The sequence below is a fragment of the Wyeomyia smithii genome, chromosome 3 (assembly GCF_029784165.1).
Source record: "Wyeomyia smithii strain HCP4-BCI-WySm-NY-G18 chromosome 3, ASM2978416v1, whole genome shotgun sequence".
Lineage (NCBI taxonomy): Eukaryota > Metazoa > Arthropoda > Insecta > Diptera > Culicidae > Wyeomyia > Wyeomyia smithii.
The window spans coordinates 185,119,078-185,695,793 of NC_073696.1; the positions used below are offsets into that span (position 1 = coordinate 185,119,078).

Consider the following 576,716-nt stretch of genomic DNA (forward strand, 5'->3'; position numbering starts at 1 on the left):
ATCGCACTGGCTAGTCTGCTACGTGAAAAACTGATTTGACACATTGATACTCATTTGCTGTAGTTTGCTCAAACCCAATTTCAGTATGACCAAAGAAAAAATTCAACCAAATATTCGCTCAGTCGTGAACTTACTAGCAAAGAAAGACATTAGACGAAGCAAACCTTCGCTAATATTTTATTTAGCAAATACAACAGCGAATTATTTTTCGCAAACAACATTTTGATATTACACGGACAAACAAATAATAACTGTCATTTTATGCAAATATTTGCTTCGTGTAATAGCCGCTTAAGTCTCGTGAATTGCAAAATGATTTGATATTTACTACTTGTTCTTGTTCTGCACTTTTATCCGCTTTAAAAAATATCTCCACGACCGTAAAAGTTTAATTACTCCGGCAAAAATGCGTCTTTATAAAATTTGCTGCTTCACCCACTGCAGCTGAAAATGTATTGTTGTTTATAAACATGGCTGACTATGCGTTTTGACATACCGTTACACCATGTATTTAATGATCATGGAGTAAATGAATTTCCTATCATTTTCAGGTATATTTTTACTCTTTTCAGGCCCACTGCTCTGCTTCACTTTGTTACAGTTGTCAAAGTATTGTAAAAATCAGATAAAAAACAGTTTATGAAAACCTGCGAATAAATCAATGTTCAAGTCTTTTGGACACCAACTGCTCTCATTCGATTAAGATTCTAACCTGCGATCAATCGCTTGTTGAAGTGAATTCTGTAACCTTGCGGCTACGAAGCTTTTCTGTCCTTTTTTGTCATATGGTTACAACTTTGCACCAAACAGTCACTGTCGGGCGGCAGATTATTTAACCACCTGAAAGGGTTTCCCTTGGAAAATTGTAAAATCTACCATCAAATATCACGCTAAAAAAAGTTCCACCTTTTCCAATGTTCCACCGGAAAAAATTCAGTTCATTAGCTGAAATTGAATCGGTCGCTTTTTCATTTTATCCTAATTAAAATCATCTTCCGCGCTGCCCGGTTCTGGTGACTCTGGCTCCTGGTTGGGTATTGTTGCGGGTGATAGGATAAGGCAGTTTACTTCTATTTCCTCCGGCGGGGGGAAGCCTGCCACCTTTCCGGTGTGCGCCACCAGTTAATTGTGTTGACTACGACAATGAGGTAAAGAGATTTGGGTTGATGCTTATTCCGCTTCAGTGATGATTCTCGAAAATCCTGGGAAACTTCAAGTTGATTATTTCGCTCCTTTTGGTCGGTTGCCACTGTCTGTTTCTCAGCTAGAGAAAATATTTTTCTGCTGACTTGACTACTTAAGTGGTTGTTGTTGATATTGCAAAGTACGATGCCAGTGGTATTGGCTTTTTTTTTTCAGGGAAAGTACAACAAAGACGATCCTTTTCTGCGTTTGATGGTATTGGCGTTCTAGCCAGCTGCTGAAAGGGGATACACAATACAAATAAGAGAAGGTTTTCTGTTTATTATTTTGAATGTTTACAGAGCGTGACGCGAAAGTTGATATATGAGGGCTTTTCACCGTTATCTCTGCTCTTTCTATGCCTATGGAACTGTTCTGGGTGCAGTGAACCTCGAGTGAACTTGAGGAGTTTTTTTTCACGTAGTAGTAAAGTTTAATGATGCTAATGCTTTTTTGTGAGTTTTACGTTGTACGGTTTTAAATTGGAATGACATGTCGCCGTGTGCCTTTACAGTTTGTGTCGAGCTTCATTAAGGCATAAAGCAAGCCTATCTCACAAGCCTTTTGTACCATGTTAAACTGCTTGAATGCTGCAAAGTCAAAAACCCACAGAAAAAAGTAGTTTATAGAGTATTACCATTTTTAAAAGTATCAATATCATTGATTAATTGAAATATCTGTTGCGTAAAATTCTTCGGAATAATGGATGACCGCTGTTTTCAATGTGGATTTTTTAATTACGCATTTTCTACGGGGTTTCATCACGATGCATGTATCTCCTGCGTGAAAAATGCGGGTGTATTCACAAGCGGGTACTCACATGCTTTTCAAAACATCGCATTGCAACAATCAAATTTGTCTATTTAATAAACTTTTGACATCCTGGTATTTATGCGTACAAAAAACCTAAGGAAATGTTACGGGAACAAACAAAGTTAACAACAGCATTTTAAGTTCAAACTGTTTTTTATGTATTCTTGAATATATTGGCATTAAGGACACATTTGCGAACTCATTTCTCACATAAATGTTAGATAAATTATTGGATAAATTACCAGCATTAAACAAAATCGAAGTAGAATAAATTTAGTGTGCTTTACACATTATGTCATATAAGACAACACAGACAAAGTTTTTGATTTGGTTTCACATACAAAAGAAGGAAGCACTTTTTATTATACACCAGAGTGTGTTGAACAAATTGCAAAGATTTTTCATATGCCGGGATGAAGGACATTCCAGATTAGATAAAGGCTAAAATAATTGAAAAAACTTTTTCTTGTTTTAATCTCTGAATCTTGAAAAGATATTTTGAATTTTAATTAAAGCAGCAACGCTCTCCGGTGGTTCCGCAAAATCCACTGTGTAAAATTTTAGTCGACCGTGAAGAAAACGGAAAATTATGTCGTTGATAATTTGATCATTGAGGAACTATTCGACTGATGAGTTTTCAGCTATGTGTGTACGACGTTGTTTTAAAATAAGTTTTAATTCCACCATCAGCGGCACGAGTAACATTGTTTGTAAGTCAATTAGCGCGCGACAACAACAGCGTAAACGAAGAGGCTATAACACTCTAAGGTAACCGAGTATACGCTCGTTGGAGAGTCGGAGTACGGTGAAGCGATTACTTGTTAACATTTATGAAATATTTATGCAGTGTTTCGCTCAAGTTTTCGCGATTTTCAGCAAAATGTGCAAAAGACGAACCAAGGTTGTGCATCGACTATATATCATCAAACGCTCGGGGCAGTCTTTGTCATCGTTTAGAAAAGGGGAGAGGTGGACTCTGTGGTATCGGAACAGTAATTTATTCAAATTGATGGATCTTTCTTTTAGGGCTTATCGATTTTGATATAATAGGAGAAAATCAATACATTTGACTGATAACGTAAATTATGTAAATACCTGGACCCACAATACCCGTGCAGAAATTGTGAATTCAAGTCACACCAGCTGTCAGCAGCGCAAACCCAGCGAGGCTGGAATGCACCATGCCATCGTCGAGAAACTGAAACATAGTTGATACCAGCCGGTTGTTGGGCCGGCAAATATGTAGTTGCACTGGTAACAACCGACGACGGCAAGGAGACGCCTAGATTTGTATTGGCAAAGAGGCTACAATGGTCTCGTTCGTCCCTCTGGATACTTCTACTCATATGCACGTATGTATGCATTGTCGGCTTGTTGTTCACGACAATGGCGACTATGTTCCATTAAAGCACTATTACATATTTATAAATGAATTTTCGGTGACAACCGGATATTAAAATGTGAAGCTGTTTGTAAATTAAATGCAGGACTGTTGCCGATCGTGCATGTTCACCACATTATGGCTTCCATTATCTCTTCGTGTGCTAATGACTCCTTTCTATCGTCCTGTTCTCTTGTTCCATGCGAAACACTCGATTCGAGTGCATAATTTACGACCATGTAGAGCTGACAATTGCCAGTCCATCATTTGCAGGATACGTGCAAAAGGACTTCCGCCAAGGCACGCATTGCTTTAGATTAGAACACAAAAATCGGAAAATGGAATCAGGCGATTGTTATTGAAAAGGGAGGAAAGCGCAGCAATTCATCCTGTAGAGAACCGTTAGGCGTGATTGTTTTTGAACCTAAAAGTGAAGATGTTACTCAGTCTGTTTTCCGAATTATGCGTTGGGCATATGGAAAGATACAGCGTGAACAAGAGAATGGTTCTACCCAGAAGATGTTAAACATATTTTCCGGCACGTATTTCCGGTTTAATCTGGATTTGAGTTGCTTCTTTGTTCAGCGCGCAACGGCCGAATGGTAAACAAAGAGCTGTCAAAAATTGCCATGGCCAGAATATGTTCACTTTATAGAAAGACTTACATATTTCGGCTATGCCTTAGTTTTGGAGTATACAAACTGTTTCTATGGTATTTTATTGATGTTACTACAACTCTCTTGAGTTTGGGTTGACTTCTCTTGAGTTTGGGTTGACTCAGCCATGACTTTGAATATGTATGAACTAATTCCAAAATAATGATTCAGTTTTCTGCCAAATGATTCTCAGGTGTGTTATTTCAATGATGCATGCAAAGTTTTTTATTATTCATTAAAACTATCTGATAAAATGCGTTTAATGTTCCTGGGTGGGCCAGAATTTTTACTGTGCAATTCACGACATATTCAATAGTTGTTGTTATGCTCCTTTCTGCGGCTGAAAACATGAATTGAAATAAGTTATCACAACAACATTGCAGCCTTCGCAGACGTGTTGCTCCTTTCTACAACTATTCACCGCATAAAGTCATCCAAATAGATCATCCACACGTCAACGCATCTACCACAACCACAAACGTTATTGGCAAAAAGTGAAAAAATCGGAGCACCAAAGCGACGATTTACAGGTAGAGCGAAACAAAGACGACCCTACATGGCTATAGATCATTTTACAACAATAAAATTTTAACAGAATACACAACAGAATACGCAACTCAACATCAACAAATACCGTGTATCCTGCCAGTTCGTAAAATGGTCTATACATGTCTGCCAGTGTATGTACGGGAAATGTCACTTATCTTCATAAGCAAACGCATAAAGACTGTATGATGATAAAAAAAAACAGCAGGAAACCCACTCGATATTTCCCTGCACTCTTTATAGGTAAAAAAGTGAAACTCTGAACTCGCTTAGTAGCTCCATTTTACAAATCCGATAGAGTCAAAGGTCGAAATTTTTCCATACATTCCATTAGCACACTAAGAAGCATATTCATAGACAAAAAGTTAAAGGGATGATTCATACTCTTCTGGGGTTTTAGATAATTATTTTCTCATTTTTATTTCAACTTATTATTTAAAAAAAAAAACATTTTTAGTAGAGTGTATATTTTTTTTCGGTGAGACGAAATTGTTATTTACAACTTTGCCGAGGACGCCATATCGATAAAAAACCGTTTTGGCTCTAAAGATATTTGTAATCATCAATACTTTCCCACTCCTCCTGGGCTTGCAAATTTAAAGTCCCAGAAGGAGTTCCCAGCACTGCCAGGAACATCTAAAACCCCAGTTGTTCCTTTTGCACATCCAGTTGATGAAACAAACTCTGGATTAGTGAAATTTTCTGACATTGTGGACTGTATTTTTGAAAATTTCAATGTACCCGATCCAATTAAAATTTTTCTTACAGCATTCCACCCAACAGTTAGATCATTTTTGAAGCAGTTGACTGCCCAATGGCCCCTCCTTGCAGCGATTGTATCCTTCGATGCCTAATTCAACTGCGTATATGAAGGATTCTATCTCTGTCTTACAGTGGAATTGTAGAAGTATTTTACCAAGTGGACTGGTCTTTGACTGCCTATAGCTTCTTTGTGTTTTGTCAGTGTGTCTTTGAAAGATTACCTGAAAGTTATTTCCCATCAGTCTTTCTCAAGACTACCTACTTTTGAATTTAACATTTGTTTTAACTTTTTTCGTATCACCTGAAATGGCTGGACGGAAAAAGAAACCTCGCATCGCTGCGGGGAGGAAAAGAGAGGCATCTCTTGCTGACACATCGAGTGTCTGTAGTGACAATCCTTTTGATATTTTGCCTGAGCAAGAAGCTGGTGAAATGGAAGTTATTGATAATGAAACTATACAAAATATAAAATCTTTAAAAAAGGAGAAAGTTCCACCTATTGTGGTAACTATTTCTTCTGAATTTAATATATTCAAAAAGGAACTTTCAACGTTTGTTTCTGACGTTAAAGTTACCTATCAAATTGGCCGTAGAGGTGAATGCCGCTTATTAGTCGACTCAGTAAAGGGTCGTGATCGTCTTGTTCAGTATTTAACTGACAAGATGTACAAATTTTTTACATATGACACCAAGAACACCAAGCCGTTCAAGGTTGTCTTGAAAGGTCTCACCAACGATCAAACCGTTGATGAGATCAAACTTACTTTAACAGAATTACTTGGCATAGCCCCTACCCAAGTAATTCTAATGAAACAAAAATCACGAGGCGAAAACAGTCAGAGAACTGGAATTTCCCTTGTTAATTATTTAATTCATTTTAACCGCAATGAGGTTAACAACTTAAAATTTTTTGAAAAAGCACATGCTTTGTATAATGTGCGTGTAAAGTGGGAAATTTATAGGAAGTATGGCGGAGGTGAAAAGCATATCACCCAATGCCGTACTTGCCAACGTTATGGCCATGGTTCCAAATTCTGTAACATGGACCAAAAATGTCTTAATTGTGGAGACTCTTCTCACAAAAAGGACACATGTCCTGTGAAAGAGAGTAAAAATTTTCGCTGTGCGAATTGTAACGGCAACCATATGTCAAATTTTTATCAATGCCCAGTCCGTTTAGCAATTGTTAAGGCAAGGCAAGGTAAACAAAATTCAATTTCTCAATTAAAACCAACTTCAAAACAAAATTCTCCAAGCGTACCAGTGACGCATAGTTTACCTACTCCTTTGCATACCCGTTTAACTTATGCACAGGTTACAGGTAGTTCGAACATTATACCGCCTAGTGTTGGTAGTTCGAAAATGACCGTTAATAAGGGTAAGCAAAACAGGCTAGAAAATAATTGTACACCTATCACTCCAGCTAATATTGCTGCCGAAAATATTTTTTCTAATGTCAACTGCCTGGGGCCTATTACGGCAGGTAAACTTTCTTTTTTGCAACAGGCAATGTTCGATCTTATGAACGCCATGTTGCAGGCAAAATCAATGTTTGAAGCCATTCAAATAGGCACAAATTTTACTATTAAAATTGTTTCTAATTTAAAATTTAGCAATGATTTTAAATAAAACAATTAAAATATTAAATTGGAATGCTCGCTCATTGAAGGCCAATGAGAATGAGCTTTTTAACTTTTTAACAGTAAATAATGTGCATATTGCAATTATTACTGAAACATTTTTGAAACCTAACATAAAATTAAAATATGATCCCAATTACGTGGTTCATAGATATGATAGGATTCAGGGTTCCGGCGGTGGAGTTGCAATTGTTATTCATCGCCGAATCAAACATCGAGCTCTTCCCCATCTTGAGACGAAAGTTATTGAAACTTTGGGAATTGAAGTTCAAACTGAACTTGGGATTTTATTTATTGCCGCAGCATATTTACCATTTCAATGCACACGCGAGCTCAAAAATTATTTTAAAGGTGATTTACAAAAACTCACCAGAAATCGTGCGAAATTTTTCATAATCGGCGATTTTAACGCTAAACATCGTTCATGGAATAATTCTCAAAGTAATTCCAATGGCAAAATTTTATTCAACGATTGTTCTTCAGGATACTATTCTATTTTGTCTCCGAATAGTCCTACATGCTTTTCTTCTGTAAGAAACCCTTCAACAATTGATTTGGTGCTTACAGATCAAAGTCATGTATGTAGTGATTTGATCACACATGCTGACTTTGATTCTGATCATCTTCCAATAACTTTTTCTTTATCACATGAATCAGTTTTAAACCCTATGAGCTCTGTTTTTAATTATAACAAGGCTAATTGGGAAAGATACAAAACTCATATTGAGAGAAATTTCAATAATGAGCTTGATTTGCAAAACGAAGTGAATATTGATTCCGCTTTGCACGCATTAAAATGTGCAATTGTTGATGCCAGGAATTATTCTGTTCCAAAGGCTCAAGTAAAATTTGATTCACCAATAATTGACGAAAATCTTCAACTTCTAATTCGTTTGAAAAATGTCCGCAGACGTCAATATCAACGTTCTCGTGACCCTGTTTTTAAAACTATTTATAAAGATTTACAGAAAGAGATTAAACATAGATTTACTCTTCTGAGAAATCAAAATTTTGAGACTAAAGTTGAAAAATTGAAACCATATTCAAAACCATTTTGGAAGCTGTCGAAGATTCTTAAGAAACCTTCAAAGCCTATTCCAGGTTTAAAAGATGGTGAACGTTTTCTTGTATCCAATGAACAAAAGGCTCAAAGACTTGCTCAGCAGTTTGAGAGTGTTCATAACTCAAATTTGAATTTTGTGAGTCCAATTGAAAATGAAGTCACACGTCAATTTGATTTAATTTCTTCCCAGAATTTTTTACCTGCAGAAATAATTGAAACTAACTTGAATGAGATTAAATCAATTATTAAAAATTTCAAAAATATGAAAGCACCTGGTGACGATGGAATCTTTAATATACTAATCAAACATCTCCCTGAGAGCACAATGGATTTTTTAGTGAAAATTTTCAATTACTGCTTCAAAATTGCATATTTTCCCAAATTATGGAAAAATGCAAAAATTACTTCCATTTTAAAACCGGATAAGAACCCAGCTGAAGTTTCAAGTTATGGACCAATCAGTTTGCTTTCTTCAATAAGTAAACTGTTTGAGAGAGTTATTCTTAACAGAATGATGTCACACATCAACGAAAATTCAATTTTTGCAAATGAACAGTTTGGATTTCGCCATGGGCATTCCACAACTCATCAATTGCTCAGAGTTACTAATATGATACGAGCTAACAAATCTGAAGGTTATTCCACTGGAGCTGCTCTTTTAGACATAGAAAAAGCATTCGACAGTGTTTGGCATAAAGGTTTGATTGCGAAATTGCAAACTTTTAATTTTCCAATTTTCCTAATCAAAATTTTAAAAAATTATCTTACTGATCGAACTCTGCAGGTTGTCTATCAGAATTCAAAATCTGATAGATTTCCTGTCAGAGCAGGTGTACCTCAAGGTTCAGTCTTGGGTCCAGTCCTGTACAACATATTCACTTCAGATCTTCCTGATTTGCCTCCAGGATGCACAAAGCCATTGTTCTGCGATGACACAAGCATTTCCGTAAAAGGAAAAAGTCTTCGTGTCATATGCAGTCGATTGCAGAAAAGTTTAGATATTTTTTCTTCCTACTTGCAAAAGTGGAAAATCTCTCCAAATGCTTCTAAAACTCAAATGATAATTTTTCCGCATAAGCCTAGGGCTTCTTTCCTCAAGCCAAACAATAATCACGTTGTCAAGATGAATGGGGTTAATTTAAGTTGGTCCGACAAGGTTAAGTACTTGGGACTAATTTATGATAAAAAACTTATTTTCAAAGAGCACATTGAGAGTATACAAGCCAAGTGCATCAAATATACGAGATGTTTATATCCTCTCATTAACAGGAATTCTAAACTTTGTTTAAAGAACAAACTTTTGATTTACAAACAAATTTTTAGACCAGCAATGCTTTATGCTGTACCGATCTGGTCAAGTTGCTGTTCAACAAGGAAGAAAACGCTTCAAAGGATTCAGAATAAAATTCTGAAAATGATTTTGAAGCGTCCTCCTTGGTTTGGTACACTCGAATTACATAGACTTACTGGTGTTGAACCATTAGAAGCTATGTCAAATAAAATTATTAACAATTTTCGACAAAAATCGTTGCAATCCTCAATTGCTACGATAAGCTCTCTTTATAGCCAATAAGTTAGCAATTAAGTTAGTTGTAAGTTTACTTCCCCTTTTCTGACAAGTAGGTTTAAATCCCTACGAATGATAAGTCCTAATTGCGAAAACAAACAAATCCTAACAATTAAAATTACAATTTTCTAACAGTGTTGAGAAGTCACCATTTGTGATTGGACACACATACTCATTATTTACTAATATTTATCATAAATACTTAAGCTACTAACAAATCCCCCCTTTAAAAAAAAAAAAAAAGTATTTTACCAAAAATTGATTCGTTTAAAGTTTTGATAAATAAAAACAAATGCGATGCATTTTCCCTTTGTGAAACTTGGCTTACTTCAAATATTGATCTCAACTTCCATGATTTTAATATTATTCGCCTTGATCGAGACACCCCATATGGAGGAGTACTTTTAGGGATTAAAAAGGGCTATTCTTTCTATCGTATTAACCTCCCCTCGATTCCAGGCATCGAAGTTGTCGCATGTCAAATGACAATACAAGGTAAAGAGCTTTGTATTGCCTCAATATATATTCCTCCCAGAGCACAGGTTGGGCAACGGCTGCTCTTTGATTTAATAGAACTTCTTCCCTCGCCACGTTTGATTTTGGGAGACTTCAACTCTCATGGCGTGGCTTGGGGTTCCCCTTACAATGATAACCGCTCCTCTTTAATCTATAACCTTTGCGATGACTTTGACATGACTATTTTAAACAACGGTGAAATGACACGTATCCCGAAACTTCCAGCGCGTCCAAGCGCTTTGGATCTATCCTTATGTTCGACGTCGCTACGGTTGGATTGCTCATGGAAGGTAATCCTCGATCCTCACGGTAGCGACCATTTGCCTATTCTTATTTCAATTAATAACGGGTCAACTCGCATGCGACCAGTTGACATTCCGTATGACCTCACACGGAATGTCGATTGGAAGTTATACGAGGAAATGATTTCAAAAGCGGTCGATTCGATTCAACATCATCCACCACTTGAAGAATACAACCTCTTCGCGGGCTTGATTCTCGACGCCGCGTTGCAAGCCCAAACGAAGAAATATCCCGGCGTAACGATTAAAGAACGGCCTCCCACTCCGTGGTGGGACCAAGAGTGCTCCGATGTCTACACGCAAAGATCCGACGCGTTTTTGGCCTACCAGAAGGGAGGTATACCTGGCGACTATATACGGTATTCGGAGCTTGATACCAAGCTTAAAAGCTTGGCTAAAGCAAAGAAACGCGGATATTGGCGTCGGTTCGTGAACGAGACGTCGAGGGAGACATCGATGAGCACTCTTTGGAACACAGCCCGAAGAATGCGGAATCGCGTAACGGTCAACGAAAGCGAGGAGTCTTCAAGTAGGTGGATATTTGATTTTGCCAGGAAAGTATGTCCGGACTCTGTTCCTGAGCAAAATATTGTTCGCGATGCGTCTCCGGGTCACTACGCGATAGAATCACCTTTTACGATGGCAGAATTTTCAGTTGCCCTCCTGTCCTGTAACAATAACGCGCCTGGGTTAGATAGAATCAAATTCAACTTGTTGAAGAATCTACCCGGCAATGCCAAGAGGTGCTTGTTGAACTTGTTCAATAAGTTCCTGGAGCAAAACATTGTACCGCAGGATTGGAGACAAGTGAAGGTGATCGCCATCCAAAAACCAGGGAAACCAGCTTCTGATCACAACTCTTATAGGCCGATTGCAATGCTATCCTGTATCCGGAAATTGATGGAAAAAATGATACTCCGTCGTTTAGACCATTGGGTCGAATCAAATGGCCTACTATCAGATACTCAATTTGGCTTCCGCCGTGCCAAAGGGACGAATGATTGTCTTGCGCTGCTTTCAACAGATATTCAGCTGGCGTATGCTCGCAAAGAATGGCGTCTGCGTTCTTGGACATTAAGGGGGCTTTTGATTCCGTTTCTATTGACATTCTTTCGGGTAAACTTCACCGACAAGGATTTTCTCCAATTTTAAACAATTTTTTGCACAATTTGTTGTCCGAAAAGCACATGCATTTTACGCACGGCGATTTGGCAACCTTCGCATTAGCTACATGGGTCTTCCCCGGGGCTCATGTTTAAGCCCCCTTCTTTACAACTTTTATGTAAATGACATCGACGAATGTCTGACAAATTCATGCACGATAAGACAACTTGCAGACGACAGTGTAATCTCTGTTACAGGAGCCAAAGCTGCCGATTCGCAAGGACCATTGCAAGATACCTTGGACAATTTGTCTGCTTGGGCTTTACAGCTGGGTATCGAATTCTCTCCGGAGAAGACTGAGATAGTAGTTTTTTCTAGGAAGCATGAACCTGCTCAGCTCCAAACACAATTAATGGGTAAAACGATTTCTCAGGTTTTGGTACACAAATATCTTGGTATCTGGTTCGACTCTAAAGGCACCTGGGGTTTTCACGTGAGGTATCTGATGAAAAAATGTCAACAAAGAGTGAATTTTCTTCGTACAATAACCGGACAATAGTGGGGAGCCCATCCAGGAGACCTTATAAGGCTTTACCAAACAACGATATTGTCTGTTATTGAATACGGGTGTTTCTGCTTCCGCTCCGCAGCAAACACACATCTGATCAAACTGGAGCGAATACAATATCGTTGTTTGCGTATCGCCTTAGGTTGCATGCAGTCTACCCATAAGATGAGTTTGGAGGTCTTAGCTGGAGTACTACCATTGAAAAACCGCTTCTGGAGCCTGTCTTCTCGTATTCTTATCAAATGTGAGGTCTTGAACCGTCCCGTTATTGAAAATTTTGAAAGGTTAATCGAACTTAATTCTCAAACCCGTTTTATGACATTGTATTTCAATCACGTGTCCCAAAATATTAACCCTTCTTCGAATATTCCAAATCGTGTCGACTTATCAAATACTTCTGATTCTACTGTGTTTTTCGATACATCCATGATAGAAGAAACTCGTGGAATCCCGGATCATTTGCGCGTGCAGCAGATCCCCAAAATTTTTTCCAATAAATATCGAAACATCAACTGCGACAATATGTTCTACACTGACGGATCACTTCTTGATGGGTCCACTGGCTTCGGTATTTTCAATAACAATTTAACCGTCTCCCATAAACTCGATAATCCTGCTTCTGTTTACGTCGCAGAATTAGCTGCAATTCAGTACACCCTAGGGATTATCGAAAAAATGCCCAAGGACCATTATTTCATCTTTACGGACAGTCTCAGTTCCATTGAGGCTCTCCGATCGTTGAAAGATGTTAAGCACTCTCCGTATTTCCTGGGGAAAATACGGGAACATCTGAGTGCTTTATCCGAAAAATCGTTTCAAATTACCTTAGCGTGGGTCCCTTCTCACTGCTCGATACCGGGCAATGAGAAAGCGGACTCTTCGGCTAAGGTGGGCGCAACAAACGGTGATATTTATGAAAGACCAATTGCCTTTAATAAATTTTTCGCACTTGTACGTCAGAATACGATCATCAGTTGGCAAAATTCTTGGACCAGAGGGGAACTGGGAAGGTGGTTACATTCCATAATCCCCAAGGTGTCGACGAACCCGTGGTTCTAGGGGTTGGATGTAGGTCGGGATTTCATTTGCGTGATGTCCCGGCTTATGTCCAATCACTATAGATTTGACGCGCATCTCCGTCGTGTTGGGCTCGGGGAAAGTGGTATCTGTGCCTGTGGTGAGGGTTATCACGACATAGAGCATGTGGTTTGGTCATGCCCAGTACACCGTGACGCCAGGTCTAAATTAATAGCTTCCCTGCAGGCCGAAAGTAGGCAGCCGGCTGTTCCTGTTCGTGATGTCTTGGCGAGCCGTGACCTATCCTACATGTCCCTTATATACGTTTTCCTGAAATCCATCCACGTCCCAGTTTAATCCTATTCCCTTCCGCCTACATCCAACCAAACGACAAGAACACGTTAAGACCCCGGATCCCGAAACAGCAACTAGACCCGCACGATACTCTCAGGTCCTGAGGGAGACAACCCGATATGCCAGTCCGTAATATCTTGGCCCAGCAGCGGAACATATTCAATATGCTGCTTACCTATGGCGATGGAAAACCATCAAACAACAAATCAGTGCTTTTAATGCAAAACATTCTAGCTTTAAGTTAGATTTGGTTTCAGCTCGTAGTCGGCAGCGAGGATAAAAAATTTGCTTTTAGTTATTAAGATACTTTAGAAAGTAAGCTACCAGATATAATTGGCGCCGTTAAACATTAAATTGTATTTGTGCCGTGTCAACTGAATTATAGATGAAGAAAAAAAAAATCAATACTTTCCCAAAACAACATTTTTAAATAACTTCCACAAAATGAGTCGTGCTCTAAAAATTTTCAAACAATAGCACCAAATGGCATATTTTGCCCATAGAAACATATACGCAAAGTTTAAACCAAATCATTAATGGTCGATTAAGTTGGTTGCCCGTGTTTTGTGGAATTGCTTTACAAACAAACCTGTATGACGGTGCGTTCCACTTTCCCGTAAATTATCCTCTTGCAAAGTTGATCGGATAGACAGTGAAGACTAAATTTGTGCATTCAATAAAGCCCTAAATTTTTCAATTTTTATAACGAATAGCGTCACAAAATCCCAATTTTTCGAACAGCTAATTTTCCAATCAATTGCTGCAAGGATAAAGGAAGTCTGATGGAAACTGACCAAATTTTAGGCATTGAAAGTGGACAAATTTCGTGAAGCTCTAGATGTTTTTCGATTTTCAGTTTGCACTCGTTTTTTGCCGTAAGATGCGATTCTATGTCAAAAAAATCGAATTCAATCATAATTATCAACATTGAACGTTCCATCCGAAATTAATTCGAGCGTTAGTAAGAAAAATTATTTTCATGTTTTTTTTTCAATGAGGATTCTAAATACAGTTAGTTTTTTTAAAGCGGAGGATATATACCTCGTAAAACAAACCGCGTTAATTCGAATATTCACGTAAAAAACCGCGTTAATTCAAAAAAACTTTTTGAGGTCAATCGTTGGAAACGAATCTTGTGTAATTCGTATGTCTTCGTATTTAGTATATCTATATCAAGTTGACACAGTGTATACTGATTTAAAAGCTGCGTTTGATAGGTTAATCATTCCAATCTCTTGTCCAAATTAGAGAGCTTTGGCTGCACTGTGCGCTTCTGTAACTGGTCGGAATCATATCTTGTGCACAGAGAATTGTAATTCTGCCAAATTTTTGAATTGTTCAGGAGTACCGCAAGGCAGTAATCTTGGGCTGCTGTTATTTGTCATCTTCATAAATGATACGGCACTGCTACTAAATTCCGGAGGAAAAATGTTTTTTTTTTGCTGACGACGCATCAACATTCAAACAAGGCTGCGTAGTTTGTGAGGCAGTTCATTTCTTCGACTAACCCACAGCAGAACGAACGTTGCCGCCAATGCTGCCATAACAGAGCTTCTAAGACTATTTATTCGTGTGCATATATATATTCGACTTGATGGTTCCATGGAGGTTGAGACAACTATTTTTAGTTTTTTTTTAAATGTTTAGTGTTTGAAATCTTGTTTAATTTTAAGTTTTATCATTGGGGCCGTTTGAGACCTGTTGATGAAAAAGGAAATAATAAAACAAACGCGACTTAAAAATAATCTCAGTTGTCAGGTGCCATGAGGACTGCGAGGGGTTGCAAAACTTTTTGAGCTTGTAAAGTGACTGGTGTTCTTGAAACTGCTTGTTATTGAGTATTGAAAAATGCTTTGTTATAAGCTACCATCGTACAAGAAATGCTTTGTCCTACGATTACGTGATGTCTGGTATAAAACTAAAAAGAGTTAAACAAGTTAAAGATCTTGGTGTAATACTACTATCACAGACTAACAGACGTAACACTTCGAACGAATTTTAAATAACATCATCGTCCGGATAATACCAGTACTTTACGTTAGTAAAACGAGCACCCTCCACTGCCGTGTTCGCACTGCGTCTTGTTTTCTGACACCAGCGCTAGCGTACGTGCATGTGTCAATTCGGGAACCACAAAATATGCGAAAATTTAATCGACCATTTTTGATTTGAATGAAACTTTGCACACGTATTTGGCTTAGCAAACTGAGCATTTTTCACAGGTGGAGAGATTTTTTACACCCATGAGTTACATTCTAAAAGGGCGTATACCTTTTGGCATAGGTTTTATTCGAAGCATTGTAGCCCAGAAACCGTTGGTTGTATAGAAAAACTGTCTGAGAATGAGTTGTAGCGAATCGAAAATGCATCATAAAAAAAAATATCCACTGTACAAAAAAATTTTTTTGACCAAAAAAAATATAAATAAACATTAAATTTCAATTTGAATAAAAAAAGAGTGGATTTTTTTTTTAATTTTTTTTAAAAGAAACTTGACGTTAATACGCAACAAATCAGGATGGAGAAATGAAAAATATTTTTCTACGGTAGATTAATTTTTTTATGAAAATTCTAATTCAAACATTTTTCAAAATATTTGAATTCTGATGATTTTAAAAGATGCAGAGAGTCATTTTGAATTAAAAAGCTCTTGGTAGTAAACATTCTAAAGGCATCGGTTTTCGAGTTATTTCTTATTTAAGCTCGAAAAATCATAATTATTTAGGAAAATACAGGTTTTTCCTAATTTGTCCATGGTTCTCCAGCAAAACCATACGTTCATTGGAATGCTTGATCAAAAATATACAATTCATTCTTTGACAATAAAACGATTGGGCGAACGGTTCTCAAGAAAAGTATTAAATGTTCTAAGTGATATAAATATATATAAGAATCAAATATTAGTTTTCGAGTTTTATTATCTTAGGAACATATGTTTTTATGACATAGATACTTTACAGAACTAGTTTCACCTTATATTTTATATACATCATAAGTAAATGATTCGTCATCTTTTGAAAACAGCTTCGTTTGTATCTTATTTTATGAAATCGGAACAAAAGACTAATACTTTTGTGTGGCAGCTATTATTATAGATTTTTTGAAAATATTGCTCCATTCTGTCACTCCTTGTTCATATTCTTCATATGATACCCAACTAAATGACATTTTTGATGAATTTTTATTACTTTTCTGATTAGACCAATCATACAATTCTTTTGCGCTTGTAATGGAATATTCATGTTCTTTAGCTAAACTTGCATTTCCTGCCATTCGTTTTAATATGTCACCAATTGCCAAATAGTAAACAACGAAGGGATGAATGGTGGCTTGACTATCATTCCAATAACTACACGAATCACAAATTGATAAAGACGTATTAAAATGAGCTTGACTGTTCAATATTTTTGATCTTGCAATAACGTTTTCGTTTAATTTGCGTAAGCTTGATGAGCACCGATGATCAGGAAATGGTTTACGGCATCTTCACAAAATGCAAACTGTTACTAACACATCTGGAGTAGTGCAATCGTATTCATATACAGAAACAGATATTATAGGTAACCCAGTAGTTATTGGTTGCGTACTTTACAAAGAGTTATTATTAGTAAACAAGTAGGTAGTGTTGCACGACAAACCTATCTATCTATCTATATATCTTCTTATTTATATAAAAGAGAAGTTTTGTATGTATGTATGTATGTTCCAGCATAACTCTCGAAGGCCTGAACCGATTTCAACCAAACTTGGCATACGTGTTCATTGTACAAAGGAAGTGGTCATAGAAATATTGGATAGGGAGAGGGGTCACCCTTAAAGAAGAAGGAGGTCAAAAGTAATAAATTTTCTTACATAATGGACCCCTTTCATTGAAATTTGATGATTTTCGGGTTCTTGGGCATATTTGGAGGCCGGAAGATGATGTCCAGAGACCGAAACATGATGTTCGATGCCATTTTCAATCCAAGATGGCGACTTCCGGTTTCCTGGAAGTCATTTAGAACTGTGGAAAACGCTCACGAACCCCCCAATGTTGGTATTTTCGGAGCAAAAATGACTCTTAAGAACCGGTTTTCGGTGTTTGACGATACTTTGAAACTTGGGTTGCCGACTTCCGGTTTCTAGAAATCTACGAAAATTAATACACCAAAGTCACTTTTTACGCGGGGGATACGTGCCGCGTGAAAAAAAACGCGTAAATTTCGGAATCCGCGTAAAAAAACGCGTAAATTCCGGAATTCGCGTAAAAATAACCGCGTAAATTCCGGAATCTGCGTAAAAAAAGCCGCGTAAAAGGCGACCTTAGTGTAATTGAATTATATACTTGGCAATATGGGTATTTTCGGAATCGGAATGATGTCGTCATACGAAAATCGATCATATATTTCCAAATATTGGTCTCTTTTGAAACGTAGTGACGTCTGTTTGCAGCCGAAAATCGGCTTTCGTGCATATGTTTCTAGAGAAGTGATTCAAAACATCCAACCAGCTTTGATCCGTTTTTGGAACGAATTCTTGACATATTGCATGCATAATTTGATAACGGGGAGTCCAATCTAGCGTTTTGGATAAAAAATATGTTTGGAAAAGTTGCTGAAGCTCAACTATCACCGAATTAAAATTTGGTTAAGAGCATCGATCAAATAGCTCCTAAAATCCAGCTATTTATTTAAAAAAAAGTTTTGTATGTATGTATGTATGTTCCAGCATAACTCTCGAATGACTGTACCGATTTCAAACAAACTTGGCATACGTGTTCTTTGTACAGAGAAATATTGGGAAGAGGAAGGATCAACCCCCAAAAGAGGAGGGGTCTTAATTGGATAGCTTTTGGGCCTTTGGTCATGTCTGGAAATTGATTTCCAGAGACCGGAACATGATGTCGATAAGAGAAAGGGGCAGCTATCAAAAAGGGAGGGGGTCTTTATTTAGAAGAAAGTCAGGTTTTTTAGTGCCCTACAGGAACTTTTTGAAAAGGTACGATAACTTTCATGCCCTCGGTCGGTCATGGCCAGAAGTTGATGTCTAGGGACCGGAATATGATGTCCGCTGTTTTTCTAAAACAAAGATGGCGACTTTTGGTTTCTGGGAAGCTGTATACAACTGTAGAAAACGTTTACAAACCTAAAAAAATTGGTATTTCCGGAACCAGGATGACCTTTAGAAACAAGAAACAAAAGTCCACCGATATTTTTTAAATTCAATATGGCGACCGGTTTCAGAATTTTGTGAAAAACGAATATATGCTTTGCAATATGTATATTTTCGATATCAAGATGACGTCCAGAATCCAAATATTCATTTACGGTGCAAATTTTTAAATCGTACATGGCGGATTACATTTTCTGGAAAGGTTACTAGAATACAGAAGAAGGCTTGGACGTAATATTGAAACGTTGTTTTGAAATCAATTCCGCGATTTCTGCTTTCTGTCAAATTGTGTAAAACTGTGTAAAATGTTCAACTAATGTCAATATTCCTTGAAAGAGAACAATGTTCAGAAAATGACAACGGGCGTCCAACGCTATTTTCAAATTCAAGAAGAAAAATATTCAAATACTCCCTCATATTAGGTTCATGGGTCAGAGCTGACTTCGAAAAACCGAAAATTGGTGTCCGAACGTTTGGTATGGTGAGGGTTGTTTTTCTGCATTGGAAGTTATTCAGAACTTGAGGAAAACGTGGAGATAGTCCCCGTATCTCCAAATTGTTAATTATTTCGTGAAGACTGATGTTCAACTATAAGAATGATATTAATATTTTTCACACAAAAAAGTAAAACGAGAAGACATAGCAAGCAAAAATTTTAACTATCAGAGGTGAGCTTAGGCTTAGGCTTATGGTTATGTAATTTCAGTCTAATTTGAGTTTATTGTAAGTTAATCGATACCGTCGAATATGCTCTTTTAGAATGTAGCTCATGGGTGTAAAAAATCTCTCCATCTGTAAAAAATGCTCAGTTTGCTAAGCCAAATACGTGTGCAAAGTTTCATTCAAATAAAAAATGGTCGATATTCGACCATACGTCATTTGGCGCGATCTTGCTCAATAGTTTGTTGTGATCATTTTAATGTATTGTTTTGGTTTTGTTTTGCATATATGTTGTATACTAAAAGATTGTGAGGTTTTTGTGCACATTTGAGGAAGGTCCTTTGTTTATTTTTGTTTTTCCTACTATGACGTTTGTTTTTTATTCAATAAGGATGAATACGATAAGAGCATCTATAATGGCTCGCTTCTAAAATAAAAATTCAAATCAAAAAATTACAAGTTTCTTAAGAATGCTGTAACTCAAGTTTTTCTCAGCAACACGATGCAATTGTCGAATTTAAAATCAAAATATACTTATTGGCCGTAAAATTCAATTTGATTTCTCAACTGTAAAAATATCATTTTGGATTTCTTGAATAATTTTCTTCAAATTGCATTATTCAGAATGTTCATATTCATGCCAATTTTGAAGAAATTAGTAGAATATCTATATCTGTAAATAATATCTCCTTGTTCTTGCAACGCCAGTGAGATAAAGAAGGTCTAACATAATACAGTTACGTCGCAAAAATACATCTCAGACTCAAAAACATCTGCATACAAGTTTGCACGGTTATCGGGGAGAAAGATTCTACGGTCATAAACCACCAATTTACCCCCCCTTGTCTACGCTTGTGAGATAGAGCAAAACTACTATTTTAGGGTTACTCTCCGTACTCGAGAACCCCGAACTCGAACAAATTTTCACGACAATCGGTTCAGTAGTTTTTGAGTCTATAGGGAACAGACAGACAGACAGACATTCGCATTTATAGATATAGATATTCTACTAATATCTTTAAAACTGGCATGATTATGAACATTCTGAATAATGCAATTTGAAGAAACTTATTCAAGAAATTAAAAAAAAATCGTCTGGCAGTGTTGCCAGATATGTTATTTTTACAGTTGAGAAATTAAATTGCATTTTTCGGCCAATAAGTAGAAATAGAAATTTCAAATGAATTTATAATAATAACAATTTATGCTCTCAAATAAAAATAAAAACAAGAAAGGATAATTCCAAGGTAAATAAACTTTTGAGTCATCAGTTCAATCTTCGCTACTTTACTAATCGTATTCAGTATCATATGCCGCCTTGGAAATAAAAAGCACAAAAACATTAACAAAACTTTTGCGCTCATTTATAAAACAAGTGAAAACAACCTAGGTATATAATACCTGTTTATGAACGACTTTATGAACATAAAAGCTTGGTGTTTTATTAAATTGATTGCATGAAACATATTCAGTGAGTTTAATATTACTAATTCAAAAACCAAATGTTTCACATTAATCAATGTCATTTAACACGATGCATCCGTGGTAAACAATGCGTCCCCATCAGTTTCATCGGAAAAGGGGACGCAGATTGGTTTGGAAGATGTAAAAAAAAACTTTTGTAGTATTAAACATTACACTTGAAACCTACCACCTATTCTCGCTAGCTGTTCATTTATAATAGAAACGATTGCCATCGTCATGATACATACTGTGATACTATCGCTGATGGAGAAGATCTACCTCTGCGGTACGGTCTTGTTAGATTATAATTTGATTATACGTTTACATGACGCGGTTTAATATGTACGCTAATTTGACACGAGATGGGAAATATCCATCGTCGCAGTGAGCAATATTTAGGCAGAAGTACATATACAGTTGTTTGCCGAACCATAGTTTAAGCGGGAGATATCCTGTTTTATGAGATTTTGATGAAAATTTTGAGCTGGAAATTCATTTGTAAGTACACACAAACATATTCTTTTAATCTTGAAAAAAAAAACTTAATACACTCATATTAGTTAGAATTTCGGAAAAATGGGTAAAGATAAGCATGCATCTCTTTCTCAGGTTCTGGTCGCTGCGGTGGGTCCATATATGAACAAAATGAAAAGTTTGTGAGCTTTTTGAGTTATTACTTATACTATTTAGTAACCTTATTTTATACTATCGCCAAGCACTATAAAAACGACATATTTATTAGGTATTCTCAACATTTCTTTGTCCTAAACGAATACCATTCGACCGTTTAGAGATGCAGTTTTTCAATTGCAATTTGAATGTATAATGTGTATTTCGACCCGCAGAGTTTGCCACCGGCAGAGTTTGCCACCGATTTGCCTAGCTCGAATCGAATCATTAGTTTTGTTTTCGTTACGCCACGTATTTATCAAATGTTGGCTCAAGTGAACAAAATACAACACATTGGCGCCAGCAATTCTGGTTTGAACAGCGATTTAGTGCTTCCCAATAACCACACCATTGGACATTGGGACATTGTTTGCAGCGTTCGGCTACGCTTTTGTGCGAGTTGCGCTTTTGTTCAGTTCGCTGTATCAAAGAAATCCGTTCGATTCAATAAAAGCCTAATCGAACCGCAAGCACAAATATGATTTGACACATTCAAAAAGTTTTGTAACAATATAATTAGTCGGTGGTTGGTGGTCACATATCGTTCGATGGCAAACCGGTGCCAAAAGCAATTTAGTTCAAGTTCTTTTGTAATTGGTACACAGGTCCTGGGTAGCTTCCACATCGTCATCTACGTTCTATTTCATTTGCTAGGTTGTGTTTTTATCACATGAAGCCTGAAAGAGTGTTCTATAATCGTAACGATAATTTTTCTAGAATTGTGTTTCAGCCCAAAGCGTAGCTTGCCCGAATAGCGGAAGGGAACACACATTTCAGCGGAAAGCCGCCATCTGCTGAAGAAGCGAGGAGTGACTGTTCCATACGTACTACTAGTGTTTTTATTGTTCATTTTCTTGCTTCCTTAAATGATGTTTCTGGAACATATCCAAGAAACGCGAGGCCACAAATACATTAGACCACATTTCGGTGTCCGATGTGTACTGTTTTCCAGCTTTCAACTAGAGCGACACAATTCCGGGTTTCGCCTGTTTTGGCAATTGGAAAATTCTGGGCAGCATGTGAAACGCTCCGTTCTGCTTTGTGTTTGCTGTAACAACCCAGCGGTAATATGAAACCTGCCTATGGCTTTTACTGTGTTTGCTGGCCCATTTGTGAGAATTGATTGGGAAACCAGCTGGAAAGTTCAAACATTCGAGCGAATTTTTGCTTTCATTAGGGCGGGTTAGGATGGCTGGTATGCTATTAACAAAATTGAACAAACTTTCAATGTTTGCAGTGGCAACAACAAAACAACAGCGTGTGAAACGCGTATTGCCTGTTCGTATCATAACTTTTCAAGTTCTTTTAATAACTTTTTAGTTTAGAACGTGTCTTTGCAGTAATAGGAAACACACAGAGGCTGTTGATGAGTAATTCGCAGTATCTTTAAACATTTTATAAATGTAAAATGATTTCGCTCGGAAGCGCCTTCTATGTATGTTTTATACTGCTTGTGTTGTTTTTAACAAGAGCATTTTTGCCCGTGTGACTATTTCTCCACCTCAAGTAGACATGTGAAGAGTTGTGCACATAGCCGAAGGAAATTTATGACCCCACTGAGAGAGGGGCATCCGTCAGTGTGTGTAGCGCAAGGGAAGATTCTTCCGTGATGCATGAAAACTTGTAATAAAACGACTAAGCGCCAGCCATCACATATAAAGTATGCTGGTCACACCTTGGCTTTCCAGCACATCAACTGGAGAACTATTACCAGCTGCTCGTAGTCTTTTCGTGGCTCTTCTGAATGGCCGACCGCTTTGGTAATAATGGTGCAAGTGTGGCGATAGCTTGTATCTATACTTCGTGCGATTTCTCGCCACTGCGCGGCAGCTTTATGTTTATTTTATGGTTGAATCTAGCGCAGGTGTAAATCATGTTAAATTTTTATTGTACAGATACAAGCTTTATTTATGAGCTGTTCGGCTCGATGTTTTTATTCGCGAGAAAGTACTTCCAGTACGCAGTTAAGAAGCGAACAGAAAAAGTTACTTTGGGATTGCGCTGGTGTTTATTCATATAATTATGTATATCGGAGGTTAGTATAAAACGAATGTATATAAGTTCGTTTTAGAAAATTGAAAAGAGATTTTTAGGAATACGGATAGGTTTATTTGCAAAATGTTTATTTAGTACATCGCACGAGTCATTAGTAGATATGTTTTTATTGCATGAGTGTTAACATTAACAATCTTTAGTGAACGTTGTTTAATCCCTCTGTTTGGGAAGTTTATCTTAGATTGAGTGGCTAGAAAACCGAATGGCTATTTGCAGTTATAGCACAAATAAAAATTAATAATGAGTGTCAATCTCTGAATTTATTACCCTATCAAATAGTACAAGGTGTGCAGCCATAGGGGTTGTTTTTAATGACGTAACGCTAAGCAATATCTCTATTTGTAAATATGAGAAAGTTACATTCCCGATTTAATCGAAAATATTGGTCGCCCCATAATTTTTGATAACATGAGAATAAGCGCTTCACCATATGTAACAACTTTGTAGAAGAAAGTACTTTTTAGAACATTGATATCAAGCTCTGGATCCAAATTTCCCCCAAAGTTCTGTTTGTGGACTATTGTGCACCTATACGAGGGATTTGGTTCGAGATTTATCGAGAAATTATCGCTATGTTGCTCGGTTCTCGGCTGTGTTTCGCGAGGTTCCTAGGTGTCTCATCACCTGTAATATTTATTAGATCTGGTAGAGCCATGTAGCGTGCACACTTATTTTTGGTGATGGTAGGGTTGTTGAAGAGAAGTGTTTTCACAGTTCTACAGAGACGTTAGTTGAGAGGCTGATGATGTTTACCTAAAAGCCTCTCGCTCGCATGTATTCAGTTTCCGGCGCATTTATTCGCAGTTCGGTTTGTCCGAAGACAGTTTTTAGTTACCGTAAAACGGGGTAACATTGAAATTTTTTTTTCACTTTTTCGCGAGTGTTTATATATTCTACAACTGAAATTACAGGTTTCATATTTTTTAAACCAGTACTGGCATCCTTAGAACTTGAGAAGTTAGTTTTTAAAGTCCTTCGAAAATCTTGAACATTAAAAACATTTTTTTTCGTCTTTGTTTCAATTTTCCTCCTTTCCAATTGGTCCCCGTGGCTCTGTGGTTAGCGATGTCGGTCGGCTAGCTCTCTCACACGGTTATGATATCGGGTTCGGTTCCCGATCGAGTCGAGGATTTTTTCGAGCTGGAAATTTTCTCGACTCAGCACTGGGGCACGGTGTATCGTTGTCAGTGCTGATAAAAGTCATTTTCCCCAGCAAAATTCTTCGAAAATTACAGCCAATCATTTTCAATTTTCACTTCCAATGATCGCAGCACTCTTTCAGATACACTAGATTTTCGTCCTAGCAACGTGCTGTTATACTCAGATGAAATAGATCGCTCATCATTCTGTGCCGAACACGCATCAGCATCGGTTGTGCTTCGAAATCGCTCCGATAAATTTCAATACATGTGTGCAAGTGGTGGCATTTTTTGACCGGTGTCTTTTGTCTAGATTGCTGTATCGCAAGGTCAAGCGCCTTTGTGTTACTGTGTCGCTTTGTAGCTGCCTGCTGTCGAACGATTTGGTGGTGAGTGCAGTGCACTCCAACACGAAGGAAGAAAAGAAAGGAAGGTACGTGCTTCTTGTCTGTCCCATCGGCGCGCTAGGTTTAGCGCGATGGATGTAGACCCCCCACCTCCCGCACCTCCATCTTCGAATCCCCTCGACCCTGTCCCTCCTGCCCCCCCTTCCTAATATTAATTCCTCAGCTCCCCCACATGTCAGATTGTATCCAGATGGATCGACTCTTCCGGTGGCAGTTTACCTCAGGCCTAAAGCGGGGCCGAAATCGAAATCTTTAAACGTTCTACAGATTTCGAAAGACCTGACGTTACACTTTAAAGCTGTGACTGAAATTTTAAAAATCAGGCCGAACAAGCTCCGTGTCGTGGTCAATGACCTTAAAGAGGCCAACGATATAGCTTGCTCCGAGCTTTTTACACGGGAATACCGTGTCTATGTACCCGCTAGAGATGTGGAGATCGACGGTGTCGTGACCGATTCGAGTCTGTCCGTCGAGTGTATATTGAAAAGTGCTAAAGGGTGCTTTAAAAACAACACTTGTCCCGATGTGAAGGTGCTCGACTGCAAGCAATTGCGGTCGGTATCGATCGTCGGTGACAAAAAAGTTTACACTCCGTCAGACTCGTTTCGAGTTACGTTCGCCGGGTCTGCACTACCAAGCCACATCTCGATCCACCGGGTTCGTCTCCCTGTGAGGCTCTACGTTCCCCGCGTCATGAACTGCACTCATTGCAAGCAGTTAGGCCATACAGCCGCCTACTGCTGCAGTAAGGCACGTTGTGGCAAGTGTGGGGAGACTCATGCGGAAGATTCTTGCAGTGTTAACGCTGTAAAGTGTATTCACTGCGGGGAAAATCTGCATGAGCTCTCGACATGTGCGGTGTACATGCAGCGCAGGGATAAAATAAAACGGTCTCTCGAAGAGCGTTCAAAGCGTTCCTACGCTGACATGCTGAAGGAGACCGTTACCACTTCTCCCGTTACTTCGAACCCCTTTGATCTGTTGTCCTCTGATGAAACCGATTCTGACGATTCACCAGCGGGAACATCTTATGCCAATCCTGGGGAGTCTAGAAAGAGGAAAAATATTTCCTCTCCTAAACTTCCCCGAAAAGGTCCTAAGATTTCCCAAAGTGAAATGAATGGTACAAACAAACCTAAAAGTGCAGCGGAAAAACCGAAGCAAACCCCTCCTGGGCTTGCAAATTTAAAGTCCCAGAAGGAGTTCCCAGCACTTCCTGGAACATCTAAAACCCCAGTTGTTCCTTTTGCACATCCAGTTGAAAAATCAAATGCTGGACTGGTGAAATTTTCTGACATTGTGGACTGGATTTTTGAAACTTTCAATGTACCCGATCCAATAAAAGATTTTCTTACAGCATTCCTCCCAACAGTTAGAACATTTTTGAAGCAGTTGACTGCTCAATGGCCCCTCCTTGCAGCGATCGTATCCTTCGATGCCTAATTCATCTGCTTATGTGAAGGATTCTATCTCTGTCTTACTGTGGAATTGTAGAAGTATTTTACCAAAAATTGATTCGTTTAAAGTCTTGATAAATAGAAACAAATGCGATGCATTTTCCCTTTGTGAAACTTGGCTAACTTCGAATACTGATCTGAACTTCCATGATTTTAATATTATTCGCCTTGATCGAGACACCCCATATGGAGGAGTACTTCTAGGGGTTAAGAAGTGCTATTCTTTCTATCGTATTAACCTCCCCTCGATTCCAGGCATCGAAGCTGTCGCATGTCAAATGACAATACAAGGTAAAGAGCTTTGTATTGCCTCAATATATATTCCTCCCAGAGCACAGGTTGGGCAACGGCTGCTCTTGGATTTAATAGAACTTCTTCCCTCGCCACGCTTGATTTTGGGAGACTTTAACTCTCATGGCGTGGCTTGGGGTTCCCCTTCTAATGATAACCGCTCCTCTTTAATTTATAACCTTTGCGATGACTTCGACATGACTATTTTAAACAACGGCGAAATGACACGTATCCCGAAACCTCCAGCGCGCCCAAGCGCTTTGGATCTATCTTTATGTTCGACGTCGCTACGGTTGGATTGCACATGGAAGGTAATCCTCGATCCTCACGGTAGCGACCATTTGCCTATTCTTACTTCAATTACCAACGGGTCAACTCGCATGCGGCCAATTGACATTCCGTATGACCTCACACGGAATGTTGATTGGAAGTTATACGAGGAAATGGTTTCAGAAGCTGTCGAGTCGATTCAACATCATCCACCACTTGAAGAATACAACCTCTTCGCGGGCTTGATTCTCGACGCCGCGTTGCAAGCCCAAACAAAGAAATATCCCGGCGTAACGATCAAAGAACGGCCTCCCACTCCGTGGTAGGACCAAGAGTGCTCCGATGTCTACACGCAAAGATCCGACGCGTTTTTGGCCTATCAGAAGGAAGGTATACCTGGCGACTATTTACGGTATTCGGAGCTCGATACTAAGCTTAAAAGCTTGGCTAAAGCAAAGGAACGCGGATATTGGCGTCGGTTCGTAAACGAGACGTCGAGGGAGACATCGATGAGCACTCTTTGGAACACAGCCCGAAGAATGCGGAATCGCGTAACGGTCAACGAAAGCGAAGAGTCTTCAAGTAGGTGGATTTTTGATTTTGCCAGGAAAGTATGTCCGGACTCTGTTCCTGAGCAAAACATTGTTCGCGATGCGTCTCCGGGCCACGACGCGATAGAATCACCTTTTACGATGGCAGAATTTTCAATTGCCCTCCTGTCCTGTAACAATAACGCGCCTGGGTTAGACAGAATCAAATTCAACTTGTTGAAGAATCTACCCGGCAATGCCAAGAGGTGCTTGTTGAGCTTGTTCAATAAGTTCCTGGAGCAAAATATAGTACCGCAGGATTGGAGGCAAGTGAGGGTGATCGCCATCCAAAAACCGGGAAAACCAGCCTCTGATCACAACTCCTATAGGCCGATTGCAATGCTATCCTGTATCCGGAAATTGATGGAGAAAATGATACTCCGTCGTTTAGACCACTGGGTCGAATCAAATGGTCTACTGTCAGATACTCTATTTGGTTTCCGCCGTGCCAAAGGGACGAAAGATTGTCTTGCGTTGCTTTCAACAGATATCCAGCTGGCGTATGCTCGCAAAGAACAAATGGCGTCTGCGTTCTTGGTTAAGGGGGCTTTTGATTCCGTTTCTATTGACATTCTTTCGGGCAAACTTCACCGACAAGGATTTTCTCCAATTTTGAACAATTTTTTTCACAATTTGTTGTTCGAAAAGCACATGCATTTTACGCATGGCGATTTAGCAACTTTTCGAATTAGCTACATGGGTCTCCCCCAGGGCTCATGTTTAAGCCCCCTTCTTTACAATTTTTATGTAAATGACATCGACGAATGTCTGGCAAATTCATGCACGATAAGACAACTTGCAGACGACAGCGTGGTTTCTGTTACAGGAGCCAAAGCTGCCGATTTGCAAGGACCATTGCAAGATACCTTGGACAATTTGTCTGCTTGGGCTCTACAGCTAGGTATCGAATTCTCTCCGGAGAAGACTGAGATAGTAGTTTTTTCTAGGAAGCATGAACCTGCTCAGCTCCAGCCACAATTAATGGGTAAAACGATTTCTCAGGTTTTGGTACCCAAGTATCTTGGTGTCTGGTTCGACTCTAAAGGCACCTGGGGTTGTCACATTAGGTATCTGATGAAAAAAAGCCAACAAAGAGTGAATTTTCTTCGTACAATAACCGGATCATGGTGGGGAGCACACCCGAGAGACTTTATAAGGCTTTACCAAACAACCATATTGTCGGTAATTGAGTACGGGTGTTTCTGCTTCCGCTCCGCAGCAAACACACAGTTGATCAAACTGGAGCGAATACAATATCGTTGTTTGCGTATCGCCTTAGGTTGCATGCAATCGACCCATACGATGAGTTTGGAGGTCTTAGCTGGAGTTCTACCATTGAAAAACCGCTTCTGGAGCCTGTCTTCTCGTATTCTTATCAAATGAAGGTGAGGTCTTGAACCGTCCTGTGAATGAAAATTTTGAAAGGTTAATCGAACTTAATTCTCAAACCCGTTTTATGACATTGTATTTCAATCACATGTCACAAAATATTAACCCTTCTCCGAATATTCCAAATCGTGTCAACTTATTAAATACTTCTGGTTCTACTGTGTTTTTCGATACATCCATGATAGAAGAAACTCGTGGAATCCCGGATCATTTACGCGTGCAGCAGATCCCCAAAAATTTTTCCAATAAATATCGAAACATCAACTGCGACAATATGTTCTACACTGACGGATCACTTATCGATGGGTCCACTGGCTTCGGTATCTTCAATAACAATTTAACCGTCTCCCATAAGGTCGATAATCCTGCTTCTGTTTACGTCGCAGAATTAGCTGCAATTCAGTACACCCTAGGGATCATCGAAAAAATGCCCACGGACCATTATTTCATCTTTACGGATAGTCTCAGTTCCATTAAGGCTCTCCGATCGTTGAAAGATGTTAAGCACTCTCCGTATTTCCTGGGGAAAATACGGGAACATCTGAGTGCTTTATCCGAAAAATCGTTTCAAATTACCTTAGCGTGGGTCCCTTCTCACTGCTCGATACCGGGCAATGAGAAAGCGGACTCTTCGGCTAAGGTGGGCGCAACAAACGGTGATATTTATGAAAGACCAATTGCCTTTAATAAATTTTTCGCACTTGTACGTCAGAATACGATCATCAGTTGGCAAAATTCTTGGACCAGAGGGGAACTGGGAAGGTGGTTACATTCCATTATACCCAAGGTATCGACGAATCCGTGGTTCAAGGGGTTGGATGTAGGTCGAGATTTCATCTGCGTGATGTCTCGGCTTATGTCCAATCACTATAGATTTGATGCGCATCTCCGTCGTATTGGGCTCGGAGAAAGCGGTATCTGTGCCTGTGGTGAAGGTTATCACGACATAGAGCACGTTGTTTGGTCATGCCCTGTCCACCGGGACGCCAGGTTCAAATTAGTAGCTTCCTTTCAGGCCGGAGGTAGACGGCCAGCTGTTCCTGTTCGTGATGTCTTGGCGAGCCGTGACATACCCTACATGACCCTTATATACATTTTCCTAAAATCCATCCATGCAGAGCCGGATTTAAGGGGGGGCCCAGGGGGCCCGGGCCCCGGGCCCCCACATTTTTGGGGCCCCCACAAAACGAGAAAAAGTTCTTTTCTCTATCAAAAATGAGATTCGAAATGAGAATCAAAAGTTCAATTTACAGTAAGAAAATTTCAACAGACCATTTCAATCTGAAACTTTCCTTCAGTGTTATTTTTTCGCGAGCGCCAATATCACAACCACATCCATAAGATTTCACCTTCGATTCTCTTGGAATGACCCACATTAACACACCATTTGAATCGAACCAGCGCGCATGGGAGATCAAGCAGGAAAGAAGATAATCCACAAGTTTTTTTAATACATTGCTGTTGATTCCGAAAATAAGTTTACCTGTCCGAATCAGGGATACTAGATTTGCATTGCAAAATGCAGATTTTCAGAGTCTGTGTGCAGATTTTATTGACCTGCAGAAGTGTGTAGTTTTTTCCTAGGTTCTGTAGATTATTGCCAGCGTAGCCTTATATTTGCGCAGTCTTTCTCAAATTGTGTGCAAATTTTTGCTTGCGGATCGCATTTTTTTCGAATTGCGGTAGGTTTTTATTTTTCAAATATCAAGAAAAAAATTCCGGATTTCGAGCAGTTGCATACATTTATTAATTTGAGCCTAATGATCTCGAACGCAACTGGAGAAAGGTCTTTATCGAAGATGAAACTGATTGAAAATAGGTTGCGTACGACTTTAAAGAGTGAAAGGCTGTCAAATTTAGCATTGTTAAGTTGAGAGTACAATATTCTGAAGGAGCTGAATGTTGATTATTCAATCAATAAGTTCTCTGCAAAAAAAAAACTCGTAAGTAAAAAATCTAGCAATTTTTTGGTAACTTTTCAATGAGAAATAAGTGTTTTTAACTCGTACGATAAAAAAACGGGTTTGTTTTATTCTGGGGCCCCCACTGTAAACTGGGCCCCGGGCCCCCACAATCGTAAATCCGGCTCTGCATCCATGCCCCAGTCTAGTCCCGTTCCCCTCCGTCTACACCCAACAAAACGACAAGAACACGTTTGAACCTTGAGCAGAGGTTTTGGAATCAACAACTGCACCCCACACGAATTCACCAGGACCTGAGAACCCGAGGCCTTCAGTGATATCTTGGCTGAGCGGCACATACCATAGGCCACTTGAACACCAGCGAACAACAACAACGAACCATCACCAGCAACTAGCCCCCGCACAATACCTTCAGGACCCGAGAATTTCAAGCCCCTCTTCCAGCTCATGACATCGTGGCTCAGCAGAACAAATCCATACATGCTGCATATTCATGGCCATTCGAAGAGCATCAGACGACCATCAAACTACAAAACAGTGATTGAAAAATACATCCTAGTTTTAAGATAGACTTAATTTCAGCTCGTAGTCGGCAGCGAGGATAAAAAATTTGCTTTAGGATTTTAAGTCTTCAGATATAATTGGCGCCGTTAAACATTAAATTGTATTTGTGCCGTGTCAAATAAATGATATGAGAAAAAAAAAAGAAATAGATCGCGCGCATCGTTCACGGTTACGGAATAAAATTTGACGACAAATCCAACCAAATGATCTTCACTTCAAAGCGAAAAAGAAAAACAAACAGACCACTCAACCAAAATGAACCTCACCGAAACATTTTTTCACTGGCACTGACCGATGCCTTGACAATCTTCGTTAACTGATAAACTGATTTTGTTGTCTTGCTTCCATCGCATGAAATATAATGAGGTGTTTTGACAGTTCACTTCCATGCAAAACGCGGGAAGGGAGAACTCTGAAAGGATTGTAAAAAAATAACGTTTATGGATGCTTTTTTTCATTTTCACTCAAGAGTGTCAACAAATATCAACCCTGATCGTTGTACTTACCCTACACATGCAAAATGTGTCAAAAACAATATTCATAACGAACTCTCTCAACTTAATAATCTAGTTCAGTGGTTCTCAACCTGGGGTACGCGTACCCCTGGGGGTACTCGAAAGCCTTCAGGGGGTACGCGAAAAAAAAAGAGTAATGGCGGACAAAGCAATTTTTCTTTATAATACTTCATTTGTTGTTCAAGCTTGCTCTTTTAACATGACTGAAACTATCAAACAAACCATAGTTCAATTTGATACCTGAACTGGACTATCACAACCTGGTCTACCACTACTTTCTCCCACTCTGCGAGAACATTCCAAGCCAGGGAGTGCAATCGATATGAAAAATATCGCCAAGGGGTACGCGAACAAAAAAAGGTTGAGAACCGCTGATCTAGTTGATCGAGACCGCTATTGGCCACCAGGCCAAGCGTGCGATAATGTTTTTCAATTTTCCTTATTTGGAGTAACTTTGATCAGTTTCATTTTCGAATAGTTTGGAAACCTTTTTGAACTAAAAATGTTAGATAATGCATTAATAACATGTTTGTTTGTTTATATGACGACTGAAACGGTTAGTTTGATGGGTTTATCGGCTTAATCAGTCCGTGTATACTAGCAAAAACGATTTGTTTTTTCTAATTCCGAAGTCACCGAAACTGTCGGAATAAGAAAAAACAAATCGTTTTTGCTAGTATACACGGTTTGATAACATGTTTAGAGACGCTTCCCGGATTGACATCACGTTCTCCTTGACTGCTCTTACTGCGGAGGATAGTCCTATCCTTGCACCTAGCCGCGGTATGTGCTGCGAGCCATTTGTATGCCATATGTAGCTTTACCTTTCGATGATGAAAAACATAAACATTGATCGCGGAAGTTGCCAGAAGTATTCTGTAAGTCAGCAATCGTTGTAAAATGTTTGTGTTCAGAAAACGTATGTTGATCATATATGCAAGGCCTTCCCAATAACGGAAGTATAAATGGGCCAATTCTAGCCTCTTACGTTCTATACTTTAGCCAATTGGCCTACGCTAGGATGTTGTCTTGGCAAGAGCATAAAACTGCATAAACTTTCTTAACAAATATAAATTGATTAACTGTAAATGTATATTTGAATAAATTTTTTTTTAGTTGATTGAGAAAATCAAATAACGCATTTGGAAAACATGTCAATGAATACGAAATGTTTAATATTCGATTAGTATACAGTGCTTTTTTGGCACTTACTGAGAGTAAGAAATATAACGGTCAAATTAATTTTCAAATTTGGTCATCAAAACAACAAAAAAATTCAACCAATACAATATTGTTCAGACCTCGAATGGCACAAGATTAATATGTTATACTCAAATTAAGCAAAAGTAATCACGGAGCAGTTTTATTTCAACTATTCATGAGAAGGGTAAAACTGATCAACGTTACCCCGCTGATCAATGATATTCCGTTTTACGGTAGTCATAGATTTTCTTCGCCGTCGCAAAGTTACGTGTAATAATGTCAAAGTCATACGCAAAACCTAGAAGCTGTCTGTCGTCCAGATCACACCCTCAAGAACGATGTTGAACTAAAAAAAGAAATTCCATCACCTTGTCTCGACCCTCTGCTCAAATCAAAGGGACTCCTGAGTTTCCCCAGAACACGCGTGTAGCACATCACTTGCGCCATGGTACCTTGATCAATTGTGTCAGTTTACCCGGTTTATATGTTGTCGTAGGTCGCCGTGAAGTCAATGAAGATATGACGTTTGGGCACGTTCTATTCTCGTTATTTCTGTAAAGATCGGGTCCATGGAGGCGTAGGCTTCCATAAATTCCGTTTGGTACTAGCCCACGATCTGCCTGGTTGAAGGTGATAGACTACGGAGCTTGATCTGAGAGAGCATTTCGGGGGCAGCATCGATAAACGAGATGCCGTGGTAGTTACGGTACTCCAGCTTGTCGCCCTTTTGTAGATGGGGCAGATGAGTCCCTCCATCCACTCGTCTGGTAACTTTCTGCTTCTTCGAAATCTTGGAACTGTCCGAGTGCAGTGCGCTAGCTAGAACCTCTCTACCATACATGAAGAGCTCGTTTGGCAGTTCGTCAATCTCACAACGAACTTTATGAACATTGGAGACTAGTACCCGGTCATCTGCTGCTGGTGCTCCTTAGCCAGTTTCTGTTCCGCTTCTGCTCGCTGTGTCGCTATTAAGGTGTCCATCGAAATACTTTTTCACCTGTCGACCTTGCTGGCATTCGTGAGGCAGTTACCATTTATGGCTTGCGGCATATAGCCTCCGCGAGACTGATTTACCTTCCAATAGAACTTCCGCGTATCACTGAGAAGGGACAACTGCTCGAGCTCCTCAGGTTCACAATCCTTTTGTTAACGCTTCTTTCGTCTGAGAATCGTGATCACGTTGCTTTGTGCTCGTTTGTACTTGGCCTTGTTCTCCCTTGTCGACTTGCCCAGGTATATCGCGCAGGTCCGGTTCTTCGCATTCATCGCTGCTTCGTATTCCCCATCATACTGGTGGGAGCCTCTGCGCCATTGAGGTCTCCCTGATAGCTATACGAATCCTGCACCAACCATCGTCGAGAGGCAGTGGGCTAAGCTCCTTTGTCGGGGGTTTGCGCCTATTCCTCTGTTGGGAGTTCCAGAGCTGCTTGATGTTTTTTTTTCGAAAGATGGCGGGAAAATCTGCTAACAGATACCTGAGAAGAGAGTTCAGGGTGTGGAGATGCATCTAAAAGAATTATGATGGGGAAGTTACTCTTTCCCAGACATCTACTCAGCCTGTTCCGGATCCACTGAAACCCCTCCAGTCTCTTGCCCTAATCTTCCTTAAACGACGGCTTAGTATTACATCGGTGAGTGGATTTTGTGTTTGATGCACCCTCTTTACTCGTTTAACCTCCTAGCCAACTACCTGGAGACTGGCAATTAGTTACAACTGTCGTGTTGGTGTTCGACCAGCCACAAACGATGCAGCTCCAGGACAATCTTAGAGGTGGCTGCACAAACCGCATTTCTGGACTGGGTTGGCCGGATTAGTGCCTGGCCCACTCCCTACCATCATGTCTCTTCTCGCACGTGCAAAAAGTGGGCATACGAAGAAGACGTGCTCAGCAGTCTCTTCCGTATCCACGCACTTGGGACACATGGGGAACCTATGCAAATATTATCTGAAGCATCCATGGCCTGATAGCATCTGTGTCAGTTGGAAGTTCACTTTCGTCATTCCGACCCAACTAGATACCTCCATTAACTCTTCATGTAATCGGACCATTCCCGCTGCCGTTAGGATATCGAGGATGAGCATCGGGTTTTTCCTATGCCCCTTGTATCACGTTGGTCGAGCAATCTCTGTCCTCTGTCCTCCTCAATGACGATGCTGATAGGCATCATGCCGAACAAGACACAGATTTCATCGTATGACACTGTTCGTTACGCACTCGCAGTCCTCAGGCATATGAGCCTGTAGGTACTTTTTAGTTTACCACGGAAACTGTTAGTACCTTAAGCTCTAAGCCACACTGGCCTACCATACCTGAGTATGGACGAAACCACGCTGGCAAGAAGTTTTCGTTTTCTGCCATACACTGCTGCGCTATTAAACACCATACGAGATAGTCCTGCAATAGTCAAGAGGCTCTCCTACAGCCATAGTCGGCGTGGCTCCCAAACGTGAGCTTGTCGTCGACCATAACCCCCAAGAGGTTCAGAGATCGCTTTGAGGTGATGATGGAACTTTGCAGGACCTTTTGGGTCTTTTCTCCACCCCATATGCATCTTTGGAGTGGAAGGGACGGTTACTTTATGATAATTCGTATATAACTGGTCAATTTGGTTGGCTGTACGTTGGTCAGATGATCTACAAGAGGTTTTGTGGATGTCTTTGCGGGAAAAAAGGTACTTCGGACTACCAATTCTCGGGAAACTGCAAAGTTAACGTATCGCTGACCTGGTGCGTAGGCTGTGCAGGCCGATCATCGGTTTATACATTTCTTCTCTTTTGACTTGAGTGTTCATGTCCTCGATGACGATCTTGATGTATCACGCTTCTTGTTCTACGTTGAGTCTTCCTTGAGGGTAATTAACGTTCCTCTATTTCCAACATCTTCAAGTTGATCCAATAAAAACCACCCGAGACGTTCAGCGATGTACAGTTACATGGTCTGAGCTTCTAATTAATAAAAAAAACACTGGTCAACACAGGTGTGGTCCTGAAGCACAAATTAGCAAAAAAATGAAAGATTATAGGTTTGTAGCGATTCCTCTGAATTTTGGTGCCCTCAGCCAGTAACATTTTCTCAGAGACTTAAATAAGTAACCATAACGTTGAAGCGACGAACCCGGGGAGCAATTACAATGTGAACTCTCACGTAAGTTGACGCGTTTTGGTAATGGCTAGGGGCACCAAAATTCACAGGAATTATCAAAAAGCTATAATCTTTCTTGGGCAGCTATTTCCAGCTTTAGGCCAGCACTTTTTTTCGCTTTTGTTGACCAGTGTAATTTACTGCTCGTTTAACGAATAAAAGACATATCTGCAATCATTGATTTTACACGAAGCTCTCTTTACAAAGCTCTATCCCGTATGATGTTTTCTAGAGTGTTGTTTAAATACGCTGGAGTCACATTTTTTCGTTTTCACGTGAATTCAGGAATTTGTGTAGATGTCGGATTTTACGCGACTTTTTTACATAGATTGCGAAATAAACCCGTTTTGTTCTATGCAAATTTTGCAGAGAGGCAGGTTTACAGGGTATAATTTTATTTTTTTTTCAATTTGTTTATTCAGAATCTTTACATATAAAAATAGAGTTCTGTCTGTCTAATCCATATAGACTTGGAAACTACTAAACCGATCAACATGAAAATTTCTATGTAAGGGTTTTTGGCCGAGGAAGGTTCTTATGATAGATTGAGATTCATCCCTCCTCTGGAAGGGATGGTCTCATATAAATGAAACACAAATTTTTGCATAATTCGAGAACTATTCAGGCAAATAAAGCCAAATTTGGCAAGTTGATGTATTAAGAAGCAATAAATATTTCTGTGATAATTTGACATCCCTATCTGCTCTGGAAGGGAGGGCTCCCATACAAACGACACAAATATCTATATAACTCGAGATTTAATCAAGCAAATAAAACCAAATTTGGCGTGTGATGGTTCACAAGAGCAAGAAATATTTATGTGGTAGATTGACATCCCTCTTTTTCCTAGAAAAGGGGGCTCCCATGCAAGTGGAAGGCAAATTTCTACATAACTCATAAATTAATCAAGTAAATGGAATCAAATTTGGCATGTGAAAATTTTTTGAGGAAAAAAATATTTTCATGGTGGTTTGACACCCCTCCCTCTTCTAGAAGGGAGGGGTCCCATATAAATAAACACAAATTTCTGCACAACTCGAGAACTAATCGAACAAATGGAATAATGGTTTGAAACCCCTCCCTAGTTTAGCAGGAGGGGAGGGGCTGAAAAAAAGCCAAAAGTGACCAAATACCACCCAACATGAGTATTTCCGTAATCATGATGATGCATAGAAACCAGAAATCGACCATAGACATAATTTTGAATTCTAAAATGGCGATCCACGGTGTCATGAAAACAGCTAAAAGCGATCAAAACAAGTCAAATATCGACCTCAGCCACCATTTTGAATTTTAATATGACCTTCGGCTTCTGGAAAACAACCCAAAGCAAAGCCTTGGTGCCACATTCCGATTCGAAACTCGACATTCTGTTTCATTTATACACGCAAAAGTTCTAGTGTGCGTAACCAAATCATTGATGATCTTTCTTAGAGTATTTAATGATCTATTTTGGAACCAGTACAACGCATGTGCGTTGGGCATAACGCATTTGATGCTCTAGCGTATTTTGAATGTATTCGACAGCTCCGAACCACTTCGCTTAGAACGATTTCATTGGTGTTGGTATCGTCATAATGATTTGTAGTGGTATTGGTAACGTTTTTTAAGGCCTGCTCTAATTGATGCAGTGTATACAGCATTGCAATGCATTGGTTGCTGATAATTGAGGTAATTTTAAGTTTATTGAAATATCACCTGATCGATTCATTTTTAAGAACCAGATCATTCAAAAACAACATTGAAGCAATAATAACAAGAGAAGATATTGGATATGTTAAATTTTGCATTCATAATGATGTTACTGTTTATTTGTTTGTCGACTGTAACGGTTAATTCTGTAGATTTATCGGCTTACTGTTTATGTTGGTACCGATGCAGATAAACTAAGCAAAAACTTGTATAATCAGTTAATACATTTATTTATCGCTTTAGTTATTGAAAGTTTAAGACCAAAAAAAAAAGATAACACAATGGCAAAAAACATTAACATGTTTACATATATTCTGCAAGTAAGAATTTTTCCATCCATCATTCTTAGTTTACTAGATACAGATTTATCGGCCCGAGATGCAGGGAAACAGATTTTGTCAAAAAAAAAGAAATTCATGCATAAATGTGGCAACCCTGCTTACACCACAGCTGAGCGGGAGAAGAGTGGTGAATCACTCTAGAGAGAATGCATAGCAGAACGCCGCGCGGAGTACACTGCTGAGATCGATTCGATATAATTCGAAGAGCAAACGTGCGTGACGTACGGCTGGATTATTTTTTTTTTCAGTTTCGAGATGCATAGTAAACACCGTTGTCTACTTTCCTACCTGGGAATATGTTTCTCTCACAAAGCACGTTATGCAGTGATCTCTGTTGTGTATGAGCGTATTGTCCTTTCGTGTGAAAAAGATCACACCAGCTTGCTATCTCTCTGGAGAAATATTTCAGCACGATTTGCTGCTCTCTTCGAGCAAGTGCGTCGCTTTGCTCAGTAGTGTGAGGCCTTTGTCATGCTGAATGTCAACGCAAGCGTTCGGGCGTGAAGCTTGCCGTGGGTTAATGAACAGCTCTACTTACGACTGTTTATTAACCTACGGCTGATTTCTCGCCCCATCGCTCGCGTTGGCGTTCAGCATGACAAAGGCCTGAGGCTCTGGTTGTAGTGGACGTGAATAACGGCACAGGACGCAAAATATTGAAAATTATGAAAAGATGACTTTTTCAAGCTACAAAACCACTCTTTTGCAATTTTTTTCAAATCTGTTCGATTCCGAAATTATTCCATATATTTTTTTATTTGTGTGGGGTTGTTTTTGAATATTTTGCATGGTTTGCTTCAGCATCGCATTCAATTATTTGACTCACAGAGCCCACTGAACATCACAAAAAAGTGAATTTTTCTTATAATTTTCAGATAAAACCCTTCAAAACACATATAAAATTTTTTTTGATCAAGAACTGAAATTTTTACTGCAAAGCGGAGTTCAAGACGAAAATTTACATTAAAAAATCCTTGATCCTCGATATCTTATCGGGGGGCTGAAATATCGGCGTTTTTAAATGTGATGGAAAACTATGCATTTTGTCAAAAATGCCACTAAAGCTCAATATCTCCATTGCACTGTGTTTTATTTTGCTGTTTGTGCGAATAATTTCCTAAATAGTGCTTCCAATGTTGATTATAGCCATGAGGTATGTTCGGAGAAGTTTCAAGATATTCAAAAATGCATCTTTTAATGTAGAAAGAAGTGTGATCAACCCACCAATAAGTGAGATAAAAAATTTACTTTTTAATCAGAATGAGATAGACGCAAGGTGTTTTCGACAAAGTTTTAGGTTATCTTAAAACACTTTACCGAAGACATCATGTTTCTATCTCTTATATGTTACGAGCAACATTGAGTTTTTTATTAGAAGGCACGAAAAATCATAATTTTCGTTCTAACTTTTTTCGCAGATTTTTCCAAATTTCGAAACCTTCTACTAAGTTATCAGCCATCCAAAAATGCATTTGTTTTCTGAACATTGTTATTTTTTATCTCCCAAAATAAAACAGTTATTTACCCAAGCAGCAAAATTTGTTTCGATAATGAACTGTGTGCATCACAGCAACAAATTCTTATGCGAAATTAAGTTGCAGTTACATCTCAGTTTCATATACAATGACAAAAAAAGCGCAGGAGGTGGAGCCAATTGCAACATTTTCGTTGTTTCAACACAAGTTTCAAGAATGAAACCGCAATGTGTATGAGCTTATGCATGAAATTTGATAACAACATGGTAAATGCTGCATTGCAAGTTCATGGCTCAGTTTTAAATATTGCTTCCCTTATCATGCCAATGCAATGATCATTACCAGTTTCTAATTTTGCTTCTTCAATTCATCAGTACCTTAGCGTGATAATGAAATTCAAAGTAATTTATCACATTTCGTTTTAGAGACCCACACTTTTTAGACGACTTCTAGTCCAAGTACCTAAAAGTTACAACACAGTAAATAATCTCATGTTACATGGCTTCAGAACATGACAGCAACTTTTAGAAGTTTTTTTTTTTTTTTTTTTTTAAGGGGGGATTTGTTAGTAGCTTAAGTATTTATGATAAATATAAGTAAATAATGAGTATGTGTGTCCACTCACAAATGGTGACTTCTCAACACTGTTAGAAATTTGTAATTTTAATTGTTAGGATTTGTTTGCTTTCGCAATTAGGACTTATCATTCGCAGGGATTTAAACCTACTTGTCAGAAAAGGGGAAGTAAACTTACAACTAACTTAATTGCTAACTTATTGGCTATAAAGAGAGCTTATCGTAGCAATTGAGGATTGCAACGATTTTTGTCGAAAATTGTTAATAATTTTATTTGACATAGCTTCTAATGGTTCAACACTAGTAAGTCTATGTAATTCGAGTGTACCAAACCAAGGAGGACGCTTCAAAATCATTTTCAGAATTTTATTCTGAATCCTTTGGAGCGTTTTCTTCCTTGTTGAACAGCAACTTGACCAGATCGGTACAGCATAAAGCATTGCTGGTCTAAAAACTTGTTTGTAAATCAAAAGTTTGTTCTTTAAACAAAGTTTAGAATTCCTGTTAATGAGAGGATATAAACATCTCGTATATTTGATGCACTTGGCTTGTATACTCTCAATGTGCTCTTTGAAAATAAGTTTTTTATCATAAATTAGTCCCAAGTACTTAACCTTGTCGGACCAACTTAAAATAACCCCATTCATCTTGACAACGTGATTATTTTTTGGCTTGAGGAAAGAAGCCCTAGGCTTATGCGGAAAAATTATCATTTGAGTTTTAGAAGCATTGGGAGAGATTTTCCACTTTTGCAAGTAAGAAGAAAAAATATCTAAACTTTTCTGCAATCGACTGCATATGACACGAAGACTTTTTCCTTTTACGGAAATGCTTGTGTCATCGCAGAACAATGACTTTGTGCATCCTGAGGCAAATCAGGAAGATCTGAAGTGAATATGTTGTACAGGACTGGACCCAAGACTGAACCTTGAGGTACACCTGCTCTGACAGGAAATCTATCAGATTTTGAATTCTGATAGACAACCTGCAGAGTTCGATCAGTAAGATAATTTTTTAAAATTTTGATTAGGAAAATTGGAAAATTAAAAGTTTGCAATTTCGCAATCAAACCTTTATGCCAAACACTGTCGAATGCTTTTTCTATGTCTAAAAGAGCAGCTCCAGTGGAATAACCTTCAGATTTGTTAGCTCGTATCATATTAGTAACTCTGAGCAATTGATGAGTTGTGGAATGCCCATGGCGAAATCCAAACTGTTCATTTGCAAAAATTGAATTTTCGTTGATGTGTGACATCATTCTGTTAAGAATAATTCTCTCAAACAGTTTACTTATTGAAGAAAGCAAACTGATTGGTCGATAACTTGAAACTTCAGCTGGGTTCTTATCCGGTTTTAAAATGGGAGTAATTTTTGCATTTTTCCATAATTTGGGAAAATATGCAATTTTGAAGCAGCAATTGAAAATTTTCACTAAAAATTCCATTGTACTCTCAGGGAGATGTTTGATTAGTATATTAAAGATTCCATCGTCACCAGGTGCTTTCATATTTTTGAAATTTTTAATAATTGATTTAATCTCAATCAAGTTAGTTTCAATTATTTCTGCAGGTAAAAAATTCTGGGAAGAAATTAAATCAAATTGACGTGTGACTTCATTTTCAATTGGACTCACAAAATTCAAATTTGAGTTATGAACACTCTCAAACTGCTGAGCAAGTCTTTGAGCCTTTTGTTCATTGGATACAAGAAAACGTTCACCATCTTTTAAAACTGGAATAGGCTTTGAAGGTTTCTTAAGAATCTTCGACAGCTTCCAAAATGGTTTTGAATATGGTTTCAATTTTTCAACTTTAGTCTCAAAATTTTGATTTCTCAGAAGAGTAAATCTATGTTTAATCTCTTTCTGTAAATCTTTATAAATAGTTTTAAAAACAGGGTCACGAGTACGTTGATATTGACGTCTGCGGACATTTTTCAAACGAATTAGAAGTTGAAGATTTTCGTCAATTATTGGTGAATCAAATTTCACTTGAGCCTTTGGAACAGAATAATTCCTGGCATCAACAATCGCACATTTTATTGCTTCCAAAGCGGAATCAATATTCACTCCGTTTTGCAAATCAAGCTCATTATTGAAATTTCTCTCAATATGAGTTTTGTATCTTTCCCAATTAGCCTTGTTATAATTAAAAACAGAGCTCATAGGGTTTAAAACTGATTCATGTGATAAAGAAAAAGTTATTGGAAGATGGTCAGAATCAAAGTCAGCATGTGTGATCAAATCACTACATACATGACTTTGATCTGTTAGCACCAAATCAATTGTTGAAGGGTTTCTTACAGAAGAAAAGCATGTAGGACTATTCGGAGACAAAATAGAATAGTATCCTGAAGAACAATCATTGAATAAAATTTTGCCATTGAAATTACTTTGAGAATTATTCCATGAACGATGTTTAGCGTTAAAATCGCCGATTATGAAAAATTTCGAACGATTTCTGGTGAGTTTTTGTAAATCACCTTTAAAATAATTTTTGAGCTCGCGTGTGCATTGAAATGGTAAATATGCTGCGGCAATAAATAAAATCCCAAGTTCAGTTTGAACTTCAAAGTTTCTTCCCAAAGTTTCAATAACTTTCGTCTCAAGATGGGGAAGAGCACGATGTTTGATTCGGCGATGAATAACAATTGCAACTCCACCGCCGGAACCCTGAATCCTATCATATCTATGAACCACGTAATTGGGATCATATTTTAATTTTATGTTAGGTTTCAAAAATGTTTCAGTAATAATTGCAATATGCACATTATTTACTGTTAAAAAATTAAAAAGCTCATTCTCATTGGCCTTCAATGAGCGAGCATTCCAATTTAATATTTTAATTGTTTTATTTAAAATCATTGCTAAATTTTAAATTAGAAACAATTTTAATAGTAAAATTTGTGCCTATTTGAATGGCTTCAAACATTGATTTTGCCTGCAACATGGCGTTCATAAGATCGAACATTGCCTGTTGCAAAAAAGAAAGTTTACCTGCCGTAATAGGCCCCAGGCAGTTGACATTAGAAAAAATATTTTCGGCAGCAATATTAGCTGGAGTAATAGGTGTACAATGATTTTCTAGCGTGTTTTGCTTACCCATATTAACGGTCATTTTCGAACTACCAACACTAGGCGGTATAATGTTCGAACTACCTGTAACCTGTGCATAAGTTAAACGGGTATGCAAAGGAGTAGGTAAACTATGCGTCACTGGTACGCTTGGAGAATTTTGTTTTGAAGTTGGTTTTAATTGAGAAATTGAATTTTGTTTACCTTGCCTTGCCTTAACAATTGCTAAACGGACTGGGCATTGATAAAAATTTGACATATGGTTGCCGTTACAATTCGCACAGCGAAAATTTTTACTCTCTTTCACAGGACATGTGTCCTGTTTGTGAGAAGAGTCTCCACAATTAAGACATTTTTGGTCCATGTTACAGAATTTGGAACCATGGCCATAACGTTGGCAAGTACGGCATTGGGTGATATGCTTTTCACCTCCACCATACTTCCTATAAATTTCCCACTTTACACGCACATTATACAAAGCATGTGCTTTTTCAAAAAATTTTAAGTTGTTTACCTCATTGCGGTTAAAATGAATTAAATAATTAACAAGGGAAATTCCAGTTCTCGGACTGTTTTCGCCTCGTGATTTTTGTTTCATTAGAATAACTTGGGTAGGGGCTATGCCAAGTAATTCTGTTAAAGTAAGTTTGATCTCATCAACGGTTTGATCGTTGGTGAGACCTTTCAAGACAACCTTGAACGGCTTAGCGTTCTTGGTGTCATATGTAAAAAATTTGTACATCTTGTCAGTTAAATACTGAACAAGACGATCACGACCCTTTACTGAGTCGGCTAATAAGCGACATTCACCTCTACGGCCAATTTGATAGGTAACTTTAACGTCAGAAACAAACGTTGAAAGTTCCTTTTTGAATATATTAAATTCAGAAGAAATAGTTACCACAATAGGTGGAACTTTCTCCTTTTTAAAGATTTTATATTTTGTATAGTTTCATTATTAATAACTTCCATTTCACCAGCTTCTTGCTCAGGCAAAATATCAAAAGGATTGTCACTACAGACACTCGATGTGTCAGAAAGAGATGCCTCTCTTTTCCTCCCCGCAGCGATGCGAGGTTTCTTTTTCCGTCCAGCCATTTCAGGTGATACGAAAAAAGTTAAAACAAATGTTAAATTCAAAAGTTGGTAGTCTTGAGAAAGACTGATGGGAAATAACTTTCAGGTAGTCTTTAAAAGACACACTGACAAAACACAAACTTTGAAGCTATAGGCAGTCAAAGACCAGTCCACAAGCAACCGAAAAAACGTCTGATCTGTAGGACAGTTCAAGACGCACTGCAACTTTTAGAAGTATTTTTGTGTGTTTGTTTTTTGTATTTCGCAAGCATCACGTTGGCAACCTATATGCTTAGGTTAGGTTTTCAAATGCCGTTTATACGTTTCAACAACAAATCTAACCTCGCGAATTACGTTGTTGGTGTGAAGATTTTTGAAGCAGCGATGCAACTTTAGTTGTTGCATGTTTCTTTACAATTTCATCGTAGTAACAAAAAATGTTTCTTAAAACCTCGGAATTTCATTAGTGCAACAAATGATCACAATTAATTTTTTTATTATGTTTCAATTGTTGCTTGGGTAACATATTTGTTAAGGGGGGGGGGTAGGGTTTTGAAGGCAGAAAAAAACAGGTTTTTACAGATTTTTTTTGGGCGTACGGTGAAAGTAAATTTATTTCTGATTATTGTACATTAAAGAGTAGTAATTGAACTATATTCTGTAAAATATTGGTTGAAAAATATTGAAAATTGACCGAATGGTAGCAATTCTTCGCAGGCGCCTCAGAAAAAATACTTTTTGCGGTGCACGTCATACCTCAGCACTGGATCATCTGAAATGAAATAACCAAAGTTTTTCCTTTAATTTTTATGTCCCTCTAGGTATCTCTGTCGAGTTTTTCCATTTTTTCTTAATTTTTGAACTTATTACAAGACTTGAAAGTGAAAATACCGATTTTTGGCCTAAATTCATGACTATTGTTGTTAATAATAAAAAAAATAAAATCAAAAACGAAAAAATCTCAACAGGGTTACCTCATAAATTATGTAAGGAAATACTGTAAAAAATGTGAGAACGATCGGTTGAATAGATTTTGAGCTACAGAGTGCACCGACTCAAAAAACATCGATTTGAGAAAAACGCGTTTAAAGTTTTTCGTAGCGAAAAGACTCCGATAAAACTTAGTAAGCTATTTATTTTTTATTTTACTCACATAGAATCATCAATGCCGGGACCATAGAGTATAGAACTTTCGTCAAGAATGCAATAAAAAAAACAATTTTTTTGAACCCCTAAAAACCCTACCCCCCCTTAAAATGCATAGTTTTCCATCACATAGAAAAATGCCAATATCTCAGCTCCTCGATAAGATATCAAGTATCTTTTTTCATGAAAATTTTCGTGGTAAATCCCACTTTGCAATGAAAATTTCGGTTCTTGCTCAAAGTTTTTTATTATTTGTGTTTTAAAGGGTTTTATCTAAAAATTATTAGAAAAATTAATTTTTTTGTGATGTTTAATGGGCTCTGGGAGTCAAAAAACTGAATACAATGCTGAACCAAACCAGGAAAAATATTGAAAAACAACCCCACACAAAAAAAAAATGTACGAAAAAATGTAGGAATCGAACAGAATTGAAAAAATTGACTTTTTCAACATCGATTTTTTTTGGGACACCCTAGTAAAAAGCGACTTTAGTGTACATGGTAAAACATGGACTAATTCGGAATTTATCCCCTCTCCTTCTTCCAGTGGCTGACTTCCCATTTTTCGTACGCTTTTGAGTACTTCTAATATGTAAGGAACATGTATGTCAAGTTTGGAGAATATCGGTCAAGGCGTTCCGGAGATAAGGTAGAAGATGTATATACAGTGATTTTAGGACAAATAATCACAAGGGTTGTATGCGAAGCCACGACCGCAAGGTCGAAGTAGAACTACATAAGGTTGTTTGTTGCATTATTTGTATTGAATATGTTTCTTTCAAGAGGGGATTTGTTAGTAGCTTAAGTATTTATGATAAATATTAGTCAATAATACACAGACTTCGCAGCCAACTTTTCAGTGAACAGAACAATTGTGGGGCTAGCGCTACGATCCTACTGACACTAACAGTCTTTCCCGAGGCGAGCCTCGAACCCACGACGACTGGTTTGTTAGGCCAGCGTCGTACCTCGAGACCGTCTGAGAGGAAAACAAGCCAAAAGTACCAATTACCACGCAATACGGATATTTTCGGAACCAGGATGATGTACAGAAGCAAAAATCGACCCCGGACATCATTTTGAAATCTGAGATGGTGACTTCCGCTTTCTAGTAAACAGCCGAAGGTGATCGATTTAAACCCAATAAGCGTATTTTCGTAATCGCGACGACACCACCAAAAATCAACCACATATACCATTTTTAATTCTAAGATCTGTAAAAGAGAAAGAACTGTCTGTAAAATAGCCAAAAATTGCCAAATACCATTCAGAATGGATGTTTCGGTAAACGTGATGATACACATTAGCCAAAAATCGACCTCAGACACCATTTTGAATTCTAAGATGGTGACTTACGGTTTCTAGAAAACAGCCAAATTGCAACCCAAAATGGTTATTTTTGGAACCAGAATGACGTTTAGAGGCCAGCAATGAACTCCACGTGCTTTTTTGAATTGCAAGACTTCCGGTTTCTGGAAAACAGCCAAAAAAAGCCTAATACCACCCAATATGGGTATACCCATAACAGACGGAAACAAAATGACGTCCAGAAGCCAGAAATTAACATCACATGTCATTTTGAAATTTAAAATGACGACTCTCTAGAATTTGACTTCCAGTTTCTGGAAAACAGCCAAAACTCTCTGAATACCATCCAACATGGGTATTTCCGGTATCAAACTCATGGCCAGAGGCCAGAAATTGATTCCACACGCCATTCTGAAATCCAAGTTGACGACTTGCTTCTCTTGAAATCAGCTGAAATTTACCAAATGTGATGTACAAAAGCTAGAAAGTTCTAATTCCGATTATACCAATCATTTCAAACGATTTTTAAATCTTCAGATGTAGGTAGGTGGGATTAATTTAGAGTGTTTGAGATCATTTAAATAACAAAAATAGGCAAAGCAAAGTTTGCCGGGACAGCTTATGATAATTTTCTTCCTGAAAGGTTTTTCTCATAACAAACTAAAAGTTTCTGTTACATTTTCGTTTTGATTTTCTGAACGGGAATATATCGATTTCAATTCTCCTGCTAGTGTCACATGTTATAATTTTATAACGTTGGGTAATAACTCTTTTTTCTTGACATGAGTTTTTTTTCCTAAAATGAGGTTACGGCTTATTACAAAATTCAACTTATAGGAATAACTGTTAAAAACTACTGCAGAATTCAACTTGAAGGGCAGCCTGAAAATAAACACATGCATAAATGACATCGATTGTCTTCTGTCTACTAAGGTTCAAATCCATGACAAGTCGCATATAAGAGTGGTCTTCGTTAATCTCTTGAAACTCATGGAATGTTATTATATTCGATACAATGAATAACGTGGTATGAAAACTTATTGGCAAGGCATGCCATTATCCTTAAGATGGTTCAATGAATACTCACTAAATTAGTCGTCACTATAAATTTGCTGTGCAGTACCTATATGAAATTCATGATTCCGATAAAACAAGAACCATTTTATTTTGAAGGCAAACATTTTTTTTAATCTTTAGTTCAACCGAAATCCACCTTTTTGTAGATTCATAAGCTGAAGATCAACAAAATTGCTTTTTGGGTTATTACCGTTCAGTGGCTTACACTCTTACATTTTACATTACTATCGTTCAGTGGATTAAACTTTTTTTTTTCATTGGTAACGCGTTCGACTTATAAATGCACAAACAATTACACAAGCATCCTGTTCGGGCATGTACACTACGGTCTGGATGGACAGTCCAATTTAATGATAAGGGGGGCTTCCTTCAGCAAATCAACTAACGAAAGGAAGCTGAAATCAATGACGGAAGTCTTCAATCTTTGGAAATCTATTAATCATGTTGCTTTCTACCGACTGTCCACAATCCCACGGCCACATCGGTTCGGCTGCTATGTTCAACCAATGACGAACAGAAAAATATATATATCTACAACTACCGCATTACCCGTGACAAGTGTATAAACGACGAATTGATGTAACTTGCTGATTCACACTTGTTGTAGTTTACTTCGATTTTGGATATCCAATTTTCTTTTCCTCGGCGTTTGTCTGCCTTCCAGGAAACTCTTCGAGTCAGCTTCATTTTTTGATGAAGATGTATGGCTGCCCGAGGAAGGATGTGACACTTATTGGAATCATCATTGTTTGTTCTGCTAAGGGGATGCCACCGCCTTCCTATTCTCTACCCGAGATGGCCCAGCCGAAAGAACTATACCTTCGTATGCCCAGACCTGACTGACTGGACCGGCAATGATGATCATCATTGTCAAGAAAAGAAGATTTATTGAACCAATGTTTGACCAGCCAAGGAAATAGAACTACTGCTCCGGATGTCCATCCATGTTTCTTTACTTTATATTTTTGATTATGAACATGACTCGCAATTATGTTGGACGAATTGTTAGATCATTAGGATCAGTACTACAGCGGAAATGGTATTTTTAAAGAAAGAATACAAGCAAATTGCAGCTAGTTGAATTTTACACTACGTTATGAATTTTCGAAGAGAAATATTAGCTAATAACGCAGGCACCTGCAGAGTGACGCAGTGTGAGTGAATCTGCTTCATAACTTAAGTCAGTTCCCAGCATTAGGAATCAATAAACAAATGTTAAAAATATGTGAGAACTCAAAAAAAAAACGAGCCATGTCATATTGCACAGTGCGGTTACAGTCATGCTTCTATTGTTTGTCATTGAACTCTATTGTTTCCTACACAACCTTCCATTTGATATCAGATTCGCATTCTATTTGCAATCACCAACAAGAGCGAAAATGTACGAAAATTTTACAAGTTTGAGTGCGGCACCGTTTCTGTTTATGCTCATTATAAAAGACTCCAGGGGTCGAATCTCTGAACAAATGAACTTGGTATAGAAAAAAATATTTCAACTTCATGTATACTTCATATATGATTAAATTTGAACGACGAGTAAGCACAAAATTGGTTGTACAGGTTTGCTGAGTGAAAAAAAAAACTACTACAACTACGTTGCTCCCGGCTGTTTATCCTTTTACGATTTTTCCCTCCATTATTACCCTGACGTTGCAATATGTAGTTTGCGAGTGTGTGTATGTGTGAAATAATGCTTCATAATGTTATCATTTTGAGTTTGTTAGTGTTACTTTTCTTTTGCATGGCAAAGCTGTCTGGCATTTTTACCTCTCGTCAAGGCGTTCAGCGTTTTTTTTGTCATTTTACAGTGTGCACTCTTCCCCGTAGATTCCACCCTGAAGCGCTTTTACCCATCGCAGCTTTTCTATACCGCACGCTTTTCATTGCCTTTCCTGATGAAGTGCTTTTATGCTGCCACATTCTTTCATCTTTTCCGATACTTTCTTGCACCTCGAACTTCGCAGTGTAACAGTTTTTCCTCATCACCTCCGGGTCTCGTTTACCGCCCATTTCGACTCAAGTTGGCAAACATCGAAAGACTCCATCGTGACATGGCGAACATGCTGCACTGCTGTGCGGGGGAATGTGCGGAGCGAAACTGGTTTGCCCATAAGCGAACATTCGCTTTTTTGCTGCCACCCAGAAGATCCGGCGTTCGCTGCCTGCTGCATTACACATTTTTGTTAACCTTTTGCCGTTACAGGAAACTGCAGCAACTCGGATTAGATTTTTCGTTCTGTGTTGATCTCGCTCTTCCTGCAGTCGACATATTTTCCGAAGCTTTTTTCCGCTTATATAACGCCCTTTACTGCTACTGTGTAGTCAATTCTTTCTCGTTTTACTCTTTCAGCTAGAAAGTCAATATTTGCTTCTTTTATCCTGCCAAGAACATGAATTATGTATACTGCTAAATTGATTAGAGCAAACGGATTTATCGATTTCTGCTCGAAACAGTCATTTACGCGGTTCTTCTCGGGAATATAGTTTTACTGGTAAAGTTGGATCGAAATTCTGTTTTTGACAAAATTGAAAAAAAAAAAATAAAAAAAATACTCGCAAAGATGAATTTTTTTGTTTTTTTTCATTCTAGTCATTTGTCATTAAAATTTGTTTATTTGTTTATTTGTGAATAAATTCATCTGACACTTAGTCTTAATGAATGTTCAGAAAGAAATGATAATAAATGAATAGTATATGTTTTTCATATGTGATGCATCAACCATTTTCAAGTTTTGTACCTTTGAAAATCCACAGTCGGTCATTTGTGGCTCCTACACAGTTCTACCTTTAAAATCGTCATATAAAAATTTGAACCAAAACAGTGTTTGACCAGCGTACTCCGGCACGTTTTTTCAATATCAAATTTCTTTGATAGTTAAAATCGATCATACGAAGGGCATTAAAACTTTTTTTATATTTTTGTAATGATTTCCTACCAACTTAAACAATAAAATGCATACGATGTTATACGAGGTAGTTTCCTCTATAAATGTGAAATAGTTGTTCCCAAGTTTCTGAACATTTAAGAGAACGTTTTCTTGCTCGTCTTCTAGAAAGCGCTATTTGATTTTATTTACCACACATCACCAGTTATAGCTAGCGAATTTTATATGACATGCTAAATGTTGAAATATTTTCTCATCTACTTCCACAGCTAGTGCACACTGATTGGTCGCCAAGGGATACTCGATGTGGCATGCATGTTCACGGATGCGGATACAGATCTGTTTGATCTTCATTTTAGCACGATGGCACCCGAAACTGGAACATTCTGGTTGCTACGTAATTGCACCGAAAGACAATTATTACATTTAAACATTCTATTATTGCTCGTGCATAAGAAAAGCGGTGAATCCCCCGGGTTCATGCTTTCGAATGGGGCCAGCTGGATTAAATGGAGATTCGCAAATTTGGCAGCCCAAAGCTGCAGATCTATTTTTGTCATGATTTCCCCCGGGGATTCGGATTGCATTTCTGGTACAGCAGTTGCACGAAGTTCTTATACAAGCAGTTTATATGATATTCAACCATAGCGGGAGACAGGAATCAATAATATCAATTGGACATGGTGAAGTTACGGAGGTAATCAAAATTTGGGGGAGTTACTTTTGACTGTAAACTGTATGTCTAAACACGAAGCTATTTCAAGTCCCTTGACGCATTGTATTAGTGTTATTTGTGCTATGTTATAATTGTATGACAAGGTTTAATTAGTTCAAAAGTGTCTGGTATATGGCGAATTGAGTAACTGATTTAATCAAAGAAAATAAGAATTGATATAATGTGTGCTCTGACGTTGCTGTGCAGCAGCTGAAACAAATAGCTGCGAGATTTCCTCTCGTCTAGTTAGTATATGCGAAACTCGAGACTTTGGACTCTATCTGGCAATTCGATTTATCATGGCATATGGCCGGACCTCAGTTGTTACGATTTATTGGCTCTTGTAAGCATGTTAGCTAGCCTTAACATTTGTTTCCAGTTTTTACATCTGCACATTCTAGTCCCAGCTTTGTTCTTCTCTGTTGATTGAGTGAAACAATGGCAAAGCTCAGCTCCCACTGGGGGAAGTTGGGCATCGCTCAAGTAATTTTCCAAGGAACAGAAGTCGGAAACGAACCACAAGGAAATCCCGTCCAGCAGCAGCCGAAAGAAAGTCGTCGCTGGAAACCCCTAATGAACAGAATTTAGTTACAGCTGGGTGAAAACAGAATCTCGAGAAAAGGGCACCGAGAAATAATACCCGAGAAAAGCTGAGATAAAAACAATCCGACAAAAAATAACTTCCCCCTGTTCTTTGGCGATGCTCATCTATAACGAAACTTAAACAATAACTCTTATTCATGTTTTACTTCAGGGAGCAGGCAAAATCAGAAATAAAACTTTTCCCAAAAAAACTTAGGCTTCGAACCACATCAGAGGGTCGAAGACGATGTGTCTATGTTTGTCGACACACCTATTTCAGTTTATTGGTTCAAATTGATGGTGAGAAAATCGAGAGAATATTTCAAGGCTGATGACAGAAATCTTGTAATATGAAATGGAGCGGCGTTTTTCACAGATTCCTTCTTATTAGGTGATTGTGAAAGCTTCAGAATAGTCTTCCTACATGTTCGTTCGTTTTTGATAATGGACAGTGTACATCAAAAAACTTACATTCCTAACAGAGCTCATACTCCGTTAATAATCATAAATAATATCGTTGAGCAATAGAAAAACATTTTTAGAAAAAAAATGTTATTATTCCAATCAAAGTTTATATTAATCAGGTAGTTTTTTGTTTGAAGAATTTGCAAAAAATTAAACTACTAATTAAATAATTTCGAGTACCGACTCCGAAAGCACATTAAGTTTAGCTGTTGAGGAAAATGAAACGCTTGTGGCTTCTCTTAAGATTCTCTTTCACTCTGTTCCATTATTTACAGCGTCACGCCAAAAGTTTTCAACGACTTCTAGCCACAAATTCATAGATTTTAATATTGCCTAGCTTACTATGCAAAGGATGACACCCCGTTAAGCATACAGACGCGAGACATACGGACGCAAGGCATAGTACGCTAGGCATAATGGACGGCAAGCATACGGACACGAGGCATATGGACGCGAGGCCGAATGGACACAAGGCCAAGGGGAAGTGAGCCGGAATACGGTATTATCGTCATCATCACAGCCTTCTTTCAATAACATGTATTTCGCTTCAAAGTGTCATTTGGAAAGCAATACACTCGCGGCCTTCAGCCGACTCGCTGTTCGAGCGAATGCTGTCCTTACTCGCTACCGCTCGTTCGGACTTAACTAAGGGAAGTAAACTCTGTTTGAGTAGACCTAGCAAACCAGTAGATCAGCTGTTTGGGTGCGAGAGGCCACCGCTTCCGACGGCGGGTCGGCGGCCGGCTCGGACTGCGGAAACCATGGCGGCTTAGTGCCGCCTCGTTTCCTTGCCCTCGTTTATGTGTCTTCGCCGCATGATTTCAAGAATAATATTATACCTTAAACTCTTTAGGAATATATTTACACCTGAACTACATAATTGGATCTCATGCGATCGTACATTATCGCATTCGGCCTCGCGTTCATTCGGCCTTGCGTTCATTCGGCCTCGCGTCCATTCGGCCTCGCCTCCATTCGGCCTTGTGTACATTTGGCCTCGCGTCCGTTATGCCTTGTGGAAGTATGCCTCGTATCCATTATGCCTCGCGTCTGTATGCCTAGCATATTATGCCTGACATCCATATGCCTAGCGTCCATATGCCTCGTGTCCCGTTCCCATGCAAAGAGCATCACGAAATATGTAGAAATAACTTATTTATCACTCAAGGAGAAAGAAAGAAAGAAACAAAGAGAGTCTCTTAATGTTACTCAGGACCTTCTGAAAAGTAACTCGAGAGTTGCTCAGTTGTTTAAAAATAAAATGTCGCGAAGTGAATTCTTTAGTGGCTAAATGCATCATTTTAGAGTTTTCAAAATCAAAATGGATTACCCCCTATAAACTGGGAATCTAACTCTTTCATTTGTCCATAAAAATAAAAGAGTCTACATGCAAAAAGTGGATTGAGTAATGTGATGTTTTATTTGGCCGATACACATACCTTTCATCGGTATGGTGTTTCTGAAGAAATAGAATAAAAATGTTGTTCAAACATTCGTTCTTGATTGATAGCAGGGGTTTGGCTTAAACCAAGAAGGAAAAGTATTTTTTGTCCAATATTTTGACCGGTATTCCACTACCTTTCTGGCAGATTATTGTTGAGGTTTGCAGGAAATTATACACAGTTGAAACCGGAAGATTTTCGCCTTTAAAATGGTTTACCGTGAACATTACGCCAAAATTTTGTGTAGTCCAGTTGGAACTGTACAATGCGCTTGCGGAAAGCTTTCTGTTTCGACGCCATTTTATATATTTATTTATTTGTACAATTACATTCATCTGACAAAGATAAGTCTCAATTAATAATAAAAACATTCCAAAATCTTCGATGAGCATTCAGCAGCCGTTGTCGAAACGTATTCATTGATAAGTTGAAGTCAAAAAATCATTAGAACGGTGGCAAATAACACGAATTGGATCATGGCAACCATATAGTCGATTCTGCGGTTCCAAGTATAAGAAACTTCTTTGGCGCAACGGTCCTTCAGGGGTACTTGGGGTAAGCCCGGCCCCCTAAGGAAAATGATTCTTTAGTATGACTTGATGGCAAATATTGTTATATATCTTTCACAGAATCATTGCCCAGACTGTTTTTAACAAGATATGAAGACTGTCAGTACTTTTGAACTGTTATTTTACAAGGAATAGTGAAATTTTGAAACTAAGATAAAAACGACGTTCAGCAACCAGTGCGGGTGAAACCGGCACCCCTTGGGGGTAACCCCGGCACCTAAGTTTGTTCATGAATTTACTCGAATTAAATAAACCAATTTGAATTCGGAAACCGTCAAATGAGAGATCTTAGATTTCTGTACGTTATTGTTGAATTTGGTTGTTGTCGGTTTGCTGGTTCTGGAAGGATTGCCAGAATAAGTTCCGGTGAACATTACAACAATGAAAAAAAAATGATACTCGGCAAACCTGTCATATGGCGCCTTAAATCATATTTATAACTAGTTTCATCGAAGCCAGGATCACATTTACCACATCGGAGCTTATTTCAAAAACCCAACATTTCGACTCTAATAACTTTTGGATTCATTTATAAATCGCAGAAGATCTTGAGTGCATGGTTCTAAGCCGATTTATTGATTTATTTAGCAGCAAGGCATCGGCAATAGATGAAAAATATGTGTCAGTAACATCCAACTATCTCAAACCATGTCGGGCTTACCTTACTCACTGGGTGACGGTTTTACCCCGTCAGCACACATTTTTAAAAAAAGAGCATTTCTGCCAATTTATTGCTTCAATTTACCTCAGATCGAGTTCTTCTGATTGCTAATAATACAGGCAACAAATTGGTGAGTAACGAAAAAATATTTCAGTCTTTTCAGATGAATAAAAGCTTAAGTTTCACTTACAAAAATTACATCCTTTTACGCATCGGCTGCTGTAGCGTGTGTTTTGACTATTATTTTGACGTTTGACGTTTCACGGTGGCTTTGATGTATCTTAAAATGTCTCAAATATTAAATACTAACACTCTACATATTCCGAAACACAGTTTATTAGTGTTTCTAGTAAAACCCTAGGGGTGACGGTCTTACCCTCAGAGCCGGGCTTACCCCCAGTACCCCTTTATATGTTTAGCTGAGCCAACATAGCTGGATGTGGCCAATCAGTAGTTTAGCAGCGAAAACAGCTTGGGCAATTTGACGGCGAACCACATGTGGTTAAATACCAAGAAGTCGACAACGGTCCTCGTAAGATGTCAGGTTCAGTGGATTTTGCCATGGGAGATAACGATTTTTTTTCTGAACCATTTCCATTCTGTAGGACCAGTTTTCATGGTATGGGCTCCATATCACAGAATCAGTTCCGATGATCGATCGCACTAGGGTACAGTAAAGAGCATTAAAACATAACGGGTCACGGAATTCATCGGAAATCTTGAATATGAACCCCAATCGACGGTTTGCTTTGGTGATAATATTACTATATGATAATATTCTATGATAACATTCTATGACTGTTCCGAAAATTATAAATACATCTTCTTTCTTGAATAAAACAAAAAATACAGGATTTTTCGGGTCATTTTATTCTGAAATATAGATAGTAAGTGTTTTCTTTCCAGTATCAATTCAAGTTGGGATTATTTTTCGTAGGATACGCGAGTTCTTTAACTTTTCTATTAACACTACTCATAAGCTTTTGCACCCATTCCGCGTCGAACACTCGACAGAAACGGACGTGCAAAGTGGTCGTTCTATTACAATCCGGTCCGTGTGTACGAATAGCCAAACAAAAGAGTGTATTATTCTTTCGAGTTCAAGGCCATCAGTTGACAGTCGAGTCCGTGTCGTTGTGCTAAGTGATCTCACACCCGGCTCACTGCTGGTGGCTGTATTGGTGCTGCTGTAGTGGTGCTGCTGGCTGTTTTGGGTGCAGCTTCGAACGATCGGACAACCACTGCTGGAAGGAAGAAGTAAAGAGGTACATGTTTTTGTCGGCGCTAGTGCGCTAGTGCGCTACATTTAGCGCGATGGATATAGATCCCTCGCCTCCCGTGCCACCATCCCCGAACCCCCCTGACCCTGACCCTTCTGTTACCCCCTCCCTTGTTCATTCTCCAGTCCCCCCTCGCCCCAGGCTTTACCCGGACGGATCTCAACAGGGCAGCTATACTGTTTATTTTCGTCCAAAGGCAGGAGTGAATTCAAAGCGATTAAACATACTGCAAATTTCTAAAGACCTGACGAAGGGGTACAGGGCCGTGACCGAAATTTCCAAGGTCCGACCTAACAAGCTCCGTGTCGTGGTCAGTGATCTGGCACAGGCCAATGCTATCGCTTGCTCTGAGCTCTACACACGCGAGTATCGCGTTTACATACCCGCACGAGACGTGGAGATCGACGGTGTCATAACCGATTCGAGTCTGTCTGTCGAGTGTATCCTAAAAAGCGCAACCGGTTGCTTCAAAAATACCGAAACACAGGCGAAGATTTTGGATTGCAAGCAATTGCGGTCCATGTCTCTCGTCTGCGGTAAAAAAGTTTACACTCCGTCAGACTCGTTTCGCGTTACGTTTGCCGGATCTGTACTCCCTAGCCACGTCTCGATTGACCGGGTTCGTCTGCCTGTGCGATTGTATGTACCCCGTGTTATGAATTGCACCAATTGCAAGCAGTTAGGCCACACAGCCGCCTACTGCTGCAATAAGGCACGATGTAGCAAGTGTGGGGAGACTCATGCGGAAGATTCTTGCAGTGTTAATGCTGAAAAATGTATTCACTGTGGAGAAAACCAGCATGAGCTCTCCACATGCCCGGTGTACATGCAGCGCAGAGATAAAATCAAGCGGTCACTTAAGGAGCGTTCAAAGCGTTCTTACGCTGAGATGCTGAAGAAGACCGTGACCACTTCTACCATAACATCGAACCCCTATGATCTGTTGCCCTCTGATGAAACCGATTCTGACGATTCATCAGCGGGAACATCTTATGCCAATCCTGGGGAGTCTAGGAAGAGGAAAAATGTTTCTTCTCCTAAACTTCCCCGTAAAGGTCCTAAGATTTCCCAAAGTGTAATGAAAAGTACGAACAAACCAAACAGTGCTGCGGAAAAACCGAAGCAAACTCCTCCTGGGCTTGCAAATTTAAAGTCCCAGAAGGAGTTCCCAGCACTGCCAGGAACATCTAAAACCCCAGTTGTTCCTTTTGCACATCCAGTTGATGAAACAAACTCTGGATTAGTGATATTTTCTGACATTGTGGACTGGATTTTTGAAAATTTCAATGTACCCGATCCAATTAAAATCTTTCTTACAGCATTCCTCCCAACAGTTAGATCATTTTTAAAGCAGTTGACTGCCCAATGGCCCCTCCTTGCAGCGATTGTATCCTTCGATGCTTAATTCAACTGCGTATATGAAGGATTCTATCTCTGTCTTACAGTGGAATTGTAGAAGCATTTTACCAAAATTGATTCGTTTAAAGTTTTGATAAATAAAAACAAATGCGATGCATTTTCCCTTTGTGAAACTTGGCTTACTTCAAATATTGATCTCAACTTCCATGATTTTAATATTATTCGCCTTGATCGAGACACCCCATATGGAGGAGTACTTTTAGGGATTAAAAAGTGCTATTCTTTCTATCGTATTAACCTCCCCTCGATTCCAGGCATCGAAGTTGTCGCATGTCAAATGACAATACAAGGTAAAGAGCTTTGTATTGCATCAATATATATTCCTCCCAGAGCACAGGTTGGGCAACGGCTGCTCTTTGATTTAATAGAACTTCTTCCCTCGCCACGTTTGATTTTGGGAGACTTCAACTCTCATGGTGTGGCTTGGGGCTCCCCTTACAATGATAACCGCTCCTCTTTAATTTATAACCTTTGCGATGACTTCGAAATGACTATTTTAAACAACGGTGAAATGACACGTATCCCGAAACCTCCAGCGCGCCCAAGCGCTTTGGATCTATCCTTATGTTCGACGTCGCTACGGTTGGATTGCACATGGAAGGTAATCCTCGATCCTCACGGTAGCGACCATTTGCCTATTCTTATTTCAATTAATAACGGGTCAACTCGCATGCGACCAATTGACATTCCGTATGACCTCACACGGAATGTCGATTGGAAGTTATACGAGGAAATGATTTCAAAAGCGGTCGAGTCGATTCAACATCATCCACCACTTGAAGAATACAATCTCCTCGCGGGCTTGATTCTCGACGCCGCGTTGCAAGCCCAAACGAAGAAATATCCCGGCGTAACGATCAAAGAACGGCCTCCCACTCCGTGGTGGGACCAAGAGTGCTCCGATGTCTACACGCAAAGATCCAACGCGTTTTTGGCCTAAAGGAAGAAAGGTATACCTGGCGACTATATACGGTATTCGGAGCTTAATACCAAGCTTAAAAGCTTGGCTAAAGCAAAGAAACGCGGATATTGGCGTCGGTTCGTGAACGAGACGTCGAGGGGACATCGATGAGCACTCTTTGGAACACAGCCCGAAGAATGCGGAATCGCGTAACGGTCAACGAAAGCGAGGAGTCTTCAAGTCGGTGGATATTTGATTTTGCCAGGAAAGTATGTCCGGACTCTGTTCCTGAGCAAAACATTGTTCGCGATGCGTCTCCGGGCCATGACGCGATAGAATCACCTTTTACGATGGCAGAATTTTCAGTTGCCCTCCTGTCCTGTAACAATAACGCGCCTGGGTTAGATAGAATCAAATTCAACTTGTTGAAGAATCTACCCGGCAATGCCAAGAGGTGCTTGTTGAACTTGTTCAATAAGTTCCTGGAGCAAAACATTGTACCGCAGGATTGGAGGCAAGTGAAGGTGATCGCCATCCAAAAACCAGGGAAACCAGCTTCTGATCACAATTCTTATAGGCCGATTGCAATGCTATCCTGTATCCGGAAATTGATGGAAAAAATGATACTCCGTCGTTTAGACCATTGGGTCGAATCAAATGGTCTACTATCAGATACTCAATTTGGCTTCCGCCGTGCCAAAGGGACGAATGATTGTCTTGCGTTGCTTTCAACAGATATTCAGCTGGCGTATGCTCGCAAAGAACAAATGGCGTCTGCGTTCTTGGACATTAAGGGGGCTTTTGATTCCGTTTCTATTGACATTCTTTCGGGTAAACTTCACCGACAAGGATTTTCTCCAATTTTGAACAATTTTTTGCACAATTTGTTGTCCGAAAAGCACATGCATTTTACGCACGGCGATTTGGCAACTTTTCGCATTAGCTACATGGGTCTTCCCCAGGGCTCATGTTTATTTTTTTTTTTCTTCACATAACATTTATTTGACACGGCACAAATACAATTTAATGTTTAACGGCGCCAATTATATCTGATGACTTAAAAACTAAAGCAAATTTTTTATCCTCGCTGCCGACTACGAGCTGAAATTAAGTCTAACTTAAAACTAGCATGGGATTTCCAATCAGTGTTTTGTTGTTCAATGGTCGTCTGATAATCGTCGAATGGCATGTATGGATTCGTTCTGCTGAGCCACGATGTCGTGAGTTGGGACAGAGGCTCGTAGTCCTTGGGTCTTGGTTCTGTTGTGCGGGGTCTGGTTGCTGGTTTTGTGCTTAAGGTTCAAACGTGTTCTTGTCGTTTTGTTGGGTGCAGACGGAGGGGAACGGGACTAGACTGGGGCGTGGATGGATTTCAGGAAAACGTATATAAGGGACATGTAGGATAGGTCACGGCTCGCCAAGACATCACGAACAGGAACAGCCGGCTGTCTACCCTCGGCCTGCAGGGAAGCTATTAATTTAGACCTGGCGTCACGGTGTACAGGGCATGACCAAACCACATGCTCTATGTCGTGATAACCTTCACCACAGGCACAGATACCACTTTCCCCGAGCCCAACACGACGGAGATGTGCGTCAAATCTATAGTGATTGGACATAAGCCGGGACATCACGCAAATGAAATCCCGACCTACATCCAACCCCTTGAACCACGGGTTCGTCGATACTTTGGGGATTATGGAATGTAACCACCTTCCCAATTCCCCTCTGGTCCAAGCATTTTGCCAACTGATGATCGTATTCTGACGTACAAGTGCGAAAAATTCATTAAAGGCAATTGGTCTTTCATAAATATCACCGTTTGTTGCGCCCACCTTAGCCAAAGAGTCCGCTTTCTCATTACCCGGTATCGAGCAGTGAGAAGGGACCCACGCTAAGGTAATCTGAGTAGATTTTTCGGATAAAGCACTCAGATGTTCCCGTATTTTCCCCAGGAAATACGGAGAGTGCTTAACATCTTTCATCGATCGGAGAGCCTCAATGGAACTGAGACTGTCCGTAAAGATGAAATAATGGTCCGTGGGCATTTTTTCGATAATCCCTAGGGTGTACTGAATTGCAGCTAATTCTGCGACGTAAACAGAAGCAGGATTATCGAGCTTATGGGAGACGGTTAAATTGTTATTGAAGATACCGAAGCCAGTGGACCCATCAAGAAGTGATCCGTCAGTGTAGTACATATTGTCGCAGTTGATGTTTCGATATTTATTGGAAAAAATTTTAGGGATCTGCTGCACGCGTAAATGATCCGGGATTCCACGAGTTTCTTCTATCATGGATGTATCGAAAAACACAGTAGAATCAGAAGTATTTGATAAGTCGACACGATTTGGAATATTCGAAGAAGGGTTAATATTTTGGGACATGTGATTGAAATACAATGTCATAAAACGGGTTTGAGAATTAAGTTCGATTAACCTTTCAAAATTTTCAATCACGGGACGGTTCAAGACCTCACATTTGATTAGAATACGAGAAGACAGGCTCCAGAAGCGGTTTTTCAATGGTAGTACTCCAGCTAAAACCTCCAAACTCATCGTATGGGTCGACTGCATGCAACCTAAGGCGATACGCAAACAACGATATTGTATTCGCTCCAGTTTGATCAAATGTGTGTTTGCTGCGGAGCGGAAGCAGAAACACCCGTATTCAATAACAGACAATATCGTTGTTTGGTAAAGCCTTATAAGGTCTCCTGGATGGGCTCCCCACCATTGTCCGGTTATTGTACGAAGAAAATTCACTCTTTGTTGACATTTTTTCATCAGATACCTCACGTGACAACCCCAGGTGCCTTTAGAGTCGAACCAGACACCAAGATATTTGTGTACCAAAACCTGAGAAATCGTTTTACCCATTAATTGTGTTTGAAGCTGAGCAGGTTCATGCTTCCTAGAAAAAACTACTATCTCAGTCTTCTCCGGAGAGAATTCGATACCTAGCTGTAAAGCCCAAGCAGACAAATTGTCCAAGGTATCTTGCAATGGTCCTTGCAAATCGGCAGCTTTGGCTCCTGTAACAGAGATTACACTGTCGTCTGCAAGTTGTCTTATCGTGCATGAATTTGCCAGACATTCGTCGATGTCATTTACATAAAAGTTGTAAAGAAGGGGGCTTAAACATGAGCCCCGGGGAAGACCCATGTAGCTAATGCGAAAAGTTGCCAAATCGCCATGCGTAAAATGCATGTGCTTTTCGGACAACAAATTGTGCAAAAAATTGTTCAAAATTGGAGAAAATCCTTGTCGGTGAAGTTTACCCGAAAGAATGTCAATAGAAATGGAATCAAAAGCCCCCTTAATGTCCAAGAACGCAGACGCCATTTGTTCTTTACGAGCATACGCCAGCTGAATATCTGTTGAAAGCAACGCAAGACAATCATTCGTCCCTTTGGCACGGCGGAAGCCAAATTGAGTTTCTGATAGTAGACCATTTGATTCGACCCAGTGGTCTAAACGACGGAGTATCATTTTTTCCATCAATTTCCGGATACAGGATAGCATTGCAATCGGCCTATAAGAGTTGTGATTAGAAGCTGGTTTCCCTGGTTTTTGGATGGCGATCACCTTCACTTGCCTCCAATCCTGCGGTACAATGTTTTGCTCCAGGAACTTATTGAACAAGTTCAACAAGCGCCTCTTGGCATTGCCGGGTAGATTCTTCAACAAGTTGAATTTGATTCTATCTAATCCAGGCGCGTTATTGTTACAGGACAGGAGGGCAACTGAAAGTTCTGCCATCGTAAAAGGTGATTCTATCGCGTCGTGGCCCGGAGACGCATCGCGAACAATATTTTGCTCAGGAACAGAGTCCGGACATACTTTCCTGGCAAAATCAAATATCCACCTACTTGAAGACTCCTCGCTTTCGTTGACCGTTACGCGATTCCGCATTCTTCGGGCTGTGTTCCAAAGAGTGCTCATCGATGTCTCCCTCGACGTCTCGTTCACGAACCGACGCCAATATCCACGTTTCTTTGCTTTAGCCAAGCTTTTAAGCTTGGTATCAAGCTCCGAATACCGTAAATAGTCGCCAGGTATACCTCCCGTCTGGTAGGCCTTAAACGCGTCGGATCTTTGCGTGTAGACATCGGAGCACTCTTGGTCCCACCACGGAGTGGGAGGCCGTTCTTTGATCGTTACGCCGGGATATTTCTTCGTTTGGGCTTGCAACGCGGCGTCGAGAATCAAGCCCGCGAGGAGGTTGTATTCTTCAAGTGGTGAATGATGTTGAATCGACTCGACCGCTTTTGAAATCATTTCCTCGTATAACTTCCAATCGACATTTCGTGTGAGGTCATACGGAATGTCAATTGGTCGCATGCGAGTTGACCCGTTAGTAATTGAAATAAGAATAGGCAGATGGTCGCTACCGTGAGGATCGAGGATTACCTTCCATGTGCAATCCAACCGTAGCGACGTCGAACATAAGGATAGATCCAAAGCGCTTGGGCGCGCTGGAGGTTTCGGGATACGTGTCATTTCACCGTTGTTTAAAATAGTCATGTCGAAGTCATCGCAAAGGTTATAGATTAAAGAGGAGCGGTTATCATTGTATGGGGAACCCCAAGCCACGCCATGAGAGTTGAAGTCTCCCAAAATCAAACGTGGCGAGGGAAGAAGTTCTATTAAATCAAAGAGCAGCCGTTGCCCAACCTGTGCTCTGGGAGGAATATATATTGAGGCAATACAAAGCTCTTTACCTTGTATTGTCATTTGACATGCGACAACTTCGATGCCTGGAATCGAGGGGAGGTTAATACGATAGAAAGAATAGCACTTTTTAATCCCTAAAAGTACTCCTCCATATGGGGTGTCTCGATCAAGGCGAATAATATTAAAATCATGGAAGTTGAGATCAATATTTGAAGTAAGCCAAGTTTCACAAAGGGAAAATGCATCGCATTTGTTTTTATTTATCAAAACTTTAAACGAATCAATTTTTGGTAAAATACTTCTACAATTCCACTGTAAGACAGAGATAGAATCCTTCATATACGCAGTTGAATTAGGCATCGAAGGATACAATCGCTGCAAGGAGAGGCCATTGGGCAGTCAACTGCTTCAAGAATGATCTTACTGTTGGGAGGAATGCTGTAAGAAAAATTTTAATTGGATCGGGTACATTGAAAGTTTCAAAAATCCAGTCCACAATGTCAGAAAATTTCACTAATCCAGAGTTTGTTTCATCAACTGGGAGTGTAAAAGGAGCAACTGGGGTTTTAGATGTTCCTGGCAGTGCTGGGAACTCCTTCTGGGACTTTAAAGGAGTTTGCTTCGGTTTTTCCGCAGCACTGTTTGGTTTGTTTGTAACTTTCATTTCACTTTGAGAAATCTTAGGACCTTTTCTGGGAAGTTTAGGAGAGGAAATATTTTTCCTCTTTCTAGACTCCCCAGGATTGGCGTAAGATGCTCCCGCTGGTGAATCGTCAGAATCGGTTTCCTCAGAGGGCAACAGATCGAAGGGGTTCGAAGTAACGGGAGAAGTGGTAACGGTCTTCTTCAGCATGTCAGCGTAGGAACGCTTTGAACGCTCTTTGAGAGACCGTTTTATTTTATCCCTGCGCTGCATGTACACCGCACATGTCGAGAGCTCATGCAGATTTTCTCCGCAGTGAATACACTTTTCAGCGTTAACACTGCAAGAATCTTCCGCATGAGACTCCCCACACTTGCCACAACGTGCCTTATTGCAGCAGTAGGCGGCTGTATGGCCTAACTGCTTGCAATTCAGGCAGTTCATGACGCGGGGCACGTAGAGCCTCACAGGGAGACGAACCCGGTGGATCGAGACGTGGCTTGGTAGTGCAGACCCGGCGAACGTAACTCGAAACGAGTCTGACGGAGTGTATACTGTTTTGCCACCGATGATCGATGCTGACCGCAATTGCTTGCAGTCGAGCACCTTTACTTCGGGACACGTTTTGTTCTTAAAGCACCCTTTGGCACTTTGCAGTATACACTCGACGGACAGACTCGAATCGGTTATGACACCGTCGATCTCCACGTCTCGTGCGGGTATGTAAACGCGATACTCGCGTGTGAAGAGCTCAGAGCAAGCTATATCGTTGGCCTCTTTCAGGTTACCGACCACGACACGGAGCTTGTTAGGCCGGACCTTGGAAATTTCGGTCACGCCCTTGTACTCCTTCGTCAGGTCTTTAGAAATCTGCAAGAGGTTCAACTGTTTCGATATCGGTCCCGCCTTTGGCCGAAAATAGACAGTATAGCTGCCCTGGGCTCCGTCTGGGTAAAGCCTGGGGCGAGGGGGGACTGAAGAATGAACAGGGGAGGGGGTAACAGAAGGGTCAGGGTCAGAGGGGTTCGGGGATGGTGGCGCGGGAGGCGAGGGATCTACATCCATCGCGCTATGTTTAGCGCACTAGCGCTGACAAGAACACGTACCTTTTTATTTCTCCCTTCCAGTAAGGTTGGTTGTCCGATCGTTCGAAGTAGCAGCCGTTACAGCCAGCAGCACCAAACAGCCACCAGCAGCGAGCCAGGTGTGAGATCACTCCACACAGCGATACGACTCGCTGACACTGATGGCTTCTTCTTTTTCCTCGTTTGTGTCTCGTCCACTGCTGTAGCACAATCCAGCCAGCAGCCAAATCGGCTTACGCACCAGCTGGCAGTCACGATGCGAAACAGTTGCACAAAGGAACGACCTTGAACCCGGATTTATTTCACTCGACCAGGCAAACAATGCCAACACTTGTTCACACGTCTTTTGTTTTATACTCTATCGGACCGATCACCAAACACGTCCAGTACTGATGCGTGTTCGGCACAGAATGAGGGCTCATGTTTAAGCCCCCTTCTTTACAACTTTTATGTAAATGACATCGACGAATGTCTGGCAAATTCATGCACGATAAGACAACTTGCAGACGACAGTGTAATCTCTGTTACAGGAGCCAAAGCTGCCGATTTGCAAGGACCATTGCAAGATACCTTGGACAATTTGTCTGCTTGGGCTTTACAGCTAGGTATCGAACTCTCTCCGGAGAAGACTGAGATGGTAGTTTTTTCTAGGAAGCATGAACCTGCTCAGCCTCAAACACAATTAATGGGTAAAACGATTTCTCAGGTTTTGGTACACAAATATCTTGGTGTCTGGTTCGACTCTAAAGGCACCTGGGGTTGTCACGCTTCCGCTCCGCAGCAAACACACATATGATCAAACTGGAGCGAATACAATATCGTTGTTTGCGTATCGCCTTGGGTTGCATGCAATCGACCCATACGATGAGTTTGGAGATCTTAGCTGGAGTACTACCATTGAAAAACCGCTTCTGGAGCCTGTCTTCTCGTATTCTAATCAAATGTGAGGTCTTGAACCGTCCCGTGATTGAAAATTTTGAAAGGTTAATCGAACTTAATTCTCAAACCCGTTTTATGACATTGTATTTCCATCACATGTCCCAAAATATTAACCCTTCTTCGAATATTCCAAATCGTGTCGACTTATCAAATACTTCTGATTCTACTGTGTTTTTCGATACATCCATGATAGAAGAAACTCGTGGAATCCCGGATCATTTACGCGTGCAGCAGATCCCTAAATTTTTTTCCAATAAATATCGAAACATCAACTGCGACAATATGTACTACACTGACGGATCACTTCTTGATGGGTCCACTGGCTTCAATAACAATTTAAACGTCTCCCATAAGCTCGTTAATCCTGCTTCTGTTTACGTCGCAGAATTAGCTGCAATTCAGTACACCCTAGGGATTATCAAAAAAATGCCCACGGACCATTATTTCATCTTTACGGACAGTCTCAGTTCCATTGAGGCTCTCCGATCGATGAAAGATGTTAAGCACTCTCCGTATTTCCTGGGGAAAATACGGGAACATCTGAGTGCTTTATCCGAAAAATCTACTCAGATTACCTTAGCGTGGGTCCCTTCTCACTGCTCGATACCGGGCAATGAGAAAGCGGACTCTTTGGCTAAGGTGGGCGCAACAAACGGTGATATTTATGAAAGACCAATTGCCTTTAATGAATTTTTCGCATTTGTACGCCAGAATACGATCATCAGTTGGCAAAATTCTTGGACCAAGGGGGAACTGGGAAGGTGGTTACATTCCATAATCCCCAAGGTATCGACGAACCCGTGGTTCAAGGGGTTGGATGTAGGTCGGGATTTCATTTGCGTGATGTCCCGGCTTATGTCCAATCACTATAGATTTGACGCGCATCTCCGTCGTGTTGGGCTCGGGGAGAGTGCTATCTGTGCCTGTGGTGAAGGTTATCACGACATAGAGCACGTTGTTTGGTCATGCCCTGTACACCGTGACCCCAGGTCTAGATTAATAGCTTCCCTGCAGGCCGAAGGTAGGCAGCCGGCTGTTCCTGTCCGTGATGTCTTGGCGAGCCGTGACCTATCCTACATGTCCCTTATATACGTTTTCCTGAAATCCATCCACGCCCCAGTTTAGTCCTATCCCCTTCCGCCTACATCCAACCAAACGACAAGAACACGTTAAGACCCCGGATCCGGAAACAGCAATCAGACCCGCACGATACTCTCAAGGTCCGATGGAAACAACCCAATATGCCAGTCCGTAATATCTTGGCCCAACAGCGGAACAAATTTAATATGCTGCTTACCCATGGCAATGAAAACCATCAAACAGCAAACCTGTGCTTTTAATGCAAAATATTCTAGCTTTAAGTTAGATTTAGTTTCAGCTCGTAGTCGGCAGCGAGGATAAAAAATTTGCTTTTAGTTATTAAGATACTTTAGAAAGTAAGCTACCAGATATAATTGGCGCCGTTAAACATTGAATTGTATTTGTGCCGTGTCAAATAAACTATAGACGAAGAAAAAAAAAAAGCTTTTGCACAGTGTGTTCTCCGACCATTTTTACCACTTTAAGCCAATCTTTTTTAAATTTTTCAACATTGTCCGCTGGTTTGACATAATTCCTCAGCTTTGCCTTGGTCAAAGCCCAAAAAGTTTCAATAGGGCGAATTTCAGGGCAGTTTGGAGGATTCATCTCCTTTGGGACACATGTGACATTATTTGTTTTATACCACCCTAGTGCATCCTTAGAGTAATGGCAGGAAGCACGATCGGGCCAAAAGATTGGAGGATTGTTATGCTGCTTAACCATGGGTAACAACCTTTTCTGCAAACACTCTTTCACGTAAATTTTACCATTCATTGTGTCATTCGTAATGAATGGACGAGATATTTTCCCACATTCACAAATGGCCTGCCAAACCATTACCTTCTTGCCGAATTTTTCGGTGTAAATGGCTTTCACTGGTCCAGGGACATCCTTTCCTTTCGGTGATGTATAAAATTGCGGTCCTGGCAGAGTCTTATAGTCCAGTTTTATGTAGGTTTCGTCATCCATGATAACACACCCCATTTTTTGGTCAGAAGTTTGTCATAAAGCTTCCGAACTCTCGGTTTCACAGATTCTGCTTGTTTTGGATTTCGTTTTGGCTGCTTCTGATTCCGACGGGTCTGCAGACTCATTCTTCCCTTGGCACGCCTAACGTTACTCGCCGAGGTTCCAAGCTTTCTCGGCACATCTCGTACTGATACTGTAGGATGCCGCTTGTAGTATTCCTTAACCTTTTTGTCCCTTGTGGGATCAACAGGCCCGGGTTTTCTACCACGTCTTGGGGCATCAGTAAATGTGCACTCCTCACAATACTTCCGCAATGCGGTTTGAACTGCTCCGACACTTATACCTTCTTCTCTGACTAATTTTCTTATAGAAAGACCACTCACGGTGCCCCATTTTTGCACAATTCGTTTTCTTTGCTCGGGAGAAAGGCCACGCATTTTCAAAATTTCGCACTAAATGTTAGAAAAAATGACAGCATCTGTTTCTTTTGGATGTAAACAACAGGACGCAGCCAACGTTTGGTTGAATACTGCACGTTATTTGAAATGACGGTTGATCGTAAGTGTATTTATAATTGTCGGAACGGTCTATAGATGGTACTGTATCAAATCCATCAAATTTCGAACACTTAAGCTATGATGTAACTTCTAGCACTAAAAAATCAACGAAAAATGAACTTTCTCATCGATCTTTCAAGTTTAGCACGTTGGTTATTTTATTGTTTTTGCAATTATGTGCTATTCATATAGATTTAAACACGTTTTGTACATGAAAACAAGGAGAATTTCAAAATTAACTTTACTTCAAACTCCGAACAATTCAACGTAATCGCTAAGAGAAAGATTAGCAAACCATCTGAACTGTTATTTTTTCAACGTCTGCTGATTCCCCGGAAGTGGTCCTACAGTAAAGAGCTGTACATCACTGGGTGAAGGAAATTCCAAGGAACGAAATGATATATAATACTCATATTTTTTATTACACCAGCTATAATAATTCGATTTTTATTGTAAAGTGTTCGAAGTTTGAGACTATTAGAAGTTTGAATATTTTTGTATCATCCGCATAAAATAGTCGACATCCAGGTGGCAACAAAGAAGAAGCGTCGTTTATGAAGATAGCGAAGAGTAGTGGGCCCAAATTGCTACCTTGAGGAACTCCTGACGCGCCTTAATACAGCTGAACCTATTTTCACGCAAACACTGCGGTTAGTCCAGTAAATTTAAACCAGCGTACGGATTCTGATTGAACACCGAGTCGTTCCAGTTTACTAAGGAAGCATGCATAAATGACGTAGGTTTTTTACTCCCCTTTCCCTCCTCCATCGTAGCAATTATCTCAAAGTCAGACCCCCCTATAGAAAATAACGTAGCTTCATAATTACCCCCCCCCCCTTCATATGCTCATATGACAACTTTTTTGCAAATTTTATTATCAAAAACATGAAAATTTACAAGAAAAGGCATAAAAATTACCCTAAACAGACAAAGCAGTGATAAAAAAGAACAACTACGACAAACTTTTTTATTTCAGTTAGTTAGTTCCATGTTTGCAACATAGCTTGGCTTGACCCCCTACCCTCCAACTCGCCACATTTCGTCACAAAACTGCTAACCCCCACCTCCCCCCTCGAATGCTACGTCATTTATTAATGTTCCCTAAGTAGTATTTCGTGGTCTATCCGATCAAACGCTGCTTTCAGATCCAAGTAAATTGCTTCGGTTTGTAAGCTAAGCAGCGAGGAGCAAACTGCATGAGATTAGTGGCTACAGGTTGTTGAGGGAAACACAGAACAGAGCTGTGCATGCAAAGACAATAATTGGCATAAAAATGAGAAAGAGGAAGCTTACATATTCATACTCTCATTCATTTCTCTCTAAGCGTGTTTGTTGTGGAGTAAGAGAGCGTAAAAGAATCCAAAATTTTAGAGCCTGATCCATTATTGTGGACATAATCGAAGATTGAGCGGCTCTGAACCACTACACTTAATAAAGTATCAACTGGTGTTGCTATCGTCATGATGATTTGTATTGGTATTGGTAATGTTTTTCAGAAGGCTGCTGTGGTTGAAGCAGTGCAACCAGTAATCCCTACTGATAATTTGGCTACTGACTAGATTAATGAAAATATCAACAGATCGTTTCACTTTCATAAACACATTTGTTTAATTAACAATTAAAAAGAACATGGCAGCTGTACATCAAGTACCAGTTGGCATGAAAAAACCCATTGTGGTCAGAGCATTATTACCTCCAAGTGGTACCGATTGGAATACGAAAAACCAAGGTAAGATCGGTGAACTGTAGGAAACTTGGTCGTATGCTGACAGGGAAAGGGGGGCTGTTCTACTTGAAGGGCAGCTTATCTGAGCATCTGTTCCCCATGGTGGCTTAAACAGCGACTGATCCGCAGCGGGCGTCACAACTATGAAATGCGGTGTCTCACCAGCTACTTCCAAGACGGCAGCCCCGCTGTGAGACTAGGCATCTATAATTCGGTAAGGTAGCGAAAAATTGAACACTACGAACGTTCAAGAAGTACTTACGAACCGGAACAAACGCCAACGACTTAGACGACAAAATAAGAGTGACAATTGGAAGCTTGGTACATGGAACTGTAGTACGGTAAACGCTCCGGGTAGTGATTAAATCCTGCTAGATCAGCTAGAACCCCGCCATTTTGAAACCGTTGCGCTCCAGAAGCTTTGCCAGAGAGGAGATGAGGTACGGAGGATTTGTTGCCACAGTGCACAGTACTACCAGAGCGGTGGCACCAACAACGAGGCTTTTTAATGCTGGGCAGCATGCAAGGTCGTGTAATCAAGCGGCAGGCGATTAGCGATAGGTTGTGAATTTTGAGAACAAAAGGCCGCTCCTACAATTACACCATCTTGAACGAACATTGCCCTCATGAAGGAAGATCCAATGTAGAGGAAGAAATATTTCATGCGCGGCTGGTGAAACTCGAGACGTCAAGATCGTCATCGAGGACATAAACTCTCAGATCGGAAGGCAAGAAATGTACAAACCCGTGATCGGCCCGCACAGTCTGCACATGGAGACGAACGACATCGGTCAGCGATGCGTTAACTTTGCAGCTTCCCGAAGTACAGTAGTCTGTGACACCTTATCTCTCCCGCAGACATCCAAAAAATCACTTGAAGGTCATTTGACCAACGTACAGAAAATTAAATTGACCATGTTTTCATCGAACGACGGCTCTTAGACGTTACATACGTACGCCGCAATCGCGGTGCGGATATTCACTCGGACTTTCGCTCAAAGCTCTGTCGATCGTGTATCACTCACGATATAGCCAAATACAGGTGGTCGACAGGCGAAAGGAGTACTTCTTTGGACACCTAAATGGTGATATTACTGTATCGAAGCGAAACAGGAACTGACCTAGGAGCACCAGCAGCAGATGACCGAGTACCAGCCCCAAAGTTCAGGAAGTTCGTTGTGACAGCATGAAGCTGAATAAACACGAAGCCGCCAACAAAGACGGATGCCGAGTGAACTCTTTAAGCATAGTAGAGGGACACTGACGAGCGCACTGCAGTGGGTATTTCTAGAACTTGGGAGTAGGAAAAACTGTCAGACGAGTGGATGGTTGGAGTTGTCTACAAAAACGGCGACAAACTGAAGTCGCAACTACCGCGGCATCTCACTTATAAATGCCTGAGGGCGCGCTTCGACACGAGAGGCCCAATTTTTACAAGGTCGGTTTAGGTTCTGGACTTTGCGAATGATTTTGGCATCATTGCGCATAGCTTTGCGACGGCGAAGGAGACCTACGCCCGACTGAAAGACGAAACCAGACGAGTAGAACCTGCGGATAAGTGCGTCGAAAATGAAATACATGCGAGCGAGAGGCTCTAATGAAAACAACAATCGCCTTTATACTCAGGTTTCTGCAGACGGCGATGGGCTTGAGGTGGTCGACGAGTTCGTGTATGACTGGTGAGAGCAAAGAGATCCAGAGATGCAACCAGGCTGGAAATTGAGCCTAGATTACACTACGGAAAACGGAATCGGATGCGATGACGCACAAAGTTGACGCGGTTGACTGCGGACTATCTACGGTGGAGTGATCGGCCGGTGATCGGCGAAGCCGCATGAACCATGAGCTGTACGCTCTGCTTGGAGAAATGCATACCTCGATGCATACCTCCTAAAACTCAACAGGCTGCGGTTGGCTGGTAACGTCTTGGGGAGGTTTGTTGACAACCCTGTGAAATCGCTTTTTTCAGCAACCCTACCGGCATCAGAAATAAAGGGGCGCAGCGTACACGATGGCTCGATCAGATTGAAGGAGACTTGCACATGATAAGACAGAAAATAGTCGTTTGTTTTCCACCTCTCTTCTTCATTAGAGCGAAAACGCTTTTTAGAGAGCATTATTTTCAACCGGGGAAACTTCTCATTCGGCTTTGCTGAGCGTGGTGCATTGGTTGAAATGAGGCCATATGAATAAAGGAGTTTACTCTTCTTCTCACATAAGATTCGCACGGGATGAGTAAAGCAAACGCTTTTATTCATACGGCTTATGGTTACGACCAAACTGAGACCAAACTAATGCTTAAGAACATGTTTTATAATAATTTTCATGCCATTTTTTAGCTTGAACAGTATTTTTCCCATCAGAAGGCAATGATGAATGAAATTCACTTTTTTTTTCATGGTAACCAAAATAACAGAGAAATATCTTGAGAACGACTTAATAGCAATGTCATTTAGACAGCATTTTAGCTAAGGTTGGTACAATTGGGCAACCTTAAAGATTTTTAATTTGCAACGCCATCTTTATGTCAGACCAAAGACTTTTAAGCCCATTTGTAGAAGCCATAGTAAAAGCGCACTACCATATTGTTATCCTGTTTCGTTGAAGAGAGCATCGATGGAAATTAAACGAACATAGTTCAATCGTCGTTTTATCTTGAACTGTACAACTCACGATCTGAAAAGTTACGACTAAACTTTAGTTCTCTCAATTCTTAATGAAATATGCATGGTTTCTTGGTGAAAACATATATATAATTAAACCACACCCGCTCTGAGAAGCATGAGAAACAAGCGACCCATGTTGCGTTTTTCTCTCATAACGGCGCCTCGCAGAAAGAGAAATGATAGCAACAGAAGAATAGTTGAGAGCGCCGTAAGCGAAAGTGATTTTTTTCATGTCTGAAAGAGAGTGAGGCCACTGCCATACTAATGGCTTTTGAACCATTGTGCCTTGCTTGAAACTTCCTGTGTAAAAAAGTATCGGTTCCATTGAATTTTTTCATTAGAACGACTCAATTGTGACGTCTAATAAATTTCAGAATTATTATCGCTCCTTTCATTTGTCCATATGTATTACAAAATTTATCAAGTGTGATATTAAGTATAAAAATACGCAGAACAGCCAAGGAATGAGTTAATTCACAACGTTGCTCATTCATCTGACCAAGCTATAGCAAAGAGTAATCGAAAACTATCACTTTGAAGTGTTTCAAATTATTTTGGTTACACTTGTTTGTAAACTGGATTAAGTTTTCACTTTTTCTGTTTTTGATCTCACTTACATCACTGCTTCCGATGAGTGACGACTTCAATCCTAATTGTGAGAGCTCTGTTGGTTTGGAGAAACGAATAAGTCGAGTCCGACAGACAAAATGATGAAGCAATTGAGCTAGACCTTAACGAGCAGTGAGTTATGATATATCTCGTTGTGGATCGTTTGGCTTACTTAGTAACATCTGACAAATTTGTTCCTTTTTCGCTATCCACTTCCAATCATTTCTTTTCAGTACCTACCGGTTAGTTTGTAATCAAAGAAAGAAGCAACTTAGTTTAGTTCATGATTGCTGCAGATGTCCGGTTCCCGAGGAGGTGGCAAGATTCTCAATTAAGTTGTAACCACCTGTCGGACCGATAGTGAAAGTCAAATCGAACAGTTGGTCAAAATTTCGAACGCATATGCTGTCGAGTTAATCACCTAACCCTCTCTGCGAATGTCACCTTGTGATAACTTCAAATAGATAACTTTCAAAAACTTTGGCCTCGAATGTGGACTTTGTGGGGCTTCGAAGCGTATGCGAACCCTCGTTATTTCTAAACCGAACGAAAAGCACTGTTGAATAATAAATTACATAGCCCCTCACAATACATCCAATCAAGAAAACGCTAGGGTGGAGAAAGGCGTTACTGTGGAATATCTATTTCATGAGACATTGCGTACATAATTCATTCGATTAAAATTGACTGCTGTTGGCTTTAAATTTCCATTCCCCATTTTACGTTTTATATTTTTCCCGGCTCACTATGAAGTGCGGCAGAAGTGGAATGTTTCTCGAAATGAGGAGTTTGCCGGGGCTTAGAACAAATTTATTATATCTGACTGATGATGTATCCCCAGTCGATATCCGCAGACAATATCTGAGGGGCTATATATTAGCTTATTATTACGTTGTCCTATTTACATTCTCAACTTTCAAGGGATATCTGGAGGATTGGTTTACATCTCTGTTTTGATATTAATTACTCGTGCGTCTCGATTGTTTTCCTAGTAGGGCAAATTATTGCTGTTTGGTTTAGTTCTATCGTATTGGTATCTATTTATGTTTCCATTGAGGGTTTGAGTTTTATAACAACAAGATAATTAATCAATAAAAAGTTCCAATTGGAATTCACTGTTTTGCTTAAATCGTGCCGGAGATGCCGCCTGTAAATGTTTGTCACCATTTTAGCAATGGGCATCACGAGATTTTTCGCTCAATCACTAATTCACTAATTCACGACGCTTAGTTCCAATTAGTGATTTTGCCAATATTAAAATTGGTCGGCGAATGTTTTTGCGTTGCTAGGACAATAACGTTCGAAACGCTAATCGCCAAATTTGCAGTGGGATGTATAGAAAAATATTCACAACAATGTTGTACACCAATGTAGACAAGTTTTTTGGCTCTCAAGATGTTTTGCTCGGTCACTGTTGAATTTATTTGGCATTGTCTGTTGTTGCTTTCTTCGCTAGACGACGATATGCCGCATTCTATACCAAAAAATGTTATTCAATAATATTTTTCGCGTAGTTTTTTGTAGTTGTGTTCTTCTCAAAGTATGAGAAAACGCTGAGTTAAGGTGATACTGTTTAAGAACAAATAGTTGAATTTGAATTTTCGAAGGTACAAAACTCGAAAACAGTTAATGCGTCATTGTTCAAAACTCTACCTTATGTTGCATTGCCACAGAAAAAAAAATGAAGTAATGTTTTGACAGGTAACGCATTAACTATTTCTTCTGTATCTTTGAAAATGTGAATTTGGCGATTGGTGGCTCCTACACGGTACCATCTTAAAGTGCACTGGGAAGAGAGTAACATTTGATAGCCGAAAAGGTTTGTACGCTGTAAAAATCTTAACTAGCTCAATCATGTATCTCCGTGCAAAATAGATGTATGCCCTACAATTACAATACTGAAAATATTTTGTTTTTCAATAATGTAAAATGACAAAGCATGAGGGTCATTCCATTTCAAGTGTGCAAACAAGGAACATATGTGTCAATCACCTTCTCATAATTGGCTCAAAGTTTGGGGAATTTTTCATAAATTTCGCTATAAAAAAATCCCAGCTGTGGTACCGTTTCGACTGTCTCTCGCTCTTCGGGATCCTCTCCGTTTTTTTTCTTTTGCAATTTTTCGTCAAAACTCCTTATTTTTTTTAATTATGGCTATAATTGAAATAAACAGATACAATATTTTTGGAGGAAATTAGTCAAATAGTCCATAAAACTATCAATGCTGAGCGGCAGTGTAGCCAAATATGTTTTTAGTATTTGAAAATTAAATTGCCCTTATGAAATTTAGATACTTTGCACAAACAACACTTGTCATCTAGAAACGTTTTATACATTTTCAGTAGGGAATACTACAGTTTAACGTAGATATAAAAAATAGAAACGACGTTTAAGAATGCGCGTCGGAGAAACTATTAATGAGCTGAAATAGCCCGTCCGCGAGTGCAGTAGATTTTAAACAGCAAGTCGGGAAATAATAAAAATAATAATACGAAAAAAAAAAACACTTACTCAGTAGTGTTAGCCCATAAAAAATGGTGTGCTCCAGCTCTACGACAGAACGAAAATGATGAGACGATTATAATGGAACCTACAAGAAGGACGATGAGATACAACCACAGTGTATCACAAAGAAGGAGTAGTCATTTGTGGAGAGTTGGAAAGTCTGGTGTCGATGGTCAAAAGAGGTTGGGTGCAGTACTTAAGAGAGGTATGGTTAGGCCCAAACGAAAATTTTAACGACAGCTAGAACGATAACAAAACAGCGAATCGAGGCAGTTCAAGGTTGGGCCAGACACACGTAACTATAAGGAAAAAACCATTCCACCATAACTTTAACACGAGGGTGAATGCCACGAAGCAACAAACAATACGGCGGAAATAGCAGGTGAAACGAATTGTGCCGGAAGTAACGTTTGCATTTAAAAAGATGGACTTTGTTAGGTAATTCTATTATCTCACTTGTAAAAAGATTCTACGCCCTTGCGAGCGACCTTCCGGCAGTTAACCGGACAATCGCCATGGCGGTCGAAAACATGCGTGTGGGCGTATTTTTGAGTTCTTTCTTTGTTTTATTCATTAATTCCCCTTCAGTTTTCGTGAAAAAATGTTGAAGTTGGTCTTACGCTTCAGGTTTGCCCAAAAATTCTCATTAGAACGCAGCCAACAAACGTTGGGCGGGACTACGACTTGGGTACCACATCGATATTTAGCCGCTCCATCTCCTACAACGATCGCTTCGAGTAGTGTTTCGACGTCAGATCCCGCTAGAACACCGCGTCTTCGCCCTTATGGTATTACCTGATTAACGACGGTACTTCCGGCAGTCATTTCATACTATAAATTTCTCCGTTAATGACCAGACCGGAGTCAAAAAAACGACTTTGACATCCCCTTGTCGCTGATTGTCAGCTACAGTAGCATCTTCTTGAGCAACTTAGTGTGTGAAATGAACTTCACCTCGGAGCTGATTTCCTTCGTGGAGAAAGTAAAACACGAAGTGGCCTGCCAGTTGTTGCCATTATCTAGGGTGAGATAGGTCTCATCACCCCCACCACGTCACGATTTGCAGGGAAAATCGACTTGACCAGCTTATTCAGCCGCTGCTGCTGCGTCATTGCCTGTAGATCTGGGACCAGTGGACGGGACTGCCGCTTCCTGACATGTATGTCTACCACCATGTTCACCAGGTACTTTTCCACTATTTGACTGGTGGCACCGACCTCCCGGTCAAGCGCACACAGCGCTGTAGCCACTCTTCCTTCGGTCTTCCTCTTCAGCATCCTTTGGAGCTTCTTGTCGCTCAGAGTCATCGGCTATCAGGAACCGGGCTTTCTTTCGATGCTCGGATTGTTGTCCAATAGTGCCAAAATGTAGAAAAAGTAGGAACGGGCGTATACGGCGTCCACAAAGTGCCACACTATGTCCGTTTTTGTCGCGTAAAAATCGGTAATTTTCGTCCAATTTTTTTAATGCAAACGTTATACTAGGATGCTAAGAAGGAACAATTCCCGATATTAAATAAAGAAGAAAAGGAGAGTTTCAATACTAGATAGAACCTTGAAAAAACAAGTAAAATGAATAAAAGGTGTGCATAAACGCTGATATTGGAAACCCTGTATAGTAGGCCAAGACCATTGACTCGATTATGTAACGGAACTTCTGTCGCTCACAAATCTAATTGCCCAAAAGGCCTATAAGGACGGAAAGTAATTGACCAGGAGAGCAGCAGTATATGCACCAGGAACGAACATTACACTGCTTCTTAATCAGCTGACGAGAACCTCCTTACGGTCCGACAGGCCCCACGCGTTTTATTTTTCCCCGTCAGTCGACTCACAACGTTCATAGCATGGAAGTCCACTGATGACGGATGAAGACCAACCAGGAGCGGCAATTAAACGAACTTAGATTGACATACTCGAAAACAAAAGTCGTTAAATTAATCTAGAGTTATGAGAATATGATTTCCACCTAAGGGCCAGTTTGATAGGAAATCTATCTCTTCAAAAAGTCAGAGAAAAGTGGGGGCGAATGCAACGGTATCCCCGTTTATCCGATTATCCCATAGGGTACCCTTACTTGTCTGAAGTATTCAGAATCCGGAAAAACACCGGTCTTGTATTGGATGAAGAAATGCAAAAGATAGGCTTTTTGACTAAGTTAAACCGACACTCGAAAATAACACACTTTTGCGCAATGTTATTCTGAATTTGTTTTCATTTTTAGTTTAATAACACAGAGGCCATTTCTAACTCCAAAACGGTGTCTTCCGGTTTCTGAATTAGAGGTAAAATCTGCCGAACACCGTCGATTGTGAGTATTTCCGGAATCGGAATGACGCACATAGACCTAAACGTAACTGCAGACACTTTTTTGAAATTCAAGATGGTGACTTCCGTTTTCCGGAAAACAGCCAAAATTGACCAAATGCCATCTCATATCGCTATGATATTCAGAGAACTAAAAACGACCAAAGAAGCCATTTTTAATTCAGAAATGGCGATATCCGGTTTCTGGAAGAGAACCAAACATGACCGAATACCATCGAATATGGGTATTTCCGGATTCGGGATGATGCCCAGAGAACGGAAATCAATTGCCATTTTGGAATTTAAGGTGAGATTTTTGGACAATTCTGGCTGTTTTCCGGAAATCGGAGGTCACCGTCCAATATTTTAAAAGGGCGTCTGAAGTTGATTTCTGGTCTCTGGGTACCAAGTTGATTCTGGAAATACCCATATTCGATGGTATTCGGTCAATTTTGGTTGTTTTCCAGAAACCGGAAAAAAGAGAGAGATGTCACAGGTACCCCGTCGAGCACATAACGGTTAACTTGATCTATAAGTCTTTTTCATATAAGTTTTTTCCAAAAACATTGAACAAAATAGATAGAAGAAAAATACCGCCTTATCATATGTTACAACTTTGTAGAAGAAAGTTTTTCTCTAGAATGTTACTATCGAGCTGCAGATCCAAATTTCCCCTTAAGCTCGTTCCCTATAACGATGTACTTGGCGTCTCCATCGATTCAACAGTAAAAGGAGGCGCACCATTAATGTTCGCATTGGAGTGGGTGGGAGCTTCGGTCGCGTAACTGAAATGGCTAGGGACACCTACATCCACAGGAATTTTTTGCGCTCAGTGTGTTAATTTTGCGTCAAGGCACAATGAGAACGGTACACATTTTGACAACCAACAGGCACATATAGAAAAAGCGAAAACGGAATGACTATGAAAGAAGTGAGAAATATTTCAGAAATAGAGAACGTAAACAACACTTTGTGCTGCTTTTTGTGACACATTGTGTGAGAACAAAGAGCTTCAGTTTAAGCAGTTTGCATTAGGATGCGGGTGAAAAAAAAAACAGAGAAAAGGATCTAAGAAAGGTTTGTCAAATTTTATCAGCTGAAAGAAATTAATTTCGGAAAATAGAAGAAGAGAAGTAGACTAATGTACAAGGGCCATGTACATTTTTAAAAATTCATTCAAACATGACGTGGCGTGGACGTGTTTTTTAGGACATATTACGCACGTCCAGACATGTTTCTGTCCCGGTATTTATATACAAGCGTTACATGCATTCACTACTGATACTGTTCATTAGGGTGGTAATGACTTGTATGGAAAAAATTGTTCTTCGTCGCATTTGGAAGTTTGCTCTTCTAGGAGTCCGATTGAAAACATTTTTTGAGTAGACGAAACTTTCGAGCTTTATTGTTAAACGAAACTCGAAAGTTTAATTTTCCCATACGTTCCACTGGCCGCAGCTCAAGAATTTTCAATTCCAAGAAAGTCGATTGTTTTGAATTTTTGTTTTTGGATAACACCAGCCTCGGCGTTTCATGCTCTTCAAGACGTTTGGCATCAAACATTTTTTTTTATATTGACAATTTTATGAACTTCCTGTGCATTATTTTCATCGGCCAAAAAAATAATGCTTACGTGTTCCTGAAGTCCGATTAAGCTGAAGTTTAGTATGGGGACTTTCCTTCGAAGACGACTTATAACAAAATTCGCCCTACTTATAACAAAATTCAAAAAGTCGATTTCTATTGCCACCCTACTGTTTATGTACGAGATATATTGCTGCTATCTCCGAGAAGAAACCATTTTTTGAGTTGAAATAAAACCCATTGAGCGGCACTAAAAATTAGTTCCAAGATTATTTCAGTAGGAGTCAAAGAAGTGCTAAAACCAAAAATAAATTTAATACAATAATTGTTATAACAAATTGAACATACTGCGTAGAAAATGGAACAATTACACCGCATCAATACATCTAACATTAAGAGAGCCGCGTGAATGAATTACAAAAAAAAACAACATAAACCAACATTAGCATACATATGCACGCGTTTGGCAAATCCAATAATCATTGCCCCAAGCAACACACGAAAAAAGGCACAATGTGCGGTGTCGCACATTTTGGCAAATGGATAAAGTGTACTCAGTCGTATATTACTTGGTGCGAATTTATTATTTTTGGCTCGAAGGAAATGCAAAAGATATCGGAAGTGGCACACGAGGTTTGATGGTAAATGTGTTGTGTACAAATTTGTGTGGCTCTGTCTGCACTGAGGTGAATTGCAGTCCTGCATGTGGCTTTTGATAACGAATTTCTTTACTTTTCTCATATAAACCCAGCTTTCCTACAGTTTTATCAAAGTATGACATAATGATTAGAATACTTAAAAAACTGTACAATCAGCTGTGGTTCTGTCCAACATGTAATTATTCATGAATTTTTTATAAGCATTTATGATTATGCTTTCGTTAAGTTTATGGTGAACTGCGCTTCGATTTTCTCAATCTAATTTACATTTCGTAAAGTGACAAAGCTATTCTTTTGTGATTTTTACCTGCGTATAGTAAAGTGTACCTGTTAAATTACCCGAACGTTGTGAAATATCGTTGAATCACTAGTTTGCTGCCGCCAACGAGCAATTTAATTGTGTGGATTCTCCAGCCAAGTTGTACAGGCTACCTTGTTTTGTTTTGATAGTAAAACACATCTTTCGTCGAATTTTGCCGCTCTTTGCGCCACGAAGTGAATCAAAACAGAATGGAAAAGAAACTGTGTGGAGAATGTAAACAAGCTGTTAATGATATCGAACCAATCCGATGTGGCTTCTGTGAAAACTGTTACCACATAAACCAACAATGCTGTGGTTTTAACAGTAGAGTGTGCAAGGATCTTTTCGCACTTGGCAAAATTATGTTCATTTGCCCGGAATGCAGAGAATTGCCGAACGGTCGTTCTATTAGCTCATATATAGCAGATATGCAACTACCACAGTTAGAGCAACCCGCACAAACTACGCATCTCAATGAACTGCCGGCTCAGGTTCAAAAACTCTTCGAGGTTGTTGACGGTTTAAGCAAAAAAATCGACAATTTCTCTCAAATATCGATGAATGGGAATTCTGCTCTCGGCACCCCATCTACCTCGTTTGCCACTCCTGTATGGCCCAACAAAAACATAAAGCGTCGCCGTTATCCGCATTTTCAACCGATCATTTGAGCAAGGAAAATTCCCGCAGATTTGGAAGCAGTCGCACATGTTTCCTGTGTTTATTTTTATTTATCGGGGCATTACCAGTCTTTCTGCCTCGTCTAAATTGTTTGAAATTGTGGTTAGCTCGAGAATCTTATCTTGTACGAAAAACTACATTTCTAGCGACCAACACGGGTTCATGCCGGGACGTTCTGTTACCACAAATCTTTTGGACTTCACTACGACTTGCATATCGCACATGGAGCAAAAGGCCCAGATTGACGTCATATACACTGATTTAAAGGCAGCTTTTGACCGAATCGATCACCGCATACTTTTACGAAAGCTTTTGAGACTTGGTGCGTCGCAACAATTTGTTGGTTGGCTAAGATCCTACTTATGTGGTCGGACACTACGCGTGATGTTGAGCTCCTGTTCATCCTCCACGTTCTCCAATACATCTGGAATACCACAAGGTAGTAATATGGGGTCGCTCCTTTTCTTACTTTATTTTAACGATGTGACATTGCTATTAAGTGCTGGATGTAAGCTGGTGTATGCTGATGATCTGAAGCTGTATTTGGCTGTGCGGACCATTGATGATTGTCGTGAGTTACAAAGACTGTTGGATATTTTTATTGTTAGTTGGTGCCGCAGAAACTGGCTCATAGTTAGTATTGCGAAATGTCAGATCATGACATTCCATCGTATTGCGAATCCTGTCCTGTTCGACTATAAGATTGATGGTCATGTGATCGAAAGAGTGGATCGAGTAAACGACCTTGGTGTTTTGCTCGATGCCAAGCTCAACTTTAATCTGAACTGCTCATTTATCATTTCTAAGGCAACTCGACAACTCGGCTTCATTGGTAAAATAGGACGTGATTTTTATGATCCATACTGTTCGAAGGCGTTATACTGTTCACTCGTGAGACTAATATTAGAAAATGCGTGTTTGATTTGGTCTCCTTATCAGCTTAGTTGGACTCTGAGGATTGAACGAGTACAAAAAAGATTTATTCGCTTAGCATTGAGAAATCTTCCCTGGCGTGATCCCGCTAACCTACCACCGTATTCCGAGCGGTGTCGCCTTATTGGCCTTGACACGCTTGAACGACGCAGGAGAATCCAGCAAGCCGGATTTGTGGCCAAGTTATTGAATGGCGAAATTGACTCACCGAGAACCCTATCTTTGCTGAATTTTCGCGCTCCGCAACGCTCACTAAGGTCCGCTGGATTGCTACAACCCAGAGTGCATCGCACAATGTTCGGTTACAATGAACCTGTCACTGCATGTGTTCGAGCATTCACTTCAGTTGAAGAGATCTTTGAATTCGGTGAACCGTCGAACAAATTCCTACGAAAAGTGACTATGTCTAATATTTTTTAACTGACCATATAGAATAATATTAGGACCAATGTTTTATATGCTGACTCGAGGCAACCCAATGTATTTTGTTGAATTCAATGTTAGTTCGAAATGTTTGTAGTTTTATTATTGACAAATTGTAAATGCGTAATATTGCAAATGTTTAAAATTGTAAATGTATTCTTAACAAAAGATGATGGGGTTTTTATGCCTCCATGAGGATGGCCTCAAAAGGCTTTTTCCCCATCCACTAACTTTCATGGAGACCAATATGGTCAGATGAAAATAGATAATAAATAATAAATAATAATAATAAATGATTAATTGACTTGCAAATAATACAACAAAAATGTGGTTACTCTAACTTTCACACTTTTCGAAATTTATAATATTTCGAATATTTCAATTTATTTCACTAACTTTTGACAACACTATGAAGAGCTTGCAGGAGAATGCTTGACAACTTGGGGCATGTTCCATTGCTTTTGGTTTTACTTCTGAGACTTCAAGCGCTTTTCTCTTTGACATATTAGCCTTCTGCTTTGGAGCATATTGAACTTCGTTGTTGTGCGTCATGGTCACGGGTTTGTTTGGTGGCAATGATAATTTTACCAGAAATAACATTAAAATCGAGTATCTTAGAATTGACTTCGTCATTAACATGCTCCCCTAGAGGAACTGTTCCATTATTCATCTCAGCCCATATATTCATCTTATACAACATAAAAACATAATTGAAAGAAGGAAAAACGCATATTTTTCAACTAAACCAATCTACTTATCCATGGAATAGATTCTTCTTAGTTCGCTTTAGATTTCTCATAAAGTAGAATCCTCAAAAACTCACTTAAAAGCTCCAAATGTGATATTATAGTCGGGCATCTGCACTCGAAAACTCATTTTTTTCAATCACCTACCTCAGAAAATAAAATCCGCCCATTGTTCTATACGGCTACAACGGGACTCGTTCAGCAGCCAACCAAGGTTTTTTCATCACTAGCGAACCTCTTTTTATTTCATTCACTAAACAAAATCACTCACTACACTAAGAATACTTCAATCTTCGAAATGTTCACCTCACATTTCCTAAGAGATGAATTTTTACAAATCCTAAATTTCAGCTGTATGTATTTTCATCTGTTTTCACTGCTTTGAAGAAAATCAAAAGTTGCCAAATCAGTTGCTGTTAACACGAAAAATCATACTGAAAATGTTGAATTATTCCGACATAATTGACATAAATCGACAGCACTGCAGTGGTTACCTAGGTTACCAATTTTGCACGGAAATAACTACAGCGGATAACTAGATAACCTACAACGACGGTCTGGTCTGATCAATATGGGGGCGTCGTGAGATGAATAATTGAGCAGTGATCCAAGTTTTGAGATGGATATGGGAGTGTTGTGAAAAATGGTTTGTTTTACAAAATTCAGAATAAATCTAGCTAAGTTTACTTAATATACAATGCTGGGCGATTCCGCACCTAAGCATATTTTGTTTATTTGTTCAATGGTTTCGTGAAAATTTGGTGTTTAATCCGTGCATTATTCGTGAATATCGGATTAATGAGATGAATAATGGAACAAATACCCTACAATCATCTCACACGTTCAATGTCGCTTAAAAATGATCAGAAGTGTTGTAAATTGCGTAAATGCTGAACTGGTGCGTCCATATGTAACAACTTTGTAGAAGAAAGTTTTTCTTTAGAATATTATTATCGAGCTCTTGATCCAAATTTCCCCCTAAGCTCGTTTCCTAGAATGATGTACTTGGCGTCTCCATCGATTCAACAGTGAAAGGAGGCGCACGGCTAACGTTCGCGTTGGGGTGCGTGAAAGCTTTTGTCGCGTAAACGAAACGGCTAGGGACACCAAAATTCACAGTAATGGTTAAATAGCTATAATCTTTCAGTTTTTTCCAGCTTGAGCTTTAGAGCCGCACCTTGATGTGATTTAGTAAAATAGCTCAATATCGGTTATATTGAATGATAAAAAAGACTTTCTTCTACAAAGTTACGCAAAATTGACGGAGCTACAACATTGTAGAACATCGTTTAACTCTATCTGCAAATATAAGAAAGTTAGATGCTTGATTACATCGAAAATTTGGGTCACCCTAATTCGTGATTATAGAAAAATGTGCGCTTTATGTGACAACTTTTTAGAAGTAAATTTTTTTCAAGAATATTACTATCCAGCTTTAGATCTAAATTTTCCCCTGAGGTCGTTTCCTATAAGGCTTTCGAACAATTAACTAAGCGTCTCCACCGATTCAACAGTGAAAGGATGAGCACGATTAACGTTAACAGGTTTGCGATGAAAATGCATTTTTTAAGGAAAGAATTCCACGGAGTAACTTGGCATATATTCGTTTTCTTTTAATTAATCCAAAATTCAAGTAGGTATCTCGAATCTATCTTGTAATGAAACGATTTCGATCATGTTAAGCAATCAAATATCAATTTATTGGAATACATGCTTCCCATACTAGATAAACATTTCAAAAGGTCCTATCTGCTTTCCGGAGCATCTTTTCATTTTGGTAATGGTTCAGCTCTAGTAACTCTCCCATGCGTGGTTTTCGCTCAAAAGTCTAGAGTGATCCCTTCGCTAGCAACTTGTTCAAATAACGTGTCATAAAAGGTGTTCAATAAATTGTGGTGATTGAAGAAAAGTGATCTATCAAAAAATCGACCAAAGTAGATTGGACCTTTTGAAATGTTTCTCTAGCATATAGTTTTGCAGATGTATAGCATGCATGCTAAAAATATGCTTTGATAGGTTATATGTTTCTGATAAAAAATCACCAAATGATTATCAAGCTCAAAAATCATTAGAGCAGTAATGAAAAAATAATCTCAAAAATTACAGTGGCAAAACCCCCATAGAATATTTTGAAGCAACGCGCTAAAACGCTGAAATTGCGAATTGTTGAAAGTGTTTGGATAAATTAATTTCAATTCGCTTCTGTAATACTGTGGCATCAAATTGCTACTACCGTTTCATTTTGAACATAGAACACATTTTTCATTAAAAACATATTTTTTTAATTTTTGGGTTGTAATTTTCTACAGTAAAACTTTGGTGATACTAACTTTACGTATTTCAACTAGGAAGGGCGTCGTGTGTTTGATGCAACCTTTTTTCACTACCCTTTTCCCGAATAAAAAAAAAGCCCAAGGTTTGCCTGAATGTTAATAATGAGTTTAAACTGGGATTTATTTAAATAATGTTCGGTATAAAATATTCCATTACAACTCAGCTTATAATCTATGGTGATAGGTACCTATATGTTTTTTCAGTATACATTCTAGCGAAATCAATGTAAACAACGTTTCCGATATCGAAGGTTTTTAATTAGCCCTAAGTACATCATCGAGGCTCATCTTCCGGGCTACAGCGAGACGTCCATCAGCAGGCAACGAACTGAATCTGACACACGTGAAGAAACAAGTACATCATCACCGACGGTCATTGCTGAGCCACCAAAGGACGCACAATGGCATCAGCAATGATACCGAGAGAGTTCCTAAGATGGGAAGGATATTGCCTTCCGAGTATTCGCTTCCGGTTACATAAAGCCGCTCGAGAAGGTCGATGTTGGCAAACGATGGCACTTTCTCGAGTATGTGATGGCAGCGCCAACAATCCATCGTACTGGGCCATCTGACACTTGGCACGGTTTTGTCGTGTGTATGTAGATGTGCTCCCGTGGATCGCCGTGCAGCAGGTTCGCATCTTTCATTGCTCTCGAGCCGAACAGCCAAGTGCCGGAGAAACATTCTAACTGAAAGAGGAAAGTCAGCGAGCAAACGTGATGATTTATTACTTCAGTCGTCAGTTTGAATAGCGGGAGCAGCATTTGGAACACCCTGCTCCGTGATTCCGCTGGGCAGCGGAAGGGCTAATGAGAGCAGTAGTGGCAGTAGTGCTTTGCCGCGGGAAGCGGAGTGTTAGCCGTAGGAAGGAACAACGAAATCTGATACTGGATGAAGAGGATGAAAAATATCCCAGGGAGATGATAAAATGTCGCTCAACAGTCTTTCGGAGTATTTGTTTATAAATCCGCTTTCTCGGTCAGTTGAGCCATGATCAATTTAAATTTTTTCTTGCGTATTCCGGAAAGTTTATCGGTCTGAGCGATGGCTTTTGATCATTAATTTAAATTGGCTGTTGTTGGTAACGAACGTCGTATTTACTTCAGATGCATTTTTTCCTGTTTTGAAATTTATAATTAGTTTATGCTTGCCTAAAATGACTACTGTTATCATACAACATCGAAAATGTTTAGAAATGTTTCAAAATGAGCAAGTGAGTGCAGGCTTTAGCTGGGATTTTACCTAAACCAATTTTTGATTATCATAAGTCGCTTTGAACAAAATTTCAGTTCGTATGCCCGAGAAACAATCTCACAGCTGTTTTAATCATATTGAAAGTGTTTCAAAACGCTATTTTGTATACGTATATCATTATCAATAAATCGGTTCTGGGTTAGACAAAAAAGCATCTTTTGAGAAGTTGAGGTTTAAAGTGAACGGTTTAGTTCTTTTCGTTCAATAGGTAACAAGATAGATTTGCAAAAAAGTTGAAATACTACAAGGTATACTGCTCTAGGGTTGTATGAAATGGTGACGTGGGACTAAACAATGTAATTACTGTAATTACAGACACAATAAATTCGTTTGTTCAGTGATTAACGTATTTCAATTCTCAGCTACCCCTTCATTTTTTCCGATATATATTTAATTGCACTCGAAAGAACTTCATTTACCCTTGGTGATGTTGTAGTGTTTCTTTTCGTGCAAGCAACATTCAACAATTACAACGAAGTTAAAGTTTAAAATATTTTGCTTCACAAGTTTGTTTCATGTGCCAACAATCCACTGTATTACGAAAACAGCTAAAATAAGTATAATTTTTTATTTGTAAATGTAAAATAAAAGAATATCTAACAATGTTGAGTATAAAAAAGGATCCTGAATAGATCTTAGTGAATGGACAAAAAATTCATAAGTATTCGCCAGCTCTTACTCTTCTATAAATTAGTATTTTTAGGAACTTACTCGTTCGATATTATGTCGGTCACGATTATTTAGTGAATATCGAAGATAAAAAATAAATAAAAATAACCGTTGCAAAAATGTTCAATTCTTGTTGAGAAACTTATGGTTTTCATGGTAATCATATTCATGGGATAAACTTCCAATCACCATCAGTAGCAGCATTGCAATTTGAATTGCACGCGAATAGAAGTCGTGCACGCTGCCATGATAGACGACGAGAAACTAACGGCGCTCTGCTCCACATATACTCTACGGTACTGTTGCTTTTATCAGCGTGTTTTTATTCAAGACATCAGTTTCTATTACGCTCTTACTGCAGGTTTAGAAATTGTTCAAGTAAAGTGATTGTTCCAAACTTTTCGAAAACCTTTACCTTCGAGACATCAAATTAGTCTAGGTTCATGAGGGTAAACATAAACTGACCTATTGGGACGGGGAGACTGTCAGTTTTTTTCGGATATTGATACAGAGAATATCACAGGGAATAGAGGTGTCTATTCATGTCGTCTGTGCTAGGAATGCTCGCATTGTCCTTGACACTTCTTATCGATTTTTACCGCTTTGTAATGAAAAAATTATAATAACTAGCGTATTACAAAAATGTTCTACATTCTATCTATCAACCAACATATTGGTCATTGTTATCTATCATGTGATTATGCTGTTATTATCGTTTGAAATCTGACGCAACATTTGCCAGTTTTATTTCCAATTTTACAGAATGCATACCAGTATAGAAAACAAAGACTTAGTCCCACGTCAAAAAATTGAGACGAGTGGCACATTTAAGTGACAAATTAAACATTTACTATTTCTTACTATCCTGGCGAACAAGTTCTTTCTCTGCTTCCCAACATAACCCGGTTATTGTGCGAAGAAAACTTACTCCTTGTAGGCATTTTTTTTCATCAGAAACCTAATGTGACATCCCCAGGCGCCCATGGAGTTGAACCAAACACCTAGATCCTCGTGTACCAATATTTTGCGCAGGGACAGAGTCCGGACATACTTTCTTGGCAAAATCAAACATCTACCGACTTGAAAACTCTTCGCTTTCGTTGGCCATTATACGATTTCGCATTGTTCTGGCTGTGTTCCGAGAAGAGCTTATCGATGTCTCCCTCGACGTTCTGTATACGAATCGACAGCAATATTCGCTTTTCTTTGCTTTAGCCAAGCTTTTAAACTTGGTATCAAGCTCCGAATACCGCCTATAAATAGTCGCTGGTCTTGTCAGTATAGGCAGTTCATTGATCGTCGCGCAAGAATAGTTTTTCGTTCGGGCTTGCAACGAGGCTTCGAGAATCAAATCCGCGGTGAGGTTGTACTCTTCAAGTGGTGAAAGACGTGCAATTAGCTCAACAGCTTCTGAAACCATTTCCTCGTATAACTTCCAATCGATATTCCCTGTAATCCATAAATGTATTCCTCAATAAGGGGTAAGTTGAGATTGACATTTAAAGTGAGCCAAGTTTCACAGACGGTAAATGCATCGCGATTCTTCATATTCAGTAACTTTGAATGAAATATTTTTCTGTAAAAGAAAAATTTTATAACTCTACTGTACTGCTTGTTATCGCATAATTGTAACATTCGATATTTTATGGATTTCGTGCTTTTTATTGAGAAATGCTTAGAATAGTATGTACTTTTTACATCTAAAAAAATATGCTTATGTTTGTGTGAAAAAAGTCGTAAAAAATACCAAGTTGTTTTGTCACATAGCGTGAATAACCGCATAATTGTCACACTACATAGCTTTTTCAACTTTTTTGTCGAAAAAGCTTCCATCCAAATCCACATCTGCATCGTTTGGAACTCGGAAGTTTTTCTGGTCCGGTAACCAACCACCGGTGATCCGTTTCTGATGTTCAGCTCATGCTTGTTGAATACATGAAAAACTTCATTTCCCCTGTGATATATTCCCAAAGTAGCTTGAAAGTGACGGCATAAATGTATCATTGCAAAAATGTCAACCAATTTGACTTCAAAAGTTATATTTAATGTATACATAGCGTAAAGTAGTGCTTTCTTTATGATACAAAGTTTAGTTAAAGTATCTTTTTGCAAGAATATATTGGGAACTAAGCATTTAAGGTCAAAATATAAAAGTGCGATTTGCTCGAACAACCAATTTTGCAAATGTTACAAATATGCGATTATGGGCAGTGTACGACAGAGATAGATCTCCCAGATGGTCTCGAGGTACGATGATGGCCTACGTGCCAGTCGTCGTAGGTTCGTGTCTCAACTCGGGGGAAACTGTTAGTGTCAGTTGGGTCGTAGCGCTAGCCCCGCAATTGTTCTGTACAGTAAAGTTCTTTTTTACACGATTCTACGTACCGTGCAAAAAAAAATCGTGTTAAAAAAACCGCGTTATTTGGAAAAACGTCGTAAAAAATCTTGTAAAACAAAAACCGTGTAAAAATGAAACTATGTAAAAAACAGACTATTATAGTTTGTTACCGTTACTGCTACTTACTGTAACAATTTTACGCGAAGACGAAAAATCGTGCAAAAAAAAACCGTGTAAAAAAATCGCGTTATTTGGAAAAACGTTGTAAAAAAAATCGTGTTATTTGAAAAATCGTCGTAAGAAAGAATCGTGTAAAAAAAAACCGTGTAAAAAAAAACTTTACTGTACACTAAACAGTTGGCTGCGAAGTCTGTGTATAAATAAACAGAAGGTCGAGTTCCGAATCGGAATGTAGCACCAAGGCTTCGCTTTGCTTACGACAGAGATAGAATCCTTTACCTCAGCAGATGAATCAGCCATCGACACGATCGCTGCAAGGAGGGGACATTGGGCAGTCAACTGCTTTGAAAATGATCTAGCTATTGGGGGAAAATCGTAAGAAATTTATTTATTGGATTGAGTACATTACACGTTTCAAATAATCAAGTCCATAATGTCTGAAAGTTTCACCAACCCAGTATTTGTTTCATTAACTAAATGTGCAAAGGAACAACTGTCGTTTTAGATGCTCCTGGAAGCGCGGAAAACTTCTTTGGGACTATTAATTTCTAAGCCCAGGAGGAGCTTGCTTCGGTGTGTCCACAAAATTTTTTGGTTTATTTGTACCATTCATTTCACTCTGGGAGAGGAAATATTTTTACTTTTTCCAGACTTTAGGATTGACGTAAGATGTTCCAACCGTCATCAGAGTCGGTTTCATCAGAGGATGGCAGATCAAAGGGGTTTGATATTATGGTAGAAGTGGATACGGTCTTTTAAAGCATGTTAGCGTAAGAACGCTTCGAACGTTCATGTCGAGAGCTGATGCTCATTATCCCCACAGTGAGTACATATTTCAGCACTGTCACTGCAGGAAACTTCAGCATGATTCTCCCCAAAGTTGTCTTATTGCAGTAACATGCAATTGCTTGCAGTCCAGTATCTTAACATTGGAAGAAGCAGTATTTTTGGAGTAGCCGATACCACTTTTCGAAATATGCACGACAGAGGGCTCGAATCAGTTAAAATCAACGCCTCGATCTCCGAATCTCGTGTGTAAAAAGCTCGGAGCAAGTTACACTAAGGTCTTTTTTACGCGGGGGATGCGCTCAAAATTTGTGGGCCTGCGTAAAAAGACTTTTTTGAGTTGCAAAAATAACGAAGAAAACCGTCATGAAATATTTGAACTTTGTATGAATAGGATAGTGGTCAATCCAGAGACCAAAATGCAATATTTTAAATTTTGAGTATTTACACCAAAAATTGTGAATTTTTTTGAAAACTGATATTTTATCACTTGTGGCCTAAAACGAAAAACGTGATTGAAATGAGGTTGATATCTTGAACCGTTTTTGAGTAATGGAGGAAAGCAACCCGCGTAAAAAAGACCTTACTAAATTTCGTTTAACAGTTTCAGATCATTAACCACAACACGGAGCATGTTCAGTGTGACTTCTGAAAGTTCTGTCACGGTCTTGTAACGTAATGTCAAGTCTTTCGAGATTAGTAAAATATCTAGCGGTCTTGCTTTGAGCTGAAAGTAGACAAGAAGATGCCTTTAGTCCGTTTAGCAAAAGCCAGGGACGAATATTCACTAAAACCGGCACAGAAAGGGAGTGAGCAGGAGGGACAAGGTCGGATTGGTTTGAGGACGAAGGATCGGGGGATGAGAGAATTACATCCAGTGCGCTTAAGCTTGCGCACTAGTACGGTGGACAAGAAACACGCACCTCTTCTTTAATTTGTTGGTTCCTGAAGTGCCCCAAAAGAACGGGTTTCTGAACTCCTGCAAAAATGTGCCAATTAAAAATGGGCCGATTTTGATTTGCATGATGTTATGATGAAAACAATTAGATCAAAAATGCCTTGAACAGAGGTTTATTGATATGGTTTCAGTGCCGATAGTGATAAAGTTAAAAACTTTACCAGGGTGTGTTAAAAAAAGAACCTTATCCTTGCTAAAAATATCTAGAAAGTATGAGGATTCGTTTTTAAAAATCATCAAGTCTTTGCCAGGCAGAATTTTCTAAAGTTTATTAGGATTTTTGTTGAGTTAAAAACAAACATGAGGGCCTAACAAACGGAAGCTTCAAGAATCCACAAAAAACTAATATATTATTTTTTGACATGCTTCGACAATGAAACAGTGAGAAAAACACACAATCAAAACCAAATAACGATTAACCATTTATTTCTATTGAAGAGTAGTATCGTATATCAATGATCGGATGGCATCAGGAAGCAGGTTTTCGTTGTCCGTTTTTTTAAATGTCCTTCGAACTGTATCTTAGCTGGTCTCGAGGTTCGATGCTGCCTTAACAAGCCAGTCGATGCATGTTCGAATCCCGCAAAGAGAGACTGTTGGTATCAATAGGATCGTAGCGCTAGCCCCGCAATTGTCCTGCCTACGAATAGTTGATTATAAAGTCCGTGTTCAATAAACAAAAAGGTCAAGTTTCGATAGCAAAATGTTAGTATCTGAGCCTTGCTTGATGTATGTAACATTAAGAGACTAATAGCAACAAAAACCATCCATGCGCGTAGTAGATCCCCAAAATATTTACAAGTTAATATAATAACATCAGCTTTGCCAACATATTCTGCTCTGACAAATTTTTCTTTACGTACATCAAAAACAAAACTCCCTAGCATAAGCAACGTGCCGCCCGAGTCGCAGCTCTGATGCCCTCTCCGATCATCCGGTTCGTAAATGTTATTTTTCTTTCCTCCGCAAACATCCATCTCAGTGTCAGGCGAAAGGATGAACAGACGACAGCATAGAAGAGATCAGCCACTTTGTCTGACATCCATAGGAATGAAGCATAAAACGATTTTTCGCCACAGTGAAGCGAAATCATTTTTAATAGTTTTCATTTCCTGCTGGGTTCACTAAAGGTAGATAGACGCTTTCCACGTCAGAATCTGTTTGTTTCGTGCTAAGCAATTGAACTGTCCCACAGGATGACTATAGTGTTATTTGTTGCAATGGCGGACAAAATTTGTGTGTTGTGGTAGGTTGGGCATTAAATTTATGAAGTTTTTTTATCGTTAAAACGTATGTTACAAATCTTGTAAACTGGTCAATGCAGAATCACGGATGATACCTTTTTGCTTCTGATATTCCAATTTCTGTCATCCCACTACAATGTCAGTTGACGTTTTCCTTGATGTGTAAAAGGCATGATCTAACGTGAGGATGCTTCTCGTAGCAGCAAGTGGTATGGTGGTAAAATTCGCTTTATTCAGATTGTCCCATTCGCTTGCCGCGATGCAACGGCTACAGTTTGGTGCCAACCTCCCACCAGGCAGGACAGGGATGTTTATGATGACAGAGGGATAGGTTGGGAAATCGGCAGTAGTGTAGGCATGCGGTTCATACGAAAAAGTGCCTGCAAGAATCCGAGAACCACCCGGTGAGAGTCATTTTCCTTCGGTTGAGACTCTCTGGGAATCTTTTTTTTTGACAATTCGTTGCTCAGTGCCTGCACCGTAGTGTAAGGATTTTAGGAGAGTCTCACGCCCTATGTATTTATGTATGGATACAGTCGACGCTTTTACCGTTCAGTCGGTTACGTTGGTGATGACGATAAAATCATAGATAAGAGATGTTTTCTCGTGCTCTGCTGGTACAACACAATCACGCGGTTCGCAAAAGCTAAATCGTCGCCTAGTAAGTGAAATCGTGTAAGGTATACTTGAGAGAAACGTAACAGCGAGAGTAAACATGTAAAACATTTCTCTCCTCTGGTGTTCGCCACTGTAGCACAGATGGTTGAAGAGCGAGAGGTTTTTCGTCGTGTATACATGTTTTCTCTTTTGCCATTCTCTGGAGATGCTGAAGATTAACTGCCGTTTGGGAGGCTGGTGTTCAAATGTACGTCAGTTAATGTTGTACGCGTATGCTACCCTCAATTTCCAGTTTTTTTTTCTCACACTGGATAAATCTAAATAGGGTTTTGGGAAAAATGCTAATGATGCCACGTTTGATCTGATATCACCCATAAATATACTTGGCTCGTGTCAGCATTCGCTACGAGTACAGTATATTAATGAAATGGCATCTGCGTGTAATCAATTGTTGTAAATTTACGCTCTTCTCGTTTAATTTTTTTGTGGCGCGTATCGTTTATTTCTCGTCTGAAAAGTAAATTTACATTCGACTTTTAATTGGAATTTACTTTATATATTCTTTGTTTCCAGTATCTCTCTTTTCGATCCCTCGAAGTTTACTTCAATATTAGAGCAATTTTATTTTGATTTTACGTTCCAGTTAAATATCAAGTTAAATTGTGAATTGAGTTCAAAATCTAAAAAAATAATATTGATAAACAGCTTCGCTTGAGTCACATAATCTTGTGATAATCATATCCTAGAATTTCCACTGACACAGCATAACAAGTTAGTTGGAGTTAAAGTTAAACATCATAAGTTAAACTTTATTGAACCTAATAATTTTGGGTGATTGATTGAAAGTAAATGAAATTAGGTTATGAATGTATGGATTGGGTAAAAGCCTTGTAATTTTTTTCTATTTTTTCTGTGGGTTCTGAGTTGCCCAGTATGTTTTGACAAACTTGCTTTAATCCTAAGATGTGTTCTTCATGGACACGTTAATATCCTAGAATTTCCAGAATCAACTTTGGGTAGTTGAAGACATGTGGTTTCGGTATGCCCTGTACGCAATCCGGAGAGTATTTGTTGGTCCCATTGACTGTAGCAAACATACCACTGGATGCTAGTTTTTTATATCTGGTTTAAATCTGGAGCTCTATAATACCCTTGTCGACTTTCCTCCTAACGAAAATAGGTCCCTCTTATAGTAAAACTGGTCTGAGTAACGTATTATAGTTCTCTTCAGGGAATTGTAATAATGGCGCGATCTTGGCTGGAGGAATGAGATTTCGATAAGACTCCATTCTATTGACAAAATATAAGTTATACTTATAATAAAACTGACCAGAGGTAAAGCATTTAGAGTCTCTTCAGGGAATTGTGATTATGACGAGATGTTGGTAGGAGGAATGAGGTTTCGATAAGACTCATTCCTCTTGACAAAATAAGTCCTTTTCATAATAATCCTTATTATAATCCTTATAATAGAACTGACTAGAGGAATATTAATCCTCTCAAGGGAATTGTAATTGGTGATATTGACGAGGGGAACGCAGTTTCGATAAGACTCCTTCCTCTTGACATAATAAGTCCGTCTTAGAATAAATCTGGCCAAGGAGGACCGTTAGGTGAGGCCTCTCTCCGGGGAATTGTAATTTGGTGATATTGGTAGGATTGAAAGAGGCTAGAGCAGTAAGCTTGAAACCGAAGGATAAAACCTCACACCCAAGCACGGATATTAATGAAAAGTATATCATTTGCAATAATACTGCCAATAATTTGACGTGCGGAGTACGGAAAATACCTGGGCAGTATCACAATAGATCACATGTCTAACTGTATTTTTAGTATGTCTAATATATTTTTAGTACTTTTAGAATGTTTCTTGTAAAATAATTTGTATATTTTATAATACTTACTGTTACTTACAGCTTCTTCTGCCATGGACAGCCGTTCTCCAGTCTCCTCGTACACCAGCAGATAGTGTACACCAGCAGATAGTCTTCCACCGCGCACATCCACCGTGTGCGAGGCCTACCACGGAGTCAACGGCTTCTTCGTGATTTTCTACTAAAGATAGTTTCCGGGGCTTTCTCCTCAGGCATTTTGGCTACATGTCCAACCCACTGCCCCGCTGTATTTCCCTTACTATATCAGCATGTTTGTATACCTGGTAAAAAAGCAATGCCTTGGTGCTACATTCCGTATCGGAATTCGACCTTCCGTTTTACTATACACAGACTTCGCAGCCGACTGTTGAGTGTACAGGACAATTGCGAGGCTAGCGCTACGATCCTACTGACACTAACAGTTTCTCCCGAGCCGGGACTCGAACATACGTCGACTGGCTTTTTAGGCAAGCATCGTACTTCGAGACCAGCTGATAGATGTATATCTGGTACAACTCGTGATTCATGCGTCTGCGCCACACTCCATCTTCCAATCTACTGCCAAGTATCGATCGCAGAACTTTACGCTCAAAAACTCCGGGCACTCGTCGATCAGCTATTTTGAGCGTCCATGCTTCATGTCTGTAAAGGGCCACCCCAGGAGAATCAGCGTCCTATACAGCGTTAGTTTTGTGCGAGTTTGCAAACTACGCGACCCTAGCTGGTTACGTAGTCCGTAGGAGGCCCTTTTTGCAGCTGCAATGGAACTCATCGTTTCACTTCACGGCTCATATCGTTGTCACATGTCACAAGCGTACTAAGATAAACGAATTCATCAACCACTTCAAATCTATCTCCACCTCAGCACCAACACCACGGGAACTCCCACGCTCCCTACCAGCTGCCCTGTACTTTGATTTGGTAGAGAATGATAAGTCCCAATCTCGCAGCTTCCCTCTTGGCACGAAGGCCTCCTCCAAGGGTCTATGGTCAATACCAAAGATATCAATGTCGTCCACGAAACCAAAGAGCATGTGATATTTCGTGATAGTTGTACCGGTTCTTTGCACGTTTGCTCCTCGTACTGCATCTTTTAGAGCTAAGTTAAACAGTAAGTTAGAGAGCGCACCCCTTTGCTTCAGTCCATCTAATATTACGAATGCGGCTGATGTCTCGCCAGCTATCCGCATGCATGATTTCGATCCCTCCAGCGTCATGCGAATCAGCCTAATTAGTTTTGTCGGTAAATCGTGTTCCAGCATTATCTGCCACAGCTCGTTTCTTTTGATTGCATTGTTTGTCGCCTAAAAATCTACAAACTGATGGTGGGTCTGCAAGTTGTACTACCGGATCTTATCAAGGATCTGTCGCAGAGTGGAAATTTGATCCGTCGTGGAACGCCCCTGTCGAAAACCAGCCAGGTATTCGTCAACAAAGGATTCCGTTAATGGTCTCAATCTGAAGAACAGCATACGGGAGAGCTCTGTATATGCGGAGTTAAGCAACGTAATGCCTCGATAGTTACTAAAATCCAATCGGTGGGCCTTCTTGTAGATTAGGCATATAAGGGTTTCCAACCAGTCGCTCGGCATTTGTTCATCCGCCCAGATCTAAAGTATGGTCTGATGAATCGCATAGTACAGCCGTTCGCTTCCCGTTTTTAAAAAATCGGCCGGGATACCATCCTTCCAGCGGCCTTGCCGTATTTCAGCTCCCTAATCGTCTCTTTGACCTCCTTTTGTGTTCCTGCTCTGCTCATCCAGCTCCTCACCGTTCAATGGCGCCTGAAAGTGCTCCTTCCACCTGGCTGCAACCGTCGGCTTATCAGTAAGCTGCGCGCATCGTTCCTAGAAAAATTGTCATGTGCGCTGGCGAGCACCTGCTCCACGTGCTCGCGCTTTTTCTGACGGTGGACTCTATTATCTGCAACCCTTCCTCCCTGTATATCTCTCTCTCTTCTGACGCGTAGCCGCAGTGATCCAGGTTCTTCTCGTCCGTTGCTCTCTGGAACTCGGCTTCAAACCAGCCGTTAGGCTGTCTTCCACGCGTCGTGCATACCATCTCTCTCGCCATCGTTTCGATGGCACCATGGATACTACTCCACAGCCCATTTATGTCTTCTACTCGTTCCTCTTGTTGTTCTGCGATCCGTTGATCTATCTCTCTGGCGAATGTTGAAACGCGTCGTCCTCTCTGTGTGAGATCTCAGCATGTTCGACAACCGTGCGCGGATCTTTCAAACGACGAGATAAAGGTCAGAGTCAATGTTTGCTCCCCGAAAAGACATAACATCAGTATCATCCGAAAAGTGCCGTTAGTCAGTACGTGATTGATCTGGGAGCAGGCTTCTCCATCTGGATGCTTTTAGGTGTGTTTCCGAATATTTAAACGTGAAAAAAAGGAGTTGATTGCACTGTAGTTGAAGGATTTGTCCTTAATCCTTAGCATACATATACGGTCATCTGGGGACCTTCACCGGATGACTCTTGTTTTCCGAATTCTCAGCACTATAAAACCGACGTCCTGTTCCGCCATCGTACTAGATGTGGTACTCGAAAGAAGTGCGAGCAATAGGGTCTACTGCACGGAATTCCCTTTCTCTGGAATTTGGCCACTGAACCTCCTGAATCGCTGCGATTTTGACTCCCTGCCGCTGTAGTTCTCGAGCAAGACAGCCAGCTCGCGCCGGATTATTAAGAGATTGAACGTTCAAAGTACCCCATTCCCAATCGTTTACCTTAGTCTTTTTCCGTGCTCGTAGCCTAGGTCTTTGCCGATTGATCCGTTCCGTGTTTCGCTCCGGGTCAGACGCTGTTGTACGCCGCCCCAAATATGGGGACACAGCCTCGTACGATTCCCTTCCCTGTCAGCATACGAGCAAAGTTTTCACCGGGGATCGGTTACCCAGATAACCAGAAATCATATAAAAATGGCGATACAAATCGTATAAACAGCCAGTTATTATTGAAATTGTATAAAGTTCATGTTATGGGTCGTACAGTCCGTGATATGACTGTATATTGTTCTTCGTATAAATGCACAAAATAATCAGGTTTAATCGCAGTAGAGTTGTCTACAGTGCTAAGTTTTTTTTTTTATCTGTATGCCTGAAGGGCACTGGGTACTGAAATGTCACTGCGACATTCTTGCTGATTGTCTTTTGTGGCGGGCCCCGATTGCTGTGCACAAGTTACGGATTGCTCGTACTCTTGATGGAGTTCAACTGTTTTCTTGTAAACCTGTACCCCAATTAGGTACAACATAGTTGATAAAACTAATGACCTGCTTGGGATTAGAGCTCCATACTTAGTATGGAGTTAAAAGGAAACTTCCTAAGAAGTTGTTCCTAGAGGAAGCAAGAGCTCCGCAAGAGCAAAGCAAATGCTCTGAACTCTCTGGTTCAGATTTGCAGAATCGGCAGGTGTCGTTCAACACTACACCGATTTGCTTTAAATGATAAAAAGCGAGACAGTGTCCGCTAAGGAGTCCCGTGATTATCCGTAGGTCACTACAATTTAGACTAAGTAGCTTTCTGGCGGTTCCAGGGTTCGGATAGATAAACTGTTTAGCTTGTCTACAACCCTGTGCCTGTTACCATTGGGATACTATTTCTAGCCTTTCCCAAGTTAGTAGTTCGCTTTTGATAGCGGAAATGGACGTATCCAGAAACGGCTCGGGGCCAATAAGCCGCTGAGCTGATCCCTGTCTTGCTAGGTAGTCAGCGTGTTCATTACCCTCGACTCCGCAATGTGCGGGCACCCAAAACAGAAAAACTGAATTCTGTCGGGAAAGTTCCCGTAGAGCATTCCCAAACAAGTTTGGGAGCGCATTTGACGGACTGAAGTGCTAGTAGTGTTGCTTGACTCTCCGAGAATATACCGATTTTCGCATGTCTGTAGTTGCGTTGCAGACATATGTTTGCGCAGATATATATGGCATATACCTCTGCTTGAAAAACGGGGGGCCATTTTCCCAGGGAAAACATTTCCCACATACCTGGTCCGTATATACCAGATCCCGTTAGGGATCCCATTTTCGAGCCATCCGTATAAAAACTGACGATGCCAGGTGGAAGATTAGGCCCTCCATTGTTCCACATAGTGCGGTTTGTTTTAATCACTCTATATGGAATATCCATGTTGGTCCTAACGTCCATCCAGTCGGAGACTGTGCTTAATAGCGGAGTTAGTTTGAACTCCTTAAGTATACGAAGGTGGCCGATTTGGTCCCCTTCAAGTATAGTTTTCCACCTTCGCAACCTTAGAGCACCAAGTTCTGCTTCCTTTTTCACATGAAAATGTAGAGGTAGTAGGCAAAGCATAGCTTCCATGGCTGCAGTTGGAGTTGTTCGCATAGCGCTGGTAACCGAAAGACATGCAAGTCTTTGAACTTTTTTGAGTTTGGCTTGCGCAGTCACTTCGTTCACCTTAGGCCACCACACTAGGGCAGCATAGGTGATTCTTGGTCGGGCAATGGTCTTGTAAGACCAGAGTGCCAAGTCTGGTTTCAGTCCCCAGATCTTACCGAACAGAGTTCTGCAGGCCCAGATCGCTGAGATCGCTTTCTTAGCGGCACGATCCAGTTGTGCAAACCAGTTCAGTTTCTTGTCCAGAATAATTCCGAGGTATTTGACTACATTGCTGAAGCCCAGTCTAACTCCATTCAGTATTGGAGGAGTGATGGAGATCTTCCTTCGTCTGCCGAATGGAATTAGGACTGTTTTTAAGGGATTTATGTTTAGACTCTCCTGTAAACACCATGACATGGTGGTATTCAGAGCCGTTTGCATTCGGCTCGACAGAGTTGCGTCATCTTTACCTCTGACGATGAGGACGATGTCATCGGCGTATCCAATGACCTCGTAACCAAACTGTGAAAGCTTGTTGAGAAGTGCGTCGACAACTAGTCACCATAACAAGGGCGAGAGAACTCCTCCTTGCGGGCATCCCTTGATAACTGACATTGTTACAGACGAATCTCCCAAGGTTGCTGTGATCACTCTGCTAGAGAGCATTGCGTGCATCCAGTTCCTTGAAGTGTGGTCGATTCCCTTATGAGAGAGAGCCGTATCAATTGATGCAAAGGACGTGTTATCGAAGGCCCCTTCAATATCAAGAAAGGCACATAGCGCCGTCCCCTGATAACTTATGGACTTTTCAATCAACGTCACTAAGCTGTGAAGAGCAGTTTCTGTTGACTTGCCGCTTTGATAGGCATGTTGGTTCCTATTCAGCGGGGAGTTCTTAAGAAACTCATCACGGATATATTTATCCATTATTTTCTCCATCAACTTGAGAAGTCAGACTTATGGGTCTGAAAGTTTTAGGTAGGGTTTTGTCCTTTCTTCCATCTTTGGGGATAAACATTACGTTCACCTTCAGCCAGTTATCTGGAATATGGTCCAGGTTAAAGCTGGCTCTGAAGAGGTTGATGAGTTCGGACATGATAACTGCGACCGATTTTTGTAGAAAGACGGGTAGTATGCCGTCTGGACCTGGAGACTTCATAGGGTCGAATGAGCTTAGAGCCCAACCTATTGAAGCTTCCGTGAACAGTCGACGGGCCAGCAGGATGGACTCCCGAGACGCCATATGTCTCGAATTGTCCTGCCGTGACCCATCACTATTCAGTTCTTCGGTCTCTGTCGATCCAGGAAAGTGGGTGTTCATAAGAACCTCCAGCGTTTCCTTGGTAGTGACAGTGAGGCATCCATCTTCTTTCCTCACTTTTCCTAAGCCGTTAGTATGGTCTTTGGACATCGCCTTTTGGAGCCGCGTAGCTTCCGGCAGAGTTTGGATTCTTTCACAGAAACTAACTCTGCATTTACGTTTAGCCTTGCGTAGCTCGGCGTTGTACTTAGTGAGGGACGCCCTGTAGACGTCCCAGTTAGACGTGACTTTTGCCCTGATTAACAACCGCCTAGTTTCCCAACAAAGGTCACAAAGTTGATCATTCCACCAGGGTACGTCACGGCATACTGACCGCTGTGTTAGTGGACAGTTTGCGTCGAAAGCATCCATGATTCTGTTTTGTAGATCATTTGCTGCCGAATTCAGGTCAACTGAATTTCGAATGTTGCTGTAACTGAAAGTTCGTGAATCGATCAGGTGTTCCTTGAAGGATTCCCAATCTGTGTTCTTAGGATTTCTGAACAGCTCTCTTTTCAGAGGGTTAGCCTCTATATTAAAAACAATGTGTCTGTGGTCCGACAAACTAGGTTCATCGGAGACATGCCAATTTTTAATCCTTTCAAAAATAGAGGCGCTACACTGAGTGAGATCAAGGACCTCCTGTCTGATAGCGCTGATAAACGTGGGGTTATTCCCTACATTACATACATTGACATCGTTAGAAGTAAGGTATTCAAGTAGGTACTCACCCCTAGTGTTGGTGTCCGAGCTGCCTTAGCTTAATTGCAGTGCATAATTGTAGAATTTCTTATTTGTGTGATCCACGTTGACATTGATAATCTTTGGAAACTCCTATAATAATGGTAAGAGGATTGCATAATGAATTTTATACAATTTACTTTCTCGTGACAGTACAATAATAGACGATTTTACTATTACGAAACATAAAATCGTTGAGTAGTAAAGAATGATACCATTTCTATGTCAAATTTAATCCGAAATAATTTTTCCTTTTCAGCAACTCTGGTATTTAAAATCTAGTTCCTAAAAGATTTAAAGAATTGAGTATCAAACATGAACGTAGTTTTGACTAAAAGAAAAATCATCAAAAGAAAAAAAAATAGCACATACAGTTGGGTTTTACAAAAACATGGGTAACGCCTTGAAAGATTTTCTTATGTTTGTTGATTGCAGTTGGTCGGTGTCGGTGTTAAGTCAGACAGGACACGGTGACATTTTGGTTATTTCGAGAAAAACGAGTTTGAAATTTACTATTCTGTGAATTTTGAAGATTTCCATTCCATGACTAGGTAAAGTTGGTCCACTCTGACTGAACAAAAGAATGATATGTAATAAGTTGGTTCATTGTGACTGATCAATTGAAAAAATATTCATAGCCAATCAATCGAACAGTTAAAAAGTTTAAAAATTTTATTTTTTGCTTATTCAGCACCAAAAATAATACAAGTTATATAAAATGTAATTGAACAAACTCAATGAATGTTTTCGCAACCATCCTCTCTCACTATATTGAATGTCTGAATACTATAAAGTGTTATATATAGTCAGCGTAGCGATAGCAAAATTCGTCAAAAAATACATTCAAGTACATTACTGGGTGTAAAACATACATGATTCCGATGAATGATGAAAAAAAGTATCCTCTAATAAAGAGAAATCCAAAATTCGCTTGAATATTTGTCTATTTGCTGCTTTTTGCCAACATGTGACTGGGTTTTAGTTGCCAATAACCTAACACTTGGTTCGTTCGGACTGCACACTGTGATTGCTTTTCTTTGATCATTCAGAAAAAAAAGCCATAAGTTTTGTTATTTGAGAGGAGAATCAACTCTGGTTGTTGTGTGATGTAGCCTAAGTAAATCTTGATTCAATGCTATCATTAACTCGTTTTTTCCAATTTTGCGACTTGGTTCAGTCTGACTTAACACCGACCAATCGCTCGAACCGTGTATGAGGCAATATTGAGTTACATATTGACATCAGAGTCTAGATAGATTAGGGTTTGAAGACAATAAGTGACATTATACAGTGACATGCGTTCGTTTAGACGCACCATGTTTTACATAGGTTTTTCTTTTCAAAACTAATTGAATTTTGAATGTCATCACTGATTTTTATTCGTTATCATAAACTAAAACAAAAAGCATCATTTCTTAAAAAAAAAAGTGCACTTGATAGAATGAAAAATGCGAAAAATTGAAAACAAGCTGATGCATTCGTTCAGACGCACCTCAAGTCAACGTAGTAAAAGCTCAAATTTTCTGAGTCAATCAGTTGGCTAATACTTTGTAGCTCCTCCCTTATTCTTATTCAAATACTCTTTTGGACATTGAATTGACAAAGTTATGGAGAGTATTTACAGAGATTTGTTGCCAGCATGAACGTATGCATGATTTAAGGTCATTTACTGTGTTGAACTGGTGCCCATTGGCGTAAACTCTTGCAGCCAATATACCTCAGAAATTCTCGATCGGGTTGCAATGTGGACTACATGCTGGCCAATCAAGTGCGTTGATGTCTTTTTCAGAAAATCAGGTCTTGATTTGTTGAAAAACATGAATAGAAGCGTCGTCTTGCTGGTATACAACAGGTTCATCCAAACCAAAACGTCTTCCAGAAGCTCACAGTAGTAGCTGGAATTCATTTTTGGTGGTGATCCAGTAGACAGGAAGCTTTTCGCCATAAGAAAAACCCCCCTATACCATAACCGTTCATCCTCCAAAATTAAATTTACCGGTTTCTACGGTTAAGGGCGTTCAACAATACTAGATAAAATTCGTTGACACGCAGCATCGTAAAATGACTCTGAGGATAGAGAATAGGAGCAGTGATCGGAACATTGGGGGTTTGAGGCTGAACACAGGCCTAGTAAAATATAATAAAGAAAAATGCCGCATTCAACCCCAATCTATTAAATAAAAATCAGTTGGCGTTTCACTTGAAATAGAATCAACGGATTTGAATGATTCCTTCTGTGTTTGTTTTGTTCTGAACTTCGACGAGTTAATAAGTCATGAAAATAACAATTATCAACTGATAAAGTTAAAAAAAAATAAAATCTTTTTTCGCCTTTTCCCGCCATTTACTCCAAGAACAACGTCATTAGATTTAGGAGTAATTTCGGATACTTTTACACATTTATCAATTTTATATTATTATGGCCAAAACTGGTGCTATGGCCAAAGCCGGTTCTTCTACCCTACTTTGCTAGTTTAAGATTTTGCACATTTGATAGTAAGTTAGTCGCATATGCAATAATTACAGCCTAAAGCTTTACCAGTATTCATCATAGAAATACTGAGTAGCCAAACCGTATTAATTTGGAGTCCTCTCTGCACTGATTAAGAGAATCTCGCAAACAATTGTTTTGAGGCATAGATTTTGTTTAATGCAACGTAACTAAGGATAATGATGCTTCAAATGGTTTCATGTGACTCATAAGTTTGCGAAGTTTAAACTTACAATTGTGTTGACCAAAAATAGGGTGATTGCACGTAGCGTGAAATGTAAATAATTTATCGAACATTGTTGTGCGGTACGCACATTATTCCGAGATTACAATACATTCGCTCCCACTGTGCCTGCTGATGTTTCAACGGGTAAAATGTCATTCCAGCGAATCGGCAGCAAAACGTAGAAGCATCGAATTTTACCACGAGACCAGATAAAAATTGATCGCACTTGAGCGTCTGGTACGCTCCGCGGTTGGTTTTTTGTTTGTCGGGGCAAGTAATAGCGGGACTGTGGTGTACAATCGCCTTCTTGTGCGTTATAGTGCCTGGGTTGGCTGTGTTGCGCCAGACGTTTGTCGCTGGCCTAGCCCCAGCTCATTCTCAAAACGAAAGGACCTCGCCAAAGCACGCACACAGTCCATTTTTCCCTGCTGCCGCTGCTAGTGATTTCTTATCGGTGAGAGCGTGAGGGCTCTGCTGACACGAACGGGGTGAACTTTTATACGGGAGAGTACTTTCACGAATTCTAGAGAGCACTCGATAGGGAGTGTGCATTTTTTTCCCTCGGAAGCTGTGAACGCTACGGGCTAGTACTATGAATCATGAAATGTTGACTCGAAAGGGATGATTTTTGTTTCGGAAGTTTGCTATCGTCAGAATGTTTGATGAAACTTGATAAATTGTACTCGATCGTTGGTCTAGTATAGTTTTGTTATGTTCCATTATTTGCGTTTTTCGGAAAATATTACAATTTTCTCAGACACACCTGTACAGCAGTCCACAAGGGGACACTCCCTTTACTGTGTCTGCAAGGAAAAAGAGCGTGAGAGCGGCGGTCTGCATCCAACATTTTGCAAGTCCATGGGTGCGCGTGAATGTACTGCAGACCTGCGCAGTTGCGCGGCTACTGATCTTTTCTCAGCCATCTCCAGTTGCCTTTGAGCCCGCGGATTGATGAAATCGCTCGACTGTTTGTTACGATTGCGATTTGTTGTCATATTAGATAATTTTTGTTAAAATTATTATAATTAACCTAGCTCAATAAGGTAATTGATTCGGTATCGGAAAGCAGTGATCGGCATGCCGAAAGCTGAGCGGATGCAGCCCGAAGAAACCTCCCTTGCCGAACGTGGTTTGTGAAGACCAAAGTGAAGAAGGAAAAAAACGGAACCTGTACGTGTGTCTCTGCGGTGTGAGCCCCGTGCTCTGAAGTGTATGGCAATGTTTAGGCAGTGCTGCTGACGAATACTGTTTCATCTAACCCGAAAAACTCGAGCCACACCGCAACCGATGGCAAATTTCAGCAAAATTCGTCCCAGAAGCTAGAGGCGCGTGATTGTTGGTTTTGTTTGATAAACGTGCAGAAATTGGGGGTAGCCAGTGAGTAGCGAAGATAACGAAAAATTGGGGCGATCCCCTCGAGTCACAAAAGAATAGTTTGCGAAATGCACGATTGCAATTGGAAAACGAGCTCGAAATGATGTGGTCAAAAAGAAAGTTTACGGAAACCTAGCATTACATGGATTACAAAACAGTGCTTGATGCGGTGAAAGGAATGCCTCCAATTCATCAAGTACAAAAGGCAGAGTCAATATAGTGCTGGAGGCGAAAGTGTTCGAAGAAAAAAGTAAAGAAGTGCTGGAAGAAGCCGTTAGGAAGCTGTTGGTCGCTGTCCGAAATCAGAGAAAAACAAAAAAATAGAAACATACTAATGCGGTTTGGATATAAAAAGGTGAATCTCACAACTGTGGGTCATATCAACATATGGATTGTTGAGCAGGATAAATGCTTAGAGAAGAAGATGTAGTAGTAGCAACTAGCAGATAGCAACTCCCAAATATTGCTACCGTACATTATTCATTCGTTCATTACCTGTAGCATCCTGGGTGACTGACGCAGTCCTGACTTTCTACGTGATCCCTAGCACAACGTTCACCAGTCGGAAATCATTCAGCATTCTAACCATGTAGCACTAGAACACCCAGAGGCAGGTAGAAGAAAAACATTTCTGTGCAAGTTCTTTTTCGGTCGGCAGCAGATTAAGGCGTGCTTCAATACGTTGCTAGGGCAGAAGGAAAGGTTCCGAAATAACAACAGGAAAAGCGAACCGAATTATTGTCTGCTTTCCAATCTGTCGATGGGTGGTTGTGCGGGTGGGGTGAAAATGATTTGTTCTTCTATGGCCAGCGGAGGTTTGATTCGTCACTCACCGTCTTCTCGATGCGAGTTTGCTTGTATTGTTGCCGTTCAAAGTTTTAAATTTTATTATTGCAGTTGGGATTTTTTTTTGCAATTTTCGAAGTTTTCAATTCCTCGTACTGTTTGAGAGAAAACACGAGGGAATAAAATCAAAATAGTATTGTACGATGAATACAAACTAAATTATTCTGGTTCAATTGGCAAGAATCTGTTGAGATAACGTTTAGTCAGCAGCACTGTTGATGACGTTAGCAATGCTGCAAAATTCTTCCGTCGTGGGGGTGCTAACGATGTTTGTTCGCTTTAAAATTCCTTCGTGATACAAACAGTGAATGTTGTTCTATTGGTGAAGAATGACTTTAGCAGCGATGTAAAACAGTGCATTGAGACATCGCCTGCAGAAACGACAAAGATAGGAGGAAATTATTTTCATAGCGTAGAAAGGGCGTGATTAGCCAGGAAGACACGAGAGCAGGTTATGTGCAATGGCAGTAATTTGATGTACAATTAAAATGTGGCTGGAAAGTTACCGTGTTGAGCAGCTTTTTTACTGCTAAACGATAAGAAGTATCTGGTTTCATTTCTGCTTATATACATTTCTTTTAGTATTTAAACCTATTCCTTGCTAGTGATGATGTGTGAACTGAATTTGATCTTTTTATACAAACAGTAAAAATTGAACCATTTATTTATTAACCCTCTAGCTCCAATAAATACTAAAAGAGTGTTTATAATGATTCATGGTGGTTTTACTGAAACCCGTCTAGAAATTAACTTGTGCACTAGAGGGTTAAGAACAATTTGAGAAAAAATTGATCTTCCGTTTGAAATACAGTTGGTATTAACATCAAGAATCATGAAAATCGTGGATGTGTGAATGAATTGAAAAAAAAAAAATCTTTCTATAACATTAGAGACAGAATTCTATTCCAATCTAAAGTTTTATAAAAAACAGTCGCAATAAAAGCGTGTGCAAATAATGAAATTTTGAAAACTGTCGCAGATGGTATTAAAAAAATTGTTGTTGGCAATTTAACACCGCTGCTGAAGTTTCGTTCTTACCTATATCATGATAATAAATCTATTCTAATTGAAAATTATTTTGGAACTATAAAATACGCTTTTCAAATGTGATAAAGTGTATTGAAGTTAAGTTTTTCATAGCTTTCATAAATCCAGGCAATAAAGTGAATATATTTTTTATAAAGTAGTGTATTAAATTATGAAAAACTCAGGAGCAACCAAATTTTTTCAATGCAATGTTGTTAAAATCCGACGTTGTATATATGTTGTGTTCTACGGGCATGTAGGTCAGGAACTGAACATAGCCAAACAGTGAGAAGAATGCTCTAATATCGAATACCACAGAGTTCTATAATTTGAAATAACCAATTCAAAATAAATTTCTTAAATCATATGGGAACACTAAAATGTTATGATAATTCCCGCGGATGCAGGCGGACTCGATTATCCGGGGGCACGATTATTCGGAGGCTCGATTATTCAGGGTTCTATTATCCGGAGTAATCTCTTTTCTTCAATTTCGAATTTTGTACATATTTGTGACATTTGCTTTTTTGTCTATTGTATCCAAAAAAGTCAAATTTTATGGAGTACGCATATTTAACGAGTACAATATTCTTTTTATCGATAAGCTGGCTGTTCTCGATGAGAAAAAATAATCATTTGTCTTTTCATATTTGGATTTATCTTTTAACTGATTACATTTTTGCTTATACCTATGTTTACTTAACTACTTACTTTCATTTATTTATTTATTCATTCGTTTTAATCTGTTATAAACATGTGTACATTAGGTTATAACTCTTCAAAATATTACCGAAAGACTTCTAGTTGGTTATTACACCTCCATCTATGAACTTTTTAACTCAACTCCAAATGCCGAAATTGGTTATATCAAAATTTTTAATTGTTCGATGCCGACAACACGATTATTTTAACCTACTTACAACAACTATGAACATGGCTAGTTGGCTCAGCTTTATTGCAGATGCGCTCCTTCATAGTATTAAATGTTTTTATTTTAATTTAATTTAATTTTATTTGTCGTTATAAATATATAAGCAGATTATTTATAAGCAGACCATATTGTTTGCAATTCGTTCTTAACCCTCTAGTGCAGCGGTTCTCAACCTGGGGTACGCGAAAATAAAACCAGTAATGGCGAACAAAGCAATTTTCCTTTATTATATTTCATTCGTTTTACAATATTGCTCTTAAAACAGGACTGTAGCAATTAAACAAACCATAGTTTAATTTGAAACTTGAACTAGACCCTTACAACATAATCTACCATTACTACAATATCGCCAAGGGGTACGCGGACAAAAAAAGTTTAAGAAACGCTGCTGTAGTGCCCAAATTAGTTTTTAGACGGACTTCGAAAAAATCACTATGAAGCTTTATAAACATTCTTTGAGTTCTTATTGAAGCTTTTTAAAGGTTCAACTGATGACCGTCTAAAGGCGGCACTGGGCACTAGAGGGTTAACTGGCTAATCTTGAAAAAAAAAAATTCGTAAGTCTAGTTTTATTCATTGTTACATCGATTAATCCACCATATTTGTTATAACATAACATCATTCTATTGAGAAGTTCATTTTTGCCATATTTTGTTCTTTGATTACTGATATAAAACAAATTCCTATTTCTTAGAGAACGAGGGGGAGGAAGTTCAAATTCGTTAGAATTTCTGGGCGATTTTTTTTAAGTCCATCTAGATTTATTAACATGCAACGTGCCTCATAGGAAGGTGAAGGTAGAATGGTCCAACCTAGCTTTCGTAAAGCATACAATAAAAATTGCTTGAAAATTATCAATTTTACGTTGAAATAGCTCAAGGTCTTTACATATTTCAAGAAACATTCTCATGTCGTCTGCGTATATCAAAACATTCAATTTGCTTAATTCTCTAGTGCCCAAATTTTTGATTTTGATGAAAAAACTTTAAAACGCTCATTTTATGGTCAGATTCATGAAAAAAAAAAATCAATTCAAATAGTTCATAAATAATGTGGGTATTTGTGGAAATTTGAAACCCGCCAAATGACGGGGTTGGGCAGGTAAGCGAAATGAAGAATTGCGAAATAAATTTTTTTTATAGACTTTTGTTTTCTTAGGCAAAATGTTCTTTGTGAAACTATAACTTACAAAAAGTTACATGAGATATTTTTGGTGTTGCTGAGCATCTTGTACCTTTGTTAATGTAGATCTCTTGAATATTTTTTTATATTAACTTGTTGATTGCGAACTTCTTTTGCAGTTTTGTGACGAAATGTGACAAGGGGAAGGATGGGCTTGACCAGGCTACGTAGCAAATATGAAACTAAGAAAAATAAATTGGATTTCTTTTAATTGTTCTTTTTTATTATTGTTCCGTCTGTTTAGGATAATTTTTATTACTATTTATTACTTACTTCATTACTTTCTTGTCTTTTCTTGTTTATTTATGATACAAGGTATGTTTTTGATAATGAAATTTGCAAAAGAAATGGTCAGGGGGGAGGGGGATGGGAGTTATAAAGCTACGTAATTATCTAGAGGGGGGTTCTGACTTTGTGACGAAATGCTACGAGGGGGAGGGGGAGGGTCATTGACGGATTTCGTTATTCGGTAAATATTTATTAGTTTTTTTAACTTCTACAATAAATTAACTTTTATACCAAAAACTGCAATGTTCCATCTACAAACTAATAATTTTTTTTGTTTGTTTCTACCAATAAATGAAAGAATACCAGTGGCTTCAATTTAACCGTCGTATGACGGGCTTGGGAACTAGAGGGTTGCAAAGTTGCATATTCAATTTTAAGGTGCTTTTTCGCCGCGTGCCGATAGCTCGCTCCATAAGTACAATTTTGAGAAACAATGTATGACAAACTTGTAGTCCCTAAGTAGTACTAGTTTTTCGAATAGTGCAATGCTGTAACTCTTATACCTGAAGTGTGAGAGCCCATATTCAGTGCAATATTCAGCCAATTTTTATATTCACCGCGAATATTGGCTGAATATCCCACTGAGTATTGACTCTCACACTTTAGGCGTAAGAGTTAGAGCACTGCTTTCTTCGACAAACTTGTAGCATTACTCATGGACTGCAAGTTTGTCGTACATCATATTTCAAAACTGTACATGTGGAACGAGTTATCGGCACGGGGCCAATTGAATGGAATTGACACCCCAAAATTGAATATGCAACCTTGGAGGGTTGAAATATGTTCTACATCGTTTACAAATAAGATAAATAGCAGTGGACCTAGATGAGAACCTTGTGGCACACCGGATGTTACGTTTTCTACTGATGATAAGCTACTTTTATTATTATTATTTTATTATTATTTTGTGTGATCTATAAGTCAGGTTTGAATGAATCCATTTCAAAGACCTCGCCATGTCACTATTCAAAGTAAGTGATATGAATATCAAAATTCGTGCTTGTGCCCTTCCATTTTACGCCTACTATTCCGAGCCTCGCTGTCTCCGGCTAGTATTATCGCCAATTACAATTCCCTGGAGGGGTTTCAATTGAATGACCATCTGATCAGTTTTATTGTGACTCTCTCAAATCCCTCTTAATTTTGACAAGAGGTATTAGTCGAGTTTTGTAGAATTCTCTGTAAAGGATGGGTTAATGGGGAGACTGAGAATAAACCCATGCTTAAAAGTCCGTTGACATCGCACGGCCCTGATTCTACTAAAATTCGAACCCGCTTGTCAATGCGGACTCTGTAACTTTGCGAAGCTCCCCAGTTGTGCTTGTTACTTAGAAACCGATTTGAGAAGTAGTCGTGGTAACTAGGGTTTGCAATAATCCCGGGAATCGATTTCCCGGGAAACGGGAATGAAAAATCGTATTTCCCGGGAATTCCCGGGAACCGAGAACGGACAAATATTTTAGCAAAATGAGATTTTAAATGAAGTTCATCAGTAAAAGGTAACAAAAAATTAAAAAAAATCTCATTCTCAATTCGCATGAAAAACAAAAAAACAAATGAAATACAAAACATATTCAAGTTAACATCAAAAATTCGTGATCGATTTTTGTAGCATATATTTGCAGAAGAGGTGAATTAAGGATTTTCATGTCGTCAAACAATCGGTTCAGAACCGCTGACAGTTTCCCGTTATGCTCAAAAATGTTATTTCCTTCTGTAAAACTTTGCTCAAGTCAGCTGAATCACCGCTTATGTTCGATTTCTAGAATTAAAAACCTGAGTTAATCCACCTAGTGGTGCAGAAACCTTTGTTATATTAACTATTACTTTATACATATTGGGCCTCGTAAAAAAAAAAACCGCGTATAAAAAAACCGCGTAAAAAACCTGACTGTACCAACGTAAGCCCAATTTCAATAGTGAATGAAATGAATTTAAAAGATAGTTTTCAGAACGTTAACCAAAGACGATAATTGAATTAAAGCTTGACGTGGTTTTCGCAAATAATATGAATGTTATCACTGGAGTACATGAGTCTTATTTTTTGGATCACAAACCAATTTTTAAATGCTGGCTAGAGATAATTAATTTTTTTTGAGATAATCGAACGTGGGGAAACAGTAATAGATGCTGACTTCACACTAGAACAGCAAGCATGTATGTTAATTTAATGCGGTTCTACTTATTCGCTTTATTTTCAGAAATCGCAGGACCTGGATTTATGAATCAGCATCAAGTTTTTTTTACGAATTGAAGCAAGCTTCTACAAACCTGCTCTCGAAATATAGTTCAGAATTATACAGGAAAAAAATATAGCTATTGATGAACGGGTGGCACTGACACATTCGTACGTAAATAGGTCTATACATCTTTGGTAAAGCTTTTCAAAATATCCGCATCGCTAATTGTTTTACATTTGCACACTGTGGGATCAGATTTTACTACAATGCTTGGCTCCCGAAAGCTGTAAATGTTTCTTACTCTTCGCAAATCTAGGTTCAACGTACAGTTTAGTATATATTTTATAAGAAGTGAGGACGGAAGCTTCAGAAGCGAGAAAAGGGGCTTAGTAAGCATTGCAGTTTCTTCTGAAATCTGGTTCAAATTTTCAAGAAAAAGCTGAAGGGTAGTTTATTTACACCAGTTAAGACGAACTACGAAGAGTGAAAAGATTATGAAAAGTTGTCGATGATTGTTGATTTCCTTTGAGAAATAAATAGCGATACGAAAAGAGAGGGATAGAAAAGAAGAAAGAGCAGTGAGAGAGTAAAATTATCCAGAAAGTAAAATATCCCATGTCTAAAATATACTTTGGTCAAAACTCTACAGTTCAAGCAACCAATAAAAGATCGCATTCAGTATGATTTTCAAAGAGCTCTGGGGCTTTCATTTGAGCATGCGAACATCAAAATCGGGATAAGCGTTCTGTAAAAAGAGTGTTTTTTATTATTTTTATTTTTTGGGTCGATTTTAATATACTACACAAATAAATAACATATTTACATATACATACGTACAGGCACACATACACAAACATACATAAATTGTTCAATTCGTCGATCTGAGTGAATTGGTATACGACACATGGCTCTCCGTGTCATTAATTTGGCCTTAAAAGTTAAATGTCTCATATAAAAAATACTCTTTGATCAATATTTTAAAATCTAAGCCACTAATCAAAAATCCACTCGGTAGCATTCTGGGGGAGCACAGTAGCTTCCGTTTGCGTATAAGCTCATTCAAATCGGATATTGCGTTCTGTAAGAAAGGTGCATTAGTATTTAGCGGCACATACATACAGACAACACTACAGTAGATATTTACTGTTTACTTGAGCGGTAGCAAACCTATTCGCTATTTCTTTTCTCATTTAAATATATTTGCTATGTCATTGTGATTTTTTCAAATAAACTGCGTCTATAATCTAGTTTAGATTGGCAGAACAACATTTCAAACCCTTTTGGAGTTTATATCATTATTGATTAGAACGTGAGATTCCGAGGAAGAATTTTAGTTACCTAATTAACTACATTATTTCGTTATTTCGCCGTTCGGTGGTTTTCTGTGACCGAGACAATCCGGAAGAAAACGATGGAATACTAAATAATCACTTCAATACGACTTAAAATAAGTCAATCTTAGTGTATTTGAATGCTTACTAATTAACATGCAAAGATGATTTTTACGTTGTAATACTATACTGACGTATTTAATTTTATTGCAATATTGCATAAGAAACTAAAGTCAATCTTACAAAATTTTTCGCGGAACTTGGGAATCCATCAAAATCGATATTTCTGTTCCCGGATCCGGGAATCCCAGGAAAAGCTATTTCCCGGGAAATCGTTCCCGGGATTGCAAACCCTAGTGGTAACCCGTCTGGTCCCTCACCTTTCGATACATCCAACCCATTCAAGGAAGCCAAAACTTCGTGAAAGGTTGCATCATCGACTGTGACATCTCTCAAAGGTTCAGGAAGATATGCTTGCTATAGAATGGTCTTGAAATTTTAACTGAAATACATTTTCCAAATTAACCAAATCCATTAAATGAATATTTACAGGGTGTCACAGCGAAAGGGATACATTTTATTCATGCCATAAAAATAAAACAAATAAATATTTCTTCTCTGGTTCTTTTTTCTTCATCATGGAATATTAGTAAAATTACAGTTGAATCAGTTCAAATCAAATCTTTCGCCTTTGGGTTTAATTACAGCCCGCAAACGATTCTCAAAATTATAACAAACACGTCTTCGATTGGCATTTCACCCCAGATTTTTACCAAACGGTTCTTAAAAATGTCCAAAGTCATGTGTTTTATTTCGCCCAGATTTTCAAGCATGTACTCCCAAATGCTGAAGTCCAATAGATACAATCGGTTGAACTATTAACATGTGTCGCAATCAAAACGAACACAGCAGATTAACAGAGTAGGACTACCGATGCGAAAAGAGGCACTCAACCGATTTTTTTTATGCCAAATGTCATAGTAATGCTTGAAACATCGAGCCAGATGTGTTTCTACAAAAAAATGTCTGCTGAAAAATTGGATTCTCTGGGAAAAATTTGAACTTCGAATTTCGTTTAGCTTCGAAACAAACTTCTCCCCTCCTATAATTCTTTGAATTATAAAACTTAATATCACGATAGACTATTTTGAATCAATATGTTTATTTTCTTAATTGGCTCCGTAAAACATTAATTTGTATTGCTGCCGTTTCAAATAAATGTGTGAAAAAAATATGTTTATTTCAACAACTTTTATCTAGCACCTATGAAATAATTCTCTGAAAATAATATGGTAACCCTGAAAAGATTCAAAATGGCATCTGGGGTCAGTTCCTGTGCATTATACCGAGTAAGGAAATGCTTATTAGGGTGGGACAAAAAATAAAGTCAGTAGTAGTGTTGCTGGAAAAATTCAATAGTGAGCCGTTCGTCAGACATGAGTTTCAAGAAATATGGGGTGAATAACTTTTTCTACAAGCATCGTAGCGCTTTACGGTCTTTAAAAGAGTTTTTTCCAGGGAAATTTCCTACAAATATCATGTATCTATATATTTTTAGGAGCCAACTGGACATCTCTAGAGAATAAGTTTTGAAAAAGTGGATTTTCCCATATAAAATCGTATAGAAACTTTAAAAAACGGGCGCAAAAATATAGTTCTACTGATCGATCTGAAAAGTTACACGGTTGTTATAGGACCCATAAGGAACACGAAGAGTGCTTGGGAGCGGAAAAATATCACCATCGCTTTTTTCCCATATTTGGATGGTATTTTAAAATGTTTTTCAGAAACTTGAAGTTGTCATCATATGGAGTTAATTTCTGGCCTCTAAAAATCATTCTAGTTCCTGAAATACCCATATTGGGTGGATTTCGGCCATTTTGGTCTGTTTTCCAGAAACCGGAGTTCGCTATCTTACAATTCAAAATAATTTCCGGGGTCGATTTATGGCTTCTGAGGCAGTCTTCATTTTTTTTGAGGCAGTCAGGTCATTTTCAATTGTTCGTTGAAAAATTTGGTTGAATTTTTGTGTTACATTCGTGTGGGACCTCCGCTCCTTCCAGAGCAGGAAGGGGTGTCATAATAGAAACATTTCCCGTACTCTAAAATCCTCACATTACAAATTTGTTTCCATTTGACTGATGGTGGCCTATGTAGGAATTTGTGTTTCATTTGTATGGAAGCCTCCCTTTCTGAAAACGGAGGGGTATCAAACCACCATATTTCTTGAAACTCATGTCAAAATCCATTTGCTTGATTAGTTCTCGAGGTATGCAGAAACATTTGTTTCATTTGTATGGGACCTCTTTCTTCCAGAGGAGAGTGGGGTTCCTTACTCGGCATCAGAAACCATTATATACGAATTTTACCATCCACACTGTTTCCAAAGCTGCAAAAACGTGATCGAAATTGTTTTGACCCATAAAACTTGATTTTAGAGCCATAGTGCCTTCAGCAATGTTGATCCATTCCATAGAAATTGTAATTTTGTGATTAATCCTCTAAACAGTGAGAAGTGAATATATATTACTTTTTCCATTTTTGCATATTGCAATTCACTTTGTTCTGCAAAGTTATAGCACATTTTATAAGAAACAACTTTGTCAAAGACACCATACTCCTATCTCCCTATTTAAATAAACTTTTGTGGAGTTTTCTACAGATTGCCACTAAAAATCATTTTTTCAATATAATTTTTAGTAGTATTTTTTACAATTTCTCAATGTACATTGTAGATGTTGTTCGCAATATCGAAACAAACAATTTTATCAAAGAAAGTTTATTTTTATCTTTCATATTTCTTAGGTTATTGACGATTTTTATTAATACAATGTATTAATTTACTAACAGATATTTTCAAAATCTGCAAATAGCTGCAGACTTAACCATTTCTATATTGAAGTATAAGTAAAATATCTTTTAATCCCGATTTGGCATTTGTTTTTCACTGTCTCCTATATATATATCTGTAAGTAAATTTATACATTATTTTAATAAGAATCTTCCCTAACTAAATAAATATGAGAGATAAAAATAAACTTTCTTCAGGAAACTCGTGTGTTTTATTATAGTGCACTGCATTGTGAAACATTGAAAAATCATAATTAAAAATTATGTTGAAAAATGATTTTAAGGGGGCTTAAGGAGACTCCACAATATTTCATTTAAATTTACAGCTAGAAGTATGGTGTCTTTAACAAAGTTGTTTCTTAAAAAAAGTGCTATAACTTTGCCAAAGTGAATTTTTATATGCGGATATGAGGAATATAAAATTCGTTTCTCACTTTTAGGTAGATTAATCACAAAGCACTAACTTTCATTAAATGAAGAATAATTAACAAAACAACTTTGCTGAAGACATTATGGCTCCAACATCATTTTTTTTTTGAGTGAAAAGTAACAAGTGTGAATTAGGCATCATTTGAGCAGAAATCGCCAATAATCAGAGAAATATGTGGGATGAAAATAAACTTTCTTCTAAGAAATTGTTCGTTTCGTTATAGCAAACAATATTGTAGAACATTGAAAAAGTGTAGAACGTCACTATAAAAAGTTAAATTGAAAACAATTGATTTATAGGGGTGATCTCCACAAAAGTTTATTTAAATTGGTAGATAAAAGTATGATATCTTCAACAAAGTTGTTTCTTATAAAATGTGCTATAACTTTGCCGAATAAAGTGGATTTTTACATTACAAATTGAGGAAAGTAAAATTCGTTTCTCACTGTTGAGTGGATAATGACAAAAGTACAACTTCTATAATAAGGAGAATAATTATTGGAACAACTTGGATCTAAAATCAATTGTTTTTGGGTCGAAATAATTTCGATCACGTTTTTGCAGCTTTGGAAATAGTGTACGCCGGTCCTCTGATCCGTTCTCGACTTGAATCATGATTTGCGGACTCCATCTTGTTTTTATCAAATAGACAATTTTTCGTTTTTTTAAATAGTACAAAGAGTTGTGTTTTCGCGGACATGATTTTGATTCCCCGTGATTGTGATTCCGTGTTTTTGAGCAAGTTCGCAACCACCGATTTTAAATTTGACTTGGAAAGTAGAGGAAAATTGTTCAAAATACAACTTTTTCAAAAACAGTTTGATCTCTAGGTGTCCGAGGGGTTCTTCAATATGAGCTAACCAAAGTGGTTTTCGAACCACCAGAAAATATTGTTTTTGCTTTTCAAAACCTTTACATGCCAAATTTGGTTCCGTTCACTTGATTAGTTCTTGAGTCGTACAGAAATATGTGTTTCATTTGAATGGGAGCCCTCTCTTTCAGAAGAGGAAGGGGAGTTGAACCACCATGAACATTTTTCTTGCTTCCAAAAATGTTAACATGCCGAATTTGGTAGTATTTTCCTGATCGGTTCTCGAGTAGTGTGAAATTTGTGTTTCATTTGTATGGGAGGCTTACTTACAGAAGAGGAAGGGTGTCGAACCGAAATATTGTTGGTCTTTAAAAGCTTTTACATGCCAAATTCAGTTCCATTTACTTGATTACTTCTTGAGATCTGAAGAAATTTGTGTTTCATTTTTATGGCAGCTCTCTCTTCCAGAAGAGGGTGGGGTGTCGAACCACTTTGGACATATTTGTTACCCCTAAAAACATTCGCATGCCAAATTTGGTTCTATTTGCTTCATTGGTTTTCAAACTTGTATGGGATCCCTCTCTTCCAGGAGAGGGAGGGGTATTTAACTACCTTTGAAATATTTTTTGCCTTCAAAAACCTTTACATGCCAGATGTGGTTTCATTTACTTGATTAGTTCTCGAGATGTACGGAAATTTGTGTTTTATTTGTATTCCAGAATAGGTAGGGGTCTCGAACTATCTTAGTAACCTTTTCCGACCTCTAAAACCCCTATATACAAAATTTCACGCTGATCGGTGCGGTAGTTTTCGAGCCTATATGAATCAGACAGACAGACGAGTCGGCAGGATTGCATTTTTATATGTTTGGAGAAAAAAAAGGAACGCAGTTGATCTTATCGTTTGTGAGGTGTATTTGACTGTAAAATGGCCCAATAACACTCATCTTGTGTTTACGGAGCTGGTATAGTTTCTAGAGGACGGAGGGTTGATGCCCCAGATACCATTTTAAATTCTTAGAGGGCGAATGTAGGTTTCTGGAAATCAATCTTTGAAGTCTTGTATATGAAAAAATGTGTTATTTTTCTTCTTATTCATATTAAAATATATTTTCAAAATTTTTGTTTTGCTCGTAGAATGTTTCTCATAATTTGTTTTGTCGATATGTTGTTTTGAAAAACCAGAAATAAATATCGTATATGAGTTTCGAAAATTTACTTTCTAAATATTATAACAATTTTGTCAAACTGAAGTTTTTTTTATTTTAATTAGAGACGTTCTAACTACTGGGTACTTCAACTTCGAATTGGTGACTGAAAAAAAATTAAGTTTTGTTCAGTTTTTAGCAAAATTTTAAGCTGTATTTTACTACAAAAAAAAACCTAGGAATGTTTCTAACAAATTTTGAAGTATAATCTCCAACCATTTTCAAGTTATGTTCATGTAACTGGAAATAAAAAATGCTGTTCAATATCATACAATACCGTTTTTTCCTGTTCATCATCTTCCGTCTCTTAATGAGAGGTCAGTTTAAGGATAGACCATATTCCGTCAAAATGGAGGATAGTAAAAATCTGCATTATAATCAAAACTGGGAAGCGTGGGACACGTCCTAAAAGAACGATGGAAAAAGTGTTAAATGATTTATTCCTTCCATGTGATTGCAAACCAAATCTCTTCCCAAGTTTCAATTTGCCTATCAATCTGGAAAATTCACTGTTATAGCACTTTTCACGCTGGCTATGAGAATTGAAAAAGTCACTTTCAGTTAAAAAAAATTGCTTTGTACTCTTTCTTGGATATGGACGATACTTTTGATAATGTGTCCTATTCTTCAATGACGAAAAAGGATTTCACACGAGTATTGTTGACTGGAAAGCATGCTTGGAAAAAAGATTCTATTACGGTTAGGACAACGAAAGGATGTCCGCAAGGAGGTGTTCTTTTGCCACTTATGTGGTATGTGGTGGTGGACGATCGTTTCAAAAGCTAAGAAGCAAAAGGTTTCGAGGTTGTAGTTAGGCTTTGCGGATGCCATAGTTATCTTGGTAAGAGGAAAGTTTGACAACATTGTTTCGGTAAGAATGCAAAAGGTTTCAAAGTATTTTCAGTCCTGGTGTATAGAACGAAACTAGATAAAATCTAACGACTTGCGTGCAATACTATAACGGGAGCAATGCGTAACTCAACACCTTAAATCTAAAGCTATCCTTCATCTGCTGCCGAGGCGGAGAGGAGTGCTCTTAGGCTCAAAAAAACGAAAACTGCCTTGTCAGGTGATCTGGAAGGACACTTGAGTATTTTGAACTTCTTTTGCAGAGGGCCTAGATAGTGTGTCCGGATAACTATGACATTCCCTAGAAGGTATACGAAATGTTGCTTACAGACTGGGAAGCCAGGCTTACTGATATTTGTCTCGGCTGAACTATATTTTTCACACATCGCTCTCTAAGCACAGATGATATTTCAATCCCTAGACAAAAAAAATGTTAATAGTTCGCAGAACTATGATACTGGTTTTGAAGCTACACCCGGTTGTCATTTTGAAGTAGAATACTTCTCTCAGGAAGTTCGGCTACATAGGGATGTGAAATGAAAATCTAAAACCGAAAAAAGTGAAAAATATGTCCAATTTCAAATGCTAATAAATCGGTTAGTATTCGATGGATTTCCTTCGTTCTTGCAGCAATAGATTGGAAAATCTTCTAAGATTCCTCCCAAAATAAGATAATTGTAATTTTATTATTCACACTATTGTACTACTGAAAATAGTCAAGCCTTGTCAAAACGAAAAATTCGACCTCTGATTGGTCGTTATATGCTTGCTTCCCAAGCACGGTCGACAGCATCATATACCTTGCAATTGAAAACAAGCTATTTGGCTTATATAAGAGCCTGTTTCAGCCGGAGCCGCTCATAATAGTTCTAGACAGCGAAAACAGCAGTCGTCCTTCCATAACAGCAGCACTAGCCCTGTGATTGGTCACCACGTCTCAGGAGCAGCGCGGTTTTTCTCAGTGTGTGTCGCCAGACAGCCATTATTCCCCTGTGTTGGGATAGCATGAAGATTGCCATCAGGAAATCCAATTTCGGAAATTAAAATGCCTTTTACAAGGCAAATAAACAAGTCATTTAAAGTTAATAATTTTTGTCAACGCAAGCAAGCATTCTGTGTTGCATCCTAGCAATTTAAATTTGTCGCACCCGTCTAATTTACTGAATGTGAAATAGCTTCCACAGTGCATGTTGTCCGTGTATCTTAATTCCCCCAATGTAAGGGCAGCTCAAAGGTTGTATTTAGCAACCGATTTTGAACCCTAACATGCTTTTTTCAAGGCAAATAAAATAATAATTGAAGGTTAATAATGTTCTGGCATCAACACAAGCAGACATTCTGTGCGGGATGCCAACCCCCCACTGTAGGGGCAGCGCAAAGGCTGCGATCATTATAACCGACATTGAATAATGAACTGCCCTGTTAGTACGCATTCACAAAAGCAGTTAGTTCGACTATGCAGAGCTAATATGAAGTCGATTCAATCAATCAGCATAAACAGAATTTCGTCGTCTCCCAGCTGCCAAGTTGCAACATGATGCAACACGCAACAGCGAGCAAACGAAAGCGCTTGATGTTACAAACCGCAATAAGATACGGGTTAGAACCGTTGCATGTGTGAGAGCACCATCGGTGTTTATTCGCTGGATACACTATCTACTGTCTACTGAACGCAATAATCTGTTTACATGCGACACGGGGACGGGAACATTTTCTTCAACCAAGCTGCACAACACGACACAAAACATGTTATTTTGTTGCTTCAATGAGAGTGCTATCGGTCCGGCTCGACAGAATGTTCACAAGAAATCATTTTTGTGCATCAGTGCTACGAAACTGAGGAAAAACTTTAGAAACTGAAAAAAGAGGTGGAGCTTATCAAATGATCGCTCTGAATCAGAATGAAGTCACACATATTTTTCAAGTTATGTCATTCCACCACGTACGAAAAATAATTCATTCCTATTTTCATCCCTATATAAGAGCCTGTTTTAGTCGAAGCCGCTCATAATAGTTCTGAACAGCGACGACAGCAGTCCTCCCTTAGCAGCAGCGGGAGCAAGCAGTGGGTACCATCGGTGGCGGATAGCGGCCACAACTGTGGCATGGCTGCGGATAAGCGTAGCAGTTTCAGCGGATCTTTACCATCGATAGCAGCAGGGCCAGCAGATGCAGGTATAGCGGTTACCAATGGCGGCCACAACTGTGGCAGGGCTACGGATAGCGTTACAGTTGCTCAGCAGTTGGGCCAGTGTATAGCGGCCACAACTGCGGCATGGCTATGCATAGCGTAGCTGTTGCAGCGGGTATATCAGCATCGATAGTAGCAGGGTCAACTGATGCAACGACACTCCCTTCACTAAAATGCTGTTTCAGTGTGGTAGCGGGAAGCATCAGCAGCAGGCTTGCATGAATACATCAGCCAGCAACTTTCTCTGAGGCCTCTGCCATAGTAGACGCGAAAAGCGGCGCGAACCGATTCGCTCGGCCGCAGGTTGATGTGCAGCTCTACTGATGGCTGTACATTAACCTACAGCCGAGCGAATCGGTTCGCGTCGCTTTTCGCGTCTATTATGGCAGAGGCCTAATGGGAAAGTTGTATCATTTCGTTCATAAGAATATTATTGTCGGTAATATTACAGAGATGCGATTGCGTAAATCCGATTTTGGGTTGAACAATTGTTTTTTTGAGAACAAATAAAACACTTATTTGAAGAGTTAATAGCTTTTGGTACCAATAGCAGTATAGGGACAGCCTCAGCGGTAGATGCAGATGCAGCCGGTACTTCCCTGAGGCCGATGTAAAGGTTAATGGGAGCAGCACGGCGAAACAGTTCGGGTTATGCTTAGACGCGCGTCATTTTTCGTTGTTGATATTCCCCACATGAAACGACGGGCTTTCGTATAATAGCGGTGGTATTAGCGGTAGATGCATTTGCCAACACTTCCTCCAGTAAAGCCGTGTCTAGTTTTCAATGTGGAAACACCTTTCTCATTGTGTTGACCGTGCGCCTTAGTCCTCACTATCAAGGTCACACAGAGATGTAAGATAAACACTACATCCTATGATAAATTGAACAATTGTCCTTATAAGGACAACAAATGAATTAAAGAAGATTTAATTTTGAATTAGAATACTTCTCTCAGGAAGTTCGGCTACATAGGGATGTGAAATGAAAATCTAAAAGTGAGAAAAATTTCAAATGCTAATAAATCGGTTAGTTTTCGATGGATTTCCTTCGTTTTTGCAGCAATCGATTAGAAAATCTCCTAAGATTCCTACCAAATGCATGAAATTGCAATTTTATCATTCGAACTATTGTACTATTGAAAACTCTTAAGCCTTGTCAAAACACAAAATTCGACCTCTGATTGGTCGTTATACCGCGCTTTCCCAAGCACGGTCGGCAGAGTTATGGTCCTAGTAAATTGGGAATGCATCATTTGGCCTATATAAGAGCTTCATCAGATAATAAACAAACATTTAATCCGATATTAAATTGAACAAATGAAATTTAATGAACACAAATGATTATTTTAAGAGTTATTATTTTCTCGTTTTGCGCTATAATCCAAAGTTAATTATCTTCATCTACATGCATACTCTGACTACTATTACGTGTTTGCGTCGCTTAGTTTTTGGCTACGGTCATGCAGAACGCAAATAACGGCGCGATGCGATTCGGCAAGACGAAATCTGTTGAAATGTATAGCTCTATTTCGCCTTAAAAAGAGCTGTACATTTCACCACGGTAAGGCGAATCGCATCGCGCCGGCATTCGCGTTCTGCATAACCGTAGCCTTTGTTCCGTTCCCGTTTAATGATGTCGTATTAAATGTGCATATTACAATTCGGCAGCACTTCAACTTCTCATTTGCACAAAATTTAAAAATATTCAATGAACTTCATTCAAAATATCAGACAAAAAGAAATTACAATACTGCCAATGAACGGTCAACGTTTATTTACTAGAAAAAATGACTGACACGCAAGCAGCCGGTTATCTTTCTTGTAAAAGTATTCTACTTCAACCTTGCGGTCGTGGCTTTGCATACAACCTTCTTGTGATTTTTTTTCGTATGAAATTTGACAGCCATTTATGTTTTCTTATTGGTGTTTTGAAATTACACTTAACAAAATTTGCGTGTTGCACAGTAACAATAGTTCTGGCGTAGCTTGAAAAGCAAAAATGAGTAAATACAGTGAAAAAGAGGACTTCGGGTGTAGCCATAACACAAAAATGAATTCCACTTAAGTTATTTTCAATTACACTCTATCCGTCAATTTCTATACGGTTAACGTTTCCACTGTCAAGCAAACATTTTAATTTTACATACATCGAATTATCGCTTAACTTATATAATTGACGTGCTTTATATTGGACATATCTCTTCAACTTTGTAACCTTTCTCGTCGTATGAAAGTATTAAAAACGGATCATTTCTGTAACTGGCTTGCGATAAATTCTCTTAAGAAAACTGTGATAGGATGATATGAACAAGTATTCTTACGAACAAGTGGGAAAATTCTCATCAGCCATTTCTTCAGACACGTTTTTCTAATCCCGCTGAACAGGGACTCCTCGGGAACAAGAAAGGAAATCAGAAAAAGTACTTACTGTGTGAGTGGAAAAGACAATCCAAACCGTTTTTATGCGCTTTGCTTGTTGGCCTTTCTGGTCGAAGTGCAAACGGTTCCCAGACTATTGTCGCTTCCTTCATATCGATTTTTCACTGTCTTTCGAAGCTTGACCAAACAGCGTCCTTTTCGAGTGGCGATGGTTAAGCCAGTGCATGTTGACGACGGCATCCTAAGCGGAAACGAAAGAACGCAAGGGGTAACAAAAAGTAATGATTATTTTAGAGTTCATGATACTCTACCGCTAATATTTGCTCATTCGCTGACAGTTTTGTGCCAAAAATTTAGAGTTAGCTGGGTTAGGGAACTGTGGATAAATGAATCTAACTAACCAACAACGAATGTGTCCTTTTTCTTCTAAGCTGTAATGCACTGGTATCGGTATTTGAATAATTGCTTCGATGAATCATCCAGAAGGTATCTCGAATGTTTATTTCTAATAAATATGCTATATTTCAAACTTTGAATATTTTATATAATTGTTTGTAGCATTATAATCAAAGATTACACAGATCAAGTTTAAAAAATTCAAAACATTGCTTTGGCATTTGACAATTATTTATTAAGTCATTGATATTTGAGAAAATTTTATTATCGTATTAGTGGAGTGGATTTGATAATAAATAATGAAAGAAGGTATAGGTACTGAATCATAAAACTATTCATGTTGTCCCCAACATGTCCTTAAATATCCAGCTACTAACATATCTGAACATACATGTGTTTTATAGTAGCGTTAACGAAAAGGGATATCCCGCAAAGCGATGCGACTGCAGTCAGCTTTGCTAATCTAAAATTCATGATTCCCGCACGTACGTATTATTGAATTGATGTACGACGGTGGACACTCTGTAGTCGGCGAAAATTTTCGTCAATTTTCGAACCCCCACGCGCTGCCTGCAGTCAGACATCGATCTGTCAGGTGATTGAATTTCCGCTCGAAAACATCGTAACCACGCCACTCCACCGACAGCCGGAAATGGTGTAATTTGATGGAACATTCAATCGAACTGCGGAATCGGGCGGGAAATATCCACCATGGGCGACTTTGAGTGTACAGTTCAAAATTCAATATGCTGCTTGGAATGTGAAACGAAGGGAAAGCTATTTGCACTTATTATAATTTTCCTTCAATAAAAGTTCAGTGTCGCTGAAGTCATGGAATTTACCTTTCAACCTTGTCGTAGTTGCATTGAATTGATATTTCCACTCACACCTCATGAAACAATTCTCAGATATTTCGCAGTTCAATGTAATGATGTAGATTAGAACAATAAATTTTATGGCTAGGTAGTATTGGGACCAAAAGCAAAATTATGCTATTCTTCCACAGGCCTGAAACCGTGTTGAGTCAAGTTATACTTACTATGAGAGTTTGAATTGGAATGAAAGTCACGCCTCAACTCAGCTGTTATTACATTCCGCAGGGGACTTGAATCTGTATGGATTTATTCCAATTTTGAGCTGAATTAGAATATGCTTTTTAATACCCAAACAGCTCGAATCATTCTGAAAAAACGAGACGAACGAATTACTATGAGAGTAATTATAAAAAATTTATACCACATGGGCATGGCCTGAACCGAATAGCTTTTGTTCGAAAAATAAAAAAAAAAAATGGATTCTTTATACTTTTTTTTATCAGAGGACAGTCTTTTCAGAATACCTTATACAAATAACTGTATTAACTCGTAGATAACACTGGTAACACGGGTGCACTCCAAAAGCGCAACTGGAAAAAATGAAAGATTATAGTTATTCAACTATTCCTGTGAATTTTGGTGTTCCTAGCCACTAACTTTTTTTCAGAAACTTAAATGAGTTTTCTCGTCAACATAACGTTGAAGCGACAAACCCGGCGAGCAATTACTATGCGATCTCTCACGTAAATTGACATGTTTTGGTAATGGTAAAGGGCACCAAGAATCATAGGAATGGTTGAATAGCTATCTAATCATTCTTTTTTCCGGATTGAGCTTTTTGAATGCATTTTTTTTCAATTTGTCGACCAGTTTTTTTTTTTTTTTAGCTTAAGTATTTATGATAAATATTAGTGTGTCCAATCACAAATGGTGACTTCTCAACACTGTTAGAAATTTGTAATTTTAATTGTTAGGATTTGTTTACTTTCGCAATTAGGACTTATCATTCATAGGGATTTAAACCTACTTGTCAGAAAAGGGGAAGTAAACTTACAACTAACTTAATTGCTAACTTATTGGCTATAAAGAGAGCTTATCGTAGCAATTGAGGATTGCAACGATTTTTGTCGAAAATTGTTAATAATTTTATTTGACATAGCTTCTAATGGTTCAACACCAGTAAGTCTATGTAATTCGAGTGTACCAAACCAAGGAGGACGCTTCAAAATCATTTTCAGAATTTTATTCTGAATCCTTTGGAGCGTTTTCTTCCTTGTAGAACAGCAGCTTGACCAGATCGGTACAACATAAAGCATTGCTGGTCTGAAAATTTGTTTGTAAATCAAAAGTTTGTTCTTTAAACAAAGTTTAGAATTCCTGTTAATGAGAGGATATAAACATCTCGTATATTTGATGCACTTGGCTTGTATACTCTCATTGTGCTCTTTGAAAATAAGTTTTTTATCATAATTAGTCCTAAGTACTTAACCTTGTCGGACCAACATAAAATAATCCCATTCATCTTGACAACGTGATTATTTTTTGGCTTGAGGAAAGAAGCCCTAGGCTTATGCGGAAAAATTATCAATTGAGTTTTAGAAGCATTGGGAGAGATTTTCCACTTTTGCAAGTAGGAAGAAAAAAATCTAAACTTTTCTGTAATCGACTGCATATGACACGAAGACTTTTTCCTTTTACGGAAATGCTTGTGTCATCGCAGAACAATGACTTTGTGCATCCTGGAGGCAAATCAGGAAGATCTGAAGTGAATATATTGTACAGGACTGGACCCAAGACTGAACCTTGAGGCAAACCTGCTCTGACAGGAAATCTATCAGATTTTGAAATTCTGATAGACAACCTGCAGAGTTCGATCAATAAGATAATTTTTTAAAATTTTGATTAGGAAAATTGGAAAATTAAAAGTTTGCAATTTCGCAATCAAACCTTTATGCCAAACACTGTCGAATGCTTTTTCTATGTCTAAAAGAGCAGCTCCAGTGGAATAACCTTCAGATTTGTTAGCTCGTATCATATTAGTAACACTGAGCAATTGATGAGTAGTGAAATGCCCATGGCGAAATCCAAACTGTTCATCTGCAAAAATTGGATTTTCGTTAATGTGTGACATCATTCTGTTTAAAAATAATTCTCTCAAACAGTTTACTTATTGAAGAAAGCAAACTGATTGGTCGATAACTTGAAACTTCAGCTGGGTTCTTATCCGGTTTTAAAATTGGAGTAATTTTTGCATTTTTCCATAATTTGGGAAAATATGCAATTTTAAGGCAGCAATTGAAGATTTTCACTAAAAATTCCATTGTGCTCTCAGGGAGATGTTTGATTAGTATTTTAAAGATTCCATCGTCACCAGGTGCTTTCATATTTTTGAAATTTTTAATAATTGATTTAATCTCATTCAAGTTAGTTTCAATTATTTCTGCAGGTAAAAAATTCTGGGAAGAAATTAAATCAAATTGACGTGTGACTTCATTTTCAATAGGACTCACAAAACTCAAATTTGAGTTATGAACACTCTCAAACTGCCGAGCAAGTCTTTGAGCCTTTTGTTCATTGGATACAAGAAAACGTTCACCATCTTTTAAAACTGGAATAGGCTTTGAAGGTTTCTTAAGAATCTTCGACAGCCTCCAAAAAGGTTTTGAATATGGTTTCAATTTTTCAACTTTAGTCTCAAAATTTTGATTTCTCAGAAGAGTAAATCTATGTTTAATCTCTTTCTGTAAATCTTTATAAATAGTTTTAAAAACAGGGTCACGAGAACGTTGATATTGACGTCTGCGGACATTTTTCAAACGAATTAGAAGTTGAAGATTTTCGTCAATTATTGGTGAATCAAATTTCACTTGAGCCTTTGGAACAGAATAATTCCTGGCGTCAACAATTGCACATTTTAATGCTTCCAAAGCGGAATCAATATTCACTTCGTTTTGCAAATCAAGCTCATTATTGAAATTTCTCTCAATATGAGTTTTGTATCTTTCTCAATTAGCCTTGTTAAAATTAAAAACAGAGCTCATAGGGTTCAAAACTGATTCATGTGATAAAGAAAAAGTTATTGGAAGATGGTCAGAATCAAAGTCAGCATGTGTGATCAAATCACTACATACATGACTTTGATCTGTTAGCACCAAATCAATTGTTGAAGGGTTTCTTACAGAAGAAAAGCATGTAGGACTATTCGGAGACAAAATAGAATAGTATCCTGAAGAACAATCATTGAATAAAATTTTGCCATTGGAATTACTTTGAGAATTATTCCATGAATGATGTTTAGCGTTAAAATCGCCGATTATAAAAAATTTCGAACGATTTCTGGTGAGTTTTTGTAAATCACCTTTAAAATAATTTTTGTGCTCGCGTGTGCTTTGAAATGGTAAATATGCTGCGGCAATAAATAAAATCCCAAGTTCAGTTTGAACTTCAATTCCCAAAGTTTCAATAACTTTCGTCTCAAGATGGGGAAGAGCACGATGTTTGATTTGGCGATGAATAACAATTGCAACTCCACCGCCGGAACCCTGAATCCTATCATATCTATGAACCACGTAATTGGGATCATATTTTAATTTTATGTTAGGTTTCAAAAATGTTTCAGTAATAATTGCAATATGCACATTATTTACTGATAAAAAATTAAAAAGCTCATTCTCATTGGCCTTCAATGAGCGAGCATTCCAATTTAATATTTTAATTGTTTTATTTGAATCATTGCTAAATTTTAAATTAGAAACAATTTTAATAGTAAAATTTGTGCCTATTTGAATGGCTTCAAACATTGATTTTGCCTGCAACATGGCGTTCATAAGATCGAACATTGCCTGTTGCAAAAAAGAAAGTTTACCTGCCGTAATAGGCCCCAGGCAGTTGACATTAGAAAAAATATTTTCGGCAGCAATATTAGCTGGAGTAATAGGTGTACAATTATTTTCTAGCGTGTTTTGCTTACCCATATTAACGGTCATAAGTTAAACGAGTATGCAAAGGAGTAGGTAAACTATGCGTCACTGGTACGCTTGGAGAATTTTGTTTTGAATTTTGTTTACCTTGCCTTACCTTAACAATTGCTAAACGGGATGGGCATTGATAAAAATTCGACATATGGCTGCCGTTACAATTCGCACAGCGAAAATTTTTACTCTCTTTCACAGGACATGTGTCCTTTTTGTGAGAAGAGTCTCCACAAATGAGGCATTTTTGGTCCATGTTACAAAACTTTGAACCATGGCCATAACGTTGGCAAACACGGCGTTGGGTGATATGCTTTTCACCACCGCCAAACTTTCGATATAATTCCCATTTTACACGCACTTTATATAAAGCATGTGCTTTTTCAAAAAATTTTAAGTTATTAACCTCACTGCGGTTAAAATGAATTAAATAATTTACAAGGGAAATTCCAGTTCGCTGACTGTTTTCGCCTCGTGATTTTTGTTTCATCAGAATTACTAGGGTAGGGGCTATACCAAGTAATTCTCTCAAAGTAATTTTGATCTCATCAACGGTTTGATCGTTGGGTAGACCTTTCAATACGACCTTGAACGGCGCTCTTCGTATCATATGTAAAAAATTTATACATCTTTTCAGTTAAATACTGAACAAGATGATTCCAATCTTTCAATGTTTGGGCCAGTAAACGGCATTCGCCTCTTCGGCCAAATTGATAAGTAACTTTGACGTCGGAGAGAAACGTAGAAAGTTCTCTTTTAAATATATTAAATTCAGAAGCAATAGTTACCACAATAGGTGGAACTTTCTCCTTTTTTAGAGATATTAATTTGTCGACCAGTGTAATTATCATAACGCCCATGTAACGGCACATACACAAACAAACACTAAATTGCCCAAAAACTCAAAAAAGTCACACGTTTCATGATTCTGCGTTAGTTTTAGGTATTACTGCTAATTTTATTTAAGAATTTGCTCTAAAAATCGTGAAAAATGAACGTCTGATTCACATTTTTTTTTTGCATAACTTCTGAACAATATATCTAATTGCAATAAATTTCAGGATGTCCTACATAATTGTTCGTCATTTCCAACTATTTATATCTACAGTCTGCAAAGAGTTTTCAAGAAAATTTAATTTTATTATTTGTAAACTCAACCCGTCTCTGTAAAAATGGAGAAAACTGGTGATTATCGAGTTCACACATGCTACCGACAATGATGGACTAGCACTAGACTAAGAGAAAACAAGCAAACGCATCAAAATGTAAGTGGGTCTGGATCTGACTTTTGTGGTATGAATGTGACTTTGACTTGCCTAACATGAGCCAGAAGGAAGGTTATATAAGCATGATATCTCGAAACTTCACATACCATGCACCTCCATTGAACGAATTTTTTCGCACAAAAATGTCAGAACTGTATTGTTGGTAAAACCTCGAGCTATATAAGTGGTTTTTACATTTGCTGTACGTCATTTGAAGTAATTATAGCTAATAAATTGTGAAGGCGAAATGGCTGTTACGATCGAAATATCTGCTAAAATTAAACCCAAAAATCAACCTATTTACTGGAAGCATCACAGTGCATCGTTCCATAGACAAAAATCAAAAAAGTGAATTTCTCATTGAACAAATTCCATATGTTGATATGTGTTATACATATTTAAGACATATCGTAATGACATTATCAACCTCGTAAGCTCACCTATACGGTTATGAAACGCATTTACTGTTATGAAACGCATTTACATATACCCGATCAAACGATTATGACAAACGGGTAACACAAATATATCTGAACTTGATAGAAATGCCAAAGCCCGTAATATTTTTGATATGCCAGAATGATAAAAAGTATAGAATTAAATCAAAATCTGTTATCATACACTTGAATGTTCAAAAGTGTGTTTTCAAAGCACATTTATAAAAAAAAAATGTTATTCAATTAACAAAATATAATCTATTACAAAAGTTCACATCAATGGACAAAGTAATTCTAATTCTCTAACAAAAAAAAAAAGAAATAAATAAGTTAAGAATAAATAAGTATATAAATAAGTTCATTATTTTAATAAAAATCTCTAATAACTAAATAAACTTGAGGGATAAAAATAAACTTTCTTCGGTGAACATGTGTGTTTTATTATAGTAAATAACATTGTAGAATATTGAAAAATTTTAGAAAATCACTATATTATTTTTAGAACAACTTTGCTGAAGACGTTACGGCTCTAAAATCAATGTTTTTAGGACAAAATAATTTCGATCACGTTTTTACAGCTTTGGAAACAGTGTGCGTCGCCTAGAAATAATTCAAACATGCTTCACAAGCCTTTAATCTTGAAATGGATAATATTCTTCGAAAATGATCATTTTATGTTTCTATATAAAAAAGTGGCGTTTGAGACACTTTTTCGATTAGTTATTTCATATACGTCGTTTATGCAAATAGTAGCTCACATCAGTACTAAACATTTGTAGTGTTACACAAATTGAAAAAATGGCCTGAATGGCTGTTTTGATTTTTGTCCCGCATTCCCACACGTTGAACGCGCTGTGCGCCGCTTTGCTGGCCAGTTAACGAACAAGAAATTCAATTCGATGGTGTGCGTTTTTGTAAGCGACCAATATTTGCCACTACCCGCATTCTGCTGCTTCAGAAAGAACCGCCCGCTTTGCCCTCCGAATAATGGATGGGTGAATTGAAACAACGAGCAAAGTACCAGTTTATATGTAGGGGAAAGTAGGTAAAGACGGACACTGCGGGTAAGATGGACACTTTCAATATTTCACAAACTAGAATGTATTATGATAGTTGAGTGATGCGAATACCTTTTTTATAGTGTGTTAATGCTTTTGAGTTGCATTATCGGTTTTCAGTAAGCAAACTGTCAAATTTGTAAGTAAAACAAAGAATACTTTCGTGAACGCGCAATTCGATGTAATTTTTATTCCATGGAAATTAGTGAAAAACTCGTGAAACTTACGTGTTTTCATTTGTTCACAATAGTAAAGTGTTTAATTAGTCTTTCCTCGGTTTTCTAGTGAAAATCCAGCAGATTTTCGATGTTTCGATGAAGAGCTACGATCGTTTAAAATATTTACAACCAGGTCGGGCAAGACGGACACACTAAGGTAGGGAAAGATGGACACTAGGGTGGGACAAAATATAAGTACTAGCTCCAATGCACTTTTCGTGTTCCTTATGGGTCCTGTAACAACTGTGTAACTTTTCAGATCGATCGGTGGAACCCCTGATTTGCGCCCGATTTTTAAAGTTTCCATACGATTTTATATGGGAAAATCCACTTTTTCAAAACTTATCCTCTAGAAATTTCCCGTTGGCTCCTAAAAATATACCAATACATGATATTTGTAGGAAATTTGGGAATAATTCTTCTGAAGACTGTAAGGCGCTACAAAATTTGTAGAAAAAGTTTTTCACCTTAAACTGATCGAATGTCTGACGAACGGCTCAACATTGAATTTTTCCAGCAACACTGCTGCAGCATGCTGCTGTTGCAAACTCAACAACGTGATGAGAAACAGTTTCGCGTAGAATTAAGCTTGAAAGCGTGATTTTTCGCTCATAGTATCTTCGGAGAAAATGCTTAGAATATCAATCCCTATATTTTGATAGTATTCGTTGTGTGATTTATACCCCTAAAAGTGAGAAATCAGCTTTCTAAACACCCCTACGTAGTGAAAAACATTTTCGTGTGGGATTAAGCTTGAAGGTATGATATTTTGCTCACGTTATCTTCATTATCGGAGAGCTTGCTTAAAATATTAATTATAAAGTTTTAATGTAGATTGATTACTCCCCCTGAAAGAGGGAAGTAAACTTTCTAAACACCCACCTCGTGTGACAACTTGGGTTCTGGTGCCAATTCAATAGATCATACCCTGGTGTCTTTCAGAAAGGAGTTTGGTAGATACATAGCTACAATTTGCGCAGATACATGGCCAGCAGGTCACTACGAACCAATGAGGTATACACAGGTGAGGAAGAAGAAGACATTCGTCTGTTCTAGTAGCGAAAAAAGGTAAACAGAAGCAAAAAAAAACTTAAGAAGGCAAAACAACTTGAGAATGCTAAAGTCTTAGTAAAGGCTGATAACATTCAGAAAAACTCTACACTTTCTAACTTTGTAACGAAGGCAACGAAACGATTTTTCGAAATCATGAAAATCTCAACGGACTTTTTTAAAGAAAAACCTGAAAAATGGCAATCAAATAAACAATATCTGGAAGCACAAGAACGCGTGAAGGCAATTGCAGTAGTGAATGATTTTGCAGAAAGGGCCGTGAAGCTTGTCAGCGACTACAACAACAAAATAACAAAAGACCCCGATCAACAGAATTATTTGCTACAAGTTGTCGAATCCCACAGACAACAAAAGCCTCTGAAATATTGAAAGGTGATAACCTTTTTTTGTTGAATTTTTGTATATGTTTTAATCAATATAAATTGCAATAATTATCAGTAATAAAAATTAAGTTGTAGCCAAAGCTGTTTCCATTTTCGGGGAGCTAAAGAAAAACTTTGAAAACCTACCCTTTTCCAGTTGTTTCGGATCTTTCAGCGGCCCACCTTGGTGCCCGCTCAACCAACATCCCGCCCAAAGATCAATACTCTCTTTTTCTCTTTTTCAATAGACTTCATTTACCGTGGTTCGTAGTGACCTGCTAGCCATGTATCTGCACAAATTGTAGCTATGTATCTACCAAACTCTTTTCTGAAAGACACCACAGTCACACGACGTGGGTGTTTAGAAAGTTTACTTCCCTCTTTTAGGGGGAGTAATCAATCTACATCAAAACTTAATAATTAATATTTTAAGCAAGCTCTCCAATAATGAAGATAACGTGAGCAAAACATCATACCTTCAAGCTTAATTCCACACGAAAATGTTTTTCACTACGTAGGGGTGTTTAGAAAGCTGATTTCTCACTTTTAGGGGTATGAATCACACAACGAATACTATTAAAATATAGGGATTGATATTCTAAGCATTTTCTCCGAAGATACTATGAGCGAAAAATCACGCTTTCAAGCTTAATTCTACGCGAAACTGTTTCTCATCACGTTGTTGAGTTTGCAACAGCAGCATGCTGCAGCAGTGTTGCTGGAAAAATTCAATGTTGAGCCGTTCGTCAGACATTCGATCAGTTTAAGGTGAAAAACTTTTTCTACAAATTTTGTAGCGCCTTACAGTCTTCAGAAGAATTATTCCCAGGAAAATTTCCTACAAATATCATGTATTGGTATATTTTTAGGAGCCAACTGGAAATTTCTAGAGGATAAGTTTTGAAAAAGTGGATTTTCTCATATAAAATCGTATGGAAACTTTAAAAATCGGGCGCAAATCAGGGGTTCCACCGATCGATCTGAAAAGTTACACAGTTGTTACAGGACCCATAAGGAACACGAAAAGTGCATTGGAGCGAAAAAATTACACCAGCGCTTTTTTCCCATACAACTGTGTCCCAGTCTAATGGACACACGGATTTTTCAAGAATTTTCACATGTAGCATCTGTTGTGTACTACAGATATTCACAAAGTACACCCGCGAGAGAAACCAGCAGATATTAATCACTTAGCAGTTAGAACAGGCCATATAGGCGGAGAATTTTCGCCTTCATCGAAACCCATCCTCTTAAACTGTTCACGTGATGTATAGATGCACTCTAATAACGTAGAGTAATGTATGGCCATCACTTAACACATAACTTAAAAGAATACTGAACGTACTACATCTTTTTTGTGAGTGTCCACCTTCACCTTCGTAGTGTCCATCTTACCCACCCCAAGTGTCCGTCTTTCCCAACCATGTCAAAAAACAGCAATTTGTAGCCTTATTTTTGAAGACCCAAAACACATAAAACTTGGAGGAAGTTCACTAATACCAAAAATGATTATGAAAACAAATGACCTTAAGTTTCAATTTGTATGACTACTGCGATCTAAATAGCAATACCTAAGTAATTATTTAGATTAAACCTTAGGGTGTCCGTCCTTGCCTACTTTCCCCTATGTATTTTTTGAAACAACGCTTGTAATCGTTTCATCCACTTTTTTGATATCTGCTTTAGGAAAATGCGCCAATCGTGGTGATAGTTATCATTTTGCAAAATTCTTGTATTTTTTGGCTATCCAACAAAATATGAATTATTGAATTCGGTACAGTTCTGTGTACTCGGTACTCTCCCAGCTGGTCTCGAGGTACGATGCTGGCCTAACAAGCCAGTCGTCGTAGGTTCGAGTCTTGGCTCGGGAGAGACTGTTAGTGTCAGTAGGATCGTAGCGCTAGCCCCGCAATTGTCCTGTACACTTAACAGTTGGATGCGAAGTCTGTGTATAATTAACAGAAGGTCGAGTTCCGATACGGAATGGAGCACCAAGGCTTTGCTGTTTTTGCTTACAGTTGTGTGACAGCTATTCGCATTTGAAATCTTTCATCCCGCCAATCCAAAACGTTTCATGCTCATTTTTGTTTTCACAAAATGTACCCTAGTACAGTGAAGAAAGACGTAGTCCCACGTCAAAAAGCATTCACGGAACACATTTTCGACGCTAGCGATATTTGATTATCATTTTCTCTAAAAATATACAATTGTTCATCTTCAAATAATCCCAGTTTCGTCGCACTAGTGGTATCAAATAACCCATGCGCTTTGAACTCGTACGACTAATGAGAGCTGCGGGATAAATATTAGAATGAAATTTAGCTACAAACAAACGTATGGTTATCTTAAACACATCATACTGATGGTGTTTTCGTTTCCAGAACAAAAGGGAACTTTTTTGTTGTTGAAAAATGTTTCATGACTGGTGAAGCCATGGTTTGAATTGCAAAAACTACTCACTTATCAAACAGTCCCAAGCCGTGGCCTTTGCTATACATAAGAATTATCTTCATTCCACTCGGTCCACGGCTGTAGGGTGTAGCGCCAGCTTTGCAGTCTGCGTAGGGTTCGTATGTCGTTTTCCCTGACCGATCCACCTCGTCCGGTGTGCACCTCTTCGTCTCGTTCCTGACAGATTGATTTAAAGAATCATCTCTACTGGGCTATCGTCCGATATCCTTACCAATCTTAGCGGTGTGCAGCTCCTGCAGTTCGTGGTTTATTCGCCTTCTCCACGTTCCGTTCTTCATCTGCAGTCCACCAAATATGGTACGCAACACCTTCCGCTCGAAGATCGCAAGGGCGCGTTGGTCTTCCACAAGCATAGTCCATGTTTCATGGCTGTAGAGGACTCCCGGTTTGATCAGTGTAGCAAATTCTACTCGATTGGAGCGTCCTTCGGAGACCAAATTATGCGCGATTTCTACCATAATGCGCCGATGAATTTCTCTGCTGGTATCGCTGTTGGCAGTTACTACCGTTTCACTCGTTAATCCGCGCTCTTCTAGTCCCACCTTACAGGGCAATATTAAACAGTAGGCACGAGAGACCATAATCTTGCCTTAAACCTTTTCGAGTTTCGAAAGAGTTCGAAACCCAAGTAACAAAATTGGTTTTATCAAAGTTTTATAGCGCTATTTCGGCTGTATTAAGCGCTATAAAACTTCGATAAAACCAACATTGTTACTAGGGAAGTGCTTTCGATACTCGAACTGCATACATCACTCGATCCATCGTCTCTTTGAACAACCGCGTTAGTTTGTCTGGAAATTCATGCATAATTTGCCATAGCTGGTTTCGATCGATTGTGTCATTAGTCGATTTGCAATTGATGAATAGATCGGACTCGTTGTGTTCGCGGCATTTTTGCATAACCAGCCAAACCGCGAATATTTGATCCGTGGTGGTGCGGGCACCCATGAATCCCGTCTGATAGTGCCCCACGAATTACTTCGCAAATGGTGATAGTCGACGGCAGAGTACTCTCCGTACCTTGTAGGCGGCGTTTAGCAATTGCAGCACTCCAGCTTGTCTCCTTTTTATAGATGGGACACAAAATACTTTCCATCTACTCCTTCGGTACTCGGTTTTTCCTCCCAAGTCTTGACAATTACCGTGGAATGGGGCGAAATTGATCAGTGGGGTGAAATTGATCACCTGAAAACTGGTGATGAAAAATACTAATCAAAAGATATTGCTCTTACAACACTAGGCAATATTAACGTGTCCTTAAACGCAACTTTTGCATGATTCACATACCTGTCAGAGTTAACCCTTGCAAGCCCAGTGCAATTTTTTATATTTTCGAAAAATTCTTCTAACTCAGTCCACCCAGTGCACGGTTCTAACCAGTGTTTCTCCACCGTATTTCAACAGCTCGCTGGAAAGCTGGTCAACTCCAGCAGCTTTATTGTGTTTCAGCCGGCTAATCTCCTCCTCCACCTCAAGATGATCGGAGGCTGGAATCCTGTTGTCTTCTGCTCATGCAGCAAGATCAATTTCCGTACCGTCCTCGCGTTCTACTGGATCGCCGTTCATCGAGATGCTGCTTCTACCTCACACTCATCAGTAAGGTGGTTGCTGTCCAAGCTCCTGTACATTTCGCATTACGGCACTTAGTCTTTGCGGGAGTAGTTCAGCCTCTCGTAGAACTTCAGAGTGTCGTTAGCTTGGTACAGTTCTCCCATGGTTATTTGCTATTTTTATTCTTCCACACTAAAAAATCACTATGTGAATATATGGAACAGATATATTTTCGTTTAAGAAGTAAATGTAGTAATGAAGATAGAAAATAAAATTAACTGAAAATATTATTGTAGAAACTACGAAAAATATAGTTCAGCAGGTGGGACTCGAACCCACAACTTCCAATAGATGTGTTTTCGTTACACCACCGCAGAACGTTAAAGACGTAGTTCTAGAATCAAGTTTTGTATCGCTTATACAATTCTCGCACTTCGTACATTACTCAGTAGAGACTATTATTTATAGCTGGCTATTGTTTCTACACCCTTAGTCGTAGTTGGAATGACTAGTTAAATTCGCGCGATATTTGGGGAATATTGAGGGTAAGCGTTTCTATGTAAATTTCAACGACTATAACAGTATGAAGTTGAGCGTTTTTATATGACAGAATCACTTTCTCGTGCTTCTACTCGTACTGTAGCCGTGCTCGGCTCAATTGCGCTAATAAAAACCACCACTGATCCCGTAAGGATGGGGCCGGCGCCGTTATGGATCTATACAAAGCGGAAGTTCCTGAATTTTTTTGAATTGAAGATGGTAAATTAATCCTAAGCTACCATGTACGTGGTTCTCTATGTTCGTTTCAACCGACGACTGAGAAGCATGACCGGGCAGTTCCATGACTTTCTTTTCTTTGAGTTACTGTGATGAATCCATTTTTCACCATCCGTCATGATGCGATGGAGAAAACCCTTCCCTTTTGACCACTGGAGCAGTTGTTCCCATACGAAAAATTGGAGCTCAACGTCCCTTCGCTTTGAATCATAAGGAACCCATGATTCTTGTTTATTTTTTTATCATTCCCAGAGCATTCAACCGCTTAGAAAAGGCTTGACGGGTAACTCGTAATACGGGTACTCTTAAGCAGAGCCTGACAAAGTCATTTTCAATTGACAATTATCAGGTTATAGTGACGCCTTGACCCGTCGCTTTGAATTGAAAAGCTATAATTTTCGACCACTTCGTGAGTCACATAAAACTCAGTCGAAAGCAATTCAATTGAAAGCGAAGATTATCACCATCACACTCACATGATGATTCTCAATTGAAAATGACAATGAGCGCTGACGGAGACTATTTTACGCATAAATAGAAAAGAGGGAGGAAGTATTGATTGGAACTTGCGTGATGTATTTATTGGATGCCATTGCCGTTCTAACTACAGCTTGCGGTATTAGAAAACTATCATCGAACGACGCGATGCAGTGCTAATTCCAATTGAGACGCTGAAGGAAAGTTAAGAGTCTCTCTCTCCATCACTGTCTCCGTCAATTGAGATAGTCATCAGTTTCATTTGAAATGATCCGATGAACAACAGACGGGAAAGAGAGAAAGAAGTTATTCGATGACTTTAGCCGAAACGAATCGAATGAAAGTGAAACTGTTCGAATCGAAATGACAGCGCGAGATATTCAGTTTCATTGTTTTGTTTCGAAAATGTAGAGACCTGCTCGTAAGTCCTGTATTTGGCATGGATCCAGCGACCGCGAAGGGGTTTGGATTTCCTTTACGTGGACAGTCGTTGACATCGAAATTACTATCTTTAACCGTTGTATGCTCGACACAAAAACACCCTTACATACCTGACGGGGTACCTGGGTACCCATGAGTTGAATTTCTTGTAACTTTGACAATTTTCATCCGATTTCAGTCCGGTTTTCCGGAGATATATTCTTACACCTCATATGAGTACCTTTGGGATCTAAATGAAGTCCAGAGACCTGAAAACGACCCTCTGGCTATTTTGAATATTCCGAAACTACTCATATGAGGTTATTTTTTGTTGGCTTTAGTTGTTTTCCGGAAATCGGAAGTCCTCATCTTAAATTTCAAAATAGCTCCAAACGAGTTGAATTCCGGTCTCTAGGCATCACCTCGATTATGCAAATACCCATATTCGATGGTATTCAACCAATTTTGGTTCTCACCAACATACCGGAAGTCGTCATTTTGGAATCCAAAATGACGTCGAGGGTCTGTTTTTGGCCTTCAGATGTCATCCCGGTTCCGAATATATCAATATTGGATGGTGTGTGACGTTGTATTATTTAATTATTTTAGCATAGTTACGAAAAACCATGGTGGAATCTGTTCCAACCATTTTGGGGGCATATGTCTATAACACCCAAAACCATAAAAATGCATGTGAAAACAGATGAACTTTGAACCAATAATAGTGAAATTCTGTTGAAATGTTCATGAGATTCCTCCATTTCGGGACATATCTAGTCTAGTCTAGTCTAGTTTACATTAACACAGCCAGTACTTGAAAGGATCCTGGAAAATGATATCACCATTTAAAAAAAAATGATTTCCATATATTTTTCTTGTCAACGATCACATGGAACGAAATCACCATTCAGGATTCCGTTCTTGTCGACGTTCGGCCTTGCGGGACCAAACTGCCACTGAAATCGAAAACAAAAATATTTTGACCTTAAACGCCCGCCGCGACAGCGATGAAATGATGGTGGCCATTCTTTTTAATTTCTAAATTTTTCACTGATGTCACTGTCAATTTTTCCGTTGCGGATTTTGTTCCAAAACAACCCTACTTCGTTCTAGAAAAACTACCAAACACTAGTGGAGCTCTGATGCTGCCACGAACGTCTGTTTCTACTATTCCGCTGAAGGTTTGAAGGACATTATGCCGAATCGATCTGGGATAGCATTTTTTCTATTCTTGAATCACTTTAATGACAACACCTCAAGCACGTAACAATAAAACACTATTGCACTACTGATATTTTAGAAAATGTACCACAATGAATATAATTTTCGAGTTTTTCTAGTGAAATTAAAACCACGTCAAAAATTTATGCCTATTCGCGCTCTACAGATTCCTCCATTTCGACACATATCCCCAAAAACCGGATCTCCGGCAATGAGGAAATTCTTCCAGAGTACCGTCGACACTGATTCCAGAGTAGAGAAGTTACTGAATCTAATGCTAAAACTATCGAAATTGGATGAAAATTGTCAAAGTTTCAAAAAAAATGTCGATTTTTGGGTACCCGGGTACCCCTTTTGGCATGCAAGGGGCAGAAGAATTCATGTCCCAGCAGTTGTTACTATATAAAAACTCATGTTTTCAAAAGTTGCCATTTAATATGCTTTAAGATGTCACTGATTTTTATCACTATTGATGCAGTGAAGTTGAAATTTCGTCTTCTAAAACCTAGAAAGGTACCCGGGTACCCTGTCAAGCACATAACGGTTAATGCAACGGAACCAATCACGGCACGTTGGTTCACTTAGACCAGCGATTTCGTATACTTTTCTTAGCCGTAATGTACCTACTCGGCAATTTCAACACATAAACACTCGGCAGGGTACCCACCGAAATGAAATGCTTCTTACTTCTTCAATTCTTGGCCGATTTTCGATCTAGACCCGTAAAAAAATTAAAAAATTTGAATTCATAAAATCACTCCAGGAGTAGATTTTTATACATCTTGAGTCCATCTGCTGAGTTGTCCTTGAAAAGGCCACTCTGGAGCATGTTCCCGTGGGTCCCTCTATTTCCACAAGCATGTTTTATAAAACCCTCAGCAATGTGTATATCAACATTCATGGATCCACTTTAGAAATTAATTTACGTCCAATTCGAGTCCAACTGGTGAGTTGTTCTCGAAATGGTCTTTAATTCCAGTAAACTTGCTGATAACTGTTGATTCGTGAACAAAGGATTAACAGGTAAACCATCGCATTTTATTGTTATGTTCATTTGTGTTCGAAATGGCGTCGAAACAAGAAGCTTCGTGCAAGCGCATTGTACAGTGCTAACTGAATTGCACAAACTTTAGGAAAAAGTTGAGCACCAAAACGAATGTTTGAAGAACATTTTGATTCCATTTCTTCACAACTCGCCACCTCGACGTTTATCCTTAAACGTATTTTGGATTTTTTTTCTAGAAATGAGAATTACGCATGTTGTGTGCGGTGATTCCGGAAATCACCTGTATCATTGAGCATACAAGATTAATATTTCTCAACATAAATAGAACGAAGTAGACAGAAATAGGCCAAAATAACATCGCCAAATAAATGACAGTGTGCATCTCTTGTGTTGTTTGTCACATAATATCAAAAAATTGGTTGCAGTGACGAAAATACCCAAGACGGAAAAAAAACCTATTTGATGCGCGAGTGGCGATTGACCATCCTGTCCTTTGTGTGAGAGGCGACGGTTGTTTTACATTTACGAGCGAAAGCCTACTGTGAAGCACGCTAAGGAAGCGAAATCAAATGAAAATGCTGACCGTTTACGAGCTGCTGCCAACAGTTGATTGGCACAATCGAGAGAAGCATTCGAAAAGTCGACGTGAAGGTCGTACAACACTTTTGCTTCGGCATCATGTGAAAGTTTCTTCGGAAAACCGGTGACGAACTCTCCTTAAATGTTCTTTAATGTTTTTTTCGTTGGTATTGAATGTATCTTCATAAGAAATAAATCGGTTTTTCTTTAAGTACATCTATCTTTTTTTTGATAGCGAAACAATTCAACATTTTTGTTGTCACCGGTTATAGATTGATGTGCCCAAAGTAGCTCCCTGAAACGTTGTCACTCTTCAATTTTCGTCTAAAAACCATAAAAGTTATTTTTAAATTTTATACAAACTGTGGTTTTTCTTTTCAATGTTTATGTGATTGAAAAGTATTACGATTGAGTATAACATCGTCTATGACATACAGTGTTGGACAAAAGTTAAGCAACTAGTTTGAGATATGCAAACCAGTCTCAAAAAATATAGATTTAAGTAACACTCATTGCTTCTGGGTTTGGAGAATGAAAAGTTTGTTTTATTTACATCATTTCAGAGAGGTTTTAGTTATTTATTTTGAATAATATTAGCTAAGTACAGAAAAAGTTGAAATACGATGATTTTTGAAGCGACAAAAGTTAAGCAACTCAAAGATATCAAATAATTATAGCTGATTTTCCTAATATTTTGTTGCGTATCCTTTATCCTTCAGTACAGCTGGGCATCGTCGAGGCATAGACTCAATCAATTTGTCGATTGTTTCCTTCGGAATTTCGCTCCAAGTCTTAGAGAGTGCGTGGTACAATTCTGTTATGTTTCGGTATGAAACTCCCGTTCTAACACGACGGTTTACAATTTCCCACAAATTTTCAATTGGGTTTAGATCAGACGAGCTCGATGGCCACGGTAACACTTCGATTTTACGTTCTTGGAACCATTTTTTCACAATTTTACATGTATGCTTCGGATCATTATCCTGTTGGAACCTCCAAATCAGCAGCATTTCGTCTTCAGCGTGGGGTAGCATTACAGTTTCCACGATGTCTCTATACATTACGCCATTCATTATCCCGTCAATGCGATGCAGGGGCCCCAAACCATCAAGCTTCCTCCACCATGCTTAACGGTCTTCCTATAATACCGAGGATTCAGTCTGTTACCAAGCGGTCGTCTAACTCGCCTCATACCATCAGAATCAAACAGATTGAATTTGGACTCATCGCTGAACAATACTGTATCCCATTTGGAAGCAGTCCAGTTAAAATACATTTCAGCAAATAGAATCCTTGCCTTTCTTGCCTACAACTGAATAAGCCAGCTTCTCGCAATCGTCGGTTCGTGAGCTTATATCCAAGCCTTAATTGTTCCTTATTTCTGATCCTGATGCTAAACAGTCGTTTTCAGAGCAATGTTTAATGACGCGGTCCATCTGTGGAGTAGTTTTCCTCGGGCGACCTGGACGGGCAGCCGTTTCAACCGTTTCTCTTTCCTTATATCGCTTCAGCATGCGGGATACCACTGACTTGTGAATACCAAATAGTTCACTTACTTCTTTTTGGGTACGTCCTTGTTGGATTAATTCAACTATTCTTCGTTTCATATCGTTACTGTATACATTACGCGACATTTCTATTAATCACCTTGCTCAATGCTTTAACAAACAATAAAAACACCTGTATCCAACAATATTTGATCAAAAATTTAAGTTCGAAAGTTAAAAAATATAAAATAGCAATAATTGTCCACGTGATAACCTTTATCGACCATAGATGAATAAAAAAAAATCTGTATCGACCACTTTGTTTACCAAATTTGCCAGTTGCTTAATTTATGTCGCAGAAGCTTAAGCACTTATTTACATTTTTGAGCAGTGTTGCCAACAAACTTTTCACAACGTGATTCTACAACATGGTGTGTGATTGCTTGTTGTTATAGCTATCATATGAATAGAATAAATACTTGCAAAAGTGATTATACTTCAAGCAATAATAGAAGTTATCTGTTGTACCGCCTGGTTGCTTAACTTATGTCCGACACTGTAAGTTGGTTCGGATGTATTTTTTAAATTCATGTTTTTTCAACATCAACTGTACCAATGAGTATGAGCATACATAAACAAACGAGATTTAATTTATTTTGGTAACGTGCCACTGCTTATAAGCGACAAATTTATTAGGTGATCCTACAACTTAGTGAAATCACAATCTGCAGCATTGTGTTCCGCAGGGCCATGCACATGCATCGACTTTTTCTCCAAAAGGGGCGTGAGCTAACATTTTTGCAAGACGAGAAAAAAGTTTCCGCAGAAGAGCAAAACTTTTACATTTCCAATTCAGAAAATTCTTTCTCTTTTTGCAGGTTGCTGACGGTTGTGATGGGCGAAACAAGCACATAAATTCTACCTAGATATCGCTGCCAGCTCGGAATACAAAGCAAGCTGCCACCGGAAACGCATCAACCGGAACAAACAAGTGTCGAGTAGAAGGCAGAGGAGTATAATTGCATTTGATGAGTTTTAATGAATTCGAACGAAGCGAGTGGTTGAGTTGCAAGCGAAGTCGACACGATTAGACCGACAGGAGCACACCTACTGTCACGGACAACGGACAAGGAGTAAAAGCATTTAAATTTCTTCGGATAGGAAAAGTTTTTGTTCTCTTGCACAACAGATTTCTATGTCCGTCTCTGCGTTGCAAACAGATGAGAAAAGAAGAATAATTGTCCCGGAGGGGTTGGTGAGAATAATTTAGCGCCCCTGTTTAGGAGTGAAAGTCCTTTGCCAAAGTAGAACCAAGATAAGAAGAAAGGGAAAACATAATTACATGGGAACATTAAGTGAAATAAACTGCATTTGTGCGTTAAATTGCGCCCAGGAATTAAGTTCAGTGTTCGGTAGATTGAAATTTAATGGAAACTAAGCCGATATTTGCTGCGGGAAGTGCCACCCAGCCGCTACCGAAAGCGTATGAGCAAACTAAATAGTTTTGACCCTTTGGCCTTTCATACCATCTGTAAATTTGTCCTGCATCCTATTTCTATTCGATAATACTAGTAAATAGTCATAATATTAATACAAATAATAATAATAATAATAGCACCGTAACGCGTCTGCAACTCGATTCGCAGATTTTTAGCGTGTTAGTGTAGTTAAAGAATCTGGTCTAATTCATATAAATGGCTTTGCATCTCGACGTATAACATGTGTGTTGATAAGGTAGTGCATAGTAAGTATAAGCCTCACTCAATCACAGTGCACTCGTAAAATACTGAGGGAAATTATTAGTGCTGCTGCTTTCGCGGTGAATATCCTAACGGAAGTGATACGGACCTAGCGTGGGCTCAAGCTACGACAAACTCGGTGAACCAAACCGGTGCGACCGTTGTCAGTACAACATCAATTGTTAGGAGGATTTTAACTACGGTGCCAAATATAGGTGCCAAAGGTGCCGCCTTCTTACAGGAGGGGGCTCCGCAGAGGCGCTAGGCTGCCAGCTGCAGGCGATGCACCGATTTGCAGATCGACCGTAAGTACCTATATTTTGTGGCGTAACAGAATAAGAGATGACTGTTTACAACGCATTCATTTCTATTTTAAAAAGATTTGAAGAAATTTATGACAGTCATTTAGCTTTTTTTAAGTACCTGCTATAAATATTATCTCTTTTTTTTGCACTTTTGCTGACATAAGAAGCATAACTTTTTTTCAATTTCAAGTGTATTATTTTTAAGAGATTTAAAAAAAAACTAAAAAAAGTTCAATAAAAAATCCAATAAATTATTCAAATAATAGGTATTTGCTAAGATTTATTTGCTTTCGAAATAAGGTTTTATAGTTCGCTCGGATTCAAACTTATTTGTCGAGGAAACGGAATTAATCTTACAACTAACATAGTTACTGACTTATTGATAATAATGCTTAGTTGAGGATTGCATCTTCGTTGAAAATTGAAAATAGTTTCATTTGAAACAACTTTTAATGTTTCGACATCAGTAGGTCTATGCCTAAAATCTAAAAAATTGTTTGTAAATTAAAAGATTATTCTTTAAACAATGTTTAGAATTTCCATTATTCATTGGATATAAACAAAACATTATTTTAGTGCACTTTACTAGTTGTGATATTGATACATTATTTTCTACAGTTGGGAGGCACAGCAACGCTGACCTGAACCCAAACAAAAAAAGCGCAACTAAATTACACATGACAGATTTTTGATCATCATGTCGATTATGTGCGCACACGTGCTTAATGCACCTACTACCGCCATCGGTCTGGCCTCCTCATAGACGTTGCAAAAGTTGCAGAAGCACACACGACAGACTAATTGCATCATTTTCAATCTCTAAGCGCATCCTTAATCACAGCCATTCGTAGGTGATGTCTTCAATACATTTCTATGTGAAGAATGCCGTTCAGTGTGACTGTGACATATACTCTTTCCCATTCATTGCAACAGTGAAAGACAGAATTATGTGTTTCTGAAAAATTATGTAAAAATTATGCCCCACACCAAAACCTACCTACTAAACGGTGAATGTTTCTCTTGTATGTTTCAATATTTCGGAGTAATTTGATTGAAACATTCTAATACATTTCCCTTATCAAACACACACACACATTTGTCAGATTTTTTTCCTGTGTCCCTTGTGGTGCACTGGAAAAACCAAATCAACAATGTCTTAAATTTGCCGTGACGGAATGCTATTTTCCTTCAGGGCACTTCAGGGCGCCTCAGAGAGCTGAGCTGAGCCGCTTTGTGTTGCCGTCTAGCACTCGTACATAATGGTGGCTTTCGAGAACAGTTCGGTGCTACCCGTGATGAAGGAGGTGAAGAAAAGATTAATGTGTGCTGCAATAAATTCCCAGTGAATAATTATCTGCAGCGAGCTGTGTAGTTCTCGGTTCGGTTAATTAAATATGTTAAGTATAAAGGGTAATTGTGAATGCGATTCATTGATCCTAGGTGGAACTGCGGCAGCTGTACATTTCCGTAGCGGTATTTATTCGGTTTATGATCGGAGTGAGTAGTATTAGATGCACCATTTGGAATGGAAAGTTAGCTCTTGAGGGTAAGTGTTATTGGCAAGAGGCTTGAGAGCATTAAATTTGTATTGATTATAATTGAATTTAATTCATCAATGGATCAATGAAGGCTTGTTTTATGGAACACCATAAAGTTTCCAGGTGCTCTGAAAATTATAGTAATTTTGGTTGATTAAACCGTGATATATTTTAATTTTAAAAAACAACGATAAATGCTAGACTAAACCTTCTCCTTAATACGCAATTTTTAGTGCTTGCAACAGTTTATGGCCACTTATATCAGTAAAAATAATCGTTATTTTTGGAAGAAAATACTAGAAAAATAGTTCCCATTTTACATGTATTTTATTTTTTCAGCGAATTTTTTTTTTAGCGAAATTGAATGTTTGGGGATTGAAATAAAATTTGACTTCAATTTTATTTATAGAGTGACTGCGGCTCGGTCAGACCTCGGGATTTCGGAGAGAAGCGTGTCTTTCTGGTGTTTTTTTTTCACAACATTTATTTGACACGGCTCTATACAAATAAATGTTTAAAGGCGCCAATTAAATCTAGTATCCCAATTTTTAATGTATCCTAAAAACTGTTGTGTTGATCGAGACTTTGCAAAGTTTGGAAAAATTTTGAAGGAATACGTGCTGGATATTGGAGATTTTTTCAGTGATAATTTTTTTTTTATTCTCGCTTATTTCCCGTCGGTCTAGTTCCGCCACTGTTGCCACTTTTGCAGGCTGCTTAGTCTGCAAAGAATTCCTTCCACTTGGTCCATCTACCGTACACATTGTGCGTTACTACACCGCGTTCTGTTAAGTCGCTATCCAGAACCATTTTGACTGGACGTTCGTCCGACATCCCTACGACAAGCCCAGCCCACCGATTGTAACCATGAGGTAGGTTCCCCCAGCATCTGATGTAATTCGTGGTTCATTTTTCATCCCCATGTCCCATTTTTCATCTGAACCGCACTGTAGATCGTGCGCAGTACCTTCCGTTTGAGAACTACAAGGGAACGCTGGTCCTCAACAAACAACGTCCATGTTTCTTGGCCATTCCTATCTAATAAGTGTTTTATAGATGGTCAACTTTGTGGAGCGGCGAGTTTTGTTCGATCGAAGCGTTATCCGTATTCCAAAGTAAGCGTGATTTCCGGCCATAATGCCCCTTTTAATCTCTCTAATAGTGTTGTCGGCAGTCACTAGTGAGCCCAAATATATAAACTCTCCCACCACCTCGATTTCGTCACCGTCCAAAGGCGTGCTGGCGCCTGCAGAACGATCACCAGTGATACTGGAGTGTATTATTGGGGATTCTTCCCACGCCACGAGCCCAGTCCTTGGCCTCCGACAGTCGAGTCTCACGCCCGTCGTTCCAGTCTCTCAGACACAGATCAGGGATGATCGGCCAACCTGCCGAACATCCAATCCGTGAGCGACAACAGCCATGTCGAGGTCGAGAGAGAGGTAAGGGTTACGAATGAGGAACTCATCGTGATCACTAACTCCCTAAAGGTGAGCAAGACACCGAGACCTGATGGAATCTCTAACCTGGCTATCAGGCTCGCGATAAAAACGGCCCCCGGGCTGTTCAGGACAGTCATGCAGAGGTGCCTGGATGACTGCCCCTTCCCGGAGATTGGTCTTACTGCCGAAGGCTTAGGAACCGCCAGGGAACACATCGGTATACAGGTCTGCGGGCAAGATGCTTGAGAGGATTATCCTCAACAGACTGGTGAGGTACACGGAGAGCAGGTTCACGCTGGACGCTATCCTACCCGTCACCAAGACGGGGAAGGTAGCACTCCAGTGCAAGAGAAAAGGCATACGCTATTGCGCAGTCGTCACGCTCGACGTGAAGAATGTGTTCAATAGCACCAGTTGGGACTCCATAGCGTTTGGACTCAGGAGCATCCATGAACCGGTGTCGCTGTAATAACTTCCAGAATCGAGTACTTGTTTATAACACGGATGAACGTCAGAAGTGCGTCCTAATTACCGCAGAAGATCCGCAAGGTTCTATCCTGCCACGGATGTTGTGAAATATCGTGTGTCACGGGGTGTTGAAACTTAAGTTCCCTGTAGGAGTTGTGATCGTCGGCTTTGCAGACGACATAACGCTAGAGGCCTACGGCGAGTCGATCGAGGACGTCGAGTTGACGGCCGCGCACTGTATACGCAAGGTCGAAGACTGGATGCACTCCAGGAAACTGGAGTTAGCGCACCATAAGATGGAGGTCACGGTTGTGAATAATCGCAAATCAGAGCAACAGGCGGAGTCGGAGACTGCACTATTACCTGAAAGCGATCATCGAAGCTCTTGGGTGTTATTGTTGGCGAGTAGCTCACATTTAGGAATCACATCGACTATGCTTGCAAGAGGGCTTCAACATCTATTGCTGCATCATCTCGAATGATGTTGAATAGCTCAGCGGTGAATGGCAGCAAACGTAACCTTCTTGTCAGCGTGGTTTCCTCCATACTTAGGTATAGGGTTCCAGTGTGGTTCAAAGCGCTAGATACAGTTTTCGTGGTAAACTGGAAAGTACCTACAGGCTCATGTGCCTGAGGGTTGCGAGTGCGTTTCGTACAGTGTCATACGATGCAATCTGCGTCTTGTCCGGCATGATGCCTACCAGCATAGCCATCAGGGAGGACAGAATGCTTCGACCAACGTTACACAAGTAGCATACGGGGTACAAGAAGATCATTCTTGATGATCATATGGCAGCAGGAATGGCCCAATTCCGCGAAGGGTACATAGACGCAACGACTTATTCCGGTGGTATGTGGATGGGTTGGGTGGCGTCACGGAGAAGTCAACTTCCACCTGACACTGATCCTGTCAGGTCATGGCTGCTTCAGGCAGTATCTACACAGGTTGTGGGGGGGGGGCATGTGGAATCTCACATATACCTAGAGTGCGTGGATGCGGAAAAGGCCGCTGAGCATGTCTTAACAAAAGCCGCTCTCTGAAGCGATAACTAGCGGTCGTCCCGGGGAGTATTAAGGACTGGAGATTGGAGGGTTTTTAGTGGGTCAAACTCCACACTACCTGAGGTTGGTCTCTCAGGTGTTTGGCAGCTAATTTTCTCTCAACCTGAAATAAAAAAAAACACATCACACAATCCACCGTCGCTCTGACCAATCGCGTAATTTTGTCCGGGAACCCGTGTTCGTGCATAATTTGTCATAGCTGGCCTCGTTTAACTGTGTCATACGCTACTTCAAAGTCAATGGATAAGTGGTGACCCCTGGTCCGGTAATGTTTCATCCTCCAAAATCCTGACAATCACCCTGTGCAGCGCTCTAGCCATCACCGTGTTTTAGAAGCTGGGATAGGAAATATCGCTCAAAATCGCTATCGAAAATTATCGATAGTTTCGGGCTTTTATCGATAACTATCGATAATTATTGATAGCTGGAAAGTTAAAAAAAGGTGTAGAAAAACAAAAAAAAAGTTGCTTCCGTCGCTGACAAAAAAAAATTTACGTGCATTTGCCAGTTTTGAAAAAAATATTTAAAAGCTTATTTGCACACACCGTCATACACTTGCTCCAGCTGCGCGTAGATCGCTTCTTTCTCGTCGAGTCTCACCTCGTGTGAGCAATGCACGTTAATGTTGCTGTAGTTGAAGAAACGGCCTCCAAATTTTAGTTTAAAATCCTAGCATCAATCGGGTACCATCAGATCATGCTTTGGCGCATCTTACCCAGTATTACAAAACCGGAACCCAGCTCGTTGGTAGTACCACAACTCTGGTAAAAGGTAACCGTCTGATTCCCGCTGTTTTCACACCTTTGTCCTGTCCAGCGAAGTTCCTACAGTGCTACGACTTCGAACCTGCGTGGACTTAAGTCGTCGTAGAAGATCCTACCGCAGCCCGGGAAGCATTACGACTTACAGTTCCATGTTCCGAGTTTCCAATTCAGTCCGTTTTCGTCGCCATGGTCGTTGTAAATTGTGCCGGGTTATTTGTTCACTTTGATCATTCGTAACTTTTTATTTTAATGAGGCGGCTTGTTGGGCCTTTCTCAACCCCCTGTTTCGCCGGTGGACCATCGAGTCAGCTCTGTTTAGGGTTTCACGCTGACACCAGGATGTTGATCACCCGCTCCTAACATCTGACGCTGTTTTGAGATGCACCATCTTGGTGGACAGACGCTTGGATTGACAAAGCTTTTCCTTTACTGCCGAAAAATGGTTTACGTGTCAATGATCTCGTAAAGTATTGTTTATGGAATACTTAAGGTATGGGTTGAAAAGGAGGACAGGCTGGGGGAGGTTCCTGTCACATAAAAAATATACTAAAATATCATCGTGGTTGTCGGGTATCATATTTTAGAATATTGATATCTAGATGAACATTTCAAAAAGTCCTATCTGCTTTCATCGTTTTCCGGAGGGTCTTTTCATTTTGGTAATGGTTCAGCTCTAGTGACTCTCCCAAGCGTAGTTTTCGTTCAGAAGGCAAGAGTGATCCCTCCGCTATAAATTTGTATAATATCGCGTCATAAAAGGTGTTTAATGAGTTGTGGTGATTGAATGAAAGTGATTGATAAAAAATCGATCAAAGCAGATAGGACCTTTTGAAATGTTTCTCTAGATATATTATAGGAGCCGAGTTTTCAAGTGCACAAGATTAGGAAATGATTGATTTATCGCTAGCGAAAATATTCTTCTGTACTTGCTGTGCTGCCAAAGTAATTTGCAATTTAAAAAAGGTTAAGCGATAGTGACGCTGTTAACCTGCGCTTTCAATTTAAAAGTATTTGTCTCAGTTTCGAGCACTTTAAAAGTCACATGTAAATTACTCGGACGCTCTTACATTCATCTTGATAATTTGAAAATGATCAAAAGATTTTTAATTTAAGCAAAGGTTAAAAGCGTCACTGTCGCCTCACGATTTTTAATTCAAAATGCCTTTGAGCCCTGAAGGAGATAGAGGCATCCATACATTACGTTATGCACTCAGAATTTAGGTAAACAATACTTGACGACATATAACGTAGGAAGGAAAGGAAATTTGAAATTATATAACGTCACAGGTGAAATGTTCATAAACAAAAAAAGCAGAGAGCAGACGTTTACCCTTCCACTCTATACGAAATAAAACGTGATTGATTCCAATTTCACATTAACCGATAAGTATCATCAAACAACGTGATGCGGTACTTAATTCAAATAACACGTTGAAGGAAAGAAAAAAGTCACATGTTGCGTCAGTCATCAGTTCCATTGGAAATGAACCAATTAACTCAATGACAGAAGCCGTAATAAATGAAATGAAAACACAACTGTTCGAATCGAAATGACTGCGCGCAATGTTCAGTCTCAAGTGATGCATGTACAGTTCTATTCACTCAGAGCCGGATTTACGATCGTGAGGGCCCGAGGCCCAGTTTACAGTTGGGGCCCCAAAATATAACAAAACCGTTTTTTCATCGTACACGCAAAATTTGAAGTCTTGTAAAATCATTGCGTCTTCCCGATTCGCACAAATGTTGCACAGAAATCGCACAATAAAAGTGTAAAACGCATAACGCAACAGTTGTACTGCGAATACATTGACATAGAATGAAATCAGAATATGTATCATATACCGACACTTTATTTCTCACGTCGAGTGTATTAGTGACTGCTACTCATGGAGCAGTGCAAGCAGCAAACAACAACTTTTGAACTCACTAGATTTAAATAGCTATAATACTCGATCGATTTATCTCGATGAATTTGGTCATTAAAAAACGAAACAAAATCTGTTCACAACATTTTGTAATCAACGCTAGCTTCACCGCAAAACTAGCAAAACCCTCCATTCCACAAAGCCACAAAAGCGTTGCTGATTTTTTATGGCAACGCTTGTAAATTGTGAATAATTATTATTTGTCATTCTGTGCACGCGCTTTTTTCTCAAGCGACGAGAGAAATTTCCCTCTCGCTCGTAGAATTTCCATGTATGTGCGACAAGACTAGACACGGCACATACAATTTGCAGGTTGCTCTTTCGCTTCACTTTTGGTTCGGATTGCGACGCGCAAGGCGATATCTCGTTGCTTCACGCAATGATCGAGACACCTGTGCTATACATAGTTGAAGGGTTTTTGATAGCAGTTAGTGCGCTTCCAGGTCAAAACGAGGTGAGCTGGTAGAGTAAAGAAATTTGCTATATGTCTGGTCCTCAAGCAGAAAGGAAGAGAATGGTTTTGCTTCTTGCTCGCTTGGAATGCTGCTTGATACCAGTTGAAACTGTTTAGGTGTAGTAGTTTGGAGCTGCCAAATACATTGCAGAAACGCTAGAGCATTAATTGCGTTAGGGGCCATCCACATACCACGTGGACAGCTTGGGGGGGGGGGGGGGGGTTGGCTAATGTACACGGTCCATACAATTTTTTTAGAATTTATATGGACAGTTGTCCACGGAGGGGGAGGGGGGGAGTATCAAAATCGTTAAAAATCTGTCCACGTGGTATGTGGATGGCCCCTTTTGCCCAACACGCGATCATTGTAATGGTTCCGAATTACATCAACAATTGCGCTGAAAACGCACAATTTTGTACTGGTTTCGCACCATCCAACTTTTGCGTGTTCGAGTTAAAAAAACATTCTATGTTATTGAAAAGTTACCAAAAATTTGTTAGAGTTTTTTTTTCAGAGAACTTATCAATTAAATAACCAACATTCAAATCCGTCAGAATATTGTACTCTCAACTTAACAATGCTAAGTTTCACAGCCTTTCATTCTTTATAGTCGTACGCAACCTATTTTCAATCATTTTCATCTTCATCTTCGAAAAAGACCTTCCTCCAGTTACGTTCGAGATCATCATACCTTGTTCAGACTAAGCCGCATATCACCTGATATCGCCAGATGATATCGGATATCACCTCGGGTGTTCACTCTACAGTCAGATGATATGGTTTGACATTTACTTTGATAATTGAAAAGAGAAGAAAACAAAAACAGACCAAGGCAAAAACAATACAAGAGCAATGTAATTAGGATAGAGATTTCAGCTAGTTGGCTCGCACCAACGCGAACTCTCATATGCAATTGTCAAAATGTGCGGGATGACAAGAGTTTGCATGCAACGCGAATTTCGAAATTTGTAGGGTTGCGTCAAATGTCTTTTGGCCGTGTTGCCAACTGCTGCAAATCTGGTTTTTATTGGTTTTCGACTATGATATCCGCGATACCATGTAGCCGAGGTGATATCCAATGACAGCTCGATAGTATGGGATATCAGGTGATATGGATATGACATGGTAATATGGCCTCGACAGCACGAATCGCCTGATATCAGGTAATATGCAGTGTAGTGTGAACGGGGTATTATGCTCAAATAAATCCTCATATTATAAAATTTTTGCCAGGCACTAACGAGTTTTTGATTTTTTTCTCCATGTAATCTTCACTTTTGAACTCCACTTTGATATGCACGCGGAGTTTTGTGGCGATCGCACATTTTGAACAAATGTAATAATTAATTCGGTGCTTGCTTACTGTTTCCTGCCAGGTCTGACTGTCGAAATCCGAAATTTCATTCTTGATATCTAAAAAACCTACCGCAATTTCAAAAAATTACGATGCACAGGCAAAAATTTGCACACAATTTGAGAAAGACTGCGCAAATATAAGGCGACCCTTGCAATAATCAACAGAAACTAGGAAAAAACTACACACATCTGCACTGCCGCGCATAGCATGTCAGTCCCACCTGCATTTTCAGCAAGCCGAGAAAAACGCGTTTTTATATGATTTAATAACATTGCTTCTTACGAGATGGGACAATATGTTTGGATGTTTTCCAGCAGTTTTTCAGAACAAAGTTGTTGAGCTCACCCATTGTTACGAAACTATGCATTGTTAGCTACCATTTACGCGTATTAACTCAATTTTATTGAGAATGCAAATGGTACTGACTTGCTATGTGCGGCAGTGCAGGTCAATAAAATCTGCAACGCACATCGGGTATCCCTGATTCGGACAAGTAAGCTTATTTTTATTTGGAGTCAACAGCAATGCATTGAAAAAACTTGTGGATTATTTTCTTTCTCTGCTTTACCTCCCATGCGCGCTGGTTGGATTCAAATGGTGTGTTAATGTGTGTCATTCCAAGAGAATCGAAGATGAATTCTTATGGATGTAGTTGTGATATTGGCGTTCGCGAAAAAATAACACTGAAGGAAAGTTTCAGATTGGAATGGTCTGTTAAAATTTTCTTGCTGTAAATTGAACTTCTGATTGAATTTAATTTTGATAGCAAAAAGAATTTTTTTGTTTTGTGGGGGTCCGGGGACCGCCCCCCCTTCAATCCGGCCCTGTAATTTACTACAGTCTTTTCACTTGAAAATTCAAAGTTGGCCATATGTAGCCCCTACGATATATGTATAACTTTTGAGCAGAGAATTTGATAAACAAATGAGTGTTTTGAAAAGTTTTAATTAAAGAATTGTAAAATAAAACTAAAAACGTTTAAGTCGTCTAAGATGAGAGTGATTGTAGTTATTCCACTATTGCCGTACGACCATTTTGTTGATTCTATTGTAAACAGAACCATTCATGGAGCCGTGATAATAACACACCAACAGGTAATATTGGGTAGGTAATGACTGGTCGCACGCATGCAGTAGAATATTAAGATAAACTATATTTTCCAAAAAGAGGGCTTTAGATTAAAGTCATGCCATACTCTGTAGCATCATAAAACATATATGAGTAAGTTCCAGCTTTAGGTAGAATAGCGTTTATCATGCAGCATTTATATTTTAGCTTGCTAATACGAGGAATCTATGTGAGGAAACTTTAGTTTTCCGTCAGATCGGGGAGTTTTCTATCGTTTTTCAAACCAGGCAATATCGTTTTAGACAAATAAACTCATCGAAAACTATCTCGCTGCAGGAGATAAATGATTACAGCGTAGGTGCACGTGCAACAGACGTGTGTAGTCCAAACCCACCGTGTTCACCATTCCGGTAGGGCATGCCGAACTTTGGATAAGCTCGTTTCACCTTTGCGAAAGAAAAAATGAGGTTGCCATCTGAAAGTTGGAAACCATTAATCAACCCATTCGATGCAAGTGATTCCGACCAAGGAGCAGCGGGCTGAACTCTGCCGGTTGTAAGTTTTTTTTTGCCGACTCTCTCTTTCTCGTCCTATTCGACGCGGGTTAGTTGATGAGGGTAACATAATAAATGATTGTTATCACAAAATAATGAACGTTTGCGAGGAAAAACTTTAGCTACATCCCATCCATCGGTGAGATTATTTGCAAATTTTCGTGTCAACGGCAGCTTTCCGTTCGACTTACTTTTTCACTGTTGTGATATTATAACACCGGATGCCGCTGTGATACAGGAAACTTTTTCTCGCACAAATAGGTTAATAGTGGTGGCTAAATAGTGCGACGAGGAAGTCAATTTCCTCGTATATCTGAAATCAGCTCCCGTGAAAATCGAATTTCATATGTAGCCTCTTCTACCGATATCTTTAGTTTGAAAACGTAAAAATTAAAATATTGATCATAAATCTCTGAACTAATTCGTTCCTTACACAAAAACTACAATGAATTAAATATACTCTTCATATTTTAGACTTCAACATGTCAAACAAACTCAATTCATTATACCTGTCATTATACTAGAAGAGCTTAAGTGAATTTTGTGAAAATTGTAACGCTTTCGGATTATTTCTTCGAGCAGGGACCTACTTCCAACTATCACTCACGTTCGAAGCCAGTCGGGCGAGCAGGGACGGAACCAGCGATGAAGTGATGCGCTAAAAACCCTCAAATGATCCTCATTAATCTTCAATCTTGCCTTGAAACAAGTAAAGCTGTAAATTATACATGTGTGGCGCGCTATTAATTACATGACAATAGAAATCTGCGTCGGGAAATCTACAGTCTTTGAATGATTAATCTCACCCTTCAATCTGCCAGATTTCTCTCTTCCCATGGTGCTTTAAGCGTAGAAGCATAATGCTCCGTTCCGTTTGTCAGGAACGGCAACCGCCGTGCTGCCGGATACGAGCGTACGGTTCCGCTTTCCAAAGCTGCTAGCACGCATTTTTATAGGATATTCCTATAGAAAGGGGATCTGTTATCTACGGGGCGGCGTGATAAGAGCGCCGATTCTGTTGGGATCTCCGTATATCTACTTACTTAGGCGTAATGTCTGCTGCCATTGCGACGGTCGGCGATGAAGTTGTGCTGAGCTGAAGCCTTAACAACACATCACAGTGGCAGTGGTGGCCTTTCACAGCAGTCGGCATCCGAAGGGAGCATTCTCTTCAATTTTCCGCACGCCCTGAAGTGAATGCCGTCATTAGGGAATGTTTTGGGAACGTTTCAAAGCCAGCCAGCCAGTGAACGCATGCGTATTGCGAGGGTAAACATGTATCCACCCTGAGCAAAGCGATGCAAAGCTTTCCGTTTTCCCGAGACATGTACATTAGAATGGTTTCGCTTCGCAGCATGCCCGAAGGCGCTACTGTTTAAAGTCTGCGGCTTGTTAGGCACGGTTCGTTCAGAGCAGTGTGAATAATTTGATTTGGCATAAAATAACCAACCGGGTCTGGATGATGCGAAGCATCGGCGCTTACGGAAGCGTTGGAAAGGGTTTAAAAAACTTTTGTGAAACACTATCATCAGCTCTAATGAACTCCGTTCGAACGGTCTGCAAAACAAAAACTAATTTCATCTATCTGATCTCTGATCTAAGATACTGTATAAGTTATGTACATTTGATGCTTCCTGAATATCGTGCCCTAAAAAAAACTGAGCAAACAGCTACAATCTTTTTCACTCTCATTGAGAAGCATTGCAAGGTGAGCATACACTCAAACAGAAAATAACGGCTTAGTCAGATTGGGTCAAATGGTATTTAGTGCTTATAATTTCATATGCGTGGTAAAAACAAGAATATCTTTCGAATAACACGATAAGACCCCATAGCAAAATATGTTATTGAAGAGTTATGATTTTGCTATACTCTCCTGGCCAGGTAGCCGAACACTGTTTTGAAAGGTTGGAGCCTTGTTTCATCAATATACTGTTTGTTTATACTTAATTTATGTCCTATTATCATAAAATGAGATTTTTTATATTATATAATGTTAAATTAATCAAAACCCATTTCACATGAATTAGATATTACACGAAAAAAGTTGGATGGTGCGAATCCAGTACAAAATTGTGCGTTTTCAGCACAATTGTTGATGTAGTTTGGAACCAGTAAAATGATTGCGTGTTGGGCATAACGCAAATCATGCTCTAGCGTTTTTCCGTTTTGTATTTGGCAGCTCCAAACTACTACCCTTAAAAAGTTTCCACTGGTGTTAGTATCGTCATGTTGATTTGTACTGGTATTGATGTTTTTCAACTGGTTGCTCTCGTCGAAACAGTGCAACTAGCAATCAATACTGATAATTTGGGTACTGACTAGATTAATGAAAATATTAACTGATCGGCAGTGCTGATAAAAGTCATTTTCCCCAGCAAAATCCTTCGAAAATTACAACCAATCATTTTCAATTTTCACTCTCAATGATCGCAGCATTCTTTCAGATACACTAAATTTTCGTCCTAGTAACGTGCTGTTATACTCAGATGAAATAGATCGCGCGCATCGTTCACGGTTACGGAATCAAATTTGACGACAAATCCAACCAAATGATCTTCACTTCAAAGCGAAAAAGAAAAACAAACAGTCCACTCAACCAAAATGAATCTCACCGAAACACTTTTTCACTAGCACTGACCGATGCCTTGACAATCTTCGTTAACTGATAAACTGATTTTGTTGTCTTGCTTCCATCGCATGAAATATAATGAGGTGTTTTGACAGTTCACTTCCATGCAAAAAGCGGGAAGGGAGAACGCTGAAAGGATTGTAAAAAAATAACGTTTATGGATGCTTTTTTTCACTTTCACTCAAGAGTGTCAACAAATATCAACCCTGCTGATCGGTTCACTTTCATGAACCAGCGTCTGGCACCAGCGTCGCTCAGTAATGTAGGGGTGTGGGTTGTTTTGGCTGCAGAGTATTATTAGGGATGAGCAAGTCGTTCATATGAACCGGCGCACGAAAATAAAGCACGATTTTTCGAACGCCCCAAAATGATCGTTCGCCCGAAACTGAAATTTACCAGAACATCACGATACTCGTGTATATGATATACATTCTCTTTGCTTGTTTTTTTTTTTATTCTCGCTTATTTTCCGTCGGTCTAGTTCCGCCATTGTTGGTTGTGCCAATCACCGACGCCCGGGGAGGCGACTCCACCCAGGGCCCTAACTTACGACCCGTTTTTTACCGGACCGGCGCCAACGGCTTTACTTCCTCATGCGATGGAAGGCGTGATCCTAGAGATTTTTCGCCCCAGAAAATCTTCCGGTGTCGGCTAGGATTGAATCTAGACCAGTTGGGTTGGTTGTGAGTGGATCACGCCACCCCACAACTATCGACACCTATGTCGGCGTTGGGATTCAAACCCAGGCGTCGAGCGTGGTTGGCAGAGACGTTACCAACCACGTTAGGCCCCCGCCCTATGATATATATTCTGATTTTTATCTAAGTCAATGTATTCACAGTACAACTGTTGCGTTATGCATTTCACACATTTATTGTGCGATTGTAGTGCGAAATTCGTGCGAATCGGTAAAACACATTGATTGTACAAGACTTGAACTTAAAGCGTACTAACAGTTATCGTGGTAAACTGGAAAGTACCTACGGGCTCATGTGCCTGAGGGTTACGAGTGTGCTTCGCACAGTGTCATACGACACAAACTGCGTCCTGTCCGGCATGGTGTCTATCAGCATAGCCATTCGAGAGGACGTTGAATGCTTCGACCAACGTGACACAAAGGGTATACGAGGTACCAGAAGATTATTATCGATGATCAGATGGCAGCAGGAATGGTCCACGAAGGGTAGATGGACGCACCGACTTATTCCGGTGGTATCCAGATGGGTCGGGATGCGCCATAGAGAAGTCAATTTCCACCTGACACAGATCCTGTCAGGTCATGGTTGCTTCAGGCAGTACCTACACAGGTTCGGGCATGCGGGGTCCCCCATGTGCCCCGAGTGCGTGGGTGCGTGGATGCGGAAGAGACTGCTGAGCTCGTCTTTATCGTATGTCCTCATTTTTCGCGTGCGCGGAGCGACATGATGGTAGTGAGCGGGCCAGACACAACTCCGGACAATCTAGTTCAGAGGATGTGTGAAGACTCGAACATCTGAAAGGCGGTTTGTGCAGCCGCCTCTCGAATAGTCCAAGAGTTACAAAGCAGGCGACAGGTTGACCACCGATACGCCAGTGTTAGCTAAGTACCAGTCTCCAGGTAAGTTAGCTTATTACAAAGAGACTTCATTGAGCCAGGAGGTTGCACAAAGCATAAATGCCGCTTCCCGAAGCAATACTTAGCGCTCGTACCGGAGAGTTTTATGGGCTGGAGACTGGAGAGTTTTAGTGGGTCAAAGCCCACACTACTTGAGGTTGGTCTCTCAGGATTTTGGCAGCAAATTTTCCCTCTACCTAAAATAATAAAAAAAAACTTGAACTTTTGCGTGTACAACTTTCTTTCGATACTGGTCTCGCTGTAGTGTAGCGCCAGCGCGTGGTTCATTCTTCGTCTTCATACACCATCTTCACATACTCCACTGAAAATAATTCCAAGCACACGTTGTTCGAAAACGGCCAGTTGCTGCGAGTCTTCCGCGAGTATTTTCCATGTTTCGAGCCCGTCGAGGACTGCCAGTCTTAGAAGCGTTTTGTATATGGTGCACTTGAGGCGAGGTTTACCAAACATCAAGGTTTTGTAAAGTCCGTAAAGGTCACAACTTTCAACTACACTATATCCATGGGCGCAACTACGGGGGGGCTACCCAAGTAACACACAAAACATGTTAGAAAATAAGTAACAACGAAAAGAGTCATTTAAGTGTACTGCCGGTACCCGGATAACTGTCCCATAATGAAAAACAACATGTTGAGAAAATGGCGATTTTATATTATCCGTTAATTTTCGGATTTCTAGCAATTACATCCAGAACCAATGACTATAAAAGTTTCATGGCACCACAAGTTTATCGTTGAGAACAAAAAACCATGGATGGAATTGGTTTTACGTTATGCAACTTGAAAAAAAGACAAAATGGGACAAAATATGCGGGTACATTTCAAAAATACTCGCATATTTTGTCCCATCACATATAAATTCAACCAGCAACCGGCAGTATCATTGGCAACGTAGATTGTACTACAGAAAAACATCACTAGTCTAGTTGATTAAATGACATACTTCTATATGCCTGAAATAATCCGATATACACTAATCTGGAGCAAAATCATATGTTTGCAGTTTGCACCACCATGCAGTGAGACTGTAATGCGGGTACTTTCAATATGGGACAAAAACAACTTGGTATTTTTTCCATGTTTTTCCATACAAAAGTATCAATTTTAATTTTTTTCCAGAAAATATGATAACAATAAGGTCGATTCCCGATGATAACTCAAAAGTGACCAAAATCAGTATGGGACAGTTATGCGGGTACCGGCAGTGTACTACAAGCGCAATTGAAAACATGTGTTATTATATTGTGTTTGAAGTTTTTTTTCATCAGTAATACAACCGCATTTCGAAAACAAGCTCGTTTTTTCTGGTTTTGGAGATGTTTCTAATAACATGAGTTCAAGAATGACAATCACTATCACTTGGTCTTTTCGTAAGACATTACACCATCTAATAACAACATTACGTACCTGTAAAATGCTTTTCCTTAGTACAATAGTCGTAGCATTCAACACCCAACTTAAAATTACTTGATCAAATTAATATTTAAATTATATGAACGATTTCTATATATATTCGAAGCCGGTCATAACGCGCCATCAAATGATAAACAAAACGCTTGCAGTGTAACCAATATCACTTCAGTTTTTTGTTATTGTATATCTAACAACGTTTTCTAGTTTTGTTAGATTTTATATCCAGATAACGTTGAAACTATGCGAAAACAATTTCAATATTCACGCTAAGGAAACAACTCTTTTTGAAAGGTTGAATATTATTTTTTGTCATCATTTTATAATTAATTAAAACTGCCACTGATAAAAGCAATTGTCGATCTAGTTGCACTGCGCAGACACAACACATTTGCGCATGCGCTGGTTAACAGTTGTCATAGCAACAGATTTGCGCATTGCCGTAATAGTACTCGAGATGTATTTTGCCACTTAATTATATCAAGTTGGCTTGCTTTCATGTAGGTATCGGTACTTGTTCTACTAGCCTTCATGTTTTGCGCTTTTCTGGTGATATTGATGTCATGAAATAGGTAACGTCAACTTTTCTATACCAACGTGTGTTACTTGGGTAGGGGGGGGGGGCAGTCTAATATATGCTACATGCTTTTCCCCGATTCCCGGCGCATTTTAGCATCGGAAGGCAATGTATCAATTTGTCCAAAAGTAATTGTTTAGGTTTCAGCCGTTCCAACAATTTTTACATTTCCACCGGTGAATCTATCATCACGGACGGTGTAAGCCAGATCCGCACTGGTAGCAAGGCTACCGCATGAGGTAGAAGCACGAGGGAGAAGCACGAGGGAGACACGAGGCAACACGGGGCAGATGCACCAGCTGAAGAATGCGCTCCTTCGGTCGAGCAGGTCAAAGCACCGGCGAGAACGTTTTTTTGACTGGGGCCGGCGGTGGCTTGTTGGATGAAGCGAGTCAACCAATGACTGAGCGCTCTACTTACGACGATATTCATTCACAGATCAATTGTCAAAAAGAAATTAAAAAACTCAAAGACCTACTATCCATTGTTGATCGCAAGAGGTTGAAAATACTAATAAATTTAAAGTAATTTACAAGAGAATACATTATCGTTTTTGTCAGTCAATTTTAAAAGATTCCGTAATCTATGGCAATATCTGAGAGACACATGTTGTTTCTGATATTATCATAGTACAAACATATAATGCTTTCCATACGATTTACGATTCATATTTCAAACAAAATGCATACATGTTCCTGCGTACACAGGTTGTTGTGACGTCACGATCTCAGCACGCGAAGAATGTTGCTATCTAACACTTGCAACCACGCTCATCTGTCGCTCCTTCGTATATACCTTATTGATGTCATCACCCATTGGCTGAGAACTAGTACTGCACCCAGGATCGATTCTCAAACCTAGCTCTCTTACTTACCTTACCAATAAGATGAGAGCTGTAGTGGCTTGTGCTGTATCAAGGAGTTGTTGCCATGCTGCTCGGTCGAGCCATCGTGCACGCTGCGCTCCTCTAGTCTTGAACAGGCTAGCTGAAGAGAAGTGATTTCACAGGATCATCGTCCAGCATCCTTACGACTTTCGCCAGGTGTGCAATGGGGTTCTCTCCAAGAGCGCGTGCAGGTCATGGTCATGAACTGCCATTTCCGTTGTCCGTCTGTACTCCACAATAGATAGTTCGCAGCACCCTTTCGTTCGAAAACTCCAAGAGCGTTGAGGCTCTCCGCCAGAAGCGTCGATGTATCGAATCCGTAGAGGACTACCGGTCGTATCAGACTCGATCGAAGTGGTCATGCCAATATCTCCACCACAATTGGTGCGTTCGTTTGTATGTCTGAGAAAAACGGACCGTCGATGAGAACATGGTCAATTTGGTTTGTGGTACGTTAGTAAGGTGATCTCTAGGTGGTTTCGTGAATGTCTTTTTGGAGAAAACCAGTTCTTCAGACTGCTAGTCTGCGGGAAGCTTCTAGGTCGACCCATCCCCGGCCGTTGTCGTTCGTCACGGTGTACAGGCTGTGCGGGCTGATCACCGGCTTACATGTGTCTTCTCTATCGATCTGAGCGTTCATGTCCCCAATGACGATCTTGATGTCTCTACGCGAGCAGCTATCGTAGAGTTTCCCCAGCTGTGCGTAGAACGTTTCATTCTCTATATCGGGATGTCCTTCGTGAGGGCAGTAGACATTGAGGATGGTGTAATTGTAGAACCGGCCTTCTATTCTCAACTAACACAACCTGTCGCTGAACGCCTGCCACTTAATCGCACGACTCTGCATCCTGCCCAGCACTATAAAACCGGTACCCAGCTCATTGGTTGTGCCGCCGCTCTGGTAAAACTGTACCCTGCGGCCACTAATTCGCCGTACCTTCTCTCCTTTCCGGTAAAGCTCTAGCTGATCCAGCAGAATCCGGTCGGCACCCAGGGCGTTAAGCGATCTACTGTTACATGTAGCGAGCTTCTAATCGTCGTCCTTATCTCGTCGCTAGATCATTGCCGATAATTCCGGTTCGTTTTCAATTCTTGATTGTTCGTAGTATGTTTATTTCAGCATGCTGCTTTACTAGGGCTTGCCTAGTCTCGCGACGGTGTCCGTCTTGGATGTAGCGGCGAGACACCGCATTTCATAGGTCAACCGTCCACTTTGGATCAGTCGTTGTTGGAGCCGCCCCTATCCTGGGAAACAGACGCTCAGACAAGCTGCTCTCCAAGGAGAACAACTACCGCCTTTTGTCAGCATACGGCTAAGTTCCTACCAGTTCCCCAATCTTCCCTTGGTTGCTCGTATTCCAGTCGGTCCCACGTGGAGTTGGGGATTTGGCATTATGCCTTGGACCACACTGGGATCTATTTTATGCCAACTAGTACGGGTGTACTGCTGGTACGCACTGCCCAGCCGTTTACTAAACCTATTTCTCCTCAATATCGAATCAGTGTTGCTGAAAGAGGTTGGCGTTGACGTTGTGGTCAAGATATTCAATACATCTTCGGAGATTTATTCCCGATGAAAGTGATTTTTTCTACTGTTACGACATTATTTTATGCGTTTTTAAATAGGTGCATTGTAACTCTTTTTTCTCTTTTTTTTAATGAAATGTATGAAAACTAAACTTTAAATCGCTGTAGCATCGGGCTATTCATCATTTTTTGTATGTTATGTGTGGTGGATCTGTTAAGAACGGTTTTTATCGTGCTTGTGGACAAAAGTGGTAATGGCTGTTTCTAAAAGCGATGGTCACTTGCTGTAGAAAAACTGCATTCGTTTTTGAAAATGCATTACTCTTTATACAAAATATTAGAATATTTTAAGAAAGACGGTGACAGTTAAACTTCATGGCAGCATTTCGAACTTAGCACAGAGTTTGCACTCTTGCTATCTGCTTCCATCAAAAACGAAAGGAATTTTATTGTGTTCCTTCCAAGTTGCTACAAGATACAACGTGTTGTTTTGTTGCGTGGATTAGAGCTCCGAAAAAATCTAAGCCACTTATAAGATGATTGCTAAATAAATATCGCGAAGCAAGATGATATTATGGTTGAAATCCCTCTAAAAGGTGTCCCACATCAAATTACATCACGGAAAAAATTATTATTATAAAATTATTATTATATTCGGACAATAAACTATAACCCATTAGTAAGCTCCTCGGGATGCTTCTGTAGTGCCATATAGGTCTTAGTTCTGATGCGGGGACAGGCGGGGTGTTGGTTTTTATGCACTTGGCTTTTTACCACTCTAGGACATAATTTGAATAGTGGCACGAAATTAAAACCAACCAGAAGATCGAAGGGCTCTCGTGATGGTTCAACAGAAGAAGCAGACGCTTTTGTAGACACTCCTTGAAGTACATCTCCCCGTTTACAGTTCCGGGAGTCACGTACGGTGCAGTCCGTTTGCCACATGAGCAGATCGCTTGCCAAATTTTGTATTTCTTGATAATTTTTGAGAGTTTCTGCATCCTTACTCTTTCCGGAACACCAATCTTGTGTAGTGAAGAACAGTAGCCTCGGAAACTGCCGCAAGTCCGCCTTGACGCATGTCTCATTATCCACGATGGGACAATGAGGCTTCGTCAGCATCCGGCTGTACAGTTCCGGGCCCGTAAAGTTAGTACCAACAGAATTCTGTAGTCTCCCAATCGCACAGCTGGAAAATGCAACACGAAACGGCATCTTCTGCTATCCACTTCCATCCGACACGAGAAGAATTTGATTGTTTTTTTTTTCAAGCTCCAACACGATACAACGTGTTGATTTGTTGTGTGCCAGAGAGCTACATCGGTCTAGTTCCAACACGTTTACCAACACGAAATGATATTCATTTCTCGTACATTCGTACTACACTTGAAAATGATATATATTAGAAAAAAGGTGGAACCACTTGGAACATAGTTTTAAAATAAATATCGCGAACAGAAAGCGAGCTTTCAATTGCTTAACCGCTGCTTTACCAATTGACTTTTAGTTAATTTCTTCACTTGATTGCAATTGAAAAGATTATTATACTGAAAGTTTGGGGAAACTTGCCTATCGATAAGGACATAAATGTTTGATCACGTTTTCGACTATAAACGTGACCACATAATAGGTTGAATGCTGTAAAACTAAACAGAACGTATTCGATTTTCAACTCAACATTTCAATAATTTATTATTGAAAAAAAGATATGCCAATTATTTTATACCTAGTTTATGGCAACCTTCACCTTCCGATCAAGACATTGGCGTTTTAAATACGCTCAGTGGTCGTAAGACGCCCATGTAACAATGTCTATGCTTCAAAACCGTAAACATATTTTAAGACAGTTTTGTTAGACTTGTACCGAAGTTTATAAGTTTTTACATAGCAACATTTTTAATCAAAAACAGGACACCTTGGAAGGTTTTCAGATGCCCCTAAGATTCATGATTTTCTGTAATGCGTTATTCACTGTTTATAAATAGGGATAAAACTGCACGACCAAAACGTATACTCATATGCATACTTGGTTTGAAAATATAGGTTTAAGACCCTCTTGTAGCGTGGAACCGTGTAGCTGTTATATAATTATTCATAGTTTAATTGTAACCACTTAGATTTACCCTACTTAAAAGTAGATTTAAGAACACAGCCATTACGGCATTGTCGCGAATATAAAAATACTTTAATGTTACTTAGGACAGTATCAATTCGAAGAATTATTGTTACACAAAACCCTATTCCCCACCCCCACACTATACCCTATAGGTGGTATTCTACCACCCTATTAAAGTTAGACGAAGTCCTACGTCAAAAAGAAATAAATAAGTAGAAGAATGCTTTCGTTGAAGATATTGGAAACGACTGCCCTCAGCGATGTGTTCATTAAGAACATTTCTGGTTTGGAGTTAAAGTAATCAACATGAAAAAGTGTAATTTAAGAATGTGGCCAAACTCTTCCATTTTAAAAAAATTGAAAATAATTTTCGCTCAATATAAACAAAAAAATTGTTTTTTGCTTCCTTTGTTTATATTTGTCAAGTCGAGAAAACAATTTTTCACAACCCGTTTATAGAAAACACCTGAGTGCAGATTTAGGTTTTTGATAAACAATTTTTCAAAGATTGCTCCTACTTAAATATCTAAGCCGTTTCAACAGATGAAGTCAGATGAGATATATGTGAATTTTCAGACAGCCGTTTTTCAGTTGACTCCGTTTAGATTGGTTTTCTGCTTTTAATTACTTTTAAATGTAGTTGCAGATAATTGTATAACTATAGATATCTAATCATTATTAATGTTTCTTATAGATACAAAGATGGTTATTATCTATAGAATTGGCAATTAATGTAGAAAATTTTACAACATTGTATGTTTTTTATTCGTTTTAAATAATAAGGGTCTGACTATTTCTATTTTTTGTTTTTTGCCTTTCTCCTAGAAAGGTATAGCAATCACTTGCAAAACCGAAAGTATAAAAGTGCTCCAAAGGGCCGAATGGCATATATCACTCGACTCAGCTCGACGAGCTGAGCATTTTCTGTATGTGTGTGTGTGTATGTGTGTGTGTGTGTGTGTGTGTGTGTGTGTGTGTGTGTGTGTGTGTGTGTGTGTGTGTGTGTGTGTGTGTGCAGATTTTTATTCTCACTCACTTTTCTCAGAGATAGCTGGACCGATTTTCATGAAATTAATTGCAAATGAAAGGTCTTGTTGCCCCATAAGACCCTATTGAATTTCATTGTAATCGGATTTTTAGTTTAGAGGTTATGTTTAAAAATGTGAAAATCATGAAATATCAATATCTCAGAAACTACACAACCGATTTGAACAAAATTGGTCTCAAAAGAACGGGAACTTAGAAAACCCTTAAGTTTTGAAATTCATAAAAATTGAACTTGTGGTTCAAAAGTAATGAAAAGAAACGTGTTCTGAAGACTGTTGAATCTCGCTCATGTTTCTCAGAGATGGCTGTACCGATTTTCATAAAATCAGTGTCAAATGGAAGGTCTAATTGCCCCATAAGACCCTATTGATTTGTTTTGCAGTCGGACTATTACTTTGCCTGTTATGTTTAAAAATGTGAAATCCAGCTATGCAAAGGAACATATTCCGAAGACTACTTGGACTCACTCACTTTTCTCAGAGATGGCCGACCCGATTTCCACAAAATTAGTGTCAAATGAATATTGGTCTAGCTGCCTCAGAAGACCCTATTGAATTATACTGTAATCGAACTGTAACTTCGTTTGTAATGTGCCGACTTGTGAAAATCACGAAACTTCATTATCTCAGAAACTACACTACCGATTTGATTAATATTATCAGATGAGCGCTAGTTAAGGGTTAAATGATAATTTATGATTGAACACGTGGTTTCAAAGTTTGGCTGCCCTACACGTTCCCATTTCATTTGATTATAATCGAACTTAAGCAACCGTTATGTATTAAATTGTTAATAAAACAACGAAAGTCTATTATCTCAAAGATTACATGACTTATTTGAACATAACTAGTGTCATACGAACGAGTCATCTCTCAAACTGACAAATAACAAAATTCATAAAAATTTGATATGTGGCTCAAAAGTTATGGAAAGAAGAGAAATTCAAAGACTATTTAAAACTATACCTGCTTTGATCGATATATGTGGCCTCAACATAATTTAAATGTGGTGTCGTACTATTTGAACGTTCCAAGTTCATTGATTCCTTGCGGTTTGTTTGAAGTCTGCAAATGAACGACGAATCGGCCATAGGATATGATCAAAGTCAAATAACAAATCGTTTGAAATGATTGGTTTTATCGAAATGACAACATCCTCGTCTTTTGGCTTCTGTACATCGCCTTAATTCTGAATATATTCATGTTGGGTGGTATTCTGTCATTATCAGCAGACTTTCTGAAATCAATCTGACACCGGAAATACCCATATTGGGAGGTATTTTTGGTTGTTTTCCAGAAACTAAAAGTGGTCGTCTTCAAATTCAAAATAGTGTCCAGGGTCAATGTTTGGTTTCTATGCATCATCACGTTTACGGAAATATCCATATTGAGTATTATTCGGTCATTTCCGACTGTTGCCTATAAGTTGCCATTTAGCAATTCAAAATGGTGCCTGAGGTCAATTGTTAGCTCCTTGCATCATTCTGGTTTAAAGAGATACTCATATTGGATAGTATTTGTTTATTTTAGGCTGTTTTTCACAAACCGGTAGTCGCCATCTTGGATTTCAAAATGATATTTAGGATACTGGTTAAAGAAAAACTCATATTGGGTGATATTTGGTCACTTTGGACTGTTTTTCAGAAACCGAAAGTCGTCATTTTGGACTTTAAAATTGCCTGTGAAATCAATTTCTGTCATCTGGGCGTAATTCTGGTTCCGAAAACATTCTAATTGAATGGTTATTGGTCATTTCCGGCTGTTTGCCAGACACCGGAAGTCACCATCTTAAAATTCAAGATTGTGTCTGTGATCAATGTTTAGCTTCTGTGCATCTTTCTGGTTCCAGAAATACTAATATTTAATGGGAATCGTCCATTCCAGGCTGTTTTCCAGAAACCAGAAGTTGCTATCTTACAATTCAAAATGTTGTCAGAAGTCGATTTGTGGCTCCAGTGCATCATTACCCATATTGGGTGATATTTGGTCATTTGCCGCTGTTTTTCCGACACTGGAAGTCGCCATTTTAGATTTCATAATGGCATTTGGACAATTTCTGGATTTTGAACGGCATACTGGTTAAAGAAAAACTCATATTGAGTGGTATTTGGTCGTTTTCTGCTGTTTTCAGAAACCGGAAGTCGCCATCTTAGAATTTAAAATGCTATCTGTGGTCGATTTTAGCTCCTGTGTATTATTCTTGATCCGGATATTATTATATTGGGCGGAAATCGGCCATTTTCGGCTGTTTTCCAGAAACCGGAAGTTGCCATCTTACAATTAAAAATGTTGTCTGAGGTCGATTATGGAACATATTTGTTACCACTAAAAACATTCACATGCTAAATTTGGTTTCATTTAGTTGATTAGTTCGCGAGATGTGCAAAAATTTGTGGAGAAACATGTACTTCCAGAAGAGGGAGGGGCGTCAAACCATCATGGATATATTTGTTACCTCTAAAAACATTCACATACCAAATTTGGTTGTATTTTCTTTATTGGTTCTTGAGCTGTGCGAAATTTGTGTTTCATTTTCATGGGATCCCTCTCTTATAGAAGAGGGAATCGGGTTTCAAACCATATTTGCTACCACTAAAAACATTTACCTGCCAAATTTTGTTCCATTTGGTTGATGATTTCTCGAGATGTGCACAAATTTGTGTTTCATCAAACTGTTATGGACATATTAGTTACCCCTTAAAACATCCACATGCCAAATTCGGTTTCATTTGCTTGGTTTGTTCTTGAGTTGTGCAGAAATTTATGTTTCATTTGTATGGGACCCCTTCCTTCCAGAAGAGGGAGGGGTCTCAAACTATCATAGGAACCTTTTTCGGCACCAAAAACCCCTACATACAAATTTTCACGTCGAGCGGTTCGGTAGTTTTCGGGCCTATATGGATCAGACAGACAGACAGACTTGACTGCATTTTTATATGTATAGATTACAACATCAATATTTTAGAACCTGAAGAGTGAATATACATTTATTGAATTGAAGCGTTCATGTAAATCTATTTTGACAAATAAAAAATTGAATGAGAAAGGCTGGGTCTGACCGCTAGGTGGATTAATTTAGGTTTTATTTTTTATTTTTTGGATAGGGATTTCCAATAAGAAAGACAATGCCGTGGAATATGTTTGAAATCGGTCCATGTGTAAAAATAAGTTGCAACATAACAAAGCAAAGCTTTGGTTCTACATTCCGATTCGGAACTTGACCTTCTGTTTATTATACACAGACTTCGCAGCCAACTGTCAAGTGCACAAGACAATTGCGGGGCTAGCGCTACGATCCTATTGACCCTAACAGTCTCTCCCGAGCCGAAACTCGAACAACTGGCTTGTTAGGCCAGCATCGTACCTCGAGACCAGCTGGGAGGTTAACATAACATGATAACAATTTTTCACAAGCTTGTATAACCTTGAAAATAATTTGCACAAAGAAAAAAAAAATTCGCATGCGCTCCCCGTCATTGTTCCGCGATTCTGTTTATCCTGAAGATCGCTTACGTCCCAGCGATTGTTTTGAACACAGTCGGGGGCTGTTTGCTTTTCCATTGTCTGAAGCTCCAATTCTTGAAAATGAATTGACTCAGTCGGAGTCCACGGATTATAATTCAGCTAAACAAATTGTCTTTTCTTCCGAACAAGAGTAACTAATCCTAAGACTTCGCCTTTGTGCTGTCTTCTGCCTTATCCATCTTATTATCCGCCCACTAGTTCAGCGCTAAATGTCATCTTAAATACGGCATTGAAATGCGGACCCAAAACGCTACATGATGGCAAACGAAGGATGAAAATTTTCCATCGGACCCGAGTATCATCGCGAGCGATTGAAAGCCGTGGTGGCTAGGTATAATGAGGGTGAACAATGTGTACACATTTCATTAATTCGGCACAGCATTTGGTTTCCATTTGAAATTTAACTACCAGCGTGCATCCCAGCACCAACCACCAGAGTAGAAGTGAAAACTGGAGTACTATTCAGGCTCGCACGGACGAATCATAATTGGAATAATTTATTTACATTAATATAATAAAATACAATAAATTTTCGTGAAATGACGTTTTCCCTTTTTATATCTGACCGCCCGTTTTTCGGATCCCATTTGCAGTACCATTTCCCCCGGGCCTATTTCCGGCCGGCGCAGTATCTTCTCTGTCGTGTCGTGTACAGCTTGTTGTCCGGGTCCGCGTGCAACCGTCGGAAACCGAAAAAGTCCGCATTAGGTGAGGCACGATCCGCCGCTCTCGACATCAATGACATTCCAGCATCGCACAGCGGAGTCGTCCGGTCGTGAAGGTCTTTTTTTATATTCTTTCTAGAAATATTTGGCGGTCTTCGTCTTCACTTTTCAATGCTTTTCACCGCACAAAGGCTAATTTCATTGGACACGATGGTGGTTTGCATTTCCATGAATAATGTTTCCCATCATTTTGGCGTTGCGTTCGTATTATTCCAGCCGACGTGAGAGACGACGAACTTTTGTGTAGCGTGATTCTTTTCTTTGTCAGAGTATGCTTTTGTCGGAGTGAACTTATTGAAAACGGCAATGTAATATTTTGCTCGGACTACCGATTTTGTTATTTTTTGCTCGTTGAATTCGGATAAATTATTTGGTTGGAAAGATAAAATGTAAACCTCTGCTCCCCTGGAAGGCTTAGTAATTTATTGTTTGATCATCACTGCAACATCGGAATTCATTGAATGTTTTTATTTATTTCTGCGACCGTTCGCGCACTATCAAAACAGAAAAACGTGCAAAATGTTATGTAATTATACTGTAATAGACACGTTAAAAAATTTTTCAATTCTTATATAATTTGGTAGTAAAACTACGGTGGGCGGTCTTACCCCGCTGGGCGGTCTTACCCCGCATGAAAAAGATCTGCACATTTTCAATGAATTTTAAAAATTAAAAAAAAAATGTGGAAAATAAACAAAAATATTTCAGTTCTTATTTTTTAAATGCGGGTATTGAATAGAAGAACCTCTTAACGAAGAAAAAATGAAATTGCAGCCGCAACTTTTTTCTCTATAAACAGAATTGCTTGAGGGGGCGGTCTTACCCCGCTTACCCCTACATATATTTGCCGTTATACCTGTTCAATTTACATACCATACACGTATACGTTGAGCCGCTAAGCTCGCGTTCAAAGCTAGAAACAAACGGGCTGGCCAATGCCGACAAAACGGGTGCCTTCAAGCGTTTCATATGGTCATATGACAGTGCGGATATGTCTGGAAAGCCGGTGGATATTGTTTGATATATTGTTCCTATTTATTTCAATTTTCACTAAGCGAAATGAACAACTGCAGTGAAAATTAGCATAATTCTAACAAAGCACACGCAAACATCTAGGCTTTGCGAGCCGGACGGTGGCCGAGTGTGAACAATCTTGTCAGTGACTTTCGAAATGGTCCCTAGCCGTTGCGCTTGTTATTGCAAACTTTAGCTTATTATTTATTTTTACTCCTTCACGCTAGAAAATTGCTCGAGTGCGCGAAGTAGAAGCACATCGATGCGAGATTTGTCAGGTGTGAATAGCAGACACTTTGATTTACTCTATTTTGTTTTCTTTGTGGAAAAAGATCCCTTCTCAGTCTTATTTTGGCGAATGAATGACGAAAAATATGCTATTTCAGACTATACAATGGATCGCTGCATTAAATGTCTGTCTATCTGTGGTAATGGATTATTGTGATTATAACGGGAAGAAATATGCTGCAATGGTATCGTCAGGTTTCGGGAAAACAGCCAAATATGGTAAAATATCATTCAATGTGACTATTTGAGATATCGGGGTATCCAGAGGGCGGAAATCGATTCCCAACGAAATTTTTAATTCAAGATGGTGATTTCCGGTTTTTGGAAACAACCAAAAATTGCCAGATACCATTTAATATGGGCACTTTCAAAACAATAATAACGCCGACAGAAACCCCTGGAAACCTGGACGTCATTTAGATATCCAAGATATCGACTTCCTGTTACTAAATTGCAGCCATTACGGCCAAATAGCATCCCGTGTGGGTATTTTTGGAATTGTATATTTTCAGAAGCTGGAAATCGATGTCAACGCGATTTTGAACTTTATATGGCAACTTTCGGTTTCTGAAATACAATCTAAAATGGTCAAACCCTACCGAATATTGTTAGTTCCGCAACCAAGATAGTGCTCAGAGGCCAGAACACAGTTCTAGATGCTTTTTGCAATCCAAGATGGCGGCTTAAGATCGAATATCGGTATTACCGCCCTTTGTGTTCTAAAAAAATTGATGTTGTATTCCAGGGAGTTTCCTGAAATAAAACAAATAAATATTTCGCGCAGTCATTTTGATTCGAACAGTTTCATTTCCATTTGATTCCTTCCGCTACTGTCATCGAATCACGATGAAAATTTTCGCTGTCAAACAGATTTGATTACGGGGTTATTTCCCGTCTGGTGTTCATCGCGTCATTTCAAATAAAACTTATGACTGTTCCATTCGACGGAGATATGCCCCCTGTATCCGTCAGCCCTTATTGTCATTTTCAATTAGGAATCGTCACGTGAGAGTGACGCCAAATATCTTAAAATAACAATATAGTTCACTCTTGAACTTCCCATATATTTCCGTGAAAACAGACAGGGAGCACCCCCTCTTGTGGTGAAAAAGGTAACTAAACTTATTGCACAGTGGTACAGTAAGGCAATTTAGGCGGATATGAGCTTTTCGTTGCGATTTTGGTTTGCGATTTAAAGCCATAGTTTTTGTAAAAAGTTGTTTCTTATACATAGTCCTCTATTTATGTGCAAATGAAAATTACGGTGGTCCTAAAATCAACGAAATAAAAACAAACTAACTTGTTTTTATTTGCATAAATAATTGTAAACATTCTTCGGCAAACTTGTAGATCAACTAATTCTAAGTAACTTTGTAAAAAACTTTTTTGTAGACATTAAATTTGGTTTCCAAAAACAGTCTTTTCGCTCTATTTTTTCAATTCAATTTAAAAACAAAGTTTTCTTCGGTAACTTTATTCAAATATATGCCAATTTTGACGAAAAAACATTGTCGATATATTGTACAGATGAAGAGTTTTCACTATTTCTATTTTAAAAACAGGCCCTTTTAAAATATTGATGTCTCCGTTTAGGGCAAACATAAATAATATTTCTTGGTATCATTTGAAAGAACAAATATTGTATAAATATTGTAAAAAAATACCGAAAGTTGCTTAAAATTAGTTGATCTACAACTGTGCCTACGAATGTATACATTTATTTCTGCGAATAAAAAAGTTAATTTTTTTATTTAGTCGATTTCAGGACCACCCTAATTTTCATTTGCACATAAAAAATAGACTAAATATAAGAAACGAGTTCTTAGAAAAAAATTTCACTCTAAAACCACAAAATCGCATCGAAAAACTCATGTCCGCCTACATTGCCTTACTGTACCACTGTGCATTGTTGTTGAATTTCTGTGAGCGTGTGACATTCTCACACATGAAACTGAATTTACTTCATTTTAGATTTAGTTGACTCAATTTCATACTTTCACAGAAAAAAAATATGTTGTAGATTTCGTGCGTATATTGTTTGTATGTAAAACTAACGCCATTCCGAGAGTTAAATATTGATAATATAATAGATGTAGCTTATCGAGGCACGAAGAAGAAATATTCAAATAATCAGGCCACGACGTGTAAATGGTAAACTAATCCCAAGTTGCTATAGATGTGGTTCCCAGGCCACGAAGTGTACAATTGAATGAATGTTTCAATTACCTCGTGGAAAAGATAAAAGGAAAAACCGCACAATGGTTGTCAATAGTCGTATATGGTTGTTGTGCAATTTTTAGCTTAGATAACAGTTAAATGTTCTATCAATTTAACAATTTAAGTATGGATTCATATAATGTTGTAATTGGTTTAAAAGCTTTATTATATTATATATAAAAGATATTCAACAAAACAAACATAATTAGTGATAACAACTGTTATGCAAAAACTATTATTTTTTTTTTAGTTTTCTTCGTTTTGAAGGTTTTTTTTTGTTTTTTTTATCCCTCCAAATTTTTTACTCTCGAGTTCTAATCTTCGTATTCATCACTTTCAGCTCTGCTTAAACCAGCATATTTATGTATTTACTAGCTGACCCGGCAAACTTCGTCCCGCCTATTTTTGTGTTTAATTTAATAATTTTCAACATTCCAAATTCATTGATTTCTTGCGATTTGTTTATATCGTTTGAAATTATTGGTTGTATCGGAATGACAACATCCTCGACTTTTGCCTTTAGTACATCACCTCTATTCCGAAAACACTCATATTGGGTGGTATTCAGTTATTTTCGTTGTTTTCCAGAAACTGAAAGTGGTCATCTTCGAATTCAAGATGGTGTCCAGGGTCAATGCTTGGCTTCTATACATTATTTCGATTACGGAAGTATTCATATGCAGTAGTATTCGGCTGTTTCCCAGAAGTTGTCATCTAACAATTCAAAATGGTGTCTGAGGTCAATTTTTTAGCTCCATGCATCATTCTGGTTAAAGAAACTCTCATATTGGGTGGTATTTGGTCCCTTTAGGCTATTTTCCAGAAACCGGAAGTCACCACCCTGGATTTTAAAATGGCATTTGGAGACAATTTCTGGCCCCTGAGCGTCATCCTGGTTTAAGAAACACCAATAATAGGTGTTATTTAGTCATTTTCGGCTGTTCTACAGAAACCGGAAGTCACCATCTTAGAATTCAAAATGGTGTCTGTGGTCGATTCTAGCTCCTATGTATTATTCTGGTATCGAAGCATCTCATATTGGATGGAAATCGGCCGATTGAAGAAATACCCATATTGGGTGGTATTTGGTCATTTTCGTCAGATTCCCATTCACCGGAAGTCGTCATTTTACAATTCATAATGTTGTCGATTTGTAGCTTCAGTGCATCATAACTATCCCGGAAATACCCATAATGAGTGTTATTTGGTCTTTTGCCACTGTTTTTTAGGAACCGGAAGTCGCCATATTGGATTTCAAAACGGCATTTGGAGACAATTTCTGGCCTCTGAGCATCATTCTGGTTAAAGAAACACCCATATTTGGTTGTTTTTGGGTCATTTTTGGCAGTTTTCCAGTCACCAAAAGTCGCCATTTTACAGCTCAAAATGTCTGAGGTCGATTTGTGGTTTCAGTCCATCATCACGATTTCGGAAATACCCATATTGGCTGTTTCTCAGAAACCGGAAGTCGCCATCTTGCATTTCAAAATGGTATTCAGAGATAATTTCTGGCCTCTGAGCGTCATTCTAGTTAAAGAAACATCCATATTAGGTGGTATTTGGTCATTTTCGCCAGTTTTCCAGTCACCGGAAGTCGCCATTTTACAACTCAAAATATTGTCGGAGGTCGACAGACGTACAAACCGTGGAACACCACCCATGGATTGCCTCATACATAGGCGAACTTTATTGTTATAAAATATTCGGCCGAATCCATTTCACAATAATATGTGCATTTTTTTCAGTATACCCATTAGGGTAATATTATTGTCAAAAGTTACTCTTTTCGCATGTCGTGTAGAACAAAATCAGTAGTGGCGCACCTAGCGGTCGAAAAGGTGACTAACGCTTCTGTCATTTTCAATTTGTCCTCATTTTCACGTAAGTGAACTATATTGGTATTTAAGATATTTGGTGACGCTGTTAATTTCCACTTTAAATTGAAAATCATTTTCTTCCTTTGCTAGCCCTACATCTGTCAAAATCAAAGCATGAGGGATCGAGCAGTTTTCATTTGATTTAAAAAGTGCACGAAAACGAACTAATGTTTTTAAATAAGGTAAAAGTGGGTATGTGGGTATGAGTGTAAATAAGGGTAAAAGTGTCACTATAACCTGATAATTGTCAATTGAAAATGACTTTGTTTGTCTGCTTGCCTCCATACCGGAGTCATTTTCTATTCGGCAAACTTCGCCACAACATAATATTAAAATCCTATAAATTCTGTAATTATTTTCAGACTTTCAATTCATTTAATTCATCTATATAAATTAAGCTGACTGGAATTTAATAATCTTTTTATGTTTTATTAATTGAAAAAAGGAGCAAAGAAAGCTATGAATAAATATTTAAATGAATAAATATTTTATTAAATTAATAAATAATATATTATAATACATTAACCTTGCAAATGCAACACTAAAAGAATTACACTGAAAATTATAATATTAAAATTATACTAAATTATATGTTTTGATATTCAGTGTGCAATATAACATTGAGAAAAATCCGATATTTATTTCCATTGCGTTTGCACCTTTCACAGTGGAAACAGCAGCACTTTTTGCCCACACATTCATGCGTACAAGCTTTTATGCAAGTCATCATGAACCTTCATTTTACCATGGTCTTCTACTTGTTATTTCCAATGTATGAAGTAGAATTTTGGAAGTGTTACTTGTTAACATCACTTTTCAACTGTCTCCTGCTTGTACACTGTACTATGCTTAGCAGCAGCAGTTCAATGCTCACTTTCACTATCACATGTGATTGAAATTTGTTAAAAAATAATTAAAAAACAGTTATTTACTTAAAAATGATCTTCACTACTTTTTGCAACAAAAGCGTTGAAAAATAGTGAAGAAACATATTTCCAATAACAATGATAGAATAGCTGACTGATGAAGAAACATTCTTAGAGCTAAATTTGAGGATAAGATGCGAAGTGTGACGTAGTATTTGTCAAGTGAGTTGTGATTTGAAGTTTTCGGTCTTGAGCAACGCCCGGAACGTTCTCATAATTTCAACCCTTATTCATATCTTGGGCATTGAGGATTCTCGGATCTTTAGGTTTGTTTTTATAATCTCGGTTATAGTTCTATATGGTTTTGTGTTCAACGATGCAAACATAATTATCCTGTAAATCATATCTCGGTGCAAACATATTATGTAAATCATATCTCTAATGTATTTTCTGAAAATAGTAAAATTGATTGACTTATATACTGCCGGTACCCGCATAACTGTCCCATACTGATTTTGGTCACTTTTGAGTTATCATCGGGAATCGACTTAACTGTTATCATATTTTCTGGAAAAAATTAAAATTGATACTTTTGTATGGAAAAACATGGAAAAAATACCAAGCTGTTTTTGTCCCATATTGAAAGTACCCGCATTACAGTCTCACTGCATGGTGGTGCAAACTGCAAACATATAATTTTGCTCCAGATTAGTGTATATCGGATTATTTTAGGCATATAGAAGTATGTCATTTAATCAACTAGACTAGTGATGTTTTTCTGTAGTACAATCTACGTTGCCAATGATACTGCCGGTTGCTGGTTGAATTTATATGTGATGGGACAAAATATGCGAGTACTTTCGCAATGTACCCGCATATTTTGTCCCATTTTGTCTTTTTTTTCAAGTTATATAACGTAAAACCAGTTCCATCCATGGTTTTTTGTTCTCAACGATAAACTTGTGCTGCAATGAAACCGTTATGGTCGCTGGTTCTGGATGTAATTGCTGGAAATTCGAAAATTCACGGATAATATTAAATCGCCGTTTTCTCAACATGTTGTTTTTCATTATGGGACAGTTATCCGGGTACCTGCAGTATAAGAGTTATACAAAAAATGTCTAAATAAGCCAACTCCGTCGATGAATTCCAGTTTTCTGACGACCGATGATGGCAACAAGCCGCGAATAATAACTTATTCTACACACAAAGCCTTGCTAACCTGTTGGGTTCGTTGAGTGATGTTGTTTCATTTGATACGCACCATGTTTCCGTAATTAATCATCCATAAAATATCTCGTGCTCAGTTGTTTTCTTGTTTCTGTACAATGTTTTGACACCCTATCTTTAAGAGTTTTTTTCCATTTTGCGCCCAATCGACTCGCATAAAAGTTTTTGATGGACATCTTGAAAGAGGTACCATGGAATAAGATAAGGTTAATAACTTTTTACATTGTTTTGGATATAAGTTTGGATTGATTGTGCCAATTATGTTTAAAAAGAATACTATTACGTGTCCAAGAAACCCCAATGGCTATGAGTGAAACTTCTAACGTTTACTTTGATAAATAAATCCGAGGATTGCTTCCGAATTGTCCTTTAAATAAATCAGGGTGAAGTCACTCATGAAATTCATGCATTGTGTAGGAAATGCGCTATTATTCGATGTGCATAGCAAATGATCATTTTTGCATTAAACTATTCCGTAATGTTCGCAAGGAATTTACTAATTTTACTCCCATTTGAACATTGATTGAAATATTTCGTAGTTCACCTGTGTTTTCGACTCGTGACGGAAACCTACAAATATTATAACTTAGTCCATGCATTTTTGTATAATATATAATGTTTCGTTGAGCTTGTCAAACATAAATATTTGAGTTAGAATGTTTTATTAGCATATTTGTGTACGCCAAGTTATGAGATATGATTCTTCGTACAATTCTAGCTTGAAAGTTTCTTGTTACATACTGCTGAATATTTTAAGCAGATGAGAAAATCCTTCGAGACCAAAGTTGTTTTCAATTTAATTTAGAATGACAACCATTTCTACCGCAAAAACTTCTCACGTTAAGAAGTTTCATTAGATTGAACTCTCCTGCTAATTGCAAAATGTTAGAAAAGTTTTCCGTAGCGTTGCCACTCTGCGGTATCCTGATTAATTTTCAAAGCATCGATTTTTATCGACTGTGTTTGTTCTCTAGGCTAAGAGCACAATTTTAACGAAACAAGAAAACTGTTTAACATTCTTAACCGATCTAAAGGTGAGGCTGCAAGCTACGGGACAGACACGACTGCTTTATGCGGTTCTTGATTGGGTTTAATTTCATTAGGATTGCTACAGTTTTTGCTCAAAAAGATCAAGTTCACACGGTACAATAGATAGTAATATTAAATTTTAGGTATTTTTCGAAGCAATACGATTCCTTGTGGTTTCGTCAGTTATCAAATCCGTTTGAAACGTAATTGCAACAGAATTAACTCCACTTATCCAGTATCACTGCATTGAAAAGCAGATGTGGCGCTTTTTAAAGCCAATTCAAACGCCTCAAGAGGACTCCAGCTGCATTCAGTCTATTTATAGATTTTTCTTGGTAATCCTGCAAATTAATAAATGCGTTGTACAGTGTTTGATGTGAGCCTCAAGGTATTCCTGATCTAGCCTGTGAGGACGAAAGAAGAAACCAAGAATGGAAATTATTTCATTGCTTGAAGGCTCTTTTCCTTACACCGACAGGCATACGACGTATACCAGCAGGACAGTTGATGTCACACTCTGTCGCACTGAAATGCGTAGTACCTACATCCCTATAAAGAATGTATTATCCTTCAGGCTAAACACTTGTTTCATTTGGTGAAGAAATGAAAGCGTGTAGCAACGAGGCGACTCGGATGAGATGATATTCGTGTGCTGTCAAACGGACAAACTTGACACCAACAAGATACTTCATTATATTTTCTCAATGTTGAAACGTTAAGTTGACACAAACAATACTTTGTATACATTGTTTCTAATGAAAACATGAAATGAACGAACTGTACTGTTTTGAATCCAGATAAAACTTAACTTACATGTTGATTTGTTGGTTAGTTTTTCAATAATACTGATTTTTGCCTTAACAGTGATAAATTGTCAATTTTTTGTGGATAAACAGTTATTGAAAAATTGCAAATCCAATTAACAGTGAATGTTGTATCGGTTGACTTTGTAGCATAATATAAAGATACTTGTTTATCAATGCAATTTGAGAAAAAAGCATACTTTAGTGATGATTAGATTGTTTTCAAAATATTGCCTTTTTATCAAATGAAACTACCAAAAAAAAAAAAAATAATAATCGACAAAAAAAATCAACCATAATTTTCTTGGCAAACCTTTCAGGTAAGCCCCAATCTTTAATATTGGTATAACTATTGTTTCGGATAGCCTCACATGCTTTTCGCGATATTTTTTTGTCAGGGGAATAGTTAGAATTACGTTGTTCGACATATGCTGAGCATACCATGAAACCGGGATTTCAACCCTCAGCCCTTTCTTGTGTTGTTCACATGATTCACGAACTTTTTAACGATTCACCATAACATTAGTTCTCCATTTGATTGAGATCAGAAGACTGGGTCACTGTATAACATTAATTTTGTTATCTCCGAACCACTTCTCAACTAATCGGACAGTCATTATCTTGCGAGCACCGTTATTCCAATGAAATTTTGATATATAATAGTGTTGATATGTCACCATTTGTGGCAGAACACACAATATTAATTCTGAATAGATATTAGTACATAAATAAATCATTACAAACATTCCCCCCTATTAAAAAAAAATCAATGAAATTTTGCATATCGCATGTAGAAGCATTGCAGTTCCCGGGACTTCCACTGTCGACTTTATCCAGAGTGTCGATCGTACCAGAAGAAACATCCCTAGGCCATGATGTTGTTTGCTTTATGTTTGAATGTTTTATTGTGTTCTGTGTACATTGGTACGAGAGTTCAAAATCGTGAATATGTACATACTCTATAAATGCTGGTTTCATTGACATACTATCTCCAGAAGATTTTTGGTATAGAAAAAACCTCAAATAAAGACAACAAGCTTTAGTTTGTATTTCCGCCGCTAGTGTCGTTGCAAAATCTAACCTTTCAGTCTTTTAAGAAATGAAGTTGATAATATTGTCGACTTTGCTGGAGACTTTTCTTCTCTAACTGCTCTTGTTTTAGAGTTACATCTTTCGTATCAGATTAGTACTTAACATTAGGTTTTTTTTGAATATCTAAAAAACTGTAGTATTTGAAGGCAACAACGTTCAACATATAATTGCACATCAAATACTACAAGGTATACAGCCTTAGGGTTGTATGAAATGGTGACGTGGGATTAAATACTGTAATTACTGTAATAACAGACACAATACCTTCGTTCGTTCAGTGATTTACGTATTTTAATTACCCTCCCTTCATTTTTTTCAGAAATATATTTAATTTCACTCGAAAGAACTTCATTTACACTTGGTGATGTTGTGCCTGTAGTGTTTTATTTGTGCAAATAACATTTAACAATTACAACGAAGTTAAAATTCATTTTTTTATTTCACAAGTTTGTTACATTTGCCAACAATACAGTATTTTTAGAAACTTACTCTTTCGATATTATGTCGGTCACGATAATTTGGTGAATATCAAAGATAAAAAAATAAATAAAAATAACTAAAACGAGACATCAAATTAGTCTAGGTTCATGGAAGCAAATGTAAATTGATCTATTGGGACGTGGAAACTCTGTTAATTCTTTTTTGGTTATTTTTTTTTAATATCACAGGGAATGGTTGGTGTCTATTCATATCGTCTGTGCTAGGAATGCTCGCATGTGATTGGTTCATTGTTCGCGTAAATTTGTCCTTGACACTTTTCACCGATTTTTGCTGGTTTGCAATGAAAAAATAATGATAACTTGCGTATTGCAAAATTGTTCAATATTTTATCCATCCACTAACATAATGGTTATTGTTATCCATCATGTGGTTGTGCTGTTTTTATCGTTTGAAATCTGACGCAACATTTGCCAGTTTCATTTCCAATTTTACAGAATGCATACCAGTATAGAAAACAAAGACGTAGTCCTACGTTAAAAGGCACACAACTTTATAAAAGACACAGACAACAAATATAATTTTTTGTACATCCTTAGATCATATTTAAGCAAATATTAACAGAAAAAACCTGCATAGAGTTATTTACTAACACAATCACTCTACGAAATTTATTTCCTTCCAGTATCTTCATAGTCTTATAAGCAATTCAAAAAGACTTATTTTATTTATTTTTTTGTCAATCTGTGTAGAAGCTGTCTTTTTTGTGTCTTCTACAAAGTTGTGTATTTGGACGACATACAAACATAAACATCACCGATCCACAGTATTTGTTGCCTTTTGAATACTACAGTTTTTTTTTAAATATTGAAAAAAAACCTTTTTTTAGAGACTAGTCTAATATAAAATGTCATATCTCCAAAACAAGATGAGTTGGAAAAAATTTGTCTGCGACAAAGTTTTTAGTGCAGTCATACCTCGATATAAGGCAACCTCGATATAACGTAACTTTTACCTCGATATAACGTAACTTTGGAAATGTATTAAAATTGAAAATAAATGATACAGCAACTGTTTTCGGGGTATAAATTGCTTCAAAAATGTGTTTGTAGTAAGTTTTAAAATTAATGAAACTAATGCGAAAATTGTCCTGAATGGGCATAAAAAAGGTTTAAAAATACTAATAGGTGATGGAAAATAGGTTTTCACGCATCCTTCAGTAACAATTCACAGTCTTGCCATCAATTAGAAAAACAATTTTTTCTGCTTGTTGGAATTTTCTCTAAATGGGCATAGAAAAGGTTAAAAAATACTGACAGGTGATGGGAAATAGGTTTTCGCGCACCTTTGAGTAATCGTCATCAGTCTTGCATCAATTAAAAAATTTTTTTTTTGCTTGTTGAAAATTTTTCTAAATGGGCATAAGAATGGTTTAAAATTTCTGATAGGTGATTGGAAATAGGTTTCCACGCATCTTTGAGTAACCTGTGTATCAATTGAAAACAATTTTTTTTTTGCTTCTGAAAATATTTCTAAATGGGCATAAGAAAGGTTTAAAAATACTGATAGGTGCTGGAAAATCTCTCATCATCTCTCAAGAGATTCCATTGAAGAGAAAACGACGCCACGCTAACACTAAACATCCAGTCTGGTTTAACAAACAAATAAAAAATTTAAAAAACCGCAAACAAAAAGCCCACAAAATTTTCAAAAAACACAATAGCAGTGAAAATCTAGCAATTTACTTGGAAATATGTGATCAACTGAACTTTGCAATCAGTGATGCATTTGAAGAATTCAATGCAAAAACTGAACTGGAAATTAAGTCTTGTCCAAAGAACTTCTTCAATTACGTCAAAACAAAACTAAAATCAGACAAATTTCCATCAATAATGCAACTCGATGAACATGTTGGTGATAACTCGGAGAAAAATTGCAATCTCTTTGCAAAATTTTTCCAGGAAATCTATACCACATTTTCCGAAGAAAATCGCGACCGCGATTATTTTGCATTTTATCCAGAATATCCAAGAAACGTTGGTGTCAACCAACTTCAGGTACAGGATGTTTTGCAGGGTCTGAGTAATTTAGACCCTTACAAAGGACCTGGACCTGACGGAATACCTTCAGCACTCATGAAAAATCTTTCGAAAGAACTTACATCTCCTTTGTTCTGGCTGTTCAATATGTCGTTGGAAACTGGAGTCTCCCCGAATATATGGAAAAGCTCATTTTTAGTGCCTATTTTCAAATCTGGGCGTAAATCTGACATACGTGATTATCGTGGAATCGCTATTATCTCTTGCATTCCTAAACTCTTTTAAGCAATTGTCAATGAAAAGATATTTGCTCTAGTCAAAAATCGAATAACTGACAAACAACACGGCTTCTTCAAAGGCCGCTCTACATCCACAAATTTACTTGAATTCGTAGATTACTCATTGAATGCAATGAATAATGGGAACCATGTTGAAGCTCTCTATAGAGACTTTAGCAAAGCATTTGATCGTATTGACATACCGATGCTACTTTTTAAACTGCAAAAAATTGGAATTCAGTCTGGTCTCCTGAAGTGGCTTGAATCATATTTAACAAACAGGCAACAAATAATAAAATTTAATGGAAAAAAGTCAAATCCAATTCAAGTTACTTCAGGTGTTCCCAAATGCTCCCACTTAGGACCACTTCTTTTTATATTGTACGTAAACGACATTTCCTTCATCCTCAAAAATATTAAAGTTCTAATATATGCCGACGACATGAAGCTGTTTTTGGAAATAAAAAATCAAGAAGACATCAATGTATTTCAGAATGAAATCCACACATTTTACATCTGGTGTAAGAAAAGCCTACTTGAAGTAAGCGTAAAAAATGCAATGTAACATCCTTTAGCAGAAAAGTAACAACGCCCAAAATTGTAATTGCATTAGGGGATCATAATGTGAAGAAATGTGATAAAGATAGGTATTTAGGAATAATCTTCGATTTTAAACTGAATTTCATCGACCAGTATAAAACTATCATACACAAGGCAAACAACATGTTAGGGTTTATCAAACGCTTCTGCTACAATTTTCAAGATCCGTACACTATCAAAACTTTGTATATTGCCTATGTGAGGTCAATACTGGAATACTGTAGCATTGTGTGGTCTCCTCGTCCTGGCGTACATGAAGAAAGAATAGAATTAGTACAGAAGCAATTTCTACTATATGCTCTTCGTAAGCTAGGTTGGACCGCACATCGTCTTCCCAAATATTTATTTATTTGTTCTTCGTCTTCGAAAATTTCGTACAGACTGTTACTTAAACTAGATGCCTAATTCTATTGACAAAAACATCTCTACTAATACAATAGTCGAAGAGATCGTAAACAGCATTAAAAGCACGGATGCATGCACTAAATGGATTATTGAATCCATAGTTTGTCCTGTTAGCTGGGAGCCAGAGCGCATCATGGTATCGAAGAGTACGAGATGGGACGTGTATGTTAATGCTTTGGAGTAACACTGGACAATCCATACGGCTGGTGAGAATGTCAAAAACGAACGTTCGCTGTAGCTTAAGACGCCTGTCGGAGCGCGAATCGTATAAAATGATTCTGTATTCGTTCTAACGTCAGACCATGCGAAACATGATACGGTGTCCAGATCGGAGCTGCATACTCTAAAATACTACGCACCAACGAGCATACAGTGATTTGAGAGCATTAACATCTGTGATGAATGCAGCGTGGCGACGGATAAACCCCAGTACGGTGAACGCTTTGACAGCACTTGACGCAACATGCTCAACGAATCTCAGCTTGCTGTCCAATATAACACCTAAGTCCCGAATAGAATCTACCCGATCAAGGATCACCGATCTTATAATTAAATTCCACGGCAGTTTGGCGACGTGTGAAGGAGATTATTTTGCATTTCTTTATGTTGACGTCCATCCCATTTTCCTCACACCACGACATGAGTTTGTCGATGTCAAACTGCAGGGCTGCACAATCCAGAACGGATGAAATTACTCGGAAGATTTTAAGGTCGTCTGCGAAAAATAGCTTTCCTGAAGACAAACGGTAAACGAGGTCGTTTATGTACAGGATAAAGATGAGAGGTCCGAGGATGCTCCCTTGGGGTACACCAGACGTGACACCGAATGTTACAGAGACCTCATGGTCTACTTGGACAAAAGCTTTTCTTCCAGTAAGGTACGATCTCAGCCATTCAACTATCCAGCATGGGAAGCCCATGTGTAACAGTTTATCGATTATTAGTGTGTGTGGAACCACATCGAAGGCCTTCGAAAAATATACATAAATAGAATCTACTTGGCGACGGGATTCCACAGCAGGGAACAGTGTGTTGGTATATTCCATCAGACTGGTCGTAGTTGAGCGACGCGCTACAAAACCATGCTGAAACTCGCTGATTATCGGCTTAGCGGCGTTGTTCAGTAAACGGTGAATGATTGTTTCAAAGACTTTGCCCAGACAGCAAAGTAACGATATTCCACGATAGCTTTCAACTAGATTTATGCTACCTGATTTGTGGACTGGAATCATCTTGGCAGTTTTCCACATTGACGGGAACGTACGCTCAGCGAAGGAGCGATTAAAAATTATCGTTAACGGTATTACTAGTCCGGCTGCACAAATCTTTATTATGTGTGGCGTCAATCCATAAACACCAGGACCTTTTGATGGATCGAGGTTATTCAGTACTTCGAAAACGTCTCTGTCAGAAAAGCGGAATTCAGGAAGATGCACCTCGTGTGTTGGTGTACGCCGAAAAGTTTCCGGATTGAAGCGGGAGAGATGGTTCAAAAAACGCTTCTGAAAAAGCCGGCAAATAGGTTAGCAGCTTCCTTAGCTGTGCTTGCATGACATCCGTTCAACTCTATGTTCGATGCAATGCGTTTCGATGATTTCTGGGTCCTAATAAAAGCCCAAAATGATGACGGGTTCAGCTTCTGATCTGATTGCAGTCTATTCACGTACGCTGAATAGGTCGTCGCCAAGAGACTGGAATATTCGAATTCGTATGTCGAAGCAATTGGCAGTTTTCTTCAGACCTGGTCCTGAAGAATCGGTTACGGGCTTTACGGAGCTTGTTGCGCAGGCAACGTAGCCCAGGTGTCCACCAAGGTTTGCGTGCAAAAGTGGATGTACCGTTTTTGCGACACGGAACGAGTCTTACGAATATACCATAAAACGTATCATAAAAAACAGACACACTTTCATCCACAGAGGTACAGATCAGTCGTTGTGCCCAGTTTATTGCTAAAATTTCATTGTTCAACAAGTTAGTGTCACATCTCTTGAAGTCGAATTCCATGGTATTCACTGAAGCGTTGTTGAGAGCCGGTCCGGTGAATTGCGTGTCAAGCTTTAAAATAAAAGGCATGTGATGCTCGTCTAGTTTTAGGAGTGGAGTTGGCGCGCTTAAATGTTCCACGTCTCCCGTAGTCTTCCGTCATATGAAGCAAGCGGCATGTTGATTGACATTCAAACATTAAAAGAACGGCGAGAGTACGCAATGGTTTCATTTGTAAACGATATAGTTTCTCAGAACGTTGACTCAGCAGTACTACTTTCTAAATTGAACTTTTATGCACCCATTCGACAACTTCGACACCGTAGTTTATTTGCCTTTAACCATCATCGTACGGAATATGCAAAAATGGACCTATAAATAGTATGATGAATTCTTATAATCAACACTGCGAAGCCATTGAATTTACGATGTCCCGGTATAAACTGAAACAGTATTTCAAGTCCTTGAGGACTCAAATTTAATTTGTTTTATGTTCGTGTATAGTTTAGAAATTAATGTAACCAGTCTACATATATGATTGACGAAATAAATAAAAAAATGAGTTTTAGCGCAACCATTAACATTCTTGCATAAATTTAAAAATTTTTTTTTTGCTTCGATGTAACGTAACTCGATATAACGTAACGAAAATAAAAATAAAGTTGCCTTATATCGAGGTATGACTGTAACAATATTATCTAAAACTTTCTTGAAAACATTATTTCTCTAGATTGCAAGACTGAAAAGTTAGATTTTGCATTGCCACCAGTGGCGAAGTTTTCAACTAAAACTTGTTGTTATTCTTTGAGGCTTTGAGTATGTCAATGAAACCAGTATTTATATACTAAACGAAGAAAAACATGGTTTTGAGCTCATCTTTAGCAATAACTCGGTCTGTGTAAAAGCTATCTTGCTTGTGTTTTCCCCAAGGTCGTGTGTTTCAATATTATTCCAAGATATACTAAACACTAAATATAAGATTCCAAGATCTAGTCTTTAGCAGAGTTTTTTGTGACAACATAATATACATCATTGTCGAGGACACCATTTCCCTAAAGCGTAAGGCTGGAAAGTTAGATTTTGCAACATCATTAGCGGTGGAGATCCGAACCAAAACTTATTGTCATTCTTTGAGACAATTTGTATGCTGAATATATGTTGGAGATAGTTGCAATGTTTGGCAAGAAAGATATCCTTTCCACTGCAGTCTCGGTGATACAGAGACAAACACAGTCTGAAGAAGATCGCCTCCGTTGATTCTATAATAGCGCGTATACCTTTCAAAATTCGCGCCTGCCTGAAGTTTATCTGCTTTCTCGAGGGTACTCAGGAATAGTAATAGAGAAATATTTAAACACATTTTTTTTGCATTTCCGCGCACCGCTCCTTTAAGCTTGCGAGGTCTAACAAGAAAAATACTCACCGTTCGTATTCGTAATGAATTAGGTTCGCGCGTAACACTGTCCGGTCCGGCTCGGTCTCTTATCACGGTGACACAGCCCTTCCTTTCCGTTGCAGTCGTGGAGATGCAGAGGTAAACTTGGTTTCCGACAACAACGACTGTTACACCGCCTACCTTACAACATCCCTTCTTACCCTAACGATCGTAAGGACGTGCCCGGCGCCGTTTACAATCCATATATAGCGGTAGCTACTGAATTCTTGTACACTGAAGTTGGTGAAGTAATCCAAAGTAGTAGCAATATACGTGGTTCCTAGTGTAGCTTCTCCAGCTCAGATTGATCACGGAGAAGCAACTACGAAGTGTGCGGTCTTCAAGCTCAAACTCAAGTTAAAATATCTTTTGAAGATAGTACTCAATGAAACCAGTATTTAAAGAATAAACGAAAAAAGTTCACGATTTCGAGCTCTCGTACCACAGTGCTGTGGTTTTGAAGCAAGGTCAATAAGACGGCGCACCCAGAGTTTTACATTGGATCAAATTAAATTAAATTTTTTTTTCATCAGCCCATAGCCATTTCTCATAATTTTCGGGTCAATTTCAATCTAGGGTAACCGCTCCTATATTCATCTCAGTACCTATATTCATCTCATCACGCCTCTTTGATCAATTAATCGTAAAACTTTACCATATTTTCAACGTAAAACTTCCAGCCACTTGAGAAAATCGAGAAGCGAATAGATTCACTTTCAAAAATTTGTAGAAATTTGACGGTAAATTGTACAAATGAGAGAAATAAGATGAATATAGGTGCACCAAGCTGTTGAGATGAATAATGGAGCGATTACCCTATATGTTCTTCAGCGAATTGCAGTCGGGCTTGTAGATGCTGCCATGTTGACTTAGGAACTTTTCTTGGACTCCCAGCGGCAAGTTGCTTATCAGCAAACCGCCTTTTAATTGTTCTAGAACTCACGGGTAAGCTTTTCCATGTTGCTGTAAATAGTATTGATGATGTTGCCTCAAGGTAAAACTCCGTGCTCGAGTTTTGGCCGAATTTTACAAGGTTATTTTCTCGAAAATTATTAAAATTACGTGTGCTAAACTTTGATCGATTGTTTGCACCACGCTCAAAATCGTCAAGTGAAAAGTGTATGGGAAAAAACCACCGTCCAGTTTCACCTTGAATGGTCGAAATGATTGTTTTCGGTGGCTCGAAAGTGTGTGTGACAGTTTGTCATAATAGTGCGCGTGCTCGCTACTAGGTGCCATTCCATTTGCATATATTAAGTTGAAATGTGAAATAGTTAGTTTGTGAAATATAAATGAGCACTTTCTCAGTCAACGACTGACGAACTACCGAATCATTACTTAGCATAGCATAGGAATTCTATTTTTAGTAGCTTAAGCGGTCTTCTGTGTTTTAAAACAAAATATTCAAAATGTAGAAGCCAAATACAAACATGAGTATAAAAATTTGATCACCATCTTATTCTCCATCAGCACTCGTTTTCAGATTGAAAACTAATTTTGTAAACTTTAACAATAACTTATTGAAGTTCCCAATCGAGAGATACTATTTTAATCACCCCGAAACTATTTTAATCAGTTTGCATCTCTTTTGCAAATCCAAATGGCGCCCGAACGGCTAAAATTTTGATTGATTTTATTTGATAGGTATTTATTCATAGATTTCATTGTGTGGAACGGTATTTTATACATGCGTAACATAGCTAGATAATCAGATTTTTCGTTCCTGTCTTCAAAATTCTCGATTTTGATAAAAATTCAGGAGTTTGAAAACTGTTTTCTTCGACTGCTTAAAATAGACGCCACAGTATAAGCCGTTCCTCACCCTAGATATGCATATTGTTTTCCAGTAATGAAAATATTGATTCTGGACTCGATGGAAATGTTTTTTACTGCAGAGCATTTTAAAAATTATTGTCCCAATTTCAAATTATTTTTTTAATTGTCATTTTTGGTTTGGCTGTATATATAATTTTTTTTCTTTTCGAAAACAAAAACTTTCAAAAATAAAAATTATGTATTCTAAAAAAATATTTTAATGATAGCTAAAAAATGCAAGTTGAACAAAAACAACGATGCCTGTATTATTATGTAGAAATGAGAAACAAAAAAGTTAAACTTAAAAAAAGAAAAAATTATAACCCCAGAATGGTTTGTTTGATTGGTATGATATCTCTTTCAGAAAAAAAATCATTAGATATAAAAAAAAACATTTCAAGATAAAAACCACAAAAATATTGTTGTTAGAACTGAATTTTTTGAATTTTTTTTCTGCGAAAACTAGACAATGTTAGGTAAACATTGATAGTTAACTTAACATGGATAATTTTTTTACTTGCTCAGCAATAATGAAAGCTAAAGTTTGAAAATGAAAACCATATGGCTCGCTATTCATCCAACCTCACCCTGCTCCGTGGGCTTTCCCTCACTTTTCGCACATCCTCCTGTTCTTTTATTAATGACCACATGGTTGAAATAGTTCATTGTTAAAATTATCATTCGAATATAATAGTGTATGTTGCTATTCTCTCTGTGTGCGTGATTGGGTTGAAACGCAGCTGCTGTTGTCACGCAACATGAATTTTCTTCAATGTCGTCGTTTATAATGTAAGTTTATGGTAAACATTTAACCTTGAAATCTATGATTTTCAATACAGCGCATCTGGAAATATTCGTTAATTGGATCGCAAAAACCGAATCCAAAATTTGGCAATATGCACGTTGAGAAGTAGAAACAATTTACCAATTTGGAAAACTATTCCATGAGATTAAGTTAAAGCTTGCCGGGTGCCTTCTGTCGAACTGGCCCAGCTAATGCGAAAGTTATCGGTTCGGATGCTTGAAATTGGACCATTAACTTGCTAATTAAGGTTATTATGGTGAACACATTACGCCGGCCCGGCATGGATTAAACATGATAAGGATCGATACTCGTAAGCAGTCCGCTAGAATTGTAAGCACAAAAAGCCCACACGAATCAGTGCATGCCAGCCTAGGATTAAACGATTCAGATTTGATTACCATCCACTTACGATAACGATCTTGATTGTGCTATATACATACGTATATATCCGTTTGCTCAGCTTTCCAACCGAGCGGCACAGGCAGTGGCCATTTCAGTCACAAAGTTCGCTACCGCCCGGCATTTATCAATTTTTCCTCCTTTTCTGCCCCCTAACTGGCGTACAATTTCTTCATTACATTTATATCCGCTTTCGGTCGAAAAAACCGACGCACGGTTAAGATTATGTAATTCAATAAAACAATTAATTTCCTCTAGGCGATAACGAAAACATTGTGTCGAACACGCAAGACCACATTTTCATCGAAAAGCTGCTCTCCGGCGGAAAAAGGGTCGCTAGATGGATTGTCGTTAGCCGAACCCTTAACCGATAGAGTACAGTTTGATCGGATAAGCTCTACCACCCGCGGTGTCTACGCAACTTTCGATTGTGGGGCTGCTTCCGCTATGAAGAACCCCAGCGGAAAAGCGAAACAAATAAAAATCAAACTGCATTAAGTATCTCAACTTGTAAACAAAGTGTTTTTACAAGACAGATTATTATTGTTATTGCTCGTCTGATATTTTCGATGTGTTTTAGTTCGGCACGCTTTTTCCCGCGCAAATCATACCAAAGTTTCCATCAGCGTTGGTGTCTATCGCGATGTCAGAGATGAAATGTTTATTAGCTCTGTTCCTGACGGTCGTGGAGTGAGAACGATGTCTAGCGGGCAGGACCGTAATTTTGCCACTGCGAGGATATTAATGGATTGATGGAAGGGTCGACCGTATAAATTGCCCGATCCAGCCAACCCACTGAACCTGCGTCAAATTATGCTGGAAGCTTTTCATTGTAGAGATGAAATCCATGAAGTGTATAATTACACCTAATTGCCCAAAATACAGTGCACGTAATACTCGTTAGTGTTGTGCCGAGGTAATATGGCTGCATTTTAAATGACATTAAGTCAATAATGGTGGCTTTGGTGCGCCGGATAGCCGTTCTGCAGAGAACACTGGCGGTGGAGTTACCGCCACATTGATCATATTTAGTGATGTCGCTTGAACTCGATGTTTCATTCCCTCAGTCCGACGTCCTGTTGGGTTTTATTTACAATTGCAAATTGGCCATTTGGCAGTACACGAAGAATGTAATAACTTTACAAGAATTATTTCACTTGACTCAGTTTACGAGCAATCTACGAGAAGTGGTGTAGTTGGCTCTTCCGTTGTTTCAATTTTATATTTCTGCACTTGTAACAATCCTAGGGTAGTTGTTAATGTCTTCCTGAAATACTTTGGCTGTCTGGTTTCGGCTTTCAGCTACTAATTATCTACTAATTTTGCGTAAGAAAATCTTGGTTCACCATCTGCTAATTTATGTTTTTCCCACTGCATATTATTTGCATATTTCATTAGGAACAAAAATTGTGTTTGAGCATGTTGACATTAGTTATGTGGATCGATAGCTAATCACATGATAATGGGTCCAAAAGCTAAATTTTGGCATACCAGTGTACTTTGGTTATGATAGCTCAAACAAGTCATAGAGGGAATTATTTTTGAGTTTACGAACGGGGGTTCGTAAAAATTTGTTTGCACCCGGGCAGTACCAATGGTTGTCACTAATTTCGCTACTTTTTGCCCTGACCCAAAGATGGTGTTGCAAATTGAAAATTCAGAATTATTCAATATGTTGTTAACTGTTTTATTTTGGTTACCTAGGGAAAAGGTGAATCTCGTGTTTTGATTACGCATTGCATCCTGATGGGAAAAAATGTGTCCAATCAAAACAATGGCTTAATAAGTGTTACAGAACATCTGCGCCAGCTAATTCAATCGTGAATTATTGGTTTGTTTAATTTCATCGTGGCCATAACTCTATAACCGATGCACGACGAGCAGAAAGCAAATTAAGGCAGTCAAACTGGAAAATATCCCAAAAACGGGAGACCGTGTCACTGAGCCACTTAAATTGCAAAGTGTAATTGAGCGAGCTAGGTTAGACCATAGGCATCTCAGAGGAATGCGTTGGTCATATCTTTCATAAATGTTTACACATGAAAAAGAAGCCGTGCTTGTGATTGGTACCGCGTTGCTTAACAATTGACTAAAAGGACCAATGTGTCAACCTTTCGGCGTAGAACCTGCTATTGAAGGCGCGGAATAGGAAGGTAATTTTTTCGGCAATTCGCTGGGTAAAATATGGATCCATCACAACTTTCCTGGTGGTGTGGTTTCTGCTTGGTAAGAGTCGTCAGACACACTCACAAACGCATTAATCAACCAATAACCAGTTGGTCAGTATACTTTAAGATTTACAAAATTTGCTTCTTCACCAATGCTCTCGCAGATTTTGCTCCCGATACGACCGATTAGTTGAAGTGATTAGCTTCCTGTTTCTTTGGTTGAAAATGTGGTTCTGTGGTAAGCGAGAATATCGTAAAATCAAATGTCTAGTATCGGTCAAAATCGTTGAAAATCTGTCCACGTGGAATGTAGATGGCCCCTTAGAGCATGGGTTCCCCAAACGTAGTGCTCCGGGAGACTGTTGCAAGTGCTCCACGATGTTAGGACGATAAAAAACTTACTTTTAACTACACTTTTTTGACAACATATCGTTAACGACCCTCTGCCTAATACAGAATACGTACCTACATCGTCCCATATAGGGTTAGTCTTCCTCAATCACTCCTAACACCCGCCGATCGAGTGTCCTCATCCGTAATTTACATCGAGCTCTGTGCTGAATATTGTCTTCGCTGGTCGCTCCTTTGACATTCGTGTCACGTGGCCAGCCCACTGTAGCCTGCCGTATTTTAGCAGTTTGATGATATCCGCATGGTGGTATGATTGGTATATCTTGTGGTTCATGCGCCTGTGTCGCAGTCCAACCGTAAGATTTCCGCCAAGTTTTGAACACAGGATCCTACACTCGAAGGCACCAAGTGCTTGGCGGTCGGCCTCCTTCATCAACCAGCACTCAAGGCCGTACAGTACTATCAGAAAAATCAGCATCCTGTGCGCATTCGTGCATCCTAATCGTAAAAGGTCTTGTTTGTGGTTGCTTACCACCTCTTCACATTGCGACTCATCATCATCATCATCATCACAATCTCATCACCCATCTAACACAATCCTAGTACCAAGACTCAACGAATTTCCACGCTCACTAACAGTAGTGCGGAGCCTACCCGTGTAGACTCCGCCAGGACCTGTGATAAATCGAAATAAAACATCAGAGTCCTGTACGCATGGTCATTCGACCATGCGGAACGCTTGATGAAACAATATTAAATGTATTAAAATAATTCAACTCAATTCTACTCTATCAAAAGAATCGGAGAGAAACAATTCTCTTGTCCAATTCTTCGTCCTGTAGTTGTCAATCCTAACACTTTTAATTGCTTAGCTATTTACTTGTATTTTTTCTGTCTCAATTTACTCGCGGACACACACTCGTTATTTACTCAATACGTTCGGTATTCATCATTATTATTATTATTTAAGGTTATTCGCCATGTGGCCGTCATCGTTTCGTTCTCAGCGGAAACGGAGCGTCGAGTTTCTATAGAGAAATAATAAAGTATCGTTCTCATGAAATAAGTAGAATTGCTAAGTGCATTGAAAAATGCAATAATCATACACGCGTGGCTATTATTTCAGAATCTGTCTGTGAGAACGGAATGTCGCGATTTATTCCTAATTCGAGGAAAATGCACGGACAAGAAGGTTCCTGTCCATGAGAATGTAATGCAAGGGTTTATGAGAATCAAAAGTGTTTCCTAATTTCTTGGAAGGCCTGTTCAGTAGAGTTGATATTGGGCATTCCGTCATAACGACATGGCCTGATTCACAAGGTTTCTTCAATTCTCTTGGTTATTGACTACCTCTCTCAAAACCCTAGGACACCGTGTACTCCCTGTCAGATCTCGCTTCACTTGGTCTACCCATCTTGCCCGCTGCACCACTGGTTGTGTTCTTCCTACCGGATCTTAGGCAAATACCATTTTTGCAGGGTAATTGACTGGTATTTTTGCAACATGTCGTGACCAGCGCATCCGTCCAGCTTTAGCCAATTTCTGAATACTGGGCTCATCCTCCGCCTTTATATTCCGTTCGTTTGCACGCCGTCAAAAATCATCCTTAGTACCCGTCGCTCGAAAACTCCGAGCCCTCGCAGGTCCTCCTCGAGCATTGTCCAGGATTAATGCCCGTAAAGAACAACTGGTCTTATAAGCGTTTTGTACAGGTTACACTTCGTGCAAGGGCTTAGTCTGTTAAACCACAATTGCTTGTGGAGCTTGTGGAGATTTGGTCCGTCGTAGACCGTCCTTCCACGAAGCTGGCCTGATGACTTCCAACAAATCTGTTGGCTAGCGTTGAGAGTCGGCGGAAAATGATTTGAAAAAGCACTTTGCAGGCGGCACTCAGGACGGTGGTCGCACGATAGTTCCCACAGTCCAATTCGTCGCCTTTCTTATAGATAAGGCAGATAACCCTATCATTCCACTTCTCCGGTAGCTGTTTTGTATCCTAAATTCTTACAATCAGGCGGTTCAAATAGCTGGCTAGCTCTTCCGAGTCCAGTTTCTAAGCTCCATTCCGAGATTATCCTTCCCAGCCGATCTATTGTTTTTCGGTTGCTTGATGGCATTTCTAACTTCGTTGGGGCTGGCATGCTGGACGGGATCGCTTTTCCACCGCCATGGACCCCAGCCTAGGCCGAACACCTGAAGTGTTCGTCGAAGTGTTGCCTCTACCTTTCAATCACCTCACGATCGTCCGTCAGAATTCTACCATCTTTATCTCGGGACATTGCGCCTCGCTACACAAAGCCTCTGCGGGATGCGTTGAGTTTCTTGTGGAGCTTTCGCATTTCCTTAGAATGATGCAGCTGTTTTAGCTCTACATATGCCTCCTCCTCCAGACGGCGCTTTTTTCCACTAGATATTTGGGTTCGCCGCATCTTCTTCTGTCGGTATCCGCGCAGCGTTATTATCATCCATTAATCTTCTAGACTCGTTTCGCTGGGCTCGTCCCACACGTTCGATGACGTCTTCCGCTATGCTGTTAATGGCTGTTTTGATGGTGTTCCAACAGTCCTCGAGAGGAGCTTCCTTTAGCTCTTCCGGTAGCGCAGCTTTGAGCGAATATGAGTAGTTGAGTCGCGCGAGATCTAACCGAGGCTGTTGTTATCAACGGAGAGTTTCGGGCGTATCTTAACCATCACCAGGTAGTGCTCGAGTCGGCCTTAGCGCTCCTATAGGATTTGACGTCGATGATGTCTGAGAAGTGCCGAACATCCATCATAACATGGTCGGTCTGCGTTTGTGCCTGATTTAGTGACCTCCAGGTGTACTTGTGTAGGAGGTTGTGCTGGAAGCAGGTACTACGCACGGCCATGTTCTTGGAGGCGGCAAAGTCGATTAGTCTTTGGCTCATTTCGTTGGTCAGCTGGTGCGCGGTGAACCTTCCAATCACCAGTTTGTATTACTCCTCCTAGCCGACCTGAGCGCTCAAATCCTCGATGATGATCTTGATATCATGTTTTGGGTGGTGGTCGTACTCACGCTCCAACTGCGCGTAGGTTCTCAATTTGCACATTCAAGGGCTGATTGGCCACCACCCAATAACCCGTTTTAGCATCTTGTCCTTACTTACTTTTACTTTTGAGGCGACAGACCGATTATCGATCCAGTGCCGAATCCAGAATACGTCGCATCTTGTCCATCATTGTCAAAGCTGTCCCTAGCTCATGTGTGTTGCCGCAGCTCAAGTAGATGGCTTCACTATCCCGGAACGTACGTACCGTTGAGCTCTTCCAGTACACCTCGTGCAGTGCTACGACTTTGAACCTGTGGGATTTCAATACTTCGGAGAGTACTCGAGTGCTCCTCTGGAAATTCAGGAATCTGCAATTTCACGTCCCGATTTTCTTATCGTTAGTCCGTTTTCGTCGCGAAGGTCTGTGCCGAATGTTCCACTTTGAATTTCTTTGTTCCTTGTTTATTGTTTGTGAGTTTTTTACGGTGGAGGGTTGTAAGGCCTGCACACCATTCTCTGTCTCCCCGGAGGCCATCGTGTACATCGTGTTTAGAATCCCACGTTGGTACGAGGATGGTAATCGGCCGCCTTTGACCTGGAGTACAGACGCCGTTTTTAACCGCTCTTAATATTGTCCTCCATATCGCTCGGAAACTCAAAAGAGCTCTTATTCACTGTCAGCATACGTCCAAGTTCTCATCGGTGTTGGTTTCCTGATCTTCCCTTGGTTGCTCGTATCCCAGTTGGAGGTCGGGATAGGAGTGGCTGGATAAGAGGCTAAGGACCACGTGTGGGGTCTATTTTATTCCTGTAGGTGCACTTGGCACCGATGGTATTATATATATTATATAGCCGTTTACCAGCCGTTTATGAAACCAATTCTATTTCATACCGACGATATCATCCACAAAGCCAAGGAGCATATGGCACTTCTAGATAACGGTACCGCTTCTTTGCAGGTCAGCTCTCCGTTATGCACCCTCCAAGGTAATGTAAAACAATAGGTTCGTGAGCCCGTCACCTTGCTTCAGACCGTCCTACATCACGAACGGGTCCAAAATTTCGCATTCTATGCAGACGCATAATGAAAAACCGTCAAAAGTCAAAAGGTGCCACGGATTAGCTTAACCAGTTTTATTGGGAAACCGTATTTAAGCATAATGGGCCATTACTTGTTGCGTTTAACTGAATCGTATACCACCTTGAAGTATTTAAACAGATGATGGGTCTGCAAGTTCACTTCTCTGAACTTGTCAAAGATTTCACGCAAGGTGAACATTTGATCTGTTGTTGACCGCCCTTCCCAGAAACCGCACAGGTACTCGCCAAAACAGACTTCCTGCAATGGCCTCAGGTTGTGAAACAAGATGCGGGGGAGAAACTTGTAAGCGGAATTGAGGAGTGTTCTGCCTCGATAATTACTGCAATCGAGTGGGTGGCCCTTTATATAGACTGGATTAATGAGTCCGTCCAACAAGTCCGCTGGTAGTTTCTCTTCGGCCTAAACATTTGTGATGAGCCGATGGATTGTACGCAACAGCTGTGTAATTCTGACTTTGAAAATTTGGGAAGCCATCCTCTCCAACTGTTTTGTGGTTTTTTACCTCTTTAGAAGTCTTCTGACCTCGAGCAAGTTTTTAGCATCCACAGCTTGTTCGTCCATCTCTGTTTCTCTCTTGTTTCTGTGTGTTCTCTTCGGTATTCAAGAACACTCCAAAATGTTTTTTTCAACGCATGGCCATAGGTCTCATCAGTTATTAGGTTCCTTTTCACGTCGATGCACATAAAAGTGATAGGCACAGTCCGGTTGTTAATTTCGTTCACCACTTCATGTAAACTTCTCGTGTCGTGCCTGAAGAAGCGAACCTCAGCCTTCGCAAGATATCGTTTGCAGTGCTCGTGTTTCTTGCGTGGATGGAGTTTCTTACCGGCAGCTCTAGTCTCTCGATGTCGATGTCGATCAGATTGAAGGTGATGAAACCGAGGTGGTCAAATGATTCTTATACCTGAGCTCACTTGCAACCACCGATAACGATATCAGCAGAAAAATCCATCGACGTATTGTAACAGAAAATTACTTGACTTTGAAGGATGTTCTGATAGAGCAGAATTTGCTGTCGCTCAAAGTTGACCTACTGCTTATGCCAATAGTCATCTTCGTTCACAAGATCTGGACTATGATGGGAAGGGCCTACGTTCCTTTGTGGATTTCTAACGAAAGGTGTTGCGTAACATTTTCGGTGGAACTTGGAGTTTTAGGAGTCCACACCGCTAAAACTGGTAGATTTCGGTGAGCTGATTATGTCATCAGGATGTCGGTCGGCAAGCCGGTAAAGATGGCTCTTGAAACCAATACGTCATGGACCAGATGGTTGAGTGCGCGCTGAGAAAGGTGAAATTAATAGCACTTAAGAATGCAAGTCTTATTGTTTGTATACATTTTATCTTCGCTTTATCTAATCTTCATTTTTGAAACAATTTGCACCATGCTGCGTCTAGCCTCATTGAACAGACAGCGATCATTGTTTTTTAATCAGTTCAATTGATCTAGGACATATCCTAGCCGACGTCAGAAAATTTTTTGGCAAAAAATCTATAAGATGATGGCTTCCATCGTAATAGACAGTAAAGTAGGTGGTACCATTCCTTTATTGAAGTAGCATATCTTATACAATGGCACGAAAGATCGAACTTTTTGTTACTTGAGAGCGCATAAAGTGTGTATACGAGTAAGAATCATGGGCAAATGCTTTTACTACAATTGAACAAACAAAATAAATGGCAACACATCCACTTTTGGGAAATTAATTTGAAAACAGCGTACGATTCAGTTGAGCGAAAATATTTTTGATCATATTAAAGCTAATACTATCCTCCCCACTTTTATTGTTTCCCCATCTTGAACCAGGATAGCGGGTGAGATATATGAAGTTAGAAAGCTCAAGCTCTCATATTTACTCTACTGTGTTTCTATATGACAAGTAAGAGCGCGTAGGTGTAGTACTAGTATGAGGGAGTCACACATTGGAACATCAATGTAATTTTTGCTCGTTGTTTCAGTGGATAACTAATTCATAAATTAAGAATAAACTTTCATTTAATATTCAGCTATGGCCTTGTTAACGAACAGTTAAAAGTTTTCGTTTATTTTTCCATATGGCGTGGACAATATAATTTTTTAAGGTTTATTTCCTTGCGTCGCCAAAACATTTTCACACCATACCATTGAGCACAGCGTTTGCTGGTTTGGAAATTCTGCGACCCAAACGGGCACCGTAACGTCAATCCTAATTACGTTAGATAGAAATTTACAATCGACACTCGTCTGTGTGTTTAGGCAACGAGTCCCGGGCTCCGCGTCCTGCGCTGAAAATTGCGACTCTAACAAGGCAGTTAGCAGCGAACCAGGACAAGCGTGCTCCGGGACTGGTAAAGCGCCCCAACGACGACACCGGGTGAGTGCCGGTTAACTGTACCTCATTTGCATGTGGAATTGCTGATATGGCAAATACGGTGGTCTAAAGTTCGGTTCTAACACGACCGACTGTTTGAAAAGTTTCCCACGCTCTAGGAGGAAGCCACAATGTGTGTTTGTGCCTTCATGTACAGAGATTAAACCAATTTTGGTGTGTTATGTGCAGCATGTGCTCGACAGTACAGAGATGAAATGCTGTTTTCTGATGACCTGCGTTCGAGCTTTGATCAAGTGAGATTATCTGCTTCGAGAAGATTACCGGTTCGAACAGGTACACGAACTCACGAACATTTCTTGTCGATGTCATTTTGTGGCCGTCGTAATGATTCTGTTTTTTTTTTTTCGATTGAACTGGATTGTTATTCTTTAGGTAGTTAAAAAAATTCTTTTTATATTCTTTATATAATAATTATAAATACTGGCATAACCTATCAATTGTGTTTTTCTTTTTTTTAGGTAAGTTACACATCCACTTATTCAACTGTTGAACATCATGGTATATGAACTTTGTCATCCTTGAACTGGTAGGTGGAAATTGCCTTTGTAGGAACTTTTTGCAGCATTTTCGCATAATTATTATCTAGGCACATAGGCGTTGCCAGTTGATGATAAAAATATATTGTACAATACAGTGAAGGATGGTGAGTAAACATTACACAAAAGAAGGCGCAAGATTTATTGGAATCGGTCAACGCCGTTCTCTGCGTGGCTTGACAATGTACATGTGCTATTCCATATTCCGGGTAAACATACACCGGATTCAAAAGACTAAAACTAAGCGAAATCGTGAGTAACGGAAGAAGCAAATGTGTGTCTGTGTATATGTGTTTTCCTTAAAAAAAAAACAAAAACAAACATGACTTCCGAGACACTGTCGATCAGAGGAGAAAAAAGTACGATACACACAAAGGAAAACGGAAACGGCTGTAGGGTGTTTGGAAAAATATGACAAAAATAATTTTCACCCTTGTTTTTTTACTCTCTTTCTCTGTGTGGTCGTGAAAATGGGAAGCTAACTGCTGATTTTCGTTGCGTGTATCCGCTATCATATGCCCTGCTGTGTCCCGTTCCACGTCCCAGCATTCTTCACCTCTCCACAGTGAGTGAGGAAGTAGTTTGGATAAGTTTGGCTTTTGGTCTCTGATTTATGCCTGGCACATGAGATTTGTTAGCCAAGCGTCACTGGAATTTTGGCACATTTTTTCAGCTGTCGTTATGCCGAACTCTGTTGTAGTTGCTAATGCAAGCTGGGAGCAGTGTTCGCTCCAATCGAACTTTTACGATGGGCACAAAGAAAAGCTGTCATAAACGGATTGTGAGATTTATTATTGTTTTGCTTTTGACGTTGGACTAACGTCTATATCGAAGTTAGGCACCTGAATTTGAAAATCTAGTAATTCAACCGGGGAAAACCAGGGAAAAGTGGTCAGGTTTTGAGCGCTTATACATCAGTCATTTCTTTTCAGAATTTCGAGGTTTTGGCATCAACCGATCAGAAATTCTTTTACGGTTGAATTTATGTAACAAAAATAACCTATTTCTCGAGATACACTATTGAAAAATTGATAAATCACATCGATTGTCTAAATCATACCGAGCAACCAATCACCACCTCTCTTCACAAGCACAGTCGACACTAACGGATACAACCGATCTGACTTTGTAAACAGTCTCACAGCTTTCAACCAATAACGAGCTCGCTTTCGGTAGCTGCAACAGGTGTTTCAACACCGTTTTAAAATGTTTCTTTTATCATTACCACTGAACAGATTCTAAACACCAATGGCTTGATTGATAGGGGAAATATTGCGCAAGATTGTCATATAATAATTTAAATATGTTTTCGATACTAAACTAGTTAAAAGTTGTGTTAAAAGTCGTGCACATTCAACCAATCACAAGCTCGCTTCTTGTTTGCTCGCGGATGGATTTTTGCTTTGGGCTATATAATAGCCTGTGTCGTCTCATAGCAGTCATCAGTTAACATGTGAAAGGCCACCAGGCCGGTCTTGTATAATCAGCAGCGGTGGCTGATTCCAGCGGCCAAACTGAGCTGCAGCAGAACCAGAGCGGTGGTATCAGGCAGCAGCGGCGGAGGTAGTGGGAAGCTGCATTTCTTCATTCAGTTCGGTGCTCCTTCGATCTGAGTTGGACCCCACCAGCGGTAATCCAATTCAGATATCGTTGGGTGAAAACGTTGGGTGTGTGTGCAGTGTGCACATATAGCGTATGTGCATCTGTATTGCTATGACATTTGCGATGATAGGGATGGCGCTGTTGCGTGTGTATGGCTAGCTATAGCGTGTGTAAGACACTAGCATGTGTAGCATATTATGGCTATTGCGTGTATATCTTCAGCGTGTGTACGGATAGTTATAGCTTGTGTGTGGATAGCTGCTGCGTGTGTAATGATTAGTTATAGCGTATGTATGGATAGTAATAGCACATGGTTGGATAGCTTATGCGTGTGTATAGATAGTTGTATCGGATGTATGGAAAGGAATAGCGTGTGTATGGATAGCTATAGCTACAGCGTGTGTATGAATAGTTTTAACGCGTGTTTAGATAGTTATAGCATGTGTGTGAATAACTATAGCGGGTGTTTATCGAAGATTATTATTGTCATTGAAAATATTAAAACGTCTTAACGAACACAGTTGTGAATTTGATTTTACAGCAGCGATTTTAACTTCTTCAGCCAGTCTTTATTCATCGAGGAAAAATTACTACCTATGAATGATCAACACTTATTTACTAGAAATTTGATTTAGATCAAAACGGGTTCTTTTGAGTATCATAAGTTATTGGTAAAAAGAGTTGCAAGTTTTCTCAATGAGCATTCATTAAATTTTCGTTTTTGTTTCTCGGTGCGCGGTTTTGGTTTTGTTTCTCGCACACAGAGAAAGAAACAAACTTGTCGCTATCGTGAAAAATAACAAAACAATTAGAAATGCTCTAAATAACAACTGAAGAAGTTAATATATTTTCCTGTCACTCGCCCAAACCTTGATAACAACTACCGAAAAACGTGTGATTGAGCTCTTGCTATATTGAGTTATTGAACCAAACGTTTTTTTTTTTCAAATACATGAAGTTATATGCTGGGCTGGAACTAACCTAGCATGAGTTTTATCGATTAAATGTCAAACAATTTTCAAATTTAAAATTTTCGGTTGAATCGTTCTGGGCTCCAATTTCAGATAGTTTCGTAAAGTTTGCTTTTTGCTTAGATAGGAAAATTTTACCAATTCGCTCAATTAAATGATTGTCTTGATAGTGCAGCAAACAAAGGGTTGATTCGAATATGTATGAAATGACAGCGATTAAATAGAAGATATCCATTCTTTTAGTATATATTATTATTTATAACGTTTTAACGTCTCAGCATCCAGAAATGCACTGTTAGATAAAATTGCAGCAAATACTAGAGTTGCAATTCTCTCTATTATTTGTTTTAATGGAATATAAGAATACCGTAGTCCAACGTCATGCGGTCGTGTCTTGAATACCACCCTCCTACTTTTTTTTTTATCATATATGTCAATGTTAGCACCTAGTGTAAGCAACGGTGGTTCTTATTTCTTTTCTTGTACGGGGCATTAGGCGGATTATATTGTTCGAAGCTTCAATATATTTTTTGTGTGTGTTCTGCATCGGTTTTGATATTCGTGACATTGACGTGGTTTTTGTTGTTCCATTTAATTGATATAACATAAGAGAGAAATAAATCTTCTTTAGTTCAGTATATTTTGCTTGCTCACTATTAAAGAAAACCTTTTCCTTAGCTTTTCATCAAGCAGATTTTACTGTATCAAATATATATTTTGGGAGAAAAAACAAGCGGAGCGAAATTTTCCATTGACATTAGACGGAAAAAGCTTATACAGTTTAAGTGTTCTCAAATTGAATCTAAACTGGTGCGAACATGAATGCTAAAAATAATCTCGAAACTACACGAAACCTAAAAATAAATAAATATGCATCCCCAGAGTCGATGGTGGCATCGAAATTCTAAACAACTATGTAAATATGTACCTTTTCAACACTGTCGAAAGAGACACTGTGTCTCAGATGTTACAACTTACTACACCAAAGTAGCACATTGCGGTGCTTTCATGTTAATGCAAACCGAACCAAAAATCAATACCTCCCGGGTTTAATTAGCAAACGGTACTTTGCGAATTCTTACTTTTGACACTGTATGCAATGACTAGAAATTAATGAATAAAATCTGAATATAGGAACAGACCGAACAGAAACACTTTACAATAGTTTCACCGTTCAAAATTTCAAGTATTGTTGTTAAATTGTAATCAATTACGCACTCTGAGCATTCAAAAGCTTATGTTTCAACCTATTTTTCAAAACTTGCGTAAGCCATGAATAAAATCGTACATATTTTCGGACTGAAATTTGTGCGTATTATGAAACTAAAATTATACTCGCAGACCCGGCAAACTCACGTTCTTTTTTTATGTAAATAATTTTTCACATTCACGATTCTAAATATTTCTTATTATTTTTCAAATGTTTGTGGCTTTTCGCGTATTATTAAAGTAGCAAGCCACATATACCTAATTGATGATGAGAAAAGTCATTGCAGATGCATGTCGAATCGGACATTGAAAACGTTCAAACTCAAAAAGCCTATTATTTTAAACAGTTTGTGTTCTCGGAATGAATGAAATTTGACTTCAAGTAACGTCGCTTGAATTGTATTGGTTTTGATGTTTTACGACCAATTTTGTTCGATTATATAAGAGCATTAGCATGGTGCTAGCATTTCCAACTTTTAGCCGTTACTCATGCGATAGCAGATCTCTGGAGAACTTCTTTTTGATTATTAATACAATCTACTGATTTATTCATATAATCTACTGATTTCTAGGAATTTCATTCCGAATAATAAAACTCATATCGTCCTTGTTTCTCGCCACCACGATCAAACGTACACATGATTCACATGATTGTGGACGATATTTGGAAACACATATGAATAAGTCCGTTTTTCGTCGTCATTACACAGCAAATTTTTTATGAGAACGAAATCAATCTGTTCAAAACCTCAACTGGGTCTTTTCCATTGTAACTCGCTAACAATTGTTTCGAGAAAATCTTGCAGTGAAATGCTGGAACTGACACGTCAAAGAGATAATTTTCCCTTCATACTGCCGTGAGATGACAAAGTGACGTAAGTGCCACTTTCTCGAATTTGAGTTTTCCATGCCAATTTGTTCATCATTCGAAGACCTATCTTTTGGTACCTTCCTTTTCGTTGTTACTTATTCATACGTTGTATAGAATCAAAAAAACAAAGTGACGTTGGCATACATTTCCATACAAAAGTGACGAAGAATTCTTTCGTTTCTAGGCCGTACTGAAAAACTGATCACTTGGATCTACGTCACAATGTCATCTCACGGCAGCATACCTTTGATCTTCAAAAGTTTCTTTTTCAGTATTAGGGTTCTGTAAAAAAAAAAATTCGGGGTGACAATGGCATGTGAAAAATTTGATCTTCGAATTTCGTTTAGTAGTAGGACACAAAGGTTTAATCTTCTCGCAAAAGTTGCCTTGCGAAATTGCAGCTCAATCGGATTTCGTGATGTGAAGCCCCAAAGCGGCGAATATAGTTCATGAAATTACCGAAACAAAATTCATTTTTGAAGCCAAATGCATAAAAATTTTAAAACAATTGCTGTCTTCATTTATTTTTTTAATTCAACCTTCTGGGAGAGTCTTCTAGCTCGAAAACTTAGTGACTCTCCGAGAGTCGAGTTTAAACAAGAATTAGGGACAGCCAGATCTCGACGATTCATGTATTTCTAAGATATTCGGCAGAGAGCTTCGTAGCCGCAAGGTTACAGAGTCCGCTTTGATAAGCGAGTGGTCGTGGGTTCGAATCTCAGTAGAATCAGGCCATTTGGTTGTCGAAGGACTTTAACATGGGTTCATTCTCAGGCTCTCTACTACATGCCCTTCCTTCAAGCTGAATTCTATAGTATTCTTGCTGACTTTCATGCTAACAAAAAAGTCCCTCTTATAATAAAAGTGTTCTGAGTAACGTATAATAGTTCTCTTCAGAGAATTGTAATTATGACGCGGTCTTGGCTGGAGGAACGAGGTTTCAATACGACTCCTTCCTCTTGGCAAAAATATAAGTCCTATTTATAATAAACCTGACCAGAGGTGAAGGTGAGTGCCTCTCCAGGGAATTGTGATTGTGACGCGGTGTTGGTAGGAGAAACTAGGTTCGATAAGACTCCTTCCTCTTGACAAAATAAGGCCTTCTTATAATAAAACTGATTTCAGAAATATTTACCCTCTACAGGGAATTGCAATTGGCGATATTGGCACGAGGAACGAGGTTTCGATAAGACTCCTTCCTCTCGACATAATAAGTCCCTCTCAGAATAAACCTGGCCAGAGAGGAACGTTAGGTGTAGCCTTGGTTCAGGGAATTGTAATTCGGCGATATTGGTAGGATAGAAAAGAGGCTCGGTATAGTAGAGCAGTAAGCTTGAAATGAAAGGGTAAACTCTCACACACAAGCATGGATATAAATAAAAAAAAGCGTATCATTCACTTCAATAGTGATACTGCCAATAATATGAAGTGCGGAGTACAGAAAACACCTGGGCAATATCACAATACATCGAAAGGTCTCTGGTCGCAGTGATGAGTCCACACAGAAAAAAAAAAAGATATTCGGCATCAAACAAAATTTTTCGAATATTTCATTATTTTTATTTCTATCGTTAAAAAAAGTGAAACTTTGAACGTTCTGAGGCACGATTTCCGGAGACCGATTGCAAAGACTAAGTTAACCTTCAAGAACTTGGCAGCGATTTGTTATATATAAGTCCTCGTACGTGTGGAGAAAATAATGGGCACCTGGAATCAAGTTTATTGTTAGATTACCAAAATCCCTGAGAGAAACATTTCTCCTTCTAAGTTTTTCATTCTGTTTTTCTCTAGCTTTTTACTTCATGGCTTTGTTCATGTTATTTGTAGTAACCAAGAAAGGAAAATTTTGCAGCTGATCTTTTTTTTTGTTGCCTACTTATTTCTCTCCCTTGAGTCCGTCGTAGTTTTTTCCACGGGAAACAAGGTGTCCAGTATCAGCACTATGTTCCGGCGAAGGAATATCAGAATATATATATATATATATATATATATATATATATATATATATATATATATATATATATATATATATATATATATATATATATATATATATATATATATATATATATATATATATATATATATATATATATATATATATATATATATATAGTTATACAAATGAAGGTTACATCGAACGTCTGTCTATCTGTGGGAATGAAATTTGGTGACTATTTCTCATCTGGGAAAGAGAATGATGCATGGTTGTGTTGTAGTCTTGAGTGGGAACTTTTTTTCGGAAAGACGAAATTTTAACGCTTAACGAATTACGAATACGGCCCATTACTGTTTACGTCTTACGATTAACAACGATTTGAATGTTTTTTTTTTCAATTGACTTTTATTGAACTACGCAACGGTATGTTTAAACAGCTCGTGCGTTGCACGGTGAGCGGTATCGCTGATGATAGTAGGAAGACACACTGGACCAGTCTGTGTTGGACTCATTATTGTTTCCGTCTTGCTTCACTGTTTATCGCTGCGACAGAGGCATTTCCAACAGTGATAAAAAATCTGGAGGAGGTGTTCTAGTTGCTGTCCACAATCGTTTCGTAAGCACCGAACATGCAAAAGCGGAAAAGAACGAAGTGATTTACGTGAAATTATAAAAAACGGTCAATGGAGCACTGTATCTGTGCTGTGCACTGTATCTGTGTGGTTATATTCCACCTACCTCTAGTATTGACCGCTACCGGTCGTTTGGTCTATTTATTGACTCTATTGTCGAGTGCGCTGGCGTTGGTAACGAAATAGTTGTTGTTGGCGATATGAACCTACCGAATTTGAAATGGAATCAGTCTTACTGTGATTCGAATAACCATTTTTACTTACCCGATCAAGTCAGCTCACAGCGCGAAATAGTCATTGTTGATGGTTTTCTATCGGCTGGCCTAATGCAAATTGGCAATCTTCCTAACAATAACAACTGCTTCCTTGACCTGATATTCACTACCGATACTGACATTTGTCAACTATCATTAACGGATCCATTGATAAGGAACGAAACTCACCATAATGCGATGTTATTAACAGTCAGCGTAAGTAAAACGGACGAATGCGAATCGGGGGTGTTCAAAAAGCATTTGAACTTACAAGCAATGGATATCGATAGGGTGCGGAATGAATTTGCGAACGTTATATGGGACGATATTTTCTTTAACTTTTTAAAATCATTAGACGTTTTGAATGTTGATTGGTACGAGGTGGCCATCGAACATGCAACTGATTATAACTCATTGCTGTTTTATTTCACTGTTTTTGATACATTTTCTCGTCACGCTCCAATGGTGACAAAACAACGAAGATTATCGCATAAATATCCTGAATGGTTCACGCCTGCGATTGTTAACCTAATGAAAGAGAAAAGAAGTGCTTTGAAACGAATGCGTCGCGCTGCGTCTCATGAAAATGTATCAAACTACAAAGAAGTACTGCGTACGTTTAAAGCGGTCCACAAGGAAGCGTATCAGGTCTATATATCCGATATTCAAAACAGCTTGAAAAGTAGGTAACCCAAAATCGTTCTGGACATTTATAAAAGGCAGGCGACAGAATGTTGGTGTCCCGGAAATCGTGAAATACAATGGTGTCGCTTCTACTGATGATCAATCATCGTCGGATCTTTTTGCGACGTACTTTAAAAGCGTGTTTACTGAGAATACCGACGGAAGTACCAATGTTTAATGATGGAGTAACATATCAGCTGTCGCACAATAGCGTGGAGAGTAGTATTCGAGAACTAGACACGAGAAAGTCCACTGGCCCAGATCAATTATCGAACCAACTTTTAAAACAGTTTCAGCAGGAATTTGTAAGACCTCTTACATGGCTATTTAACTCCTCGCTTGCTTCCGGTCATTTTCCGTCAATTTGGAAAATATCGCAAATTACGCCGGTGCATAAAAAAGGTTCACGCTATACAATGCAATACAATCACCTGTCCCGAAGCTTTTCGAATCACTAGTGTATAAAAAGCTTTATGAAACAATCGCTAATCAGATTTCTCCAGTGCAGCATGGATTTCTGGAAAACAAATCCATTGTTACAAAACCTTTGTGAGTTTACCGCTTTAGTTATGGACTACATCTGCAAAGGGTTTCAAGTTGAGCCTTCGACGCTGTTAGCATTGATAGTATATTAAGGGCAGTATCAGATGCAGGGATTCGTGGCTCGCTCTTTAATTGGCTCAAGAGTGCAGTTTGTGAAGATCCGGAGAAGTAAATCGAATTCATTTATTGTCCACTTAAGAGTACCACAAGGCAGTCATCTAGGCCCATTGCTGTTTGTGCTTTTGATGAATAAACTACCTGATGTGATCTGCCATGCAATCGTTTTGATTTACGCAGATGATGTGAAAATGTTTCTACCTATTCAACATAATGACGACTGCCAAAGATTGCAGAGTGATTAAGAAATTTTCGGGAGATTCTGTGACAGTTGTGGACTACATGTGAACGCAAACAAATGCTCAGTACTGACATTTACTAGGAGAGCTCACCCCGTATTGTACAATTATGCCTATTCAGGTAATGTTGTACCACGTGCTGAATATGTTCGCGATTTAGGCGTAACCTTCGACTGTACACTGTCTTTCACGAACACATTGAAAATGTTATCGTGGATAGCTTGAAACTTTTTTCTCTCGTCAGAAGGTATAGCCGAGACCTAGATGATCCTCACGCAATTCTAGCAATCTACAAAGGACTTGTTAGAAGCAAACTCGATTTCGCAAGTGTCGTTTGGCGGCCTTACTACGTAACTCACATTGAGCGAATCGGAGCAGTCCAGAAAAAATTCGTTAAGTTTGGTCTTAGGAATCTCGGGTGGAATGGAGAATAACTACCTCCTTATCAGGACTTATGCTCTCTGGTGAACCTTGACACGATAAACTCACGACACATGATAAACGACATCGTCTTTTTTACGAACATTTTATCCGGATGCACTGACAGCCAATTTCTTGCTGAAAGATTAATTTTTAACAACAGTCAAGTCACGCTTCAACAACGTAGAACGTTTGACCCTCCTTTCCGATCCAGGAATTATTCGCAGAACGAGCCAACTACTCGGTTTATGAATACCTTCAACTCTCTGCAGCAGATCATCAGTACTCATTGACATGAGTACATCAGTGTTAAAACATAAGCTTAGTTTATACTTTAAAGGACAACTATACACTAAAGTCGAGCGGGGGCCTAGTGTGGTTGGTAACGTCTCCGCCAACCACGCTCGACGCCTGGGTTCGAATCCCACCGCCGACATAGGTGTCGATGGTTGTGAGGTGGCGTGATCCACTCACAACCAACCCAACTGGTCTAGATTCAATCCTAGCCGACACCGGGAGATTTTCTGAGGCGAAAAATCTCTGGGATCACGCCTTCCATCGCATGAGGAAGTAAAGCCGTTGGCGCCGGTCCGTTAATAAACGGGTCGTGAGTTAGGGTCCTGGGTGTGGAGTAGCCTCCCTGGGCGTCGGTGATTGGCCACGAGAATAAAAAAAAATATACACTAAAGTCGCCTTTTACGCGGGGATACATGCCGCGTAAAAAAAACCGCGCAAATTCCGGAATCCGCGTAAAAAAACAGGTAAATTCCGGAATCCGCGTAAAAAAACCGCGTAAATTCCGGAATCTGCGTAAAAAAAACCACGTAAATTCCAGAATCCGCGTAAAAAAGCCGCGTAAATTCTGGAATCCGCGTAAATTCCGGAATCCGCGTAAAAAACCAGCGTTAATTCTGCATTCCGAGTGAAGGAAAACCGATATCCGCACAAAAAAAATACCGCGTAAATTCTGAAATCCGCGTAAAAAAACTGCGTAAATTCCGGAATCCGCGTAAAAAAAACCGCGTAAAAAGCGACCTTAGTGTATTAGTGTTTTTTTCTCATTGTTTGAAAAGTATTTTACCAACCTTATATTTATATTTTTGTATGTAACTAACCTGTATAAGTACAATGTAAAACTTATTATTAGAATGGGTAACGGGCTTTCAGCCTATATTCAAATTCAAATTCAAATTCAAATACAAATACAAATACAATTGTTGCGTTTTTCTCTCCTATGACGCCACTATACCCGTGTTGTGAGTGAGTGAAGTGAGCGCACCAAACCACAGTTCTTCTAATCCCGTTTTGCTACATGATAGGCATTAATTTGGGTTACTCTCTGATATAAATTTCGAAAACATTGGTGAGGGCGGCTGGTTGATAGCGTCTCTCATCAATATTTTGAAAGTTATTATATTTTATCATCCCCTCTTAAATCCCCCCAAGCGGAAAGCTTGGCTACAGCATTGCGAAAAAAATAGACGGAATGGCTGGTCTGTTTTTGCACAGTGGCATAGCCAAGCTTTCAAGTGTGCAAAAATAGTACAAACTTGTTAGCAACTTTCCCAGATTTGATTCAAAGCTTGGGAAAATGGTCCCCTTTTGATAAAAGTGCCATTTCTAGTCGAAAACCCTTATTTTCATTTAATTATGGCTACGAATACATAATATTTTGAAGTAAACTGAAACAATATTCTGAATACATTAATACAAGAAATCAAAAATATATTAATTTTGAGCGGCAGTGTTGCTAGATATGTTATTTTTGCGTCTGGAAAATAGAATCGCGTTTTTCGGCAAACGAGTATATTTTGATTTGAAATTTGATAATCTTATCGAGTTACTGAGAAAATTTTATACGAAAAACACTTATCATCCTAAGGTTTTATGAGCAAATCTCGAATTAAAACATTTTTGAGCATTTCTCGCTACTAGGTGCACAAGGTCTTTCGAAGGTGAAAAGTAAATGCAAATAGTTGTTCGAAATAGAGACAAATTGATAATGCCATTTTTGTTCAATCGATTTTGTTGACCCCTTGGACACCAAGGGATGAAATAGTTTTTAGAAAAGTTGAAATTTTAGCAATTATATTATATCTCTGAAATTCTGATTGTGCTGGCATTGATTATTTTGAAACTTCGTTCGTAAAAGTGGTTCAATTGGTAGGTTAACAGTGATGCTCACCTAATTTTTCACCTGCATCTTATAGCATTTTTGCTCAGCTTTCCAATGCTTGTTTCAGATTGAAAATCGGTAGTTGCCAACAGGGTCAAAATCGCATTTTTCTGATATAATGTAAGATGGCGGCCAAATCCAAGATGGCGGCTAAAATTCTGATTACTAAATATGAAAGCGCAATCAATCTTCTTCACAGAAAAGTGCTACTTGTAGTAGGTCCCATCACGAATTTTAGATACATAGCTGTTATAGAATATTAGGTATTGCTAAAATTAAACATTTTTAACCCTTGGTGACCAGAGGATAAATAAAATTCGATCAAACAAAAATGGCATTATCAACGTTTCTCTATTTCTAACATCTATGTGCATTTACATCAAATTCGAAAAACCTTTTGCATGTAGTGGCCTAGTTTCAGCGAGAATCGCTAGACAATAAATGAAGGCAAATTGTGCCTGGTTCAGGGGCTTCCTTTTTAAGTTTTTTGAAGAAATTTATTCAACGCTTCGTCGCTTGTAAAAGTTTTTGTTAGAAACACTTTTTTCTAGTGCGCTTATTGCGTTTGTTCAGGACAATTTCAGGAAAAAACATTGGCTACTAAAAAAAACTTATTTGTAAGCAATTAGATAACTGATTCTTAACACCACTGTTTGCTTTTGGAAAAAAATGTCAGTGTAGGATCTCAAAATTTAATTATCAATTTTTTTCTAATGAAATAATCAACGACTTCCGAAAAAACCATTGACATTTTTTGTGTAACTCTTGTCATTACCATACTTTCAGGAGGACACAACAAGTTACTTTTAGAGAAACTGATTTTTCCACTTTGTTTTGTTTAGAAAAATTTTGGGTAACTAAATCGTCTATCTTGAAAACTTTAATTGAAAAATATCTATGATGACCGATTTTTTTAAATCTGATAAGTCGATTCGTTTTCAACCGCTTTCTTTCATTCTTGCAGCAAATTGGTGTTTGATTATACGAACTATTATACTATTGAAAATTGTCAAGCCTTGTTGAAAATTACGTATCTGATTAGTCGCTTGCTGGCTTTCCCTCAAAAGGTCGACAGAACAGTGCACCTAGTTTCCCGGGAATGTACTTTTTAGGCTGTAAACAGCCTGTTTCTGGTTAAACTAATTAGCTATATTTTTTTTGGTACATGGTGGGACGGACGGCCGGTCCTATATTAGCAGAAGCGTAGCGGGTTGTGGCAGTAGCAGCAGTGGGATGTGCCAGTATCAGCTGGCATTTCGAATTTGTTTTCGGCTTAAACACATTACTTGTCGGTTGGTCAGATATCACACTTACAATCATTACGTGCGAGAGGAAAACAATTGTTTTCTCCCTCTGCTTAAGAGGAAGAAGTTGTCATAAGCTTCTCGGTTACAAGTTGATCAAATAACAAAACATGTAGGTTCACATTGAAGCCGCATTAATAATATTACCTATAGGAAAATCCAGAACTCTCCATGGGTGCGTATTCTGTAGAATGTTCGATTTCACACTGTTTTGTCGCACCCCAGAGTGATTAGAACAGTAACGCAATTCTCAGATTTTCACTGAGCAGTTCATTCCACTTATCTTGCGTATGCGGATGAGCTATTCACAAAAGTTTCGCAGAGCTTATTGTCTGTCGAATTAAGAGTGTTTATTCTTTAGAAAAGTTATTACTCTGCGCTCTCAATGGCAGATGGTATGCCGCACATTGAATGTCAACTAACAGTTGTTAAGAGGGGAGAAAATTGTTTTCTCTTTAAGACCAATATGAGCAAAACGAAGTCTGCTAACAGCTCGTTTGCACAAAAATTCGAATACATGGCATCACTACAAGTTTATTTTTCTAATGTTCATTCGTGGCTATTATCATTTATGCTTAGCTGGCAACATTCAATACAGCAGTTGAAAAATCTTTACTATCATCATGGATGTAGCTCAGATAGTAGATCGCTCGCGTAGCATGCGAAAAGTACGGGGATTGATACCATCGCGACCATCGCGGGATATTGCATAGTTGAAAAAGATGGATAGATATGGAATGTTTCGTACTCTAGCACGGCACAAAACGTATAAATTGTCTCTTACTCCAAGTAGTGCAGTATTCTTTTGAAGTGTTGTATTTTTCTCATACAGTAGACTTCCAGTGTTTTTTAAAAGAAGAATTTGTTCATTTGAGCAAGCAATGACTTTACAGTTCATTGATGAACCTTGTTTATAATAGTTAAACTGTTAATACACGCAAAAGTTAAATTGTGCGTAACCAGATCATTTATGAGCGAAATTAGCGCATTTACTGATTAAAATTGGAACCAGTACAACGCATGTGCGTTGGGCATACACATTTGATGCTCTAGCGTATTTTGAATGTATTGCGCAGCTCCAAACCACTACACTTAGGGGAGAACCGTACAAGACGCGCCAGTTGGGTAAGATGGCCCATGTTATTAATTCCCCAAAATACTTACACATGTGGCTTTTTATGACGAAATTCATCGCTTTTCTCATAAAAACTCAGCTTCTGCACAGTTCTCATATAAAAAATTGTGCCATAATGACTAAAATACTCAAAAAACTGTGTAATTGACTGTGGCTCTGTCCAACATGTAATTATTCATGAATTTTATTTAAGCTGTTATGATTAACTGACTTGTAAATAATGCGAAAAACTATGGTTCTCCTAACCCTTACACTTTTGGAATTTATAATACTATGAGTATTTCAATTTCTTTCACTTACTTTCGTCAACTTTAACTTAAAAACAATCAAAATTGAATTGGGGCAGAATGCACTATGAAGAGCTTGCAGGAGATTGCTTGACAACTTAGAGCATGTTCCATTATTTTTGATTTTACTTTCGAGACTTCAAGCGCTTCTCACTTCGCATGCTGATTTCTGCTAGTGGCATATTAGCCTACTGCTTTGGAGCATACTGACCTTTGTTGTGGTGCGTTTTGGTCACGGGCTTGTTTGGCGGCAATGGTAATTTTTATCAAAAAAGACATTGAAATCTAGCATTTTTCAATAAACTTTGTCATAAACAAACAATAAATAGACCCTACAATCATCCTACACGTTCAATGTCGCTTTGAAATGATTTTTATCGCTGTAAATCGCGCAAATGCTTAACTGGTGCGTTTTGTACAATCCTCCCCTATAAAGCATCAGCCGATGTTCAGAAGGTTGGCATCGTTAAAACAGTGCAACCAGCAATCAATACTGATAAGTTGGGTACTGACTCCATTGATGAAATTATTGCCTGATCGATTCACTTTCATGAATCAGGTCATTTGAAAACATCATTCAATCATTACCAATAAACAAAAACTTGAGATTAGTCCAAAACATTTTGCATTTAATTATGACTGGTTTCATTCACATGCATTCGGTTCTGCGTTACTGGCACCAGCGTTAATAACTTCCGCGGCAACAAGGCTCGCCATTGGCTGTTTCGGTTGCTGACGATTTTTAGGGATGCACGAGTCGTTGATACGCACCGGCTCGCGAAAGTAAAGAACGGTTTTTTGGGCGCCTCGAAACTGATCGTTCGCCTGAAGCCGAAGTTTACCGAGACATTACGATTTTTGTGTATATGATACATATTCTGATTTTGATCTCTTTCAATGTATTCCTTGTACAACTTTTGCGTTATGCGTATCACGCATTGGTTGTGCGAAGTCAGAGCAAATTCTGTGCGAATTGAAAGGACACATTGTATGATTGAAGCTTGAACTTTTGCGTGTAGTGTGCGTAGCTCTACGTCAGTTATGCGGTGTGTCTTAGGTACAACATCCTACTTTTTTCAGTGGTAAGATATCAAATTCATTTTTCTCAATATTTTCAAAATGAAAGTTCCGACAACTCCCTAGAAAATATCCCTTCACAACTTTTCTCTATCTCTTGTCATTCAGATAAATCGATTCATGGAAATAACTTCAGCAAAAGAATATGCAAAGTTGCTTAGGGTAGTGAAGTCTGCACACTAAGTTTCGTTAAATTCTGAAATGAAGTTGGCGTGAAATCCTCCTAAAATATTATTGTTTTTTTTTGTACAACTAAATGTTTCTTAACTTCATTGCTATGAGTAAAACCTGTGCCGAACTTGTGTGCAATATTTCATTTAAAGCAAAAATGGTCGATATTCGACGACAGATCATTTGGAACGGAAACACTCTGAAGTCAAATTCACTTGGAATTTTTGCATTGTGATCTTATATGAACAATTTCCTGAAGTTTGAGCCAATTTTGAGAAGGTTGTATATATGAGGTGTGCACTTTTGAGATAGAATGACCCGTATGTAAAAATATTAACATCGGTGTTTTGTGGATGGCGTGGATGCTGATGTCTTCGAAATGACGAGTCACTTGAGGTCACCTTGTTCTAGATAAACATTGTTTTTATTTTTTTTTATTTTTTTGTAAGTTATTTCCGATTGTGACTGTGTTTGAATTTATTGTTTAAAAAAGTTTGTTTTCGGACCCTGACAATTACTGTTGAAGAATGTACCCGGTTTGGAGGTGCAATGATTAATACAAAGAATGTAAGTTCTCCATTAACGCATTAACGCACGGAATACATTAATTTTAATCAATTTTAATTGTATCTTTTGTACTGTGTATCTACCGTTCTTGATTATTTTCTAAGACATGTTAAAATATTAATGATATATAACCAATAAGCAGCGAATATACATATCATTGTTTAATGCTACCTCGGAAAAATTAATCACGTTGTACAATTCCTTGGTAGCAGTCTCAACAAGCCGATCGGCCGTTCCAAGCGATAACTTCTGCACACAGTAACCACGATTATAATCAGAAAACATCAATCACTCACGGTAAATTGAATTTCACGGCGGGATATAAATGAGAATCGCTTCCATTTTACCCGGTGGCAGGCCAAACGACATTCACTTAACGCATAACTTAGCCTTTCGGGTTGGCTTTTGTTTCAATAATACATCATCTCCGTTTTTTTTTGCATGCGCACTGTTTAAAACTGTCTCGCAAAATGGTCCCCCGTAGGCTTAGAGTTCCAAAAGCACGAGTAAAAGGCGCCCTTCTGTTTTGACGACCTCGTTAAAAAATTGTGGAAGTGGGTATTATCTACGGACAATTCATATAGATCGGGTGCCCGAAATGGGAAGCGTTGTGTTAAAAGACGTTAACGAGGGAATGACAAATTGTCCTTCAGATATGCCCCCTCTACCGGGGAAGTGTGCGGGAGAAGAGGAGAGAAAAATGATTTCTTTACCAACATGACACCGTGATGCAAACGGGACAACCTGCAAACTAAAGACAACGGAACTGCTCACCCCTAAACTGACGGAATTACATCACGGACGATAAATATACTGGTGCGCCCGCGACCGGAATTGATGTAAATTTTGTGGAAAGTCTCATTATTCTAGCTTTTCTTTTGCCATGTAGCTGACTGAAGTGCTTTTGGGTTCCTTGATATCTCTACAGCTCAGTTGGTGAGCTTGTTTACGTTGATTTGTTCAAGCTGAATGAAGACATTTCCACGGTAGAAATATGTCGGGTTAGGAATATATTATGGATTCGATTACGACGCAGCTAAAATTTTATCAATTTTTCATAAATTTTTGGGTGTTGTACAACATGCTTGTTTAAACTTGAGTATAGTTAACCGAAACGCTTTTTCTCGTTTTATCTGTTTTACTTGGTAATCAAAAACGACGCATGGTTTATTCATTTCAGCGGGAGCCGCAACTGTTGATGAACCGTTGGGTTTTACTACCAAATTATGAAAAAAATTCAGAGCTGAGATGAATCTTTATCGCTAAAGATGTTGCTTGAACTTGAGTTGCGTTTGTTCCTTAGTAGCTTGTGATTGAATTTGTCCTACATTCCAAGTTGGCATGGAAATACAAAAAATGTGTAAAGCAACGATTGCGCAGAGCGTCTCAGACTTTTTAAGGTTTTTTCAGCACGTTCGCGAGACCAAACTTGTCTATATGTCTGTGGTTCATAACCAGTATGGAAACACCTTTTTTTCTACGAGCTTATTTATGGAATTTTCATACGTTTTGCTAGCAAAGATGTAACCCTTTTTCAGCTAATGTTGCTCATTTCCGTGCTTCGGAGAAGACAATTTTCAACCAATCGCAAATAAAATGCCAATAAACTGTTGTTCATCGTAATCAAAAGAGCAATCATTAACTCTTCTTGTGCGGTGCCGGATACATCGGCATTAGGGTCGGATCGCTAACGGGCAACCCGAATGATGGCAACAGTCGGGTGTAGTAGGTACATAGATGCTTCGATCCCAGAAATACGATTAAGGACAGCACTTACACTGTTTGATGTTGTCAGAATGGGATGGCGTAGATAAAATATTGTGGTTATAAGGAGTCGAGAAAAATTCAATAAATTCCCTGTTGTGTCTTGACTACAACTCTTCATTGAAACTTCTGACCAAGTGGCCAATGTATGTGATACGATTGCCGGATAACAGCGGGTAATCTAAGAACCATTGAATCGCCACTTGAATTTTATCGTATCCGAGCGGGGGTGGGTTGGTGTACACAGACTATGGGTTGTCTTACAGAAGAAGCTTCGACGAGCAACTCGTCTTATTTGAAAGACATGGTCGAGTCGAATCGACTCGTTTTCTTGTAATAGACCCCTACATCTAGCCCTTTTGTTTTCCAATGAAAAATTTCAGTCCCACGACATGATGAAACTGTTGTTGTTTGATGTGCGTAGGATTGTGCTTTACTTAAAATGAATTGCAGACCTGGGAATTTATGAATTATTTCTGCATACAAATTTGAGCAATTATGCCATTGAACAGTGGTATTGAGTGTAGTTTTTGCACCCTAGTGTCTGGTTGCAGCCGATCCCTCCCCCCATCGGAGATATTTTCTTTATGTTTAAATTAGAATAGCAAAGAAAAGAAAGAGTAACTAAAAAGCGAATCGAAAATTTAATTTTATTAAAAACTCTAACCTTTTTTTTAAAATTTACTGACATTTTGTACGATTAGAATAAACACTTTATCAAAAACACTATTCTATTATAAATTTACACTTTGTTATTATAAAAAATCTTCTTCTGTATATCGTCCCCTTCATGCTAGAACTAGATAACTCGAAATTCGTCGATTTTGAGTTAAGTATGCCATCGTATTTATCGCGTCGAGCTTTATAATATATCCAAAACTTGTTGAAAAACGATTACAAGAAAAACAGTTATTCATCAATTAAAAAACTAGATATCTCAACGAAAAACAAGCGTATTTTGTAATAAAACTAAATAACTCGGTTTTCTGTTGATTTTTTCGTTGTTATAACGGGCCTGAAATGATATGGATGCATTTCATAAAATCTGAACCTTTAATAATTGCATTTGAATCTTCATCACCAGAATAGGTCAAATTTTCAAACTCGTTTTTCTCGAAACGTCAATTTTCGAGTTATCTAGTTCTAGCATTAAGGGGACGATATGCTCACACTGTGTTTTGATAGGAGATTGCAAATATACAAATAGCGCAACCGCATGGTGACCAGTGATGGAAACGAAACGAATATGATGCAATCATCGTTTAATCTCCACTCCACATGTACACATCATGAAGTGTTACAGACCGCGACTAAACTTGAATCCTCTCAACACATAATGAAATGATGATATGGTGCGTAGGTTTCTGGGAGAAAATAAACACATGACTAGACTACATCTGCTCTGAGAAGCGATTCGCTCGTTGCGTTTGTCTCTCCATATGCCGGTCGTTAGGGGAACAAAGAATAGCAGCAGAAGAATAGCATGTCGCCTGAGCAGCAGGAGAGGTGTGGTGCGGTGAGAAGGAAAGTGTGGGGGAAGCGACTACTTCGGCAGCGGTTGACTTGAGCGAGAGTAGGAGAGCATACATTGTCATTTTCTTTCCTTTTTGACAAAAAATCTTATTCATGGGTAATAACATAACAAGATCTGATCGCTCTGTGTAACAGAGACGAATAACTTCATATACCGAGTTGTGCACATTGAGAACCATATGTTGTGGTGTACGCTAACGACAAGCGATATATCGTAAAAAGGAAAGCAAAGAGTGAACCAACACCGATACTTTGTTATTCGCATACTGACGACGATGTCAACGCATCTTAGGCTTCTTTTATATGTATTCAAAATCGCTAGAGGTGATTTTTTTCCATCGCTGATGGTGACATTTGAGATAAGTTTTATTTATGATCGTTGAATCTCATATTAAATTTTTTCTTTTTAATGTTTAAATGATCTAAAATAAACCACTTGGTGAAGCTTTTAAAAACAACAAACTTCGTTCCATTGATGGATGAGCATACTCTTTGAGATGCTGTTAAAAATATTTGTTTTATGATCGGATTGCCTTGAAAATTCGAATTTTCTGAAAACGAGATTTTGAACTTTTCGTTTTGTAGCACCTTAGTGTATCTGAATTCTTATCACTCTTTATACTCTGATCTGTATTAATAACTACAGTCTTCAGATAATTAATTTTGGAATTAAGATTGGCAACAGTACAAACGGAATTAAACTTTGTATGACCATAATGATTTTATGCATCAGAGTGAATTAGGAAGAACTTAAATAAATTTTTGTATAGGACTGGTCCTGAAACCTTTGGGCATACTTGTTCTGATAGGAAATCTGTTAAAAATTGAATTCTGATGGTTCAGAGCATTTCCATGCCAACTGATCGGAAAAGGCGCAAAAATTCAATTGTACATTTTTTACCTGAATGGAACTTTGCACACGTATTCGACTTAGCAAATTGAATATTTTTCGTGGGCGGATAGCCTCAACAGTAAATTTCTAGAAAGGTGTAAGCATTTTGGCATAAGCTTTATTGAAAGCTCTTTGTTTGAAATCTTTGGTTGTACCGAAAAATTATCTGAGAATGAATTGTAAAGAATCAATTGCTTTACAAAAAATACACTGTGAAAAACTAGTTTTTCTTTTGATCAAGACAAACTTTAAATAAAAACTAAATTCCAGTTTATAAAAATAAAATAATATTTTAAACTTTTTTTTTTCAAGAAACCCGAAAGAATTTATGACAAAACTTTGAAAAAAGGTGAAAAGTCCTGGATGGTGAAATCAAAGACAAATTTTTATTGAAGAGTAAGTTTTCAAAGAATTTCAATTCCAACATTTGCGTGTAGGACTGCATCTGTTTTCAAATTATTTCGAATTCAGGTTTAGGAAGTTATCAGATTGATTCTAAATATTTTTTAATAATACAAAACTCATCCAATCTCTTTGCTGCCATCGAAAGAGAGTTCGTATGTGTAACGTACATTTAAATTAATCTATCTGTTGGAGAACGAAAAATAACTTACAAGAAAGAAAATTTTCATAAAAAAATGATTTTTTTCCAAACAGATTTGAAACATAATATTTCAAACATGTATTTCAAAGAAATTGAATTCTGTTTTCTATTAAAAACTAAACATAAATTCGAAATAACTTGAAAATAAGGAAGTCCATTATTTAGTTAATAATGTTTAGATGGGATATTTTTTCTAACATCTTTCAAAATCATTAGAATACAAATGAATTGTTGGACTTGAAAATCTTAATCTTCAATACAAAAATTATCTTTGATTTTTTCATTACGGACTTTGAACCAAAAGTTCCGTTGTGACTTAAGGGTTCTTAGAGAAAAAAAATAGAAAATGAATTCTTATCTTGTAAACTAAAAAAAAATATTTATATATAATTAATTTTGGTAACAATACGTTTACGGGGTAAATTTTTTGTAAGGCATATTGATTCCCTGCAATTCATTTTTAAAAAATTTAGCAATGTTATGCAAAAATAAACAAATTTCCATTCAAGTAAAAAATGGTCGATATTCCACGATATGTTATTTGACATGGAAGTTTTGAACACAAAAATTGGCGAATTAAAGATTAACGATATCGCTATCAAACCTTTTTAACAAACGTTGTTCAATATTTTTTCTATGTCTAAAAGAGCAGTTTTTTTGTGTTATAATTGTAATTGTAATTGTTTATTGGACATAGGCTGTTAGCCCGTTACCCCTCTTAAATCTAGATACAATACATGTTTGCGGTTAAGTATATTGCTGATTTCTTAAGTATAATTTGAGTCTTCTTCGAATTACTTTTGGAGTCATATTTACAGAAATTACGTCCTGCAGTTCATTGAACTCGTTCATAAATCTGCTGGTGGGTTCGTGTTGTGTGTAGTTCCTCGTTCTCAATGGAGGATCAAAGACCCTCCGACGACGAAGAAAAACCTGGCTTTCGTTGAAATTAAGTCGGTCCAACAGGTAAGAACTTTCAATCCGTCCACTGAGTATGTTGCAGAAAAACACAATATTTGCGATCTTATGTCTGCTACTGATTGTTTCAAAATCTACTAGACAGCTAAGGTTTCCGTATTCGGGTAGTTCATCATTCCATCCAAGATGCCTTAAAGCGAATTTCACGAATTTACGCTGAACTGATTCAAGTTGTTTTTTTGCATGCCATACTCTGGTCGCCAAACCACACTCGCGAAATCCAGTTTTGTTCTGACAAGACTGCCGTAGATTGCAAGAATTGCATGAGGATCCGTAAATTCCCGTCCAAATCGTCGTGTGAGAGCAAAAAGTTGCATCGATCCCTTCACTACTCTATCGATATGACCGTTGAATGTGAGAGACTGATCCATTGTCACGCCCAGGTCTCGAACATTCCGTACGCGTTGTATAATGGAAGGTCCTAGCATATAGTCAAACCATATCGGACGAACTTTTCTGGTGTACGTTATGACAAAGCATTTAATCGCAATTATACTTAGTCCATTTTCATCAACGAATCTCCCAAAATTATTCAGATTCTCTTGAAGCAAATCGCAATCTTCGGCGATATCAATTGGTGGGAAAATTTTCACATCATCTGCCTAAATTAGTACTATTGCTCGGCGCGTGAAGGTTGGCAATTCATTCATAACCATTACAAATAACAATGGACCCAGGTGGCTACCCTGTGGGACACCTGACTGAACACCAAAGGTACTGGATGTTTTGTTGAATATCTTGACGTATTGCATTCTGCCTTTAAGGTATGTCTTGATCCATGCCAACAACTTCCCATTAATATTGAAATGGGCTGCGGCTGGTAAAATGCTATCTATTCCAACCACATCAAAGGCCTTGCTCATGTCCGCATATACACAGTCGACTTGATACCCTTTAGACATATAATCTGTGACCATTGAGGAGAATTCACAAAGATTCGTCACAACCGGTTTTCCTTTCATGAATCCGTGTTGTGCAGTTGAAACGCGCTCTCGGATTCGTTCGTAGAGATGTGAGTAGACTAATCGTTTGAATAACTTAGGAACAGCGGACTGAATCACTACCCCCCTGTAGTTCCCGCGTTCGAACGAGAGCCTTTTTTATGAATTGGGGTTATATGAGAGATCTCCCAAAGAGGTGGAAAATGACCGGATGACAAGGAGAAGTTGAAAAGAAAAAGAAAAGAAAGAGGAGTTCATCCTTGAATTCTTTAACCAACTTCGATGGAAGTCTGTACGGTCCAGCTGACTTACCAGAATCCAGCTCAGACAGCGCTTGTCTTATTTCTTCACGACGTAACTCCAGCAGGTCGGTGGCAGGTTCAACTGGATTGTTCACTTCCTCGTTGTTGTCTATTCGATAAACATTGTTGAATTATTCAGCGAAAAGTTCGGCGGTTTCCTGTCCGTTGTGTGAAAATCGATTTCCATACCTCATCAACTCCGGTATTCCTTTGACTCTACGCCTGCTATTTACAAATTTCCAGAACGAAGATTGAATATCCGAAAAAGTTCTTTGTAGGCTGCGACATTCTCTATGGTTCGGTTTCGATGCATTCTTTTCAGAGCTCTCCGTTTGTCTTTAAGAACTTGAATTACTATCGGCGAAAACCATTCCGGGTACGGATTTTCCCCATTCGAGCGTTCTTTAGTCAAGGGGGCAAATCTTGCGAAAATTGTGAAGATAACAAAGTAAAACGACAAGACGTTGAAGTCTAGGCAGTTGCTAATGTTCGCTGAACATTCAAGTCCACAATTCAAGACATCGAAAGAGTTTAGAAATTCTAACATCGATGCCGCATACTGTTGATAACAATCTTTTTCACGTTCAAAATCGTCTTGAGAGACGAAAATAATACTCCATGTAACGTCCGTTAATGCTGCTTTCACGGACGCCTTGTCCAATAATTCAAGGTTCAGGTACTTTTTGGATATCCCAACTTCCAGTTCGCGTAGCGCAGCAGCGTTTATTGTCAATTGCATTGCGTAGTGGTGAATCTCGTTCGCTATTACCGGATCAGTCACAACAATTTGACAAGACTCGGTTGTTGTTTGTTTGTTGCTATAATAGGTGTTAAAATAGTTACACTTACCAATTGATGAGTTATGGAATGTCCATGGCAGAATCCTAACTGTTCATATGCAAAAATTGATTGTTTATTGATGTTTCAAACTGTCTGAACTTTACGTTCGAACTACCTACTATCACGAAGGCGTAAACTGATTAAATTGTTTGCTTGCGTGATCAGCATTTGTGTCGAAGTTCTGTTTGTGTTTGTATTGGAGAACAGTTGTTCAATTATGTTACCTGATGCTACATATTTCCCTTCATTCCTCCTTTCAATATTTGCTGTAAATGCAGAAGCAGATATGGTAAGCTGAAGTTATTTTTGACCGGTATTGATGATCAATGCAAGAAGTTTTGGTATGTCAGCTTGCAGTCTAATGAATTGTATTGATTGCTATTCGCTCATCACCGACGTTTCGGTCCTTTTATGTGACCATTCCCAGGGCCTACAATATATTGAACATTTTACGTTACAAATGGACTTATACTAGGATGAAATTACACCAGACAACATTGAAAAAACTGCTCACTCGACTGGATAATTGATAAGCTGAAAACTATCGTAAAGTATTCGTAAGTTCTAGTAGGCTTTGCGCTAGTTGTTTTCGGTAAAACACTATCAAGCGATATACTTTACCTCCATTTTTTCTACTTGAACTTCATAACTCTGACGAAATACAAACACAAACACAAAAAAATCACTCTGGAGTAGACAGGGTGCTTGTGGTCGTTTCGCTTTTAGGTTTTTTACACTTATTAGAAAGATAGTTGCAAGAGTGCCTGCGACACAGCCCGTCCTCTAGTTTGCCAACCATTGTTGATCGCAGGATTCTAAGCTCGAAAATCTCAAGCGCTCGCAAATCGGCTTCCACATCCACGATTCATGTCCGTAGAGCGTCACCAGGTGGATCAGTGTCCTGCAGGGCGCAATTTTCGTGCGGATCTGTAGGTTGCGAGACCTAAGCTGGTTGCACAATAGACTGGGACACGGTTATATGGGAAAAAAGCGATGGTGTTAATTTTTCGCTCCCATGCACTTTTCGTGTTCCTTATGGGTCCTAAAACAACTGTGTAACTTTTCGGATCGATCGGTGGAACTATATTTTTGCGCTCGATTTCTAAATTTTTCATTTGATTTTATGTGGGGAAACCCGCTTCCTCAAAGTTTGTTCTCTAGAGATGTCCAATTGGCTCCTAAAAATATATCATTACATGATATTTGCAGGAAATTTGCCTGGGAAAATCTTCTGAAGACCGTAAGGCGCAACGATGCTTATAGAAAAAGTTCTTTCCCTCAAACTGATTAAATATCTAACGGACGGCTTACTATTGAATTTTTCTAGCAATACTGCTGCAGCATGCTGCTGTTGCAAATTCAACCATGTGATAAGAAATGATATCGCTTAAAATTTATCTTGAAGGCTTTTCCGAAGATACTTTGAGCAAAAATCACTCTTTCAAGCCTAATTAAACGCGAAATTCTCTCTCATCCTTAAGCAAGTTTGCAATGGCAGCAAGCTGTAGCAGTGTTGCTGGAAAATTTCAACGGTGAGCTGTTTGTCAGACATTCAATCAGTTTGGGATGAATAACTTTTTCTACGAGTATTGTAGCGCCTTACGGTCTTCAGAAAAGTTTTTCCCGAAAAAATTTCCTATAAACATCATGTATTGATATATTTTTAGGAGCCAACTGGACATCTGTAGGAAATAAGTTTTAGAAAAGTGGATTTTCCCATATAAAATTGTATGGAAATTTTAAAAATCGGTCGCAAAAATATTGTTCCACCGATTGATCTGAAAAGTTACACAGTTGTTGTAGGACCCATAAGGAACACGAACAGTGCATGGGAGCTAACATTTATTTTTTGTCCCACCCTATGGTACAATCCATAATAAGCCCTGTTAGCAGCCGCAATCCGTCTCTCCAGTTCATGGCTAGATCAAACTTCATGATGATGGTGCCGCTCCTCTGCACACCTTCCCTTCGTTTAGCATCAAGGCTATGTTGAACAGTGAGATCGAGAGTTCAATGATCTGAATCAAGGAGACGGTGGTTTCAACCGCTGTCCTGACGCTTGTTGGGAAACCGTCCAGAGTCACACGTATCTGTTTAATTAGCTTTATTGAAACTATGTTCAAGCTTAATCTGCCACAATTCGGTGGGTTTCACCGAATCGTATGCCGTCTATATACAGATCATGTGTCTACAAGTTGTGTTCTCAAAAAATGTCAAGGATCTAGAACTGAGGAGGGTTATGACGATAGTTACTACATACCAGTCTATATCTCTTCTTGTAGATAAGGCATATGAGTTCTTCCAACCAGTTCGTGGGTACTCTCTCCTCAGACCATACCCTCAGGATAATCTGGTCATTTGCACTGGCAAATGGCAAAGCTGTGGACCCACAATCCATGGACGAGGTGAGGAAAGCTGTCAAAGAGCTGATGAACTGCAAAGCAGCTGGTAAGGACGGCATCCAGCCGAACTCTTCAAAGACGGAAATAAACAGCTGTATCGTGCTTTACTCCTGATTATGCTGAGAGTGTGGTCCGACGAAGAACTACCCTCGAGCTGGTTGGAGGGTCTCATATGTCGGATATACAAGAAAGGTCACCGCCTGGACTGTAGTATTTATCAGGGCATAGCCCTTCTCAACACCGTTTACAAAATTCTCTCCCGTATTCTGTTCCATAGACTGGGGCCGTTGCAGGAAACCTTTGTTGACCAATACCAATGTGGTTTTCGAGGGCGACGATCCACTACGGACCAAATGTTCACCCTGCGACAGATCCTTGATAAATTTCGAGAATTTAACTTGCAGACTCCCCATCTGTTCATAGACTTCAGGGCAGTGTACGATACAGTTAAGAGTAATGAGTTATAACGAATTAAGCTCGAACATGGTTTCCCAACAAAACTAATTAGGCTGATAGTCCGACGGATGTTGGTGCTGATGTGGTGTTTGATGGAGAAACATTTGAAGTAAAGGGTGTCCACGATGAAATTGCCACATCATGAAATTGCTCTAACTTTTAAACCGTTGGGTAGAATTTAATGAAAATTTGGGTGGATTTAGTTCATAGTGCATTATTTACATCCTGCAAGTTTTAAAGTCCTGTGATCAAACTCGCGGAAATGGAGTCGAAAGAACAGCTCGTGCGTGATAAAATCTTGCGCATTCATCACGAGCACAAGGATCTCTCGCATCGTTTCATCGCTAAAACGTTGGGAACCGCGAATTCCACGGTGTCGCGAGTGATTAAGCGGTTCGAGGAACGATTAACCACCGATCGGAAGCCCAGAAGTCAAGGAAAAAGTATTCCGTACAACACCAAAAATCACAACCGCGTAGTTGGGGCCTTCAACCGAATCCCGAACGCCTCCGTTTGGGATGTGGCTAAGAAGCTGCACCTAAGCCGAAGTTTTGTCCAGAAGGCCAAAACTAAGGCTGGCCTTCGAACATTCAAGGTACAAGAGTCCCCTAATCGCGACAAGAAGCAGAACAAGTCCGCCAAAACCCGTGCCAGGAAGTTGTACCTCAACATGCTGACGAAAGTTGAATGCTACATCATGGACGACAGAACATATGTGAAGGCCGACTTCAAACAGATCCCCGGCAACCTGTTTTTCACGGCCAAGGTTAAGTTCAGCGTTCCGGAGCATGTCCGCACTCAGAAGATGTCCAAATTTGCGAAGAAACTCCTGATTTCGCAAGCCGTCTGCACGTGCGGGAAGTGGAGTGCACCTTTTGTGACCCAGGACACGATGAACGAACAGGTGTACATGAAAGAGTGCCTCCAGAAGCGGCTGCTTCTTCTCCTGAAGGCCCACAACGTCCCAACAATCTTCTGGTCGGATTTGGCCTTATGCCACTACTCCAAGTACGTGCTGAAGTGGTATGCGGACAATAAGGTCAATTTCGTGCCGAAAATGTTCAACCCTCCCAACACTCCGGAGCTCCGCCCCATCGAAAAGTACTGGGCGATTATGAAGCAGCACCTTCTTAAACAACCTAAGGTAGTGAAGACAGTCGAGGAACTGAAGAAAGTATGGGTATACATGCAAAAAACGGTTGATTCACAGGTTGTGCACAATCTTATGGCCGGGGTTAAGGCCAAGGTGCGGGCATTTGCGTATGGACTGTAAATAAAATACGAGTAAAATGGTAAAATGAAGTTTAATAGTTATTTTACAATCCCTGAAAATTTTATGGCAATCGGATGAAAACTCGAATTTTGCGAATCAATTTTGTGTGTGGCAATTTCATCGTGGACACCCTTTAGTCGATGAATTCATTGACCTGGGTACATTAGTGACACGTGACAACGAGGTTAGCCGTGAGGTAAAAAGGCGAATAGCAGCTGCAAACAGGGCCTTCTACCGATTATGTAACCAGCTGATTTCTCGGAGTCTGCAAACCTGTACTGAACTTGCTCTCTACAAAACACTAATCCTTCCCGTGGCCCTCTACGGCCATGAAACATGGACGTTGAAAGAGGCCGATGACATAGAACCACACTTTTTGTACATCTGCACTATACTAGTGACCGTATCTTTGTGACGCTGGACAATATCGGCAATATTATATCTTTTTCCGATTTTGTGATGTTCAATAATCGAACTTTAGATGCTGATCGAGCTTTTTGGGCATTTTGCAATAAATAACTTCTAATTTTGTACACCTAACTTAAATTTTGAGCACAAAAACTTCAAGAGCACTGAATGATAGTTAAACACAATGTTTACATACAAGAAAGTTGCAGAATACACACTAAAACTCGGTAAAATACATTAAATCGTAGTATCACAATTCATCATAATTCATCACATCACAATTAATCACATAAAATCTCAAGAACAGATATAAACACCTTATTTTGAATGAAAATGTGATAAATAGCATAAATTGATAACTCATTAAATAATCTGATTTGTATCGGGAAAAAAAATGTAAATTTGTAAGGCGTTGTATAAACTTTTTTTTGCTTACTTCAATTTCTTCAGTACGGTGCTGACATTAAATTTTCATTTTCACCTGGCGGATTATGCTTGATAAATCGTTTTGCTAATTTTCACAGTTTCATTAGCTTTTAAGCCAACAGATGGCAGCACTATTCGTCGTTTAGATGTTCATCTCCAAAATTTATGGAGATACTGTAAGTCGTAAATCTTTTTCAAGTCATCTTTGGCAGTCTGGACCACACTGGGGTCTATATTATGCCACTAGTACGGGTTGTACTGTTAATCAGGGTCGGATAAGTGGCCTGCGGGGCTCAGGCAAGATATTCCCGGGGGGCCTTTTTCCTAAGAAAGGTAAGCAAATTGCAATTAATTGGTTTTGATAGTGACAACATTTATCAAAGCAATGGACGTTCTTTAATTTCAACGCTACTGCTACTATTCCCGGGGGAATCGGGGTACCTGCCCCCTTTGCCCCATCTAAATTCGGGCCTTCTGCATGTACGCTCCTCCCTACCCGTTTACCAATGTATGCAACGTTTCTATCGAATCAAAAATGGTGGATAAATTTATTTGCGTATTTGCGGATATTGCAGGAATTGCCTATGGTAATGAAATATGGTTAACATTTATTATTTAGTCATTTCCTAAGACTGGTTGATTGAGTAGTCTTGAATACAATGTATTATTTTATTTCTTTATTGTTCCTTTGTACAAGAAATTACAACACTTTCGCTCATGTAACATGTAATGTATAATAGACAAATGCTAGGCTTGTTAAATGAAATAAATGAAACAAAGTAAAATTACATTCACCGTATATTGGAATTGAAGCACACGTAGTTTCCTACATTTAATAAAGCTATTTCTTGTCATTTTGTGGTTATATAAGAAACCGCATTTCAGTATAGATTTTGTTTCATAACAGCGATCGATTCGACATAAGTGGACCCCGAATAGCAAACGGCGGATGGCTCTCCGTGTTTACCCCACTTGATTTTATAATAAGTTTCATAAGAGTCCCGCAGTATCCTCCAAACAGCCATCAACAGCAGAGCGAAAGACATCATAAGCATCAATGTCATTGGCGAAAGATTTCACTTGAAAACTTATTTTTGAATAGGCTGTTTTACTGCTTACTATTTGATTGGTCTTTATTCATTTGTTAAATAGGCAGTCGTTCATTGAAATGTCGACAACTTTGGGCATCTGTCCACAGCAAAAATCAAGAATTAGTTTAAAATAAAGAACGCTCTTGCTAGAACGCAGTTAACCTCATGTGACCTATAAAATATGAATAGGCCGGAACCATCGAAATAATCTATTTCCGTTAATTCTATTTGTTAAGCCTGTTACTAGCTATGAAAAGTTGAAGATCGCATTTTAATCATGTGGATTTGTTTTCAGCAAAAACCAGTCTTGAGAAAAAGTGCAGGAATCAAAAAAAAAAACAGATAGCTCAAACAAGGTTTAGCTCGCATTTAATAGGCCAGTTAGGGACCAAATTGGTTATTTAAAGGTGTTCTACATTTTCTACCGGCCATTTATGGTAATGTTTTAGAAATAATTAATAGACGATTTTAACTTTCGACCTTAAAAAATATATACTATCTTCACTGCTTGGGACTGGCTACAGCAAACGATATTGTTAATATTATTACGTTATGGTAAGCACATCTTCCTGTTGATGATGAAATAATGAGAGGGTTTCGCGCCCCTTCGGGAAAGAGTCTTCTTGTAAACTTCTGCTCTTCAACAGAGCGTATGCTGCGTCCGCCCGTAGGAATAATAGTCAGTCAAACTGATGAAAATTGCTTATTACTCTATTTTCGAGGGCTTGTTAGATAACGTTACGTATGCCTCTTATACAATCAGTTTATAAAAATGGAGAATGCTGATGTTGTATATTGTTAGCATATACGCAAACAAAGTTTTCATATCGTTAGTCACTCTAATGATTGAACGACAATTCCAGATAGCGCTGCTTTGATCGTGTAGGATAATGATGCTTGCTCTTGTTGAGATGCTCGTAGGAGTAGAACCCATTGCAAGCCAGATCAGTTGTTGGTGGTATGAAACCTTTTTCAACGGAGCATTTTTATTGTTGCCCAAGGTCCGCCAGTAAACGGCGATAAAACAGTAAATCGCAGAAAAATTGTCGTGATAATATATTCGTCATGGGTCCTGCTGATCCGGCGTACCATATTTTACTACCAACTCCATATTTTAATCATAAAGCTTTCTTTTTTTGCCCGGCTCATCGTTATGATTGTTATCGCTCGCCGGGGCTGGGATCTGAGCATAAAAGACGACACTCGCCTCAGGCCCACACATTTGGTTAGAGATAAAAGTGTGCAAGGGGTGGTACTGATATCAACCCCCAAAAGAACGCGCCCGTTCTCGGTTCTCGCACTCGCTGATGCCTTGAACTCACATCAGGGTTCGTCGGTTTATCGTTTGTCGTTGAGCAGTATTCTGTCTCTCCCCGGTAGACTTGCAGACGCCTGCTCTAAGTGGAGCTTTTGGATAAAATTCGACTGAGCATTGCTGATGTCGCTTGGTACAAAATCTCGCCGAGCCTCTACCTAGTCGGAAAATAAACTGGTCCCAAAACAGCCCGATTCAATTACCATAAAATAGAAACTATAAGCTCTGATTTCTGGCGTTGACGTTTTTGAAGATAATGGTTTTATGCTTTTTTTCATACTACGCCAAAACGAATTTATGCTTCACCGCACAAAGCGAAAATGGAGCGGGTGGATCAGAAAGAGATGAAGGTACACAACGTAACGTGTTCCCGCTTTCGGGCTGAGTCTAGTAACGGCATCCTACCCGACGCTTATCAGCGGCATTGTGCTTAACCGATGCAGAGGACCGGGTTTTAAGCGGAATGTAAAAGATTAATTCGACCGATAGCGCGCGAAAGGTCGCTTGTTATCCTCGTCGTCGACATTTTTCGTGCACTAATGAAACCACATTAGAATGATGGAAAATGATAATTATACCTCACGGTATGGACCGCCCGAGACAAAGGATTGTTGGGTGTTAATTCGAATCAACCGAACCGAAGAATGTCTAGGTTCAGTTGTAGCAAACCGAAGTAAACAGTCGCCTGGAGGTTCACTGTCTGTGTGGAATTCCACAACATGAACTCGAGATTAGTTGATTTTGATTTATCAATTGACATGAATGAACATTCGAACGCTGCCATGAGGTGAATCAACATGATCCACATGTTCATTGCAGGGAACAGAACGTTAACGTTCGTTTTTCAGAATTTGTAAAATTTTTGGGAGAAATACCTTGCAAGGTAGGTGATTTTTTTGTTAAATCGAAAGCAGAATAGTTAAGCAAGCTGTCGCTACTATGTTTTCCAGCTTCTTGCACTGCCGATCAAATCATCGTTCACTGTGGGTAATATGTTAACATCGGTAAACAAACAGAGCTTCAATTAAACTCGTGTCGGAAAAGAAGGCTTTTTATTAACAAATCACACTGCTTTGCTGATGACCTGATTTGAATTTATGCTAATTCCCTGGTAACATCCGTCGTCACGGGGTTTAGCTAGGAGTGCGGTCTGCTAGTGTGAGCCGCCCGAAAGACGTTTGGGCAGCGCGACATGAGGTATCCAATCATTTTATGCCCTGTAGCACGTCGTTTTGTCCTGGTAGCTTGACAGCACTGCATGAATTATGTATATACAATTTCGATTCCACCTGAAGCGTGGCCACCACTGTGAGGTTGATTATCATTATTTGTGTGAATGCGAAGCTTTCTTGTGAATTCTAATTTTTTGAGCTGTTCTGATTATAAAAAAGAACAAACTTTTAATTAGCATTTTTTTGTAGTAGGAAGCTAGTCGTTTTTTTTTGTTAAGCCTTCCGTTCTTAAATAAATTTACCTTCCCAAAAGAGTGAAACTTTTTCAACTTGAATTCACCGTGACAGTGCCAGTGGGTTTTACAGTAACTGACTCATGTTTTGAATTCAACTCTACAATTCAACATTGACCCAGAAACTGATGCTCTGTTTCCGAGTTCATCGACCAACTTTTGTTTTCGGGGATGCTAGCATAACTAGGATTCCGCAATTTTAGTTCTTACAATTCAGTAAGACATCACGACGACTGCTTTCAATTTTAAATCCGTAGTTCAACATGTTTTTGCGAACCATTTCAGACTAGATACAACCTTTAAAGATGCTTCGTCAGAACAGTAACCGTTTCTCTCATCTGTCACCATACCAGACATCCAAAAGCCATTATAAGCCTCACAACGACCGTGTACGATCAGTTTGGATTACATTTGCGGAAAGTTTCTGATTGTTTGTCTCTTGTTCACAAATATCAACATTCGAATTAAAAGCGCAAAGCGCGAGTTTGATGGAGATGCGGAGCCATGCAACGAGAGTGGGTCTTATATTCAACATTTTAAGCTTTTCAGTAACTGTGCAGGTTGCTGTTGCATGGAGGCAGGTTTTCAAATGCACTTCAAGTGTCAAGAAAACTACATAGACCAGATTTCTTCCGTGAAAGAAATTCATTCATCGCATCATGAATCAGAGTGGTTGTAGATTTTCCATACTGATGCTGTAATGGGTCAAATTTTTAAGTGGATCGAAAAAGACTAAAATTAAATGAAATACACATTGTAATTGAAATGAAAAGAAATTGACAGTCGTTTGCATTTTAAGAATTTCTCTATGTATATATTACGTATATTTGAGCACTGGAACCTCTGCCTATGGTAAAGACGTGCTTTTGGCTGTTGTCAGTTGTTATTCTTATTTCGAATTTATTTTTGTGTTTGTTGAAAGTTGTGCGTGCTAAACATTGAAGGCTGATAATAAAAGTTTATTTGTTTCCTCTCAATAACACGGGTCGACAAAGGTGAAAAAACTGCTGCCCTAAAGCTCGAAATAGCTGTCCTAGAAAGATTATAGATTATATTATAGAAAATATATGTGGCTGGGGCATCAAAATTAACAGGAATGGCTAAAAACCTATAAATCTTTCGTTTTTTTTTAGTTTGAGCTTTAGGGGTACACCTGTGTTGACCAGTGTAATTCTAAAAATCAGTTTGGTAATAGGTACTCCTGCCGCAAAAGTTTTCGGAAATGAAAATTTGTTTAGTGTAGGTATCAAGTTCATCACTCAGTAATAAACGTGCACTACAATGTACAATCGCGACTAGAGAGGCCATATCCTTTGACAGTCTTTCATAAAAAACAACGTGAAAATTACTCGGTTAGTTATTTAGGAAGAGAATGCTGGCATTGGCGATAGTCATGAGATTATGACTGTAGAGGCAGAGCATTTGGTCCTAATAGCTACGATATTTGAACAAATAGAGGTTGATATGGAAAAGCAGTGGAAAATGCCATACGTTAATAATTTCGATTCTAGTTCTTGTTTTCGGTGCGGCATCTTCAAGTAAACCTCTCGTACTTCGTCAGTCACTTTTTATCTTTTGGCAGAGTTCCTTGAATTGTTTCTGGAAGTTGATGTGCGAAGCCAATAGCGCAGCTGTCTTTTCGGAAGCGTATTTTTACTTGTTGTTTGTGGCACTAACACTAATAGTTTCTGGAAACTTTCTACTTGATATTCGGAGTGCCAGCACATTTTTGAGTTATTTCTTCGTTTTATTTGTCAATTTCTTCTCAGTTTTCGCGATAAAATTGTTAGAGTCGATTTCACGCTTCAAGTTTGCCCAGAAATCCGCCAACTTGGAAACCAGATCGATTTACAGCCGCTCCATCTTCTCCAACGATCGCTTCGAGTAGTGGAATAACGCCAGATCCGGCCATCCCGATCAGAAGAGCATAACTAAAAAATTACAAAATTCTATCAACGCGAGATACAAATAACATATTTTGATAAAATTTTGTATTTTTCCATATAATTTTGATAACAACATTGAATCTGAATGAGTTATAATAATAAAACCTGAAATGAAGTAGTTCTGAAACAAGTCCAACTTATTTTAAATTTTTATCAAAACCTGTTGTTTCTAACAATGTTTGTTACTATATTGTTCTATATACTATCTTATTTTGTTAGAAAACTGATACATTAGGAACAAATTTTGATATGTGTTTGATACTAGTAGAATCATTTCTGTTATGATTTCTGTTATTTTAACACCTAACGGGATCAAATTGAAAACACAGCCTGTAAGGTTTTTCCCGTAACAAACTAACAGCTTCTGTTAAATTTTTGTTTTTTCTTTCTGATCGGGATAACACAACGTATTCGCCCTTGTGGTATTTATTGATGAACGATGCAACTTCCGGCAGGCATTTCGTATTATAAATTTCCCCGTTCACGGCCAGTCCTTTGACATCTCCTTCTTGCTGATTTGTCAGCTACAGCAGCTCCTTTTTGGGGAACTTGATGTGTGAAATGAACTTCACCTCGGAGATCACTTCCCTCGTGGGAGAAGTAAATATGAAGTGCCTTGCCAGTCGTTGTCATCCAGGGTGAGATGATTGCTAGTCGCCGCAATGAACTAATTTTATTCTATGTGCCGTTTTTAAGCTTTTTGGAAATATTGCTTAACTAAAACAATTTTTGAATTATGTGTTAACGCTCCGCATGTCAGTAAGTCTCGAGAACCATGAATGATTAATGGGACATTTTGTCAAATTTAGGAATATATTTGGACCTCATGCAAATCCACAATTTTTGCAATTTTCATACAGAGTCCGGCAAATCAAGTGCTACATCAAAACAAACTGATTAGTTTATCGAAACAAAAAAAATAGGAGGTTGTATCCAAGACTCGACCGCATAAATGACGTAGAGCTACGTACACTATTAACAAATGCATTGAGTGTTTCATTAACCTAGTAGCACAACTGGTTCTATAGAAGTTTTATAGCACTTTTTTGGCTGTATATAGCGCCATAAAATTTTGATAAAACCAATATTTTTACTTGGGAAATGAGTTATAATGTCTACTAATGAAGGGTTGTGAATTTCGTGAACCGGATTCAGCATTGTTGGCAGAACGTGCCGAGTTAAAAGCCATATACAGCACACACGCACAAATCATACCATATCGTAGACACTTGGGTGGGGAATCGTTATATGGAAAAAACGAAATTTGATAGCAGAAAGCCAGAACCAAGTATTTTTTATTCTGTTTGGGGCCCCAAACAATCCTGAATTTATTGCAAGTCGATTGGTTTTGTCTCCGCTTGGCGCATTGCATTTTAAATTTATATGGAGATTTGTATGGAAAAACCAACTTTTTTGCATTTTCCATTCTAAAGAGCTAAAAATCGCTCAAACCATAGGTTTCATTACTTCAAACGGTAGGTTTTTTGATGCCTTACAACTTGGCCGAAGACACTAAAGAGCTAGGGTGAGCCAAAAAAATACTAGAGCTGTTCAAAGTTGAGTATGTCGAAATTTATGTTGCAAACCATTTTTTCTGCCAACACTGCCAGTGTACCGGCGTCAGTCAGATTTCCATCAGAAGTTACCTCTGAAACACGTTGTAGATTATATCTACGCCTAGAATATTGACCTAAATTTGTTTACTTGATTCATCTGAGTGTATAAACTCGTTAAGACAGGTTACTTTTGATGGGAATCCTACTGACGCCGGTACATTGGTAATGTTGGCAGAAAAGAAGATTTTCACAAACACACACAAACACACATCATACCAAACCATACACACATATCTCCGTGTTCTCTCCAAGGTTTTAATGCATTCACACTGCTTCCGTGTTTGAACCGTGCTCTGGCTGAGATCCGACTGTCCGGCACGAATCCGGCCCGGTCCCGGCACTGAAGCAATGTGCATACACAGCAAACAAATTGGTTCATATAACTCGCGCTCAACTCTGTTAATTGAACCCTTATTTGGTCAAAAATTACCATATAAGATGCATGAAATGCGCCTATGCGTACAAATCTGGAGGCCATATACGTACATGGTATAAAAAAATTGGTTACGACTTCGTATAACTTCGCAGGCTATCTTATGTCGAATTCGTTTTTACGGCAGGACTATCCCGTCCCGGACTACGCTTTTCAGCTGAAAAAAAAAAACACTTTCCGAGCAGTTGCAATGGTGTGCGTAATACCAGAGGTAACTGTAACTTTTGTTTTGGTCATTATCGCCATTGTCTATTATCGCATTTGTGCTACTGTACGAAAAATTTGCCAATTTACTGAAAAATGACAAAATAACAAAATTAAATAAATAAAATTCAACCTGATGTTGGACACGCGAAGAACGATAATCAAAACAAACCGATTTTGACACTTTTTTTTTGATTTTGACACATACGTGTAAATGTGTTGGTGTCTTCAAAACTGCACCCTGTTTCTTGCGCGGACTGTCCGGGACAGAAAAAGGGTAGTCGAGGATATTCTGGAAAATGTAAAAAAAAACAGTGATAGGACAAAGTGTAGTCCGCGGGGTAGCTACACCGCGAAAACGAAAACGACATTAAATGGCCTCATTTGAAACTTGAAATTGCATTCTATACGATTTAGAGGAATGACGCATTTTACAATTTTATATGACTTGTTAAATTGCTTCAAATATAACCTAATATTGCGTTTTATGGGATTTGAATTTTATACGATATAAACAAATTTAATGTTGCATCTTATGAAATTTCAAACTTGACATGCACATTTGAGCGATTTAGAAATAACATCTTCATACGACTTATGGTTTGCTGGGTAGCGCTTATAGCTTTCCGCACACGCTATACTGCCGCGCATAGCAAGTCAGTCCCATTTGCTTTTTCACTAAAATTGAGTTAATACGCGGAAATGGTAGCTAACTATGCATAGTCTCGTAACAATAGATGGACTCAACAACTTTGTTCTGAAAAACTTCGGGAAAACATCCAAGCATATTGTCCCATCTCATAAGATGCAATGGTATGAAGTCATATAAAAACGCGTTTTTATCGGCTTACTGAAAAAGCAAATGGGACTGACATGCTATGCGCGGCAGTATAGATATGCACATACGCTATATATACATACACGCTGGATGGCGTTAGCTTCCTAGACCACTTGGAGGTGCTGGTCTCGTGAATTTCTGGCTGTATTCACCCAACGATACCTGAATTGGATTACCACTAGTGGGGTCCAACCCAGATCGAAGGGTAGCCGAACTAAACGAGGAACTGCAGCTGCCCACTGCCAACGCCGTTGCCACCGTCGCTGCTACCAACGGTTTCCCCCGCCGCTGTTACTGCCGCTGCCACCGCCGGGGGAACGGCAAGCCGACGCCACTCGCGTGAACCATGGCATCGGCCTAATCCGATGCTGTAATCCACTGCCGCTATAATCCTATGGACAGTCCGTCCGTCTCACTGTTCGCTAAAAGAATGTGACTAACTCGATCAAAAACACTTTTTTTATAACCAAAGAATGCTCTGACATAGGCCCCGCCTTTTTGTTGAGTTTTTCCATTGTCTAATCATCTACAGGCGAGATTCCACAATTCGTATTTAATTTTTGTATCCAGCAAGAAAACACCGATGGTGCTCTCGCACACGTAACGATATAACCCGTGTTGCGGCTGGGAACGTCAAACGATTTTTTGCTCGCTGTTGTGTGTTGCATATCGTGTTGGGACTCTGCGGCTGAGAGACAACAAAATTCTGAATCCAGTATAAATTATTGCTGTGAAGTCGAATCAATCGCCTTTGTTAAGGCGCTCTAACATTTGAATTAAGTGTAGTGTTTTCATATTTTCGTGCAACGAGCAGCTGTTGAAAGGTTGTCGGCCTTTTATTCACGCATAAAAATTTCTATATCAATCTTCAATTACTTGGTAATTCACCTTGATAAATGTAGTTTGCTGTTCATAATCGGATATGCTGAACGCAACCTTTGTGCGGAATAAGGCACTCATACAACACACTGTAAAAGCTGTTTTCACACATAGTAAATTTAAATTGCTAGGCTTGCTGGATAGCCCAGCATGCTGTTGTTTGCCAAAATAAGACCAAGCTTCATCCGAAACGTTTGTTGCTACCGCGCTGCTACTATGATGTGACCAACCGGCAAATGATTTTTTCAAGCCGAAAGCAAATCCGGCAAACTAGCTGATACTGGCGCAAACTGCTACGCTATGGCTAACTAGGTATGTCGACCTTTTTAGGGAAAGCCAGCAAACGACCAATCAGAGGACGTTACACACTATGTTTAAAGAAGGTTTTTATACAAAGTCAATGTACCTAAAATGTTTCTCCGTAGGATCATAGTTTTAGCCCTCTAGTTTCAAAATATGAACACCCGAAAATATTTCATCGGTGAAAATTTGTTTTTTCCTCAATTTTTCATTTATATTTAACAAAATTACACATTCTGATTTTTAAAAAAATCTAGGAACAAGGTATCAAAAATCTGAATACAACATCTTTTTCCGCTTAAAATTGCTGAAATTTTCGTGTAAAAACATCCTTTCTACGTTATCAAGCTTAAAATGAGATCAAAAACACTTCATTTGTTTATGTTTATTTTTCATCTTTTTCGGCTCAATATTGAAAACCAAGTCTTCCGATGCGCATAAATGTTATTTAGTGTGCGTAGCAATTGCCATGGTGATAAAACAATTTGAAAAAAATTTCAACTGCATATTAAGCTTTTCACTCAGTTGAATAACAATACTCAAAATGTATGGTCACGAAGAAAACCACGAAAAAGTGTGCATTTTGTGCTCCAAAACGGCCAAACAACTTGAACGCGTTGATCAATGTCTGAAGCAGGTCATACAAAGACTTTTCAACAAATTATACTAAAATTATATCATCTATTTTAAAGTGTTTTGTGGCAGTTGCTACAATATGGGGTACAGGTTTTCTAAAGGTAACTTCATGATAATTAACTGTCTTGAATTTTGTTTATTTATAAATTCTCGTTAGGTTTGTCCTTCAAACATATGACGGACACCAAAATTTCACATCCCGAACTTTCATGAGCCAGAGTTCTGCAAGCGATCACATGAAGCCTTGCGAAATATTCAGAGCAAACGACCGAAGCTCTTCACAAGGAAATTTATGAAATGCAAGAAAACCATTTGTACTACAAATCTAAAATATGTGCTGCGACATTAGCCACATTCTGAAGTTCATTTTTTTGCTGTATCAAATATTTCAGCTTCTATCATTTTATGTTTGAGTTATTACTATTACAGTCAAACCTGTTTTTGTGCGAGAGATGGAAACCGCACAAAAAATCATTTGAAACATCACAATAAAACAATGTTTCTGCAACATTATGAAAAAATCATTTTTTTATGCGGTGAATAGGAACCACATAAAAAAATCTCATTTAAAAACAAACTCGAAACTTGATGATTCTGATTCTGAATATCTATAAGAACACATTTTAAAACATCTAATGGATTAACGTAACTTTTTCAAACATAATAATTTTTCCAACCGCTGTACTTCGTAGGCTAACAATACAGGGTTTTTCCTACGTAAAACTTGCTCAAATAGCAAATTGCTGACGCAATGCTCATGTAATGCGTTGAAATTCATTTCAAGGATCGAAAAAAATCGTATCGGATGTGGTCCTTTTTCATATACCGCACAAAAAAAAAATCGCACAAAATCAGTCGCACAGATAGAAAACCGCATGCAAAAAGTCGCACAAAATAAATTTCGCACAAAAACAGGTTTAACTGCAAAGGTTTTTAAATGTAATGAAGGATAAAATTGATCTAGTTGGGTGAATAATGTTTTTAATTACAAGCTACATATCTGAAAAGGACTTACTATTCACCACATTATAAATAACTATTTTTAAATGTAATAATACAAATACTGGCTTACTTTGATGATGAAAAATCTTCAAATCGTTTTATCACCAAGGCAATTGCTACGCACACTAAATAACATTTATGCGCATCGGAAGACTTGGTTATCAATATTGAGCCGTAAAAGATGAAGAATAAACATTATTAAATGAAGTGTTTTTGATCTCATTTTAAGCTGGATTAACGTAAAAAGAATGTTTTTACACGAAAATTTCAGCAATTTTAAGCGGAAAAAGATGTTGTATTCTGATTTTGGATACTTTGGGTTCCTAGATTTTTTTTAAAATCAGAATGTGTAATTTTGTAAAATATAAAATGAAAAATCGAGGAAAAAACAAATTTTCACCGATGAAATATTTTCGGGTATTCATATTTCGAAACTATGACCCTACGGAGAAACATTTTAGGTTCATTGACTTTGTATAATAACCTTCTTTAAACATAGCGTGCGTTATTTTTATTTCAACAAGGGTTGACAATTTGCAATAGTGCAATAGTTTGCAGATTCAAACAACATGATGCATAAACAGATGCATGTATAATTCTCCAATCGATTGCTGCAAGAACGAAGGAAATCGGTTGAAAACCAACCGACCTATAAGCATTTGAAAAGGGACAAATTTCGTCCCAGTTTTTCAGTAAAGCAAAACGTAGTTCTACGTCAATATTATATCGAATTCATTCAATTTTATTTAAAACTATCACTTTTTGACAAGTCAGTGATCAAGTTGAACTTGTTCGTCCTTGAGTTTAACCATTCGCAGCAGAATGCTCGAGGAACGCATCGCATAAAGTCCGCGCGTGCTCTTGTGGTCAGTCTTGTTATTCTTTTTCATATGTGGAAAGAGCAGAGTCAATATGCACCGCTCTCTTCATGCCCAGCATGAGCACTGCGTGCAGCAATTTTTGCCCCACACTTGCACACTTTATTCTGCTTTGTGCTGTGTTGCAGCCGCTCTAGTGAGAATACATTTAAGTAAACCGCGGAGTGCACTCACTGCCGCGATAAACTCGACACCCTTCGAGAAGTAAATAGTGTGACAGATGATTGATGTAAAGACAACAATGCAATTTATTTTCCTGCCTACATGCTCCTCTGCTCCAAAAAAAACACACAATAAACAGTGAGTTCGGATGTCTAGTTATTGTGCGTAATGTCGTTTCGTGTGAGAACACAAGATTGGCTGCTCTCTCCAGGAAAGTGCGTCACTTAACCTACCAGTGTAAGAGCAGCTGTTTGCGCAATGAAAAATATTTTTTACACGCTATTGATTCTTTGAGGTGAAATGACAAGCCTGCCTGTGGTATTTCATTGCTGGCTGCCGCCAGATTTCGCATCAGCAGTACTCCTACACCTTCATGTGTTTTAGAACTATTCCATAGTGTTCAGGTCTGATGAATTGAACGAACCCAGGAAAATGTTCCGCAATTCAGAACTACGGTTTCTTAGCTTTGTGATCCGGTGTTTACAAAAGTAATACAAACATCCAAAGAAACAATATAAATAAAGCGATGAGTTCATTCTCATAGATGCAGAGTCTCTCTTGTTGCGTCTTAGCTTCGAATATCTAATCAGAAGCACCATTGTTTTGTTTCTTAGCTGAATTTGCTTTTATTTCGGGAGAGAGAGGGTATCTTACCTTGTATTCAGAGTTTCCGGAGATGCGAATATGGGTTTTCTAGATTGGTACGAGTTTTGAACTATCAAGCAGGTTCAAAAAAGTTTTTTTGCAGTTAACATGATGCAGACAACATGCAAAATGTGCCAAAAACAGTATCGATAATGAAATGAGTTGTTGACTCGTTAGTCAAAATTACACGGATTTGATAACGACAAGGGAGCAGTTTTCGCTAGCTACTCAGTTACTAAAAGAGACCCGATCTGAAAGACAAAACAAAAATGTAACAGAGGCTGTTAGTTTGTAATATGAAAATTCTTTCAGGTTGTGTTTCAAATTTGATCCCGTTAGGTGTTAAAATAACAGAAATCATAACAAAAAATATTCTACTAATATCAAACCCATATCAAACTTTGTTACTAACGTATCAGCTTTCTAACAAAATTAAATAGCAAATAGAACAGTATAGTAACAACCATTGTTATAAACAACTGGTTTTGATAGAGACGAAAAAATTGTTGGATTTGTTTCAGAACAACTCCATTTCATGATTTGTTATTATAACTCATTCAGATTCAATTTTGTTATCAAAAGCAAATGGGAAAATACAAAATCGTATCAAAATATGTTATTTGTATCTTCCGTTGATAGAATTTTGTAATTTTTTAGTTATGCTCTTCTGATCGGGGAAGTTGGCAAAAGAATCAAACATGTAGGTTTACATTGAGCCATATCCTAACAGTTTTTGAATTTAATATTATAGGAAGATTCAAAACTCACCATGAGTGCGTATTCTGCAAAACGTTTAGTTTTAAAATGTTTTTGCCGCAGCCCAGAGCAATGACAACAGTAATGCAACTCTCAAATGTTGGCAGAGCAATTTATCTCACTTATCTGACATGTGCGGATGAGCTATTTACAAGAGCTTCACTGGACGTATGTTCTGTCAAATTAGGAGCGTTTATCCACCAGAGAAACTATTACTTTGCGCTCTCTCTATAGTAGATGGTGTGATGTAAGATCACAGTTGTTGAGAGCGAGAAAATTGTTCTCTCCTCAGGTCCACGTGGTCATATTTTGATCCCTTTTTATACCCCCCGTATCCCCCCGTGGTCTTTCGTGGTCTTTTGGCCAACCCCTCCCCCCCCCCCCCCCCTTGTGACTTTAACCACGTGGTCTTTTCATTTGTCTAGTGCCAAAAATTCGCTTAAATTTTTTAAATATTTATTATTAAACATTCGGTACATTCTATATTTGTAAAATGCAAAAGCTTTCGCTCTTGACTTGGTGGCAACAATAAATTATAAGTCAGAAAAAAAGACCACGTGGTCATTTCGTTAACCCCCCCACCCCCATGCGTGGTCTTTCGTGGTCTTTTGACAAACCCCCCTGTCCCCCTCTTTATGACCACGTGGTTTAGGAACGGTCCCTTAAGATCAAGATGAACAGAACGAAGTCTGACGGTTTACAACAAGCCTAAGTGTAACAAACTTCAATGTCGAATGATCGATAATGTCTCGGTAGAAAAATTTGTCGACTCTTTATTTTCAAATTTTCAAAAGTTCTCGGCATTTTCTGAGTTTCAAAATAGTACTATCGTATTTGTGAAAGTAAGCTTTATCGAATATTTTTTCAATGCAAATTGTTAATAATTAATCGAGTAGATCCATCATAGAGAGAATGCTAACCATAAAGGCATGGAAACATCAATTAAATGCCTAATTAATTATTTTTTCGATGTTTTTGACACAAGTTTCGAACAATGATAATTCGTTGTTGAGTTCATCCAAGTGCACCGCCTCAGATTGAGTTCTTGAACCTCATCAAAAATGGTGCCGGTTTGGAAACCCTACGCTAGTATGGAAAATAAAGACGTAGCCCTATGTCAAACATTGTTATTGATTTCACATTACTGTGTCGAAAAAAAATCAGGCGGGTTTCAATGAAACAAATATTTCAAGCTGAGCTGTTCGGTAATAAAAAAGATAAACCGTTACGTTCGAAAGTATCGCGAAATAGCGAACGGCCTGTCCAAATGACAATTCCTCTTCCTAGTACTTACTTCATTTCATGCTGCTGTCAATGGTAAAAGCTGGGTTGCTTAGTGTTGGTCAACCTAACTTTTACTACTACGACCAACTTCTCACCATTTATTTTCCTCTGACTGGAAAGTCAATCAAGAGATACTCAATCCATACCAGATGCTGTGCATATTGTAGTGGTGGTATGGAACCGAATAATCAACGATCAATCAGGCACTTATCTCATTAGGCTCACTCTGGCTCCAACGTCAAATAAAAGGAACATCAATCACTGGACCACATCAGTGCCCTGGTTATCTTTTAAAAGCAAGCAGGGATCCATCCTGCCGAACTTTAGTCGATTTTTTCCATCTACATCGTAAAGCTAGTAAGAGACGGGTCGGTAAGGGTTGTCTCTCTAATCAAGCACTTCGGCAGAGTTCTTTGCCACGCTTTATGACACGGTATCTGAAAAGACACGGCACTTTGGTTCGGCTTTATTTTATGAAATCGGGATTACATTTCCACATTGCGGTGGAATGCGGCCCGAGGGACTTTAATCCTTTTATCATCGATTCATGATCAGCCTACCGAACGGTGAAAGGATTTGCTCATAATCCTTGGCTCAACTTTTTCACTATCAAATTGGTCTTGAAAGTTGTATTTCGGATGCTGATTAATTCAGACCGACACGGTTTATCGCCCACTGTTGAAATATTAACAGAGTGCCAGAAGAGTTAGTGGGGGTAGCATAACCATCATCATCGCTAGTTGCTTCATGATTAAAACGGAAAAGAACTTTGTCTAGTATTACTTACCTTATAAATGTCCTTCTGGTCAATTTTAAGTAGGTACATTTTTGTGTAAAAACAATACGTTTTTGTGAATTCTCGGCGCCTGCTCGAGTTCATTTCATCAGCTCAAGAACCGGTTATTTTAGCACTCACTCGTAAGCTAGACGAACAGAGGAAACGATAATCCTTTCCACTTGCTCTGAAAGGTAGAAGACAATTAAAAACCGGGTTGAGTAAAAATAGATTTGAAAAATGAAGGGAGTCAAAGGAATAAAACTTTGGTTATATAATGGTCGTTAGACCGAAACACCTTTCCCCGGTTGGCACTGATAAGATGAAGTCATAAAAATGGCGGTAATCTTTCACCTGCTAATTATAATCCAAAATCTGGGAGAGCTTCCAAGACGAGCATCAGAATAATGGTGACTACGATGAGTATGTGTGCAAATACGTTTATGGGGTTTCGTACTTCTTTATGAAAGGGGAGCGTAATAGAACATTTTAGGCTGACTACGGGTATATCCGGCAACACATAGAGATAGGTGAGGCCGGAATGGGGATGGGGATTAGAGTAGGTACGTGTCGTAACTCTGCAACTTTAATGTTACGCTAGCTGACACGTAGGGTGCTGCTGGGGTGGTAATTGTTTTCTCTTGATAAATTCAATAACGGTTCACACTCGCTGTACTAATTAGCACGCCTCGGAAAAAGCTTTGTATTGTGTAACCAAATACTGGAAAAGCTATACTTAGTGAAGTTGGGGTGTTTTTGCGTTTTTAAAAGCATAATGTTGTTGTTAAGCGCTCGCAAAATGTGGTTGACGTTAAATTATCCCAAACTTGTTTACTCTTATTATAATAATTCCGGTAACTGTAAAAGTAAATAAGGCATGATTTCAAATACATTATTTGACTTTCTATGGGTAAAAAATTAATCAATAAAATTGATCAAAATATGGCAATGGGAGTCATATTTTGTTATTTGTGTTAGTCTAAAACGATTGTATTTTGGGCCATACCATCTGGATATTTTTAAAGCTTTCAATGATTGAAGGCCACGGTGATTTATTGTTCGCTGAATAAACCAGAAAATAATATTCAGTAAGATTCATTTTCAAGACAATTAGAAATGAAATAATCAAATGCATTTCTTTTTGTTATTGAAATATTTCTGTTTATTTGTTTGGTAGCGCTAAAAACATACTCCCATCATCGCAGTATGTAACTCGCTTTTATGTTTTGGAACTAGTTAAAATGATAAAATTTTTCATTCCATTTCACATCTTTTTACTATTGTCGTCATTAGCAACATCTATGTCTCTATCATCAGCAAAATGAGTACACAATTACTTCTCCTTAAGGCAAGATATCCAAATAGCGATTATGAATTGTGTGGAACAGCGCGGTTACTGTCAAGAAACGAAAAGTTCAATTAGACTAATTGCTGCAAGTAGCAGAGCGTAAAATAGCTACGTAAATTTGAGTGCCGCTTTTACTTCAATAGGTTATGAAAACTGCTCACGAAATATGGGATTGCTTCCAAATTCCTGCTATTTCAATGCTTCCAAAATTGTTTTGAAATAGTTTTTTGCTATAATCATGCGTTTGTTTTAATAACTACTTACAGCTAGAGTAGGATTTTGAAACATTAAAAAAAAGAGGTGCAATAAAACCACAATGGATAATATACTCTGTCGTGCTGATCAGATTAGAATTTGAATTATGTTATTTGTTGTTGTTTTCGAAAGCACTCTTCAAAATAATATTAGTTACAACAAACTTCAGAATAGTTTTGAGGTAGGCTGGTTCAACATGCTTGAAGAGGACTCTGAAGTCGATAGAATTGTAGTGCTAGCCTTGTATTTTTCAGGTGCTCAAACGGTTGGTCGAATGAACATGAGTTCAAATGTGTTGTTTTTCCACTTAAAACAATAATTTTGGATGTTCAAAATCATTTGAACATAACAAATGTGAAAGTATTATTATTTTTTTTCTGCAATTAGAGCATGAATTACCCATCTGTGGAGTAACGCCACAATCGGACTCCCACAGATGCTCTGCCACAACAAACGCCCAATATCAAGCTGTCTTCCCGCAGTGCAAATTGTTATAAATTTCTAATGTGCGGGTCATTCGAGTATGCTGCTGCAGATGGCCATTGTTGCCTGCGGGGCAACGCCGGTCCAGACATGCGCTTGCCGAGCTGGCGAATGTTTGCCTTTCCAGCAGTGCGTAGAATCCTTTTGATGTTGTTTTTCTCTGTCTCTGGTTTTTGTTTCTTTTCGCATAAGTACCAATCACCGACAGCCAAGCAAACGTCTTCATCAGATACCGGAACAATCTTCATCTATTATAAACCGCAAGAAGAAGATGGGACCATCTTTGTGTCGGCTAGTTTAATCAATGCTTGTTTGAATACAACCGAGGGAAAAAAGTTTGCTAAAACCAAGTTTCTCGGTTCGTTCGGCTAAAACTAATTGCTAGCATCTACATAAAATGTGCCAGCAGAATTTCTTTTTGGTACCCGATTGCAATATGGTAGTATTATTAGATGCAATCTACGATTATTTATCTACTTAAGATTTATTCATGCAGTTTTTTCAGTTGCACCTACTTTTGACACGATTACCAAAAAAACAAAATAGAAAAAGTTAAGAAATAGAAAACAAAATATAAAAGTGGCCAAGATAGCTTGTTTTCGGCAGTAGCGAAGTTCAAAGATAAAAATGTTGTTTGTCACATGAGCACGTTTTGCACTTGCATTTGGACTCGAGAAACTACCCTTTGTTGTTCTGCTGGTTTGTTAGCTGATAAGGACCTTACAGTGAAGATAGGGCTGCTTGCGGTTCCACTTAACATAAATAAACATCAAATCTGGTTGCGACATCGCAGCAGGAATCACGTGCACCGTTTTGCAAGTTGAAGCGATTCACAAAGTTTTTTTTTGTAAGATGCAAAGCAATTTCAGAGAGATCGAAGTAAACCACGAACGCGAACGGGCGCAATTTTTCTACTGCGTCACAATTTTCTCGCTAAATATTTTTAATTTATTGTTTTTGGTTGAAACAGTGTTATATAAAGTAAGTTTTCACCGAAAACCGCCAACGTTGCCTTCCGTATTTGAAGATACAGCCGATATTAGTCAACACGCAGGTCGCAGTATTAGTCAAAGTGCATGAAAATCAAGCGGATTAAAATGCCTCCTTAAACTTAGGAAGTAATCGAAACCGCCATAAGGAGAAGTTTTCGCAACGGGAACCATCGAATGTCCTATGAATTTTCTCTTCAGTTTATCCAAGCTGAGTGATACTCGACAGATGAGTATGATCGATTAAGGACACAAAATAAGGATTGACTGAATAGGATCTGGATCGAATTGTAGATGATGAGAGCGTTCTTTTTCTAGCTTAGTATCAGGGCCGGCGGTTCATGTGGGTAGTGTGGGTAGTAGTACCCATTCGGAAAATGTCTCTGTGGGTACTTACCCACACGGAATTATCCCCCTCCATTGCATACTACCCACTCGAGAAAATAATGTGACGCCGGCCCTGCTTAGTGTATTTCTATAATTATGTTTAATATTAATGCAGTACGGCAGGTGGATTTCTGCAGATCTGTATCGCGTTGTTTGTAGAACTTTCAAAGGGTACAAATCAAACTAACTCGACAAAAAAATTCATCGGTTTGCTAGTACATATATTCAAACAACGGATTCAGATTCAGCATACGTTCTCGTTCCCCATTGCCTACCATGGCAAATCCTGAATTTGTCTCACCCCATCTTACTAAAACAAATAACGGTTTTGATCGCGCAACAGGCTTCTGAATTTTCAAATTTGTATTTCGCGTAATATGCATCAGTTATCATAAAGTTACCAGAGCTGTACTTTTTTAAAACAATTCCTATCCTGTGATACTCGTAGAGATGCAGTGGTACCCGCGGTCTCTAAACAAAACGAGTATCACCATCCCTTTTCTTCCCAAGTAGTACCGCCTTTCGGTCGTGGCCGGCGTCGTTATTGGTCAGTGGTAAAAGTTGTGATCAGAGAAAATTGCACGATGAGTATGTAATGCTAGTCCCAAGCTCCATAAATCTGGTTCATCTGCCATATATCTTAATTTTGTCTTTGATAATTGTCCAATATCTCTCGAAAATCCGGACAATTTGGCGGACTTCCACTGAAATCGATTTACAGGGTGCGCCATAATTTGAAAACAGAAGACCGTTCACCATGTTTTTGGCAAACAAGAGGAAACTTTTGAAATAAAATTAATTTATTGAGTAAGAATAAATAAAAAAAAAATAACAACTCACTCAATGTCCCGGGCAGGAGAGGATAACAAAATCATAACTCATCAATAACATATTTAGTTAAAAGGACTTATCGTGTTATTTGAAAGATATTCACGTTTCAAACGTGCATAAGAAAATATCATAAAATTTTGATATCATATCTCGCTATGCCTTCAATGAGATGTTTGAGATGATTCTAAAATATCTGATTAAAAGTAAGTTTTTAAGTGAAAATTAATCGACATTGATTATTTATAATGTATCAGTTATGCATTCAGTGTTCAATAAGTTGAAAATATCTGAATCGGTCATTTTCGTGATTTTTAATGCAAATTCTTGGTTTGTTATTGAAATATCAAGCTTTGTTATTCATGTAGCCGGGGCACCGTCTCACATGAACTTTCAGTTTTGATTGTTATTCGTTTTCTGGGCCCAACAAATATCAACCCGCAAACCGACTTTGCATTTCTGTTGCAATAATTTTGGCGTATCCTGTAGTTCTCCTTATTCCATTTGACGGTTTCCCGGCTGTAATGGTAGCTTGTCAAGTCGGTCTCAAAACTTCATGGGACCTTTGTGTGATCGAATGAATAGGGAAATCTTCTTCTGAAGACACTCCTCCTTGTAAAACTCATTGTTGCTTCAGTGACGAAACTCGTGTTTTTTTACAACTAAACTAAAAAGCTTTTAACCCAGAAAAACATATCTTTGAAAAATCAACGCAAGTTTTAACATCTGAAACAAATTTATATCAGTTGGAATTGAGCGCTGTAGTCTCATGAAATTTGTTTGATAGGCAACTAACAATGTTACGCTGGAACACTAAGTTTATGGATTGTCCCCAGTTTGTTGGCGTTCCGCACTTCCAAAATTTGGCTCCAGTTGGTTCAACCACTTATCTCTCTGCGCGCCTTTACACCTTTTATCGGACGGATTCGAGACGAACTCCTGCCCATTATTATACTCTTCCAGTTTTATTGACTTTCTGGATACTGGGTTCAAGAACAAGACATATACGCTTCTCAAGTCTTTTGCACCCACGCTTTAGAGATACTCTTTATTTTTCATGCATTCCCCTGAGTAGCAACAACCGCGCACCGACACGCAAAAACTCTTTTGCATTGCTACTCAGCGACTGTCAAAAAGTACGCGAGTTTCTGCTAGCGAGTAGGAGTACTCAACTAAAATTGCTCGACTAAGAGGAGTGCTTGAAAAACTCGAAAACGAAAATGCTTTCTTCGGATGGCCGTTCTAAAGAGTAGGGGAGTAGGAACACACGAGTACACACGAGGAGAGTAGACGGGAGTGTGTGCATATGATCTCGGGAGAAAATGCGAGTAAGAGAGAAAGTGAGAAAGAACGAGAAATAGCTTGAATGCAGAATCCTCCACTGTGTGACAGCGGCAGCAACGAGAACCTCACATGGCGTGTTGCATGCTGCTTATGAGCGAGGATAACAACACTGTACGGGGGTGATGGTTACCAGACTTCAGGATCTCGTGGAGTTTGAAGACTTGCAACTACTATCTTCTTATTCTGTTTTCGTGGTGGAGCAATATACCGCTATCGAAACTTGACCTTTTGTTTATATTTCACAGACTTCGTGGCCAACTGTAAAGGTTACCGGTCAATTGCTGGACTGGCCTTACAATCGTTTTATCACACTAATAGTCCTGAGTCGGAATTAGAACATACGACTACTGACCCCGAGACAGTTGAAACAAAGTTTATCTGCTGCAGTTGTTGTCTGCCAATGCTCTCAGGTACATGATACGTCAGCCATCATTTATTTATTCATTTCGTCAATCAGAAGTAGACAATATACAATATTCTAATATTCTAATACAATGTTTACTTACAAACTATTTTTTTCAATAAGCGTTGCGATTGCGTATTGAGCTAAAAAAGTGTTTAAGTTCATGCCGAGACATTGTAATGTCAATGGTTTTGCAGTATTGATTGTAAGTGGCCATCATACGATTCAAGGGTCCGAATTTTGCATAATTTGTGCGGTAATGATTGGTGGCAAACGTGTTTCGATTTCGAAGTTGTCTAAGAGGTGCGTAGAAATTTAGTTCAGATAAAAGTGTAGCTGAATCAATGCGCTGCGGAACGATGTCGTTTACAAATGACACTATTGCGAACTAACGACGCTCTTTAAACGATTGAATGTTTATGAGCATGCAATGAACTTCATATGATGGAAGAGGAAATGATGTCCAACCTAATTTACGAAGAGCATACAATAGAAATTGCTTTTGTACTGATTCTATTTTTTCTTCGTGTGTGATTGTATAGGGTGACCATACAATGCTACAGTATTCCAGTATCGATCTTACATAGGCTATATATAATGTTTTGATGGTATACGGATCCTGAAAGTTGTAACAAAAGCGCTTTATAAATCCTAGCATGTTATTAGCTTTGTGGATTATTGTGTTGTAGTGGTCAATGAAGGTTAGTTTGAAGTCTAAGACAACTCCTAAGTCCCTAACTCTTTCACAATTTGCTACAGTTTGGTGCGAGCCCTATTGCGCTCGGTTTATCCTGCTAGCAGATACGTGGTTTTCGACCTAATAACCTTTAATCTAACCTTTTTTGTTTCACGCCTGAGCTTCCTGAACTGCAACGACTTGGAACATCCTTCTGACAAGGTCCATGCCGTTAGCGAAGCAGATGAGCTGTGTGGATTTATAATGCCTTCAAGCGCAAAGTTCAACAGGAGACTGCAGAGACCGTCGCCTTGTCGAGGCCCCTGACATGCTTCAAACGAACTTGTTGAAAAGCAAAGTCAAAGCCATGGTACTACATTCCGTTTCTGAGCTCCAGCTTCTCAGACTTCATAGCCAACTGTTTCAGTGTACAAGACAACTGCGGGGCTAGCGCTATGATCCTACTGACAATAACAGTTTCGTCCGAGCCGGGACCTAAAAGTACGATGACTGTCTTGTTTGATTAGCATCGCACCTCTAGACCAGTTTCACAGGGAAACCATTTACGTCCAAAATGTTCCATTGCTCTACGCGGTCACTAACGGGTGTTAAATAAAAAATGAGAATTTTTTCAATACCTTTCAGTAACTCAAATACAGAGCGTAAAATTTTCTTTTTCAAGAAAATTGCTCTTTGGGCTCCCTAGAAACAGTAGGCGTGTTTGGTTTTGCTAGTTTAAATTTAGTCAAAGCAAAGATGGCGTCGAAACAGCACGTGCTCCGCGAACGCATTGTACGGTTCTACGAAACGCATTTCCAGCAAGGAAAAAAGTTCACGGTGACACATTTTAAGGAAGAAAATGTACCTGTCAGTACGGTATATCGTATCCTGGGTTCCCTGAACTTAGAGTGGAAGGTCGGGAGTGGTCGTCCGGTGACGATAATGACGAAGCAGAGGAAGACATCGTTAAGGAAGCTGTTTGACAACAAGGACGCAACCAGCCTGCGTGACGCTGGTCGGAAATATGGCTGCTCCCACGTATTGATCCATCGGACCCTCAAGATGGGAGGAATCGTCTGCAGGAAGAAGATGAGGTCGCCGGAGTACACGGAGGAGCAGATTGAGACGGTGAAAACACAGTGTCGGTGGATGACCAAAAAATACCGCGGTAGGTCTTTCGTTCTGGACGACGAAAGCTATTTTCCGCTGTCCAAAACGCATATTCCAGGAAATGATAATTACTACTCCAGCGACAAGTCATCCTCACCGCCTGAAGTGAAATACAAGTTCAAGCACAAGGTTATGTTGTACATCGCCATTTCCGACCGGGACATTTCAAAGCCTTGGTTTAAGCCGAGCGGTCTGGCAATCAACCAACAAATCTATCAAGAAGAGTGCCTCGATGAAAACCTGCTGCCGTTCCTGAACGAGCATCACGCGGATGGGAAGTACGTCTTCTGGCCAGACAAGGCGTCTTCCCATTACGCCAAGAAGACGCTGGGGTATCTTGAGGAGAAAAAGATACCGTTCGTGCCAAAAGATCGTAACCCAACAAACTTGCCCCAGTGCCGCCCAATAGAGGATTTCTTTGGCTCACTCAGTGCCCTAGTATATAAAAACAATTGGAGGGCCAGGGATACGAAGCAACCGACTACAAGAATCCGGGAATGTGTCCGGAAAATAGACGTAAGTGCCGTACAACGTTCTTGTGAGAGCATCGCAACAAAGTTGCGTCGAACAGCAGACTACGGCCCTCACTCAAACATTCACTGATATTTTTTTGAAGAAAATACATTATGTTATTAATAAAAAATACTGAAATCGATGAAAAAAAAAGTTTTTTTTTTATATGTGATTGAAAAAATTCTTAATTTTTATTTAACACCCGTTAGTATCGTAAGCGGATTGAAAATCAATGAATGGGATATGCGTTCAAACTTGAAAGTCGCGATAGTTTTCAAGGATCTACTGTGGTGTAAAGATCCATTTTTGATCGTCAATCCAAAAACCGGTGTTGAGAATCGTGAATCAGTTGTTTTCTCATGTCAACTTATATATGTATAATGGGCATATTTCTCCTTCCTTTCATTCATTCAGAAGCTGTTCTCTATTGTGACTATTAGTTAATGCACACAGAAAGCGAACCTATTCTAGCTTGCGATGCTGCGTTAAGATGCCATCTTTTCTAACTAATTTGTTATGCTTGAGCGAGCTGCTTGAGGGCATCCTATCGTGGGGGTTGGTATGCCTCTCTCATCCACAGTGTTGACGAAGTCGTTCCTTCTACCGTCGTTGGCTTCTGCCTCTGCGCCATTCAGGTGTTCATTGCAGTGTTACTCCCACCTGTCGATCATCTCACGTTTATCCGTCAAGATTCCTCCATCCTTATCCCAACACTTCTCGGCTCGCGGCACAAAGCCTGCGTTGCGCTGGATGCGTTGAGTTTTTTGTAGAATTTACGCGTTTCTAAGAACTATAGAGCATAGTTCTTAGAAACGCGTAAATTCTACAAAAAACTCAACGCATCCAGCGCAACGCAGGCTGAAAAGCTGAAGTGTGAGGAAATGGAGCAGCTCTTGCTCCATTTCCTCACACTTCAGCTTTTCAGGTGGCGCTTTACAGAGCACCACGGGTCCGCTCGTGGCAATCTCCGAGAGCACGCTATATTAGTGTGGCCACTGGCAGTACCCAACAGTCCCGGACCATCAGCGGGAGACTGTCCAGCGGTGGTAAAGGACACTGGGCCGTCGATTCTTCCCCAAAGCTCCAAATATCCGGAAGCATCTCTGAGAGAGCGTCTCCATCCCGTAAAACCTGATAAGCCTTCCAGTATGTTCAGAATCCATTTGGGTTGCCGTAGTAGGTAGAGAGCGTCAGGAAGGTGGGACGTGCCAAGATGGTGGAGCGAACAAAAGATCAATGAAGGTCAAGAAGGTGCGGAGCATCCACTGATCACGCACTAGCACTACGAGACGGTAGTCGAGAAGGTTCTAGGGAAAAATGTGCAAGTTCGGGCACTCACCTCAGAGGTGACTCTACAGCTTAAAAACATGGACGAAATCACTGAGAGGTGCAACGTTGCATAAGCCCTCTAGAGGAGGTGCGGAATGGAAGTGACCACTGAGTCAATCCGCCCCAGAAAGGGTACCAGCGGAGATCCAGGTGACCATTTTCCATAAAGGGAAGTGATTGCGGGGATTCACTCAAGTGCCGGGTAAGGTCCGGAAAACGGGACACCAAACACTTTATGGGAGGTTCCAGGTACCCAACCGACAAGCAGGCTGTGAAACCACTGCCATAAGGGTAACGCAATTGAACCTGAACCAATGCTACGCGGCTCAACAGCTGCTATACCAAGCAGCCTTTGAGTTCTTTTCGGACATCGCCATCGTATCGGACCCCTACCGCATCTCTCCCGGAAACGGTAGCTAAGTTACGGATAAGTCCAATATGGCGACCCTATGCATGAAAAGCAGGTTCCCGGTTCAGGAGCAGTGATGGAAATGAGACGAATATGACGCAATCGTCGTTTTATCTTGATCCGTACAACTTATGATATGTAACAGATTGCGACTAAACCTGAATCTTCTCAATCCATTACGAAATGATGATTTGGTGGTTTGGCTTCTGGGAGAACATAGACACATGATTAGACTACACCAGCACTTAGAAGCGATTCGCTCGTTGTGTTTGTCTCTTAATACACCTGTCGTAAGGAGAAGAAAGGATAGCTACAGGAGAATATCATGTTGACTGAGTAGCTGCAGAGATGCGGTGCTGTGAGAGGGAAAGTGGGTGGAAGAGACTACTTGTTGAACCACGTGTTGTAGTGTACACTCACGACATGAAATATACCGTAAGCAGGAGGGCGAAGATAGTATTACAACACCGATACATATTTATTCGCATACTGAGTCCAGTCTTGGCATTTTTCTGCACCAGGTGTACCCGTCGACTCGCACGAGGAGCAGACTACTCGATTCGCGCGAAGAGAATTTTCTTCGCACGCCGTGAACACGCATTAGTTTGGTAGTGCGCGCGTGTTATTTCTCGAGTTCACGGCGGGTGCACCGTGTAGATGGATGAAACCAAACGGGAAAACTAATAATCTACGTTTTGTCTCTTTTTTATTGGAAAAAATGGTTCAATCACACATGTTGAGTACTAGATTTTTGTGCAATAATGACTAGAAAACAAAAGTGTTACAGAGATTTTGCGCCGCAAAAAATGCCCACGGACCATTATTTCATCTTTACGGACAGTCTCAGTTCTATTAAGGCTCTTCGTCGATGAAAATTGCAAAGCACTTTCCGTTTTATCCGAAAAATCTTCTCAGATTACCCCAGTGTGGATCCCTTTTTTATTGTTCCATTCCGGGCAATAAGAAGGTGGACACTTTGGCTTAGGTGGGCGCAACAAACGGTGATATTTATGAAAGACCAATTGCCTACAATGAGTTTTTGCAATTTTCTCGTCAGAGTACGCCTTTAAACTAGCAGAACTCGTCCTTTCACCACGGGTTAGACGCACATCTACTGCGAATTGGGCTCACGGATAGTAATCATTGCGTTTGTGAATTGAACCATCATTACAATGAGCACACGGTGCTGAACTCCGTGGCGCCAGATCGTTATTTTTGGATACCCTCAGGGTCCGAGGAATACAAACCTATGTTCCAGTTTGTGGTATCCTGGATCAAAGGAACAAGACATGAATGATACTGATTTATGACTTCCGTAAGCCGTGGTAAGATTGTGCTAGTGGGGGTGAGATTTTGCCATACAAACCCATTGTTCGTCAGCCATCTCATGGCGATCACAAGACCAAACTTTCTTGAATAAGGTTCCTTTAATATTTAACCAAGAAAAACTAGCCTTCCGACCCGGAAAAGATGGCTGACAAGTCACGGGTTGTAAGAACTGGCAAAGTTAAGCTGCGGCCGTTTGCAAAAGGCTGTAAAAAGCTACAACACTAGAGTGGCTAATTAGACTTCAGTACTCATTTGTCATATATACATTTATTGTCATACATCAGTTGCATTTTCAAAGAGCTGAATGACCCCTCAGGTTAAAGGCTCTATAATAAAAATCAATCAAATCAACAATCAGTTGCATTTGCGCTCAACATGTTATGCCCGATGCGCTTTGGTCAGGAAATCTCCGGAGTCATTTTGTCTTGTCAGGTAGAAAAAATGCTGAACGCTGGAAAAAATTACCTCGGTCTTGAAAATCAATCACACTAGCCATGGCAATGATATGACGAACGTCGCGTGCCATCGTTCGGCTTTGCGGAGCAAAACTTCGGTTTTAGGTGTAGAACTTCGGCTTTCTCATTTACTGAAGTATAACCGATTTGTTTTTCTCGTGAAGAATGAAAATGAGTGAGCAGCTGCTTGTTAGGTGTAGTGTAAATGATCACGCGCGCGGAGTCCTTTGATTCTCGCGTAATGCAAGTGAAAAATACACCTTGCTCTTCGGTCGCCCGGAGGAGAAAACCAAGTCTGAATTACTGACAATGGTGTCAGCGCATTTTAGACTTAATTTATATCTATACGAAATCGCTAGAAGCAATTTTTTCCGTCGCTGTTTAGGAGGTTAGGTCAACTTCAAAAGAAGGGTTACCAAGGAGAACAGAGTGTTCTACTGCAGTTGTTATGTTCCGCCAAAATAGTCGACCTGTTATCGCCGTTGGAGGTGGCGGGTGACTTCAACGCTTGGGCTGTAGAGTGAGGGGTCAGGGTCAGATCTTGTTGGAAGCTTTGGAAAAGCTGAACATAGATCTTGGCAACGTTGCACTGTGGGGCAGAACCCAGAAAAGTCGCGACAAAAGTCAAAAAACAAAATTCAAAAGTGAGGATTGTAGGCTTGTAAAAGGGAAGAAAAAATTTTCACAGATATTTTACATACCCTACTGGAAATACTAAGGAATTAATTAGCTGACTCATATAATCCTCATAAAATAGAGTATTAACTAAAAAGTATTGTGATATTAAGACAGTTTTGTTGAAAATAGGTTCGTAGGAGGCATAGTATGTGAATCAAGCTTTTCTGTAATTTTTCCTCATTTTCGGCAAAATGAAAAACAAAAAATTCTACGTGGTTCTGCTATGACACTATTATTGAACTAAAACACAATGTATTGACTAGTACTAAACCAAAAATCAGCTGCTACTAGTTGCGACTTACCGAGTAATTCGAGTTTTCGCAAAGATTGTTTTCATGTCAATTCGTGTTAAAAATCGTTAATCAGCAGTGTCCGTATCGATATTTTTCCTACAGAAGACTTTGCTGAATGCCGGTGTATGCAACATGTGTTTTATCTCGTTAACGGTCAGTCCTACAGTTGTAATATGTTCGACAACTATATGATGATATAAACAACTTTCCCGAAGAAATAAAATGGCTAGCACCAATTATTCACAAGATAGATATCAGCGCCATCGGTAGAAAAAAAATTAAAGCTGCTTGAATACATTTTTCAAAAAGATGTTTTTATGGTAAATAACATTGCCGAAGACATGAACACTGTGGAAACAACTGTTAAGTAGTTATGAGGTTTTGTCGCCCCAACGGACTAATTTGCCCCACTGTGCGTTGGGACATACATACATACAGTAGAAACGGTGCGGAGTTGATCATCGATGTGACGTATTCCATGCTATGAGTTTCGTCCTTAGCCTCCGACTACCAAGTCTTACATCCGGTGTTCCAGTATCTCAGGCATAGACCAAAGATGGTCGGCCAACCTCCCGAAGATGTATTCCATGAGCTAAGGCAGTCGTGTCGAGCTTCGGGAGGAATTTAAGGTTACGAACGAGGAACTTAACTCCTCAAAGGTAACCAAAGCACCGGGGCCGGATGGAACCCTTAACCTGGCAGGAACCGTGTTATGGAATGTCATGAAAGACGAAGTGTTGAAGCTGCAGATCCCTGCAGAGATTGTGATCATCGGCTTTGTGGACGACATAACGCTGTCGGTCTACAGAGAGTCGATCGAAGAGGTCGAGTTGACGGCCGCACACTGCATACCCAAAGTCAAGGACTGGATGCACTCCAGAAAACTGGAGTAAGCGCAACATAAGACGGAGGTGACGGTTGTCAATCAGAGAAACAGGCGGTATTCAGAGTCAGAGACTGCACCTCAAAGCGATCTTTGGAACTCTTGGGGGTTTTGATTGACGACAAGCTTACATTCAAGAGCCACGTCAACTATGTCTGTAAGAGGGCCTTAACGACTATTGCAGCATCGATAATGTCGAATAGCTAAGCGGTGTACTGCAGACTACAGCAAGCGTAAACTGCTTGCCGGCGTGGTTTCGTCCATACTGTGCCAGTGTGGTCCAAAGCTTTAGGCACTGATCGTTTTCGGGCTAAACTGGAAAATACCTGCTGGCTCATATGCCTAAGATTTGCGAATGCGTATCGAACAGTATCGTACGACGCAATCTGCATCTTGCCCGACATGACGCCTATCAGCATCGTCGTTAAGGAGGATGCAAATTGCTTCGTTCAATGTGATACAAGGGGCATACGAGGTACCAGAAGGTCATTCTCGATGATTAAATGGCAGCGGAAATGGTCCAATTCTGCGAAGGGTAGATGGATAGACCGACTTATTCCGGAGGTATCCGGATGGGTCGAGGAGCGCAATGGACAAATGAGCTTCCACCTGACGCAGGTTCTATCAGGCCATGGCTGCTCCAGGCTTGTGCTGGGACCCGTATCCGGATAGTATTCATTTCCCCATCCGTGATTCGAGCTTCGAATAACCGGATCTCGAGTATACTATTTATTTACGTCAACCATAGTAGACTACACTGCCCCTGTTTACATAGTTGACGTAACAACCAACATCATCATTGCGAGAAAAACGCGTTTTTGTTATTTTAACCCAAATAATTATATTGAGATACAATTTCAACAAAATAGTCTGTCAATTTTATAAAGATTGATGTTTGAATAGAGGCTTCATGGATTGAACGAGTCTGCCCATGGTAATTGATCCAGAAAAACCGCTACGCCAGTTTATGCGAATAAACATGCATTTTTCTCGCAGATTGTTCGCATAGCTTGGCGTAAAAACTCGACTACTTCCCACTCTGCCTCGCAGTTGATTCAGTTTTATCAATCGTGTTTCGGTCAAACGTCAGTTATTGTCCATCGGCAGTTTTAATTAGACAAAAACGCACAAACACACAAACAAACACGCACACATACACACACAAACACATTCATCAGGACTTACATTTACGCTAAGGTGGGTAATCGCAACAAGGAAAAATGCAAAATATGACAGCACAGAGCCAAAAAAAATTTTTTTTGGTTCAATTTAGGCCCCCAGACAATGCTGAACCTGCCGAATATGGATTACTCGTGCCTCTGATTGGTGCATTACATATGCATGTACATGAATTTGTATGAAAATTAGTATAGGAAAACTTTTTCGCATGTTTCTTCCTAGAGAGCTTTCGATCAATCCACTTTCGATAGTGTCAGGATTGTTTGGGGCCCCAAATCAAATAGAACCATAAAAACGTTCTGGAAAATCGATTGAATTTACCCACCGTAATTTACACACACGTTTTAATTATTTCATCTGATGCAAATATCCACTAGTAGGGGGAAAGAACACGGTGACTTTAGATCTTTCTGAGGTGTTTGTAAAAATATTATTATACAATACAAGAATTCAATCCCCCTTTCTCCTTTTCCCTTTTCCATGGAATATTTGTCGAATTAAACGACGTAACTTAGACAAACAGACAGTAGTTAGACAGTCAAGTAAAACGACTTAACATAGACAATTGCACCTTGTATGAAGTGACGCCAGTTTTTGCAACCAATTGGTAGCTACGCCAAAACGTTTTTCCAATATTTCTCAAAAAGTTTTAGAACAAAATAGTTTTCTTTTCGTTCGTAGCATATGTATCTTAGGGAAAGGAAGCTGAATCAACGAAAAAGTGCATTTTGGTCATTTTGGCTCTTGCGTAAACTATGTAAACAGGGGCAGTACACCTTAAAACTATTGCTAACATCACAAATATAATTATCTAATTATAGTGTTCATTTTTTTTCTAAGAGCATTTCGCGACATCGTTAAATTAATAACTTCACAATATTTATTAAATAGACTCATCATACTATTAACTGGCCCGGCCATGGCATATTCTGTTCTATAAGAATTTAATACAAAAATTTTTCGTGTTCTTAATGAGCGTGTAGGAGCATAAAAGTTTAGTTTTCCTAGCAAATTTACCGAACATATGCGTTGTGAAACTAAATCGTTGACAAGAGTTACCGAAGCAATTTCTCTTCTATTTTCAAGCGTTTCTATATTAATGAGCATGCAACGCGATTCATAACAAGGGAGAGGAAATGAGTTCCAACCTAGTTTTCTTAGTGCATATAACAAACTGTTTTTGTACGGATTCGATTCTATTGGAATGGACGTCTTGATAAGGCGACCAAACAACACTACAGTATTCTAAAATAGATCTAACATATGTAACAAAAAGAGTTTTTATAGTATACGGGTCTACGAAATGATAACTGAACCTTTTTATAAAACTCAGCATACTGTTGGCTCTATTGATGATCGTATTGTAGTGATTAATGCATGTTAACTTAGAATCCATAATCACTCCTAAATCTCTAATTTGATAACACCTTTCTACAATTTGATGTCCAAGAGTGCAACTGGAATGTTCAGGATTTCTCTTCCTTGTGTAGGATATAATATTGCATTTCTTTACGTTAAGATCAAGAAGACTTTTTTACACCAAACGTAGAAAATGTCAACCTCTTGTTGGAATTGTTGGATGTCTGATTTGTTTCTTTTATTTATTCTATTACAATTTCATGTCATCGGCATATATCAATACTTTGAGACGATTCAACACAAGAGTAACGTCATTAACAAATAGAATGAAGAGCAAAGGGCCTAAATGGGAGCCTTGTGGAACTCCAGATGTCACTTTTACTGGTACAGAGAGGTGTCCCTTAAACCTAACCGTTTGTGTCCTATTCGTTAAATAAGATTCCATCTAAGTAGCTCTGTCTCAAATCCCAGTTTTTTTTTAATATCTACTCTGTCAAAAGCTTTGCTAAAATCCTTGTATAGGGTTTTCACGAAGTTGCCTCTGTCCATAGACGCGCGAGAGAAATCAACAAATTCAAGTAAGTTGGTAGCCGTAGACCTTCCTTTGTAAAAACCATGCTGGTTACACGTTATGCGGTTCTTTACCTGATTAAATATTTTTTGGTTTACGATAGCTTCAAAAAGTTTGGGGATACATGATATTATTGCAATGCCACGATAATTTTTGATGTCAGATCTCTTACCTGACTTGAAAATCGGTATAAAAAAAGATTTTTTCCAGACTGATGGAAATTGTCCGGACGTAAGGGATAAGTTGAAAAGCCAAAACAATGGTTTTACGAAAACAGGAGCAAGATTTTTCATAAGTGAGGGTGTAATTCCATCTGGTCCTGGACCTTTTGAAGCATCCAGTTCTTTTAGTGTTGCGAGGATTTCTTGAACAGTTATTTGTTTAACAGATACGTTATTTACTTGTTCATGCAAGTGCGAAAAGTACTCAAAGTCCCTGACTTCGTCGCTTTTTCCATAAACGGTTTGAAAAAAACTCGCAAACTTGTTGCAGATTTGCTTTGAGTCAGTACTGGCAAAGTCTTCATATTGCATGCGAGATGGGAAGTTATTAGACTTCATTTCATCGTTTGCGAATTAAAAAAACTGTTTTGGGTCTGATTTAATGTTATTTTCTACCCTTGTGTTTTAATTCTCATACGCTATAGATATTTTAGTATTCAGTTCATTACATATGTCTAAGTTTCCTTGGTCTTTAAGTTTATTGTAAGTTTCATGAGCTTTTTGTTTCCTATTCAATAAATTTGTAATTTCTCTGGTAAACAAAATGGGATCTTTTGAGCTAGCCATTTTCTTTTTTGATTTTGGTACAGTTGAGTCTAAAACACCGTACAGTGATGATAAAAAATTATCAACCGCTTTGTTCATATCTGTTTCATTTTTTAGAAGTGACTGCCAGTCGATGTCAGTTAATTTACGATTGATATCCGCTTAAAAGTCCCAGCACTACTCCAGGCAGTAACTACACAGGTTCGGACACGCGGGGTCCCCCATAAGTCCTGAATGCGTGAAAGTGGAGGAGATCATGTTTTTTTCGTATGCCTCACTTTGCGTATGCCCACACTACAACGTGTGTGGCGGGTCAACCACCAACACGCCAGTGGTAGCTAACTGCCAGTTTGCAAGTTGTTAGCTATGAGGTATAAGAGTAAAGAGGGTATAAAGCACAAGAAGCAGTTTCCCGACGTAATACTTAACCGTTGTTCCGAGAAGATAAGAGATCCAGGTTCAGTTGGTTTGGTTAGCAGATTTCCCAACCACCTTGCAAAAATAAAACGCGGCGCTTTTACCCCAGTAAAGATGTATGCCCTTACTAACACGCAGAGAATCCTGAGTAAGAATCCCTAGGATACCAATTAACACGGCGACGGAATCGTGAAAGGAATCGCAAACACGATCCGGAGGATTTCCACTCACGATTCTTATTCAAGAATCCTAGATTCATATACAGGGCATTCCTGAGGATTCTTTTTTTTTAGGAATCCTTTTCAAGGACGCTCACGAATTCAATGTGAGGAATCCTAGAGAATCTATGCGAACCGTATGTGTTCGTCCGGGTGTTGTCTTCTTCAATGTTTATATCATATCACGTTTTCTCGGTTAAAATCGTCTGACACTCATCGTCGAGCTAGTCTTCACGTCGATTCCTCTCGACGAACCCGCAAGCAGAAACACGCTGAGAAAAGTAGTGGAATTGCATAATGATCAAAGCTAATAACACTTACGTATGTTGTAGTTAACAAGTCCAATATGGGAAGTTTTACATTGTGCACATTGCAATACTCCCCACTAGTATTTAAGACAAATCACGCAGACCATGGTCAAAGTACTATTCTCGACCCTCCAGAATGACAATGAATTATTACATAACGAATTAGTAGAAGTAGACTACTTCTGAAGTGATTTCGGCAGAATAATTGCAGAGCAGTTACGGGCGTAGAAAGAAAACAACATGAAAATTCACGGTTATTTCTTAGAGATTTACTGATAGAGCTAGGTATATAAGATAACGAGTGATGATTCAATGCATGATAAGGTTTTTCGTTTATTAGAATAGTGAAAAGTGAATCACATTTTATATACAACTAGCTGACCCTGCAAACTTCGTCTCGCCCATTTTTGTGTTTAATTTAATAATTTTAAACCTTCAAAATTCATTGATTCCTTGCGCTTTGTTCATATTTTGCAAATGTACGACGAATCGGCCATAGGTTATGATCAATGTCACAAGGCAAATCATTTGAAATGCTTGGTTTTATCGGAATGACAACATTCTCGACTTTCGGCTTTCGTACATCACCTCTATTCTGTAAATATCCATATTGAGTGGTATTCGATAACTTTCAGCTGTTTCAATCTGGCATCAATCTGATTCCGGAAATACCCGTATTGGGTGGTATTCAGTAACTTTGTTGTTTTCCAGAAACTGAAAGTGGTCATCTTCAAATTAAAGTGGGAGGGGTGTTGAACCACCTTTAAATTATTTTTTGCCCCCAAAAACCTCCACACGTAAATTTGGTTCCATTTACTCGATTAGTTCTAAAGTTGTGAAAAAAATTGAAATTAAGAACCCTCCCTTCCAGAAGAAGGAGGGGTGTCAAACTATTATGGACATATTTGTTACCCTTAAAAATATTCACCTGCCAAATTTGGTTTTATTTGCTTGATTGGTTCTCGAGCTGTGCGAAATTTGTGTTTCATTTGTATGGGACCCCTCCCGTATAGAGGAGAAAGAGGTGTTGAAAACCATCATGGCCATATTTGTTATCCCTAAAAATATTCACCTGCCGAATTTGGTTTCATTTACTTGGTTAGTTCTCGAGATGTCCAAAAATTTGTGTTTCATTTGTATGGAACCCCTCCCTTCCAGAAGAGGGAGGTGTTTCGAACCAATATGGACATATTCGTTACCGCTAAAGACATCCATATACCAAGTTTGGTTCCATTTGCTTGGCCAGTTATTGAAATGTGCAGAAATTTGTGTTTAATTTTTATGGGACCCCTCACTTCTAGAAAAGGGAGGGGTTTCAAACTATTGCAGTTGCCTTTTTCGGCCCCTCAAACCTTTATATACAAAATTTCACGCCGATCGGTTGAGTAGTTTCCAACCCTATATGGAGCAGACAGACAGACAGACAGACAGACAGACAGACAGACAGACAGACAGAGCTGTATTTTTATATGTTTAGATAGTTCGATCATCGTGACGGTAGCCACCAGTTCAGCGTGCTTCTATTTGTATTTAATATTCGGTGGTAGCTTTCGAAGGATGATTTAAAAATAACTGTCGAGAGTCACCTATTTTAAATTGCTGTCATATAATTGTTGTTCATTGCGCCTTCTGCGATCTCATTTCTTCGTTGTATGGAAATTCTGTTTTCGTGAATTCCACCATTTTCCTTTAAATTGTCCTAGATTTCTCGCCGTAACAATTTGCCTTGGATGAAGACGAACACAACAAAACGAAGCCAGCTCAAATCAGACGCTCCGTTGTAAAATTATGGGCGGTCGCACATATATGTAACTTTATTTTATATATGAGATGGTTACTTTGGTCAATGTTTAAGTTATCATTTTGATAGTTATTATTGCTTCACTAAAGTATTAGGTGCGCAACTACGTTCTCGCTATATGTGAAGAGATAGCCCCATCAGTAGATGCTGGTCGATTTTGACTTATCTCAAACATGTTAGTGATTTTATTGTGGTATTATATACTACATCATTTGCCGAAAAAATGTAATTTTCTAACTTTATTCTTCAAAAACGGCGGCTCAAAAATCAGAAATGTTGCATAAGATGCAACTACGTGCTGTGATTGGTTCCGTCGCACTAAAGACAGTAATTTGATGATGACGATTGCCCAAGTGAGGGAAAGCCAAAAAGTTCGAAAACGTTGAATTGGAAGAGTTGCTCGATGAGGATCCATACTAAACGCAGGAACAGCTTGCGTCAGTATTAGGAGTTATATCCTTCACAGAACTGGGTATCCTATGTCTCCGGCTGGTGCCTACTCAGGAAGTCAAGACCTACTTATTTGACTACTGAGTTGTTTCACCTGTAAATACTAATTTGCATTATTTTTTAGCAAAGTTAGGGACGCACAGTGTTGAATGATGCCTTAACCTAGACTTTCATTACGAACATGAAAAGTTTTTTTTTGTCTCATCAAAAACAATCAGTTCAACCCCAATATCAAATATGAATCAAGAGTTGTGACAAACAACGAACCGAAATGCAAAACATTTTCTGACTGCAAGTTTCCCTGTGATGAACATTGACGTGAAAATAAACTGGAGACCATTATCGAGTAGCTTTATGAACATTGACGTGAAAATAAACTGGAGACCATTACCGAGTAGCTTTAAGCCTTAATAAAATTAATGAGAAAACTGGTTTCTCCATCATTGATACAGCTCGTTCTTAGATATCTTACGAATGCATTCAACTATTTCTAAGCTTAGTGAGTCGACTGGCAAACAAAACTCGACTCATCGAGTCTCGTTTAGTAAATCGGACAACACATTGATTGCTATAGGCCTCTCGAATAATGGCAAAAATATTATTTAGAGATTTACTATGCTGCGATACCTCTTAACTGCCACCCATGTCCATTCAAATCTGCTCAACCGTATGTGGAGAAGATATAAAAGAGTTTTTTTGCCTACAGATATGAGCACAGAGATGCTCTTTCGCAAATATAGTCGAGAATATTCATTAAACTAGTTGAACGTTCCCGGCGATGCTCGGGCTCAAAGGTTTCAAAGATAGATTTTTTTTATATTTCATTGCTGCATTAGCTCAACTCACTTCAAAAATATAATTTACATCTTATACTTCTACATCACTTTAAGAAGGGTGTCGAACGTCTTCGTCAGTGGTTACATTGGATTGTTTTTTGTGATTTTGGGCTGATTTACAGAAACTGGAAGTCACCATTTTGGATTTCAAAATGACGTATGGAGTTCCACTTTCGAAAGTATTGAAATTGTTGGCCAAATATCACTTTAGAAGTCATAAATTTGCATGTTTCATGTAGTTTTGTGAATAATATATCAAATTTAGTAATCAGATACTTGTTATTTTTCTTCAAATGTCTTTTCTGAACGTTAACAAACATTGTAATGAAAAAAAAAAACACGTGTCATCGCTATAAAATGACGTATGGAGTTCCACTTTCGGGAGTATTGCAATTGTTGGCCAAATATCACTTTAGGTTAATTTCCTGAAACCCATTTTCAGGAAATTTTACCCGGTTAGGTAGGTCGCCATTTTTTAATCCACAAAACTTCGTAGAAAATAAGAAAATAAAAGATTTTTTATGCTTAAGCTGCCTCTTAATCGATATTCAAACCAATGAATCGTAACCTGTCCTCCAGCTAAATGTCCCATGAGTTCTAATTTGTATTAACGTAAAAAAAGTAAAACAGTAAGGTTAAAAGCTGAATGACCTTCTGGTTAAAGGCTCTCTAATAAAAATCAAATTCAAATTCAAAAGTACAAAAGTAAATCGAATGCCGTAATATGTAACTATTCACAAAACTACGAAAATATCAGAAATGTAAAATGTTTATGCTCGAGACATGGATTATTCTGCAAAAAAAATTGTAGATGTTGCAAGAACAACGAACATTTTATTGAAGAAAAAAAAAACAAATCATTGAATTTTGATTCAGAGGCAAATTGCGCATAAAAAGTCAAAATTTCGCATGTATACGTATAATACGTATTAATTAAAAAAAAAGTATTTTAAGGTGATTTTTCTGTATTCTGTATGCTGTCTGTGGTCCTCGTGGCTTTGTGGTTAGCGATGACGATTGGGAGCCAACACACGGTTGTGATATCCGGTTCGATCCCCGATCATGTCGAGAATCTTTTTGAACTGCAATTTTTTTTCGACTCAGCTCTGGGGCACGGTGTATCGTTGTACTTATCCTACAACATGCAAAATGTGCAAAAAACAATAGGTAGTGAATTTTCTCAACTAATCTGGTTGATCGAGAACGATATTAGAAGGCTGCAATATTGTTGTGCTGTATACAGAAAATCATCTTCAAACATACATTTTATATTTTAACATAAACAAACATTTTAATGAAAAAAGAATCACATGTCATCGCTTTGAAATTAGATTTAGAGGCAAAAGTCATAATTTTGCAAGTTTTACGTAGTTTTGTGAATAAAAGATCAAGTTTTAGTAAACAGATACTTGTTGCTTTTCTTCAAATGTCTTTCCTGAACGTTAACAAACATTTTAATGTAAAAAAAATTACATGTCATCGCTTTAAGTTTTGATTTAAAGGCAAATTCAGCATAAAAAGTCATAAATTTTCATGTTTCACGTAGTTTTGTAGATAATATCTCAAGTTTTAGTAATCATATACTTTTTATTTTTCCTCAAATGTCTTTCCTGAACGTTAACAAAAATTCTAATGAATAAAGATTCACATGTCATCGCTTTAAATTTTGGTTTAGAGGCAAATTCAGTATAAAAAGTCATATTTTTGCTTGTTTTACGTAGTTTTGTGAATAAAATTTCAAGTTTTAGTAATCAGATACTTTTGATTTTACCCCAAATGTCTGTCCTGAACGTTAACAAACATTTTCATGTAAAAAAACCCACATGTCACCGCTTATTTTTTGATCTAGAACGATTTAAAATGATGGTGGTGACTGTACACAACTGAGACGGAGGCAATAAGATCAAGCGTTACGGAATTCCATTTTTATATAGTAGATTGACGTTTGATGCGCTGTTAGAATCTTTCTACGGTGAGGAAGGCAAAACTCAAATATTTATTTTTCCGTACTATTCAGCAAATCGTAACCTGTTTTGAAGCAAGGATTCTTTGACTTTATATGGAGATATTATAGCACTTAGTGTGCTTGACAATTTTAACATGTTAAGGAGCATAGTCGGAAAGAAAACGATGATTCCATGACTGAATTGAGTTTGAATTGCTTGGCTAGCGGTTTCAGAAGCCTGTACGTTTCCATGAATAGCTAAATAATTTTCATAAACGCATTACTCTTCTGCGAGTTGCGAGTTCCGCAGGTACCCATATGACTGAAGTTAATTAAAAACACAAACAGACAATACCTATCGGGCTTGCTCTGAAAGCAATCCGTTCCAACGCCTGTGAGGAGACTCGTCTAGGGGAGGGGGTACATAATTTCCATTTCCGTTCGTTGGGAAATTAGCTTCTCCACCCAGTGTGCGGCAATATCAAGTGCGGTCCCTATCGTTTACAATTACCCGATTTCATTTGATTGAGTAAATTTTATTCACGCTCATCTGCAGCGGTGCATTTCTATGTGGTGGAACCTGCCGTACACGTAGATTTCATACCTATTGCAATCCTACCGGTCGGCATGGATATAAATGATGGATTCTGAGGACAAACAAATCCCCCAGTTGATTTTCATAAGACCTGACGTACACCGCACCGCAACGTCCCATTTCCGCTTCCTTGGTTTAAATTCAATTTCATTTCCCACTATGGCACAGGTTGCCGCCGGCTCAGTCTATAGCTTGAAGGGTGTCACTGATGGCGGAGAGAAAAATGATCCCAATGGATCATCGCAAACTGGAAACGGGGAGACATTCCAATTATTAGCATAACTACTTAAACTTTGAGAATCTGCAGTGCAAGTTTTACTTTCCGGTAAAGGAAAATTGGAAATCTATCCAAGTTCATTACGTTTTGTTTTGATACGGTATTATTAGATAGGATAAAAATATGTGCGCTTGCCCTTCTTTGTTTTTAGTTTGTTTGCCGGTTTTCCCTTTGACGCCGCACCTGTGTTCGGAATCCGATGTACCGGGGGTGATGAAGTGCTTTGGGTTGCTGAGTACGAGGGGTGAGAGGAGGTATTTCACAAGCGTTGGTCCTACCGAATGGGGTTAGCCTAGAGAGAAGGTGTTTCCTGCACTCATTGCTAGCTGTCAAATGGAGTGCCACCACTGCCTGCTCTGGATGGCTGAGCCTGCCGTGGGATCTTTCTTTTAGTGCAGAAATATAAATTGAAATCGGATGAAAGAATAGGGTAATAATGTTAATTGAAACGGAAAAACGTTTCCCGTGTGATTCGTTCGTTGCTACCGGTCAACAGTGAGAGGTAGTTTACCTAGTGCAGATGAGACCGCCCAGATCTTTTGCCCTGTGGGGGTTCAATATTTTGTGGATTGGTCATCCGACAGCCTGAAGTATATTTATTACTAACCATTAATATTGGGACCGATTTCACGGATCAGAACACAACAAATTTATTTTCGAACAGAAATTTGACGTTTAAATCGGTCTTAGTTATATATCAAAACCATTTTACCGGATAGTCAATTTTCCGCATAAATGAGAGAAAAAAACTATGTTTTGCAAGCTAGCAAAATAGAATGTATAACACACGAGAAAATATTTCTATCAAGAATAACTCTGAATAGTTTGCATTTGGTCGAATAAGGTTTAGCCGACAAGAAACTAGCTTCAGTAAAAATACTTTCTCAATCACCGTTTTTAACCAATGGATCTTTTTCCAATTGGATGAACATGTCTGCATGTAGCGTAGGTTTGCTTTAAACATTGCTTCTAGGAAGGCAGCATGACGAACACCACCTTTACTAAGAATAATCCAGAAGTAAATTGGGTACAAATTTGGACGTACGAATACTAGAAATGCCAGGACTCTATTGAAACCGGCACGTGTAGGTGGTTTAGTCAGGGAGTGGAACTCGGAAAGTGAACGTGAAAATTGCAGCCGTCTAGGAGGAACAATGGCGGAGGAAAATTCCGAACAATAGATCATATTGTGAGAAAGTAGAACATCCACGGTGAGTGTGGGGTCAGTTTTACCATAGACCAAGCTTGCCCCTAAGGGAGTATCCTCATCAGTCAGAAGTGGTTTTTCTCATTTTTTCGAGGTTGAAAGCAGCACAGAGTAATTATCTTTTGCAATTATGTAAAAGCAAGTTTGAATATTTATGCGACAAGACACCCACTTTCCTTTGTAAGAACGATAAGTGTTGTGTTTTGTCTCGTAAATATTCGTTGGCTCTTACGTTGTACCCTAACAAAATTGAAACTAAATTTGAACATGCGAAACAAAATTGTTAAAAAAAAAAAAAACAAAACAAAATGGCGGACTTATTGACAATATCGCTTGCTGCTCTGGCGTACTAACGCTATTTACACAAAATTACATTCGTTCCTACAAAGATATTTGAAATACGCAGTTAAACCACCACAATTATCGAAAAGAATTGACTTGAACACTAGATAAAAAAGAGGACTAGAAAACAGCGAACGATTTAGTAATACGCAATAAGTTATGGCAAAGAGTAAATCGGCGAGATTTTGACTCCGAAAATTTCATAATCCTGGCCGCTGGTAACTGTGGCTCACAACTCAGATAAAATTGATTGGAATTTCGATTCATCGTTAGATTTCTATCACTCTGAGATGTTATTAATTCAACTTCGAACATTGTTTTCCTTCAACCGTCCGTAGATCTGCCTCGGAGATATATCAAATATGGAGAATCCGACACCCGGAATGGCGGGATGTAAAATTGAAATTGAAAAACCTGTTTCCTGTTTCGCGAAACTATGAAGTTTAGCGAGCATATGAATTTTGTTCTCTTCACGACTTCCAGACAGACGTAAGATTCTGCCATCTTCGTACGACGCGGCGTGTGCCACGGGTAAATATTCATGATATTGGAAAAACGAAGTGAAAAATAGAAAGTTCTTTCGACATTTCGCCATCTCATGCATCATTTTTATTGGTGCTTCGTTCGTGTGGTGGATTCCGGCAGACTGTAACTTTGACTAGCTCGCTAGCTGCTGCCGCTAGCTTCTCGACGCCGGAGCGAAAAACCATTACTCGCCCCGCTACATCGTATGCATGGATGCGTTATGCATATTTCATTTCCTGACAAATGTTAAAAATATTTTATGAGCGAATTGCGCATTTCTCCTTCTTTGATATCGAAAGATTAAAATCTCACAGGAGGAATCAGCTTCATATCTTAATATACATAGCGTAACGAGTTGGACTGCGCATAGTTAGGGCATCTAGTTTGTGTCGGGGTCACTCTTTAGACGTTTGTGTTTTTTGTTTGGTTTTGGTATATTGTCATTTGCCTAATCGGACTTAGGATATCCTAAAAATATGCGTTTAAAGTAAGGTGTAATATCATGAACGTTTTTTTATAAATAGGCGCATTTTATCGACACTGGACAGAAATCATACAAATCAAACACGTTGAATGTGTGGTGCTGCTGTCAAACCATATATTTACTTTATTGTCACCATAACAAAAATTTATAACAAGTCATTCTGTTTCCTGGGTATGTCAGCGAAACGTAATCCGTTTCGAGTCCGAGAGGGAATACAGTACATGGAATGCTCATCATCAATCATCGCAACCACAACAAGCGGAGGTTCACCAATGCTTTTGCAGAAACCTTTTATTGTTTGGTCTGCCAGAATTTTTACCAAAAAAAACTGCTCTATTCTTCGACATGGTCGAATGCACTCATTGTAGCGGTCTTCTAGTATTTCAATTTCAATTGAAGTACTGTGCGTCAAGTCCTTCATAATAGTCATTTGTTTCCAACTTTCCATTCCTCTTTTTTCGGAAAAAATTGCTAGCCAGAGAGTCCTCTCTTTCAACCGTGGAAACAGGAAATAATCGCTCGGGGTTGAATCTGGTGAATACGGAGGGTGGGGAATCAGCTTCGGATGATTCTCACCAGGCAAAAAACACCTTACCGACTGCAGATTGGACCCAGGAATGTAGTGGCAGACCCACTACACTTCCAATATCACGAATCGCTGAAAAATTCCATCCTATTACACGTAATGAAAATCAACAAGTTGGTTTTTTTATCATTTGTTGAAAAACGCGGCACCCATTGCACGCACAATTTCTTCATGTGTAATTCACAGACAATATGATCACCGCATTCCTTGAAGTGTTCATGGCCTAAACTAGCACGCTTAATTCCACTTTGCAAACATTTCAAACAATTTCACGATTTCACGATGTTTTTTTCTTGATATTTTTGGGCAAAACTGCTTTATTTCGTTTTCCTAAGATTGTAGACCGGTTGGTGAATATAAAATTGAATAAACCAATACTTCAACGTTCAAATAGTAGTCACTGAAGAAAACCGATTTTACTGCACTGTCGCTCGGCATTCTCGTGACATGTCGAGCCAATCGTAGTCTCCCGACCTCCGTCAGGTGTACAATAGGAATCTCTCTAAGAAGTGCCTGCCCCTCCAGGGGTGGTGATTGTGGGCTTCGCCGACGATGTAACCCTTGAGGTCTATGCCGAGTCAATTAGAGAGGTGGAGTTAAAGGCCGCGCTATCAATACGCGTTGTGGAAGACTTGATGCACTCCAGGAAACTGGAGCTAACGCACAATAAGACAGAGGTTATTGTTGTAAATAACAGAAAGTCGGAGCAGGAGGCATCGATCAGTGCTGGTGCTTGCACTATCGCCTCGAAACGCTCCTTAAAGCTTCTGGGGGTTATGATCGACGACAAGCTCACGTTCGGGAGCCACGTCGATCATACCTGCAAGAAAGATTCCATGGCTGTAGCGGCGCTATCTCGCATGATGGCAAACAGCTCGGCGGTCCGTAGCAGCAGGCGCAAAGTCCTTGCTAGCGTGGCTACGTCCATACTCAGGTATGGAGGGCCAGTGTGGTTCAAGGTATTGGGTACCTCGTGCCATCGCGGCAAACTCGAGAGCAGTGCTTTGTAAAGGATCGCAAGTTGACTGTTGAAACACGAATGCGATCGCTTTCCGCAGTCACCTTGTCTGCTCGGCATAGTACAGCGATCGCCCGACGAAAGAGCAGTCAAAGTGGAATTGAACATTTTTTTAGTTCCTAGGTGGCGGTCATTCGCCATGGCAGCGCTCGTTTGTTTCGTTCAATCTTTCATTATGTATACGTTCAAGGCAGGGTTGCCACATTTATTTCTGTATTTTTGCTCGAAAATATCTGTATATCTGTTTCACGGGCTAAGAAATCTGTATAAAAAATCTGTATCGAGCAAACTCAGAATGTCGGTTGAAAAACTTCTACCTTGAAGAATATATTGAAACAAATCACCATTTTTTGCTTTTGCTTAATTTTTTCTCGGTTTCAAACTTATAATCAGGCGATAATCGAATGTAGTAACTGAACAAGATATTGCTTATTTTCTTTACGAGATGTTCATACATGCTTGTGTTAATTTATTAAGTAGCCCTACTTGGTTAGCAGCGTAGATTTTAGTTTTTAAAATTGATCTCATAAGCTCAGGGGCCCCATGAGATTTCTTGCTTTAGTCTTGTGGCAATTATATATTAAAAATATGCGTTCTCCACAAGCCGAAGAATGTGGAATTATTGAAATTCGCACAAATGATCTCAGTAACGGATACATGAATTTACCATTCGGCGTCGTGACGTCCAACTACTCAGATCAAGTTTGTTTTTAGCGAGCAAAATTCGTTAATTCGTTGAGTCGAATGTAACATTGCAAGAAATTGATTTCAGTTCGAATAGCAAAAAATTCTGTAAAAGCTGTATTTTTGACAATATTCTGTAATTCTGTAATACAGATTCGGTATTGCTTTTTTAGATCAAAAATCTGTAAAATACAGAAAAATCTGTATATGTGGCATCCCTGGTTCAAGGCACAAAGTGAATAGGGCAGTTGGTACCATTTCTACAGCTTCGCTGAGTTGCGGGCCAGCGAAAACGGCACCGAAGGCGGGAAGTTAAAAATGGAATAACTTTTGGTCGCTTGCGCGGCAATTAACACATGTGATTTGCTATTTCCTAATTGTGTGCTTTGCATCAGAGGTGGATGGCCTTTCAGATTTTTTTTTGTGACTCGACTGTGGTTGTAGCGTATCCTGCGCTGCGAAAGCGGCTCGCTCTACCGCAGTTTAATGTACAGGTATACTTAAGGCTGTACATTAACCCACGGTAATGCGAACCGCCTACGCAGCGCAGGTCGCGCCAGTATGTTTTTAGCCTCACAGTCTTTCGTGAAGGTGTAAAAGAAATCATATTTTCTAATCAAGATTTTGTACCGTAAAACGGGGTATCATTGATCAGCGGGGTAACATTGATCAGTTTTACCCTTCTCATGAATAGTTGAAATAAAACTGCCCCGTGATAACTTTTGCTAAATTTGAGTAAAACATCTTAGTCTTGTGTCATTCGAGATCTGAACAATATTGCATTGTTTGAAATTTTTTTATTGTTTTGATAACCAAATTTTAAAATCAAATTGATCGTTATATTTCTTACTCTAAGTAAGTGCCAAAAAAGCACTTTATACTAGTCGAATATTAAACATTTCGTATTCATTGACATGTTTTCCAAATCCGTTATCTAATTTTCTCAATCAACTAGTAAAAAATTTATGGAAATTTATTACATTTATAATTAATTAATTTAAATATGTTGAGAAAGTCCAGTTTTATGTTCTAACCAGACATCATCCTGGTCTACGCCAGGATGTTGTATTGGCTAAAGCATAGAACGTAAGAGGCTAGAGCTGGCCTATTGATACTTCCGTTGTTGGAAAGGCCTTGCATATATGATCAACATACGTATTCTGAACACAAACATTTTACAACGATTCCTGACTTACAAAATACTTCTGGCACATTTCGCAACGTTTACGTTTTTCATCATCGAAAGGTGAAATTACATATGGCATAAAAATGACTCGCAGTAGGTCGCGGCTAGGTGCAAGGACAGGACTGTCCTCCGCAATGAGAGCAGTCAAGGAGAACTAGTCCTGTGCGCCGCCACGCCACACCGCCGCCGCCGACACTTTTACGCACGCCGCCGCCGCCGATGATTTGGACTCGGCGCGCCGCCGAAGAAATTTTTGGTGCGCCGCCGAGAAAATCTTTACCGTGCCGATAGTGATTGTGTATGCTGGATTTTTTCCTGGTTATAGAAATACCGCAAATCACAGCCGATAAGGGAACACTCGTATAGGTATTAGGTAATGCGGAATTTGGAAATTCTCAATACCCCTTCACCCCTACGTAATGCAATTTTGCATGGTGGCCTCACGCAGTGTAACACTTCGTTAAGTATTTTCCCTCTCCTGAGCGTGTATTGACGAATGTACCTAAGTGTAAATTATTTTAATTTGTGGAAATTTGATACAATATTTGACAATAAATATTCAGACTTTTTTATCGAATGAAATCAAAAATATCAATGTCATTATCAGTGATTTGCTTCGTCAGTTTGCTTCGAGAAAATTGTTTCAGTTATCATAACATTTTTTTTTATTTTTATGCAAATGTATTTTTTATTTTTATGCAAACGTATGAGCAGTCTTAAAATGTTCAAAAAATTTATGAAAAATGACTAGTGTTTTTTCATTAATTATTTGGTAATTTTATTTAGAATACAAAGTTTTTTTGGAGATCAAAATGCGGGAATTCACTGAAAATTTTGCGCAAATTAAATAGTTGATCATATTGCGCTGAAACAGACATTTTTGTAGATAGTTTTTTCGTCAACATTTTCAAGCACGACTATATTTTTTTGCTGATTTCTCGTTAATTTTTATTTTTTTTCCTCTGTGCGGACTCATCACTGCAACCAGAGACATTTGATCTATTATGAGATTGGCGAGGTGTTTTCTGTACTCCGCACTTCGTATTATTGGCAGTAAATGTACGCTTTTCATTTATATCCGTGCTTGTGTGAGAGAGTTTACCCTCTCGTTTCAAGCTTACTGCCCTATAATAACGAGCCTCTTACTATTCTGCCAATATTGCCAAATATTGCCGAATTTCCCAGGAGTGAGACTACACCTAACGTTCCCCTCTGGCCATTATGTCAAGATGAAGGAACCTTATCGGAACCTCGTTCCTCGTGCCCATACCGCCAATTACAATTCCCTGGAGAGGATTAATATTCCTCAGAACAGTTTTATTATGAGAAAGACTTATTTTGTCAAGAGGGAGGAGTCTTGACGAAACCTCGTTGCTCCTACCAACACCGCGTCACAATCACAATTACCCAAGGAGGACTTAATGCTTCACCTCTGGTCAGTTTTATCCCAAAAGTCGCAATAGAAAATGAAGAAACTGTGGTGTTTACCGAAGAACTCTATTCGATTGAAAAGAGTTTCCCATTTTTTCAGTTATTCCATGGGTAACCTAACAAAATATATGAAAGTTAAAAACGACTCTCTAACGTAAGATTTATCGAATTTTCCCAAAGTTCTACGGTTAATCGAAATCAACATATCAAAAAACTATCTATCTTTTTTTCTAAATTGAACGTCTCTGGGAACAGTATTCCATGTATTTTTTTGTTGTGGGCTCGTTGATGATTTTTTTTTGGGATTTACACTTGTTTGTGCTTTCTCTGCTTGGTTTATTATTTTCTGGTTATTCAATTGTTTGTTTACTTGATATCTTACCAATTTTATTTCTATTTTTGACATTCTCACAACTCTGACGCATACATTTCTATTTATGAACGTTCAATTAAAAATCGAACATGAGAGTACAAATGCACACATTATGCGCAATATTTGATAAGTGGTAATTAGTGTCACGCCGACACACGCCGCCGCCGCCGCCGCTGATAAAAGCTAACGGCGTCACACCGGCGCGCCGATCGCCGCCGAGGTAAAATGTTTTCTACGCCGCCGCCGCCGGTGATATGGTCGGCGCACAGGTCTAAGGAGAACGTGATGTAAATCCGGAAAGCGTCTCTAAACATGTTATCAAAGCAATATCTAACAATTTTAGTTCAAAAAAGTTTCAAAACAATTCAAAATTGACACCGATCAAAGTTACCCCAAATAAGGAAACAACGACGAAAAACAAATGTTTTAATGTTCAAGATTCTCGAAGGGCTTTAGTAACTAACTCAAGTTCTAAGGATGCCAATACTGGTACTAAAAATATGAAAACTTTAATTTCAGTTGTAAAATATATAAATACACAGGGGTCTTTTTTGACGTTGGACTAACGTCTATATCGAAGTTAGGCACCTGAATTTGAAAATCTAGTAATTCAACCGGGGAAAACCAGGGAAAAGTGGTCAGGTTTTGAGCGCTTATACATCAGTCATTTCTTTTCAGAATTTCGAGGTTTTGGCATCAACCGATCAGAAATTCTTTTACGGTTGAATTTATGTAACAAAAATAACCTATTTCTCGAGATACACTATTGAAAAATTGATAAATCACATCGATTGTCTAAATCATACCGAGCAACCAATCACCACCTCTCTTCACAAGCACAGTCGACACTAACGGATACAACCGATCTGACTTTGTAAACAGTCTCACAGCTTTCAACCAATAACGAGCTCGCTTTCGGTAGCTGCAACAGGTGTTTCAACACCGTTTTAAAATGTTTCTTTTATCATTACCACTGAACAGATTCTAAACACCAATGGCTTGATTGATAGGGGAAATATTGCGCAAGATTGTCATATAATAATTTAAATATGTTTTCGATACTAAACTAGTTAAAAGTTGTGTTAAAAGTCGTGCACATTCAACCAATCACAAGCTCGCTTCTTGTTTGCTCGCGGATGGATTTTTGCTTTGGGCTATATAATAGCCTGTGTCGTCTCATAGCAGTCATCAGTTAACATGTGAAAGGCCACCAGGCCGGTCTTGTATAATCAGCAGCGGTGGCTGATTCCAGCGGCCAAACTGAGCTGCAGCAGAACCAGAGCGGTGGTATCAGGCAGCAGCGGCGGAGGTAGTGGGAAGCTGCATTTCTTCATTCAGTTCGGTGCTCCTTCGATCTGAGTTGGACCCCACCAGCGGTAATCCAATTCAGATATCGTTGGGTGAAAACGTTGGGTGTGTGTGCAGTGTGCACATATAGCGTATGTGCATCTGTATTGCTATGACATTTGCGATGATAGGGATGGCGCTGTTGCGTGTGTATGGCTAGCTATAGCGTGTGTAAGACACTAGCATGTGTAGCATATTATGGCTATTGCGTGTATATCTTCAGCGTGTGTACGGATAGTTATAGCTTGTGTGTGGATAGCTGCTGCGTGTGTAATGATTAGTTATAGCGTATGTATGGATAGTAATAGCACATGGTTGGATAGCTTATGCGTGTGTATAGATAGTTGTATCGGATGTATGGAAAGGAATAGCGTGTGTATGGATAGCTATAGCTACAGCGTGTGTATGAATAGTTTTAACGCGTGTTTAGATAGTTATAGCATGTGTGTGAATAACTATAGCGGGTGTTTATCGAAGATTATTATTGTCATTGAAAATATTAAAACGTCTTAACGAACACAGTTGTGAATTTGATTTTACAGCAGCGATTTTAACTTCTTCAGCCAGTCTTTATTCATCGAGGAAAAATTACTACCTATGAATGATCAACACTTATTTACTAGAAATTTGATTTAGATCAAAACGGGTTCTTTTGAGTATCATAAGTTATTGGTAAAAAGAGTTGCAAGTTTTCTCAATGAGCATTCATTAAATTTTCGTTTTTGTTTCTCGGTGCGCGGTTTTGGTTTTGTTTCTCGCACACAGAGAAAGAAACAAACTTGTCGCTATCGTGAAAAATAACAAAACAATTAGAAATGCTCTAAATAACAACTGAAGAAGTTAATATATTTTCCTGTCACTCGCCCAAACCTTGATAACAACTACCGAAAAACGTGTGATTGAGCTCTTGCTATATTGAGTTATTGAACCAAACGTTTTTTTTTTTCAAATACATGAAGTTATATGCTGGGCTGGAACTAACCTAGCATGAGTTTTATCGATTAAATGTCAAACAATTTTCAAATTTAAAATTTTCGGTTGAATCGTTCTGGGCTCCAATTTCAGATAGTTTCGTAAAGTTTGCTTTTTGCTTAGATAGGAAAATTTTACCAATTCGCTCAATTAAATGATTGTCTTGATAGTGCAGCAAACAAAGGGTTGATTCGAATATGTATGAAATGACAGCGATTAAATAGAAGATATCCATTCTTTTAGTATATATTATTATTTATAACGTTTTAACGTCTCAGCATCCAGAAATGCACTGTTAGATAAAATTGCAGCAAATACTAGAGTTGCAATTCTCTCTATTATTTGTTTTAATGGAATATAAGAATACCGTAGTCCAACGTCATGCGGTCGTGTCTTGAATACCACCCTCCTACTTTTTGACGTTGGACTAACGTCTATATCGAAGTTAGGCACCTGAATTTGAAAATCTAGTAATTCAACCGGGGAAAACCAGGGAAAAGTGGTCAGGTTTTGAGCGCTTATACATCAGTCATTTCTTTTCAGAATTTCGAGGTTTTGGCATCAACCGATCAGAAATTCTTTTACGGTTGAATTTATGTAACAAAAATAACCTATTTCTCGAGATACACTATTGAAAAATTGATAAATCACATCGATTGTCTAAATCATACCGAGCAACCAATCACCACCTCTCTTCACAAGCACAGTCGACACTAACGGATACAACCGATCTGACTTTGTAAACAGTCTCACAGCTTTCAACCAATAACGAGCTCGCTTTCGGTAGCTGCAACAGGTGTTTCAACACCGTTTTAAAATGTTTCTTTTATCATTACCACTGAACAGATTCTAAACACCAATGGCTTGATTGATAGGGGAAATATTGCGCAAGATTGTCATATAATAATTTAAATATGTTTTCGATACTAAACTAGTTAAAAGTTGTGTTAAAAGTCGTGCACATTCAACCAATCACAAGCTCGCTTCTTGTTTGCTCGCGGATGGATTTTTGCTTTGGGCTATATAATAGCCTGTGTCGTCTCATAGCAGTCATCAGTTAACATGTGAAAGGCCACCAGGCCGGTCTTGTATAATCAGCAGCGGTGGCTGATTCCAGCGGCCAAACTGAGCTGCAGCAGAACCAGAGCGGTGGTATCAGGCAGCAGCGGCGGAGGTAGTGGGAAGCTGCATTTCTTCATTCAGTTCGGTGCTCCTTCGATCTGAGTTGGACCCCACCAGCGGTAATCCAATTCAGATATCGTTGGGTGAAAACGTTGGGTGTGTGTGCAGTGTGCACATATAGCGTATGTGCATCTGTATTGCTATGACATTTGCGATGATAGGGATGGCGCTGTTGCGTGTGTATGGCTAGCTATAGCGTGTGTAAGACACTAGCATGTGTAGCATATTATGGCTATTGCGTGTATATCTTCAGCGTGTGTACGGATAGTTATAGCTTGTGTGTGGATAGCTGCTGCGTGTGTAATGATTAGTTATAGCGTATGTATGGATAGTAATAGCACATGGTTGGATAGCTTATGCGTGTGTATAGATAGTTGTATCGGATGTATGGAAAGGAATAGCGTGTGTATGGATAGCTATAGCTACAGCGTGTGTATGAATAGTTTTAACGCGTGTTTAGATAGTTATAGCATGTGTGTGAATAACTATAGCGGGTGTTTATCGAAGATTATTATTGTCATTGAAAATATTAAAACGTCTTAACGAACACAGTTGTGAATTTGATTTTACAGCAGCGATTTTAACTTCTTCAGCCAGTCTTTATTCATCGAGGAAAAATTACTACCTATGAATGATCAACACTTATTTACTAGAAATTTGATTTAGATCAAAACGGGTTCTTTTGAGTATCATAAGTTATTGGTAAAAAGAGTTGCAAGTTTTCTCAATGAGCATTCATTAAATTTTCGTTTTTGTTTCTCGGTGCGCGGTTTTGGTTTTGTTTCTCGCACACAGAGAAAGAAACAAACTTGTCGCTATCGTGAAAAATAACAAAACAATTAGAAATGCTCTAAATAACAACTGAAGAAGTTAATATATTTTCCTGTCACTCGCCCAAACCTTGATAACAACTACCGAAAAACGTGTGATTGAGCTCTTGCTATATTGAGTTATTGAACCAAACGTTTTTTTTTTTCAAATACATGAAGTTATATGCTGGGCTGGAACTAACCTAGCATGAGTTTTATCGATTAAATGTCAAACAATTTTCAAATTTAAAATTTTCGGTTGAATCGTTCTGGGCTCCAATTTCAGATAGTTTCGTAAAGTTTGCTTTTTGCTTAGATAGGAAAATTTTACCAATTCGCTCAATTAAATGATTGTCTTGATAGTGCAGCAAACAAAGGGTTGATTCGAATATGTATGAAATGACAGCGATTAAATAGAAGATATCCATTCTTTTAGTATATATTATTATTTATAACGTTTTAACGTCTCAGCATCCAGAAATGCACTGTTAGATAAAATTGCAGCAAATACTAGAGTTGCAATTCTCTCTATTATTTGTTTTAATGGAATATAAGAATACCGTAGTCCAACGTCATGCGGTCGTGTCTTGAATACCACCCTCCTACTTTTTGACGTTGGACTAACGTCTATATCGAAGTTAGGCACCTGAATTTGAAAATCTAGTAATTCAACCGGGGAAAACCAGGGAAAAGTGGTCAGGTTTTGAGCGCTTATACATCAGTCATTTCTTTTCAGAATTTCGAGGTTTTGGCATCAACCGATCAGAAATTCTTTTACGGTTGAATTTATGTAACAAAAATAACCTATTTCTCGAGATACACTATTGAAAAATTGATAAATCACATCGATTGTCTAAATCATACCGAGCAACCAATCACCACCTCTCTTCACAAGCACAGTCGACACTAACGGATACAACCGATCTGACTTTGTAAACAGTCTCACAGCTTTCAACCAATAACGAGCTCGCTTTCGGTAGCTGCAACAGGTGTTTCAACACCGTTTTAAAATGTTTCTTTTATCATTACCACTGAACAGATTCTAAACACCAATGGCTTGATTGATAGGGGAAATATTGCGCAAGATTGTCATATAATAATTTAAATATGTTTTCGATACTAAACTAGTTAAAAGTTGTGTTAAAAGTCGTGCACATTCAACCAATCACAAGCTCGCTTCTTGTTTGCTCGCGGATGGATTTTTGCTTTGGGCTATATAATAGCCTGTGTCGTCTCATAGCAGTCATCAGTTAACATGTGAAAGGCCACCAGGCCGGTCTTGTATAATCAGCAGCGGTGGCTGATTCCAGCGGCCAAACTGAGCTGCAGCAGAACCAGAGCGGTGGTATCAGGCAGCAGCGGCGGAGGTAGTGGGAAGCTGCATTTCTTCATTCAGTTCGGTGCTCCTTCGATCTGAGTTGGACCCCACCAGCGGTAATCCAATTCAGATATCGTTGGGTGAAAACGTTGGGTGTGTGTGCAGTGTGCACATATAGCGTATGTGCATCTGTATTGCTATGACATTTGCGATGATAGGGATGGCGCTGTTGCGTGTGTATGGCTAGCTATAGCGTGTGTAAGACACTAGCATGTGTAGCATATTATGGCTATTGCGTGTATATCTTCAGCGTGTGTACGGATAGTTATAGCTTGTGTGTGGATAGCTGCTGCGTGTGTAATGATTAGTTATAGCGTATGTATGGATAGTAATAGCACATGGTTGGATAGCTTATGCGTGTGTATAGATAGTTGTATCGGATGTATGGAAAGGAATAGCGTGTGTATGGATAGCTATAGCTACAGCGTGTGTATGAATAGTTTTAACGCGTGTTTAGATAGTTATAGCATGTGTGTGAATAACTATAGCGGGTGTTTATCGAAGATTATTATTGTCATTGAAAATATTAAAACGTCTTAACGAACACAGTTGTGAATTTGATTTTACAGCAGCGATTTTAACTTCTTCAGCCAGTCTTTATTCATCGAGGAAAAATTACTACCTATGAATGATCAACACTTATTTACTAGAAATTTGATTTAGATCAAAACGGGTTCTTTTGAGTATCATAAGTTATTGGTAAAAAGAGTTGCAAGTTTTCTCAATGAGCATTCATTAAATTTTCGTTTTTGTTTCTCGGTGCGCGGTTTTGGTTTTGTTTCTCGCACACAGAGAAAGAAACAAACTTGTCGCTATCGTGAAAAATAACAAAACAATTAGAAATGCTCTAAATAACAACTGAAGAAGTTAATATATTTTCCTGTCACTCGCCCAAACCTTGATAACAACTACCGAAAAACGTGTGATTGAGCTCTTGCTATATTGAGTTATTGAACCAAACGTTTTTTTTTTTCAAATACATGAAGTTATATGCTGGGCTGGAACTAACCTAGCATGAGTTTTATCGATTAAATGTCAAACAATTTTCAAATTTAAAATTTTCGGTTGAATCGTTCTGGGCTCCAATTTCAGATAGTTTCGTAAAGTTTGCTTTTTGCTTAGATAGGAAAATTTTACCAATTCGCTCAATTAAATGATTGTCTTGATAGTGCAGCAAACAAAGGGTTGATTCGAATATGTATGAAATGACAGCGATTAAATAGAAGATATCCATTCTTTTAGTATATATTATTATTTATAACGTTTTAACGTCTCAGCATCCAGAAATGCACTGTTAGATAAAATTGCAGCAAATACTAGAGTTGCAATTCTCTCTATTATTTGTTTTAATGGAATATAAGAATACCGTAGTCCAACGTCATGCGGTCGTGTCTTGAATACCATCCTCCTACTTTTTAAGCGGTTGGTTGTACCGCGTTGAAAAAATCCGCGTATAAAAACCGCGTAATTTTAAAATATTGCTTGAAAAACTCCATTCAATAATAAGATCCGATTAAAAATAATGGCACGTAAGTAAATATAAACTTGAAAAATGATATAAAAATGGTAACGAAACACACAAAATAAGTTTTTAGTACTTCTAAAATGAAAATTCATTGAAGAACATGACAATAACTTTTTTATAATAATTTTGCTACATGTTTAAGCTTTCGTTTCTTAAACGGAAGTAAATCGCAACGACCCTGACTCGTATCGTTGTAAAATTATTAATGTATATTCGTTTCTTCTTCCCGAATCAACGGAAATTGCCTATTTTTTGATAATAACAGCAAATATATTAAAAATATGCATTATTCAGTTTAATAAAACAGAATATCTTATTGTCATGAACCATACGATTTATTTTTACTTTATTGGATTTACCTATACTGAACTTATTTCGCGTAAAAATAATCGTCACTGTGCTACAGCGATTTCGAACTTCTGAAGTGACCTAGTGTAGGTTGTAGGTCTTGTTGAGTATAACATTCGCTTATACTAGAAATTTTACAAACACCCTCAAAATCTGAAGTTATGGTCAAAATACGGTTTTTTGGACCTCAGCGCATATAATATTTTTTAACTCAGTCATTTATCAACCGATTTTTAATATTTAAGCAGTTTTAGAAAGGAGATAAATAGAGCTTTCAAAATATATACAGGTTTTTACTAATATCAATGAAAAACGTTGAGTTTTTTGAGTTTAAATATAGGTTTTTAGTTTTTTTCACGCAGTTTTTCGACTTAATTTGAAATTTGCCGTTTTTTCAAGAAACATACCACAAATATACTATAATTTTGAAAGTATATTCAATTCCGAATCAAATGAAAGTATTTTGGTGAAAATCTGTTGATATTTGGCTAAGTTATAAATATTTTTTTAGAAAACCAGTATTTTTGGCTTCTATCGCACAATTATTTCACGGAGCTACAAATGATAAAAAAATACAAGAACTTTTGTGTGATTTAGTGTGGGTTATATTAGATCAATGATCTAATTTATCAGCCAATATAGGCTTTTAATTAGTATAAGTCGGGTCTTCTTCAATCAGTTATTAAAAACTATCTTTAGATTTAATGTTCTTAATTGTCTCCGTACGTACTGGTTCACGGCTCAAATCAGAAAGCTCTTATATTCGGTCTTTTCATGCTATCATTTATCGAGAGCGAGAAGTCTCTCGCATCGATTGGTTTTAGTACAATTTGTTATTTTTACATGCTTAATTTAACCCTCTAGTCCCCAAATAAATTTTTAGACGGATTTCGAAAAAATCACTATTAAGCCTCATAAGCATTTTTAAAGTTCTTATTGAAGCTTTTTAGAGGTTCGACTGAGGACTGCCTAGAGGCGGCACTGGGCACTAGAGGGTTAAATAACTAAACTATCAGTATATAACAGGTTATAGTTTAAGTCATGTGTTACTTGCGCGTTTACTTTAAGTTTTTCAAAAAACCCCAAAAATTATAAGTTAAAGTCAAAACCCCGCTTTTTACCTTAGCTTACATTTTTATGTTCAATTCGGTTATTTTCCAACCAATTTTTTATATTTTGGCTGTTTTGGATAGGCAAAAAATACAAACTTTGAAAAATATAAATATGTTTAAAGAGTTTACCTATATGTGATGAATAGTTTTAAAATAAATAAGATGATTCATAAATAATAAAATAAGATGATTTATATTTTTTTCAAATTTTACCTATATGTGATAAATACTATGTAACACTCAACAAGACCTATAACCTACACTAGGTCACTTCAGAAGTTCTAGCATTTTTTTTTTTCATTTGTAGCACAGTGTAATCCGCGTTATGTCAAAAAACCGCGTAAAAATAATCCGCGTTATTGTAAAAAACCACATAAAAAACCCCGCGTAAAAAAAGACCCCAGCGTACTCACGAAAAAGTGAAAAAACTGATCAATGCTACCCCGTTTTACGGTATATACCTACCTATTTGTGTTGTTGCGAGCACGAGTGGTTGATTTTTCTTTAAATGCTGTTAATCAATTTACTTTGATTATTGAATTTCATAGATTCAACTGCACTAATGCAGTGCAGAGCATGCAACAAAACGAGACGATAAAAAGAATTGGAATTTTGTATTAAAACGTAATTGAATTTGGATACGATGGCCATGTAGCATGTACCACTTTCACTCTATGAAAAAACAACGGATACAAACGTTTCGAGCTATTTATTTAAAATATATATATTTAAAACTTATTCCAACCACAAATCGTAATTTTGACAACAATGCGAATGTTAAGCATCATTTCGTAATTCTCTCGCTACGCCTCAAATGAAAAACGGAATGGTAATGCAGACAGAACATTGTACGAAGTTTCCCGAACGGCCTTGAATACCGAGGCCGTGCTCCTTTTGCGGAAACAACGCACGCAGCCCGTTGCATATTCGTGAATGTTGAAAACTGATTGACTGTTTTTTCGGTCGATCATGAACGCAAACGAAAAGTGGTATGTGAATGCCGGCAGCCGATTTTATGACGGACATGAAAGACAAAGCGGCGGTCCTTTTGCGGAAGCAAAGGTTGCCCGCAGCTCGTTCCACATTCGCTCTGCTTTAAACCGTTCTTTGAAATTGAGCATGCTGCAGATACAAGTTGAAAATGAGCGAAGGATCGCACAAAAGGAAAGCATGTAACTGAACGAGAAAACGTTCAAGCGTCTTTTTAGAAAAGGATTACTCCTCGAGAGTACGTACAGGTTAATGTGCCCAAGAGTTGCGTGCGCATACCGAACAACGTCGTACGAGGCGGTTTGTGTCCTGGCTGGCATGTGCCCATCAGCATCATCGTCAAAGAGGATGTAGAGTGCTTCGACCAACGCGACACGAGGGGTATACGCAACACCATACGGTCATCTTCAATGGCTAAGTGGCAGCGGGATTGGTCCAACACTACGAAAGGTAGATGGAAACACCGACTCATTCCAGAGTTAGCATGCTGGATTAATAGGCACCATGGGGAAGTAACCTTCCATCTGACACAGATCCTGTCAGGCCATGGCTGCTTTAGGCAGTACCTGCATAGGTTCGGGTACGCCGAGTCCCCTATGTGCCCCGCATGTACGGGTGCGAAAGAAAACGTGGAGCATGTGTTCTTCACATGTCCGCGCTTCGAGCGGACAAGGTACGAAATGCTGGCAATAAGTGGGACGGACACCACGCCAGAAAACATTGTGCGTAGGATGTGCAAGAATTGGGAAATCTGGGATGCGGTCATCAAGGCCGCATCACAGATCCTTAATATTTTGCAGGGCACCGATCGACGAGAAACCATCGATGTGCCCCAGTTAGTTAGCAGTTAACTAACTGGCCTGAACAAGTTGCTCTGCTACCCGTAGAGGTAAGTGCTGAAAAGCACGACTGGCCCTTTCCCTGAAGTAATGCCTAACGGCGGTCCCAGGGAGACCAAGGGCTTTAGCTGTCCAGCTTAAGGTTGCTCAGCATGGGTAAAAGCAAGTAGTGCCTGCAGCTGCACTTCACCAACTGCGCGTATGTCCTGCGTGAAAAGCCTCACGGTTTCGCGTCTGAAGATAACTGCTGGTTTAATTAACGTTTTGTATGTTATAAATTTCGTGTGGTGTCGTATGCTTCTAAATCGGAGCGTATTGCGAAAGGCAAAGCTGGCCCGATTTCCAGCTTGAATGTGTCTTTGGAGCTTCTCACTCCTAGTTCGAGGTTATCGTCGTCCATGATCAACGTCCGTGGCAGGCGAGCGTAGGTTTCTCTTAAGTCTCTCTTTACCAGTTTTCGACGCATTTTTCACTGACATTTCAATGGTTGTCCCTTCGATTGATGCCTTGCAGCAAAAGAACAATCTAGGAAACAGCCGTGCTGAATGCTCTCCAGGTACCCTCGTCTTCGCACATCCTTCCCACTATGTTTTCCGGAGTAGTATTCGGCTCGCTTACTGCCAACATTTCGCTCCTTACCTGTGCAAAACGTGGACAAACAAATATCACATGCTCAGCGGTTTCTTCCGTGCCCGCACATTATGGGCACATAAGTGATTCCACGTGCCCAAACTTGTGCAGGTGCTGCCTATAGCAGCCATGACCTGACACAATCTGTGTCAGGTGGAAGTTTACTTCCCCATGGCGCATCCCGATCTATCCGCTTATCTCTGGGATGAGTCGGTGCGTCCATCTACCTTTGGTAGAATTGGACCATTCCAGCTGCCACCTGGCCATCAAAGTTGACCTTCTGGCCAAGACGCATATTGCCTCGTATGACACGGTTCGATACGTGCATGTTACCCACAGGTACATGAACCTGAAGGTGCTTTCCAGTTTACCGCGGTAACTGAAAGTACCCAACACTCTCGCCTACACGGGTCCGACATACCTGAGTATGGACGATGCCACGGTAGCCGCCGAGCTATTTGGCATCGCGCGCGATAATGCCGCTATAGTTGTGGAAGCTTTCTTGCAGGCATAGTCACCGTGGCTCTCGAACGTGAGCTTGTCGTCGATCACTACCAAGAGCTTCAAGGATCGCTTTGGGGCGATAGTGTATCCACCGGCACTAATCGTCGCCTTCTGTTCCCATTAACGGTTGTTCACTACGATGACCTCTATTTTGTGATGTGCTAAGTTCAGTTTCTTGGAGTGCATCCAATCCTCAACTATGCATATGGATAGCACGGCTTTCAGCTCGACTTCGCTGACTGACTCGCCTTAGACGTCTAGTGTTATATCGTCCGCAAAGCCCACAATCACCGCTCCCGGTGGGAACTCAAGCTCCAGCACACCGTCATACATGCTGACTAGACTATAGAGTCCCAGCTATTGAAAGCGTTTTCACGTCTAGCGTGACAATTGCGCAATAGCGAATGTCCCTTATTTTACGCTGGATTGCTACCTCCGCCGTCTTAGTGACGGAGAGAATAGCATCCACCGTGGACTTAACTTTGCGAAAGCCGAACTGGTATGCTGATGGCCTTCCATTTCTAGGCTGAAAAGACCTAGGCATGGCGGCGTCGCACGCCCGCGATAGTGTAGCAATAAGTTGGTCTGCACTCAGGGGGACCCTCTCCTTTCGAGATCCCACCTTATTACTTCCGCAAATATCGGCATCAAAGTGAGATGTCTTCCAGCCGCGAGTAGTTGAGGTATTGGCCCTATCCGTCGCTTGCCGCCTCGTGTCCACGCTATAGCAGACCGACTGTTGGTCGCTATTAGTGTGGCCGTTGTCTACCCTCCAGTTCGTGATCAGCCCGAGGCTGCCGAACGTCACGTCGATGATCGATTCCGCGGCGTTTCTGCTGTAGGTACTTTTAGCACCGACATTTTCCAGATCCAAATTGAGCTTTGTCAAGGCTTCCCACAGGATCAGGCTCATCTGGTTAGTGTAAATACTTCCCCACTCAACAGTTCAAGCGTTGAAGTCGCCCGCCACCACCAACAGCTTCAGGTCCGTTACTTCCACGGTTACCCGACTGACCATCTTAGCGAACCTCTCTGTAGACCAACGCGGCGGAGCATAGCAACTGCAGAAGATACTCCATCCACCATGGCCACCACGTAGCTCTCATTTGAGGTCGAAACAATCTCCTGAACCGGGAACTCGCCTGTCGTCTATATGACCGCCATCCCGGACTTATCCGCTACCCAGCTACCGTTTCCGGTAGGGGCCGATACAATGGCAATGTCCGACAACGACTCAGTGGCTACTTGGTATAGCAGTTGCTGAGCCGTGTAGCAGTGGTTCAGATTTATTTGCGTCACCCTCACGCCTGCGGTTCAGTAGCCGGCTTGCAAGCTGGACACTTGGGGCCCCCCGTATGCGGCCTTACGGTTTCAAGTCCATAAAAAGCTGCTGGTTCAATTAGGATTTTGTACGTCATCAGTTTCGTGTGGTGTCGCATGCTTTTAAATCGAAGCGTCTGCGAAGGGAAATGTTAGCCCGATTCCCAGCTTGAATATGTCGTTGGATCTTCTTTACTTCTACTTTGAGTTTATCGTCGTCCATGATCACTGTCCGTGGGAGGCGAGTGTAGGTTTTTTTTGAGACTCTCTCTGCCAGTTTTCGACGCATGCATTCCTATTCCAACTCTTCTAGCCTCCACTTTCAGTTTGGCGTAGATATCCTCCTCGGTCTTGCGAGTTTCTTGCAATAACGTTTAACTCGTCTGCTAAGCTGTTGAGTTGACAACCTTTGTTAGAAATCGTGCCTCTCGTGAAACGACGAGTTGCTGCTAAGGCCCCGTAGTTTGCAAACTCGCACAATACTAGTACTGTATTGGACGCTGATCTTCCTGGGGGTTCTTTACAAACATGAAACATGGACGCTGACGGAAGTTGAACAACGAGTGCTCGGAGTTTTTGAGCGTGAAGTACTGCGCTCGATACTTGGCGGTAAATAGGAAGATGGAGTATGGCGCAGACGCATGAATCACGAGTTGTACCAGGTATACATGTATGCTGATATAGTGAAGGTAATACAGCGGGGCAGTGGGCTGGGCATGTAGCCAGAATGCCATCCCTATTTCTCCATTGTGATATCTTCGTTAGGAGAATGATTAATTTGGATAGAAAACATACGAGGATATTCAGTCTTGAAACTTTCCTTCAACTTTGACTTCTTATTGAGGAAATAATCATAACTAATCATTAGATTACAGTATCATACAAATCTTACTTGTTTTATCTATCCAACGACTAATTGATGATTGCGTTCCATCCAGTTGTATTAAAGCTTTTAGCATTGCAAATCTATCCTTCTCGATGATACATAGGTAATTATTTTCGTTTTCACAGTATAGTGAAGAAAGACGTCCGAACTTCATAAAGAAAGTTATTGTACACAATTTGTACCGTTGGCTATTAGCATAATGTCCCTAAATAAAAATAATATCTTCGATTTCTCCGATAGCAGATCAAAGCCGATTTGGCCTTTGACAGCTGATAAAATTCTAGAATCGCCATGTAATTCCACCCATGATGAATGTGAGCTACGTGTACACCTTAAACATTCTGCTCTCGTTGTACCGGCAGTGATAATATCAATATTTACCGAGCACAATAAATACATAAATCACACTGCGATCCAACCGTGCCTCCCAGGAAAGCCCATCTGCGTAGGCGGAAACACCACATGTTCGTGCTGTCGGTACCGAGCGGCTTAAGAAACTAATTCATCTTTGTGGTACCTGTCGCAGACGTAATGGCAAGCTTTCTACTGGAAGCAAGCGGATACGCCTGCAGACTTTGATTGGGTCCCTCAGAAGCGATGCGTTATATAATATACAACATAACAGACACATAAATTAGTTATTTGAATGATTTACTGTCTGTTCAATAACCTGAGTGGGTTCATATATGCCTTGATGGTTTATTGCATTGCTTACTGCTGACTAAGCGTCGCTCAAGCCACTGATAATCAAACATGTTTCTGCTGATAACATTTAAATGGCCTTAATAAGGCTATCTAAAAATCGAAGTCTTAGTGTTCCAGTATTTAAGAGCCTGGTTGGCTGTTAGTGTCATTTCGTTTTCCTAAAAATCAAAATCATTGACCATGAATCCAAGTCTGCAATTATTCGCAAAAACCCTCATTCCAGGCGTCATAGAGGTTGAGGAGAGCTGCAAAAAACTTCTATCAGAAAAACACAAGCAAATGGCTATTTACTTGAAATTGTTCATTCGAATGGAAAACATTTGTGAATAGGTGTTGAATGTTGATATTACAATATTTCCATCACATTAAACAAGTAAATCTCTGAGCAACATTAAAAAGCCGGAAACATTTTTGTGACTGGCACAAACCAGAAAAGCGCAAAAATCGAAGGCTACTAGAACAAGTACAGGTAGGGTTGCCACCTTATATGGATATCTCGCCCGGAGATTTTCAAACAGGCCCGGACTTGAGGGGGGGGGGGGGGGTAAAGGTGGCAAATGCCCCGGGCTTACCGAATCAAGGGCCCCCCCTAGTCCTGGGGCGACCTTTTTTTTTACTCGTGACCTTCCAGAACGATAACTCTAAATGTTTTAAGAAAAGAGGGCTTTATAAACAAATTTGCCCCGGGCCCCCCAGCGCCTAAATCCGGCCCTGTTTTCAAAGTAGTAAGGGGTTGCATTGACATGCTTGTTCTGATTTATTTCCACCAGATGATCTACACTTTTTACTTATTTCATTAATCTTAGCAATTACCTTATTTATCTCAACAATTTTTAACAACCGATCGAGTTCGATAATTCTGGTGACAATGTCAGTAAAATATTCAAATGAAATTCAGTAAATTTTGAAGATACGCCGTAAATTCAACTTGCCGAAATTTATGAGTTTTCCGGCAATCGGTAGAACTTGAAAAAAATTGTCCAAATTTATGACTTATGCAGTTTCCAGAGAGTGTTGAGAATAATTTTGCCGGCTCAGAAAAATTTTCACTTTCCCCCGGAAATCACCTCCCAGACCCGGAGAAAACTCACGTTCACCCGGAGACCCAGAGTTCACCTCCCAAACCCGGAGACTTCGGGTGAAACCCGGAGAGGTGGCAACCCTAAGTACAGGTGCTATATAAAGTATTATATAACTTCATGAAAGCAAGCCAACTTGCTAGACTGAAGCTGCAAAATACATCTCGAGTACCAATGCGGTAAAAAACATGGGAAACAATTTATTTTCAAGTTGTAATTGCTAACTAATAAAAACATCGTTGACGCAGGCATAAAACTTCAAAATAGAAATATTGTAGAACAACGTTGCTTTATATTAGGAACTACAAAGGAAAAACTAGTGATTATGGTGTATCGAATATTCACCAAAAATAAACAATAATATTAGACCAACTATTTGACGCTTTTAATACAAAGTTCTACGTGCGCGTCAAATTTCATGGTGAAACATTGCATTTTACTTCTGAAAAAATTATGCGCCATTCATTGGATACGGTTTTCTTTTTATCCATCAGTGGAAAATAGATTATTCATTACAAAATGATAGCTGATTTATTTAATTGCGAAGAGTCTCAATTTAGCCCAACACCGCATAAGCTTAGTTCGTAAACAACTATCTGGCATCTCTTTTTTACTTGCCTATTAAATCACAATGTCGTTTTTTTTTCCTGGGTTGATCTGCACTGACCTAGTTGAATAAAAAAACTGGCGCATTCGTGGGTCAGAATTAGCCACACTAGCGCGCATGCGCAAATATGTTGCTATGACAACATTTACCCAGCGCACCCCGCATAATCAATAACCGTAAAACGTGCTTAACAACTAGTTCGGAATATAGTCCCGACTGTATAGGGTATCGTTAAACCATACGGATTATCATCCGTTTATGGTTATTGGTTATGCGGGATACGCAAATGTATTGTTACGCGCAGTGCAGCTAGATCGAAAATTGTGTTCGTCAGCGGCACTTTTAATTAATTATGAATTGATGATAAAAAACAATGTTCAACCTTTCAAAATGAAAAGAATTGTTTTCGCATAGTTTTAACGTTATCTAGATATACGATTAGATATACGGTAACAAAAATTGGCGTGACATTGGTTGCACTGCAAGCGTTTTGTTTACATTTTCAAGGCGCATTTTGACCCAACTCAAATAGTTTAATTGAGATCGTTTAAATTATTTTAATAACAATATGATCAAGTAATTGGCTGCTGAATACTAAGATCAACCAAAGGAAAAGCACGTTACGGGAACGTAAATTATTATTGGGCGTGTAATATTTAACTGGCGCGGCTGCTTCGGCTGGACATTTTTATACAGTTGTTATAGTAGGAAAACATCTGGAAGACATCTTGAAGACAAGTGCCATTTATGTCATAGTTTTTGTTTGCTGAACTCATGATGAAGAACAACTTCTCACAAATGTCTCACAATTTTAAGTTGTTTTCTGTACTGTTTTGATAACATCATGAACACAACTTAAAGACAAGCAAAGGCAGCTTATATTTATTAATCTATGAAATACACTCATAATATAAAATAATACCTACAGAGCAAGAAAACAACACAAGTTTTCAAATGCGCTTATAGTACTCTTATAAAACTACTGTCATTGGTAATTATTTTCTAACGTGTTTTGTGTGTTACTTGGGGTTATATTTCTTGGTGATTGCCATGATGATCACCACACATCGGTATTGGTATCTACTATTAGATATACGGTAACAAAAATTGGCGTGACATTGGTTGCACTGCAAGCGTTTTGTTAACATTTTCAAGGCGCATTTTGACCCAACTCAAATAGTTTAATTGAAATCGTTTAAATTATTTTAATAACAATATGATCAAGTAATTGGCTGCTGAATACTAAGACCAACCAAAAGAAAAGCACGTTACAGGAACGTAAATTATTATTGGGCGTGTAATATTTAACTGGCGCGGCTGCTTCGGCTGGACATTTTTATACAGTTGTTATAGTAGGAAAAACATCTGGAAGACATCTTGAAGACAAGTGCCATTTATGTCATAGTTTTTGTTTGCTGAACTCATGATGAAGAACAACTTCTCACAAATGTCTCACAATTTTAAGTTGTTTTCTGTACTGTTTCGATAACATCATGAACACAACTTAAAGACAAGCAAAGGCAGTTTATATTTATTAATCTATAAAATACACTCATAATATAAAATAATACCTACAGAGCAAGAAAACAACACAAGTTTTCAAATGCGGTTATAGTACTCTTATAAGACTACTGTCATTGGTAATTATTTTCTAACGTGTTTTGTGTGTTACTTGGGGTTATATTTCTTGGTGATTGCCATGATGGTCACCACACATCGGTATTGGTATCTTCTGAAATGAAGAGAAGAAGCGTCTTGAACTACACAGTAAAAAATTCTGATTATTACATGTCACGTAAAATATTTTCTCATTTAAATTTCAGTTACTTCTAACGTAAACCACGATTTCTTTTGAAATATATGTGCAATTTCAATTGAGTTTGCGTGTAATATTATGGAATTTTCTATCATAAGCGATAGAGGCAATTCTTCATATGTGATTCGATAGAATTTTTTTTTATTGTGTAGCGAATCGAGGCAATAAACGCTAGAAAAACATATAAAAATCAGTCATTCTTTTTAAAAATAAACTGGTGAATGTTCTTTTGTATTCTCATTGACCTCAATCAAAAGAGGTTCGAATTTCGTTGCTTGAGCGATGACTACTATTCCCAACAGCTCGTGCAAATGGTGGTTCATCTGCCTCCGCCAAGATCCATCTTCCACCTGCACTCCATCATAGATGGTATGCAGCACCTTTCGTTCGAAAACCCCAAGGTCGCGTTGATTCTCCATGAACAAGACTCGAGTTTTTTGACCGTGGCCGGTCTGATCGGTATTTTGTAAATGATAAACTTTGTACGGCGTCAAATTTTATTTGAGCGGAACGTCCTCCGAAGTCCTAAGTAGGCACGATTTCCTGCCACAATACGCCGACGAATTTCTCTGTTGGTGTCGTTGTCAGCCCAGGTACACGAGCTTCTCTACCACCTCGATTTCATCACCACTACTCTGAATTCGTGGTGGGAGGTCAACTTTTTCTTTTCTGGTACCTCTTCCTCTCATGTACTCAGTCTCCGAAGCGTTTACAGTCAGTCCAATTCGTCCGACTTCAGCCTTTAGTCTGAAGTACGACTCCGTCATCTTCTCAAAGGTTTTGTGCTAGGATGTTGATGTAATCAGCGAAGGCAAAGAGCTGAACGGACCTCCTAAATATCGTACCACTTGCGTCGATACCCGGACTTCGTACCACATCTTCCAAAGCGATATTGATAAGCAAGTACGATAATCCATCACCTTGCCGAAACCCTGTTGCAGATTCGAAGGGACTCGAAAGTTTCCCCAAAATTGAAATTACACACATCACCCGTTTCATCGGTGACTTGTCCAACCGTGTCCGTTTATCCAGGAGACCGCAATCAGGCATAATCTGCCATAGTTGATCTCGATCGATTGTGTCGTATGCCGATTTAAAATTGATTAACAAATAGTGTTTGGACCGCGAATATTTGGTCCGAGGTGGCGCGAATACCCATGAATCCCGCCCAGTATAGCCCTACAAACTCCCTTGCAAATGGTGATAGTCGACGACATAGAATTTGAGAGAGTGGCTTGTTGCTGGTGCTCAGCAGCATCATTGCATGGTAATTGCAGTAATCCAGGCTGTCGCCCTTTTTGTAGATGGGGCACACCACTACTTCCTCCTCCCAAATCTTGACAATAGCCCAGTGTAGCGCCTTTGCCTATGCTTTACCACTGTGTTTCAACAGCTTGCTGGGGTGTTGGTCAGCTCCAGCTGCTTTGTCGTTTTTCAACCGGCCGATTTCCTCTCCAAACTTCTGGAGGTCAGAGACTGGAATCCTGTCGTCATCCGCACGTACACCAAGACCTATTGCCTCTTCGTAGTCGTCCTTTGCTACATCGCCGTTGAGGTACTGCTTCCACCTTTCAATCACGATCTGCCGCGTTGGTTTATTGAAAGGTTCACCCAAATGACAGAACGCCGTTGGTTGTCGCAGGTGACTTCAACTTTTGGTCTGTCGAGTGGGTGCGACTAACACTAATAGCGACCACAAGTCGGTGCGCTAACAACGCTAGGCGGCTAACGACAAATAGAGCCAGTATTTTGATGCCGATGTGTTTGGGGAAGCTATTAGAAGAAAACATGAAGGTTGGGGTCCCACCCGAGTGCTGGTCAACTAATTGCTATATTATCGCGGGCGTGCGACACCACGATGCATAGGATTAGACAACCTAGAAACGGAAGGTGGCTTATATAGTGGTTTACTGATGCGATAGCAGGCCATCGCAGAGAGTGCCTTCGTGCGAGGCGAAGATTGCAACGGACGCGTACCGATATGCAAAGAGAGGAGTGTCATACCGCATTTGCGTCAACGAAAGTTACTCTCAAGAGCGCAAAAAAAGCAAGCAAACGAGCCTGCTTTAACAGACTAGTGCTAACACGAATCCGTGGGGTGACGCCTACAGGAATGGCTAAGACTAGAGGAGGGTCGGTACCGGCCGAACAATAATCAGTGATGTTAGTGCGGATCATTGAGGGACTATTTCCACGCCACGATCCAAGTCGCTTCGGTTGTCACCACAAACTGCTAGTGACGGCAGCCGCGCAGAGGTTGACGAGGCGGTAAAGTTTATGAATGAAGAAATCTTTGATATCGTAAACTCTCTGAAGGTGAGCAAGATTCCGGGACTAGACGGAATCCCGAACTTGGCCATTAATACGGTCATAAAGCTAGCCCCTGGGTTGTTCAGACTGGTTATGCAAAAATTCCTAGATGATAGTCTTTTTCCGGACAAGTGGAAGCGACAGTAACAGGCCCTGCTGCCGAAGGCCGGGAAACCACCATGTGACCCATCGGCATATAAACCAATCTGTCTGTTAGTAACCACGGGGAGAATGCTTGAGAGGATCATCCTCAATAGACTGGTGAGATTCACGCAAGGTGAAAACGGTCTATCCGCAGTGGTAAGTCTATGTCACTAAGACAGCCGATATAGCACTTCAACGTAAAAGGAGGGACATCCGCTATTTCGCAATCGCCACACTCGACGTAAAAACGCATTCAAAAACGCCAGTTGGAACACTATAGCTCTAGCGTTTCAGAGTCTTAGCGTACCGGTGTCGCTGTATAAGGTTCTGGAAAACTACTTCCAGAATCGTATACTCGTTTACAACACAGACGAGGGTCAGAAACGCGTTCCAGTCACCCTAGGAGCTCCGCAAGGTTCTATCCTGGGTCGGTACTGCGGAATGCTTAGTATGACGGTGTATTGAAACTAAAGCTTCCTGAGTGGTGATTGTTGGCTTTGCGGATGACATAACTCTTAAAGTCTATGGTGTGACTATAAAAGAGGAAGAGTTGAAAGCTGTACTTTGAAATCGTAGAAGACTGGATGCGCTCCATGAAGCTATAGCTCGTGCACTACAAGACGGAGGTCAGTGTGGTAAATAACCGAAAATCGGGGCAGAAGGCGAAAATTAGTGCCTAAAGATGCTCTATAGCCTCAAAGCGATCTTTAAAACTCCTGGAGTGATGGTTGACGACAAGCTCACCTTCGGAAACTACGTTGACTACGCCTGCTAGAGAGCTTCAACGGCCATCGCCGCATTGTCACCCAAGTTGAATAATAGCTCAGCAGTATACGGCATACCACATCTATACTTTGGTATGGAGCACCAGTATGGTCTAAGGCGTTAGGTTCTGCCTGTTACAGGGAATCACCCATAGGCTCATGTGCCTGGAGGTTGCACGCGCATATCGCATGGTGTCACTCGAAGCAGTATACGTCCTGCCTGGCATGGTACCCATAAGCATCATCGTTAAAGAAGACGCAAAATGCTTCGATGGACGTAACCTAAGGGGTATCATCCTCGATGGTCAGGTGGCAAAGGGATCGGTCCAATTGACTCATAACGAGGTAGCCGGAGGGATCGCGGGGTGACATCAGGAAGTCAGCTTCCCTTTGACACAGATTCTGTCAGGCCTAGGTTGCTTCAGGCGGTACCTGCATAAACTTGGTCATGCAGACTCACCGTGGGGTGTCAGATGCGGAGGAATCCGCAGAGCACGTTTTTTTCATCAAGTGAGGCGCATATGATGACGGTGTGCGGACCTGATACCATCCAGGAAAATTTTGTTGGTAGAATGTGTGCGGACACGGCCATCTGGAGAGCGGTCAGCGCGACTGCTTCCCGGTTAGTCCAAGCACTACAAAACACCAATCGACGGGATGTCCATCGAAGTGCCAGAGTAAGCTAACTTCCTGTCTTCTGGTAGTTAGCCAAATCGAGAAAGAAGGTGCATCAAACACAAAAGCTGGTTCCTTGAAGAAGTACCTAACGGTAGTTCCAGTGAGCATACAATACTAGGGCTGGAAACTGGTATTTTTAGTCTGTGTATAATATAAACAGAACGTTGAGTTCCAAATCGGAATGTAGCACCGAGGCCAAGGCTTTGCTTCTTTTTGTACATGGTCGATTTGGTTCTCCACTTGTAAGTCAGGTGACTCTGTGAATGTCTTTGTGGAAAAAAGGTACTTCTGACTACTATAACGCGGAAGGCTGCAAAGTTCACTCAGTTATCGTTTATTTATTTATTTATTTCGTCAAGCAAATGTAGACTACAGTTATAACAATACAATGTTTTCTCATATTCTATACATTATTCCCAATAGTTAATCGTTTTTTGATTTGATTTTTGCCCATAGTGATGTCGATATTTTCGCAGTGCTGATTATAGCGATCATGAAATTTATTGGGGCATTTTTTGAGTAGTTAGTATTGTGAAAGTTTGCCGAAAATATTTCACGAGTTCCTAATTGACGACTGGGTGCATAAAAATTTAGTTGTGATAATAATAACACTGTGTTACAGCGATTTAGAACTTCTGAAGTGATCAAGTGTAGGTTGTAGGTCTTTTTGAGTATAACATTCGCTCATACTTGAAATTTTCCAAACATCCCCGAAATCTGAAGTTATGGTCAAAATACGGTTTTTTGGACCTCAGCGCATATAATATTTTTAACTCAGTCATTTACCAACCGATTTTCAATATTTAAGCAGTTTTAGAAAGGAGACAAATTGATCTTTCAAAATATATACAGGTTTTCACTGATATCAATAAAATATGTTGAGTTCTTTGAGTTTAAATCTAGTTTTTTAGATATTTTCACGCAATTTTTCAATTTAATTTGAAATTTGCCGTCTATTTTTGTAAGAAACATACCACAAATATACTATAATTTTGAAAGTATATTCAATTTTGAATCAAACGAAAGTAGTTTTTTTTATTTTTTAAGAAAACCAGAATTTTTGGCTACTATCGCACAATTATTTCAAGGTGCTACAAATGATGAAAAAATGCAAGAACTTTTGATGTGACTTAGTGTGGGTTGTAGCTTTAGTAAAGTGTTACTTGCGCGTTTACTTGAAGTTTTCAAATACCCCGAAAATTATAAGTTATGGTCAAAACCCTGTTTTTTACCTTAGCTCACATTGTTATGTTTGATTCGGTTATTTTTCAACCGATTTTTTATACTTTGGCTGTTTTGGAAAGAAGAAAAATAGAGCTTTTTAAACATATAAATATGTCTTAAAAGTTTACCTATATGTGTCGAATAGTTCTAAAACATATAAGATGGTTTATATATATATATATATATATATATATATATATATATATATATATATATATATATATATATATATATATATATATATATATATATATATATATATATATATATATATATATATATATATATTTTTTTTTTTTTAAGTTTTACCCATATGTGATGAATAGTTTTAAAATAAATAGGATAGTTTATGTTATTTTCAAATTTTTAAAAAATTTATTTGCAATTTTTCACTCATTTTTATAGAATTTGGAAAGTAAATTTAGCGCCAAACGAAAACAGTAATTTTGCTTATGAAAATCTGTTATAATATCGCTGAGATATGACTTGATGTTTTCCACCATATACTTAGATTTTATCAAATCATTTCTCAGCCAAATTATAACAGATTTTCTTCAACAACTTCTATTATTTTCGTTTGGTACTAAAAAGAACTTTCCAAATTTTAAGGCAATTGAAGCTTCTTCATTACAAAAATGTGTGAAAAATTGCGAATGAATTTGGAAAAAATTGAAAATAACATAAACCATCTTATTTGTTTTAAAACTATTCATCCCATATAGGTAAACTTTTTAGACATATTTATATGTTTAAAAAGCCCTATTTTTCGTCTTTCCAAAACAGCCAAAATATAAAAAATCGGTTGAAAAAATTACCGTATTAAGCATAACAATGTGAGCTAAGGTAAAATACAGGGTTTTGACCATAACTTATGATTTTCGGGGTATTTGAAAAACTTCAAGTAAACGCGCAAGTAACACTTTACTAAAGCTACAACCCACACTAAGTCATATCTGAAAATCTTGCATTTTTTCATCAATTGTAGCACCGTGAAATAATTGTGCGATAGAAGCCAAAAATTCTGGTTCTCTTAAAAATATATAACTTAGCCAAATATCAACCGATTTTCACAAAGCTAATTTCGTTTCATTTGGAATTGAATATACTTTCAAAATTGTAGTATATTTGTGGTATATTTCTTACAAAAATCGACGGCAAATTTAAATTAAATTGAAAAATTGCGTGAAAATATCTAAAAAATTAGATTCAATGTCAAATAATTCAAAATATTTTATTGATATTAGTAAAAACTATATATATTTCGAAAGCTCTATTTGTTCCCTTTTTAAAACTGCTTAAATATCGAAAATCGGTTGATAAATGACTGAGTTAAAAAATATTATATGCGCTGAGGTCCAAAAACCGTATTTTGACCATAACTTCAGATTTTGGGGGTGTTTGAAAAATTTCTAGTATGAGCGAATGTTACATTCAACAAGACCTACAACCTTCACTAGGTCACTTCAGAAGGTCTTGCATTTTTTTTTTTCATTTGTAGCACAGTGTAATGTAAATTGCACGTGTTGAGAAATAATGTCGTTGATAAAATAAAGCATTGAAAGTTCGCGGCGTTCTTTAAGTGCCTGTATGTCTATAAGCATACAGCGTGCTTCATATGATGGTAAGGGAAATGCTGTCCAATTTGGCTTACAAGTCGCTCACAAAAGAAATTGTTTTTGGACAGATTCAATGCGTTCTTCATGCGTGACAATATAGAGATTCCATACAATGCTACAATATTCCAGAATTGGTTGGACGTATGTAATATATAATAGTTTGATTGTATAAGGGTGTTGGAAATTATGGCCGAAGCGTTTTATGAAGCCTAGCATACTATTTGCTTTGTTGATTATTGTGTTCTAATGTTCTATGAATGTAAGTTTGGAGTCTAAGTTCGCGATTTTGCATTTTTCAACTGGTTGGTTTCCTAAGAAAGTTTTTGTTATTGGCGTTACAGTTTTTCTGCGGAAAGCTAATGAATTTCATTTTTTAATGTTGAGTTGTAATAGACTGCACCAAGTGTAGAATACATTAATTTAATTCTGGAATTTTTCGTAGTCTTCTACATTGATTATTTCTATAAAGAGCTTCATGTCGTCAGCATATACAAGCACATGTATTGATTTAAGAAGAAAGGAAATGTCATTTACTTATAATATAAAAAGAAGAGGGACCAGGTGAGAACCTTGAGGAACCTCAGAAGTTGCTTCTCTTGTGTTTCAAAAGGTATTCTGAAAGCGAACTATTTGTGTTTTGTTAAGTATGACTGCAGCCATTCCAAAAATTTTGTTTCCATTCCGTATTTTTTGAGCTTTAAGAGCAATCAAGGAATGTCGATTCTGTCAAATGCCTTCCTAAAGTCCGTATAAAGAGCTTCTACATGGTTGCCGTTGTCCATTGCAGTCAAAGTGAAAGTTACGAACTCCAAAAGATTTGTGGTAGTTGATCGGCCTTTGTAAAAGCCGTGCTGTTGAGTTGTAATTTGGTGTTTTACTTGCTGAAAGATTTTTTCATTAATTATTGATTCAAATAATTTTGGAATGCATGAAATAATGGCGATTCCACGATAATTACGAATGTCAGATTTAGTGCCAGATAATGAGGTAAAGCAAGCTGTTCGGCTCAATCACCAGTCTGTACATTGCCTCCCGTTCTACCTGAGCGTTCATATCACCGATGATGATCTCAACCTCTTGTTGCGGACAGTCATTATGCACCTGCTTCCGCTGTGAATAATACGCTTCTTTCTCGTCGTCGGGTCTCTTTCGTGTGGGCAGTGCACGTTGAGGTTGTTGTGCTTGACTTACGCGCCAACGGTCGCGTCGCACCTTTGCACTGAGCTGTTGTCGGATGACAACATTGCCCAGGCAAGGCCAACCGTTCGGGTCAAAGTTGCAACTGGCAGTCAATTGTAATCGTGATTCGTGGATACAGTTTAATGTTGAGCGCATTTCCTTTTAAACGACTATGCGTCTCCATGAATGTGCGATATCGAATATCTACAATCTACAATTCATTGCATGAAATGAGCTTTGTCAAATCTATATTAAAAGTTTGTATTTTATTAATAATAGAGCTTTGTACTGTTCGATGTACTCATCTTATTCTACCTAAACGAAATAATTGAAATAATATTCATTTGAAAGAAAAGCTTAGTTTTTCTTGAAAATATTTATTCTTGAAATTTTGAACTATAATGTTGAGTTGGCATGTAGGATAACTTTAAATGGCATAATTGAGTGAATTCTGTCTCAGCGAACAGAAAAGCCGTTGTTGAGCAAAAATGCAGGCATAGAAATGAGCACCATTACTCAAATAAACTAGTATAAAATAACAGTTCCAGTATAATATAACACCCATAAAGACTTCAAGATGTGCAATTTTCTGTCCGATGCAGTTTTAATATGATTTCGCAAATTGATACAGTATTTGACGAAGTTTCCAGTCACAAAACAAACACTGCGTGTAAATATCATGCGTCCGTTCCTTAAAGTTAAAAAGTGGCGATATTTAAATATAACTCAGTGAAACGATAAAAGTGATAATAGCTGTAATCCATCCTACACTTTTTGTTGTGAATTTCCATACACGAAAGGCATTGCTCCTGTACAAACTGGGGCATCAAATGGGAATTCACGTTAAGCACAATTTGATGTGCGTAATGTTCGAAAGCGCTGGTGAATAAAACGAAATATTAACCATGGAATTGCTGTCGTTTCGGTGTGATACAAATGATAAAGAAGGATAACGTGGAAAAGCATGCGGCTCAAATGGCGTCGTACGCGACGGATGATTGCTTTTGCAACCATGCTGCCGGTGCATGCACGAAACAAATCCCAGGTTAGACCCCATTGCTCGTTTTGTGTGGCGTCACGAGTCCATACCGTGAATAAGCGATCGGTGCGAGCATGAAACATTGTACACATGTATACGTAGTGAATATCACATCCAAATTTCGTCATCAGTACTGGCTATGGAAGCACGCTGACTGCAGCCGACGGTTTTTATGGCGAATAAAACATGGCCAACATACGATGTGATCCGATTATCTACTCGACGTGAGACGTGAGCTGCAATTCTGATACTCAGCCGTGGCTGATTCTGTCTGTGCCGAAAGCCTCTGTCTGGAAGTGTTACGCTTTCTGATGGATTGTAAAATCGATCCGATTTTAGCACAACATTGTTCTTTCTTTCGGACCACAAAAAAAAATTGCATAACCAATTGAAAGTAAACGTAACATTATGCACTGCGTTATTTATGGAAAATTCACGTGAAAATATGGACACCTACATTTTTACAATTTAACTTACTCTTGCTAATCCGATGAATGTAAAGTATTATCACACTCGCGACGAAACGTGTGACTCCAATTTCCAAACATTGCAACTGACTGTGCACTTTATTTAAGTTACAAAAAAAGAAACGAAAAACAACTAACATTCTCTTCATTCGAATACCAACCAAATCGTGCAATGCCAAACACTTCAATTTTTTTTGCTTCCAATTTGTCAAAACACGACACGCTTGTAATCGAAATTGTGCTGCATCGATGGAACGAATGCATCCTCCAGCTGAGTGATGGATCCATCAACAGTCGTATCCAGCAAGTAGTATCCCATCATTGCTCAGTTCCGAAAGCAGAATTAGAAAATCGTCACAATTCCCCGGACGTTGTTGTCCGCTTCAACGACGAATGTCTGGCGCTGAAGTTGAAAAGTCAAGATTCGAAATGACAATGTGAAGTAATGTGCAATTTTCCTTCGATCTGCTTTCAAGTTTATTCGATTGCTTCGTACTCGATGCCGGTCACAGTCTCAAATCACTAGTCCTATTTTTGCCAATCCCGCCCTTTTCTCGCTTGTCAACACTGAGGACCTTCTATTTCGGCTGCAGCAGTCGCTCCTTTATTCGGACCATATTGTTTACCGGAATAACGGAGCCAGACTGTTCGGGCATGACCCATTTTCCCTACTTTCACTCTGTTAGATTGGAATATCGAACGCTAGTACTGGTTCAGCTGACGCAGGGGCATCGTTTGTGGCAGTTTAGGGTCGGAGCACCATGGAAAATTGTCTCGGCAAAGCTACTGTGTCAGTAGGTTATGCGTCCCCAGCGACCTGTTTGGTGGCTCTTTTGCCATTGTTGGAATTTCACACTAAGAACTTAGAATTAACGATTGCCTGTTTTGAAAGGACCACTGAATAGATGATGCTAGAATTTACCCACGCAAATGGTTACTTTTGCAAAAAATATTAACAAAACAAAACCAATTTCGGAACAGGAAATCCCTCTTCAACAAATAAAGTCTCACGCTTACTGGGTTTCGTTTCATCCATACGACAAGACAATACGACCTTTCTTGGCCCATTCTGTGTCGTTTTTGGTTGAACGGTTTGCTCTGCCGTTGAAAAAAGGGTAAGTTACAAACAAACAAAAAAGCGGGAAATGAATTACTTCAGGTAGCACATAGATCAACGGAGCGGAAAATGTATACATCCAACATAATTTATTGACAATTAAAAGTCTAATTTTTGGCGTTAAAAATGTGTGAGCTGCTGGTTATTTAGACTTATAATTGAATAGTTTTTAGAAGAAACGACAACAGAGCACGATTTTTATGCTTAAAAAGCCTGACTTTTTCTTTTTTTAAGGTGATTTTTCAATGTTTTAATTGTAAGCTTTACTCGAGCCTAGATGGCCTTCCTGGACTTAAGAAGCATTTTCGGCGATTCTGAGCTCAATTTAAATTTACATTCTCTATTGGCCTTTTCTGGTCATACATACACACTCAGGTTAAAATACATTCGCACATACCAACAATCATACAATCATACTTACGTATATAGATACGTTCATACAAACATTTATATTGTTTTATAGTTGTTTGTCACATTTATTTTCACATACTTCAACTTGACTTACTCTCAACAGAAACATCGAAAACATTCCACGGGGACCCGTTAATCGTCATTTTATACCGCTCCGTCCCTCGATGGACTATCGTGTACATTGACCAATCCTCCTTCCCCTTCATTGTCCACGTGGACATTTCTACGAAGAAACGTTAAAACCGTTTGTTATGTGGTTTATTTCGTGATTAAAGCAAGAGACTCACAAAAACAATTTCAAATTCACCCCAAAAACAAAATTGAAAATAACCACATTAAATTTAGCTTGAAAAGTCTAAAATGAGCACCAGAAGAACAGGAAAGAGTGAAACAGAAATTGATTCAATTTTTTCTTGTCAATGGTTTCGAAGCTGGAGAAGACTAAAAGCAAAAATGATGGAAATTTTCGTTAAACGTAGACCTTCGTTAAAAAAATACGACTTATCTGTATATTTTGCATAGTAGTCCATGGAGAAATTTATAAAATATGGGAACCACTCTATTCGTCTTCCCCGCAAAACTTCACAGAATCTTTACTCCCTATTCTGCCGTGAGATGACATTGTGACATAGATCCACGTGATCATTAATTTTCCAGTATTGCCCGAAAATGAATGAATTTCTTGTATTTTTTGTATTGAAATGGTTTCTAAGTTACTAAGTTTTTTGATTTCATGCAACGTACGAAGAAGTAAAAACTAAAAGAAAGTACCAAAAGATAGGTCTTCAAATAGTGAACAAATTGGCGTGAAAACCCAATTTTCGAAAAAAATGGCGCTTACGTCACTTTGTCATATCACAGCAGTATTGTGACTTCGGGAACATATACGCTATCAGTACCCGCTGAAAAGTCTTCATCACTCAACTTTTCTGAGAAACGAATGTAATTTATTGTTCAAGGAACAAATAAACCAAAGTAGATAATGGATTAAATCTAGCTGGAAGTTGTTTCAAAGACACAAGTAATCAAAAAAGCGGTAAAAATTGTTTAAAAACACTTAAGACAAGAGCCAACAAAGCTTTATATTTTATAGGTCTCAAATAATTTATAATACCAATACAAATCATACCAATATCAATAATCAAACCAATACAAAAATACTAATCAAAAGATATTGCTCTTACAACACTAGGCAATGTCAACGTGTCCTTAAACGCAACTTTTGCATGATTCACATACCTGTCAAAGTTACCGGTGCGATTTTGCATATTTTCGAAAAATTCTTCTAACTCAGTCAAAACTCACTTTTGACGTGGGACTACGTCTGTGTTTACTATACTGAGATGCATTCTGTAAAATTGGAAATGAAACTGGCAAATGTTGCGTCAGATTTCAAACGTTAATAACAGCATAATCACATGATGGATAACAATAACCAATATGTTGTTGGATAGATAAAATGTATAACAATTTTGTAATATGCTAGTTATCACTCTAATTTCATTGATAAGCGGTAAAATTGCTGAAAAGTTTCAATGACAAATTTACGCAAACAATGAACCAATTACATGCGAGCATTCCTAGCACAGACGACGTGAATGGACACCATCCGTTCCCTGTGATATTCTCTGTATCAATATCAAAATGAAAATTGACAGTGGAGTAAACAGCCGCAGGTCTCTCGTCGTCTATGATTGCAGCGGTACTCTTCTATTCAAACTGCAGCGGTACTATTCGTACTGCAGCCAGGGTTGCCACATTTATATCTGTATTTTTCTTTGAAAATATCTGTATATCTGTATCTCGGGCCAAAAAATCTGTATTAAAAATCTATCGAGCAAACTCAAAATGTTGGATGGAAAATTTTTTACTTGCAGAACATATTTAAACAAATTCATTCTTCTCTACGATTATACAGATATTTTTTAAATTTATTTTTTAAGGTTTTCCTTAATTTAATATTAGTATCTCCACCTTGGTCGCATCAAATCGTTTAAATTTTCCAGTTTCACGAACGATTTAAGATTATTTAAAGCTGCCATTTTAACAACAGGATCGGTGAAATCGCACCTCTTTGCAATTTGTTTTACGAACTTTGAATTGGGTTGTTTAGCTATACCAGTTTTTAATATCACCTGAAAGAGCTGCATTTTCTAAGCAAACGTGAACTGTCATTGTAGCGATTTGCAGCGATTTTTCAATCTTCATTTAAAAATCGAAGGAAAATGATATTTTTTTTTTAAATCACGTTTTGCTCAGAAAATTACACTCTTTTAACTGATATATAAAAATCAGAAATCCGTGAATAGCTAAACAACCCAATTTAAATCCTGACAAATATTTCGAAACGTTCATTTTCGCGCTTCGTTCAAGTCACATTCCACTTCGTCTTCATCGATACCTACATAATTTTAATGTTGTTTTTTTACAAAACATTGAAAATCGTAAATCGAATTCTACCTTTGAAATTGATTTCAATTCGTCGGTATTACAAAAAAAATCTTAAAATCTGTATTTTTGGCAATATTTTGTAATTCTGTAATACAGATTCTGTATTGCTTTTTCAAGTCAAAAATCGTTAAAATACAGAAAAATCTGTATATGTGGCATCCCTGCACCTCAGAGACATATCAATAAGATCGAGCGTTACGGAATTCCATTTTTAAATAGTAGATAATATTTTTCATAATCACGCAGGTTTACACTCTTTCAACTGATATATGAAATCAGAAATAATAAATACCTAAAACTAAATAACCCAATCATATATGCAAAGGCACATTCCCTAACACAGACATCAGAAATGTAGACTAAGTAGAAAGTAGCTTAACATTTCGTTGAATTTGATGTGTTTGATTTGAAGACAAATTTAATCTGAAATCAATAAGGTCAAGCGTTACGGAATTTCATTTTTGTTTAGTTAAAGAAAAAAGATTATTATTTATTCTTTATTTGCTTCTTTCTCCTTTTCGGATTCTGCTTCTGTAGCAGGCTTAGCCTTAGCCTCCAAAACTGCTTCATCAGCTCCAGCTGCGTTTGTAACAGCTGTAGCTGGAGCAGCTCATTGTGCTGCCTAGACGGCCGGTGGCGTGGGCCGGGCTGGACATCCGGGAAGTCCGTATACCCAACCGGTGGACCCCGACGTTGGGCATACGGATGTTCTTGTTTTAATTTTGCCCCGCATCCAGCGCAAAACTGAAGAAAGAAAAAAACAATTATTTTGCAATAAAAAACTTATATGTAACTAACCTTCACATCAGCAACGAACAGGTTAGGCCCTGTTTCTTTTGAAACAGCGTATTTGAGTAATTGTGGATGAATTCCAATTTTTCGTAACTTGAAGAGAAGCAGGGGTATATCAATTCGAACGAAAGCTTTACTGAAATCAGTATATAAGGTTTCAACATAATTTCCTTTATCCATTGCGTTCAAAGAGAAGCTAATGAACTCGAGTAAGTTAGTTAATGTTGAGCGACCTTTAAAAAAAGTGTTTTGCGTTAGAGTAATTCTATTTTGACGTGGGACTACGTCTTTGTTTACTCTACTGGGATGCATTTTGTAAAATTGGAAATAAAACTGGCAAATGTTGCGTCAGATTTCAAACGTTAATAACTGCATAACCACATGATGGAAAACAATAACCAATATTTTGTTGGATAGATAAAATGTATAAAAATTTTTTAATATGCTAGTTATCACACTTATTTCATTGCTAAGCGGTAAAATTGATAAAAAGTTTCAATAACAAATTTATGCGAATAATTAACCAATGACATGCGAGCATTCCTAGCACAGACGACGGGAATGGACACCATCCGTTCCCTGTGATATTATCTGTATCAATATCGAAATAAAAATTGACAGAGTATCCCCGTCTCAATAGGTCAATTTGTTTTTGCTTCCATGAGCTTAGACTAATATGATTTCTCGAAGGTAAAAGTTTTCCAAAAAGTTTGAAACAATGCCCATTCTTGAACAAATTATAAACCTGCTTTCAGAACCAAATAAAAACCGATGGCTTGAAAGGAAACATGTCGGTAAAAGCAACAGTACCAGTGGAGTAAAGAACCGCAGGTCTCTCGTCGTCTATGGTTGCAGCGGTACTCTTCTATTCACACATTTCAGCGGTACACTTCTATTCGTACTGCAGCGGTACAGCGGTGATTGAAAGTTTATCTCATAAATATGATTACTATAAATTACTCAACAAGAATTGTAAATTTTTGCAACGGATATTTATGTACTTTTATGTTCGATATTCACTAAATAATCGTGACCGGATAGTATCGGAAGAGTAAATTCTTAAATATATACATTTATAGAAGAGTAAAAGCCGGCGAATACTTGTGAATTTTTTGTTTATTTACTAAGATTCATTCAGAATCTCTTTTTACATTTCAAAATTGTTAGATGATATATTATTATTCTAAGCTTTACCATAATAAACGTATATTAGCTGTCTTCGTAATGCAGCGAATGTAGTTGTAGGCAAATGAAAAGAATTGTCATGCAAAAAACAAAAACGTAATTGTGAATTGCTACGATTTTTTGCTGGAATTTGTTAATAATTTTGTTTAAAATATCTTCTTATGTTTGCCAATTAATGAACCTTTGTAAGGACTTCCATATTATCTAGAAAGTAAGATCCATATCATAGATTTGATTTAATCAGAGTGAAATAAGACAAAACCATCCATTATGATAACGTAAGTATTATTGGATTTGGTTTTTAAGGATATAGAGTTAATTCTGACTTTGACGCATTACGAGAAATTCTTGGTGCTTCTTCAACAAGCACGATATGCTTGTGCCTTTTCAAATACATGTTGTTTGCACAAAAAAATACTATAAGCATAATATTGTCAGATATAAACGAAATTCTTTCAATGTGTTGTTGAATATATATTTCAAATATTGATTTCCAGGGGAGGCTAAAAATAAAAATACGTACACTTGCTAAGCAGACTCTGTATATTTTGTAACAAAAAATCCCCTAACTACAGTGTTTAGTTCCACGTCACCATTTCATACAACCCTAGGGCTGTATACCTTGTAGTATACTTATAGTAATTTTAGTTGAGGGTTAATTACGTTAAATTTGGAGAAGTGAGTAAAGTTTGATAAAAGTTAAAAAAATGTAATTTTCAACAATGATCATTCCATACCATTAAAGAAATACTGATGAATTCGCAGGGAACCACAAAGATTTTAATTTCATAGCTAGTTTTTGAGCTTTCGCAACAAACCGAATTGAAACCGGTCTAACGACTATCAAATAAGCGCAAATTTAGGAACAAGCAGCTCGTGAACCAAAATAAACAAATTTTAACCTGAAATATCGTTATTTTCGTTTCCAAACTAGCTGTAAGTGATATTTTTCAGCACAGATATCAACATTTATCGTTAGCATATCGAAGAAAGTACATTGCCAAAAGAATGTATGGATTTCAATGGTGATCAATTTCACCCCAATTTATTTCATAGTACCTTATAAAATTATCGAATTTATTTCATGAAGTAGACGATAGAACTTGCACCAATAGCCATAGAGGTTTACTGGAGCACATACCAGTACTTGTTTTAAAATTTAATTTAATACTATTTCGGGAAAAATGTACATGAAGCTAGTAAATTGGAAATTGTTTTATAAAATTGACCAATTTCACTTCGTTCTATTGTACATACTTACTAAATATACATTCCATACATACTTGCTAAATATAACTAAATCCCTTCCAAAAACTATGGAAATCAAAAGCAAAATGATCAAAAGTGCGCTTTAAAATAACTGGGAGCACTTTTATAGCTTAGGAAATTAAAAAATGGCTTCTGACGCGTCTTCAAAAGCATGAAAAATAAAATAAGCTCAAACATAAATAATATAATTGCATGGTGTCAAGTTCAACTGAAAATCATTTTCAGCGTCCAAAAGAATAGAACGGTCAGAAATCAACCTTAAATACCTGAAAAAAAAAACTAAAGGAACAAATATAGCAGAAATTGGATTAAATCTAGCTGATGGTTGTTATAAAGACAGAAGTAACCAAGATAGCGATAGAAAATCTTCAAAAGTGAACAAAAGTAAGTTTCAAAACCACAACACCTATATAAATCAGAAAAGACATAAAAATTTACTTAATTCAACTGCAATACTTCTAAAAACAAACAAAAATCAGAAGCAAAACAATCAAAAATGCTCTCTAAAATAACTGGAGCACTTCAATAGTTTAGGAAAACAAAAAAGGCTTCTAACACGGCTTAAAAAGCACTATTGGTTTGGCAACCAATCATCAGCTCGCCTTTATAACTGGAAACAGTATACTATTTATAGTGTAGAATCGTATGGGCCATGTGACGTTTTGAATGTTACATAAAAAAACATACATACATTATTACTTTTACTATACAGATCTTCTCAATCGTTTGGTGAAGTTTTCTCGAATCTTCTGGTTTAATAATTGCAAACCTGTCAAAAAATGAACCTTAAGTTTGTTGGAAAAGTAGCGACTATTATTATATAGTTCTCCTATTGTTCGCCATGTTCAATTGTCGCGATGTTGTAAATGGCTCCACCTTTTTCAAGTTGTGTCATTTTCCCAGTTTCGCAAGACGCCGGAAGGTTTTATTTCGTATAGGGGTGCTGCTCCATTATTCATCTCAGCCCATATATTCATCTCATACAACATGAAAACACAATTGAAAACAGAAAAAACGCATATTTTCTGACTAAATCGATCCGCTAATCCATGGAATGGATTCTTCTTAATTCACTTTAGATTCCTCATAAAGTATAATCCTCAAAAAAAGCTCCAAATTTGATATAATAGTCAGGCATCTGCACTCGAAAACTCATTTATTTCAATTACCGACCCCAGAAAACAAAATCCACGCATTATTCTGTACGGCTACAACGGGACTCATTCAGCAGCCAACCAAAGTTTTTCTCATCACTAGCGGACCATTTTTTATTTCAATCACTAAACAAAATCACTCACTACACTAAGAATACTTTAATCTTTGAAATGTTCACCTCAAATTTCCAAAAACCAGCTTGAATTAGCAGAAATATATGAGATGAATTTCTACAATTCCTAAATTTCAACTGTATGTATTTTCATCTTTTTTCACTGCCTTGAAGAAAATAAAAAGTTGCCAAATCGGTTTCTGTTAATACGAACAAATCATACTGAAAATGTTAAATTATTCCGACATAATTGACATAAATGGACAGCACTGCAGTGGTTACCTAGGTTACCATATTTGCACGTAAACAACTACAGCGGATATCTAGGTAATTTACTACGACGACCTACGGCTACGTTCATTCATGATAATGAGTTTCATTCATGATTAACAGTGCACTGCAGTGTGATGAATATGCGGGCGTCGTGAGATGAATAATTGAGCAGTGATTTAAGTTTTGAGATGGATATGGAAGCGTTGTGAAAAATGGTTTGTTTTACAAAATTCAGGATAAATCTGGCTAAGTTTACTAAATATACAATACTGAACGATTCTAAAAGAGCACGTAAGCGTATTTTGTTTATTTGATCAATGATTTCATGAAAATTTGTTGTTTGATCGTGCATTCTTCGTGAATATCGGCTTAAAGAGATGAATAATGGAGCAGTTCCCCTATAATACGAATGCACTAGAAATTAATTTCTTTTCGTGATTTCGCTCTTAGCCGTGCAATGAAACAACAGGTTGTGCTGTGTTGCACTGGTGAACACAGGTTTTGCCATAGAAACTCAAACTTAAAAAAAATTATAGCTTTTTTACCATTTCTGTGAATTTTGATGCCTCTAGAAAAGGTAACTTCTTCAGAGACTTAAATGACTTTTCTTCATAGGTCAGCGTTGTATCGTGTTGCAGTGTGACGAACCAGGCTGAGAAATTACTCTGACGCACTTTGACGCACTTCGGCATACACTAGTGGCACTGAAACTTACAGGAATGATTGAAAAGCTTTAATATTTTGATGAAAAAATTGAATTTTGAGAGTATTGAAGAGGAAGTGGAAAGTTGAAAGAGATGGAATAATCTAAATCAATTACCATCATGTTACAAAACGACATCAGAAAAAACAGTGGTTTGGCGCGCTCACATCATTCACTCTCAATACGGGTTGCGTTGCAGTAGAAAAATCAGTGCGAGAGAATATTGCAGAGAGACAATCGGAGAGAACAACTTAGAAGACAAAGTGTTTTGACGTAGAACTACGTTTTTCTTTAGCATACCACATAGGGATGTAAATAGGAAAACTATTAACGAAAAGGGGTCGAAATATGTCCTTTTTTAAATGCTTATAAATCGGTTTGTTTTCAACCGATTTCCTTCATTTTTGCAGTAATTGTTTGGAAAATTATACACGCATCCACCCAAATGTAGAAAATTGTTGATTGGTTCTGCAAACTATTGTACTATTGATAATTGTCAAGCCTTGTTTAAACGAAAATTACGTCCTCTGATTGGTCGTTATATGATTGCTTCCCAAGCACGGTCGACAGAATCATATACCTTGCAATTGAAAACATGCTATTTGGCCTATATAAGAGCCTGTTTCAGCCGAAGCCGCTCATAATAGTTCTGGACAGCGACAAGTTGTCAACAGCAGTCGTCCTTCCTTAGCAGCAGCACTAGCCCTGTGGTTGGTCACCACGTCTCAGGAGCAGCGCGGTTTTTCTCAGCGTGTGTCGCCAGACTGCCATTATTCCCCCGTGTTAGGGCAGCATGAAGATCGTCATCACCAAATCCAATTTTAAACAGCAAAATGCCTTTTTTCAAGGCAAATAAACAAGTCATTGAAAGTTAATAATTTTTGACAACGTAAGCAAGCATTCTGTGCGGATTCTAGCAGTTACATTATGCGGCCGTCTAATTTACAGAAGGTGAAATAGCTTCCATAGTGCATGTTGTCCGTGTATCTTAACTCCCCCTCTTTCAAGGCAAATAAACAAGTAATTGAAGGGTGAAAATTTCCTAGCATCAACACAAGCAAACATTCTTCGCGGGATCCTAGCAATCAAATTCTGTTGTAGTTTATTTAGTTAATCCCCAACTGTTGGGACTGCACAAAGGCTGCGATTAACATAACCGATTTTGAAAAAAAAAAAAACTGCCCTGTTAGAACGCATTCACAAAGGCAGTTAATTCGAATATGCAGAGCTAATATGAAGTCGATTCAATCAATCAGCATTAACAGAATTTCGTCGTCTCCCAGCTGCCAAGTTGCAACATGATGCAACACGCAACAACGAGCAAACGAAATCGCTTGATGATACAAACCGCAATAAGATACGGGTTAAAACCGTTGCGTGTGTGAGAGCACCATCGGTGTTTATTCGCTGGAAACAAATATCGAATGCGAATTGTGGAATAATTCGTCTAAAGAATATTAGAGAATTAGACAACTGAACAGAAAGGCGTGGCCTATTACGTAGCACCCTTCGGCTATAGAAAGTGTTTCTGGGAAAACTAGCTACATTCATTAGTCGAAAGGTGAGCTGGATGGACCGTCCACAACGTTGACAGCAGTAGCAGCAGATATCGGCACTCAGCAGTTGCAGTAACAGACCATAGCAGCGGGTCGCGCCTGTGGCTGCCTTCAAATTAAGCACTTGCCCTGTGGTTGGTCACCATATCTCAGGAGCAACGCGGTTCTTCTCGCTTCTCAGCGTGTGTCGTCAGACTGTCGTTATTGCCCCACTACTGAGGCAGCATGAAGGTTGCCATCAGCAAATCCAATTTTGAGCTTTTCTCAAGGCAAATAAACAAATATTTGAAGGTTAATAATTTTTTGACAACTCAAGCGAGCAGTCTGTGCTGGATAGTAGCAATTTAAATCTGTAGCAGCCGTCTAGTTTACAGAATGTGAAACAGCTTTTACAGCTCGTGTTTTCAGTGTCTTTATTACCCCACTGTTGAGGCAGCACAAAGCAAGCATTAGTAGACTTTGACTCATTAATGAAACACCTACAACAATGCATTTGTTAATAGTGTGCGTAGTTCTACGTCAGTTATGCGGTCGTGTCTTGGATACAACCTCCTACTTTTTTTTTGCTATTATTAGCAATGCCGCTTACTGTGCAAGGCACGCACGCATCAATTCGGAAACACCGAATAGGTCTCAAAAGTTTTGTCTTTTCGAAAAAGTTCCCATGCAAAATTCCAGTTCAATCGTGCAGCATCCACAGGGGGAACCGAGCGCGATAGGGTTTGCATAGGCAGTAGCGTAATAATCAACGAAGATGAATTCGAGGTAGTTGACGAATTTGTGTACTTCGGATCATTGGTAACGTCAGACAACAACTGCTGCAGAGACATCTACAGACGTATTGTATCTGGAAGTCGTGCCTGCTACGGACTCCATAAGCCGTTGAGGTCTGGTAAACGTCGCCCACGTACCAAGTGCCGGTAGTTCTCTACGGGCATTAGGCATGGATAATGCTCGAGGAGGATTTGCAAATACTAACCGTTTTCGAACGACACGTGCTTAGGACCATCTTCGATGGAGTATGTGAGGATAGCGTATGGAGACGAAGAGTGAATCACGAGCTGGTGCAACTCTACGGCAAGCTTTGTATCCAGAAAGTCGCTGAAGCTATAAGGGTACAATGGGCGGAACATATTGTAAGAATGCCTGGCAACAATCCCACAAAAATTGTGTTCGTCTGGAATCCGGCTGGTACAAGACGTAAAGGCACGCAACCAGCTAGGTGGTTGGACCAAGTGGAGCATGACCTTGGAAATGTAGAACCCTCAAAAAATGGGAGACAAGCTGCCATGGACCACGTTGGTATAACATTGTGGTGTAGGTGAAATCCTGCGTGCGAAAATTAGGATGTAAGATTTCTACCAGTAGTGTGTTCTGATCAGGGTAGGGAAATGTACTGGTACGCTACAGTAATCACACGACAGTAGCGAGATTTTTGTGATTACCACTGTAAGATTCATGCTTTTATTGTCCAGTTTTTGATTAAATATGCTAAGTTTGGAAGAGACTTTCGCTACAGCGAACTATTTTCAAATGAAAAAGTTTAGAAGTAGGGATTCAAATTTTCTGGTGTACACGATTGATGATATTTTTCAGCAGTACATACATAGTAATTATTGATTTTCCATCTTATTACTGTGCTAAACTGTCGCATGATTGCCAATTATTGTCATTCGCACAATGCGACAGTCGAGATATCGCAGCGGCTGGAGATCGGAGCAAAAGAGAATCGTTACCTATCCGTGTTGGCCTTTAGTCTCACGATTCTCTCAAATAGAGAAGCGTACAGTTGAACGTTGCTGTCGAAGTCAGCAAGAGAAGCAACAGTATTTTTCGATAGGGTGTCATGCAAAAATGTCAACTGTTCGACACACTGGTTCTGATGTCATTCCACTCGGATCCAAAAAACTTAACTTTGAATGAGTGCACCAGGTAACTGTGTACAGAAATTGGATTCCAGTGTCAATCACTGGAATGACATCATCTTTTTTTTGGGGAATGCATTAATGAATCGCATGTATGCATGCAACCTAGCTCTGATTAATGAATTTCCAATACAGAATACTCCGGATAATCGGAGTATCGAAAAATACTTCTCATTGTAGAAAAGCAAAATATTAATCTAACTGAATTGTTTGTGATAAGGTCGAAGCAAACTTTTCCTTTCAAATTATTCTTAGAACTTTAGACCCTATTACAGCATGAGCTAGTTTCTGGCAACACGTTCCAGAAATCCCAAACCGCTGGCACTAATCAAGTATCCGTGTCCGGAATAGCAAACGATGTTACCAAGTACGTCGTCAAATAAAAACGGCATGAGGCTGATAAACTTTGCCGCGGCCAGTGGAATGGTCATATGTAGCTCCTATTTTCCACGTTTGAATATTCGGAAACACACCTGGAGGCATCCAAATGGAGAAGCCTGCTCCCAAATCGATCACGTACTGATTGGTTGGCACTTTTCGGATGTTACTGATGTTAGGTCTCTACGGGGACCAAACATTGACTCTGACCATTATCTCGTCGTTTGTAAGATCCGCGCACGGTTGTCGATCGTGCTGAAATCTCGCACAGAGAGGACGACGCGTTTCAACATTCAGCGGTTGAAAACTGATGGCGTGGCAGCAGAATACGCCAGAGAGCTGGATCAACGGATCGCAAAACTCCTGCTGAAACCTCCTGCTGAAGGAGTGGAGGAGCCGCATGCTCACTGCGGCTACGCGTCAGAACAGAGAGAGGTATAGGGGGGCAAGAGCTGCCGAAAATAGAACCCACCGTCGGAAGAAGCGTGAGTACGAGGAGCAGGTGCTCGCCAGTGCAGAAGACAGCTATGCTCAAAACGACGTGCGGAGTTTCTATAGAATTGTCAACAGAGTCAGAAGCAGGAATTTCCCTGTGTCGGCCATGTGTAATGACAAGGACGGAAACCTGATTACTGATAAACCGACGGTTGCAGCCAGGTGGAAGGAGCCTTTTCAGGCGCTGTTGAACGGTGAGGAACCGGATGAGCTGAGCAGGAACAGGATGACGATTATGAGTGACGAACAAGCTGTGGAGCCACCGACACAGGAGGTGGTGAAAGAGGTGATTAGTGAGCTGTAAAACGGCAAGGACGCTGGGAAGGACGGTATCCCGGCCGAACTTCTAAAAGCAAGAAGCGAGCGGCTGTACAATGCGATCCGCCAGATAATACTAAGGATCTGGGCGGATGAACAAATGCCGAAAGACTGGTTGGAAGGCCTATCTATAAGAAGGGTCATCGATTTATTGTTGCAACTATCGGGGCATTACGTTGCTCAACTCCGCATATAAAGTGCTCTCCCGTATTTGTTCTTCAGATTGAGACCGTTAACGGAATTCTTTGTTGGTGAATACCAGGCTAGTTTTCGACAGGGGCGTTCTACGACGGATCAAATCTTCACCCTGCGATAGATCCTCGATAAGCTCCAGGAGTACAACTCACCGATTCACCATCTGTTTTTCGGATTTCAGGGCGGCATACGACTCAGTGAAAAGAAACGAGCTGAGGCAGATCATGCTGGAACACGGTTTCCCTACGAAACTAATTAAGCTGAGTCGTATGACGCAGGAGGGATCGAAATCATGCGTGCAGATAGCTGGCGTTCGTAATGTTGGATGGACTGAAGCAGGGGCATGCGCTCTCTAACTTACTTTTCAACATCGCCCTTGAAGGTGCAGTACGAAGAGCAAACGTGAAAAGAAACGGAACAATCATCACGAAATTTCACATGCTTCTTGGTTTTGCAGACGACATAGATTTCATCGGTATCAACCGTAGGTAACCGTTAAGAGAGAAGCAGCGAGATTGGGACTTGTCATTAACTCTGCCAAAACGAAGTACATGGTAGCTGGCAGAAAGCGTGGGAGTCCCCGTGGTGTTGGTGCTGAGGTGGAGTTAGATGGGGAACGATTTGAAGTGGTTGACGAATTCGTTTATCTTGGTACGCTTGTGACATGTGACAACGATATGAGCCGTGAAGTGAAACGACGAGTTGCAGCTGCGAACAGGGCCTTCTACGGACTACGTAACCAGCTAAGGTCCCGTAGATTGCAAACTCGCACAAAACGAGCGCTGTATAGGACGCTAATACTCTCGGTGGCCTTATACGGACATGAAGCAGTGACTTTGAAGAAAGCTGATCGACGAGTGCTCGGAGTTTTTGAGCGTGAAGTTCTGCAATCGATACTTTGCGGTAAACTGGAAGATGGAGTGTGGCGCAGACGCATGAATCACGAGTTGCACCAGGTATACAAACATGCTGATATTGTGAAGGTAATACAGCGGGGCAGGCTTCAGTGGGCTGGACATGTAGCCAGAATGCCTGACGAGAGAGCCGCCAAAACTATCTTCAGTAGAGAACCAGGAAGAGGCCGTCGACTACGTGGTAGGCCTCGCACGCGGTGGAAAAAGATGCACGATCTGCTGGTGTACGAGGAGACTGGAGAATGGGTGCCCAAGATAGAAGAAGCCATGACCGTCGACGCCATTTTCCAGGAGCCAAAAGTCGCTACCTTGCATTTTTGCAAAATTTCGATTTAGGAAATAATCATATTTGGGCAGTCCTTTCAGCTCTGATTGGTCATTATGATTAGTACAATAGTTAGTGTGTGTGTGTGGAACCTATCTCTCTCCCACTGTCTGGCAGTGATAATGTGAAACGAAGACAGCTGCAGTAGAATTTCATTTCTGCAATTTTCTTTGTTTCGGGATCAAGGAGGTGTTAGCTCTACCGATTTTCCAAAGATCCATGACAGAATGACTGAGTACTTGCAGCGCATTCCGAAATCCTTTTCCCGTCGGCAAGCCCCGCCCGAAAACAATAGTAGAGTCATTGGGATTCTGCTATTGTGTTCAGACTTTCGATTTATATGATGTTACTTCCGTATCAAAGAAATCGACCCGTATATAATAATATTATGAAATGATGTTTGTATGGCGGTATATGAAGAATTTATCTAGTTTTGTTCAATGTATGAAAAGTGTCCGTTATGTTGTGCTTCAACAAAATGGATGAAATAAAAATTAGTCTAGTTCACGACATATCATTGACCAATTCACGACATGTTATTGTGTTGATTTCTGCGGCTGGAAACATGAATTAAAATCAGTTATTACAACAACATTGCAGCGCAACCATTCATCGTTCAAAGTCATCGAAACAATATAGATATGATAATGAACATATAATGTGAGATTAATATAATTGAATTACAAAATACAACAAGAAGCACTAGGGCATGTAAAGAAGATCCCAGCCGAGTGCCTTCCATAGCTGAAACTTCAAAAGTGCAAAAAATAACGTCTATAGCCTGATTATAAGAAGGCCATATTGATCATAAAATAAGTGTATGATGTATTTGAGTGTTTTATTTCTAGTAGATTTTAAGATCATAAGACTGCAGTACATCATGTCATTGAACTGTTAATTTTGTTTTGTAAAAAGGTGCTATGTGATTTAGGAATTATATTTTGATACTTTCTACAACCAATAAATAATGTATTGATATTCTTTAATTCTGACAAACTTTGTTTTACAGTTATGGTTTTATTCATAACTTATTCGATTTCAGAACCAGATTCTTCTTCACTACCTTCTATATTATAAATTTCTTCCACTTTGTTTTTAAATTCTGATTTGTTCATTGCCAGATTGTGCCATCCTATTTCAGTAATATAAATAAATTTAGATTTCTCTTCATTGATTGTGTCATTCCAAGTTTTTGCTGGCCTTCCCCTCTTCTTCTCTTTAAATTCCAATTTTTCTGCTATTTTCAATGGATGTCCTGCTTCTCTTCTTTGTATATGAGCCCAGTATTTAAGTCTCATAACTCGTACTCTGTTTATTGCCGTTTTTCCTTTTAGTAACTTCGAAACTTTAACTCTGCCCTTAGGTCTATCTCTAGATAATTTCAACAATTCACTAACAATTTGAAGCTCGTACCTGGCAACAGATTTTCTGTTTCTTTTAACTAAAGCTGCTGATTTTAGTCCATACGTTATTGCGGGAGATAGAACTGTTAAATATATCAGTTTTGCTATGTGCCAGCTGGGTTTCATTCTTTTCATGAACTCCAAAACTATTTTTGTATTATTTATAGCCTGTCCGCATCTGATTCTAGTTGTGTTCGGTCTGTCCAGTGTTCCGGTGAAATGAGTTCCCAGATATCTCATTGTCTTTACTACTTGATACATTTCGTTATCTAGCTTTAGGTTAACTAGTATGTTTCTATCTGACTTAGGCTCTCTTATTAGAATTTTGCTATTTTCGGAGTTCATTTCTAACCCTACTTTTTTTAACTCTTCTTTCAAAATTTTAATGAATTTTTCCATCTCTTTTGTATTTTTTGTTATTACCAATATATCATCCGCGAAAGCTAAAACAACTGGTAGACCTTTCCTGTGTAATTCCAACAAACTCAATCTCGGAAATTTTTTCTTAACTTAATGTAAACCTTCCTGGATAATTAGAGTAAATTGGACATTGGACATCCCTGTTTAATACCTCTAGCCTTCCTTATTTGTTCAGATTCTATTCCTTCCCACAAGATGCTTGTACGTTCGCAATTAATCGCCTGTCTAACTCGATTAACACGACTGACAGTCCTTGAAGTATACTTTCCATAGATTCTAGTTTCACTGTATCGAACGCTTTTTTATGTCCAATGATGCAACAATTAATGTGTCTCCACTGTTCCAATAACTTTCTAAATACCTTCTTGCGTAGAACATCTGATCGTCTGTGGACCTATTGTTGACAAAAGCTGCTTGGTGATAACCAGGTTCTCCCGTGTATTCTTTCAGCCTTTTTACTAACCATGTAGCATAAATTTTGTAAACTAAGTTGCATAATGTAATTCTTCTAAAATCCGATGTACTTTTGATTATTTTCTATTTTGGTATGGGTATTTGCAAGGTTTCTCTCCAATGTTCTGGTATTTCGTTGGATTCCCACACTTTTTGCATTTCTCCTAGAAAGGTATAGCAATCACTTGCAAAACTGAAAGTATAAAAGTGCTCAAAAGGGCCGAATGGCATATATCACTCGACTCGGCGAGCTGAGCGTTTTTTGTATGTGTGTGTGTGTGTGTGTGTATGTGCAGATTTTTATTCTCACTCACTTTTCTCATAGATGGTTGGACCGATTTTCATAAAATTAATTGCAAATGAAAGGTCTTGTTGCCTCATAAGACCCTATTGAATTTTATTGTAATCGGATTTTTAGTTTGGAGGTTATGTATCAAAATGTAAAAACCATGAAACATCATTATCTCGAAAACTACACAACAGATTTGAACAAAATTGATTTCAAATGAACGGGCTACCTTAGAAACCCCTAACATTTAAATTTTATGAAGATTAAACATACGGTTCAAAAGTTGTGAAAAGAAACGTGTTCTGAAGACTGTTTAATCTCACTCATGTTTCTCAGAGATGGCTGAACCGATTTTCATAAAATCAGTGTCAAATGGAAGGTCTAGTTGCCTCATAAGACCCTATTGATTTGTTTTGCAATCGGACTATTACTTTGCCTGTTATGTTTAAAAATGTGAAATCTAGCCATGAAAAGGAGCATGTGCCGAAGACTACTTGAACTCACTCACTTTTGTCAGAGATGGCTGACCCGATTTCCACAAAATTAGTATCAATTGATAAGTCTAGCTGCCTCATAACACCCTATTGAATTTTACTGTAATCGAACTGTAATTTCGTCTGAAATGTACCAAAATGTGAAAATCACGAAACTTCATTATCTCAGAAACTACACAACCGATCTGATCAATATTATTATCAGATGAGCGGGCTAGTTAAGGGTTAACTTATGAATTATGATTGAATACGTGGTTTCAAAGTTTGGCTGCCTTATACGTTCCCATTTCATTTGATTATAATAGAACTTATAAACTTATAAACTATTATAAAGCAACCGTTATGTATAAAATTGTTAATAAAACAAAGAAAGTCTATTATCTCCAAAATTACATGACTTATTTGAAAATAACTAGTGTCATACGAACGAGTCATCTCTCAAACTGACAAATAACAAACTTCATAACAATTTGATATGTGGCTTAAAAGTTATGGAAAGAAAAGAAATTCAAAAACTATTTGAAACTATACCTGCTTTGATCGATACATGTGGCCTCAACATAATTTAAATGTGGTATCGTACTATTTGAACGTTCCAAATTTATTGATTCCTTGCGATGTGTTTAAAGTCTGCAAATGTTCGACAAATCGGCCATAGGATATGATCAAAGTTAAATAACAAATCGTTTGAAATGATTGGTTTTATCGAAGTGACAGCATCCTCGACTTTTGGCTTGTGTACACCGCCTTAATTCTGAATACATTCATATTGGATGGTATTCGGTCATTTTCAGCAGATTTTCTGGCATCAATCTGACACCGGAAATACCCATATTGGGAGGTATTTAGTTATTTTGGTTGCTTTCCAGAATTTAAAAGTGGTCATGTTTAAATTCAAAATGGTGTTCAGGGTCAATGTTTGGGTTCTATGCATCATCTCAATTACGGAAATATTCATATTGAGTATTATTCGGTCATTTTCGACTGTTCCTAAAAGTTGCCATTTAGCAATTCAAAATGATGCTTGAGGTCAATTGTTAGCTCATTGCATCATTCTGGTTCCAGAGATACTCATATTGGATGGTATTTGGTTATTTTAGACTGTTTTTCACAAACCGGAAGTCGCCATTTTGGATTTTAAAATGATATTTATGATAATTTCTGGCCTCTGAGCGTCATTCTCGTTTGAAGAAACACCCATAATGGGTGTTATTCGATCATTTTCGGCTGTTTCCCAGGAACCGGAAGTCGCCAACCTAGAATCCAAAATGGGGTCTTTGGTCGATTTCTCGAGATCCGGAAATACTCATGTTAGACGGAAATCGGCCATTTTTGGCTGTTTTCCAGAAACCAAAAGTTACCATCTTACAATTTTAAATGGTGTCTGAGGTCAATTTTTAGCTTCTTGCAACATTCTGGCTGCGGAGATACTCATATTGGGTGGTATTTGGTCACTTTGGGCTGTTTTTCAGAAACCGAAAGTCGTCATTTTGGACTTTAAAATTGCCTGTGAAATCAATTTCTGTCATCTGGGCGTAATTCAGGGTCCGAAAACATTCATATTGAATGGTATTTGGTCATTTCCGGCTGTTCAATGAGAATCGTTCATTTCAGGCTGTTTTCCATAAACCAGAAGTTGTCATCTTAAAATTCAAAATGTTGTCTGAAGTTGATTTATGGCACCAGTGCATCATTACGATTCCAGAAATACCCATATTAGGTGGTATTTGGTCGTTTGCCGCTTTTTTTTTGAAACCGGAAGTCGCCATTTTGAATTTCATAACGGCATTTGGAGACAATTTCTGGATTTCGAACGTCATACTGGTTGAAGAAACACTCATATTGGGTGCTATTTGGTCATTTTCAGCTGTTTTGCAGAAACCGGAAGTCGCCATCCTACAATCCTAAATGTTGCCTGAGGTCGATTATGGAACATATTTGTTACCACTAAAAACATTCACCTGCCAAATTTGGTTCCATTTAGTTGATTAGTTCTCGAGATGTGCAGAAATTTGTGTTTCATTTGTATGGAACCCCTCCCTTCCAGAAATAGGAGGGGTGTCGAACCATTATGGTCATATTTTTTTACCCCTTTAAACATCCACATGCCAAATTCGGTTTCATTTGCTTGGTTTGTTCTTGAGTTGTGTAGAAATTTATGTTTCATTTGTATTGGACCCCTCCCTTTCAAAAGAGGGAGGGGTCTCAAACTATCATAGGAACCTTTATCGGCACCAAAAACCCCTACATATAAATTTTCACGTCGATCGGTTTGGTAGTTTTCGAGCCTATATGGATCAGACAGACAGACCGGACTGCATTTTTATATGTTCAGATCACAACATCAATATTTTAGTACCTTAATAGTGAATATTATTATTATTATTATTATTATTATTATTGTTATTATTATTATTATTATTTATTTGTAAAGTCATCTGACACATGTATGGTCTTAATGATAAAATAAATCTAAGTTACAAACATAATTACACTAAACATCTTAAAACTAAACATCTTAACATAATTACACTTAACATCTTAAAATAGCTGTCGTCTACAAGAGAGTCGTCGTTTGAAGGCATCAATCGAAATCCCAAAGTCGAAAAGTTCGTAGACAGCATTGAATTGTGCGGCCATAAATCGAATTGGATTAAACAGCCCATAGTTCACTCTGCTTGGCTCGAGGTACAGGAAGTCTCTTGTGCGGAGTGGTCTCTCGGGTGCGTAAAGGTTCATCTGTTGTAGTATTGCAGGGCAGCCAATTTGTCCGGAAAGGATTTTAGCAACAAAAACGGCTTGAGCAGTAGTTCGTCGCTGCTCGAGTGTTTCAAGTCCTAGTAGCTTACATCGAGCTTCATACGAGGGTAAGTCTAACGGGTTGTTCCAGGGTAGCACGCGAAGTGCGTATCGAAGAAATTTTTTCTGGACAGACTCGATTCTAGCGATCCAGTTTGCTTGTGATGGGCACCAGACTACCGAGCAAGACTCGAGGATAGAGCGCACTAGCGAATAGTAGAGCGATCGAAGGCAGTAAGGATCCAGAAACTCATTAGCTATCTTGAAAATAAATCCCAGCTGACGAAAGTGTGGACGAAATGTTAGCGCACAATCAAGTTTTACACCAAGATCACGAATGTGAGCTACCCGTTGCAATGTATGATTAAGTATGGTGTAATCGAATGAGACTGGATTCAGCTTGCGGTGAAATGTTATTACGTTGCACTTCTGAACACTTAGTGTCAACAGATTCTTCGTGCACCATGCCTCAAATTCGTTGATCAAACGTTGTAGTTCCAGACAGTCGGATAAGGCTTTGATTACCGCGAATATTTTTACATCATCTGCGTAAAATAGGCGACACCCAGGTGGCAGTAAAGAGGAAACTTCGTTAATGAACAGAGTGAAAAGCAGGGGACCTAAATTGCTTCCTTGTGGGACGCCAGAAAGATTCGTGAAATATTCAGACTCTTCCGAACCAATTTTCACGCAGAGATCTCGGTCCGTCAGGTATGATTTAATCCTTTTTACGAGATCACCAGAAACCCCAAGTTTCCCTATCCTACTCAGTAGAATTCCGTGGTCGACTCGATCGAAAGCAGCTTTCAGGTCTGTGTAAACAGCGTCTACTTGTTCTCCGTCACCCAGACGACTCAAACAAAAAGAGACAAATTGAGTCAAATTCGTTGCTACAGATCTTTTGGAAAAGAAGCCGTGCTGATCCACGGAAATGTATTGAGAGCTACAAACAAACAACGCTTCATGGACGATGATTTCAAACACCTTCGAACAAGCACAAAGTGACGTGATTCCGCGATAGTTTTCGATATTTCCTTTGTCTCCTTTTTTGTGTACTGGAAACATTATCGATTTCTTCCACATCGTTGGAATGTTTTCTGCTGAAGGGGAAGATTCAGTATAATAACTAGAGGTCGAATAAGCGCAGCCATGCATTTTTTGAGAACGCAAGAGGGAATCCCGTCAGGTCCAGCTGAACACGAATATTTCAGTTTTTTTATAGCTTTTTCAACTAGATGATCGGTCACGTGGAAGATATTCAACTGAAGGAGATCATGTGGAGTGTTTTCGATAGCAGCGTTTATCTGTGCGTCTGAAGCAATGACCGAATTAAACGTATCCTTGAAATGCGCAGCAAAAAGTTCGCATTTTTCGCGCGATGTGTTGGCCTCTTCGTCTTTTAAGAACATGCATACTGGTAACCCTTCCTCTTTTTTCTTAGAAGTCACAAATGACCAGAACAGTTTCGGGTTTTTTCGAAGGCTTGCTTGCTTGTGCAAGGTATATCGTCGGTACAAGAAACGATTGTAGGAGCGGTAATTACTACTAGCCAAGCTGAACTGCTGTTTAGAGAGTGGGCAGCGTAGTCTACTGTAAGCACGTAAAGCAGAAGATCTCAGACGTTCCAAACGTCGCAAATGTGCATTGCCCCAAGGTGGCTTTCGAGGAGGTTGGCGGACAGGTACCGAGTCTGATATCAGTTGTTTCGAAATATGTGTGAAGTGATTGACCGCATCGTCAACATTTTCGAACTCTAAGCGACGCCAATCGACACGCATAAGTGCCGCACTGAGGGACGCGAAAGCTCTTCCAAAATCCAGGTTATTTTCGTCCAGAGTTTCAACGAATTCAATGGGTGCGGAGGGCTGAACAGTAATTTCAATTGCGGGGTGGTCAGCGTCAAGTGAAGTCAAAGGCTCAGCAGCTTCCCGAACGCAGCAAACCGGGAACGTACATTCATTGACCAAAACTAAGTCAAGTAGGCGAGAATTTCTGTTTGTAACATGATTGATCTGCACGAAGCCCTGCTCACTAAAACTATCCAGGAGAGATGCACAAGCAACAGATATACGAGACTTCAAGCTGTCAACTGTTGGTGGCGCATTCATCGGTAAGCTCCAAAGTAAACCTGATTGAATATACATTTATTGGATTGAAGCGTTCATGTAAATCTATTTTTTTTTGAATGAGAAAGGCTGGGTCTGACCGCTAGGTGGATTAATTTAGGTTTTTCATGATCATCCACATTTCATTCAAAACCTGTTCATTAGCATACTTCAGATATTCATTCCTTAGTCCATCCTTTCCTGCTGCTTTTTCATTGGTTAATTTTTTTATTATATTTTGTATTTCATTTCTTGTTGGGTGTGGTGTTAGTTCTTCTTTGTCTGCTGGGATTATCATTTGTTCTCCTATTGATTTTTTAACTCCGTTATCCACCTTGACATGGGTATAAGCGGATTTTTTGATTTTTTCTTTTGTGTAAACCTTTTTAAATAATTGTAGAATCTTTTGATTCGTTCCCCTACTTCGTAGTCTTTTAAATCATTGAAAAATTTTATGATTTCGAGTTCCTTGTGATCCTGGATTGTTTTTCTGTAGTCTTGTCTCTTGATTTCCATGTCAGTTCTATACCATTGGGTATCCATACCTCTTTCTTTTGCTCTCCTTACTTTATTCCTAGCTTTTAACAACGCTCTTTTCGCAGTTTTTCTCTTAGGCGTTAACGGTTTTTTTTTTGTTTTCAGTTTTTCATATGCTTCACTTATTCCATCGTTTTCTATGTTAAGTGGTTCTTGCCTACCTAGGATTTCATGATATATTTCATGTATATTCTATGATTAGTACAATAGATAGTATCCTAAAAACACATTCTTTTCGCACCTGAGCGGATGCTTATATAATTTTTTGATCAATGCAAGAACGGAGGCAATCTGTTAAAAAATGACCAAGTTATTAGCATTTTATATTTAATTTTTCTTTTACTATTTACGATTTGAGATTTTTATATCTCAACAGAGGACACGTAATTTCAGGTCACAATTATTTGTGGAGCGGAAACTAAATGCTGTAGAGATTGTCAGGTTTCATTTTATGTTCTGAGAATGGAAGTGTATTTGCTCATCTACTTTAGTAGTTAAAATCATATGAGAAAGGCTATATCACGATGGCCGGTATGTAAACCCATTTGCTAGGGTTTTGTTTTTAAATCAGTGCACTAAGAAGATGACCAAGCTATTGTCAACAAAAAATCCGACTCGTCAGTGAGTCAGAATAAAGCTAAGACTCGTTTGTGCAGAAACGATGTTGTAAAAGTGGTGCAAACTGTTAAATTAAATGAAACACGGTGGAGCCCTTTGACGCAGTTGACGGTGGAATGCTGCACTCAGTGTCATCCCCGCAATCGATGACGCAGACAACATTCATAAACTCGTCCAAATGCGGATCAGTTATCTGCTTCATTACTGATTTAGTGACCGGTTTTTTTGCATTGGTGGTGTAATAGATGTGACTTGAATAATATTTTCATCCTACTCTATAAGTTTTGAACAGAAATTCAATAAATCAATATTTCTTGGGTACCAAGCGACAACCAGAAGAGAGTTGATTGGAGCTGTTCTTATACCATTTCTGCGTGCAATGTGGTTGATTTACAGCACCGATACCACTGAGATGTGTGGTTCCATGCACTACATAGTTTTTGGATTAGACAAAAATTCATTCCCCATGACAAAGGATCCTATATGCGTGGGCTACATTTTTCACTTTCAAAAGTGCCTTCTTTTCGACAACAGAGAGGATGTGTTGGCTGGTGAAGCAACCATTCTGATGGGGATCATTAACAGGGTGACAGACAAAAGTCTACAAAAGTACACTGCATACAATTAATTCTATTTCGAAGAAAAAAACTCTCGTAGCCTGGATCAAAAGTTTTGCGAAGAAAACAGTTTGGTTTTTAAAATTCTTACACATTTTTTGTTAGTTGTGAAAAAAAAAAACCTACACGCCAAGTTATTTGCTTCACTCTTCACGAGCCCAGTGATCCGAACGTTGATTGAAGCAGCAGCTAGCTTTGACAACCTATCACGAAAGAATCTTTTAGTTTGTTTGGAATTCTGGGAATCGCTTTTCCAACAGCCGCATATAGCGCCGAAAAACAACGCAGCTAATGTTGCCCTTAAACCATGCTGCTGAACATCGAAACAGTAAACAATGATGGCAGTAGTAGTGGTAGTAGTAGTGATCGTAGTAGTAGTATTAGTAACAAGCAAATTCCATCTGGGAACATTCGGATAAGCCTCGGTTCGAAAACTTTGGACATATCTTCCAACTCGAACGGAACCCTACCCTACGGTAAGGCACTAGAGATTAGCAGTGAACGCCTCCCGGCGTTTGCATATTCGGTGCTGTCGAGCATGGAACACCATGCAAATTCCAGTGCCTCGTCGACAAACCCGCTATCGAAATGCGAATGCCGGGCCAAGACGCTGCGAAGGCTTTCCCAAGGAAAACACAGTGTAATTGTTATGTAAATTTATTCTCTTCGGAGATGACATGTACGGCTTAAACAATGCTTTGAACGACAAACAAGAAAGCTGGAATTTGTGTCAACCAAACTGATCCGGAAGCGGACGGGTGATTTTGGGCCCGGTAGCGTGAACAGTGGAACTTTTCTAGGGCGCTTCTACTGACTTTAATAGATTCTCTCAGCCAAGATTCGGTTTAGATTTTTGTGAGTTCAGCGTAGCGGAAAATGTTCGATTCAGAATATATTTTGCTTAACTTATATTCAAGATTCTGGCCTGCCACGCTGTTGGCGATTATTGCCACGTTGGATGTTTGCCGGTATGGATCAAGTCTAGGATAATATTTTCTGTTTGTCATGAATGTCGCGTGCAAACACGAATGTTAACTACCGTTTTGCCAATTCAAGTCAGTAATTAGTTTTTATCATCATCATCAGTTTGTTTCGCCTTATCAATTTGGAAATTTCATTCCTAAGCACTCTAATAAATCTCCCATAAATTGGTAAATTAATAATTATGAGCGTTCCGTCAACTATGTTTTTATTATCATTGTTTGATTCTTACAGTTTTCAGAAATCGCCGTGTTGGATTTCGAAACGGCGTTTGGGGTCGATTTTCGGCCTCCGGGTATAATCCCTCTATCAGAAAGGCCTTTATAGGGATTTAAGACTATTCTACATGAACTGGAAATTGCCATTTTCAACTTCAAAATAGTTTCGGGTTTACTAATTTCAAATTTTAACTCTGCTCCGTTATTATTCATACAACAAGTTTTTTGACCATTCTATGTTTATTTTTCATAAAGCAGAAGTCACTTTCTTGAATTCAAAATGGCTTTCCCAAACTTTGGGCGTCATTCCTGTACTGAAAATACTCATTATGGGTGGTATTTGGCCATTTTACAAAAGAATACGCTTTGGAAACGACGTTTTCAACTGCATTACGGAATGTGGATGTCAAATAGTCAAACTTTGACCGAAAAAAGGGATAGAAATTATAGGGTTGCAATTCCTTTTCAAGTAGACTAAATCCCTGAATGAACGAAGTTTTCTGTCCGGAAAACTTCAAATATCCTAAACTGAAACATCAATCAAATAATCTGCTTGCGAATGACTGTGGTATAATGATATTTGTGCCTGGTTCTACTTAATCCAGTTCAAATTCTTCCCTTAACAACTCTTAGGACAACATCGTTCGTGTTGAATGATAGTATAAATATGGGGGAGAATGGTTGTCAGGAATCAAACTCTAAAAGCCATCCAAAATCCAAGCGATTGTTCTTCGTGAGAAAAGGATATGCGCAATTCTCATACTAACCCAAGGTGCCGTGGCCTCCATTTTTCCGCGAGCTGCTTGTCTCCGCAGTCCTTTGAATGTTGATTTCCATATAGATACTATGTTATAATGTGTGGATCTGTTCACACCCATTGCTGGATAAAAGGTTCGCAGTATAGCGGAAAGTATAAAACTCACTACATACCCCGTTTGACTCGAAGTGGGGCTTTGTGTTTTGTAGATTTTTACGCATGAATGAACACGGTCGGAAAATGCGTTTCTATCATACAAAGCTAAGCGTCGATGCTACATTTGAATTTCGGAACCTGACTTTCTCCTGGAGTTGCTACAGACAATTAGGGGCAACAATTTAACTTATTTCAACAGTTGCTACCACGCGAGATTCTAATCGGCAAAAGTTGGGTTACACTAATTTCGAACCTCGAAACTAACTGGTAGCTGTCCACCATACATTGGGCTTTAAAAGCCTTCCTCATACTACAGTGCAAGTGTGCGATGTTTACCACAGTCGACGCGTATGAAAATGAAAACTCGTGATATAGTCGCACCGGTGCGATGGTTCGGATAAGTAAAATCCAGGCCGGTTTTTCACACTTCATTCGTCATAGTGTTATGTGCGTCCCAGAAGTGTTATGGTTTAGCTTCGATTTTCTCATGATTGAGTAGAACACCGTGACTAAAAGTTGAAGTGGGTATAAATATAAGAATTTAACGATGCATGAAAAATGGAAAATTCTGCAAGCCGCGGAATGCAAGCAGTTTATGATTTGCAATATACTTAGTTTTATTGTTATCTTGTGTTTATTTTTCGTTTTCTATTCGATTAGAGTTTCAATGAGCAAGAGATGCTTAATAGGAATTCGGTATAGCAGAAGCTGTAATATTTTTATTATCTAATTCAATACAAATTTTTGGACCAGCAATACTTTATATTGCATCGATGTGGTTAAGCTGTTGCTTAACAAGAAGGAAGACACTTCAAAGCGACAGATTCCACTCTGAACGCAGGAAATGTTCTTCAACTGATATCTGCTCGGAAAGAGCCCTTTTACTAGACCAACGAATGTAGAAACAGGAGCTTTTTGGAATGATTTACATTAGTTGTTATGAACCTCGTAGGCTCACTTTTCGACAGCCAAGGTCATTGCGGCTACTTTTGTTTTTCACAATGTTTGAGTTTCATTTTCACTGCACAGTTTTAGACCAATAAACTGTTAGTAAGATCTTCGTTTAGCAAGATCGTTCGCTTTTTCATTCCCACAAATGCTCTAATGTACCAGAATCCAATACAAGTTTACTGAACTATGGGAATGAATTTCCAGGTAATCTTAGAAGTACGTTTTTAAGCACCAAATGTTTTCAACGCTGCTTGACTTCCAGTGATTCGCACATTCAAATATATTTTTCGCACATTCGAAAATTTCTCCTCACTGCAATATTGATTCCAAGACCGAAGATTCCTACACGAGTTTTTGTACCTATTTTTAAACTATCTGTGAAAAATATCATTGAACTGGGACTAACATAACGGACTCCAACTCCAAGGTGGTAGAGAATTCTGCTCACAGAGTCCTGAGGGAGCTTTGTTGGGGTAGTTGCACTCTCCCAAAGCACTTACCACTCAATCCACGAAAATCTATCCAGTCTCCAACCCTTATCTTCCCGGAACGACGGTTGAGTGCTTCGTCCGAAGATGGGAGTACTTAATGCGCCTGGAGACTGGAAATTAACTACCGCTGGCGTGTTTGTGGTTTACCTGCCACGCACGCTGTAGCTCCAGGACAATCTGAGAGGCGGTTCCCCAAACCGCGCTCCAGATGTCCGAGTCTTCACACATCTTCCGAACTAGGTTGTCCGGAGTAGTGTAAGGACGGTTCACTACCATCATGTCGCTCTCCGCACGTACGAAATAAGGGCATAAGAAGAAGACATGCTCAACAGTCTTCTCCGCATCCACGCACTTGAAGCACATGGGAGACTTCGAGGGCCCGAAACTGTGTAGATACTACCAAAAGCAACTTTCGATTTATTTATTTATTTCGTCAATCAATGTAGACTACAATTCTAATGTATACGTTAACCTTAAGCTATCGAGTTCTAGCACGTAATGCGCTTTTTAATGCGTTTCGGGATATGGTAACGTCTATAATCTCGCAGTGTTTGTTGTAGGCGTTCATGATGCTGTTAATTGGTCCATGTTTGGCGTACAGTGACCGGTAATTATTAATAGTAAAAATATTGCGCGTTCTTAAAGGACGAGAAGCAGCATAAAAGTTAAGAGTTTCCAGCAGATTTGGTGAATTACCACGTTGTGAGATTATATCGTTTACAAAGGTAATCATGGTTGTTTCTCGTCGTTTCTTCAGAGTTTCGATATTAATAAGCATGCAGCGAGATTCGAAAGAAGGGAGAGGATATGATGCCCAATTGAGTTTTCTTAATGCAAAAACCAGAAATTGTTTTGAACTGATTCAATACGATTGATATGAACTTCTTGATATGGAGACCAAACTATACTGCAGTACTCTAATATTGATCGAACATAGCTCACAAAAAGAGTTTTTATTGTGTATGGGTCCTTGAAATGATAACTGAAACGTTTAATAGCACCAAGCATTCTGTTGGCTTTGTTGATTATTGTGTTGAAATGATTTACGAAAGTGAGTTTCGAATCGAGGATCACTCCTAAGTCTCTCATTTTGGTACATCTCTCTACAAGTTGTTGGCCTATGTAATAGTTTATAGTTTACGTTGAAAGTTTTCTTGTATATGATATGATATGACATTGCATTTCTTAATATTTATATCAAGTAAGCTTTTCAGACACCGAGTATAGAAGGTATTGATCTGCAACTGAAACAATTCGAGGTCAGACTGGTTTGTAATCTCCATATACAATTTCATATCGTCGGCATAGATTAAAATTTTGATCTGGTTAAGTAAAAAGGTTACATCATTAACGAACAAAATGAATAGTAAGGGTCCTAAATGTGATCCTTGCGGAACTCCAGATGTTACCTTCACTGGATCAGAGAGATGGCCTTTGAAACGGACAAATTGTGTTCTGTTCGTCAAATAAGATTCAATCCATTTCACGAGTTGGTTATCTAGTCCAATGCGTTTTAGTTTGAAAATCAGTAATGTTATATCGACTCTATCGAAAGCTTTACTATAATCGATATATAATGTTTCAACGTAGTTACCTCTATCCATTGCAGCGAGTGTGAAATTAACGAATTCTAATAGATTAGTAGCTGTGGACCTTCCTTTGAAAAAATCATGTTGGTTGATTGTAATACTATTTTTCACTTGTTCGAAAATTCGTTTATTAACGATTGAATCAAATAGTCTCGGAATACAAGAGATGATTGCTATGCCGCGATAATTTTTAATATCAGAGCGTTTACCTGACTTAAAGATCGGGATGAGAAATGATTTTTTCCACATGGAAGGAAATTCACCTGTTTTGATTGAAAGATTGAAAAGCCAAAACAGTGGTTTTACAAAAAGAGAATGAAATGTTTTTAGCATAGATGGTGGAATTCCATCTGGCCCAGCACCCTTAGTTGCATCTAGGGATTCTAATGATGTTAATATTTTTTGAACAGTTATATTTTGAACTGATACGCTATTGGTACATTCAGGTAAATGCGTGAAGTAGTTAAAATCTCTTTTTTCATCCGGGTTTTTGTAAACGGTCTGGAAGAATTTCGCAAATTGGTTGCAAATAAGCTGAGACTCGGTACTTTCGTTACCTTCAAAATGCATGCGTGATGGAAAATTATTAGTTTTCATTTTTTCCTTTGCAAAACGGTAAAACTGCTTTGGATCAGATTTGATATTATTTTCTACCCTAGAGTTGTAATTCTCATAAGCTAATGAGATTTCTGCATCTAGTTCGCTGCATATGTAGGGAAGAGTCCCTCGATGATGCTCTCCACCATCGCTGGCGAGCGTTTCGCAGGCGCCAACATGCCTTTGGTCTTGACCATTGCGATCTTGTAGGTGTCATCCCACAGGTTCGTATTGGTCCTCTCGCATAGCTTCCCAAAACAAGCCCTCTTCCTCACGTACTGAGGATGTCGCGTTGATGTTAGTCCACCAATATAGTGGCGGTTGTCTATTCCTAGGCTGGCGAGTCCCAGGTAGCGTTGCAATAGTGTGGTAACTAATTTGTCTGCTCTCGAGCAGAGGCAGTTGCCTCCCTCGCACTCTTTTCTCATTGCCTTCTTGAATACCTCGGCATCGAAATTCAATTTTTTCACCCGTTAACAGTTGGAGTGTTGTCTCTATCCGACGCATACCGCCCCACGCCGTGGTCTACACTAGAGCGTACTATATCCACTCTTCGGGTTCTAGAATATTGATGTTATATATAAAGTCATAGTTTAAGTATGTTTGAGACTAATTTTGTGTAAATCTGTCCAACCATTCTGAAAAAAATTAGTGAGCTTAAGCAGTCTTTGGAATATGTTTTTTTTCAAAAGGTGATTTCCTTCTTTCATACATAACGGACAAAGTTATAGTCCAATTACAATAAAATTAAATAGGGTCTTGTGGGGTAACTAGACCTTCAACACGACACTAATTTTGAAAAAAAAAAAAAACGATTCAGCTAAATCTAAGAAAAATGAGTGAGTTTCTAAGCCTCCGGAACACGTTTCTTTTAAAAATGTTTTGAACCATATGTTTAATCATTAGTTAAGGATTTTCAAGACAGCCCGTTCATTTGACACCAGTTTTGTTTAAATTGGTTGTGTAGTTTCTGAGATAATGAAGTTTCGTGATAGTCACATTTTGAAACACGGTGCCTAAACTAAAAATCCGATTACAATGAAATTCGATAGGGTGTATAAGGTCACTAGACCTTACATTTGCAACTGATTTCGTAAAAATCGGTCTAACCATCTCTGAGAAAAGTGAGTGAGTTTAAGCAGGCTTTGGTATAAGCCTTGCTTTTATAACGTGATTTCACATTTTTATAAATAACGGACAATGTTACCAACCGAATACAATGAAATTCAATATGGGACAACTAGACCTTTGTTCGAGACTAATTTTGTGAAAATCGGTCCAGCCATCTCTGAGAAAAATGAGTTAGTTTAAACAGTCTCCGGAAAACATTTCTTTACATTACTTTTGAACCATATGTTTAATCATTATGAAATTTAAAAGTTGAGGGTCCTGCAGATAGTCCGTTCATTTGACATCTGTTTGTTGAAATCGGTTGTGTAGTTTTTGAGATATCGAGTTTCGTGATTGTTACATTTTGATACATAACCTCTAAACTAAAAATCTGATTATAATGAAATTCGGTAGCAACCTATGGGGCAACTAGACCTTTTATTTGCAAATAATTTCATGGAAATCGGTCCGGCCATCTCTGAGAAAAGTGAGTGAGAAAAAAGTTGCACATTCACACACACACATACACATACATACATAAATACAGAAAATGCTCAGTTTGTCGAACTAAGTCGAGTGGTATACGACATTCGGCCCTTTGAAGCACTTTCATACCTTTAGTTTTTGCAGTGATTGCTATACCTTTCTAGGAGAAAGGCAACTAGGAGAAAGGCAAAACGTTGAAAAATTACATGGATGAAAATACTTGCACATGTTGAATAAATTAGAAAAGAAAAAAAAGAAAGAACCGCCAAACAAAACAGCGAAATATAATATAGAAAAAGGATAAAGAACCAGTAAGAAAAACTTAACACAATAACACACTGGGAAAAGGTCAAAAAGAAATTAACCTGTCAAAAATTTAAAAATTGAATGATAACATAAAAAGGAATAAAACTCGTAAATAATCATCAAACGTAAAAAACTAAATAAAAAAAAATAAATAAAAATCAAAAATTTTAAGTACAAATATTTAAAATTCGATAAAAAAAGACTACAGAAGTAAACAGTAAAAAATTAATCCACCTAGCGGTCAGACCCAGCCTTTCTCATTCAAACTTATTATTTGTAAAAATAGATTTACATGAACGCTTAAATCCAATAAATGTGTATTCACTTTTTGGGTTCTAAAATAATGATGTTGTAATAGAAGTATAAAATATGAAATTTGACGTAATGTAAATGCTCAAGAAACAGCGAAATAAAAGGAATGACTCTTATCTTCGAACAATTCAATCACGAGCGATACCGGGAACATTCAAATGGTACGATACCACTTTTAAATTGTATTGTGGCCACATATATTGATCAAAGCAGGTATAGTTTTAAATAGCCTTTGTATGTTTTTTCTTTCCATAACTTTTGAACCACATATCAAATTGTTATGAAGTTTGTTATTTGTGAGTTTGAGAGATGACTCGTTCGTATGACACTAGTTATGTTCAAATAAGTCGTGTAATCTTTGAAATAATAGACTTTCGTTGTTTTATTAACAATTTAATACATAACAGTTGCTTTGTTCGATAATAACCAAATGAAATGGGAGCGTATAGGGCAGCCAAACTTTGAAACCACGTGTTCAATCATAATTTATCAGTTAACCCTTAACTAGCCCGTTCATCTGATAACACTATTGATCAAATCGGTTGTGTACCTTCTGAGATAATGAAGTTTCGTGATTTTCACAATTCGGTACATTACAGACGAAGTTACAGTTCGATTACAGAAAAATTCAATAGGGTGTTATGAGTCAGCTAGACTTTTCATTTGACACTAATTTCGTGGAAATCGGTTCAGTCTTCTCTGAGAGAAGTGAGCGAGTTTATGTATTCTTCGGAATATGTTTCTTTTAACAGCTGGATTTCACATTTTTAAACATAACAGGCAAAGCTGAATTTGTGCCGTGTCAAATAAATTATAGATGAACAAAAAAAAAAAAAAAAAAAAACAGGCAAAGCAATAGTTCGATTGCAAAAAAATCAATTGGGTCTTATGGGGTAGCTAGACCTTTCATATGACTTTGATTTTGTGGAAATCGGTCCAGCCATCTCTGAGAAACTTGAGTGGAATCAAACAGTTTTCAGAAGACGTTTCTTTCCATAACTTTTGAACCACATGTTCAATCTATATAAAATTCAAAAGTTAAGGGTTTTTAGGATAGTCCGTTCATTTAATATCAATTTTATTGAAATCAGTTGTGTGGTTTCTGAGATATTGATGTTTCGTGATTTTCACATTTTTAAACATAACCTCTCAAATAGAAATCCAATAACAATGAAATTTAATAGGGTCTTATGGGGCAACTATAACTTTCATTTGCATATAATTTCATTAAAACCGGTCCAGCAATTTCTGAGAAAAGTGAGTGAAAATAAAAATCTGCACACACACACACACATACATACATACAGAATATGCTCAGCTCGTCGAACTGAGTCGAGTTATATATGCCATTTGGCCTTTGGAGCACTTTCATATCTTCGGTTTTGCAAGTGATTGCTATACCTTTCTAGGAGAAAGGCAAAAAGTTAAAAAAAATATTACCTAGGAGTAGAATATTCGTGCTGAAGAAATAGCGGTATCAAAGAAATAACTTTGAATTTCGTACACTTCAATGACGAGCAATACCGGGAACGTACGAATAGCACAATACCAATTTTAAATTTTGTTTAGGCCATATGTTTTGATCAATGCAGTTACAGTTTTAAATAGTCTTTGAATCTTTCTTTTCATAACTTTTGAACCACATATCAAATTGCTATGAAATTTCTTACTTGTGAGTTTGAGAGACAACCCGTTCGTATGACACTAGATATGTTCAAATAAGTCGTGTGATCTTCGAGCTAATAGACTTTCGTTGTTTTTATAATTTAATACATTACGGTTGGAATAAAAATACGATTATAGTCAAATAAAATGGGAACCTATAGGCAAGCTAAAGTTTTCATTTGACACTAAGATTGTTGAATTTAGTCCAGCCATTTTTGAGAAAACGAGTGAATTTGAAAAGTCACCGGAACATGTTTCTTTTCACAATTTTTGATGTGTTTAATCACTATAAAATTCATCAATTAACCTTTAACTAGCCCGTTCATTTGATACCAATATTGTTCAAATCGGTTGTGTACTTTCTGAGATAGGAAGTTTCGTGATTTTCATATTTTGATACATTACAGACAAAGTAACAAACCGATTACATTGAAATTCAATAGGGTGTTATGAGGCAGCTAGACCTTTCAAAGCAAAGCAAAGCCTTGGTGCTACATTCCGTATCGGAATTCGACCTCCTGTTTTACTATACACAGACTTCGCAGCCGACCGTCAAGTGTACGGGACAATTGCGGGGCTAGCGCTACGATCCTACTAACACTAACAGTCTCTCCCGAGCCGGGACTCGAACTTGTTAGGCCAGCATCGTACCTCGAGACCAGCTGGGACCATAGCTAGACCTTCCATTTGATACTAATTTCGTGGAAATCGGTTCACCCATCTCTGAGAATAGTGAGTGAGTTTAAGTAGTCTTCGGAGTATGTTTCTTTTCAAAGCTGGATTTCACATTTTTAAACATAACAGGCAAAGTAACAGTCCGATTGCAAAAAAAATCAAAAGGGTCTCATGGGGTAATTAGACCTCCCAAATTACACTGATTTGTGGAAATCGGTTCGGCCATCTCTGAGAAACATGAGTGAGATTAAACACTCTCCAGAACACGTTTCTTTAAATAACTTCTGAACCACAAGTTCAATCTTCATGAAACTCAAAAGTTAAGAGTCTTTTAAGTAGTTCGTTTATTTAAAAGCAATTTTGTTAAAATCGGTTGAGTAGTTTCTGAGATAATGATGTTTCGTGATTTTCACATTTTTAAACATAATCTCTTAACTAAAAATCCGATTGCAATAAAATGCAATAGGGTCTTATGGGGCAACTAGACCTTTCATTTGCAATAATTTCATGAAGATCGGTCCAGCCATCTCTGAGAAAATCGAGTGAGATTGGGAGAGCGTTACACACACACACACACACACACACACACACACACACACATACAGAAAATGCTCAGCTCGTCAAACTAAGTCGATTGATATACGAGATTCGACCCTTTGGAGCACTTTTATACCTTTGGTTTTTCCAGTGATTGCTATACCTTTCTAGGAGAAAGACAAAAAGGTCGATGGAGTAAAATAAACTTGATAAGGTCTAGAGGACGAAAATTCTAGAAAACAAAACAGAACAAAATCCAAAAAAACAACTGCTCAAAAGTTAAGTTGCAAAAAACTAGCAAGTCAAGAAGTTGAAATATCAAAAAACGTGCAAAGTAAAATAGATAGAAATAACACTCAAAACCCTAAAACCAAAAAATCATGAAGTTGTAAAAATGAGAAGTCTAACTGGAAGATTAGAAAAATCGAAAAAAGTAAGAGAAATATATCACAAAAACGAATAGTTTAAAAGATTGAACGAATGTGAAAGTAAAAAGTCAAAAATAATAAAGGTGTTTAAAATTGAGATAGTCAGAAAATGCAAATGGAATTTTTCGCAAAAATTAAACCATGAAATAGTAAATCAAAGTCTGTCAAAACAAGTGAAAAACTGTCAACGTTTAAACTTATACAGTTTAGGATACAGCGGAAGAGAGAAAATGATTCAAAATAATACCTTTTAATCTGGAAAAGAGCCAAAAACGATGCAAGAGTTTGGAACTGCCAGTAACATAACAGGTTCAAATCAAACATGGAAGAGCCAGTATGCATCGTAGCCGCAAGGTTACAGGAGCCGCTCGTCAAAGGTTCAAATCTTAATAGAATCAGGTCATTTGGTAGCCAAAGGACTTAAACATGAGCTTATCCACAGGCTCTTCCCACAATCCCACCACATAGTCGTCCTTCAAGTTGAATTCTTTTTTCTTAACAAAAATTAGTCCTTCGTACAATAAAACTGGTAAAACTGAGTCTGAGTAATGTGTAATTAGTTTTTTAGGGAATTGTAATTATGACGTAATATTGGCAGAAGGGATGAGGTTTTTCTATTAGACTCCTCCAGAAAAACAAAAGTTCTGCTTATAATTAAACTAACCAGAGATTTAGCAGTGGGGCTTCTTCGGAGAATTCTTATTGTGACGCGATATTGGTAGGAGGAACGAGGTTTCAATAAGACTCTCTCTTCTTGACATAGTAAGCCCTTCTCAGTTAGAGCTAAACCTGACCAGAGAGGAACGTTTGGTGATATCTCTTCAAGGAATTGCAGTTTGGTGATATTGATAGGACGGAAAAAGGCACGGTATAGTAAAACAATCAGCTTGCAACGGAAGGGTAAAACATAACACAAAAGCACGGATATAAATAATAAGCTGGTCACTAACCTCAATAGTGGTACTGAGCTTGAGCTTGAACGACAGCACATTTTGTAGTTGCTCCTCCTTGATGGATCTGAGCTCACAAGGAACTACATTTGGGATTAATTTACCATCTTCAATGGGCAACAATTGGGTCCCAAAGCCATACCTGTTTTTATAAATCATTTGAAAAAGCTGTAATTTCTGAGCAAAACGTGATGTTTGGAAAATGGTCATCTTTTGCCTTCGATTTTTAAATGAAGAATAAACAACTGCTCGAAATACGTTAAATGACAGTTTGCCCATGTACCGTATACAGATAGCTGATAGATAAAAGTCAGAAAACCGTGTAAACTTGTTTTGTTTTTATAATCAAGCGTGGAGGAAAGGTAAAATAAGGGGATGAGAGGGAGCCTAAGAATAAACCGTAGTTCCTCTGACAGCGAACGTTCTTGATTCTACCATGATTCGAAGTCATGACGGTCAAGTGGGCTCTGTAACCATGAGGCTATGAGCACCCTCACCTCAATAGTGGTACTGCCAATAATACGAATTGCAGAGCACAGAAAACATCTGGGTAATATTATAATAGAAGATCAAAATGTGTTTGGTCGCAAAGATGAGTCTACACAGAGAAAAAATCCACATCATGACTTCACGCTACAGCTGGGAGAAAACATTTGTATTTGCAATTGTGATTTCCATGTGATTTTTTAAACAAGAAACTGAATTAAAAAATCACAAAAAGGTTGTATGCAAAGCCACGACCGCAAGGTTGAAGTAGAATACTTTTACAAGAAAGATAACCGGCTGCTTGCGTGTCAGTCATTTTTTCTAGTAAATAAACGTTGACCGTTCATTGGCAGTATTGTAATTTCTTTTTGTCTGATATTTTGAATGAAGTTCATTGAATATTTTTAAATTTTGTGCAAATGAGAAGTTGAAGTGCTGCCGAATTGTAATATGCACATTTAATACGACATCATTAAACGGGAACGGAACAAAGGCTACGGTTATGCAGAACGCGAATGCCGGCGCGATGCGATTCGCCTTACCGTGGTGAAATGTACAGCTTTTTTTAAGGCGAAGTAGAGCTATACATTTCAACAGATTTCGTCTTGCCAAATCGCATCGCGCCGTTATTTGCGTTCTGCATGACCGTAGCCAAAAACTAAGCGACGCAAACACGTAATAATAGTCAGAGTATGCATGTAGATGAAGATAATCAACTTAATCATTTGTGTTCTTTAAATTTCAGTTGTTCAATTTAATATCCGATTAAATGTTTGTTTATTATCTGATGAAGCTCTTATATAGGCCAAATGATGCATTCCCAATTTACTAGGTCCATAACTCTGCCGACCGTGCTTGGGAAAGCGCGGTATAACGACCAATCAGAGGTCGAATTTTGTGTTTTGACAAGGCTTAAGAGTTTTCAATAGTACAATAGTTCGAATGATAAAATTGCAATTTCATGCATTTGGTAGGAATCTTAGGAGATTTTCCAATTGATTGCTGCAAAAACGAAGGAAATCCATCGAAAACTAACCGATTTATTAGCATTTGAAATTTTTCTCACTTTTAGATTTTCATTTCACATTCCTATGTAGCCGAACTTCCTGAGAGAAGTATTCTAATTCAAAATTAAATCTTCATTAATTCCATTGTTGTCCTTATAAGGACAATTGTTCAATTTATCATAGGATGTAGTGTTTATCTTACATCTCTGTGTGACCTTGATAGTGAGGACTAAGGCGCACGGTCAACACAATGAGAAAGGTGTTTTCACATTGAAAACTAGACACGGCTTTACTGGAGGAAGTGTTGGCAAATGCATCTACCGCTAATACCACCGCTATTATACGAAAGCGCGTCGTTTCATGTGGGGAATATCAACAACGAAAAATGACGCGCGTCTAAGCATAATCCGAACTGTTTCGCCGTGCTGCTCCCATTAACCTTTACATCGGCCTCAGGGAAGTACCGGCTGCATCTGCATCTACCGCTGAGGCTGTCACTATACTGCTATTGGTACCAAAAGCTATTAACTCTTCAAATAAGTGTTTTATTTGTTCTCAAAAAAACAATTGTTCAACCCAAAATCGGATTTACGCAATCGCATCTCTGTAATATTACCGACAATAATATTCTTATGAACGAAATGATACAACTTTCCTATTAGGCCTCTGCCATGCCCATAATAGACGCGAAAAGCGACGCGAACCGATTCGCTCGGCTGTAGGTTAATGTACAGCCATCAGGAGAGCTGTACATCAACCTGCGGCCGAGCGAATCGGTTCGCGCCGCTTTTCGCGTCTACTATGGCAGAGGCCTCAGAGAAAGTTGCTGGCTGATGTATTCACTTCATGCAAGCCTGCTGCTGATGCTTCCCGCTACCACACTGAAACAGCATTTTAGTGAAGGGAGTGTCGTTGCATCAGCTGACCCTGCTACTATCGATGCTGATATACCCGCTGCAACAGCTACGCTATGCATAGCCATGCCACAGTTGTGGCCGCTATACGCTGGCCCAACTGCCGAGCATTTGCAACGCTATCCGTAGCCATGCCACAGTTGTGGCCGCCATTGGTATCCGCTATACCTGCATCTGCTGGCCCTGCTGCTATCGATGGTAAAGATCCGCTGAAACTGCTACGCTTATCCGCAGCCATGCCACAGTTGTGGCCGCTATCCGCCATCGATGGTACCCACTGCTTGCTCCCGCTGCTGCTAAGGGAGGACTGCTGTCGTCGCTGTTCAGAACTATTATGAGCGGCTTCGACTAAAACAGGCTCTTATATAGGGATGAAAATAGGAATGAATTATTTTTCGTACGTGGTGGAATGACATAACTTGAAAAATATGTGTGACTTCATTCTGGCTCAGAGCGATCATTTGATAAGCTCCACCTCTTTTTTCAGTTTCTAAAGTTTTTCCTCAGTTTCGTAGCACGGATGCACAAAAATGATTTTTTGTGAACATTCTGTCGAGCCGGACCGATAGCACTCTCATTGAAGCAACAAAATAACATGTTTTGTGTCGTGTTGTGCAGCTTGGTTGAAGAAAATGTTCCCGTCCCCGTGTCGCATGTAAACAGATTATTGGTTCAGTAGACAGAAGATAGTGTATCCAGCGAATAAACACCGATGGTGCTCTCACACATGCAACGGTTCTAACCCGTATCTTATTGCGGTTTGTAACATCAAGCGCTTTCGTTTGCTCGCTGTTGCGTGTTTCATCATGTTGCAACTTGGCAGCTGGGAGACGACGAAATTCTGTTTATGCTGATTGATTGAATCGACTTCATATTAGCTCTGCATAGTCGAAATAACTGCTTTTGTGAATGCGTACTAACAGGGCAGTTCATTATTCAATGTCGGTTATGCTGATCGCAGCCTTTGCGCTGCCCCTACAGTGGGGGGTTGGCATCCCGCACAGAATGTCTGCTTGTGTTGATGCCAGAAAATTATTAATCTTCAATCATTATTTTATTTGCCTTGAAAAAAGCATGTTGCGGTTCAAAATCGGTTGCTAAATACAACCTTTGAGCTGCCCTAACATTGGGGGAATTAAGATACACGGACAACATGCACTGTGGAAGCTATTTCACATTCAGTAAATTAGACGGGTGCGACAAATTTAAATTGCTAGGATGCAACACAGAATGCTTGCTTGCGTTGACAAAAATTATTAACTTTTAATGACTTGTTTATTTGCCTTGTAAAAGGCATTTTGATTTCCGAAATTGGATTTCCTGATGGCAATCTTCATGCTGCCCCAACACGGGGGAATAATGGCTGTCTGGCGACACACACTGAGAAAAACCGCGCTGCTCCTGAGACGTGGTGACCAATCACAGGGCTAGTGCTGCTGTTAAGGAAGGACGACCGCTGTTGTCGCTGTCTAGAACTATTATGAGCGGCTCCGGCTGAAACAGGCTCTTATATAGGCCAAATAGCATGTTTTCAATTGCAAGGTATATGATCCTGTCGACCGTGCTTGGGAAGCAAGCATATAACGACCAATCAGAGGTCGAATTTTTCGTTTTGACAAGGCTTGACTATTTTCAATAGTACAATAGTGTGAATAATAAAATTACAATTATCTTATTTTGGGAAGAATCTTAGAAGATTTTCCAATCTATTGCTGCAAGAACGAAGGAAATCCATCGAATACTAACCGATTTATTAGCTTTTGAAATTGGACATATTTTTCACTTTTTTCGGTTTTAGATTTTCATTTCACAACCCTATGTAGCCGAACTTCCTGAGAGAAGTATTCTACTTCAAAAAAATGTTTATACGGCTTGGGTAAACCTGGAACCGGGCTTATTAACATAACTCAAATTTCTTCTATTCAATGAACAGTTTTCTTATGGCAATTAAAACCAACGGGGTATGTGATATGCCAGGTACTGCAGCGGTCTATTTGAGGTTCAGCACAGCCAGACGTGGGATTGATCGTTGGCGTTGCAGATATAATTTATGCAAATTACTGCATAAATTGCTTCATTCTTCATGCATTCCGCAAGCTTCTAGCATGCATCATGAGCCATAAACTTATAAAAATCGAACGAGACTCGAGCTGCGCTCATTATCTTCTTTGTTCACGGTGGTTCTTGCGATCCTTTGTCGTACGGTTGTTCTCATTCACGGTGCTTGCGAAAACAAACATTGCGCTAGTGAACCAGCAAAGTTAATTCCAGCAGCGAATAAAATCATGAAAATTTTTTTGTTGGTGCTTCTATCCTGCGGAAAGTTTTGATGCATATTAAATCCGGAACCTCTCTCCCTCCAGTCAATTTTCTTTCTTCCATTTTGCTTCGATTCGAACGAGGAAGGGGTTCGCGGAAATTTGCATGTGCAATCTAGGTCGCAAATGGCATCGAACAAGAGAATAGAGGCATCAAATATTTAGCGCGAGCAAATAAAAGAAAATTTCCTCGCGTTTGTTTTGCCGTCACGCTTTGCGACAATTTTCCTTGTTAGTTTTTTTTTCGGGTGTTCGTTAACCGGGACAGTGCGATATTTTTGGCTGTCACCTTTTCATGGGACTAAAGTTTCTTTTGTTCGATGGTTTTTCTTCGAGCGTTTTGCATAAGTTATTGCATTATGGTGCCTGCATTGCACCATCGCGTTTTTATTGCGATGGGAGTGGCTTTAATTTCTTTCACAAAACCCAGCAAGCATGTTTCGCCATGGTGGAACGTAAAATTTAAGTTTTGTTGGATTTACTTTCAGTTAGAACTACTGCTTATTGATGTAAATACGAATAAGTTACATGTGGTTAATACGTTCAGACAAAACAATCTATATTCCCATTTTCAATTTACTTTGATTTTAATTAGACCTGACAAACTACCATTGTGTGACTGTGCACCCTTTACCGTAGAACTGACACTTATTCGTGAAAGTTTAAAACACACAAATACGTCGGCAAACGGCGGTCCCGTTCTATGTTCAGTCAAAATATTTAGGTACCCGAAAAATCACCACGAAGGAAAAACCCAGCCCAAAAAGGGAAGAGAACAACAGAAAGAAATATTAGGTTAATTATGGCCGGGCGTAGAATTTCCGTTTAGTCAATAATGATTTCTAGATTTTTTCCCTGCACAGTGTGTTTGACGCAAGAGCAATTTGTACAACAAAATAATTTTCGAAAGCCTAAAGTTGATGGTTTCTCTGGCCGATGACATCTCGTTAATTTGGAGTGCGGTTGGACTAATAATTTTGTATCATTGCTGTGATGTGAAGAGGAAAACTGAAATTCGACACTGTCACTGTCGGAGGCGTTCTCTATGTCTAGAAGAGCTACTAATCTAGCTATTCGATTTAAATCCCAACTTTATAACTTACTATTAAACAAAGTTTAGTTTATTTAAAAGGAGAGAAACAGCAGCTAATGTTTACTCATTTAACTTAGATTTTTTAATTGCGTACTTGGAACCCGGATAGTTACATCAATTCGGTCATTAGAATAGAATCAGTTGAAGTGGGTTTCCAGCTCGGCTGATCTGGACAAAAAATAGCTTATACATAAAAAACGTATATACTTTCCCTTTTTATTAATACCCAACTGGAACGAGGAAAAAAACTAAACGTAAAAGTTTTACCGCTGAAAGGGTGTTTTAAGCTAAATTTTGTATTGTATGCACAGGATAATTTTGCTAGTAGAGAGATAAACTTTTCTGCCAAATTGATGTCATTAGTGTTGAAAAAGAACGTCGGGTGTGATGTTGAAATTTCGGTAAACTGTGGTTTAATATCGAACACTCTGGTGTTAGTTCTGGATGTAAGCTGATGACAGGTGTGGTATTCTATAAATTTTAGGTCGTGATCATTTCTGTTATGACTTTTTCAGTAGTTTTTAGTTTATAGAGTGCTGCGGGATGAGTTGATTGTTAAACTAACTTTCGACTAGCTCAATTACCTTCAACCTGTGTTTAACAAAAATGTTCTTTTTCTTCCTTTCTTCTTCCAGGGGTGGACCTGGCCTAAGATGGGGAGCGTGCTACTCACGGCTGTGTTCATAGCGTTACATTTTGCTACCGGCCTGGCCAACCCAGATTCTAAGCGTTTATATGACGACCTCCTGAGCAACTATAACCGATTGATACGGCCCGTGGGCAACAACTCCGATAGATTAACAGTAAAAATGGGTCTGCGGCTATCACAACTAATTGACGTGGTAAGTACTTGTTCCGTTTCATATACCAGACAAGTTGTCGCATGTCGTGTTGAAAATCCAGAAATAACTTCTTTATGGTGAACAGAATTCAATTAGAAGGCAATCAAGCTAGTATGCGAAAACAGAAACCAAACTCTATCCTGAGTTTAAATGTGAACACGAAAGTTAAAAGTTGTTTTTTAGTTGGAAACAGAAATTCTGCTTACAAAATCCGTTGCACACATTTTCGCACAACTGTGGTGATTGAAGCGCAATCAAGTTGGTATAAATTCGTTTCAACATCTGACCATCGTTGCCTTGAATCGCCAATTTTTACGTCCAACAATCCTTAGTCATCTCACGTCGGTCGATAAACACTATTCGAGTTTGCTACTAGCCGACCGCTAAATTTGACCGGTTGCTACAGTTTGTGTCGCCATGGCTGTGGTGAAACTCCGAATGACAGAAAAAAAAGATTAAACATGAAACATTAAGCATAATTTATGGCTACTTTCATCTGATACTAGCACCATCTCTAAGCTAGTGCTCATAGCCTTGTCCGGGGTAGTAAAGATTCCGGGAAAAAATAAAAAGGAAATAAAACTGAGTAGAAAAACTGTACACTATGGATGGTGACGTATTGTTACTAGCACGGCTCGAATTGTAAGATTTAAGTACCTGGAAACCATGGCTAAAGCCTGGTCACAAGCGGATATTTTCCCAGCCGCTTCGGATAGAGAAATTATTGGCATCATAAATTATTCCATCGTCTTGCCGCTGTACGTCCTGTTTTTGCCATCGAAATCGGCGGTTTTTTTGCTGCCTGCCATAAATTTGCGCCGAAGAAGAAAAATGGCATCGAAAATTTACTAAATTCAATCTTCAGCCTCTAGCGCCAGCCATGCGAAAGGGTTGATCATTTCGGGTAAACTTAGAGGCTGAAGATGACCGAAGAATAAATAAAAAAAAATGGAAAGCGAAAATCCCATGCACGGGGGTGGGAGGGTCCTTCAGGCGCCTGCTGGAACAAATGCTTGGCATGCTGTTTGTCGAGTGGAAACGGAACGACAGCCGAAGCATTATCATTTAAATCTATTCAGCCCGGTGGCGACACAAGTGCCACTTTTGGCTATTCGGCTTTCCGGAGCAGGCACCATAGAAAATGTTCCCGAAAATTAGTTCAACCGGATGCGCTGCACATTCGGGGAACTTTTATTTAAAAATCCACTTGTGGCGCTGGTTGTAGATGTTGAATGAATCTTTATTTCACTTCAGATTTGCATACAATTTGTTCAGCAGTAATTGAATCATAGATGTTAGGTGTTTGTGCTATTTTTTTATAATGTTCTGATACCGAGCTATCTGCTGATGGTGTTCTTTTGCTATCAGGACTCTATATTATATCGCCGATTTAATGCTAAATCGCAACCTCATTTAGATTTGTGCAGCATACTGTGTACACTGTCCGACGACAAATTAACGTCATCCGGTAACTCTTTTCAATTTCTTCTGAAAAATAGGCATCTTATAACATCCTTTAAGTATGAGTTATGAACATAATAATTTATGAACTAAAATTCGGTATTCTTTTCGGCAAAACCTCGAAAAGAATGCTTAGACCAAGTGTGCATACGTGTCACTATAGCACTGCTGAAACTTCCACCCACGGAGGTTCACCATTTCTGGGACTTTTATTTCCTACTGTAGAGCAGAGATATTGATTCATTGACTATTCACACAGGATGAGTGCCATAACAGCATTCCTCTCGAACCATTCGAGGACGGTTGAACGGCAATTTGTATGCTAATATCATCCAATGGAAATGGAATGCTTTTAAGCATTCGGTAAAGGTTTGTTTTTTTCAACTTACTCACCTAAGTAGGAATTCGTTCCAGAAATCACGGTATCCAATGATCATTTATAAAGGGTGCTTGCAGTTGGTGTGGGAATAGCAAATTTAGAATCACTAATAAAGCTCAAATATAAGAAAACTGTTCGGAAAAACAGCATGCTGCTTACACATATTTGTTGTGACGACATGGGACTTGGCAAGACATTATTCTTACTCGAAGAAAATGATCTACAATAACAATATATCAGTAGATATCATAGTTGTAGTCGTGAGAAAAATTTTGGAAATTCCATCTCTCTTAGTGGAGTTACCGGATAAAACATTAGTGACGGTATTTGAAACAATCTGATCAACTAATGTCATATGTCGTTTAAGTCAGCGTCACAAGTTATTCCACAGACAAACCGAGGTACCAAGTCATTTATTTTCGTGGATCAAAATAACGGTCAATTCAATTGAGCTTCAGTTATGCGAAATATTTGGTGCTAATGTGCTTTTTTCCTTTGAACTCAATTGACAGTTGTCACGCTGTGCTGCCAAAAAATAGGAGAATAGCTAAAAGTTTACCTTTTGCGGAATTTTGGTGAAACGTGCTCAGATGGATGTCATTTACACTGACTTGACAGCTGCCTTCGATAAACTGATTCATCGCATAGCCGTTGCAAAACTTGAAAATCTTGGAATCAGCGGGAATCTTTTACTATGGTTTCAATCGTACCTTACCGGTCGCCGTCTAACCGTTGCTTTCAGGGATTGCCAATCCTCTTATTTTGACGCTACGTGTGGAATACCGCAGGGAAGTCACTTAGGACCGCTAATCTTCCTGCTCTATTTTCATGACGTAAACCTAGTTATTAAAGGACCACGGTTGTCTTACGCGGATGACCTCAAACTTTTTCTTCAAGTTCACACAATTGAAGACTGTCACTTTCTTAACGTCAGCTAGATGTCCCGATTGGTGCCATCTGAACCGTATGGACGTTAATCCATCCAAGTGCTCGATTTTATCATTTTCGCGTGAAAAACAGACTATACATTATAAATATGCTTTGCTAGGAACTGAGATCGAGCGCGTAAGCCAAGTTAAAGGCTTGGGGGTAATTTTAGATTCCCAGCTCACTTTCAAGCCTCACATTTCGTTCACTGTCGACAAAGCCTCTAGAGTTCTGGGATTCATCTTCAGGTTCGCTAAAGACTTTACGAATATCTACTGCCTTAAATCATTGTATTGCGCATTATCTCGCTCTATACTGGAGTACTGCTCGGTTGTCTGGACTCCTCATTACAACAATGGCGTGGAAAGAATAGAATCAAGTCTACCAAGCTATGAAAGTCGCTGCTTATTAATTCGTTTGGAGCTTCTGTCTGTCCGTAGAGACACAGCCAGGGCATTGTTCACCACTGACCTCTTACAAGGCCGCCTAGACTGTCCCGCTCTTTTGGAACAAGTAAATATAAACTACGGCTACTATAACTACGGCATTTTTGGCGCAATGGTTGGTCTCCAGAGGTTGTTCAACAGAGTATCTGCTCTATTAGACTTTAATTTACCTCGAACGCTTCTTCGTCGGCGATATCGTTTATTTTTTTCAAGATCTGACTAGTTCAAATGTTATATTGTTTGTAATCTTCTATTAAATAAAAATAAGTTGGTGTCTGTAAAACGGCGTTTCACTCTAAGTAGAATCAACGAATTTGAATGATTCTTTTTGTGTTTGTTTTATCTTCATCTCCGACGAGTTAATAGGCCATAAAAATAACAATAATCAACTGATAAAGTTAGAAAAAAATTTAAATATATTTTTGGTTTGTCACGCCTTTTACTCCAAAAACAAAGTCATTAGATTACTATGATTGCAGGCTATGAGCGGTAGACAAGCTGTTGTAGCGTCGTTATTGAGGCGTCGTTGTTGAGTACACAAGCACCTGTTGATGATTCACATATTAAGTGTTTTTCGTTTTCGCTGCCTACTACACCTTTTCTATGCAAAAGAGCTAAAGCGTGGTAGCAACAAACTCGACAAGCATGTGAATACTCTCAACGTGGCTTCGATTTGATTCAAGGGCATATGCTTGATAATGTAAATCTAATTTCTGTCTTATTTGAGTAAAGTTGCAAATAATCGTTTTATTTATCTGTTAAATGATAATATAGAACAAGAATAACACTACATGTGCGATGATTTAATTTTCCATTGCTCGGATCTAATCAATCTGTTCAATTTTCTCTAAAATGCACACTGACTTAGATCATTGACATTTGCCCATGCTGCAATGATTCTGTTGGAAGGTGAAATGAACGTGTAGTTTTTACTCCTCCTGTTTCGTTAAATAGGCATTTTTGCATTCCTACAAATCTCTGGATTTACAATTAATTGTTGAATGTTGAAATAAAAACTATAATGTTGCGAAGTGTCAACTGCATTGTGCTGAAGCAACAGATCTGCCTCAAAAAACAGATGAAATATTAATGTCATTGAAGCGAATATTTCGAAGCTCCGTGTATCCAGATATTACCTACCAATTTACCATTCAATTTCAAACGTCTGTATGTACCTTCGCGCTCCGCAGTTGCGTGATATTCGATAATGCCCGAAGCCCTGATAACTGGTGGCATTAAAGCTCAAATATGCATATTTTCGCATAAACAGCTTTATGTCACATGGTCACGTGAAAAACAATTGGTATCATGTATGTTTGAGAAAAAAAGATACCCAAAAAATGGTTGGCCATTAGGTTTGGCGAGAACTTTTGTTCAGGACAAATCCAAATTGTCACTATACCATGCCAATAACGAAATTCAACTGGAAAATTTAATAAACGTTAAAAACCAACCCTTGATATTTCCCGCCCTTCGTTGCAAGAATTGCAAGATTGCTGTGAAACTGGGTTACGCTAGGTAGTCAACAAATTAGAGATTCTGAGAGGTTTTCTGTGAGTTTTAGTGAGTAACGATTTTTTGTTGCCTTTGATCGGAAAAGTTCGAAACAAGTTTACATCACCGGGGCGTACTTAAACGATAGCCTTCATTTTTTTAAATATTTTATGGAATAGTTCTAAGCGATTTTCGTATTGGTTTCTGTTGATTCCACTTAAATTCAACGTCGGTTTCTGTGAATTTTTGCTGTGACTGTTTTTCAAGAAAGAAGAAGACACTGTCGGTACGTAATAAACATAATAGATTAAAAATAATAATGTGTTTTTGCAAGAATTCTGAGGTTTCAGTTGGTTTCGATTATTTTTCTTCCACATGTAGAGGGAATGCTTCCACATGTAGAGGGAATGCTTCCAGTAAACATATTGACTTTCTCCTAACGATCACTGGTTAATTAAAAGGTAGAAAAGTGATCCAAATGGCCGAATGTCATATACTACTCGACTCAGTTCGACGAATCGAGCATTTTCTGCATATATGCATGTATAGGTGTATAGTTTGTGTGTGGGTGTGTACGTGTGTATGTGCACCTTTTTTTCGCACTCACTTTTCTCAGAGATGGTCTGACCGAACCGATTTCAATGAAAATAATTGCAAACGAAAGGTCTAGTTGCCCTTTGAGACCCTATTGAATTTTATTGTAATCTGATTCCTAGTTTAGAGGTTATGTACCAAAATGTAGAAATCACGAAACATCAATATCTCAGAAATCACACAACTGATTTGAACAAAATTGGTTTCAAATGAACGGGCTACCTTAAAAACCCTAAACTTTTGAATTTTATGAAGATTGAACATGTGTTTCAGAAGTTATGGAAAGAAACGTGTTCTGGAGACTATTTAATCTCACTCATGTTTCTCAGAGATGGCTGGCCCGATTTTTATAAAATCAGTGTCATATGGAAGGTCTTGTTGCCCCATAAGACCCTAATGATTTTATTTTACAAACGGATTATTACCTTGCCTGTTATGTTTAAAAATGTGAAATCCAGCTATGAAAAGAAACATATTCCGAAGACAAGTTGGACTCACTCACTTTTCTCAGAGATGGTTGACCCGATTTCCACAGAATTAGTATCAAATGAAAGGTCTAGCTGCCTCATAACACCCTATTGAATTTTGCTGTAATCGGATTGTAACTTCGTCTGTAATGTATCGAAATGTGAAAATCACGAAACTTCATTATCTTAGAAACAGATTTGAACAATATTGATTTCAGATGAACGGGCTAGTTGAGGGTTAACTGATGAATTTTGATTGAACACGTGGTTATAAAGTTTGGCTGCCCTATACGATACCCTTTCATTTGATTGTAATCAAACTTAAGCAATTGTTATGTTTTAATTTGTAAAACAACGAAAGTCTATTATCTCAACTATTTCAAGACTTATTTGAACATAACTAGTGTCATACAAACGAGTCATCTCTCAAACATCTCTCAAATAACAAACCTCATAACATATTGATATGTGGCTCAAAACTTTTGAAACGAAAAGAAATTCAAAGACTATTCAAAACTATACCTGCTTTGATCAATATATATGGCCTCAACATGATTTAAATGTGGTGTCGTACTATCTGAACGTTCCCGGTATCGCTCGTGATTAAATTGTTCGAAATTAACAGTCATTTCTTTTATTTCGCTAATTCTCAGGCACTTACATTTCGTCAAATTTCATATTTTATACTTTAATTACAACATCAATATTTTAGGAACCAAAGAGTGAATAATCCTTTATTGGATTTAAGCATTCATGTAAATCTATTTTTACAAATAAAAAGTTTGAAAGAGAAAGGCTGAGTCTGACCGCTAGGTGGATTAATTTAGGGTTTCTTTAGTTAAAGTTGTAAGTGGAATGTTCAAATACTTAACATGCCGTTGAATTAAAATTGAAGTCGTTGTTTTTGATCCAGTTTTGCGAGTTAGGACACGAGTAGTAGCAGATCAATAAAAGTGTCAGGCTTCGTAACACTGCAGATAGAATATTAGAAAGTCAGGAAATATACGAGTCCCGAAGGGAAGTTGATCGGTTAAGAACAAGACGAGCTCGACATGCGCCGACGTTCGACACCCCATATATCTCAGAATCGTCAGTTACACACTTAGTTTCCATAGTCTTCAAATGAGTCTTAAACAAAAGAAAAATAAAGTATAGGAACTTAAACACTCAATTAAGAGAAAAATGCTAATCAAATATTTTCAAATTCTACTACTTCATAGATTCAAGGTCAAATTTACCACCGAACAGATGCATTGCTGCCACTACCCGATGGCAAATGTCCTTGAAGCGACAATTCTGACAGGAAACTACAAAGGAGAAGTCGTAATCCCGTATCCCGATTACTCCTACCGATTTGCCGTTTAATTTCAAACGTCTGCAATTTCCTGTGCGTCGCGCATTCGCGATGACTATTGATACAACCCAAGGACAGTCACTAAAAATTTGTGGCATAAACTCCGAGTATTCATGCTTCTCACATGGACAGCTCTATGTCGCAAGTTCACGTGACCCGGACCCCGACCTTGTGGAATATATAGAATTTAGTGGCTAGGACCGCCTTGACCACTTTCACATGTTTCGTATATTCCGAATTTTAAGCTTGAATTATTTAGAATTCTGAAGCTTTTTATAAAATCTGTTCCAGTGAGATTGGCCAGGCAGAAGGGTATTACTATATTTGCATTAAGCCAAGGTTTTGAATAATTAAATTAATAACGTAATAATTTCCTTCAGAATATTTAAAAGTATGACTGTTTATTTTCAGAAATGTATTGAAATAATTTGATTATGGTTGATAGGTGCTTCAATCTTTAATGTTCAATCAAATAAAAACTCAGAATTTTACGAACGCTAGATTGAAAAAAACTAAAGACAAATCAGAGCTAAAACATATCTTTTTTTAGCAGCAGTTAGATATTCCAGTTTTTGCAATACAGCAATCAATAAAACTCAAGACGGCGGTACGAAGTTTGCCGGGTCAGCTGTTATATTTATTGACTCTCCGAAGATATTTCAATTGTTAGCTTTAAGTTACGCCATTTGGGCACCTGCTTGCCTGTTGGTGAATATACAAAATAAATAAATAAATAAATATGTCCAGTAGGTGTCGCACTAGTTAGTCGGAACCACAATTTTGAAAACTTTGAAATTTTTTTTCTTTAACACGCGGCTGCTTTCTATTATACAGGGTATCGCACGCACCCTGTATAATAGAAAGCAGCCGCGTGTTAAAGAAAAAATTCAGGACTAGAATTCAAACTACTATTTTCAACTCTGAAGCACGATCGTATTATATTTCTAGATAAACATTCCAAAAGGTCCTATCTGCTCCCATCGTTTTCCCGGAGCGTCTTTTCATCTTGGTAATGGTTCAGCTTTAGTAATTCTCCCAAGCGTGTCATAAAAGGTGAATTAAAGTGATCGATCCAAAAATCGATCAAGACAGATAGGACCTTTTGAAATGTTTCTCTAGATTTGGAAACACTGTATAGCACATGTTTACAGTAGAAAGTCTGTATACAGAGTGGCGACACTGTCAAAATTGTCTGTCAGTGTTATTACAATCGAGCAAACAACCTATTAAAATCGTGCGAAGAAAAGAGAAAGGATGTTCAGTGTTATCGGTGTTACCAGCGATATCTTGGACGACACGGTGCCACTCTGTATACATCTAATTTAAAGTTAAAATACTCAGGAGTGGAGAGAATGTTGTGAGCCAAACGAACTGTCAAAATCTAAGCAAACGAACAAGAAAGGCAGCACCACAGTGAGAGGTGTTGCAATCAGGTGCAATAAGGGGTTAATACGATTTTCTTGCTCTATTGCTGAATAAAAATAAAATGCTCCAGAATTGCATTACCACAGTGATTTTAAACCGGAGGTTTACAAACCTTTGGTAAGGTTAACGAAGTGACAAAGTGATTTTGGTTAAAGTGTATAAAATTACACGTAAACATAAAATTGAACACCTTCGCGGTTTTCGCGATACATTTCATCATTCTCCTGGACTTTCATCGTCACCACCGATTATACGAGCCGAATGAAAAAATTAGTGAACATTGCGCTTTGAGAGAAGATTTGGCACCTCTGACCAGGCATGGGAAAACCACAGCACTCCAAAGCGCATGTGGCCCATCTGCACAGGGCATTTCGTATTACCCTTCATCGCGAGCTCAAGACAAAATACGAGAGACCTATTCGTTAACACGTGAGCCGCGGGTTTTTAACTTCGGTACATGAGGCAACCGAGGGCTTGCAGTTTCAGGGAACACACGAGCATTAATCGCCACGAAGAGATTGACAATGGAATAATAATGGATAGATGGATGTTAGCCATCGCATACAACCACCTGAAATATTTTTTTCATATGTACTTTTGAAAAAAAAAATGAAGCGTTTGAGAAAACACGTGTAGGCATGCGGGTTCCCGAGGGCTCACGAAGTCAAGAACACTCGGGCCTGTGTTTGCCGAATCTTTCGAAGGGCTGTTTCATCTAGAACGCTGTGAGTTTTTCGTTTTGTATACGCACTGAAGAGCAATCTTAATACCTGATCGTGCGGCGCTGAAAGAGGTGACGAAAAGCTGCGGCGATCGAATTGTGAGTTGTGAAAGAAAAAAGCGACAATTATGACAAAACGTTTTTATGTGTTTTTTATGTATTTTTTAAAAATGTTTGTTTTTAAATAAAATTGCAGGCGTCAGAAGATGGCTGAAACGCAACAGTAGGCCGAAACGTCACGCAAAGTAAGAAATGTTTTGTAATTGTTCACCGAAAAATATCAATTAATACGATACATATGAAGTAACGGTGATTATACCAACAAAAAAAAAAAAAAACAAATAAATCTTAATACCCTCCGTGGCATCGCTTGAAACACACGCGCGATGGTGTGGTGGGTTTAGACATGCCTGCCACTGACATGTGAAACACAGTTACTAAATCGGCAGTTTTTTTCATCGCCCATTTCTCTCTTATTGAGTATTTGTAGTTTACAGGTATCTATAAAAAAGGAGCTGTCAAAACAAAACTGAGGCCAAAACAAGAGAGTATTCTATTTACGTTTATATTCGTTTCATTATCCTCGTACGCAGGCTGGAGAGGAGGTAAATGTTACCAATGAGAAACTCACCGCGATCGCCAAATCCCTAAAGGGGAGCAAGGCACCTAGACCGGAGGGACTCCCGAATCTGGTTATCAAGACGACTTTAAATGTGACCGCGGAGTTTTTCGGGTAGTCGGCTCCAAACTTATCAATAAGCAGTGGCCTCCGAAGCTTGGTAGACGGAGGTGACTCCTCCAGCGCAGTTTATACAAAGTGAATCTCAAAAAGCACTGTTGAACTGATTCTAAGCTTTCCATACCATCGTTGGAATGAAGGTTCCAGACAATCTAGCAATATTCTTATATAGAGCAAGATAATGAACAGTGAAAGATTTGAAGCAATAGACACGCGTGAATTCCTTAGCAGTCCTAAAAAGGAACCCTATAACTTTACAGGTTTTATATACAGCGTACAAAATGTGAGGCTTGAAAGTAAACTGGGTCCTCAACTTGGTTTACACGCCCAATTTTTGTCACTAGCAAGGCGCATTTAAAATGTATAGTTTGTTTTCTTTGCGAAAACGAAATAGCCGGACATTTTGATGGATTGACATCCAAACAGTTCCGATGATGACAATAGGCAAAGATATTCAGCTGATGTTGAAGCAACAACCTTCAGTTGTGTGAACTCAGAGTTAAAGTTTAACTTCATCCACGTAAGACTGTTTGGCTTCGTTGACGATATCACACTGCTGCTCGGGCCTTTGTGAAGATGCCGACAACGATACCAGTAGAGCAATTCATCGGCGCATTATGGCAGGAAATGGTGCATATTTTGGTCTTCGAAGGACGCTCCGATCGAGTAGAATTCGCCGCTGCACCAAGTTGAACATCTATAGGACATTCATCAGACCGGTAGTCCTCTATGGCCATAAGACATGGACTACACCTGTGGAGGACCAACGCGCGCTTGCGGTCTTCGAGCGGAAGGTGTTGTTTACCATCGTCGGTGGAATGCAGATGGAGAACGGAACGTGGAGACGAACTGCAGGAGCTGCTAAGGGAGCCAGGCATCGTCCATACAGCTGAAATCGGCAGGCGCGCTGGGCATGTCGTAAGGATGTCGGACGACACCCGGTGAAAGTGGTTCTTGAAACCAATCCGTCGAGGATCGATCAGGTGAAAGACAAAGTACGGATTTTACGCAGACTGCAGGGCAAATAAACGGCAGCCATCGGCCGAGTGGAGTTGAGCAAAGGCCATACCACGGCTTGGGATTGTTTGGTAAGGGTCCAAATAGAGCAAAAAGATAAGTGGTTATTAGTGCCTTCCCTGCGGTACTCCGGTACCAATAGCAACGGTTAGCCGGTGAGGTGAGACCGTTGGTGCCAAGTTCGTACAGTTTTGCGATGGCCATGTGGTGATTTAACTTATCGAAGGGATGGATGCCGCCTTATCGTTGAGTGCCATAGAGGAAGGTATGCCACCTTCGTGTACAAAGCTGCTTGGGTTGAGGCTTCAGCTTTCTCTGTAATCACTAAGTGAGTGTATTTGTATTTGATTTTGTATTTGGTGTGATTCATCTGACAAATAAAGTCTTAATGAATAAAATTAGTCCAATGTATCATAGATCTTATCCTATTTACGAATCGTTCAATTGTCTCATTAAAATCAAACTGCTCTTCCACAGCCGTAAACGCTCGAATGCATTCTAAAACCGGATCATTTTGACGAAACAAAGTCCAGTGAAAGGTTGGCTGTAATAACGATGTGTTCCGGAGAGTCTTGAAGTTCATCTTTCCTAGTGGTTTGGAGGCGTCAGCTTCACCGTATAAAGTTTTCGCCACGAACAAAGTTTGTTGTAGTTTCCTTCGTTGTTCCAGTGTATCCTGAGCCAGTAGCCGGCATCTATCAGAATATGGTGGCAAATTATCAGGATTTCTCTAAGGTAGATTTTTCAGTGCCAAACGGATGAACCGTTTCTGAACACGTTCAATTCTGAGACTCCACGAGACCTGATACGGTTGCCACACGATTGACGCATTTTCTAAAATTGGACGGACGAGAGCACAGTATAATGACTTCCAGCAGTGCGGGTCCGAAAAATCCTTCGCAATCTTGGAAAGAAAACCTAACTGTCACATTACTTTGGAAATGATCGCCGCTCGGTGAGAGTCAAAACACATTCTGACATCCAATATATGTCCCATATCGGACACTTCAGTAACTTTGGGAAGTTGTAGATGCCGGAACGGGCGTATCCAGTGTCCACGAACTGCAACACGATGTCCGTTTTCGACGCGGCGGGGTACCGTTCCTGAACGCTCACACCTCTGAACGTGGTAGCTTGTTTTTGCCATCACGCTTAGAGTTCGATTAACAAAGCTGTCGAGCTTTTTCTGCTGACTCATGGGGTACTATGATTGTTGTTGCATGGGTAGTTTCGTCAGTGCATGTGAAGGTAAACCCATGAAAAATTGGTATTTTTTCTTCATTTTTTTAATGAAAACGTTGATGGGAATATCGTCAGCGAAGCCAAATAACTGGCCGAACTTCATGATGATCGCACCACTCGTGTCTATCTCAGCTCTTCTAATAACATGTTGAACAGCAGACATAAAAGCCCATCACCCTGCAGCAAACCTCTTCGAGATTCGAAAGGACTCGATTGCGTTCCCGAAACTCGCCCTGTACACATCACTCCGTCCATCGTCGTTCTGACCAATCGCGTATGTTTGTTCGGGAACCCGTGCTCGTGCATAATTTACCATAGCTGTTGTCGTTTGATTGTGTCATACATTGTCTTAAATCGATGAACAGGTGGTGCGTGGTTACGTTGTACTGGTAGCATTTTTGGAGTACTTGCCGCAGTGCAAAGATTTGGTCCGTGGTGACGCATCCCTTTGGTCTGCTGTAATATCGCCGTTAAGATGCTCGCCGTAGTACTGTTTCCACCTTTCGATAACCTCACACTCGCTAGTCAGAAGAATTCCTTCCAGGTCGCAGTACATACGGCATTGTGATTCTTACACTCTGCGAGAGCTGTTCAGTGTCTCTAACGCTCCACCGCTTAGTTCAATCGCTTCGCAAACCAGTCGATTTTTCGATTCACTTAGGGAGGGTAGTAAGGCCTACATACCCACACGGTTTCATTCAATTTTTTAGAGAGTGCTGCCAGCCCCTCAGTCGAGTTCGCGCGAAATCCTTCTTAAGCAAAACTTGGTGGCTAAACTAGCGCTTGAAATTTGTACGAGAAGCTTCTGACGAAGTAAAAGGAACGCTTGCTAATGGACGGCGAAACATACTTAAAGATGGATTTTGGACAGCTTCTCGGCAACATGAGGTTATGTACCCATCAAGTACAAAATTCGCTGATAAATCTGCAAGGAGTCCTAGATCTGGCAAAGAATTCGAAGCTGGAAATTGGGATATTGTCAGGAAGCAGAGAGCTATCAAAGCACGCATACTTACTTGAGGTAACTGACTGGAGGACCCCCTTATTTTCTCTGAACTCAATATCGGGACGGCTTTGTTGGCGGGAACACCACTAACTGAGATGCCTGGATGACTGCCTCTTCCCAGGGAGGTGAAAGCGACAGAGACTGGTTTTAACACCATGTAAGCCATCAGCTATCTGCTCTGCCTGCACCACGAGCAACGTGCTTGAGACAATTGTTTTCAACAAGTTAGCAAGGTACACCAAAAGCCAACAGTGGATACCATTCTCACCGTCACTAAGACGTCGGAGGTAGCAATCTAGCGGAAGACAATCGCCACGCTAGACTCGAGTAATGCGTTTAGTAGCGCCAGCTCCCGGTTTCGGATTCTCCATGTGTCGATGTTGCTGCATAAGATTGTGGAAAGTTACTTTCAGAATTGAGTGTTAGTATACGGGAGTTGAAATTGTTGATGTTTTGGTCGATATAACCTTAGTGGTCTACGGTGAGTCAGTAAAGATGCTGAGCTGGCGGCCACGTACTACATACGCGTGCTAGAGGGTGATCAGCGTCGAAGATTGCACTATTGCCTCAAGGCGATCATTGCAATTCTAGGACGTGATCTTCACCCTCACGTTTCGGAGCCACGTCGAGTATGACTTCGTCACATTTTAATTATGCATATATGCCTGCATACGAATTCCAGAAACCTATTCTTTCCATTTCTCGAAAAATTTTCAGATCTTTAAACAAAGCAGTGGATTGATTAAAAAATATTGATTTTTTTCGTTTGTTCCATTGTTCAATTTGTTCCATTGTTCAATTTTTTTTGGGAACCCACTTTCGTCGGGCGCAATATCGTCTTATTACCGAACTGACATTGCCCTCATATTTATCACCATTGTTGCAGTGTTTGCAGTGTATAATATTTTCCCAATCTTCTTTACTTGCAGAACCTTAAAAACCAAATCATGACTACTAACGTGTGGGTAGAACAGGTAAGCATTTTAATGATATAATATCACCGCTCAGACTTCGCTTCAGCAATGTTTCACGTTGTGCTATCGTTGCGAGAGCAAATTAAAAAGTTTCAAAGCACCCCAGAGAAATTTATTTAAGTTCAAATGAATATATCATAACAAATGGCTCCCACATCACCAATATGTCTAATTTCGTTGCCGGAAAATAAGTTCACGGCGTTTACTCTCCGACCGCGGAGTGAATGATATTATTCGGATGACGGAGTTAATATAAATTTGTGTGTTTCAAAGTAGTATCTATTTGCCTTCGCATGTGTATATTCCGGATGTTTATGATGTATACTGCTTTGATGATGATATAATGGGACCTTGGGTTTGTAATTAATAAGACGAACGTATTGAAATATGATGGTCGCGCACCATTACTGATTTCATTCATGTTCGAGCATTCATGTGCTAATACAGAGTCATTATGTTATGGCACGAACATCAACGGTGTTAAAAGTAGAGATGCACCGAATATTCGGGCCGAATATCAGCAAAAATTGGATTTTACCGAATATTCGGATCGCCGAATAGTAAGTTTATTATTCGGCCGAATATGCCGAATATGCCCAATGAGCCGAATAGTGGCCAATGATTATTAGTTTTATGAACGGGGGTAATCGAAAACTGGAGATGTAACTTGGGCTTAGAAAGGAATATATCTCATTAAAACGGAACACGAACCGCAATCTCCACACAATATTTCATGTCTTGTCTGGATGAGGTATATTTTTTCTGAGCCAAAGTCACATCCTGAGTTCTCGTTCATTTCTCGCATTTTATTTTAAAATGTAGTTGTAACACAAACTTTTAAAATGTGTTAATCATATCCTCAAAAACATTATTTTTAAACAACAACTCAAATAAGAACAAAAGTAGGTCCCATAGACGCAAAATAATTATTTCTTGTGCAATAGTTAGGACAATTTTCAATCGTTTTCGTACATGAACAACTGGAAAGCGAAAGAAACAATTTAAACTTCAAATAATACCCATTTGGTTATTTTGTTATCATACGATCGGCCGAATATTCGTCTCACCGAAGAATGGAAAAAAGGCTACTCGGTATTCGGCCGAAGGCCGAATAGTGCTATTCGGTGCATCTCTAGTTAAAAGTGCAAAAATCAATACCGTAAGGAGCTGCGTTGGGTTTGAGTTCCTCCTTGAAAACTTTTAGCTGCTCAAAGCACGTAGAGTATAAATAAATCCGGCACAAACTGTGTTTCAAAATAAACAACAAAGCGAGAACGGCTGAAGAGAGCGAAAAAAAGCAAACTTTCCCCTGGTTCAACTTTTCGCAATTCAATTTTTCTTCGCTTCCTGCTGTGTATTTAAGTTTCCACCGGGAAGTGACGGTCGAAATACTGTAGTGGAATGTAATGCTGCGGTTTGGTTTTGTTAAACCATGTTCAAGATGGTAATTAATTACCTGAAAATTGGATTATTGGAATAGCTTAAGAAACACAATAACATAGCATTTTTATCTATTTGATGTCGTAGCGATTATTTTTTTGTCTGTTTAAAGTACTAAAGTCATTCGCAAAACTACTTCGAAGTTTACTATATTTTTTATTTCTAATATTATAAATTTTACTATGTTTAGGCTTTAGGTTTCTACGAGTTGAGTAAACCAATAAAAAAATTGAACGGCTTAGAACAAACAGATAAATTTCACAAGTTTCATGCTAAATGACTTAAGCAAACGACTATTAATATATTTTACCAAATCGTCAAAATTCCCGAGATAGACTTTAAAATAAAACTTTCTCGCCAATTTCGTAATAAAATCTTTGTGGATCCGGAATAGTGTTTGGTTCATAATAATTAAAATTGCCCTTTCTTGCATTGCCAATGGCGTTTTTTGAGATTGTCCATATATTTTAAGCAGATCCTGCTCTATAGCCAAAATGAAAAGTTTTGCCCACAGCGATTCGGTTTTTCTCCAGAAATGAGTTAATTATGCAATTAAAACGTTATTTGCATATCTTTTCCCATCGTTATGTAATGATAATTGCTCCTTGCTCATCCCCGCACTTATACGCAACAATGGAGATTAACCTATCTTTTCTCTACGAGCGTTCCATAATTTATGATTGCTGTCTAGTCCTTTGGGACCATTTTGTCATGCTCTGCTACGCACAGCGTATTTAATTTTTGTCATTCTGTGTAACATAAAGAGAGGTTAGATTCTTATATTCAATTTTTCTATAATCTTTTATTTATTTTTAGAAGAAGAGCGATCTGCTATCCAAATATTTGGAGACGATAATCGCATTCCATTTTGCATTACCGTAAAAATACATTATCAGTAGCACAGAAAAAAATTAGCAAAACAATGTCTTTTTGTGACTCTGAACTTTCAGAATTTCACCAAATTATGTAAAAAGTATACAAAGTGTCACAGCGGTATGGTGACTAAAAATATAGAAAATTCGATTGAAATTGCAACTAACAATTTAAACATCAGCAGTCTATAAGCTATCTATATATCCAAATATTTTTTTCACTTCGCTACAAATTTATCAATTCAGCGTTGCGACGGCCAAGTTTTTGCTAACAGTTTTTCTAACCAATACCAAAACGTGCGAAGAGGAATTTTCGTCAATTAGCGGGTATGCAATTTAGTGGAACCACCGTACTACGAAATAATGAAAAAAAAAATTCTAGGAAATTTTTTTATTCGGCTCACGTCAAACAATCTCTAAATACGCAGCAATATTGTCAACATTATTACAGATGTTTTTGAAAGTTTCACTTGCTACGTACCATTGAGTGTTTGATGTTTTTTATGCGCATAATACTCAAGATATGTGTTTAACGGAAGGAACGGGAAAAATCGCAAAAATTACCAAAAGACCAGATATACAACCGTTGGGACAGGTCGTATCCTTCACTTTTTTTTATTTAAAACTTAAAAAGATACCCCGAATGCAATTGATATTATGTCTAAATGCACAATTTTATTATGCATGCGTCAATCGTTAGCGCAGCAAGGCTGTCCAGTGGATACTAAAACTGTTTTTAATATCCTGAAAATGTAATAAAAAACTGTGCCTGGTGGCGACTCGCTATATCCCGTTAACGTTAGCCGATAGCTAGTTTATTCTATTCATCGAAATAAAACCGGATTCAGTGTGAAAAACTTGATCACCTCCCGTTATTCGCAATTTTTCGTTTCTTGTTGCCCCTGCACACAGGCTCGCTATTGGAGCTTGTTTTTTCGACACTGAATGCAGTATTGTTCCCGGTTTTTCTCCATATTATTTCCGAGCTCATTCTGATGCGTTGACCTCAGAAGTCAACCACTGTATGGCAGCTGGTAGTCATATTAAAAACGGTTCAGCAAAGCGGGAAGAAACCACAAATTACATTCAACTGCATGAATAAAATACTACATCATCTCCCTAGTGGTGAACATTTTCCTTCCTCATATAACCTCGTGTCGTTGCAATAGTTTAATATTCTCATCTTTTAGTTTAGCCCTATCAAATTTTCGAATAGATTGCAGTGAGTATCAAATAGTTTGTCATTGTACCAATATAGTATGTGATAATAGTATTTTTTACTTCAATATTTATTTTTTCAGAATCTCTTTTCGAATTATTTAATTAAAAATAAATTTGTGATTGAACTCAAAAAAATCAGCCAAATTGAGCATGCTTATCGAGAGTTAGACTCACATGTACCAAGTAGTTAATGAAAAACTTAATTTTTGGAGTTAAATTATAGCCTCTCTTCGACAAGGATGGCAAAACACCGGAAGAGAGCAGGTTTCACGACTTCGAAGCAGAAAACCATGCAATCGTGCACAAACATTCTACCAGGCGTATTGCATTTTTCAAGTAAAGAGGTTAATAGGAATGCCATTGGCAGACCTTATCCACCCACTGAGTAAGGTGAAATATGGTCGGTTGCAGCGGTTGCTGCACCTGCAAGCTGGGGAACCTATTTTCTTTATTGTGCTGAGCAATCAATGCCTGTGGTTAAGGCATCCAGTCCCCCGACAAGCGATCGGTGCCAGGCAGGATGAATCCGTTCTTCTTCTCAACTTGAATGCGGTTTGAATTGGCATTGGCATCAGTTGTCGGGAAGCATTGTTGTGGTTCATTGAATAATTCCTTATTAAACCTATTGCAATGTTTTCCGATTGTAGCTGCGATATCTAGAGACTCGAGTTGTGGGGTTTTATCCTGATTGTGTATTGATCTGGGTCACAGGCATTTGTGTTTTTTGCAATATCAAGGATTTTTGCAATGGAGAATTTTTCAAAATGTGTAGGATAAATGTATATTTTACATACTTTACAAAAGTTGCCCGAAAATTGAATCTGTTTTAATTCTGATGAATAGATTTCTTTTTGAGCGACTTAGTAAAATGGAATTGAATATTGAGAATAGGTTATGTTTTATTTAATTCCACTACCGAAAGATCGAATAGCTTCTTAAATCATCCGCAGATACGTCCGTATTTCGGTTGCTACATATAACCAACATCAGTGCTTATATGGACTGATGACGGTGGTATGTATCACTGAAAATATATTTTAGTTTATTCCACGAAAACGTATGTTTTATATACAAAACCTTTTGTTGTTTTTTGCAACGAAACCAATGCGTAATAAATATGAAGGTACTTTCGTCAGAACTGTCAAAACTGTTACAGATTCCTATTCGTATACGTAGCGAAAGGTTTTGAAAATGAACGCAATCAATCGTACAAACAAAGGCTGCATAATGTAAATAGTACGAAAAATTAGTAAGCTCACGCAAATAATTCGTACAAAGAACGCTGCATAATGTAAATAGTACGAAAAATTAATAAGCTTAAGCAAATAATTCGTACAAAGAATACTGCATAATGTAAATAGTACGAAAAATTAGTAAGCTTACGCAATAATGTAGGTATACATTATACGAAATCAAAAATAAAGGAGAGCTTGATTGATCATCACCGGTTTGCCACAACGCAATTCTAGCTCTATCGATTGCGAGAGAGCGACGACTCGCACCTTCCAACTTAACCCCAGAGACGTACAAATGTTCACGAAAGTTATTTCAATACGAAACCTGAGCGAAGGGTATATGTTTTGCGGCGGTTCTATCGATGCGAGAGTAATGTTGTTTCAGAAGCGCATAAATGTTCTCTACTTCATCGTGAAAAAGCAACGGATTCGGACCAAGCGAAGGAGAGGAACACACGACCATCTGCTTATCAAAGCGGACTCTGTAACCATGTGGCCACAAGCTCTGTTTATACGTAATCAAAAATAACGGAACACATTCAAGTAATTACTCGTTATTACGTTCATACGAAAGTACATTCGTGAATTGGACAAATTATGCGTAAGTTGCAGTTCTTTTCAATAACTTGCAATACGAATGTTCTATAAAATCAACAAAAGTGCTGTACACTCTACAAAATCCATGTTTACGAAATGTGCGTGAGTGGAATAACGAAAAAATATTTGCAGTGTGGTATATCTTTAATGAGTATTAAATATGAAGGTACTTTCGTCAGAACTGTCAAAATGGTTGCAGATCTCTATTCGTATACGTAACGAAAGGTTCAAGAAATAAACGCAATCAATCGTACAAACAAACGCTGCATAATGTCAATAGTACTAAGAATTAGTAAGCTTACGCAATAACATATACATTATACGAAATCAAAATTAACAGAACACAAAAATTTCGTTCAAGTAAATACTCGTGCTTCTGTTTTTTTTTTGTTCGTTGTTATCCACGTTCGTATGAAAGTACATTCGTGAATTGTACAAATTATGCGTAAAGTTGCAATTTTATTCGATAACTTGCAGTACGAATGTTCTATACATCCAGCAAAAGTGCTGTACAATCTACGAATTCCATGTTTACGAAATGTGCGTGCAGAGAATAACGAAAAAATATTTTCAGTGTATAGCAACCGAAATACGTAGGGGTAAACAAGGTAAGACCGCCCTGCGGGGTAAGACCGCCCACCGTAGTTTTACTACCAAGTTATAAAATAATTGAAAAATTTCTTTAACGTGTCTATTACAGTATAATTACATAACATTTTGCACGTTTTTCTGTTTTGATAGTGCGCGAACGGTCGCAGAAATAAATAAAAACAACCTTTCAGCTGGCAACCAGTCAATGCGCTATTGTTTTGCGGCAACGGGACTTAAGGTTTTTCAGTCTAAAAATCAATTGTTTTGTTCGTGAAAATACGTTTAATCGCTTGCCTGAATCTATCTTCTTTCGGAAATATCGAAGGCCGTGAGTAATCTTGTAATTTTGACTACTTTTTCGGTCAAATATGAAAATGTTCCACTGGGGGTAAAGTCGCCCACTATACAAGGGGTAAAACCGCCACGTATACAACTGCTTATGGTTTTACTTCAAGACCCAAATGCCTCGACACTACAAAGGGAATATTTACAGGATCAGTAAAGCAACTTCAAGCCACATAAGACATCGATGTTAATCGACCATTTTCGATTTGGTTGAAGCTTTTCTAGTAATATATTTTAACAAGACTTATTTTTGAAAAAAGTAAACCTCTTTGAAAATGGTGTAAATGAACCAAAATAATTTTAGAGCCAGGACAGTTTGTTTGATTGGTATGACGTCTCCGGCAGAATTGAAAATAGTAGTTTTTTACTTCCGAAAAAAGTACACACTCTAAAAAAATTTAAAGAAAAGATATAAAAATATAAATAAAATATATAAAAATAGAATTAAAATATATATATATATATATATATATATATATATATATATATATATATATATATATATATATATATATATATATATATATATATACATATATATATATATATATATATATATATATATATATATATATATATATATATATATATATATATATATATACATATACATATATATATATATATATATATATATATATATATATATATATATATATATATATATATATATATATATTTTTTTTTTTTTTTTTTTTTTTTTTTTTGTTTCAGGTGGAGGGGACCACCGCTAGGTATTGCTTCGGGGAGCGGCTTTTGTGCTCTGTGCACCCTCTTGGTTCTATAGATCTCTTTGCTAACTTAGCTAACTAACCTGGAGACTGGCCGTTAGCTAACACTGGCGTGTCGGTGGTCAACCTGTCGCCTGTTTTGCAATTCTAAAACTATTTGAGAGGCGGCTGTACAAACCGCCCTCCAAATGTTTGGGTCTTTACACATCCTCCGAACTAGGTTGTCCGGAGTGGTGTCTGGCCCGCTCACTACCATCATGTCGCTCCGCGCATGCACAAAACGAGGGCACACGAAGAAGACATGCTCAGCAGTTTCTTCCGCATCCGCGCACTCGGGACACATGGGGGACCCCGCATGCCCGAATCTGTGTAGATACTGCCTGAAGCAACCATGACCTGACAGAATCTGTGTCAAGTGGAAGTTAACTTCTCCATGGCGCCTCCCGACCCATCCGGATACGTCCGGAATAAGTCGATGCGTCCATCTACCCTTTGCGGAATTGGACCATTCCTGCTGCCATCTGATCATCGAGAATGACCTTCTGGTGCCTCGTATACCCCTTGTGTCACGTTGATCGAAGCATTCTACGTCCTCCTTAATGGCTATGCTGATAGGCATCATGCCGGACAGTACGCAGATTGCGTCGTATGACACTGTACGGTACGCGCTCACAACCCTCAGGCACATGAGCCTGTAGGTACTTTCCAGTTTTCGACGATGACTGTTGGTACCTAACGCTTTGGACCACGCTGGCCCACCATACCTAAGTATGGACGAAACCACGCTGGCAAGAAGTTTACGCTTGCTGCCATATACCGCTGAGCCATTGGACATCATTCGAGATAGTCCTGCAGCGGCCGTTGAAGCCCTCTTACAGGCATAGTCGACGTGACTCTTAAATGTGAGCTTATCGTCAACCATAACCCCCAAGAGCTTCAAGGAACGCCTTGAGGTAATGGTGCAGTCACCGACTCTGACCACCGCCTGTTGCTCTAATTTGCGGTTGTTCACAACCGTAACCTCCGTTTTATGGTGCGCTAACTCCAGTTTCCTAGAGTGCATCCAGTCTTCGACCTTGCGTATGCAGTGCGCGGCCGTCAACTCGACCTCTTCGATCGACTCGCCGTAGACCTCTAGCGTGATGTCGTCTGCGAAACCGACGATCACAACCCCTACAGGGAACTTTAGTTTCAACACCCCGTCATACATGACATTCCACAACACCGGGCCCAGGATGGAACCTTGCGGTACCCCTGCGGTGATTGGGACGCACTTCTGACCCTCCTCCGTGTTGTAAACTAGTACCCGATTCTGGAAATAATTTTCCAAAATCTTGTACAACGACACCGGTACGTGGATGCTCCTGAGCGCGAGCGCTATGGAGTCCCAACTGGCGCTATTGAATGCATTCTTCACGTCAAGCGTGACGATTGCGCAATAGCGAATGCCCCAACTCTTACGCTGGAGTGCTACCTCTGCCGTCTTGGTGACAGAGAGAATAGCATCCAGCGTGGATCTACCTTTCTGGAAGCCGAACTGGTTACTTGCCAGACCGTTTACACCATATATATATATATATATATATATATATATATATATATATATATATATATATATATATATATATATATATATATATATATATATATATATATATATATATATATATATATATATATATATATATATATATATATATATATATATATATATATATATATATATATATATATATATATATGTATATATATATATATATATATATATATATATATATATATATATATATATATATATATATATTTTTTTTTTTTTTTTTTTTTGTTTCAGGTGGAGGGGAAATTTGCATCCATACCCCTGAGGTGACCAACCTCAGGGAGTGTGGGGTTGGTTTGAATCAGTGACCGGACCCACTAAAACCCCTCCAGTCTCCAGCCCATAATACTCCCGGGACCACCGCTAGGTATTGCTTCGGGGAGCGGCTTTTGTGCTCTGTGCACCCTCTTGGTTCTATAGATCTCTTTGCTAACTTAGCTAACTAACCTGGAGACTGGCCGTTAGCTAACACTGGCGTGTCGGTGGTCAACCTGTCGCCTGTTTTGCAATTCTAAAACTATTTGAGAGGCGGCTGTACAAACCGCCCTCCAAATGTTTGGGTCTTTACACATCCTCCGAACTAGGTTGTCCGGAGTGGTGTCTGGCCCGCTCACTACCATCATGTCGCTCCGCGCATGCACAAAACGAGGGCACACGAAGAAGACATGCTCAGCAGTTTCTTCCGCATCCGCGCACTCGGGACACATGGGGGACCCCGCATGCCCGAATCTGTGTAGATACTGCCTGAAGCAACCATGACCTGACAGAATCTGTGTCAAGTGGAAGTTAACTTCTCCATGGCGCCTCCCGACCCATCCGGGTACGTCCGGAATAAGTCGATGCGTCCATCTACCCTTTGCGGAATTGGACCATTCCTGCTGCCATCTGATCATCGAGAATGACCTTCTGGTGCCTCGTATACCCCTTGTGTCACGTTGATCAAAGCATTTTACGTCCTCCTTAATGGCTATGCTGATAGGCATCATGCCGGACAGGACGCAGGTTGCGTCGTATGACACTGTACGGTACGCGCTCACAACCCTCAGGCACATGAGCCTGTAGGTACTTTCCAGTTTTCGACGATGACTGTTGGTACCTAACACTTTGGACCACGCTGGCCCACCATACCTAAGTATGGACGAAACCACGCTGGCAAGAAGTTTACGCTTGCTGCCATATACCGCTGAGCTATTGGACATCATTCGAGATAGTCCTGCAGCGGCCGTTGAAGCCCTCTTACAGGCATAGTCGACGTGACTCTTAAATGTGAGCTTATCGTCAACCATAACCCCCAAGAGCTTCAAGGAACGCCTTGAGGTAATGGTGCAGTCACCGACTCTGACCACCGCCTGTTGCTCTAATTTGCGGTTGTTCACAACCGTAACCTCCGTTTTATGGTGCGCTAACTCCAGTTTCCTAGAGTGCATCCAGTCTTCGACCTTGCGTATGCAGTGCGCGGCCGTCAACTCGACCTCTTCGATCGACTCGCCGTAGACCTCTAGCGTGATGTCGTCTGCGAAACCGACGATCACAACCCCTACAGGGAACTTTAGTTTCAACACCCCGTCATACATGACATTCCACAACACCGGGCCCAGGATGGAACCTTGCGGTACCCCTGCGGTGATTGGGACGCACTTCTGACCCTCCTCCGTGTTGTAAACTAGTACCCGATTCTGGAAATAATTTTCCAAAATCTTGTACAACGACACCGGTACGTGGATGCTCCTAAGCGCGAGCGCTATGGAGTCCCAACTGGCGCTATTGAATGCATTCTTCACGTCAAGCGTGACGATTGCGCAATAGCGAATGCCCCAACTCTTACGCTGGAGTGCTACCTCTGCCGTCTTGGTGACAGAGAGAATAGCATCCAGCGTGGATCTACCTTTCCGGAAGCCGAACTGGTTACTTGCCAGACCGTTTACACCCTCTGTGTACTTTACCAGTCTGTTGAGGATAATCCTCTCAAGCACCTTGCCCGTAGTGTCCAGCAGACAGATAGGTCTGTATGCCGATGGGTCCCCTGGCGGTTTCCCAGCCTTCGGCAACAGCACCAATCTCTGTCGCTTCCACCTGTCCGGAAAAAGGCAGTAATCCAGGCACTTCTGCATGACTGCTCGAAATAGATCGGGGGCCACTTTCATGGCCGTCCTGATGGCCAAGTTCGGGATTCCATCCGGTCCCGGTGCCTTGCTCACCTTTAGGGAGTTGGCGATCACGATGAGTTCCTCATTCGTAACCCTTACCTCCTCCACAACCTCGGCACGGCTGCCGTCTCTCACGGATTGGATGCCCGGCAGGTTGGCCGACCATCCCTGGTCTGTGTCTGAGATACTGGAACGTCGGACGTGAGACTCAGCAACCGGAGGCCAAGGATTTGGCTCGTGTCGTGGAAAGAGTCCCTCGATGATACGCTCCAGCATCGCTGGTGATCGCTCTGCAGGCGCCAACACGCCTTTGGTCTTCGCCATTACGACTCTGTAGGCGTTGCCCCACGGATTCGTATTGGCACTCGCGCATAGCCTATCGAAGCAGGCCTTTTTGCTCGCCTTTATCGCACTTTTAAGCGCCGATCTTGCAGATCCGAATACTACACGGCGCTCTACCCTCTGTGCATCGGTACGTGCACGTTGCAACATCCGTCTTGCACGGAGGCACGCGCTACGGAGGTCCGCTATCGCGTCGGTCCACCAGTATACCGGTGACTTACCATTCCTAGGTTGGCGGGTCCTAGGCATGGTGGCGTCGCACGCCCGCGATAATGTGGCAACTAATTGGTCAGCACTCGGGCGGAGCCAACTGCCCCCCTCGCGCTCTCTTCTCATTGCTTCTGCAAATACCTCGGCATCGAAATGCGATGTCTTCCACCCGCGGACGGTCGGAGTATTGGCTCTACCCGTCGCCTGCCGCCTCACGTTCTGGACTACGCTATAGCAGACCGACTGGTGGTCACTATAGGTGTAGCCATCGTCTACCCTCCAGTTCACGATCAGTCCTGGGCTGGAGAACGTCACGTCGATGATCGACACCGCACCATTTCTGCTGAATGTACACTTGGTTCCAACGTTGGCCAGATCTAGGTTGAGCTTTGCCAAAGCTTCCAACAAGATCTGACCCCTCCGGTTCGTGCGGCGGCTTCCCCACTCAACAGCCCAAGCGTTGAAGTCGCCCGCCACTACTAAGGGTGTTAGTCCCGTCAGCTCCATAGATAACAAATCGACCATCTGGGTGAACCTTTCGATAGACCAACGCGGCGGAGCATAACAACTGCAGTAGAACACTCCGTCCACCTTGGCAACCGCGTATCCTTCATTTGAGGTTGACACAACCTCCTGAACCGGGAACTTGCTGGTCGTGCATATGGCCGCCGTACTGGGCTTATCTGCAACCCAATTACCGTTTCCGGGAGGAATGCAGTAGGGGTCCGATACGATTGCGATGTCCGACCGCGACTCAGACGCTGCTTGGTATAGCAGCTGCTGTGCCGCATAGCAATGGTTCAGGTTCAATTGTGTCACCCTCACGCCCGTGGTTTCGTGGCCGCCTTACCGGCTGGGCACCGTGGGCCTCCCATAAAGTGCTTGGCGTCCCGTTTTCCAGTACATACCAAGCACTTGGGAGGCTCCCCGCAGTCTTTAGCTTTATGGCCAGCACCACCACAACGCCTACATAACTGGCTCCTATCGGGCCCCTTGCAGGTCCAGGACTTGTGTCCTCCCTCGAAACACCTGAAGCAAACGTCCGGCTGCTGGAGTATGCTCAGGGGACATACTGACCAGCCAACCTTAAGTTTGGCTGTCTTCAGGGCCAGAGTTGCATCGGCCGATGCAAGCCGGAAAGTGGCCACCTGGGTCCCCGCTGGACCCTTTCGGAGGCGAATTACCTCAGTGGCTACTTCCACTCCGCACTTCTCCTTGAGGGCCTGTGCAATATCGCACCTCTCGGTGATTTCATCCAGGTTTTTGAGCTGGAGAGTCACCTCTGAGGTGAGTGCCCGAATTTGCACATCTTTCCCGAGGACCTGCTCGGCTACCGTCTTGTAGGCAGCGCCCTTGTTTTTAGCATCCTTACGGAGCTCAAGGATCATCTCGCCGGTGCGAGAACGACGGATAGTCCGCACATCCGCTCCCAGATCCTTGAGCTGGGTTTCGCCTCTCATTTTCTTCAAGACTTCGGAGTACTTGGACCCCTCCGTCTTGAGTATGAGGGCGTCGCCCCTGCTTCGCGCCTTCTTTCCCATTTTTGGACGATTTGTCGCCTTCTCGTCGTTGCGCTTGCTGACTTTTTGGCGCTTCCTTCCTCCCACCGTAACCCAAGGGTTTCCCGTAGCTGCCACTTCGGCAGACTTTTCGGCGGACTTGGAGGCCGTTGGTGTACTATCTCGCGGGCTTAGCACAACCAACTGTTTCTTGCTGTTCTCGGGGGCTTCCCCCGGAGACTGCCTTGCTCTTTTTGCGGCTGACCCGGAGGCGCAAACCGCTGCAAACGTGCAGGTGTCCGTTTGGACCGACTTCGTCGCCCTTCCGGTCACCTCCGTTGCATTCTTCTCTGCAGCCACCGCTCTTGCCTTGAGCTCGGCGTGCTCCTTCTTCGCAGCATCGACGGAGGACCGAAGCATGTAGAGAGCCTGCTTCAGGTACTTCGTCGTGTTGGTGCGACTTTTCGCAAACTCGATTATGGCATCGAGCTGCTCCGACAGCGCTACTACCTTCGGTAGCGTGTCTCGCTGTCTTCCGACCGCCTTTATCAACAGTGGACCAGCCACTGCGATGTCTTGCGTCGATCCGGTAGGCGTACTGCCTTTGCCGTCTTCGCAGGCGTCCTTTACTGCATCCATCTCCGCCTTTCTCGGCGGAGACCTCTGGATGCCTCCTCGTGCAAACGGGTTTTTCAACCCATCTGCGCCCAATTGTTGATCTTCATTATTACTGTTCATTTTTGTTAAGTGGGTCCCCCTTCCAGCCGCTATCCTTATCCATACTGGAGTGGTCGCCTATCTGGTCCCATGGTAGTCTATGCCGAAGCAGTGAGGCCTTGGCTAGGGGCGGCTGCCATAGCGCCTTATGAGCTACTATGACACCCCCGACCGGCGCAAGTCAGGAAAGGACATCTGATCCCACTCCTGCCTGGTTCCCACCGGGCAATGAATTTGGAACGTACTGGAAGGCCTGCCAGGTTTTACGGGACGGAGACCCCTGCACCGGTTGTTGTCTCGCCGTTTCAAGCCGTTGTCACACGACCTTACTAAGGGAGCTCGGCGTAGGTGCCAGCCCAGAATCGTGGTACGAAAACGAAATCCGACTCTTATCATATGGCGTTGCGACCAGTTACCGTAATTGGGAACTTACTGGCATCAATCCCAATGGGCGAATTAGTGCATTTGGGTGGTGAGAGCGGCACTATTCGCTCCGTCAGAGCTGCTTCCGGATAATGTGGCTTTTGTGAGAATTCGGCGGCCCAATGCCTGAGTCTCACCACAACCTAGGCTAGCTCTCGCTGATGGTCCGGGACTGCGTTCTTGCAGTTAGCACTTCCGTGGCCTACGGTAATCGCCAAATACCGACCCGTGGTGGCATACAGCTCTGCCATATATATATATATATATATATATATATATATATATATATATATATATATATATATATATATATATATATATATATATATATATATATATATATATATATATATATATATATATATATATATATATATATATATATATATATATATATATATATATATATTATATATATACATATATATATTTTTTTTTTTTTTTTCGAATTTATTTAAAAAACATGTTCTTGCCCGTAAAATCTACAAAAGGTAAGCTAAAATTTGATGGTTGTTGGATCATGGAGTTATAGAAATATTAATAGCTCAAATTTTGTGAAGAAATTTTTTTTGGACGGTTTGTTTGGTGTATGGAGTCGTTGGTAATTTTGTTCTTCAAAAAAAAGAGCATAGAAAATTGAAAATATAAATAAAAGAAATAATTATTATTAGTATTTTTCTATACATAATAAGTCTTCAAAAGAATCATATAGACAGGTTTAATGAGTTTTAATTTTTAGCTTAAAGATGGGTATATTATGAATTCAATATCTTGAAAAACCTCAATTCTAAAAAATCTCTTTCTTTTGAAAACCAAAAAAGTTACCTAAACATTGATTTGAACTTGAATAATCAGAAAACAAAATAAGTTAAAACTTAGACAAAATTTTTTTTCAGATTTTTCACAGTGTATTTTTTATTTAAAAAGAAAAAAATACCATCTACAACTTTGTCAGAGACACTATACCGATAAAATCAATCGTTTCGGCCCTAAAAATATTGTTTATCCTCAAAAAATGGTGGGCGATCTTACCCCGCTGCACAGTGGTCCAATAAGGCAAAAAGTGGAACTTAATTCCATAGCGCCTTTCAACTTCATCCTAGCTTAATAGTGTCTTCGGAACAATTGTTTGTATGAATGACCCGCATAATTGCAAATTGTCAGAAAATATGAAAAGTTAACCATACTAAAAATAAAAAAATTAACTTTTTTGTGTTAAGAGATAGAAGAATAATTAATTCAGCAAAGTTGTAGAAAATTCAAAAATATGAAACTTTGTTGAACAAATGAAAATCCTATCTCTTTTCGGTACAAAGTAATAAAGTACACTACATGGAACTTATTTAAAAGTTAGTTTTTTGTACTTAACTTTTGTTAGATGCATTTTACACGAAAGTGTAGTTCGGAGGAATTGTTATGGCACACAAAACACACATTTTTGCTGAAGACCATATATCTCCAGGACTTTTCCTTACAAAGTTATATCATATTTTAGCTTATTTTTTCGATAACTTCAAGAACGTATAGGTTAAAAAGGGGCAAGTGGAATCATGATGTCAATACTTTTCCTTGAAGTTAAGCTGAAGTACTATAAACTTCTTTGGGTTCCATTTGTCCCAATTCACCCATTTTAGAGTACGGCGAGCATATGTCACAGTAGGTTTTCATATATTAAAAATACTAACTTTTTTGTGTTAGGAGATAGAGGAATGGTTTATTCGGCAAAGTTTTAGAACGTACAAAAATATGAAACTTTGTTGAACAAACAAAATTTCTATCTTCATTGGGAACAGAGTAACAGAGTGTTTCATGTAAAAGTTACTTAATAGTTAGTTTTTTGTATTTAACTTTTGTTAGTTACATTTCAAAAGAAAACGTTGTTCTAAAGAAGCATTTGGGCATACAAAACACACGTTTTTGTTGAAGGCCACACATCTCCAGGACTTATCCTTACAAAGATATAGCACATTTCAGCATATTTTTTCGATAATTTTAAGAACGTACTAGTAGGCACGAGAGACCATCACCTTGCCTTAGACCTCTTCGGGTTTCGAAGGGGCTCGAGAGTGCCCCTGAAACTCGAACTACACACATCACTCGATCCATCGTCGCTTTGACCAACCGCGTCAGTTTGTCCGGAAATCCGTAGTCGTGCATAATTAGCCATAGCTTGTCCCGATCGATCACCTCACACTCGTCTGTACGGAGGTTTCCGTCCAAGCTCCTGCACATATCGGCTTGCGGCACGAAGCCTTTACGGGAGCTGTTCAGCTTCTCGTAGAACTTCCGACTGTCGTTAGCTTGGTACAGCTTTTCCATCGCTACGTGATCTCGGTCCTCTTGCTGGCGCTTTTTCTTTCGGAGGACTGAGTTTTGGCTGTTCCGTGCTTGTCGGTATCGTTCCACGTTCGCTCTCGTACGGTTTTGCAGCATTCTCGCCCGTACTGTATTCTTCTCCTCGACTAACCGTTTGCATTCGCCGTCAAACCAGTCATTTCTATGATTCGGGGCCCTTGTACCTAGTAGCGCTACAGCAGTGCTACCTATGGCGGATCGGATGCTCATCCAGCCATCTTCAAGGGTAGCTGCGCGAAGCTGCTTTCCGTAGGTAGCACTGCCTCCAGCTGCTGCGCGTATTCCTGTGCAGCCTTGGCGTCCCGCAGTTGCTCAATATTTTGTCGCGGCGTTCGACTTCGGCGGGTGTAATACACCGTCGATAGTTTTGAGCGCATGCACACAGCTACTAGGTAGTGGTCCGAATCGTTGATGATGTCGGAGAAAAACCTGCCGTCGATTAGAACGTGGTCGATTTGGTTCTCTGTCTGTTGGTCGGGTGATCTCCAGGTGGATTTGTGGATACCTTTGCGGGGGAAGAAGGTACTTCGGACTACCATACCACGGGAGGCCGCAAAGTTTACGCACCGATGGCCGTTATCATTAGACACGGCATGCAGGCTATCTGGTCCGATTACCGGTCTGTACATTGCCTCCCGTCCTACCTTAGCATTCATGTCCCAAATAACGATCTTCACGTCCCGTCGCGGGCAACTATCGTAGACCTGCTCCAGCTGCGCGTAGAACGCTTCCTTCTCGTCGTCGGGTCTTCCTCCATGTGGGCAGTGCACGTTGATGATGTCGACCCTTAATCCTCAACTTGCACATCCTTGCGTTGATTGGCTGCCACCCTATCACGCGTTGGCGCATCTTACCCAGTACTATGAAGACGGTTCCCAGCTCGCTGGTGGTACCACAACTCTGGTAGAAGGTAGCCGCCCGGTGCCCGCTTTTCCATACCTTCTGTCCTGTCCAACAAAGTTCCTGCCTGACTTCGAAGTTGCGTAGAAGCTCGTCATAGATTATCCTGTCGCATCCTGGAAAGCAGAGCGATTTGCAGTTCCATGTCCCAAGTTTCCAATCGTAATCCTTATTTCGTTGCCTAGGTCCATGCCGATTGTTCCGATCCGTATTATCTCTTAAGTTGTTTGTAACAGGTTGTTTTCCGGGGCGGCTCGTTGGGCCTTCCCCAACACCCTGTCTCACCGGGGAACCATCGTGTCAGCTCTGTTTAGAGTCCCATGCTGCCACCAGGACGTTGATCAGCCGCTCCTAACATGGAGATCAAACGCTGTTTTGAGCCGCATCATCTTGGTGAACAGACGCTCGGGTTAGCGAAGCATTTCCTCTACCACGGGTTACGCGCCAATGATCGCGTCGCACCTTCTTAACTATTGTCGGATGACAACATTGCCCAGGCAGAACCAACCAGTTGTATCCATGTTTCAACCGGCAGTCTAGTGTAATCATATGACTCGTGAAGGTGTGAGATAGGAACTTGTGAGGGCCGAAGCTATGTTTGATGCTCCTTTGATGCCCTTTCTGCAACATTTGATGCCCTTTCTGCAACGAAACAAATGTGTATTAAATATGAAGCTACTTTCGTCAGAACTGTCACAGATTTCTCTTCGTATACGTAACGAAAATGAACGCAATCAATCGTACAAACAAACGCTGCATAATGTAAATAGTACGAAAAATTAGTAAGCTTACGCAATAACATATACATGATACGAAATCAAAAATAACAGAACACAAAAATTTCGTTCAAGTGAATACTCGTGCTTCCGTTTTTTTGACGTAGGACTACGTCTTTGTTTTCTATAATAGATTACACTTTGTGAAAATGGAAATGAAACTGGCAAATGTTGCGTCAGATTTCAAACGGTTATAGCAAGCAAACGACTTAATGCATCTTAGTCATTTATATGTCAGTGAATAGATAAAATGTGTAACAATTTTTTGATATTATGTTCAACATTGTTGCTTTACTGCTTAATGGTGGAAAAAGGTGAAAAGTTCCAAGGTCAAGCTTTCCCATACATTTCCCTTGTTCTTGGCTTGCTTCCCAAGCACAGATAACAATAACATGGACGAAATAAATTCCACTGCCTACATATTTTGACTCAACAAAGTGTTTTGGTTTGTTTGTCTTTGTCTAAGCTGCGTGGCCACGCCTTAAGGGTAAAAATCTACGCTGAACTCGATACTAAAGACTGCGTGTGGAAAACTCAGCTTCGGTTTAGTTTGTTCCACAATAGCGAGTGCGGTGCAGCTGTTAAAGCTTTGCGACATTGAGAAACGAGAGCTGCATACGAGTCAACTTCCAGGCACCGCGGAGCATGTTACCTGTATTCTGCATACGGCAGCAACAATAACCATCGTACGCTGCAGGCTATTTTGCTGGCACAGCTGCTGGAGGGCACAGCGGAGAGCAAATTTTATACGCGGCCAACAAAATAATCGATGCTACCGGTGGTGCTGTGATCATCAGCATTCTGTAGCATACATTTCGAGCTGAAGATTATGAAATCGGTTCTTTTCAGAACTATAAGATAATGAAGATAAGAGTTATGAGAATTTGCGCAACTACTACTAGTGTAAAATTTTCATGTATTCATGCATCGTTAGTTTTAAAATAACGACTATCAAAAATAAACGGTAGTGTTACCTATGAACAGTTTAGCGCAGCATATAATAATATATAGTTTAGCATATATTATATATTTAGTCCTACGTCACCTTTCATACAACCCCTAGGGCTGTATACCTTGTAGTATTTTGTTCGTTGTTTTCCACGTTCGTACGAAAGTATATTTGTGAATTATACAGATTATGCGTAATGTCGCAATTCTATTCGATAACTGCTGTACAATCTACGAATTTCATGTTTACGAAACATGCGTGCAAAGAATAACAAAAAAATCCAGTCCTCTACCATTATGGTGTATGTTTCCGGACATTTTTTCGTGCCAAATATATGCTACAGATTTCCAAACCTTTGACTTCCCTTTCTTACAAGCAGAGAATCCTAAGTAAGAATCCCCAGGATACCTTCAACTCGGTGACGGAATCGTGAAAGGAATCGCGAACACGATCCTGAGGATTCCCACTCAGGATTCTTATTCAAGAATCTTAGAGCCATATACAGGGCATTCCTGAGGATTCTTTTTTCAGGCATCCTTTTCAAGGACGCTCACGAATCCAATGTGAGGAATCCTAGAGAATCTATGCGAATCGTATGTGTTCGTCCGGGTTGGTGAAACCTCCTGCCAATCATGGGATGGAAGAACTGCTCACGTCTAACCTATGCGTTTGGGTCCCCAATGACGATTTCGATATCTTATTTTAGGTTCATTTTGCGCCGTCTTGTTTGAAGACGTCCTTTCCGTAGAGGTCCCGAAGTGCCTGGGCTACTACCATCTTCAGAACTCCTGTTTTTTAATACGCGGCATTTACCTTCACCTTTTTTTCTCGATAAATATTAGCGGGAGCATCCTAAGCCTGGTTACAGCCCTCTAAACAGTCACCGATGTGGCGCTCTTGAATCGCGGTATATTCGAGTGAAAAGCCTCTTCTTTGTTGTAGTCTTCTTTACCCTGTGAACCTTGCGTTTCATGCACAGCTTTTATCCCAGGTCCTTCGTCATGATGGTGTGGGCAGCCCCGATTGACACTTCTAGGTCATCCGCGGTCACCCGGATCGAACGGTTCATTTTTCGATGAATCCGCTCTTTTAGCCCGTCTTTCGGTGCCGACAGATGATAGAAGATGGATAGAGAAAATTCCACTTCACTCCGTGAGATTTCGTCGCCGGAATAAGTCGTATAAGCGGTCACTGATGGGCCTCCATCTAATGACTTGATTTATTTCTCTTGTATGATGAAGTTCGTTTCGGCGATAGGATCTAGCGCTTGGAACTCACTTCACCCGTCTACGGTCAAGCTTTTTGGATGGCTGCGGCTTTTTGCTTCACTTTTCGTAGTTCCCTGACTAAGACTTCCACGCGTACTTGTTCGAGTAGAGTTTTCAATCATTGCCCCTCTTTGTTCGCCGAGGGCGATACTGATTGTTTCGATTTGTATTTATTGCTGGACTGTTCGCAAAAGGGTTTTTTCGGCATGCTGCCTTACTAGGGTTGCGATACCTGGCCCGCGATAGCGCTATCGTTTTGGAAAAAGCTGACGAGACACTGCATTTTATAGATCAGCCGAACGCTCCGGATCAGAAGCTATAATACACCACCCAATACACGAGAACAGACGCATACGGAAGCCCTTCTCAGTTAGCATACGACCAAAGCACTCGCCGGGTTTGGGACTAGATCTACACTGAACTTACTCGTATCTCAGTTAGCAGCACGAGTAGGTTGAGATATGAACGTTTTTGGATGGGTTGCAGCGGGGCCCTTGAATTGGACTAAGGAAATTTGCTAGACAAGGCTCAAACATAAACTTATGATATGAATGAATTGTACTACCTACATAAGGAAAGAATTACATTTGTCTCCAACTAACGTTTGTATTAAAAAACATCATTGTATTAAAATAAACTAAGACATATAATTGAGTTTGATAAATTTCCCATGAAGGGTAATTATATTAGCTTATTTGCAAAAAAATATGCGCCCTTGTGAGTGGCCTTACGGCAGTTAACCGAAACATCGCCATACTGGACGAAATCATGTATGTAGGCATGTTTTTAAGTTCTTTCTTCGTTTTATTTATCACTTCCTCCTCAGTTTTCGCAATAAAATTGTTGGAGTCAATCTTACACTTTAGGTTTGCCCAGAAATTCTCGAAAGGATGCAGCTTGGGATGTTTAGTGGGCTCGTTGACTTGGGTACCAAATATCGGTTAGAGTAGTGGGCTGACGCCAGATCTAGCCAGAACACCGTGCCTTCACCTTTACAGTATTCCTTGATGAAAGACACAACTTCTGTTAGGCACTTCGTATTATAAATTTCCCCGTTCACGGCCAGCCGGGAGCAAAATAAGAGCGGATTTAAGATCCCCTTCTCGCTGATAGTCAGCCACAGCAGCACATTCTTGGGGAACTTAGTGTGTGAAACGAACTTTACCTCGGAGCTCGTTTCGCTCGTGGGGAGGAGTAAAATACGAAGTGTCCTGCCAGTCGTTGCCATCCATGGTGAGATAGGTCTCGTTGTTCATCATCATCGCCACGTCCTGATTCGATTCGCCGAGAAAATCTGACCATCTTATTTAGCCGCTACCACTGTGTCTTTGCCTGCAGCTCCGAGACCAGTGGATGCGACTGTCGCTTCCTAACATGTATGTCAAATTTTATTATTAAATAAGTGAAGGTAATTTTACCTTTCGATTTTCTGTAGTGATCGAAAATTTAACTTTGGTAAAAATAGTAAAATTTGACGGTAAATTTGACAAATAAAAGCGAAGAGATGCATATAGGCGATGAGATAAATATAGGAGCGGTTAACTCCTATCAATAATAAAGTTTTAACTAATAATTCATGAATTGCTATCATGCTAACACTGCTGTTTAAGCAGTGATTATGGAATCAAACATTCGAAACATACAATATATTTTACAGTAAAATTTATATGTCATGTAGGAACCTTTGTTGTGTGAAATGTTTGCTTTAAAGTTGGAATTATTAGAGAAATAGTTTTGTATCATGTTCGAAACAGTTTATTTCTGAGACTTCACTGCTTCACTTTGCTTGTGATTAATATAATGCTGAATTTTATGTAGGTACAATTCATGGAAAAGGTTTTGAAATGTTAGGAATAGTTTCAGGTAATGAATTTGCCTACCTAAAATACTTGAATTCACATGGATCGGAAATAAAGTGACGGGTCCGATTATGATACATTTTTTGATCCGATCAGGACTGGAGTACTATAATTTGTTCATAAAGAGTTTTATAACAGAGAAATGTGTGTAAATTCACGAACACAAGGTTGACGTAAAACAATTTAGGGGCTATCCACATACCACGTGGACAGTTTTTTTACGATTTTAACCCCCCCCCCCACGTGGACAACTGCCCATATAAATTCTAAAAATTTTGTATGGACCGTGGACATCACACATACCCCCCCCCCAAAGCTGTCCACGTGGTATATGGATGGCCCCTTATCAAATTTTACCAGCGGATTGCAAGCTACAAACTAATAAAGAAATTGTTTCCTTCGAACTGGTCACTTGCGATCACTCTCAATTGCAACAATACAAATAATTAAACAAACAGCCTTATGCAGTTTTACGTCAACCTTGCGGTCGGGGCTTTGCACACATCCCTTCTGTTATTTCTTTCAAGAATCCAATCGTAGAAGAATCTATGATCGGTGTGGATTGCTACTAAAAACTCGAGAGTTTTATTAGGAACGTTCGGAATATGAGCGTTTTGTACTTGGATCCATAAATTCCAGATAGACGTAATCTCACATCCAGAGGTAATGTAAGTAGTGGTACACTTTCTGCAATTGAAATGAACTAATTATTCATGGGCTAATCTAACAATGAATAATAGAGTTTGAATATATACGTATACTTAGTTTTTCCGCCAGTATTTATGAAAAATCTTGCAACGGAACTTACAGCTCCATTGTTCTGGCTCTTCAACATGTCATTGGAATATGGATGCTTCCCATCAAAATGGAAAAGCTCGTTTCTAGTGCCTATTTTCAAATCAGGCCGGAAATCCGACATACGTAATTATCGTGGAATAGCCCTAATTTCTTGCATTCCTAAACTATTCGAAGCCATTGTAAATGAAAAACTATTTGCCCAAATTTAAAACCGAATAACTGAGAAGCAACATGGCTTCTTCAAGGGCCGTTCAACATCGACCAATTTACTTGAATTTATAAATTATTCATTGAATGCTATGGATAATGGAAACCGTGTAGAAGCTCTTAACACAGATTTCAGTAAGGCATTTGATCGCATGGACATACCAATGCTACTTTTCAAATTGCAAAAAATGGGACTTGAGCTAGAACTCCTGAAGTGGCTCGAATCATATTAAACCAATCGCCAACAAATAGTTAAATTTAACGGACAAAACTCAAATCCGATTCTAGTCACTTCTGGTGTCCCCCAAGGCTCTCATTTAGGACCTCTTCTCTTCATCTTGTACGTTAACGACATTTCCTTTATTCTCAAAAAACTAAAAGTGTTAATTTATGCCGACGATATGAAGCTCTTTTTGGAAATAAGAAATGAAGAAGACATCAATGCATTCCAGAATGAAATATACATATTCTACACATGGTGTAAAAAAAGCTTACTAGAGTTAAATGTAAAAAAATGCAACCACATATCATTCTGTCGAAAAAGAACAACACCAAACATTACAATATCATTAGGAAACCAAACTGTAGCAAATTGTGAAAGAGTTAGGGACTTAGGAGTTGTCTTAGACTCCAAACTAACCTTCATTGACCACTACAACACAATAATCCACAAAGCTAATAACATGCTAGGATTTATAAAGCGCTTTTGTTACAACTTTCAGGATCCGTATACCATCAAAACATTATATATAGCCTATGTAAGATCGATACTGGAATACTGCAGCATTGTATGGTCACCCTATACAATCACACACGAAGAAAGAATAGAATCGGTACAAAAGCAATTTCTATTGTATGCTCTTCGTGAATTAGGTTGGACATCATTTCCTCTTCCATCATATGAAGCTCGTTGCATGCTCATAAACATACAATCGTTGAAAGAGCGTCGTGAATTCGCAATAGTGTCATTTGTAAACGACATCGTTTCGCAGCGCATTGATTCAGCTACATTTTTATCTAAGCTAAATTCCTACGCACCTCTTAGACAACTTCGAAATCGAAGCACGTTTGCCACCAATCATTACCGCACAAATTATGCAAAATTCGGACCCTTGAATCGTATGATGGCCACTTCAATACTGCGAAACCATTGATTTTACAATGTCTCGGCATGAACTCAAACACTTTTTCAGCTCAATACGCAATCGCAACGCTTATTGAAAAAAATAGTTTGTAAGTGAGCAATTCTCGCTGAAACCGTCCCACTGGTGACATGAGGTCTGTCAAAAAGGGGATTTTTATGTCTAAATGATTGAAAGAAGCGAAAAAATGAGAGAACCACTTTGGTTAGTTCATATTGATAGACACAAATCCGTTAAACGGTTTTTGCAAAAATTGATTTTTGAGCAATTCTTGACCTTTTTAATGATTCATTTCTCTTGAATTTGTCATTGAACCCCCTGCAACCAATACATCGTTTTCAAGAAGAATGATAGAGCTTTCATTTGAAGTAGAAAAAAATTGGCCGCCATTTTGGATCTCGCCGCCATTTTGGATTTCATCAGAAAAACGTGTTTTCGAGCAAGTTCGCAACCACCGATTTTGAATTTAACATCACCATTGGAAAGCTGAGAAAAAATGCTTTAAGATACATTCAAAATATTAGGTGAGTATTGAGGTTATCTTGTCATTCTGGTCACATCAGAATCGACCTTCAAACAGTTTAACGCATGACTCGCGTCCAATATCAAATCAACGCAATATACTAAGTCTGTGGCGTGCATATGATGTGGACAGTCAGTACTCCTACACTCAAAATATTTTCCACATTATTGTAACGTGAAATTTCCTGTACTTATTCATTTTCTGTCATTTTGCATGATTTATGTGACAAACATAACATCTACGTGAAAATCACATGCATACTATGTTTTATTACGTAGTATCTACGTGAACTTGGCAACGTCAAACAGAATGTCATAGAAGAAGTATCACGTGAACTCTCTATGTGCAAATACACAGAAATCAAAATGGCGAAGCTGTTGTCTAACTCAGTCTCTGACAATAAAATAGAATTTCTCGACGGCTTGCCAATAAGTGAGCTTTCGAAAAACCGTACGAATTTGACATCGAGCCTTGAGCTTACAGGTTTCACACAGATTTAGTTCAAAGGTCGAGGAGTTTCCCATACATAAACAGTTGCAGCTTACAATATTTATCGCCGGCAAATGTCGTAATATTTCTCCGTTTTTATGTCGTTTGATTCATTTACGAATCGGCAATTTTGCATGGCCGTGCGATTTATCAAGCAACATATTTCAATAATTTCTATAAACTATCTGCTGTCTTTTAAGAATTGGGGAAACAAAATTTGGAAGTTTTACGTTGTATCAAACGTAGTAGCTAGCAGATAATCGAATGCTTTCCATTTTACCGGTAGTTGAATTCTACGTGAAATTAACATAAAATGCATATGTCTGCTGTATAAAATTCATAGGATAAATCATCTCACCAGATCATGATGAACTCAAATGACAATCACGTAGAATCTACGTGAAAATGACAGTGGAAAATATTCACATAACTTTTCCGGTAATTATGACGTGAAAATTATTTTGAGTGTAGTTCACAGGTAGTAAGTGCTCCCACGCACCGTAATTTTTGCATAGCCTTTAATCAATTGGCTGAATTTCGTTAGGTAGCAAACGTACCCTTTTCGTCGATAAGAATTTGCTAGGGATCAAAAAAGTGATGATTCTACTCTTACTTCATTTACGCTGGCATACGCAAATCTTCTTCAGAATACTCGGGATATACTTGATTCATACTATACCTTGAATACCATACCTAAGTTGGTTGATAGTAGTTCAATGCATGAAAACAACAGTATATAACAGTAGCAAAAACAACATCTAACAATAATTTGTTCAATTACTAAACACGCGAAAACTGTCCTCCGTACAGGGAACCAAACTTTGTTCTAGCGAAAAAATCGTAGAGAAGCTTAATCACAAATTACGTTACACTCAAGGTGGAGAGAGGGCGTGAAGAAATAAACAATGTGAATGCAGTGAAAAGGGATCAAAGATACGATTTTTTGCTCTACGTAATTTATGAACAGACCCAAAGTCACACAGGCATTGGGCCTTCCACATTCCACGTGGACAACTTTGGGGAGGGGGGTCTGTGTGATGTCCACGGTGTATACAAAATTTTGATAATTTATTTGAGCAGTTGTGGGGGAGGGGAAGGGGGGGTAACAAAATCCTTTAAAATCTGTCCACGTGGAACATGGATGGCCCTTAATATACACTACACACAGATACACACCACCGGCTCAGCATGATTTGATATTGGCCGCACGTCATGCGTTGTGCTGTTTAAAGGTCGATTTTGAAAAGTGACCAGAATGACATGGTAAACTCAACTCAATGGTTGCGAACTTGCTCAAAAACACGTTTTTCTGATGAAATCCAAAATGGCGGCGAGATCCAAAATGGCGGCCAATTTTTTTCTACTTCAAATGAAAGCTCTATCATTCTTCTTGAAAACGATGTGTTGGTTGCAGGGGGTTCAATGACAAATTCAAGAGAAATGAATCAATAAAAAGGTCAAGAATTGCTCAAAAATCAGTTTTTGTAAAAACCGTTTAACGGAATTGTGCCCGAGGGGTCCATCGATATGAACTAACCAAAGTGGTTTCCTCATTTTTCGCTGTTTTGAATCATTTAGACATAAAAATATCCCCTTTGAAAGACCTCATGTCACCAGTGGGACGGTTTCAGCGAGAATTGCTCAAGTAAACATTGTATTAGAATATTAGAATATTGTATATTGTCTACTTCTGATTGACGAAATGAATAAAGTAAAATAAAGTAAAATTAAATTGCAGTGTGTTGAATAAACCACTGTTTGGATTTGTTTAGAATTTTCGGAGTACCGTAATATCTTATCATAACTTAAAATTATTCGTTCTGTGCGTAGAAATAAAATGAAATATTTTTCAGTTTGCCACTTTTCCAAAGGAACTTGATAAAAGTTCATAATAAAAATCTGCTTGAAATGAATTGTTAAATTTATTTTGAATTTTCTTCAATTATTCACGAAATATTTTTGATTCAACTGGAGCGGATTGAAGGGAAAAGTTTTTAAATGGGAGATTCTTAAATTTAAAAGCGTTTTTCTTGCATCTAAATATAGGCAACACTAATTCACTCTTACTCTACGCGAAGCTTAAAGGTCCTCAATAAAAGTACAGCAGCTTGAGCTATGATCCTCAGTACAGTTCCGGTACAGTATAGACAAGCCGGTAACGATACATCCTTCAGTGGGTAATGCGTGTATTGGCAACGGTGGAGAGAGAGAGAGTGATAACGACCAATCTGTTAGGCCACTGCCATCTAGTAAGGGCGTAAAGCGTCGCGTCCATAATCATCCTGCCGCAGGTTGATGGACAGCTTTGCTTACAAGGTGAGTATGGACGCAATGCTCTACGTCTTTATTGTAGCAGAGCCCTTAGTGGGTGATGCGTATGGCAACGAGGGATGGAGAAAGTGATAAACATTGTGGTTCTCGAAGGGAGTTTTTCAACGGAAGCGACTTCTCGAACGTGACGCGATAAAAATTGATTTGACACTTCGATGTTCATTCTAGAGCGTCCATTTCCCGACTGTTTTTAGCTTCCCGGGATTCGGGAAATATAAATATGATTTCCCGGGAAATCCCGGAATCCCGGGATGTAAAAGAAATTTTGAAAGAAACGTAAAATAACTGCGATTTATTTAATTTGATATTTATTTTTGTCACATAAAATGAGAAAAGGAATCGAATTCCTAAAACAATATAAAAAGATGATCATTTCTCGAAAAATTTAATAAAGTTCATTAGTTTGGCAGGTAATTTTTGTTTCACAAACTACATCAACGAAGATCCTGTAGGAGGACTACTTAGCTTCGACAGTTTACGAGGACTTGGGTTTGTAGTTACCGCTTCTTCAGAGGATGGTCGTTTTACGGTGATTTTGTGTTTGTTCTGCAAGTGTCGTAAAAGACCACTGGTAGATGAACCCTTCCACGTGAGTTGCTGTGGACATTTCAAGGATTGCGCTTCCTTATCGCCGGGCACCTTCTTGAAATATTGCCAGACTCCTGCCATTTCTGCAATAATGAATAGTTAACTGTAATAATAGATTCGAAACTGCTGCTGGATGACAGACAAACCTTTTTCAATATGATTATTCTCGACTTGTTGTTTACGGCGGTGACAAACTAATAACTGTTTTCATTCACGTGCGGAATCTTTAATTAGAAGTTCTGTTTGTTCCCTTGTTTGTGTACTTCGTCTGCTACAATCAAACTTATAAACTACAATCGCTTGTGCACGTCCTTTTATATGCGCTGATCCTATTTTCCCCATTCTCGTCCTCGCGTGGTGATACAATTGCGATCTTTTAATTGTGCAAGGAATTCGCCTTCTTCTTGCGTCTTCGCGCGAGGATGAAATGATGAATGAATAGAGTGCGTTGGTGTAGGGTATATTGCTCTTCTCAATTGCATTTCTTATGAACTACGATCACTTGTGCAAATCGTTTCATATTCTACTTTCCCGCGCAAGCATTTCTCCTACTCCTTGCGTGATGATGAATTGATGAATACTGAGTGTGCGTTGGTATGGAATATTCCTTTCCTCAATCGCATTTCCTATAAACTACGATCACTTGTAAAAGTCCTTTCATATTCTACTTTCTCCAATCTAGTCTTTGTGTTTTGGAAGAATGGTATTCTTCGAATCGACGCATGTTCATCATCATGTGCGTTCATCATAAATGTGCATTAAGTGTCAACTAATGGGCAAATCGCATTTCTTACACGAATCAAAATATATTAGAGGGAAATAAAAGTCATTCATGAGCACGCGGCTATACAATGTCATTCACCATTGCACAACAGTGTACAGAGTCTGTAAGTTTATATCGATTTTTAAATATTTCTTATTGAAGAAAATACTTCCCGGGATTTGAATAACTATTTCCCGGGATTCGGGAATTCCGGGAAATTGAAATTTCCCGGGAAATCCATCCCGGGATGTCCCGGGTAAGACGCTCTAGTTCATTCTCGATAGGTCTGCTTCCGGATAGTGTCACTGTTTATCTAATTTTTTAATTGGTTTCTCATAGAAGCAAAAAAATCCTTACACACACTGTACATTGTGTATGTTGCAATACCAAATAAGGTTTTCACAGAATTGTACCGGTGCTGTCGACATTAACGTCAATTGTTAATGTCAATTTATATTGATTGGTGGCATTATGATACGATGATGGAAATTCGAAATATGCAAAACAAACTTCACTGTCAAACAAGAGAAAGTTGTATCATATTTACGAAGACAAACAGCCCATACCGAGTGGCGCCTATCAATCATATTTTTTTCCGGAATTTCTTTTTGTCACCGGAGGGCTGTTTATACATTGAATTTATCACGTTCTGTAACTTACCAAGCACGGAACTCATCAAACAATACGTGTTCAATTCTAACTGCCGTTTTTAATTCGATATTTGTTTTTTTTTTTCTTCACAGGAATGGAATGATTATAAGCTCAAATGGAACCCAGATGACTACGGTGGAGTGGACCAGCTCCATGTGCCATCGGAGCACATTTGGCTGCCAGACATTGTGTTATATAATAAGTAAGTCGTTTCGGTTGCGGTTATAAGCTTTGTGTGTTGGAAGCTGAAATAAGCCGAACGGTGAATTGAGTTTGAAGGAGGTTTTGTTTTGATTGATTAAGTCTGTCGGTATTCATGTTTCTCCGTTTATTTGTGATTGATTATGCTGGGCCGGCTTCAGATTTGTTGGCATTTCGTAAAAAAAATAACGCTATAGAAGAATCTTGAATCCTAATATTACGGCAGTTTGGTCATGTCGAACTGGTTAACCTAAATTCACACGAGATGCCAACAGCATCGGCTGATTTTGACTACTGTTTATGTTTCGTCCGTGCACGGCATGATCATTACCCAACAGTAACGCCAGGTATGCAATTTCCCAATCGGTTGTTCGGTCTATTATGAACAATGGCCTAGTTAGGAGATTTACTGATTGCATCGTCTAAACCAATTGCCCGTTCCATCGCTCTGAACCTGATGCATCCGATTTTCTCTCTATTGTTTCACGCTTCCGGAACGGTACACTGTGCGGTCGTTAACGCTGAACGAACGTCCTTCGATGATTCCAGTGCGGACGGTAACTATGAGGTGACAATAATGACAAAAGCAATTTTACATCATACGGGTAAAGTAGTATGGAAACCACCTGCCATTTATAAATCATTTTGTGAGATCGATGTTGAGTACTTTCCATTTGACGAGCAAACATGTTTCATGAAATTCGGCTCGTGGACGTATGATGGATACTTGGTAAGTGTACGGTATGTTTGCTGTGCTAAAATTGGTGAATTTAGTTCACCTTGCTTTGTGCTATGGAAAGCTGCAGTTCTAGGAGCTTTGCTATGAAAAATAAGTGAAGCTGATTGTGATTGAATGAGAATGATTGAACGACGAGTGATTCGACTCTCGGGTGCTTTTGATGTGTGGTTCTTCTAGGATGCTATATTTAGAAAAGGAAACGCACAGACGTTTGTACGATTAGCCTGAGGTGTTGCTCTCTTCTTTCAGGTGGATTTGCGCCATCTCCAGCAGACGCCAGATTCGGATAGCATCGAAGTGGGAATAGATTTGCAAGATTACTATATATCAGTTGAATGGGACATTATGAAGGTGCCTGCCGTTAGAAATGAAAAATTTTATAGTTGTTGTGAAGAACCATATCTGGATATTATATTTAATATAACGTTAAGGAGAAAGACACTTTTCTACACCGTAAACTTGATCATACCTTGCGTTGGGATATCGTTTCTCTCCGTACTAGTTTTTTATTTGCCCAGTGACTCCGGCGAAAAGATATCATTATGTATAAGTATATTACTGTCACTCACTGTGTTTTTTCTACTGCTGGCTGAGATCATTCCACCAACGTCACTAACGGTTCCGCTGCTAGGCAAATATTTATTATTCACGATGATGCTAGTCACATTGTCCGTAGTTGTTACCATTGCCGTACTGAACGTTAACTTTAGGTAAGTACAACCTCGGCCAATGAAAAACGCGTTTGATGAAACTAATTTACGTTTCCTTGCCCTGGATAGAAACATTAGCACTGGCATGATGGTTTAATTCGTTTCGTTTTTTCGCTGTAGTATGATTATTACAATATAAAGCTTTGATGTTCGTACTCAAATGTACACGTAATCACTAAAATAATAAAAATAACACTAAAGCTATTTACGACTAGGACGTGGTTTGAACTTAGTTTCAGAGAAGTTCGAGCCGGAAAGACCAACAAGAGGATTAACGTAAATCGAATCGGGCATTATTTGCCACGAGTAGCTTTTGGATGTAGATAGTCTTCCATGACTTTAATGTCTCATATATTAAGATGTATTAAGATTCAGTAAAGGCACCGAACTTGAGTAGCACTACACCGGAGAATATATTGAAAAAGTGTGCGAAATACTACAAGGTATACAGCCCTAGGGTTGTATGAAATGGTGACGTTGGACTAAACACTGTAATTAGAAGGATTTTTAGTTACAAAGGTTACAGAATCTGCAGACAGCAACAATTTGTTTGTTCTGTAGTTTAAGTGTTTTTTCATACGCAGCCTCCCATAAATTTTCTTTTTAGAAATATATTGAACAACACTCGAAAGAACTTCGACTACATTTAACGATATTGTGTAGTGTTTTTTTGTGCGAACAACATTTATTAAAGCGTGTCGTTGTTATTGTAGAAACACCAAGAATTTCTCGCAAAGCGTCTGAATCAGAATTAACTTTGTTTTCTCATAAACCAAATCCAACAATACCTACGTTATCATAACACATTGTTTGTTTTATTTAACTCTGATCAAATTAAATTTATTACATGAATCTTATTATGGAAATAATTTAGAAGCCGTCACATAGGTTCACTCATAGGGAAACATTAGAAAATATGTTGAACAAAATAATCAACGAGTTCCAGCGAAAAATCACAACAATCAACAATTATAAGGTAGTTCATGTTTGAAATGATAAATTTCTGTTTTTTTATTTGAAAAATTTGCCAACAATTACATTCACTGTATTACGAAGACAGCTAATATACGTAAAAATATCTTATTTGTTAACTTGAAAACAAAAATATATCATCTAACAATGTTGAAATGTGAACAAAGATTCTGAATAAATCCTAGTGAATCGGCAAAATGTTGAGAAGCTTTCGTTGGCTCTTAAGCTTCTATAAATTTGTATTTTCAGAAATCTACGGTTCGAGCCTGGTTCCACCAAATGTACAACATAACCGAGCCGATGACCAAGAAGCAGACCGGACAGTCCCCAAGACTTTCTTTTCTGTAGACTGCAACCTACAATCCTACAATCAATCCATTTTTCGTCACACTTTACGATGCGATGAAGCAAACTCTTCCTATTTGCTGCTAGAGCACTACAGTTGTTCACAGGCGAGAAAACGGCGCTCAACGGCTTTAAATCATAAACAACCCAAGTTCCTCGATTTTGAATCATTCTCAAAGCATGGAGTCGCTTGGGAATGGTTTGGTGAGTAACTCGTAATACCGAAGCAAGCTGTTTCTGCATTTGGCATGGATCCTTAGCGATCAATTCCACCATTTAATAATTTACGAAGGTTTTTAGCTTTCCTTCACGCGAATAGTCGTAACACCATTTTTAAAGCGACGGAGCCAAGGTACAGTCCCTCTACAACTGTGAGTCAGTCAACGTGTTGTCAGAATGTTCAAAAATGGATATAAATATACACTCTTCTTTTGTTTGATATATTTACCACCAGATAGAACACGCGACTTGGCCTTGATTGACGCACACACCGAATCGTTAAAAGAGATTGCATCCCGAGCCTCTCCCATCGATGAAATTGTAGTTATGGGCGATTACAACTTTCCCGGCCTGAAATGGCGCCCTGATGCGCATGGTTTTTTTGTATGCTGATCCGGAATTGTCGACATTTCCCGTTGGCACCAACAGCTTATCGGACTGTTACAGCCTGAACTTACTGCGCCAGATAAACCCTATCACGAACGAAAACAACAGAATTCTCGATCTCTGCTTTGTGAGCTACAGTGAGTACGTACCAAAAATGTCTGCTTTGCCTTTTTCTCTGGTGAAGACCGTTAAACACCATCCTCCCTTACTTCTTGCGCTCGATGTAAAATACCCTTCAGTTGAGAGCCGCGATTCCGACACCATCAGCTATAATTGTAGGAAAGCCGACTACAATAGAAATATTACCATCCTGTTGAACATAAATTGGTCCGAAGTTCTCGTTTTGCGAAAAAGTACATGGTTTGGCAAGCAATTTGCTCATGTGGAAAGCGGAGCACCCCATTCGTGACAACCGGGACGGTCAATGGGCAGGTACACTTGAAGGAATTACTCGAAAAGCGTTTACTTCACACAATGGTCCTACATCTTTCTGAGCGGATTTAACCTCGTGTCATTACTTGAAAGATTTTCTGGAGTGGTACGAGACTAAGGAAGTCAATTTCATACCGAAGCATCTCAATCCCCCGAACGCACCTGAACTGCGGCCAATTGAGTGTGCTGGGTCATCATGAAGCAGGCACTTCGGAGCCTAAAGCGAAAGAAAGTAAAATCGGAGGAGGATGTGAAGAGAAAATGAATTCCCACACAAAAAACAGTGGGTTCAAACGTTGTACCTTAAGAAACATTGTTAAGAGGAAAGTTCGTGCATTTGGATATGGGGATGAAATGTTTTATTTTACTACCTGAAAGTTAGAAAGCGATTTATTGGATGAGTACCAAATATTTTTTGTGATATAATTTGATTCCGTACACCCCGAATGTATCAGGAAGATCGGCTAAAAAGCCATGGCTTATAACGGCACGTTCCCCCCACCTGTGGAGGATTTGTGCCTACGTCCTTTAAATAACTCTGTTTGTTTACCATATATCCAGCCGTTACAGATATGTCAAAATCTCCAGCTTTTACTGCTGGTGCCATCTATCGACAAATAGCAAAAATTTAGTTGCGCACCTTTGTAATAGTCTGAAAATTAGAGATGATTTTTTGATTGAGCGCCTCACTTTCATGTTAGGAGCAGCTCGGGACAACGTTTGTTCTCCATTTTAGAAGCGGCTGAACTACCTTTGCTCTTGTTGGTTCACCCAAGACTCTCAACACCAAAGCCTTAAGTCCTGGTGGTATTTAGAACCTAAAATAGCGGAAAACAGACTAACGATTGGAAACTTGGAAAATGGAACTGCCGATCTCTCAGTTTCTTTGGAAGCACTCGAGTACTTGTCGATGAATTGAAGAGTTGCAAGTTCGACGTCATAGCGCTGCAGGAGGTGTGCTGGAAAAATTCTATGATACGTGCGTTTCGGGATGGCCATACCATCAACCAGAGCTACGGCAATGCACATGAGCTGGACGCAGTTTTGTGGTGGCCGATCACTATATGCCGGCTGAGGATCAATGGCCGGTTTTTCAATGTCATGTCAGCATCATCAATGTACACAACCCTCACCTCGGAAGCACGGATGCTGATAAAGATGAACTAAACGCCTAGCTGTAGCGCGAATACGACCGCTACCCAACACGTAATATCAAGATCATCATTGGGGATTACATCGCTCAAGTCGGCCAAGAGAAGGAGTTCAAATCGGTAATTAAAAAGTTCAGCGTGCACCAGCTAACCAACAAAAACGACGTAAAACTCATCGACTTCGCCGCCTCCAGGAATCCAGCACAACCTTCCACATTGGTACACCTGGAGGTCACCAAATCAGACAGATTCGCAAATCGACCACGTATTGATAAATGGTTGGCACTTCTCGGACATCACCGACGTCAAAACCTACCGAAGCGCCAACATCGATTCGGATCATTACCTAGTGATGATGAAGATGCGCCCAAAACTCTTTATTGTCAACAACACTCGATATCGGCGTCCATCACGGTCCAACCTCGTGCGACTGAAGCAAATCGACGACACTACGCGAGTTCGCTGGAAGCATCACTACCGGAAAAGGGTAAGTTGGCTTAAACCCCCAACGAGGACTGTTGAAGCACCTTGAAAACAGCCATCAACATAGCAGCGGAGAACTTCCTCGGGCGTGTGGAACAAAACCGAAGGAATGATCTGTTCAATGATGAGTGTCGGAAGGTATTGGACGAGAAAAACGCTGCGCGGATACTAATATTGTGTCGAGCTACTCGTCCGAATGTGGAGCGATATAGACAGAAGAAGAGACAGCAAAATCAACTATTCCTGGAGAAGAAGCGCCGCAATAAAGAGAAGGAGTTCGAGGAACTATAACAGCTCAAAAGACGCGAGAGTTTTACCAAAAACTAAATACATCCCGCACAGGCTTTGCGCCGCGAGCCGCAAGGTGCCGGAATATGGAAGAGTGTATTCTGGTGGACGATCGTGAGGTGACCGAAAGGTGAAAGCAGCACTTCAGCAGCAGAGGACGGAGACGTGCCACTTTCAACGATAGGCGTAGGTAAGGATGCCATCAAGCGGCTGAAGAACAACAAATCGACGGGCAAAGATGGCGTCGGAGCGGAGCTTATCAAGATGCGCCCGGATAAGTTGGTCGAGTTCCTGCATCGACAGATTGTTAAGGTTTGAGATACCGAACAGCTACCGAAGGAGTGGAAGGACAAAGTTATATGCCCTATCTACAAGAATCACTGCCCTGAATGCCGTCTACAAAGTGTTTTCCCAAGTCATCTTCCAACGTCTTTCGCCAATAGTAAATGGAATCGTGAAAAGCCACCAAGCTGGCTTCATTGAAGGCCGGTCAACAATGGACCAAATCTTCACGTTGCGGTAGATCCTCGCATCATCTATTCATCGATTTGAAAGCCGCATATGATACAATTAACCGGAAAAAGCTACGGAAGATTTTGAACGGAGTGTTTAAACGTGTAAGCAATATTCGCAAGTGATATCTCTTCGAAATACTCCCTGCGTTATTATTCCTTGGGTATCGAAATAAAAAATATCATTTTCAAACAATACACTTCATCACGGTTGAATGTTGATTTTTGTTTCACTAAACTGTAAGATGTAAAATTGTAGGATTTTCGCTCGGAATCCCGAAAAATTTGCCTCACCGGTTACGCACTCGTACACATTTCCAGAAAGTCTGCGCAAATATAAGTAAATTTAAAAATCTGAAGAATCTTCTATAAACCAGTAAATTCAAAACTCTCGAAAAATCTGTGCTTTACAGATAGATTTGCACATTTAGTATTCACAATGTTAAAAAAAGTTTAGTAAAACTTACATACTTGCAAAGTTTGAATGAATTCTAATACGGTGCTTCTAGCCTCCTTAATATTTTTTTATTATATTCCCAGGCTGGAGAAATGTCAGAACCACATTTTTCAATGAAAAAGTTTCTGAGTACTTTTCAAGTTTAGATTTTGTCTGGAGCTAGTTTAAAAATATAATAACATTAAGTATATAATTATAAAATATCTAATAGCATGCTTTTCGTGATATTATAATTATTTGCATAATTTGACTATTTAATTTATCTAGAACTCTCCAGTAACAACCGCAGTTTTATAAATATTTTCGACAGCAGGACGATTAGATGAACAGTTCCCCAGAAATAGGGGAGAGCAAAGTTTAATTCAAATATACCCAAGCGCCAGTGCTAATGGGTGCTTTGTTTGGACGGCGAGAAAATTGTCCAAATTAGAAATGCCATTCGTACAAATTTTCGTTCATTACGTCATGCCAGTTATAATAAAATCCAGCTAGGGAAACTGCGTCGAAATGTAGAACGTTTCTGATATTTTCATATTCTCTGTCTCTCTTTTCAATTCGTCTATCAGGTCACCCGTTACGCACAAAATGGCACCATGGGTGCATCGAATTTTTATAGAACTATTGCCTAGGGTGTTATGTATAGAGAGGCCGAAGAAGGACGACGAACCATCCGAAAACGAGGAGCAGCCGCCCGAGGTTCTGACGGACGTGTTTCAGGTGCCTCCGGATGTGGAGAAGTACGTTGGCTACTGTGGGAAAGATTTCAGCACGGATTTTGACATTCCTGGTAAGCAATTACGAGTATAGAAGCATCCATGTAGAGAATCCGTGCAGAGCTTGTAGTGCACCTCAACTAAGCCGGTATTGTAATGATTTTTTATTTCTTTCATTTTGCAATTTCTTTCTGCGGCACAGCACTGCCACCGTCACGTTTCGACGTTGCCGCGTCGGGTGGCGTTGGTCCATGTTTTGGCGAGCCACCGCTACCAGCACTGCCATTGCCAGGTGGAGACGACGATCTCTTCTGTCCAACCGGCAACGGGGATATGAGTCCGAACTGTTGCGGGGACTTAAGCCCGACCTTCGAGAAGCCCATGCTGCGGGAAATGGAGAAGACGATAGAGGCCTCGAGATTCGTTGCTCAACACGTTAGGAATAAGGATAAATTTGAGAGTGTAAGTGGTATTGCGAATTTAATATAACGATTTTTTCCTGTTTCATTTCTCTGTCGAAGCCGAAAGCGATGTCAATAACATAGTTTCCGATTAAATTCAATTTCCTTCAGTTTCTATCTTGCCTAATGCTCCTTTTATTCAGAATCCATTTATGCCCATAGCGTAACAATAACAAACCGGTCGGAAAATGCTTATTTTATCGTTGAACGAATGCCGTCTTCTCGCTTTGCCCGCTAAATTCATTAATGTTTTGATAGCTCAAGAACCAGAGAGAGAAAAAGGAAGAGCCCATCAATGCGACAACTCGACCCCTGCCAAAGTCGATTTCATATTCAATTAGGTATTCAATTTATCACCCCTTTTATAAAAGATAAACTCCACTCGCCGTTGCTAAAACAGTATTAAGCGCTAGCCAAAAGTCCGCAACACAGCGAAGGCCATCAACGCCCGGCGGCGACCGCAATGGGTCAGTGGTAAGTGAAGCGCAAATAATGATGACGGCATTGGCAGGCTTCTGTGCAACGGATGGGCAAAGGAGGTCTTCCTGTTGTTCGCTTGCGGTTGACATGGTTGATGAAGTAAGGAAATGACGGATGGCTTTTTTTTATAGGTGCCATGCTAAATTTTTTAAAACGTTTTTAAAAAGTTGATGCCGTAAAATTTTATTTGATTGGATTGGGGTTCCTTTCTACTGTAAACATATCATAGCTGTGTGCAAAAACCATATTTTTAATTATGGATGAAATCTAAAGAATGTTTTATTTCTCAAAAGCAAACAGAATTGGTCAGTTGATATGTTTTCCAAACAACCATTATGTTTCAAGGAACCATCGCGATTCAAGAGTCAAGTGGTTTAGTCACTATTTTGAAATTATTTCCGAAAGGGTGATGCTTACCTAGCAAACAATTTTGTTCATATTATTTGTATACAACTCTGTTAAGAGAACCCCGTTTTGATAAAAATATGACAGTATAAGATGCATGCCATGCGATTTTCTGTACAAATCGGAAGGCTTCAAGCGTATTTTGGGAAAAATCATTGTTTACGATTTTTTATAACTTGGCAGGCCACCTTGAATGCCTTCTTTTGAAACTTTATATTGCATAATATATGACACAATCAATTGCTCCACAAATAACTTTATATTGTGTTTCATAAGATCTAAATCCTAAACGTTATGAACAAATTTGTTGTGGCATCATAAGTAACTTAAATGCACATTAGAGCGACTTGGAATTTACATTCTCATAAAGCTTTGAGTGTGCTGGGTATACCAACATCAAAATTAAATGAAATTTCTTGACTTTGAATGGTTATACTCCAACATGCTCTTTTCTTGAAGAAAATGATGTCTCTGTTCAATTGGAATAAAAAAATCGTTGACAGTGCTTGACAACGTTGCCCGTAATGATTGATATGTAGGTTATAAAATAGGCGAATAATGTGAATTGAATAATCAAAAACTTGTCAATTTTCTACAACTTTATCAGTCATAATGTGAATTCTATGTATGATAACAAAATCCTGTCATCTTCATGACAGCTGGCACACTGAAGCCTGAATCTGGTATAATTAAATTTTTTCAATACTTTTTTTTGTAATTACGATATAACAAAAATGAGCTATAATTACATGATAATGAAAATGAGCAATTTTCGCTGGAATTAGGTCTCCAGGTGCACAAGGTCTTTCAAATTTAGTATAAATGCGCAGCGCATAGTTGTTCAGAAATTGTGGAAAAATGATAATGCAATTTGTTTTTGTTTAGGTTGTAGACTTTTAATTACCAAGGGGTACTTGAATACTTAAATTTTCACATTCATTGTAATTGCAATTTTGAGATGAAAAAGTGTCTCTCCGGTTTGGTGATAAGAGATTTCAACCGTGTAAATTTCACTTCACAAGTTTTTCGAGCGTCTATCATATCACGCGAAAACAAATAAATTTCATGTCCTGTACATTCACCAACTATTCGCGTTCGGTTCTCGGTAATTGTACCTATACAATTTAGTTTTACGAAATCAGGTTATTCGTGAATTGGCAATAAAATACGCTTGAGTTGAAACGCGTAGGTTTGTGCGATACGAATATTTAGCGATTATTTTTCGTTGCAGCCGGAAAAATAACACAGTGCAACAAAAATTGACTTTTTATTCTGCCTTGGTTTTAATATATATTTTTTTTTTGTGTATTTTGATGCAAAACCAAATTTCCCCGAGTTTGAACATATTTCAACTTAAGGTGCAACAATGGCGCCATTTTGAATTTTTAGAAATCGGAAGTTGTCGGTTTTTTTCGACGCCATTTTGTTTTGAGACCAAATATCAAAAAACCAAAAAAAAAACAGATCTTAAATCGGACAAAAAATGAGCTCAAAACGGTGATTCTACGAAACCGGTTTTGGCATAGTTTCAGTATATTTCAAAAAGCAAAATAATATCGATTATGTCTGAGCATTGATAGTAATGTGTTAATATCAAATCAAAAGTTGGTAGTCAAATTACGTCTTATATTGAGTAAAAAAGTCTCAGGAATCGATTGGTAGGTGTCTGATTCACGTAAAATGTCTGCAACATGTCGATTCTGCACCAATTCCCCTACAATACTAATATACGTTTATCTTGACGTTGAGTTACCTTTTCTGAAACCCGTTTAATGTAATATCAAGAGTGTAAGCCATACTCAAAGATACAGTAACAATTTGTCTTCACATGATCCTCCCCCTTTTGCGGGAAGAGGGTTGCATTTTTGGCCAGGGCCGGTCAAAACATACAAAACTCGCTTCAGCTATGAGACAGAATCATCGCGTCTTCGATAAAGTTCAATGCGACCCCCTCCCCGCAAAAAGGAGAGGATCATGTGAAGTCAAATTGTTATTGTACCCTGAGTATCGCTTACTCTCTTGATATTACGCTAAACCGATTTCAGAAAAGGTAATTTAACGTCGAGATAAACCTATTTTAGTATTGTAGGGGAATTGGGGCAAAATCGATATGTTGCTGACATTTTACGTAGATCAGACACCTACCAATCGATTTCTGAGATATTTTTACTCAATATAAGATATAGTTTGACTACCACTTTTAGATATTAGCGCATTATCAATTACTTACATTACTCGATATTATTTTGCTTTGTGAAATATACCAAAACCATGCTAAAACCGTTTTCGTACAATCGCCGTTTTGAGCTCAGTTTTTGTCCGATTTAAGATCTGTTCGTTTTAAAAGATGGGTAAGAAACTGCTAATATGTGGACAAACTCTTAGAATTTTGATATTTGGTCTTAAAACAAAATGGCGTTAAAAAACAAAACATCGAAAATTTCTGGAATATGTTCATACTCGAGGGAATTTATTTTCGCATCAAACTTCATCAAAAAATCATACATAGAAGCCAAGGCAAAAAAATTGTTGCACTGTGTAATCAATTTCCGATTTTTTTGTATATTTATTTTGCGATTATGGAACGGTTTCAAATTGATTGTCTACAGGTGGCCGGATGCCCAGAGACCGTATCGAATTATATCGTGCTTGATTTCGCATAATAAATCCCGATCAATACTTCCACACTAAAACTAGATCCCTTCCCTAATTGATCTGCATGGGAGTGACCAGCTTCGTTATTGATCAGTAAAAAGTTAAATCACCAGATCTGTCACACTGAAAACGATTTGACACTCTCAGGCAGGGCTAACCCCTATAAACTGAAAGTGGCAAACATTAGTTGAAGCTTTTTAGGATAGAAATAAACAAAACACTGCGTTAAGAGATAGAGAAATATTATTCGGAAAAGTTGTGAAAAATGTGATAAGCCGAAACATTACCTAGTAAACAAAATTCTTATCTTCAACGAGAATCAAATTATATAGTTTTTCATGTGGAAGTTACTTAAAATTTAGTTTTTTGTACTTAACTTTTGTTAGTTGTGTTTTTATGTCCCAACAAGTCCTTATTACAACTTCTCTTGTAAAAATTAATTTATACAAGTTAGGTATAAACACTAAATTTTAAGTAGCTTTCGTTTAAAATACTCCATAGCTCTGTACCCAAAGACGATAATAATTTGTTTTGTTTTTTTTTTTTTTCATTTTCTAAAACTTCGCCAAATGAATTATTCCTTTACAGTCGAATCGCTTTATAGCGACAACGCAAGGGACTGTCGTTATAGCGAAATGTCACAATAATACGAAGAATTATTGCATATGTAGAACAGACGGTACCGTTGAGAATGTCGTTATAGATTCAGCAATGTCGTTTTAGAGAGATTCGACTGTACTATTGTCGTAGTAAAGAATGACAAGTATTAGTTTTGGTATGCCGTTATAGGGGAAGGTCGTTATAGCGAAATGTCGCAATAAAACGAAGATTTTTAGTATAAAACAGAAGGGACTGTTGTCGCTATATGTCGCTATAGCGAGATTTGTCGCTTCAAAAAGTGTCGTTATAGAGGGATTCGACTGTATTTCTAAACACAAAAAGTTAGCGTGATTATTTTTATCATAAAAAGCTTCAATTACCTCTGACACTTCGAGATTACTTTCTTACTTTGACGAATCGTTTACCGGTCTAAGGCCGAACGAATTAGAGATGTCCAGCCACGGTGTTCCAAATACCGTTATTATAAAATAAAACACGCCATCAAAACTGTTAATGTCAGTTGGTTTGTATCCCTGCCCTGCACTTCTGGACCAAATTTGAAAATCATCGTTGGACTAATTTCTGAGTTAAGCCCTTTTAAAGTTTTAGGGAGGATTTTTCATTCAAATATACTTAAACAACCCTTTCAAAACGAACGGAAATCATAGTAGGTATTGTTTTGCAGACAACATATGCCCATTGACGACCTTTCTGGAAGATTTGAGCTGTATTAAAACCATCGGAAAATTGTTCGGATTAAAATGCAAAAAATGCCATTTTATCCGGGGCCTAAACCAAAAAACATTATTTGACGCCTTAGTTCACTAGAATTCTAAAGCTACGTACCGCACGTAAAAGAAACATCAACACAGCAGGTTCGGTGACACCTGTTAATTCTTAAAAAGATCTATAGTGAATCCACAGACAAGCAGACGTGTCACTCATTGATGATTTCTTTGTCCAATCCGGTTTTACGAAAATTTGTCAGTAGACAGTAAGCTTACATGGTGGAGCATAAGTATAACGTTGCGAACGAGGACGAGGATTCTTAAGGTTTTTTTTCGAAGAGGCACATCTGTTCATTTGTGGTAAATCTGTCAATATTATTTGTTATTTATATTCGTGGAAATATTTGGTAAAAAGCAGTGTTTTTTCGAACAACGCACGAACTTCGTTTTAAAAATAGAAGCAGAATGAAAAACATGTTGTGTAAACACTTGTTTTTTTATTTCATTTATGTTAAGTTATTAAACAAGATGAATGGACCATATACTTACATTTAAGTAGCACACAAATCCTTTCAACATTGAAATGTATATGTAGTAACTAGACAGGGAGGTAAAACTCACTTTTTAGGAGATTTATGTAAAAAAAATTCTCTTTTCATTGCCACGAATACTTCAAATTTCATGACCTCCCATTTTAATTGAACCTTTTTGGGTCTATTGTGCCAATTATGAGCAATTTGTACAAGTTGAAACCTCATTTTTTGATATTCGAGGTTTGAGGCAACCAACTTTTAACTCCTTTTTTGCAAATTTTGGAACGGGGCATCGTTTGCCACCAAAAACTAAAAAAAAAAAATTAATTGTGCCAATCATTAATCCAACTAACGATGTATGAGCCCTGTTTCACGATAACTTGGGAGCATGAGCATGAGCATGAGCATGATTGACCGCCCGCGGTTGCTACTCCGTTATTGCCAGACCAGCTGTAATTACACAGAGAACCAACAGATGATGTTTGGGACTAACATGCATCCTCAATGTGTAAAAACTGATGACCTCAATCTTTATATTGGGCAATACCAGCGCCGGCCGCATCCGAATGCAGGTCAATGAAGGATTGTGTATGGGAATCTTTTGGCGTGATTTTCGCTTTGTTGGAAGCCGAGAACACCTCTGCACTTCCACGAAAAATCACTGGGATGTTGGAGATAAGGGGAGGGGTTTGCAGTAGGGTTCGTTTTGGTAAACGGCGCGCTGAGATTGAGCACCTATGAGTCCGTTATATCGGCCACGAAAGTCGTAATGCGATCCTAACTTATTCTGTTTGCTAATGCACCGCAAAAAAAAAGCGCGCGCGAGGTTACGGGACATATTACCAATTTTGAACAAACTCAAATATTCCGACATCTCCGCGCGAGGTCATTATACTACTTCCGAGAGATATCATTTATTTATTCCAGCCGGCTACACAATCTTACAAAAATTCTATCCAGGCTGACGCCTCGCCACTTATATTACATCCACGTAAGGTGACCCTGTTACGCGTTGTTGATCTATCCTTAGATAATACGACCTCTTGGAAAGTATCGACTGTAAAACTCTATACGATCGCACGGATACACACACTCAACAAATATAAATTGCTCTGATCTTAACGAATTTTTCAGTAATCTGACCTGTGGTTTAATTGGTTTACTGAATGTTATCTGAAAAGTTACGAATGATTAAGGAAAAAAAAACAAGTGTAGTCATGAATGCAAAATAAACTAGATTAAGAAAAAAAAAAATGGACGGGACAAAATTAGCTAGCGTACGATCTAACAAATTTTCCTCACCGTACCGAAGCTATCAAGCTCGACGAATTCATTGTATTATCGTAAATACTAAGCGCGCCATAGGCACGAATAACGGCCGAAGTTTATAGAAATCCGTTTATTTCGCGTAGATTGGTGAGTAGAAAATCTGACGAACAATTTTTCCATGTAGACAATTTGTTAGTTTGTCGGGGCCCGAAATATTACTATCAATCACAATCAACATTATCAATTACATTACGGAAACCGGCGCAAGGACAGGGATACTAATAACGTATCGGAAGTGACGTCGTTTTCTTTGGCGCAAAAAAAAATTCCTATAAAATTGAAAATTTGGCATCATGCATGCATTCAAAGCCCAATAGTTAGATAAAATGCGTATGAGCATAAAAATACAATACAACTTTCGTAATCTATTTGCAAAATGCCAAAGCAATAATTATCCATTTTATCGTTCCGGATGTGTTTCGTGACGAAAATTTTGCATAATTATTAAAAACTAACCGGGGAGTAAAAATTTCAAAAGCTAGAGAATTCACAAAACACGAACAGTATTGCTCAGGCACAATAAAAGTTTGCCTATTCCCTATAGTGGGTTTCTAAGAGATCTTATTAAAAATAAGCTTCACGTCAATAAAACATTCAAATGAACACACGAGTCCCAACGCAGTAATAACTAGTGGCGTAGTGAACATGAACACCACCACCAAAACACGGTCATAGCAATCAACCTATGCATCAGTGTTATGTCGGCTGACGGTTTTTTTCGTCAGCCGTTGCAGCAAATTAAAAAATGCAGAAAATGCAAAAGAAAGGCATAAGATACTTAGCTGGTTTTGTCTGTCTCGCTCTCCCTCCTTTATCACTCGTTTGGTCATGTTGTGTGTATATATGCAAGCTATAGCGTTTTTCACCCGCCTTTCCGCAAACAGCAAACACACTTGTGCTATCTTTTTCACACCTATAGTTCCAAACCGCACACAAATAGGCCCTAAGTTTGATTGTTTGTTTGATAAAATTTAACCATATAATCCACTTAGACGAGGTCCGTCCATCACGTTCGCACACAGCACACATAGTTCTACTATAACGTACTATTTTTGCTATTTCTTTTTATGAATAACACTCATAATTTGAAAAATAAAACTACAGCAAACAGGAGCCGCATACTGATTGTTAACCGTACCGCCAACCGATCCCTGTTTCACGATAACTTGGGAACAGTGCGTCTTGAACTGTCCTACAGATCAGACGTTTTTTCGGTTGCTTGTGGACTGGTCTTTGACTGCCTATAGCTTCAAAGTTTGTGTTTTGTCAGTGTGTCTTTTAAAGATTACCTGAAAGTTATTTCCCATCAGTCTTTCTCAAGACTACCTACTTTTGAATTTAACATTTGTTTTAACTTTTTTCGTATCACCTGAAATGGCTGGACGGAAAAAGAAACCTCGCATCGCTGCGGGGAGGAAAAGAGAGGCATCTCTTTCTGACACATCGAGTGTCTGTAGTGACAATCCTTTTGATATTTTGCCTGAGCAAGAAGCTGGTGAAATGGAAGTTATTAATAATGAAACTATACAAAATATAAAATCTTTAAAAAAGGAGAAAGTTCCACCTATTGTGGTAACTATTTCTTCTGAATTTAATATATTCAAAAAGGAACTTTCAACGTTTGTTTCTGACGTTAAAGTTACCTATCAAATTGGCCGTAGAGGTGAATGCCGCTTATTAGCCGACTCAGTAAAGGGTCGTGATCGTCTTGTTCAGTATTTAACTGACAAGATGTACAAATTTTTTACATATGACACCAAGAACACCAAGCCGTTCAAGGTTGTCTTGAAAGGTCTCACCAACGATCAAACCGTTGATGAGATCAAACTTACTTTAACAGAATTACTTGGCATAGCCCCTACCCAAGTAATTCTAATGAAACAAAAATCACGAGGCGAAAACAGTCAGAGAACTGGAATTTCCCTTGTTAATTATTTAATTCATTTTAACCGCAATGAGGTTAACAACTTAAAATTTTTTGAAAAAGCACATGCTTTGTATAATGTGCGTGTAAAGTGGGAAATTTATAGGAAGTATGGCGGAGGTGAAAAGCATATCACCCAATGCCGTACTTGCCAACGTTATGGCCATGGTTCCAAATTCTGTAACATGGACCAAAAATGTCTTAATTGTGGAGACTCTTCTCACAAAAAGGACACATGTCCTGTGAAAGAGAGTAAAAATTTTCGCTGTGCGAATTGTAACGGCAACCATATGTCAAATTTTTATCAATGCCCAGTCCGTTTAGCAATTGTTAAGGCAAGGCAAGGTAAACAGAATTCAATTTCTCAATTAAAACCAACTTCAAAACAAAATTCTCCAAGCGTACCAGTGACGCATAGTTTACCTACTCCTTTGCATACCCGTTTAACTTATGCACAGGTTACAGGTAGTTCGAACATTATACCGCCTAGTGTTGGTAGTTCGAAAATGACCGTTAATATGGGTAAGCAAAACAGGCTAGAAAATAATTGTACACCTATCACTCCAGCTAATATTGCTGCCGAAAATATTTTTTCTAATGTCAACTGCCTGGGGCCTATTACGGCAGGTAAACTTTCTTTTTTGCAACAGGCAATGTTCGATCTTATGAACGCCATGTTGCAGGCAAAATCAATGTTTGAAGCCATTCAAATAGGCACAAATTTTACTATTAAAATTGTTTCTAATTTAAAATTTAGCAATGATTTTAAATAAAACAATTAAAATATTAAATTGGAATGCTCGCTCATTGAAGGCCAATGAGAATGAGCTTTTTAACTTTTTAACAGTAAATAATGTGCATATTGCAATTATTACTGAAACATTTTTGAAACCTAACATAAAATTAAAATATGATCCCAATTACGTGGTTCATAGATATGATAGGATTCAGGGTTCCGGCGGTGGAGTTGCAATTGTTATTCATCGCCGAATCAAACATCGTGCTCTTCCCCATCTTGAGACGAAAGTTATTGAAACTTTGGGAATTGAAGTTCAAACTGAACTTGGGATTTTATTTATTGCCGCAGCATATTTACCATTTCAATGCACACGCGAGCTCAAAAATTATTTTAAAGGTGATTTACAAAAACTCACCAGAAATCGTTCGAAATTTTTCATAATCGGCGATTTTAACGCTAAACATCGTTCATGGAATAATTCTCAAAGTAATTCCAATGGCAAAATTTTATTCAACGATTGTTCTTCAGGATACTATTCTATTTTGTCTCCGAATAGTCCTACATGCTTTTCTTCTGTAAGAAACCCTTCAACAATTGATTTGGTGCTAACAGATCAAAGTCATGTATGTAGTGATTTGATCACACATGCTGACTTTGATTCTGATCATCTTCCAGTAACTTTTTCTTTATCACATGAATCAGTTTTAAACCCTATGAGCTCTGTTTTTAATTATAACAAGGCTAATTGGGAAAGATACAAAACTCATATTGAGAGAAATTTCAATAATGAGCTTGATTTGCAAAACGAAGTGAATATTGATTCCGCTTTGGAAGCATTAAAATGTGCAATTGTTGATGCCAGGAATTATTCTGTTCCAAAGGCTCAAGTGAAATTTGATTCATCAATAATTGACGAAAATCTTCAACTTCTAATTCGTTTGAAAAATGTCCGCAGACGTCAATATCAACGTTCTCGTGACCCTGTTTTTAAAACTATTTATAAAGATTTACAGAAAGAGATTAAACATAGATTTACTCTTCTGAGAAATCAAAATTTTGAGACTAAAGTTGAAAAATTGAAACCATATTCAAAACCATTTTGGAAGCTGTCGAAGATTCTTAAGAAACCTTCAAAGCCTATTCCAGTTTTAAAAGATGGTGAACGTTTTCTTGTATCCAATGAACAAAAGGCTCAAAGACTTGCTCAGCAGTTTGAGAGTGTTCATAACTCAAATTTGAATTTTGTGAGTCCAATTGTAAATGAAGTCACACGTCAATTTGATTTAATTTCTTCCCAGAATTTTTTACCTGCAGAAATAATTGAAACTAACTTGAATGAGATTAAATCAATTATTAAAAACTTCAAAAATATGAAAGCACCTGGTGACGATGGAATCTTTAATATACTAATCAAACATCTCCCTGAGAGCACAATGGAATTTTTAGTAAAAATTTTCAATTGCTGCTTCAAAATTGCATATTTTCCCAAATTATGGAAAAATGCAAAAATTACTCCCATTTTAAAACCGGATAAGAACCCAGCTGAAGTTTCAAGTTATCGACCAATCAGTTTGCTTTCTTCAATAAGTAAACTGTTTGAGAGAATTATTCTTAACAGAATGATGTCACACATCAACGAAAATTCAATTTTTACAAATGAACAGTTTGGATTTCGCCATGGGCATTCCACAACTCATCAATTGCTCAGAGTTACTAATATGATACGAGCTAACAAATCTGAAGGTTATTCCACTGGAGCTGCTCTTTTAGACATAGAAAAAGCATTCGACAGTGTTTGGCATAAAGGTTTGATTGCGAAATTGCAAACTTTTAATTTTCCAATTTTCCTAATCAAAATTTTGAAAAATTATCTTACTGATCGAACTCTGCAGGTTGTCTATCAGAATTCAAAATCTGATAGATTTCCTGTCAGAGCAGGTGTACCTCAAGGTTCAGTCTTGGGTCCAGTCCTGTACAACATATTCACTTCAGATCTTCCTGATTTGCCTCCAGGATGCACAAAGTCATTGTTCTGCGATGACACAAGCATTTCCGTAAAAGGAAAAAGTCTTCGTGTCATATGCAGTCGATTGCAGAAAAGTTTAGATATTTTTTCTTCCTACTTGCAAAAGTGGAAAATCTCTCCCAATGCTTCTAAAACTCAAATGATAATTTTTCCGCATAAACCTAGGGCTTCTTTCCTCAAGCCAAACAATAATCACGTTGTCAAGATGAATGGGGTTATTTTAGGTTGGTCCGACAAGGTTAAGTACTTGGGACTAATTTATGATAAAAAACTTATTTTCAAAGAGCACATTGAGAGTATACAAGTCAAGTGCATCAAATATACGAGATGTTTATATCCTCTCATTAACAGGAATTCTAAACTTTGTTTGAAGAACAAACTTTTGATTTACAAACAAATTTTTAGACCAGCAATGTTTTATGCTGTACCGATCTGGTCAAGTTGCTGTTCAACAAGGAAGAAAACGCTTCAAAGGATTCAGAATAAAATTCTGAAAATGATTTTGAAGCGTCCTCCTTGGTTTGGTACACTCGAATTACATAGACTTACTGGTGTTGAACCATTAGAAGCTATGTCAAATAAAATTATTAACAATTTTCGACAAAAATCGTTGCAATCCTCAATTGCTACGATAAGCTCTCTTTATAGCCAATAAGTTAGCAATTAAGTTAGTTGTAAGTTTACTTCCCCTTTTCTGACAAGTAGGTTTAAATCCCTACGAATGATAAGTCCTAATTGCGAAAGCAAACAAATCCTAACAATTAAAATTACAAATTTCTAACAGTGTTGAGAAGTCACCATTTGTGATTGGACACACATACTCATTATTTACTAATATTTATCATAAATACTTAAGCTACTAACAAATCCCCCCTTTAAAAAAAAAAAAAAAAAAAAAAAAAAACGATAACTTGGGAGCGATAAAAAACTCATCATACCTCAAAATCATACAAATCACAATATCAGCTCAGAGCGGGGGCCTAGTGTGGTTGGTAACGTCTCCGCCAACCACGCTCGACGCCTGGGTTCGAATCCCACCGCCGACATAGGTGTCGATGGTTGTGAGGTGGCGTGATCCACTCACAACCAACCCAACTGGTCTAGATTCAATCCTAGCCGACACCGGGAGATTTTCTGAGGCGAAAAATCTCTGGGATCACGCCTTCCATCGCATGAGGAAGTAAAGCCGTTGGCGCCGGTCCGTTAATAAACGGGTCGTGAGTTAGGGTCCTGGGTGTGGAGTCGCCTCCCTGGGCGTCGGTGATTGGCCACAACAGTGGCGGAACTAGACCGACGGAAAACAAGCGAGAAAAAAAAAAAAAAAAAAAAAAAAAACAATATCAGCTCGCAGTCATCAATTACAAAAGAGGTTATTTGTCTTAGAAGGAAAAGGTTAACGATTTAGGCTAAACATAATTTATAACTTTGCCAAAGATATCCCGGTACATATACACATAGACGAAGTATATGAGAAATAATTATTCTTATAACAAATCTTCAAGAAACCATTTAACGTGAACAGTTTTTAAGGTATATTTTTTTATAATTTAAACATGTTCGTATTAAGCCATCTCCCAGATGGTCTCGAGGTACGATGCTTGCCTAACAAACCAGTCGTCGTAGGTTCGAGTCTCGGGTCGGGAGAGACTGTTAGTGTCAGTAGGATCGTAGCGCTAGCCCCGCAATTGTCCTGTACACTAAACAGTCGGCTGCGAATCTGTGTATAAATAAACAGAAGGTCAAGTTCCGAATCGGAATGTAGCACCACCAAGGCTTTGCTTTGCTTTCGTATTAAACCATCAAGATATAAAGTTTCCATTGGTCTAGTTTGCGAATTCCAGTGTGAACTGAGGTTCCAATGATGTTTTTTTGGTTTAGATTGACAAATGGCCATTTTTCCCGGGGCTTTTTGATCCGGAATTGTTCCCAATGGTCCTAATAGAGCTCAAATCTTCCAGAAAGGTCTTCAATGGGCATATGTTGTCTGCAAAACAATACCTATTATGATTTATGTTCGCTTTGGAAAGGTTGTTTAAGCATATTTGAATAAGAAATCTTTCATAAAACTTGAAAAGGGCGTAACTCAAAAATTAGTCCAACGATGATTTTCAAACTTGGGCCAGAGATGCAGGAGAGTAATACAAACAAACTGGCATTAACAGTTTTGATGGCGTATTTTATTTTATAATAACGGTATCTGGAACACCGTGCCAGCGTCTTCTGTCTTGGGCAGCCGTACTCCAGTCACCTCGTACACCATCAGGTCGTACAGCTTCTTCCACCGCGCACATGTACTCAGTACAAGGCCTACCACGGAATCAACGGCCTCTTCCTGGTTCCCGGCAGAATATAGTTTGGGCGGCTCTCTCGACAGGCATTCTCGCTATATGTTCTATGCTATATGCCCACAGATGCTTGCCTTGCTATATTATATTCACTATATCAGCACTGTATCAGATGTTGTAGACTTGGTACAATTCGTGATTCCAGCATCTTCGCCACACTCTATCATCCGGTTTACCGCCACGTTTACTTCACGCTCAAAAACTTCGAGCACTCGTCAATCAGCTTCCTTCAGTATCCATGCTTAATGTCCTTAAAGAGCAACCGGGTGTCCTCTACAGTGCGAGTTTTGTGCGAGTTCGCAAACTACGGGACCATAGCTTGTTACGTAGTCCACAGAAGGTCCTATTCGTTGCTGCAACTCGTTGCTTGACTTCGAGGCCCATACCGTTGTCACATGTCGTATCAAGATAAACGAATTCTTCCACTACTTCAAATCTTTCCCCATCAATCTCCATTTCAGCATCAACACCATCGGGACTCCCACGATCCCTGCCAGCTACTATGTACTTTGTTCCAGCAGAGTTGATGTTGAGACTTAACCTCGCTGCCTTTCTCTTGAAAAACCCGAAGTTTTCCTCCACAGTCCGCAGAACCATGATGCATGTGAGATTTCGTGATGATCGTACCGTTTCTTTGGATGATTTCTCCTCATACTGCACCTTCAAGGGCGATGTTGAATAGTAAATTGGAGTAAGCATCTCAGTCCATCTTACGATACGACCGCGGCGAATGTCTCGTCAGCTATCCGCATGCATGATTTCAATCCTTCCAGCATCATACGAGTTAGCTTAATTAGTTTCGTCGGGAAGTCATGTTTCAGCAATATCTGCCAGAGCTCGTTTCTTTCACTGAGTCGTATGATGCCTCAAAACCTACAAACAGATGGTGAATATGCAAGTTACACTCCCGAAACTCATCGAGGGTCTGTTGCAAGGTGAAAATTTTATCCGTCGTCAAAAACCAACCTGGTATTTACCGACGAAGGATTCCGTTAACGGTCTCAATCTGGAGAGCACTTTGCATGCGGAGTTGAGCGCCGTATTGCCTCGATAGTTGTCACAATCTGGTCCATGGCTCTTCTTGTAGATTTGGCGTATAAAAAGCAAAGCCTTGGTGCTACATTCCGATTCGGAATTCGACCTTCTGTATTATTATACACAGAATTTGCAGCCAACTGTTTGATGTACAAGACAATTGCGGGGCTAGCGCTACGATCCTACTGATACTAACAGTCTCTCCCGAGCCGGGACTCGAACCTACGACGACTGGCTTGTTAGGCCAGCATAGTACCTCGAGACCAACTAGAAGCTTAATATATAAGGCATATAAGGCCTTCCAATTAGTCGTTCGGCATTTGTTTTTCCACCCAAATCCTCAGTATGATCTGATAGATAGCATAATACAGTCGCTCGCTTCCCGCTTTTAGAAGTTCGCCGGGATACCATCCTTTCCAGCGGCTTTGTTAACATCCTTCTGTGTTGGTGGGTCCACAGCTTGTTTGTCGCTCATGATACTCATCCTGTTCATGTTTTGCTCCTCTTGCTCTTCAACGTTCAATAGCGCCGGAAAGTGCTCCTTCCACCTAGCTGCAACCGTCGCGTCGGTTTAACCGTAAGCAGTTTACCGTCCTTGTCATTATACAACATCTGTACAGGGGAATTCCTGCTTCTGACTCTGTTGACTGTTCTTTAGAAGCTCTGCATGTCGTTTCTAGCGAAGTCGTCTTTTGCGTTGGCGAGCACCTTCTCCTGGTGCTCGCGTTTCTGCTGACGGTGGACTCTATTTTCGGCAACTCTTACCTCCTTGTATCTCTTTTGTTCTAACGTTTAGTCACAGTGAGCATGCATATTAATAATTAGATGGCCATTGAAAAATCTATACTGATGGCCATTCCTTTGGCCGCGGCAAGGTTTATCAACCTCAGGCCGTTTCCATTGGTTGGCGATTGAAGGCTATACTGGACGGAAGAGTTCCATGCATCTATGCTGACGACTTTTACGTCGTGTTTTGAGCACTCGTCATAGGTTTTTTTCAAGCTTTTCATAGAATTCATTTTTGACGTCATCGGATTTGTCGTTTGTCGGTGCATAGTTGTTGATTGAAGAATTTGCTATTAATCCCCACTACTCATACACGGTCGTCTACGAGCCTCCTCCGGACCGGTTTTCTGATTGCCCAGCAGTACAAAACCGACGCTCTGTTCCGTTTCTTTGCCGCCATTGTATTAGATGTGGTGCTTGAAAGAAGTGTGTTCAATAGTTTCTACTGCACGGATTCTCCTTCCTTTGGAATTGGGCCACCGAACCTCCTGAATCGCTGCGATTTCGATTCCCTGCTGCTGTAATTCACGAGAAAGCAAGCCAGTTGAATGATCGAACGTTCCAAGCATCCAGTTTCCAATCGTTCACCGTTTTCTGTTTTCGTGTCAGTAGGCTGGGTGTTTGCCGATTCTTCGTATTTTTAGTTTTTGTGGTCAGGAGAAGTTTCGGTATGCTCCCTTACCAAGGTCGCGATACTTACATGGCGGAAGGAAACATTTCATGATTTAGCTGCCCGTTGCGGGTCAGATACTCTTGTACGCCGCCCCTAACATGGAAACACACCCGTGTACGTTCCCTCTTCTCATGACCAAAGTTTCCACCGGGGGTTGGTTACCCGATCTCCGCTAAAGGTACTCGTATCCTGGCCGACACCTCGTGGTGGTTGGGATGGGAGTTGCTGGACTGAGGTGAGTACCATATTAAGGTCTCAAGTTACACGTTTTTTGCCATTTACCAACCACACTTTGAGATCGTGTCATAAATGCGAACAAGTGTTCCCAAGACATCATTTAGCTAGTTTGAAAGCCAGAACTCGTCCTCAGACGCTATTTTGAATCTCTTGAGGTCCGCCATATTATTCAAAGAGCTTTTTTATCAGTGTTGTATAAAAGTTACTGACATAAACATCTTGATACAAGATAATCTATCGTAATCTTAGCGTTAGGGAGAGTTGAAAGAGAATTATTACTGATAATTCCCGAGTCATTCCAATCGAGTACATTCTCTAGCCAAATAATCCTACGGCATCATGGAATTTCAAAATAATACTTTCCCGATAAGACAAAAATATCAGGATTATAACAAATCTTGATAATTTGTTACGATCTTTTTGTATAAGCTTGTGTTCTAAACATGGTCTCGTTGATAGTTAAAAAATTAAAACTCCTATCAAAATTACTTTCTGATTATTACAAATTATAGCATGTTTTGTAAGGTTTTTGGCAGAAAAAGATCAGAATTAGTTAGAACGTACAACATTTTGTCAATTGAATAGCATATCATATCAAGAATATTACGGACTTTGTTATTTTTATCAAGTTCAGATATATTCGTGTTACTCGTTTGTTATAATCGGTTGATCGGGTTGACATTAGAAAGGCTGTCGTAATCGTATGTTAACTTTGCGGTCGTGTCTTATACACTCTTCGAGTTTTTCAAGACTGTATTCTCTTCTATGAGATAAACTGGTTCAAGTGAATTTGATGCGCATTTTCAAGATAGATTAATTTCAAAGATAAGTCTCATAAAACTGGTAAAGTTTTTATCAAGTTTTAAGGAAGTTTCTAGGAGCTGTTTAAAAAGGAATAGCACATATTGATGGTTACAATACTAAAACGAAAGGAACAATATCAATAAGATCAACTACATTAAGGAACTCCGAATTTATATAAAAGAAGATGTGTGTATGTGTGTGTGTGTAACGCTCTCCTAATCTCACTCGATTTTCTCAGAGATGGCTGTACCGATTTTCATGAAATTAATTGCAAATGGAAGGTCTAGTTGCCCCATAGGACCTTATTGAATTTTATTGTAATCGGATTTTTTGTTTAGAGGTTATGTTTAAAAATGTGAAAATCACGAAACATCATTATCTCAGAAACTACCGATTTTAACATAATTAGTTTTAAATGAACGGGCTAGCTGAAAAACCCTTAACTTTTGAATTTTATAAAGATTAGACAGGTAGTTCAAAAGTTATTTGAAGAAACGTGTTCTGGAGAGTGTTTAATCTCACTCATGTTTCTCGGAGATGGCTGGACCGATTTCCACAAAATCCATGTCAAATGGAAAGTCCAGTTGCCCCATAAGACCCTATTGATTTTTTTTTGCAATCGGATTATTACTTTGCCTGTTATGTTTGAAAATGTGAAATCCAGCTTTGAAAAGAAACATATTCCGAAGACTACTTAAACTCACTCACTTTTCTCAGAGATGGCTGAACCGATTTACACAAAATCAGTGTCAAATGAAAGGTCTAGCTGCCTCATAACACCATATTGATTTGCACAGTAATCGGTCTGTAACTTTGTCTGTAATTTATCAAAATGTGAAAATCACGAAACTTCATTATCTCAGAAACCACATAGCCAATTTGAACAATATTGGTTTCAAATGAACGGGCTCGTTTTCCCAAAGATGGCTGGAATAAATTCAACAATCTTAGTGTCAAATGAAAAGTTTGTCTTCCCTATAGGATCCCATTTCATCTGAATATAATCGGATTTTTATTCCGACCAATATGTAATAAATTATAAAAACAACGAAAGTCTATTATCTCGAAGATTACCCGACTTATTTGAACATAACTAGTGTCATACGAACGAGTCATCTCTCAAACGCACATGTAACAAACTTCATAGCAATTTGATATGTGGTTCAAAGTTATGAAAAGAAACAAAATTCAAAGACTAATTAAAACTGTAGCTGCTTCAATCAGAATATGTGGTCTCAACAAAATTAAAATTTGGTATTGTGCTATTTGTACGATCCCTGTATTGCTCGTGATTGAAGTGTACGAAACTCAGAGTCATTTCTTTTATTTCGCTATTTCTTCAGCACAAATATTTTACTCCTAATTAATTGATTTTTTTAACTTTTTGCCTTTCTCCTAGAAAGGTATAGCAATCACTGCAAAAACCAAAGATATAACAGTGCTTAAAAGGGCCGAATGTCGTATATCACTCGACTCAGTTCGACGAGCTGAGCATTTTCTGTATGTGTGTGTGTAACGCTCTCCCAATCTCACTCGATTTTCTCAGAGATGGCTGGTCCGATTTCAATGAAATTGATTGCAAATGAAAGGTCTAGTTGCTCCATAAGACCCTATGGAATTTTATTGTAATCGGATTTCTAGTTTAGAGGTTATGTTTAAAAATGTGAAAATCACGAAACATCAATATCTCAGAAACCACACAACTGATTTGAACAAAATTAATTTCAAATGAACGGGCTACCTGAAAAGCCCTTAGTTTTTGAATTTTATGAAGATTGAACTTGTGGTTCAAAAGTTATGGAAAGAAAAGAAATTCATAGACTATTTGAAACTATACCTGATTTGATCAATATCTGTGGCCTTAACATTATTTAAATATTAACATTATTTAAATATGGTATCGTAAAGGTTCCTGGTATTACGGTATTGGTGATTAAATTTTTCGAAATTAAGAGTCATTTTTTGCCTTTCTCCTAGAAAGGTATAGCAATCACTGGAAAAACCAATGGTATAAAAGTGGTCCCAATGGCCGAATGTCATATACCACTCGACCCCTTTCGACGAACTGAGCATTTTCTGTATGTATGTATGTATGTGTGTATGTGTGTATGTGTGTGTGTGTATGTGCAACTTTTTTTTCTCACTCACTTTTCTCAGAGATGGCTGGACCGATTTTCATAAAATTAATTGCAAATGAAAGGTCTAGTTGCGCCATAGGTTGCTATTGAATTGCATTGTAATCGGATTTTTAGTTTAGTGGTTATGTATCAAAATGTAAAAATCATGGAGCATCAATATCTCAGAAACCACACAACCGATTTCAATAAAACTGGTTTCGAATGATCAGACTGTCTCCAAAACCCTTAACTTTCAAATTTCGTTATGATTGAACGTATGGTTCAAAAGCTATGTAAAGAAAAGTTATCCTGAGGTTGTTTAAACTCACTCATATTTCTCAGAGTTGGCTGAACCGATTTTCACGAAATTAGTGTCAAATGAAAGGTCTAGTTGCCCCATAGGTTGCTATCGAATTTCATTGCAATCGGATTGTAACTTTGTCCGTTGTTCATAAAAATGTGAAATCACATAATGAAAGTAAACATATTGACTTTCTCCTAACGATAAGGTAGAAAAGTGATTCAAATGGCCGAATGTCATATACTACTCGACTCAGTTCGACGAATCGAGCATTTTCTGCATATATGCATGTATAGGTGTAAGTGTTTGTGTGTGGGTGTGTACGTGTGTATGTGCACCTTTTTTTCGCACTCACTTTTCTTAGAGATGGTCTGACCGATTCATTCTATGGTGGTGTCAAATGAAGGGCCTATTTGCCGCTTAGGTTGCTATTGCATTTCATTGTTATCAAAACTTTTAGTTTTGGCGCTGCGTCAGAATGTAAAAAAAACGCTCTTATATCTCAGAAGCTATGATCATAGTTGAATTGAAATAAATGGGCTTTTAAACCTTTAAACAATGAATTTCATAATGTTTAAACATGTGGTTTGAAAGTTATAGAAAGAAACGTCACCCGCAGACTTTTGAAAACTATAGCTACGATCAAAATATGTGGCCTCAACATCATTTAAATTTGATATTGTACTACTTCAATGTTTGCGGCCTTGCTCGGGATTAAAATTGAAATTAAAAGTCGAAACGAAAGAAACGTGTTCTGGAGACTATTCAATCTCGCTCATGTTTCTCAGAGACGGCTGGACCGATTTTCATAAAATCAGTGTCATATGGAAAGTCTTGTTGCCCCATAAGACCCTAATGATTTCTTCTGCAAACGGATTATTACTTTGCCTGTTATGTTTAAAAATGTGAAATCAAGCTATGAAAAGAAACATATTCCGAAAACTACATAAACTCACTCACTTTTCTCAGAGATGGATGAACCGATTTCCACAAAATTAATGTCAAGTGAAAGGTTTAGCTGCCTCATAACACCTTATTGAATTTTGCTGTAACCGGACTGTAACTTCGTCTGTAATGTATCGAAATGTGAAAATCACGAAACTTCATTATCTTAGAAACTACACAACCGATTTAAACCATATTGATATCAGATGAACGGGCTAGTTAAGGGTTAACTGATGAATTACGATTGAACACGTGGTTCCAAAGTTTGGCTGCCCCATACGTTACCTTTTCATTTGATTGTAATCAAACTTAAGGAACCGTTATGTTTTAATTTGTAAAACAACGAAAGTCTATTATCTCAAGTATTACACGACTTATTTGAACATAACTAGTGTCATAAGCAAAGCAAAGCCTTGGTGCTACATTACGTATCGGAACTCGACCTTCTGTTTATTATACACAGACTTCTACTAGTGTCATACAAACGAGTGATCTCTCAAACTTACAAATAACAAACTTCATAACAATTTGATATGCTGTTCAAAAGTTTTGGAAAGAAAAGACATTCAAAAACTATTCAACACTATTCCTGCTTTGATCAATATATATGGCCTCAACGTTCCCGGTATCGCTCGTGATTAGATTGTTCGAAATTAAGAGTCATTTCTTTTATTTCGCTATTTCTTAAGCGATAACATTACGTCAAATTTATACTTTAATTTATACTTTAATATTTTATACTTTAATTACAACATCAATATTTCAGAACCCAAAGAGTGAATATACCTTTATTGGATTTAAGCATTCATGGAAGTCTATTTTTACAAATAAAAGTTTGTATGAGAAAGGCTGAGTCTGAACGCTAGGTGGATTAATTTAGGTTTTTATTTCGCTATTTCTTATGCATTACGTAAATTTTCAAATTTCATACTCCAATTACAACATCAATATTTTAGAACCCAAGGAGTGGATATTCCTTTATTGGATTGAAGCGTTCATGTAAATCAATTTTTACAAATAATAAGTTTGAAGGAGCAAGGCTGGGTCTGACCGCTAGGAGGATTAATTTAGGTTTTTTAGATAAAATTTATCTGTTAACATTTATTGCGACCGTTCTAGGATTTATTTACAGTTTGAGATCTAGAACAAAACCCGTGTTGATCAGTGTTATAATGAAGTCTCTTGTATTATAAATTGTTAATTTATTATTTATTATTAATAAATAGTTAATTGCTATATATCGTTTAATATAATCTCAAGCAGCACACAAATGTACACTCTTTGAAAAATCACGAAAATTCGGGAAAAAATGTGCTAAGTGAGATTTTAGTTGTTTCATTCATCGAAGTTTAAGCCGCGGTTATCTTCCTTTAATGCCTAATATTCAGCGTTATCAGAGCTACATAAAGTAGAATGTATAAAAATATTTTGCCTTTCGTTATAATCACCATCACATTATTTCTGCGTTGGCGATATTTACTGATTCTTGCTTTCCCCCTTTACAATTGCAGATAGAAGAAGACTGGAAATACGTAGCACTTGTCCTAGATCGCTTGTTTCTGTGGATATTCACGATAGCTTGCGTAATGGGTACGGCCCTGATCATCCTACAGGCACCCAGTTTATACGATACCACCCAGCCGATCGATGCGATGTACTCTAAGATTGCCAAGAAGAAGATGGAACTGCTCAAAATGGGCAGCGAGAATGTATAGCATCCGCCCGGGTTCGCGTCCGCTGTTTGGAAGTACATTCTGAACTGGATGCGAACCCTGGTCAACGAGGATGACCATTAAGAATCCGACAACAGCAACATTAAAATAAATATAAACGAAGCAACAAAAAATATACAACGCCCCTAAATTAAAAACTCTCACATTCTCGGAATGCCAAGGGAAACAAAGCGAGTGACAGAGAGAGAGAGAAGGGGGGAAGAGAGAGAGAGAGAGACAAACGACAGACAACCCAACAAAACCAAAGTTACCCCACTCACATCGTCAGTAGAAGTGGCGCTGTTGGTTTCCACTGTTGAATTTTGGAAGCCGCCCTGCTGCGGTATACAATCACGTACACCGTTTGCCGCACTGCCATCATCATTGCCGCGGCGCGTTAGAAGTTGTTCGAGGAATAGCGAGAGAGGGTGTTTCGGGGCGGAGGCGGCATTTGTCTGTGCACCCAGAAACGGTCCGCTTATGCATGAAAAGTGATTTTTTCTGTATCCATCCAGCCAGATGTTAACCAGGGCCCGTAACACGCACACACACACACCCTCGCCTGGTCTGCACCGTCACCCTCAGCAACAGATGGCGCTGCTGCAAGAAGATCCCAAAGAACGTCCGTCAATCACGTGAGTCAACAGCGTTATATACTGCTACTGATTGTCCGTTTTGTGTTTTCTGTTTGGTTTCGATTTCTCGAGAGAAAAGAATGTCAATAACAATCAAATTAATGTTAATATCACGCGTCAAACTGTAGTTTTTAATAAACAGGAGAAGAAACAAAAAAACTTTTTTACAAGACGAAACGATAGACGACGGTGATTTCATAAGTAGAGCAAATTGCTTTTGGTTTTAACTCTTTCGGTATTCAGTGGCCATTTTTCCGTTTCAATAGAGCAATACCCGTTTTGGCTGAAACTAAATTGACATTGGTGTAAATAGTGCGGTAAAAAAAAATCGATTCAGCTTATTTTTTCTTGATTTTCAAACTGTAAAACAATAAGCAAATGGCAGAAGATACGAGTGCAATGTGATTGATGAAAATCTGAACTTAAAACGTAGCATAATTTGTTGATGTAGTAACCGATGAGCAACTTGGTGTAAATAGTTGAAATTTTGTTGAAAATCTATTCTAGCGGAATTGGGTATGCCAATACTAAAAGCAGCAAAAGAACAATGGAATCTAATTCGCAAGATAGTTGGTATTTTTTATATTGACACTGATGATGGTGGGCGGAAGAATTGATATGATAGTTATTTTTAAGTGACGAAGATGTGTAACCAAAGAAGTGAAACGTCATTTAGTTAGACATTGAATTTGCGTAAATTTTTTATACACTCAGACAGGGCGAAAAGAAATTAGACTTGGTTTATTCACAACGCGACGTAAAATGACAGCACTTTTTCCAGGACGATATGTTGTGTTCATCACTCCATTGCAAAGCAACTGCTTCTCAGTAATTTTCCGATGAGAGCAGATTTGCGATTATTAACAGCTCTACTACCTGGCTGGCAAACTAAATCGAATCGGCAATATTGCAGTGTATGTTTTGACGAGGAATGTAAAAATGAAAATCCTTCCACCACTGCGCCCGAGAGTGGCACCGAAGAAAAATCGGTTCTCTACCGAAAGCGAACGAAAGTGAGGGCAAAGGCGCAACGAACGGAGAAGTAGAATTGAACTGGAGCAGATTAAAGAGTAAAAGAACAATCAGCTTGCACCGGTCTGATAATAAAGTGTCTTATCTACAGGAAATTCTACCAAAATTCCCAATAATTGAATGCTAAAATTACTGCAGACAAAAAACATGAAAACCCAGTGAGAACAGTCGGAAATGGTTACCTATTGTTGCATCTTTGAAATTGGTGTCTCGGCAGCAATCAAACATATTGCCCAAATTTCATAGATTGATCGGAAATTTCCTATAATCACTAGATAAAACATGACAAGAAGTAACTGAATAAAGCGTGTATGTATTTTATATAACACATTATTACTGGAGTAAAGCAACATTTTCGTAAACTATAGGTGTACATGTAGTTAGATTTTATATCATTGAATGAATTGAAGTTATACTAAGAGCAACGTGGTAACAAGCAAGTATCAAAATAGCGCAAACAACATGCAGAGAATTGTAGTTAATATAATTAACAATGAATTTATTCGTTTGAACAAACGGAAATACTGCGTCATGAATCTACTCCCACATACATTTACACAAATTACAGCAAAAAAAAGTATTAAATCTCAAACGACCTTATAGGACGGTTCAAAGATTAATTGATTACACATACACTCCCAGCTCGTATAGAGAAAATGTTTTCGTTTGTAGCTGCAATGAACATTTAACAAAAAAAAGCAACACTTACTTAACAACCATTGTATGTATTCCACTTTCAACAGCCTCACAGCTGGAGGCGATGGGTGGCGATGCTTAAAGCATAGAACCGCAACAGCAGAGGGAAAAACAACAGCAACAACAACAACAACAACAACAGAAACAAATACATTAACATACAAAATCAGAAACTTCTCATAGTTAACAAGAAACGTTAGTCCATATAGGGAGAAATGATACTAGTACGTACTATTTCAGGCATGCCTGCGGCCGTTGCTAGCTAACTAGCTTGTTTTCCTTTCGGGGGATGGGATGCGAAATCCTTATGCCAAATTCATCACAGCGGACTTCTTCGGAGATCGGTTTATTGTTGCGTTTTAGGATTTCATTCTATGTTTTTCAGTTTCGAGTTTTGGAAATTGAAGTTTTGCTTTCAATTTTTTCGTTCATCCAATTGTCACAGTCGAATGAACTCCGGTCGCAAATAACTATTACATCTAGTGAGTGAGTCTGTACTATATAATAACAAGAAGAAGTAACTAAAAAAAATATACTGCCCATTAATAGGAGTTTTTAACAATCTTGTTTAAATTTGACATTAGCTTCTGGTGCTGTGGACTTGTTAGATAATGTTTGGTGAGTAGGTTTCTAATATCATTTTTTTCGGATTGTAATTCGTTTTTTAATACTAAGAATAAAAAAAATTGATAATTAAGTTGAGTGTATAAGTTTAGCGGTGTTTTGCGCAATAAATTATGAACAGGTTTCATGGTGGCAATTTTGGCCACAGGTTTCTTTTTAACAGGTTTTAATATGATAACCATCAAATAACAACCGATTACCGTTTTTAGATATGGTTCCTATCAGAACCAATGAAGAAAGCTATCGCTTCCGACAGAATTCTGTATTTTCTCCAAGTGCACAGTGCAACCGGTTTTATTAGGAGAGTGTTTCGATTTATCGACGATTGAATCCTTCGCGGAAAATAAGCAGCTAGTACGTTGTTGGTAAGCAAGCAACAACTTCATAAGTAAAACATCAGTCTGAGTTTCAAATGCGTCAAAACCAACAGATTACTTTTCTCGTAACTCAAACTCTATTCTTAGTATTTTTCAAAACAAAACGAAATGTACTTAATCCCGTGTGTAGACCGTGATAGCTCGTATATTGGTATGACTACTCAGCCGATTTGCCGCTCACTGCTCTCTCATGAAACGCTGCGAATATTTCAAAGATTCTAGCATGGAGAGAAAAGTGAAGGAAGAATATAAAAAGACGGCCCTGATGAAGCAGTCAGCTCTGGGCCGCGGTGTCCCTTGCTGTTCAAAGAAGTCGTCTCCATTCAATTCGGTCAATTGCTACAGCTCGCCAACCATGTCATCTACAGAGGCCCCGTAAACCATCGTCTATTTGATCGAACCACCTTCCTCGCTACGCACCTTGGCGTCTCGTTCCAGTCGGGTCATTTACGAGACCCATTTTCACCGGGCTTTCGACATCCTTAGGACATGGCCAGCCCACCGTAATCTCCAGATTTTCGCCATTTGAACGGTGAGTGGTTCTCCCAGGATCTGATGCAACTCGTGGCTCATTCGTCTCCGTCATGATCCATCTTCCATCTGCCCTCTACAGCAGATGGTACGCAGCATCTTCCGTTTGGAAGCCTCGAGGTCGTGTTGGTCCTCCACGTGTATGGTCCAAGTTTCATGACTAACTGCTCAGTCATAGTTTTGTAGATGGCCAATCCTGTCATAAGGCATTGGCGAATTTCTCTGCTAGTGTCGTTGTCAGCAGTCACCAGTAAGCCCAGCTTCACGAACTTGTCTAAAGCCTGATCGATTTAATATTTGGTTGCACAAAATGGGACATATCTTTGTCAAAAAACACCTAGAAGAAATCTTGAGATGTCATTCTGCAGCACATTTATTGACCTTTAGAGGAATAATACAGAAAAAAATATTCGTCTTAGTTTCGGATGAATTCGCGCTCTTAAACCGCCCATCATCTTCTGCACAGTGGAACTGTCAACTCGATCCGCCATTTTCTTCCACCATATACGTAAACCAGCTGTTTTTTTATCATTCTGCCAATTTTTTTTAAGTTTCTCTTGATTATCGTCCAATATTTTTCAATTACAGGAAAATCTGGGCCCTGGTGGATTATTAGCTTTTTCGATGTTAACAATTCCATTCTCCTTCTACCAATCCATGACTACCCGGCTGTAGTGGAAGCTGGCCAAGAACTTCACCGGACCGTGATGTGATTGGATGAACGGCAAAATCCGCTTCTGGAGGCACTGTTCACCTTGTTGATTCTTGTTGATCTGGTGATGAAAACCTTGTTTTTTGCCACATCTGCGGATTCCTGTCACACCATCAGCTTTCGAGCGACCTTGTGAGAAAACACGAATTTAAAGCGCTTGGCGACATCACTCGTGCGGTTGGATATATCCAATTTTTGTCCTGGGAGCTGCGCGAGATCCGTTTATACATATATATTATCCTCCATTAAAATGCAGCTGTAGAATATGGTTGAGGCTTCCTCATACAGTATCCTAGTCATTTTGCAAGGAGTTTCTGCTTGAGGGTCCTGTTAGGGGTGCTTGCTGGCGTGGAACGACCGCAGGCTTTCACACCGACAGATTCGACGACCAGTGCTGTACGGTACCGAGAACTTCTTAGCCAAATCGCGCTGGGGGATCCTAGGGTTCGGTCGAACTGCTCTGTAGACTTTCAATCGTAGCTGCTTGTCAATCGTTCCACTTCTACGGTTTTATCAGCGCGATCCAGCGTTAGAGTTTTATTGAATCGTTTCAGCACGCTGTTTACGGTAGATTTGGGGAATTGAAGGCACTTCGCAATTTTTGCACCTGTCCACGTCGTACTTGATGGAACTTACTAACTCTACTAACTCGAATTTGATGGAACTTTCACCACTATGTAAACAAATCATCATCAATGACAGCGCATTGGTTTCTCGTGACAGCTACTAAAGGCGCCACAGTGAGTAGAAAAACTGCGACCAAATATTAAGTGCATCTAACTTTACGCCTTCGTGGTGGGACATTGATACTATCTTTTCTGGTACCTCTTTCTATCATGTACTTGGTCATCTAAGCGTTTATGGCCAGTCCATTTCGTCAGGCTTCAGCCTTCCATCTGCTATACGTCGCCGTCATCTTTTCATGGGTTCGTGCTACGATTTCGCTGTCATTGGTAAAGCCAAAGAGCTAAAAGGGGACCTCCCGAATATCGTGCTACTCGTGTCGATATCCGCCCTTCGTAATACATCTTCCAAAGCGATATTTGAAAACAAGTACGATAGTCCTTAACCTTGCTGTAACCCTCTTCGAGATTCGAAAGGGAAACTCGAACTACGCACATCACCCGATTCATCGTCGACTTGTGTTTCTGTAGGATCAGCCGTACCGTGAATAGTTGGTCCGTGGTGGTGCCATAAATCCCTCACGTATTGCCCTCGCTAACGGTGATAGACGACCGCATAGAATTTGAGCGAAGGCGTTTCAGCAGTGTGACTACCGTGCAGTTGTAGCAATCCAACTTGTTGCTCTTTTTGCAGGTGGGGCAAACGGTACCCTCTATCCACTTCTTCAGTACTACCTTCTCCTCTAAAGTCTTGGCAATAACCCATTGTAGCGCTTTAACCGAAGTTTCGCCACCGTGCTTTAACAGCTCGATGGGCGGTTGGTAAGCTACAGCTGCTTTGCTGCTTTTCAGCTGGTTGATCCCTTCTTCAACTTCCTGGAGGACAGGGGCTGTAATTCTGTGGTCATTTGCGCGTACACCTCTGCTACATTGCCGTTAAGATGTTCGTCGTAGTACTGCTTCCACGTTTCAATTACATCACACTTGTTCGTGAGAAGGTTGCCGTCCAGGTCCCTGCACATGTCGACTTGCGCGAACTGTTTAGTTTCTCGTAAAACTTTCGTGTGTCATTTGCATGGTACAGTTCCTCCATCGCCTCGCGATCTCGATCTTCCTGCTGGCGCTTCTTCTTCCGTTAGACCGAGTTTTGGCTGTTCCGTGTGCGTCGGTGGCGCTCCACATTCGCCCTCGTTCGGTGTTACAGCATTCTCGCTCATGCGAGAGAAGAATGCACTCTTCTTACACTAACTGTTTACACTTTGGGGAGCTCCGTAGCCGCAAGGTTACAGAGTCCACCTTGGTAAGAGGATGGTCGTGGGTTCAAATCTTAGCAGAATCAGGCCATTTGGTGGTTGCCAAAGGACTTTAGCATGGGTTTATTCTCAGGCTTCCCACCAAGTACCTTTCCTTCAATCTGAATTCTACAGTACCTCTGTTGACTCTCTTTCTCACAAAAATATAAGTCCCTGTTATAATAAAACTGGTGTGAGTAACGTATAAAAGTTCTCTCTAGGGAATTGTAATTAGGCGATATTGTGAGGAACAGAGGCTCGGTATAGTAGAGTAGTAAGCTTGAAACGGAAAGGTAAAACATACACACAAGCACGGATATGAATGATAAGCGTATCACTTACTTCAATAGTGATAGTGAATATGAAGTGCGGAGTACAGAAAACACTTGGGCAATATCACAATAGATCTAATCTCTGGTCGCAGTGATGAGCCCACACAGAAAAAAAACTGTTTACACTGTCAAAAACTGTCGTTAAACCAGTCGTTTCTCTTTTCGTAGAGGTCCCGAAGAACCAGACTCACAACTTTCTCTAACCTCGGTCTTATAGTACGCAGCATTGATTTTCATGTTTTCTTCGATAAACTCCAGGAAGAGCTTCTCACACTTGAATATAGGCCCCAAACCATCTGCGGCGCGGTGATCTGGAACTGTGGGATGACGGCGCTCTCGCCTGTTGCAAGACAAAGAGTTTCTCATCAGAATAGACAGACTCTTGACCTGCGTACCGCGAAAGGATCAGTTTGGCTCTGTCCAGCCTCTTTTTCGCTGTAGCTTCAATTACTCCGTGAACCTTGTGTTTGTTGTACGGCTTTTATCCCAGGTCCTTCGTCTTCGGGATCGAGTGATTAATTTCTGGACGAATCCGCTCCCTCGCCACCTTGATGGCTGCTTGCGGACCTCGCACGGTTCACCCCGTGGGATGCAGGAATACACTACCCGTCTTAAGTTTGGAATCGCTCTACTGAGTATTGCAACACCCAGATTGAATATTGCAACAACTCCCGCAAAGTTTAGCATCACCTGGAATAGGCGGATATCTCGTGTTTTTGACAACCTTGAAAGTTGCGGTTTTCAGCAAACTTGTTCAGAAGATCAAAGGCTACTGTATGGTAGTCAATTCAGTGTGAAATTTCACCGCTATGTGGCGCTAGTGGGCACTCAATGTGTCGTATTTTGAACTTAACTAATCTCACGATTCCGATCTGCTAGAAAGTTGCGGTGTTCAGCAAACTTGTTCAGGAGGCTAAAGGCTTGTACATGGTAGACAATTTAATACTAAATTACCCTGCTATGCGGCGCCTGGGTGCATGCAGTTTTTTGTATTTAGACTTCAACGATAAGCGTGATCATTACTACCCACAAAGTTGCGGTGTTCGGCTTGTGCCACCAGTTCTGGTCAAGCATGTCGAAATACAGTATAATGCCGCATGTGTGTTGCAAACTATTCCATCGATTCTATTTTTATTACAATTCAGTGTAATACGGAATGCCCTCTGTGGTGTTCAAATCCTTCAACATCGGATTAGAGGCATGTCTACTGCAACTGTTTGCAGCCGAGGTAATCAATTTAGTCGCGATATCGTCAATTTTCCCCATTGTGGAACGGGATGTGAATGTTAGTGATCAAGCTGTCAACATACCAACACAGTCGCATGCTACATGTTGTAACCTCCTCAAATGAAAGCATTTCTTTATAATAAACACGTACAAGCTTACGTATTGTGTGAAGTGATCAAACTGTCAACACTCAATTGGGTAAACTTCGTCATGTGTTAACAATCTCAGTGCTTATAAAATCGCGTAAATAAAAACACTAAAAGATTTATGCACACTAGCAGCACATTGAAGAAAAGTTCCGAACTAAACTATTGGCTAACCAGAAACTCTTGATCTTCTGAGTAACGTTGCTGAAAATCGTAACTCTCTAAATAATGGGATTATTGAGCTAAATTGAATTTGAAACGCTCAAAAGTAATTGTACACTAGCGCGGCGTTGCGGCTGAATTCCGCACTATACTGTCCGGCAGTTACAAGCCTTTGACCTCCTGAGTAATTTTGCTGAAAATCGCAACTCTCTAAATGACGGGATTATTGAGCTAAATAACGTTCAAAACACTCGAAAATTTATGCACACTAGCGTGGTGTTGCGGCTGAATTCCGCACTATACTGGTTGTCAGTTACAAGCCCTTGACCTCCTGAGCAACTTTGCTGAAAACCACAACTATCTAGGTTTCCAGAATCGAAAGATAAAGTCACATATATCAGCCCATTTTAAGTGATGCTAAACTTTTCGTGGTGTTGCAATATTCAATCTGGGTGTTGCAATACTCAGTAAAGCGATTCCAAACTTATGACGGGTAGTGTATGTCGCCGGGTCGCTTATCTCCCGCAAACAACAAACGACACCGTGTGCGTCGGTTAGCCTATATATGAGGCTGAAGCTGACACTTATACCAATACACAGAATGCGCATGGTACGTACTTACGCAACAATGAAAAGTTGTATTCGAACTTATTGAACACCCTGTATATTGGAATACAAGAATGTTAACTTCTGACGACAGAATCCAAGCATTGCAGGTGTTCGAAATGCGTTACATCGCATGTGACAGATTCGTAAAACATTATAGAACGGACACGAACAATCTACGTATCGCCTTTTAATGATAATCTTGGCTACTAGAGTCTCTAGCACACTTTATCTATCTTTGTCTTGCAACGTCGACCTAGACATAGTAAAACGTGTTGAAAAGAAACCCGTGACCGAAATCGCCATCATTGAATCCGTTAGGTTTATTTGTATATTCTCATACTCCTGAGTGGTAATAAGTTGCTCAAGAACGAACCCGGAGGTTTGTATTGTTTATTTTAATGTTTATGCTTTATATTTTGATATTAACACAGAACCACAATTTGATAAACGCGTCAATTCGAGGAGATAGAAATGTTACACTAAATGACTTTGACCGTGATTTTATTAGTGCAAGTTAAAAAACAAGGTTTCAAGGATTGCTTCCAGTTATTTAATTTCCTGCTACTGTTTCGGTTACGAACAAAAAGCATATTTATTTTTTAAATGTATACTTAAATGAACATTTTCTTTCAATTTTAATTTAGGCATGAGTTTGTTCGTTTTAATCTTGAATTGAGTTTATCTGTACTTTCAAGAGAAAATCAGCATTAATCATTGTGAAAAGAATGGCTGATATCAAAAAATTTCATAACATCACTTTTATACATTAAAATCTATTCTGTCTTGGTACACAGCACCTGTAGCAATGGGCCCACAAGTACATAACCAGTTTTGTAAACAAAACTTTTCAGTTCAACTACGCTATACAGTCAGTAAATAATTATACACCTCACTCCACTTGAATTCGCCACTCGGTATGAACTACTTTACATCGTATTAACTATACAGGTAAATTACAGTAATAACCTTTTTGTATAAAAAAGCTCACGAAAATCGAAGAAAAAATCGACTTTGTACATAGATAAGTAACAACATCAACAACAACAACAACAACTAACCAGTCATTTCACTTGCAACTAGGTTTAACAAGTCGTTTTTAATTATTTTCGTACGAAAAATGAAAGAAAACAAAACAAAAAAAAACGTTTACAAAAACACTACTCTCATGACGCGAGAAACAGAAAACCGAACGAACCGGCGAATCATGCATCATAATAAAAATCTAAATAAAAAATGAGGATAACTCAACTGAATCCATAATAATAAACAAAATTCCCAAATGGGGAATAAATCTATTCAACCGCAACATTTAAAATGTGCTCAAAGTTAACATGTACAGAAGACGAATGAATTGGTTTGCCTGGAAAAAAAAATATTTGGATTAAACCAGTCGGCGGCTCGCCGCAGACTGCAGGTCCAGGTTAGTTTGTTCGAATAGACTAAATGGTTACATCTACTGCAAAACGTAAGATTTCAAATGTAACTTAAATAGACAATTGATTGTTAAGCTCATTGTCGTTGAGAATTCGTGTCGCTATTTCCGTTCGAGCTCATAGGCAGTCTGTTATCCTGCGACATGTGTTTGTCTTTTATTGCTTGGTAAATGTGTTTGGATATATGGTTTCTACCTGTTACATTACGTTATCTGAGCCGCAATTTTCGATAAGGTGCAAAGAAATTATACCGTTGAATAAATCAATTGATTCGTCCATGTTATTTAAATACAGAGCAAAAATAAACGTAAAATTAAAACGAAAAAGTGTTTAATAACGCGATATAGCTACAGCTTAGCTTAGACTACAAGTGAATTGGTAACCCATGACATAGATCTATTAATTATCTTTAATTCTAGCCATTAGTTTCATACATGTATATTGTGCCACGGCTTTGTTAAATATCGGCTCTGTTCTCCAATGACCATCGCGGTTTGAAAACATGAATCTTACATTCCGAATGCGATATTAAACCAGTTTAGATTCAATAAAGCAGCTCTCAGTGTGTAATTTTCCGCCACCGACAAGCTGCAGGTCCTCAAAGATTCATGACTCCGGTAAATAAAAACTGAAAAGAGCCGAAACGACCCGTACATAGCTCACGCTTGGCTTGCCTTTAGTTTGGCCTCTTTATGGCTCTTGTGTTGAAACGAACAGAAAATCGATTAAAAGCATATTTTCATACGCCGTTATAATATGACACTGTCCGGCATCACATTGAACGGCGAACAGGAGCGGAAAATGCATATAAATTGTGTCACTACATTGCATTTATAATTAAATGTATGAGTAAGTACAGCAAAAACAACGAATGTACATTTTTGTAAACCATGCGGTGTACTGTATATTAAAATTGACACAAAAATCCATTTGGTTCACGTTAATTAGTTTTAATTTTTAATATGAACACAGTCCGGGCTGTTTTAGTTCCACTACATAAAACATATTCCTTAGATTTTACACACGCTCAGTAACGTAGAAAATCAACAAATCCTCAGCCGTTTCGCTCAATCGGTGCAATGAATTTGTAAATATGAATAATCGCATGAAAATCAATTCAAGACAAAAAAAAGTAACCAGTAATACATTTTTGAACATTATGGCATGACCCTGATTTCAAATCGAGTGTCTTCCAATCACATGTGTATTTGGCACTTACCCAAGAAACAAAACAAGAAGAAAGCAAACGAGGATAAATTCAAAACCACTTACTCCATCAACAACAGACAGCAGAAACCGCTTCCCGTGTTTAGCCCAGCCGTATCTGCGGTCCCTTCTGATTTCCCCTATGTGATGCTGGTGGTAGCCAGCCGAAACAACTCCCAACTCACCTTGTTAACCCACATAGAGAGATAGAGAGAGAGAGCAGACTGATGGGTGGCAGACTGAAATATGGTGTGCAGGATATTTCCGATCAGCAGACGCACGGTACCTCTACGTACGTAAGCACACGCACACAGGTTTGTGAACCCCACCATCGTACGGTGGAGTGGTTTCATCCTTCGGATGCGAAGTCGTTCAGGTATGGATTTTCTTTTTGCATAAAAAATCGATTTTTAGCCTTATTTTCGCCGAAATTCGGTTCTTTGATGTTTTAATGGAAATTTTAAAAGCTTTGTCTAATTTATCCAGCTGCATTTCTCAGTTTTGCGGTCGGATTTCATCTCTTTTTGTTATGGTTTATTTTTGTAACTTATTTATATATTAGCAGTTCATAATGAGCTCAGTTAGTACCCAATTTCGCGCGAGATCCAATATTAGTTCTTGTTGTCATGGTGGCTCAGAAGTTACTGAGATATGATAGATTGAGCTCGTTAACTGATATTCTTTGTTACTATTGAATCTATAATTTTGAACCGGATTGTAAGAAGATCATTTTGCCAATACAGGCCCAATCTTTGCTTCACTCTTCATTAACCATTCTCTTATGACAAGTAAGACCTGTGCTAAATTTGGTGCAAACAGGTCTAGCTGTGATGATGGATTCGTTCAAATACGCTTCCAATTTTATATTGATAGATTTTATAATACACCAGCTCAGCAACTTTTCCTAACGTATTTTGAACCCTCTAGTATCAAATTATTTTCATTATTATGTGAAAACCTGGTGTCATCCACGGAGGAAAACTTATCCTTTTTGAGCATCTGACTCGGAGTGGGCGGCTGCATTAAGAAACGTGTTGTCTCAGACGCTATAGCCCATCACGAGACTTGGTAGCTTAGGAAGGCAACCTACCTGTACAATTACACTAATAACAATCAAGACAAGTTTAACTCGGAACTTTAAACACAGATCTAGGCAACGAATAAATAGACCACGAGTGAGAACTCGTCACTTGGAACTGCAGCTCGCTAAATTTCTACCGTAGACGTTTCCGTTGACGTTTTCCGTTACCTCTTTTGGTAGTTTGTCCTCGATTTCTCCTTACTTTTGAAACGAGGCTATCTTCGGTGACGACGACTGACTTGTCATTTCTTGGTTTCGGGACATTGCAGCTTCCTAGCTCCTGGCAATCGTGCATGCTTTATCGAACGTGATATTTATGGAGAGCAGTTTTTTCGCGGATTCTGGTTGTTATGATTGTATGATTGTAACATAGCTTTGAGGTTAATGGTGAAATTTGTATGATTGTATGATTGTAACATAGCTTTGAGGTGAGTTAATGGTGATGATCGATTGAAAGACAAGCTGTTTGCGCTTTCAAAAATTGTAGACGTTTGTAGTTGGAGTCAGGTGTGTTTTCAACAGAGTGACCAGATCCGCTTACAATTTCATCCGAGGGTTATCAGGTGCACACAGCTTGACTAACACCGTGTAAAAACTAAGACCTGCAACGGTTATCAACACCGGGACTCTCTTGTCCTCCTGTGTGTCGTTAACCATTAGGGACATTTCCAAGCGATTCAGATATTCTTCTATACTTTCTCTAAACATGAAAGTTTCAATTTGTCCGAACATACCCGCTCAAACCACTACTGACGGTGTGCTCTATTCAGTTTTTACTCCCAGCGTCCTCATCGTGCTTGGATGAGGTTATGTTCACCGACCACGTGACAGTTTAACACACTCTTTTAATTCAGTGCAACCAAATTAATGATATCTATTCGCTATAAAATTATGGATGGATATCTTCAAACTAGAAGAAAGCTAGTAGCTTTCGAGCCAGCTATAAACTAGGGACACTAGTTATAAACTAGGAACACCCCAGTTAGCAGCAACTTTTCCGCCGTCAAGATATCATCAAAGAAGAACAATAGAGCCACAAGCACGAACAGACTACTGGCAGAGCTCTAAAACACGATAAAGAGGCACAAGCCGAGGAATTCCGGTGGGTAATTTCCAGGATTTGAGAGAAAGAGAGACTACCGGAGAAATGCAGGAAAAGAGTTGTATGCTACATCTCTAAAATTGGCGATCGGCTACGATGTCGTAACTACCTGGTATAACGTTGATCAATGCCGCCTACGAGGTTCTCTCCCAGATTCTGCTCCACCGTCTATCTCCCTAAGTAGAGGGATTGATAAGGCAGTGTTAAGCCGGCTTTACGTAATCACGCGCTGCTCCGGGTTAAATTCATATGCTTCAGAATTGTCGGGAATCCAACGTGCCCACACATCACGTCTTTAGTCGCTTTAAGGCAGCATATGATGTAGTCCATCGAGACCTACGGTTTCCCGCACAAACTGACATGACTTACCAAAGCTACTTTGGACCGAGTGATGTGCTACGTGTGCGTATCGAGGACTCTCTCGAACCTCCTCAAAGGAGATGGACCTCTACGCTGTTCATCCTGTATGCTAAACAACGTTGCTGTTGAGAGTGTAGTCCCATAAACTAACATCGAAACGAGAGGCACGATTTTCAGCAAGGGTAATCAACTTATAGGCATTTCAGAAAACTTTGCTACAGCGACGGCTCTAGACTAGAAGTGAAGGCTGAATGAGTTGCATTATAATAAATGCATAGAAAACCAAGTATTTGAAAAGGAGAGGCTCAAGAATGCAGCATCGCGTGATCAACTGGAGGACGATCAACAAAAAGATTGTTGAGGATTTGAAATCGTTCTATGCCTAGTTAGAGGAAATATGTAACAGCTCCTCGCCACGGGACATCTAGATGTGAACGCCCAGATTGGTAGGGAAGTGATGTTTGGACTGGTAATAGGGTCTCACAGCCTACACACTGACACAAATGACAATGCCAAACTTCGCAGCTTCCCAAAGCCTGGTAATCACCGAACAACAAGCAATCTGACCACTTTCTCATTCAGGACCGATTTTTCTTTCTAACATCATAGACATACGCTTCCTTCAAGGTAAAGATATCGACTTAGACCAGTATATTGGCGTTAAAAACTATCCACGATGCTTCACACACGATGAAGCTGTTGACCACGATCCTAAGGAGAAAAAAGAGTCAGCAGAAGAACAAAGATCGTGAAGAACTGGAGCAAATGCATCGGGGTAATAACACGCGCACGTTTGTTGAGGGCTACATGCCAAGTCCAGATATGGTTAAGGACGTTGAAGGAAACCTGACCATAAGCGAGTGCGAGTTGGTCGACAGGTGAAAGCAGTTTTTCGGTAAACACCTTAATAGCGGAGCAACAGAAAAAGTCAGAGAGGATGTTAACCTCACAGATAGCAGTGTACCAGTTTTCGATATCCAGGAGAACAATAGAGCCACAAGCGAGGACAGACTACCAACAGAGATCTTCAAACACGATAAAGCAACGACACCTGACTTGGTAATTTCCAGGATGTAGGTGGAAGAGAGACTAGCGGAGAAATACATGGAAGGATGCTCCATCTTTAAAAAGAATGATCAGCTAGAATGCAGCTACTACCGTGGCATAACGTTGATCAACGCCACCTATAGAGTTCTCTCCTAGATTCTGCTCAGCCGTCTGTCTCATTTAGTAGAAGGATTCGTGAAGCAGTGTTAAGCGGACTTCACGCAATCACTCGCTACTACGACTCAAATTGTCACTCTTAGCCAGATTATTCAAAAATGTCAGAAGTACAACGTGCCGTACACATCACGTCTTCGATAACGTGCAAATAATGCACGTTTGTCCGTATAAATTGAAACGACTTATCAAAGCCACCTTGGATCGAGTAATGTGCTACGTGTCCGTGTCGGAGGCGCTCAAACGCCCTCGATGTGTGCTACAGGACGAAGACAAGGAGATAGACTATTCTGTACGCTGTTTAACATTGCTCTTATGACGTTTCGCAGACGACCTCAACAATATAACAAGAAACGTTGCGAAAACGGAGTCAATCTAGGCAAGACTGAAAGTGGAGGCTAGGTGAATTAGAATAGAAATCAATGCGTCGAAAACTAAGTATATGAACGGGAGAAACCAACATTCGCCTGCCACGAACGGTGATTATGGACGGCAATGAACTCGAAGTGGTAGATGAGTTCGTATACCTGGGATCCTTACTAACCGCCGACAATAGCAAAAGTAAAGACCCAGTTACACACGGCGTAATGACACCTTCTCCATACAACATAGAAGGCGTGATGGCGATCACGCCTTCAATTTTGTATAGAGAAGGCGTCATTACACCGTGTGTGTATCTGGGCCTTAAGGAGATCCAACGACGCATTCAAGCTGGAAATCGGCCCTACTTTGCCATTCGCAAGACGCTTCGATCCAGGAGCATACGCCCCGCATGCAACTGGCCATGTACAAAACTCTAATTAAACTAGTACTTCTCTGTGGACTTGAAACGCTGTAGACCAGTACTTCTCTGTGGACTCGACGCTGCGCATGATGGACATACGCGCACTGGTCGTATTTGAACGAAATATGTTACGGACAATATTTGGTGGAGTACAAACCAAACGCGAAGAGTGGCGCAGGCGTATGAACCACGAGCTGGAGGCACTAACTGGAGAGATTTCTATTGAGCATCCGACTATGATTGGGTGACTACGATGGGCCGGACATGCCGCGAGAATGCCGGACGACAGTGCAATAAAATCGGTTCTCTTCAAATACTCTATCGTGCAAGATGGCTTGACCAGGTTGAAGTGGACTTGCGAGTGTCGAGACATCTGGTGACGAAAAGCTCAGGACCGCGTAGAGAGGAGAAACATTTTTGATACAGCACGAGCCACCATGACTGTAGGCTACTGAATTCTCATTTCTTATATCGAAATGTGGTGGCTGAAATAACGATCGATGAAAAATGCCTCCGATGGCTTTTAAGAGATACTTGGATGAAAGTCAAAAAATCGTTGAAAACGCACTAATACCCACTTAAGATATTTCTAAAATATCAAGTAGCCAAACAGCCAATAGTCATCAATGGAAACAATGATGATTAGTTTTGTATGCAGAATTTCGATTTTTTTAAATAAACCATTCCCTGAACGAGTATTTGGTACCAAGAATACTCAAAATCGTGTCAGAGAATTCTCATGAGAAAATCCTCTTGGATTCAGATCACGCATACAACGCGATGTTTTGTATCGTCTCTTGAAAAGATGTGACAAATTAATTGTCAAAAAAGTACACCGTGATCTTCATAGCCTGTTAACTATGCGAGCTACGGGCTGCCAAAATTTTTTGATAACTGTAGAATGGAAAGAATATAATAAGTAGAAAGTTTTTGGAGCTGACCTACCTGTCATTTGTACTGTCCATCGATGAAAATTGATGAAAAAATCGAATATAATAGTTTTCTAGAACTTATGGTTATGTGTTTTCAAGGGTCAAATCTCACACAGCCAGTTCGAATTAAACATTAGTTGGTAGTGCTTACGTATTTGCATTGCTAGTACTAGTCATGAAACTGTAATTTGGCTTATTTGAGCAGACATCGCTCGATTCAAAGATAGGACTTAAATGTGGATTTGATTACTAAAGAAAACGAATAAACTTTTCAAATAGAGTATTCATGACCACGAAAATGTGGATATACAAAATTTTTCGTAACAAATCCATCAGTTCGATGCGATTTCAAAATAAACAAAGGTAATACAAAATTCCGAAACAAATTGCTCAAGATGGAGAACATGAAGAAACAATAATATTCTCACTGTTCTTCGATACAATCATATAGCAGCAAAGTTACAATTCAAGGGTGAAGGATGGTTTCTACACAAAGCCTTCCTCTTCACGAAGGCCTATGTATATACATGTACACACGTATGTGGTCGCACGGGTGTTGAGTTTCACCCTTCACAGGGTGAAAGTAAGGAGCTCCTCTTTACCTGAGTTAAACTTTATCGTTCTGTTCCCGCTTTTTACGAAGTTCATTCGGTGTTAAGTGCTTGGAATTTGATCCCAGAATGGAAGGCGACTTTCGACTTTCAGCTGATGCCGGCAATTTATATCGACGTTGTGCTGATTTATGGGAGGCGTTCGTTTCATTTATCTTCCAGAATGGATCTGCCTTTGTTGTGAATATTTCGAAATGATTGCTACATTGACTTTCGAACTGCTGCCACCGATATTTTCCACGTGATATTTCTCTTCTTAACGATTTTCCCAATCGTGCACTAGCATTGGGACAGATTTGTGCTCAGCCAATGAAAAATTGAACTGTTTTGTTGATGCCATCCACAATGAGCCATTCTCGAAACTTGACTACTTAAAACTCTTCAGATTTCTTCAACAGCAGCGTACCGATATTCATAAAAATGAATATCGACTCGACACAAAGCAATGAAAAGTTGGTGATATATTAACATATGCAATCAACGGAAAGCTCGTCACCCTTCACTTCAGAATTGAATACATATTGAAATTCCGCCGTTTCGGAAAACTCAACAACAACAATATGTCGGTTTGCCGGTCGGGTGCCAAATCTCGAGTTGAACCCCGGCACTGATGCAGCAGGCGCGCACCACTTCTGGTATTGTCGTCGTCCGGCAACGGAACGTCAATTGCCAGAAATAAACTCAATCATTCGAGTATCATGTTTGACGACCGAAAGTAGTTTCGGTGAAATGCTGCATGATGTTGTTCTTTGGTGTTGTTTTTTTTTTCCTGGAACAATTCACTAATTTGTATTGTTCGTATTTCCCTTTGCAGTATTATTTTGGAGCAGGTTTGCTACATACTTTTTAAGGTACACCCAGATTTCAATAAAATTTCTGAATTGGCTATGAGTCGTTCCTATTCTAGGTCGAATTATTAATTCTTAGTTTTATTACATTGCGGGAAGCTGCGTACGAAGGGGGTGAGGTTTTACTGGCTAGTCTGGCACGCTTAATTGTGGTTTACTCATTACGGGAAGGGCGTAACCGCTTCGGACCACACATTTTAAACGTACTTCACACGGCCACCACAGAACATGTCAGGCTGAAATTTATGAAAGTGATGTCAACCGCAGCCATGTTGGTACAAATAAAAGCATGCTCGGAAGTACATTTGAGGAAACAGGGTTTGCATCTGATGACAAGTGAATGATTTTTCCCTAACACTATGAATGGTAATTGAATCGAATGGCGCTGCCGCATAGATTTTTTTTTAAATGTTAAAAGAGAAATCAAATCAGAACGTTCTAGTTGCACAGTTTTCATGTATTCTCGTCTATGCTCTCGAAGCAGAACAAAGTTTTTAGAAATAGCTATGACGTTGCTTTTTTCGCACGATTGCAGCACTTACATTTGCAGAATGGTTTGTCTTTCTAATTTCGTAATTAGTTTTTCGTAAAAATACTATATCTCGAGATTGGCTCATATTACCACGGGATGATAAGTGTTTCTCACGTAAAATTATCCGAGAAACACGATGAAACCTCCAAATTTTAAACAAACTCAGCTACATTTGCCGAAAAATGCAAATTTAGTTTTGAAATAGAATAATAATCTATCTGGCAACACTTCCAGTCAAAAATAGTATTTTTTCTGGATTCCTTGGTTATTTCCTTCAAAATTCACTCATCATTATTTTTCGGGTGTCTTACGGCTAGAAACTATAAAATAAATTAATTACGAAATTTTCTACTATTTTCGTAAAAATGTTATATCTCGAGATTGGCTCATATTACCTCGGGATGATAGTTGTTTCTTACGTGAAATTTACCAAGGAACACGATGAAATTATCGAATTTGAAATAAAAATGGCTGCATTTGCCGAAAAATGAAAATTAAGTTTTCAAATACAAAAATAATCTATCTGGCAACACTTCTAGTCAATAATTTTTTTTTTTGGATTCCTTGGTTTATTTTCTTTAAAAATCATCTATCAGTATTCTGCGGACGTCCTACATCTATGAATTGTAAGAAAAAGAAAAACGGACTTTTGAAAAATTGCCTGACTTTGTCACAAAGAGGGGGGTCCCACAGAGCGGGGGGTATTCCATAGTAACCTAGTATATAGTAATAGTATTCATAGTGAACCTAGATGAATAATTCCCGCAGCTTTAAGCCAAATCCGTGATAGTCGTGTCCAAGTGGCATGTACACTTCGTATGGAATGACCCATATACATTCAGCACTACGAATACATTGTCTAATTTTTGACAGGAATCACTAATCCAGACTGCGATACATATATTAGTATTTGAAAGTTGGTTTTTTAACCAAGGCCACAAAATCATCCATATTCTAAACAAATTAATCCGTTAGCCATTGCGGTTAAGCAAACTGATTGAAACACTGATTTCTCAATATTTCCACTGTGTCGAGCTGGAGAACTTTTGTTGCTATCGGCGCAAGTTCTACGCACCTGGTTTTCGCAGATGTTGTTCAGCATTGTTAATGTGCCCATAGGGGACTAATGGTCTTGCAACCGTCTAGTATTTGGAGCACTTGGTACGGGGGCGAAGTTTACCAGACCTCAAGGTCCTATGAAGTCCTAAGAAGGCACGCCTTTAGCTACAATATATCTGCGGAGTTCTCTGCTGCAATTGTTGTCTGACGTTATCAATGATCTGAGGTACGTCAACCACCTCGATGTCATCTCCATCGTTTCCTACACTACTGTCTATGGGAGCCCTTCCACGCTCGATTCCTTTCCTGGCAGATACTTAGTTTTCGACGTATTCACCTTTAATTCAACCTTTTCTGTTTCACGTTTAAGCTTGGTGTACTATTCTGCAACCGCCTGGAACGTTCTTTCTGTCTTTCTGTCTACATCGTCAGTGAAGCCGATGAACCGCCAGGATTTAATGGAGATCGTGCCCTGCATGTTGAAGCCCGCCCATTTCATAACACCTTCAAGCGAAATGTTGAACAGCAAGTACGAGAGACAGTCGCCTTGTCGAAGTCTCTTGCGTGTGTCAAGCGCACCCGGAATCTTCACACTGCACTGTACAGTGTCTGTCGTCGCCTTGATGGGTCTTGTTAGTTTCGCAGCTCGATACGGCCGATAAACACGCAAGCGGCCTTGAAATTGATGAATAGGTGTGCGTGGAGACTTGATATTCGCGACACTTTCGGAGATTCTACCGATGCGTGAAGATTTGGTCCGTTATCAATCGCTCATCCACAAAATCAACTGGATATTTTCCCACAAACCTTCTTGCTAGCGGTGAGAGGCGGTGAAAGATGCTCTGGAAAAGCATTTTGTAGGCTGTGTTGAAAATCGTGATCCCTCGCTAGTTCTCACATTCCAGCTTGTCGCCTTTTTGTATATTAGGCATATTATTTTTATCCTTTCACTCTTACGATAACTGATCCTACCTATCAGCTGGTTCAGACAGCAAACCGATGTACCAAAGAAGTCGTTCCTCCTACTGTTTTGATCTTCTTCCTCTGCGTCATTCAGGAGTTGATTGTTGTAGTGCTGCTTCCACCTGTCGATCATCTCATGTGCGTCCATCAAGTTTCTTTCTTCCTTACTACGAGACATCTTGGTTCACGGCACCAAGCTTGCACGAGATGCATCGAGTGTCTTGTAGAATTTACGCGTCTCTTAAGAATGATACTGCTTCTCCATCTCTCAACATTCCATCTCTCCAAGGCGGCGCTTTTTATCCCGAAAAAAGGATCTGTTTCTTCGTGGCTATTTACATCGCGTCACGTTTTGACACCTTCCCTACTGTGCTGTTAATGGTTGCTTTGTCATTATTCCAACAGTCTCCCAGAGGGGTTTCGAATCGCTCTACCTCATCCGACAACGTTACCTCAGAGCTATGCGCGTACTCAGTGACGACTTCGGAGAGTTTGAGTCGCTTCAGATCATACCGTAGCGAGCAATGGTAGCGGATGTTGTTGACAACTGAAAGTCTCAGGTGCGTTTTGATCATCAGAAGAAAGAGGTCTTAATCGGTGTTGGTGCCTTGATAGGCTCGAAAGTAGATAATATCCGAGAAGTGCATTTAGTCAATCAAAATGTGATCGATTTGCGATTCAATCTGTTTTGGTAATACACCTGGAGTGTACCGATATGGAACGGTATGCTGGAAGTAGGTACTACTATGTTCTTGGAGGCGGCGAAGACATCGAATCGAAGGCCGTTTTCGTTCATCAGCCAGTGTGTGCTTAGCTTCACAATATCCGGTTTATATTGTTCTTCCTTGTTGAGATCTCCGATAATAATTTTGACATCGTGTTTTTGGTAGCAGTCTCCAGTTGCGCGTAGAAGGCGTCCTTATCGTCATCGTTACTTCCTAGGTGAGGGCTGTGAACATTGATGGTGCTAACGTTGAAGAAACGACATCTTATCCTCAACTTGCACATGCTGTTGCTGATTGGCAAAAACTCAATCACGCACTTCTGTATCTCGCTCTCTACAATAAAAATTGGGCTCAGCTCGTGTGTGTTGCCGCAGCTCTGGTAGATAACGTGACCATATCTGTACATATGTACCGCTACTGTGATGTCGAACTTGCAGACCTTCAATACGTTGGAAATATTACGGTACTTCTCAATATATTCGGGGTTTCTTCTTGCTCCGGTCCGTATTTACATTATTTGCTTCCTGTACTGATGGTTTTCACAGCTGGCCTTTACAGTACTGTTCAGAGTTCACACAAGCATTGATCAACCGCCCCTAACATGGAGAACAGATGCTTGTTTGAACTGCACAAGCATTGTGAACAGACGCTCGAGTTGATGAAATATTTATTCTAGCTCCGAAAGACGGCTAACGTGCCAATGATAGCGCCAAACCTTCTTACTTAGCTATTGCCGGATTGCCGGCATTGCCCAAGCTGAGCCAACCAGCTTTGTGTATGTTTCAGCTGTGGCCATGTGACTTATTTAGGCGTGAGAAAGGAACTTGTGAGGACCAGTCGCTAACCATTTGAAACCATAGTTGCATCTAAGGCTTGACGAATTGTTTTCCGGGAAATGTTAAATTTCAAGGTCTTCTCGTTTTTTTTTTTGCTACAACTTCAATAGAATCGAAGCTGTTTCTACGATTTCACTTTTATCACGACTGTAAAGCTTTGCCTCACGGGTACTACTTCTTGTTTTTATATGCCTTTTGAGATTTGCTAGGAAGTAAGTATCACTTGATGGTGGAAAAGGATGATGGAGAATACTTTCTGTAGTCGAGAAGCTTCGTAGTCACTAGGTTACAGAGTCCGCTTCGACATGCGGGTTGTCGGTGATTCAGATATTATTGAATATAGGTCATCCGATGTCAACGAACTAGCATAGGTTTATTCTCAGGCCCCACACTAACCCTTCCTGCTGGCGAAATGGATCAACTTTGGTCTCAGCTGTCAAACGACACAAACAAATAAAAAACTTTTCCTTCCCGATGAATTCTATAAAACCACGAGCATTGTTGCTAAAACAGTGGGAAGCAGCTGTGCCCTATTCGTTTCCATGCGAGTGTGAGAAGTATGCTTCCTAATTCTTACTCTCCTGCCAAACGCAATGAAGAACTCACAAACGGAAGAAATGTTTCGCGAGTAGCTGCTGCTTGCGCCGCATGCGAGTGGGCACTGCTATGCACATACTCATGCTAGATCTAGCTCCACCTGGTCTACTCATCTTGCCCGCTGCGCCCCTGGTCGTCTTCTACCTACCGAGGAACCTACCATCATCGCATGGTAGTTGTCCGGCATTCTTGCAACATGCCCTGCCCAGCGTATCCGTCCAGCTTTAGCCACCTTCTGAATACTGGGTTCACCGTAGAGTTGCGCGAGCTCATGGTTCATTCTTCGCCTTCATATTCCGTTCTCCTGCACTCCGCCAAAGATCGTCTCCGAGCACTCGCAGGTCCTCCTCGAGCATTGTCCACGTTTCATGCCCGTAGAGAACAACCGGTCTTATGAGCGTTTTGTACAGGTTACACTTCGTACGGGGGCTCAGTCTGTTCGACCGCAATTGCTTGTGGAGCTCATAGTAGGCATGACTTTCGCTGATACGCCTCCGGATCTCTCGGCTGGTATCATTGTCCTCAGTAACCAGTGAGCCAAGATAGACAAACTCATCGACTATCTCGAACTCATCGCCGTCGATCGTAATGCTACTGCCTAGGCGTTGTCGGTTGGCTTCGGTTCCGCCGGCTAGCATATACTTCGTTCTAGACGTATTTATCTGCAACCCAATTCTCGCTGCTTCCCGTTTTAGTCTGGTCTACTGTTTTGCCACCGCCGCAGTTGTTCTGCCGACAATGTCCATATCATCAGCAAAGCAAATGGATTGACTGGATTTGTTGAAAATCGTACCCCGCGTGTTGATGTCCGCTCGATTCATTACACCCTGTAGCGCAACGTTGAATAACAGGCAGGAGAGACCATGACCCTGTCGAAGCCCCCTGCGGGATTTAAATGAACCCGACAATCCACCCGAAATCCGCACACAGCACTGCGTCCCATCCACCGTAGCCTTTATCAGTCTAATCAGCTTCCCCAGAAAGCCGTTATCGTCCATGACCTTCCATAGCTCTTTTCGGTTGATAGTGTCATACGCGGCTTTGAAGTCGGTGGTGCATGGGGGTTCTGTATTCACGGCATTTCTGGAGGATCTGCCGTATGGTAAAGATTTGGTCCGTCGTAGACCGTCCTTGCATGAAGCCGGCCTGATAACTTCCCACAAATCTGTTGGCTTGGGGAAGGCAGCGGAAAATTATTTGGGAAAGCACTTTGTAGGCGGGATTTAGGACGGTGATCGCACAATAGTTTCCACAGTCCAATTTGTTGCCATTTTAGAGATAGGGCAGATAAACTCATCCTTCCACTCCTCCGGTAGCTGTTTTGTATCCCAAATTCTTGCAATCAGCCGGTGCAAACAGGTGGCCAGCTTCTCCGGGCCCATTCTAATAAGCTCCGCTCCGAGGCCATCCTTCCCAGCCAATTTATTGTTTTTCAGCTGCTTGATAGCATCCTTAACATCGCATATCGTTGGGGCTGGCACGTCTTCTACATTTGTCGCACCGGCACCGGGTCCAGTTTCTGGTAGAACTTTCGCGTTTCCTGAGAATGATGCAGCTGTTCCAGCTCTCCTCTTCTCCAGGCGGCGCTTCTTCTCTCGGAAAATTTGGGTTCGCTGCATCTTCTTCTGCCGATGTCTTTACACATTCTGATGAGTGGCACTGCGCATCTTAGCCGCCCGCGCAGCATTCTCCTCATCCATCACCCTCCTACATTCGTCGTAGAACCACTCCTTCCGTTGAGTTCGTCCCACATGCCCGATGACCTTCTCCGCTACGCTGTTGATGGCTGTTTTAATTGTGTTCCAACAGTCCACGAGAGGACCTTCCTCCAGCTGGTCCTCTTCCGGCAGCGCAGCTTCGAGCGAATGCGCGTAGTTTTCGGCAACGTTAGGTTGCTTCAGTCGCGCGAAATCTAACCGGAGCGGGCGCTGGTACCGGCCATCTCGTTGGTCCACTGGTGCGTGCTGAACCCTCCAATCACCGGTTTGTATTCCTCCTCGTGGCCGACCTGAGCGTTGAAATCCCCGATGACGATCTTGATATCATGCTTTGGGCAGTCGTCTTACTCACGCTCTAACTGCGCGTAAAATTCATCCTTGTCGTCTTCGGTACTTTCGAGGTGAGGGGGGCTGTGCCCGTTTATGATGCTTATATTGAAGAACCGGCCTTTGATTTTCAACTTGCACATTCAAGGGCTGATTGGCCACCACCCAGTCACCCGTTTCCGCATCTCGCCCATCATTGTTAAAGCTGTCCCCTGCTCATGACCATCCCGGAACGTACGTACCGTTGAGCCTTTCCAGCATACCTCCAGCAGCGCTACGACGTCGAACCTGCGGGATTTTAATACTTCGGAGAGCACTCAAGTCCTCCCTTGGAAATTGAGAAATCGGCAGTTTCTCGTCCCGAGTTACCAGTTACGAGTTAGTCCCTTTTCGTCGCATGGGTCTGTGCCGATTGTTCCAGTCCGAATTTCTCGCCCCCTGTCTCGCCGGAGGACCATCGTGCACAACACTGTTTAGAGTCCCACTTTGGTACGAGGACGGTAATCGGCCGACCCTAATCTGGAGTACAGACGCCGTTTTGAGCCGCTCTTAACATGGAGGACAGACACTCGGAAATTCAAAAGAGCCCTCTTTCCCTGTCAGCATACGACCAAGTTCCCACCGGGCTAGGTTACCCTATCTTCCTTGGTTGCTCGTATCCCAGCTGGCACTGCGTGGAGGTTGTGATAGGAGTGGCTGGATAAGAGGCTAAGGACCACGTGTGGGGTCTGTTTTTTTTTTCTTGAAGGTGCACTTGGCACCGATGGTACGCATTATCCAGCCGTTTACCAGCCATTTTATTATTTTGAATATGAAAACTATTTAAGTTTCAAGGGTCTGTGGTAATACGGTTCAATAGAATATTTGTTAAAAAATAGTTACTTTTTAACAAATAATTTTCGTAAGTTCTTTGATGATATTCGGCAACAACATTGAATAGTGGTTTGGAAACAACTCCTTGCAAGCGATTTGTGCATCGAATCCGACTCGCATTCTCGCTAATACATGGAGAGTATGTCTTATCTTATCGTGCTAGCGAGTAGTTTTTATCGAGCCGTGTTCGTGAGCACTCGTGCAAAGAGCAGCATGTGCGAATACGAATATGCGAGCGCACCCGATGGCTGACTGGTTAGCACACGTTCTCTAAGCAACGATGTCGTGCGGGCGAAGATGCATGGTAGGGATCGGTATGGGAATACTCATGCATGTGTGGCAGTTTAAACGAAAGCTCGCATGTGAATAGAACAGACTAAAAAGTGCGAGCTTAACAACACTGACTTCGACTTCCTCTTGACGATAATGAGTCCCTGTAATAATAAAACTCCAGAGGAACATTAAGCTGAAACTTGTCCTAGGCAATTATAAGAGGTGATAATTTCGGCAGGAGGCAACAAGACTCGGAGCACTAAGAGAGGTGAAAAGTATACACACTAGCACAGATAATTTTATAAGTATGTCACTGTTAAAAATAGAAGTACGGAATACAGCAAACAGAAAAAAATCAATGTTCATGATCGCACTGACGCACAGACTGACAATAATTGACAGTTTTGACAGAAGGAGAAAATAAGAACGCGTTGTAGTAAATCTTCTAATCGCAGGCTGCAGTAAATCTGGGTTGGCATTGAAATTAAACTTACATTTACGAAGATTGAATGAAGGAAAGTCATTTTGAAGCAGTTGTTTCCCGGTAGAGATGCTAGGGACGTCATCAACCTTCGATGCAAAGACTCGTTAATCAAATTGGGATCGTAAAATCGTTAGGATAAGCTAACCAATAAAGTTCGGTAGTCGCGTCGTTATAAAATAAAATAACAGCAGCAGTCTCACATTCTTGCCTTAAAATACTTCAGATTGTAGGGAGAAAGGGAACAATAACTGTGGACCAACTTATCTCGTAAAACTTCATAAAACTGATGCGTTTCTATCATCGACAGAGATTTTGATATTGTGCTTCGGACACTTTTTCTAATTCATTTACAGACTTTCACGTGAACGATGTGGTATTTGAGAAAATAGTTCCGGGATGCTATGGCGCAAAACTAAGCTGATAGGATACACCATTTCATATCTAAGCGCTTGTTCTGAGTCAAACTCTGTCCGACGATATTTTGAGAATAATCAAACGTCAACATTATCTTCACTGTAAAGGAAATCAAAATAAGGTCACAAACGTATTTCCATAGATTATTCTCGACCGGATCAACAGCTTCAGAGATTTCCGTTGAACTCTTTGACTACAAGTTATTTTTAGCCTCGCAAATAGGAAGATCAACCGGAACGCCAAAAGACACACAAGCAACTTTAATAGTACAATTAGGAATCTGTTTAGTTAAGTACTTGGGACTAATTTATGATAAAAAACTTATTTTCAAAGAGCACATTGAGAGTATACAAGCCAAGTGCATCAAATATACGAGAAGTTTATATCCTCTCATTAACAGGAATTCTAAACTTTGTTTAAAGAACAAACTTTTGATTTACAAACAAATTTTTAGACCAGCAATGCTTTATGCTGTACCGATCTGGTCAAGTTGCTGTTCTACAAGGAAGAAAACGCTCCAAAGGATTCAGAATAAAATTCTGAAAATGATTTTGAAGCGTCCTCCTTGGTTTGGTACACTCGAAATACATAGACTTACTGGTGTTGAACCATTAGAAGCTAAGTCAAATAAAATTATTAACAATTTTCGACAAAAATCGTTGCAATCCTCAATTGCTACGATAAGCTCTCTTTATAGCCAATAAGTTAGCAATTAAGTTAGTTGTAAGTTTACTTCCCCTTTTCTGACAAGTAGGTTTAAATCCCTACGAATGATAAGTCCTAATTGCGAAAGCAAACAAATCCTAACAATTAAAATTACAAATTTCTAACAGTGTTGAGAAGTCACCATTTGTGAGTGGACACACATACTCATTATTTACTTATATTTATCATAAATACTTAAGCTACTAACAAATCCCCCCTAAAAAAAAAAAAATCTGTTTACCTCAACTGACCTGATTATGCAAGCAAGTTTGTTTGCCCGAAATGAACAGAAACCTCAAGAACTATGCCTTTTTCCTTCCTCATGAGTGATTCGTCCATCGGTTGATGTGTTTGTGCACTCCGTTATGTTTCCAAAGCGGCCCCAAAAACAACCGCTTCGGTCGGTGCAACACAAAACAACAGCTAGGATCCCAGCTAATATACAAAGTGCGCTTACATCACTAACTCTTTGGCTAGAGATACGTTTCGAGCAGTCACGAATCACGATACTAGACGAGAAATGTTCACGTATGTGCTGCTAATGTCGATCCGGTGTTGATAGCTAGGTTGTAGCCACTCAACAACAGAAATGGAAGAGGAAACCACCGCTATTGGAATTTAACATCCGACTGGTGGAACACACTGAAAATAAATGTTGTTCTGCTGAAAAATATTTCCGCCTCCGTCAGTTGCACAGTATTTTTATCACTAAAAAGTTATGATTCAATTCAACAGTCATCTGACGAATCTGTTGGCAAAATAAATTCCAAGCAGTTTGTTTCCCAGTGTGCATCACCAGGCTCCGGGTTTCACTGGCTCCGAGGGGGATTACTAGAGTGTGCTTGCTGTGCAAACAGGGTGGAAAGTAATAATTTTCTCTATTGGACTCAAATGGAATGGAAATTCTCGAGTGCGCAGGAAAAATGCTTTCGATTTTTTTCCGATGCTATTTAACCGCAGATTTGAGTTCACTGCCATCACTTTCGTTACCACCGCGTCGTCATCATCATCATCATCGTCGTCGTCGTCGTCGTCGAACGGAACCGATACCGTGTGGACTAATGTTGATTGTCCGAAAGCGTGGGGTGAAGCATTCCTGGAAGAGGCAAGTGAATGCTAAAACTCATTTCATGCCCAACCGGCTATTGAAGTTGGTCGTTATTGGCGGAATTTGGAGCCTGCTAGTTTAGCGGCGACTCGTGCGACTTTTTAGATGTTGTGCTCTGCGAGGGGTTTTGGTGATATGATTGATTCTTCTTTTCTCGATTTCGCGTTGTATGTTCATATATAAATTTGTCTCTCTATTCATAGGTCACAGAATACGATTCATATTATTGAATTTACTCTTATATTCAAGCTATTAAACTACTTTATTGCAAGTGTTTAGTTTCGAACTTAATTTGAGCTGCTCGAGCTCAGTTAATTTGATGTGATTTAGTAATACTGGGGAGTATATGTTTATAGGAGGGAAAAATATTGATGATGATTTTTGTTTTTTAATTTTCTTTATACAATTCTAGAATCGAATTACACCTCTGCTACCTGATCAGTCTCTCGCTCTCTAAACCCCATCTTCCCTTTAAATCCTCACCCGCACAGGAATCGTCAACTGCACGATCTGAGATCACTAAAAATCAAACGCTAAATAAATGTGCGAAAAATGCAAAATTCAGAGTGATTATAATTAACCTAACTAAAAATCGTAAGCATAAGTAAGCAAGCAAAAGAGGTTGTTTTAATTAGTGCAAAACTGGAATAACAAAGCGATAAATGTACATTCAATGTGTGTGTAGATATCAAATCATTATGAGCTAACAAAAAAAAAACGATTACAATTTCACCACGTGGGTGTAACAAACACACGGCTACAGTTAGCGAGAAGACAAAAAGAAATCAAATCAAATTGTTTACTACATCTACAATCAATCTGTGACAAATAACGATAGCTTAAAAAATTCCTTTCCATGAATGAAATAAATTGGTTACGAAAAATAGACAATCGCTTGGAAGTGTAGCTTTTTGATTCCGTTCGGGGTTTCATTTACTTTCCGTTTTCCTCTTTGCGCTGAACTAGGTTATCCTTGACGGAACAATGAATAAAAAAAACCTGACAACAAAAGTAACAAGAGTAGATTGAATCTAAACTCAAGCAAACTGATCACGTCGAATATATAATACACATACAAAATACGTAGTGACAGGCAGATCAACGAGCTGTACAAACTGAATAAGTAACAGATTGAGGAAATCATGGAAGACACTGAAGCCCATAACCCAAGGAAAAATATATAGCAAAATATAATGGTCAGTTAATCAGTCTCAGCAAACGAACCTATCATTAAAACAAGTTGAAGAACTATATTGAAATCACAAACGAATTGACGTGTAGGAATGTAAGCGCAAATTACCTTTTTTATAAGACAAGAAAAAGTGTAGCATTAAGTAGTATAGAAATAACGAACAAACATCTTATATACACATCCATTTTCAAATTCACGCGTTTTTTACGTAAACAAGTTATCTTTTGTAAGAAAATAATGCCAAAAACATTAAAAAAATGTGACACTCCGCTAGGTGATAAACGATGTGTAGTTATTAACGAATAAATTTATGGAACTAAAATTTCACTTTACACCCAGACATTAAGCAACATTAATGCATCGTGCAACCATGAGTGTATATTCACATTTCTCACACGACACACTGGCCGAGAATGAGAGCAGCAACGGGTGATAATGATGATGAAGATGATCAACCGTAGTGTAGAGTTCCAACGCAACTGCTGGAAAACTTCCATTAGAAATTACTAAACTGCAGTTTAGTCCTGTCATTCTACCGTGCTGACTCGCATTTCGGTCGCTGGCGTCATTTCTCATCATTCATTAGTAGTATCACGTAAGGAAAAAAAAAATTTATTTTCATTGTATTTATTTTTTATGAACACGCATTTCGTACAACTTTTCAATTAAATTGATCAAATGAAATTAATTGAAAATGGAAACAAAACATAAACCAGAGCTGTGAATCTTAATCGATGATGTTGCGGTTTTACGAACCACCCTATCAAGTCGCTGAAGCTGGGGTTTCGTTTGCTCGCGTGGTCAACATTGTCCAGCTCGAAGCCGGCCGGGCAAGAGCAGTCCGAAATTTCTATTTTAGTAAAACTTTACCACACGCTTTTATAGCAAATCACCAAGGCTGACATGAGAAAGAGTAGATAAATAAACAAAAAAAAGCATCTCAGCATCGTTCTTGCACACGCGGAGCCACCCGGTGCTGGCCGAGCGACATTCGGCAACCCTGGTCAATGCTTCCTAGGGTTAACAAGACATCACATTGGATTCTTGAACATAGTAAAGTTGTAAATATATTTTTTAAAACGAAAGTAAATAAATTTTTATAATTGTTTTCGATAATAATTTATAGTAAGGTTTAGGATATGATAGTGTAAAAATATGGTTAATTATTTATAAACAAAATGTAAGTAACGGTTTTTATCAAAAGAAAAAATAAACTACCAAAAATTAAACATAAACTAATGGAACGTCTATACTAAAACCAACCTATACCTACGGCAAAAAGGAAATTGAAAACAACTCCGACGTCTGCAGAAATAAGTTAAACTAATACTACAATGATATTAAATTTATAGATAAAAGAGGAATAAAAGTAACGCATAACTAACAGACAAAAAAAAAACGGAATCTTAATCATAACAGCATAAGTATTGTGATCATTGATTAACTTAATGTTACTGTCACATATTAAAAAGAAAACAAATCACTGGAAAACACCATACTACAAAACCAAATCGCTAACTTGAAATATCACAATGAGACAACAGTAATGGATGGTACCGAGAATAAAAAAAAAGTTGTGCATATTCTCACACAAACACACAGACACACACTTGTCCCCAAAAGCCCATTCTATCAGTCTAACAAAGGTGAGACTACAACTGTGTAACGGCAACTATATGCAACAGCACGCAACGCGAATAAAACTATAAATTTAGAACATTGGATTGATGCAAAACCAAAAAAAAACTGCCGATAGAGCAGTCGAATTCTGAGCAAAAACGAAGATAAAATAGAAACAGGAAGTAAACACACGAGTGAAACTACACACAGCACGAACCGGTCGAGGGTAGTAGACGGAGTAAAGAGAAAACAAACGCGTCGAGTGACGTAATTGAAAAGGACAACATTAGATTGTATATTATAGAAATTTATTAATATATACATATATAAATAAATGTTACGCGTTATTAATAAATTATAAAAAAAGCTTTTTGTTGATAGTTTTATTTCATCTGAACATATGCATCATTTTTGTTTAGATTCAGTATTTTGACATTTGACTGTTGTCGGAGTTCTTATTGGTAAATTTTAGTTGAGTAGATCTAATGACTTAAGTAATTTCCAGTTATGACCTTAACGGTTAGCGTTAACCACAGAAGCTTAGAATCATTTACCACAGAAGCTTAGAATCATTTTTCGCTCAGTTCTGATAGGTTGAACTCAATGTTCAACAAGGTTTGTCATATTTTAACAGCAAAACTGCCCATCATTCAAAAATTGGCCAATATGCCATTTTTACCACAATCGAGAGAACAGTTTCTCGTGATGGTAGACACCCTAAACAAGGTCCCTACGGAAGCCGATTGTCAAAAAATGCATTTGGGAAGGCAGCAAACGTGAAACAATTTTGGCTAATATCCAAAATAATTGGAAATTTGGCTAATATCCAATATCCAATATGAACCTGTGGCATGTTCACGAACCAGTGTATTATTACTGAACTGTGTTTCTTCTAACTTTCGAAAGTGTGTTGTAGCCTGGGGGTTACTGGTGACAGGTGAGCGAGCGTAAGGCCCTTGCATCAAATTTGACTTTTTCACGAAGAACATTTGATGCTACATGTTGTACTGCGAAACCCAACTATCAAATACTTGTTTGTTTGCTATTTGTTGTACTGCGAAACCCAATGATCAAATCTGTTGTATCATCTGTTATAAATCTTTACATTTAAAAAAATGATATTTAGCTCTTTGATTAGGAGTAATATTAATAAAGAGAAGATTCAGATTTCATTTTAGATTTGATTAGAAGAAACAGGAAAGTGGATTGTGAGATTACCATGAATAATAATATTTTCGTTATATTATTATATTGCTGCACGTAACAATTTTCTCGTCGTCCTTTTCATCCTCACTTGTGCTTCCGTGTTTTATTAAATTTAAAACCATTTTAATCACCAACGAGTACGATATTATTAACATCGTATGGATATTAGCCGAATTGCACACCGTTTTGTCAACTGACCTTTCGTTTATAATTGAAAAAACGTGGCGGATGGAATTTTTCTACAGATTTCTCTGTTTCAACTCAACGGCAAGGTTCCAGCATATATGAAGGGTGATATACTCAATAAAAAAGTTGTCATGAACAGTCAAAATATGTTGTACCGACAAAAAACTTTCAAATGCGTTTTTCTCGATTTGATGCCTATGGCATATTAGCCAATTTTTGAATTATGGGCAGAAAATAGCATCTTAAAATTACAATTTTTATACTCGAAGACCTTACACGACCGCAAAGACGTAGTTCTACATTGAAATTCTGATTTGGAGCGAAAACTAAATGCTATAGAAATTGTCAGGCAGCAAATACATAAGACTTTCGTTAGGTTTTCGGATACTAGCTTGGTTGTCTGCTATATTGGGCTATTTTTCTTTGGTCCTTGCGCCTTAGTTGTTTCAAGAGCCTGCGAAATTTGTCTTTTGGAAGCTATACTTCGCTTTTTTCTATTGCTTGAATAGATATAGAATTTCAATTGTAGACAACCAGTCTTCAAAAGAGGAGCTTTCGAACTTGCTGGATTTTATTGTATTTAGTCTTTTCTGGTCTATCTTGTACACAAAGCCTTATGCACGATATGGTACTATTTTCTTTAAGCGCTAGACAACAATGACACCGATACTTCAGCACCATTCATCACTCGTTTCTGACACTGGCAACCTCATCGCGTTATAGTCTTTTTCTTTCCCAGATCATCGCCGAAGCTTCCTTCACCGAAGTTTACGATATTGGTGACGTAAGTATTATCTTCGTTTCTTTTGTGAACCACTCAGGGCGAAAGAAATCGGGACGATGAGAAAAATAACACCACGTTGCCTTTTTCATTAGATACAATAACTATAAAATTATGTTCATTGTCCTGCGTCAATTCATTGCGTCAACTACACTGCTTCCCGAGGACTGACAGTCTGGAATACCTTTTTTTTCCCGAAAGGACATCCACAAAACCACCTGAAAATCACCTGACCAACGTACAGCAAACCAAATTGACCATGTTCTCATCGACGGCCGATTCATCTCAAACATTACAAACGCAATGCGGATATTGACTCGGACCACTACCTAGTTGCGGTAACTTTGCGCTCAAAATTGTCGACCGTATACCACGCGCGACACCGCCGAACCCAGCGGCTTATTACCAAGCAGCTTCGAGACCCCCAGACTACGGAGGAATACGCGCAACAGCTCGAAACGGCTTGGCGCATCGCCTCTCGAAGACGGCTGGAGACCGTAACGGCGACACTAGGAGTGGAAGCACCGAGTGGCAGAAACGACTGATATAACGGGGACTGCGAGGCAGCGCTGAATGAGAAGATCCTGACATGGGCGATATAACTGGGCAGTTCAACGAGAGAGAACAGGCTAATTACGAAGGGCACGGAACGACATGACCACGATTCTCAGACGAAAGAAGCGTCAGCAAGAGGATCTTAAACATGAGGAGCTAGAGTAGCTGTACCGTGTGGAAGTTCTATGAGAAGGAGAATCAGTTTCGCAGAGGCTATGTGCTACAAGCCGACATGTGCAACGACGCGGATACCAGCGAGGTGGTCGACAGTTGGAAGGAGTACTTCGATGGACAGCTGAATGGCGATACAGTAAACAGAAGCGGAGGAGGAACTGACCTAGGAGCACCAACAGCAGATGACCGAGTACTAGCCCTCGGTGTTCATTCTTTAGGAGATCGGGAAGCTAAAGAACAACAAAGCCGCAGACGAAGACGGACTGCCGAGCGAGCTCTTTAAACATGGGAGACAGGCGCTGGCTAAAGCGCTGCAATGGGTCATTTCCAGGATTTGGGAGGAGGTAAACTGCCATACACGTGGATGGAGGGAGCCGTCTGCCCCATCTACAAGAAGTGCGACAAGCTGGAGTGCCGCAACTACCGCGGTATCTCGCTTATCATTGCTGCCCACAAAATATTCTTACAGATCCTGTTCCGTCGTTTTTCACCTTCAACCGTGGACCAGTACCAAGCGGGTTTCATGGAAGCCCGTGCCACCAGGAACCAGTTCTTCCCGATCCGACAGATCTTACAAAAACGTCGCGAGCACAACGTGCGCAAGCATCACATCTTCATCGACTTCACGGCGACCTATGATGCAGTCGATCGAGAACAGCTATGGCAGATCATGCACGACAACGGATAAACAAACTCTATTGATCAAGTTTACCATGGCGCAAGAGATGTGTTACGGATGTGGACACTCTCGAGCTACTTTGAATCGCGCATAGGGTTAAGACAAGGTGATGGACTTTCCTGTTTGCTGTTTAACATAACCCTTGAAGGTGTGATCTGCAGAGTGGGCATCAACACCAGGGTCACGATTTTCACAAGGCTGAAACCGGACGAATCGGACTGCGAATGAATGCGTCAAAAACGAAATACATGCAAGCGAGAGGCTTTAAGGAGAATAACATCAACCTCCCAACTCAAGTCTCTGATGACGATGAATGAGAGCCTTCGGAAAAGAAACTTTCGGGGTATGCTCTGCAAATTCTAATGAGGTAACCTATTTCATACGAATTTTAGTGCCAAATTGGGAGGAAGGGTGCAACATGACAACGACGATCACTTCCATCAATAGTGGTATGCTTGCCACGAGTACCTTAACTAAAGAATACTGGTACTGGTATACCTCCCACAAAAGACCAAAATAATGGTCGCAGTGGTCTAAATCTTACAAAAAAAAAAACGGACGGCGATGAGCTTGAGGTGATCGACGATTTCGTGTATTTGGGGTCACTGGTGACCGCCGACAATAACACCAGTAAAGAAATCCAGAGACGCATCCAGGCTGGAAATCGTGCCTACTTTTCACTTCGGAAGACACTTCGATCGAGTCGAGTGCGACGACGACGAATTTGACGCTGCATAAAACCCTAATGAGACCGGTAGTCCTCTAGGGAATCTAGACATGCTTCTCGCGGAGGACCTTAATGCCCTTGGAGTTTTTAAAGGGAAGGTGCAGCGGACTATTTACGGTGGAGTACAGACAGACGACGGAAAATGGCGACGGCGCATGAACCACGAGCCCAACCCATTGCACAAATGGCTAAAGTCAATAGGTTGCGGTGGGCCGGTCACGTCGTAAGGACGCCGGACGACAACTCTGTGAAATCACTTCTCTTCAACAACCCTGGCGGTACCAGAAATAGAGAGGCGCAGCGTGCACGATAGCTCGACCAGATCGAAGGAGACTTCGATCGGGTGATGAGACGCCTGGGAAACATGTCGACAATTGCTTGATACAGCGCAAGCCTCCATGGCTCATGTCTGACTGGTAAGTTCATTGCCCTACTGAATCATTCAATTCAATTAAGCTTTACAACTTGGAAGGAAATTGATATAGGAATATCGCTTTACATTTCATTTAAGATGCCGCGCACCACCCTAATGGCCAACTCTACAGTTATAGCATTCGACATCCTGTGGTTAGCGGGGTTGTTGTTAACGACCGTGACGCAATAAAGGCCATCGTTTTCCGTTATTCGTCCACGATTATAAGCGCTAATCACAACGCCTGGAAATACAGCTCGAACGTGTTAGTCTCGTCGAGGTTCAGGTGGCCAACCAACCCAAAAATGTCCCAGTGCTTATGATGCTGCAAAGTTGATGCATCGTCGTGATTAACTCATGTCAGTGACTTTAGACTTAGAAGCATGAATATGGATTATTACATCACTTTATAGAACCATTGTTTCTCATCGTCACCACCGAACCATGGGCATAGCACCTTTAATTCTTAGTAAAGAGCACATGTAAGTTACGTAACTACAAAAGTTAGTACAAAAGTTAGTTTCTGATAGTTAGTTGGACGCTGAAGTTGATAAAAAGTACGTGCAGCAGCTGTAAGCAGCACAGGAGGGACATTCGGTAAGCCATAGGTAGTACAGCTGTAGCAACACTGAGTAGAATGGCTGCAAACAGAAGAAACGACTGGTACGACGACGAGTGTAAACAGTTAGTGGAAGAGAAGAATACAGCACAAGCGAGAATGCTGCAACGCCGAACGAGGGCAAACGTTGACTCGCAAGGATCAGGCAAAACTGGGTCTTTCGGAAAAAAAGAAGCACCAGCAGAAAGATCGAGATCGCAAGGCAATGAAGGAACTGTATCGTGCAAATTACACAAAAAAATCTACGAGGAGCCGAATAGTTCCCGCAAAGGCTATGTGCCGCAAGCCGACATGTGCAGGGAGCAAAGCGGCAACTTTCTCAGAAACTAATGTGAGGTGATTGAAAAGTGGGAAAGATGATTACGATAATCTCCTTAACGGAAATGTAGCAGAGGACGACGATGATGTGGTCCCCGTGGCTCTGTGGTTAGCGATATCGGTCGGTTAGTTCTCCCACACGGTTGTGATATCGGGTTCGATTCGCGTTCGAGTCGAGGATTTTTTCGAGCTGGAGATTTTTTCTCGACTCAGCACTGGGGCACGGTGTTTCGTTGTACGTATCCTACACATACAAAATGTGGCAAAAACAATATCTATAAAGAATTCTCTCAACTAATCTAGTTGATCGAGACCGCTATTAGCCCTAAGGCTAAGCGCAATATCGCAATAATGTTTTACGACGACGATGTGGTAGTAGATCTTAATGTACGCGCGGATGAAGAGATGATGAAGAGAGATTCAAGATGGAAAATCAAACGGTTCAATCGTGCGCGAAGTGTAAAAAAAACATAAATTTACGTACCGGAAAACCGATACAGTGCGATGGAAAGTGTAGAAAGTGGTGGCACAAAGCTTGTACAACTGTGTCTGATGCAGAATATCAGGAACTGCATAATGATCCTGATAAATTCTGGTTTTGTGTTCCGTGCAAGGAAAATCGAAATCGAAGCAGAAGAAGTACAGTGAACATAGCTGAACGCTCACCGAACAGTAAAGCACAATCTGAGACAGCAATGGCCGCTACGTCCACCTTGGAAACTACAATTGAACGACTGGAATCCAAGCTGGACCAGGTGATTTCCTGGCAAAAGGAAGTTGTCGATGAGATTCGTGGTATGCAAAACACACTGGAACAACTACGGTTAACTGCAGACACTCTGGCGGATGAACAACAGCAACTTCGCACCGACAACTACGAGTTAAGGAAGCAATTGGAGTGGAACGAAACCGAGATTGACAAGCTCAAGCAAGAAAAGCTGAGAAAAACCTTTGAAATCTCGAATGTTCCCGAGACAGAAGGTGAAAATCTTCTCGACATTGCAATTCAGGTTTGTCAAGAAGTTGGAGTTGTTCTGGAATGCAAAGATGTGAAGGAAATTTTTAGAGCTCCGAGCTACCAATCCTCGAAGTCGCAATTTCCTCCACCTATTCAAGTGAAACTTGACAGCAAGGCGAAAAGAGACGAAATACTGGCAAAAAAGAGAGCAAAAAAGGAACTCACAACTACACTTTTAAACATGACTTCGAACAACAGTAAAGTTAACATTTATCTTGATGAAGTACTGACTAAACGAAATCGATACTTGTATAAGATAGCGAGGGATCTGAGGCGCAACAACAAAATAAAATTTGCTTGGTTCAAGGATGGCAGGCTTTTGATTAGACAAACGGAGAGAGGAAAGGTGAGAGAGGTTACATCCATCAACACACTAGATGAATATAGACAATGATCCAAACCTGCAAATTCCTTTTCAACCAAGCACCAACACTATCAGCTCAATCAAACATCTCAGATTTCACCGTGCCAACAGTTTAAAGTTGTTTTATTGTAATGCCAGAAGTCTCTCCAACAAACTTACCGAACTATGCTTCCTTCTGGATGAAACCCGTGTTCCAATTGATGCCCTAATGATCACGGAAACGTGGTTGCATGCAGAGTCTGAAACCTCCACGTCAACACTACCAGTACAACTACCAGTGTTTCTTCGCCTCAAGGTCAACAAGACGAGGCGGTGGTTCCGCAATCTTTGTACATAAAAAAATCCCTAGCAAGTTACTGTACACTTTTTGTGATGAATATAGCAGTATTGTGGCCGTTGAGATTGGAGATCGCGAAAAAACAGTACTGGCCTGCATTTATCGACCACCAGATAGCCCAACATCACCCACTAACACATTTTTAGATTTGCTCGAGGATTTTCTAACAACACAAACATTTGGTTCAACGATCATCGCTGGCGACTTCAACTTCGATCTTCTGTCGACGAGTACCATCGTGCAACGCTATTCCAATATGGTCCTATCCAACGGATTTTATTTCTGCGATAACATACCGACGCGCCAAGGAGCTTGCCTGGATCACGTTATCACGAACAATATCGACCTACTGATCAATATTCAGCACTTTCAGTACAGCCTATTTGATCATGACACAATGTTTATCGAAGTTGAGTGCGCAATTGATCGAACGCCAGCCGAGAGAATAACACACACAAAGACTAATGTCCATTTAGTTCGTGAGTGTCTATTGCAGAATCTTCCTGACACAAATGCACGAAGCTCAGTTGACGCCAACTATTATGCTCTCATTTCTCACCTCCAAGCTGCGATAAGAGCCTCAACGAAGATTAAGGAAGCGGGAGATATTCCTATAAAACAGTCGAAGCCATGGGTAGATAAAGAGATGAGTGACTGCATCCGTACAAAAAATTACTGGTATGCAAAACATCGCATGAATTCCAGAGATGAATACACTCATAACATATACCGCCACTGGGTAAATAGAGTGACTAAATTGAAACGAAAAAAAATCAGGCTGTACTATGCTAACTGCTTTGAACGTCAACGAAATAATGTAGCTGGCACCTGGGGAGTTATAAGGGAGATTCTGGGCAAAACTAAAACTAGATCTTCTAATACCTTGTCAGATCGGTTTACCAAACATGAAGATAAGAGACGCGCCGTTAGTGATGCAAATGAGTACTTTGCAACAGTGGGCAAAAATCTGGCAAACAACATTGTGTATACGGCCCTACCGCCCATAAGGATGCAAACAGGTCATCAGTTTACGCTGCAGGCTGCGCCTGAATCAACGATCCAACATGCGATTAACAATATGTCTACATCCAAAGCAGCGGGATATGATGCCGTTCAACCCAATGTTCTTAAGCAATGTAGTGATATTCTAATAAGCAACATTACAAGTGTTGTTAACTCATCGATTAACCAATCGCACGTCCCCAGCGAATTGAAAATTTCTAAAGTTGTACCTATACCGAAAACATCGACACCTGTTAACTTCTGCGATTATAGACCTATAAATATTCCCAGTGCAACTGATAAAATTCTGCAAAAAACAGTAAACACACAGCTAACTGAGTATCTCGAAAAATACGACTTACTTTCGTCGCGACAGTATGGTTTTCGGCCACGATCCAACACACAAACGGCCCTTTTTGATGTTGTGACAGAAATTCAAACGCATTGTGATAAAAAGGAAAAAGTAGCGGCAGTATTTCTAGACTTATCCAAAGCATTCGACACCTGCGATAAAAGAATATTACTACGACGATTAAGCGAACTTGGCATCAATGGAAGTAGTCAACGGTGGTTCGAAAGTTTTTTGAATCAACGCCAGCAGTACGTAAGTGATAAAGGCTTCGACAGTGTTTTGCAATCAGTGGAATACGGCGTGGTGCAAGGCAGCATCCTTGGGCCAACATTGTTCAACTGTTACGTTAACAACTTGAAGGATATTCCTCTACATGGCACCCTTTTCATGTACGCAGATGACATCGTACTCGTATATGCCACAACCACTACTGAACAACTGCAAACGTTGATTAATGAGGATCTGGAGCGACTGCTGCGGTGGATGAATCAACATAAATTAACACTCAACGCTGCGAAAACAAAATATATGTTGTTCAATGACAACATGGGATTCACACTGAATATTTTATATAATGGTGAACAAATCGAACTAGTTCAAAACTTCAAATACTTAGGTGTGTGGTTTGACAGTGAACTGAAATGGATTTACCACATTAGAGAACTAAATAAAAAGCTCTCTCAAGTAGCAGGAGTCTTTAAAAAGATATCGGATTGTATACCTATTGAGACAAAACGGAATCTTTACTTTTCGCTTTTTCATAGCCATCTGATCTACGGCATAGCTACATGGGGAGCAGCAAACGCTACGGCAATGAAGAGCCTGCAAACTACACAAAACAAAGCCATTAAAAATTTATTTGGTCTTCACCATCGAGCTCCAACAGCCTTCATTCATGATAGTCAACGCTTACTCACGGTTAAAAGTATCCACACAGTTGCGGCATGTACCCATATCCATCAGATACTGGGAAGAAGTATCCATACCAACACCGATCTTACTAGGGGAGAAGACAGACACCACCACTTTACCAGAAGAAGGAGACATCTAAGGTCTAACGGAGTTAACACCCGAACCTTTGGACAAAACTCTGCACTGTACAAGGCGACTACTCTCTACAACTCTCTTGGAGAAGCCATAAAAGCATTACCGCTAGAAAACTTCAAAAGACAACTTAAAGTCATTTTATGTAACACCCAATTTTAATACGCTGTTTGTTCTATTTGCTTTCATTGTTCCTTATTGCAAATTGTGTTTTATGTTTTATGTTATTTATATCTAAGAATAAGTACTAATAACGACATTATGTACAGATTAGTCAGTCTCTACGAGCTAAAAGCTCACAGACAAAATCAATGAATAAATTCAAATTCAAATTATTAATTAATGAAGAATTCCAGTCCCTGACCTCTAGGAGGTTAAACATGAAATCGGACCGAAGAGAAACATGACAACAAGCAGCTGGAGCTGATCAACCCCTTTTCGAGCTGTTGAAACACTGGCTAAGGCGCTACACTGGGTAATTGCTAAGATTTGAGAGTAGAAGGTACTACTGATGGAGTGAATGAAGGGTACCGTGTGTCCCATCTACTAGAAGGGCGACAAGCTGGATTGTTGCAACTACAATGCCGATTTCCAGATTCTATGCCGTCGATCGTTTGCAAAGGAGTTAGTGGGGCAGTACCAGGCGAGATTCATGGATGCCAGCGTCACCACGGACTAAATATTTTAGGTACGGCAGGTTCTACAGAAAAAGGCCGTTCCTAAACCACGTGGTCATATTTTGTTCACTTTTTATATCCTCCCCCCCTTGCGACTTTAACCACGTGGTCTTTTCGTTTGTCAAGTGCCGAAAATTCGCATAAATTTTTTACATTTTCATTATTAAACTTTCAGTACATTCTTATATTTCTAAAATGGAAAAGCTTCACTCTTGACTTGGTGGCTACAATAAATTATAAGTCAAGAAAAAAGACCACGTGGTCATTTCGTTAACCCCACCCTCGTGCGTGGTCTTTCGTGGTGTTTCGACAAACCCCCCCGTCCCCCTCTTTATGACCACGTGGTTTAGGAACGGCCCCAAAGCCGTAAATACAACGTACCCACACACCATCTTCAAGTTTCGGGAACTCTCTTGAGTCCCTTCGAATTTCGGAGAGGGTTATAGTAAGGTGATGGACTATCGTGCTTGCTGTGTGATACGTAAGGCTGGTATCTATACGAATGGCTAGATGTTCAGGAGTTCTGTTAAGCTCTTTGGCTTCGCCGATGACAATGATATCGAAGCACGAACCCAGATGACAGCAATGTACATCAAATTGAAGGCTGCAACTGGACTGATAAAACTGGTCACAAACGCGTCAAAGACTAAGTACATGAGAGGAAGAGGTTCCAATGGAAACAGGGTTAACCTCCTAGCACGAATTCAGATTAGCGATGGTGAAATCGAGGTGGTAGAGTAATTCGTATATCTGGTCTTACTGGTGTCTGCTGATAATGACACCAGCAATGAAGTTTGTCCAGACCTCATGGCAGGATATTGTACCTACTTTGGACTTTGGAGGAAGCTCTATTCGAATAAAATTCGTCGTCGCACGAAGTTGACTATCTACAAAACATTGATCAGACTGGTAGTCTTCTACGGCAGTAGCTACGATTGACGGCGATGAGTTCGAGGTAGTCGATGAGTTAGTCTATTTTGGTTCACTGGTTATTCAGGACAATGCAATGATACCAGCCGAGAGATCCGGAGGCGTATTATCAGCGGAAGTCGTGCCTACTATGGGCTCCACAAGCAAGTGCGGTCGAACAGACTGAGCCCCCGTACGAAGTGTAACCTGTACAAAACGCTCATAAGACCGGTTGTTCTCTACGGGCATGAAACGTGGACAATGCTCGAGGAGGACCTGCTAGTGCTCGGAGTTTTCGAACGACGAGTACTAAGGACGATCTTTGGCGGCGTGCAGGAGAACGGAATATGGAGGCGAAGAATAAATCATGAGCTCGCGCAGCTCTACGGTGAACCCAGTATTCAGAAGGTGGCTAAAGCTGTACGGATACGCTGGGCAGGGCATGTTGCAAGAATGCCGGACAACTACCCTGCGAGGATGGTGTTTGCCTCGAATCCGGTAGGAAGAAGACGACCAGAGGCGCAGCGGGCAAGATGGGTAGACTAGGTGGAGCTAGATCTGGCAGAGAGTGCACGGTGTCCCAAGGATTGGAGAGCGGCAGCTAATAACCGAGTGAATTGGAGAAATTTTGTAAATCAGGCCATGTCATTATGACGGAATGCCAAATAAATAAATAAAATAAATAATAGTCTTCTACGGTCCGGGTTTTTCGAATGGAAGGTATTACGTAACATTTTCGGTGAAGTCCAAATGAAAGATGGATCATGGTAAAGGCAGATGATCCATGAGTTGCATCAGCTGCTGAGAGAACCACTCTTTGTCTGTACGAAAAAAAATCGGGAGACTACGGTGTGCTAGGCATGTCATTCAAATATCGCTCTGGTAAAACTGGACCTTACCGTCCAGGTACCGAGTTTTCACATGTGTTTGTTTTACAGGGTATTACGATTGAAAATATCCGACCAAAATAGAAAGGAACAATCGTGCTCTTAAAGGCAGCCGACGTTTCTCCAGGCACTCCTACACATACATTTCTTGGTTGATGGCTCCGGTCGCCATGTAAATGTCACTTTTCATGCCACAAGATAGGATGGCCTTCAACAGGAGATGTTTCTTTACGACGTTCGATGGCTTAGTGCGTTCAAAAATCTCCCCCACCTTCCCTCTTCCACTTGTCGTACAATATTCTTGCTCAGGAAGCTGTTCAAAATCTGCATTGATGTAGGTTTCATCATTCTGTATCACGCAACCAAACTTCTACAGCATCTTTATGTACAGCCTTCGTGATCTTACTTGACTTATCGGCACTCTAGAAGTTCTACCAATTTGGCGTGCGACTCGATCGAATTTTCACGATGCACGATGCTTTTAATGTACGATAGAAAAAATAGTCGAATTGTAATTGACCAATTCATGATTGTAACACCCTTAAGTTGCCTCGGTGGTGTCTTGGATACAACGTTCGCGACAGCACATTTGTAGATATGACGTCGCCGTAAACCGCCCCTTTCTTAAGTTCGGACTTGCAAGTCCGGCGAAAGTCCTTCGAAAAGTTGTAGTTCGAGTGAAATTCGTATTTGTATATGTTTTTGTATTTGATTTATCCGATTTATTGACAATAAATAGTCTAATCACTAATCACAGTTTTAAGCCTATTAATAAAACATCTGGTTGGTTCGTCAAATTCGTAGTGGTGTTGTTCTTAAACAAAGTACGGTAAAAATAGGTTGAGCTGCGGACGTTTCTGTTTGAGATGTGAACATGTAACAGGTAGTACATGTTCACATCTCAAACAGAAACGTCCGTAGTCCAGGGGCAACTAATTCGCCATTTAGTAGCTTGACGATTAACAAAGATTGATGTTGTTTCTTCCGGTGTTCCAGGGATTTCTAAAATCAGTTGTGGGCATCTTTCAGCATATGGAGCTAAGTTGTCGGGGTTTCTCTAGGGTAAGTTCCGTAGTGCCAATCGAACGATTCCACGTAACCTGGCAAGGATTAAATACAATACCAACATTCTGCAAAACTGGGCGTACAAATACTGTACAGTGACTTCTAGCAATGCGGGTTGGAAAAGTCCTTCTCAACCTCCCGTCTAGTTGCTTTAGATATCATTCTTGAGTGGTACAAACCGAACATCATTTTTGAGTTCAACAGGATTTGTAAGTCAGTCACTCAGGTAAGTATAAGTATAGTAGGTATTTATCGGTAGTAAGTAAGTATAATGCCCTCAATATGATAATTATGCACAATTAGTTGTAATGTACGATTAATCGACATGACTTTTTCCACGCTAACAATCAATTTGTTTCTATGGCAAACAAACTCAGACAGGTTTGTAACCGCCAACAGTCTCCCTGCGTTTTACCTTTGTTTACTACAGCATACAACATTAAATCGTCAGCATGCACCAGTTTAAAACTCTGTCCAGAATCAAACCAGCACCAATAAAGCATAGAATAAATTGTAGCGGTCCAAAATTGCTACCTTGTGGGGCATCGGACTTGTTTATAAATGGTCATGATACGCAACCATTTATTCTTACCCGAAGTTCACGATTCGCTAGGTATGATTCCAATCAGAACACCAATTGAGAATTAATCCCAAGCCAAGGAAGACTATAATAAGGCTTGAATTTCACAGCGAAAGCCCTAACCAATCATCAGCAATAGAGGTGAAAGGCACGATTACTAATTTGACGTTATGTGCCAGCAAGTAACGGTCCGGTGAATCGCATCAGAATTCAAAATCAGACAAAGTGATACTCGGGAAGGCTTCTCTACCCAAGACGCTAGGTTGTGATCATTTACTTTCTCGTAAGATAGAAGGTATGGTTCTAGAAAATTGTTCCCTCAGAAAATCTCTTAAGGACTAATATCCACCAAATGCTCAAAAAACAAGGCTTTTTTCATGATTTTTTAAAGGACATTTGAGATGCAAGATATATACATAATAAATCATTGGATTGAGTAACTCTTGCAGAATAGAAAAAATAATTTTATTGATATTTTTGTTACAAAATGGTGGCTGTGCAGCGATTGCCGGGAAACGCTTTTTTCAAAGCTGTTCCGCGGCGAGCAGTAGAAGTCGTGTCCAACTCCACCTATAACCAAAACAATTTTTTTTTCATTATCTACATAAGTGTCGCTAGTGAAGTACACATGATTATATTTTCAGAATTTTTCCTCGCAAAATGGTAACGGTTTGAAAAAAAAGTTCTGTTTCAACAAAAAAATCGACTTTGATTGTTTATAACTTTAGTTGTTGTTAACCAATCGCTAAAATAGTGTGTACTTCACTAGATAATCTAATGAAGAATGAAGAAGTTAAAATTTCAAGTCAATCGGATTTAAACTTTTTCAGTTCTACTGCTCGCCGATTTTGAAAACATGGTTTTGAGAAAAATGCGTTTAAAGTTTCAAATTGCTATAAATCTTAAGAATCGCAACAGTAAAGTCCTTAATATTTTTTTTACCCTCAGTCAGCTATCCCTTCGCCGTAAAGTTTTCCTTTCTGGGCCTTATTTTCCTCTTCTTCCTTTTTTTGACTGATGTAAGGCTGCGCCTAGCCTCTTTCGCGATATCGGACATGCGATGCTCAGCGACTTTGACGCGGTTGGCGTCCGATCCCACGCAAAACTCGTACATGATCGGTCCAACGGTTAACCCAAGAGCATGATTATGTATTAGAGGACAGTTAAAAATATCGGCATCACCTCAGTTGGAACAAGACACAAGAATCTTGAAGCTTAGGCCACGCTTGCTCGACTGTAAAAACCGCACATCACTATTACATTTTTTACACATTCCTAATTCAGAAAAGGCAGTCAATACTGCGGAAAATGTATGAATCAGTAGTCGCGAAATCACTAACAACATCGCGTTCACGGTTTAAATCAGAAGTTTTGAATTTTTTCGCCGAGGTACTAACGTACTCCGAATCGCCTTTGTCCGCATGGCGGTTAGGATGGTGTCGATTACTGATTTTACTTCGGGTTGTTCTGGTACTTCTTCTTAGACTGCCTCTGAGGCCACTGTACCACTTGTCACTCATATTTAAGTACTTTTGAATATGACTCACAGTTGAAAAGTATAGAAAAACTCAAACAGAGAACGTACACAATGAGAACGGCTGATCGACTAAACCAAGGGAAATTGTGAGTAAACTCGTGCTGTAGAGACGCTGTAGCGGTCGAAACTTGATGTAGCGACTTCTATACTTTAAATTTGAAACACGATATCGATCATAGGAAACTTCTTCTAGTTTACAAAGCCGAGCATCGCCAAATTACACGACAAATGTGATTTTGGAGCGTAAATGTTGTTCGGTAAAAATTGATTTAAACTAGCTTTGAGTTAAGATCTGTACTTGGGCGATGTAGATTTTGTTTCTAGGATAGTTTTAGCATGATTAAGCCAAAAAAAATGGCGAGATATAAGAGTGAACGTATGTAGTCAATCAGCGTATGCTAAGAATATATGATAATGATGAACAATTGCTGTTCAACTTGAGGTTCTATATGCCATACATGCGGAAAAAGATACCGATCTGAATACAACAATTATTGAGGCATATTGAAAGTTTGAAGAAGAGACTTTGTTTAAGTTAGGTATATCTAAGGTTGCATGCTTACATCGTTCAATTTTAAACATTATTATTCTGTCAGATGAAAACTCGTAACGCGTAGGTTTCTTATTTATTTATTTTTAGAGTGCTTTTTTGTTTTTTGTTTTAAAAGTAAATATAATAAAAATTCAATTATCATTCCTCTAGCATTACAAAACTAATAACTTATGTGTTCAGTCAGTTAAGCACGTAACTTCACGTATAAGCGACTATAACTTACTTCACACAAAACCTGAGAATTTCATCGTACACAAACTCCAAATTGCATCTTTACAAGTTTTCGCTTCCAGTAGTGTAAGCATTTACATAAACCGCAAGGGACTTGCATATTTGCCTAAGGCCAGCTCCAATAGCGAAAATCGACAGACTGGATACAACGACTGGCACATCATTTGACTCTTCCCCTTGCGATGGGCTTCATCATAAATTCTCACATCGTCAGGCTCCATCGAAAGAACTCTGGTCTTTGGAAAGCTGAACAAACTGCGCAATATTTCGTTCGCCATGTTTGAGCCCTTTTTACCGAAAAATTGAGAACTTTCGCACAACGCTCGCAGAACGCATTGCCGTCCATCGTGGCCCATCCTGAAAAAGGGAATTATTTTATATCGTATTTCATGTGGCGTATTTGCTTCTTAACGATTAGGATAATTGTCTTCAAGTGAAATATCATATGATTGACTTAATTTGAATTACTTATAAGATTTACACCGTTTACTCTCAGCCTCAACATTTTATTTTTAAATATTTAGTTGCTCATTGCATGCACATTCCTTACATTGTCGAATCAACAAACGCAATTTTGAACTGTTCAAAAAATAAAATCAAATCACAGACAGTTACCTGTTGATAGCTAGTTCCATCTTTTGATACAAATCTCGACGGTGTCGTCGTTGTGCCATCGGCTTCGGTTCCATCATATCTTGCTGGATGCTTATCGTTTCGTTAGGCAAATTGTACGCGATACCCCAATTGACGCCCCAACTGAACATGTTGTAGTTTGGGTTGCCGTACATGCCAACCGTCATACATACTGCGACCTTATGTTGTTGTTGGAAGGAGACATGATATACTACACTAGTCATGTTAAGTAGAGAAACTTACCGAAAAACTGGAGCCCAGAGGAAAAACAAGGAATCTTTTTTTTCTGGATAGGATTTTTGTACTGTCGTTTGGCACTATCAGACTTGTTTCATTTGAGAGAGTACCTAGTACAGCTTCGTCGTAGGTTTGCGTTAATAATAGGCCCTCATTCACCGAAGCAATCCAGAACAGCAAAATTTGAAATGATGATTTCTAGAAACAGTCAACCGTTACGGTACGCCAAATAAGTTTGTTAATTTATAAGTACCATTCTGTGTATATATTTCGCGTGCAATTTCCCGGGCGAGCTCTCTCAATTAGCCAAAGATGCCAAACTTTGAAGCAGCAGCGCAACACTCATTGATTTTCAACCCCGTCAGTTAAGCACGAAGTGACCACTTCTGTATTCAAGTACGTACTACCGAGTATCCAGAGGGAAGAAGCTGCGAGAAAGTAACAGGAAAATTAAACATTTACCGGTCCAGAAAAGCTGCTGCTCACGCTTTCAGGGGAAACCGAAAGAGAGCACAAAATTACTCTATCCACCTGAAAGGCAGGCGAGATGATCTACCAAATATTTTGTAATTGGTGATATATTATTAATTTAGAAGTGGGATCTTAAAGTATTATTGCAACATTATCTAAATGAAATATTGTTGCAACTAACTTTAATATAGATTGTAATTCTTTCATTGTAGGTAACAGTAGATGAATTAATCTATTCGAAGGAAAAAACTTTCCTTGTATCAATTAGAGCATTGCTCAGATGTTAAAAACGAGTGAGTTTCCATTTAAAACAATTTCTCACGTGACGTGATCGATTTTCCCCGCTGCTGCTGTCTAGTTTCAATAACAATCTCCTGTTCGAAAAAGTGATTTGCCAGGAAGCAAGGTCATCAGGTTGAATCAACTGAAAATGAAGCATAATTAGTCCGGAACAGTGAAACTACCCGGTAGAACCTGTTCTGCCATACGAACAGGTGGTAATGAAAAGCTAGCGACAATCACCGAACAGGTTGAAGTAAGGATCGACAGCATGCTGCTTCGTTAAATGCGATAATTTTCGCTATTCGTCACCATTCCAATGCTGAAGGCGAGTGGTTTTGTTTGAAATCACTATCAATGGTAACGTGGCTGAACGAGAAATACAGTTTTAATTAGCGTGCTCATTGGAATGGAAAGTTAAGTTCGTCACTACCTGTTGGTAGATCAAACACAGTTAATTCTAGAATTCAGTCACGATATCACGCTCGGGCTCTTACCGGTATTTTGTTTAGGTGCTGGAATACATTGTAGCTGCTTTCATTTTGATTGAGTTCAAGTCTAAGAGAAAGTTTGTTAGCTAATTCTATCATAATGTAACTAAGAAATTTAAATAAGAGTTAATCTTGAAAAATCGTGTGAAATTAACAAAAAAAGTAGCATTAAACGAAGTAAACAACAAGCTTATACTATAACGCAACGTTTCAAAAACAACTCACAATATTCACAAACGTTTATGTGTTTCAAATTTGTTTCACGGTGTACGAATGTCCTGAGTTGTTATAGCGTTAAACTACTTGGTCTTCATTCACGCTGATTTGCTTGACTCGGTTAGAGAACCATGGCCGTGGATTAAGCGGCAACGTTCGATGATCCCCTCGTCGACTTTACAAAGTAAATAAGTCGAAAATTAGAAATTGAAAATAATAATCCTAGACGTTACGTCACTGCTTGTATTACCGCTTTTTATTTTACACACATAAGTAAGCAATCTGTCGATTTTGAAGACTTGATTAGGTATTTTTCAAAAGCAAAATGTAGACGACGTGCTTCACGTATGTCTAAAGTTTCTACTACTTTTTTGAAAGGTAACGAGCGCTATTGAAACGCAATTTTACTACTTTTGAATGTTCTTAGAAAAGAGAGGAAGAAAGAAAATATCTGTCCCTTGCCCTCAAGACACAAATTCGGCCCTGGCAAAGTTTGACAGCGTTACTAACTTCTGATGATTCTGAAATGAAAATGTCTTCATTAAGCCCTAATGTTATCAAATTCATGTTTGTATTTGTGCATTTAGTTATGTTCTCGTGAGTGTTCTTTTTTCAAACCTCATGTATTTAATTTCATGATAATTGTGCCTTTGACTCAAAATTTACCGGAGAAAACGTGGCCTTCCAAATATTTGGAATAATTGTTTTATCGAATAATTTTTTTAAATCGAATTAAATTTTTCAAAGTGAATTTAATGAATTTGGGCCTCAAATGGCGACTTGATGACTTGGAAGTAGCGCCCAACTTAGCTCCAGCTCTCATTAGTTCGTATTTCACACCTTCACGAGACATACGATTACAATAGACTGCCAGTTGAAACATTGACACAACTGGTTGGTGATGTTTGAGTGATGTTGTCGACAATAGCAAAGTGAGAAGATGCGATGCCATCATAAACCATACTTCGGCGGCAGAGGAAACGCTTCGTCAATCGCACTTACCAAATAGTGCGACTCAAAACGGATAAAGTTTGCGGTACGGTTTGGCGAACATGGATTACATGTCAGGAAGCAGCAGTCCCTAACACTAGTGTCGGAACTGCAGGCATTGACGCAGCGGCATCGCATGAATATGATGGTCACGTCCATTTTCCCGGCAAATCACGACGTGGCGGTGGTGATGGACGACGAGACCTGTCTCACCCTAAATGGCAACGACTGGCAGAGCACTTCGTATTTTACTTGCCCCACGAAGGAAGTGAGCACCGAAGTTTATTTCACACACCAAGTTACCCAAGATGCTACTTCGACTGACAGTCAGCCAGAAAGCTGCTCTATTCTTTCGCTGGCCGTGAACGGGGAAATTTATAGTACGAAGTGCCTACCGGAAGTTGCGTCGTTCATCAATAGATATCGTAAGGGGAGAGATAATGACGTCTTTGAGCGGAAGGTGTTGCGTACCATCTTCGGATCGATCAGGTGGAAGACAGTCTACGGACCCTATGCACCCTGCCAAGTTGGTGAACTGCAGCCATGGACCGAGTGGAGTGGAGATGACATTGCTTCAAGAATGAGAGACGTGCGGGTTCGACAACAACTACGAAAATATTCACAGGTCACGTTTAACTCGCAATCGTTTATGCGGGTTCTAGTTGGCCCTTTGGTTTGGAGATCTCAAATGGCATTTGACTCACGATGTCCAAGAATGTGGTGCCATTTGTGCATGCAGTCGGGTTTGGTCTCATTCACCCGTAGCGTAGCAAGAACTGCCCGTAACTCGTGCAGTCCGCTCAACATGGTTATGAATCTAACTACCTTGTCGTTCTTAAAACGCGACACCTATCTGCATTAAACACGAGCAATCAGTTTTTCAACTCATATACGGCTGGTATTCTTGCTCAACTGATGTAATGTCGAGAACCAAACATCCGGCCTGGAATAGGCCTTAGATTCCTTACCAGTTATATTCACCTAGCTGGTAGCGTTTACGTTTCGCACTACCTCTGTTGGTGACCAGCCTTTAACATGGATTCGCTTCTCTTTCTGCTTCTTGGTTGGAACACCTCGTTCGTTAGCGTGGATTTGATCAACTTGTCATCTGACCGTATCTCCAACACCGTCGCGGGCGCGTTGAAGGTTTCGGAGAGACTTCGCAGCCCCTTAGCTTTCTGTTTCCGGTCTAAAACCTAGACCGCCACCGACAGCTGCTCGACGTTCTCCAAAACCTTCGACTTCAGCGTAATTTTTTATAACGATTTCGAAAAGCAACCCAGGTTTTCCTTCGTCATCTTACTTACTTTACTTTACTTTTGAAGTAGAATACTTCTCTCAGGAAGTTCGGCTACATAGGGATGTGAAATGAAAATCAAAAACTGAAAAAAAGCGAGAAATATGTCCAATTTCAAATGCTAATAAATCGGTTAGTTTTCGATGGATTTCCTTCGTTTTTGCAGCAATCGATTAGAAAATCTTCTAAGATTCCTACCAAATGCATGAAATTGCAATTTTATCATTCGAACTATTGTACTATTGAAAATTCTTGAGCCTTGTCAAAACACAAAATTCGACCTCTGATTGGTCGTTATACCGCGCTTTCCCAAGCACGGTCGGCAGAGTTATGGACCTAGTAAATTGGGGATGCATCATTTGGCCTATATAAGAGCTTCATCAGATAATAAATAGACATTTCATCGGCTATTAAATTAAACAACTGAAATTTGAAAAACACGTCTTCATCTACATGCATACTCTGACTATTATTACGTGTTTGCGTCGCTTAGTGTTTGGCTACGGTCATGCAGAACGCAAATAACGGCGCGATGCGATTCGGCAATACGAAATGTGTTGAAATGTATAGCTATAGTATACTTCGCCTTAAAAAGAGCTGTACTTTTCACCACGGTAAGGCAAATCACATCGCGCCGGCATTCGCGTTCTGCATAACCGTAGCCTTTGTTCCGTTCCCGTTTAATGATGTCGTATTAAATGTGCATATTAAAATTCGGCAGCACTTCAACTTCTCATTTGCACAAAATTTAAAAATATTCAATGAACTTCATTCAAAATATCAAACAAAAAGAAATTACAATACTGCCAATGAACGGTCAACGTTTATTTACTAGAAAAACCTAAATTAATCCACCTAGCGGTCACACTCAGCCTTTCTCATTCAAACTTATTATTTGTAAAAATAGATTTACATGAATGCTTATATCCAGGTTCATTAAGCAGACAGTATGTGAAGTAAAGAGAGCGAAAAATAAGCGAACTGGAAATATGATACAGATTTGGAAAAATATACCGCATCCCGACGGGACTTGAACCCGCAATATCCCTGTCTCCGGCATGGCGTTTTGACCAATTAAACTACGGGGGACGGTGGTACTGTTCCACAGTAAAATATGAGATTTGACGTAATGTTAGTGCTTAAGAAATAGTGAAATAAAAGAAATGACTCTTAATTTCGAACAATTTAATCACGAGCGATACCGGGAACGTTCAAATAGTACGATACCACATTTAAATCATGTTGAGGCCATATACATTGATCAAAGCAGGTATAGTTTTGAATAGTCTTTGAATTTCTTTTCGTTCCAAAACTTTTGAACCACATATCAAATTGTTATGAAGTTTGTTATTTGTAAGTTTGAGAGATGACTCGTTTGTATGACACTAGTTATATTCAAATAAGTCGTGTAATCTTTGAGAAAATAGACTTTCGTTGTTTTAACAATTTAATACATAACGGTTGCTTAAGTTCAATTATAATCAAATGAAATGGGAACGTATAGGGCAGCCAAACTTTGAAACCACGTGTTCAATCATAATTCATCAGTTAACCCTTAACTAGCCCGTTAATCTTATATTAATATTGTTAAAATCGGTTGTGTAGTTTCTAAGATAATGAAGTTTCGTGATTTTCACATTTCGATACATTACAGACGAAGTTACAGTCCGATTACAAAATTCAATAGGGTGTTATGAGGCAGCTAGATCTTTCAATTTGATATTAATTTTGTGGAAATCGGGTCAACCATCTCTGAGAAAAGTAAGTGAGTTTATGTAGTCTTTGGAATATGCTTCTTTTCATACCTGGATTTCACATTTTTAAACATAACAGGCAAAGTAATAGTCGGATTACAAAAAAAATCAATAGGTTCTTATGGGGCAGCAAGACCTTTCATATGACACTGATTTTATGAAAATCGGTCTAGCCATCTCTGAGAACCATGAGTGAGGTTAAATAGTCTCCAGAACACGTTTATTGCAATAAATTCTGAACCACAGGTCCAATCATCATAAAATTCAAAAGTTAAGGGTTTTCTAGGTAGCCCGTTCTTTTAAAATTATTTTTTTTCAAATCGGTTGTGTAGTTTCTGAGATATTGATGTTTCGTGATTTTCACATTTTTAAACCTAACCTCGAAACTACAAATCCGATTACAATAAAATTCAATAAGGTCACTCTTATGGGGCAACTAGACCTTTTATTTGCAATTAATTTCATTGAAATCGGTCCAGCTATCTCTGAGAAAATCGAGTGAGGTTGGGAGAGCGTTACATACACACACACATGCACACACATACAGAAAATGCTCAGCTCGTCGAACTGAGTCGAGTGATATACGACATCCGGCCCTTCTGAGCACTTTCATACCTTTAGTTTTTTCAGTGATTGCTATACCTTTCTAGTAGAAAGGCAAAAATGACTGACACGCAAGCAGCCGGGTTATCTTTCTTGTAAAAGTAGTCTACTTCAACCTTGCGGTCGTGGCTTTGCATACAACTTTCCTGTGATTTTTTGGCTAACGGACCGTTCACCGGTCTAGGGCCGAACGAATTAGAGATCCAGCTTCTTCTGTCTTGGGCAGCCGTTCTCCAGTCTCTTCGTACACCAGCAGATCGTGCATCTTCTTCCACCGCGCACATCCACCGCGTGCGAGGCCTACCACGGAGTCGACGGCCTCTTCCTGGTTCTCTACTGAAGATAGTTTTGGCGGCTCTCTCGTCAGGCATCCTGGCTATATGTCCAGCCCACTGAAGCCTGCCCCGCTGCATTACCTTCACTATATCAGCATTAGGGCGCCAATCATCGTATGGAAAAAAGTGACCAGAAAATTTCAAAAAAAAACCCTACACAAAATGTTCACCTGCTTGAAAAAACACCCTGTGCAAAATTTCAGCTCAATTGGACTTAAAATGGGGTGGCGCAAAGCGATTGAAGTTTGGCTTTTTTGAAAACCGAAAAATCACCCAAGGGGGGGAGGTACGTGAAATTTCGGTTTTCGAAAATTTTTTTGTAATGCCAAATGACTTAAAAACGCATGAAACGTCGAAAATCGGTGTCATCTGAAAAAATTTTTTTTGCAAAAATTTTCTCTCTGGGACTTAGTCGTTTTTTTCAATTGTGGAAAGCGGAGTTCAAAATGTTTAGAATTTATCTTTTGAAATTGATTACTAGCCTCTCGAAATAGCTTGTATAATGATATACACTATAACTAGCAACAAATACAATATGTTTCATCAGGGTGGTTCATTTATTCGGCATAGGGTGGTTCATAATATTGTGTAAAAATGAGTATAAAATGAAAAAAATCACTTTTCACTGAATACCAATAGAAAAATTCCTGAAAATATAATATTTGTTACATCATTGTCGTTAGGGTGGCAATGATGAATTGGAAAAATTATAAGTAAAATGGCAAAATATTACAAAACAAATTTACAAAATGTATCCAACTACTCTGTGCAAAAAAAAATTATCTCAACCAAAATTAAGATTGAGTCTCGTGGAAAATGATGACCGCTTTCATGTCATTTGCAAAATCACACACGGGAGGTACATGGAATTTTAATATTTGAAAAATGTTTTCGATTCCAAGTGTCTTAAACTTTTAAATGAAACGGTGGAAACTGATGGAATATGTTTTTTTGTATTTTGTTTGAAAAATATACTCTCTAAGACACTTGCAGTCGTCTTTCGAATGTTGTACCAGACAATTTATTCGTTTTATTTACCACAATAATGTCTTTTGCTAACACTTGACCAAAAACACAGTGCTCTGGCTTATATAATCGGACAAAAGACTGTATCGGTGTTATTCAGTGATAATGAGAGTATAGGGATCTCAATCAGATACGCAACACAATTGACGTTGTTTCTGGGTTTACGTCGTTTTGACAGTTTGACCATACATTTTCTGTCAAGTTTACATCATCAGAACGTAAACGTGCCCATTGGCTGAAACTTTGCATAGACATTTCTTTAGACAAAAGATGCCATTTTGTGCTAATTTTTTGAAACACAACTCATTTTTGAAAAGCTATTGGAAAATGCTATTTCGGATAGGTATTGATGATTTCAAAAATTTTTAGAGCCAACACGGTTCGTTTGAGCGGTGTGACATTTTCGGCAAAGTTGTAGATAATAGTTTTGTTTTTCAAAAAAAATATACACTCTAAAAACAAATTACTAATTTAAAAAAATTAAAGAAAGATATAAATTAATTATCGAAAACAGCCCATTTGAAAAAAACTGTTTTTTAATAAAAACTACGAAAGTTTTCCTGAACAATGAAACCGGCCATGGAGAAATCAGAAAAAAAGTTTTATTTTGAATTTATTTTTTTTCACAGGGTACATTTTCTTGGAGGAACGAAGTTATTATTTACAACTTTGCCAGATACACTATGCCAATCAAATAAACCGTTTTGACTGTAGAAATATTCTTGATTCCTCATAGAGTGCTCTATTGGAAATTAAAAATACGTCTACAGTCAAAACGGCATAGTGTCTTCGGCAAAGTTATAGATAATATTTTGTCCTCCCGAAAAAATATGCCTTAAAAAATAAATTAAAAATATATTTTATTTTCAAAATAAATAATTTTTTTTTTCAAAAAAATTTTTTTTTCAAAAACTAATAACTTATTTTTCTTGATTTCAATATGTTCGGACTGGTTTCATTGTTTTGGTAATCTTTCGTAGGTTTTATTAAAAAAATCAAGTTTTTAAAATATGAGCCCTTTTGAATATTTAATTTTAAATCTTTCTTCAAACTTTTGAATGAATAATTTTTTGAATGTATTTTTTTTGGAAAGACAGAATTATTATCTACAACTTTGTCGAAGACGTCACACCAATCAAACGAACCGAAGTGCTTTTTTTAATTTTATACTAATTTTTCACAATATTATGAACCACCCTACTGATATATTATGAACAACCCCGAATAAATGAACCATACTATTGAAACATAATGTATTCGATGCTAGTTATAGTGTATATCATTATACAAGCTATTTCGAGAGACTAGTAATCAATTTCAAAAGATAAATTCTAAACATTTTGAACTCCGCCTTCCACAATTGAAAAAACGACTATTAGCCCCAGAGAGTAAATTTTTGAAAAAAAAAAAAATTATCAGATGACACCAATTCTCGACGTTTTATGCGTTTTTAAGTCATTTGGTATCAGAAAAAATTTTCGGAAACCGAAATTTCACGTACCTCCCCCCCTTGGGTGAGTTTTCGGTTTTCAAAAAAGCCAAACTTCAACCGCTTTGCGCCACCCCATTTTAATTCCGATTGAGCTGAAATTTTGCACAGGGTGTTTTTTCGAGCAGGTGAACATTTTGTATAGGATTTTTTTTTAAATTCGAGATGACCATTTTGGCTGGCACCTTAATCAGCATGTTTGTATACCTGATACAACTCGTGATTCATGCTTCTGCGCCACACTCCGTCTTCCAGCTTACCGCCAAGTATCGATCGCAGAACTTTACGCTCAAAAACTCTGAGCACTCGTCGATCAGCTTTCTTCAGCGTCCATGCTTCATGTCCGTAAAGGGCCACCGGGAGTATCAGCGTCCTATACAGCGCTAGTTTTGTGCGAGTTTGCAAACTACGGGACCTTAGCTGGTTACGCTGCCCGCAGAAAGCCCTGTTCGCAGCTGCAACTCGTCGTTTCACTTCACGGCTCATATCGTTGTCACATGTCACAAGCGTACCAAGATAAACCAATTCGTCAACCACTTCAAATCGTTCCCCATCTATCTCCACCTCAGCACCAACACCACGGGGAGACCCACGCTCACTGCCAGCTACCATGTACTTCGTTTTGGCAGAGTTAATGACAAGTCCCAATCTCGCTGCTTCTCTCTTAAAAGGTACGAAGCCTCCTCCACGGCCTTACGGTTTATACCGATGATATCGACGTTGTCCGCAAAACCAAGAAGCATGTGAGATTTCGTAATGATCGTACCGTTTCTTTCGACATTTGCCCTTCGTACTGCACTCTCAAGAGCGATGTTAAACAGTAGATTGGAGAGCGCATCCCCCTGCTTCAGTCCATCCAACGTTACGAACGCGGCTGATGTCTCGCCAGCTATCCGCACGCACGATTTTGATCCCTCCAGTGTCATACGACTTAGCTTTATTAGTTTCGTAGGGAAACCGTGTTCCAGCATGATCTGCCACAGTCGTTTCTTTTCACTGAGTCGTATGCCGCCCTGAAGTCCACAAACAGATGGTGAGTCGATAAGTTGTACTCCCGGAACTTACCGAGGATCTGTCGCAGGGTGAAAATTTGATCCGTCGTAGAACGCCCTTGTCGAAAACCAGCCTGGTATTCGCCGACAAAGGATTCCGTTAACGGCCTCAATCTGAAGAACAGGATACGGGCGAGCACCTTATATGCGGAGTTGAGCAACGTTATCCCTCGATAGTTGCCACAATCCAATCGTCGGCCTTTCTTGTAGATAGGGCATATGAGGCCTTCCAACCAGTCGTTCGGCATTTGTTTGTCCGCCCAGATTCTTAGTATTATCTGGTGGATCGCATAGTACAGCCGCTCGCTTCCTGCTTTTAGAAGTTCGGCCGGGATACCGTCCTTCCCAGCGGCCTTACCGTTTTTCAGCTCACTAATCGCCTTTTTCACCTCCTCCTGTGTTGGTGGCTCCACAGCTTGTTCGTCACTCATAATCGTCATCCTGTTCCTGCTCTGCTCATCCGGCTCCTCACTGATCAATAGCGCCTGAAAATGTTCCTTCCACCTGGCTGCAACCGTCGGTTTATCAGTAAGCAGGTTGCCGTCCTTGTCATTACACATGACCGGCACAAGGAAATTCCTGCTTCTGACTCTGTTGACAGTTCTATAGAATTCCCGCACGTCGTTTTCAGCATAGCTGTGCTCTGCGCTGGCGAGCACCTGCTCCTCGTACTCGCGCTTCTTCCGACGGTGGGTTCTATTTTCGGCAGCTCTTGCCACCCTGTACCTCTCTCTGTTCTGACGCGTAGCCGCAGTGAGCATGCGGCTCCTGGCACGGTTCTTCTCATCTGTCGCTTTCTGGCACTCGGCATCGAACCAGCCGTTAGGCTGTCTTTCACGCGTCGTACCTACCACCTCTCTCGCAGTCGTTTCGATGGCGCCGTGAATACTGCTCCACAGCCCATTTATGTCTTCCACTCCTTCCTCCTGCTGTTCTGCGATCCGTTGATCCAGCTCTCTGGCGTATTGTGCTGCAACGCCATCAGCTTTCAACCGCTGAATGTTGAAACGCGTCGTCCTCTCTGTGCGAGCTTTCAGCACGTTCGACAACTGTGCGCGGATCTTACAAACGACGAGATAATGGTCAGAGTCAATGTTTGGTCCCCGAAAAGACCTAACATCAGTAACATCCGAAAAGTGCCGACCGTCAATCAGTACGTGATCGATCTGGGAGCAGGCTTCTCCATTTGGATGCCTCCAGGTGTGTTTCCGGTGGCCGTTACCGATTGTGAGTACGACATAGTTGTATTGACTGAAACGTGGCTAGACGATCAGATTCATTCAGTACAGCTTTTTGGCAGCGCTTTCACCGTGTATCGATGCGATCGCAATCAGAGCAATAGTTCTAAGACGCGTGGTGGAGGAGTTTTGATTGCTGTGTCTAACCGTTTTAGTAGCTATTCTGACCCCGCTCCCGTTTGTAATACTCTCGAACAGTTGTGGGTATTAGTTACAATGCCGCTTTACAAAATCAGTGTCGGCGTTATCTATTTGCCTCCTGATCGCAGAGCCGATGTCACTGCTATTGAAAATCATGTCCAATCCATCGGATCTGTTTTGTCTCGTTTGAACCGGGACGATCCCGCATTGCTATTTGGTGACTACAACCAGTCTGGTTTGATTTGGAGTTGTAGAAATGATAATATGCCAGTTATCGACTATATCCAGTCGCAGATCTCAGCTGGGAGCTCAGCCTTGTTAGATGGTTTCAGCCTAAACCATCTGTCTCAATTAAACTACGTGACTAATAGTAATGACCGTCTCCTTGATTTGGCCCTGACTAATAATGAAACATTGTGTGCACTTTCTGAGGCAGATGAGCCGCTAGTACCTCTAGACTTCAACCACCCTGCGCTGGCAATCACGGTCCAGCAATTAGTGCCCGTTGAATTTGAGAATTGTCCAACCGAACAAAATTTAGATTTTCGCAGAACTGACTTCGACCATTTGAGCTATTTAATTTCTCAAATCGACTGGCAATTTTTGGAAAGTGGAACCTCCCTCGATGATGCAATTGGGTATTTTAATGACACCATCAAGACTACACTTGTTCAGTGTGTTCCTGTTCGCCGGCCAGCACCTAAGCCTCCATGGTCTAACACTCGCTTGCGTCAACTGAAACGACAGCGGTCTTTGGCGCTACGCAAATATTGCAGAACACGTAACCCGTTAACGAAACAAACATTCAATCATGCTAGTAACTCCTATCGGATTTATAATCGCTACCTGTACAAACGGTATGCTCTTCGGATGCAGAGTTGTATCAGACGAAACCCCCGACGTTTTTGGTTGTTTGTTAACAGCAAAAGGAAAGAAGAAGGTCTACCGAAGAACATGTTTTTGAACAATCGTCAAGGAAACACGACATTCGAAAAGTGTGCTTTATTTGCTCAACATTTTCAGCAGATCTTCCGCTGCTCTACTGCTACAACTACAGAAATAGATTCAGCTTTAGATGGTATCCCCAGAGACGTCATTGACTTCAGCTCATTCACGGTTACCGACCGTCAAGTGGAAGCTGCAATCGACAAAATGAATTCCTCTTTCGCTCCTGGGCCTGATGGCATTCCATCTTGCGTCCTGAAAAAATGTAAAGCTGTTTTCGTACGCCCACTATGCTTGCTATTTAACTTGTCGCTTCGACGATGTGTTTTTCCAACCAGTTGGAAAATATCGACCATGTTTCCGGTGCACAAAAAAGGTGACAAACGCAACGTGCAGAATTACAGAGGCATAACCTCTCTTTGCGCTTGTTCAAAAGTATTTGAAATCGTTTTTTATGATGCACTTTTCGCTAGTTGTAAACACTATATCTCGATCGATCAGCATGGTTTTTATCCAAAACGCTCTACCGCTACTAACCTCGTTCAATTCACTGCAACGTGCCTGCAGAATATGACCGAAGGAGCCCAAATTGATGCGGTTTATACTGATTTGAAAGCTGCATTTGACTGCGTCGACCATGGTATCCTGCTCGCTAAGATGGAGAAACTTGGAATGGCCCCCGCTCTGGTACAATGGTTGAGGTCCTATTTGGTAAATCGTACACTCTACGTGAAGATTGGATCGCAACATTCTGCTCATTTTTCAAATGTATCAGGCGTTCCGCAGGGCAGTAATTTAGGACCACTGCTCTTTGCCTTGTACATAAATGATGTATCGTTAGTGTTGCCAGAAAATTGCCGAATGTTTTTTGCAGACGATGTAAAGTTGTTCAAGACAATAAGAAATACTTCAGACTGTCTCGAACTTCAGCGACTAGTCGACGTTTTTTTAAAGTGGTGCTCCATTAACCTGTTAACAGTTAGTATCCTGAAATGCTGTGTGATTTCGTTCCATAGGAAAAATGTTCCGGAAATGTTCAGCTATACTATGCTTGGTCAAGCTCTGACAAGGGTTAACCAGGTCCGAGATTTGGGTGTTACGTTGGATTCAGCCCTGTCCTTCAGGCCACACTATAATGAGATCATAGCAAAGGCGAACCGACAACTCGGTTTTATTTTCAAGGTAGCCTCGGATTTTCATGATCCACTGTGCCTCCGATCATTATTCTACTCTCTGGTGCGATCTGTCCTTGAAACAAACTCCGTAGTGTGGTGTCCATTCAACGCAAACTGGATTGCAAGAATTGAATCCGTGCAAAGGAAATTTGTACGGTACGCTTTACGTTTTCTTCCGTGGCGAGACCCGCAGCAGCTACCGGCGTACTCGGATCGCTGCCAGCTTTTGGGCATGGAAACACTGCAGCAAAGACGTTTCGATACACAGGCTGTGTTTGTCTTCAAAATTTTAACCGGTGAAATCGACGCCCCGAAAATTCTGCAGCAGTTAAATTTGTATGCTCCGGAAAGGTCTTTAAGGCGGAGAAACTTTCTATCGCTACCGCATCGCACTGCATCATATGGGCAACACGACCCCGTTCGTTTCATGTCAGCTAGCTTCAACGTCGTAGCAGATTCATTCGATTTTAACATCTCAGTAACCACATTCAAACAAATTCTTCGTAGACGACAGGTTTAATTGTTTTTGAAGCGTGTTTCAATTGTTTTTAAAGTGTTTCTTATTGTTTGTAAATATTAATTAGCATTTAGTTAGTAACATATATTATCATTAAGACCACCAATGTGTCAGATGATTTAACAATAAATAACAAATAACAAATAACAAATATTCAAACGTGGAAAATAGGAGCTACATATGGCCATTCCTCTGGCCGCGGCAAAGTTTATCAGCCTCAGGCCGTTTTCATTGGTTGACGAGTGGAGGCTATGCCTTGCAATGACCGGACGGAAGAATTCCTCCCTCCCAACCTGTGCGTTTGCGTCTCCGATGACGACTTTTACGTCGTGTTTTGGGCACTCGTCATAGATTCGCTCAAGCTTGTCATAGAACTCATCTTTGACTTCATCGGATTTGTCGTTTGTCGGTGCGTAGGTGTTGATTCAACTGTAGTTGAAGGATTTCCTCTTAATCCTCAACACGCATATACGGTCATCTACGGGCCTCCACCGGATGACTCTTGTTTTCTGATTTCCCAGCACTACGAAACCGACGCCCCGTTCCGCTGCTTTGCCGCCACTGTAATAGATGTGGTACTTAAAAGAAGTGCGTGCAATAGGGTCTACTGCACGGAATTCCCTTTCTCCGGAATTTGGCCACCGAACCTCCTGAATCGCTGCGATTTCAACTCCCTGCCGCTGTAGTTCTCGAGCAAGCAAGCCAGCCCTAGCCGGTTCATTGAGAGATCGGACGTTCCAAGTACCCAATTTCCAATCGTTTACCTTAATCTTTTTCCGTGTTCGTAGCCTAGGTCTTTGCCGATTGATCCGTTCCGTATTTCTAAATTCGTTGTTCGTGGTAGATGAAAGGTTTCGGTATGCTACCTTACCAGGGTCGCGATACCTACATCCTGCAGATGCGGCTGCCATCTTAGGTGTAGCTGGCGGGATACAGCATTCCATAATTCAGCCGCCCGCTCCGGGTCAGACGCTGTTGTACGCCGCCCCTATGGAGATACAGCCGCGTACGACCCCCTTCCCAGTCAGCATACGACCATAGTTTCCACCGGGGTTGGTTACCCGATCTCCGTTAAGGTTACTCGTATTCCGGTCGGCACCACGTGGAGGTTGGGATAGGAGTTGCTGGACAGAGGTGGATGGCCACATTAGGGTCTCAAGTTACACGTGTCCAGCCATTTGCCAACCCCTTCGCCATCTTGGAAGACTCAATAATGTTTTGCTGGTTATCTCCCAGAAACTTTTCTGGTCTCTGTTGGTTCAAGCTTCGCTCGCTATCGCGGTCGTTGCAACTCCCGTTGTTGACTGGTCGTAGCGCTTGAGTAAAAATCCGTTGTTGCTTACTTACTTTACTGTTTCTTTTGCGGTCACTTTCCGATTATTGATCCAGTACCAAATGCTGAATGCCTCGCTATACCACTCGGTCTTGGGTATCGTCACCGACAGCACACAATCGGCTAGTCCGGGGTCTGTGTTTTATATGCTTGACTATATTCGCTGATTTGTGCGCCAAACCCTTTTCAGTTTGCCGTCAAGGTTTGAACGCAAGATTCTGTGCTCGAGAACAGCAAGAGCTCGCCGATCAACCTTTTACAGTGTCCATGCTTAATTGCCATAGAGGCTCACCGGAAGAATCAGTGTTTTAAAGTGTGCTAGTTTTTCAAGAGTTCGCAGGCTGTGGGACCTTAACTGGTTACGTAATCCGTAGAAGGCTCTGTTTGTGGCCGCTATCCATCTCGGGCTACAACACGCTGTGCAAGCCAGGATGTTCTTCGTTTTGGCAGAGCTTAAGTTGAGTTCCGATTCACGGACGGTTGCTGTGACGTTGAGTTGAGGTGACTGCGTAACCTCAGCAACAGGCTGAAGTGCGGCTCTGAAAGTCGTGACTGGTCAGATGCTAAGCGTTAGCATCTCCTCTTTTGATTTTTCGGCGGAACCTCGCAACGAACAATTTTGTCGTGAAACAGCTTGTTAAGCTTTAGTTCAGCTGAAATGCGCCTAATAGCAGCTAAACAACCTGTAAATCAATTTTTTGTTAGGATTCTTCGCTACCGCGGGAGTCGTGCAGGTGGAAGCGGTGCATTCCCTGAGGAAGTTTCGAATGTACCTTTCCTGGCTTAGCACTAGCACCTTCCGCGAGTTAGCAACGAAGATTCATCCTGGAAAAAGGATGCACCAACACCACTCACCGTGCGAAGGCAACGAGACCACCGCCGAGCACCGATGACCTGAATACGACGCAACACATGTTGCCAACGAGTAGACCGTCATCGGGCATCAGTGACCTAGTCACATCGCACCACATGCTGGCGATAGCATTCTGGGCGTTTACAAACATCGGGCGAACACGACAGCATGAAGTGAACTGTAGGTTTAGGGTAATATAATTTTGAGTAGAAATAAAGTAGCATTCGATATTTGACTATAGCAGTAGAAAGTCGTCTTTCCTTCAATAGTAAAGAAAGCTAACTGGCGCCCAACGTGAAGCGAGTGAGGAACTGTATAAGTTAGTGTTGATAAAAATTCTAGTGAAGTGCAGAAAAACCCTGTGCAACCTCTGGTCCAAGGAGCTAGATCAACATCGACGAACGAATTAGCGAGACACAGAGTGAAACATCTCGATTGGCACAAAGACCCGTAGTAGCAGACCGCAAAAAGGATCATCCGAAGTACCTGCTCCTGCTTCCCCGCGAACGACGAAGGATAACACCCCTGGACAAAAAAAATCCAGTATTGAACTATGCTGGTAAAATTTATGTGAGTAATTTTTCAACTCTAATTTTTTAATTTGAAGTGAATATTAAAAAAGTCCAGACTAGCTGGCAAATTGAAACGTATTTTATTTATATAAGGCTGATACAAATTTCGAATTCTTTTTATGTCCAAGGTTATCAAAGTTAGCAGGGGGGGGGGGGTAGTGGCAAAAAATAAAAAACACCGAGACGAAAAAAAAGAAATATCTTTGATCAAAGTTTGTATGCAAGTTATGACGTTTGTAACTTGCACTCAAATAAATGTTGAAAAATAACACTTTATTATTATTATTATTTATTTCGCTTGCCTTTCGACGACACTCTCGCTGTCACCTGACTTGTTTGTGGCTAAATTTAGCATTTATGCTGTCGGAAAACCAATGAAATGAACAAAACGGTTTGAGCTTTTTTTTTCTTCCCCTCCCAATTTTCAAGATTTTTGAAGGGGGGGGGGGGGCGTGGTGACATAAAATGAAAATAAAATTTGTAACGGCCTAAGTAGAAGAAAAAAGTTATTTCATAATTAAGAAAAAGAGTCGATTAGACTTTTACTTCGGTAGAATAATGTCGAATCCAGCTCCGAACTCTGTAGAGGAAGAAACCCCTCCATTAACGATGCAGCAGTTCATTGATATTGGACGGCTTCCGGATTTCATCCGTGACCTCCAACCTTTGGTTAACCGATGTGGAAGGTATTTTTGGCATGTACCGAGAAGCGGGTGCAACTAATGCTCAACTCGAGCTAATCCAACGTTCGGTTCGAAGGAAGATTAGAGGCGAAGCCGCCGATATCTTGAACTCGAACAATGTTTATTATGATTGGGCGGGAATGAAAAGAACTCTACTTCTCTATTATAGTGATAAAAGAGATCTAAAAACTCTTGATTATGAATTAAGTTCGGTGAGAAAGTATTCCAACGAAAGTTTGAGTGGGTATTTTTCAAGGATTAACGAACTATTATCATCTATAGTAGCACAGCTACAAACAGACGAAAGATTTTTCCAACACGCGGAGTCACACATTAATTATTTTCGTGACAAAGCGACGGACGCTTTTATTAGAGGTCTAGAAAAACCTCTCTGTCAGCTATTGAAAACATTTAACCCAAAAACGCTGAATCAGGCGTACCAGTTTTGTTTAGAGTACTATAATTTAGATGTCAGATCAGCTCTCTTTCGGAACGAACATGCTACCATAATACCCAAACCGAGAGACTTGGAAGTTGATAGAACACCTCCAAGGACACCCCTAAGAAGATACCCCTTCCGCTCCGCCACCAATTCCAGCATCAAGACATTTTGAGCAACATAGAATGCCACCGCACCCCGGGCAAAGCTGCCGACCTTTCTTCCAGAATCAACAAGCAATACAGCCTCCTCCTAGGCCATTTTACCCGAAACCTCAGCCTAGGCCGGAACCAATGGATATAATGGATATCCGCACGCGAAACGTCAACTATGGTAATCGCCCGAACGACATGCAGAGATTTCTCCCACAACCAAATCAGGTGCCTTTCAAAAGGCAAGCCCACCCAATTGACACCTTACCCGAAGCTCAAGCAGAACAATTTAATAATTATGAGCATTACAATGCTCAAGCGTTCGACTCATATTCACAGTACGACGAACATCAGCATGGTGAATTTCATCATGAATACGAAGAGCAAGCGGAACATTTTTCCTACAGTGACCAAATGCCTTCAACATCATCGAATTTTTTAGATTGGAACCCAAGCTGGTGAGGCCTAGTTTACCTTACATCAACTTGAAAACGACAACAGGAACATTTCCATTTTTAATCGACACAGGAGCAAATATAAACCTAATTAACCCGAAACTTGCATGGGCTTACAAAAGCAGCAGACCATACAACTTCAGTGCCAACGACATAACCAGTGCCAATGGTACATTCAATGCCACATCTGCTATCGATATAAATTTTTTCTCACCAAAAATCAACCATGTAGGTACATTTTTGTTACATAAATTTCACCCATTCTTCTTTGGAATTGTTGGAACTGAAATTCTAAACGCACTCAACGCAGTTATAGACCTTTCTAACAATATACTACACCTTTTAAAAAGGAAACGAAAAAATCACAGGAGGGTTGTGTGCAAAGCCACGACCGCAAGGTTGAAGTAGAATACTTTTACACAACTCTACTTACGGCTGTACATTAACCTACGGCCGGGCGAATCGGTTCGCGCCGCTTTTCGCGTTTAGCCTGGCAGAGGCCTAATGCGCACCGCCAGCACAATAGAAAGGTGTTTTCACAATGAACATTAGACACGGCTTCACTGGAGTAAGTGTTGGCAAATGCATCTACCGCTTATACCGCCGCTATTGTACGAAAGCGCGTCGTTTCATGTGGGGAATAATATCAACAACGAAAAATGACGCGCGTCTAAGCACACCCGAACTGTTTCGCCGTGCCGCTTCCATTTACTCCTTATAACATCGGCCTCATGGAAGTACCGGCTGCACCTACCACTGAGGCTGTTACCATACTGCTACTGGTACCCAAAGCTATTAACTCTTCAAATTAAGTGTTTTATTTGTCCTCAAAAGAACAATTGTTCAATTCCATATCGGATATAATGCAATCGCATCTCTGTAATATTACCGACAGTAATATTCTTCTAAACAAAATGATCCAACTTTTCCATAAGATGTACGGAAAAATCTCGCCCGATCGTTCGCGTTGGCGTTCAGCCTGGTAGAGGCCTGAGACGTGATGACCAACCACAGGGCAAGTGATTTGTGCTATCCTCTGTTACTGCTGAGTGCTGATATCTGCTGTTACTGCTGTCAACGTTGTGGACGGTCCATCCAGTTCACCTTCCGACTAATGAATGTAGCTAGTTTTCCCAGAAACACTCTTTTATAGCCGAAGGGTGCTACGTAATAGGCCACGCCTTTCAGTTCAGGTTTACCATTTCCTTATGTTCTTTAGACGAATTATTCCTCAATTCGCATTTGATTTTTGTATCCAGCGAATAAACACCGATGGTGCTCTCACACACGCAACGGTTTTAACCCGTATCTTATTACGGTTTGTAACATCAAGCGATTTCGTTTGCTCGCTGTTGCGTGTTGCATCATGTTGCAACTTGGCAGCTGGGAGAAGACGAAATTCTGTTTATGCTGATTGATTGAATCGACTTCATATTAGCTCTGCATAGTCGAACTAATTGTCTTTGTGAATGCGTTCTAACAGGGCAGTTTATTATTCAATGTTGGTTATGCTGATCGCAGCCTTTGCGCTGCCCCTACAGTGGGTGGTTTACTAAATAAAGTAAAATTAGACAACTACAACAGAATTTGATTGTTTCCCGCACAGAATGTCTGCTTGTGTTGATGCCAGAAAGTTATTAACCTTCAATTATTTTTTTATTTGCCTTGAAAAAAGCATGTTGCGGTTCAAAATCGGTTGCTAATTACAACCTTTGAGCTGCCCTAACATTGGGGGAATTAAGATACACGGACAACATACACTGTGGAAGCAATTTCACATTCAGTAAATAAGACGGGTGCGACAAATTTAAATTGCTAGGATGCAACACAGAATGCTTGTTTGCGTTGACAAAAATTATTAACTTTCAATGACTTGTTTATTTGCCTTGAAAAAAGCATTTTGATGTTCAAAATTGGATTTCCTGATGGCAATCTTCATGCTGCCCCAACACGGAGGAAATAATGGCAGTCTGGCGACACACGCTGAGAAGAACCGCGCTGCTCCTGAGACGTGATGACCAACCACAGGGTTAGTGCTGCTGCTAAGGAAGGACGACTGCTGTTGTCGCTGTCTAGAACTATCATGAGCGGCTTCGGCTGAAACAGGCTCTTATATATTCCAAATAGCATGTTTTCAATTGCAAGGTATATAATCCTGTCGACCGTGCTTGGGAAGCAAGCATATAACGACCAATCAGAGGTCGAATTTTTCGTTTTGACAAGGCTTGACTATTTTCAATAGTACAATAGTGTGAATAATAAAATTACAATTATCTTATTTTGGGAAAAATCTTAGGAGATTTTCCAATCTATTGCTGCAAGAACGAAGGAAATCCATCTAATACTAACCGATTTATTAGCATTTGAAATTGGACATATTTTTCACTTTTTTCGGTTTTAGATTTTCATTTCACATCCCTATGTAGCCGAACTTCCTGAGACAAGTATTCTACTTCAAAATTGTGGTATATGGGTGATATAATCAGATAAGCAAAGAAACTAAATGACAAAACAAAGTGCAGTTGTGCAAATTGTGATTCAAAAAAATGTTTATCGTTGTCCGTCGGTTTTTAAATAAAGAATAATGAACACCCGTTTTCAAATGACAATTCGCTCATTAACAGATTTTGAGCAGGTTTGAGCAAGAAATCAATAAAAATACGAAGGACAACGATAAAAATTTCTCAAAAACCACGTTTTGCTCAGAAAACTACTCTCTTTCAGCTGATCTATAACAATCAGAAAACCATAAAAACTTTAGAATTGCGGAATTCGGTTCGAGTTTTCAATTTAACACGTGTTTTCTTTGATCAAGTGTCCATTCAAACCATCAATGTAATTATTTACATTGATGGCCGTATTATATTGCCGTATTACAGAAATCTTATCCGCGGCAGCATGCTCTTCTGGCAATCTTTTCAACTCGAGTACACCACCTTGCCCGCTGAAACACCGCTCCCCACGTTTTCAACACGAACAGAAAATGCGCCGTTAACTGTTTACTATCAGAATGCCGGCGGGATGTGTACAAAAACTAACGACTTTTTTTGGCAACCGCTTCTAGTGATTATGATGTGATAGTACTTACTGAAACGTGGCTTCAGAATGATGTCAGTAATGCTGAACTGTCATCTAATTACAACATCTTTCGCTGCGACCGCAGCCTCGCAACCAGTAACCTGCGAATAGGAGGTGGCACGCTCATTGCTGTGAAATGTTCTATCCCAAGCACTCTCATACAACTAGAAGATAGTGACACGCTCGAACAAATTGCTGTCAAACTTTCCCTTCCGACCAGATCTGTTTTTTTGTGCGGAATCTACTTGAGACCAAATAGCGATCCTAGTAGTTACGCCGTCCATTCTAACTGTGTGCAGCAAATCATCACAAAAACAACCAGCGGTGATTCAGTGATAGTAGTTGGTGACTACAATGCATCCTCTGAGCAGGAGCTCATTTTCACCGAAAACATGATTGCTTCTGGGCTGCAGCAAATTTCTGATGTACCTAACAGCCGGTCTATGCGCCACCGTACCGCAGAAAACAGAATCACCCTTCGCATGCTAGAGACAGATTATGATGAGTGCCTACATTCTGCTTATCGGGATTATATTTTTCGAATCGAAAGCGAGGCTAAGGCGGATCCATCCTCTTTCTGGCGCCACTTCAAAAACAGGAAAGGGATCGACTATCCCGACAAAGATGACTTACGACGGAACAACCAGTAACGACACTGATGCTTCGGTCGAACTTTTTGCTACCTTCTTAAAATCAGTGTACAACCCCATCGCTTCACCTGTTACCCCCGAGTTGTTGAATTCCTTGCCATCGTACGATGTACACCTGCCACGTCCGACATTCACTACTGCCGAGGTTGCCACCGCGCTGAAATCTGTAGACCCGTCAAAGGGCCCTGGTCCGGACAAACTACCTCCTGCTTTCATTCAGCGATGCGCAGAGACACTCGCGTTACCGATATGCCAACATTTGTTTCGAACTCGGGAGAGCAGTGACGATCTTGCTTCTTGCTGCGTCTTAAATTTTGATCCAGTGCCCGTGGCTCTCGTCACGCTGAATTTATCTACTGGCGTGCACGAAGGGACTTACCAATGGATTTCTTTAACTTTCAACTCGACCGAAATATGCATGCAGAAACTACTTATTTTTGACTTAACACATATTTGAATTTATTCGTTTTGGCTTAATCTAACAGAGAATACGTTAACAGTTAAAACCGAGATACATTTTCGACCGATGCGGGAGTGTTGGGTGACTGGGCTGTGTGCCAGTGTATCGAATCGTATCCAATTAGCCACTGACTCGAGATGATCGTGACTCGCCAGCAGCGAGCGCATATCATTTGATTATGCCTCCGATAACTCGTAGTGAGTGTTAATCGTGCCTTTGAGTGCCGATAGCAATTCGTTGCTTGCCGAAGATGATTTGATAACGGATGGACATTGGGGTGTGCAGGTGGAGAACTCGTCGATATCGAACATCCTGGCGCCCGCAGAAATAACCATTTCTGGAACTTGGACCCTGTTGCTCTACGTTGGTTATCCTGTCGCTATTGAATCCATCCTAGTCGTGACGAAGAAGTCTGTCTTGAAGTCGTGTAGCATGAAAATTAATGGACAGGTCCTCACCTGCACCCTGGCTAAGGCGACCGCCGATGCGAATGACTTCACCTTTTCTGAGTTGTGGGTTGAACCAGCGAAGACGAGATGATGTGGATATTACTCAATTTTTATATAGTGTTTTCCATTCCTCTGGAAAGGCGGCCTGCTGCACACATCGAATGAGAGCAAATTCAGCACCTTGCAGCTCACTTAACGTAAGTGGTTCAAACATTTTACGTTCAGCTCTTGGAGTTCGTAAGACGGTGGAAAGTCGTCTCCAATACGCTGTCGTTCGCACCAAGCGGCTATAACTGGAGAAAAGAGCGATATACTCGTCGATAAATGAAGAATCTGGTTGTGATGTAGCTATATGAGCAGTCTTTCGAACTTCCCTCGAACATTCGGGATTGGATTGTGTCTCCAACGGCGAAGTGGGCCAGAACTCCGATGATTTTCGAAGCCATGTGGGTCCTTCCCACCAGACCTTACAGGAAGCTAGTTCGTCTGCAGGAAGCCCTCTGGATATGATGTCTGCAGGATTTTCTACCCCATGAACGAAATGCCACTCACAATTTTGAGTTAAGCGTTGGATTGTAGCCACTCTGTTTGCTACAAACGTAGTCCATGTTAACGGTCTTGCCTGAAGCCAACTCAGTACTGTTGTTGAATAAACCCAGAAGTGAATTCTAGCATCAATACGAAGCGAATCGGATACCTTGCCATATAACTCGGCTGCCGAACGAGCTCCGCGAAGCTCGAGGCGAGGGATGCTTATTTGCTTTGGAGGAGCAACCTTGGAACGCGAAGTGAGTAACGCAGTTTTCGTTTGTCCCGACGAATTCGTTGATTTGACGTAAACGCCATATGCCGTCTCGGAAGCATCCGAGAAAAGGTTTTCAGGTAACTCTTGATCACAATCGTGTGTCGTTGCTGTTCTTAAGACCCCACAACCGACTAGGCCCAAGGGATCGAACAATTTGGCGACAGAAGAGAGTGTGTTCCGTTTGGTAACTGCAGATTCTCGGTCGATCGTTATGTTCGGGATGACATACTTTAGCCGATCAGTTTGAGGCTCCCAATGTAAGCCCAAAGTTTTTATTGACTGATCCTTATCGAAGTCCACTAGATCCTTGATCGCACGGTTTTCCTCTGGAACGTCTTGAAGAGAAGCTGGAACATTGCTTGCCCATTTTCGTAACTTCATGCCTGCCGAGTTGAACATTGCTTCCATTTGTTTACGTAACTCAATTGCTTCGTTGACCGTTTTTGCACCAGTGAAAAGGTCATCGACATAAAAGTCTTTGCACGCCACCTCTGCTGCCAAAGGATAGTGGCACTTTTCATCCGTTGCCAGCTGCGAAACAACTCGAGTCGCTAAGAATGGTGCCGAAGCGGTACCGTAGGTAACCGTTTTGAGCTCGTATACACCAATAGGTTCGTCCGGAGTCCTTTGCAGATGTGTGTCTCCTGGGTGTAGCCGAATCTGCCGATACATCTTTGTAATGTCGGCGATGAGCATTATTGGGTGTAAACGAGACCGAATGATTATGGACCTCCAATCCTGTTGCACGGTGGGCCCTACAAGCATGACGTCATTTAGAGACCGGCCTGTTGCGCTCTTACAGGAGGCATCAAATACGACGCGAACCTTCGTCGTACTGCTCTCCGCTCGAATCACTGGATGATGAGGAAGGAAGAAGGCTTGAGAGGAGGCGTTGTTTTCATCGATTCTCTCCATGTGGCCAAGCTGAAAATACTCGTCCATGAATTTTCTATACTCCGTCGCTAAACCGGGATCGCGACCTAGACGATTTTCGATAAGTCGATAGCGATGTAGGGCGGAACGCCTATTATCACCCAAATTGTCCAATAGATTTCTTTTTAGTGGTAATCGTACAACATAGCGACCGTCAGAGTCTCGAGTGACGGTTTCGGAGAAAATTTTCCCACAAAGTGCCTCTTCTGGAGAGTACGCTGTAGTAGGTTCGTCTTCAATTGCCCAAAAACGTTCCATATCGTTATGCAGATCCGCCGTACTTGCAACGTTACAAACAAACGCACTTCGAGGAGCGCCTTCGCTTACTTTTCCGGACACGATCCATCCGAAAACCGAATTAACAAGCGTAGGCAGAGTATCTCCGAGTGAAATTCGACCTGAAGCCTTGAATAGGTCAAAAAACACTTCTGCTCCGAGTACTACATCGATGGAGCCGGGATCATAAAAGGATGGATCGGCTAACTGTATTCCCGTTGGAAGGGACCATGACGTCACATCAACTGACATGGACGGTAAATCCACAGTGACTTTTGGGAGAACGAGTAGTTCTATTGCGGTGGCGAAATCCGTTATACGTGATTTTATTGTGGAACGGATCTTATGCAGAACTCGCGTAGAGGATTGTCCAATACCCGCAATTGCAATGCTAACCCTTTCTCGGCGGATGCTCATGCGTTGGGTTGCCCTTTCAGTGATGAAACTGCACTCGCTTCCTGAGTCCAATAACGCTCAAACTGGATATTCACCTCCGCTGCCGTCGACTAGTAGAATAACAGCTTGGATACTACTGTTCGTTGTACCAGGCTGTACCGCAGACGCTGATGACACATGCTCTTCGTTACGTTGGCTAGATGGATTACGCGGACGAGACAGTGAACCAGTAGTGTGTGAAACATTGCCTTGAAATGATTGTTGGCTTGTACTGGTACAAATTAACGTGTGATGATGACCCCGACAATTACGGCAGGTGCTTTCCGACGAACAATTTCGTGCCATATGGCCCTGTCGCAAACAGTTTCTACAGAGTTGTTTGCTGCGAACTATGTTTTCCTTTGCTTCGATAGGCATCTTCGGGAATTTTTCACATTGATATAAAGAATGTGGACCAGAACAAGCAAGACACCCCCTTGGACCCTTTTGTATCGCGCCATGATTTCCTGCTCGCAACCCACTATATTTCTTCGGAAACGAAGGTTGTGACTGAGGTTCTGATTTGTTAACGACCGACTGCAGGACATTAACTCGAGCTTGCAAGAATCCAGTCAACTGGTGAAATCCCGCTTGATAACTGGGTCCAGACGCGCGCTGAGCAGATGAATTAGTAATGCTCGGTATGTTCCCCCAATTGCTTTAAAATTCTAACGTTAGCCTCAAAGCGTTCAATTAATGAGTGCAATCCAGTGGCAGACTCGCGTTTCATGCAGGGGAATTCAAAAAGCGATTGGATATATATTCGTTGGAGGCGTCGCGGATTCAAAAAATGATCCATTAACATTTTGAATTAATTTAAGAGCCTCACCGCTTAACGAAGAGCGTAAATAATAAAATTTCTGGATTGTCGTTAGGTGCGTTGAGGTATGCACAAGAGACACAAATAAATCATGGAAGTTGAGCCAGCTCTCAAACTCTCCACTGAAAATGGGCTACTTAATATCGGGCAATTTGACCTGCGGCGCTTGGTGCGGTGGCTCTTGAGATCGGGGTTGATTTACTTGCGAGTTGGTTGGCGACCGGTTATGAAACATCAGCATACCTTTCGCGCGGTAGTAAGCCTTTTCCACCTCAGTTCGCTCTTTCAGCAAATTTTCCTGTTCTTCTTCATCGTTCATTAGCAGCTCCAACTCGGCTTGGACTTTATTGAACTCCATCCAGAGGGCTTTGAGGTTCTCCAATCGCACGGGAATTTCAACAGCATCTCGCTCCTCTTCGAAGTTAGTGACGAAGCTCGTGATAGTGGAAAATGAAAGGATGACGCTGCGCTTGCGGATCTTGAATCCACGAAGCTTCCGTTCCAACGTTGACGTCATTGCGAGTAATCTAGAAACGACTGACCGCGTAGACCGGACGAAACAAATATAAAAAATAGGAAAACTAATCACCTTCTAAAGGCAAGTGTATTGCCTTGAATAATTGAAATCAGCTTCGTTGGTCCAGAAAATCGTCGAGAATCGGCGCAGTACTGCACTGCTTGATGTCACACAACGTTGATCACAATAGCGTAAAATCTCTCCTTGTTACAAATAGTCGATCTTCCAAACGCAATAACGATGCCGAATTGATGAAATAATGTCGATGAGGCGTTCAGAATGCTTTGTATGGTACGTTTTTAATAGCAAAGTCAATGACGAATGGCGGATCCCGCTCAATGCATATGAGATAAAAAAGCAATGGCGTCCATAAGCTTTGTGTTGCACTATTGCAATGGCGAATTCTTCATGATAGGCCAAATGGCGCAAAGCAGCGTGGCTCAGATTTAGATAGATGGAATTTTCGACATCTATCCGGTTCGAAGGACCATGTTGCGAACTCGGGAGAACAGTGACGATCTTGCTTCTTGCTGCGTCTTAAATTTTAATCCAGTGCCCGTGGCTCTCGTGCACGCTGAATTTGTCTCCTGGCGTATACGAAGGGACTTACCAATGTTTTTTTATTTACTTTGAACTCGACCGAAATATGCATGCAGAAACTACTTTTTTTAGACTTACCACATACTTAAATTTATTTGTTTTGGCTTAATCTAACAGAAAATACGTTAACAGTTAAAACCGAGATACATTTTCAACCGATGCGGGAGTGTTGGGTGACTGGGCTGTGTGCCAGTGTATCGAATCGTATCCAATTAGCCACTGAGGCTTATTACAGGAGTCACTTCACGGTGAAATGACAACCGTAATAGGCACGGTGAAAGTGATTCCCATTTGATTTGCACGCGTCTTTTTTCACCGTGAGATTTTTTCACTTCGTTCTCACCGCGAGGTGACATCCGTAATAAGCCTCACTGACTCGAGATGATCGTGGCTTGCCAGCAGCGAGCGTATATCATTTGATTATGCCTCCGATAACTCGTAGTGAGTGTTAATCGTGCCCTTGAGTGCCGATAGCAATTCGTTGCTTGCCGAAGATGATTTGATAACGGATGGACATTGGGATGTGCAGGCGGAGAACTCGTCGATATCGAACAACATTTTCAACCTGTCTTTACTAGAAGGTACTTTCCCTGGCGCATGGAAATTGTCTGCCGTGACGCCCATCCACAAAACCGGCAACGCACACGACGTTAAGAACTACCGACCAATCTCGATTCTCTGTTGTCTTGCAAAAACACTCGAACTGTTGATTCACGATAGGATGTACGAAGCCGCTAAACCTATTATATCGCAAAATCAACATGGTTTTGTTAAAAACCGCTCTACAACCACGAATCTCATGGTTTATGCTAGCATGCTCAACACTCGTTTGGAAAAACACTGCCAAGTGGATAGTGTCTACCTAGATTTAGCCAAAGCATTTGATAAGGTGCCGCACGAACTAACACTAAGAAAGCTAGAAAAGTTAGGTTTTCCTAGCTGGCTCATCTTGTGGCTCCCCTCCTACTTACAGGACAGATCGGCTTTAGTGAAATTTAATTCCGCAGAGTCAGCTCGGTTTTCGACACCTTCTGGTGTAGCACAAGGCAGCCACTTTGTTTTGTTTGTGAACGACTTGAGCCACCGCCTTAATTCTCATCACCTCATGTACGCCGACGATTTGAAGGTTTACCGAGTCATCAGCTCATTGGTCGATCGTGCCGCTTTACAGCAAGACATCAACAATATTGTGTTCTGGTGTAAATTGAATGGCATGGAGATGAACGCGACGAAGTGTAAAACAATCAGCTTCACCAGAGCGTGGACGCAGCAGCACTACGAGTACAGAGTGAATGGTTTCAACCTAGAACGTGTTACTTCGATACAGGACTTAGGAGTTACCATGAACAGTAGGCTCTGTTTTAACGAGCATATCACAGCGACAACATGTAAAGCTTTCGCCCTGCTCGGTTTCATCCGCCGAAATGCTCGCGACTTTAGCGACGTGTATGCTCTCAAAAAACTCTATTGCTCGATTGTGCGAAGCGTTCTTGAATATGCTGTTCAAATATGGGCACCCCATCAAGAAGCCCAAATCGTTCGCATGGAAAGGATTCAACGGTGTTTTCTTCGTTTCGCTCTACGACGATTACCTTGGGTTGAGCCTCGAAGATTACCTTCGTATGATCAGCGATGCCGCTTGATTGGATTAGAACCCTTGCACCAGAGACGCACATTCTTGCAACGCATGTTTGCTTTCGATATACTGAGCAATCGTATTGATTGCCCTGACCTACTACAGCAGGTAAACATCTACGTGCCAGCGCATCGATCACGCCCACGCTCACTGTTCTGGACACGTAGACATCGAACAGTATAACTAGACAATGTTTTAAAATTAGTATAAGATATAATCACTAGTTAAGGTCAGTCTATACAGCTAGAACTGAAGACGAAGTTAAATAAATGAATAAATAAATAATTTCAACGTATACACCAAAGTCGCTTTTTACGCGGGGGATACGTGCCGCGTAAAAGGAAACCGCGTAAAAAATAATCGCGTAAATTCCTGAATCTACGTGAAAAAACGCGTAAATTCCGGATTCCGAAATAAAAAAAAACGGAATCCGCGTAAGAATAAAACACCGCGTAAATTCCGGAATCTGCGTAAAAAACCGCGTAATTTCCGGAATCCACGTAAAAATGACCACATAAAAAAACCTGCATAAAAAACTGTAAAACAAGGCGACCTTAGTGAACTTTTCGTCAAGCAAGGGAGAGTAACACTTTTTCATCCAGTAATGAGTAGCTTTTGCGTACGTCTAAGCGAAAAACTGAAAACGATTTGACTTCAGTCTAAATGCTACAGACTGCCATTAATGCATTGGTGGAGGAAAACTGAATTGTCCTTTCAAAATAAAGTTGTCACTTTACCCCACTCGCTGACCATCTTCTACCCTACCTGAGGAGCTAATTGGCCAATCTGTCAACCGCTCAAAAATGATAAAATGCACTGAAGCCTTTTAACGCGTATTACGGAATTTACGCAGATTTCAGAACTTACGCTGTTTTTTATGCACATTTCAGAATTTACGAGTTTTTAACGCGGATTTCGGAATTTACACGTTTTTTTACCCCAATTTACGACTTCAGAGTTTTCACGGTTTTTTTTACCCGAATTTCGGTATTAATCCACGCGGTTTTTTTACTCGGATTTCGGAATTAACGCGGTTTTCAGAAATTTCTCGTTTTTTACGCGAACTTTGGAAATTACCAGTTTATTTTCTCAGACTTTGGAATTCACGTGAAGTTTTACGCAGATCTTACAATTAACGCCATTTTTTACCCGGATTTTGGAACTTACGTGTTTTTCACGCGGATTTTTCCCGCGCTACGTGTCTCCTCGTAAAAAAAAAACTTTAGTGTATCCGCAAAATTGCGAGCTGTTTAAGGTAGTTCATATTTTCGCATAATACAGCCATACCTCGGTAGAAGGCAACCTCGATTTAACGTTACTCGATATAACGTAACTTTTACCTCGATATAACGTAACTTTTTAAGATGTATTGATATTGAATATAAATGATATAGCAACTGTGTTTGGGGTATAAATTGCTTCGAAAATATGTAGTAAGTTTTGAAACCAATGAAACCAATGCGAAAGTTGTCCCAAATGGGCACAAGAAAGGTGTTGAGATACTAATGGGTGATGGGATTAAGTTTCCACGCATCCTTCAGTAACAATTCACAGTCTTGCATCAACTATTTTTTTTGTTTGTTGAAATTTTCTCTAAAGAAAAGCATAAGAAAGGTTTCAAATTACTGGTAGGTGATGGGAAATAGGTTTCCGCGCATTTTTGCATTTCAACAGTCTTGCATCAATTAAAAAACTTTTTTTTGCTTGTTGAAAAATTGTCCTAAATGGGCTTAAGAATGGTTAAAAATTACTGATAGGTGATGGAAAATAGGTTTTCGCGCATCTTTGAGTAATCATTAACATTCTTGCATGAATTTAAAAAAAAATTCTTTTGCTTCGATATAACGTAACTCGATATAACGAAGCGGAAATGAAAATAAAGTTGCCTTATATCGAGGTATAACTGTATTACCGGTATAAAGTAATGGAACATTTTTACCATAAATGACCAACTTTTCCCGTTCTCCCCTAAGTACCGATTTATGCATTAGTCTTATGTTACACAAATTTCAAAGTTCTATTCCGATCCAATCCGACATACATATAGATGCTGAGACCAACGTCAACCGCTGCGCTATCCCCGTTGCCACAGTAGTGGACGCTTCCGTTGCCATTGGTATCCGCTGCCTTGCATCACGTGGTCCTGCTCTATCGATGCTGAGACGCGCTTTAATATCCGTTGCCATACCAAAGCTGTGGTCGTTATCCGCTGCACTGCTACTGCTGTTGTATCCACTGCTGCTGCTAAGGGAGGACTGCTCCTGTTGCAGTCTAGAATTATAATGAGCGGCTTCGGCTGAAACAGGCTCTTATATAGGCCAAATAGCATATTTTAAATTGCAAGGTATATGATTCTGTCGACCGTGCTTGGGAAGTAATCATATAACGACCAATCAGAGGTCGAATTTTTTGTTTTGACAAGGCTTGACTATTTTCAATAGTACAATAGTTTGAATAATAAATTTACAATTATCTTCATTTAGGAAGAATCTTAGAAGATTTTCCAATCTATTGCTGCAAGAACGAAGGAAATCCATCGAATACTAACCGATTTATTAGCATTTGAAATTGGACATATTTTTCACTTTTTTCGGTTTTAGATTTTCTTTTTTCATCCCTATGTAGCCGAACTTCCTGAGAGAAGTATTCTACTTCAAAAATTTCATTGAATGATAAAGAAAGGCAATGTTTTCAGAGAATGAAAAGCCTGCTTTCGTCATCTGATGTACTCATTTACCCAGACTATAATCAAGCTTTCATTTTGACAACAGACGCTTCCGATTTTGCAATTGGTGCAGTTCTGTCACAAGGAGAATTAGGGAAAGACAAACCTATTCACTTTGCCTCTAAAACACTTTCAAAAACCGAAGAAGGGTATACAGTACCAGAAAAAGAAATGCTTGCCATTTTTTGGGCATTGCAAACGTTTAGAAACTATCTCTATGGATCGAAATTTCAAATCTTAACCGATCATCAGCCACTAACGTTCGCTTTATCTCCAAGAAACACGAACGCCAAGCTAAAGCGCTGGAAGGCATATTTGGAAGAGCACGACTACAAGATCGTGTACAAACCGGGGAAGACTAATGTAGTTGCGGTCGCACTCAGCAGGATTGTTTGTTCAATGACGGGAACACAACACTCCACAGACACTAGCGATGACTTCTGTATCGTTTCCACAGAAGCACCGCTTAACGTATTCAAACACCAAGTGATTATTAAAGAAGGACCAGACCAAATAGCAACAGAAGAGCCATTTCCAGGCTTTACTGGGATTACAGTACAAATTAACGAAATTAATGATTCTACTTTATTTCAGGCCCTGAAAACTCATTTCGATCCCACCAAGGTTAACGGATTGTTTACGTCTGAAAAAATAATGGGGAAAATCCAAGAAGTCTTCAAAGATAAATTTGGAAGCAGTAAGACGTTAAAAATTCGTTGCACCCAAAAGCTTTTACAGGACGTCAAAGAGGAAAATCTGCAATAGGACGTTATAAAAAACGAACATTTAAGAGCCCACAGAGGTGCAGATGAAAATAAACAACAAATTCTTAGGCAATTCTATTTTCCTAGAATTCAGCCAAAGATCAAAGAATTCATCGCAACCTGTCGCATTTGCCACGAATGCAAATATGATAGGATCCCTATCCATTTTCCTCTCCAAAAGACTCCTATTCCAACTGGACCATTCCAAATCGCCCATATAGATATTCTTTTCTTAGAGAACCTGCGTTTTCTTACATATATTGATAAATTTTCAGAATTTGCTCAGATCAAATTTATTGAATCTCGAGCTGCTATAGACCTAACCCCAGCAATAAAAGATATTCTTCTTAAATATCAACCACCAAAAGTCTTAGTTATGGATAACGAAAAATCGTTCATGACGGGAGAACTTGTGCATTTTTACAATACTTATGAGATCGAACCGTACGTTACAGCTACCGGTCGCAGTGAGATGAATGGAATCGTTGAAAGGTTGCATTCTACACTGTTAGAAATATATCGGATTCAAAAAGCAGAAAATCCTGAGAAGTCCGTGATCGATCTCGTAAATATTTCTATCCATAAATATAATTCCACTATCCATTCATGCACCAGGTTTACACCATACGAAATAATCCTACCATCGAACAGATCACAGACGATTGTTGAGACCGTTTTTAAAAATCTCACCATTAAACAGAAGAAGGACTTATCGTTACATAATAAAAATAAGACGGACGTTGCAATTGACGACAACATAGACGCCTTTGAAAAAACAAGACGAAGAGTCAAACACTGCAACAGATATAAACAAATTAAAATTGCGAAAGTCAACAAAAGTACTGTTACCACACCTGACGGAAGACGTATCCATAAAAACGATATAAAAATTAGAAAAGCCTAACTTTCTGTCTACCTTACAGACTATTACTCTTATTCATCACTTAAACATCGGAAACTAGACAAGACGCAAAAATCGAACTACGGGATTTGCGACATCAGCCAATTTTGGCATTTCACCATGGAGAAGGACGACTCAGACTGGACTACAAATATTACATCCACCATCTCAATCTCACCATTATCAGAACGCAAATCAATAGCCTCCGAGACCAGTTTGAAAACTTTAGCCCAAAACAGTTTACAGATTTGATAACAGAAAAATTTAATGAAGTAAAATTTGCCTTAAAGAGTATAGACCCAGTTAGGAGATATAAACGTTGGGACAGTTTAGGAACTTTTTGGAAATATTTAGCAGGTAGCCCAGATGCCAATGATTTGCAAATTATAAATTCATCTATGAATAATTTTATCATCAATAATAACAAACAAGTAAAAATCAACCGCGAAATCAATTTACAATTAAAGGAGGCTATGTTTCAAACAAAAAAGGCAATTCAATTGTTCAATGAAGGATCTATCGAAATTTATTGTACAAAAATTTTATTCCACCTTAACTACTTGTCTGAAAAACTCAACCAAATAATTGATACTATAATGTTAGCCAAATTAGGATAAGTTTACGAAAAAATTTTAAGACCAAGAGAAATAGATATATTAATTATAGACTTTGCTAGAGAAAATATAACAGTTCACACTGCAGTAGAAGAAGCCACCAACTTCGCGACGACAGTCGTAGCATCAAATAATATGGAGATCGCACTTATCATCAAGATGCCAAAGCTAGATCCCAGAACTTTCAGCAAAGTACGCTTGTTCCCAATTATACACGAAGATAAACAGATACATACACTTCATCCATTTTACTTAACACATGATGATGAAACTAATCGAATTAATTCAACCGAACCAACTATATTTTTCGTATACGAAATTCAACCGGATAATTCAACATGTATACCCAAGTTGTTGAGAGGAGAGCCTGCGACTTGCAATTATACTTAAAACCTTGTCGAAGAGGAAATCATTTTTCTCGACGAAACACACATACTAGTAAACACTATGAGAAATTTTACACTATCATCAACCTGTGGAATTCCAAACAGAACTCTTTCAGGGTCATTTCTCATTTCTTTTAGTAACTGCCGTTTATATATAAACGACGTTTTATATATTTCGAAGACTCGAACATTGCCAGGTAATCCAATCCAACTTCATTTAGACGGAGTTCATATCAAAAAGCAACGAGAGATACTTAATCTTAGTATGAAACACCTTCATAATCTTCAATTGGAGAATCGGAAGGAGTTGGAATTGCTCCGGTTAAATAGTACCAGTTTGCAGTTCCCTCATTGGAGTATCTTTGGAGGAATGGCAATCACGCCATTTATAATCGGTTTCGTATTTTTCTTGAGTTTTCTCGTCCACAGAAACAAAACTCTTCGAATCAACTTCAGTAATTCAACTCAAGGCCACAATCCAACATAGAGTCCGGAATAACGCAGCACCTAGCCGACCTTCAACCCAGGTTCAGAAAATTGACAACCCAAGACGTGATTCGGATGGATTCGATTCTATAAGGGGGGACGAGTTAGCAACGAAGATTCATCCTGAAAAAAGGATGCACCAACACCACTCACCGTGCGAAGGCAACGAGACCACCGCCGAGCACCGATAACCTGAATACGACGCAACACATGTTGTCAACGAGTAGACCGTCATCGGGCATCAGTGACCTAGTCACATCGCACCACATGCTGGCGATAGCATACTGGGCGTTTACAAACATCGGGCGAACACGACAGCATGAAGTGAACTGTAGGTTTAGGGTAATATAATTTTGAGTAGAAATAAAGTAGCATTCGATATTTGACTATAGCAGTAGAAAGTCGTCTTTCCTTCAATAGTAAAGAAAGCTAACTCGCGCCTGTGTTAGAGGATTTTCTGCTAACCTGCCGCATGCGTACTTTGTTGTACTTGTTGTTCAGTAGGAAGCTCTGTACCGTTATTAGGTTAGCAAACTGTTGGTCCAGCTTCGCCATCAGTTCGGCAGTCTTTCTAGCAACGTTACGATGACATACTCGCCATGCACGGAGAATTCTCTCATTGGTGGTACCCACACTGTCCTGGAAGTACTCTATGAATCATAGGGCCTTTGGCAGGTCCTTCGTGTGCAAGACTAGAAGGTGTGCTCCCTTCCATGGTTTAAGAGAAGACGCCGGAGTCTCAAGCCACCTAACTGTGTCGTTGTCGGCACTGTCAAGTTGTAGGATACCGTTTTTTAGACGGCAGCTCCTGAGCTTGGGATGGCAGGTGATTCCTGGTCCGCAATGCAGTCCAGAATGGCGTCGCGAACGCGAACTGTTCAGAGGTATTGAGGGGTCGAGAGGCTGGATAGTCAATTGATGTGATTGAAGTTATTGTGGCCACCAGCATCTCCTTATAAGTTATCCCTATTGTTTCTGGCGATGCAGGGGGCTCCGCGCATGCCAAGGTCCAGAACTTTTTGTTGCTCGGGCCCTAGGCGCTAGTGTGTGACGACACTGTCTTTGTCGACCATTGTAGTTTGTTTGCGACCTGACCTGAGCGATCAGTATGGTCGACTGGTTGACGTATTAAGCTAGCGGCCTCCTCGCGTGAGTGGCCTTGGCCTAGAAGTCTCTTCTGGCGCCGTTGTTGCGATTAGACGAGCCGTTTGACAGAAGCACGAGATGACTCAGGTTTCCCTTCCCCCTTCGACTGCGTCACCGGATCGGGAAGATAGTCCGTCTCCTTTTTCCCGCTAGGTGAACCAAGGAAGGTCCACCATTCAGCGATTCACTGTCGAAATTGAAGTCCTCCTCCAGATCCATCACCTCTGTTACGCCTATTGTGTGCGGCCTTGTAGGGCTACACGCCATGTTAACTCCATCTGTTCCGGCAGAGTAAGGTTGTGTTTGAAATTTGTTGTTTGTTTGTAGATTCCAGTTTTATCCCACAAGTTTGCCACGAATGAATGGGGGGGTCCTCTTCGTGTTACGGTGGCCTAACCTAGATGGCTAGAATACTGTGGAAGGGCGCCAGGTATTCCACAGGCTCCGTTAGCGGGAATCCGTTAATATTGCACAAAGGAGTGTCCAAAGATGTACATGAGGATTTACAAAGTAAGATACATCGTCATGAATAACGAAACATACCTTATGCTTACCAGGAAAAAAAAAACAAAATGGCATCTCACATTAGTCAACAGAGTGTCCAAATTATGCTGAGAAGAAAGGTTCGAGATTCAATGGGCAATAAATAACCTTAATTTCGAGTACACACCATTTTATTTCATTAAAATTGTTCCAAGATAGATCTGTTTGACTCAAGCAGTAAGACAATTAGTAGTATTTTTTCCAGTAAAATAATCGCCCTTTCATTTTATATTGTTATTTGGTTGATAAATATTAATCTAAATTATATAAATCCAGAGTATGAGCTATATCTGAGGTGCTTGTAATTTTTGTGTGCGCTGAAAAAGTTTTTTTCTATTTCCCTTATCTTCATTAAATATAAAATTATTGAATATAGCGCAAAAATGAGCTTTCCGAATATCTACAAAGTTCAGTTATACGCCTGTTGAGAGGCGAGTTATAGGCCGTGCATTGTTGTTACACGATTACAAAAAAAAGATAATTTTTCGTAGTATGCCAAGTGGCAATTCGGTTAGTTTTCAGCATTTTTGTTTATTTTTAAAGTCTATTGAAATATTAGTTACGTGTCACAGAAAATTGTAATTTTATGATGCTAATTATAATCTTGATGAGTAATTTTATGGCCATTTTGAAATCCAAGATGGCGACTTTTCGTTCCCAGAACATGGTCAAATGAGCAGTAAAAGAGAAGTTAGGAGGTTAGAGGTTAAAATTATTTCTAAGCGTTTCACAAGAAATGACGTTTCTAACTATGGCTAGTCACAGCTAGAGATTTACAAATTTAAAGATGAAGAACTCTTTTGACGTGATATTCGTTCTTTGCCAGAAAGATGACAAAAAGCAGTGAATAACGATGGAATGGAAAATATTTTGAATAATTCCAGTTTTATCTAGTTTTCATAATGAATCATTTACCATTGTGACAAACTGCAAACCACAAAAGATTAAAATAATGGTCTCAGTGGTCCAAATCTTACAAGAAAAAAACTGCTAAGAAATTATTCGTGCCTCTAATATGAGAAAAAAATTGTTTTTATTTCGAGCAGTAAATGTGAGGTTGACAATAGAAAAACTAGTTGGAATTGCATTAAAGTAAATAAAATGAGAAAGCTAAGAAAATTATAAAATCTTTTATTTGGAGCGACTCCGGGTACGTTTAACTAGTGACGCAAAAAGAGATCTTTACAATCATGAATAATCTGGATTTCTGACAGCGTTTCACAGTGGCACGAGAGCTTATAATCCTTTCATTTACTCTCCGAATACTGCCGAGACACGAATCAAGGACGACTGGCTCGTTGGGCCAGCATCGTACCTCGAGATCAGCTAATGGGAATAATTGTAAGTTACAAAAATGTGAAAAAAATAAAAAATACAGAAAAATTGAAAAAAAAAGATTTTATCACACATAGGTACAATCGTTTAATATACATTCCTAGGATATCGAACGTCTTCGTCAGTGGTTTTCTTTGGCAGCTTTTCTGCAGCCATCTTATGCAAAAACCTGCCGAAATTCGATACTCTATATAATATATATTTTTCAAAAGCTCCTTTCCTTTCCAAAAACTGCAAAAAAATACATTTTTCTTCCTAACACATACCTTAAAAGAATTTAAACAGTGGCCAAACCCGGCAGCTCTGGAGGGTGAAGATCATAATCTGGTAAAGGATTAAATCTTTTATACAATCTTATTTGTTTGGAAAAAGTAATAATAATATATTTATGAAGAAGTCTACCATGTTGTGTTTCTAAGAGAAACCGTTGTCATATTTCAATCCAGGGATTTTGCAGAAGATTAATTGGGCCAGAAACGTGATAACCGGGTTTCTATTCGTTTTATTTGTTCACCTGGTTTCTTCCGCTGCTGCAGGTTGCTGAGTAAATAAATCTATCGTGCCGAGTAATTAGGGTCAAATAATGCTGATGAATACTTTTTCTCGCACTCGTTTTCCCATCTGTCTGGTTTACCAGTGGCTCTGAGGGAACAAAGAAAAATATACGAGAGGGTTTGTGATTTATCAAACTAATTCCCACAACGCACGCGACTGCAAAATCAGTTTGTTCACTCCCGGGAAAAGTGCCAGTAGAAAAAAGAGTATGGTTGTGGTGAAGAGTTGGTTCATACTAACTCTAGTGCTTATCGATGGATTCTGGAGTGCGGTGGCAGTGAATAGTGGAGCGCTTAACCATTCGTCTCCAGCTAGTGATGATGGAATCGGCATAGTCAAGAGCAACCGGTCACTGTCCAGAAAAAAACGTTTCCTGCTGTTTACACCGGGCTCTAGTTTATTGGTCAGTTCCGTTCAATTAGACTGTCATCTGGTGTTTAAGCTTCCAGCAAAACCATAGTATGAGCATAGGAGAATACATTTCTGCCAGAAAGCACAGTGCTCTTTATTGAATTTATTTATGTTTTGGAATATTATTCGTAATTAAGATGAACAACCAATATTCTGATGTACTTGCAGGTAACGGTTTCCGCTTTGAAGGGTTTACTTTTCAAAGGTCCAAGTGGAAATGTTCTCCTCGCTGAGTTGGACATGTTTCACCCACTGCCGGATTACCGATATCGTTTCTCTTCCTTACGGTTGGGCACTATTGCAATGCTGCCTACTCCACCTCCACCACCTCCCCCACCACCACCACCGCCACCGCCGCCACCACCACCGGCCCCCTCACCGCCGCCCCCACTAGCGTCTTCACCACAGCCTCCTCCATCCATGGACCAAACTAGCAGGAACAGTGGCGATGGTCAAGAGCTGACTCCTGCAGAGTTAAAACAATACGGCAAAGATCGTTCGGATTGGTTACGACCAGGAACGTACAACCCATATCCAGCACAGGAACAGCCAAAATACACTTACTTGAAAACTTATTATGGTTCGCCAAATCTTCAACCATACAAAAGTAAACTCTGGGACTACGAGCCAGAATATCAATATCGTGGAAATCAATGGCGCACTCTAAGGTCCGTGGATCATGATGAAACTAGCTACGATTTCGAGGAAGAAGAGGATCGGTTCAACATAAGTCACCATCAGGACTGGGAACATTTTTATCATTATCGGGAGAGGCGCGAACTTTATCACACCTTGGAGAACGAAATAGGTAACAAGTGCGTATCTTGTGTCATTCTTTCATTTCTACTTATGTGTTGAGAACTATAATGAAACTGAGTATACAATTATTTATAAAGTTGTAAAGCTGAGAAGAATATTTTTTACGATTTATACCATAATTTCCGAATTTATTTTTTAATGTTCATGGTTGCTCTATAAAAAATGGAAATGCAAATTTATTGAGAATTGAGAACTTACTATTTTATCAAATTTGATTACATAAATAATTTGTTTTTATTCGCAATAACAATTTACAATAATATTTCAGATTAAACTTCCCGATGAAAGCGTGCATTATGCGTGCCATTTGTGAGGCACGAAATTTACTTCCTGCGAAAGGAAAATCAATGATTATGGATATCGCACGAATTATATTTAGGTGTGTCAAACAATGCACAGTATTGCATTCTTTTGAATCATCATTTTTATATATTTTTTTGCAGTGTACCATTAAAATCGGATCTAGTGGATGATTATAGTGACGAAATGCGAAATCAGTCTGAAGATTGCCATAAACTGTATCATGAAGATTGCCCGATCAGCATTTTATATCTCATGTTGTTCGGAAAATTTACACCATGATTAGTGAAAATAAACGTATAATTACAAATAGTAATTTACTTTTTGTTCATACCCTAGCATTGAATTTCAGAAATGTAACATTCAACCAAAATAAGCATAAAAGGTGAGTCCCAGAGGCTTTTTGCTTCACTTATAGGTGGCATTAGTCGCAACTTTTTTTCGGAAATACAAACCATAGAATATTTAATTTAGCTGACGCTCCGATGGGAACTAATATATGTTTTAAAGCTAAAAGTTGTGAACGCTGACAGAGCCCACATAAGCATGAAAAACAGGTTTTCATTATGTGATTCAATACTTTCATTTAAAATGTTCAATTGCAACCAATATTAAAACTGAACTCGATTGTGCTTTGAAGGAATCTAGGCAAAGTATTAACCCGGTCGAATGAGCTGTAAATAACAGCTTCACGATAGATGACAGCTTTCGCGGTTCAAACAACAATGTGAAAGTGGGCCTCCAATTACACTACTGTAGTGATGATGACTTTAAATTTTGCTAAAATCTTCACTCTTGAAATTTTCTGGAGCAAATCCGAAATGACGTTCATATTCCTGAAACATAATATGAAGCGAATGGTACGAGTTTGATAAATCCAGGTTTGTAGCGTTAGAGCGTAATTTATCACAAATTGCTACACTTAACTGAATCGTACGCTTCCGTGAAGTCTAGAAACTAATAAAGAAAATGTAGGGTCACTTCTCTGAACTCATTGAGGATGTAGTAGTATTAAGTTTTAATATTTGCTACCATCGCCCTTTCTGTTGACTAGAATTATGAGAAAGATTAAAAAATATGCATCAAACAACAATCATCCACTGTGAATGCCTCTCTATATGCTTCCCAGTCTACCAAAAATCGTATATCAATATATGAAAATTATCGTAAATATATCTAAACGGAGTTGAAATCGTAAATTTTTTTTTCTTCATAATTGAAATCGTATATTATGCGCAGAAATTCATCTTTAATTGTATATCATGGTGGAGTCTTACCGATTTACGATTGTAGGCTAAGAGTTGTAAGACAGTGTGGAACAAAACACTTTCAATCGGATATTATCGTAAATAAATATTATTATTAAATATTATTTCGCAGTACGTATATCGCCTCCAAAATAGTACGTATATGCTGTTTTTTGCGCATCAAATGCGAGTTTGTATGATATATATATATAAGCGCGGATATTGAAATCAAAACATTTTTATACGTATGAAAATGTTGACTGGGTTGGAATCGTTCAGTTTATTTTTTTGATATCTGTCTTGAAGATCCCAAAAATCACCACCTAATACGAAAAAAAAAACAATATTATCGGAACTTGTATTTTACATCTTTTCTACACAACGGTTTTTAACAGGTTTTTCTTTATTCTCGCTAATTTTTCGTCGGGCTACTTCCGTTATTGTTATTGTACCAATCACCGACATCCGGGAAGGCGACTCCACCAAGGACTCTAACTTACGACTCGTTGATAACAGTTGTACCTAATTGCATTAGTTTAATTTTATGGCAATAATCCTACCAGTGGGCCAATGCCGAACGAATAGTAGATGCCCAGGGTTTTCGGTTTTGATCAGCCGTTTTTCAGCCTCCTAGCGAACCAGGAACCCGTGTATCTTCGTATATACCCTTCTCCATCGTTTTCAGCAGAATTGATGATAAACTCATGAGTCTGGATGCTTTTGGGAGTGACTTGTCGCGTTTCTCTGCTTTTGGTATGAAGACTACCTTCACTACCCTAGTAACAATATTGGATTTATCAAAGTTTTATAGTGTTTAATACAACCTGAACAGCGCTATAAAACATTGATAAAACCAGTTTTGTTACTTGGGTAGTCTCCATGCGGAAGGTATGTGGTGAAGTATTAGGCTTGCCTTGAAAATCTCCATAAGAGATGGGATTAGTGCTGATTCTACATTTTGAATTATGGCAGGTAGAATCCCATCTGCACCTGCGGATTTATAATGTTGGAAGGATCTCACCGCATTTTCCACTCTGACCCTTGTAAAAACCTTTCTAGCAGCTCTGTTTGCAACCCCCTTCGTCCTATCAGACCTTGAAGTGATCATTCGAGATCATCTGATGTCGCAGGCTGGGTTGGTTTCACAGCTTCCAGGAGTGGAACCCGGAAAATGAGTTTCCATCATTTTTGTGTACGAGCCGTCATCCTTTATTAGGTTCCCTAGCCCAGTTGGAGACCATTCAATACTTTCGCAAATGTAAACCCAGGATTTTCGCTTGGATCTCCTTAGTTCATTGTTGTATTCGGATAGGGCTCTCCTATACGGAGTCCAATCCGACGAGATTTTTGCTCTGTTCAGGCCCAGATTTGAGGGGGGGGCAAAGGGGGCAAATGCCTCGGGCCTCCCGATTCAAGGGGCCCCCCTATCTCCTGGGGCGACCTTTTTTTTTGCTCGTCACCTCCCAGAACGTTACCTCTAAATGTTTAAGAAAAGAGGGCCTCACAAGAAAATTTGCCCCGGGCCCCACACCGTCTAAATCCGGCCCTGGCTCTGTTAAACAGTTTTCGTGCTATTTTACGAAGCTGCTCGGGTCTGTCATCCCACCAGGGAACATTTCTGGTGGAAATCACATTTTTTGTAGGACAGTTGTTGTTGTAGGCGGAGATTATCGCTTCACATACTGCTTATGAAGTTGACTCAAGTTGCTGAATCGATCTAATTTTTGTAAACATGTTTTTCTATGTGAATTCCTGCACCTATTGAGTTCAGTTGGTTTTCCTCGGATCTCTATACGCGACCTGGTTTGATGAACCACCCTCCCACTTGAAACAAATGTGTATGTGGTCAGACAAAGAAGCTTCGTCCGACACATGCCAGTTCTGAATTTTCTTCGAAATTTCTGAACTACACAAGGTCAGCTCTAAGACTTCTTGTCTAACGGCATTTATGAACAGGCCCGGATTTGAGGGGGGGCAAAGGGGGCAAATGCCCCGGGCCTCCTGATTCGAGGGGCCCCCCTAATCCTGGGGCGACCTTTTTTTTTTTGCTCGTCACCTTCCAGAACGTTACCTCTAAATATTTTAAGAAAAGAGGGCCTCACAGAGAAATTTGCCCCGGGCCTCCCAGCGTCTAAATCCGGCCCTGTTTATGAACGTGGGTTCATTTTCTATATTGAGAATATCAATGTTATTTGGCGAGAGAAATTTAAAAGACACTCACCCAGATTATTTTATTGTACTACCCCACAGTGTGTGATGAGCGTTGGCATCGCAATCAATGATGAAGCTCCTATTGGTTTCTCTGCAGTATTTGATGAACGCTGCAATCTTTTGAGTGGGAGCCCCAGGAACATCGCCAGGAAAGTATGCCGAAGCAATAATGATTTCGAAAATTCCTCTGGCGGTTGGCACCTCAACGCTGATCGCGACGAGGTCTCATGTGATGAACTGTGTACTAGGAAAACACTTGATATTTTAGTTAGCTAATACAGCAGCTCTTGGAGACTCGTGCTTGTCATCGTAGCATAACTTACACTTAGTTGTTTTAATACCAAGTATTCTACCATTGTGGGCCTAAGGCTTTTGGATGAGTGTCAGGTCCACCGTTTCTTCGACAAACCTCCTTGAAAGCACGCTGGATGCTGCCTTCGCGTGGTAGAGGTTATCTGCAGAACTTTAATGTTCTGCATCGTAATGTTTTTCCGCTCTTTGCGGCTGTTTGGGAGAGTTGGAATCCCTTCTTGTTTTGTTTAGTCATAGAGAATGCAGAAATTTCTCTACGACCAGTACCCGAATTCGCCTTAGATCCAGGGGGTGGACGGTTTCGTGTGGGCTCGTTTTTCCCATGGATCTTCTCAGAGTTCCCTAGGCACTTTGAGGGAATCATTGGTTTGACTCCACTCGGCCCTGGGACAGCTAGGAGTTTACCAGAGGAGCTTTACCAGAAGCACATCGACCTTTCCTACGTCATCACGTGGAACCGCAGGATTGGTACCACTGATTTCAGGGATTATTGATGCACTTTCCGTGGAGATTTGAGACTCTTCACCGACGATTTCTGGATCACCTTTGAATGCGCCAGTACTGGTTGGCCAAATTTATGCATCCGCTTGCGGTTTTTGGCGTGGCTTAGGATTAAATTTCCTATGCTTTGTTTTGCCAAGGCGGAAGTTTATGACGAAATTCTTGCTCACTAGCTCTTGCACAGAGGTTCCGTCAACGGTTAGCATCAACTCCGCATGAATTCCATTAGGATTGGATCATAGCATAATGCACCATTTATCGGTAATTAGATTATTCTGGCTCTCAATGAGTCCACGAATTCTCTCATTATCGAAAGATGCGCTTTGTGCGAAGAACGCATGAATAATTTTTGGACGCGGAATTTTGTTTGCAACTAGCTTCGCTCCCTCGCACAAAGGAAGTTTTGGAACCGAAGGGATCAGGTTTGCACGAAAGGTAACCAGGACTCAGGTAACCGAACTTGTAAGAGCAGTTGAAAACACTTTGGTTAGTTGATATTGATGGACCCCTTGGGCACAAATCGGTTAAACGGTTTTCCCAAAAATTGTTTTTTGAACAATTCCTGACCTTTTTATTGATTTATTTCTCTTGAATTTGTCATTAGCCCCTGCAACCAACACATCGTTTTAAAGAGGAATGATAGAGCTTTTATTTGAAATAGAAAAAAATTGGCCGGCATCTTGGATTTTATCAGAAAAACGTGTTTTTGAGTAAGTTCGTAGCCAACGATTCTAAATTTGATACCACCATTGGAAAGCTGAGAAGATATGCTTCAAGAAACAATAAAAAAATAGGTGAGCATTGAGCTTACCTTGCCATTCAGATCGCTTTTCGAAATCGACTTTTCGAATTCAACGCATGACGCGCGGCCAATATCAAATCAACGCAATATGCTGGTCCAGAATGTGACCAGAATGACAAGGTAAACTCAATGCTCACCTAATGTTTAGAATGTGTCTTAAAGCATTTTTTCTCAGCTTCCCAATGGTGATGTCAAATTTAAAATTGGTGGTTGCGAACTTGCTCAAAAACACGTTTTTCAGATGAAATTCAAGATGGCGGCAAGATCCAAAATGGCGGCCAATTTTCTTCTACTTCAAATGAAAGCTCTATCATTCCTCTTTAAAACAATGTGATGGTGAGAGTAGGTAGTGTGACTCTACACTCGTATCCAAGTGAGTTTTAAAACTTGCTTGCACATTTATTTTCGGTTTGCACGTAAACCCTACTAACAGTGCATTACACTTAAGTTAGATTTGAGTTTGAGACCTGTATAACAACAATTGCATTAAAATTGAATTGCGATGAAATTTGTGCCGCGTCTGCTGCAACAGTTTGTTGTGTTGTCCTTTGAAAGCATAAATTCGATCTGAAAACGAAACTCATCGCGTCACATCATCATCGCCTGCATCGTTGGATCCATCGTGCACTGTATGCATTGCACGCAGATCAGAGTGTGCGATGCAAAAAAACTCAAACTATCGAGAGGAGGCAGATTCAAGTTGAATTCAAATCTGGAAAAGTGTTACTCAGTTCAACTTTGCACGAGTTCATGCCATCACTGGTGCTGGTTGCAGGGGGTTCGATGACAATTTCAAAAGAAATAAATCAATAAAAAGATCGAGAATTGCTAAAAAAACAATTTTTTGAAAACTCGTTTAACCGATTTGTGCCCGAGGGGTCCATCAATATGAACTAACCAAAGTGGTTTTCTCATTCTTTCACTACTTTCAATCATTTAGACACAGAAAAATCCTTTATTAAAGACCTCATGTCACCAGTGGGACGGTTTCAGCGAGAATTGCTCACGAATGAATCGTTCAATCCCAGCTCCTCTTCCACACTCATCAAGTCATCCTCATTTCTATTTTTGTGTTTTTTTTCCGGCAGAGAATGGCTGTCGGAGCCCAGAAGTTCAGAATTGTTAATGTCATCCATATAAAACTCCACGAGAGCGGGGGCCTAGTGTGGTTGGTAACGTCTCCGCCAACCACGCTCGACGCCTGGGTTCGAATCCCACCGCCGACATAGGTGTCGATGGTTGTGAGGTGGCGTGATCCACTCACAACCAACCCAAACTGGTCTAGATTCAAACCTAGCCGACACCGGGAGATTTTCTGAGGCGAAAAATCTCTGGGATCACGCCTTCCATCGCATGAGGAAGTAAAGCCGTTGGCGCCGGTCCGTTGATAAACGGGTCGTGAGTTAGGGTCCTGGGTGTGGAGTCGCCTCCCTGGGCGTCGGTGATTGGCCACAACAGTGGCGGAACTAGACCGACGGAAAATAAGCGAGAATAAAAAATAAATAAAACCCCACGAGTAGCTAGGTAAAGAAAGGTCCGCTACATCAGTGACCCGCATAATGCAGTAAGGGCTAATAATTGTGTAGGGTGTCCTGGTGCTCCACAGGCTCCGTTAGCGGATGGAAATTTGTCCACCATATCATCTATCGGCACGGGTCGCATAACACCTTAGCTTAGGGATTTAACCATTAGATTTTACGTAACAGTCATGGTTAAGAGCTGTTACAACCATACTCCTTTCCAGGGGCTTTGGACACTCTGCTTCAGTTCTCAATAATTCAAGTCTATTCGTAAAGGCTAGATAAAACTAAAGAGAACTGTAACAGGCGGAGTTTTTTTTTCGTTAACATCAATATTATTCTGCTTGTACCATTCCAATACATCCTGGGCGTAGTGGCAGCTAGTTAGATCGGGCCAGAGCTTCGCGAGGCCTTCGTGTGATTGGATGAACGGCAGAACTATCTCCTGAAGATACTTCTCCTTATGAACTTATCCATCCATGGTTGTTCCAGTGATGAAAACTTTTGTCTTCTTTCCTCATCTACAGGTGGCTTGCCAAATCATAAACTTGAGGGCGAGTTTATCCGCGAAAACAAATTTGAAGCTACCTGAAGCATTCCGGTTAGCAAGGTAAAATTCCCGAGCCGGGATTTGTCCAAAGTCCATTTTGACGTATGGACGATGAACCATCAAAATACAGCCATTGTACTCTATCAGGACTTGCTCGTATAGCTTTCTTGTTCGGGTTTTGGCAACCAGGTTCTGTATCAGCGTTCTGTTGGGTTGTTTGCTTGGGTTTGGTTGTTTTCAACGTGTGTACCAATCCTGACGAAATTTTCACCACTAAGTAAACAAACCTTCCAGATCAAAACGCTGTCATTAGTTTTTCGGTACGACAACTAGAGGCGCTGCAGTAAATAAAAGTAAACAGCCAAATACTGTAACAAACGACTAGCTCAGGGGTTACATGGACCCTAGGGTCGGCTTTCTACCGCTTTTTGAGGAGGACTTACGGCCAATAACTCACCTAATTCAAAGGGAAGAGAGACTAGATACACATGCAAGACATACAAGGCTCAGTGCAGATAAATTATACAAAACAAATCATTTTTAATTACTCATATTCAAACAAATTTTCCATGGAAATAGTGGTAAGTTGCGGCCGTCAGGAACTGAAGACTGTAACGTGCATGCGAGGGAGAGGGAGAGTGACCCGGGATGAGATACCTGCAGCAGATTTACCGTGATGAATAGCGCTATTGTACAATGGCCGTCGCTTCGTTGTACAACGTATCTTTCGCCCTACCCAACGTGCTCGTAGACGAGGGGGAAACCCATCGGTTCGTGCCTCGAAGAGCGGAGGCCAGGCTCAACCAGACCTCTTCGGGCCTTCTCCTCCAGAACGTCCGTTTCCCACCGTCGAAAACGTGTGACGCGACGATAGCGTGGCTCGCTGGTCACCAGCACTACCACCAGGAGCAGTATGACTCTTCTAACTTCGTACGCCTTTATTCTTCGACGTTCTGCCGCCGGCCAAAATCCTCTAGGCTCCGATCGCCTTTTGCTGCCGTTTAACTTGACGTTGATAGTAAATCACACCCCACACATCATTAAATCCAGCGACACGTGGAACATATCGTTTCGGGTTGGAAACTTCCCTTTGTGAACCAGCGGTCCTGCGGATCCCTTTGTTATCCAGCGGTTCTATCAGTTTCTAGGGACAACACGTCGCGTTTTTTTTAATCGGAACTCGTGTACTTTATGATAGCTTATAATTTCGGTTTCGACATCCAAGCAGAGCAGGCAACAACGATCCTCACTCTGCCGAGGTCAACTTCCAACTCCCCGTTCGGCTTTCTTCGCCATTCTCTCAACCTCTCTTTGTCTCTCCCTCTACACCATGAACAGGATACAGTACTGCTCAGGCGAATATTTGCCTGTCAGTGAACTGAAATTGCTCAGAGTTGTTAGTACTATCACTTTTCAGGGTTGGGTATTTTTAATGCGGTTCTTTGCCGTCTCTTTTATGGTCTGTACAATTTTTTTTTGTGATTTCATGCATAGTCTTTGACAAAGATTTTTAGGGCTGGATGACTTTTTGAAAGGTTGAAATTTTTAGGGTTAATTCGTTATTTTCTAACTTATTTCTAAACTATAATTTCTTTATTTATTTCTTTTTTTATTTTAATCTTTACGAATAAAAATAAACATTTAAACAATAGCAATATTTTACAAAACTAACAAACTTATAACATGCATATGTTCGTACATAGTTAAGATAATTGTTCCGACATCGTCGGTAACAATACTAAGTGGAACAAATCTTATATCGTAAATAAAATGCTTTCGAAATGTTACTTCCAGCTTTCGATCACCTCACATCCGTTCGTATGGAAGTTACGTAAGTTCTGCGGGAGCTTATCAGCTTCTCGTAGAACTTACGAGTGTCGTTAGCTTGGTACAGCTCTTTCATCGCTATGTGTTCTGGGTTCTCGGGTTGGCTCTCGTACGATGTTGCAGCATTGTCGCCCGTGCTGAGTTCTTCTGCTTGACTAACTGTTTGCATTCGGCATCAAATCTGTCGTTTCGGAGCCCAAATACCTAATAGCGCTGTAGCAACGCTATGGCATATGGAATGCTCCTCCAGCCATCTTCAATAATAATTATAGCTAGTGATATTCCTGTGCAACTCTAGCGTTCCACAGTTGCTCAATATTTGGTCGCAACGGGTGTTATACAGTACGTACGTGCAGTAGTTATGAACTTCTAAGACGTTGGAGAAGAACCTGCTGATGACGGTTTTCACGCCCTTCCGCGATCAGCTACACTTCTTTTGCATCGTAGGATCTTTCTTTATGTGGCCAGTGCACGAAGTAGCGTGGATATTCTACAACGTAGATAATAGTTAGTGTCACATTCCGGGGAAGTAGAGCGATTTGCAGTTACATGTCTCAAATTTCCAATCGTAGTCCTGATGTCGTTGTCAAGGTTCATACTGATTGTTCAAATTCGCATTATCTCTTACGTTCTTCGAAAGATATTGTTTTCCGGGGCGATTTGTTGGGCCTCGCCCAACTCGCCGGGGGACGCCGGGTCTGAGCTCTGTTCTGACTCCCACGTTGACACCAGGACGTTGATCAGCCGCTTCTTATATCGTGATCAGACACTGTTTTGAGCAGCACTATCTTGCTGAACCGACGCTCGGGTTGGTGAAACATTCCATCTACCGCTGAAGTATGGTTTACGTGTCAATGATCGCGTCACACCTTCTCACTTAGGCGGCATCCATAAATTACGTAACGTTCATAGGGGGGAGGGGTCATCCCTGAGGTGAGTTCGGCGCTACGTACTTTTTGGGTAGGCGTTACGTTTCGTTACATATGGGGGGTGGGGGTCCAAAAATTGGAATTTTTGCGTTACGTAATTTATGGATGTCGCCTTAGCTACTGTCGGGTGACAACATTTTCCAGGAAACGCCAATTAGTTGTGTCCATGTTTTAGCTAGCAGTCTATTGCAATCATATGACTCGTGGAGACTTGTGAGGGCCGGAGCTAACTTTGAAGCTCCTTCCAGACTGTCAACTCACCATTTGAAGCCAATAGAGAAAATAATATGTGATAATGTTCCCTGTCTTCAGAGATATCTGTCATGTTTTGGCGCTTGGATGCAGGCAGATTTTTGTAGACGATCCTAAATTATTTTTGGAAATTAGATCTGTTGCGAACTACCGTGAGTTGCAGAGGTACGTTGACCTTTTCTGCGATGGGTGTTCCAAAAATCTACTGACCATTAGTGTGACAAAATCGTTATCTCATTCACCCGGAAAAAATCCAATTGTGTAAAAATACACGATTAATGGTGAATTTGATTGTATATTTGTTGTAAAAGATCTTTGTGTACTATTAAACTACTGGGATAGATTAAACATAGAGATACACTTGTTTTTGAACATAAAAGCATTTATTCCAAAACACTGTGGAGAGTAAACATATATTTTCATAGAAAACAGCCATACAGAGTAGAATTGTAACCGTTGTCAAGGCATGAAAGTACGAAATCGTCTGTGGCATCGCCATTGAAGTTCATTGTGTCCTCTGCGGAAATATGTTATCGCACTTCACTGCCTTCGGGTAACGCTAGATGTGAGATCGGACAATGTTGGTCCAGCTCCTGACAGTCGGTTGATTTTAAGTATGGAAAATACAACTCATCACCCTCCGGTAAACTGTTAGAACCAGTGGAACTAGCGTCAGAGTCGCTGTGTACACATATAAATGGTTATAATATGTGGAATTAGGTGGGTAATTAGAACAGAACTGATTCACACTCGGTAGTAATACACTGAACAGGCAATTATCAACGAAATATACTTACGTGAAAATTTTTTTGAACAGTTTAAACAACATTCCACTTTTAGGTGTGACGGCTTTCGATATTTCACAAAAAGTTCTCAAAATGCACGCCCGTCCATCAAATCCGTGTCTGCAAGTTAAGATCTAAAGTAAATAATTTTTTTGAACAATATTTTGGTAAAACACGGACGATTGGATCATTTCGCTGATACTATTATGTAGATCCCGTTTAGTGATTCTTAGTCCCGGCGGATTGGTGAATTCAACATTCCAACGATATCCAACGCCTTGAGCCCAGATATTTGTTGAATCTACCGCTCTATCTTTGACGTTACATCGAGCCTGTGTATTAAAGAATTACAAATATTAATAGTTACAAAAATTTAGATTAAACAAACTCACGAAGCCCCTGGAAATATCCCGAAAAATTAAATACCGCTTTCGACGCGTCAGAACCCTTGTGGAGTTGCTATATTCGTTGACTTCCACTCCGCTAGAACCGTAAATAACCGCAATTTCGAACGCAACCACAGCCACCACAAGTAAACAGCGTGTCAGTTTCATTTTCGGCTAACCTTACCGTTTGCCACAAATTCTCACCACCATGTGTGCGCCCAGCCTCTAGCAGAAGCTGGTTAACTGCAACGGAAACTAGAAGTGGCCGTTGTTTGCGTATTCTATTAGCATTGAGCCGTAGGTACTTTCTCCTGTGCTTCAATGTGCGCAGTGATACATTTTTTGTAGCATTATTTCATTTCTTGGTGTGTTAATTGGGACAGCAAGTTTTCACGAAATGGAACATTTTTCTGGAACAAAGCTGCTGGATTTGATAGTGTTCGGAGATAGAAACTGATTTCTCTATGAAACAAAACCGATTCTCCGATAACATTGATTTTATTTTATTTTTAAATGCTCAGAGGAGTTGAAGAGAACTAAATTTTCTACTAACATCATAAGTTTAAAGATATCTGAGATGATTTTTTAAATTAATTTTTGTTGAAATTTTTTTTAAGTAGGATCTTTATTCTAACCCTTTAATTACCGTACGTTCATGAGGACGCATGGGGATCAAAAGCAAAATATTGAGAATAGTTTTTGTTTCCATTTAATTCTCAATATTCAATTCTATTACAGTAGTACGCTCATGAAGAAATTTATTTATTTAAAAACAAAAATCGTGAGAATGAACAAGTTTTTGTCAAAAAAACTTTTTTTCTTAGGAGTGCTAATTTTTTAAAGTTTAGAAGAGTTTTTGGCAACTGAATTCTCTATCTAGGAAAATTGAGTTTAACGAAATCTGAGATGCCCAAATTCCTGCATAATACGAGAATAAGTTATGTTTCCATTTAATTATACTGCAAAGCTTTTGTAGTAGAATTAAATGGAAACATAACCTACTCTCAATATTCAATTTTATTCTACTAAGACGCTCAATAAAAAAATTATTTGCATTATGCTAAATAATTGGAAAATTAAAGAACGTCTTTCGCCAATATAACGGAAAATTCCTTCATTGAATTAAGAAGAACAGTAATAATCTAAGAAGCACAAATATTATTGTAAGCGAACTGGTGGTGTCGGATTTTCAAAATCAATTTTACTTGAAAAAAATTAACTTTTTTCGCTGCTTATCAAGCTGAGAATCGATGTTTCACACGTAGGATAAACATCATCACAGCTGTGTTGACTATGTCCCGTAGCTTCAGCAGCTTCGTACAAAAGTTTTGTTTCTTGCTCCGTACTGTGAAATGACCGGTGTTCAGACGGCCTGTAATACTTATTTTCAATTTGTTGTTCGCAAAATAACAAACATTAGGTACTTACGTCAAAATAAAATGAACAATTTCATGCAAAATATTCTCCTGTTCCCGATCGAAAGGAACTTTCACCAGCTCGCAGACACTCTTTGGGAGGCATTCCGGGTGAAGTCCTATTGCTGCCGAAATAGTATCTATCGCGTTGTACACTTGACCGGCAGTGACCTCCGGGGAATAACGACGGAAACGGCTTGAGTTCTTAGAATCCGTTACTGGTGTGATTCGACCAGAAACTATATCACTGATCGCCCGAGCCCAGTACATGGGTCTGTTGAAATCGCGTAAACGCCACGGCATATTGAACATCACCTGGAAACCAAGGTTAACTGCGACGGTGCCGAATTTTCGTCCGAAGACAGGACTGACCAAGCATAGTGATAACTGAAAACATATAATTTTAGCATACTATTTAATAACTGTGGTAATTGATTTTTTTTTAATACCTGCATTTGGCTGAAAAATGGATAGAGAAGCGTCCTTCCGTGGCGACTTGTGATAGCTGCCGTCGTTATGTTGTATGCAAAAGATGATACTTGCATACAAAGGATGCAGTATAGAAGCAAGAGTGCGAATTTGTGGTGCATTGTCAGTTGACGGAAACATACTGAAGCGAAGGTTCATTTCTATTCGATCGTCAGGACAGAAAGTGCATATTTTCTAGGTTTGTTTGAGTACAAATAATGTGAGTTATCATGAATCGCTCTAATTGCAAATATGATTTAAAAACTGAATGCATTGTATACTTACTCTAGCAATAATTAAAGCACAACGCTAATTTGCTGAATTCAACAGCTGTAGAAAAAAAAGTTGTTGTTTTCTCATTTTCCAGAAACAACCATGGGCGCAACTTCGAGGGGCTAACCCCCGGATCCTATAAACGTTCTATCCCCCAATGAATTTCCTACAGAATGATTGTATTCAATATATCGTCAATTGGTTTTAAGACAAGTACAACTCAAAACCGTTAGTTTTGATAAAACGTGTATGAGAACTAGCGTTCAAAATTATGTGTTCATTCCCATGAAAACTTTAAATTTCAAGACATTCCAATCTCATTGAACCTATTTGGGTCTAGCAAGTTGGATTAGAGCTTAAGAGGCACATGTATTTATAGCTATTTTACTTTCATGAATTTTAGAACGGATCTTTGTGGGATGACACTGATTAACATTGTTTGCTATCAAAAACTCAAAAACTCCAAAATTTGGAATTGTGCCTTGAAATCAACTGACGATATATCCATTCCATACTTTTTCTCAAGGCATCAAAACCAATACAAATTGAGACGTCATCTTTCTTTTGCTAAGTACTAATGAGTACCTGTTTCGAAAAAGTTTGTTTTGATTGGATGTCGTGTTTGTTCAATACAAACACAGACAAGTGACTGAATAAATTTTTACCTAGAAGTGAAAAATCAAAGCAATTCATTTCAATACGTTGAAAATTTCAGGGAACTATAAACGTCAAAATCTTGCCTACCAATCATTAATTTATCACGGCGTCAATAATTTATTTCAATTGCTCACAAAAACTATCTTATTCATTGAAAGTGCACATTGTACTATAAACAACCGTTGAGTTCTTATATTTTCCATCTATAAGGGTATTTATTCCGACTATTCGATTATCCTTATCCAAATATACGGACATCCGAATAGTATTTGTTTACCCATCCGTGATCCGAGCTTCGGATAATCGGATCACGAATATATCCGGTTAAAAGTCCCAGCACTACCAAAAAGTGGGAACCACAATCACTGCTACCAGAATCAATGAGTGGTAGATGAAAAATGTATGGAGTTTGACAGCCACACGAGCCCCTTGGAAAATTTAGTTTAGTGTCACACCGCAGCCCGTATTTTTTTTTTTTTTTTGGTTTGAGCGATGGGGTGTCACTTTACAAATTATCGTCGCATCATTAGCCTTTCTGCTGAGTGTAAACAGTTCGAGATCATTATAAGTGGTAACGTGCTTTCTCACACTGCTCAACGAGGATTTAGTTTCACTGTTGTTTACCAACTTATTGAACCGACCCCTCGTCATGCATTTCACAAATGGAACAGAATGTTCAAACGGACGCGATTTTAAAGGAGCAGCTTTGGTTCCTTGAATGGCTGTGCCCGTATCTACATGGAAAAGCTCTAAAGTAAAACTTGGTTCAAGCATTCGCTACTCACTTATAAGTCAAGAGCTCCCCAAGGAAGCAATTTAAGGCCTTTATTATTCGCACTGTATTTCGTCGACGTGACGCTGACGTTTGGTGATGGTTGCAAGCTGGTGTAATTGCTGGGCAAATTGGATGTTGTTTTTGTGATCCCCGTGGTCCCCGTGGTTCTGTGGTTAGCGATGTCGGTCAGCTAGCTCTCCCACACGGGTGTGTTGTCGGTTTCGATTCCCGATCAAGTCGAGGATCTTTTAGAGCTGGAAATTTTCTCGACTGAACACGTTCGTACACATGCAAAATGTACCAAAAACAATATCAATAACGAATTCTCTCAACAAATTTAGTTGTTCGAGTTGTTCATTAGCCCTACAGGCTAGCGTGCGATATTGTTTTGGGTATGGATGTCTTAATGTAATTTAAGACATCGAAATCTTTTCATGTTTTTCTTCTTCCTTTTGATTAATGCATTGAATAGTATGTTTGAGTATAACTATAAAAAATACTGTTTCTATAGATAAGATAAGATTTTAAGCCGTTACTAGTCTTACTGGCGTTGCAGTAAATGTGTGCTGGGTAAATAATATAGTTTACGACACATTTTCTGCGAAGGTACACAAAAAAAAAACAGTTATCTAAATGCATATTCCAGTAATGCAAATATTTTTCCTAGATTATAGAGTATTTGAACCTTCCAAAAATGTGACATTCAAATTTGTAGTGTTTAAGAAACTATTAAAAAAAATATTGCAATTCAAGTTCAAGTAAAATTAACAAACAGCAAGCGTTTTTGTTGTTGCTTTTAAATGGTTCCAAATGATCAGGAGTATTTATTTATAATATTTTTTTTGGTTTTATTAATGCTTTTTTCAATGTATAAAGGGTTTTGATGTGAAATTTCCAGTATTTTGATTTCAAGCCAATATGAAAACAGGGGTATTTTAGCGTTGTACCGTCACGAAAAAAGTACAGTTTTTTACTTCATGGAAACTCCTTATACTTAAACAAACTAATATTTCGTTTTCTCTTTATATTCTAAAAAAACCTTCTAGTTGACACTTAAAGATCTCAGCTGTACAACTTAATTTGCAACTGGGTTAGGTTTGCGACATAACGTCACGATTTTTTCCCCATATTAGTATTCATCCACGTCTGATAACATAGGTACTTGGTGCGTCTTAATTAGAATGCGTCACACCTGTTATATAACTGAGAGTAAATTTTGTAGAATTGGTTAATTGTTTGAATCTTTAAACTTTGGGTCATCCATGAGTAACGTTACAACCTTAATATTATATTTAAAGGAAAAAGTCTGACCTGTGTTGAAAATATCAGTAATACTCAGTGATTATGGGTCATCCACGAGTTTTACACGGTTTAAAAAACAGTCATTATTCAGATTAGATTTTCCTCGCCGGAAAACCATCGTGTTAGCACTGTTTAGAGTCCCACGCTGACACCAGGACGACAATCAGCCGCCCCTAACATGAAGAACAGACCGCATAATCTTGGTGAAGACAGACGCTCAGGTTGGCGAAACATTTCCTCTACTGCCGGAATATGGTTAGCACCTTCTCACTTAGGTATTGCCGAATTGACAACATTGCCCAGGCTACGCTAACCAGCTGTGTCCATGTTTCATCTGGCAGTCTATTGTGATCATGTGACTCGTGCAGGCGTGAGATAGGAACTTGTGAAGACCGGAGCTGAGTCGGTCGCTCCTTCCAGGTTGTCAACACACCATTTGAGGGAAATTTTATGTACTTTTTGAATCTGTAACAATATCGAGGGGTTTCTAGAGATCAATTCAAGTTAGAATAAAAATGATACCTACAGAATAGTCAAAACGTTGTAACGTCACGGTAGAATGTGTCTTATGTACTTTTCATAATATGCAGGCTATTTATTGGACGAACAATTTCGTTTCCTTGAACTTAAAATCATTTTATAGTTTTCTTAGTTTTGGAACATTGTTGTTTTGTTTTCCTGCCTCTAAATGCTTGGAACACTGCTAGTTGTTAGATTCAGTAGATGACATTATACATATTGATCAGAATAACAGACTTCTACAAGCACGTTCTGTTTTACTAGCATATGGGCGAACCTACAAAAAATTTACGTACGCTATCATGATTGTGCCCAGTATGATTTTTCATGTACAACAGTTCTAACATTCAATGAACACGCGATGCAATAGCGAGATGTATGTCCATTGTGGCAACGCGTTCAGAGAATCAGTTATTTTCACTTTATCAATAGCTCATATGCATTATCATATCATAAGAAAAAAAAGAATGCTTTTAAATGTTCGTTTTCTGTACAACTAACATACCTAAAATCATTTTCTTAATTGGTTTGTACTGGACGTGCTTAGATAACTTACCTTACCTTACTAGACAGGTTTGGTTTATCATACACCGGGACGCACTACAGTTGGCACTATGGGAATTAAGGAACCCCCCGGCATAGTCGAGCCATTGCAGCCTGCGTTCATCAGCCGTCCCGGTCCAGTGCGCGGGAGTGGTGAAAGAATTTCCCAAAGTGCCTCAAATGACAAGAACACATCCGCTTAATGCTCTGCAAGAGATGACCCGTTCCCTGTTTCTAGTTCTCGCGATCAAGTTGCTCAATGCGATCAGCCTCGCCTTACAAGTTTTCAAGTCTACTATCAAAATGTCATAGGTATGAATACCTGTAACGAGGAGTACCTTTTGGCATGCTCGAACGAATTATACGATATAATTGCTCTCACGGAGACATGGCTTAATGAGAGCACCCTGTCGACACAAGTGTTTGGTTGCAACTACGAAGTCTTTCGCACGGATCGCAGCCCTAACAACGAAGCGTACAGGAGGCGGAGTAGTACTTGCAGTTCACCACCGTTTGAATGCGCATTTGATCGATGAAATATCAGTGGATCGTGTCGAACAGATTTGGATACGAATTAGCCTGGAGAATTATTCACTCTTCTTTTGTTTGATATATTTACCACCAGATAGAACACGCGACTTGGCCTTGATTGACGCACACACCGAATCGTTTAAAGAGATTTCATCCCGAGCCTCTCCCATCGATGAAATTGTAGTTATGGGCGATTACAACTTTCCTGGCCTGAAATGGCGCCCTGATGCGCATGGTTTTTTTGTACGCTGATCCGGAATTGTCGACATTTCCCGTTGGCACCAATAGCTTATTGGACTGTTACAGCCTAAACTTACTGCGCCAGATAAATCCTATCACGAACGAAAACAACAAAATTCTCGATCTCTGCTTTGTGAGCTACAGTGAGTACGCACCAAAAATGTCTGCTTTACCTTTTCCTCTGGTGAAGACCGTTAGACGCTTGAAAACAGCTAAGAGATCTGCGCTAAGAAGATATTCGAAAAATGGTGGTTACATGCTACGTCAACAATATGTTCAAATTAACCAGATTTACAAGAGAACGGTCAAGCGCTGTCATGCGGAATAAAACAGGGTTACCTTCGACGATACGGCATGGAGAAAATACGGCATCATGCACAGAAGAAACTTGTGGCCTCTTCGCCAAGAAATTCAGCAGAGTTTTACCAACGAAACCTTGACTCCGTTACAAATATCGCTTGCGGCGAATAATGTTCCCCTATCGAGCTAGCTCTTGAATTCTCTTAATGTGGAAGAGGATACAATAATAACGACCATCAACAAGATGAAATCATCAACCTCACCAGGACCAGATGGAATTCCGGCAACATTCCTGAAAAAATGCTGCAATGCCATTGGTACTCCGCTCTGTCTGTTATTTCGCCTGTCACTCGCAACTAGTGTATTTCCTTCTCTCTGGAAGACTTCATACATGTTCCCAGTGTACAAAAAAGGAGACAAAACACAAGTCGATAACTATCGTGGTATTACGGCTTCATGTGCAGTGGCCAAACGATTTAAGCTGATCGTATTGAAACCAATTTTCGCCCACAGCAAGCTGTACATTGATCAGACCCAACATGGATTCATGCCAAACAGCAGAACTACTACAAATATTCTGTCCTTCACAACTTATGTAACTGACACCATGTCCATGGGACATCAGACCGATGCTATATATACGGATCTCTCTACAGCATTCGACAAAATCAATCATGCCATCGTTATAGCTAAGTTGGATGGACTGGGCATTGGAGCTTATGTTCTCACCTGGTTTCAATCATTCCTTAACAATCGCCGGTTAGCAGTCAATATATCCGGTTTTATTTCTAAGGAGTTCTCTGCAACTTCCGGAGTACCCCAAGGAAGCCATTTTGGACCTTTGATTTTCCTACTGTACGTCAACGACGTAAACTTTCCCCTTGAAGGCCCACGGTTGTCTTTCGCCGACGACCTCAAAATGTTTTTTGAAATCAAGACTATTGAGGACTATTCCTTGAAAGACAATTAGTAACTTTTTCCGAGTGGTGCGAGAACAACCGAATGACACTGAACCTCGATAAATGTTCGATTATTACGTTTACGCGATGAAAGAACCCGCTACGTTTCAACAACCATCTCGCAGGAAGCGCTATCAATAGAGTTACATGCATCAAAGATCTGGGTGTACACCTCGACGATCAATTGACATTTAAACAGCACATAACGTACATCGTTGCCAAAGGATCTCGCTGTTTAGGATTCGTGATGAGAATCGCCAAAACGTTTAGTAACATAAACTGCCTGAAATCTCTCTACTGCTCACTTGTTCGTTCAATTCTTGAATACTGCTCGGAAGTATGGAACCCTCGTTATCTCAACGGTGTTGATTGAGGCAGTCCAACGTAGATTTGTTCGATTCGCACTTCGTCAATTGCCATGGAACAACCCACACCAGTTGCCGAGTTATGGGAGTCGTAGGCTTCTCATCGGACTTGATTCGCTACAAACGCGGCGGGACCTTTCACGTGCCATGCTAATTGCAGATATTCTCAAGAAAAATATCGACTGCCCTGCATTCGTTGTTTTGCTTTCGTCTCGATTAGACGCAAATTGTTTATCTCCGTTTGAGTTCGCAAAATAACAATACACGAGTTATCGTACGGGTGTTTTTCTGTCGATTAGTTCTTGTGTTGCGCGATAACAATAGCCTGTTGTATATCGGCAGATACATCTGCACACTGGTAGGGGCAGGCTACCCCGCCAGTGATTCGATACGCAGCTGATATATCAGCAAGAATAATTCTCCCGCACCGCTGTTACCCCGCTAGCAGCACGGACCACCATACGATCGAGCGAGTGGAAGTCAACTACAAGTGGCATCTACAAGGTCGCGTGTAGGATACGGCCACTGTGTCACAACACGAAGCTGGATCGTCATTGTTTGTTCTGCGGAGACACTCGATTAATCCAACTATCAGCCGTGAGGTCGTGACTTAGACGTTCGGTGAAGTATTACCTTTAGAATTTTTACTATTATTATCAATATTATGACTATGTTATAATATTATTATTAATATTACTATTGATATTATTATTATTGTTATTATTATTATTATTACTACAATTATTATTATTATTATTATTACTATTGTTATTAGTATTAGTATTACTGTCTTTTTTTTTATTTGATCCATTGAAGATTGAAAAATTGTTTTTAAAATTTGATATCAACTACTTGAACCCCCCCCCCCCCATATTCGAATATTTATCGTTTGTGTGCGGTAGAGCGTAACGCTCTCGCAAAATGGACGACATGCAGGTGCAACTTTTCCTGGATGTGGAAACAAACGGGGAAGAAATTGAAATTTCACCCATCAGCTCACCCCTACCTTCCCCTGTGCCCTCCCCTTTGCCAAGTCCTGTACCAAGAGTACCGGAAGTACGGGTAAAAGCTTACCCAGATGCCGCTGGCGGTCCCTACGTTGTTTTTTTCCGGCCCATAAAGAAGCCATTGAATATTATTCAAATTGGCAAAGACCTGGCAAAACATTTTTCGGCCGTAACGAGATTACGAAGGTGAGGCCGAACAAACTGCGAGTTGTCGTGAGTAGCTTGAAGCAAGCAAACGAAATTGCTGGCTACGAGCTCTTCACGAGAGAGTATCGCGTGTACATCCCTGCCAAGGATGTAGAAATCGACGGTGTGGTTACCGAGGGAAATCTCACTGTCGATGACATTTTGCGTCATGGAGTTGGCTGTTTTAAAAACCCCTTGATGCAAAGTGTAAAGATACTGGATTGCAAGCAATTGCATTCAGTATCCATCGAAGAAGGGAAGAAGAAATTCCTCCCTTCGGATTCCTTCCGAGTAACATTCGCCGGATCCGCGCTGCCGAACTACGTCCGCTTGGACAGGGTTCGTCTACCTGTACGCCTGTTCGTACCGCAGGTCATGCATTGCCAAAACTGTAAGCAGTTAGGTCACACAGCCACCTACTGCTGCAACAAGGCACGCTGTAGCAAGTGCGGAGGCAATCATGCTGAGAACGCTTGCAGTGGGGATACTGAAAAGTGTCTTTATTGCGGCATGACCTTCCGGCATGTCCCGCGTACAAACAGCGCGAGGAAAAAATTAAGCGTTCCCTTAAGGAACGATCAAAGCGCTCTTTTGCAGAAATGCTTAAGAGGGCTGAGCCACCCTCGACAGGAAACATCTTTTCCTTCTTGCCAACTGATGAGGGTACATCTGACGATACCGTCGAAGGGTGTTCCTATGCCTTGCCAGAGGGATCTAGGAAGAGGAGAATGCTCAACTCTCCTAATCTTTCTCGCAAAGGTCGTAAGATAACCCCTAGCGGAATGACCAATAAAACAACACAAAAAGGAAGCGGTGAAGAAAAACCGAAGCAAGTACCCCCCGGTTTTAATTTCAAATCAAACCAGGAGTACCCACCGCTTCCTGGGGCACCAAAAACCCCTCGTGCACCCATTTCTCGATCAGAAGACATAAAAGAAACAGGTATCATAAAATTATCTGATATTGTGGACTGGATATTTAAAACATTCAACATACCAGATCCCCTTCAAAACATTCTTCTTGCCCTTCTCCCTACAGTGAAAACCTTTTTGAAGCAACTCACAGCAACTTGGCCCCTCATTTCAGCTTTCGTATCTTTCGATGACTAATACGTCGAAAGAGGTTAGGAATTTTGTCACTGTGTTATAGTGGAACTGCAGAAGTATCATCCCCAAGTTTGATTTATTTTCACATTTGATAAACACATACAATTGTGATGCGTTCGCGCTCTGTGAAACTTTTCTCAATTCAAATGACCAACTTAATTTCCACGATTTTAACATCATTCGTCGAGATCGAGACTCACACGGTGGAGGGGTACTTTTAGGGATCAAAAAGTGCTATTCTTTTTTCAGAATCGACCTCCCCTCGATCTCGAATATTGAAGTTGTTGCCATTCAAACGAACATGAATGGAAAAGACCTTTGCCTTGTTTCGTTATATATTCCCCCATCCGCGCGGATTGAACAGAAGCAACTCCTTGATATAGCAGAATCGCTTCCCGCACCTTTTTTGATTTTGGGAGATTTTAACTCTCACTGTTCGCTATGGGGGTCGCTGTACGACGACAACCGATCTTTTTTAATTTGTAACTTGATCGACGACTTCAATATGAAACTTTTGAATACTGGGGAAGCGACACGTGTACCTAATCCTCCAGCACGTGAAAGCGTGCTTGACCTATCCCTCTGCTCGACATCACTAGCGTTAGATTGCCAGTGGAAAGTAATCAACGATCCCCACGGTAGTGATCATCTTCCAATCGTTATATCAATTGCTAATGGTTCAACTCCCCCGAACCCAATCAATATTTCCTACGACCTTACACGTAATATTGATTGGAAGCGTTATGAGTCTATTATAGCGGAATCTATCGAGACTCACGAGGAACTTCCTCCGGAGGAAGAATACGCGTTCTTAGCTGGCTTGATAATCGACGCCGCGACTCAAGCTCAGACGAAACCGATACCCGGGGTAACGAATAGACAGCGCCCTCCCAACAAATGGTGGGACAAAGAGTGCTCTGAGCTGTACGCGCGAAGGTCCGCGGCGTATAAGGACTACCGGGAGTACGGCACTGTCAACCTGCTTCGAAAGTACGAGGCACTGGGCAGGCAGATGAAGAGCTTAGTAAAGGCGAAAAAACGCGGGTACTGGCGGCGGTTCGTAAACGCGATGTCGAGGGTAACAGCGATGAGCACTCTTTGGGATACCGCCAGGCGCATGCGGAACCGTGACGTTTCGAATGAGAGTGAGGAGTATTCAGATCGCTGGATACTCGATTTTGCCAAAAAGGTCTGTCCGGACGCTGTACCGGAACAGAAAACCTTTCGCGACGCGTTTATAGTAACTACGGAAGAGCCTCCATTTTCGATGTTGGAATTTTCAATGGCTCTCCTGTCGTGCAACAATAGGGCTCCAGGGTTAGATAGAATAAAATCCAACCTGTTGAAGAATCTACCCGACTCTGCAAAAAGACGCTTGTTGAATTTGTTCAACAAGTTTCTTGAGTTAAATATTGTTCCGCATGACTGGAGGGAGGTAGAAGTCATTGCTATTCGGAAACCCGGGAAACCTGCCTCTGATCACAATTCATATAGGCCGATTGCGATGCTCTCTTGCCTCCGGAAATTAATGGAGAAAATGATCCTCTTACGGTTAGACAAATGGGTCGAAACAAACGGTTTACTTTCAGATACTCAATTTGGCTTTCGCCGGGGCAAAGGGACGAACGATTGCCTAGCGTTGCTTTCTACTGAAATTCAACTCGCATTTGCTCGAAAAGAGCAAATGGCTTCTGCGTTCTTGGATATTAAGGGGGCTTTTGACTCTGTCTCTGTAGAAGTTTTAAGCGCGAACCTTCATTCGCAGTGACTTTCACCAAATTTGAATAACTTTTTGCTCAATTTGTTGTCACAAAAGCATATGTATTTCTCACATGGCGATTCGACAACTTCCCGAATTAGTTACATGGGCCTTCCCCAGGGCTCATGTTTAAGTCCTCTCTTATATAATTTTTACGTCAATGACATCGATGAATGTCTTGCAAATTCATGCACGCTAAGGCAACTTGCAGACGATAGCGTTGTATCCATTACTGGTAGCGAGGCTAGCGATCTGCAAGGACCATTGCAAGATACCTTAGACAATTTGTCTGAATGGGCTCTTAAGCTGGGTATCGAATTCTCTCCGGAGAAAACTGAGTTGGTCGTATTTTCTAGGAAGCATAACCCAGCTCAGCTGCAGCTCCTACTAACGGGTAAAACGATCTCTCAGGTTTCAGTCGCTAAATATCTCGGGGTCTGGTTCGACTCTAAATGCACCTGGGCTTGTCATGTTAGGTATCTGACACAAAAATGCCAACAGAGGATTAATTTTCTTCGTACGATTACCGGAACTTGGTGGGGTGCTCACCCAGGAGACCTTCTAAGGTTATACCAAACAACGATATTGTCAGTTCTTGAGTACGGCTGTTTCTGCTTTCGCTCCGCCGCGAACACGCACATTATAAAATTAGAGAGAATACAATATCGTTGTTTGCGTATTGCCTTGGGTTGCATGCAGTCGACCCATACGATGAGTCTTGAAGTGCTAGCGGGTATTCTTTCGTTGAAACATCGTTTTTGGAATCTCTCTTACCGGTTGCTAATTCGATGCACAGTTATGAACCCATTAGTAATTGAAAATTTCGAGAGGTTGGTCGACCTTCAATCTCAATCCAGATTTATGACTTTATATTTTGACTATATGGCTCAAGATATTAATCCTTCTTCATACGATTCCTCCAATGTCGCACTTTTAGATACTTCTAATAATGCTATATTCTTCGACACCACCATGAAACAAGATATTTCTGGTATCCCGGATCAATTGCGACCCCAAGAGATCCCTTAAATTTTCTCCAATGAGTTTAAACATGTTAGTTATGATAAAAGGTTTTACACTGACGGATCTAATCTAGATGAGTCCACTGGCTTCGGTGTTTTCCACGAAAATTTTATCGCCTCCTACAAACTCGATGCTCCTGCTTCCGTGTACGTCGCAGAGCTTGCTGCCATTCAGTACTCTCTTGGGATCATCGAAACCCTGCCCATAGACCACTACTTCATCTTCACAGACAGTCTCAGTGCCATTGAGGCTCTGCGATCTATGAAGACTGTGAAGCACACCCCGTATTTCCTGGGGAAAATACGGCGGTTTTTAAGTGCTTTAACAGATAAAAATTACCGGGTTACCTTAGCGTGGGTCCCTTCTCATTGTTCCATTCCGGGCAATGAAAAGGCTGACGCTTTAGCTAAGGTGGGTGCTATTGATGGCGATATTTATGTAAGACCAATTGCTTATGATGAATTTTATAGCATTTTGCGTCAGAGAACACTCAACAGTTGGCAATCATCATGGAACTCAGATGAACTGGGACGGTGGCTACATTCCATTTTTCCTAAGGTATCGACGAAAGCATGGTTCAAGGGGTTGGATGTAGGTCGGGACTTCATTCGCGTGATGTCCAGACTTATGTCCAATCACTACACGTTAAACACGCATCTCTTTCGTATAGGGCTTGTAGACAGTAATCACTGCGTTTGTGGCGATGGCTACCATGACATCGAGCATGTTGTTTGGTCGTGTACCGAATACTGTGGTGTTAGGTCTGAGCTTATAGATTCCCTTCGGGCCCGAGGAAAACAACCGAACGTACCCGTTAGAGACATTCTGGGAAGCGGTGATCTCCAGTACATGACACAGCTATACGGGTTTATAAAAAATGCTGGCATTAAAATTTGATTTCCTTCATTTATTTGCTAGAATACAATTTCTGTCACAAACTGAAAGAGAATGATACACCCGGCTGACACTAAAACGAAGACTCGGCATCTCTATGTTTACGCAGACACCTCAGACCAAAACTGCTCAAATAGAACATCACTGGTTAGCCACGTACAAATGAATACATTCTGTATAGTTAAAAACAAAATTGTAACACCCCTCCTCTCACCTTAAATCCCCACTAGCTCGTAGTCGGCCGCGAGAATAAAAAAAAGGCCTCCCTCTTTTCCCTGCTTATTTAGAATTTAAAAAAAAATGTACTTGGCTCAGCTTAACATAAATTGTATCGTGCCGTGTCAAATAAACTATTTAAAACTAACTATCGACTGCCCTGCACTCCTCAGCGAATTAAATATCAATGTGCGCTCTAGAGCTCTTCGCAACAGTGTCTTTTTTAGATTACCTCTTAGTCGTACTAACTACAGAGCCAACGGCGCTATCATCGGTTTGCAACGAACCTTTAATAGGCTATCTTCGGTGTTCGATTTTAACCTTTCGCGTGACTACATTAAAACTATTTTTTTAAGATTACTTAGGATTCATTAGTAGGATCATATTGTGTCTGTTGATATGTTACGAATAAACGAATAAACAAAGCTGTGGTGTGGTATTTGTTGTATGTAAGAGTCGTTTCCACTCCACTCGGTTCATAGCTGCAGTTCGCCAGCTCCACAGTCTGTGTAAACTATGTCTTCCATCAGATTGATCCACCTTGCCCGCTGTGCAGTTCGCGGTCTTGTTCTCGCCGAATTAATTTCAAGAACCATCTTTTCTGGGTTGTTATCCGTAATCCGAAATGCCCAGTCCACCGCAATCTGCGAATTTTTGGGTAGCACTATTGTCTCTTGAACCTCTTCCTTTCTTAAACTTCGTCTTCGATGCATTGATAACCAGTCCAATCTGATTGATATCGACCTTCAGTCCGATGTATGTATGCGCCATCTTAATGAAGGTCCGAGTCACGATGTCGATATCAATGACGAAGCCGAAAAGTTGGAAGAACTTTTATAATATCGCGCCACTCGTGTCAATCTTCACTTCTTTAATCACACATTCCAGATATTTAACAGTGGGCACCCCCACTTTGTAGATGGGGCACACAATACCTTCCATCCACTTCCATGACACTTGGTCTAAAAAATTTGATTCCGACAATTTCTGTGCATTTTCTTAACGGTCAACAAATTTGAACTTTGACATTTGAGGCTAAACAACCAGAAGTCTGCATGAGCTGAATTTTTGGCATGAAGATTGTTTTCGAGAAGACGAAGTTTTAGAACAGTAGGGTTCTAAACGCAATTCGAAGAAAACATTTGTCCCATTCATTTCCTAATAAAAAGTATTGTAGAACACTGAAGTTAAAAAAAATAAAGACCAAAGGCTTAGGGGGGGGAGGGGGAGGGAAAGGTAGAACCTCAACTCCCTTTCGCTGAGCCACTGCCTCACATACGTCCGCCCAAGTTCCTGTACATATCGGCCTTTGCGGGAGCTGTTCAGGTTCTTGTAAAACTTCTTAGTTTTTCGAATATGGTACAGCTCTTCCGTCGCTACACGATCTCGGCTCTTGTGCTTGTGCTTCTTCTTTGGAGAATGGAGTAAAGGCTGGCTTTCCCGCCCGTGCTGCGTTACTCTGCTTGATTAACTTTTTGCATAAGCCTACAAAACGGTCATTTCGAGGATCCGGAGCCCTTGTACGTAGTAGCGCTACAGCAGTGCTCTCTATGGCGAATCAAATGCTTCTTCAGTTACCTTCAAAAGTGGCAGCGTCAAGCTGCTCTTCTGTTGGTAGCGTTACCTCCATCTGCTCTCCAATTACTAGGTAGTGGTTCGACCCTGTATGTATTCGCTTTGCCGAGGTGTAAATGTTGATGACGTCAAAGAAGACGTCGAAGAAGAACAAAGAAGAAGCTGTCGATTAGAACGTGACCGATTTGACTCTTTGTCTCTTGTTCGGGTGATTTTGTGGATATGTTTGCAAGGGATAAAGGAACTTCGGACGGCCGCCCAATAAGCCGAAAATAGGCCTTTTACCGGAGAGCAGAATGATTTGCAGTTTCATGTCCCTAGTTTTCAGTCAGGGTCCAAATTTCGTTTCCTAGGGTCATGCCGATTCGTATAATTTTTTACGTTATTTGTAACATATTGTTTTTTTCGGGCCGGTCTGTCGAGCTCAGTACAAAGTTCCAAGCTGCGACCAGAACGGTAATTAGTCGCTCCTAACATGGAGATCAGACGCCGTCTTGAGCCGCACTTCTTTTGTGTACAGACGCTTAGGGTTGGCGAAGCATTTCCTTTACAGCCGCACACTCTTTCACTTTGCTATTGCCGACATCGCCTAAGCACACCACGAGGAGGTGTCTGATAAGAAATTGTGAGGACCAAAGCTGAATTTGCCGATTGTCAATAAACCATTTTTGTCGTTCGCGTTAATTGCTAATAAAGGGGGATTTTTAGGAATTTGCTTTTTTTTAAACGCATAACTGTATGAAATCTTTATTTGAGCCGATAAATTGGTTTATGCCATTTACTTGTTAAAGATAATTTCATTCAAATGTTGGCCACGGCTACGTTTCAAATGATCCATACGAAAAGTCCAATTTTGGGTCACTTTACGAGCATTTCGGCTGGTATCTCGCGAATAAAGCGTGTAATGTTGTCTTCCAAGGCTGGAATTGTTGTTGGCTAATCCGCATAGACGAGAGACTTAACGTAGCCCCACAAAAATAATCTAGCGGTGTAAAATCGCATGATCTAGGCGGCCAATTCACCGCTCCATTTCGTGAGATGAATTGCTCACCGAACTCATTCCGCAATATGTCCATTTATTCCCGCGATGTGTGGCACGTTGCTCCGTTTCGCTGAAACCACATGTCAACAAGACCCAGCTCTTCCATTTCCGGCAAAAAAAAAGAAATCATCGCGCGATAGCGAGCGCCATTGACCGTAACGTTGTGATTTTGATCATCTTTGAAGAAGTACGGACCAATGATGCCTCCAGCGTGTAAACCGCACCAAACCGTGCATTTTTCTGGGTGCATTGGCGATTCTTGTATTGCCTCTGGTTGCTCTTCGATCTAAATGCGGCAATTTTGCTTATTAACATACCCATTTAACCAGAAATGAGCTTCGTCACTGAACACAATTCCATTCACCAAAAATTCGACGCTGCGGCAAGTCGTTCGGCTTCAATTCTTGTACGAGCTGTATTTTGTAAGGCTTTACACCAAGATCCTTTCGTAAAATCTTCCATGTAGTCGAATAACACAAGCCCAATTGCTGCGAACGGCGTCGAATTGACATTTGACGGTCTTCCACTACACTGGCTGATACGGCAGCAATATTTTCTTCTGTACTCACTCTATGTATACGTGTTGGTGGGTTTATGTCCAACAGAGTAAAACTGGTTTAAAATTTCGTCACTATAGCTTGAATAGGTCGCTCAGTAGGTCGATTATGACGACCATAAAATGGTCGTAATGCGCGAAAAACATATTTGACAGAGGACGAATTTTGGTAATAAAATTCGATTATTTGTAAGCATTATTCAGGCGTAAGTCTGTTTATGGTAAAATGGCAAACCAAACTGAGTACATTAGATTTTGACAGCTGTCAGAATTCCCACGTGAACTGTCAAATCCGAATACACGAAAAACCAAATAGCAAAAAAATCACCCATTACTATGTAAGTCATTATATAGTTAAATTTATTGATAATTAAATGGAATTCACAATAAGCGGTTAAAAATCACCGGAACGATGTTCGTACTTTAGTATTTTCTGAAAACAAGGTTGAACAAAAGCAATTCTGCTTGTATTTAAGATAGGTATAAACGATTGAGAATATTTTTAAAAAATGGAACAATAAGTGATTTGAAAAACTAGAATCGAAGTTGCAACAATTTCAAGTGCACAGCAATTTGAGGAAATTTAGCGAATTAGCGATTAACGTTTTAAAGGCGGAAGGTATAGCGATGCTAACAATTCGCTAACTTGCTCAAAAATTGGCGAAATAGCTAAACCGCTAACGTCGCTATTTAGCGAATTGGACGAATTGCGCCCACTACCTGGAAAGTTTATTTGTCGTGACGCAGATATTCTGACCCTGAAACAAAATTGATTAAAATACCTAACACTCGAAAAAATCATGAGTAATCAGGAATCTCACCTTAACACAGAATGTCTGTGAAAGAGAATTGCTAGACAAAAGAATGAGAAGAGAAAGAAATCAATCATGTGTTAGTTTTTACTAAAAGATCTCTGAATATTCAAAACATAGAATTTCAGTTGACGACAGCTAGAAAGGTTAATGAATTAAGCTTCTTCGTATAAACATGTGCTGATCTCGTTGTGTCCACGGGTAGTCGAGTCTAGTCAAATGACATAATTACTCTGAAGAATTAATGGAAAGCTTCTTCAGTGCCTATTTTTTTATCCCACAAACCTAGTTTTGTTAACACTTATCCAGATCAAGCTGCATCATTGTCTGACCCTCTTCCCATTTCACACTGCATTCATAATTCACACTCCTGGTTACAAGTGGAACATACGACGCTTAACCGATCCAGAGACATGCAAAGAATGGTGTTTAGTTTAGTTATTTTCGATCCATGCCTCAGAACTGACCATTCTATTCGTTCAGCTGTATTCAGCCCTTTTTAACATTCGACTTAGTTTTTACTACAAAATGTGTTCGTGTGACTGAAAATAATATTTGTTTAAGTGTCTGTAGATTATAATTAGAACAAAATAAATTCAAAGTACAACTAGTTTAAAAATAAATTTTTAAATAATGAAAATTGCAAACAAGGGTATTTACTGCATCGCAATACTGACAATTGCCCATGTAGGACTTTTGTGTGCGGAATTGGTAGCCGAAACCAACGAAAAGTTTCGCCAAAATCTATTGAGTGGAATGCCGGACGATGGGGGAGGAAAAATTTTGTCTCGAAAAAGACGTTTCTTATCGTTTCCAGAAGGCAGCTCCTTCCAAGTAGGTTAGTAGTGATACAGATAGGAATAAGTTTTGGGGGTGAAATTTTGTGTGATATTGGTTATAGGTTGTAATCAAAGTTAAGAGCATAATTATTACTGAACGAAATATAGTGTTGTAGAAAATTGAAATAGTTTTTATCGTTACCAAGAATAAATAAAGTTAATTTCGTTTTGATGTTTTTAGTATACGATCAAACGATTCCTATTGTGGGAAATACACTGCTGTTTACGGTGGGAGTAACTGTTGCTGCGGCATATCAACTTCCGAACGTGTCACCATTCGAAGTGCTCCGGATGCTTCAGGAGAAAATCGCCGGCGGCTCATTACTGCGTCGAACAGATGAAAACGTCAATAGCACCACTCTCATCGATACCAGCACTAGCAACTATGACAAGTACAATAAGGATTCGTACTATTACTCCGCCCAGAGCAATCAAAGTTATTACGGCGGCACAAGCGGGTCGAAAAACATTTTGAACTATTATAACGATGACCCCCCGCAGCACCAATCACCGCCAGGCGGTGTAAACCGAATAAATTATTACACGAATGAAAACCCAAACATTTTCGATGGAAATAATAAGTATAAAACAAAGTGGTCACCGCCATCGGATAGCAATGCGCTCTATGATAACTTTCCCCCGAGCTTTGTGTTTCCATTGAACTCAACCCAAAATGACTGGGGCAGTATAGTTAACAGGTATGGATAAAAATAGTTAAAATAGTTAGAATTGCGTAATGGTGGAAAATGGAACAAATTAATTATAGTGGGCTTTTTGCTGCGATACATCGAATTTTTTATTGACATTATGAATCCAGTTGATATCGAGTTATTTTAAGCATACCTTTTGCTAAGCCAAATCCTTCATCTCATGTGTGTTTATTAAAACAATTCATTCACAGGTATGTACAAGCTTGGATTCGTAAATATCCGCCAAACTTCCCGATGACCAAAAAACGTTACTATCCCGTGTTCGGCAAACGGAGCATCGATGAGCATACTCATCCGGAGGATAAATACTTTCTCGAGCATCATCGAGCGACACGACATCAATTGTATAGGAAAATAGAAACTTTCCTAGACGGGTGAGATCACTACAAACAGCCAATTATAATTCCCACGACAATTCAACGCGATTCAAATAAATCCACTTTTCCAGAAGGGGCAAACACGGACATCACTGTGTTCTACGAGCTCTGTGCGAGAGCGGCCAGAGAAGAAATCAGAAAAAACCGGAATCATTTCTGCGTGAAATTTTGAAGGCTGTTTTCAGGTACACTTACAGAATACCGAAAAAAAATTGCCATTTAAATTTATTCCTTTTTTTAAGTATACCTACTACACATGAATTGCCGGTTGACTACACGCATCGAACATACGACGAAGCTCACGCACATACGGGAGACTGTGAGAAAAGGTATCCTTTCTGCAAGGACAGCATCTGGTCCGATGAGTTTGTTTTTTGATCTGACTCGCCACCGAATCGCACATGGGCTTACTACAACAGAACGTTCAATAACACTGGATGACATGGTTTTTCGCAACTAAGCAAATCCACGGAAAGAGGTTTGAAGACTTAACAAAAGTTCCGATGGATGAGGAGATAACATATGAGCTGTCGAAGCACAAATCTTTCCTTCAAAATTAGGCTCGATGTGATCCTGTCGACCAGTGTAATCCACCAAAACCAAATATTTTGTGTCTAGAATTTTAGTTTAGAGAATTAAATAGTTAAAAAAAATGAATAACTCAGTAACTACTGTAGTTTCTATTTGTTTTATTACGGAAACGTTCTTGTTTTTTTTTTGATTAATTCCAACATATAGCATACAATCTCTTAAGTGCTACAAATAATATGACATAGCTCACAATTAATACATACGTAAAGATAATATTGAAATGAGATTTGTTTTTGAAAAAGAAATATTATAAATAAGACTTATTTCATTCTGTGCCGAACACGCATCAGTATCGGACGTGTTTGGTGATCGCTCCGATAGAATATAAAACAAAAGACGTGTGAACAAGTGTTGGCATTGTTTGCCTGGTCGAGTGAAATAAATCCGGGTTCAAGGTCGCGCCTTTGTGCAACTGTTTTGCATCGTGACTGCCAGCTGGTGCGTAAGCCGATTTGGCTGCTGGCTGAATTGTGCTACAGCAGTGGACGAGACACAAAAGAGGAAAAAGAAGAAGCCATCAGTTGACAGTTGAGTTGTATCGCTGTGTGGAGTGATCTCACACCTGGCTCGCTGCTGGTGGCTGTTTGGTGCTGCTGTATTGGTGCTGCTGGCTGTAACGGCTGCAACTTCGAACGATCGGACAACCAACCTTACTGGAAGGGAGAAGTAAAAAAGGTACGTGCTCTTGTCGGCGCTAGTGCGCTAGACTTAGTGGGATGGATGTTGATCCCTTGCCTCCCGCGCCACCATCCCAGAACCCCTCTGACCCTGACCCTTCTGTTACCCCCTCCCCTGTTCATTCTTCAGTCCCCCCTCGCCCCAGGCTTTACCCAGACGGAGCCCAGGGCAGCTATACTGTCTATTTTCGGCCAAAGGCGAGACCGAAATCAAAACAGTTGAACCTCTTGCAGATTTCTAAAGACCTGACGAAGGAGTACAAGGGCGTGACCGAAATTTCCAAGGTCCGGCCTAACAAGCTCCGTGTCGTGGTCAGTAACCTGAAAGAGGCCAACGATATAGCTTGCTCTGAGCTCTTCACACGCGAGTATCGCGTTTACATACCCGCACGAGACGTGGAGATCGACGGTGTCATAACCGATTCGAGTCTGTCCGTCGAGTGTATACTGAAAAGTACCAAAGGGTGCTTTAAGAACAAAACCTGTCCCGATGTAAAGGTGCTCGACTGCAAGCAATTGCGGTCAGCATCGATCATCGGTGGCAAAACAGTATACACTCCGTCAGACTCGTTTCGAGTTACGTTCGCCGGGTCAGCGCTACCAAGCCACGTCTCGATCCACCGGGCTCGTCTCCCTGTGCGATTATATGTGCCTCGCGCCATGAACTGCCTGAATTGTAAGCAGTTAGGCCACACCGCCGCCTGCTGCTGCAATAAGGCACGTTGTGGCAAGTGTGGGGAGAATCATGCGGATGATTCCTGCAGTAAAAATGCTGAAAAATGCATTCACTGTGGGGAGAGTCAGCATGAGCTCTCGACATGTGCGGTGTACATGCAGCGCAGGGATAAAATAAAGAGGTCTCTCAAAGAGCGTTCGAAGCGTTCTTACGCTGAGATGCTGAAAAAGACCGTTACCACTTCTCCCATTACATCAAACCCTTTTGATCTGTTGTCCTCTGATGAAACCGATTCTGACGATTCACCAGCGGGAACATCTTACGCCAATCCTGGGGAGTCTAGAAAGAGGAAAAATATTTCCTCTCCTAAACTTCCCAGAAAAGGTCCTAAGATTTCTCAAAGTGAAATGAAAGTTACAAACAAACCAAACAGTGCTGCGGAAAAACCGAAGCAAACTCCTCCTGGGCTTGCAAATTTAAAGTCCCAGAAGGAGTTCCCAGCACTGCCAGGAACATCTAAAACCCCAGTTGTTCCTTTTTCACTCCCAGTTGATGAAACAAACTCTGGATTAGTGAAATTTTCTGACATTGTGGACTGGATTTTTGAAACTTTCAATGTTCCCGATCCAATTAAAATTTTTCTTACAGCATTCCTCCCAACAGTTAGATCATTTTTGAAGCAGTTGACTGCCCAATGGCCCCTCCTTGCAGCGATTGTAGCCTTCGATGCCTTATTCAACTGCGTATATGAAGGATTCTATCTCTGTCTTACAGTGGAATTGTAGAAGTATTTTACCAAAAATTGATTCGTTTAAAGTTTTGATAAAGTAAAACAAATGCGATGCATTTTCCCTTTGTGAAACTTGGCTTACTTCAAAAATTGATCTCAACTTCCATGATTTTAATATTATTCGCCTAGGTAAAGGTAAAGAGCTTTGTATTGCCTCAATATATATTTCTCCCAGAGCACAGGTTGGGCAACGGCTGCTCTTTAATTTAATAGAACTTCTTCCCTCGCCACGTTTGATTTTGGGAGACTTCAACTCTCATGGCGTGGCTTGGGGTTCCCCTTACAATGATTACCGCTCCTCTTTAATCTATAACCTTTGCGATGACTTCGACATGACTATTTTAAACAACGGCGAAATGACACGTATCCCGAAACCTCCAGCGCGCCCAAGCGCTTTGGATCTATCCTTATGTTCGACGTCGCTACGGTTGGATTGCACATGGAAGGTAATCCTCGATCCTCACGGTAGCGACCATTTGCCTATTCTTATTTCAATTAATAACGGGTCAACTCGCATGCGACCAGTTGACATTCCGTATGACCTCACACGGAATGTCGATTGGAAGTTATACGAGGAAATGATTTCAAAAGCGGTCGATTCGATTCAACATCATCCACCACTTGAAGAATACAACCTCCTCACGGACTTGATTCTCGACGCCGCGTTGCAAGCCCAAATGAAGAAATATCCCGGCGTAACGATCAAAGAACGGCCTCCCACTCCGTGGTGGGACCAAGAGTGCACCGATGTCTACACGCAAAGATCCGACGCGTTTTTGGCCTACCAGAAGGGAGGTATACCTGGCGACTATTTACGGTATTCGGAGCTTGATACCAAGCTTAAAAGCTTGGCTAAAGCAAAGAAACGCGGATATTGGCGTCGGTTCGTGAACGAGTCGTCGAGGGAGACATCGATGAGCACTCTTTGGAACACAGCCCGAAAGCGAGGAGTCTTCAAGTAGGTGGATATTTGATTTTGCCAGGAAAGTATGTCCGGACTCTGTTCCTGAGCAAAATATTGTTCGCGATGCGTCTCCGGGCCACGACGCGATAGAATCACCTTTTACGATGGCAGAATTTTCAGTTGCTCTCCTGTCCTGTAACAATAACGCGCCTGGGTTAGATAGAATCAAATTCAACTTGTTGAAGAATCTACCCGGCAATGCCAAGAGGCGCTTGTTGAACTTGTTCAATAAGTTCCTGGAGCAAAACATTGTACCGCAGGATTGGAGGCAAGTGAAGGTGATCGCCATCCAAAAACCAGGGAAACCAGCTTCTGATCACAACTCTTATAGGCCGATTGCAATGCTAACCTGTATCCGGAAATTGATGGAAAAAGTGATACTCCGTCGTTAAGACCATTGGGTCGAATCAAATGGTTTGCTTTCAGATACTGAATTTGGCTTCCACCGTGCCAAAGGGACGAATGATAGTCTTGCGCTGCTTTCAACAGATATTCAGCTGGCGTATGCTCGCAAAGAACAAATGGCGTCTGCGTTCTTGGACATTAAGGGGGCTTTTGATTCCGTTTCTATTGACATTCTTTCGGGTAAACTTCACCGACAAGAATTTTTTTCTCCAATTTTAAAAATTTTTTTGCGCAATTTGTTGTCCGAAAAGCATATGCATTTTACGCACGGCGATTTGGAAACTTTTCGCATTGGCTACATGGGTCTTCCCCAGGGCTCATGTTTAAGCCCCCTTCTTTACAACTTTTATGTAAATGACATCGACGAATGTCTGGCAAATTCATGCACGATAAGACAACTTGCAGACGACAGTGTAATCTCTGTTACAGGAGCCAAAGCTGCCGATTTGCAAGGACCATTGCAAGATACCTTGGACAATTTGTCTGCTTGAGCTTTACAGCTAGGTATCGAATTCTCTCCGGAGAAGACTGAGATAGTAGTTTTTTCTAGGAAGCATTAACCTGCTCAGCCTAAAACACAATTAATGGGTAAAACGATTTCTCAGGTTTTGGTACACAAATATCTTGGTATCTGGTTCGACTCTAAAGGCACCTGGGGTTGTCACGTGAGGTATCTGATGAAAAAATGTCAACAAAGAGTGAATTTTCTTCGTACAATAACCGGACAATGGTGGGGAGCCCATCCAGGAGACCTTATAAGGCTTTACCAAACAACGATATTGTCTGTTATTGAATACGGGTGTTTCTGCTTCCGCTCCGCAGCAAACACACATCTGATCAAACTGGAGCGAATACAATATCGTTGTTTGCGTATCGCCTTAGGTTGCATGCAGTCGACCCATACGATGAGTTTGGAGGTCTTAGCTGGAGTACTACCATTGAAAAACCGCTTCTGGAGCCTGTCTTCTCGTCTTATCAAATGTGAGGTCTTGAACCGTCCCGTGATTGAAAATTTTGAAAGGTTAATCGAACTTAATTCTCAAACCCGTTTTATGACATTGTATTTCCATCACATGTCCCAAAATATTAACCCTTCTTCGAATATTCCAAATCGTGTCGACTTATCAAATACTTCTGATTCTACTGTGTTTTTCGATACATCCATGATAGAAGAAACTCGTGGAATCCCGGATCATTTACGCGTGCAGCAGATCCCCAAATTTTTTTCCAATAAATATCGAAACATCAACTGCAACAATATGTTCTACACTGACGGATCACTTCTTGATGGGTCCACTGGCTTCGGTATTTTCAATAACAATTTAACCGTCTCCAATAAACTCGATAATCCTATAATTCTGTTTACGTCGCAGAATTAGGTGCAATTCAGTACACCCTAGGGATTATTGAAAAAATGCCCACGGACCATTATTTCATCTTTACGGACAGTCTCAGTTCCATTGAGGCTCTCCGATCGATGAAAGATGTTAAGCACTCTCCGTATTTCCTGGGAAAAATACGGGAACATCTGAGTGCTTTATCCGAAAAATCGTTTCAGATTACCTTAGCGTGGGTCCCTTCTCACTGCTCGATACCGGGCAATGAGAAAGCGGACTCTCTGGCTACGGTGGGCGCAACAAACGGTGATATTTATGAAAGACCAATTGCTTTTAATGAGTTTTTCGCACTTGTACGTCAGAATACGATCATCATTTGGCAAAATTCTTGGACCAGAGGGGAACTGGGAAGGTGGTTACATTCCATAATCCCCAAGGTGTCGACGAACCCGTGGTTCAAGGGGTTGGATGTAGGTCGGGATTTCATTTGCGTGATGTCCCGGCTTATGTCCAATCACTATAGATTTGAAGCGCATCTCCGTCGTGTTGGGCTCGGGGAGAGTGGTATCTGTGCCTGTGGTGAAGGTTATCACGACATAGAGCACGTTGTTTGGTCATGCCCTGTACACCGTGACGCCAGGTCTAGATTAATAGCTTCCCTGCAGGCCGAAGGTAGGCAGCCGGCTGTTCCTGTTCGTGATGTCTTGGCGAGCCGTGACCTATCCTACATGTCCCTTATATACGTTTTCCTGAAATCCATTCACGCCCCCGTTTAATCCTATTCCCTTCCGCCTACATCCAACCAAACGACAAGAACACGTTAAGACCCCGGATCCGGAAACAGCAGTTCTGATCAACATATCCAGGTCAGCGGCGCTCTTCCGGTTCGAGCGGTTTATTTTTCGACAAACCCGTTCTCTCGCCACCTAGATGAGTGCTGGCGTCCCCGCCGAGCACACCCGCCTGGAACTCGCACGACCTTTGACTGATACCGAGGGATGTTGGCGAACAGTCGACGAGCAAGCAGTCCAGAGTTATATTAAGTCGAGGAAAATGAGTACGAAAACATTCAACATTCCGACGACAGTTACAGTCAGACTTCCACCTTCTTTTCTGATTTGAAGATCACTTGCTGTTGACCCGGACAACTTGAGCTCATATATTTTCATGACAGGACGTTTTCGAGATTTATGACCTGTTGCGTTAGAGCACTGCTAAAAGAGAATAAAACTCTACATTGCACAGTGGTCCAGATCGTCGATTTAGCGGTATTTAATTTTTTGTGCAAAAACAGCTGTTGTTAGGTTAATAGTATATCTGAAATATGGTTTGTGTTTAAAAAGGCGCTTCTGTTAAGAAAATAAAAATTAGGGTGGCTCCATTTTTAGCAAAAATAGCAAAACTAACTTTTTTCTGAAAAAGATACGGTTTTTTTTTAGTTCAGAGAAGTTGTAGATCTATTTATTTTAAACAACTTTGCCGACGAAAGATAGTCTTTATCTTGCATACTTTTCGCGGTATGATGAATTTAAGATAGTAAGTTAGGGTGTCGCTGAAAAATCTAGTTTTTTCGATGTAACTTTTTTATTTTTGGTTCTATCAAAACTTGGTCTTCAAACAGTTTTTGGGTCTTTATGAGGTGCATATTTTTTCTGAATGCTTGAAAGCGCTATCTCTGTCACAAGAAAAGTTATTAAGTTTTTCCCTTTCAAAATACGCCCTTTTCTAATGTTTGTATCTAGTTAAATAGCAAACACAAACTAAAACTATTGATTACGTTTGAAAGATCGTACTTTTCTGTATATAATATCTAAAATCTGGAGGGTGGATATTTTTCTATCTCAAATAAATCCAATTTGAACTAAATTAAAATAGTAAATTGTATTTATTTGGGACTTAGACTATCTTTCTTCGGTAAAGTTGTTTAGAATAAATGGATCTACAACTTCTCTGAACTAAAAAGAACTTTATCTCTATGAGCAAAAAAGTTAGTTCTGCTATTTTTGCTAAAAATGGAGCCACCCTAATTTTTATTTTCTAAAAAGATGCGCCTTTTCAAACACAAAATATTTTGCAAACACACTACAAACCTAGCAACAGCTGTTTTTGCACAAAAAATTAAATACCGCTAAATCGACGATCTGGACCACTGTGCATTGTTAGAAGTTAAAGGATATTTAAGCAAATACTAACCTCATCCAGTTGGTCTCGGGGTACGATGCTGGACTAACAAACCAGTCGTCGTAGGTTCGAGTCTCGGTTCGGAAGAGACTGTTAGTGTCAGTAGGATCGTAGCGCTAGCCCCGCAATTGTCCTGTACATCAAACAGTTGGCTGCGAAGTCTGTGTATAATAGACATTTTGTCAAGTTCCGAATCGGAATGTTGCACCAAGGCTTTGCTTGTCATTAACCTTAACTTGAACGCAGCGTAAGCTGCTCACTTTGGTGTAATTGATCGTTGAGATCCCATGCCGAATCCAGAATACGTCTCCACAAAACTCGGCCTTGGGCTGCTACTCTCCAGTCTCCCCTTACACCCGCTGCTCTGGCATCCTCGTCGACAGCACACATCCAGCGCATGCGCGGTCTTCCTCGAAGTCGTCGGCCTCTATCCGGTTCTCTGCTAGATATTATCTTTGCCGGTCGCTCATCTGCCATCCGCGTACATGACCAGCCCACTGTAACCTGCCGTGTTTCATCAGCTTAACAATATCAGCGTGTTTTCATACTTCGTACAGCTCGTGAAATATACGCCTGCGCCAAACCCCATTCTTAGTTTGCCTCCAAGTATTGATCGCAGGATTCTACGCTCGGAGACCCCAAGCGCTCGTCAATTGGCCTCCTTCTCCGTCCACGATTCATATCCATAGAGCGCTACCAGAGGATCAGAGTCCTATAGAGCGCAAATTTCGTACGGATCTGTAGGCTACAGGACCTAAGCTGGCTACGCAATCCGTAATAAGCCATATTCGCCGCCGCAATCCGTCTCTTCACCTCGCGTACTTCGTTTTGGCAGTGTTTATGGTAAGTCCAATCCTCGCAACTTCCCTTTTGATAGCCGTAAAGATCTCCTCAACTGCTCTACGGTTAACACCAGTTATATCAACGTCGTCCGCGAAGCCCAGAAGCATGTGAGACTTAGTGATGATGGTGCCCCTCCTCTGCACACCTGCCCTTCGTATTGCACCCACCGGGCAACATGAGTTCGTATATTTTTATGGCAGAACGTCTTCGAGATCTATGACCTGTTGTGTTAGAGCACTGGTAAAAGTGCGTTTATTCTCTACTTTGTTGGATGTTAGAAGATATTCAAGCAAATACTAAACTCATCTTGAATGCAGTGTAAGCTGCTCACTTCGGTCTGATGGGCGTCCACCATTTAGTAAAGTTTCGATTGACGGCCCATTCAGGGTTTGGCTGTCTGTTCGTCTTCAGCAACAAGTAACAGTTAGTTGGTGACATGCGACAGAAGCACGACTCGCTCGTTTCGGCGGATTGCGACTCTGAGGGTTGCGACTGATTAGATGCTCATGGTTACACGAGTCATGCAATTTAGCATTTGACTCCAGGAATCGGGTGTTCGATTTATGAATTCTTGCTTTGGCTACTGGAACCATGATTTTGATTTATGTAATCATGAGTTGCGAGTCGGGACATATAGCATTTGACTCATGGAATCAGGCGTTCGATTTATGAATTCTTGCTTTGGCTACTGGAACCATGATTTTGATTTATGAAATCATGAGTTGCGAGTCGGGACATATAGCATTTGACTCATGGAATCAGGCGTTCGATTGATGAATTCTTGCTTTGGCTACTGGAACCATGATTTTGATTTATGAAATCATGAGTTGCGAGTCGGGACATATAGCATTTGACTCATGGAATCAGGCGTTCGATTTATGAATTCTTGCTTTGGCTACTGGAAACATGATTTTGATTTATGAAATCATGAGTTGCGAGTCGGGACATATAGCATTTGACTCATGGAATCGGGCGTTCGATTTATGAATTCTTGCTTTGGCTTTGGAACCATGATTTTGATTTATGAAATCATGAGTTGCGAGTCAGGACATATAGCATTTGACTCCGGGAATCGGGTGTTCGATTTATGAATTCTTGCTTTGGCTACTGGAACCATGATTTTGATTCATAAAATCATGAGTTGCGAGTCAGGAGTGACATATAGCATTTGACTCCAGGAATCGGGTGTTCGATTTATGAATTCTTGCTTTGGCTATTGGAACCATTATTTTGATTTATGAAATCATGAGTTGCGAGTCGGGACATATAGCATTTGACTCATGAAATCGGGTGTTCGATTTATAAAACCTTGCTTTGATTTAGGAAACCATGAATTGAACTCATGATTGATTGGGCTAGTTTCATGAAATCATGATTTGTGCGATCCGATTCACGAAATTGCCCAATCCGCACGAGAGTCACAAATAAAATAAGACTTTTTTCTTACAATTGTCCCCCGAATGTTTTAAAAATAATATTGAAATAGCTTTTGTACGCGAGTAACCATTACTTTTTATAGAAAAACTTGTGTTAGTTTTCTTACAAAAGACACTAGCGCTATGATTATACAACAAATTTTTCTTTTATTTTGTCTCTGTGATAATTGAACTAAAATTTATTTATTCTTCTCTGAAGGGTCACAGGCGAAATTAATCCACTTGTGAAACGAAATTATTTTTTCCATTAAGTAGTCACGGTGATAATTTGAAGTACAAATGGTATGTTGTCTTAGAATAGTCACTAAGTCATTAAAAGGTACATTTAAATTTTTCTGATAACTTCATGGTGACCTTCATAGGAATAGTTTCCCCTGTTAGTCACTGTGACTTCTGTGAGAGAATATTTGTCAAAAGTTTTGTTCAATAGAATTTGTGACCTTTTGAAAAAAAAAAACTTATATGTTATTTACATTGTCGCAGTGATTTTGGTAATCATCTCTTCTAGTTTAAATAAATATCAGAAAAAGTGAACATCGGGCTTCAATCAACAAATGTTACTTTTCAGTCACCGTGACTTTTGTAAAGAATATGTCAAATGTTGTTATGAATATGTGATCTTTTCAAAAATTTCGCGGAATTTTAGTAACTATCCTTTTTAATCAAGTAGCTTCGAAAATATTAGTTGAAATTAATAAGGTCACATATTTCTTGAAACTAACGTTCGATTAGTCTCAAAAGAGCCCCCATATTAATTGATGTTTATTAAGGAATAAAGAAATGATCCATAACCGTTATTAAGAAGAATGCATCTTTTTTACGAAAGTCACCAAGAATTGGTGACGAGCACCTAAAGTTTGTTGGCTCACTAAAATGGAGGCAATGCTTGACGAAAGTAGTACATATATTATAAAATTAAACCATAATATGGTTTAGAAGTTTTCCTTGAATATTTTCATATATTTTGTAACAAAATTACAACAAGAGTTATCCATTAACAGACAGACGCTTAACAAAACAATAAATTTAATTTTTAGTGTTTCTAAAATATTTATAATTTTACGAATACTATCTAAAACCTAATTTTTGGGAAGGCGCGCGAAAATTTTAAGAGGTAGGCGACATACTTTCTCCATGAAAATGGGATTGCATTTGAAAATAGCTTTTGGCATTCATCGCAAATTCAACTTGTTCTATGTTATTGCTAATATGTACACGTTCAATCATTTCTAAATTTTATCGGTGAAATAAAAAAAAAAATAGCAATGTTCGGGAGTTGGTCACGAACAGTATATTTTATTTTAGAACTTTGTCACGAAAAGTATTCATGAATGTGTTGATAAAGATACGACTCGCGATGACAACTTAAAACAAAATAAAAAACGTTTCTGGTTTCTCCTATAAATATCACACAGTTGAAAGCATGTAAATGTAGAAAATTGTATAAGGCTCTAAGCCCCGCCATTTCGACGCTATTTCAGCATTCCTGACCATTTACAGAACATGTTCCTAATACGAATATTAATCTTCTCTTAAAGGTCACCAACATGTCATTTGTGCGGACTGGGTGTACATTTAATTTATGAAACTTCACTTTGGTTCATTAAATCTTAATGTCATGATTTATCGATCACGAAACTGAAAATATAATTCATGTGATCTAGCGTTCCACGAATGAAATTAGACATTATATTTGAATTCGTGTTTTGGTTCATGAAGTCAGTAATTTATTTCATGAAACTACAATAAAAATTCATTAAACTTAGAATAAAGTTCATAAACTTTGAATTGGATTCATCACTCTGATAAGTTGGAATTTGATTCATGATTATGAATTATTGAAATTATAATTTTTCAACTTAAAACTAAAAATCGTAAAAGATCAGATTTTGTTCACGGTCTTAGATGCCAAACCGTTACGGGTTTGAGGATTTGCGTTTGTAGTAACAAGTTCGACAGTCAGTATTATTTATGATTTGCACGGCAAAACAAAGTAAAGCATAAATTGATAAGTTTTCTTTGGCAGCTTTTCTGCAGCAGTATCATGCGAAAACCTGCCAAAGACGTTCGATACCCTAATCAATTTATAATAACATTTCAACCATTTTTGATCGTTTTTTCTAACGGATTTTATTTTTTCTGAAAAAGTACTGTAAATCTTTATCGATGACATTAGAGAACACAAAATGTTTCTCATCTATTTTTTTTAAACGTCATCTGCATAGCATTGCATTTGCACTTTGCATAGATGTTCTTATGGGCTGAAGATGTCATTTTGTGCTATTACTATTTTTTGTTTTTGGTCACGAATAATTTGGCGGCATCCATAAATTACGTAATACCTATAGGAGGGAGGGGGGATATATTTTTTGGCATTACGATTTGTTATATAGGGGAGGGGGAGGTAAGATCAGCGTTACGTAACAAAAAATCCATGGGGAGACTTTCCAAATATGAGCATTTTTATTTGGCATATTCTTCTACAGCGTTACGTAATTTTTATGGGGGGTAGGTTTTGGCGTTACTTTTCGTTACATATGGGAGGGTGGTGGTCCAAAAATTGGGGTTTTTGCGTTACGTAATTTATGAATGTTGCTAAGGCAATCGACGAGACAGGTGGGGTCAGTTGATTTGTTTTCAACTTTTGACAGCTTAGGTATGTTCGAACGGTCGCAACTTGGATGCAACCCGGATCGAAAAGCACGAAAAACAAACGATCGGTTGCTCCAGTATGGTTAGTGACAATCCTTTACCCAATAATAAAATATCACTTTAGATTTTTTTTCCGGCATTAAAAGATTTTGTGTTTGGTTGTGTTTTGGTTTTGCAACTTGAAAAAACAATTACAAACGTACAAGCAGTGAAACGTCACCCGTGGATTGCCTTATGGATGGTTAAAAAATGTTTTTAGAGACAGAACGGTTTGTTTAATCGGTGTGACTTCTTAAGAAAAGTTGCAGATAACAGTTTTATCTTACTGATAAAAGTATACACAAAAAAAAATTATTTTGCAACACAAAACAAGGAAAACAACTTGTTTCAAAGTTTTTTTTAACTACAAATGGTTTATGGTTGTATGCTCCAGTGTTGCTAAACTCGTTCTAAACAAGCATGCGATACTCCAAGTAGTGTTCTCACCGCTACCGAAATCACACACACAATGGAGTACCTCCACCATTCGAACTGTCTCTCGTTGTTTCACACTTCCTTCATTTCACACCACCGAGTGTTGACGCTTGCGAGTTTTCTTCGCTCCCGAAACCATGGACACACACTCCTATTTACGGTCTTATTCGCGTGCACTCCCCTACTCGCGAGCACGATCAGCCAAAAATAATTGTTTCAAGACGCATCGGAATGGCGTGGCGTGATGCAGCGGATCGATTATAGTTAGCTAAACTGTGTAAATGTAGTAAATGTAGTCAAAATGTCGCCTCAAATTCTCTCAGAAAGCAATATGTTGAACATCATGGACATCCTGAAAAGTAGAGCTAATGTTTGACGTTGATGGTTGCTCTAAACTGGGCTCCTTCGCATTATTGTGGAACAACAACAACAGGGTCTACTTATAAAAAAGTTGGTCACTCAGTTATTTGTTCCTTGGTGCACATTTAAATTTCGAACTCGTACTGAGACATGAAGATCATATCGAATTTACAATCGTCTATATCAAGGCACACCAACATTTTGATTAGGGTGTAATGTATGAACGACAAAATTTTAACTCTTCAATTGACTATTTAGTTCATCCTCAAAAGGACAATTAGTTTTTTAATTCAATTTAGGGTATGATGCTGATCCCATCTCTGTGCTATTCCTGACATTAAAAGCTGTTTTCGGACTAAAAATTTGACGACAGACAGATTTTGATTGCCAACACCCCCGTTTGTGTGCTGCCAAAATACGGCAGTTTTTCACTGGAGGAATTGTCGCTACCGCACATAAGCAGTTTTTTACTAGAAAAGGTAATACCGTTACACTTACCGCTGACGCTGCTACTACTACCGCTACTGGTACTCGCTATCGCTGCTGCCCGCTGCTACATAGTTAGCATCCATCCTTCACTAGTAAACTGATTGCTTTTTCAAGACTTTTTAAAAAATTTTGTTTTATTTCTTGTTATTTTAACACTTTTTAATAACAATTTTCAATAGTAGGGTAGCGAAAGGCTTCGGCAGGTTTTCTGCAGCAATCTTAACCACTGCCGAAGCCGTTCGCTACCTACAATAGTTCAAATAATCAAATTACAATTATCTGTATTTGGGGGCTCATGCGTGGATAATTTTCAATTGATTGCTACAAAAACGACGGGGATGCGTTGGAAACTAAGCGGCTTATACGCATTAAAAAACACAAATTTTGTCCCCTTTTCCGTTTTTATATTTTCATTTTCCCCCCAATGTAGCCGATCTTCCTGAGAAATGTAGTTCTACGTAAAAAAACAAGTCTTTATTATGCTCAACTTCAGTGATGTGTCAAGATAGTTTACAGTTCCAAATTTCCGCTAGCGAAATTTGTCAGAAAACCTGGTTAGAGAACTCACAGGTTTTTCACCAATCTGCAGTTTACAGTTCATGCGAAGCGAATACAACCACCACCTAACTGATTGGGGAGCGGGGGTGATAGATGCAACCGAAAGATCATTCAAATTGATCGAGTTACTGCCGCGGCTTGCAGAATTACGTACACACACAGCTGTTTAAATTGAACAACATTCGTGGGCACACTCGGCACATTATTTAGTTTTCGGCAAAATAGGCACGAATTCTTCTACCGCCTAATTTATCTTTACAGGCGGGACAAATAAGCATTGCCTTCCCTTGTGCGAACAAATCCTTGTGGGCACGACCGTTAATTTCACAACATTGCTAACCGATGTGACAAAAGGCATCGCAGAAACCGCGGGGCACTGGTTTCAAATCATTAATAGGCAGATGACACTTGCCGCACAGCTTCTTATCCATCAATTCTAGCAGGAATCGTATGTTCTCTGCCACAGTTGTTTCAGTTTCAACCGCACTTGATAATACTGTGTTGAGTAAATTTATGCAACCGGACACTCGTCTTATGTTTTACCAACACGTTCACTCGCGAAAACCTTGTTTTACACATGAAATACGCTAGTCCACCTACGGTATTAATCGCGGTTTCTAAACTTGCAAACACTGAATATACCGGCGCACAGTTTGACAGATATGTGTTACGTTTTTAGCAGTCATGAGTCGTATTTATAAAAACGCTCTGAGTAGCTCATGATATTCAGAGTCCAACCCATGGGATCATGAGTCATAACTCATGATTCTTTGAGTCCATGCGACAGCGATGTGTCACGCTTATAATAGCCATGAGTCACATTCTTGAAAACGCTTTTCATAGCTCATGATATTCGGGGTTGACATCATAATATCATGAGTCATAGGTCATGATTCTGTCAGAAAACAACATTCATGATTTCATGACCTGAAAGGTCATGAAAACGGGAAAAAATTTTTACCCGTGTACGTTTTTCGGTTAGTGAGTTTGAGATTTCTATTGACTAAACGGGTTTCGCTTTGAAGTAATTTTCAATTAAAAACTCTAAATTTTGTAAAATTTCCTGGCATTAACACTCAGAAATTTCTTATTTTAATCGCCTAACTCAGCAAAAACATTAATCGCATTGCTTCACACAGGTACTACGAGATTTGTTGGATAAGTGTTAAAAGATTATTGTCGTATGATGAACCATTTTGCATTTTAATTTTTCCACACCACCACACACTACACTAGAATAGGGGAGAGGGGGGCAGTTTCGGACACTTTTTCTATCTTGATCTTTAATATTTTTTTGTTATCTTTAAAAAAAATCTGAATTCATCCTGGCTGTTACTTGGACATCAGAGTATCATATAAGGTTGTTAGTAGTGTGCGTTGATGCGATTTCAATTGTTTTATTTGAATTTTCAAAATTGCTTTTTGGTCGGATGTGCCCCGTGTGTGGGGTAGTTTCGGACAGTCCTGGGGCACATTCGGACAGTGTTGAAAAACTTTTCTAGATTGATGAAAATTTTGCTATTTTCAACTCTTTGACTTTGAGACTGAGATCAGATGCTTCATCAATCTCGAAACTTATCCTTTTTTGTCAAATTTAATTCATAAAATAAAAACCGAGTAAACTGGTTGTGAGAAGGAAAAGATACAAGAACTATGCCATATTTGATTGGTTCAAAGTGCAATGGCATTCGTGATTGTTAAACAACAGCAAATTGGTTCACTTACGCTGCTTTCTGGAACCTTATTCAAGTATTTCATAACATTGAGAAACAATTTTCCAATCGCCTTGGTACACGGTACGTCAATCAATAATTCATCCGGGAACATTCGAGCAAATATTTCTCTAGAAATGTTTCTTCCGCGTTCGTAAATACTTGTTGATCTGAGTTTTTAGACGAGAAGCTCTCTGATTTTTCCGTTTTTAAGTTTCTTTGATTTTTCAGACTACAGACCAAGTTAATTTTTTTAATTCCGCAGGTATCAGAAGCGTGTCTCAAAGACATTAGAAACTCTTCCCAGCTCCTCTTCGTTAATGCTTGCTCTATCGGTTTTCTTTTTGTAGTTCCGAACCATTTTTAGAACTGAGAATCAGTCTAAATCGATTTTCGTTAATAAATAACAATCAAATACAAATTTGGTAAGTGTCCGAATGTGCCCCATGAACGATGTTCGAATGTGCCCCACCACCATCCGGAGACAAATCTTAATTTTATCTAATAAACAAGATATTTGTTTCCCCGTTGTTATCACGTCTTTTCATTACATATTAGTTACGAGCTAAGGTAAGCTACTTGAATTTCTAAATCTCTCACAAAGAAATTAGAGAAATCCTTACAACTTCAAGCTCAAACGGTTGAAAACATGTATGAAAAATGGCACTGTGTTGTTTTCGTAAGTAATAAACAACCAAGAGCTGTCAAACTAAATGGTTGGTGGAAGAGCTGCCTTACTTATATTTTTTGTTTGGTTGAAAATTGCACCATTTGTTTTTTAAGCTCTGTCCGAAACTGCCCCCCTTTCCCTTACTATAATTTGTGAACATCTCAGATTTTCGGAAAATAAGCTTTAAACGGTAGAAATAATTGAGATGACTTTTTACAACTTTCAAATTTTAACTGAACGTATTCTCATCTGTTTGCATTGAAGGTAAGCAAAAGTGGCCAAATCAGTTTTTTTTTTATTCTCGTTTATTTTCCGTCGGTCTAGTTCCGCCACTGTTGTGGCCAATCACCGACCCCCAGGGAGGCGACTCCACACCCAGGACCCTGACTCACGACCCGTTTATTAACGGACCGGCGCCAACGGCTTTACTTCCTCATGCGATGGAAGGCGTGATCCCAGAGATTTTTCGCCTCAGAAAATCTCCCGGTGTCGGCTAGGATTGAATCTAGACCAGTTGGGTTGGTTGTGAGTGGATCACGCCACCTCACAACCATCGACACCTATGTCGGCGGTGGGATTCGAACCCAGGCGTCGAGCGTGGTTGACGGAGACGTTACCAACCACACTAGGCCCCCGCTCAAAAAAAAAAAAATCAGTTTTTATCAACACGAAAATATCATGTTGAAAATGTTGTATTATTTCGATAATATTGACACACATTGGAGTGCCAATTTGACGTTAAATATGTACATTTTCCGCGAAACAGAAATTTTATCTTTTTTAGAAAAAAATATGTAATTTCAGTGAAACCACAAAAACATAATTTTAAGTCAATTACCTCAGAAACCCACTTTACTATAATCTTTTTTTATCATTGATATGCCTTCGAAAACACTTGAAAGTAGGGCTGATATAAATCAATCATACTGAGTGCCGGGTGGTAGCCAATCTTAAAACAGTTGAATCAGAAAAGCGCTTTTTATGTTCTGAGCTGGAAATACGCGTAAATGTTCCTAACAATTGTTGAGTAGGCTTCAGTAGCAAAAAACGGGATCTCCGAACCAATGTCGGAAATAGCAAAAATATAATCACTTTCTCAGTTATATTGTCTCATATAGCACGTATACGAATTGTTCCATTGATCATCTCAGCTCGTATTATTTGTTCCGTGAATATTGAATTTCAACATAAATCTAGAAAAAAAAACCTAAATTAATCCACCTAGCGGTCAGACCCAGCCTTTCTCATTCAAACTTATTATTTGTAAAAATAGATTTACATGAACGCTTCAATCCAATAAATGTGTATTCACTTTTTGGGTTCTAAAATAATGATGTTGTAATTGAAGTATAAAATATGAAATTTGACGTAATGTAAATGCTCAAGAAATAGCGAAATAGAAGAAATGACTCTTAATTTCGAACAATTCAATCACGAGCGATACCGGGAACAATCAAATGGTACGATACCACATTTAAATTATATTGTGGCCACATATATTGATCAAAGCAGGTATAGTTTTAAATAGCCTTTGAATTTCTTTTCTTTCCATAACTTTTGAGCCACATATTAAGTTGTTATGAAGTTTGTTATTTGTAAGTTTGAGAGATGACTCGTTCGTATGACACTAGTTATGTTCAAATAAGTCATGTAATCTTTGAAATAATAGACTTTCGTTGTTTTATCAACAATTTAATACATAACGGTGGCTTAAGTTCAATTATAATCAAATGAAATGGGAACGTATAGGGCAGCCAAACTTTGAAACCACGTGTTAAATCATAATACATCAGTTAACCCTTAACGAGCCCGTTCATCTGATAATACTATTGATCAAATCGGTTGTGTACTTCTTGAGATAATGAAGTTTCGTGATTTGCACAATTTCTTTTCATAACTTTTGAACCACAAGTTCAATCTATATGAAATTTAAAAGTTAAGGGTTTTTAAGATAGCCCGTTCATTTGATACCAAATCGGTATTGAAATCGGTTGTGTGGTTTCTGAGATATTGATGTTTCGTGCTTTTTACATTTTTAAACATAACCTCTTAAATAAATATCCAATTAAAATGAAAAATAGGATCTTATGGGGCAACTAGAACTTTCATTTGCATACAATTTCATTAAAATCGGTGAAAATAAAAATCTGCACATACACACACCCACACACACACACCCACACACACACACCCACTCACACACACACACACACACACACACACACACACACACACAGACACACACACACACATACAAACATACACACAATCATACAAAAAATGCTCAGTTCGTCGAACTGAGTCGAGTGCTGTATACCATTCGGCCCTTTGGAGCACTTTCATATCTTCGGTTTTGCTAGTGATTCCTATACTTTTCTAGGAGAAAAGCAAAAAGTTAAAAAAATTAGTAGCGGAGATCGACCGGAATAATTGTTACAGAGGTGGGATGGCTTTCTCGGTCATATAGACCTTCAATTTTCACGACTTCAATCACGAGCAATACCGGGAACGTACGTATAGCACAATACCAAATTTAAATTTTGTTGAGGCCATATGTTTTGATCAAAGCAGTTACAGTTTTAAATAGTCTTTGAATTTCGTTTCTTTTCATAACTTTTGAACCATATATCAAATTGCTTTAAAATTTCTTACTTGTGAGTTTGAGAGACAACCCGTTCAAATGACACTAGATATGTTCAAATTAGTCGTGTGATCTTTGAGATAATAGACTTTCGTTGTTTTTATAATTTAATACATGACGGTTGGAATAAAAATACGATTATAGTCAAATAAAATGGGAACCTATAGGAAAGCCAAATTTTTCATTTGAGACTAAGATTGTTGAATTCAGTCCAGCCATTTTTGGGAAAACGAGTGAATTTAAAGTCATCGGAACATGTTTCTTTTCACAATTTTTTAACCACGTGTTTGATCATTATAAAATTCATCAATTAACCTTTAACTAGCCCGTTCATTTGGTACCAATATTGATCAAATCGGTTGTGTACTATCTGAGATAATGAAGTTTCGTGTTTTTCATATTTTGATACATTACAGACAAAGTAACAGACCGAATACATTAAAATTCAATAGGGTGTTATGAGGCAGCTAGACCTTTCATTTGACACTAATTTCGTGGAAATCGGTTTAGCCATCTCTGAGAAAAGTGAGTGAGTTTAAGTAGTCTTCGGAATATGTTCCTTTTCATAGCTGGATTTCACGTTTTTAAACATAACAGGCAAAGTAATAGTCCGATTACAAAAAAAAATCAGTAGGGTCTTATGGGGTAATTAGACCTTCCAAATGACACTGGTTTTGTGAAAATCGGTATAGCCATCTCTGAGAAACATGAGTGAGATTAAACACTCTCCAGAACAGGTTTCTTTAAATAACTTCTGAACCACATGTTCAATCTTCATGAAACTCAAAAGTTAGGGGTTTTTTAAGTAGCTTGTTCATTTAAAACCAATTTTGTTAAAATCGGTTGAGTAGTTTCTGAGATAATGATGTTTCGTGCTTTTCACATTTTTAAACATTACCTCTAAGCAAAAAATCCGATTGCAATGAAATTCAATAGAGTCTTATGGAACAACTAGACCTTTCATTTGCAATTAATTTCATGAAGATCGGTCCAGCCATCTCTGAGAAAATCGAGTGAGATTGGGAGAGCGTTACATACACACACACACACACACACACACACACACACACACACACACACACACATACACACACACACATACAGAAAATGCTCAGCTCGTCAAACTAAGTCGATTGATATACGAGATTCGACCCTTTGGAGCACTTTTATACCTTTGGTTTTTCCAGTGATTGCTATACCTTTCTAGGAGAAAGGCAAAAACTAACTAAATCATTTTACCACCTTATGAAACGAATTCTCCTTAACCTACTTCAAATTCTTATGGAGTATGAACTTGAAAAGCGCAAAATTTTGTAGATTTTCAGGTATTATGACTCAAGAATTCATTTATTTCAACCGTCTTCTTCAGAAAACAGAATGGTGCATCACCTTCCAGCTTAATTAATAAACGTTGACAGTCACTACACTAATAACGCTATAGTCTTCAAAGTACACATATAAAATTGTCGAAAAATATCCTTGAATGGTAGAAATTTATAAGACGATATTCTATAAATTTAGAATCGGAATGTATACTCATCTGCTTCTACCGTGTTGAAGATAATTACCCATCAACAGTATGATAAATTTTGGATTACCGTAAAATGAAAGCTGGAGTAGTGACTTAAGTGGTGACGTGAATACGGGGGTGTGGTGAAAATGGTTTGTTGTATAAAATCTTGGATAAATTTGAAGTTAACCATATATCCATTGCTGGTCCATTCCGTAAGACCAGATAATCGTATTTTGTTCATTTTTTTCGTGTATTCTCCGCGTAGGCCGGTTTAATGAGATGAATAATGGAGCTAAAACCCTATTGATTTTCAGTTAATTACAAATCTCCCTCAAACGAAAGAGTATTTGTAAGTCAAGTGGACGTTTAATCCCGTTTCCGGTAATTATGTATCTGATGACTTTGAATTTCATTTCTTGTCTAAAGGATGGAGGAGATAGTAATTTCATGATAGATTTTAATGATAAAAACGCAGTTCTGGAGGCTTGATTTTACCCCATGGAACTGAGATGATGACTCGAGATTATTGCAGGTGCGCAGAAATCTATATTAGCAGTAATTTGCTGGTTCTATTTCGGTACACTTATTACATAAATGGAACAAGTTTATTTACCGTATTTCGCCTTTTGTCAGTGTTAATCTATTTGGGTCCACATCTAAGTGTAAGATTTTCTGTCACTAACGCACAGCTGGACAGTGAAGACAGAGAAAGCTGATCGTTTATAGTTGCTTATCTGATTTTTGCCGCTAAGGTTTGTTAGTTTGTTTTTATCTCCAATTATTTCATTGTTTGGTACGTATAGAACTAAATTTATGTATTGTACACAAAGATTATCGCCTGTCTTCTAGAAAGGTATAGCAATCACTGGAAAAACCAAAGATACAACAGGGATCCAAAGGGCCGAATGCCATATACCACTCGACTCAGTCAGACGAGCTGAGCATTTTCCGTATGTGTGTGTATGTAACAAACTCACTCATTTTTCACAGAAATTGCTGGACCGATTCTCACAATCTTAGTGTCAAAGGTCTTACATACTAGACTACATACTACATACTAGAAGGTCTCACATACTTTAATTTTACGGCGACAGGCCGATTAACGATCCAGTGCCCAATCCAGAACACGTCGCCATGTCACCCGGACTTGGGCTGCTACCTATTACGCGGGCATCCTAGTCGACAGCACACATTTAACTAGTGCGGCGTTAACCCCGAAGTCGTAGGTCTCTATCGGGATTCCTGCTAAACATTGTTTTCGCTGATCGTTTTTCCGGCATTCTAGCTACATGAACAACAAACACACTGTAGCATGCCGTGTTTTATTCGCTTGATAGTTTGCCGCCAAGGTTTAACCGCAAGATTTTACGTTCACAGAGACCAAAAGCTCACCGATCAGCCTCTTTCGGTGTCCTTGCTTCGTGGTCATAGAGGGCCACCGGGAGAATCAGTGTTCAATAGAATATTAGTTTTTGCACGGATTTGCACGGTGCGGTACCTAAGTTGGTTACACAATCCGTAGAAGGCCCTGTTTGCGGTCGCTATCTGCTTCCGTATCTCACGAGTAACGTCATTGTCGTACGTCACCGATAAATAAATTTGTCGATTACATCAAATGATTCCCCATCTATCAACACTGCAGCTCCAACATCCGCCGCCACGCTCTTTACCAGCCACCAAGTACTTCTTTTTGGCAGAGTTTAAAACAAGCCCAATTCTCGCAGTTTCCTTCTTAAGGGGTCCAAAGGGCTCTTTCACTGCTCTACGGGTTATGCCAAAGATTCCGATATCGTCCGCGAAACCAAAGAACATGTGAGACTTCGTCATGATGGTATCACTTCTCTGCACGCCTGTCCTCTGTATAGCACCTTCCAATGCGATATTTTTTTTTATTATTATTATTTATTATCAAAATATATACATAATAATTATAAACTACACCTCAACATATATATATATATATATATATATATATATATATATATATATATATATATATATATATATATATATATATATATATATATATATATATATATATATATATATATATATATATATATATATATATATATACATAGATATTTCTTAAAAGTTCTTTGAAAAACATATCTGTTGTTCCACCTTCTTTCTCTAATAGTTTTTTGGAAAACAAATAAATCACTGTGTGGGTAACTACACAAATTATAGCTCATACAACTTACTACTAACCACAAAGCGGCCTTATGCATCGGGTGCGTAAAGCTTGTATTCCATGACATATTGAACATTAAGTCTGACAGTCCGTCACGCTGCTTCAAACCATTTAACATCACGAAAGTGCCCGATTTCTTGCCAACTCGGTTAACGGTTTCACTTCAGGAACCACCAAAAATAGTACGGGAGCTCCGTAGCCGCAAGGTTACAGAGTCCGCTTTGATAAGCGGGTGGTCGTGAGTACGAATCTTAGTAGAATCAGGTCATTAAGTTATCCCTTCCTTCAATCTGAACTCTACAGTACCCCCGTTTCTTCAACCAGATTGACGCTCAGAGGCCAAAAACTGTCTCCTAATGCCATTTTGAAATCCAAGATGACGACTTCCGGTTTCCGAAAAACAGCGGCAAATGGCCAAATACCACCTAATATGGGTATTTCCGGAATTGTTATGACGCACTGAAGCCACAAATCGACCTCAAACAACATTTTGAATTGTAAGATGGCGACTTCCGGTGTCAGGGAAACAGCCGAAAATGATCAAATACCACTCAATATGAGCGTTCCTTTAACCAGATTGACGCACGGAGGTCGGAAATTGTTCCCATGTAGGGTAACCCCCGGGTTACCCTACCAGGAATTGTGATATTTTGTGTGAAGGAATCTACACCTAACCACGAATTCCTGTACGCACGGTCACACGACCGTGCGGAGTCTCTTATACTTAACGATTAATTTGAGTCTTACATGAGAACTTACAGCTACCCCTAGAGTGTATTTCGCGAGAGACAATTTCCCCTCGCGAAATCATCACCTATCCTCATTACCCTAATGGCCTTTTCTCGGCCTGACTCTATTTTGGATCACTTAATTTCAATTCTACTGCGAGCGGGGCGCCGTGCGCTCGTCACTCTACCTTGTTTACAAACATTTTCGGTAACTCACTTCTCGCGCGTCGATGAGTTACCGATCCATCAAGTAACCAACCTCGGACTTTGGTTTGTTTTAATATAATTTGCTTACGGGTGTCGGCTTTCGTCACCCAAGCCAAGCGGAAGACTTGGCTTCAACAGTAAGCAAGCTCTGACCTACTTTCGCGCACAGCTGAAGGCTGTGCCAACGTTGAAAAGAATGCGGTAGGAAACCGGCCTCTTTTCGGGGTTCTAACTATGTCATCTAATGTGACGGAGCCCTGTAGGCATCTACGGGACGCGTGGGGGCCGTTACATCTGCCCCACCTCCGATGATAGAGCTTCCGTGAAGCGTCGAGATCTACCGGTAAGTACCGAGGGTTGGCTACTTTTACATACATATATGAGACAATTTCGAATTTACATGGATTAACACTATCTCTCGTCACAATTCTTCCTAATAAAATTTTCATATCGGCTGCGTGCTGGTGCTGCGTATCGGTGCCCGCTGCTTGGTTGACGTATTTGGACCTGTGGGGGGGGGGCGTCCGGCGGTGGAGGTATTCGTCGCCTGGTGATATCGTCATCTGTGTAGTCGGTTGAATACCCGGAGCGCCGTGCGCGCCGTCATAGTGGAGGCTCGCCCGGTCCGCCGCGTTCGAGTTTGTGTTTGTGTGAATTCCTTCTTTGGCAGGGTTCCGCCCTGCGTTTGCCGCATTTGTTTTCCTACTTGCGCACTCTCCATACTGCGCATGCAGCTGGGTGCCTGGTTGATGCTATTTTACGTTGGGTTGCCCCTGCTATATTATTACGGGGTTCAATAACTCTGGGTAATCCTTACTTGGCGTAAATTCAAAGCTTAGCCGGTCAATTCTTTGGAACAGTAGGGGGTCAGCTGATTTCGTTGGCTTGACCTACTTTTGTCTCGGGGTGCTGTACCTTGCATTGTTTTGCTTGCAATGTTTCCACTTGTTCTGTCGGTTTGTTTGATGTGAATGATGTGAATGCAAACCTGAATTTTGCAATTCAATTGGGTTCGGCCAGGATATTGTCCCCTTGATTTCCGTTGATGGTTTTTCCTCATAGAGTGTGATAAATCATTGGCTCTGTAGCAAAACAAAACTGCTTTTTACACTAACACTTTACACTCGCGACAATAACCCTTTATGTCGACGTTTTTTTATTATTATTTTTTTTTTGATTTCCGCTTTTTCTTATTTTTTCCCCTCTCTCACTAGCAGCACTACTTTCCAAGCTTCTGAAGCCTTGAGAAATTGTTAATTACTTTTCACTTTTATTTCCCAATTCTTTTTTAAATAACACTGTTTTTCCTCCGCGAGCACTACGCCACGATAGAAGCAATCATAAATGTATCCGTCGCCTGCCAGGATTACACAAAATAACACACTTTTGCCTAAAAAAAAATTTCTTCTGCTGCTTAACACTACTTGTGTTCTACTGCCACTAATGGTTTCTTTTATATGGGGTTGCGTTTTGTTTTCTAAGATAAGTTACTTTACTGAATGGTAATCCAACTGCAGCAGCTGATGTGGAAGCACTTGCGTGACAAAATATAAGCGTTTGCCTGAAACCAACTTTTCTATATTTCACTACACTCGCAACAATCACCGGCCGCATTGAGCAAAACCGTAAGCCGTTTTTTTTTTTTTGCACAAACTGATAAGACAGCAACGGACCTTCCAAGTGCTGCCTATTTTCTTTATAATCAAAACACTAAATTCTTTGTTGACTCGTTTACCGACTGATATTTCCGTGTTTCGTTATTGTTTCTTTGCCACTTCAGCAAGCTGCTGTCGATAAAAGACTGTATTTCCACCAATGAAAGATATTCTAAGCCACTTGAAGCATAACTAAATCACACCCGATCCCGTGTTGACATATTCTGCGACGAAATTACTGTTACTTGCTGGGTTCCTTTTCCCGAACCAGCTGTCACCAATATGTAGGGTAACCCCCGGGTTACCCTACCAGGAATTGTGATATTTTGTGTGAAGGAATCTACACCGAACCACGAATTCCTGTACTCACGGTCACACGACCGTGCGGAATCTCTTGTACTTAACGATTAATTTGAGTCTTACATGAGAACTTACAGCTACCCCTAGAGTGTATTTCGCGAGAGACAATTTCCCCTCGCGAAATCACCACCTATCCTTATTACCATAATGGCCTTTTCTCGGCCTGTCTCTATTTTGGATCACTTAATTTCAATTCTACTGCGAGCGGGGCGCCGTCAAACCGATGTCATGGCAACAGTTTCCTGAAGCCGCCGCCGATGATGATGGCGCTTCTGTTGGAAATATGGTCATAAGCTCCGTTCATTGTGCCGCATGTGTTACTGTATGGATTTTTTGCGTGCTTCTAACTACATCGAATGTAGGGCTATTCGGAACGTGTTGAAACATGTTTGAACGTGACCATTTATATCCTGCGCAAAATCTATAAAACGTTCAAAACAAAACAATCGTTTTTCGCTTCCTGCATTTCTTCACCCCACTTGCAGCAACAGTTGATCTCGCACGGACGGTGCTTAATCGGCTGTTTCGCAAGCACTGACAGCCTTTTGACGTATAATCGAGCCAGAGAGCCAGAGAAAAACGGCTTCAAGCGAAATGTATGGGGATGACGTTCGTGACAGGGATGTGGGCGCCGTGCGCTCGTCACTCTACCTTGTTTACAAACATTTTCGGTAACTCACTTCTCGCGCGTCGATGAGTTACCGATCCATCAAGTAACCAACCTCGGACTTTGGTTTGTTTTAATATAATTTGCTTAAGGGTGTCGGTTTTCGTCACCCAAGCCAAGCGGAAGACTTGGCTTCAACAGTAAGCAAGCTCTGACCTACTTTCGCGCACAGCTGAAGGCTGTGCCAACGTTGAAAAGAATGCGGTAGGAAACCGGCCTCTTTTCGGGGTTCTAACTATGTCATCTAATGTGACGGAGCCCTGTAGGCATCTACGGGACGCGTGGGGGCCGTTACACCCAAATGCCATTTTGATATGCAAGATGGCGACTTCCGGTTTCCAAAAAACAGCGGCAAATGAACAAATACCCTTTAAATCGACCTATCAACCTCATACAATCTTTTAAATTGTAAGAAGGCGACTTCCGGTGTCTGGAATACAGCCGAAAATGACCAAATAACACCCAATATGAGTGTTTCTTCAACCAGATTGACGCTCAGAGACCAAAAATTGTCTCCTAATGCCATTTTGAAATCCAAGATGGCGACTTACGGTTTCTGAAAAACAGCGACAAATGACCAAATACCACCCAATATGGGTATTTCCGCGATTGTTATGACGCACTGATGCCACGAATCGACCTCAAACAACATTTTGAATTGTAAAATGGCGACTTCCAGTGTCTGGAAAACAGCCGAAAATGACCAAATACCACCCAATATAAGTGTTTCTTTAATCAGATTGACGCTCAGAGGCCAGAAATTGTTTACAAATGCCATTTTGAAATCCAAGATGGCGACTTACGGTTTCTGAAAACCAGCGGCAAATGACCAAATACCACCAAATATGGGTATTTTCGAGATTGTTATGACGCACTGAAGCCACAAATCGACCTCAGACAACATTTTGAATTGTGAGATGGCGACTTCCGGTGTCTGGAAAACAGCCAAAATTGACCAAATACCACCCAATAAGAGTGTTTCTTCAACCATATTGACGGTCAGAGGCCAGAAATTGTTTCAAAATGCCATTTTGAAATCCAAGATGGCGACTTCCGGTTTCTGAAAAACAGCGGAAAATTACCAAATACCACCCAATATGGGTATTTATTATTATTTATTATTATTATTTATTTAACACTCAACATCTGACAATCATAGTCTTAATGAATAATTAATTTCCGGAATTGCTATGATGCACTGAAGCCACAAGTCGACCTCAGACAACATTTTGAATTGTAAGATGGCGATTTCCGGTGTCTGGAAAACAGCCTAAAGTGACCAAATACCACCCAATATGAGTATCTCTGGAACGAGAATGGAGCTGAAAATTGACCTCAGATACCATTATGAATTGTAAGATGGCAACTTCCGGTTTCTAAAAAACAGCCAAAAATGGCCTATTTCCATACAATATGAGTATCTTCGAAACCAGATCGATACACAGGAGCTAGAATCGACCACAGACACCATTTTGAATACGAAGATGGTGACATCCGGTTACTGGAAAACAGCCGAAAATGACCAAATAACACCCAATATGGGTGTTTCTTAAACCAGAATGACGCTCAGGGGCCAGAAATTGTCTCCAAATGCCATTTTTAAATCCAAGATGGCGACTTACGG

At 39.5% G+C, this 576,716-nt stretch overlaps 7 protein-coding genes and 1 pseudogene across 8 annotated transcripts; 4 read left to right on the forward strand and 4 right to left on the reverse strand.

The window, feature by feature from the left end:
* The first annotated feature begins 106,436 nt into the window (after positions 1-106,436).
* LOC129732103 (acetylcholine receptor subunit alpha-like 1) lies at positions 106,437-459,678 on the forward strand. Of its 2 annotated transcripts, none has more exons than XM_055692618.1 (10): positions 106,437-107,217; positions 145,825-146,990; positions 352,844-353,050; positions 367,252-367,296; positions 396,955-397,064; positions 397,613-397,793; positions 398,052-398,512; positions 404,325-404,545; positions 404,674-404,933; positions 427,106-459,678. In XM_055692618.1, exons 3-10 carry the CDS (start codon positions 352,862-352,864, stop codon positions 427,307-427,309), a joined length of 1,671 nt encoding a protein of 556 aa, XP_055548593.1. In that variant the 5' UTR covers positions 106,437-107,217; positions 145,825-146,990; positions 352,844-352,861; the 3' UTR covers positions 427,310-459,678. The 2 variants fall into 2 exon arrangements, with proteins under 2 accessions (XP_055548593.1, XP_055548594.1); XM_055692619.1 differs by lacking the exon at positions 106,437-107,217 and adding an exon at positions 110,683-110,766.
* A 15,673-nt stretch (positions 459,679-475,351) lies between these two features.
* Positions 475,352-476,776, reverse strand: LOC129731286 (uncharacterized). Its single transcript, XM_055691150.1, has 4 exons — positions 476,645-476,776; positions 476,398-476,589; positions 476,137-476,333; positions 475,352-475,878 (listed from the first exon to the last, which is right to left on the reverse strand). Exons 1-4 carry the CDS (start codon positions 476,645-476,647, stop codon positions 475,596-475,598), a joined length of 675 nt encoding a protein of 224 aa, XP_055547125.1. The 5' UTR covers positions 476,648-476,776; the 3' UTR covers positions 475,352-475,595.
* A 22,861-nt stretch (positions 476,777-499,637) lies between these two features.
* On the reverse strand, positions 499,638-501,800 carry LOC129728911 (uncharacterized). Its single transcript, XM_055687387.1, has one exon. The coding sequence runs from the start codon at positions 501,798-501,800 to the stop codon at positions 499,638-499,640; it is 2,163 nt and encodes a 720-aa protein (XP_055543362.1).
* Positions 501,801-504,301: 2,501 nt separating this feature from the next.
* Positions 504,302-511,433, forward strand: LOC129728912 (uncharacterized; annotated as a pseudogene).
* Positions 511,434-515,125: 3,692 nt separating this feature from the next.
* Positions 515,126-516,823, forward strand: LOC129732049 (uncharacterized). The gene is made up of 4 exons (XM_055692513.1): positions 515,126-515,414; positions 515,591-516,237; positions 516,510-516,620; positions 516,685-516,823. Exons 1-4 carry the CDS (start codon positions 515,220-515,222, stop codon positions 516,821-516,823), a joined length of 1,092 nt encoding a protein of 363 aa, XP_055548488.1. The 5' UTR covers positions 515,126-515,219.
* A 10,273-nt stretch (positions 516,824-527,096) lies between these two features.
* LOC129732198 (uncharacterized) lies at positions 527,097-528,059 on the reverse strand. Its single transcript, XM_055692812.1, has 4 exons — positions 527,870-528,059; positions 527,658-527,809; positions 527,490-527,597; positions 527,097-527,373 (listed from the first exon to the last, which is right to left on the reverse strand). Exons 1-4 carry the CDS (start codon positions 528,029-528,031, stop codon positions 527,223-527,225), a joined length of 573 nt encoding a protein of 190 aa, XP_055548787.1. The 5' UTR covers positions 528,032-528,059; the 3' UTR covers positions 527,097-527,222.
* A 1,019-nt stretch (positions 528,060-529,078) lies between these two features.
* Positions 529,079-529,868, reverse strand: LOC129728913 (uncharacterized). The gene is made up of 3 exons (XM_055687388.1): positions 529,728-529,868; positions 529,292-529,665; positions 529,079-529,235 (listed from the first exon to the last, which is right to left on the reverse strand). The coding sequence occupies exons 1-3, from the start codon at positions 529,866-529,868 to the stop codon at positions 529,079-529,081; spliced, it is 672 nt and encodes a 223-aa protein (XP_055543363.1).
* Positions 529,869-546,855: 16,987 nt separating this feature from the next.
* LOC129731265 (uncharacterized) lies at positions 546,856-548,939 on the forward strand. Its single transcript, XM_055691122.1, has 5 exons — positions 546,856-547,224; positions 547,407-547,923; positions 548,127-548,309; positions 548,384-548,497; positions 548,555-548,939. Exons 1-5 carry the CDS (start codon positions 547,020-547,022, stop codon positions 548,688-548,690), a joined length of 1,155 nt encoding a protein of 384 aa, XP_055547097.1. The 5' UTR covers positions 546,856-547,019; the 3' UTR covers positions 548,691-548,939.
* Positions 548,940-576,716: the final 27,777 nt, after the last annotated feature.

Excerpts from the sequence above, each read along its gene's own strand:
- LOC129732103 (XM_055692618.1), top strand. The coding sequence starts at position 352,862 with ATGGGGAGCGTGCTACTCACGGCTGTGTTCATAGCGTTACATTTTGCT. Across the intron at positions 397,065-397,612 it reads GACATTGTGTTATATAATAA|TGCGGACGGTAACTATGAGG; the intron begins GTAAGTCGTTTC and ends CGATGATTCCAG. Across the intron at positions 404,546-404,673 it reads CACGGATTTTGACATTCCTG|CACTGCCACCGTCACGTTTC; the intron begins GTAAGCAATTAC and ends TCTGCGGCACAG.
- LOC129731286 (XM_055691150.1), bottom strand. Across the intron at positions 476,334-476,397 it reads CTCTGGGCTCCAGTTTTTCG|GTCGCAGTATGTATGACGGT; the intron begins GTAAGTTTCTCT and ends CAACAACATAAG. Across the intron at positions 475,879-476,136 it reads ATGGAACTAGCTATCAACAG|GATGGGCCACGATGGACGGC; the intron begins GTAACTGTCTGT and ends TCCCTTTTTCAG.
- LOC129728911 (XM_055687387.1), bottom strand. The coding sequence starts at position 501,800 with ATGTCAGTTGATGTGACGTCATGGTCCCTTCCAACGGGAATACAGTTA.
- LOC129732049 (XM_055692513.1), top strand. The coding sequence starts at position 515,220 with ATGGTTGTGGTGAAGAGTTGGTTCATACTAACTCTAGTGCTTATCGAT. Across the intron at positions 516,238-516,509 it reads GAGAACGAAATAGGTAACAA|ATTAAACTTCCCGATGAAAG; the intron begins GTGCGTATCTTG and ends ATAATATTTCAG. Across the intron at positions 516,621-516,684 it reads ATCGCACGAATTATATTTAG|TGTACCATTAAAATCGGATC; the intron begins GTGTGTCAAACA and ends ATTTTTTTGCAG.
- LOC129732198 (XM_055692812.1), bottom strand. The coding sequence starts at position 528,031 with ATGAAACTGACACGCTGTTTACTTGTGGTGGCTGTGGTTGCGTTCGAA. Across the intron at positions 527,810-527,869 it reads GGGATATTTCCAGGGGCTTC|GCTCGATGTAACGTCAAAGA; the intron begins GTGAGTTTGTTT and ends TTTAATACACAG. Across the intron at positions 527,598-527,657 it reads ATCAGCGAAATGATCCAATC|ACACGGATTTGATGGACGGG; the intron begins GTCCGTGTTTTA and ends CTTAACTTGCAG.
- LOC129728913 (XM_055687388.1), bottom strand. The coding sequence starts at position 529,868 with ATGCACCACAAATTCGCACTCTTGCTTCTATACTGCATCCTTTGTATG. Across the intron at positions 529,666-529,727 it reads CATTTTTCAGCCAAATGCAG|TTATCACTATGCTTGGTCAG; the intron begins GTATTAAAAAAA and ends ATATGTTTTCAG. Across the intron at positions 529,236-529,291 it reads ATTGTTCATTTTATTTTGAC|GCCGTCTGAACACCGGTCAT; the intron begins GTAAGTACCTAA and ends TAAGTATTACAG.
- LOC129731265 (XM_055691122.1), top strand. The coding sequence starts at position 547,020 with ATGAAAATTGCAAACAAGGGTATTTACTGCATCGCAATACTGACAATT. Across the intron at positions 548,310-548,383 it reads ATAGAAACTTTCCTAGACGG|AAGGGGCAAACACGGACATC; the intron begins GTGAGATCACTA and ends CCACTTTTCCAG. Across the intron at positions 548,498-548,554 it reads ATTTTGAAGGCTGTTTTCAG|TATACCTACTACACATGAAT; the intron begins GTACACTTACAG and ends CCTTTTTTTAAG.